Genomic DNA, 576716 nt, shown 5'->3' with positions numbered 1-576716 from the left:
GATCAATAAATTGAGCAGGGGTGGGCAAAATGTGGCTTGCAGGCCAGATCTGGCCCATGGGACCCCTAAAAAATTTAGAAAAATAATATTTATCTGCCCCTGGCTGCCTGTCATGGGGCCCTCGATGGCTTGCCAAAACTCAGTAAGTGGCCCTCCACCCAAAATAATTGCCCACCCCTGAAGTAAAGAGTAACAAGTAGAAACTGTGCTATCTACTTTCCCTGCTAGGCACAAAACTATGTGTACAAGTACACCAAAAACCCATGAACAGTAAATTCAGTAGGCTGAGAGCACACAACCAACTGTGGTGGCAGAAATTATGCATGTGAAATGAGTCACAGGCACCACGAAAAGATGGTGCTTCAGGATCCTTCTATGCATCATTTCCTGCAGGTAGCAGGTTTGCAAAGTAAATTAAAACTGGCAAAGTAAATTAAAAATCCTACCATCTTTTTTAAAGAATGTTTTTGATATTCAAAAGAGAGAGCAGCCATGTAGTCTGCCTATTTACTTGGTTTTACCTAGCTGCCATGTTAAATTCTTGGCACCTGAAGGGTTTAATATGCACAGTATATTTCCCCTGCTCTTCCCAAATGAATCAGAAAGCCAGACACAGAATTATTCCATAAACAAACTCCAAGGAAAGAGCAGGCTTATTCAACTAGCCCCCAAGATTTCATTCATACCGTCCTACCACTTAGGAGCACATAACTGTACCAATGAAATAAGAGGAACAATGCACTGTTGCAAAGACAAGATCAGAACAGGGAGGGAGTGAGATGAAATTCACCCTTTTTCCAGTGACACAGAGGCACTCTGCACCTTGCAGGGGCGTACTATGTAGTCTGGCCTGTCATCAGAAAACAGTCACAGATCCATTACTTCTGCATCAGGCAAAATTATTGAACAGGGTGAGCAACACTGTTATGCTGGTACATCATCAGATAAGCTGGGGCTGCATGGAGCCAACCTAGGGAAGGCACAGAGGGAAAGGTGGGTAGAACAGAAATATGGACTTCATGGCTGCCTGAATGGTGCTGGGGAGTGAAGGATATCCCCACTCTGTCCCTTTTCATGGTGCTAATTTAGGACATGAAGGGCTCTTGAGACATGAATATTTCAAATATAAAAAGAAAGGCAAGTGACAGACAAGCTGGTTTGCTTTACAGTACAGATGTGCTGACAACCTCAGGTGCAAAAAAAAATTGTACCTGGAAAATACTCTGACTTAAGTCCACGCACTTAAACACCATTTGTAATTCCTATTAACAGTGGAGTTATGCTTCATAACTAGTGACAGCCACTTGAGGCACTAGCATTTGTATAAATTAGATACTTAATTGTGACGTATGGAACACAAACCTCAGTATGTAATTTCCATGTTCCTGTAAGGCAGGCACTCCTTGTTTTCATCACAGCTGCTTGGTTTACAGTCTGCCACAAATTACAGGATGTCCTTTTCATATTTTTTGTAGTTAGATCAGATAGGGAGTTCCCACTCTAGTTCTTAGTGTCATCAGAAATTGTTTATGCATGGTAGTCCCTCTCCTGGCTGTCTCCCTGCTCTTTGCCCAGGCAGGGCAAGGGGAAGAAAAGAGTAAGGTGTGGCCTTAAACTCACACTATCTAGCTTGTCTGAACTCAGAGAAGTTAGCAATAGAAAAGGCTTCTAAGTGTATCCAGTTAATCTCTGCTAAATATGGTGGAAATGCTGGGTATGGCAGAGAGCAGACATCAAATTAGCATTACAATTTGTCTACATAAGACATGAGAGGGGGAGAGAGAGAGGGAATACCCAGACATATACATAATCCTGCTATCCGAGTACTTATGCTTTAGGTTTACTGAAGCATGTTCAGGTCAGATATGATGGCTTTCTTACTATTACACCATTCAAGGGAAATTCTGCTTTTTGTTTCAACCAATGTCAGAATTTATAGGTCAATTCATTTTAGCCAATTTCAAGTAGTGCTTAGCACAATTGACCATTAATGTTTATAGACGAACACGATAACATACACCTTTGTAGTGCATTCATGTGACTATTTCGTAGACAAACTATGTAGAGCACCTTTTAAGAATGGCATCGTAATTTATTTGATCTGTACAAATTTACAGGCCTCACACCTGACCTCGACATCATTTTATATTCAGCTAGTCAAGTACACAGCCGTCTCTTTTTCTGCACCAGATTGTAATTATAATTACACAGTTTTCAATCTGGCGGCCACAAGAGTAAGAGAAGTCAATGGTCAGTTAAGCTCACTGACTTTTCTGACAATTGTTCTTCTTGTATTTAAAACAGTCAGGGAGGTTGAAATTCTAGGATGTTTGACCTTTCTTTTCCTGCACCTGCCAAAAAAATAAGGTGAGGTCATTCAGGCAAAAGACACACACAGATGTTGTGTTCTATCAAAAAATAGTGTTCATCTCAGGCGGTTTTTTTATTCCACAATTCTCTGCAAGCATGATGGGACATCATCTGGGTAGCCTCCACTCCTCCATACTTCTGCCTAGGCATATGCGTCAAAAAGCTAGGTGACCTCTCATGCATCCCCCATGATGCGGAAGGATTGATGGTTGCCAAACCATTATAGTACATCATTATTGCTTTGTGCTACTGATCACCATAAAAGCTATCCATTGCTCCTCCTTCCATCATCTGATAATTTGTTTGAGACAGAGTGGTAATCCCAGTTCAAACCCAGTGACAAAGAGGTTGGTTATGTTCTTAAAGATTATGACCCTGACAGCTGTGTGACCATGTTGTTTACATGCTTACTAGCATCACACGTGTGCGCACTGTGAAGTAATGGGTATGTTCAACAGTGTCACCATCAGTGTTCCCCACAGCCCTGTAGTTTCCCATTTTGTCATAGTTATACAGCATGGGCAGCCATTTTGCCATTAGTTTCTGAAACACCCTCGTAGCTACAGGGAGAGTTCAGACTAGGTAGAGGAAGAAGTTTTAACTTCTATATGCAGTGCCAGTGATACTGACATGAGAACAGCACGCTTGTGGCAACTGTTTGGAATAAGCAGGGAGGCCACGGTGGAGCTTTCCAAGAGCTGGAGATAAGAGATGGCTCTAAGTAGAGGGGCTGTGGTATCGCTTTGGAAAAAATCCTTGCACATATTATTGAACAGGATATTCCTGTGGGAAAGTCATAATATGTAAGAAAATTAGTCCATATACTAACTTGAGAACAATGCTTTAAGGCTTAATGTACCTCATGCACTATTAAAGGAGAAAATTTAACATCCTGTGGAATAGGGACAGTTACAGTATTTCTTGGCGGGGGTGGGGTTCAAACTCTGCCATGTGCTCCGTGGTAACCTCACTAGTAGATACTCTTTTTTGTGGCAAAAAGTCAAGCTGTCTAGTTAAATACACCATTGGATTATGGCCGAGTGAAATTTGCCATAGGATTGTGGCATGACATGGTGAAACTGTCGGGTTTAATACAAGGTCTGTGAGTGGATGAAGCTGAAAAACAGCCGTACATCCATAGCAGATAAACCCGAGACAGTATGCTCCAACATAACCATGATAGAGGATAACATTGCAAGGTCAATGTCATTGTGCATGCAAACAGGCATGTGAGCGTCCCTCAACTAGTGATGGAAGTAGGTATCCAGACTGTCAGGATCCCTTCCACTTTGCATAATCACCTGAGTTACTGGGAAGTGTGTGCCCATTGAGTACCAAAGCAACTAACAGATCTGCATAAATGCTAATGTGTAGAAGTGTGTACCCAGCTTCTGCAAGATGAGGCGGTTCTGCTTCACCACTGTGGATGAGACCTGGGTCTACCATTATGATTCTGAGAGCAAAAACAGTGTATGCAGGAGAAACGTGCATCATCACACCGTCCGCAATATTCTGCACTCAACCATCCTGTGGGAAGGTCGTGGTCACCCTGTTTTGGGATTGTATGGGAGCAGTGCTTGTTCTCTTCCTGGAGCATGAGGTCATAATCAACAGCAAGACCTACTTTCGTATTGGTTGAAGTCAGTTCACATTCATTTGGACCAGGGTGGGAAACTCAAGCAAGATATTCTTCTTCAGTATGACAGCGTGAGGCTGCACAATGCAAAGGCAACCGTTCAGACTTTGCATGGACTAGGCTTTGAAGTCTTACCACATCTGCCCTATGGTTCTGACCATGCACCAAGTGATTATCACCTGTTTGGACCACTGAAGGAGGCTCTTCATGAGTGTAGATTCATCAGAGATGCAGAAGTGCAAGTCATGGTGCAGGACAGTCTTTCACAGCAACAAAATACCTTTGTTGATGACAGTATGAAGAAAACCAGTGACTTGCTGAAATACCTATGTTGGAAACCAGGGCAAGTAGGTAGAAAACTGATGTGGGCCAGCGAATAATCACTGCATGCAAAACGGTCAACTTTGCCATTAGTTTCTGAAATATCCTTGTCCATTGAAAATTACATTAGATTTTTTTGCCACAGAATCATTTTGTGAGTTTGTGTGGGTTTATTTGTCAGCTGTGATTGCCCCCACACTTCACCCAAGACTGTTTGGGTTATTGTTGTACAAGTCTCCAAGTTGGCAGTTACAGCCTGCATCCCTTTTCCCTAGATGTGTAATTTAGTATTTTTGTAGTTAAGTTTGAAAAGGCTCATCTTACCAAGTTCACTAGATCACCTGTCTGGTTGCACTGTCTTCACCCTTATTCACTAGTCTTTGCATTATCCACAACTACCCAACCCCAATCAGCAGTAATTTTATGTTTACCTCCAGATCATTTATGAAAGAGTTGGACATTAGGCTGCTACCAATTCATACAGAATACTGCTATACAACCAATTCCTGATTAACAAATATTTTGTGGCCTGCCAGTTAGCCCGTTTTTCATCCTTTTTCAGAATTACTTTGTTACTAGTGTAGTGCTAATTTTAATTCTATATCATGCAGAATTTTTAAAATCAGATATCTTGTCATACAATATCATGTACCTTACAGCTGTAAAGCTATATGCACCTTTTGGAGGCTGCTCCTGCTTTAACAGTGGTAGCCAAAGCTGCACCAGCTCCTCTGAGTGAGGAGGTTTTGGCAGTAGAAACGTTTTCTGCCTTCAGAGCTGTATTCACACTGCTATCCAACGTGCTCTGCCAGAAGAACATTAATGTTGACAAGAGCTACATTAATCTTCAGAGGTTACCTTTACCACCCAAACCTGTAAGTACTTGCCTCAGAGAACATCATCAGCAATTGTTTGACAAGACCAATTTTTTACAAGCCCATGGTGTCAGGCATTCCAGTTTTTCAGGGTTTTCTTTTTCTTTTCTTTTTTAATTTATTAGTTAAATTCTGAATTGGTTTTTCTATTGTTTTTCCCAAGACAGATATCAGACAGGTGAGCCTTAGCCTGCATAAATCAGCTCACTTGCCCTTTTTAAATACTGGCACATTATTAAACACTAAAAGTCTGCAGGAATTTCCTTAGAATTCCAAGATTGATAAAAATGAACATAAAAGGGCCAGAGAATACCCTGGCTAACTCTTTATAAACTTGTGTATGAAAACTAACAAGATCTGCCAATTTAAGGATACTTAACAATGGAGATTTTGAATCAAAACCTCCTTTGTTATAGATGTCTTCAAAGTAACTTTTCCCCCAAGCAATACAGGCATACAATCTAATTTCTCTATAAATACAGAGCAGATAGATTTGTTGAACACTTCTTCTCCATCTGTATCATTATTTTTACCATCTCCATCTAGTAATGGGCCTATACTATTGCTAGACTTTCTTTTGGTTTTAATAGGCTTTATCAAAATCCTTATTGTCCCTAGTTAGCACAGCCCTGAAGGTAGCATGGGGCTTGGTGTCCTGGGCAGCAGGCATTTGCCTGTGGCACCTATGAGTTAGTCTAGTGGCCAGGTACTTTAGCAGATGTCTGACCCTCTTTGATCTGTGGAGAACTTTACCTCCAGCCACTGCTATGACATGCATGATGAACAATGAGCCTCTAAACATATTTCTCTTAAATGCATCCTTTAGGCTACTTTTAGCCCCTGCCTCCTTGCCTGGGATGTTGTTCTCCAGCATCCTTGCACTTTCGGCCATTTGAACCGTAAACTGCCTGTCTGCCTGATTTGGTGTCATTTCCACTTCAGTGTGATCTTTGAGAGCCACAGCCTCTATAAGTGACATGGCTCTGCCTCACTGGCTGCCTGAGTAATCAGCATTCAGAAATAACAGCAGTATCCCGAGCAGGTGAGAACGGGGTTGTTTTGCTAATGCTGGCTGCTGTGGCAGACTGTAGAACAGAACCTGATGAATATCAGAAAGCTCCTATGTCCTGTGAGGGTGCAGAGCAGTCCCCATAGGGGAACGACTCTATGCATCACCAGCTGGAGTGGGCAGGAGAAGGGGGCTCTACTGTACAAAAAATGGCATTTTTTTTTATTACTATATCTTGCATTCCAAAATCAGCCAAATCAGTTCCAAATCATACTGACTGAACCCACTCCCCTTAACCACTCTTGTAACCTGCAGCAAATGAAGGAGCTCTTCACTGTACTGTTCTATGGGACCATGTGGCTGCTCACACTGGGATAGCTTTCTCTGCCTTTCTGTAGAGAGGGTGCCTCCAAAACAACAGGCTCACACATCCTTGTCAGCACTAGGCAATTCCTGATCAGGTTAAATGCAGAAAAGACTCCAGTTCACAGGAGCTGGATAAATTCATTTACAAAGCTACCTTCCTCTTCCTTGCCTACGAAGTGCCATTCTGCAACGTATCTACATGACAGCATCATTCCTCCTGCTTTTGTTCCTCCACCATTTGTGCCAACCCCTGACATGAGGTAGTGGGGATGCCTGGCTAACACTCCTAGGATACTGCTCAAGACCTAGGTTTTCAGTGTATTCAAATATACCATGTTGGGGCATCCATAGGGCTTCTTTACCACGTTGTTTCCAGGCTTGACTTGTGGAGCTGCAAAACGGAGCTCTATGCTACCTTGTGTAGATGTACTTTTGGAGCACACAGGGTCACAGAGCCCTTCAAATTCCAGACAGCAGCTGCAGAGTGTGTATTAGTGGGGAATATTCCAGACTAGCAATAATTGATGCTTAATTTTAGGGATTCTAATTGCAAGGTCTGATGTGGGAGATTTCTGTAAAAATGGATGGAAGTATCTCTTGCCTAACAAGCTGATGGGAGGGGACCCTGGCCATGGATATCCTGTTCAGCAGTCATAGCCAGCTTAACTTCAAAAGGCAGTCCAAATCTTTAGGGGGTTCCTTCCTATCTATATCATATTACCTTTCTCAACCCTTATACTAGCCTCCTCTTCCCTTCCTATGCAATTCTGTGTTTCCCCCAGGCCTGTGAAGGTCTTGTTGCAAGGTCCATCAGGACCCATGGTGAATTCAACATGTATTTGCTCTGAGTTGCATGCCAAACAGAAGCCAAAACTTGAATTCACAAGCCTACCAGGGAACGTCTGCAAATGGACTTTCTGAAAACATGGTGGATAAGTCTTAGTCTATACAACAGAGATTTGCTAACATAGGTATATTAACTAGGAGTATGAACAGATCATGGCTTTTAAATGTTATACTATCAGCACTGTGCCCTACTACTTCCCCTGACTCGGAGGCAGCTATGCGGACATTTTCTGCTGTGGAGTGCCTGTCAGTTGGTATAACTACACTGGCAGAAAAACCTTACGTTGCTATATGCAACATCTCCACAAGGGAGATTTGCTACCATACCTATGCCATAGGGACAGCAGCCCAGTAATGTGGGCAAGCCTTAATCCTGAAAGGAAGACCTGAGATAAGGTCTGAGGAGGGGAAAAGAAGAGAATTAGAGCATATTAGGGAATTCCACAGAAAGAATCAAGTCAGCTGTGGCAGGAGGGTACAGAGAAAAAAGGGGGTGCTGGAGTCCTGACTTAAATGATCTGACCGTTCAAAAGTGTTTATAGGCAAACTGTAGCACAGATGAAGGCTCATGGCAGTACTTTTCATTAATGGGCTTTAACAATCCTTAAACTGAGTCTACTGTAGTCAAATAGCTTGCAGGGGTGGGGAGCAGGGGGGAGGGGAGAGGGGTGTTTTGTCTTCCCAAAGCCATATTATAAACAATAAGACATCACTTGTGCCCAATAGACATCAATACAAAAAAATCAAATCACTAATTTAGAAACCCCCTTCAAAGTACTTTGCAAAAAACGGAATCATTATAGTCATGATTTATTATAATTCACTGACAGAAAACAAATAAAAAATGGCAATATTATGCTTAGAAACAAACTTATTGTGGAATTCTAAGGCTATAATGTGTAGAAAAAGATGTATTTAGATAATATGTTGAACACATGGGAAAAATACTATAATACTGAAAAAGAATAAAAAAGAAGAGGAACAATAATCAAAAAGCATATTCAACTAAGGGGTGCAGAGACAATGTGGTCTGCATGCCTCCAGCATAGGAATACATTTCATTCTGTATCACTGAAGCAGAAAATAATTGGTTGGGTAAAATGCCTTTTACAGACAAATGTTTGAAATCTCAAGTCCTCTCCTAAGCTAGGAATGTAAAGAGGAGTTCAATTTCAATTCTTACTCACGCTGGCAATAAGGTGCATAAAACAACTACATCATGGTAGATTGTGAAATGAGACCCTTCAGTGGGAATGCCCTGTATCACCTGTGTTAAACCTCAACCCCACATGAGGCCCAACGACTAGGAGAACCGACGAACCAGTTGCCCGTGGGATCACGAGCACAACCACTCATGGGGCAAACACAAGCACACACTTCATTCAACAGCTTTACTGAAGTGGAGGCAACTTTGGGCGGGTCCCCACCAAACTGAGGAGAGGCCCAGAACATCAGTGCATTCATACATTTATACCTTCCAGTCCATACTCATTAGCATTAAACCATGCCCAGTTTCTCAGTTACGCCCATGGCTTTGCCCCTGTATTTACATGGAATTGGTTATGCATTAGCCCATTACCATGAAACTTTCCACTCTGCCTGCATGAGGTCATCACCCCTACTACCTTCGGTCATTTGTGGTTACTCATCTTAAAAGCCTACTTTTTGCATTTTCCCTCTAAAATATACCATTGGTTTCCTCCACTGTCTGGTTTAAGTTCCTCTATTCTACAACTAAACAAACGGTCAAATGATTAGAGAGATGATTAACTATTCAAAGCCCCTAAGTAAACAAACATGTAAAACAAACATTACACTTCTGCTAACTTTAGCATCTTAAGTCCTATGCCTGGTTAAATCTCCAACTTGGGCATAGGCAATATATGTATCAGCTGCAAGACCAAGACCTTTCAGTGTTCAGGCTCAGCACAAATCAGCAAGGGAAAAGAGCAGGAGAAGGAGCAGATTGCAGACAGCAGGGGAAAAGGAGAGGGAAAAAAGGGAGGGAAAATGCAAGCATAAGTAAACAATGCATCAGCTTCAAGACCAATACAAGGGCTTACCATAAATCAGCAAGAAAAAAGGGCAGGAAAATGCAAGAGACACAGGGCAGGAAAACGCAAGGGTTTACCATCCTAACAACTTGGTAGTCAGAGCTCTGCTGTACACCACCCTCATGACCCATGGAAGGTCATTCTTACAAAACCATTGCTCATATCACATTGCTTCTTGTGTACAGGCAGTCCTCGACCTACAATGTTTTGAGTTACAACATTTCGCATTTCCAACGTTTATAAATTGTCATCCTGTTTCAACTTTCTGATGTCAGTTTTGACTTTACAACACTTGATCTGATGCCAAGCCACGCCAGAGAACAAATTCGCTGTGTCACCCAACTCCCTGGAGAACATCTGTCCAAACTTCCTCGGACACCTTGTTTAAGCAAGCAGACAAGACTCCAGAAAAACCTGCAACCAAGACTCCCAAGAAGACTCCAGCCAAGAACCCTTCAAAAAGCCCAACCAAGAACCCTTCAAAAGGTCCAGCAAAGTATCCTCAAAGAAGTCCTTCCAAATCAGTATGATTGCTATTTACAATATAAGTACATTAATGTAGCTATATTACTCACTATAATTGACTGAATACAAAATTCTGGGTTATTTTTGGTGAAAATAGGGTATTGGGCCTTGGTTTGGGAACCAATCCCACATTTATAACATTGTTTCCTATGGGAAAATCAGTTCCCAGTTACAATGTTTCGACTTAAGACATGGTTTTCAGGAACCAATTGTGTCGTAAGTCTCAGGACTGCCTGTATTTCTTAATTATACATTACAGTACAGCATAAAGACCCCAGCTAAGCTTGGGATCCCACCACACTAACTACTGCATATATATGTAGTAAGAGAAAGTCCACATCCCTTCCACCCCCAAATATAGTCTATCATACATGAAAGACCCAAATGTCGGGATAAAGAAAATACTGTTATTTCCATTTTACAGGTAGTCAGCTGAGACATAGAAAGGTGAAATAACTTGTCTGTGGCCAGACAGGATATATACAATGGAATTTAACTCAGATCTGCTGTGTAATGGTTTAACAATTTGCCTAAGGTCACATTGGAAGTTTGTGTCACAGCCAAGAGTGGGACTCAAATATTGGCATAATAAGCAGCTCTTTTTCACCCTGAGCAGTGGCAGTGGCTTGGCTGCTAGTGGCAGCAGCTGCAGCTAGGCCATTAGTGGTGGTGACCACCAATCTTGCACCCTACTTTTCACAGGTAGCTGGCTCTGAAGCTAGCCACACTGCTCCCTTGTGTGCCATTGGCTACAGAAATCACATACCTTGCTCATGTTGAATTTGTGCAGTTTTTTGCTATTTGATTTTTTTCTCCTTTGCCAGAAGATCAAAAAGAGATTGGGTCAATGGTTCTTTCCACATTGAGCTTCTCTTGCTTCTCACCATCAAAGCAATCCAGGTTAAAAGGTCAGAAGTCAAGTACTATGAAGCAAAATACCAGATTAGCCAAGGTGAGCTGGTGCCACTTGCCCAACTCTAGTTATGCTACTGCATGCAGATTTGTTGTGTCCTGTTCCACACTGCCTAACTCACCAGAAGCCGAGGCTTTTTGTATGGCTTTTTTTTAATACTTTTAACTTTGAAAATTTGACACAATATAATTGAAAAACACATCCATTATTGGTGGCTATGGTGCAAGTTTCTCCTGACAGTAGACTCTTTTATTATGTACAATTACAATTCCAACAATCCATTTTGTATCCGTCTGTGGAGGTACTATTCATCAATCATATGTAAAATGAGCCATCTGTTATACTTCAAAACACTTAGGGCTATCAGACAATAGGATCCAAGCACTGAAGGCATTTATTCTAGGATCTATGTGCAGATTTAGAACAAAATTAGCCTTTTAAGATGAAGTTAAAAAAAATTGCCAAGCCAAATTTTGACCTAAAAAATCAAATAACATCACAATGATTTCAGTAAGCAAAATAAAATGTCAAAGTTGGCTTAAAACTCACTTAGAAAAAAATATATTGCAGTGTGTCAGCCCATGTTGTTAATGATGTATACTCAGTAGGTTTATATAAATCGAAGTGGTAAGTAATATAACCTTTTCAGTCAGAATGAATTATCCCTCAGCCTAATTAATGTATATCTGCTTTACATTGTAACATTAGCATGTACAACAGACTGAATTTAGTATAATAGCTAAGGAACTTGTCTGGTGTTCCACCCTCTGGTTCATCCATGTAGAAAGGCAGGCAGCACTGTTTCAGTGTTGTATATTTGCATCTACAAAAGTTATACCATGTTGTTGGTGAGGTAGCCTTGTTTGTTCTAGTTGTAAACTAATAATGTCGCTGTATTCAAAATGTTTCACATTTCTCAGCCTTGAAGTATCTGACAAATATTTGCTGATTAATCCTCACCACATCAATTCTCTCCCTTTGCCTGAAGAAGCGTTTTATGCCCAAAAGCTTCCAAAGAACTTTTTCCCAACTATTTAGTTGGTCTAATAAAAGATATCACATCCACCCAAAGCACCTTGCTTGCCTATATCCTTAGACCAACACAGCTACAACCAATAACCCTCCTCACAACATGAGTTTTATCACCTTGCTCACAGCTGGGGAACTGAGGCAGAGGTCAAGTGACTCATTGAAAGTCATATAGTGAATTGGTAGTAGAGGAATGGTTAGAATTCAGGATTAGCTGATGCCCAGGCCCATTGTTCAACTCCTGAACCTTGTTTTTCTCTCCTCTCTCTTTAGTCCATATTATAAAAGGTGTATCATAGATCCATCAGATGTCAACTCACATACCACTCATCACAGCCCACCCACTCAGCCACAAACAAAACCACACAAAAACCAATGAATGATTATTCCTTGTCAAGAAAGAAAACAGTGTGTGCTCATGAAAGGAGAGTTATATGATTCACTTATCCCTAGAAGGCTCATGAACTATTTTATTCTTCATTCAGGCAATTCTTTACACTAATCTGTAATATAAAAAAGTCTATGGATAAGATCCAGTTAATACCCTTATAAAGACATCACATTACAGTTTACTACCCAGATTATTTCTTAGTATATAGGGCTGAAATTCAGGGCAAAGCTGTAACCATCATAGGTAAGAGTCCCACTAAATTTAATAGATGTCGGATTAGACTATACGCAGCTAATCTTGTATTTTGCTTCACAGTATTTAACTGCTGACCTCTTTACCTGACTTTGCTGGTTACAACCACCAGGGTCTTGGTATAGAAAGAACCACTGGTCTAATCTCTCTCTGAGCTTAAAATATCAAAGGTACACCCAAATTTAGCATGGGTATAGTAAGGTATGTGGGGTCTGTGCGCCAATGGCATACAAGGGAACAACTTGGCTAGTTTCACAGCCACTCGCCAGTCTGAATGACCATAGATCCATTTAGAGCTAGGTCAGCTGGCCTTCAGCACAAATCCAGGGCAAGGCTTGACCTTATGACTCTGGGGCCATCTAGGCTATGGACAGAAGCCACACATAAACCAGTTTAAGTGATCAGAAACAGGTTTAAACCTGTAACAGAATGGAAGTTCAGTGCACATAAGCCAGTTTCAAAATGGCTGAAACTGGTTTAAAATAAACCTGGTTAAATGTAGTATCAGTCTTAACTGATTTAGGTCAAATTGGTTTATGAAACTTCTGTCTCAGACCCTAGTGAGAGGTGAATCCATTCTGCCACCACATTCCCTTCTGTCATTTCAGTACATACACTAAATGATATTAACAGATAATACAGTGATGCCTCACATTTATTTCTACCAGCCATTCTCTTAAGTTCACATGTTGGTGTTTACATGAGAATTGAAATAGAGAATTGTTTCATCTTTCTAATTCTAGTCATGACTGTGGGTCTGTACCCCCTTCTTGCAACAAAGAAACCTGATCCTTTCTCACACAAGGTGGGCAAATGCCTCAGCAAAACAGAAATCCTCAACTTTGGGAAGGCTGACTTCCACCATCTCAGGAGACTGGTCAGTCAGGTACTAAAGGACTGTGGCCCCCCAGGAAGGGGAGTCCATGAGGAATGATTGTTCCTAAAGAACTCAGTCCTCAAAGCACAAGGGAAGTCCATCCCATGCTGCAGGAAATTCAGTCAGAGGGCAGGGAAGCCCCCTTAGCTCAACAGGGAACTTCTGGATCTTCTGGAACAAAAAAGAGAAGCCTATGCCAGATGGAAAACTGGAATCATCACCAAGCAGGACTACTCAGCACTTGCCCGTACCTGTAGGGAGCGGTCCAGAAAAGCAAAGGCAGCAACTGAATTCAGGCTGGCCTCTGGAATCAAGGATAGCAAAAAATCATTCTTCAGATATGAGGGATGTCAGAAGAAGTATAAAAGCAACATTGGCCACCTGAAAGATCAAATGGAGCAGCTGACATCTGACACCCAAGAAAAGATCTCTTAAACAATTACTTTGCATGAGTTTTCCACCCGCTCAAGGGGACCACACTATCAGACAGGACACAAGGCATCTAGGGCTTGGGAGTTGGGCCCACAATTGACGTAGATCAAGTGAAAGAACAGCTCAAGAGGCTTGTCATCCAAAAGTCCGCGGGCCCAGGTGGATTGCATCTGAGAGTCTTAAAAGAGCTGGTGGACATCATAGCATGCCCTATGGCCAAGATATTTGAAAGCTTGTGGTGCTTGGGTTATGTACCCGAAGACTGGGAAAGAGCCGATGTGGTCCCGATCTTCAAAAAAGGGAGAAGGAATATCCAGGGAATTATAGACCTACAAGTCTGATGTCCATCCCTGGAAAGATCTTGGAGAAAGTTGTCAAGGGATCCATCTGCAACAGGCTAACAGAAAGCAACTTACTGAATGCCAGCCAACATGGTTTTATTACTGGAAGGTCTTGCCTGACAAACCTCATCTCCTTCTATGACCAGGTGATGCATTACCTGGACATGGGAGACGAGGTTGATGTTATTTATCTGGATTTCAAGAAGGCCTTGGACTTGGTCTCCTATGATGTCCTCATGACAAAGCTGGGGAACTGTGGCCTTGACCATCTCACAGTCCGATGGCTGGGTAACTGGCTCTGAGGTCGGACTCAAAGGGTACTAGCTGATGGAAACAAATCAGTGTGGTGCAAGGTTACCAGTGGAGTCCCCCAGGACTCAGTGCTTGGGGCAGTATTCTTCAATATTTTCATGAATGATCTGGATTCAGGCATCAGATGCAGATTGGCAAAGTTTGCGCACGACACTAAACTAAGGGGGAAGGCAGTCACAGGACAGACTTGGGATACCGGCCAACCTGGACACACTTGCAAAGCGGGTGGATTAAAACTTGATGGCATTCAATATAGAGATGTGCAGGGTACTACAACTTGAGAGAAAAAACAGCATCATATTTATAGGCTCAGTGGTGCTACACTTGCTAGCACCATGACCAAAAGAGACTTGGGGGTCTTGATTGACCACAAGATGAACATGAGTCACCAATGTGATGCTGTGGCCGGCAAAGCAAACCAAACTCTGACATGCATCCACTGATGCATCTCAAGCAAAACCAGGGATGTCATCCTCCCACCTTACTCAGCCTTAGTGAGGCTGCAGCTAGAGTACTGTGTCCAGTTTTGGGCCCCCCACTTCAGGAGGGATGTGGATAAGCTCAAGAGAGTCCAGATGAGAGCCACTCATATGATCCAAGGACAAGAGAGCAAGCCTTACAAGGAGAGGCTGAGGGACATGGGACTCTTCAGCCTGGAGAAGAGAAGGCTCAGGGGGGACATGGTGGCTGCCTATAAGTATATAAGAGGGGCACATCAGGATCTGGGAGAACAGTTATTCACCAGTGCTCCACAAAGGGATAACAAGGTCTAACGGCCATAAACCTCTAGAAGACTGATTCAGACTCGATCTAAGGAAAAACTTCTTTACAGAAATCTACGAAATCTATAAACCTTATATAATCTCTCCACTCTTAGACACCTGAACAAAGTAATAAATCCCTTTCTCACGGGCCATATATTTTCAGAGCCAAACACATATTTAATTCATGAAATCAAATCCATTCTCATGTAATTCTAATGAAATACATGGAGTTGCAGCATGGATACATTAGCCAATGGAGTTTTTCCTCATGAAAGCTTTTCAATGACCCAGACAAGTATTTTGCTTCCATCTATATTTACTGCAATACTTTCACTAGAAGCCTGTTATTTAGTCTACATTACTAATATCGAACATGACACTGTAAGGGTAATTTGCCTTGGGCCACAGATAAATGTACCATAATTTCCTTTGATTTATAATTTGTTCTCTTATTTATATAGCCTAACACCAAGTTAGGTTTTCTATCTACAGCTGTGCATTTTTATGGAATTGCACACTACAGTTCCCAGACTTAGTTTCCTCTGGCAAAACCTACTTAATGTACTTATTTATACGGGTTTGTCATTTCCTGCAACACCATCAGTATCTGTCTTGTTGGATTTCAGATCAAGTTCCAGACTTCCCACTTTCTCCAGGTAGTGCAAATCTTCTTGCAATTTCACTTATTTTACCTGCATAAAGTACTCCTTGCTAGCTTCATCTGCATACCTGGATGCTATCCAAGTTACTTGCCTTTTGAAAAGTCACTTCTGTGTCGGGTAGAATTGGTTTCAGCACTAAGCCCAGGAAGACTTCAGCTTTCACTCTTCTCATCAGGATATGCAATCAGTTATTATAACTCCTCATTTTTTTCTGCCAGGTCATTTTCAACCCATGCTTTATCACTGTCTACCTGCCCTTTTTACCTTGTTCAGTAGCTTATGTGATATTTTTCCAAAAGCCTTGCTGAAATCCAGGGGCAGGATGTCTGTTTGCAGTATGTACATTGCAAAGTACTGTCAGGCATGTGGCATGGCATTAAAACAATCTGTTGCCCTCTTTTCTCTATATAGTGACTCCTTAATTTCTCTGTATGCTGATACAAAGATTATCTGTGATTCATAAAACTGGAAGGATGGAGGCTACAAGCACAGTCTGAGAAACACAGTTGTGACTACTACTGACTCCAGCATAAAGATTTTTTGAAAAACTTATGCCATATCTATTCTAGAGGTGGAGGCATGCATATGCAGAATTATGAGAATGCACTGGTTTTAGCTGTTTTCTGAACAGTTTCAAGTATTGGGTTTAATGACACTGTCCAGCTAAAATAGGAATTGGTGTTACCTGATGCTTCATCCAAAATTTGAACTAAAACAAGCCTCCTCCCTATTTTTTTGAGGCTAACAAAAGTCAGGGGAAATCTCAAAGACATCATGAGGAGCCAGATAGGTACCCATTACCACTACTTTTTTCTATTTCATGTAGTTCTGAGAAGCTTTGAGTTTTTAGGATAAAGATGGGTCTGAACTGAAACTTGAACCTGAACACCTTGAAGCATTGTGGAGTGTTCAAAATATAGTTCCAAAATATCCATAATATCCCCTGCCTCCAATCCAAATCAGAATAACTCTGAAATTGCATCACTTCATAAGTTAGATACACACCTGAATACTTTAGTCTGAGTCCATCTGTAGTCAACATAATTATATGGTTCTCCTAACTGAGCACACAGCCCTAGATTCCTGAACATGGCATTGCTTGTCATGTTCACTGACAGATTCTCACACAACAATTAATTATTCTTCTGGCTGGAGTTTCCAAGTGATGTTGTACTGTGTCTCCTCTCCTGTTTCCTTTCACTGCAACTCGAAGATTTAAATCAAATATGACACCAGACACTACTTGGTATGGTTGTGTCCTATATGTTCTAGTTCATTAATAGCTTTTTTAGATCATTGTGACCAGAGGAGAAGGAGCGGGGAGGAGCCCTCTTCTTGCTGCCAGAGATTTGTACAAACATTACATTTTGGACTGAGATAAAAATCAACATTTTGTACAGAGTTCCTCAAGCACAGCAGTCACAAATACCTTAAATCATGTTGTATTTTATAGGTATTTCTGTACTGCTGTCAGAATACAGGTACCTGTGATATCATAAAACAGAACCAGCAATATGCCCAACAAAATATGGATATGCCAAAAGCAATGTAATCTTTTAAATAGGGAGTATATGTTTAGTTACTATACTTGTTGAATACCAGTCCACCTCAGGCTGGAAGAGTAGCAGATGCAAGTGCTAGGAAAGTGGGCCTTAATCCAAATATACAATATATCTGTCTGCTATAAGACAGGAAGCTTCTTATCTAAAGCCTGGTTCTAGGGTTGGGAAGCATTTGTTGAAAAATCATTTTTCACATTATAGGAAAATTTGCGGTGGGGTGGGGGACATTCAGAAGGAGGAGAGAGAAAAGACAAGCAAAGCATGAGAAAATGAGGGTAATCCAGTAGTTTCCAGACAAACAGCACTTTATTTTGACAAGAAGGGGAGGAGTTAATATGAAGTTCAAGGGTGAGGAATATGAAGGAAAATGTTAGATCAGCTTAGACCTAGTTAGCTAGGCATCATGGGCCAAATGTTTTTAAATGGCCTCTGACTGGGTGCATCTACATGAGATGTTACATCACCATAGCGACAATCTACAGAGACGTAGCTCAGCACTACAGTGACATAGCAGTGGTGGTTACAAACCATGATGCTTATGCTACTGCACAGTAGTTCATTGCTACTGAGCAGCAGGGTCAGAAATGACCCATGCACCACTGGGACAACTGCACAATCAGGGGCATGTGTAGATGTACTCACTGAGTTGGAAAACTAAAGATGTGCTGTCCACTGCAAGTATAAAATTGCAGGTTAAACAAACAGCAACACAAATGATAAGCATAAGGATGTCCAATTACCTGCTGGTGTCTGCAGAAAATGGACCACTACCTACCTAATAGCAAATACAGTATAATTATGCCCAAACAGAGGCAAATTGTGCAGGCATAGATAATAGCTATAGTCATTAGGGGTGTGCAAAGCTTCGGTTCATGATTCGATTCAGAGAAGATTAGTAGTAGTTATAGTTACAATCAGACTGCAGACAACACAGAAGAAGTTAGCTAGAAATTCAGATTAACACAACACAGAAGTCAGAGTCACAGTCAAAGAAGAAGAGATATTATTTTACGTATGCAGATAACAGTAAACACAACACAGAAGAAGAATTCAGACACAGTCATACATCAGAGAAGAAGATGACATACATTATTAGTTAGTTACACTCGCACACATTTTCCAGCACAGGAAAGATTAATATGAAGTGTACTGGAAAGGCAGATGCCCGGTTTTCTGGCAGGGGAGGAAGAGGGGCTAGAGGGGGCAGGGGGAGAACTAGAGCTGCAAATCCTCCCCCCACCAAACATAGACACATCCTCTTTCCTGGCAGCCATGAGTCTTCTGCTGCCTGTGGGAGCAAGGAGGTGGGAGCAGTACCTGTCCCTGAACCTGCACCATCTCCCCTAACTCCAGAAATAGGCACTAGCAGCAGAATGACAGTCTCCTCCACCTCAATTTAATCTCCCAGTATGAGCCTCCCACTGCCAGAGGAGGAGCTGGATCTGGAACCTGAGAACTTGAATGCCCTAGCTAAAGAAATTCTGGGGACCGAGGGGAAATCTGAGTTTGTGCTCCACACCCCTCAAAGTTCCCCTAGACCCATGTCTCCTTGTCAGAAAGGAACCTCAGAGGAGGTTGTGGAGGCAAGTGATTCAGCTGAGTCAGCTCTTCCTGTTGTTGTGCCTCTGCCTGCTGAGGAGGATAAGGCAGGATCCTCACCCTTAACCCAGAACCATGGGAGTAGTGCAGTGCGGGATCATTTTGAGGTGGTAGATGATCCAAAGTATGCTATCTGCTGGCACTGCCAAAGGCAGATCAGCCAGAGCAAGGAGGTGAAACACTTCACCACCGCAGCAGCCCCTTGCCCTTCTTTTTCCTTAGCCTGGCACCAATGGGAACATGCCAAAAGGGAAGTCCCCCACTTGTTCCAAAACCCCTGGTCCTCCAAAGCAGAGGCAGGCCACCCTGACATGGTTGGGGAAAGCCACAGACAAAGTGGGGCACGTTGGAAGGGCGAGTGAGATCACCCAGAGCATTGGGGAGATTCTTGCTCTGGATAGCTAGCCCTTCTTCTTAGTTGTGTGGTCAGGGTTCAGGCTCATGGCCCCATCCTACCAAGTGCCCACATGCACCACCTTTAGCAGGACAGTGGTGCCCTCTCTGCATAAGGCATGCAGGCAGTACTTGAGGGAGGAGCAGGGCCACAGGTAGCCTTGCACTTCACCTCCAAAATCCAGAGCAGCCAAGGTGGAGATCATGCCTGTCTCTCCCTCACAGGGCACTGGTGTGATCAGTCAGGCTGTCAGTGGGCTCTCCTTCAAACCGAGGTGATGGATGAGTCTCACATGGCAAGGGAGATCATGGTGGCCATGAACCTTGTACATGGCTGGCAGGGAGAGCTCACCCATGGATTCATGGTCACTGACAAGGGGCCAACATGGTCAAGGTCATCCATGATGCCAACTTTGCTGGCATCTGCTGTATGGTACACAAGCTGTATCTTATAGTCAGGGATGCCTTGGAGAGGGACAGGACTGCGAGGATGGCACTGTCACTACCAGACAGATGATTTCAAAATGCAGGAAGGTGGAGGACTACTTCCACTGTAGCATCAAGAGGGACAAGATGCTGTGGAAGAAGGGCAGAGGCGAAGGGATGTGGAAGAGGGAGATCCCCTGTCCTGTGTCAGCACTCCCAGCACTAGCACCACCCAGTCTCCACCATGCCAGCTGTTGCCAATGTGCCACGGGTATGGCTTCAGTGTTGGGGTTCAGACACACCAGACCCCAGCCTCAGGCAGGTAGCGTTGAGGCTTCAGTGGCTTCCTATCTCACTGAGGACATGGAGCCACTGGACTGCAACCCCTTGGCCTACTGGGCAAGCTGCAGCCACATGTGTCAGGATGTGGCCATGGTTACCTGGGAACACCTGTCCTGCCCACTAACCAGTGTTCCAAGATAGACGGTGTTCAGAATTGCTGGAGATGTTGTGACACCCCACCATACCTGCTTGGATCCTGGTTTGGTGGAGCAGCTGGTGTTCCTCAAGGTGAACCTCTCGTTGCTGGGGCTCCCCAATCTCCACCTGCAGACACAGTGAGTGCCACCCTCCTCACTCCATCTGCACCTATTTCCATTTTATTTTTTTTAAACCAGTTAATACCCTGCTCTCAGAGCTGGAGGGAAAATTCACTGCATCACCAGCCAGCTGGGGAAGAATATGCCCCTGCTGAGCTTCTGTGCCAGTATGATCTTGGAGGTATGGACTGGAGCTATGGGGAAGGAGGAGGCCCAAGGACTTGGGCATGACCACTAAAAGTGCACTCTGCCAAGGTCGGGAAGGCCTGGTGGGACTCATGGCAGCACAGAGCCCCAGGAAATGCCAGGACCAAGGATCCCCCGGTGAAAGGTGGGTAGGAGGCACCATAACCTCCAGCTATCACATGCACCCACAGAGTCCTGCCTGGGGAAAGTCCAGACCCATCACATCTTTGAAGTTGTGAGGCTCCAAATAAGCTCAGCTTAGCTGCCTGGGATGCCAGCTTTCAGGTTGAAAAGCTCCTTGTCAAGCTAAGGAAGCACCTGCAGTTGGTGTGTGTGCTGTTCCTGGATGGAAGGAATAGTAAAGAACCACTTTGTCTGCAGTCTGCAATCTATCAGGCCCAATTCTGAAAGGGAATTTACAAACCAGTTTTCACAGCCAGGCCTATGAACTTCACTTCATCAGCCTCCTAGGTACAGAAACTGATGGACTCAATATAGACACTGGAATTCTGACACACTACAACCTGCCAGACATCTGACTCCTCAAGTACCTCTCCACTTTTACCTGTGCTGCTACATCCCACTCTCCACCCCCCTCTTTAGCCTGTCCCTCACCCCCTGATGCCTCCATTTCCATTTTCACTGACTGACTTTCTTGCCTGCATTGCATGCCAGCCTCTGGCTTCTTTACTCTTCCTTCCATCCAGGAACAGCACACATACCAACAGCAGGTGCTTCCTCAGTCTGACAAAGGGTTTTTCAACCCAAAAGCTTGCTAAGATATATTTCTCTAACTATTCAGTTGGTCTACTAAAAGATATCAGATTGACCCAAAGGACCTTGTCTGCCATTGCCATGTCCTTAGACTAACACCCCTGGCACCTGTCCCTGGTCAGCTGACTGGAAGGAGGCAGGGCCCTGGGCACATCAAAGCCCCAGGGCTGGAGATGGCAGGAAGAGTTCTCTGGCAGCTGCTAGAAAAGAAGCTCCTGCAGGAAAAGAAAGAAAAGCTGTGTGACAGTTTGGCTGCCTGAGATGCTAGTGCTACTATGCTGCAGTGTACAGCTTACCTGTTGTTATTTAAATTGGTGTACTAGGATGAGGCTGTAGGGGAAAAGGAGGCTTTATTGGGGCACACTACCATGTCATGTAGAGGCCCCAGTACCAGTGGAGGCACGCCTTAGCACACAGTGTCACCCATGTCACAAGTTTTGTCTGTCAGCAGCCTGAGATGCAGTTTCCCAGAAACCCCTTGACCTACTTCTTTGAAAGCTAGCAGGCTCCATGGCCTCATCAGGGGATAGCATGCCTGCAGTTTTCATCCTGCTGTGCCTTAACATACACACGACACAAGTTTTGCTTGTCAGCAGTTTGAGGTGCAGTTTCCCAGAAACCCCTGTATCCATCTCCTTGAAACTTGGCTGGCTTCATGCCTTCAGAAGGGGTTACCATCCTCTCCATTTCTATCCAAACCAGCCAAAAAATGACAAAGTTATAGGTATTTCAGTGATTCCCCATTATAGTCTATGGCTGAATCTCCAAATTGGCACCAAATCTTCAGAAGCCAATTTAGCCGAATCGATTCAGGACAGTGATCTGAATCTCTGAATGGAATCACTGTCCTCCAAATCAGCCAAATCCAAATCAAATACTTCTCTATTCGCACAGGCATAATAGGCAGCAGCCTTTCCTAAAGTTCCTTCACCTAGGTCCCATAGAGCTAGGCTTCACTGACTATATAGTCTTACCTTTGAGTTTCAGGTGAATTCTCATCTGTAGTTATACAGATCAGAGGATGCATTCTTCTTTTCTATATAAAATACTCACCCCCTTTCTTATTAAAACAGATTGTATGTAATTTTTTTAAAACAAAGAATACTGCACTGTAGACTGAAGGTATATGGATCACTTGTATGTTTATTTCAGGTTTATTATTTCTGAATTTCTCTAGAAGGCAACAGCTTAGTGGTTAGCTTAGGGAGTACCATGTGATAGGCACAATACATTAGGCATACTCTTCAGATTTCCTAGGTAGTCTTTGTGAATTTGTCTTCTTGTTACTAACATTTAATTTTTGCAGGAAAAGTTGCAAGATTGTAAGTAAAAAAAATAAGACTAGCAACCCAAAAGCAGCCTTTTGCCTCTTTTTGTGTGAAGACAGAATAAATAGGAAAGATACACAAATGGACCCAAGAGAGGTCATGATAGTCTACACTAAGTCAATCCTCTTTAGGCCTGGATATGTCTTGTACAGGAGTAAAAAGCTGAAAATAGAAAGTCTCTGCAGCACAGAGGTATATAGGTGATGACTGTGCAACTGATTTTGCAAGTTCAGCTACTCCAATATTCTCCCTCTCACTAGCAAAGGGTCCAGCTTAAAGAACCTACAAGGAAAAAAAAGCACATCATTTCTCATTGCTACATATAGAAGCAGGGAATGACATATTATACATATGCTAAAGCATTATGCAAAAATATCTTCATAGATAATAATCCTCATACCATATACATTTCCTCTGTTCTAGCCAACACTCCCCATCACAAAGCCATTTTGGAATATTTTTTATCCTTTTTTTCTACAGTGCTTTTCTTCTTTCATTTTAATGATGGGCGTTCAGAGCAGACACCGTGCAATCAAAACAGGAATACCAAATCAAGCAGCATCTTACAAGCTATTTCTCTAGTATCACTAAACAGTGGAATCATTCAGACAAAGAATTTTTCACAGCCCAAAAGACCATCCTTCTTATTTCCAGTATTTCCTGGAAGGAAAAATGCGTATTATTTAAAACTTAGTGAACTGCCACCTGGAAATTTACATATATACAGCTAGGAGAAGTGTAAGCAGGCAAACTACTACAAAGTAAACTATCTTTATAGACTTTGCGCTAGTCAGCAAAATCTATTCCACAAGTCATACTAATGAAGTCTGACACAGGAAGTGGGGACCTGCTATCTTCATTACAAACTTCCATTTCAGAGAAAATGTGTGAACTATCAGACTTCCACTTCTGGCAACTACTATAGTGAAGTGCCTAAATAACAGAAGTTCTCTGATACAGCTTAAAAAACTGAGGTTTTCTGATACTACTTGGGAAAGAATTTGCAACTATTCAATTAACAGTGTGTAGCTCTAACACAGAAAAGTGTTTTCTTGTATTCCTTTCCCTCCCTTTGTAAAGCATTGCTTCTTTGTTGACCCTAGTGTCAAATGAAAAACACAGTATTTTTTGCTTTTTCAAATCCTTAAAGCCATTGCACAGGCAAGTGTGCTAGTCCCCTCTGTCCTTTCTTCTGTCATGATTCAGACTTTAGCTGGCCAATGACAAAAATGGAAAAGGCAGCTTCCCTAGCATTCTGGTTCTCACCACCTTCTTTTGACTCTTTTTTTTTTGGCAGGTGGGGGGGGGGGAGCATAGTGAGGATAGTGTTTAGGCTGGTTTTTTTAAAGCGTCATTCTGAAAATTAAACCCCTTTAAACTGTCTTAAATCAGCCATACAAAATCACTAGTCATTTTTTGAAAGCTTAGGTCTTATGTGTGCTTGTGTGTATATACACACATGTTAAAAATATAGATGGTTGGGGAAAAGACAAAGGAGAGACAAAAAAAAAAAATTCTACTTACACATATTTAGAGGTTTACCAAATATTTGGGGCAATGTCCAGGTAGGTAACCTTAGCATTTGCTAGCTGCTCCTACTGGCCAGGGACTCTCCTTCCAGAGAACCATTTGACTGCATCATAACAAAGGTCCATAACATTGAATTGTTCCCTCCTCACATCTGAGGCATTGTTTCCTTTTATTCTCCTCTACCTGGCCCTGACATTGGTTACAGGTATAGCAGGTAGGGGTCAGCCAGCAAAGAGGCCCTGTGTAACCCACCTTGCTCCATCACACTATCTATATAGCTTTACAGATGCACACAGACAGGTGTAGACATTTTAAAAGTACTCAGCATTTCGTAAGTCCCAATCACATTTGCTAAACTTTCTTTTCTCTTTTTTTATCAGCTGATTTCAGTGGAAGTGACTGAATCTAAAGACAGCACTGGAGACAGATGGTATGTTGGAATGAGATTGCAAATATACAATCATCCTCACTGTGGTCATTAAAACTCACATGGCACATTTGGTAAGAACAAAGTCATGTGGTCTTGTGGCCTGCTCAAATTCCAAGCTGTGGAGTTTCTCACCTCCTGTCCCAACTGCTATGCAGTGTTGCTCTGCACTGTTAAAAAAGATGATGGAGGAATTGATCCTACTATTCCATACCATGCAGACTTCATGGGGGGCTAAAGCTTAACTAAGGCACTTTGATGTGCTGTAAGATTCTGAATAAGAAACGACTAAATAGAAACTAAGGACCTCAGATATGGGTCCAAAGTAATTTACCCTAAGTGGTTGTAATTGATTCACTGTACCGTTATTCACTCTTATTATTACTGAGAGCCTCTCTTCCCTTGATCTTAGCTCAGAACACCTCCTGATGTGAACAGAATATTGTGCTATAATGAAGGGTAGTATAGGCCCCTAAATGCACTAAACATACTAATTCAATGAAGTTAAGGCAACAGATGGAAGTCATGTTTCTGAATAAATGAAAAAGCACACAGAAATAAGAGATCACCAAATCCCTTTTTCCCCCCCCAGATGAAACCATTAAACAAAATAGTCTCCAGTATTTTACAGCCTTAGTATGAGTTTTATTGTTGACCATTAAATAATCCGAAATGCCCCATCTATTTAGATTGATTACCACTGACAGAGATGTTGTGACCTGCTCTGGAGGAATCAGAATAAATAGCAAACTGTTGTATTTGACAATGCAAAAATAGCTCTGAAGCCCAATGTTTGTGCTTGGTAAGTTTATGATGGCAATAATGTCAAGTTAGCTATTTTCTGCCTATCTGCACTATTTGCTCTTTCCAACCCATTAAATAATGGTTTGCATGGTCAACAGTGGTTTCTGAAAATGTTCTGAGATGGAGCATCGACTTTAATGGCATGCAGGTAAACTGAATGTCACTTCCAATCATATTTGAATTGAAATAGACATAGAGGCATAGGGGATAGGGTCAGTAAGCCCGCCCTGTCTTCTCCAGCTCTTCCTCTGCACTAATACTGCTCAGATTTTTCTAATTTCTCTCTCTGAGCCTCTGCCAGTGACTCAGTGACCTTGCCAGGTAGCTTATTCCATGACTTAATCTCCTTTAGCAATGCCAAAGTTTTTCCTCTGCCTAACCTGAATCTTTCCTTCTTTACTTTAAGGACTATCAGTCCTGATTTCAGGTCTCACAAGTCTGAGAAAAACTGTTTCCCCCACTGCTCTCAACAGCTCAAAGATTTGTATAGAATTATCATGTGGCACAATGTCGTATCTTCTTGTCCCGGGCTCCACTATATGTGTGTGCACATGCAAGAGTGCAGGTGTGTGTGAATTCCCAGCATTCTCTTTTAACGTTATATTTTATAAGACCTTTGCTACTTTTTAGGTCCTGTTGCAATAATAAAGGTTTAAAGAGGAAAGAAATGAAAACATTCACAAATGTTGCTAAGGTTATAAACCTACAAGCTTCAGCACAACCTCCAGTTAATGGGACCTGGGGGCTGGCTATCCACAAGCTGTCTCTGGCCCCTCCTTTCTAAACAACCGGGGTTGGTGATGATCGTTACTAGGAACAGTTGGCAGAAGGTACTGTACATCTGAGCCAGTGTGGCAATCCCTTGGGCAATCCTTCTAATCAAGTGTATGAGTCCAGGGTGGTTTTTTATATTTTTTTTAAGGAGAGGTAACCAGGTCTGGATGCTGGACTCCTCAAAAAACTGCCATTTTGGATCACATCCCAGTGGGTTCCTGTGTGTTTTCAGAATCCGAAAAGAATCAAAGCACTGCCCCTAGTTTGGGATCCCTTGGAGTACTCTCTCTGGAGAGCGGAAAGTCACACACCAACTGCTTGTCTCCACAGACCTAAACATCTCTGACTCTCCATTGGCTTAAACATATCCTTCCCAGTAGTAAGCTTCTTGGTTTACAGTTTAATTATGCAGTGGCACATAACATACACAACCAGATAGGCATGCAGAAAGGGGCCATGCACAGCTTCTAAACATGCCATTGCTCTTTCTTTATAGCACAAAGAAATAAGCAGATGTACACAAATAAATATCACATTCACATAATTCTCTGCCTCAATTTCACCCACTCACTTGGAAGCATTTTTTAAATTTAAGTCATTTCCTATGAGAGAGTCCAGGATCCTTGTCCTGCAGCTCATCTTCCGAGCTCAAACCACCTTCTCTGACAACTAAACTGAACCACCGTTAGAGGAGAAGAGTTGACCCATGACTACTATTTTCAAGCTGGGGTTGTACTTTAGAGCATAGGGAATCTGCAAAGAGCAGATCAAAAGAGTTTCACTAGTTCAAAAGATTTGTTTCCCAGAGATATTCAATACAGAGCCTGATTCCTCACTGCTTTCCACCAGTTCTATGTGTTATGACACTATTGCATTGCTTCTAAACCTTAAGGCAAAATGGTCAGGAAGAAAGATGAAAAACAATTGTGATTTCTGACAGGAAATTGATATAGCTGCCCAATCAGCATAATTGTTTGGCATAATTGTAGGATGTCATAATGAAGCCAGTGATAGATGATGTCTTACAATCAGCTTCCACAAGACTAGGAAAATATACTCTGTGTTTTAAAATCTGGCAAGGGTTCTGATTTGACTTATGCCTAGTATACATTTCAGTTTAAAAACTTTTCTCTCTCCCACTTCTAGCTCAGGTAATTTATTATCTACAGTTTCCCACAGCAATTTATCTGTATTACTGTTTTTTTAAGCAGCAATTTCCCATCTTGTATCTACAGTGATTATTATTTTCCCCTAGGCCTTACATCTGTCTACATTCAACCTCATTTTTATATTACCTGCCCATGTTGCCTAAATTGCTAGATTTTTTCTGTAATTTTAATTTATCTTCTTATCTACCTTGCTTGGTATTATCTGAAAATTTGCATCTTCCTCCAGATCAAATATTGTCAAGATCAAAGGAAAGTTATGGCCCTTTAGGATATGCTTCCAGCTTCGCTTCAAGAGAAACAAACAAGTTTATACTGGATGTGGTCCCATACTAACAGAGGTTGGGCAAAGCTGAAGACAGCTATGAAGGGAAAATTGGTTCAGTCCCAGACTCATTATCTCACTGGACAAGTACTCTTTTATACAAGTAGCAATAAGGATTTACCAAACAACTAGGATGGAGTCATTGCTTTTAGCCCTATGCCTGAAACACTTTTGATTTGTCTAACTGTGGTAAGCAGCCAAAAGCGTCCTACAAATATGCTTCTAAAAATCAGCTAATTCTGAATAAAGGATAATCCTTCTGTGGACAATTTGCAAATTGAATAAAAAGATGCATTCCTGGATCAAATACTTAGTCTGCATTGAGTAGTCAGTGCCTGGCTTTACTGGCATTTGTATCCAAAAATGCCAAAAGAAAGGTTAAATTTCCAAGCTGTTTGGAAAATATTTTATTTTATATTGTGTAAAAGATACGGCAGAAGCAAATAAGATGATGCTGTTGTACAGCATAACCGTTGTACTGGTGTTTGTCTGGGATGATCTACACACAGCTGATCACAGATGATAAGGTATACAGAGCAACTTGTCTTTGTTTAATCCAGTGTTTTGCCATTGATGAGCTGCTATTTCAACTCAAGATGCATTATCAATCTCTTTGAAGCCTTCCACTGGCTCCCCCTTCCCTAGTGCATCAGATGGAGTTTGCTTGTTTGCAATGTCCGTCACAACCTATGTCCACCCTACCCAACGTTCTTCTTTCACAAATAAAATATTGTCTTCCACTTTGGATTAGCTCATAGTGCCAGCCTCCAGTGGCCATTTTTTAAATAAGCCCCTTTGCACTTTGGCAAATGCTGCCTTCATGCTTAGAAGGATGTCTCCATAAATCTCTGCAAAGCTACTGATCAAATCAATTTGGAGGGGCTGGAAATGTTCAAATCAGCAGGTCCAGAGGCGCTCTACCCCAGGGTGTTGAGGGAGCTAGCAGGGGTTATTGCAGGGCCTTTGGCATGGCTTTACAAGTGCTCATGGTGCTCGGGCCAGGTGCCAGATGATTGGAAGATAGCCAAAGTGGTCCCCATCTTTAAAAAACGGAGGAGGGAGGACCCGGGCAACTATAGGCCCATCAGTCTTATCTCAATCCTAGGGAAACTCTTGGAGAAGATCATCAAGGAGCATATCTGCGATGGACTGGCCTCAGGGATGATGCTCAAAGGCAACCAGCATGGTTTCATTAGGGGCAGGTCATGTCAGACCTGCCCCTAATGTAGTCTTTCTGGACTTCAGCAAGGCCTTTGACACTGTCTCCCACCCCATCCTCATTAAAAAACTAGGCAACTGTGGCATTGATGCCTACACAGTCAGATGGATTGCAGATTGGCTGAAGGGTCATACTCAGAGGGTGGTGGTGGATGGGTCATATTCGACCTGGGGGGAAGCGGGCAGTGGTGTCCCCCAGGTCGAATATCAGCTTTATCAGTGATTTGGATGACGGGGTGAAAAGCAACCTGTTTAAATTTGCTGATGATACCAAAATTTGGGATGAGCACGCTAGTAGGGAGGGAAAGACTGCAGCAAGACCTGGATAGGTTACAGGAGTAGGCTAACAAAAACAGGATGCGTTTCAATACTGACAAGTGCAGGGTGCTGCACTTGGGCAGTAGTAACCAGCAGCACACTTATAAGATGGGAAACGCCCTTCTTGAGAGCACGAAGGCAGAAAGGGATCTTGGAGTCATTATTGACTCCAAGATGAACATGGGCCGACAGTGTAAGGTCACGGTTGGCAGGGCTAACCGCACCTTGTCGTGCATCCACAGGTGCATCTCAAGCAGGGCCAAGGAAGCAATCCTCCACCTCTACGTGACACAGGTCAGGCCAGAGCTGGAGTACTGTGTCCAGTTCTGTGCGCCCCACTTCAGGAGGGATGTGGACAACATCGAGAGGGTCCAGAGGAGGACCACCCACATGATCTGGGGACAACAGGGCAGACCCTACAATGAGAGACTGCAGGACCTGAACCTGTTCAGCTTTCACAAGAGAAGGCTGAGGGGGGACCTGGTAACCATCTATAAACTCACTAGAGGGGACCAGCAGGGTTTGGGAGAGACCTCCTTTCCCCTAGTGCCCCCTGGCATAACAAGGAATAATGGCCATAAGTTGTTGGAGAATCAGTTTAGATTAGACATCCATAAGAACTACTTCATGGTCAGGGCAGCTAGAAGCTGGAACCAACTTCCAAGGGAAGTGGTGCTGGCTCCTACCCTGGGGGTCTTTAAGAAGAGGCTTGATGCCTACCTGGCTGGAGTCATTTAAGCCCAGTTTTTCTACTGCCCAGGCAGGGGGTCGGACTTGAAGACCTACAAGGTCCCTTCTGACCCTACTTCTATGATTCTATGAATTACCACTTTCAAATCAATCCTCAAAACTTTCCTTTGCTCCAGTGCGTACAAATAACTTGAGAATGGTTTGGCCATTGCTGCAGTGATACTAGTACCTATCATACTAGCTTGGCTGTTGCCTTGTCTTCCCTTGCCTGCCTGCTAGATGTGGTTCAACAGTTTGTCAAGTAGTAAGTAAATTCAGCAAAATAAAAAGTGATTTTCATTGTTTTGTACCGCTTCATGAATTCAGGTTAAATTTTCATAGTTGATTTTGCAGAAAACAATTTTTCTGAGAGACTTTTGCATGATGATGTCAGAATTACCTCCCTTGCATACAACAGCTCTGAGGTTAAAGCATTCAGCCAGTGTAGGAGACCTGCATTCATTTCCTTCCTTTGCCTTAGGGCAGTGGTTTTCAAACTTCTTAAAGTCACAGAGCCCTTTCATATCACTTCTTCTGCCACAAAACCCCTATGCTGGGTTCACGGCCTGCTCTGCCCAATCTCTCTGTGAAATTCCTAATCAACTAACATGAAACCCTAGGGTTCCTCAGAACACAGTTTGAAAACCAAAGGCTGAAGAAATTTAAGCCTGTCAAGTATCTGCCTGTAGAGTATGCTAACCACTAGGCAACTGGCCATTATGAATTGGGCTTCCTATAAATGGGTGTGGACTTCCCCTACAAACTCCATTGCTGTAGCTTTCCTGCCTTACACAAAATATTCCAGTAGCCAGAAACACCAAGCACAGATTTAAAAAATATATATTTTATAGAGAAAACAAATTAGAAATTCAGCTTGGATTGTACTGATCTTTTTTAATGCAAGTTTTGTTTTGCTGCCTGAACTAAAACATCAATTGCCTTATTGTATCCACCTGTTCTGTCTGATCTTGTACCTCTTTGGGGTGGGGCACTGTTGTACAGAGCCCTGAACATAATTCCTGAATGCTACAATAAATCCATAGCATACATGATTCATTTATTCAGGTTCAGAAGAACAGCCCTGCTTAGAACATCACTTAAATCTATTTGACTTAATAGACTTACATACACACCTACAGTGAGGCTTGTGCTTAAGTGCTGTCCTAAAATAGGGCTTTGGGGAGAAATGAAAGCATTTACATTGAGAAATAATATACAAATTAAAGTGTAGTGTACTTCAATAAATGGGCGTAGACTTCCCTACAAACTGTCCCTGGTACTGAGTCTAACAGGTTGTTCAGGCTGAACTACTGGATTATGTGGAACAGAACAGGTCACATAATAAATTAACCTGGAACACAGGTCCAAAATGTGATCCCTGCAACCATCTCTAATCTGACCCAATGTAACATATCACTTCAACAAAAAATGCATGATATTTCATGAGAAAGCCTGATTCCAGGCATATTTGCAGATGAGCACACTCAGATGAGCTTTACAAACAAAATTCCCAATTTGTTTAAAGTTTTCCTGTTAATAATGTTGACCTGTTTCTCTTTGTGTTTAGCCTAAGAGATCTACATCATACATATGGAAGGAGTCAGAATGCTACTCATGAAAGGCACCAGTAGAGCTGGGTGAGAGACAACTACTCATCATCAAGATGGAAGTGTGGAAAGCCAAAAGAACAAACAGGCTTCTTATTATTTAAATTACTTCTGGAATGGAGGTCAGGAACACAATCAAGCAGAAGTCATCAAGATCACTGGTTCTGAACACGCTAGTTGCTTCTGTATAATGCTGCTACAAATGAATATCAATGTGTCACTATAACCCCCCAAAATTCTTTAACATGATAGGATGTTGCCAGTTTATCACGCTCTGTTCTATTCCACAGCACCTGCAGTATAATGATGCCTTTGTCACTTTTAGACTTGATTTTTGCAACGTATACTAAATGGGGCTACCTCAGAATACCAGAGAAGTTCAGATTAGTGAAGAGCATGGTTACTGCTTAATTAGAAGTCCTGGCCACAGGTAGCAGATTAATTAAGGTCTGTAACAAACTAAGGTTTCAGTTGTTTTCCAACCATAATTCAGACTTGCTTGTGGCTTGTAACAAGCTCATGCCTCACCAACCTACTCAAGTTCTTTGATGGTGTCAATAAGCAGGTGGATCAGGTCATTCCAGTTGATATGGTATATTTGGACTTCCAAAAAGCCTTTAACAAGGTCCCCCATCAGGCTTCAAACTAAAGTAGGTATTCATGGCATTACAGGCCATGTTCACTTGTGGATTAGAAACTGGCTTAATGATAGAAAGCAAAGAGTGAGTATAAGTGGTCAGTTTTCAGGATGGAAAGAAGTGTACCATACCTTGGAAACTGCACAGGAGCCAAAAGGAGGGGTCTCAAATTTATATGGGGGATTCTGGGAAGATAGGGTCACAGGCCAACAACAGTCTAAGGAGACTGGGAAAAACATGGGTAAGCAAACATTACGCTACATGCACTTAAGTATAGGTAACAGACAATAATACAATAATAAAACACTTCAAGAACAAATAGCAACATAACAAAGGGAACAAATATATAAGGAACATTAACAATGTGATGCAATACACTAAAGAAACCTTAAGCCCTCCCTTAACTCCAGGGAGGGCTTAAGGGCTCAAACCAGTCTTTAGTCTCACAGAATGCTCAATTCCTGTGCGCCTGGGCTCCCCATCTGAGCCCCACTGCTGGGACTTGCAAAGTCAGCTCCACTGCAGCTCTTGAGTCTCAGCACATGCCTCTCTGGCTGCTGCTTTTCTCTCTCTCTTCCCACCAAGCTGTTTCTTCATGTGCAACCCCAGTTCCCCCTCCACCTCCTTCCTCTTTCCCCAGCAGTCTGCTGGGAACAGTGGTTCTTGCCATGATATTACAGTCCCTTACAGAAGTAAACAGCAAGGTCCCCCAGGGACCAGTGTTGAGACCAGTGCTGCTTAACTTATTCAAATGATCTGGAAAAGGGGGATGAGAAACAAGGTGGCCACATTTGAGGATGACAAAATTATTCAGAGTAGTAAAGACCAAGGTGGACTGTGAGAAACTACAGAAGAATCTGGCATGACTGGGTGGGTGGGCAACTAAATGGGAGATGAAATTCAATGTAGGTAAATGTAAAGTGATGCAGATGAACAAACCAGCCCATACTATACTTACACTGTAATGGGATCTACCTTAGCTGTTACCAGACAGGAAAGATCTGGGAATCATTGGGGACAGTTTGCTAAAAAGATCAGCTTAGTGCTCAGCAGTCATCAAAAAGACAAACAAACTGTTAGGGATTATTAAGAAGGGAATTGCAAGCAAAACAAAAAGTATCATCATGGCCCTTTGTCTACACCTTGAATACTGTGCCCAGTTCTGGTTCCCACACCTTAAAAAGGACATAGAAGAACTGGAGAAAGTACAGAGAAGGGCAGCAAGGATAATCAGTGGTATGGATGGGCTTCCATATGAGAAGAAACTTCAGAAGCTAGTCCTATTCAGTTTAGAAAAAGAGATGCTTCAGCAGGGACATGATAATGGTTTACAAAATACTAAGTGACAGATCTTTTTTGTTGCTATCTCTTACAAGAACTATGGGTCACAAAATGAAACTAGTAGGCAGTGAGTTGGAAACTAACAAAAGGAGGTTCTTTTTCACACAGTCTGCATGAGTTGCAAGACATTTGCTGCACAGCTTAGTCTACTGCACAGTAAGCATCTACACATGCGTCCTTATTAGACTAGAGTAAACTAATAATGTACTCCATAGCAGGGTAGTACTTGTATTTACAAGTATTATCCTGCTGTGGAGTAAAAAACTCTGCAACAGCGCACATATAAATGCTGCCCTGGGTGGCTGGGGCTTGAGAGCTCTTTGGTTCAGAGGTTGCCTGCTGGCTAGCCTCACACGGAAGCACCCTCATGCCTCAGCTGCTCTGCAGCACATTGAGCTGGGAGGAGCAGCCTTAGTCTGGCAGGCTGACACCCTGGACTCCCTGACAGCTGGGGCTGCTCCAACCCAGCTCAATGTGCTGCAGTCCTGGGCGCACATGAAGACATGGCATCCAGCAGCAATGAACTCTGGAGCCATAAGGTCCAGAGATTATTCGCGCATACCAATTGTACATGTAAATGCACCCAGTATGTAATGAAAGTGTGGAACTCATAGCTACTGCATGTTGTGGAAGCTAACAGTTTAACCTGTGTCAATTAATTAATTCTTGGAGACAAGGGGCATCAGTAGCTATTGGGCATGGGAGTTAGGGATACAGCCTCTGAATGAGAACCTCTTAGACCCATAAGCTGGAGACTGAAAGTATGTGAGCAACAGTGGAAAAAACCCTGGTCATATCCAGTTCACTCTCTCTTTCAGCATCTACTCTCTGCCACTGCATGACACAGGATACTGGGCAAGGTGGACCTATGGTTTGACACAGTAAATTGAAATTCTTGTGTTATTATGCTCTTGACACCATACAGGATATAGTTTGATAAATAGTTATGTAAGTGACCTCCTCTCTTCCTGGGTCCAAGAACTCAAATTTTTCTGTGCTGTTTATGAATACAGTTGTGCCGGCTTATTGGATATTTTCTGTTAATAAGTAAGTTTACTGCACCAAAATATTTCTAAATTGTGGCATGTCCCACATTTAAGCTTCAGAAAATCAGTAGCTTCACCTTTATGGTCACACTGTATGTCTACATCTGCCCCTACGACACCGTTGTTACTGCACCATCATTTAGGTGCACAGCTGATGGTACATGGTTATTTTAACTGCTACATCACCATAGCAACGCACAATAGTGAGGGAGCACATTGGTTTGGTGAAGTAGCTGTAGAGTCATAGCTTGTGCCCGCTGACACCGCATCGCTGTAGTGTATCATGTAGATGTGCCCATTGATAACGAGAGAGACACCCTGGACTAAAGATCTTACAAAACAAGTGAACAGTAGGAGAAAAGGGACTTTGTTTACTTCTATTTAGAAATGGTGAATTAAGGTACAGATACATGAAGAGATTTACCAAAAATCCCAGAGGAACTTGACCTGAACCCTCATGCCCATACCTTAATTGCCAAGGCCACATTTCTTCTCAAAGACGCACAGAGTCATTTGTTCATAAATGAAGAACATGTACCACTTCATATTTTCAAAGCAAATGACTAAAATTAACTCCATTAATCTTCACAAAACCCTGTGATGTAGTTAAATGTTAGTGCTTTTAGTTGTATCTAATACTGGAGGAAAATGAGACAAGTATTTTTAAAGAGGCCTGAGGTCCAGCTGCAATTATCCTCGACATACAGACATCCAGATAGTGTGTTCAGTGACCCAGTCAGCCTTCACAATCACACACGCATCTATATCTATAGCTAGCTAGCTGTCCAGCGGATTTGGGGTAATCCACTTAACTATTCTTGGCCAAAGTGTGGCTAATTTAGTTATCTTAGGCACAAAGCATATCAGACGTGACAGTGGAATTAAAGTAAAAGAGCTAATATGTCCCAGAGGAAATAAGATCCTGTGGGAAAATCCTGGCTCACTGAAGTCTATGATAGCTTTGATACCGATTTCAGCAGAAGCAGAACTGAACCTTATGCTTTCCTAGAATCATAACTATATATACCATATGTATATAAAACCTAATGGATACAAAATAACCCTGAAATATAGCAAAAATGCAATACAGCAGAATTTAAGAGTTTCCATTCCCTGAATTTTTATGAAAATCTTTCCTACTTTTATTATTTCAAGTAAATGTCAAGTGATCAGAAAACCAGCTTCACAGTTTAAAACATCCCAAATTAAAGGCAGACAGCATATGCTATTTCAGTAAACATGTTATTTAAAGTAGGCTTTCTCCATCTGTTTCAGGCCTAATTATTACATCATCTTTATGCAGCTAAATTTACAATAAGTGAATTAAATGTGTATGTGAGTGTTTTGTACAATTCAGAATGCAGCTGTGGCATTTTTAGAAATGCAACAGGGCAAAATAGTCTCTTCTAGACATGCTAAATAGTTTTTTTTTTTTTCCAACTGGGCTTTCAGGGAATATTCCTTTGTAGCTGAATATTTTCCCTACATTCCTTAGTCATGTGCAATTGTGTATTGAAGAACCGCAAGGCACCCGGGCTTGGATTTTAACAAGATGTTAATGTTTATCAAAGAAAAGATCACAAGTTTAGCAATCAAAACAGAAGTCTCAATTAAATGCATTCAGATGGTTCTCCTAACCAAGCTGTCACCAAACAAAGACAGATTAAGATTAATTGCTGTAATTAAACAAAGGGACAGTCTACAGTATTAGTAGCAGCAATTGATCAGTTTTACTGTTCTCAGGTACTTTATCCAACAAGAAAACAGCAAATCCTGTGAGCTTCAGTTTAACCCATGTGCATTTGTTCAAGAGTAGTTAACCCTTTAGCTATTCAGTACAAAGCACATGTATGGGTATGAAGTATCAGACAGTTTTCTTTAGAATGCTCGTCAGATGGAAAATAGCTAGTTTCTTAGCATTTCTACTGTATATTGCATGTATCTGAAAGCGTTCTCTAGAAATAACTTTTGAACAACTCATTATGTATAGGCAAATGTATATATGCCATATTTTCTCACATGTAATCTGCACCTTTTCCTCCCAACCTAGCTAGGGAAAATTGGGGTGCATACTATACAGGAGGAAAAGGCTCCCCCATAGGTCTGAATATCTGGCTGTGAGGGCGAAGAGGCAGGGGAGTGGTGGAAGCATTAAATACCAAAGTTCTGATCCCATGGCAATGGATGTTGCTGCCACTTCTCTCCTCCACAGCCAAATGTCCAGACTTATGCGGAACACCATAGCATCAACCTGCTAGACCAGGCTAGTGAATGGGGGTGCCCTATGGCCAGACCCAACACACTGGCTCTGGAGCCACTTGCTGGGGACACACTTGGTGCATCTATACATGAGCATTTACTGTGTAGTAACCAAAATTACTGCACAGTATGGGCACATGTCTACATGTGCACACCCTTACCTGCAGTAAATATGGCAACTTATGCCAAGTTAAGCATAGATTTGATACCTGCATGATGCAGGTATCAAATTTATGCCTGATTAGTTATTGTGTAGTAACGCATGTGTAAACGTGTTACTGTGAAGTAACCCAGGGGGTCTGCCTGCTGGATCTTCCCAGCCACTAGGGTGCCTACCTGAGCCCAACACCAGGGCTCATGGATGGCCACCTCTCCTGGTTTCAACTTGGGAATAAAGTTAGTTCCACTTGCTGGCAGCTGGCTCTGGCTTCAATTTGGGACTAAAGTTATTTCCCAGGGCTGGCAGCCATGTGGCCAGAGGCTGGAGCTCCCTCCCCACCCCTCTCTTGGTGGCCACAGGGGCATATGGCAGGCTGCTCTGACTGAGGACTAAATTTAGTCCCAGATCATCAGCTCATGTAGACACTGGCTTATTCCCATTTACTGTGCATTAATTTACTGCGCAGTAAATTGAAGACAACTTAAATACACATGTAGATATGCCCAAGGTACAGCTTCTGCACTGCTGCAGCTAGATCAGCCCTTGCCACACAGACTTCAGCCCTGTCACATGGCCTCCAGTTCTGCTGTGGCAGTATTAGGCCTAGCTCTATTGTGCAGTCCCCAGTGCCACTGTCTCTGGATTTGGCCATCCCACAGGGTTGGGACCAGTATGCAGCCCACAGCCCCAAGCTTCCCAGTCCCCAGTCCTAGCTCCTAGCCCAGCATTTAGTCCCTGGTTCCCAAGGCCTCAGCCCCAGTGTGTGGAGACCCCAGACCTCAGGTATTTACCTACACTTCAAGTTCAGGGTTTTTTTTCCCTTCTTTAAGCCCTCAAAAAATAGGCTGTGTGTATAATATCTGAGGTCATGTTATATATAGGAAAATAAAATATATCTATATCTAGAGACAAAGATATGGATATAGATGTTCCAATTTCAAGTAAGAGGAAAAGTAGAACAAAAAATAAGGTTTTGGCCAGGATTTCTGTTATAAAATTTGTTATGGGTCAATCCCCCCTCCAATTCTTATACTTCTTTATATATTTAGCTAATTACTTTAAAAAAGAAAAAAAAGAGTGTTTCCGCCCTCCCACCTCAAGCCAAGTCCTGCTTTCTGTGGCTCCCTGAAGCTATCTTTGGTCACTATATAGCAGGGGTGGGCAATTATTTTGGGCAGATGGCCACTTACAGAGTTTTGGCAAGCCATCGAAAGCCACATGACAGGCAGCCAGGGACAGATACATACTCATTTTCTAAATTTTTTAAGGGCCCTGTGGGCTGGATAGAACGGCCTGGTGGACCGCACTTGCCCACAGGCTGCATTTTGCCCACCCTTGCTATATAGCCAGTCTACAAGGCCAAACGGACAGGTAACAGACCACTGCAACTCCACGGTGTTGCATTTAATGAACTCTACTGAGTTGTAAAAACTACTAAGTTCTTTAAATGGGCCTCTTGAAAGCCAAAATCTGTACCTCAGAGTATACAGTAAACGTTCATTTTGCCTGCCTCAAATAAAGACTCAAAAGCTCGGCTTATTGCCCCATATACATGCAATGTCACACTAAAGCAAATATGTAGTTTCTGGTTTGGGAGAATAGTAGGCACAGAGCAAGCATGGTGTGTCTCAGTATGGTGGTGCCTTGCACCATATAAATATACCAAGCATCAGGATAGACAGCCTGAATGAGAGCCCCAGTTAACAGAACATAACTCCCCCAGTTCCAGGACATCTGAATTGTCTCCTCAGATACAAAACTGTGCTAACCAAATCCTGCTTTCTTCTCCTCGTATGTCACCTCTTTAATTATTCTCCCCAGATTCCTGTTCTGCTTGGAGATGCCTCCTTTTTAGTTTGACTACAAACACAACCTCTAAACACCCAGGCAGAGCATTTTCCTATTACACCAGCGAAACAGTCCTATGCCTTTGATGCCCAGCCCATCCATCAGATAGGCACCCTGTCTCCAGCACTGCTTCAAGCTGGCAGGCATCAGATATAAAACAAACAGGGTTAAAAAGTCAACAGCAGCTTTGCGGGCAGAAAGGCAGCAGAAAATAATGAGAGTTGGGTAAAGGAGACAAATATTTAAGCTTTGAACCAGAGATCAAACCCAGGTCTGGAAGAAAAAAAATATAGCATGGCTGGGGAAAAAGGAGTTGTCCTTTGCAAATAACGTGCATTAATGGTTGGCTGCCATAACTTCCCTGTCTGGCAAAATAATTGTTGAGCTATTTCCAGTGCTAACCCCATGCTTGTAATTACAGATGCTAATCTTGTTTGAGAAATTTAGACATTTCATCTTGGCAAGGCATTAATACATACTTTAACGGTAACTAACTGGAATAAAGCCATACAAGAGACTGTCCCGAGGGTCAACAATGGAGCAGGAGGGAGAATAGAAAAAGAAATTCACAAACTCCTCTGTGAATTTTGACCCACACTGGCATGCCCCTCCTTACATGTTGACTTTTCACAAACATTCAAATAAGCCAAATTTGGTTTGTATGAAAGTTCGCATGAAACAATTCTAGAGTCCAAGGCTGAAATTTGCTTGAGGATATAAAGAAAATTTGGTTTACATGAAAACAGAAGTAGATTGTAATGATTAAGTCATTCAACTGGGCAATGCAATAAAGCCATCACACATGTTCACATAGTTTGAATTGTGAATTCTACATACTGAATAAACAACTGAATCACTGCAAACTGTTTACTAAACAACCCGCAGTGTGAAAATGAATTACGTGCGTTAAAAATGACTAGTGGTCTTGGAAGTCCCACGTAAGCATCTTCAAAGGAACCTGGTGTGCAGAAAAAGGGATCACCTATGTTATCTTTCGCAAAGCACCCAAAAAGCTTCATCTCTTAGAAAGCCTGGGCCACAATTTATCTGTTGCAGCATTTTAAAATAACAAACACATTAATGGGAATTAATATTCATTAAGGAACTATTTGTTGTCGTTATTGATTTCTGTTGCGAATCTACTTGGCATCCTTATGGAATAGGACTCAGTTGTGCTAAGGTGTGTACACCAACAGGTGCTGCACAAAAAAGGCAGAATGTGCCTCAAATCATTCATAATATGTCATTTATTAATAACATAGAGGTATATATTTCCCACAACCACTGTGCAGTCATCAGTGAACTTTAAGCATTTACTCAAAGCTAAGTTTTTCTTCTCTTCCATGTTAGGTAAAGAATATTAATAGCAACAAGTGTCAACTGAGGAAAACATGATGTGGTACAGTACAGGCTGGCTGTTGACAGAAGACCAGTTCTCTATCTTGTAGAAGAGGGAGGCTGCAGCTGCCAAACAAATTGCTTTTGTTTGATCTTGTGACTAGAAGCATGTAAGGAGAGGGGCTAAATATGCATCCAAAGTGACCTTTAATTAGCAGATAACTTCAGTGAAAAAGACTTAAGTATCATAACAGGGGGTTATGGCACTTTTATTCTCACAGCAACACATTGCCACATAGTTCAGAAGACATTTGCGACGCCATTGGCATTTGAACTGAAAAAGGTAGTTAATAGCGTGCCTCAAAAGTCATGAAGACTGCAGCATACAAGCATGTCAGGAAACGTTAATGAGATGAGGAAACGTTAAACTTCACTGACAACCTGGGCAGGACAACTTTCATCCTATTTTTCTATAGCTGCATTAGCTCCTCCTTAAGATCTTATAACCAGCACTATATGTTCTATTTCTAGAGGTAAATGCAAAGTAAATCTTTAAACCATTTTTATAATAAAAAGATATTACAAGACTGCTACTCAAAAGTGACATAAGATTAAGACAGGTATTTGTTACCAAAAAGCACCATCTGGCACATGAGAATATGTAGCATTATTGCTAAATTAGCAGGTTAAATAAAGCTGTTGCTATGTACTGTCAATTATTTCCTGAGTCCAGCTCTAGCTGAGTAAGTACATCTAACATGAACTCCTCAGCAATTATAAAATTGAGGGAAGTAACGTATTCAGTGCATTTAGCCTCATTTTTCTGAGGTTGAATTTGTCATAAGAAGTTTTCTGTTAGTATTAGATGTATCCATTATTCAAATCCAGTGACCAAATGATTTCTTCAAATGAGTCTGACTGAAGATTGTCAGCAGGTGAATTCATTTCAAGTATTGTACACTCAAAATTCAAGCTGTGTCCACCAATTTGGATACAGAAATGGCATGGAATTGTTCTGTTCTGATTGGGAGACTGTAACTCATAATCAGTGTTAGGCAAGATACTTACCTTTAGAAGTTCAAAATCCATTTTTCCATGAAATCCAGCTGTTCATAGTATTTCATGTTGTTCAGGCTATAGTAAAGGGTGCTTTATATTATAGCTAGACAGGCAGGAAAGGCCTTATAAAAAATGTAATTATTGCTCCTGACATTGTAGACATTACCATGCCATAGAGTTAGCAATTACAGGTATGCATATAGTATTACAATAACCCATCCATTCTGTATGTAATGTTCTGTATTGTGTGTAGAAATGACAGAAAACAATGCGTATTTACAGAATTTAATTAATAATAAACTTACAGAGCAAGAGAGTTACTTTATGATATTTATAGGAGCTACCCTTCCTTGTGCATCTCCTTATGGCAAATGTTAAAAAAATCCAAGTTTACCATTTAGTTTACCAAACTCCTGTTCTTTCTCAAAAGTGTTTGGTAAAAATAAGAGGCCAGAGTTGAACCCCCTATATTGTTCTTTTCTGTTAACATTGTGATCCAGAATGGTGTAGGGGAGGGAAATAGCTCTAGTGTTGAACAATCCAGATGTTGCTTTAACTTTTATTGGGAGGTGCAGGGGGAGAAGAAGGGAGGGTCTAACTGGGCTCTACATCACTTGACAATTGATACAAAGGAAAGTAAATAAGAAGTTCTTTTGTGTTAGTGCACACTAACATTGCTGCAACTGCTATATAGTACAGAAACAGCCAAGTTAGCTGGCAAGTTGAAGGATCACTAGTAGAGAAGCACAGAACACAGCATGGGCTGCAAAACATGAGAAGGCGGGTTAAAACTAGGGTAGCTAGCCTGTACTGAACTCTGCAGTTAGGCTGCTAGTACTACCCAAGCTAGCCAGATCAAAGCTACACTGTACTGTGGTCACCTTGGTATAAACATGCCCATATTTTAGACCAGACCAAACAAATCGAATCATTTAGCCCATGTGTATTCAGAAGGACGCATCATGTCAAACAGTTAAACTTGTAGAGAGCCATAGTTGTTTGTGAAACATCTTTGGGCCTCTGCCTCCTTTCCATACACATCCTCATTTGTAGCTGGTGCCCTGTAGTGGAATGCCAAAAGACCATAGATGTAACATGCATTTCTGCTTGCCTGGCTGTGCTGCACAATCCTGTGGGCATATGATGCAAGCCCTACTGTTAGATAACCTCTGGAATAAGTGGAGTCTCCCCCAGTGCAACTGTCTATTCAGAGGAAAAGCGATTTGGTCTAACAATGAGAAGCTCTTTCTCTGTACATTGTGTTCTGTGCTTACACAGATGAGGATGAAATTTTTCACTCTTCTTGGTTGTGATAAAACCTGAGGACAAGTGCAGCACTGTATTCTATTCACCTGACATATAAAAACCCTCTGAACTTATTTATCCCTAAATAAAAGCTGTTTTCAAGTCAGCAGTTCCATTTTTTTTCTTCACATGTGTCCTAGCCTGGTTAATATTAATATATTCATTTAGGGTTAAATCCTCTAGAATGTATTTCATTTTTATCCAGTCCTTATTCCAGCAAAATCCTAAAGCTATAATATGAGTTTTGCTTGAATAAGGGCTAAGTAAAAAACTTCCAGCATGTGGCTTTTATTATATTAGAAACATATGCTGGGTCAGTGACAGTGCAGATAGACAATGACACAAGTTCACTATGACATTCCACACCATTTCCATTCTAGTGCTTCCCAAGCTCAAAGGGGATGCAGGACTCAATGGTAAAAATTAATACGCCACTTGGAATGCCTCATCAGAAATCTGGAGGAGACTATTAATTGTATGTGGGGACCGTGGGCCAGATCTATATTGACCTTGTAGGTATCTAAACAAGATTTAGGTGGAATTTAGACACCCAACTGATCCAGCAGCTGCAAAACTGATAAGATGCCTACATCAATTAGATGCTTCCTTTTTTACTTTAAAAGGTCTGCAGATACTTAGACTTTGGCTACTGTACATGCTCAGGAGCTATCCAGATTGGTCACATAGCCTAGTCCATAGTCTGGAAATTAGGGCACTCTCTTGAGAGGGCTGAGATAGGCACTGGAAATGGTGGTAATGTCTCATTTCCTGTGCAAGTGCTCTAATCACCAGGCTATTTGGCAAAAAGGGGGTAGCACCCAGTGAACAACGGTTCAGGTTGGTGCATGTAGGCATGTTCCCTCTGAATGACTTGAGTGCACCTCCCTTGCAACTCAGGTAAGTCAGACACCTCTGCTCTGGGAAGGTTTGGGTGCTCAGATACACCCCTAAGCCTATATTTCCTATGGTCTAGCTGAAGATGCCCCCCTCCTGGGGGCATAGGCACTAAGCTGCCTACGTGTTAAACTTGCCAGGCCCAGAAGGAGTGCCCTTAAGCATGCTACATGTTCTTGGTGGGTTGCCTTCTGACCTAGAAGCCCATGTTGAACAAAGTAGCATGATCATGACCTATATCCACCTTGCCACCATTCTTATTCCTATTCATTGTATAGGGATCCTCTGTACCTCAGTACCTGTCAATTTGGAGCACCCTCCCAAGGCAAGGTGCCTAAATTTTAGGCATTTTGTGAGACAGGTGCCTACATGGTTGATTTGGATCTGTGACTAATTGAACCTCAACATTGGGTCAAAATGGGGGATCCAGGTGGCGGCCAGATTCCATTTTCCCAGCAGCAACTGCCTGCATGGCTAGGGCCAGTTTCCATGGAGACCCCTGCCAGCATTGCAGGACATGCAGCAGGGTGGGGAGCTGCTCTGGGTCTGGACTGGGATCTTGTGGTGGTGCCAATGTGGTCCAGAGCCAGGGCAGAGCCCCGATTTGCAGCCTGCATGATCATGCCTCTCTCTCAGCTCTGTACCATGCTGTCACCGCTGCCAGAAGCCAGGGTAGAGCTGTGATCTGCCTGCAGTACGCCCCTCCCTGGAGCATGCAGGCTGCAGATCATGGCTCTCCCCCAGCTCCAGACCATGGTGTCCCTGCTGCAAAATCCTTGTCTGGCCCTGGTGCAGCTCCCCGCCCTGCAGTGTGCCCTGCCAGCCATGGGGCTGGTCTCCATGGAAACCCTGGCCTCCACTATCACACCTGCTACTGGGGTCTCCATGGAAACTGGCCCCAGCCATGTGGGCAGGGCCTGCTGGGAAATGAAGTCCACTGCCAGCTGAATCCAGCCCATGGACCGGACTTTGCCCACCCTTGGTCTAAGTGAAGATAGCTCATTTCCAGGAGGGTAGGGTACAAGCACAGCTAAGCAGCTGTGCTGTCATGGCAAAGTAACAGAAGAATAGCTTGTGAGGTGGACAGGAACAGAAGGGAGCAAGAGAGAAAGAAGGGTCATAAGGGAGAAATGAAAGAGTCAGGAAAAGGTGCAAGATGCAAGTTCAAAAAGGAACAGAATGGGAAAGGGCTATGGACATGGGGAAGAGAAGAAAAGAGGTGGGCAGGAAGCAGTGACAGCCTGTGAGGGAGGGGTTCATACTCAAATGCACAACTCAGACTTGCACTTGACAACTTTGAGCATTTGTTTCCAGCACTTGCACTAAAAGAGCCTATCATCTGTCACAGAGGCTAATGAGCAAATGCTGGGCCAGGACAGCTTCTAACACTTCACCACAAGGTTACTAGCAGCGAGAACTTGACCCTTCACACTGGTCTAGCTCCAATCTGCATATGCAAGTCATTTGTTATTGAAGTCTTTAACATCACAGCATTGCAGAGAAAGCTACACTTCACACATGAGTGCAGTGGCAGACAAGTGGTATTATTTCAGTGCCAGAGCCCAACTTCATTAAAGCCAAGAGTACAGACAAAGCAGTGAAATCAGCTAAAGAGATTTCAAAAGCTTTGGCGATGGATTTCTAAAAAAACCTTATTTGTGGGCAAAACTTTTGCACGTGTGCCCCTGGTCCTCAATTCCCCACTCCTTGTCCTTGAGACAGCAACAAAGGTTAAAGAGTACCTTAGAGCAGTGGTCTCCAAAGTAGGGTGCATGCACCCCAGGGGGTGCGCAAGACGATCCATTGGGGTGCGGGAAGAAAATATTAGGACTTCTGTTTATATAACTATACATATGTTGGGGGTGCATGCTCAAAAATTTTTTACTGATAGGGATGCGCGATAAAAGAGTTTGGAAACCACTGTCTTAGAGGATACTTGTGGCCCTCCTCCCACCCTGTTGGACTATAAGGAAACAGAAACTAGGCATAGCATAGTGCACTCAAGCTCATGACCCTTCCTGCATTTGATGTTTCAGAGAAGTCTGTTGTGGTTTAAGGGCAGGGCACTGGGTTACTTTTATAGCCCAGCTAATGGCTTATTATTAAATATTAAATTCAGCCCTTTCTGTCTTGTTACACATTATACTGTGAGCCATACAAAAGTTGATTGGTGTTAGTACCAGCTTGAGTTTAGAGCAGTCATATTGAGACCAGCAGAGACCTGGAGGACTGAAAGGTAAGAACCACCTCCTTTTCCATTCTGGGCTTCCTTCTGCCCCCTGGGACTCCCCTGGTCCCCCCCCTGCCCTTGGGGCTACCCACCCACCTGTCCCTGGAGGTTCCTGCTTCTGGGCTGCTGTTCTTCTCAGGGTTGAGCCTGTACAGAAAGCAGTGGGGGCAGCAGCTGGGAGGCAGGTTAACCCTTGCCTGCCTACTCCCCCAGGACAGACGGCATGGGCAGCTACATTGGTGGGGAGGAGTAGGGGGCAGTGTGTGGGATGCTAGGGAGGGCAGGGGGTCCAATCCAGGCCAAAAGAGGGTGGGCAGGTTAGGTAGAGTGTGTACACTAAGGTGTAGTTAAGGTAACACAGATCAGAAACAATCCTGCCCTGGAGTGACATAACTTTGAACCACCTAACGAGTGCTTACAAATAGTTTCAGGTGTTAATGTACAGGCAATCCAGGTGTTAGGAGCTCCAAGAGCCACCCCAAATTACTGTGTAACAAAGCCCCGAGTCTCCTGGTCTAATTCATCCTTCTCATGTTAGAGCAGTGCTTCCCAAACTTTTCTTCAGCACATCCCCATTTCTAACCCCATTTCTTCAGCATGGTCCCTCACTCTCAACTCGCAGCCGGCACCCCTCCCAGGTGCCCCTCATTCCCAACCCACAGCCCCCTGGCCCTGCTGGCACCCCTCACTCACAATCAGCAGCTCCCCACCCTACCTAGGTGCCCCAGGGCCAGGGCCTACAGCCCCCCTGCCCCCGCACCCCACTACCACTTAAGCCTTAACTGCCACCTGAAGGAAGCAGCAGCCGCTAAAGCCCGCACCCCACCACCTCTGCCTCTTCCCCCCATAGGTGGCACAGCCAGAGTGGAGCCTGTAATGCGGGGAGGATGCAGGGTGCCTACTGCAGGCTTGGGATTCTCCGCTGCCCTGGAATGGGAAAGAGTGCCATGCTGTAACACCAGCCACTAATGTTGCGACCCCATTTGGGGTTGTAACCCGCAGTTTGTGAACTGCTGTTTTAGAGAGACTTGCTATCTTACAAGTGACCAAAGAAGCCTTTTGTCCATGCCAACATTATTAAAAAAAAAAAAAAAAAAATCACTGCTTCTCTTTGCTGATGTTGTCTCAAGAGAAATAATAGCACTTAAAAGTAGAAGGGCCTTTGGCACAGCAGGGAGGAAATAAAGTCAGAAAATATTTTAGAGGAAAAAGACAAAGTCTCTGAGAAAGGATAACAACACTGATTTAGGAGGCAAACAAAAGCAATACAATTATTATAACGGAGTAAAAATCACAGCCATGCATCACCCCTGCATAGCACTGGAAAGTGCCTTGCTATGGGACGTACTACACTTCTTCAGTGCACACTATTCCCCCCGCCCCCCCAAGCAGAGCAGGTGAAGCCAGCTTAATGTAGTTGCACACAAATAAACTGAGCCTCTTGAGAGTGATTAGCATGAAGCCAGAGTTGCACTAAGCTGACTACACTGCTTCTGGCTAGGGAGGTAGTGCATGCAGGGTGACTGTAGCGTGGGTATGGTGCATCTAATTGCAGTCCTGCCTTGCGTGGTACTGGTGCAGACAGGCCCTGTGGGTCATATTTTCAGTGGGAGTAAATGAGCACAGCTTCATTAAAGTCAATGGAGTTACAGTTGTTTATACCAGCTGAGATTTTGGCCCTGTGGGCCACAGAGAAATGTAGAACAGCCCTAAGATGCACACATTTTGCTGTCTCTGGAGAATATTATTGCAGTCCCTCCCACGGGTTGTCAGCAACTGCTCCCTGGTGAGAACACGAAAAGGTTGTCAGGTCTATTAACCTTAACAAATGTAAATATGAACCCAAAATGTGGAAAATGCTGTGATCTGAAATGAATTTCATTTTAACAGACTGCTGAGTTAAACAACCACTTACAAAGCAAACACAGGAATGGCAGCCATTGAGAAAATAAAAATGAGCTCTCCACAACTTGGAGAATTTGCCCTTCGGCAGGTTTCTCAGTTTTGACAGCAAACAAACATCTGCATTAAACTAGAATTCTGGTTAAAATTATTCATTACAAAGAATGTGTGTGATGAATTTGGTCCTTTTCCCCCTATTCGCTGATTTTCCACAAACCAGAAAAGATCACAATTGGCAATAAATATCCAATGAAGAGTTTGAGCAAACAAATTTTAGCCAGTGAATTATTCAAAGGAGCTATAAGTATTTGCTATTTATTATTCGATATATATACCATATGAATGATTATGTAAGTCACATGACATTGCTTCTTTTCATCAATTGAACGAGACATTCCAGCAAGAAGGAATCCTTTCTTCTGTTTGCAAATTATTCTGGAAAACTGAGAAGTTGTTCACTTTGCCTGAGAGGAATGGATATGAAAGTAGTGCTTGTATAAGTGTGTTACCAGACTTCATTAATGTGCTACACCCATGCTACCTCCCATGTGGGGAGCCGGAGGAAAAGCAAGGGCAACGTTGGACCCCTGCTAAACCAGATGGGGCAACTGACAACTGACGCCCAGGAAAAAGCCAACCTATTAAATAGGTACTTTGCATCAGTCTTTCATCAGTCCCATGCGACGCCCATGCCTGCTGTGGGACAGGGAGATCCGGGTGATGGGGATCCCCTACCCTCCATAAATGCTGACCTCGTGAAGGAACATCTTGACAAGCTGGATACCTTCAAGTCAGCCGGCCCTGACAATCTGCACCCCAGGGTACTCAAGGAGCTGGCAAGCGTCATAGCCCAGCCCCTGGCACGGATCTTTGAAAACTCCTGGCGCTCTGGTGTAGTGCCCAAAGGCTGGAAGAAGGCCAATGTGGTGCCGATGTTCAAGAAATGGAGGAGAGTGGATCCGGCTAACTACAGGCCCATTAGCCTGACTTCTATCCTGGGGAAGATCTTAGAAAAGTTTATTAAGGAGGCCTTCCTTGATAGACTGGCCCAGGCTAACATCCTAAGGGATAGCCAGCACGGGTTTGTTGTGGGTAGGTCTTGTTTGACCAATCTCATTTCCTTCTATGACCGGGTGACCTATCACCTGGACGAGGGAGAAGAGATTGATGTCATATATCTTGACTTTAAAAAAGCTTTTCATCTGGTATCCCATGATCACCTCTTGGCCAAACTAGCCAGTTGTGGCCTTGGCTCCACCATGATCCGCTGGCTGGGAAATTGGCTCCGTGGTCAGACCCAGAGGGTTGTAATTGATGGCAGTCACTCATCGTGGTGCCCTGTGACCAGTGGGGTCCCTCAAGGCTCTGTCAACACTGTGAACACTGTTCAACATCTTCATTAATGATGTGGACTCTGGCATCAGGAGTGGACTGGCCAAGTTCACCAATGACACCAAACTTTGGGGCAAAGCATCCACGCCAGAAGATAGGCGGGTGATCCAGGCTGACCTGGACAAGCTCAGCAAATGGGCAAATGAGAACCTGATGGTGTTTAACACCGAAAAATGCAAGGTTCTCCACCTTAGGAGGAAAAACCTGCAGCATTCTTATAGGCTCGGCAGTGCTACGTTGGATAGCACTACAGAAGAAAGAGACTTGGGGGTCATCATTGACCACAAGATGAACATGAGCCTGCAATGCGATGCTGCGGCTAAGAAAGCGACCAAAACACTGGCTTGCATCCATAGATGCTTCTCGAGCAAATCCCAGGACGTCATTCTCCCCTTGTACTCAGCCTTGGTGAGGCCGCAGCTGGAGTACTGCGTCCAGTTTTGGGCTCCACAATTCAAAAAGGATGTGGAGAAGCTTGAGAGAGTCCAGAGGAGAGCCACGCGCATGATCAGAGGTCAGGAAAACAGATCTTACGATGATAGGCTGAGAGACATGGGACTCTTTAGCCTGGAAAAGCGCAGGCTCAGGGGTGATCTGATGGCCACCTATAAGTTTATCAGGGGTGACCACCAGGATCTGGGGGAACGTTTGTTCACCAGAGCACCCCAAGGGATGACGAGGTCAAACGGTCACAAACTCCTGCAAGACCGTTTCAGGCTGGACATAAGGAAGAATTTCTTTACTGTCCGAGCCCCCAAGGTCTGGAACAGTCTGCCAGCGGAGGTGGTTCAAGCACCTATATTGAACACCTTTAAGAGTAAATTGGATGCTTATCTTGCTGGGATCCTATGACCCCAGCTGACTTCCTGCCCTTTGGGCAGGGGGCTGGACTCGATGATCTCCCGAGGTCCCTTCCAGCCCTGATGTCTATGAAGTCTACCTGCACCCTGCATGCACTACCTCTGCAAGCAGAAGTACTGCAATCAGGTTAGGGCAGCACTGGAATTTCATGCACTTCTGTTTGTCATGCTTCTGCTTTCCATGAATTTTCTTGAAAATAAAAGTGGGTAATGAAACTGGAACATACCTGGCCCCTTTGGTATAGCCATGGAAAGCACCACACAGCAGAATCTGTCTAGTTTTACTGTTCCTCAGCTGGGAGCCATGTGCTTCCTCTAGGAGGTTGGATTTACCTTCCCATGAGCTCCATACATAGTACTTTTCATGGGGAGAAGGGGATGAGGTAAAGGAAGGACAGGGTTAGAGGATCCTTCACAGTGCAGAGTCCCCCGACCCCACAGTCATTCACCCATGCATGTTAAGTCCTGTTAAGAACCCTTGGGACTGGGTTAGTGTGTGTGGAGCTGCTCTTCAACCATTTTGCAGCCTGAGAAAGGTATTACTTCCTCCTTGCCTTTGGCCCCTCATCTAGCCAGTGCTCAGCCATGACACTCAGACGTAGTTCCTCATAGACTATGTTCCCAGTCCTTTGGGGATATGATGTTCTGAAACACACCCTGCCCATCTCCTTCTGCTCATACACGCTACACTCAGAAACAAAGTCAATGAAGCCACTTCAGAGGCAGCCAGCCACTGCACTGAAGATCTTCGCCTCTAGTGGGTTTGCAAGTAGTGGTGGGGAGGTCCCCAGGGAGATTTAACCACCTCATTACTTTTTTGGATATGTGTGAACATGAATGGGAAGGTGGGATCTGCTTGAATGTGATGCTTCTCCAAGCACCAGAGATGCAATGTAGACATTATGTTAGGTACCTAACCTGCCCTGATGTCACTGAAATCAATGTGAGTTAAGCACTTAAAATACTTGCAAGTCACAGGCCCCAATGCAGACAAGGGTCTGAGGTGGTGTGGGTGCAAATAAAATGGGTAGTTAGTAACAGAAGGACAGTTAATGTTATATGTAAGAATATTCACAAATCACTTCCTTATTGTACCACCTTGCAAGCACACCCATTATATCTCTCTGGCTCTATTTGCATTTGAATGAAAAGGGCTATTTATTTTTACTATTCCTTTCCCCACTTTAAGAAGTAATTTCAACTTTTATAGAAGGTTGGTTTCATAGTTGGACTTTTTTTTTCCCTTTCTTTTTTTATGATTTCCAAGTCAGGATTGAAATGGGTAACTTTGTATGCTATTTATTATTAAGCTATTACAAAACAAACTGCTTGAAATAAGAAGGGTTGTGGACTGTATGTGCATGCAAGTGAGAAATGTATTGCACAGCAGAGTACCCATTCAATTTTGCTACTGATTCATAATATAAAAAAAAATACAGTCTGAGAGTAACTGACCCATATGCTGTGATGTGGGCAGTTGTATTAATGCACAAAGAATGCAGAATGAACGTGTGAAGGGACACCACTGCTTTTGACTGTTACAGGAAAATGTGCAAAACTTAGATACGCATTAAAATAATGAATGGAAACTATAGTGATATGTTCAATAAACGCAAATACAAACATAAAGGCTGACTTTCTCTGGGAAATGAATAAAGCTGCACTGACACTTCTATACCTCAAAAAGAAACAAAACAGAGAAACGTATTGAAGAAATCTCATTTACATTCTAACCTGCTGTTACTGGTCCTTTGATGAAACAGTGTTTTATGGTCTCAGAATGAATGAATACTAGTACCAGGATGATCATTCACACAAAGAATTGTGTGTCAATATTTGGTAGGAGGAAAAAATAGTGCCTGAGTCATTATGAAAATGCTGACATTCTGTTTATAATACCCACATCTGTCACACTGCACTCACTTGTAAGCACACCCCCTTGTGCATAATCTTTTCTTTCCCAGTCAACATCCCCAGGGAAAAATGTGTTCATATGAATCTGCTGCTTTAAAACACATTCAAAGAACAATCAATTCACTAAGAACCTGCCTAATTCAAAAAGCAACAGAGCATACAGTACCAGTGAGGGAGGCCCATTATAATATACATACAGACAAAATAAAGAAATACACTGAATATATTAATCTGTGAAATTATCCATGATGTATAGTAGAATGCAGACACCTGGAACTTCTGTTACATTTTGTTTCAGTACAAGGTAGTTGTACAAATATGAAGGTGTTAAAGGTATTGCAGATGTAACAAAACTAGTGTACTAAAACTTGGAATTGTAGAGGAGGCAGAAAGGGAATTCTGGGGGTTTCAGAACAGTAGTCTAAGTACTTGGGGCTCAGTTCAGCAAAGCACCAAAGTATGTGCTTAAGTCTACCTCTGTTAAAAAAAGCATTGAAATCAATCAACTTAAGCCAATGGAACATAAATATGTGCTTATATGCTTTTCTGATTGGGATTGAATGAAGCATGGACTTACATGTTTTGCTTCTAGCATAGGTGAATTTTGCAGGTTGCATACCAAAGAGCATGCCATTTCTCAGATGTGTGAAGAGCAGAAGAGCATTGGCTTTCAGGAATTGGTTCAACCTTTGGTTTTGGTTCAAAGGTTGAACAATCATAAACGCAAAAAGTCAGTGGAAACTGGAATGCTTGGCTTCAGGTTGAGAGCATGAGAAATACATATTGGACTTCACTGGCTTATCCTTGAAACCAAACTGGCCCAGGTTTGCTCATATCTTAGCTACATTGCACTTAAGACTGAACCAGAACTCACATAAATGCAGCCCACAGCGTTCTGAAATTTAGCCAGAGCTTCACAGATCTTCTAGGACCTGGTCAGAGATTTGAGTTAGTCATGGAAATCCAGATCATCAGACGAGAGTTATAATTCTACTTTCTGTGGATACAACAGCTTGAGCTGCCACTCCACATTCCTAACATGACCCTAATTGACAGTTTCATTGCCACAACCTGGATCACCTTTAAGGTAGCAGCAATCACTTTCTGGAGACAGTGAGGAAAGCCTGTCATCCATCACTTTTACTCATATGTGAAATGAAGGTTATCATGTCACAAAATGAATTCTGACTGTGCCAATTGGCTTTTTTTAAGAACAGTGAGAGAGAGAAATCTGTGCTTCAGATATTCAAGAGGGTCAAACATAGTGAATCTAAAAGCACTGAAAGGCCTGTGATTACTATTTCCCAATATCCACTCAACAAAAATATAAACCTTACTGACTGAGCTCTGGTACTTCCAGGTTAGACCCAGGGATAAACAATTATATTCCATCCTTTAGCAAGTAGATCAACCTCAAAAGAACCCTCCCCCTTGCCCCTGAATCAATAGGATTTTATGCTAATGACTGATCAATAGCAGCTCAGAATAGCCTGTGTCCTGACAGTGATAACATCAGTATAATGCTAGTGCCAAGGAAATGACAAAGACTTGAACTTTTGCAAGATAATGATCATGCAGACTCATATTTAGTAAAAAAATAAAATAAAATTAAAAAAAAAAAAGAGAGAGAGAGATGAAAGCCATATGTTTGCAGCAGTATATGTAGATTACTGTACAAAGTAATATAGATTACTGTACAAAGGCTGAATGCCAAAAAAACAAAAAACAAAAAGAAAGGAATGCTATTGTTCAAATACTAAAACATTCACTTGAGGAATTATAAGCTTGTAAATCATCTCTGTTCTGCCCCCTTCCTCCCTCATCAACATAAAATAGTGCTTCTTTGGTAAAAAAAAAAATGTTTAACTACAGCCACTATGTGTTTAGATTCTTTTTCAAACAGCTAGCCATCTACTACTGCCATCTGTCATTTCAACCTCTCCACCTGCCTTGGAAAGCAGAGCAAACATTCTGTGCCATAACCACTGCCATGAATTGGGTAGTAGAGAAGGTGCTGAAGCCAAAGCAGAGTGGGCATGAATATTCTTCCCATCCTACAAGACCAAATTGCCAGTTCTGCAAGGCACCTACCTTCTCTTCATTGCCCTCCTTAGCTGATTCCTCAAACTCTCCCCCACCTCTTGTTTGTCTGGGCTATAATGGTATGCTGCCTCTTGTGCAAAAAAAGAGCTTGCATCCTGCCTGCCAGGAGAGGAATAGCTCTGAAAATTTGGGAATGTGGAGACAATCAGCCTCCACATATGCTTTATTTAGCAGAGAATGGATGCAGTCTTACAAATGCCACAATATGGAATTTTAGAATCCCAGAGATAGCATCTTTCAGTTTTCCCTTTTCAGTATGCATGTCCACTTTGGTATATAGAGGGCACATTTACACATGCTATTACTGGACATGAATAAAACTTTGGAGCTTATTGCTTCAGAGTTTATTGCTTCTGGACATGCCACTTGAAGGTGCACTGAGGAGCAATAAGCTCCAGAGTTAATTCATGCACAGCATGTGGAGCCAGGTTGCAGCAGCCCTGGCTGGTAAGGGACCTCAGGGGTCAGCCTGTCAGCTCAGGGCTGCTCCCCCCCAGCTCAGTGAACTGTGGAGGGGCTGGCTTGGACATGCAGGAGCTTCACTGTGGGGCTAGCCTGCAAGCAACCCCCTCACTGTGTCCCAGCCAGCCCCTCCAGTGTCTACATGTACTGTGAAGTTATTTACAAGTACTATCCTGCTGTGGAGTAAATTAGTTTACTCCAGCCTAATCGGGGCACACATGTAGATGCTGAGACATTTACTGCTCAGCTAATTAGTCAGCTATGCAGTAAATGTCTCATGTAGACATGCCCAAATAGTATTTTCTATCTTTTTAACCTACATGCCTTGTGTATTTGGATTTTTACATACAAATATAACATCTGTATCTATATCTGTATGTGTTTATATACACACACTCACAAACATATATAACTAGCTCATATATGATATAATATATAAACACATGTACAAAGCATATGCTGTCACATATGTTACATCTATTTTTTCTTGTGTGGGATACCTGTATAAATACCATCCTCTAGTACTGCAAAGTCAGAGTCCGTTACTATTTATTCGTGGTATACTGGTTGTATGTGAAAGGGTTGGACAAGTCTGCCTTCCGTGATCATATTATGCAGCTACTGTATCAACCTGAACAGCATGAAATAAGTTGAGTAGAGAGGTCTGCAATTTTTTCCAAACCATTCTTTTGCTGAAAAAAGCAATGTTCATCACAATCAAAATGTTTAGAAAACCATGAGAAGTAAGGGGTAAGGGTTTTTGTGGGTGACAGCTTTTATTGGATCAACTTCATGGTTGGGAGAGCTTTAGACAAGATTTTAGGTATTTAGTCCTATTTTTAAGACAAAAAAAACCAATACAAAGTATTCTTACGATATAAAAATACCCACTTGTATAACTTTGGATTTGAGTACATGGATTTTTTTTTCATTTTTAAAAAGACTTTTGGAAATGATTCATTTTTTTTATATAAAATATTTTAAAGGTTTAAATAAATCACAATCAGAACAAGCTATTTCAGGTTTATTGAAACATAATTGTTTCAGCTTGACGAAAATATTTTTTCTGGAAAAAAATATTGTGCATGCGTTTCACAGTTTCCTACAAAACAGAAAATGCAGTTCCTGCCTCTCTCTTTGAGGCTTGTATGGGATCTACATGCCACAGCAGAAGTAAAAAAAAAGGCATAGAAGGAAGTATTTATCATTGTGGGTGGTAAATACGATTTGCCATGAGCCCTTGTCTTTAACCAACAGTTGATTGCTCTGAACTCAGAACAAAGAAGCCATCTGGAGCAAACATAACATAATGAACTCTCCCCGCTAAATGGAGATAAATGCCTGAAATCATGGTCTGAATTGGAACAACGAGACCTCTTGTTATGGTACTCATGCGCCTTTCACAATTTCATGTCTGTCTCCCTGCAGTCTTTTGTCCCATCCAATGGGATGAATACTTTGGAAGATTTGCAGTGAAACTGTGGAAGGCTAGGAGACAGGATTCAAGGATTCCTGCTTTCTACTCTTCTCTCAGAGGCTGTATGTATTTATCGGTCCATGTAAAGTAAAATAACTTTCTACAGTATTTTGGGTGTTATGGGTGTTGGATTCCATAACAGTGTGGTCAAAGGTAAAATAGTGCCAGTCATATTAGGTCACTTCAGTTTGCCTGGTCTGTGTGTGCTGTCAGGATACTGTCAGTGATACTACAACCTTGTTAGTTGTAATAAAAAGAGACCACAGGCTTTGGTTCTTTGTAACTTTTGAGGGTTTGTTGTTTAAAAACAAGACTAGACACTAATATCATGCCTCATTTAGGCATAATCAGTTACTTGTTTAACATGGCATCAGTATAAAACATAGCCCCTAGCTCAGTACTCAGGATTCCCAGGTTCCTTTTATACATTGATCAAATACCAAAACATCTTTAAGTGACATCATTTATATCCAGTCTCCCCAAATGTTGTCTCTGCTACTGTAACTTTTTTTTTTTTTTTTTTTAAACCAGATACAGGTACTTGTTTACCAGGACACTCTGAACACATTTCTTGGTGGTTTTTTGCTTATGTCATATACAACTTGCCTTCAGTCACCAAGGACTATAGCTCATGCTGATACTGCAGCCTACTTTGGTTCATTTTGCAATGATTTCTATATGCTTTGGTCAATGGCTGAATCAATCCATGCTCCAGTGAGGTCTACAATGGACAACAATGATTTTAGTAGAAATTTGGCACCTAAAACCCTCTAAATTCCAGAAAGGCATTTCCTTTTGATTTGAAGACATGAGGAAATGGACACTTTTGCATGGCAGCTTGCTCAAATGGTCAGTCTCCATAGGCGCCTAGAAATCAGCAGTGAGGCTGTTCCAAGACGCTGTTATTAAAGCACATGGGAGCAGACTCAATTAATCAAGTCTGCTGGAGTGTGGTAATTACCATGCTCGTTTGACAAACTTTAGTTAAAGTACCCCCGTGCTCCCATTTTTCAGCATGGGGATGCTGATACATGAGACAGTCTGGGTGCTTTAATTAGAGCAGCTCTCAGAACTGCTCTAATTAAAGTGCCCCCCGTCCCCCTCCCAGAGCATGTGTATAAATGCCCCATACTGTTAAAAATTCATGCTTCCTGCCTAATTTGAGTTTGTCAGGTTTCAGCTTCCAGCTCCTGGTTCTTGTTACACCTTTCTCCACTTAATTAAGGAGTCCAATATTTCCTAGAGTGTGATCTGTCAACCCTGGACTACCTTTGTTAGTGCCCAATGCCTATTCCACGTTCAAGTGTTATTTATCATTGCATGGAACAGTATTTCCCTGTTTAAACAGACTGCTTAGCACTTTAACTTTTTTGCATATTCAAATAAATGTCTTTCACAAATAAAAGTTCATGCATTATTATGTAGATCATTCCCCGGATGAAAATCCTGTGGAACGCAAAGTAGGCTTTCACTGACCTGTGCGTTATCCGAGTATTAGAGTGAATCTCTCTGAAACTTAACTTTAAAGGATCCAAAGTCTAATAACACCAATTTAACCACCACCCCGCTTGTTATAAAAGATAATCACAGAATAGCTCTTACCCAATGTATGGTATCTCCCCCTCTTCAAGAAAAAGTAACTAGAACATCTTACCTTCCATAATGTTTTCATCCTCTTTATACTACTGTGTAATGGGCATTTCCAGCACAGTTATTGTCTTCTCTCACAGTGATGGCTTGGTATAAAAAAAAATGTAGATTTGTCTCAGACATTGTTTTTCAATGGGAATCCAGGCCAATTTATTAATACTGTGTGGAAAAAATGGATTTAATTGATTCAGAACATATGAATGGCTTAAAATTCTGCAAAGGTCTCTGTCAAAACGGAGGACCATGAAGCACCTTGCAGTTTTACAAGGAATCATTCTTTTCCATCTGCCAAATGTGGAAAATAATAGGTGTGTATCAAGACCCAAAATGCAGTACCAAACAAATTATCCATGCCAGAAATTAAAACAGTATTGAATCCCTTCTTTTACTATATATGGCTCTTTCTGTACTCTGGTTGATTGTTCTGATGTCACTGTTGGTACAATTAAGCATTACTTACTTGTAAGTTATTTATATTGGATATTATTTTACTCTTAACTGCAGGCCTGAAAAATACAGTAAATGCATTTGGATCTGTTCAATATAATTATCTAAGTAGATGTCACCAGCCTGTAATTACTCCAGATAAAACCAGTTGCCATCTACATTGATAAATAATTACAGTACAAGTGGCTTATGCAGAGTAAAATAAAAGCATTACCTCTAATCATATGTACAGTGTAACCTGTGCAATTCGCTACCGAAGACAAATACTAATTTGACATAGTGCTGAGATGATACAATGTAAAACTGATCACACAGTTTGGTACAGTACTGGACTGGCATAAAGCAGCTAGGTTTTCAATCTAATTATGTCTGCATAAATGATAGAGAGGGTTGTACGTTACGTCACTGTCTTGACAAATACTTCGTAATAAACCATTTAAATTGAATGTATCCTAGTAAAACAGGAGTATGTTACATTTGTTACAGCTCTGGAACTTTTTTTTCCAGTGTGTTCTGTTTTTCCCAAGCTAGTTTATATTGGCAAATAAACCCCTGAGCTGGAGTTCTATATTGACCACCTGAGAAGATAAGGAAAGAAAAACAGAGAGTCAATATTCTGATTGTTTTAAAGTTCAGCTTTGGAGCCATATTTTACTTCTCTCCTCACTCTGTACCCATGTGATAGAGGTATATAGGCATGAATGGATTAATCAGCTGAGATAATGTTCTGCAGGAAGCCTGCTCCTAAGCCTAATTCATAGACACCCAGCCAGATGAAAAATGGTTATAACTTGCAAAACTGAATAGAAGGCAAAGGTATTTGATAGACTTTGTTTGATTAACAGAGGCTATTGCCTAGAGTTGAGAACTGCCAGAACAGTACAAAGAACAATGTTTCTAACTGGTTTCCTATGACCCGCCACTACACAAAACCCCCAATCTTATTTCCCTCTTGGAGTTCTTTTGATTCTTTCTTTTGTTCACAGGTGCCTATGATAGATCTACACTGCACCTCTAGCACTCTCAGAAAGAAAAGGCTTGTACATGCCTTACCTACCTGTTCCTGATCACATGAACCAAAACTAGTGGGAAAGCTGCTCTGAGGGCACCTGCTTTGGCCATTCTTGAGCCCCTTTCTCCATGTTCTTGAGAGCTGCTGTGGGAACAGAGCTGAGAGAGGCTTCTCTGCTGCTAGTCCAGGTTTGGTGTGTGATGGTAGGGTGAGGTATACTTGAACCTGTGCCTCCGAGAACTCCAGGGATGTAGAGTAGTCAATACCCCTGATGAGTGGGAACATGACATAGGGGCAGGTGAATCAACTGGATTAAGCCACCACAGACACACTATCCCGTTTTATTCTGTTCACAGAAATGGGAAGTTAATGAAAACCTCAAAAGGGAGGATTCAGAAGTTAAATAATGCTTCTGCTACAACTATTACATGTATTGTTCCTCTTTTTTTTTTTTTTCCTAATACCGCTGATATCTTATAGGGTGATGGAAATCTTGTATCCACACCTGGCCTTCATAGACACTCAGGCAGCCCCATGACAAAGGGGGATTGTGCAGCAAAACAGAGTTCTGAAGGCGGAAAGACAATGAATCACTCTGATGTAACGTTTCAGGTGTTTTTAAGTGGTAGTGTGAGAAGTTCAGGGCCACGGGGAATTGATATGACTGATGGCCCCCTTGGGTGCTGTAAGTCAAGAGAATATCTTGCAATTAACCAGCACAGGTGCCAGCTTGTTAGTTTACACAGCTTTACATTGTAGTTGGAAATGTCCTAAGGCCATTGGGTCAGATTCATCTTTGATGTAAACAGACTGGCAAAGGTTAAAGAGTGTACTGTACATGAATTTACAGTGCTGAGGACCTGACACAATGTCCCTACAGGGTCCACTAGATAGCCTTTATGACCAATTTTGTTGAATTAAGACATATTTAAGCTTAAAGAGTTGCATAGAAGTGAAATTCTATCAGAGGGGAAAGGAGGGACACAGTGGACAAGGTGTCCTCACAATAGTTGTAAAGGCATGAGTTCATGCTTTAAACTTGTTCCACAGATGACCCCATTTGACTCAGCTGTAAATGGATACTTAGTCATTTGAGCTAGAGTGTCAAAGGCAGCCGGATGTGATGCTAGTCACAGAATTCCCCTGAATGCTGTTGGCTACAGAAACTGGCCTGCATTAATCGTGCTAGCTGTCTCAGCTGTTGGGCTCAGGTGCACCCTTGACTTTGACAGGGGAAAGGCAGGCAAAAAGCCTAACAATGAGTTAGCCTCCTCTCTACTACTGATTAGCATCACAAGTTACCCCTCCCTCCAAGTTCCAAAGACCACTGTATTTCACAGCACTCCCGGACTCTATTATAACTGTGGCTCTGACCTTACCTCACACTGTTTACTGTCAAAGTGAAATCTTTAACTTTTCTTTCAAACTCCCTTATTAAGGCTTGATCAAAAGCCTGTTGACGTCAGGGCAAAGACCGTCATTGACTTGACTTGGTTTTGGATCCTAATTTTAATGCAAATGTATATGTAGCAGGATGGAGTCCTGGGGTCACTGTGCTCTCCCCTAGGGACCGCCTTTAATACCATGCCAAGCATTCTCCAAGCACCCTCAGAGTCTTGCCCACCATGTCTTTGATGTTATGTATTTACTGTAGGGAGGTACCCTTCCTTCCCTTGGCTACAGTTTCCTGCTATGTGCCAGACCTGCCTCGGACTCCCTGGCACTTGGGTGCTCTACAGCCCTCCCTTGCTCCATGCCCTGTTGATGTTCTGTCCCTTCACAGTCTCATCTCACTTGGGCTCTCTGCCTCACGCTGCACCTCACGGTGCCCAACGGTCGCTGCCCTTCTCTCTCTGGGGCTTCTTGCTCACCCCGAGCCTCACTGGTGCTCAGGTTCTCCATGACCTTGTTCTGCCTGCTGGGGTACTTGGGGTCAGCCCTCTCCCAATCCTGCGCCTTTGTCTTGGCACTCGGGGATGCCACCTCCCCCTCTGCTGCACCCTTACAGACACTCTGGGTCAATGCCCTCCCTGACCTGTCCTTTCTGGCAGTCTGAGAGGCACACTCCCTCTGCTGCTCACTTTTTTGGCTTCACTGTTGTGGCCCACTCTCTCGGGCCTCACACTGCACCTCACAGTGCTCCAACAGTCGCTGCCCCTCTCTCTCTTTGGGGCTCCCACACTGTTGTGGTTCCCCTATGAGGCCTCCTCCATCCCCTTATAGCCTCACCTGAACCTCCGGTGTAACAACTACTAAAACACAAGCCAATCATCTATAACAAGTCTATGCCTTATGGCTAAAATGTCCTCCAAACCACACTGCAGGCATTCCATCTCTCACCCATGTCACTAGCTGCTTGCACATCCAGGCCTTTTCCCTTTCACACATTCAGGGCCAAGCTCCTTCCTCCTTGGCCACAGGCTGCCCCCTCTCTGGGCTTTGGCCTGCAATTTATGTCTGAGCCAGGCCCCGCCCCTTCCAGTCAGCTGACCAAACAGGTGCATCCTTAACAGCACCTGAGCCACTACTCCAGCTTTCCAAGTAGCAGGCACCTTAGTGACCTGCTACAGTACATCCTGGGAAACTAAGTAATTGTCTGGGTTGAATTCAGAGTGGACAGAAATGAATGCAAGTCAAGTGACATCACTGGAGTGCCACAATTTGAAGCCTGAAACTGGATGGTACTCCATATCCGATTGTTCAAAAGACTGGGTCGTCCCATTGCATATGTAGTAATGTACATCCAAACACCATGCTGCCATGATTTCAGTATCAAGGTAATTACAATATTTTTTTAAAAAAAGGGGAAGTCTGGCTTTGCTCTATTTCTACTAGATGCAAATCTTTAAAAAAAAAAAAAAATCAAATGTCAGTCACTATATCAAAACAGCATGAGGTCAGATCACTTCTAAAAATAGAGTCTTTATTGGGATTTTAAAGAAGAGGACTTCTCACTTATCTCTGGGTGAGTTAAACTAAGAACAAGATAAAAATACTTTGCCCCTAGAATTTCATTGGAATAATCTGTCATTTACAATGTGGGATATGGAGTCACAATGATATTGAAACAGTCTTTTTAGCTGAAAATACTGGGATTGTTTGAAATGCAGCATTGCTATATGTGTGGGGGCATGGTAGAAAAGTGAATACTGCTGGTCTCTTGAATTACTTCTTGCTGTATGAAAAGAGGGAAAATACTAAAGCCTCCAGGCAGATAGGGAAGACACAACTGGGCTGAAGTGTCCTACTTGCCAGGAAGAAAGTAGAAGAAAGAAAGGAAATAAACTTGTAAAAAAAAAATGAAGCTTCTGAAATTTGAATCATTATTAGCAAAAACTAGAGTTTGCAAACTACTAGTGAATTTCTGTTCTCTCCTATTTCTTTTTTGTTGCTGTAAAAATGAGCTCCACATCTCACAGTTTATTACTGCATAGTACTAAGCAGTTCTTCCTTCCTGTTGACTAAATGCTCTCCTCAGCCAGAATCCATGCTCCAAGAGATGAAGCATCTCCACATATACAAGCCGAGACAGAGAACCCCTTTCTTAAAAGGGCAAGGCACCTCTCAGAGCAAATGGGTTTGGCTGTACGGTGGGGAAGAAGGCCAGAATTGAAAGGTAACTGTTGAGAAGCAAGGCAAATAGAGGCAGTCAGACCAAGGAGGGAAGGCTTGGGTGCTTATAATAGGGAGGTGTCATAGAAAGCTGATGGCTGGGGTGCGTACTCTTGTACTAACTTTCTGACAGTTAAGTTAACTTAAATGAAGCGAAAGATAATACATCTCTGAGGTGTTTTATCTTGAGTTGCATTAGTTAAGTCAACTTTAAGACTTAAAAAGTGTGTGGTGATGGCTGCCATCATGTCAAGGAGCTGTACATGTGTACACTCCAATGTGGCTTTAATTTATGTTGACAGAGTTAAGTCATCTTACTTAAGTTGCCTTATTTTAAGTTAACTTTGATGTGTGTACATACTCCTTGAAATCAGGAAGCAAAGGGAATAAAAGTAAGTGACATAATAAGGGCGAATGTAGTTCAGAAAGGGGAAGCATAAGGCTCTCTGAAGTTTGCAGGTGGGTACTAGAAGATAGAGTCTGATAGGTGATGTTGCTGGAGAGGCGAAACAAGATTTGTCATACCTTTGTATGAGGAGAAATCTGTCACAAACTCCACTGTTTGTTTTTATGTACTCCAAGGAGATTAGTAGAAAGAAGAATATCATCACCAATCACCGCACCTCACAGCTAGAGTTGCTCAGACAATAAATTTTTGCGCTCATGGAATAGCTTAAGAATAGAAGGAAAATACTTTTTTTGATTTATAAAACACAACAACTTTCTATATTTTTTATGGAGAAGCCAAAAAGATTTAAACAAAAATGAAAAAAAGCTCTCTGTTCAGTTTCTTAATGTAAATTACTAAATTTCTACAGGAAATGTCCATTTCAATTAAAGTCATTTTTTGTCACATGAAAAACATCATAATGGAAACTTTTTGACCAGGTCCTAGTCAGGTGAGGTGGATTTTGATTAGTAGTTTAGGAACAAGATTTAACAAGGGAGTTGCTTGAAACAGCTGGTGACTAGAGTTAGTGACCCCAGAGATTCTACGCAGTCATAGAATTACAGAAAGTTATGGTTGGAAGGGACTTCAGGAGGTCATCTAGTCCAACCCCCTGCTCAAAGCAGGACCATCCCCAACTAAACCATTCCAGCCAGGGTTTTGTTGAGCTGAGCCTTAAAAACCTCCAAGGATGGAGATTCTACCACCTGTCCAGGTAACCCATTCCAGTGCATCACCACTATCCTAATGAGAAAGTTTTTCCTAATATCCAATGTAAAACTTCCCTTTCTGCTATTTAAGACCATTGCTGCTTGTTATATCATCTGCCACCACTGAGAACAGTCTTGCTTCATCCTCTTTGGTAATTCATCCATCCTTCAGGTAATTCATATCAAATCCTTCTTCAGTCTTCTCTTTTGCAGACTAAATAAGCACAGATCCCTCAGCCTCTCCTCAGAAGTCATGTGCCCCAGTCTCCTAACCATTTTTGTTGCCCTCCATTGGACTCTCTCCAACTTGTCCACATCCTTTCTGTAGTGGGTGGCCCAAAACAGGACACAGTACTGTTGATGTGGCCTCACCAGTGCAGAATAGAGGGGGGAAAATATTCCTTTCAATTTGCTGGTGTAATAGGGGGTCTACCAGGGCCAACCTCTGCAAGACCTGCCCACCTGTTCTTGGGTGAACCAGCCACCTTCTCACCTGCCATGCCTTGGTCTTAATTGATTAATTAATAGATATAATTAGGCAGGAGGCTGCCCATTTTCTGCCCCACTGCTAGGGGATGCTATCTGTGGCTCTATTCCTCCCCTACACTGCAGCCCAAGCCTTGCTGATGTCATCATGATGTTCTCATATGCTTTGGCCCCACAATCCTACTGTAGGACCCCACCTGGGTTCCTCCCTTCAGGTGGACACTGCCACCATCATACCAGGCCATATATTGCCCTGCCATTGGGTGCTGGTCCCCTTACTAGGACCTTCGGCTCACACTAGCCCCGGCCCACCTCCAGGCCAGTCAGGACCCCAGGCCCCTGGCTCTTGGGCATCCCTCTCAGTGGGCCTCCTTGCCCTTCTGACCCTCCGGGTCCTGGCCCCCACCTGGGCCAGTCCTGGGGTCCCCCTCTCTGGGTCCTCCTTTACAGGTGTGGGGAGCTGGGCTACCTCATACCATGACTGGTGCCTCAAGGTCTCACAGGGGACTCTCCTCCCCAGGCAGCAGGTTGTGGTGCTACAACTGGTGTTATCTTTGACCCACACTCTGCCTCCCAACAGTGGAGGACTTATTGGGGTCAGGGCTCAGCTCTCGCTCTCTCTAGCTGAGCCCCCTCTCCCTTCACAGGGCTCCACATTGCCCTGTCTCTGGGGCTTCTGATCACTGCCTCCTCTCACTGTGGTTCCACAGAGCTAGCTCCCCTCTCAACTGGGGCTCAGATGTTATATTTGATCCAAACTCTGCCTCCCAGCATTGGAGGACTTACTAGGGTCAGGACTCAGCTCTTCTGCCCCTCCTCACACTGGGGGCTCCACACACTACCCCCTCTCACACTAGGGGCTCAGGGCTTCCCTCCACAGGTGGACTCAGGTGGCCATAACTGTGCCTGGCCCCAACTCTCCTCCTCAGGGTCTCAAGCCCCCACAACTACCTCCAGTGTACCACAACCCACCCTAAGGTGAGGGCTAGTGGTTAAGGCACCCCAACCCACCTTTCACCAGGGTGATCAGTGGCCTGGCATTTCCTGGGGGCTCCCATGCCACTGGGAGCCCCACCAGGCCACCCACTCCCAGCAGGTGGTAGTTTCCAGTTGTACCCAGGAGCCTCCAACCATCCCCCTACAGCTCCTCCCTTACCTCCAGATGAAAATCAGCAGCCCTCAAACCAGGCAATGCTATTACCTCTCCTCCAGCAGCCAAACTGCCATTTATAAAGGCAGCCCTGAGCCTAAAATGGCTGCCCTCATTAGGCACCTGGAGACTGCCAGCTCCAGGGCCTTAAAGTGGCAGGCACACACAGTGCCCTGCCACAGCTGGCAATGCTTCTACTAATGCAGGCCGGTATGCTGTTGGCCTTCTTGGCAACAAGGGCACACTATTGGCTCATATCTAGTTTATTGACCACTGTAACCCCCCAGGTACTTTGCTGCAGAGCTGCTGCTTAACCAGTTGATCTCATGAGATTCTTTTGTCCTAAGTGCAAGATTTTGCACTTGTCCTTGTTGAATCTCATGACATTGCTTTTGGCCCAATCCTCCATTTTTTCTAGGTCACTCTGAATCCTAACCTTACCCTCCAGATTTCTGTGTACCTGTGAAGAACAGGTATAAGAAGATGAATATGACAGTCAGAGATAGTCCTACCTAAGCTTTCCTTCCCTGTTTTTGGCACTTTTCTACACAGTGGAGGAGCTCACAGCATTTCATTCTTCATTTTAACCAGACTTATTATTTACTAAGGGTAAATAATACTGACTGTACCAAAGTGTAATTGGGATTTTTCTCAGTACACTTTCTACACTTTTTTCATATAAAACTGTAAGTTTTATAAAATATTATTCCATGGATATGTTGATGGTCTCCAGAGAACACACTGCAGCAAATAACAACTCTGTTGCTGATAATGGGAAGTTCCAGATCTCATCTGTCATGAAAAGACTAGGTCAGAATTCATGCTAAGCTATATTATTCCATCCAATATGGGTGCTACTTCATAAGGTTTTGTGTTTACAAGTTAAAGCTGTCTTTTACTGCAGAAACCTGCACTTTTAGCACTATGTGTTGTCCCAAGGGAGCAATCTGAGTATAACTGGTTCAGCCATCACAACTTAAAGAAACAACTATGAGGAGGTCAGCTCAAAGCTATGGTAGACTTGCAACTTCATTCTGTGATTCTAAACCAATAATTGAATAATGCTAACAGTGCAGCATGACTGCCTTCTAATTTACGTCAAATCAAACTGGTATCAACTTCTACAAAGAGAATGTCACATTGCTAATTCATATACAGTTTACTTGGAAAGAGTCATATTCCTGCCATCACACCTAGGTAAGCCATCTGTGTCCATAACCCAACATTTACGGTCTCTTGTCTGTTACCCTGTTACCCCACTAGCCACGTTGCTAAACAGCTGGGACTCTGAAAGCCCAAGCTGTTGAAGAGCCTTCCAGGCAGACTGCCAAGAAGCTGTGAAGAATGAGCTGGCAGAAAACCAGCCAGACGTTGAAACCTCCCTGGTTCCCATCAGAATTTCACTGAGTTTGCTTCATTCCCATGGAACATACTGAGTTCAGTGAATTAGCATTTTCCAATGGAAAAAACATTTTTGTCAGGAAACTTCTGACCAGGTAGTTCTCATTGGCAGCCTAAGCCAGCTGCTTGAACCAGCACCAAGGGAACAGCCCTGCCAACTACCTAGGCCTCATGTTCCCACAGAAACTTCACAAGACTGGTGAAGAAATAATTGATGTTCCCTCCCCAAATTTCACATCTTCTTTCTCCAGGCCCACCCACTCTCCAACACATTTCACACAGATTCCATAACCCAGGTGGCCCTTTGCTACGCCCATCACAAGGGGAGCACATTGCTGTATAAGTGTCTGACTGTCCTTTTGTGCAGGGAGACTGAGTTCTGTGGGTAGTGCCCAGAGACATAATTGGGTCCAACATGATTTAATAGAGGAACCTGTCATAGCGCTTGGATGGATTCCACATGACTGATATTTTGGATAAGAGAACAAACATCACCATGTTTTTCTGCGAGTCACAGAAAAAGAAGGATCAGACCAGATCTCCAACCTCCAGAACTCAGGATTACATAGCTCCATCTGTTAAAGGAGCTCAGTCTGTTAAAGTCAAACAGCTTTGTCTTGGAATTTCTCTGTAAATGAGCCAGCAGCCAGCTAAAAACTGTCAGATAGGGCAAAACAAACAAGACATTAACAGACCTCAATATTTTCAAATGGAGAGGCAATCACAGAATCATAGAAGTAGGGCCGGAAAGGACCTTATAGATCTTCAAGTCCGACCCCCTGCCAGGGCGGGAGAAAAAACTGGGCTCAAATGATCCCAGCCAGGTAGGCATCAAGCCTCCACTTAAAGACCCCCAGGATAGGAGCCAGCACCACTTCCCTTGGAAGTTGGTTCCAGATCCTAGCCGCCCTGACTGTGAAGTAGTTCTTACGGATGTCTAATCTAAACCTACTCTCCAACAACTTATGGCCATTATTCCTTGTTATGCTAGTGGGCGCTGGGGGAAATGAGGTCTCTTCCAAACCCTTCTGGTCCCCCCCTAGTGAGTTTATAGACGGTCACCAGGTCCCCCCTCAGCCTTCTCTTGTGAAGGCTGAATAGGTTCAGGTCCTGCAGTCTCTCATTGTAGGGTCTGCCCTGTAGTCCCCGAATCATGCGGGTGGCCCTCCTCTGGACCCTCTCAATACTTACACACTTATCGATATACTAATTCCTAAATAAGAAGTCCAATCTACTGAGGTGCTGAACTCTCCAACTCCCATGTAGTGTTAGTTGCCCAACTTTCAGGCATCTACATCTAAAAATTACCAAAAGCATCAGCAATAAGACGTGGTTAATCAGAGAAAGACTTGAGAGCCCAGAAAAAAACAGGATGCAAGCAAGTATGTGATATAATTTCTCTGTTCACATTTAAAAATTAAATGTATGATTTCAAAATTGCTCCATTATGTTACCAAAACAATTAACTCACGATAATAATCTCTACTTGAAAGACAAGCTCTTCGGATTTCAAGTGCTTTGTATTTTATTTGGCAATAGTAGCGTATTTTCTTGCATAGTAAAAACTAGTTCAATTAGAAAACCAGGAAAAGGAAATACTTTATGTATCACCAAAGGATCAGCACTGGAAGTCATAAAAATAACTAAAGAACAGCTACAAAAAACTCTGTAGGTAAATTACATGCCATGAAAGCAAAGACATCAAAACACAGTAAGTATAAGCAAAGCTGCCATAAAACACCAAGTCAGGCCCATAGGAGAAATTTTTCAGGAAACGACAGCACCATAGATGCTGCTTAAAACCAAAGTCATGAGGTAAGCAAAGCTAAATTCTAATTCTCTTCAATTTATATCACCATAGTATCTGAGCATATTCTAGTAGTGGCTATGTGGTATTTGTTCTGTCTGCCTTTCCCTTTAGGGTGAGAGGCAGTACAGTAAAGGAACTTAGTTTAATAGGGTTTAATCTTTTGTTTGGGTTTTTAAATATATGTGTGGTTCTGAAGGTGTTAAAGATGAGCCTTTCACTTGGTGCTGAGAATGATGCTCTCTAGTTCCTAGGAGGAGTTAATTCCTCCATGTTGGACCAAGCCCTGAAAAGGTTTTGTTTTTGTAGAAACTGCCATTGCTCTAGATAATGAACTCAGTCTCCTGTCTTAAAGATAGTCTGAGCTGTTAAGATATGGAACTGAGACCTTGAATGCTTTCCTTTGGCCATAGACATCATCTGTTCTTCATTTATGAGATGACCCTGTATACACACTGAGACATTCTGGGAACAGTGGCATGGTCAGGGTAAGTAGAGCTGTGGGGCACGTGCATATTCCTGGCAACTGAATCAATGGTTCCTGACCACTGCATATAGAATACCATATTTACTCAGAGACAAGATGACCCTGAACGTAACACAGCTCCCCGATTATTAGATACTACACACAGAAAATGTCTAAGTTTATTGTAAAATTCCATGAATGGAATCTAACTATTGGATGATCATCTTCAGTTCATCCCCCTCCCCACAACTGCAGGTGATGGGGGCAGAGGTGATCATGGGGGTAGTAAAGGGACAAGTGGTGGGGGACAAACAGTGAGGGTGCATGTGGTGGGAAGTAACAGGGCAGCCAGTGGAGGGACAGTGGGGACAGGCATAAGGGAGACAGGTGGCAGGGGCAGGCAGTAAGACAGGCAGGCAGCTTGCCCCTCTGCTACCTGTCTCCACCATTTAGCCTACCCTTGTGCCTGACCCCAGGTGTGGAGAGGCAGAGAAAGGGCAGGTAGCAGCTGCAGCTGCAGTTCCAACCCTGGGCTTGTGCTGGAATTGTGTCAGCCGCCTGCCTGCCTCGTGCTCGATTGTAAGGTGAGGGGCTTTTACCCCCATATTAAATGGGGCAGGGGAAATCTTCATCTTCTAATTGAGTGAATATGGTAATAGAAAAATAGGGCTGGGAGTGATTTCAAGAGGCCATCTAGTCCAACAGCTTGCACCAAGCAGGAGAAGCCCTGGCTAATAAATTCCAAAAAATGTTTGTTTAACTTATTCTTAATTTTTTTCAAGGAGGGATATTCCACAAGCTTTCTAGGTCAGAGGCTGGCAGCCTATAGTCCATTGGCCAGCTGCAGCCCATGGAGCCATGCCTTTGGCAGCATTTGGCAATGGAGGGCTCTCCCTGTGCTGTTCTGTAGTTAGGTGCCTAGGCCTCCAGTGGAGGGGAGTTCTCCCAGCACTGTGCTGCAGTTATCCACCTGGGGCTTTCACAGAGGGGAGCTCTGGCCAAGTCACAGAGTCAGGCGACATAGGCTGCAGCAGAAAGGAACTTCACCATGCTATGCTGCACACTGTGCCAGGCTGCAGTTGAACAGCAGGCAGAAGCAGCAATGGCGATACCAGCCATGTCCTGATGCCCACCCAGCACTGTCCTAAGCTAAATCTTCCCCCCAGTAGAAAAAGTTGCTGACTCCTGTTTTAAGTAAACTGGTCCAATACCTAACTAAGTTCATAGTTAGAAAGTTCTTAATATCACCACTTGACAACTGGCAGAGCAGTACAGAAATAGCGAAGAGTTTCTCACTGGCAACAGGGATGAATTGTGCAGAAATCCAGAAGAACATGAATGGATGCCTGTCTTCTATCCTTTAACAGCAGGAGATAATGCATCGGTGTCACTAAGAGTTTCAGTTCCATGTCCTGGCCTGAATTCACATTCTGCGGAGTCTATAATATTAGCTTCAAACAGCTAGGCTTGTGGTTGGCATCTCTATCTGTTTGCTAAGGAATGGGAAGTTTAACACTGGGCAGTAATTGACTGAAAAATATATCCAGGGTAGTTTTCTCTGGTGTTGAATATCTCATTGTGCCTTCGAAGAAGGAAGAATAGATTTCTTTTCTTTAAAATACATTGGCTATTTTCATTAGGAGTGGCACTAATACATCATGACCCTCTTTTACAAACCAGGACAGGCATAATTGGGCTTCCCGGTGTACTTGGCTTGGGTCAAGACTCTTTCAGGATGTCTGGAATTTCTGGGAAGTCATAAACCAACACTTCATTCCTATAATGACTCTCACCACTCCCTGAAGGGACGCAATACATGGGACCCACCCAAACCCAGTCTTGCAGACTGCATTCCCAGTCTCTCTGCCAGAAGATAGTGAGACTCAAGACTGCTCTTAGGGTGCCTGTAGACATGTGAGACGCCTGCTCTGAAGTGCTGTACTTACAGCCTCTGTAACGAAAGCACTCTCCCATCTGTCCCCCCAAACCCTGGAGCACCTGTAAAGAGAACCTTAGTTCCCTTAGTTCTGTTGCAGACTGTGATTAGGGGCAACTCAGTTCATCTTGTTGTGACTCACTGCTCTGTCTGCACAATGGGGATATTTCCTTACTTGACAGTAGTGTTGGTTAAGTGCTGAGATAGATGATGAAAGAGAACATAGAAATAGACAGGTCTGTCAGTCTCTTGCTTTATGCTGATACATTAAACTTTCCTCAGCAGGCTAGAGGTCGAGGGGGCATTCATTTCTTCTCAGACAAATTCCTTTTCTCTCTTCAAAATATTCTAGATGTCAATTTAAACAAGTGGGGGCAGGGAGGCTAAGAAGTGCTGGACAGCTGATAGCTGTGTGAGCTAAAAAACAAACTGGACTTTGCAAGATCACAGGAATACTTAGTAACCTGTCTGCTCTGCCAACTCAGCAAGACCCAGACTTCGGATAACCTTGGAACAGGGTGATTACAAGTATAGCAAAGTGTTAGAAATCTCATTCTACACTAAGCAAAAGAGAAGAAAACGATATTATATCATATCAGGTGGAAACAGTGGCTCCCAGTACAAATGATGACTGGCTGCTTTTCTAAAATCAGAGTGTGAGCTGAAAAACAAATCACCAGAACAATGTCTTAGACCTGACCAGACAAAAAAAAAAAAGGGACATCCCAGCAATAAGATATTTATAGGAGTTAACTATCTGTGAATAAGCCAAATTATGCTTTTTCACAGATCTATGTGAAATCTAATTGTTGATGCTCATCATTAAATTCTTTTTCCACCAGAATGTGTTTTTGGCTGAATGTTTCTACTGACTTGCATAAGCTCCTAAACTCTTTTTATCTTTAGCATAAGAAGCTCAAACTGTGGTGCGTGAAAAAGGGAGAGAGACTCTAGTGATGATTTTCCAGTCTCCTGGTCCTTATGTGAACCTTATTTTGTTACAAACATGTATCATCTTCTTCCCACACACCTTTTATGCAACAGATCCATTGTGCACTCAGCTTGGCACTCTACAGCATACAATCAGCATCAGACAAATGACAGAAAATTGACAAAATTGTATGTTTTTGCTTTGTGAAATTGAATGGAAAACATTGCACAGTAAGACCACTCACCCCTCATCCTACATAGAAGCAATGACCTTAGACTTACAGTTTATCTTTAAATCTGGAGTGTACCAGAATACTTTTTTGATTCAAGACCCAGCTTACTACTCTACTGTCAAAATGCAGCCATTCCTGAAATGGACTCTGGTAGCTACGTTGTCCTCCCAAGAATGTGCAACAATTTTAAAGAGGAGAAATGAAAAGTAAAATATTTAATTCAAATGATAGGGAGGTGGAATTTTAGGTGGGCAGGCTATAATTGCTCAACCAGTATTTTTATCTTTATTTATATCTATTTCTTTGCTTTATAATAGCAATGAAAAGGTAACATTTTACAAGTATACACTAAGGGTGAAGACCGATGTAGCACTTAGAATGTTTCAACTACACTTTACGGCCCAAGAGTCTAGACGTGCAGAACAGTTTAGACAGTTCAAACTTCCTGGAATGTTTCAAAACCACACCAGGAAAATTAAGCCTTTTCTGAGCCGATCTGTCTTGAACCAGTTCAACGTTATACGCAGACACAGAGCATTCTGTGCTTAGTGTCTAGTCAGTCCTCCTGGCATCCTAAGTTGCACTGTTTCTCACAGCCTACAAACCCATGCGGGGCCATAGAGCTGCTCTGGAATGCAACCAGGAATAGTTTATAATTCATAGTTTCTAGGGTCAGAAAGGACCTGAACAGATCATCAAGTCCAACCCCCTGCCCTGGGCAGGAACAAGTGGTGGTATCATAATATTTATTCCAGCCAGATATCTATCCAACCTCCTCTTGAAGACCCCCAAGGTAGGGGAGAGCACTACCTCCCTTGGGAGCCCATTCCAGAGCCTGGCAACCCTAACCATAAAGTACTGCCCAAGATCTGTTGCATACAGAGACCACAGTCTGCATGGGTGGGGAAGGAGAAAGCCTCTGTATCAGTTTCACTTCCCTGTTAGAGTCCTTTATTTGGGGTGGACAGGGGTAGCCAGGTTGGAGAGGAGGGGGCTGGTCTTTTGCTTGGGGTGGGTGGGTGTGTGGTTGTGTCTGTAATAGTAAGCACCTGTCAGTTGCCGAGTGGTGGTAATGGTGGTGGTGGTGGGGAAATGGAGCCATTGTACAATGAGCATTTAATAGAAGAGAATGGCTGCCAATTCCATTGTAATGGGCTGTAATGTTATAGCACGAAGTACAGTTCCCAGAAGGCTGCTAGGGAAAAGAAGAAGCAGAAGAGAGCTGGGACTGCATGTGAAATGGCTTAGCAGTTGGAAAGCAGCAGTGAGAGGCAGCAGCTGGAGAGGTGCCTGGCAGGGACTAAAAGCAGCAGTAGAGCTGAATCTGCAAGCCACCACAGTGGGGCTCAGGAATGGAGACCAGGTAGACAGTAACTAAATGTTTTGTGGGACCAAAGACTAATATGGAGCTCCCTCTGGAGTTGACGGAGGGTCTAAAGTTTCTTCATTGTATATAGTGTGTTGTTAATGTTCCCTATCTGTTACCTCGCTATGTGCTCCTGAATGGTTTCTCCACTGAGTCACTGTTTATTATGAGTTATGTAGATCCTGAATGTATATACCCTAATGTTTATTCACCTGTGCTCCTCCCCATCTCCTTAGTCCATTGGCTGGTGATCCTAACCCATGAGCATCCCTTATATAAAAATTGGGAACCCTCCTTTTTGGCTTCCTGTGCCAGTTTCCAGGGCTCCCCTGTTCAATACATCATGTTCGGTGTAAAGTGATTAACCAATTCACTGTTCATTGCTCCTCACAACTCTGTGCTGCAGCCTTGCAGCCTGCCCTGCCCTGCTACAGGGCACACTGTTCCACCCTACACATACACGTCTAAACAGCTGCTGGCAGTGCAAAGTACTTGAGTGGCTGGGAAAGCCAGGGAGTTCTTCAGAAAGGCCTCGGAGCACCTGGCCCCCTGGGAACTACAAGTAGGGGTCCAACACACCCTCCCAGTACCAGACAACCCCTCCACTCCTATCTCTTGCCCAGTTGGGGTCTTTCTCTCCTTCTAGGGGAATTCTCGTTAACTCAAGGCACTGACCCCTGGAAGGCACAATGGTCTAGGTACTCTACCACCACCTGTTGTCAGCAATGGCAATCCCTAAAAGGTGAGCGCTCTACTTAGAACACTTAGCAGTGTACACGTGGACACTTCTGTTCAGGGACAATTGTGAAACAGTTCCCAATCAGTGACATTCTTGGAATGGTTCCAGTTTTATGTTTGCTTGCACCCTAAGGGTACATGCACGTGAGACCCCTTGAGACACTGCAAGATGTACATGTGGGAACAAAAAGAATATTCCCCGCACTGCAGATTTGCAGCACAGGGGCAAAATTAGACCCTTGGATATCCAGGAGTCAAAAAAAAAACATGCTGCAAAACAGTGGACCATGCTCTGAGGCAACCAGATGGTCAGGTCCTCCACAGAGATGCTCTGGTAACCAGCCAGAGTGTCTCTATGGCTGGCCCTTGCCCTGGGCTGAAGCACGCTGCCCACCTGTGCCAGCTGCAGGGACCTAGACCCGGCCCCAGCCCCCACTCACTCCCCCAGCCCCCATATCACTGCCCTGCCTAGCCCCATCCCTCACTCACTCCCTCCAGCTCCCCCATCGCTGTCCTGCCTAGCCACAGCAGTGTCCCAGCACTCAAAAAACCCCAACCCCACACCCCTGCACTCATTGGCTGTAGTAGCAGCTGTCAGGGCTGCTGGGGACTCATGCTGGGGACTCATGGCAGAGCTCCCTTGCATGGAGGGCTGCAGGGAGTGGCCCCAGCTGCCTGGCATCCAAACTGCCACTGTCAAATTGTGTGGGTGCATGGCATGGCAGGGTGCTGAGCGGCACTGTACACTGTCTGGAAGCTCGGGGTGGCTCCAGCTGTCACCTAGAGCCCAGACCTAACACTGCTCAGCCCCAGCAGCCCCAAGCTCCCAGATAGTGTGTGGCACTGTGGTGCCCTGCCGAGCCACACAACACCCGCACAATGCAACAACTGCAGCATGGGCGCCAGGTGGCTGGGGCAGATCTCCGTTGCCCCCCCAGTGCTCTGCACCATGCAGAGGGGCTCTGCCATAAGGCTCCAGCGACCCTGACGATCACTGCTACAGCCAGTGAGTGAGAGGGAGGTTGTTGTTTTTTTGTGTGTGGGGAGGGGGTTGAGTGCCAGGACACTGCTGCAGCCAGGAAGAGCAGAGACTGGGACTGGGACTGGGCAGGGCACCCACTGGAGGGCTGGGGAGTGATCAGGGGATGGGGCCATGTGGGGGACATGTGGGCCCTGTAGCCCCTGCTGGGGGGCTGTAGCTCCTGTTGGGGGGGCAGTCTGTGGGCTGTGACCTTCAGGGGACAGGGGATCCAACCCTCCTGAGCAGCTCCCCTTATACACCCAGCCCCACACCAACAGTCCCCCTGTAATCCACCCATAAAACCCACACCCCCAAGCCACCCCCACAAACTCCTCATCCACATACCTGGCCCTGTGGGTCAGGAGTGAGGGGACTAGGGTGGGTGGTAGACTGTAGGTTGAGAGTGAGGGGCAAGGGCAGGGGCAAGGAACTGGCATATCAGTGCTGTTTAGCGCTGCACATCCTGGTGAGTGAAGGGGGTCGGGGTAGCTCTGATTTTTCTATGACAAAAAGCCAAAAGTCAATGCTAAACTATATAGATATTTAGCATTTATTTTATTATGATGATGGAGGCACTGGTAGGCTTCCAAACTGCTTTGAAATTGTAAATGTATCAGTAAAAGGTTGCCCAACTGATTTAATCTCTCTCTCTCTCCCTATATATTTATGGCTGGGGAAAGAGAGAGAGAGAGCAAAAGACAAAACAATATATATGTAACCTGGGTGGCAGCCCAATAGTTGCCACCTCTGCCCAAATATAAGGGATGGTGCAGCGAGAGTGGCTTCTGGCCAGCACCAATTTACTTTCCAGCTGGACTCTGCTCCCCACAGAGCAGCCCGTGGTCCGAAGAAGGTCTAACACTTAACCAATTTAACTATTTACACTTTATTTACAAAACAAGAATAATAGGAAAGGTTATTTACAAGTGAACTTAAATGGCAAAACAAACCAGAATGCATTCGTCAACCCTTGACTCAAGAACCACAGGTAGGGTAACTGGCAGCTTTCAGCCACTGCAGAGATGCTACAGCAAGGAAGCAGGGTGCTCACTTCTAGCAGCTCCAATAGGCTTCCCAATAAGCGACAGACCACAATAGTGTAACCTCTTCTGGTCTGCAGCAATCAAATTGTATCAAACCTCAAACCCCAAAAGAGGCTGAAGGGTCACCCTCTGTGGCAACCAAAAAGGCAAGCAACAGAGTAGTCTCCTGCAGCAATCGGCATGACACAAGCACAGAGCTCAGGGACTCCATTCCAATGACAATCAGCTGCAGAATAAGGGACAGGACTGAGTCCCCTCTGGGGCAGTCAGTGGCAGAGGGTCAGCAGCACAGGCAGCTTCCAGGGGTCACTGCTCTAAACCCCTGCTCCAGATGACTGGCCAGGCGCCCCACATGCCTTGCAGCTCCCCAATCCCATTCCAAGCGCCGGCCTGCATCCCGAGCTCCCGAGAATCTCGTCCTGGTGCTCTGCTGCTCCTCAGGATCCCAAAGCCTTGCCTGCCGCTAAGGTAAGGGGTTTCCTCAACTCATCAGCTCTGCTCCCTGCTCCGGATAAGGGTGCCCTCTACGCTCCTGACTGCTGCTTCTTCTCCACAGTGGAGTGCAGGCTGACTGCCACTCCTAGGCTCCAGGATGCCTCACACGTCCAGCACACTGTGATGGGGCCTTGGGGCACCAGCTCTCTGCCCCAAGGCCTGGCCATGGCTCCCTTTCTGCTGTAGAGCTAGAGGCATGGCCGACCGCCTCTGCCTTCTTCTCCCAGGGCCTTTGAGATTCTTCAGAGGGGTCTCTCTGCTCCCTCTGCTGTGTCAGCCCACCCCAGCTCTTCTTAGGCCTCCTGTGTCATTCCCCAGAGTCACTGTCAGGAGCCCCCCACAAGCCAGTTCAGCTGCTGCTTTTATCCCCTCAGGCAGTCCCTCCCTGGCTTGCAAACCGGCCAGCCAGGGCTCAAGGTGGCTGGCCCACAACCCTGGCCATCCCCCTTCCATGTGAATGCAGGGACTGAAAACCCCTTCTTTTGATTGGCTTTTCCTTTTCCCTGGGGCAGGGCTGCCCTGCTCCACCCTTGGGGTCGCTCAGAGTTCACCAGCACTGTTTCTAGCCCGGAGTAAGGATCTCAAGCCAATCTGGTAAGCCTACATTGGCAGTCTGTTACATATATACATACATACATACATAGTGGTCTTTTGTTTCACTTGTGGAAGAACATGGGTTTGGGGGTATTTTAAAGAGTGACCTTGGTATTTTTTTTATCAGGGATTTTGCAATTTTTAAATAGGGAACAGAATGCCTGCTAGGGAGGCAAGTGGCAGGACCCAGGCAGAAGAGCCTGCTCAGAATTGGCACCCAGGACCAGCTGGAGATGGCTGACCTCCTGGCCAATTTGGGCCACTTTGGTCCAGGAGGACATGCTTTGACAGTTCAAATCAGGCTACCACATAGGAACATCTTCCAGGCAATAGCTGCCTAGATGGTCGGGCGATGGCACACATGGCAGTAGTGCTGCACAAAGTCCAACTGTGCAGCCACAGCCCACTGGCAGCTAGCCCAGAGGTGCAGATGCCTCTACTGGCCATGCTGTCCCCATCTGGGTCTGGCAGGCATGCAGCCTTGCAGCCACATGCTGTTGCAGATGGCAGCAGGTCACAGCCAGGCAGCAGCCCCAACTGCCAGACTGCTGCAGTGGGTAGAGGGAGGTCTCAGGGCTGCTTCAGCAGTCCAGCTGGCACAAGGACCAGTGTCCCCAGATACCAATTAGCTGGGCCCCAGAAGCTCCTGAGCTACTTGCCAGGGCAGTTTTTTATATTACTGGGGCCAGCACAGGTGCTGGCCCCAGGCTCTAGCTCCCCCTGGCTGCCTCCCCTCTCTTCCACCCCCTCTCCCCTGCCCCTACTTACCAGCTCTGAGTCTAGATGCAGCTCCCTGCTGCAGCCATCAGGGACTGCCCAAATCATCAAAGCTCTCCGAATCTTTTCTGAAGTTTTGAAGAGCTTTGAATTGATTCGGACATGTACATAGAGAGCAATTTCACCCTTTGTGAAATTGTATTAGACCCATTACTATACAGAAAATGTACAATAAAAGTGGTGTCTGATTCAGTGTTTTCTTGTCTATGGACATAAAAGAGGTGATATCAAATAAGTGTCAGGAGAATAAATGTGCATGACTTGCTTCTATTCACTTTTTAATTTAACAAAGCTTGGAAATACTTTTTTATTTAAAAAAATTGTATCCATAATTCATTATTTTTCTCTCTCTTTCCCCTTCTACCTCCTCCCCTTGATACTTAAGTATCTACAAGAGCCAACATGATGCATTTAATTTTCATACACTTCCCTTTTGGCAATAATACTCCCAATTAACTACTATTGTTATTAACCAATTTATTCATTGATAATCAAGGGCAATTGCTTTAACTGTGAAAGAACATTTCTAATAATATGTCTGGCTAATAATGTTTTAATGGGGATTAGCCTTAGATTGCTTTCAAAAGACTCTCTCCTAAAATAAGAAAAGGACTGTTAAATCATATACACAAAAAACCTGTAAGTTCCCCACCAAGACTTGGTGTTTTGTAGAAGTAAAAAAGAATTATGGAAAAGCACTACAGGCTGTTAACGTCAGTAGGTTAACATTCAGAAATGCATTGACTTACAGTAGGTGGAGTATATGATGTGCTCATGAACTTAGCTGTTCCATAAATCAGTTCTGGCTTCAGTTCCTTCTCAGTTGCTATAATTAGCAATTGAGAAGCTCCTTCTTTACATCCTCAACTGCACTGGAGTGCAAGATTACTTATAGGCTTTTCTGTATATAACAAATGGATTGCCATTAATGGATTTAGGAAAAGAAATAAAATAAGAAAGATCTATCAAATCTTAGTAAAATAGCCAATCTAAGAGAACTTTTCCCCATTAAGTTATCCAGGGAATTACATAAAATTTGCAATCACTGAACATATGCTCTGCTTGCTGTAACACTGAAAATTTAACAGATAGATTAGGCAGCTGATCAGACAGGTTTACTAATGATCAACACAGAGTTTCTGGCGTTGTCACATTAGAGAGTTGCCACACATATCCAGGCAAAATAAAGGCTGCAGAATAAAATTCTTATTTTAAAATTAAGTGGAAAGAGAGCTGCAAAAATATTGAACACGTAGTTCTAATGAGCAACATTCAGGGGTTCAAAAGATGGAAGAAGTGACTTTTTTTGAAGATAACTCTACTGAATCTGAATTCAATAGAACTCTACAATGCGATTGGTACTAAACTGAATGTACCCATCACTTTGTAACCTTGCCAAGGCTGAGACTGTCCACACACTGGTCCAAATGTCTTCACAGAATAGAAGATTAATAACCACTTCTGCTGTAATGTAGACATAGACATATGTATGTGTGGTATGCCACCATATACATATAAAAACAATACCGATTTTTGCCAGTTATAGAGAAAGAATGTGGTTTGGTATATGGGGTATTCTTGTTTTGTCTTCCTTATGTGTGTCTGCATATATACAGAAAATGTAAAAAAAATGCCACCTTCCCCTAGCTTTCTATTTCAGAAAACAACCCAGGGGGCATATCCATACATATATTTATGTCTAGACTTAATGCACCTTTGCTTAAGGCACATGAAGGCGATTTAGGCACACATCTACACGTGGATGCATTAATGTGCATTAAGGTGCATTAAATTTAGGCTCAAATAGCTAGTCAAATTAGTGCATGTGCAGTTATGTGCATTAGCATGGTGTCTACTCATTGATACACACTACGTTAATGCAGGTATCAAATATAGGCTCACATAGCCTTAAATCGCCATTTTAAGGTACATTAAGGGCACGCACATGTAGGCGTGTACCCTTAATGCACCTTAAAAATGGCAATTTTAGGCTTAGCCAACTTAAAAGAGGCACATGTAGATGTGCTCAGGGAGTTTCAGTAAGATGCAGCATTATATATTTATTAATTATCATACCTTAGATGCAACAAGTATTGTACTCTTTTATTTATTGTAGGGGTGATGTTAAACCAAGGTCCATTTTGTTCATGTTAAAATTCCCCCACATATTTACCTTCAGCATAATGTAAGTTTCTGTTTGACCAGCTGAGCGAGAAGTAGACTTACCTCTACCCAGTGTGAGAGAGAGACATGTGACTTCATCCTAACACCCAGGGAAAGACAAGCTGTGATATTCCATCACTCCCTAAAGCATTTGTCTGAACAGAAAGATAAAATGGGTGAAATGCGAGCCCCTCTGAAGTCACTGGAAGTTTTGCTATTTTCAGTGGAGTCCGGGTTTCACTTATTATCATACTGAGTCTGAGTTCCCTTCTCTCTAGTATTAATGTTATGAACAATTTTCACCCAGAATTCCTCAATATGGGGCAGATAGATATGCTTGAAAAGATATCTCTGAGACAGTACACACAAATGTCATGGTAGCTGTTGATAAGAATTCGCTTAGAAAATGTTGATGAGATTTGATAAATACCATACAAGAAAAAAGAGAGCTAAATAAATCATTAAATTAGTGTTCCCTACTATCTGTGACCCTGGGCTCTGTTCATTGGGCACTGAAAATCAGATTTGGTGCCCAGCTTAACAATAAGAGCTATAACCTTGACTGGGTACATGCTAATTCTAAATCACTGGAATGCCAGGTCAGTGCCATCATATATTTATTTTTTGGCTGGAAAAATTTTAAAGCAAACTTAATTAAGATGACTGACATTGGGAGAGGGCATGCAGGATATTTCTTTAAAATATGGGCCTTTTGTGACTTGGCTCTTGGTCTCTATCCTGTTTTGAACTCATAGGCTATCATTGTTTAAAAACCTGTTTAGGAGTCCTTGCTGTTTCCTGTGCCTAATAATTTTTAAAGTTTGTCTGGTTCTGTGCTTTCCTTTGGATTGACAGAAACACATTTTTTCACAGAATCTGAGTTATACACAGTTAACTGAGTTCATAGCTCTCTTCTTCCCAGTTGAAAGCACATAGTATTTATATCTCTGAGACCTGTACAATATTTCATGCTGTAGTTTTCTCTCAACTTTGAGGACCCAACAACTTGGTAATAATTTCTGTTTCAGTGCTTACATAAATGTTGATGGACCCTGATATGATCAATTTGCTTGCTGTCTGTGTAATTTGCTTCACCGTTTCACAAGTAGAGATAGAATGCCATAGAAGTAGCAGATACAATTATGCCAGATGGATAGACCCTCTTTAATTTGCTAATATTACTATACATTAGTAAAAGAATACATAGAGTCTGAGATTGCCAAAATGGGACACACTGTCAGCTGAAACTTTTCAGTTGCTACCAAGCTTGGTCAGTTTTGTAAAAATGAACTACTGTGGTTCTTCATTTCTGTATAAATCTAGAATGAAGAGTTGTCCCCAAATGATTTGTATGTGTGCTGACCTTGAAGGGGTTAGGATTTTAGTTTTAATGAGCTATTCCATTCCCAGTCGTTCAACTTTCCCCAAAATATAGAATCCAGGAAAAATTGGGGTTTTTTTAACCAATGATAACATTGTGTTTATTCACTGTGACAGTGAATTTGCTGAACAAAATTACCCTTTGATTTTTTCCTGACCACTAAGAATTCACTGAATTAATTAATCAGAATGAGCGGAACTGGCACAGGAGACCAAAAAAGTCAAAACTGTTTACTCTATAATAAGGCTGTTAAACCCATAGTTGGGATCCTAAATAAAAGTAGCATGATTTTGTCCAGAGGGATATAGGTAACATTCCTTTCAAAGGAAAACATCCATTTATATATCCCAGCCTTTCTTTCCCTTAAGAAATAAACAAGCAGTTGGTCAATCTGTGAGGTGAATTACATTCTTTCCTTACCCAACGTATTTAAAGAATAGACGGAGGCTCTTCCTTTCCATGTAAAATAATTCTTTCAAACATTTTGTTCAGTCCAAGATACAATTGTTTTTTCTGATTTACATGATTGGAGATGTAGCAGAGTGGATTCACCTACTCCCTACTCAGCAGTTTAGAAGATACGAGTTACCAGCACTATTATTCTGTTGCACACAATCATGTATTATATTTACAGCAAATTCTGTATTCTATTCTACCCATAATTCTTGCAGATTAAGTCTCAGCAGGAACCCCCCGCTCAGCATTTTTCCATATATTACCCATTTAACCAGATGTGTGTGGAAAGGAACCTGCCACACAACTTCCCTTCCAGACAAAATCAGAGTTAAACAGGGTACCTGCATGGATTCCCTAATGAATACGTTACCTCTATGAGATCATTAGTGAACCCCTCCACGTGAGACATAGCTCTATAATGACATATATTACTGTAGTTACATGAATCTAAGATGACCCTGAATTTAGATAACCCCCCAGTAATTGGATTCTATACATGGAAAATGTATACATTTGTTATAATTTTCCATGTATAGAATCTAATTATTGGAGGGTCACCTTTAATTAATCCTGCACATTGCTGTAGGGGAACAAGCCCCCACTTTCCCTCTCCTTTCCCCTTCCCCAGCCTCTCTGCTCCCTCCCTGCTTGCACCCCTACAGTAATGGGGTTGGGGGGAATGAATTAAAGGTGACCCTCCCATAACACATCTGGTTAAATGTATAATATATGGAAAAATGCTGAGTGGGTTTCCTGCTGAGGCTTGATCTGCAAGAATAATGGGTAGCATCTTGCCCCCTGCTTGTACCTGCCCCCTGCCACCTCTGCCCCCGGCCTGGCCCCCTGCTTCATGTCTCCTCTTCCCTCTCTACTTCTGTTCCCCTCTTCCCTCTTCTCTGCTAGACTTTCTGCTCCCCCTTTCCCCTCTGCCAAACTCTCTGTTCCCCTCTCCCCCTCCCCCAGCCTCTCTGCTCTCCCCCTCCATCCTCCCCACCAGACTCTAGTCCCCTGTTTCTCCCTAGTCCCCAGCCTCTTCTTTTTTCCCCCATTCTAAATTAGGGGGTTGGGGGTAGGGGCTCATCTTAGAATTGAATGAATAAGGTAATTGCTCTCATGGAAATAGGCATCTATCGTCCATGGTCAGCTGTGATCAATCATTCATTAGTAAGCTAAGGAAACACAGGTTAGAAGAAAATGCTGTTAGGTAGACACATAACTGGTTGGAACATAGTGCTCAAAGAGCAGTCATCAATAGTTCAGTGTCTCCAGGGTTCTGTCCTGGGTCCGCTACTGTTTAACACCATAAGCAATGATTGGGACTGGATGCACCACTAACAAATTTGCAGATGACACCAGTTTGGAGGAGCTGCAGACAGTTTTGGGGATAGGATTATAATTCAGAATGACCTTCATAAACTTGAAAAAAATGGTCTGAAATTATCTGAATGGAATTCAGTAAGGACAAATGCAAAGTCCTGCACCGAGGATGGAATAGCTACAAAATGGGGAATAACTGGCAAGGTTGCAGTATTGCAGAAAAGGACCTGGGCTGTTATACTAGGCTATATGAATAGAAGCCTGGCTTGCAAGTCAAAGGAAATAATCCCTCTACTCTCTTCAATGCTCCTGAGGCCTGCCCTGGAACCAGCAGCATATGGACACAGATAGACACCTAGGGCACAAGGAGCAGTAGCGACTTCTGATTGCCACTATGGTTGCAATTGGTTTTTATTGGTCCCCTCCCCAGTCAGCGCCTAAGGTAGTGTGAGGGTGCTCAGTAGTACTCACCTTGCCACATACTGCCTGGAGCACTTCAAGAAAGATGTGGACAAATTAGAAAAAGTCCAGGGGAGAGAAACACAAATGATTATAGGTCCAGGAAACATGATTTACATGAAAAGGTTGGAGAACTGGGATTCTTTCATTTGGAGAGGAGAAGAGCAAGGAGGAATTGGACAGGTTACAAAAGTGGGCAGTACACAATAGGAGGCAGTACAACAAGGACAAGTGCAGAGTGCTGCACCTAGGATGCAAAACTATCCAGCACACCCACAGGCTGGGAAGTGACCCTCTCAGTAGCACAGAAGTGGAAAGGGATCTCAGAGTCATAGTGGACTCCAAGATGAACACGGGTCATCAGTGTGATGAAATCATCAGCAAAGCTAACCGCGCTTTATCTTGCATCAGCAGATGCATGACAAATAGATCCAAGGAGGTGATACTTCCCCTCTGTGCGGCATTGGTCAGACCGCAGTTGGAGTACTGCGTCCAGTTTTGGGTGCTGTACTTCAAGAAGGATGTTGATAGACTCGAGGGGGTCCAGAGAAGGGACACTCATATGGTTAGGGGCTTACAGGACAAGCCCTATGAGGAGAGATTGAGGGACCTGGACCTCTTCAGCCTCCACAAGAGAAGGCTGAGAGGTGATCTTGTGGCCACCTACAAATTCATTAGGGGGGTACAGCAAGGGATCAGGGATGCTCTGTTCACCAGGTCACCTCTTGGGGTAACAAGGAACAATGGTCACAAACTGACAGAGCAGATTTAGGCCAGATACCAGGAAAAAAATTTTCTCAGTAAGAGTGGCCAAAACTTGGAATGGGCTTCCAAGGGAGGTGATGCTCTCCCCTACCTTGGGGGTCTTTAAGAGAAGGCTGGACAAGCACCTGGCTGGGGTCATCTGACCCCAGCACTCTTTTCTGCCTACCCAGGGGGTCGGACTTGATGATATGTTGAGGTCCCTTCCGACCCTAGCATCTATGAATCTTTGAATTTAGTAAGTCTTCAAATACCTGAGGGATGGTTATAAAGAGGACAGTGAAAGACTTAATTCTGTGGGTGCAAGGGACAGGACAAGGAGTAATGGTCTTAAACTACAGGGGAAATTTAGGTTGGAGATTAGGAAGAATTTTCTCAACGAAACAGATTATCTAGAGAGGTTAACGAATCGCCATCTCTGGAAGTTTTTAAAAGCAGGTTAGTTCTGGGGTGGTTTAGACAAGGATGATCCTGCCTTTAGCATTGGTCTAAATAACTTTTTGAGGTCCCTTTTAGCCCTAATTTTCCCTGATTCTGTCTCTCATGCTCAATTACTTAAAATAAAATAGTAATAGCAGCAATAACAATACAATAATACTAATACCAGGCTTGTACATAGCATCAGTAGAGCTCACTTTACAAAGGAAATCAATATTATTCTGCCCATTTTTCAAATGGGGGAACAGGGAAGTGACATGACTCGTCCTAGATCAACCAAGCCTAAGCCTAAAACAGTGCTTGAAATAAAACCTAGGTAGGTCTCCAGACCAGTTCACATCAGGGTTCCTGCTTCCTTTGTTTGTTGTTCTAGGAACAGGTCCAAAAATGACTTTGGGCATGTCTATCCTATGGTAGAGAGACATCCTGGCTGTGACAACTCCATAACATGACACTCAACCACTCCAAACCCTGAACTATGTCAGTGAGGCTGCTTCAGGGTCATCTCCAATGGCCACACTCGAATTCTTAAGAGTAGATAGAGAGAGACTTTGTGGAGCATCTACAGCAACATATTTCCAAGTTTGAACATTCTCTGTGGGATGCGGGGGGCATGGAGGAGGTGACAGGGCATGCTGGGAAAAGGATGGCTACAGAGCGCCACCTCCATGGTGTAGGCATTCCATTAGGAATGTAGATACTTCAACAGGAACTGGATGGCCTTTAGGCTCCTAAATCCAAAACTACAATCCAAAGATAAGCTTCTTCTAAGGCACCTTAACTTGTTTACTTTAGGTGCCTGAAGTTCTCCCTTCTAGGCATGTCCAGAAATACCCTGGTCAGAACAAACTAGATGCCTAGTTCTTGTTTAAGCCTCTTTGGGATCCAGAAACTTGGTGACACAACACTGAAGTCCCTAGCATACATCCATACTCATGTGTTCTGCATAAAGCACTACAGCTATAGTCACTTTGATTCAAAATCATGACTGGATATGTGGTGGAGCTGCCCACATTTCCTATAATAACATTAAAAGACTGACACATATGAAATGGGAGACCTACGCTATCCTCCCAAGAGAGTCCCTTACCTTCAATCTGTGGGTTAGGCTATTATATGAAAGGTGGACACCACCACCTTCAACTGTGTTTTTAAAAAGCATAACCCCTTCTCTTTTTTTTTCTCAAAATCTATATGTAGGCATATCTCCTTAAGACTGGGTTCTGGGCTTGGAATCCCTAGTGGATGCATATACTTCTTTTGGAGCCTTGATTCAAATGCCTGAGTTATGGAAAGGAGTGGTATGTCAGGCATGCTACTGGGTTTGCCATTTCTGATTGGCCAGGTCAAGAGGGCTCTCTATTCAGCGTGCATCCTTCTGAAGCATCCAACTTTCCCCACATGCAACATTGGGAAGCTATGTGCCCAACTCTGAGTTCTGTATTTCACTCTAGAGGCCATCTAAATCTTAGCTGTGGTAGTACCTAACTGACAGGCACATAAGTACTTAAGAGAAAAAGCTAATGACTGTGATAATGCCTGAAATGCCAAACTGGAAATCTATCTTCATGTCTTAAATACAGAATCTTGCATCTCGTTGGACGCATCTACACAAGATATTTACTGTGGAGCCAACTAATTAGCTCTGCAGTAAACGTCTCAGTGTCTATAAGTGTGCCCCAGTTAGGACACAGGAAACTAATACACTTTCCATTTTTTTGTGCACATTAGCACACGTGTAGATGTTGACCCAGCTGGCTGGGGCACAAGGGTGCTTCAGTGAGGGGACTGCCTGCCAGCCACAAGCTCTGCAACACACTGAGCCTGATTAGAGCAGCCCTGGGCTGGCAGGCTGATCCCTGGGGTCCCCTGTCAGCCAGGACTGCTCCAACTGGACTTCATGTGTTGCACATGAATAAACTCTGGATCTGATTGCTCCAGAGTTAATTCTTCCCAGACGCACATTCAAATGGTGCACCAGGCACCAAGCAAAATATTCCAGAGCACTAAGACCTGGAGTTTATTCATGTGCACTAATTGCACATGTAGACACACTCCTTATGTTTAATTTTAATTCTTCCTGTTTGTAACAAAAAAGGCATCTATCCAAAACCATAAAGAGGCTGACAATGTCTACAGAGAAGTCAGCAACCATAGTACAGAACCTTTTTGAACTGAGTGATGAAACTGGGGGAAACATCTAGGAAATACTATTGCAAATAAACAAAAATCAAAGCACAGATCTAGAACAGTGGTGCTCAGCTCAACTAAGTGGTTCAGGGTCAGCCCTTGGGTCCAGTCCAGCATGCAGATCTTCACCATATTACCCACAGGTCTAGAAATTTGGGAGCTGGATGAGTCACAGCAATTTCTGTGTTTCTGGACCTGAGGGGGAACAGCCCTCCCTTGTCCAAGAAGGTAATCGATTGTGGTCCTTTAAAAAAGACCACACCCTTTCTATGATCTTGAAACATATTAAAAATAGACAGAATCTTATCTGGTCACTTCATCTGGCTCTCTGCTCAAGGCAGGATCATTTCTGCTTACATCATCCCAGATGAGTGATTATGTAACCTGCCATTTCCGACAACCTCTCTTGTTAATCTAACCAGTGATTGACCATCTCCATAATTAGAAAGTCCTTCATAATATTCAACCTAAATCTCCCTGGAGAGGTGAACTGTTGGCACAGGTAACATCTAATGAATTGTGGACACTTAGCAGAGCTCAGTAATTTTTGGGGTTGGCTGTGTATTTTTCTCTTATGAATACATTTGGTGCAGAAGGTATACACCTAAAATCATCTCCACTCAAGTTAGCAATAACGTGATAGTAACTGAATAGGGCTGATGTGTCCCTTTACTTCCCTAGTGCATAAAACTGATGTTACTAAAATCTCCTCCACTTTACTTGCTAGCAGGAGATGCTTTATTTGATCACTCAGGAAAAGTTGAAGCAGGCTGTTAGCTTATTTAGTTTCTCTCTGATATAGAATAACATGGTAGGCTGATTCTGCTTCTATCTGAAGACAAGTGTAAGACCTTTCTTGGTTTTTTTCTTACTTACCTATTTTGATTTTTCCCAAGTATGTTATAGGCCAGTAAAATTCTGAGACTCCATTTCACACTTACTTAGCACTTGGATTTATGATTTACATGGGTGAATGGATCATCATGGATTTGCATGAAGTGCATCCTGAGATCAAAAGAAATCACCCCCTCCTGTTAGGAAAGTCTAGCAAAACTTTGAGTAGGAGCATAGTATTTGTCCCCTTTTCTCTGTAGCATTTGGTATAGCTGCTGGGTCAGGATACTAAAATATATGGACCATCAACTTGTTCTGGTATTAGTTGGGGTGGCGTTGTATGGAAGAATGCTTCCCTACTTATTTTCAAATTCAAACACCAGGAATATATCTGGACTCTCCTCCATGCTCATATATTCTTTAACTACACCTTTTTCCCTTACTTATCTTTCCAATTTTCATCTTTATTTGACTACTGAAAGATCTGGGCATTGAACATCCAGCTGTAATCTCTGAAAGAATGGCAGGATGTTTAGCTCCCAGGGATAATGCCATGACTATCACCACAATGATCTTGTTCAATTGTAGTCCATTCAGAAATATCACCTGAATGTTGGAAATCTGAATCCAGTGTTGAGGAGCTATGGATGTGTCACCTGATTGATGGTATGGAATGGAGATGGGCTGTATAAAATAGTTAAAACAAAACCCAAACTGTTAAAAGCCAGATTTATACTCCACCTGACATTTTCCTTATAGTTCAGACAGTGTCATAACCACAGAATGACATGGGTTTTTTTTCTGTTCATCATGAAATATGTCAGAATCTAGCCCAGTGTAGAATATTTGCAATAAAAGAGTGTGTATGGTTAAGAGCAGGTGGGCATAATGGTGTGATGAAAACTACAATTGCTCTTGTCCTTATGACCCTTGCCACTATTACTTATTGCCCCTTTTACCCACTTCATTCCCTGTCTAGCCTCTGTTGACAGAACACTTGTTTTCAATGGTGCAACCTCTCAGTTTTAAAAATATCAAATTCAAACTATCAATGCAGAGGCCTATTTAGTAGGAAGCTCTATATTCCATTACCAGAGTATCATTCACTCTCTGTTGGATGAGGTCCTTAGCATAGCCTTTGTCAGGTGTGCTTAAGTTCCTTTTTGGCAGACAAGCTACAAAATTGCTTAGAAATGAGAGATCTAAGCTGCAATGCCAGAACTTCCATTCTCTCTCACAGCTGTGCTTGTATGTTCTCCCTTAGGCTGCATGCTGACTTTTGGCTGTTGCAGGCTGATGCTTTAGTTTATGTTATGCCTCATTTTTCTTGTAGCTTGGCCTCATACTATGCAGAGGACCGTTTCTATTGCAGTATCTATACTGGCAGGTGGAACGGCATGAGGACCTGGAGACAAACATGACCAGATCATGTATTCTGTTACAGATCCTTTATCTTCACTGCTGGTACCAATTGTTACCTCAACTATTTACTAGTCCCCATAGTGATGAATTGTCTCTGTCTTCTTGACATAAGGCTTTCCCATCAGAACATCAGCTTGTTCATAGTCTTGAAAATGAGCTGGAAAACTAGATAGAATTTAAGAAAGAGAGAGGTTATGATAGTTAACAGTATAATTTGAACTTCATAGCTCCGACTGTTTCATTCAAGCCTTAGAGCTAGTAGACAACCATTTGAATGAAACCATTATCTATTTAGGTATGAAGCCCTGAAGAAGTATGCTGTATACACATGGTAGAGTTATTAGAGGTGTGTGAAGTGGGCCCTATTCAATTCAGTTTTGGCCCAAATCAGGGACAGCGATTCAATCTGTTGATTCGGCCGAATCCGAATCTGACGATTCCATGCTGATTCAGCGAATCAGTGATTCAGACACAGACAGCTTTAAAAGTTTTTTCTACGTACCTTGAGGTAGCAACATGGCTTGAGATCGCTGTGATGGATGAAGCATCCCGCAGTAGTGCGGGGGGCTCCCCAGCATGCTTGGCAGCAAACCCAGAAGTTAGGATCAGAAGTACCTCTGGTCCATTTCCAGGCCGTCTGGGAATAACTCTGGGAGCCCCCACTCCAGACCCATGAGGCACCAGTCACCGAGCTGGAGGGTGCGGAGGGGCCTCCCACATGCTCCTCGGCGGACCCAGAAGTGGACCAGAAGTGCTTTTGGTCCATTTCCAGGTCTGCTGCCAAGCACGCTGGGGTGACCTCCATGCTTCTGTGGGATGCTCCATGTGCCCCAGCACCACACTGATCATGAGCCCCTGCTACCTAGAGGTATGTAAAAAACACATTTAAAGCTGTCTCTATGTCTGAATCGCCGAATATGTCTGAATTGATTTGGAAGGTTCTGAATCAATTCAGAGAGATTAATGGGTTCTCTGATTTGATTCAGATGCGGAGATTCAGCCATCGAATCAGGCCAAATCTCTGCCAAATCGAATCAAGGACTGAAGCTTTGCACAGCCCTACAAATTCTGTCAATTTTGAGGTAAGACATTGTAAATGGCTGGGATACTACAAGTATGCAAACAGCTGGGCCACATCCTATTCTACTTACAACTCATGTGTGTGAGATTCTATTCCTTGCTCCAGTCTCTGAAAAATGTTAATTCAAAACATGGGTCACTCCTCCTTCTCACCACTTTTTGTCTAATTTTCAGGATTACATAGATGCATTAACCATTTTGTAGGAACTTAAGCACGGTCAAATAGGATCTATCTCCTTTACCTGTGTATGTAGCTTAAGGCAGTGGTCAGCAAGCTTTTGCAGTGGTTGGTCGCATTAAGCTCGTACTTCCGAGCCACTGTTGCTGCCACAGGCACTGCCACTTCTCTCTGCCATCTGGCTGTGGTATGGGCGAAGCCCCCATGCTGCCAGGCTGTGGCATAGATAAAACTAGAAGCAAGATCCAATGACTCCTTTGGCCACATGTGACATACAGGCCATATGTTGCCAACCCCCAGGTTAGGGCATTTATATCTAGATCTAAATTATAATATGCACATCACAACATGCTCTTCTTTGTTCAAAGAATGAAAAAAGGCAACCTAAAAATGATACCTTATCACACTCATTCAGTTGCTATAGTCCTCTATTTATCAAGTATTTGGCCCTGCCTCTGTTTTGTAACTATAGTTGATCTTCCATCTTAGCAAGAGAGGAGCCCCAGTCCGTTTATCTCTTTCATGACTGTATAAATTCAAGTGCATTTAGTTTGGCATAGCCAAGCATTGTGGATTCAACATGCTAAAATTTGGCACCAAGGAAATGTTTTCCCTTTTTGTTTGCTTGCTCTAGTCCTTCTCTCCTCTTTCTTCCACAACTGGTTTGCTGGATCTTCCTCTTTTTTTAACTGTTCTTCTTCCTTACCTTGCATCTCTCCTTTCTTTCTTCCCCTATTCTCTTTTCTCTCTATTTTCCTTAGAGCATCTATCAATGTAAAATTGCAACTGCACAGTAAACATTTGTCACACTTTTAATGACTGCTCATACTTGCTGACAGAAGTAGGAAGTACACTCCATAAAAATTTACATGTCTAAAACTGTCATAATGTCATACACAATGCTGAGATCATTAGTGAGGAGAAAGGACCTCCTTTAGGTTGTCTAGGCAGCGAATGTATAATAGGGAGAATAAGAATAAGTGTGCAGAATGGAAAGCTGAATACGATAATGGCCATGTTAAACCAAATGGATTATAATAAGGGAACTTGCTATTTCTGTGGCAGAAACAGGTTTGAGCTAAATCCTGTGCTTTGTGCGGTGATAGAATCTGAAGGAGAAAGATTTCCCCCGGGGTGTCACAGATAAGATAGCACATTGTTGTAACAGAGCACAGAGGAGTAGATGACACCTCTAAATTGGTGCCATTCCATTGTTAGCCAGTAGAAGAAGCGGTAACACCCCACTGAGAGAACAGCATTGCAGATTTAGCTCTAATCCCAGCCTTCCAGCTTCACACCTAAAATTAAAACAACATATGCTGAACTGCTTCTCTGAAAGCAGTTTCCTGCACAAGGAGAGTTCTAGGAGCTGACTTTGAATGCCTTTCATCAGCCATGCTTATTAGCTAATCAGTACATTGCTGATTTTGGGGGGACTTTTACTGCTCATTCTACACTATTAACTGATGTAGCACAACAAGCATTGAATCTGTTTCAGTTAACCTGCTGAAGAAAAAGTGTCTACTTTGGCATAGGTCATTGTGGAACTCCAATGACTGGATTTTGCAAGGGCAGGGAATGGAGATGTTGCCCAGTTTCTGGAACAATATTAAGAGCTTCTGCCTCAGTCTGTATCTGTCATTAATTTGCAAATAATAAAAACCACAAATACACACACACATGTCCAATCAGTTCTTCTACTGTTGAAATCAATGTCGATCAATTTGACACCTATGTATATATGTATACACACAAACATGCACAGAAATATAATACCTATAAGTATGGTATTTTCTAGTGTACTTAATTAAGTGTACTTAATTATCTGTGTGCAAGTATGTGCCATTATTCTCATTTCATCTTCTCTTTTCAAATGTTCCTCATAAAGGGTATAAAGGAACTTGCAATTTTAGTGAGATAACAGTTCTAGTTGTGGGAAGAAGCAGATGCATTCTCTGTCCCATTTTCTGTTATTCTTGTGGCAGGGAAAGATCACTGGCCTAATAAAGACTTTAAGATTTAAACTTGTTTGTACGTGCCAAACTTTCTAATGGGTAAGAAAGTTGGACTATATTATCCAATTGTTAATTATCCAAACTCACCTGTGACTGAAACCTGGTTGTGTCCCCTGGGTTTTTCAGATAAGTAGTTCCAATTATTGCAGCTGCATTTGGCCAACAGCTTTTCAAACTTGATTCCTTTGATTACAGGGACGTGGGGTTTCCCCCAAAGCAACCAGGCTTATTAGAACTTCAGTGGAAGTTTCTGAAGACCCCTAAGACTTCTAGCAAGTCTCAAATTACATAACTGAAAATCCACTTTAAAGTAGTGCCAAAGTTTCCCCTACAGGATGGTTTAGACAGAAATGAGCCTGCCTAGAGCAGGGAGCTAGATTAGATAACCCCCTAACAGTCCTTCCCAGGTCTATTTTTCTATGATTCAATGAGCAGCAATTATTATTTTTATATATTGTGCATGAGCCCAGAAACTCTGTGATAGGCACTGATGCATCAATCAATAAAACATATGAGTGGAATAAACTCATATAATAGGAGTTTTATAGACACATTGTCATGTTTCAGATCTTTGTTCTATAAAAAAGGACCAAGATCTCATGACTAAACCAAAAAGCAAAGTCAAATAGCTTGTACTAAGCGCTCTGTGTTACAGCTAGCACTTGAGGTAGCTCATTTGGGTAACTCTACCTGACACAGCAGTCTAGGCATACCTTCACCAGTCCTTCACTCTAGCCTGACAGCCACCCATCTTACTCAGATTTTGGTTCATATATGTATATTCTTGGGGATGGCTATCTATATCAGCTTCATACCAGGCAACACCTTAGTTGTCTCCTGTACCTTTTAAACATTAATTTAATAGATTTCTTATTTAAATGAGGCATTAAAAAAACCCCTCACAAGAATTCTGCAGTGTAGAATTATGGGTGCAGACAGAAGTGAAAATTTTCACCACTCTGGCCACAGAAAACAGTTTATAGCTGTGACCAAACACAAGTATGTGGCTGCAAACAGGTTAAAAAATGGCTGATGGGGTGAAAATCTGACCCCTCATTGCATGAGGTATCAGATAAAGATGTTTCAAAATGAAGTGTTTTTTCAATTTGCGTCTGCCAGAACTCCCAGCCTATCACTGTTTTCAGAACAGGAGGAGGGGAAAGGGAGCAGAGGGAGTTCAGTCTGGGGGTTTTGTCAGTCCCTCCCCCTGCCCCCCCGAGCATGGGGCAGGTGTATTGAAGCCCCCCCCCAAGGTAGGGGGGGGCTCCAATTCACCCACCCCATCTTCAGGACCAGCTGGGGACCCCCAAGACAGAGCTCCCTCTGCTGTCTTTCCTCCCCTCCCATTCTGAAAACAGCAAGCACTGGCAGAGAACCCAGCTGTTGCTAGGGGAACCTGGCTACAGGCTCTCAGCTGGCAGCTAGATCCCACCCCCGGCCCCACAACCAGCAATGAACTTCTGTTTGGTCTGGGATAGCTCTGGTCTGCTTGGTCAGGGGTAACTCTGTAACTCAGAATGCTTTGCAAAAATTGTTCTTACAGCTGGGAGCTGCACTTCTGTCTGCACTCTACATGATTACATAGCTATATATATGTATATATGTGTATATATGTGTGTGTGTGCATGTGCGAGTGTGTGTGTGTGTGTGTATATATATATATTAGTTGAAAAAAGACAGTTAGCTATTTGATGCTGAAGAGATCCTGATCTCAGAAAAACTCAGCATTATTGGAACTCAGATCAAAATATGGCTTCCTAACCAGCATGCAACCTTTGTGTAGTTAACATTCGGTTACATCCCCCTTTGAGAAACTTTGACAGCATCTTTGTTAAATGGGCTAGGACATTGATGCTACATATTCTGTGAATGGCAACCAATAATAAATATTCAAGGCCATGAAATGATTGGTTTTCATGACACTTTTTGCAATGCTGTGTATCAATTTTTCCTTTTATACTAAAATCTGCCTGGGTTCTTAATTACTTGATACAACAAACTCTTTCTCTCAAAAGTTTTTTTTTTTGTTTCAGGGTTTCCTACATTCAGGCCTCCTCCATTCCCAGCCATGTCCCATTTAGATTCTTTTTTTCCAGTAAGTGCCCTGAGTTACTTGACATTCAGCAGTAAGCAGCTTTGGGAAAGTATATTGCCTAAGAGGTCCGTTAATTTTAGCAGTGCCAGGGCTTGACTGTGATTTTCCCCAGCCAAAAAATATGGGTGTGATGCTCATAAACTCAAATGTTAGGTACTTGAAAAGCCTGACAGTTTTCTCTTTTGTTTTATGAAAAGGAAAAATGAGGGAGGTAATTTCAATAACAAAGAAGTCATCTGCATGCATTTACAACTCCAGCTAGCTGGCATGTGTCCCTGATAGCACTGCCAGCTTTATTAGTATCTTGGTCAAATACTGAAATCTGGCATATTTTATTGCTTGCTGTCTTACTGTTGCTATGTCTGGATTTCACTACCAAGAGAACATCACAGTCCATTATTTTGCACATTTCAGACTGCTGCCTCTGACATGCCATGGGTAAGTTGGGAGTGGTCAGCTGAGGAAAATGCTGCCTTCTTTTCAGGTGGAAGAGACCCCAATGTTCCCCATGACATAATATTGTATTTATCTATGTTTCACTAATAATTACTTGAGCCCTAACCTTGCCATGAGCACCTTACAGGCCCAGCCCTCAGCATCCTGCCATAAGCACCTTACAAGTTTACCCCTTGAATGGAGACTGAGTGATTTCAGTGGAGCTCTACCCATGGATATAGGTCTTCACTTAGACATCACTCACTGAGCTCTCTTCAGCCTTGGGGCAGAGCTTACTAAGTGAACTAATGGCCAGAAGAGAATGAGTCTGCCAGGAATACTTCTTGACTGGGTGTCTATCTAGGGGGACTGAGTGGAGGTCAATAACTGAGACCTAGCTCTTAGGTTTTTGACTTTCAATAGGAGTGTCTCCTGACTCTAAGCAACTTGCATCCCCTCCCCTCCATCTGATCTGTCTCTCTCTTCTCTCCTTTTTCCCTCTTACCTGATTGCTTCTTTTTCAGCCAATCTCTCTCTCTCTCACTCAGTCTTGAGTGACCCAGTGTCCTCCTCTTTTCTCAATCCCTCTGAATTGATGCAGCCTCTTGTTTCCCCATCACGCTTACCTAAATCTTGGCTTCTTCATCCTAGTCAATGTTGTCCCCGTTTTGATTCCCAGGACAACTTTCTTGCACAGCAATCCCTCTTTTTTCTCTATGTAGGGTTCCTTTCACTTCTCCTTGGCACCCCATATTTTCAGATCTGTTTCTGCCTCCCTCCTTCTTTCTGCAATCAGTTTTCACCTGCTCTTTTCAAAAAACAGCATTTTTCACTCATGGTAGTTCAGTTGAGCTAGGGTACCCTTAAGCTACAACACAGCTGTGACTTTAAATGTGTTGGCTTGCATCTTAATAGAGCTTTTCAATCACACAAAGCTAACTCAGTTGAGCTAACGGATTGAAAACGAACCACACCCCATTTACTCTTCAGAACAGAGCCCAGCTAGTTGGGCTAGCGGGAATCAGGTTGTATAGATCAGACAATGGAAGCAATCAGCTACTGACAGAATTTGCTTCCCAGGAGCCACCAGATCTACAACCAAACAGCCAAGAATTTGTTGCCCTTTCTTGCCTAAGGGACCCAGCTTAGTCAGCAGGTGCCAAGCTGCTAAGAGGGAATTGTAGCAATCTAATCTCCCTGTAATACAGAAGCAGCTTGAATATAGAGAGGGTGTATCACACGACAGATCACGCAGACCTAGGATGTAGTTACTACAGTAGATGGCTTGGAGCAGTGGTTCTCAATCTTTCTGGACTTAAGGCACCCCTCCATAACTTTTGTGAATTGAGTAGCACCCAATTTCAAAAAATAATTTATATATTACAGTGCTTAGTTTCCTGCAAAGGGACTGGGCAGGAGGAGTAAGGGATCAGCCAGGCATGGACAAGCATGAATCTACACTTACCTACTTATCTCCTCATACCTAATGGCATCCCTCATGTTTCCCCAGGGTGCCAGAGCATCCTGGTTGAGAATCTCTGCCTTGGAGTAGGATGACCTTATGTCCTGGATTTCAGTAGCCAGTCCCAGATGACTATTGAGAAATACAGTGGGTGTCCCAGGAACATGAGGCATAGGGCACAGTCCAGCCAGGAGATGCAGTGGTGCAGAGTGCTTTGCAGGTAGGCAGGCAGCCACATCTGTCTCCTTGGCACGCAATCCCACCCCCACCAGCTTGTGAGAGTGTGGGGAGGTGGGGGTGAAGGAAGTGTCGCTGATGATGTTCTGGATTTCCGTATGGCCAGCCTGCTTTAGAGGTTTCTCTAGTACAATCTTTAATATACTTTAGCAGGGCAGCCCTGAGGGTATGTTGCAGTTATGGGTGTCAATCCAAACTCCAGTACAGTAAACGAATAGATGGGCATAAACAGAAGGACAGATCCTGTAGGTATACTAAACCATATGTTTCTTGGTTTTGTTTTTATTTGGAGACTTCTGTGAATCTTTCTCTGTAGTAGGAGTAATCACGCTGGTCCTTCTCATCTCCTCCACCTGGGGATTTAGAACAGTGGACTCATGCTGTCTGCAGAAACATATCCCAGCATCTCTCCTGCCCACCGACTGTGTATCACAACATCACAAGTTCAAAGTTATATGCTCAAGACACCAGGGCTTAAGAGTATTTCATAGCAGAAAGGCAGCATCTGCCCCCCAAAAAGGAAGAAAAGCAGAAAAGGTGGCTGTAGCTGTAACCATTTCATTTGCATCCCTGTTCTAAAAGTCTCTGATAGATAACAATATAAAAGTTACAGTGGGATACCAAATGTGGCAACCCATGATAAAATAACAACAAAAGACGAATACCGCCCTAAACAAAAAAAGTGAAAGGAAGCTATTGGGGATATGTGCATAACCAGGCCTGATACTCCAGGTTCCTTTGTCTCTCACAACTTTATGCTTATCTTAGTAAATTCCCTTTTCAATCCCATCATCTGTAAATACCCAAGCTAGCACTGTATTCCTGACTCAGTAGCCACTGAAGGTCAAGGTCAGTTTCCTTCTCAGAGAAGAGTCCAGCAGTGTCACTGCATTTAATCCTAGGTAGATGGAATAAAAGTAAATTTCATTGTCACAGGATGGAGTGCACCCGGTTGGATGTTGGGCCAAATCATAGCTAGATTGACACAAAGTGGAGTTACAACTGAAGGACATATTCAGGTCAAGTCAAGTCAGTCCTGAGGCTGCTACAACCGCCAGGGCACCTCAGATGCTGTAATAACCCTAGCTGAGTTGCTCTGTACAACTGATGATTCTTCGGGAAGAGTGACTACCTCTGGGGTGGCGCCCAACTCCTCTCCAGGTAAAGGAAATATTAGCAATAGAATAACCCGGGGAAAAAAAAACTTTTGCCCAAAATGCCTGCTATCAGCACTAGTGAGAGCGTGTGCATATGTTGTCCAAGATTCCCCTTTCTCTCACTCACTCCCTACAGATGGTTATGGGCTCCCCTTTGTTGGATGCTAAATGAAGCTCTTGTTTCTTTTCTTGTTGCAATGTTTACAAGAATGGGAATCTTCATTTAATAAATGGTTTGCTTATCCAATGCCGCTGATTTACTTACACCCTCAGCTGCATGCATTAAAATTCATTAGCATATTGCTTTACTTTCCCAAGATTTATATAGCAAGTAGAACTCATATTAGATCGGCAAGAAAACATCCATCACAATGAGCTTCAAATTGTTGCTGTTTTGTGCTGAATTTAGGTTTCTTCTCATTATGCTCTATTGGGAAGACAAGGGAAGGTCAACAGGAATTGATGGGCCAATTTTTCAATAGAATTCCAAAAATGCACCCACCGTACTTGATAGTTCGTACATTTATGCTGAAACAGATGTGTATTTGCATTTGCAACTACATAGTCAACCCATGTAGTAAATCAAGTTAGTATGTGAAAATAACAAGTTACATGCACAAATGTGAGCACTCATGACTACTCTGGGCACATTTTTGGAAGAATAATGAAACATGGAAACTGGTTCTCTCTCTGATATTGCTAACTAATGATATTTCTTCAGACATGTCTGATTGTTGGGGCCAAACCCCCAGCAGGCATGAAGTTTTAATTGTTAGCCATTTGTGAGTAATTGTCTAGAATTTTACAAGTAGCTATATCAACGCCACCAGGCAGGAATGTCTAAAACTTCAAAAACAAATTACTGGTGGGATGAGAGCAAGTATAAATCATTTCAGCCCAAAGGATCATTTTCCTGGAAACTTTTATATAGTTGAATGGAAGACTTTTTACTGAGAACGTGTTCTCAACTACAACTACAATTCAGTGCTATAACGAATGCCAAAAGTCAATCTTTATTGCTTAACAAGCAATAGAAGCAAAACAGAAATTCACTAGGTGATTTGGATTTATCACACAGTGACAATACATTTCCATCAGTCCAATTGTTTCTGTCCTATGTTCAGGTGATTTTCTGATAGGAAAGTTGGATGGTATTCTTCTTGACACTCGATGGGAATATGTGGAAGTGCATCAGCAGACAATCCAGTGATTTCCAGCTGTTGCAATGAGTAATATTGATCACTGATCCTTATATAAAAGTATCAGATGATGGCATACTTATAGCAGTTTGTCTAAGAGATGGAGAGAGGAAAATGACTTATGTTCTTTGGAGTATGTACAGAACCTCAAAGATCTTTTCATAATTCATGACTATATAACTGAAGGCAGCAATTGAAGAAAAACAAAATATTGAAATCAACAACTGGAAAGAGAGTTACTTTCCAGAAGGCCAATTCAATTATTTTTATTACCAGAAATATGTAAATGCTTTCCTGGACTTCATCTCTTGCAGAGTAATCTGAAGCTTAGTGCATTTTAGCCCATTGGCAAACCAGTTTGGTTATAATGAAAATATAGCCAAATATTTTCTGCAGCTCACATGTATGGCCAGATCCAATGAGAGGATGAGCTCTTTCAACTGCTGTTGACTTCAGTGGGCATTCATAGAGCTCTGCATCCCAGAAGAGGAAGGCTGTTCTTTGCAGGACTGTGAGGCAAAGATCTATTACTTGATGTAATGAACAGTGTAAAGTATACGCTCACATCTACACACACTCACATACATATATACCCTGAATAGCACTGTTAATTTCTACTCATCTATGCATTTCCTGATTTAAGCCTAGAAGACAAAATCAGCAAAGAAGAATAAGCTAGTCTTACAGTACAGTATTTGAGATCTGGCTAAAAATAGAAAGTACTAGAAAAAATCTGTTCTTTCAAAACTTCTAGCCTGATTTTCAGAGATATCCACATCTAAATTACAGTATGCCTACCTCAAATAAATATCAATCCATTATTACTGTATGTTATTACCATCATATTATTTCCACTTATGTTCAGCATGTGGAAAATAGACTTAAAAAGCATAATCTATATATGACTGGACAAGCAACACCACATTTTAAAAAAAACATGCATATCTTCCTGTAGACAGTAAATGTAATCAGTATACAAATAAAAGTGACTAGCTATGTGTTTCCAAACATAATTGCCACACTGAGTCTACAATTTTAGGGGTACAATTGTATGAACACATTTGCATGTGTGCCTTTGGCTCTGATTTTCCCAGACTATGTTTCTGATCTGATAATTAAGCCTTTTCAGTAAAAATAAATAATAAAATTCCTTTCCACTCCACCTTTCATTTTGAATCACTCCATACATTTAGACTGATGTACTGTAAAAATCATGCACTGGGATAACTCTGGAGTGAAGCATTGGAACTCATTTAACTGTGTATAAAAGCACTTCATAATCCATGATATGCCATCTCCACGTGGACCTGCAGGGGAAGATTCATGTGGGAAGAATATCAGGGGAGAGTCTCTTCTACTTACTAGGCACCTAAGTGCAATTCTATTCCACCCTGTTCAAATCCTGAAATTCTTTTAATGCATCTATTGTTGTAAAGCACTTTCTTCTTACCCTTAAGTCTGACCCACAAAAAATCATCAAGGAAAAAAAGGATCCACGCATTTTTGTATAAGCTGTTTTTCAGGGGCTCAAGGGTGGAATAGAATTGCCTATGTAGGTGCCAACTCCACTTACCTACTTGGCGGACTAGAACTTGGCCCATAGTGACTACAGCTGAAGTATGGTTAGGACATCAATGTAAACACCCCCACTTAATTACGCCACTTGTCAGAACATACAGAATCCATACAGAATGATTCCGCATTTTTGGTGATTTTTTAAAAATAGACTACTGTATTTTTAAGTAATTTTTTTGCCCCGGCTCATCTCAGTACCAACTCTTGTTTTGATCCCTTTTAATTTTTTTGTTCTTTTACAAACAGTTTCCTCAGGAGATGTTTGAAGATCCTGATTCAGTTTTTCCCAAAGAAAGTGTAAGGGAGCCGAGAACTGTTAGCGCTGGCCATAGGGGGAAAGGAGCCTGCTTGCAGTTTCTCCTCCACTTCCACAATAGCCCACTACAACTCCTCCATCTGCATTTCTTGAGCAGCGAATTCAATTTCAAGTAAGTGTGTGTGTTAAAAAGGTGGCTGAAGCAGGAGCACAGCAGGCTCCTGGTTTCTGTTTTTCATGTTAATAGGAGGGAAAAGGCATAAAAGTAGGCCATGTAATCATACCAGTAGCAAGTGGCAAATGCACATGCAAATCAGTTCCACAGTTGCATGTATATCATCATCCATGCAAGGGCATAATGGACTTTTAAAAATAGGGGCCGACTTTTAAAAATAGGGGCTGAGACACCTTGCTAAAGACCATACAGAGTCACAAAGTGAACCTAGTCTTGTTCCTCACTCAAAGTCATTGGCCCAGTTTCCCTTCTCAGCCTTGTGCTCCAGAATAAAACAGTTTACTACTTTTTGCTGCTATCTCCCCTCCCTCCCCATTCCCTGTTCTTCTAACATGAGCTATTCCCACAGTGAAAGGATATGTCTGTAAAAGATTTTTCAAAAGTCCATAACAGTTTTATATTTTAACTTGGATCAAGGCACACAATTAGTTTTGGAAGGCTGAGACAACCAGGCTAAAAAAAAAGATCTATTTGCTCTAACATCTTATCAAGAAAAACCCACGTGTAATATAGTCTTCTTTGATTTTCTTAACCAGGGCTCTAGACACATTAGCAAAGGGCACAAAACTCCAGTCTGGGATTAACCAGTGACAACCACAAGGGTAAAAAGTTGGTACACATATTAGTCTGCGCTCAGGTCAGAGAGATAAGATACACTCTCTGGACTCATCTCCATAAATCATAGAACCAGTCTCATATAAATGCTTGAGAAATGTCTACACATCTATTTCAGAGATTAGTCTCGTTGTTCCCACTGTCTTCACCCCATGCCACTTATGCAGCCAGAAATAAGGGAGAATTGATAGCTGACAGGAACAGATCTACAGTGGGAGCAGAGACAGAAGTAAAATAAAGTTTGAAGGAACAGCTCGAACTGTTCCAGTGTTCTCATTTATTAGAAAGAGAAAAGGAACAAGATACTCTGCAAGGCTTAGAAGTCAGGGATATTGGCTCTGACAATTGCAGGAGACTCGGTTGGCATGTGGAACTTTAGACGTTGCCAAATCACAAGTTGGAAGAGAGATGGATAGCGTGTATCTATGTGCCCTTGTCCCCCACTGCAGTACACTCCAGCTTCTTCCATTGGGCTCCTTTTAACTGAGCCAAGGAAGACTGTTTCTGGGTAAACCCAGTGGAATACATTGGGTCAAATTTAGACAGAGAGCAAATGGATATAAATTCACTGACCTGCTTGGGCCAAATTCAAATCTGGAAAACAGTGTTTAAATATGATAGGTCGGGCAAAAGACAAGTGGAAGTGAACACTGTGCTAGTAAAGCTGCCCACCTCACACCAAGTATGAATGTGTCAAAGGATGTTTTATCACATCTTTTTCCCTAGCAAGGAGGAGGGGACAGGATGCAGGCCTTAGTACAGAACTGCAAAAAGGGTGAAATGAAGAACCTTTCCTTCAACCACAGGGCTTTATCTATATAGTTTTATTTTAATAAGAAATAATGAAGTGCCATTACCCTCTCCTAACTGACAAAGGGTGTCACTTTTCTTTATACCTGTGCACTAGGAGTGCCTATTCACAAGTGCGGAGGCTGCTCCGATGCCCTGGAATTCTAGCGCATTGGAGCAGACTCAATTAATTGAATCTGCTGGAGCGTGGCAATTACTGTGCTCCAGTAGCCTTCTGCATCTCATGCATCAGCATCCCTGCACTTAAAAATGGCAGCAGCAGTGCTTGAACTAAAGCCTGTTGAATGAGCTTTAGTTCAAGTACCCCCACTGCCATTTTTAAGTATGGGGATACTGATATATGAGTCACGGCAGCGCTTTAATAAGAGTGGATCTCAGAGCCATGCTACTTAAAAGTGCCCCACAGTTTTAGCCTTGTGATCTCCTTTATTCCAGAAATGCCTGGATCAAAGAAAGGTTTTACCTGAACTACACGTCTTTGCCTCTCTACAATGAACTTTCTGTTTGGGGTGTTTTCAGCTTGTCAAAAAGCAGATGAAAATAGAAGACTGATCATCACAATTCATTCTTATTATCAGACACCAAAAGAAATGCTTGTGTTTTCAGCAAAGAACTTTTGGTTTGTGGCAATAAATTAACTACCAGTATGATACCACATACTACAGTACTTCAAAAAGGCCTGATGGCCCATCATTTAAACCAGAGGTTCTCAACCCCCAGGCCATGGCCTGGTACCAGGCTGGGAAGGGTTGGCTCCCAATCCACAGGAGGGTTGGCTGCCAGACCAGAAGTGACCACAGACCAGCAAACCATGGACCGGCAAACTGTAGACTTGAAGTGACAGGCATACTGCAGACTGGCAGCCAACACTTTTATACTCAATCTGCAGTATGCTGGTCACTTCCAGACCGCAGCTTGCTGGTCCACAGTTTGCCAGTCCATGATCTAAAAAGGTTGGGAACCCCCGATTTAAGCATCTGGAAACAGACCATGCCCCTATCAACCAAATAGATTTTCAAAGCAAAGCCAGATGGGGCACAGGTAGAAGTGCAAGCTCCTCCCTGTAACTGAGAACATTTTGCAGGAAGCATTCTGAGTTGCAACGACCGCCCCCCGCCCCCCCGCCCCCGACCAAACAGAAGTTCATTGCTGGTTCCAGGAAGAAGGGGACTCTAGCTGCTGGTTGTGAGCCTGCGGCCAGTTTCCCCTAGCAATGGCCCCTTCTCCCTCCCAGCTTGTCCCTGTTTTCAGAAAGGGAGGGGGGAAAGGCAGCAGAGAAAGCTTATTTTAGGGGTTCCCCAGCCAGTGCTGGAAGGTGGGATGGGTGAATTGGAACACCTCTCCACCTCAGGGGGGGCTCCAACACACATGCCTCACCCTGCAGGGGGGCTGAAAACCCCCCAGACTGAACTTCCTCCACTCCCATTCCCCCTCCCATTCTGAAAAGAGCTCCAGGCTGGCAGTCAGTGCAAACACAAATTACAGAAGATGCTCTGTTTTGAAACGTCTTCATCTGACCTTTCATGCAGTGAGGGTTTAGATTTTTCACCTGATCAGCCTTTTTAAATGGTCTGCAGGCATGCACTTGTGTTTCGTCATGACTATAGACTGCTTTCTGTGGCCAGATCCGGGGGAAATTGTCACTTCTGTCTCCTTCCATGGTCTACCCATGTCCTGAGCAATGAGCTGAAATTCCTATATGACAACTGTTCAATCTTTTTCCTGAAGGTAGCTCTACTTACCCAGTAGTATCTAACAGGTAACCAAAGCCCAGAACATTTATACCAATATCTGCTCTTGTTTAAAGGGCTTTCTTTACCACAACTTGACCACAAGCCATTTTCCCTTTATTCCTGTCTGTCTCATGTCTGAACAGAGCTCTTTGGGCTTGTTCAACCCACAGGAAAGATTGTCCACATCATCTTCGAGCTAGCAGTTTGGAGACATAATCTCATCTGTTAGCTTGTGCTTCTGGCATGGGTCCACAGAGGTGTTTGCTTGTTTTAGGAAATGATAGTTATGCAACATATCTGTATATTACTTGGATACTCAAAAAGTCCACTATGGGGATTCCTGACATGGTGCAAATAGCAAAAGAAGACAATTGAAGAAGAAAGTTAACACCTTTTTCCAACAATCATTTTACAGTATTCTAGGGATATGCACAGACTATGGTCCCCCAGATATAAAAGGGAAAAATCAGGCTGTGAGATGCATATCCCTCTGATGCCTGTGATAAAAATCAGGTAGGGACTGGGGTTTTTAGTCTTCACTGGCCCTTTGAAAATCAGAGCCCCAAACTGCTTACAAAGCTTGTGCTTCAGTCTGACTATCATAGGAAGAAGCAGGTAGTTTCACACTAGTTCCCATCTATTCTAAGTTCAACATGAGGCCAGCATTGATGTTGGTAGGAGGACATTATAGTATCAGGTCCCCTTTGTAACAGAATGAGGCTTTCCTGTGAGAATCAGAAGTGTTACTCTGATCACTGCATTCATGCACCAGGTACCGTATGTACTTCTGTTTCAGTAAAACTCAATGGTCACAGTAGGGACCAGAGCACATTGTATATAGGACAACTGTAAGCTCCCCAGCCAGTGAGGGGTTTTCTGGAGAGATTCCAGAATAATTCATCTCTCCTTGAATGTGGGAAGACTAGATAAACATAATCTCTTCAATCTTTCAAAAGCGGGGTAGGGAGGGCTGGGGAAGAGCAAAGCAGAATGACAAATCTTCTAGAGTTGGGAGCTGGGGAAATGCAAACAAAACAATAAAGACATGCAGTAGAATGGCTTAAAAGAAATGATCAGGCACAGGAAAAGCACAATAAAAGTCTGAAGCACTGTTAAGGGCTGATGACTGAGTTTTTTGATTTATACTTTGATATAGGGCCAGATTCCAGTACACTTCAATGGTTCCTTTCTCTGCTGAGTCCCATAGAGTTAAGCATAAGTATTCAGGGTAAAGTGCTATCAGCTTGAAATAATGGCATGAGAACATGATTTAACACAGCCAGCAATAGATTCTGAATGAGGACTGGTCAAAATGTACCTGTTAAACCATTTTTTTTCCAAATATCTTTGGATTTTTAATTAAACACATTAGAATCATGAGAAACACACATGATTTTCCTTTCCTACAATCTCTGTATTTTTCATCATCAATTTAAAAAAAAGGTCTTGTCAGTTTATGGCACTAAACTTGCAGTTGCTAAAACCTGTTTTGGGGTGGGTTTCAGTGTTTTGATGAGAAGTCTAGATTTTCAAAGCAAACTTCTTCCTTTTCTTTCCAGTCATCTCTACTGCAGGTGCTGTTATTCCCTGTTTAAGGTGTCCTGAGCACGGTTCTGCTTTCCTGTTTAACACATCTGACCTGTGATGTTATGGCAGGGCACTGTGTGTGCCTGCCACTTTAAGGCCCTGGAGCTGGCAGTCTCCAGGTGCCTAATGAGGGCAGCCATTTTAGGCTCAGGGCTGCCTATATAAACAAGGCCGTTTGGCTGTTAGAGAGCAGGCAATAACATTATCTGGTTAGAGGGCTGCTTAGTTCTAGCTGGAGATAAGGGAGGAGCTGTAGGGGATGGTCAGGAGGCTCCTGGTCCTGGGCATGACCTAAAACTGCACCCTGCTGGGAGTGGGTGGCCTGGTGGGGCTTCCAGTGGGAGCCCCCAGGAAATGCCAGGCCAGTGATCACCCTGGTGAAAGGCAGGTTGGGGTGCCTTAACCCCTAGCCCCCACTACCCAGTGGTTTACCCCTTTATGTGTAGGGCCCAGGGGGTGGACCCCTAGAGAGAGTGAGGGGCTAGACTCTATACTGATCAAGAGAGTGCCCATGCTGGGGTCAGGACCAGACCAGTCAAAAGGGCTGGGGGCCCACCATGAGGGACACCTGAAGGCCAGGGGGTCTGACTAGCCTAGAGGTGGGCCAGGGCTGGTAGCCAAAGGTCCTAGGGGGATCACACCTGAAAGGGAAAAATAGCTTCAGGGAGCTATGTAGCCTATATGAAGGCAGATGAGGCTGCCTGATGAGAGGACTCTAAGTTGGGGTCAGCTAGAAGGATTCTGGGGCCCAGTGTAGGGCTGGTGATGACAGAAACACCTACATGCCATCTGCAAGGCTTGGGCTGCAGTGTAAGAGAAGAATAGAGCTGCAGATAGCACCCCCTGGCATTGGGGCAGAAAATGGGCAGCTTCCTGCTTAATTACATCTATCAACTAATTATTAAGATCAAGGCATAGCAGATGAGAAAGCGGGTGGTTAGCCCAAGAACAAGGGGGTGGGCCACAGTGATCGGCCTTGAGCACACCCCCGTGTTACAGGCAGCTATAGATGATTCACACTTTCCCCCCTTCCCCCCCCCCCCCAAAGCTTTTTCCAGTACCATGCCAAACTGAGAAGTGGAATACCAGGATCCCTCCCTCTCTTTTTGTATGGCCACTTGAATCTCTGAGACTTGCTTAAGTATTGAATCATAGCATAGTAGGGTTGAAAGGGACCTCAAGTGTCGTCTGGCCTGTTACCTCTCAGCTCCATGTTCTTGGGGAACCCTGACACAAGACACAATGGGAGGCCTATTTAAACTTAATTGGCTACAACTCTGTTGCTGAGTTGGGAAATGCTGAGGCAAGACACTGAGTTGGGGGATATGGGTGACATCTGAACAATGGTAAAGGGTTCATCACAGCGTCCAGCCTGTTGGAGCCCTGACCACAATTGTTGTCATACTTTTCCCGGGACAACTGGTGGAAGTCCTCCTCTCCCAAAGGTTATGAACACTCCAATAGAATCCTAGCAATAGGGTCAGAAGGGACCTTGTAGATCTCCAAGTCTGACCCCCACCCCCACCACCTGGGCAGGAGAAAAACTGGGCTCAAATGACTCCAGCCAGGTAGGCATCAAGCCTTTTAAAGACCCCCAGGGTAGGAGCCAGCACCACTTCCCTTAACTGCCTTAAATCTGTTAAAAGACTATATATAGTAGGATCTGGAAAAGTCATGCTAAACTGAGGCTTGTTCACAACAAGTAAAAATCCAAAACTGTGGTGCTGCAAGCTATCTATTTCTGAAGAAACCAGGAGATATCCCATCAGTATGTCTGCTATCCATAAGAATTTCAAGCTGGCTCTTAAGTATCTGGTTACTCCCTAACTTTGTGTTTCCTGAGTATCATTCAGTTTCAAACCAGATAACCCCTTGTAAATCAAATAGTCTTTTCTATTGACACCATTGAGAATGCATGAAAGAAGCTGAACTGAGGGTATAAAAATCTGTAAGAAGTGTGTGCATGCGCCACCTGCTTTCTTCTCGAGGCTGAAGGAAGCAGATCATCTCCCTTCAAGGATCGTGCTGGGAACTTTGACTTGTCAGCTTTGCAACCCAAGTGCCTTGGACTGGTGAGATCCCAGCTCTCTCTCTCAGCATAGATTTCTGAACCTGAACTGTATTAGTTAAGCTTGAGCTAAGTTTCCCTATATACTTAGTGAAACCAGGGTACTACTGTAATTGTTTGTGTTTGTTTTTTCCTGTGCATGTCTATTACTATTTGTGTCATTATATATTTCATATATGTAGCAATAACTTTTATAGTCAAACTGGTGGTAAATGGGTATATTTTTCCTTCTCCTTCCTCACTTGCTCTATAGCAATGCCACTTTTACCTAAGCTATAGATCTCTGTGAAGCCCAAAAATACTGTGGGGTCTGCTCATCAAGAGACTAAAAGATTGGGACGTGCTGAGTTTGAAACACACATAAGGGGATCAGCTTGTGCAGGCTGATTGACCCAGTTTGGCTCAGATGTGCCCTAATGAACTGAATGCTGACCCATGAGGGTGTCATCTGGACACCCAGCTGGATTCAGGGGTATTCTGTTTACCTGTGTGCTTGTATCTGACTGCAGTTTATTGTTGCTCTGATGAAGTGAATCTTGGCATATGAGGGTGTCAGCCTGTCCAGGCTGATCAACCCGGCCAGGTCAGGTGTGTCGCATGAATCTGTGTGTGTGTGTGTTTGTGTGTATGACTGATTTGGTGACTGGAAGAACCCAGCCCCACTGAGACTGAGTCCTGCAAGATGGCTCCACTGGGGGTGAGGGCTTGCAGAAGGGAGAGATACAGCTCCATATAGAAATACAAGCAGCACATTAATAGAATTATTAAGACCCTAGAAATGTATCCCAAATAAATGAGCATACCCCAAAGTAATGGGCAAATCTGGTAACAGGTCTGACCCTGCACAAGTGCAGGAATGCTCCTCTTAAATCAACGCTGAACAGTACAGCTCCAGTCTCCTCCTGAAAGCCTCTACTGAAGGATATGCCAGAACTTCCCTGGGAAACCCATTCCATCACCTCATTGTAGTTAGCTCAGAAATTGGGGGAATTAGTTCTGTCCAACTATCCAAGAGGTTTTGTTCACAGCACAAACCTTGTTAATTTAAAAAAAAAAAGCAATAATGACTCTGGATTCCCAACATATTTGAACCATATGGAAGCCAGTAATCTGAAGGACTATTTCCAGAAAAAGCAGGAGTAGATACCTGGTGTGAATGTATGTTCTGTGGGATAGGAGCATTTGCAACCAGCAGATCATGGCTCTCTGAGTCTGCCATGCCCAGTCCCAGCATAAATTAGAGCTGCTGAAGAATAGCGATAAATTATACTGCTGGTGTTATGTCCCACTGTAATGACTGCAATTCTGTGGAGAACCAAGGGGGCAAAAAAAGTCCTATTGTGCTCCACCTCTTCTCTGAATATAGCATATTTGCCATATGGGGACAATTCTCTGTTGACCATTTCTGACCAGTTCAGGTGTGATATGCGCTGCTTGACTGGTGGGATTGGTATTTTAGCAGCAAGGCTGCATTATTTTGAAAATCTGCCACCATAAAAAGGAAAGGCAACATTCACTAGCTTTGTTTGACTGCTGGACGTACCTTTGTGGAGGCGAGGTCTCAGCCATACGTGTGCATTCATGCCAAAGTAAATCATATATTTTATAGATGTACAGGGTTAGTTTCACTTCATTGTAAAGGAGTTTTTTCAGCACCACTGGGGCTTACCTTGGTTTTTGCCTGTTCTCAGACTTCAGAAGAGGTCACAAGGCCAAAGGTAGCAAGAGTAAAAATTGAAGAACAGGAGATGTGCAACAGCCATTATGTGCTCTGGCAGTCATGGACGTCAATCGGGTTATACTGTCTTAAGGTGAAAATGTGTCTGACAACATCAAAGATGCAGGTCCAGATGCCTACGTGTCTAGCTTTAATGATTTCAGTTACCTACAAGGCAATTTTCCTTGTAGAAAACCTATATGACCATCATGGGCATTTTTACATGTGCTCCAGGATGGGGGTGGGGCATTTTAATCAGATCAGCTTCTGGGAGCCATGCTAATTAAAACTCCCACAGCATTTCATGTATTCATCGTCCACAGTTCAAAATGGCAGTAGGGGGAACTTTAACTAAAGCTCATTGAATAAGCTTTAGTTAAAGCGTCCCTGTGGCCATTTTGAAATGTGGGGACACTGAATACACAAGATGCTGCAGCACACTGGAGCATTTCCATTAATTGATTGAGTCTGCTCTGGTGCATTCTAATCCAAACTTGTCAGAGCTTATGTATAGGTGCCCCATATGACCACCAATATGACCTATATAACCATTTATATGACCTCAGCTGGATTCACACATAGTTAAGATAGGTTAAAAAATTTCTCCTCACTATTGTCCCAAGACATGAAAAGCATGCCTTTACCATGTAGAAGGGTGCTAGGGGACACTGCAGTGAAAAGACATGCTAGCCACATGCTTGTGCTTTGCATGTGTTACATGCCAAAAAAAAGGAGTGTTAGCACTGCCATGAGCCCACCCAAATCTGAGAGCCTGAGACTGGCACTGGGCATGGCAAAACCATGCTTTTTACAGTGGCATTCTCCAGCACCATCTGCCATGATGTAGACATACCCTCAAACTTTCTGAAGAATAAAATGGGCATACAAATGAAGTCATAAATTAAACTTCTCATGCAAACCTTAACTGAGTCTGATTCAACTTGTCATACTTTGCACCAGTCCTAAGATTCAGCATGTAGCATGCAATCTGCAGCATCATGCCTAGCACTTTATTCAGGCAAATCAAGCATCAGTTTTTCTGCTTTCACCGGCAGTCCCTGTGTCAGAGGACATAACAAACTCAACAGGCTGTTTTTGCAGCTGCACTCAAAATACATTTCCTCTTCATTAACACTGCATACATAATTGAGGAAGGGGTGAGCATCTAAGTGTTCAGAGATGGTTGGGGTTTAAGCTGGCTGGCAAAAATCAATGCTAGTTTTTAACAATGCAAAGAGCAGTCATGAACAAATCCTGCCCATATGCTTTTTAATATGGATGCATCTCACATAGCAAACTCAGTCCCAGGTGTACTGGAGCTGTTAAAACAATCAGTACATGGTTCTGATTAATAGTCAATTTTATTCTTTAATTAAAAGGATGTACTTTGAAAACTCCTGATGCTTCAGGGACCAAAAGAAGAGGAAAGATGCAGAAAGTGGAGATAGCCCATATGCCCATACCCTTAGGGACACTGCCAAGTTTATGAGCACTTGCAAAAATAATACCAGACTATCATAGCAAATGCTGACTTGTCACAGCTGTAATGTCATTTATATGGGTGCTGCCTTCATAGGTAGATCTAGAAGTTTGAAAAACAGGGGATCAGATGGTGAGGTGCATCCATATATATATATATAACAACACACATTTTTCTCTAGTTAAAAATAGACTAATATGCTAGGGGTTTAGGACTGTAATATTCAGTTTAAGATTGAAACAAAAACAAATATAACTTTCATTACAATGAGGTTGAAAACAATCTGCCGAGCTGTGAAGTAGGAGCTTCATTACCAGCAGCAGCTAACAGACAGCAGAATTGTAGAAAAAAGGCTAGCTTGATTACTGGAACATCAAGACCACTAAAAAGACAAAATGGTTGTTAACACCCTCTCATGATGAGTTTAGAAGGGATCAAGTAGATTACAATGAGCCATGAAATCAAATGACCCCCTTGGCACTGCCTGACTAGAAATGTTGCTGCCACTGCCAAGAAGTTGGTTTAAACTTTGAGTGGAGCAGAAATCAAAGGGAGGTGCAAGTACCCCAGTGCACCCCCCAGCTGTCTTCTGTGGGCATTTCCAAACATAACCACACAGTGCACCCAATCCTGGTGGGAACAAAAAGCAGGATACATGCAATAGGTTATTGTGTTTTTTCCCTCATTCAAATACTTAGGAGTTGCTCGAAGGAATGAGAGACATATAAACATATGGCAGGAAGGCAAGAAAGGAGAGAGAGATGGACAGATACAGGTTTCCCTCACTTTATGCAGGTTCTGTATGTGTCAATTCACTCTTACACGATGGCCCTTTTATACCAGAACTCTGTTATATGCAAGGTAAATTCACTCGTATGCGATCGGTGTGGTGGAAGCCCGCAGTCAGCTGCTTTGTGCAGTGCATTGTGGGAGTGATGACCACCAAAATATAGTCTCCTGTGTGGATCTGTGCTTATCATTTGTTGTCTGCCACACGTTTCTGTAGTTGCCATTCTCAGTACATGCAAGCACCCTATTTTATTTGGAGCCCTCAAATATCTCATCTGAGGGACATGTATGTATGTGTGTGTGTGTGTGTGTGTGTGTACATATGTACAACAGCTTCTCTATAATCATATGTGTGGACTCATATTCACACACACACAGCTGCATGTTGCCTCCACATACGGTATTTGCTACCAGGGAACTACACCAGTTATGCTATAGTACTTAGAGTCTCTCAGGCAAATCCCTTTTCCCTCTAGAGACTTTGGAAGAATCCTCTTTTGCCATAAAGCAGGTTTTCCCCACTGGTATCAACAGGGCCCTGGCTGTAAAAATCTGGAGCTAGAGTTTGCCATGTACTCATTTCCAAACTATTCCTCTCATCCAGAACTGATGAACCTAGAATATTCATTGAGACTATAACTACCAAAATTAAATAAGGAATAGAGCTAGAGAAATAAACCCCACATTTTACACTCCTATTTATTCTTTGTTTTCCTTGTTTCTAGTTAAAAAATAATTGTACCTTCTCCCACCTTAATCATTTATGTGGGTAAAAGTTGCAGTGCAGAAAACAACAGCATGCAACATTTCCTTAACTGCCTAATAGGCAATGCAAGTAAAGCACTTGCTGGTAAATAATTGTTTCTTGATATTTCCTCTTGAACTATACAGTCTTTCCATGATGCAGAATTAGCTAGGGTGTTCGGCAGTCCCGGCAAGTAAAGAGACTGGTAAAGAGATAAGGTGGCTATGCCAGTCCATCTCCTCATCTGTAAGCTGGTGACTGGGATGCTTTCTCCACCATCCACTGGTGAGCTGTATGAAGAGATCTCAGTAACAGAACTTATTTGCTTATACAACACTTGCCATGCTAAGGTGATCAGTTGGAGGGAAGAGAGGGAGGGAGATTAAATTCAGGTTGTTGTAGATGTGTACATAATGAAATGCAGCTATTCTCAGTGTGAGTAAAGGGCAGCAGGACTGAGCTCAATATCCTCTGAGTGGGGTGGGGGGGTCATTATATCATAATACTGCAAATTATTCTCATGTATAAAGTTAGGCACAAGCAGTTTGCTGAATTGGATGACACAGTGATACCAAGAGGCCTTGGCTGTCATTTTTGGGGACTGAAGCCTTCTTTTACAAGGGAAAGCCAGATGAGCTAGAGCTGAAGTTGCTTATCACCTTCTGTTTGAAGGCAGAGTATTTAAGGTCTCTAAAACTGGTATGCTTACCTGGGTTGCCTGGAAATTTGCTGGTTTTTTGGCCTTGTAGTATAGGATTGGATATCCAAATATGGGATCACTTGAGGAAGTGATCCCCCTCCTAAAAAGAACACCCTGAAAAGGGAAGTTTACAAAACTTACCTGTTTGTTATGTTATTTTTGCATACCCCAGGGCTCAAACTCGGGCTTTACCTGACCTTCAGTGGCTTCATGTGAATTGCCTCCTGTGGTAAATCTTCTCTATGCAGCCTGGTGCCTCCACTGAGACTGCATAAAGGGCATTGCTTGCAGCGATGGGGTTTTGTGATGTGGATACCTCCCCCTACACCTCCTGCTCAACTTCTTTGAGCAAAAGAGGAATTTGGAGGCAGAATTTCAGTTTAATCCCATCTCTATTTGTTAGTTCTAAATTGCTGGCTGGAAACCTGAGAAGACTTTGGCAGCCTGCCACACTATCAACAGCTTTTTGGAGCAACTAGAGTGAAAGCATTATCACAGTGGTGTGCTGCCACGGCTGGGGATCGCTACCAAGTCTGTGCGAGCCATACCAAATGATTTTGCGGGGAGGCATGACCACAGAGGCAGCCAATGCACCTTCCTTACACCCCCTCGAAGCAATCTGTTTCCCAGCGATACTGTTTGCAGAGCACATACAAGCACTAGAATACAAGATTAAAAGTCAGGGCCAGCACAGCACTGGTATTTGCATCTCAGCTCTCAGTTTATTAGTATTTTGGGTACAATTTAATTTTTTTCAGATGTTTTTCATGGGCTTCTTTAATGTCTGTTGGGGATAAAGCCAACATACTGTGTATGGAAAAGAAATATAATAAAACCCAGATAGCACCGTCACCTTATGCTTGAATCTATTATTTCTCCCTTGCAGGAGAGCACACATTTTCAAATAAAGTGTAAAATGACAGTTTTTATGGTAATTACGTTTTGCTACATGCTTTCAGGAAACTCCATTGCCACTTTGAAAAGCCTCTGCCAACAAAGCCAAACCCCAACCCGCATCCAGCTGCCTGCTGCTGGAATTGCCAATGTCACAGCTTCTGTGCCAAGCTGCCAGGCAGAAAGAGTTCATTGCACAGGGGATGGCAAGAGCAGGCCTTTCCACTGGTAAGAGTCCAACCTGGTTTTCATTCAAAATAGTTGTGAGAAAGTCTGAAAGTGTCAGCATTTTCATTTGAAAATGTGAGAAATCTAGTTTTTATTCTATCCTATTGCTCCTCAAAAATGGGAGCATATTTCAGAGTGTAATTGAGTTCAAGAGCTCATCATTCAGATAAAAAAGCAAAACAAAACAAAAATCCTTTCAATAAATGCATCCCTCTGGAAAGCATGTTCTACTTCCACATCGAATGAAAGGAAGGAGGAAGTGGTATAAATCAAGCTGAAAGGATAAATCCTTCGGTATATTCACTTGGTTTTGCTTCCCTACCTCTAATGTTACCACAGCAACATTCTTATTCAGCTTGAGAACTAGCTTCTAACTTCCATGCCAGTGCTGAGAGCTGCTTGCCATACAGATCACAATCTCCTCATTGTTCCTTTCTGCTCAACACAACCTGTTTATTGCAACTACCTATACTCTGTGGTCTGACAGTTAGATTGCAAGCCCTTTTGGTTGGGGGTTCCTTTTGTTCTGTGTTTGTGCACTGCCTAAAAATTGCAGCTGAGATGACTAAATATTACCTTAGTTCAAGTAATAATAAAAACATTGATTTGGTCTACTAAAATTTACACTGGGTTTAGACCTGAGTCAGATTCTACAACCCAAAATTCTCTGCCACCCTTGTATTTTCTTGGTTCTGGGCAGTTCCCCAATTTAGACAGAGCTGAGGGCCTGGCTAAACTAGAGCAATGCTAAGAGGCAACCACATGAGTTGCCAGAACCTCTGGGCCAAGGACAGTCATTCTTAAAGCCCAAGACTGAATTGATTCAAACTTTGCAGGTTAGTCTAATCTGCATAGATTGAACTGATTTTCAAGAGAACAGACATTCACTTTTGATTCTGGAAATTCAGCCACATGCCTGCAGTGGCTCAGGCTAGAAGCCAGGGAGTGCTAAAGCAGCAGCTACAAGGCTGGAGGGAAGGTGACCTGGGGTTTGTGGCCAAGACCCCCGGCAGGCTGCTAATTATGATTGGGGAGGGGTTCAGGGACCCCAACTGGGGTGTTCCTGGAGGGGGAGAGGGGAAGCAGCCCTTGCTAGGCCTGTCCCCAAGTGGGGAAGGTGGGGCTAGGCCAGACACCCACCCAGGCAATGACTCACGCAAAGAGGGGCAGGGAGGGGAATTAAACTCTCCTGTCTCTCATCTCGCCCATGGGTATGAAAACCCCAGCTGGAGTCTGCCTGGCTTTCCCCCCTGCTCGCTGCTCGTGGAGTAGGGGGCCTGACCAGAGCTGGCCAGCATGGCCCTGCCTTGTGCCCAGGACTGAGGCTTGGGCTGAGGCTGGCAGTGGGGATGCTTCTGCAAGGCTGAGCCGGGCTGGCCTGCGGGTGCTGCTGAGGGTAGATGCGGAGAGGCCAGCCCAGACTGGGCTGCAAGGGCTTGGCCCATTCCAGCTGGCTGGAGCTTCAGGAGCTGTGTGCTCAGGTTGCTCCTGGCTCTCCCCACCCAGGCCAGGATGGGCTGTCATAGAGCTGCAGCTGGCTGGGAAGGGCCCAATGGAGCCGACCCAGACTGAGCCACGGGGGCAGGGCCCTTCCTAGCTGACTGTAGGTCCATGACAGCCTGGCCCAGTGGCATGGGCAGTGGCTGGCCAGGCACCGGTGTGGAGGTGATGCTTCTGCAGCATCTCGGCTGCTGGACTGGCTGCATGAGATATGTTAATTGTGCCCATGGCTTCTGATGAGGGCCATCCCTGATGTCTGGAGCAGACAGCACAGCCCAGCCCAGGGCTGAAAAGCATGCTGGGATGCTGGGAGATTCTGGTGTAACTGAAACCAGGAAGGGGTGTAGGAGAGAAGTTTTATAAACTGGTTTGACCCAAATCAGTTAAGTCTAATACTACATTCAACCAGGTTTATCTTAAACTAGTTTTGGCCATTTTTAAACCGGCTTATGTGCACTGAATTTATGCTCTGTTACAGGTTTAAATTAATTTCTGGTCACTTAAACCGATTTATGTGTAACTTCTATCCCTAGCCCTTGTGTGCTGCAGCCCATGCCTGGAAAAGCCTCCTTTCCCAGCTCTATTTCAGGCATGTCACGTTAATCAAGTCTTGCAAAGAGGTCCTTAGAAGGCAGACTTACAGTTGCCTTGCCCAGTGCCTGTACTGGATGAAACCTCTCACTTGAAGAAACAGTACTTTTCAGGCCCACAACATTGCTCCTATTGTGCACAACTAATTTTGTGGATGTACACTCAAATTCACATAATTTCCCAGGATTTATCCACTCATTTCTTGCCAAAATTTTTTTTTATAGACTTTAGCTTCCCCAATACAAAGATCTTAAAGTCCTCTACTATGTTTAAAATCCACCATAACAACAATTAAGAGGCTACTATTTAGTTTATATCAGTAGTATAACTGCGTGAAAGGACCAACAACCCCAGGTGCTGACAGAAAGAAGGACAGGAAGCTTTCCCTGCCTACCCACTACCACTGCCCAAGTCAAAGAAACTACTTCTTACACATCTGGCTCATGTTCTTGAATAGAACAACCTGAATGGTTCATATTGGAAGACCAAATTATTAAGGAATGCCAAGACAAAGGTTGCATAAATAAATAATTTCACTGTAGTCAACTGAATAAATTAAAATTGTACAATTGTATAAATTGCAAGGTATTAAATGCTTCATCAAAGATGGTGAGTACCCTCAGTTCAAATGACAGTACACATAGTCTTCATAAAACATGAGATCTTCAGCTGTTCTTAAATATTCTAATCATAAACATACTCATCACAAAAAATTCACAGGAATGATTATGGAAAAAGCCTGAACCACAAACAAAATACACGTATGGGACCATAAACTGCAGGACTGTCAAGTGGGTACAAAACTCGCTGCAGGGTAGGACACAGAGTCCAAATGAATGGATTGGTGTCATCCTGGCGAGATGTGGGCAGTGGCATACCCCAGGGGTCAGTACTTGGCCCAGGGCTGTTCAATATCTTCATCAACAATCTGGATGAGAGGGTGAAAAGCCCATTGGCCAAGTTTGCAGACGACACCAAGGTATGGGGTTGTGCAGACACACCCACAGATAAGCTGCAGATACAAGCAGACCTAGACAGGCTGGCATGTTGGGCAGGACGGAACCAGATGAGGTTCAACATAGAGAAATGCTAAGTGCTGCATCTGGGAAGGAAGAACCCCCAGCACACCTACAGGCTGGGCATCGCTAACCTGACCAGCACTACAAACGAAAGGGATCTGGGGGTAACAGCATGGATGTGAGCCAGTAATGCAATGCTGTAGCTGCTAGGGCCAATAAAATTCTGGTATACATCAATCGATGCATCTCCAGTAAATCCAAAGGAGTGATTCTCCCACTTTACTCAACATTGGGGAGGTCGCAGCTGAAGTATTGTGTCCAGTTCTGGGCGCCGCACTTCAACAAGGACATGCTAAAGCTCGAGAGGGTCCAGAGAAGGGTCACCCACATGATCAGGGACTTGCATGGCAGACCATATGAGGAGAGGCTGAGGGATCTCAGCCTCTTTAGCCTAAATAAAAAAAGGCTGAGAGGGGACCTGATTGTGGCTTACCACTAGATCAGAGGCGTACATCAGGGTCTTGGTGAACAACTGTTCACCAGGGAACCCTGGGGGCAAATTAGAAACAACAGCCACAAACTCCTGGAATATAGTTTCAGGCTGAATATTAGGGAAAACTCCTTGACAACTAGGGTGTCCAGACTATGGAACAAGCTCCCCCCAGAGGTGGTGCAACCTAGAGAATGGGGTTGTCTGACCCCAGATGTCTTTCCTGCTCATGTAGGGGGCTGGACCCAATGATCCTTCAGGGTCTCTTCCAGCCCTGTGATTCTATGTCCAATATGTGAAACTTCAACCAAAATCAACTTGTCCTGGCAGAGATGTAAACCCTACAAAAAGTATATTCATAGCAGCTGACTCAGTCTTAGATACTGTTGCAATGGAATAAATAAGGCACCACTCTAATTTTTACTGTACATGGTAAATAATTTCAAGACAAATAAATATTGTTAATTAAAGTGCATGCTAATGGTTATAAGATGATTCTTTTAACCAGGTAGCACAATTTAGAGACTTGCATAGATATGTATGAAATTAAAATCAAGAACCAAAAAAACTGTCACTCAGATGCAATTTGCACCAACAACTTATAAATAAACCAGGCACTTTAGCTATTTGCTTAGGTTCCTGTACCATGGTCACTTAGTTGTAGTATTTTCAGAGCTGGGCTTCTGAATTTCTGCTTTCTGCTTTTCACTTATTTTCCTGAAAAATTCCTGCTTTCTTTCATGTTCCTTTTTAAACCCTATCCCACCTACGATACATTTTGGTATTTCTGAGCTGTCATTCTTACCTATGATTCATTTCTGCATGTTTTGTCATTCCTAATTTTGCAGTTTCTAGAAACAGCTGAGGAATATGGCAGGTGATAGAAAGATCTACAGGAAAGAAGAAAAAAAAATCTTGAATTTCTCAGTGAAATAAATTGAAGGCTGTGACATTTTCAACAGTCCATATGGAGGTGATCAAACTGCCTCGAAAGGACATCAAATGCTTCCCTACTGGGAATGTAATACGAACGCCTATGACACTTCAGTCACATGCTCTTCTCTATTCCACAACATCTATGCCTGAATTGAGCAGTATTTTCTGTAATTTTGTGCTTTTTTCTAGATCTTTGTAGCACTGAATACACTTGAATCACTGGGACACTGGAGATAGCATTGCACAGAATACAACCCCCTCCTCCCCTGGTATCCCCTCAGCTACGTTTGATCCCATTATATTATAACTCTTTCATCACTGAAGATGAATTTTAGCACTAAGGGCTACAAATCAGTTCATAACCACCGAAGAGTCACCTGATTAATGTATACTTAACCAGAAATATTGACAGCATAATCTCCAAAAACTCATCTATGTGCCCCAGGGAGTTTAAGAGTTATAACAACCTAAGTCAATACTATTGGCAAAATGAAACGTCTAAAGGTCTTGAAAAGGCTGCACTGTGCCAAGTCTATAGGGCAGATGTTATATATGTAAGGAATTGGCTTTTTTTTTTTTAAGGTAAGGGGCTTCTAATCAATGTCTCCAGTTCATTTTCTTATATTGAAATGCAAATTTTCTAATTTCTTTCATCTATGCGTTGATGTGGCAATGACAGGATGCAATCAAGCCGGATATTAGCTCAAATCAAGAGTTGTAACTCACTAATTAGTCTCATTGTTGTCACAGTGCTTATAAAAGGCAAATTCTAATAATGGCTATTTAAATTTCCCTTTGCCTTATTTGCTTTTAATTATTATGTATCTCTTCTTTTTGACACTTCTTGGAACTGTTTCAGCATTAAATTTAGGCAGGGAGTACTTAGCAATCTGAAATTTGTACACATGCTAGTTTCATTGCATCCAGCCCCACAGCACTTTCATTAAAATTTCTTACAATAGACATGACACCACGCAGTGTCTAATCATCATATTGGGATTGGAGAGTGAGCCGTAGCAATGCTGGTCTGATTTTCAAGCTTCTCCATAATTCCCATTAAAGTCAATGGGGACTGTAAGGTCTTAGAACCTCTGGAAAAGGGTTCATAGGCTTCTTACTCAATAGAGAAGTGTGAAGCTTCAAAGGCAAACAGCCAACAGATGCTACCACCCGGTAAACACCTTGCTGGGCATGCTGGGGACCTGACTATATTGAGACCAAAGGCAAAATTCCCATTAACATGATTGCACCCAGGATTAGGTGCCTTTGAAACTTGTAAACCTGAAAAGATGCAAAAAGACAAAAACTTTCATTGTTTCACCTGATTAGTTGTCATTCATGCTTCTGCGGAAGAACCATAGTACTCAAGTGGGTTAAACAGTGTCTCATCTGCCTACATGATTTCCTGATAGACTATGCCATAGTGGCAGATGGCATGCATTCAAAAATTGTACATTTCAGAGCCTAGTTACCCTTGGTATCCTTTTCCAAGTTAATGATGAAAACCATGATTTAGTAGGAAAACCAAGTGCATGAATTATTTCTCTCTTTCTTGGAGGGCTATTACACAACAGATTTTACACAGAGGAATTTCACTCCGATTTAGGTATATGCCTACAACCCAGACTGGCAGATAGTTTACATTAGTCCCTTTTCACTTATAACCCAAATGTCTAAGTTTCTCAGATGCAGAGAATATCTGGTCAAGGACTGCACAGGCATTTTTTTTTCCTCCAAAAAAGCTAGATGCATCATTTTTAAGCATAAGTAAAATATCAAAAGATCACAATTTTCACTCTCAAACACTAGAAACTTTTAGAAAAATGGGTCAACAGCCTTTATCAGCCTTGATACTAGTATATAAGAGCTGTCTATCTGAATTAGTCACAGGAAACTTATTTTAGTCAATTGGCTAAAGGCAGCTGACCTCTTCATGCTTCTACATAGTATATTGCTAAATACAGTGCTCTGAAGGTTGCTTCACTCTTCAAACCACAGAAGGTTAGGCTAGATCATAAACTTCCTTTACTTGTAAATGCCATTCACTGAAGTAAAACTGCTTAAAAAAACTGACATGTGTTGTCTATTTATCCAGGCTTTTAATACCATCACCTGAGATTCTGATCTCATCAGACATACCCTGAATAATTCTTACTTCTCAGAATGGAGGCCCCAGTGTCGCAGGGAGTGATGCTAGTGATTTAGCACACAGCAGCCTCCCTTCGGTCAAGGCCAATAATGAGTCAAGCCCAGAAGAAATGCACTGTGAAAATCCTTAGTCTCCTTCTGCTGAAGCAACCTCAAAAATAGTGCTTCTATACAAAATGGCTTCCTCTTGCCTCCTTAGAAATGGATGAGTGACAATGGATTTGGCAGCAAAATTAAAACAAAAATCCAGAGATGACCAAAATATTATTAACAAAAAATGTAACTTGAAAAATGGGGTTTTCATAACTGAATTTTTCATGATTAAACTGTTATGGTTGTTTATGAAAGTTGTAACAAAAACCCTAAACATTTCCAAAGGTTGAGAAGTTTGAAAAACTGTCATTGAAAATACTAATACAATAAAAGCCTTACCACTTCTGGTTGTGTGTCTGTCTGTTCATGATGCTCCAGGCCATCTGTGCACGCACAGTCTGGAGCCTTACTGATGGAGAGACAGAGAGGCAGAGGTGGGGTGCACCCCATTGCAGTGCATGCCCCCATGCAGCCATATGAAGTCAGGCCCAGGGTGTCCTCCCCACTGGAGGGCACAGAGGGGGGAGCGACCCCAGGCTGTGGCGAGATGCTGCATGGGGGGGCTTGGCTTGCAGACATGTGGGGGGGGTGGCATGTGGTGCGCTGGGGGAGGCATGGTGCATGGCCACACAGTGCCATGTGGAGAGAGGGCATGGGGGGGGCAGCACCTGCCGGCTACAGCACATGCCCATGGAGCAGGGCATGCGCCTCATGCCTGCTGCCTGCACTGGACTGTGCAACCACATGCCATGTTCTCCCTCCATGGCCTGCCCCCTCCATGGCATGTGCCATGCCATGCTCCCAGGCACAGAGCCCCAAGAAGAGCACATGGCCATGAAGTGGGGTATACTACTCATGCCTGCTTCCCATGTGGCACCCTGCAGCTGTGCGCCACACCCCCTGTGGGGAGTACCCACCAGCTGCAGCCATGGGGCCACGAGGAAAGCGGGCACAGACTGCACCCACCGGCTGTAGCACATGGGGTGGGGAACACCCAAATCCCTGCTCCCCATGTGGTACCCTGCAGCTGCAAGCCAAGCCACCTGACTTGCCTTGTCCCCCCCATGCAGGGAGCACCCACTGACTGTAGCCACGAGGCGCACGGTGGGGGAGGGTGGAATGGGGTGCACAAGGGGGTGTGACATGTGGCTGCAGAGTGCCACTCAGGGAGTGGCACAGCGGGCACAGGTAGCACTGAAGCACAACTCCATGGGGTGGGGTGTACTCATCACGCCCACTCCCCATGCAGCACCCTGAGGCCACGCACCCCCCCACCTCGCCTGCATGCCATAACCCCAGCATGCCTTGCACCACACCACAGGGCCACACACTACACCACATGGCAGCAGCCATCTGGCACTCCCCACATTGTGGCCACTTCCCATACCATGACCTCCAGCCATGTGCCACCCCCACTCCCACGTGCACCCTTGCACCAAGCTCCCTGCTGCCCTGCACCACATCTTGGGGCTGCTGCCTAAGCCACACCCCATTGCAGTGCACGCCCCCATGCAGCCATATGACACTCCCCTCTGTGTACCCTGCACCACACCCCAGGGTCACTCCCCATGTCACATGGGTGCAGCCAGAAGGTGCTAAATTCATTGTGGCTACTCCCCATGCCATACCCCAGCACCATCCCACCGTGCTGCACACCATGCCCCCCTGCGTGCCTTGTGCCACATTCCTGGGCTGTGTCACACAGCCAGTGAGCACTCCCTTTGTGGTGGCCACTCCCCGCGCCATGCCCCATGGCCACGTGCCACACCCCCCTTGCACAGAGTGGTGGGGAGGGGGAGTGGAGTGGGGCTGGATGCAGAGTGGTAGGGGGAGTGGGGCTTGACCCAGAACAGTGGTGGGAGAGAGGTGGAGCAGGGCAGGATCCATAGTGGTAGCAGGGGGGGAGTGGGGCAGGATCCAGAATGGCAGTGGGAGGCAGGGGAGCGAGGCTGGACCCAGAGCGGCAGGGGGAGAGTGCGGGGCCAGATGCGGTTTTCTGTCCCCCCTGCCCTGTCATTTATGTTGGGCATTTTGCTACTTATTATATAAAGTCCCATTTGCTCTGATACACATTTTAGCTCAGATACAAGCAGGGAAGTATACTATACCTTACAAGAAATCACCTAAACATATTAAATGCAGTCATGTACCTGTTCACAAATCTTCATTAATATCACTATGGTTTCTTGTTTGCATGGGACAGTTTCAGGCTCGTAGAGAGTATGCAGGGTACCTTGATGTAGAAATCAGAGCACGAAAAGACGAGTCAGGTTCTCCAAATTCCAATGAAATCAACAACATTACATAAAAGTAGGATAATGGAGTAAAGAATGATTCAGGGCATGTGAAGGTGTCATTTTCCACAATCTGTAACAGGCTGTCAGTTTAAATATAATAGTCACATACCTGATTATTCACATAACAGAGATTATTATTCTATTAAATATAATTCTGAAGCTACTTGCCATGAAACTTAAGTCAATGTTATTCAGAAAACCAGAAAGAAAAATCTGCCCTATCTTGTCTTATAGGCACTGCAGAAATGAAAACGCGACACTGCATGTTGACACAAAAACACTTTTTGAAAGGAAACAAACCAAAACAAGCTCCCGTCCAAGGCTTTGATACTGTGGATCAATGGAGTAGTGCTACAACCTTAAATGTCTTGCCTTCTTTCCCCTGTCAGTCACTGACTTAAGGTATGAAACACCTGCCAAAACCCCCCAGAGGGCTACCTCTGTACAGCTGATATTTGAAACACAGCTTCTCCAGCAGTTAGTCTATCTGTATCAGCACAGCAGCAGTTTCCCTTTATTCCACTCTATAATGCACATGCTGCTCTCACAGGTGCTTCTGTATTTCTTTTCCTTTCTTTCTAGCTGCCCTGCTTAGACAGCCTTTTAAATAACCACTGCACCTATTGGGTGACTTTTAACAGAAAAAGCTGAGCATAATTGCTAATATATTTCCCAGGAAATTCATTAGTCAAAAGGATGACATTTCTTCTATTACTTCAGCTCTTACACACAGGACCATCATTTCATTTTCCATTTCAAATTTAAATCTGCCTCATAACCTTCCATATCACATTATACTACACCCTGTCTTTTTGTGGGGCTTAATATGGCAGGAAGAAATTATGTTTAGCAGGCTAATGCCCTAATTATTCTTTATATTACAATAGTAGTGCTGTTGGCAGTCAGCAGGGGAATTTCAAATTCCCTGCCATCCTGATCATTCAGAAGCAGTTGTTGCTGCTAGATCAGATCCTGATGCAACTTTCTGGAGTCCCAGCTGCACAGAGATTCTTACACCCCTGGGACACATCCAGAGAAGCACGCACATGCCTCTTGCAGTGTCTCAAAACCCTTTGAGATGCTGCAAGAGTCATGTGAGGGAACAAGAACAACAACAAAATTGCAGCATGGGGGCAAAATTATATGCCTGGATATCCAGGGGTCAAAAAATGCCCCAGAGGGAAAAAGTGGGGCAGGGCATCGAGGTGAGGGCCAACCATAGAGACACTCTGGCTGGCTACCAGAGTCTCTGTGGAGGACCTGAGTCTCTGGTTGCTTCTCTCTATATATAGTGGTCTTTTGTTTTAGTTGTGGAGGAACATGGATTTTGGGACATTTTACAGAGTGACTTTGGGATTTTTTTTCAGGGATTCTTCAGTTTTCTAATAGGGAACACCAGGATTCCAGCTGGGGAGGCAAGTGGCAGGACCCAGGCAGAGGAGCCTGCTCAGATCTGGCACCTTGGACCCAGATGGAGGTGGCCCAACTGGGGCCAGGAGGACAATGCTTTGACAGTTCATAGCAGGCCACCACACCTGGAACATCTTCTGGGTGATAGCTGCCCAGATGGCCAGGCAGGGGGCACACATAGCAGTAGTGCAGCATGAAGGCCAACTGATATGGGTGCCACCAGCCAGGATCAACCTCTGTTGCAACCAGGGTGCCTCTGTTTTCAGCACCTCCAGCTGGGGGTTCCAGAGAAAGGGGTCGACAAGCAGGTTGGTGCCCTGGGCCAGTGTTGCAGGGGACCTGGAGGCGGAGACCAGCCCCCAGCCCTGGAGGAGGTCCTGGTAGAACTCTGGCAGCCCTTGCAGGTTCTGAAGGGAGAAGCCCTGCAAGCCAAGGAGCTGCCAGTCATATCAGAGCCCCTGAAAGTGGTAGAGGAAGGCACACCCCAGGTGGCCCCATGCTGCATGGTTACTGATACACAGTCACTGCAGGGTCTGAAGGCAGAATATCAGAACTTGGCTGCAGAAGCAAACCAGACCCTGGCTGTCCTCCTGCAAGGGGAGGCTCAGGACCCCTGCAGTGACTCAATGCTGTCCTAGCCAGAAAAACTCCAGCACCTATCTCTGGTGCCCTGCCAGGACCTTGGGGGGCACAAGCAGTGTGTGTAAGTGGTGCCAGAGCATGGACAGGGCCAGCTGATTCAGTATTAGCACTCTTCCATGCAGGGAGAGACACCTCAGGAGCCCTGCCCATGCCTGGAGCCATTCCACCACCCTTGACTCCAGCTAGTCATTTTCGACCTGGAGGGATGGTGGGCAGTGGGGTACCCAGGGCTTGGTCCTTGGGCCCGCACTGTTCAACATCTTCATCAGTGACTTGGACGAGGGGGTGAAAAGCACCTTGTTCAAATTCGCAGATGACACTAAGATGTGGGGAGAAGTGGGCATGCTAGGAGGGAGGGACAGGCTGCACAGGTTACAGGGGTGGGCCGATAAGAATAAGATGGGATTCAATACTGACAAGTGCAGGGTACTGCACCTAGGGAGAAAGAACCAGCAGCATACTGGGGAACTCCATTTTAGTCAGCAGAAAGGCAGAAAAGGATCTTGGAGTCATTATAGACTCCAAGATGAACACAGGCTGCCAATGTGGGGATGCAGTCAGGAAGACTAATCACACCTTGTCATGCATCCACAGATGCATCACGAGCAGGTCCAAGAAGGTGATCCTCCCCATCTATGCAACACTGGTCAGGCCGCAGTTGGAATACTGTGTCCAGTTCTGGGTACCATGCTTCAGGAGGGATGTGGCACTTCAGCATGGAGAGGGTCCAGAGGAGGGCCACTCGCATGATCAAGGGTCAGCAGGGCAGGCCCTAGAAAGAGAGGCTATGAGACCTGAACCTGGTCAGGCTCCACAAGAGAAGGCTGAGGGGGGACTGGTGGCCATCTATAAACTGGCCAAGGCCAACCAGCAGGCAATGGGAGAGTCCCTGTTCCCCTGAGTACTACTGGGAGTAACAAGGAATAACAGCCATAAGTTGACTGAGAGTAGATTCAAGCTAGATATCAGGAGGTGCTACTTCGCTGCCAGGGCAGCTAGGATCTGGAACCAACTTCCAAGGGAAGTAGGAAGTGCTCACTCCTACCCTGAGGGTCTTTAAAAGAAGGCTAGATAGACACCTTGCTGGGGTCATTTGACCCCAGCATTCTTTCCTGCCCTTGGCAGGGGGTCAGACTTGATGATCTTCTCAGGTCCCTTCCAACCCCACCAACTATGAAACTATGAACCACGGTGCCAGTTCTCCAGCAGGGAGGGGCCTTTGGGGGACAGGTAGACCCTCAAATAGAGCAGTGAGCCTGCGCTCCAGCAGATCCCGTGGAGTGCAGGTGGGAGTGAGCCCACCTGCCACCCATCACCTACTGCTAGGCCAAAGCTCTTGACCCAGTTGACCCGGGCAGAGGAGACTGCTGAGTAAAATGCCTGGGAGGCCTCCACCTGCACCACATCACCTGAGTCCTGGACTGCAAGGAGTATGTTGACAGGACCAGCCACACCACCAGCTCCTGGAGCATCACCCCCACCACCTGCCTCCACAAGAGAATGAGGAAGAGCTTCAGGGCCAATGTGTACAACTGGTCTGACAGTGGGCAGCCTTGACACACCCCTCTTCTGAATGGGTTGGGCTCTGTCAGGGTCCAGTTGAGCTAAACCAAATGCTCTGCAGAGGTGTACAGCACCTGGAGAGCCTGCATGAAGTGGGGTCCGAAGCCAAAGGCCCGCAGTGTGCCTGTGAGGTACCTGTGATCCACCCTGTCAAGTACCTTCTCCTCATCCAGGGATAGGAGAGTAAAACAAAGGCCCTACCAGCTCCAGGAGGTCCTGAACCAAGTACAAGTTGTTGAAGATGGAATGTCTGGGCACCATGTATGTCTGGTTGGGATGGATCACGTCCATCAGCGTGGATCACACGCACAGCAAGATGGCCTTCACTGCCATCCATGCAGAAGAGGGACATGGGACACCAGTTCCTCAGGTTGTGGAGATCCCCCTTCTTTGGCAGGAGGGTCAGCACGGCCCTCCAGCACAACGGGGAGTTCCCCACTTCAGCTCAGACAATGGCAAAGTCTGGACCGAGGATGTCCCAGAAGGCCCGGTAGAACTCCATGGTCAACCCGTTGATGCCTGGTACCTTGTTGCCAGAAATCAGGTGGAGGGTGGCTGAAAACTCAGCCAGAGTGAGAGGAGCCTCCAGCCAGTCAGTGTCACCCATGCTGACCAGCAGAAGTATCTCCTACAGGGTCTGACAGGCTTCAATGTTGGTTGGATCCAGGGAGAAGAGTTCTTCATAGAAGGTCTGCGTGTACTGGCACATCTCACCTGGATCCGTGAGGGGGGTGCTGTCACCCACCAGAAGGCAGGTGATGTACTGCTTGGTCCCCCACCTCATCTCCATGGCATAGAGGAAGCGGGAGCCATGGTCCATCTCCTGAAGGAGCTGGACACACAAGCGGACAAATACACTGCAGGTGCAGTGGTCGTCCAGAGCACGAAGCTTTTCCTGCCACTCCCAATACTCTTCACAGAGGGAGGGGTTGGTTGGGTCAGTGGCCAGGTGCCTCTCCAACTCTAGCACTTCCCACTCAAGCTGCTTCCGGATTGCCTCCCTCTACTGGGTATGCCCCCAAGTATATCTGCAGCAAAAAAGCTGGATGCGCACCTTCCCCACATCCCACCATCTCCAAGGGGCAAGTTGCCCGTTGCTCCTGCCAGGCCAGCCAGAACTCCTGGAAGGCCTCCCTGAAGCCTACATCCTCCAGCAGACTAAAATTGAAATGCCAGTAGCCCGACCCTGGACACCCAGGCCCTAACATGGCCTGGGCCCAGATAAGATCACTGAAAGGGGTCAGCCGGATGCCAGAGGAGTGGGCCAAGCAAAGTGCAGCAGAGATATAGACCCGGTCCAACTGGGAGTGACATGTCCGCTTCTCCCCCACCCTCACATAGGTGAAGACAGGGGAAGCAGTAGAATAACAGGTACGCCAGGCATCCAGCAGGGAGTAGTCCATCAGGATCTCCCCAAGGACGCCCATGGCAGCCTAGTTCCGCTCCCTGCCTGACCAGTCTTATGCATCTAGGGTGACATTGAAGTCCTTGCCAAGGACCAGGCACTTGTGAGGGTTGAGGGTGCAGATGTAAGTAGCCACCTGGTAGAAAAGATCAGCCAACTCTGAGTCCTTCACAGTGGTGAGGATGCTGTCAAAATCTTCCCAGCAGTGCAAGGCAAGCTGTACCTTGCTGGCAGATTGGTGGGTGTAGTTGCGGTTAAGAAATGCAAATAGCTCACCCCTGGGGATCGCCAGGACCAAGAGGTCCACAGGCTCCATGAAGCCTGCCAGTTCTCAGGGGTCCTCCTCTTGGTCCTGGGGCTCAGTGGGCTCCTTAGGTCTGAACCCCCCAGTCCACTAAGACCCTGGACTCTGGTTCGGATTGGGAGAGCTCTGCAGCCCTTTGGGGCAAGGGTTGGGGTAACAGTGGGTCTCCTTCACAAGATGGTAGGGTAGAGCTAGAGCCCTGGGGGGTCTGCATGGGGTCCCCAACAAGATCAGCCTGTTGATCAGGCGACTCCAATCCGACCCCCTCTGGTGTGGGACCATGGGGTAGGCTTTTTCTGGGAGGGAGAGGGAAGATACCCATCAGGCATCAGGATGACTCTGGTCATCAGGGTCCTGAGAAAGGGGACCTCCCTCCTCAGGACTCACTGGGGTAAGCCCCAGAGCCCCTGTCTCCCCTAGATCATCGGGGGGAGGGCTCCACTGCCAAACCTTCTTTTGGGTTGGCCTCAGCCTTAGCCTTGGCACCCATGCTCTCAGGGGGTAGGCCCTGGCCAGCAGAGTGAGGGTCTTCCTCCATGGGCTCCTGTTCAGGACTTTCCAGCAGCCCCAAAACCTCCTCTACTGGAATAACCTGTTTAATCTTTCCTGGGGGTGGGGTGTCCAGCGTAGCTGGGGAAGCCTCCAGAATCTGGACCACTCCTTCTCCCCATGTGATGGTCTTGGGAGGGTGGGGTGTGGTCCTCCATGTCAGAGGGCTCCAGCTGTGCCTAGGCCTCTTACCCTTTTGCCCAGAGTGGACCTGCACCTACTCAGTCAGGGGGTGGGTGATCCTCAGGTGGATAGGCTCCAGTATGAGAAGGTGAGGGTTGGGAGGGGTAGGGCAGTTACAGTGGGGGCACGGCTAAGGGAAGGGAGGGCCACTTCCTCTCCTCCCCCAGCCTGAGGGGTGAGGGGCGCTGGTGGTAGGGGCACCCCTCTTGCCAGTGGGACTCACAGATGCCTTCCCCACCTGGCCCATGAGGCACTCATGATGCAAGTGCCCTGGGGCACAGCACCAGAAACATCGTAGGTCCCCCAGCATATAGAAGATCCTCACTAGGGCGCCCTGAAAAGGAATCATGAAGCAGCCCTCAGCCTCCAGCTGTGCTTCCACCACCAGCTGGATCATAGATTTCATAGATTTCATAGACATTAGGGCTGGAAGGGACCTTGGGAGATCATTGAGTCCAGCCCCTGCCCAAAGGGCAGGAAGTCAGCTGGGGTCATAGGATCCCAGCAAGATAAGCATCCAATTTGCTCTTGAAGGTGTTCAATGTAGGTGCTTGAACCACCTCTGCTGGCAGACTGTTCCAGACCTTGGGGGCTCGGACAGTAAAGAAATTCTTCCTTATGTCCAGCCTGAAACGGTTTTGCAGGAGTTTGTGACCGTTCGACCTCGTCATCCCTTGGGGTGCTCTGGTGAACAGATGTTCCCCCAGATCCTGGTGGTCACCCCTGATAAACTTATAGGTGGCCATCAGATCACCCCTGAGCCTGCGCTTTTCCAGGCTAAAGAGTCCCATGGCTCTCAGCCTGTCATCGTAAGATCTGTTTTCCTGACCTCTGATCATGCGCGTGGCTCTCCTCTGGACTCTCTCAAGCTTCTCCACATCCTTTTTGAATTGTGGAGCCCAAAACTGGACGCAATACTCCAGCTGCGGCCTCACCAAGGCCGAGTACAAGGGGAGAATGACGTCCCGGGATTTGCTCGAGAAGCATCTATGGATGCAAGGCAGCGTTTTGGTCGCTTTATTAGCTGCAGCCTCGCATTGCAGGCTCATGTTCATCTTGTGGTCAATGATGACCCCCAAGTCTTTTTCTTCTGTAGTGCTAACCAACGTAGCACTGCCGAGCCTATAAGGATGCTGCAGGTTTTTCCTCCCAAGGTGGAGAACCTTGCATTTTTCGGTGTTAAACACCATGAGGTTCACATCTGCCCATTTGCTGAGCTTGTCCAGGTCAGCCTGGATCACCCGCCTATCTTCTGGCGTGGATGCTTTGCCCCAAAGTTTGGTGTCATCGGCGAACTTGGCCAGTCCACTCCTGACTCCAATGTCCACATCATTAATGAAGATGTTGAACAGGATGGGTCCCAGGACAGAGCCTTGAGGGACCCCACCGGTCACAGGGCACCATGATGAGTGACTGCCATCAATCACAACCCTCTGGGTCCGACCACGAAGCCAATTTCCCAGCCAGCGGATCGTGGTGGAGCCAAGGCCACAACTGGGCAGTTTGGCAAAGAGGTGATCATGGGATACCAGATTAAAAGCTTTTTTGAAGTCAGGATATATGACATCAATCTCTTCTCCCTTGTCCAGGTGATAGGTCACCTGGTCATAGAAGGAAATGAGATTGGTCAAACAAGACCTACCCGCAATGATGGAATGAACGTGCGTGGCAGAGGCTGGGGTCTCAGCACTCCAGTGACAGGGCCACCACTAGGGATATAATTCTTCTCCCCAGGGTTTGGAGATGGGGGAGTAGGGCTCAATTGGGGATATAAGGTGGGATGGAGCTGAGGACCACTCTGGTCCCCAGTTCTTCTAGAGGTTTGAGTGGGACATACTCTCCCTTCACCACAAGCTCCCTCTCCATTGCCTTTTGTGCAGTGGCCTCCAAGGTAAGGAAAAAGACCCCTTTGCCATAAAAGTGGGAGGCTGCCAATATCTTGCCCCCACTACCCAAGCCAGGGCCTGCACCCTGGTCTCAAAATGCAGGTTCTCCCACTTGGACAGCTGGCATTTCACCCTGTGCCTGTGGGTAAGTGTTGGAAAGGGGGCCCTGCCACCTGAGCTGGAAGGGCCGGTGGTGGAGGGTCCAGGACCCATGGCTGTGCGTCACCCCACAGCCACCTGTGCATAGCTGTGGTTCCCTTGCTGGGGGGCTTCATTGGTGGGGCTGGGGCTAGGGCTAGGGCCAGGGACAGACAGAGTGGGAGTGCTGGTTGGTGTGACAGACCTGGTCCTCTCAGGCATTGGTAATTGAGGCTTGGGGGTGGGGCCCTTGCCCTTCCCACCCCCAGCTGTGAAGGAGGCTGAAGAGGAGCCCTTCCCACTGCCCTTGCCCTTGGTCTCTGATGGTGGGGAAGGGGGATTGGGAACCCCTCCAGGAGGGTCCTGGCCAGGGGAGAACCCCAGCCCTTCTGGCTCCCTGTTGGAGTCTTGCCTTCCCCTGTACCTTAGGTCTCAGGCTTCTTCAGCCCAGGAGGAGGTCATTTGAGGAGGAGGTTGTTTGAACTCTGCCTCCGGGATGTGGCCTGCAGGGGCATGCATCCCCTTGGGGGCTTGAGTCTGCCCCCACAGTGGTACTCAGGGTGTGCTTTAGATGAAAGTGGAGGTGAAGGTGGGGAATGGCCTGCCAAGATAGCTGGGGAAGCAAGACACCTTTAGGCTTCAGCAGTGATGGTGGGGGAGGCTCCCACAGGCAGTGCAGGCTCCCTCCCCAGGCAGTCCCCCAACTGCAGCTTGGTGGTGGGCTGGGCAGCAGGCAAGAACAGGAGTGCAGAAGCTGGGGTGCAGTGCCCCCCCCCCAAGGAGGGAGGCAACAGTGTGCAGCATGCAGCAGGGGATCGAACCCTTCCCAGCAACAGCAGCAGCAGACCAAGGCAGGAAGGGTGCAGCCAACTTATTCCCAAAAGCTCTGAGAATAAGCCATTGGCTTGCAGGAGCCAGAGGCAGGAAGGGGTCTGGCCACCTTCTCCCTAGAAGCTCCTGAGACCAAGCTTGCAGCAGCAGCAACAGCAGCAGCCCGGAACAGGAAGGGCTATGGCCAACTTCCTCCTAGAGGCTCCTCCCCCAGAAGCTCCTATTTGTGTTACCTAAATGCCATTGGTTGTGACGGTAGTTATGGGGGATGGGGGTGCAAGTTTGGGGGGTGAGGCTGTGTGGGGCAGCCATTGGGGGGGCTGCTGCAACTGGTGGAGGATGGGGCCAGGTGGGTCAGCAATTGGCTGGGGTGGGGCATGTGGGCCTTGCAAGAGGGGTGGTAGCCCCTGTGCAGGCCATTTGGCTCCTGTTGGGGGGCCATACCATTTGCGTGGGGGCTGAACCCCCTGTTGGGCCCCTTGTTTGGGAGTTGAACCCCTTGTTGGGGGGCCAAATCCCCTGTTGGGGGGCCAAACCCCTTGTTTGAGGGTTGAATCCCCTGTTGGGGGGCCATACCTCTTGTGAGAGGACTGAAACCCCTGTTGGGGGCCCATACCCCTTGTATGGGGGTTGAACCCCCTGTTGGGGGGCCAAATCCCCTGTCGGGGGGTATACCTCTTGTGTGGGGGCCATGCATATGGATGCATCCACACAAAGAGGCACATACACTTGCAGCAGCTCAGATAGAAGTGGTGCAAATTTGAGCCAGGTCTTTTTGCCTCAATGCACATGCCCGGACATGCACTTTGGTGTGATGCAGGTTGTGTCACTTGCAACAAAATAACCGTGCCTGGCTCCCCCCAGGTCTGCAGCTAGGGGGAGCCAGAGCCTGGGGCCAGCACCTGTTCTGGCCCCAGCAGTATAAAAACTTGCCCTGTCCTGGCCCCATCAGTACAAAAAGCTTCCCTGGTAAGTAGCTTAGGGCTACTTATCCTTAGGAGTTTTTGGGGGCATCATCACTTAAAAAAACCCAGGAAAAAAAGGAAAAAAAAGCCTCTGCTTACCTTAGAAGCGGGGGGGGGGGGCCTCCAGGGCCCCCTAGCAGAGCCCCCTGGGGCAGCACAGGGCACGGGGGGGGCAGCAGGGCCTGGGCTGGGGCAATCGCCCTGCCCCACCCTGGTCGGGAGGGGCCGCAGTCAGCCAGACGCAGCCAGACTGCAGGTGAGTGGAGGGGGGATTGGTTTTTTTTAAACTGTGGGGTGGGGGGGCAGGGATTGGGGGGGCTTGAGGGGATGGGACCAGTCAGGGCAGTGGTCAGGGGCCTCGGGGGGCTGGTGGGGAAAGGGGCCATCCCCGGCAGGGGTCGGGGGCCTTGGGGGGGCTGGCAGGGGTCAGGGTGCTGGGGGAGTGGATGGGGCCTCATGGTCCCCTATCCCCTCCTCCAGCCACCCTGACCCCTTACTCACTGGCACCAGAGCCCTGGCTGGCCACACGTTTGAGCACCAAGGCGAGGGCAAACCATAGAGATGCTCTGGCAGCCAGAGCGTCTCCATGGAGGACCCAGCCTCCAGTTGCCTCAGGGTATGGTCAGGGACCATACCCTGCCCCGCTTTTTTAAATATAGATTTTTTTAGACCCCTGGATATCCAGGGTTTTAATTTTCTCCCTGCTCCACAAGTTTGCAGCATAGGGGACATGTTTTTGTTCCTGCAAGTGCCTGTTTGAGGCGGGGCAAGAGGCACATGCGCGCTCATGTGGATGCACCCACAGTGGACAACGCATGGCATGCATATCACAAATGGCATGGGTAGCTGCGGTGTTTGGCATGCCAGCCAAATTGGGCACTGAGTTAGGGGGTGCTAACAACAGGAGTCAGAGTGATAGTGGTTGGGATGGGGAATACAGTGATGTCCCCATCAGCAAGCTTTGGAGAGTCTTTTTAGATCTTGATTTCTGTATCACCACATAGGCTAACTTGATGACAAGTGCTTCTGCTTTCCAGAACTGAGCACGGCTGTGGTTTAGACCCAAGGCAAAGCTCAGAGAGCGGAAGCTGTTACTGTGACATGGGCACAAGCCAGCGCTAGAAGTGAAACATTTAGCAAATTATTGGAAATGAAATATTCAACAACGGCAAGAACTATTCAGTCCAGTCTTATGATCGCAAAAAGCAAATCTACCACCTTGATTAATTTTACTTACAACAGAATAGGTTTTGGTGGTAGGCTCTTATTCAGTACATCTTGCCAAGGACTGGCAAATGATAAACACCAAACTATTTTGAGATTTACCTCAGCTTTCATAACTTCCCAGTCTTATCTAGAGGGGCTCCCTGTCACCCTTTCCCCCAAGACTGCCATAGACTTCCAGAGCTCTTCCCTGAATCTATTATAACCCTCCTGTTCTCTTCTTATTTCCAGCCCTTCCAATTTCCTTTGCAATACTACCCAGCCTGTTAACAATATCTTCCTTTGGAGCCTCTTACATCTTTCTATTTTGGCCTCTGACCTCCACCTACCTTGGGAAATGAAGTCCAGTAACACACACAGTTTTTCTTCTGGCTTCCATCTGCTGCTGAATTTATGTGCTGCAAGTTAAGGAGCCATGAATTACAGAGTGTATGAAAGTTTAATTAAATGTTGGCTTATTAGATGCTACTGGTCAGGAAAGAGAGTGCCAGAAGCTATGGGGGAGCCACTGAGAGGAAGCCAGAGGTTTCATGAACAGTCACAGATTGGGAGAGATCCATGGTGATATGAGGGAGGGAATTGGGGTCAGAAGCCTACTGAAGGCCAATGAAGACAACGTCTCAGTGTTTTTGAGAGGCAGAAAAGAATTAAATCCACACTTGAAGATCTGTACAAGAAAATTTGGGGCATCATTTTAAGTGAGATGCTTAGAGTTTGAGAACGGTCCTCTCTCTCTTGATAATCAGGTTCATCCTATCCTGGTACAGCACCATTGTATTGAAGTAGCCTATGTTTCTGATTAGAGAGCCACTGCTAATTTGGATACCAAATATTCTATCTGAATTCATTATGCTGCATATTCGGGGGGGGGAGGGGAGGCACTAAAATGCCTCCACTGATCTTGACCCAACAGATACTTTTGCTCACTGACTAAACAAATTACTTTCAGGCAGTTTGGCATTCCTCCAATTATGATCTTTCTTCTTGATTTATTCATGGCTCCCAAGTAAGAAACATTAATCTGGAAACTATATAATCGAATGGATTCTGAGAGATTCAGGAAACTAACCAAGAAGCTTTGATTTCAAATTCACTAATTATTTATGATGCAAAGAAATATACTAGAGATTTCTCTTTTTACATTATTTCCTGCCAGCACCAGAGATCAGCATGTAACCATTCAATAGCAGTATCACTAGCAGCTAATATGAGAGACCCAGGTAGGAGACACTCCCAGACAAACAACACTTCAGGGAAACCTAGACCAAGGACACACATTAATACTCAGCCCAATCACCCTTGCTGGAATTTCAGTTTCAGGAGTCAGCATTTCCAATCAAAACACTTTTCAAACAGAAAAAGTTAGACACCAGGGAGACATGAGATGGAGCTGAAATGAAGCAGCTGAGAGAAGCAGCATATGTCTTCTATACTGATATCACTGATGGAGACAAGATAGTTCAGCAGCAGGATTTTAAAAATACGTTGCCAAGATAGAGCCCAAGGGACATAGCAGCAGCAGCAGCAGCAGGAACAGACGCTGATCCCTTTTGCTGCTGTTGCTCCCTGTTCCCCTTGCTGCTAATGCTGTCTTTAGCTCCCGGGTCCTGGAAATGGATTTCTACAACCTACAATTCTAACTGTGTTCAAAGGTTTAAAAATATCCCTTTAGGTTCTGTATTAAACTCAGTAGAAATTTTTCTCATGTTACCAAATAATGTAGTTATGAACACGACATAGTTCTATTTCAGGAGGTGCAGTTTACAACAGGCCACGTCTATGTCCTGCTAATGTCTTCATAAGCTAAGATCATGGGAATTTGGAGGTGCTTACCAGACCTAAACATAGCCTTATGACCATTAGGCTATACATTCTGTCACAGCAGTTAAGGCTGTTCAGCAGTCAGCCAGAGGTGCTCAATGTCTTATGGGATCTGGTTCTTATCTTATTTCCTTAAAAGAAAGTCATTTCCACCCAATGCTTTGGGCCTAATTCAGCAAAGTATGTAAGTATGTATTTAACTGTAAGCATCCAATATTGCCAGCTTCAAAGATTAAGATACTATAAATCAGGTTTCCTAAAATCATGAGATGGGCCCCAAACTGTGAGATTTGGGGTCTGTCTCTGGATTATAGAGCTCACTCTGACCATTTTTTCTGCCCATATATGATATCTAGTGCTGTCAGCTGCTCCATATTCATTGAGTAAGAATTTTTCCTCTGTTGCAAGAACTCCTATACCCCTATCTCCACCTTTCACTTCCCCAGCAATTCGCTGTTGTCTATAGCCCCAGCCTTCCCTCTGCTACATCTGCTATTTCTGAGGTTTCCCAACTCCTCTTCTACCCTCTACCCCCTACCCCCCCCCCCCCCACACACACACTCCTAGGGGGCTGCACTTGGGTTCCCTCCCCACAATCCTTGGAGAGGGAAGAAGATAAGGGGAAAAGGAGCATAGCGGTTGTGCTCTCCCTGCATCCTCTTGTCTCTCCCCTCCTTTGAGCATAATGTCAGATCCTGGAGTCAGAAAAGCTCTGCCTCTTAGTGGAGGAGGACTGGCTGTTCTTCTGTTGGAACTAGGCAAGAAGAGGCAAGCAGTTAATCAGAGGAGGCATCCCTCAGGCATGACTGAAATCTCGAGAAAGAGTGTCCATCACCTCACTGGACGCTAGCTCCCCCTCCTACTGAAATCCCATCTCTTGCAAAAATGAAAAGGTGAGACATGGCAAGAATAATCAGATTTCTAAATCTGTCTTTATCTGGCTTATCATCTTATTCATGAAAGTGATTTAATGAATCAAGGCCTACTTTACTAGCATGTGGGGGAGGAATGATTTTGCAGATATGTTATTACAGCAATGATAATAGCAAGCCTCTGGGCCTGCTCAGGGAGAACAAGAACTCTGAGCAGAGTCAGTCTGAGCTGAGTTTACAAGCAGCCAAAAAGGATTATTTTGCCTTCTCTCTTCCTAAATACATAGCCTCAGCGCTTCCTAACTATTGCTAACCAGTCTATGGCACCAGAAACATGGCACCAAAAACAAGTCTCTGAGATTTGCAAGGACATGGTACAGGGAAGAATGCTATTCATTTAAGCAAACACAGTGGAAATTTCTTACCCCACGCAGGGGCTGCAGAGAAAGCACCTGAAGTGCAGGGTGTTATGTTTTTATGTTAGAGGACAATGATGACAGAGGACTCAGGACAACTTTAGGGTTATATTTCATAAGTGCTATAAAAACGCTTCTTACAAGAGAAAGTTGTTTTCTATTTGTAATCAATAACAATATATATGAACCCGCTGAGCTCATATGACTGGCTGAGAATTCAGTGTTATGAACTTCAGGAACTCCTTCATGAAAGATACCCTCATGTGTGAAATAAAGAACAACCAAATGAGGTTGCAAACAATTACAGAAGCTTTTTGAACCTTAACCCTAGGCACAGACATTTGTAGAGGCATTGAAATCAGTCAAATGCAGATTCAGGCACTGAATGACCCAGCAAAGATAGTTCATCCAATACAGGCTATACCATTTCACGAAGACAATCAAAATAGGAGTGATAGTTCTTCTGATATAGAAAAATCCTCATGGACTAGTGCCAACAGTTTCTAAAACAGATTATAAAAGTTATATACTTCATGCAATACGGCCAGTTCCAAGCATTCAAGAATTATAAATCATATCCCCCTGGAATCATGTTTTGGGGTTGGTTTGTTTTTTGCTTTAAAAGAATCACAATTTTTAATAAACAAATAAATATTGGGATATTTTTATTTGGCATCTAGTCTCTGAGTCTTTTGGCTTCACCTATTTCATATTTTCACATTTCCCCACAGCAGGGGTAGTTAGATTTTTTGTAAGTAAGTTGAGAATCTCACTTAATTAGGGGCTAGAAGAAAGTTACCAAATACGATATTCACAATAAAAGCATGAGAGTGGATTTACAAAAAAAGTATGAGAGCAGATAATATCTATTATGTGTGTAAGAGGGTAGTTACTAGAGATGACAGGCACCTGGAAGTCCAGGTGATTCCATGCAAGATGATGGTGTGTGGTACCTCTAAAAAGCCTCTGAATTTGTATTAGGTGCCTAACTATCCTATTTTAGATGCCCACTAATGAAAATTATGAATCATTTATACAGAACATGAATTAGGAAACTGCCCATGCAACTATGCTATATAGGTGACAATTAACTCCCAGATGTAGAAGGACCTGAAGGCACAATGGAAACTGTAAAAGGGGATATGTCAGGGGTGAGTCATAAAGTATTTACCGCTACTTACCATATGTGGAGCTGGCATGGAAAGTCACACTGGTGGCAGGCCAATAGTGGTTTGGCTGAGGCTGCAGTTACATATTTATTTGAACAGATCCCGTTGATTTTGTGATTAGATATACAGGCATGTAGGTCTTGAGGGTACTACTCCAGCCCATGGATTTCTCTCACTCTTACCTGGAATGAAAAATAATTAGATGAGGTCCATCAGCTTCTCAGCTAGGATGATGGGCCTATAACCTGATGCTTAGAGGACAAATGTTATGAAAGTAGTTAAACAGAAAGCCAAAAAGAACAAGTTGAGGTCTTAAATTGTTTTTCTCATGTAGCAAGCAGTGGATCCAGGGCCTGGAGTGCACTTGTACCCCCACTTGACTCCTGCTCACCGGAAGTTTAGAACCAACTACCCAGCAGGGGCAGCGGCATTTCTAGTTAGGCAGTGCTGAGGGAGTCATTTGAGGAAGTATGGGTTGGATGAATGGACTGTAAGGTGGATAGAAAGCTGGCTGACTTGTCTGGCTTAGCGGTTAGTAATAAATGGCTCAATGTCTAGTTGGCAGCTGATATCAAATGGAGTGCCCCAGGGGTTGGTCCAGGGGCCAGTTTTGTTCAATGTCTTCATTAATGATCTGCAGGATGGGATGTATTGCACCCTCAGCAAGTTTGCAAATGGCAGCAAGCTGGGGGATGCAGTAGATATGCTCAAGGGTTGGGCTAAGATTCAGAGAGACCTAGACAAATTGGAGGATTGGGCCACAAGAAATCTCATGAGTTTCAAAAAGGCCAGTGCAATGGCTTGCGCTTAGGATGGAAGAATCCCATGCACTGCTACAACCTGGGGACTGACTGGTTAAGCAGCAGCTCTGCAAAAAAGGACCTGGGGGTTACAGTGGACAATAAGATGGATATGAGTCAACAGTGTTCCCTTGTTGCCAAGGAGGCCAACAGCATACTGAACTGCAGTAGTAGAAGCGTTGCCAAGCAGATTGAGGGAAGTGATTATTCCATTCTATTCTGCACCCGTGAGACCACATCTGGAGTACTAGGAGTACTGGAGTGCACTCCACCTCCCCCCCCCCCCCCCCGCCACTATAGAAAGGATGTGGAGAAGTTTTTGGCCAGCAGAGGGCAATGAAAATGTTTCAGGGGCTGGGGCACATGACTTATGAAGAAAGGCTGTGGGAACTGGGCTTATTTTGTCTGCAGAAGAGAAGACTGAGAAGGGATTTGATAGTAACCTTCAGCTACCTGTAGGGTGGTTCCAAAGAGGATGGATCTGGACTGTTCTTAGTGGTGACAGATGACAAAACAAGAAGCAATGGTCTCAAGTTGCAGCAACGGAAGTTTAGGTTGTTGGATATTAGGAAAAACGTTCTCACTAGGAGGGTGGTGAAGCACTGGAACAGGTTACCTAGAGAGGTGGTGGAATCTCCATCCTTCAAGGTTTTTAAGACCCACCTTGACAACATCTCTATCCTTGGAGGTTTTCAAAAACTGGCTCCACAAAGCTTTGGCTGGAATGATCTAGTTGGGGATGGTCCTGCTTTGAGCAGGGGGTTGAACTAGATGACCTCCTGAGGTTCCTTCCTACCCTAATTTTCTGATTCTATGACTTCATGATTCATTATAATCTACCTGAAATCTTCTGAACTCATCATTCTACATGTGTTAAGGAACTCTAATCTATTTGATGGTCTTGATATTCCAGCAATCAAGCTACCCTTTGTTCTACAGTTCTGCTAGTTGTTAGCTGCTGCTGGTAAAGAAGCACCTATTTTGCAGCTCTACAAACTGTTTTTCATAGATTCATAGATTTCATAGACATTAGGGCTGGAAGGGACCTTGGAAGATCATTGAGTCTAGCCCATTGCCCAAGGGGCAGGAAGTCAGCTTGGGTCATAGGATCCCAGTAAGATAAGCATCCAGATTTCTCTTGAAGGCATTCAATGTGGGTGCTTGAACCACCTCTGATGGCAGGCTATTCGAGACCTTGGGGGCTCAGACAGTAAAGAAATTCTTCCTTATGTCCAGCCTGAAACAGTCTTGCTGGAGTTTACCCCTTATAAACTTATATGTGGCCATCAGACAACCCTGAGCCTGCACTTTTCCAGGCTAAAGAGCCCAATAGCTCTCCACCTGTCGTCATAAGGTCTCTTTTCCTGACCTCTGATCATGCATGTGGTTCTTCTCTGGGCTCTCTCAAGCTTCTCCACATCCTTTTTGAATTGTGGAGCCCCAAACTGGATGCAATACTCCAGCTGCAGCCTCACCAAGGCCAAGTACAAGGGGAGAATGACATCCCAGGATTTACTTGAGAAGCATCTATGGATGCAAGCCAACATTTTGCTCACTATCTGCAAGATCACATTGAAGGTTCATGTTCATCTTGTGGTCAATCATGACCCCCAAGTCCTTTTCATCCGTAGTGCTAGTCAGCGTAGCCGAGCCTATAAGGATGCTGCAGGTTTTTCCTCCCAAGGTGGAGAACCATCAGGTTCTCATCCACCCATTTCCTGAGCCTGTTAAGGTCAGCCTGGATCACCCTCCTGTCCTCAGGTGTCCTCTTTACCCTAGAGTTTGGTATCGTTGGTGAACTTGGCTAGTCTGCTTCTGACTCCAATGTCCACATCATTAATGAAGATGTTGAACAATACAGGGCCAAGGACAGAGCCTTGGAGAACCCCACTGGTCACAGGGCACCATAACGATTGACTTCTGTCAACCACCACCCTCTGGGTCTGACCATGGAGCCAATTTCTCACCCAGCGGATTGTGGCCACAGTTGGCCAGTTTTGCCAAGAGATGATCATGGAATACCCGATTTAAGGCTTTTTTGAAGTCAAGATATATGACATTAATCTCCTCTCCCTTGTCCAGGTGATAGGGCACCTTTATCTTACTGCAATGAAGTTATGTTTGCTTTTGCTTCAATCTTAAACAGAATAATACAGCCCTAGGCCCCTAGTGTATTAGCAAAGCTTCTAATATAGTTTTAACTGGAGAAAAATATGTGTTGTTTTATGTGTGACAATTCACCTCGCCATGTGCACGCCCCTTTTCAAAACTCTAGATCCTCCCATGCATGTAACCATATCAGAAGGGAAGGAACTGTGAACCACAAAATTATGAGGCTTATGAAGAAACTGAAGTTCTACACAAGCCTAATGGCTTCTGCAAGGGATGTTTTTGCATGTGTGTGTGTATGTGTATGTGCATATGCATGTGCATGTGCAGGTGTGGGTGTGTGCTTCTGCCATCAGAAGGCATTAAGAAAAAGCAGATCATCTATATCTTCAATAAAATCTTGATTTTCTCTAGAAAGTTGAAGGAAAAAAATGAATTTGCCCCTTAGATGTAGAGTCTCATATATGTTGGACAGCCTTCCCTACTGAAGTCAGCACCAGAGAGAACAGAGGTAGATGATTATGGATTTCATTTACACCCTCATAGACTTGATTCTGTTATATAGAAATGAAGCCAAGAGGAACTCAAAGGTTGTAACATTTCCTGGGGGAATGGAAAGGTTTCAATGAATACTGAAATGGAATCATGGGGTAAACATGATTCCCTACACAGCTGGCCATTTATCAGGCAATTCACTTTCTTTAAAAAGCTTTTTATGTCTATGTTTCTGCTTTTGTGAGCCTGTAGAGAAAGAAAGAGAGAGAGAGAAAACCCTGGAATGAGCAACAGTGGAATGAGTCACTGTTTTGTTTTTCATTCATACCCTAAACAGACATCCACAAAGGCGAACTTTGTTTCTGTTTACACAAAATCATTCCACTTCCTTGGGAAGAAAAATCTAAATTAACCTTAATGAAAACATTCATTTGATGAGAACAATCCACTGTAGGAAATGCCACATGGCCCAGTTTCTCTCTCTCTTTGTTTTTCTTCCTTGGAAGCTGTGTTGCTAAAGGAGTAACAGTCATGACTAAGTTGCCATACCCTAGAATAAAAAGATCAGTAAATGCTCATTCACCATGCAAGTGGGTGTTAAAAGGATTATCATACCACAGGTCTCATTCTTTTTAATTAGCAGGTCTTGATTCTGTCACGTCTCAGTTTCAGAGTATTTTTCTATTTCCTTTCAGGGAGAAATGCCGGCCAAATGCTTAACCTGAGCATTTAGTCTGGATGTTGAGTAGGAACTTGAGGGGAAACTGTATCTTTTTTTCTCCCGAGCCCATGGCTACACTGTGACTATGAATTCACCCCACAACCAGCACTGCACCTTTGAGCTTCCACTGTCAAATGCCTGCCTCCACTGATTGTAAAATGCATTGTAGTGCATACAATACAATATATTTCCCATCAACGTTTGATCACTACCTCAACCCTCACCGTCTTGTACTCCCATGGCATGGTGCGCTTCTTTAGCATATAACTTCTCAACCATTCAGCCCTTGCTCCCTCTTCTGTCATCACCCACAAGACAGCTAATTAGTGCTAATGGCAGGGGATATATAATGTAGAAACATCTGTTGACTGTACACTGTAATGAGATAAATAAATACATATCATGTCAGCCAACCATTAGATACCTACTAACTAGGGCTGAAATTAACTTGTGGTGGAAAGAGTCTGTATTTTGTTAACAGTGAGCTATTCATATCCACTGAATAAGATTATTCTGTGGTTAGTTGCACTGGTATTTCCTTGCGTTTCTTAAATAAAAAAAGGTATTGACTATAAACATTATCTTTGGGTCTAGACATAAAGATATCTTGTTCATACACCAAAAGTTGACCATATTTATTTTAATTAGCATTATTTTATGCATTGACTTCCCAGTGATAACCAGTAACAATGTGGTAGAGCCAGGAATAAAACCCATGTCTCTCGAGCCCCTACCCCTGCAAAAAGTACTACTTTTAGGCATGTTTCACTTATGCTTCCAAGTGAAAAAAGTCTTCCATGGGTTGCAGAGTTTATCAGTCCTGCTAGGCAGTATATGGAGCTCAAATATTAGCAGGAACTAGAGTAGATGGTTGTCACCGCTCATTTAAGTGCTCTGAGGATTCAGAGCCTGCCAGGCCGAATACATCCTCAGTTTTTAGGAAAACACAAGTACTCCAATACCTTGGCAAGAGCAGAAGTTCAGTAAGCAGTTCACAGCTAAACAATCAGAACCCATGCATCACAGACACTGACAAATGGCAGCAACATTCTTAAAGCAGTTGACAAGGTCGCGCTTACATGTTGAGCTTTGTTTTGAACGAACAGCATTAACCCACTATAGCAAGGGACACTCAGAGGCTGTAAGGTGAACAGAATTAACATAAAAAAAGTCCATTGTGTTTGGAGTTAAAAGTGTACAGAACAGAAGGCGACTCAATACATGATCCAGAGGCAGAATCAGATATGGAATACTCCACCCTTGGCTCTGAAGTTTAGGTGCATACAGGAGTTTGGGCTTGGGTTCATCTCTAATATGCAGCCCCAGAAAGGCAGCAAAAAATGCATCTGTAAGGCACGCTGGAAACCCATACAGTCATAGTGTTTGTCAGAGAAATTCTAACTGGCTGTGCATTGATTGTTTTCTGTCCCACAAAACCTGCTTGTTCAGAGGTTAGATTTTTAAGGAAGCAACTACAAGCTGATTACAAACCTTTCTACTGTTCTGGAGCCTTCTGTAGCAATGGCGGGGGGGGAGAGTCAAAATGAAGAACAAAGCACAAATGCCCCAAATTGTTTTGCTAGTTTCACAAGAGAAGAGAGACATCTGACTCTTGTTCATATACACAAACATATCTATAAAGTGAGACAGAGAGAGGCTTAGAATAGGGGATTTAGCTCAAGTACTGATCCTGTTGATGGGTAAATCTATTTATGCTAAAATTGCTGACCTCAGTGCAGATGTCATTCAGGCTGTTACTCGAGATTTACTCAAACGACCCTTTAGTTGAGACATCAGACCTAGAGATGCAAAATGTCTCTGTGCCCTGCACAGTGCCAGTCTTGTATCTTGATGGTAACAAGACATTTGTATAAGTGGAAGCATATACATTGACAGGCTCAAAACAAAATGGTAACTGTCAATCATTAGGTTTTGCTTGAAATCTCTCTTCTCTAATGTAATGACCCAAACCACCAACAGTTTAAATTTAAGGAGCAGTGGGTGCATCTACATGAGACAATGCGCAGAAGACTAATTCTACTGCGTATTAGCATGGCAGGCAAAACTCGTCCTGATGCGCTAATGTGCAGTAGATTTATTGTAATGCACAGTACCATCACTAAAAAAATTAATCTGCACTAATGTGCAATAGTGCCAATTACAGCACATTAAGCTAGTACCTGTTATTATAGGCAATAAATGTAATGCACCATAATTATGGAGCATTAATGAACATGTAAATGTGCCCACAGACTTCAAGATGTTCACAATCTGGGTTACACTCTACCTGTATTCTACATGAATATGCCACCTTTGTACTGTAGTCATAATTAACATTGTGCTCTCTAATACAGCAAAAATTGACCCTGTGGCAGTGATGGATATTCAATTTTGGTACAAGTGAGGGGGATCCTATTTCCCAATGATTATTCTCAGCCTGAAAAATAATTTTACGGTCCCATTCCCCCTGAATGATCTATAGCCTATTACACACATAATCCACCAGAATGCTGCCACCTACGCAACGAGAGGCATTTGCTGTTTAACAGCACACAGCACTCCACAGCAACTGAAGACTGGAAGCAGTGAAGAGAACACTTATGTCTTAGCTCTTTAAACATCAAAACTATGAGGAAATCACAGTAGGTCCCAAATAATCAGACAACCTAATTGCATGTAAGTGTACAATGCCTACCCTCTGTGTGTGTGTGTGTGTGTATGCATGTGTGTATACACTGCTGCTGTAATGACTGATGCCCAACAGACAGCTTGCAAATTATTTAAAGGAATTCTTGCCAGTAATTCCTGTATGATTCAAGTATCCAATTTGATTTAAATTGCATTTAGGAGCACTGGTAACAGCATTTGGACAACACCATCTTCTTCATAAAGATGCCTTAGGAGCTACAGTAGCCACCTGTTATCAAGACTTTGGTTTCACATTTCTTCTAATAAAGAAAACTCCAGCACTAGTGTCCCCAAACACCAGGCTGGAGCATTCATTCAGAACTGATTCACTGGGAAGGGAGCTGTTTACTTGACTATCAATGCTATATCCTGCAGCTGTTCTATTTAAGTACACATCAGCTTTAGAGATGTGGCAGGAGTCGTACCCCTGGGTACTATGGCTGCACAGACTCCCAGGGGTTTATCGATGACATGGCTTCCTGCTTTTCACAGTTTTCTCTGGAGAGTTGTGCTTTTTTATCCTCGGTGCACACACAGCTAATGGTAACAGTAGGACTGGTTGCTCCTCTAGTTCATAAGCAGACAACTGCAGCTTTACCACCTTGCATCCCTTCACAGGGAGAACCAGGAAGCTGGGTAGGCCCACCATATCCCATCACCTTCTTACTTGGAGGAGACTATGAAGCCAGGAAGCCAGGGGGAAAAGAGGGAACCCAAAAGGAGCACAGCTCATTTCTTCCACTTCCCTGAGTAAGAGCAGTTTCCCTTGAAGTTAGGGCTGCTGGAGTCTTTCCAGAGTGCTGGTGGATGTGTGTACAGTGCTGCTGCTAGAGTCTGCTGTAGGGGTCAGGGGAAGGAAAAAATATTGGGATCAGCCGTGGTGGAGAGGGAAGCGGGGAAAGGGGAAAGAGGGCTGCTGATGAATGTTGTCAGGCTGACAGGGAGAGCAGGAATCTATGCCAGGGACTGGAAGGTGCCATAGGATACAGGCAGAGGAGCACGACAAGACTGCAACCTGGAGTACATACATGCCAGGAGAAAGGGAAGCAGGAAAGCTCGCAAGGCTACTATAGGAAGAAGCTCGGCACCCCTTGAATGAGAGCATTTTCTGTTAGTTTCTGTCTGCATTGTCATCTAGACACACACACAGACACCCACACCTACATCAAGGGGCGTCTCAGGTGGCACGCACCAATCAGAAACCAGATCTCCAACCCACAGGATTCACATTTTCTAAACCCATGTTTGAGGAGCTGTCACATGTCTTTTGCTCTTGGCCAAAGAAGCAACTAGCAATTCGGCACCCTGGACAGAGATACCATAGAGTCGGGGGAGGGTGTCTCTTACTTTCCTTAGAGCCTGGAAACTCAAAGACACTGGCTGCTCAGGCTACTGTATGGATTCCTTATTACACTACTGCTCTTGGCTTTAGAGCTTGCGTCAAACAGAAGCAAAGCCACTTGACCTCTGACTGTCGGTGATGGTTCTGTGCTCCGGCCAGCAGCTGCATCTTCTGCTTCTAGATGGGTGTCCACACAGGCAGAGTTCTCATGCCTACTTCCTATGCCAGCTGATTGCATTGCCCCCATGCCCTCATCTCTTTTCAGTCATCCAATGGAAGACCCAGAGGGAGAAGGAGGAGCCTAGAGCAACAAATGCTGAGCAGCTATTGCCCTAGATGCTGCAAGAAGTAATACTACATTGGTTGGACAAAGAGCCCTGCCCCACCTGAGTGTGAGGTACAGGGATGGGAAAGTGCTATAATGACTCAAGACGGAGAAGTAGGAGGAAGATGACAAATGGGGTACAAGGGAACTTCTGTAACCTAAGAAGGTCAAACAACTGTTAGGTAAGAAGAACTGGGGACATGACCAAAGGACTTAGGAGGGTTAGAACTAATGGGGAAAGGACTTAATATATTAAAGGACAATCTCAATATGTAAATGTATGCAAAATATTTCATTGACTTTCATTATTGTGGATCGCTCTGAACAGAAGGCTAAATTTAGAAAAACATAAGAAAAGAAACTTAGGACAAATTATTACAATACCATATTTTCAATTACTGAGAATATTGTCTTAAGAACCAGACTGGGATTTTTTTAATGTTCTATGGTAAGATGATATATTTAGTGTCTGTGTTGCTCTATTACCATGTAATACTAGCTTACTTCCTGCTCAGTATCTTTCTTTACAGGGACTGTGTCAACTAATTTAGTTTATGGTTTTCAATTTCTTTCTTTTGTTCTTCATTTTTGGTCATAATACCTTGAATTCTTGGATGTAGAATGTCTGCCCAGACCAATTTTGGCCTTTTCCATTTAGCAAAAATTGATTTCTTATTGAAAAGAGCACAAATAATGGAGAGGGAAAATATTAAAAACTATAAAAATAGCACTTGACACAGTCCCTTTGGAAGTGACTTGAAAGTTTTCCGAGGAGTTGCTCTTATACTCTAAAATTTGTGGAAAATTCAGGCAGGAAAAGATAGAAAATAAAGAGGTCTGAGGGTTACCTATATTATGCTGCACTAAACCCAAAAGCAGTAGCATCAGTGGTGATAAGATTCAGGCTGTTAAACATGGTGCTTTGACACAGCAGAATATAACATCTACTTTTAAAGAGAGTTTAAAGTGTGTGTGTGTGTGTGTGTTTTATTATACTTACCCTTCAACTGAACAGTGACAGTTCCAAGATTCAGGAGGGAAACAAATAAATGTAAAATGGGAATACACAAGGCAAACACTGTTCCTTTCTCTAAGTCTGGATTGAGAGTTTAGTCAGTCTTAGCTCTATTTAGGAATGCCAGAACAAAAGACTGAAATAGCTTCTCCTGGGCCATCAAACCCAGTATTATACAATCACAGGAAGCCATTTACCCCCAAATTTTCCAAAATCACTGCTTCAAAACCTCACACAAAACTGCAAGGCAAAAAAGCAGAGATACCAGGAACACTTGGCAACAGGCCCTATGTAGAAGGAGGGTAGATCAGGGTGCCCTGCCACAGCAGAGCAGAGAAGTAATTGGTTAATAAATGGTCAGGGGGTCCTAGGAGAAGAACCATTCACTAGACTACAGAGGAAAGCAACTCTGCCCCCTCCCATTAACCCTGTCCTTGCCAATCTGACCTCAGGGAAAACCTCCATCCTGATCCCAGATCTGGCAATAAATATGACTCCAAGCAAAAGAGTAAGACCCTCCAGCTAGGAAACACTTGAGTGTTTTAAGTAGATAGGAGTACCAGTACAACCCAGTCAAAAATAATAATAAAAAGCAGTCTTATCTATAGCCAATCTCCAATGCTTCAGAGAAAGGAAAAAACAAAACAAAGGAAAACAAAATGTACCTAGTAGCATTAATGAGAAGGGAAATAAGATTTCTTTCTGGTCCCTGGTAGTGATCCAGAAAAAGCCCTGAAACAGAACTGATAGGCACTTTCCACTTTGTAAGAGAATTAGCTCTATACCCCAACACAGGGATGGAAAATACTTCATTCTAGGCACATCTACATGAGACACTTAATGCCCATGGGACTAAATCTAGTGCATGTTAGCATGGCTGGCAAAAAGTTAATCTGTGCTAATGCACAGTAGAATTAGATCAATAGGCATTAAGCGTCACCTAAAGAGAGTTCATCTGCGCTACTGCGCAGTTGCACCAATTACAGCACATTAAGTTTAGTACCTGTAATAACAAGCACGACACTTGATGTGCCATAATTACGGCACATTAATGAAATTGTAGATACACTCTCTAAACATAAAATGGATTGGTTGCTTAACCAAGAACCCCCTTTCCTATTGTTGACATATCCCTATTCCTTCCATAAACATACTAAGTTTGATATTCTACAGATTCTTGTTCTTTGCCTCCACAGCTATGCTCAGAAGACTATTCCAAAACTTCACTCCACTGAGAGTTAGAAATCTCTTTTCTAATTTCCAATCTAAATTACTAAACCTAAATTACTAAACTGTCAGGAGTAGAAGATCATGACTGTAGGTCATCAACCGCATAATTTTCCCCTTCGTTTTCAATTTCAGACATGTGTGCTTTAGCGTCACAAAGTATTCGTGATCATTATACAGGTAATATAAAGAAAAGAAGTGTATGAGTTGTTATTCAACTGTATAATGTTAAAATCAATTAACGTAGCTTATTAATTATCAAAATTTATCTACCAGGTAATGACACTCCAACCCTATTCCCAAAGCTAATAGCAAAATTATCATTGACATCAGTGGAAGGAGAATGAGATGTTAAATGTACAATGCCCCTCAAATGAGGCTAATAACAGATAGAGCCATACAATTTTTATATATATATATATATATACACACACACACACATACACACACACACACATATATATATATACACACACACTTCTCTAATTTGTACTTAAACACTTTCAACAATGAAGACTCCACAGTCTTTCTGAGTAATCTGTCCCAGTGCTAAACCATCCTCATCTTTAGAAACTTCTTTTTAACATCAAAATTAAATCTCCCTTATTGAAGGCAATTACTTCTTGCCATGTCCCACTGTAGACACAAAGCAATTGACTGCCATCCTCTTACATAACAACTCATTTTATATTTGAAGCCCAGTAGGAAAGAACCCCTCTCAGCCTGCTATTTTTCAGATAAAATTATCCCAATTTTTCCAACATATTCTTATATGTAATTTTTTCCCTAAAATTCTAATCACATCCTTGCTCTCTTTTGTAATCTTAATTTCTCAACACCTTTCTTAGAATATTGTACCCCAGACTGGATGCAGTAGCCAAGACATAGCTGCACCAGTGCTGAACAGAGTAGAAGAATCATTTTCCATAACTTGCATATGGTTCTCCTTTTAATACAACCCAGGCTGCTATTAAAATTTGGCAAAAATATTACATTATTAACTTATAATCTGTTAGCAGTGCATTGTGAACCTAAATCCATTGTATTCAGTCAAGCCAATTGTTCTCTATGTTGAATTCACATTTTTTTTTATTGCTCTCTCTTAAGTGAAGTACTTTGTACTTATTCTTATTGAATTTCATCTGACCTATTTTAGATCATTTTTTGTAATTTATCCAGGTCATCCAACACTGACCTCTAAAATGTTTGGTTCCCCACTCAGCTTGATATGATTTGCAAATTTACAAAAGTACATTCAATTTACAAAAGTACATTCAAAATGTATACTCTTCTTATAGTCATTAATATGCCAAATAGCAATGAACCTAGGACAGACCACAGGGAACCCCATGTGAATTCCTCTCCCAGGTTGACATTTAATCATTTATTACTATTTGTTGAGCATCATTAATCAAACCAGTTATGTGCCCATTGCATAGATGTTTCATCATCTACAGTACACTTCCTAGCTTATTTATGAGAATGACATGGAAAACATGAAATGACAGCATCAGAAAACTTCCTGAAATTGAGGTATATTATATTCACTGCTTTCCCTCCATCTACAAAGCCTATCCCTTGCTAGAGAAAGAATTCTGGTTGGTTAGGCATTTTTTTCTTGTGGCACATCCATACTGGCTGCTTCTTATTAACTTGCTATCCTTGAGATACTTTGAAGTTTGTTCTAGTATAATTTTTTGGTGTCAAAATTCTGCTGATTGGGCTGTAACTCCCTGGTCTTCCCTGTTTCCTTTTTTTTAAAGACAGACTCTATCTTTATTTTTTCTCAGGAGAAAAAAGAAATTTCTTTCTTGGACTTCCACTTGACCTCCATGAGTTCTCAAGGATAATAATGAGCTGCTTTGCAATTATTTTTGCTAATTCCTGTAGTACTCTTAACCCTTCATCTCCGTGGGTATCATTTCATGATCATAGTTGGCCAAGCTGCCTTCCACCTTCATATTCTTCACCAGTTCCTCTCTATTAGTACACAGCAAATAGAGAAAAGCTTACCCCCTAGTTAGATTCTGTACCATCTGTACCAAAAAGTTGTCCCCAATACAATTCAATAATTAGTTGGACTCTCTGTGCACTGCTGTTACCCTCCCAGCAGATATCATGGCAAGCACCAGATCCCAAGGATCTGGGTTTGTATAGTTGATATAGCTATAGTTGCGACTGTATCTGCTCTGATCCCACAAACCAGGATACAGGTCTTAAGAATCTAGAGCAGGGATTCCTACAGTCACAACACAACCCTAAACCTGTAGCCATTCAAACCAGCAAAGCCAGACTCAGACCTAGCTCTGACCTGCTACAGTACCAACCCCAAGACAAAAACAACAGCGTTCCTCCCAGCTTGAATACTTCAGATATATCATTAATGATCATCAAACATGCCTGCAAATGCATAACCATCTCAAAGTAGTCATGGGAGACAAAGTGGTTCTGGCTTACAGACAGCCTTCCAACCTCAAATCGCATCTCTCAGGGAATAGGCTACCTAACTGCCAGTCTCACAGAGGCACCAGGCCTTATAATGGACCCAAATGCCTTCTGTGCCCCAAAATCACTTCAGACCACATCGCTAAGCAAAATAACACAGATTATAACATCTAAGTTTCATTCACTTGCAATTACACCAATGTCATATACATCATCACCTGCTCACAGTGCCCCTCTGCTGTCTACATTGGACAGACTGAATTATCCCTGCATTGCAGAATGAATGAACACTGCTCTGCTATCAGCTGCAGAAAGACATGCAAGCCTGTGGCAGAATGCTTTAAACTGTTTGGCATATTAATGACTATAAGAACAGTATACATTTTGAATGTACTTTTGTAAACGTAATGTACTTTGGTAAATTTGCAAGCCATCACTGACCTGAGGGTGGCTGGTCATAGGCAGTACGGCTGTATGAAACAGCACCATTTCATTTCGACTTCTGTTTTGCCTTTCTGAAAGGACAGTGTTTCGTTTTGCTGTTTCAAAGCACTGTTCTGTTTTGTTGAAACTGTTTCGCTGTTTTGCCACATTTCAACATTTTGTCCATAAGCTATAATGGGGAATCACAAAAATGCCTATAACTTTGTGATTTATTTCCTGACTTGAATGAAAACAGCATGGATGGTAGCCCCTGCTGGGGCCACAAAGTCTGTCAAGTTTCAAGGAGATAGGCACACGGGTTTCTGGGAAACTGCACCTCAAACTGTTCAGAGCAAAACTCGTGTCACTTGTAAATGTGAAGGCACAGAGAAATCTCAGTTCAAACAATGCCTTTGGTGCTGTTTTTCCATCCCTCCCCCAGAGCACTGGAATTGGAAGGGACCTCAGGGAAGGATCACAGTCACTGGCCAACTACACAGTCAATATCAGAGCAGTCCTTCCCCTTCCCTCCTTAGTTTCTGTCTAGCTGCTAGCAAGCCCAGCTTCAAAACTTTAAATGTTTAAAAATTTTAAAAATGTTTTGAGTGCCCTTGTTTTATTTTGAGGCTGTTTTGGAACCTTTCATTTCATTTAGATTTCACTGTTTCAAGCTCAAAATGTGTTGAAATAGCTTTGAAATGAAACACCAGTCGATATTTTGCACAGCCCTAATAGACAGCAATCTTTTAAAAACAGATTTGAGAATGTAAAACAAGAAATCATGGGATTGTGTTAAGTATGATTTAAATAGAGACTACAGATTCTGATCCCATCACCTGAGTTAGCTTTGGTGACTCCTTTGTTCCCATAGCTTTAATGATTGTTTGCTTGTCTCTTCCAGCACTGCCCCTGCCCACCCCCAACCCAACTCTGTCTCTCTCTTCCTCCCTTGTCTTTTGTAGTCCAATTTTTCTTTCCTCCTTATGCTCTGCTTTCTGCATATCTCTTCAGTCTGAGGAAGTGAGCTACAGCTCATGAAAGCTTGTACTATATATCTACTTTGATTAGTTGACAAAGTGCAAATCTACCCTGCCTTCTAAAAAACCTCCTCTCATCTCCTTATCCTCTTCCTGGTTCAATGGTTTATAGTAATGCTGACCATGACCTGAGGAGTAAGATAGCTTGCCAAAGTCCTCCCAGGTTTTCAGAGAGAAAAGAGGAGGGGAAAAAACCCACCCTACTTGGACTACACTATTCATTAAAAGATGCTCATTTCTCTGCATGTGAAATTATTTAGGAACATTCATTCCTTTCGGGGTGTGTTGACATATTAAGTAACACAATGCTTTTATTCAGGAAGACGTGTCCACATATGGAATTATTAAAAAATAGGCAGCCCAGAGTAACTCCATGTGTAGCCAGCCCCTGAGACAAAAGAAGTAAATTGAAGGCCCACTGAGCCATTGTAAAAGAAACAAGAAAAAAAAGATGGAATTAGTATTACACATTAAGAAAGAGGCAAGGATTTCTTAGCATGATATAGTTTAATGGACCAAATATGTAGTTGGGATAAAGTTATACCAGCTTTTGAATGCAAGACGCTCTCTATCAGGTCTCTGATCACAAGAACAGATCTCCAACTGTCTTGATCTCCTTGCCATTGGATCAAGCATTGGATCATCAATCAAGCACTCATCCAAGAAGTGGCTATGTGCATTCCATATGAAAATTAAAATAGAATGGCTTCTGCCCCACCATTGTTAACAGGATTCATAGTTCCTATTTTTTCTCCCTTCTATGTCATGAGCCTCCTGGAAGCTGATGTGCACCAACATTAATGTCCTCTTACAAGCAAACACCATGAGCACTGAGGTGATGATCATCCTGCATCAACTTTGCCAGCCATGCCATCCAGACTGCTGAAGCAAGTTTTATTCTCTGAACTCAGTCAAGGTGTACGCTTAAGAGGGCAGAGAAAGAGCTTCAAGGATGTTCTCAAGGCCAACTTGAAGAAATGTAACATGAACATCAACTTGTGGAAAACTATTGTCCAGGACTGCCCCAAATGGAGGAAGAATTTACTGTAAGAGTATCAGTACTTCAAAAACTTACGACAGCAACAGGAGATGGAAAATCAAAAGCAGCAGAAACAGTGTGTTGCAGACGGAATCAAGAATCCAGAGCCACCCACCACACACGGAAACATGTGCCCAACTTTCAACAGAACCTGTTGATCTTGGATCAGCCTTATCAGCCATCTTCAAACCCCTGCTAAAGCAGTCATGAAAGACAATCATCCTTGACTGCCTGGGACTGCCAATGATTGGCACAGGAAGCCAGGCACAGAATAGTGAAACTCAGCGGGGAGGGGCTGAGAGAAATTCTCGGAGTAGCAGACACACAATTAACAGAAGAAAAGAAGCTCATTACTGGGAGGTCAAGGCCTATCTAAAGGGAGGAGGGTCATTCTCAACTTCTTTGAATGGAAAGAATTCAGGAGTTTGATACATTATAAAGTTCCATAAACCCCATATCAATGTTTAGTCCTTGGTTCTTAGTGTCCAGCCAGTTTATGAATTTTAGTTCGCAGGTTCACCTTTTTAAAAGGTGCTAGGTAGATTTCCCTTGAGCATAAGGATAGTGAGGTCAGAGAGGGAGTGGCTGTTCTGTGAGAAATGTGCTCCTAATGATGGGCATACATACATCTCCATCCTTTATATTTTGTCTGTGAGAGTTCACTCCGGTGTGTAGTAGCAGATTAGTTCCATCCACATGGTTGCCATGAGGGCACTTGGTGCACTGGATCAGGTATATTACATTTTGGGAAAGGCATATGTAGGATTATTTTTTTTGTTTGTTTTTTTATGGGGGGCATTGATACTTATGGCAGTAAAGATGTGGTTATGTATTTCTTGCCAAGGCCTCGCTGCTGCTGTGTTTCACTATGCTGTGCCTGACTTCCTGTGATCAAGACCTGATAAAAAGTGTCTTGGATTTCAAAGCTTGTCTACTTTATCCCAACTTCATAGCTGGTCCAATACAAGATACCACCCTAATGCATTCTTGCCTCTCACATCATTTCTGGGTGATACAGCTGCAATATCACTCTTCTACTACCAGTTATACATTAACTCATCCAAAAAGTGGCTGTATGCATTACATAAGAAAATTAAAATAGAGTGGCTTCTGTCTCACCATTCTTAACAGGATTCATATTCTTGATTTTTTTCTCCCTGCTCTTTTATGAGGCAAAGAATCAATACGAAAAAGTTAATGCAAGAGCTCAAATATCCACTAACCAAAGAAAAATCATTGGTAGTCAGGGGTTGGAGAGAAAAATCATTCACCTCACACCAGCTTCTTCAAATCCTTTTATACAGACAGAAACCTCCGAAAGCTTCTGGAAACTATAAAAGAGAGGGCAAATCCAGAGGTTCAGTACAGACCCACAGTGAGGGAAGGTAGGGAAAACCTGCTGGGGAGTTTGTGGGAAAGGAGTAATTTCAGCAGGTTTGGATAAGCTTTTTCTTGCATCTCAATGGGGTTGGAGAATACACATTGCCAACATAGTCTTTTTAGGGACCTTGCTATTACCATGCGCAAACATGAATAGTTTCAGAAGCCTTTGAAAATATTCAGTCAAAGATGGAACCTAAACAGCTTTAACTGTCATTTCCTTTAGTTCATCTTATCTAATAATCTCACTTTTCATGCAGTGGAATTTTGAAAGCAAAATAAATAGGATGAGCTGGCAGTATTATTAAATAATTCCTTTTGTATTTTCAATTTAAACTCCATTTTTTCTTTGGTCAAGCAGATTATTATGTTCCAATATTAAGCCAGGTAGCAGATGTATCTATTCATGATCTCTCTCAGGAAATATTACCACTGCTCAGTGCCCTTTTCTGCTGTGTAAAAAAACCTGATGGGGAGGGAGGGAGGAGGCAGAAAAAATGTTCAGTTCTGCTGCATATCTACCATTGGGAATGGCTTTATAAAATGAGATAGATATTACTATTAACTTTGCAAGTGTTGTACGATACAGCTGTTTAAGCAAAAAGCAGGGAAACTCAACATCTAATATGCTACGTCTCTGTTACAAAAACCCCACCTTGGTTTGACCTCAGCTACCTATATCAAGATCAGTACCAAAGTGCTTTGTTTTCATTCAGATTTTACACTGAGTTTTTTCTCTCAATGAAGAAAAGCAAACATTATTTACTGGGAAGATATAGCTAAAGAGGATATGGTACATAAATTCTGTTATGGAGTTACTCTAGTGGCTCCATAGTTAAGGCTGGATTTAATTCAACACTTAAAGCAGGCTTTGCAGCTCTTAAACCATCAACATTAGCAAATAACTAACAAAAGTGACGGGGACTAGCTGGAATTCCAAGTTAAATTTCATGCTTCATTCAGCCTCAGTTTGAAAATTCGAAGCAATTTAAAATGTTCCTTCCTGAAATTTTCCCTTGGTGCCTAATTTCTTCCAGATCACTATAATTTAATCAATGCAGTCTTCTACAATTCCTCTGTGAGTTAATCGCCAGGCTTGATACAGAATAGTTCTTTAAAAAGCTATAAAGTCTTCAAAGTGATTAAAAATATTCCTCAGAACTCTTTCCTCCTTTTTCCCAGGGACACTGACAGAGAAAGTGCTGCCTCTTTGGACTCCCTGGGGCAAGAGGAAGGACAAGAAGGTGATATTAGAGGGAACCAAACTGAGGAAGGTTCTTTGTGAACAGATGAAACACAAGTGCTAAATGGGAATGAACAGCGCTGCTCAATGCGGTAGAAAGAGACTCATGCAGCTGTTGCATTCTACTAATGGGTCTCTGGCTCTCTACTTGGGCTTCTCTTATTGAACATGATAGGCGGTGAAGTGCTGTGGGATCTTCCGCTTCATAATATTTTTAAGGTAAGCATGATTTCTTCACATTTTTGTAGGTCAACAAAGGAAACTCCCTTTTGAAACACTTGCATATGAAATCTTTAGCTTCAGCACACCACTGGAATTTCTTCCTAGGATGTAGTGTACATGCAGCATAGTGATGCTCTCTTTGTGATTCACAGACAGTAACATGTAGCTAGACTGACAGGTTTGCAGTCTGATAAGCTGCCATGATTTCTTTATGTGCTGTAAATATAGGGTTGATGTCAGATGCCAGGATGAATTCCTGGAAATTAGGAAAGGAAGCCTGAAGCAAAGATCAAAGGTAATACACAGAAAAATATCTACTGAGAATAGAAAGAATACTCTGATACCAGAACAATGACAATTTTTCCCCTTCTGTCTAGAACTCAAGATTTCCATGTCATATTGTCAATGAAGTGAAAGATGCTTTGGCAGTGTATTGTAGTCTAATTACCATTGCCGTTGTATCTGGGGCTGAATGCTTTGTGCCTTTGGAGGCACACAAATGTTTGATTAAAAAACTAAGGCTAGCTGGTTGGTTTAATATAACAGTCTGAAAGAGGCTTAACTAGGAGCATTGTAAAATAGGAAAGAGGGATAAATTGGTTTAGGAGCACCAGTAGAACATGTAGGCTCAACTTCTTTTTTGTTTTCAGGCAGGGGGTGGCTTGGCTTCACACAGAAGCCAGGGCCTCAGCCCCCAGCAGGTCTCAACTACTAGCTGCCTTTCATAACTGACCTGCTTATAGAGATCTCTGCAACTGAATGGGAAGGTCCTGAAACAAGCAGCTTTGAAGAGCACTAGTGAAAAAATAGATTGGAGGAGAAAAAAACAGAGATCTCAGAAGAGTCATCACAGAAATGTAGTAAATAATATTACATGACCAACAGTAACATTCAAAGGCACAAACATTCAGTTATTAGTGCCTGGTTTGTACCTAGTAGGTGAATTGAAGCATTCTAGCCATCTATGGGCTCAGAAGCATGGTTTTTCCACTGCTAACCAAGAAAAGATCAAGCATGCATTATTTCAGGAGAGTAAAGGCAAACAGTTCAACACATCTTACCTAGCCTTTCACTTCTCCATGACTCGTTTAAAATCAGGTTGTCAGCAGTAACTGAAATCTATCCTTTGAAATCAGTTAAGTGGCCTATGGTACACAATGTTGGCATTGGATTTATGAGCTAGATTCCTTATTTTGGGGTTACCCTAGCCCTTTTACCATTTGATAGTAGGCAAATCTTATTGATACACAGTAACAGCAGATTGCATTTTGTAATGCAGGCAAAACAAACAAAATAACCCCCCTTAAATACCAGCCCTAGGGTTCACAGAGGAAAGATATGCTTGGCCAATACACGAGCTTCACCCTTTGGTTCTTTCTTTAATGGCAGCAGTCTTGGAGGTCAAGGGCCGAGGCCCACCCTCTCCCCCAGTGGGGTGGGTGAGATGGGCTGGTGGTGTGCCTTCTGCCCGTGGTGGCTTCGGGATCCCACCTTGGGAACCTTTTTCTGCTCTGAAATGCCTCCTCTATTATTTTTTCTCTTCCTGTTGACTCTTCATTTCTGGGTACCATTGATTTGTTTCCCTGTGGTCATCATACTGTCCACATTCTGTCCTGTCAGCATATTCCTTTTTTGCAACAAACCCAACACATGCATACTTCTTAATTTGGTAATTTACTGGTGTCTTAGTTTGGGTGTGCCTAGACCCCTAATTTGACCATTTCACCAAAACTGGAACTCCATGAATGATTCATGCCCCCAGAGGCTGGGGGGGCCATGGTGACCACACATAGGTGGAGCTCCTCCAGGCAGCTGCAGTGGTGTCAGCAGTGAAGGGGAGGGGGGTTAGCGCCAATCAATGGTTGGCAACCGCCCGCAGATACCGCTGGCAATGTCAGTTGTGAGGTGGGGGGTGTGGCGAGCAGTGACTGCCTGCAAGCACCACCAACAGCACCAGCAGGGGGTGCACCGCCAATCTCAGGAGGTGAATGTGCATCTGTGTGAACCCCCTACACATCACCAATGTGAAAATCCCAGGGCTTTTGCAGCTGAGTATTGTGATCTGGTGCCAATGCCATATTTCTGTTATGGCTTTTCAGGGAACGATGTGTTACATATTTCTAATTTCCTGGGATGTGTATGCCCGCTCATCCATTGGCCTCAGACTGCATTGAAGGCTGTGAAACTGTCACAAACAGGCTTTTAGAAACAAATTAACCCATGTCATTCCCTTGGTTGTTCTAATGCGATATCTACTTTACCTACAAACCAATTCCTAAAAGAAAATCTATAAATATCATTTTCCTGCTATCACACAAGGCCTATGCTTTTCTAGTTTCAATCCTTTTCCTAACTGACAGATGCCCATTTTGCAAAAGCTGAACATATATAGAATAACATAATATCATTTACTTAGACTTCAGGAAGGCCTTTGATATGGTATCCCACCCCATACTGGTGAACATGTTAAGAGGCTGTGATTTGGATAATTACACGGTCCAGTAGGTGACAAAATGGCTAAAGGGTTGTACCCAGAGAGTGGTAACGGATGGGTTGGTATCGACCTGGAAGGGAGTGGGCAGTGGGGTCCCTCAGGGCTCAGTCCTTGGACTGATACTCTTCAATGTCTTCATCAGTGACTTGGACGAGGGAGTGAAGTGTACTCCATCCAAGTTTGCAGATGATACAAACCTGTGGGGAGAAGTAGACACACCGTAGGGCAGGGAACAACTACAGGCAGACCTGGACAGGTTGCACAAATGGGCAGAAAACAATAGAATGCGATTTAACAAGGAGAAATGCAAAGTGCTGCATCTAGGGAGGAAAAATGTCCAGCACACCTACTGCCTAGGAAATGACCTGCTTGGTACCACAGAAGTGGAAAGGGATCTTGGAGTCCTAGTGGACTCCAAGATGAACATGAGTCATCAGTGTGACAAAAGTCATCAGGAAAGCTAACTGCACTTTATCATGCATCAGCAGATGTATGAGAAACAGAACCAAGGAGGTGATACTTCCCCTCTACTGGGTGCTGGTCAGACAGCAGCTGGAATACTGAGTGCAGCTTTGAGCACCACACTTCAAGAGGGATGTGGATAACCTGGAGAGGGTCCAGAGAAGGGCCACTTCTATGGTTAAGGGCTTGCAGGCCAAGCCCTACGAGGAGAGACTAAGGCACCGGGACCTCGTCAGCCTCTGCAAAAGAAGGTTGAGAGGCGACCTTGTGGCTGCCTATAAATTTATCATGGGGGTGCAGAAGGGAATTGGTGAGGCTCTACTCACCAAGGTGTCCCTGGGGGTCACAAGATAAAATGGCCATAAGCTAGCAGAGAGCAGATTTAGGCTGGACATTAGGAGGAACTTCTTCACAGTTAGAGTGGCCAAGGTCTTGGAATGGGCTCCCAAGGGAGGTGGTGCTCTCCCCTGACCTGGGGGTTTTCAAGGGGAGGTTGGATGGGCATCTGGCTGGGGTCATCTGAACCCAGCACTCTTTCCTGTCTATGCAGGGGGCCGGACGCGATGATCTATTGAGGTCCCTTCAAACCCTAACATCTATGAATCTATGAACATTACTTGTATGAAGGATTAAATGACGATATCTTTTACTACTACAGGTAGTTTCTCTTAGCCTGGCTTTAGTCCCATTGTTAGGCAAGGTAGGAAACGGTACACTGAGAATTTCAGTCTCAGTCTCCAGAGCTGTTGATTCACCATCCTTCACCAGCATGGAATTAGCTTTTTTTTTTTTTTTTTTAACATAAAAAAGGCATTGTACATGCTGTAACTATTGCTGTATACATGGCTCCCAACTGTATCCAGAGTATGCGGAAAAAGGTCAGCTGATCAGAAATATTTTGCCTGGCACCAAACGTAGGGCACAATTCTAGACAATCTAGAAGCTGAGGTAGCGATACAGATGAAAAAATCAGCACCAAATGATTATCTCATTTTATAAGTTGCAACAAAGTGCAGATTGGCCCTCAGAGTTCCTCTGAGTTAAATGATGTTCAAAACCAGGTACTGTGTTCAGGCTAGTGTAGTTTTAAGTTAAATACTGGAAATAAAAGAGTTATCTCCTGAAACTGAGAAGACAACTGAGGAGGCTGAGCTTTCTTCTTGCCTGACACGTGTTGGCAAGGTTGAGAACATTAGTTCTTCCTGAATTTACCTTTACTGCAACCTCTTCTGTGGAAAGAGACATATGTACCCAAGACCATCCATATGCCACACTTACAAACACGACCATGTTTGTTTCTTTCTGGTATCCCTATAGCAATTATCCTTCTGGCTATACTGAAATATCCTAAATTCAATTAGACAGATGAAGACATTGGTAGCTGCAAACATGCATGCTGAAAGAGAATTCTGTACAAGAAATCTCCACATCTTTGGCTCAGGTTTTGGCAGATGCCTTACTTTCAGAACACAATTTCTTTAATGTTCAAATGGTGCTCTCTTAATTCTGTTTGCCTTCAGTACATTGAATGTAATTTACAAGCTGTCAGGCTGCAAAGCCTGGGTTTTTTTTTTTGCTTATTACAGGTCTATTAATGCCTGTTAGTCCTTGAGATCTAATAAAACTGATTTTCAGTACGTTCTTTGGAATGTTTTGGGGTAATGGCTATTTAAAACAAATGGCCTTACCCTAGTAAAGATGCAATTGAAAAACACTCTCTCTGAAGTCAAAAGGAAAACACAAAATATCTAAATGGGTTAGAAGAAATTACTTGATTTGTGCTGGGCAGTAGCTGATAGAATTTTTTTATAAAGCTTAGAATTTTAAGGTGATTCACTGCCCTCTGATTTAAAAGACATTGGTTCAGTTCTGCTTAGAGGGAAACAATCAAAACAAAAATCATGATGGACCTTAGTGTTCATATACAGCATATCTAGCTTTATACAGGAGGCAGGGTAATATGTACTGTATAGACTAACTAAGATATTTATACATAGGGCAGGAAAGAAAATTATCCAGAACAAGCTGCGGAGATTAAACTGAGAAGCAAGTGAACTGACATTCACTTTTGATTGAGGAAATGCAGTCACATGCCTGTAGTGGCTCAGGCCAGAAGCCAGGGGACATTAGAGCATGCCTCCCAGCCTGCCAGCCACTACCAAAGGGAAGGGACTGAAGGTCCAAGGCTTTTCCCCACTCCCTGCTTGAGTGGAGGGGTGTGTGGCCAGGCCCCAGTCCAGGGCTAGTATGCTGAGGCCAGGGGGAGGGGCACTTAAACCAAATCCCCACCATGGCCCACATGAGACCCAAGCCCAGGTCCCAAAGCCTCAGCTATCAAGCCACTAGCTGCACTCCTTGCCCCACCCCCCACACAATTCATCACTTCTATTCTGCCCACTTCTCCGCCAGGTGAATGACTGCTGCTAGCCACTGCAGTGCTAAATCTTGCACCCAAATTCTCCAGTGACCTTTTGGCTGAAGGGGTAAGTGTGAGGAAAGTCATTTTCAGTCTGCTCCTGGGTGCCCTGAATCAGCTGGGCTTGGCCTCTGTTCTGTCTGTCCCATCCCACTTTACCAGCCTTGCCTAGGCCTAGGGAAGCTTGATACTGACAAAGGTAAGAGGTGAGGGGCATGCAGAGCTCCTGCAGAGGCAGATAGCAAACCTCCCTAGGAAGGGGGCAGGCAGCTGCTCAGACCCACTTCACTTTCTGCTTTGAAGTGAAGCATCGGGTGGAGAGGAGCATATAGGAGGCAGAGAGAGATGTGGGGAATGCTCAGCCCATATGTGATTTATTAGGCAGGGGGATGTGGAGGGTAAGTGTGCGGGGGGGAGTATATGTGTGTATGTGGGGGAGCATGGGGTGTGTGGGAAGAAGGTGTGGGTGTATGTGTTTCTCTGTGTGTATGTGCATGTGGGGGGAGTATGTATGTGCATCTGCATGTGAGTCTGAAAGTGTGTGTGTGTCCATGTACATGGCTGTGGAAGCATGTGTGTGCATACATGTCTGTGTGTGTCTGCACATGGGTTGGGGGGGTGTATGTGTCTGTGCGTGAGTTGGGGGGGTGGATGTGTGCATATGTGTGTGTGTGCACGCACACTCATGTGTTCATGGGTGGGTAGGAGCCATACCTGCTTTCTGAGTTCCTTGAAGGTGGCGCTGATGGTGTGCACAAGGATGCAGTTCTGGACACTGGCCAGCAGCCACAGGATCTGCTGCAGGGCTCGAGTAGGTAGCAGGGTGCAGGGGGAGGCCAATAGCCTGGGAGGGCTATTGTCCCTTAGACAAGCCCTAGCTGATGGTCTGACAGCTCTGGGATCTGTCTGCTCATCCAGCCGGGTAGGGATGTATGTGTGTGCCTGGCTGGGGACAGGAGTGGCAGCAGCAACCTGAGAGTGGGAGATAGCAGAAGCGACCCCTGCATCTGGCTGGCAGAATGAGGAACTTGCAGCTGGCAGAGGAGGAGGCATGGGGCAGCCTGTGCATGAAGCAGCGCCATAGCATCATGAAGTTGAAGAGGAAAAACAAGGCACATGGCCTGAGGGTCATGGGGGCCCTGGCTTGCATGGGCAGCAGCTGGCCAGGCAGTGGTGTGGAGGTGATGCTCCTGCAGCTGCAGGCAGGTGCCCTGGAGGTCAGACTAGCCGTGCAGGATAAGCCCTTCATACTTGTTGCTGCCCATGCTGGCTTCATGCCTGCAGACTCCAAGCCAGCCATGCAGCCAGTCCAGCCACCAAGGCACCCACACGCAGCTGCAGCAGCATCGCCTCCACACTGCTCCCCCAGCCAGCCTCTGCCCATGCACAATGGGGCCCCCACAACCCTTAGGGCATGAGCCTTCCTCTTCAACTTCCTGATGCCATGGAGCTGCTTTATGCACAGGCTGCCCCATACCACCTCCCCTGCCACCTGCAGGTTCCTCATGCTGCTGGCTGGGTGCAGGGCTTGCTTCTGCTCTCAGGTCACCACTGCCATCTCCACCCGCAGCCAAGCACACACATACACCCTACCCCACCCAGCTGGAGGAGCAGGGAGGTCTGGGTCTTCCCCTAGAGTTGTCAGGCTGTCAGCTGGGGTTTGCCTAAGAAAACAGTCCCACCCAGGTTGTTGCCCACCTGCCCGTGCTTCATTTCCTGCTTGAGCACAGACTGGGAGCATGACCATGCCATGGCCCAGGGCCAGCACACTGAGCCAGGTTTAAACCCTCTTCCCTCGCCCTGGACTCCTGCTGAGGTTTGCCATGGGGGAGCAGTCCCTCCCAAACTTCCCCATGCCCCAGCCCCCTCCAGCAAGAAAAAGTCTGGCAGGGGCTATTCCCTCCCCACCCCCGGCAGACCTGGCTGCGGTCCACAGCCAGGTTTCCCACTCCCACCCCCTTGTCAGTCAGCCCTTACTGCAGAGGGGTGGGGCCAACCCTGCTCCCTAGAGCAGGCAGCGCAGCCCAGCCCAGGGGTGCATAGCATCCTGGAATGCTGCAGGGCTGTGGTTTAACTTGAACGAGAAAGAGATCCGAGACAGAAGTTTCATAAACTGGTTTGACCTAAATCAATTAAGTCTGATACTGCAGTTAACCCAGTTTATCTTAAACCAGTATCATCCATTTTGAAAATGGTTTATGTGCACTGAACTTCTGTTTAAACCAGGTTTAAAGCAGTTTCTGATCACTTAAAGCAGTTTATGTGTAACTTCAGTCCCTAGTCTAGAGGTTAATACTCAAGTCGTAGCAAGAAGAGAAATATTATACCTTTTAAGCTAGCTGATCAATGATGTTTTAAAAAAACCCATACTGTAACATTTTGATGATTTCCTGAATTATCTTCCATCAGTAAAATAAAGACACTGTCCCATCCACCAATAACATAATTGCTGAAGGTAAAACACAAAACAAACAGAAAATCCCCAGACCTTTAGAAAAACAAAGAAAAGAAAGTTGTACTGCTCAGTTGAAAAACAACGGATTGAAAAAGAATGGTGGCACTGACAAATTGCAAGCGGTGGGGAATATCCAAAGTCATACATTTCTATCAGTAATTGTAATCTCTCAAAAGTGAGATTTAGTCCCAGTAGAAATTAATAGATTTTTTTTGTGCCCAACCTTAGGGGCAAGTAAAATAAACGTCTTTTGGGTGCACTAAACTGGAAATGGAATGGGCCAGTAGGAGTTCTCCAGTGTCTGATGCCAAATATAGAGATATAGATGTATCGAATAATAGGAAGTACACAAATAAAAGAATCAGTGAACCTGGAACACTCATGCCATGATTTTTAATCTTGCTCATGCCATATACCTAGAAGACAAAGGACAGGTCTGTACTGCCTGCCTGCGGAGCCTAGGACCAGCCCCTCCCACTTGCCCCCCAGTCTCTGCATGGCAAATTAGGCAGAGGAGATGGCTTTGAGCTTGTGAGGAGTGCTGGGACACACTTTTAAGATCCCTCCAAGCAATCCACTCTACCTAATTCCTCAGGTAAAGTGGTGTTCAGTCGCTGTCAGAGGTGGGGTGGTACCCAATTTTTAAGCCATAACACTATAAGAAGGCACCCCTGAAGAGACTACAGCCCTACTGAAGGAGGGAATCGTCAAGTGGCTAAGCATGCCTGGTGATTTTTCAGCTTACAAAAGCCCAGGCTGTAGCTAAGGGACCCTGTGACGCTACAAGTAGGGCCCAGGGGACTGTCTTGCAAACTCCGTTGACAGTTTAATAAATGCAGAGAACAAGACATGGAGACTGGTAATCATCCTTAATCGAACATCTATTATTTCTATTTTATGTCGATAGTTCCTGAAATTATGAACCTGTATGGTTGATGTCTACAGCAATAATTAAATGCTTTTACAGACCAGCTATAAAATTGCACAGGTTATATCTCCCTTGTTTTTGAACTCTTTTTTTCTTAAAAGTTAGTGCCAGCATGGGGACACGTACAATCAACTGTACCAATAATGCCCAGGAAAGATGACAAACCTTAACATTACTTCATTACATTTCTGCTGTCTGAATTTGATTTTTGAACAAAGTGATTAACTACACTGTGTGTGATGGGAATTGGAAGGAACCAAGTGAGGCAAGCTCTTGAAAACTAATTTCTATAACATCTCTTGGAACACATGGAAAACTCTATTCCAAAAATAACAGAAAAATACTTAACTTTTACAAACAGAGAAAGCAATTGTCTTCTCTGAGAAATCTCCATTTGCAGGGAAGAAGGATGGGTTTGCGACTGAAACATAAGCTTAGGAATAGGAAGACTTGGATTCTATATCTTGATCTGCAACAAAAATGAGCAAATCACTTCCTGATCCTGATACTTTTACTTATAGTAGGGATTGCCTCACTCTATAAGACTTGCCAAGAAATCATGAACTATAAGCATCAGAGCCAGGATATCCTGAGTAAGGATATCAAAACACTCATAGATTTCATAGACATTAGGGCTGGAAGGGACCTTGGGAGATCATGGAGTCCAGCCCCCTGCCCAAAGGGCAGGAAGTCAGCTGGGGTTATAGGATCCCAGCAAGATAAGCATCCAATTTACTCTTGAAGGTGTTCAATGTAGGCGCTTGAACCACCTCCGCTGGCAGACTGTTCCAGACCTTGGGGGCTCGGACAGTAAAGAAATTCTTCCTTTTCTAACCTGAAACAGTCTTGCAGTAGTTTACAATTGTTTGACCTCATCATCCCTTGGTGCGCTCTGGTGAACAAACGTTCCCCCAGATCCTGGTGGTCACCCCTGATAAACTTATAGGTGGCCACCAGATCATTTATAGGTGGCCACCAGATCACCTCTGAGCCTGCGCTTCTCCAGGCTAAAGAGTCCCATGGCTCTCAGCCTGTCATAGTAAGGTCTGTTTTCCTGACCTCTAATCATGCTTGTGGCTCTTCTCTGGACTCTCTCAAGCTTCTTCACATCCTTTTTGAAATGTGGAGCCCAAAACTGGACACAGTACTCCAGCTGCGGCCTCACCGAGGCTGAGTACAAGGGAAGAATGGCTTCCCAGGATTTGCTTGAGAAGCAAAACATAGGTCTTTGTCTTTCTGTACAGCTTCTGCATCTCTAACATCAGGATCATAATATCTCGCTGCAGGGCTGCTGTAGTTTATTAATAGTTTATTTATATAGCACTCAAGCTATTCAGATGGAAGGCCTTATGGAAGTATAAATTATGTTCTCCAGTATGTTACGTGAGAACAAGATGGCTTGCTTAGCTGAACTAGAGAAGCAGATACCATGAAATGTATCAGATGTCATAATGTAACATGATTTCCAAACCATTACAATGATCTCTAGCCCTTTTCCACTCTCTTCTTTTATTTGTGTCACCCCAGTAATACACACAGTAATAATTTTGTCATAAATTGAACCCCACAAAAATCTGAAAAATTTGTCCCGACTTGTGAGAAGAATACTAACCTGAACAAACCCAAAGATATTTTAAAAATGTAAGAAGAACTCAATGCTAGAGGGTATTAGCCCCTGCCACCAGGAATATTTGAGCTTTAATATTTTACTCAGTGATGAAGAAAACATGTACAGAATAATTATTCCTAAACCATTCATGCATTTGAGTGAGGATGAAAAGATACAGCAATGATTACAGAAATGTATCCTGTGTTTTCTCTTACAGGTAATCCTGTAAAGTCCAAGAAACACAACATTGACAAGTAAGAACTAGTGCAAGCAAGGTTAACATGGTTAAGCAATCTAGAAAGATGAGCAAACCTTTTTCAGTCAGTGAGAGAATGAGGCTTCTGGAATGGGGAATATCCCTATAATGGATGAAAGAGGAAATATACTTGCTTCAGATGCGGAAAACAATGTTACAGCTATTCAAAGGCATACACCGCCTCCTGAGGACAGGCATCTCTTTCATACTTGCAAGTGTACAACATTTTCATGATTTAAGCTAGCAGAAATAAAGCATGAATAAATGAATCGGCAAGGGAAATAAAAGCTTGATACTATGGTTAGCACTTGGATGTCACCAGGATAAGTTGGTAAAGGTTAGTTTCTCAATAACCAACACTTGGGTGACAGCAGCTGTAACTACAAGAACCAGCCAGGTAAATCTATGGACCTTCCAAAGTCCCTTCATACCCCTGCCAGGAAGAAGCAGTTCCAACAAAATGAAAGGAAAACATCCAGAGCCTGTCAGCACTCTTCCTAGAGGGAGGCTCCTGGTGTTCTGGGTCCAGCACCTTCCTCTGCTGCTCTCTCTCTTACATTTTCTTCAAGGGTTGAGTAATGCTGACAATACCACAGGAATTCACTCACAGTATGACTTCCTTATTCCATATGTTTCAGAAGAGTGTAACCCTCTTTTTGTTGCAGGGCCATGAAAGTCAGCATGCTTAGAAACAACATTAAGGAGGCTAAAGACGTACCATCAAGGAGTATCACAGCATAGTGTACCTCTGCACCCTGAAATGGATGCAATGGAATTGTCTTATAGTATGGATTGATGCAATGTTAATAGCACTTTAAATGTTATAAACACTTTGGGCGTGTCTACATGAGACACATTAATGCAAATTAGCTTAAGTTAATGCACATTACAGGAGCACATCTACATGGGTGCAGATCAATGCTCATTAACTTAGGCTAATTGTGCCAAATTTAGGCACAATTAGTTAATGCATATTAATGCACATGTAGATGCAACCTGACACTTAATTTTAGTGCCAGATCTGCCCTACCACTAGGGAGATGGCCTGAGCCCAGCCCCAGGGAACATCCAGATTTTGGGTGCTAGGCACCTGCCCTGGGTGTGTATTCATGTGGGCAAGATGGTCCCTGTTGTTCTAGCCATGTACTCAGCATGTGGCAATCTGGGCCCTGTATCTGGGCAAAATGTGTAAAACCCTCTGCCTCATTGGCCAGAGGAAGCAGAAGATCCTTCAGGCTGATTGAGGAGAGAGAGGCTGGAGCATGGCACTCTCTATTTGGGCAAGGCTTTGGTGCTGCCACACCAAGTATATGAGAACAACTAAACTAAGGTTTTTCTCTGTTTCTCTTGCGGCTGCTGAGAGCTGCGCAGCTGAATTGGGAGTCAAAAAACCTGCTCCCTATAGCGGGGTAAGTCCCCCCCTCCCCCCCATCTTCACTGGAGAGGCAAGCAAAAACTATATGACAGGAAAGCCTCAGGTACAGGGAAAGAAAGTCTGTCTCAGAGTTTGACCTCCTATTTCCTTCCTCTGTCCCTCTTTTTTTCCTGAGCAAGGGGGTTGATTTGTGGAACAAACTCATCAGAAATCGAGTCCTGGCAGTTTTGCTGGCAATTCTGGCCACACAGACCTTGAGTGGGATAATACCATGGGGGTATTAATCCCTGGAACAGACTGACCAACAATGGGTCCTGGCACTTACTGTTCACATGGGCCTGGGCCCCTCTGTTTTGTAATTGTAGCGTCTCAGCGTAGCAGTTTAGCTGAGACTCAATGACCAGGCTGCAGCCATAGGTCTGGGCACTTTTTCCTGTTTCACAGATATTGCATTTCAGCCTAGCTGTGTGGCTGAACCTCAGCCATATGTTTGGCTGGCAGATTTGGGCCAGGGTAAAGGGTGGCACGATTTGAGCCAGGGTGAGGCCTGGCACTAGTTGTTGTTTATCCAGGCCCTAGTGTAGTATAGGCCTGGCCAGCTTTTGCTGCCCAGTTCAGGCCCACTGAGATAGGCCTGGGCCTCCTTTAGTATGGTTGGGTGCTACTTGTAGTTCAGGCCCAAGCCAAGATAGGCCTGATCTTTTCTTCCAGGTCTTTTGCAGTTTTCTGCCCAGCAGAGCTGGGATTTGGACTAGGAATTTTTGGGTGTGGTATGTTGGCAAAAGCCGCATTTAACCTTGCAAAGCCACCATGAGGAGTGGCCAGTGCTCTACCACTTCTCCAGGAGCAATGGAGCCCCTTGCAACACAGAAGGGCCCATGCTCTTGAGCAGCTCCCCACAGCACAGTGAACCCAAGGAGCAACAGGGCTCTCTGGTGTGGGCCCCCCTCTCCAGCCCTTTGCTGAAGGCAGGGACAGGGGTGAAGGCCCCCAGAGCTACTCTTTGGGGAGCTCCAAGTCCCAGACTGCCTGGGTATGGATGAAGTCCCCCCAGAAGGGTGCAACCTATAGATTTTACTTTGTAGTTAATAGTGTTTTAAAATTATATTTAGTGGGGGGTTTTAATTCTTTGTAATAAATCTTGGTTTTGTGTTTACACTGCTTGCAAGGAGGGGGGTGTTGTTTATATCAGACACCCCAGCAAATTTAGTGTTCCCAGATTTCTGGGTGGGGCTCAAGCCACTGGTATAGTTTATGAGGTATGCTGAAATGTGAACTTTCTTGCTGGTCCCCAGAAGGGATAACTTGGTAGTGCTGCACAGTGAAGTGCTTCAGGTTGTGTTTGTCCCTCCCACAAGACTGGTGATGCATAGACACCAATTAGCATGCCTCAAACTGAGACACTTAGCCTCATGTGAGAGATGTTCTGAGGTGGCTACATTAACAGAAATTTTGGGATATAATTAATGTGGAGTGGACTGTGCCATGCTTCACTGTGAGGTCCAGAGGGAGTTTAGATGTGCCATTAACAATTCTCCCATGTGCAAAGAGTAACAATGCACTCCTTAAGACAAAAAGTAACTAATTGGGCAGAGGGGTATCAAATGCCTTGCTCGATAACAGAGAGCAAAAATCCTCACATAATTCAATTTTAATTTCTGGATAGTCAATAGCCAGAATAAAGTAAACTATTTTATTATTATTTTTTAAGGACTGCTGTTGCCTATTTGGAAAAAATTGAACGATAGAAACTTCAACGCAGATTTTTTTTTAATATCAGCCAGTTATAAGGAGAAAAAAATATTCTACAGAGGTTTCCTTTTTTCCTCTACCTAAATGCACAATCATTTCAAATTGTCAGTTTTTCCTAGAATGAGGCTATGAAATACGTAGGTGACAACATCGCAAGTGAACGAAGAGGTTCTTTGTTTTGTATTGATGCTTGCTTGGTTATTTCTTTATTTTTGAGGCAGTGCTCTAAAAATTGCTCTTGGAATACCAGAACATTCCTAAATGGGAGCATGTTAGTCCTGTTTTTTCTACTTCATCAACATCTTTGCATATAATCTTGAACTGTCAAATCTCTTGGTATGGAATGCAACTGATAGGGTGAGTCAGTACCTTGTTTCACCTTACTCTTTTTGAAAATTATTGAGTCATAACTTGACTATAAGTGATAGAACCTTTAAATGCATTATTCTGTGAACACAGAGATTCTCATATTAAAATAAAATCAAGGGATGTATGTATTTCTGTGTCCAGCCTGCAACAGTCCTTAGTACTGAACATCTTAACGAGTGTTTTCCTTATTTTACCTGTGAAGTATTAACTGGTGAATAGGTAGCTCAGGAGACCCAGGCCAGGTATGGGGAAGCCCCAGCCCCCTATTCCCGGCTGTGGGGACAGGCACCTGTCACGGGTCTCCGTAGCCCTGCTCTGCCCAGTCACATGGAGAAGGGGAGGAGGAAATTCCCCTCCTCTTCCACATGGCAGAAAAGCAAAGCAGGGCTCAGGAGACCCTGTGCTGAGCCAGGAGAAGCCCCTGCCCCACACTCGGCTGTGGAGGCAGGCACCTAGCAGGGGGAAATCCCCCCTCCCCTCCCTCTCAGCCTCGCTCCATTCACCCTACATCCAGCCAGCTAAGTAAAGCTTTGGCTGGGGTGATCTAGTTGAACAAGGAGTTTGACTAGACCTCCTGAGGTCCCTTCCAACCCTAAATTTCTATGATTCTACGATTTCAGCATTTTGCATGGTACAAGCTGAAAATATGAGTGAGAGCAGTGCAAAGACACCCCATCTAGCAAAGAAAATTTCTGCCATGCATTCAGTGAAGCAGTTTCCTACAGGCACTCTTCAGTGCCACTCAGACAGTGGCAAGGTCATGTGCTCCTTGTTTAATGCAACTCTGTATCTGGTGAGAAAAAGTAGTATTGATCACCATATAGAGAGTCAGGAGGATACCAGAAAAGAAAGGCTGCTTCAGAGGCTGAAGGATAGAGCAAGCAACAGACCACCATGTCCTCGATGTTCAAAAAGACCCACTGAAAGCAGTCTGGCAAGGAGAGAGACTACATTTGCTGGGGTCAAGGCATTCACAGCTTCAAATATCCCTCTGCAGAAGCTTGACCACCTGATCTGGAAACAGTACTTGCAGGACAACATGCCAAATGGGGGAAGTATTCCAAGAGCTAACAGGCTTCAGGAAGAATAGCTTCCACAGGTGATACCTTCACATGTGCAGTCCAAAAAAGTTGCACTTGCAGAGTTCAACTCCATTTCCATTCTGGCTGATGAAGCCATGGACAGTCAGGGCAACTGCTTCCTGCATATTTTATTTGTAGCTTGAAGCTGGAATATACAGTGACCTGCCTGTTTTTCAGACAGAGCCAGTCCACCTTAAGGCTGTCCGGTTTTCAACAGTTGCATAGGTAGTCATGAAAGCCGGTTTCACTTACAGCCTAGACTTCAACAAGATCTTGGCCATCTTTCCGACAACCAGGTACATGAGCAAGGCTTTTACCGATGTACACCAGGGACCAATGCCCAACTTTGCACGTCACTTGCAATGTACACATCCTATCATTGGTGAGTGACATCTGGCACATGCAGTTCCATGATGTTGATAACCTGGTGTCCTTTCTGAAGAAAGTCTTCAAACACTGTCCTGGCTGTAAGCTCCAGCACAGGGAGCCCATTACCAATTAATGTGAGGACCCATGTGCTACTGTTCCACTACCACCAGAGCCTATGTCGCCTGCTGGATTCATGGTTCAACGCCATCCAGTACCATGGTGTACTACTACCACCACCCAGTACTACTGGCAGTTTATGGCCAAAAAGCTGGATATCACACTGGGCATACAGTGCATGCTTCACCTTGGATCTCCTGGAGAAGAGAGACATTAAAGAGCAGGTAACCTTTTTGGCAGAAAAAGCCACAAAATTCATGGAGTTCCTCACCTTTACTCGGCCTTGGTGAGGCCACAGCTGGTGTACTGCATCCAGTTTTGGGCTCCGCAATTCAAAAAGGATGTGGAGAAGCTTGAGAGAGTCCAGAGAAGAGCCACACACATGATCAGAGGTCAGGAAAACAGACCTTATGACGACAGGCCGAGAGCCATGGGGCTCTTTAGCCTGGAAAAACGCAGGCTCAAGGGTGATCTGGTGGCCACCTATAAGTTTATCAGGGGTGACCACCAGTGTCTGGGGGAATGTTTGTTCACCAGAGCGCCCCAAGGGATGATGAGGTCGAATGGTCATAAACTACTACAAGACTGTTTCAGGCTGGACATAAGGAAGAATTTCTTTACTGTCCGAGCCCCCAAGGTCTGGAACAGCCTGCCATCAGAGGTGGTTCAAGCACCTACATTGAACACCTTCAAGAGCAAATTGGATGCTTATCTTGCTGGGATCCTATGACCCCAGCTGACTTCCTGCCCTTTGGGCAGGGGGCTGGACTCGATGATCTTCCGAGGTCCCGTCCAGCCCTAATGTCTATGAAATCAATGAAATCTATGAACCTGGCTGGAGGGCCATCCATCCACCAGGCTCATAACAAAGTGATGGACTTACTAAGCTGGGTTGAAGCCAGGGCATCATTGCACAAACTTTCCAGGTATCAATGAGAAAACCAGCAGATAAGGGAGGTGTTTCAGGCAGTAGCTGCCAAGCTGCACCAATATTACAAGTACAATCCCTCCAGTCTGCCAATTTGTTTCTTAGGGCAGTGCAATTTTTTTTACCCAAACCAGGTGGCTGTGCTGAACTTTGATGATCAACTGCTTAAAGTCCATTCTTGGGTGCAAGAAACAGCATGAGCAGGAATATCCTGCTTATGTAAGTAGTCAAAGAATGCCAGCTGCCTGTGAACATGACTATATGCTGGGACTCTGTCAGGGTTCCCAGAGCTATACACTCTGGCAAAAGAGTGCTTCACAGTTCCCGTGAATTCGGTGGATGTGGAGTGTGCCATCTCTGTCTATGGCCAAGTGTTCACTCCACAAAGACAAGCTATGTCACCAGGAAATGTCAGTGGCTGCTCCATGCTCACTTTCAATTGTTAACATAGACTCAGTACTCAACTATGCTTGAGGCTTAACGTTCCATAAGAGTTAGTACTCAATAAAGTTGTTTTTTATAAAGTTTATTTATTATGGTTTTATTAAGAGTTCCAAGTGGTGAGTTGTTTAACAGGTAGCAGAGTTTCCTTCTTAAAACAGCAGAATAACAGCTGCTGGTCAATGGTAATCAGCCTCATGGTGGGCTCCCTCAGCCAGAGGCATGGAAAATGCCCAAAATGACTCTGGCGAGCTGGGAGGGAGCCCGCTTGTCCCCCAGTGGAGCCTGAATTAGTGATTCCTAGTGGTAATTTCACTGATTTTGGAAGAGCTCCACTCAAAATGCAAGGTATAACTAATAACAAATTCTAGGCCTTTGTAGAAACTGAAAAATTTCATCTTTCAAAATAAAATTGGATTCACGTTTTATCAGAAATGTAACAAGTTAAAAAGCAAACAAAAGGACCCCTAGAACTGCATGCAAGTCAGTTCATAACAGGCCTCCAGTTTTGGAGACTGGGCCTGGTTACTAGCTTTCAGTCACAGATTGGTCGAAGGACTGAGGTTGGGACTTGGATTCATGACAGCTGGTTCCCATTCTCAACTTCATAGCTGATCTACTGTAACTTTGGGCAACCCACTTCAACAGTTGTTTTCACTTCCCACCCTTTGTCTAGCCCATTTAGCATGTAAATTTGGCAGGGTAGGAATTATTTCTCATTGTTTTCATACAAAACCACACAAAATGGGGCACCAATCCCTATATACTAATATAATGCCAATTAATAAACATAATTTAGGTAATAAGATTCAAAGTGTGAATAAAAATATGAATTGTGGTTGTTAACTGTCCCTTCTCCTCTTGTCCTCCCCCCTTTTCTCTTTACATAGCCAAAGATCGCAGCTATATCATGTTGAATTCAAATGCAACTCAGTCTTTATAAGTCACCAGCATGTATGCATGGTATACTATGTGTAACAACCATAAACTATTTCATTTGTGAAACCATATCCTTTTACCAATGTCTACTCTCTGCAAGCAATATTAGAACAAAATACAAATCAACTACAACTATCATATTTACAACATATAATTTAATTCTAATGATACACTCAAGCATTTTGCTACCAGAAAATGGTGCCTATGAGAAATTTGCCAATTTTTATTCATATACAAAACAGCATAAAATAATAGATATATTCTATAACAATCGATTTGAGACACAAAATATACCAGTAATCAGTATTAGGCTATTTCCCTGCAAAGAATAATTTGTATCTCTTTATAAAAGTTTCCAATTTTATAATCTGGAGGTAAACAAATTAGATGTTGCAAACAGCTTTGTATGAGCAGCTAAGTTCAATGTAGGGTAGCTCTAAAAAAGTGGCTGTTTTTTGTTGTTGTTGTTGTTCTGGAAGACTTTGTAGTTTTTAGTTCCTGAATTTCCACAAACAATCAACAAGAATAGTGGGTCTAACTTCTCAGAGGAGACACAGTATTCAAAGAATTTCCACAGGAAATGACGCTTCACAATGCATGGATCACCTCAGTGAACCACTGGCAACCACTTTTCAAAGAAACAAACCATAAATATAGCCATACTGTATTTCAAAAATTAAAATGTGTAGGTTAACAAAAAGTATATTATTTGATTCATGTTTAACACTGTTCCAGCTAATAACTTCTCTGTATACATGTGCTCAATGCTAATCAGTCTTGGTGACATTAGTGACACTTCAGAATCTCACGGGGCTGGCATTCGGGAGCATAGGGCCTCAAGCTGATTGTTAGAAAGTAGTGACTTCCCTTACCATAGTCCTGCACTGAACAGTTTACTCTTAGAATGAGAAATAACGCAGCAGTAAATGTCATTTTAACATTCACTGCAAGTGATCTATATTCTTAAAAATGTGAGGGGATGAGAGAGAATCTCTTCATGCCTAACCTGCGACAACCAACAAACTAGTAAATTCTGGGCGCCATTGCCGCTTTGCAGGGAGACTAACTGATGAAGCACATAGCATGGACTTTTGGCCTGTCCATGTACTGCCAGTGTCTCTACTGGACTTACTTCCTAACTTGGCATGTCATTGGGACAGCTGCTGCGGAGCTGTCCCCTAATCTTGCTCTTCATTTCTGGCCACCACTACATGCAGCTGACGCACCCATTTTGGGGGGCTTTCCATTAGACCCACAAAAGGGCCACACAAGGTTCACCCCATAAATAGCAATACTACAAATATATTTGGGGTAAACTTAATAAGAGTTCCTAAACTGTACTCTGTTTTCCAATGCAAATAATGCCATCAAGTAACAATAGACCCTTTCCAGTGTCACAAAAATCCAAACTATCAGTTTCTTCACATTCCTGAAAAGTGCCAATCTATTGCTAATGCATTCACTACAGTCTGACAATTTATAATCCAAAAAGTTGTCTGAAGAAGAAATTTGCAAACAAATATTTTTACTTATCTCCAATATGTCAGTGAAGATAGTTTTATACTATTGAATAGAAATGACTGTAGGTACATCTATTAGGTGGGAGTAGAACCAATATATCAGGGAATAATTTAAATGAGGTCTTTTGGGACGGGGAGGGGAATGGCTGACAAAACATACAATTCATTTTGATGCCATACAGATCTCTTTTTCCAGTTATGTCCTGTTTAGGCTGATAACACAAAGAATTCAACATTCTCTTTTGCCTGTGTTAAGACTGATATTCACCGGCACTCTCAAAACCAAACATGAATGCTGCATTTAATCAAAAGCTGAGTTAACTTTTAGTGGCTGTATTGTGAGCAATATCTCACTTATTTTCAGTTTCTATTTATATCATATTACTTTCTAAATGGTAATAACCCAGTGGGACAATCTGGAGGAAGTGGCACCTTCTTTGGAGAACTAGTTTGATAAGCTTCTGTTTGCAAGACATGAGAGTCTTTGGTTTTGGTTTCCAATGATACATGAGGTGGGAGTGGTTAAACACTCAACATTTTCCGTTCTTTAGTAATTATGGCATCTGTTACTCTACATCAGAGGAAGCACTATGTTTACTTCAATATTCCCAAGATGAAGTATGCTGAGTTTTAAAGTGCTCAGTGCAATGATGTATTCATTCAGAGTAATGTATATTGATATTTTCAAAAACATGCAATTATATGTTGAAGAGGTTTAGTTTTTATGTAGCATCACAGGTTAAAGCTTTTATTCCAGTAGCAACATAGAGGGGTCTTCATTCTGTGGTTTTAATGCAGATGTTGCTTGGGGGTCACTGGATGAAGTCATACCAAGAAACTGAATAAGTCTCTAGAATTGGATTCTGTATTCAAATAAATGTAACCAGCAGTGTTGGTAATAAGATGATAAGAGACTGCAAAGCATGACACTCACTTATTGGCAGGTGAGAGAAAAAGCTATAGGACATTGTCTCCTCAAATCATACACATATCCATAATAAGTAGATTGGCATTAACTAGAACTGCATTTACTAGGAAAGCAGGGAAAATTGATGAAAGGAATCAAACTTTGGGGTTATGGTTAAGAGACTATTCAGTGATATCTTAATTGTGAGAATATCAAGTTAAAATGTTTTTTTTTATCATACCTTTTAAATGTTGATTTATGCAGCTCTGGGATTCCTGTTGTTAACATTTTCATCAGGATAATATGTACTGTCCTTCTTTAGGACATCAACATCTATGCTTAGATAAACTGTATGCTCAGGCCACCTTTACTTGTAGTTCCATCATCTGCATTCTGTAGCTCCTCAGTGGACCTTTACTATCATTACTCTGTCATTCCACCATTGTCAAACAGTGCCCAGTGGCATTGTGCATTAAGCTCAGACTTGTTGATGGAAATGCGTTATGTTAAATTGGGCTGTAACACGCCTTTTCCAAAGATGGGTTGCCACAGCACAGAAATAAGCCCATGTCTCATTTCAACTCACCCTTTTTTGTTTCTGTATCCCTTCATTTTTTTCTCCCTTTATAAACCTGTATGCAGGATCAAGGACAACAAAATCACAGATTACAAATTAAATAGTGTCCTCTGCCTTGTTAAGAAACGATGTTCACTCATTCGTGCGTGTTGCAAACAGAGTATGGTGGAAACACTTTGTAGTGCATGTACAGTTTGTATGACATACTTCTGTATCCGTATCCATCACACATACATAAGCATGATAAGCATGATGTAAATAAGCATCAGCAGTTCCTAGCAGTTTCTAATAGGGATATATCATCAAATGTACTGAAATGATTTTTAGCAGTTATGCTAGACAGAGTGGATATAGTACTTGGACTATGGAAAACCACTCTCACATTTTGCCAGTATTGAATACTAAACTCTAGAGACAAAGAATAGTTTAGGAAGTACTGAATTAAGAGACACTGCATCTCTATTAAATTTATAGAGTACATAAAAATGGAAATTCTCAAAGTGCATTAAGTACTACATCTCACTAGCAGCAAAGTATTAGCTTCATTTTCTTCTTCTGTTAAACAGTAAACTCGTGTGTGTATATAGCATTGAATATACACGTACATATGATACATCTTTTATATATACACGTATATACACGTCTAAATGTGATATACAGAAAGACACACAACATATATCACAAACTTTTTACTACTGTATTTGAAGTTTCAATTTGAAAATTGACAATTATTCTCAGAAGCTATGCAAGTTATAAATACTGACTATTAATATACTTTACCAGCATTAGAAATTATTACTATGCAAGTGGTTAAAATATAAGTAGTGGGATTTCTTTTAAATTTTCAGATTATTTTGATGAAATGTAATCAGCTTCTAATTCTGGTATAGTGAACATACAAATATTTTGTTTTCTGTCTTGTGCTTTTTTATTTATTTCTCTTAGTATAAAATATATAAACTGATCTAAGCAAGGCTATGGGCCCTAAAATATAGTTTCTGCAAAGTTTTCTCTTTCCTGAGTATTCAACAATTCTTTAAAAAAATAAAATAAAAAAATAGAGGGTTTGCAATATCAGGAGTTGGGTTTCTTTTCTAATGCATAAACCTTAAAGCATTTTCTCAGACAGTATATACTGAGCCTCTCCCTTAAAGTGCAAAAATATTATGATGTAAACAGAGCTACTACAAAAGTGTCATACTGATATTCATCAGCATGAGGTTTCTTGAAATTGTCCCATATTTGTTTCAGCACTGGAATCCCTTCTTATCAACATCTTTTGAGCAAAGCTTATCCCTTTGGTGATCAAACTGTATCAGCTGAAGTACAACAGGCAGTTTGACTTCACAAGAGGGGGGAAGAAAAAATCTGTTCAGAATTGCAAGCTCTCATCTTTTGGATGGATAGTTCTTTGTTCCCCATGGATAGTAGTGATACCTAAAAAGATAAGAGGTAGACAGTACGTAAGTGTTTGTAGACCCTAGGAAATCTTTACTACTCACTTCTACTATGACCAGAGTAGGTCTCTGTGCTTTTGACAGCAAGTTTCCATGATATAAATGTAACTTATGAGCCAGGAAAATTTGAATGCCTTTCTACAAGGCATGTTTTAATTCAAATATAAGTTAATGAACCTGAGACAGGACTTACTGGGACAAATGTCATAGCCCACTATTCAGGGGATCAGGCAAGATGTATTTAACACAGGGGTATCAAACTCACCCTAGGCCCCAGGCCAGACCCACACTGCAGGGCTCCTCCTGGACTGGATCCATGGAGTGAGCAGCAGCTGCAATGGATCCAGTTCTGGGTGTGGGGTCAGCAATGTGGGTTCAGGAGGAGGCAATAGTGTAGGTCAACGGCAGCATGGGTTAAAGAGCAGGCAGTGGCACAGATCCAAGGGCAGGCAGTCATGGAGCAAGTGAGGGCTGTATCTACACAGCCTTCATTCACCCCGCCACCAATGGCCATGTCCATTGGGGTCCAGGGACCCCACATTCTGCAGCAGGACATGCTCCCCCACAACTTCCGGTAGCCTACCAGACTACTAGTACGCCAGACGGAATGGTTCCTCAGGCTGGATCTAGTCCATGAGCTATGCATTTGACACCCCTGATTTAACACTTCCTTTGGACTTACAATCTATAGGCAGGGTAACTTCACGTGACAAATGTTTGAGCACAGTGTCATAGTGGGATCTGTAGACAGCCAATCTGAGCTCCCATATTCCTAGTGACCTGCCTCTGACATAACCTAAAGTAGCAGGGAGGTAAGCTTTATCTTATGCTACTGGTGAAAAGTCTCTCAGATAGTTCAGCACTGTGGTGTCTACATCTCTACCCATCTTCTCTTAACATGCTTCTGAAATGCCAGGCAAGAGAGCTAGTGCAGGAAGTGGTGGAAATGCTTCTGCCAATTTTGCACTGATGAAGATGGCATCAAATAAACAAACCTGTATTATATTACATTCTCTTGCCAGGGAAACATGATATACAGCTTTTCTCTCAAGCACAGTATTGCTGGAAAGTAACAAGCATTTCTTTTTTCTTTCCCTCAGAAGCTGATCCAACTTCCATTTCAAGAGTGAGGTAGCCTTCTTCAGCCTACTTTCTCTAACATCTGCCAAAATGTAGAGTGAAAAACACTAGACCCTAAGCATGAATCAAAACACTCCACTGTGCACACAGTTCTCTCCTGGGAAGATGATGAGACACAAAAGGAAGCACATGTTACACTGGTCACATTTATTATGCTTTTGGAATGGTGTCTGATTGTATAGTGGAAGGACAGGATTAGAACCTGTAAGAACCCAACCCCCCCCCCCCCCCCACACACAAATTATGTTGAAAGAACTTTACTAAAATGCATAAAAATTAAGAAATGCAAAAATGAAGGTTGCCCATGTACCCTTACTGTGGGTCTTCAGTGCATCTACATTACAATACAGCTTTGAATTTACACATCCACACGTAAGTTTCCCCCCAAAACTATGACTCTAAGTGCACCAGACATTTTACTGATGGTTCTATCAGATGACCTGATGAACAATTCCTTGCATTTGAAAGCTTGTCTAACTTTATCCCAATCAAGCAGCTGGTCCAATAAAAAATATCACCCACAAAAATGTTGCATCTTGCATAATTCCTAGACTATCACAGCTACAATATCACTCCAACACTACCAAAAACAGTAATTAATTTACCTTCATAACACCCCCAGGAGATTAGGAAGTGGTATTATTTCCATTTCACAGATTGCAAGCTGAAGTACGGTCCAGGGGAGATTAAGATCAAAAGCATCCATTAATTGGGGTGTTTAAAATACCTAAAACTTGATTTTTCAAAGGACTTTGCATTGTATGTTCCAAGCTCTGCTCTTACTGACTTCAGCTGCAGCTATGAGCACTTAGCTTAACTGCAAATCAAATCAGGCACCCAGGTAATGAGGAACACGGTCAGGAACCACCTGTGAAAGGTTTGGTTTAAATAACTTCCTAGCATTGCACAGGAGCTTTATCCAGATTCAAGAAAGAAGATGTCCATTAACAATGAGACCCTCCCTTTTTGCAGTCTACAGACTTTTGTAATAGATGAAGCAGGGGTTCTTTGGACAACAGTGTCCTTCAGTCCACGCCCTGGTCTATCCCCAGAGCACATCTATATTGAACATTTAATAAGGTGGGGCTCGTATGGAAAAAATACTACGTGATCATGCTCCTAAAGAATGTATCATAACACCAAAGTAGAAGGGGCTGAATTAAAGCTTATACGAGCAATCTTGATTCTGGTATTTCTTAATATTTGAATTTGACTCTAAGAATTTTCTTTTAAGGTAGAATGTGTGTGTGTGGGTGTATAATTTCCCAAGTTTTTATAGAATATCTTAGGAAAAAAACTTAAATCCCATCATGCAGCATTGACCACATGGTTCATCGGCAGAGCTAGAACCTTTAGATTTACCACATAAGCCATTGCAATTTAAAGTAATGTAGTGAACTGTATCAGTAATAAGTTGTCATTCCACTGTGTGGACCAGCACTAGAGGAAGACGTGACACACTTCACCAGCATGTTTTATGGGTGCACACTGATACCAGAAGAATGGTGAAAGTTGGTCATGTTATATTTCACTTCAGACTTTGGAGGAGATTTTGCTGTAATAATTGCAGACACTTCTGCCCATTCCTACTCTAAGTTTAGCCAGTTCTGCTCTGTTGACAGTCTATTGTGTTTTGAATCTATCTCCTGGATCTTGAGTCTGCTGCAGCTTTTATAAATTGTATGCTTTAAGTATCAGTGAAAGTGAATCGTCTTTGTCTGACTGAAGCCCAGGGTACTAAAAAAGACATTAGATAACAGGGACTGAGCTAGTCTTGATCTCCAATGAACTTCAGGAGGTGGACAGAAGGACAGTGTTGTCCAAAGAACCCCCACTTCAGCTATTGCAAATGTTTGTAGATTGCAGTGATTACAGAGGCCAGGGTCACCAGCCTGAACTTGAAATGGTAGATTATCTTGTTAGGATGACCAAGAGCTAGGACAAGGCACTAAGTCCAGATAATATATTTTATTTGGGATTAGAAATAAATGGTGCAAATGAGAAGGAAGCCTAAATAATAGTGCTATCAGTGTGTAGAGATGGCCAGTGATTCTCAGCCAGGATGCCACAGCACCATGGGGTGCCTTGAGATCCTTTTAAGGATGCCATGGGGTACTGCTCAATATTAGCACTATTAGATTTGCAAACACCTACATATGATTCACAGGATAAAGCCAGGGAATTCAAACAGGAATCCATAGCATCAAGAACAATATGGAGTCTGTTGCTGTTTTTTTCTGAGTTCTTTGCAACAGAAGAATCACTTTTCTGCAGTAAAAAACAAGTGAAAGATAAGAACTGGCATTTTTCAAGGGGCACCTTGAATTTAACTAGCTTGAGAACCACTCGAACATGCCTTAGAATATTCTAAACATGCCAAGCCTCACAATTTCAAATCATTCCCAAAAACTTACGGAGAAATGGAAGTGAGATAGGTTTGACTCTTTTGAATTTATATACTGTCCTCCAGCCACTAGACTGGTATAATTTAGAACACTGAAAAAAAAGTGGGTTCACCAGGGCGCCTCTTAGGGTAACAAGAAACAATGGTCACAAACTTGCAGAGAGCAGATTTAGGCTAAATATCAGGAAAAACTTCTTCATAGTAAGGGTGGCCAAAACTTGGAATGGGCTTCCAAGGGAGGTGATGCTCTCCCCTACCTTGGGGGTCTTTAAGAGAAAGCTGGATAGGCATCTGGCTGGGGTCATCTGACCCTAGCACTTTCCTGCCTAGGCAGGGGGTTGGATTCAATGCTTTGTTGAGGTCCCTTCTGACCCTAGCATCTATGAATCAAAATACAAATCTGACTCTTTAACAAGACAGGATGAGTCAATAGGCAAATGAATCCTGGAGCAAAGGTTGAAATGGGATGTCACTCAATATAGGAAAAGCTCCTGCAACACTTTTAGATTTTCAAGTGATAAGGCCATATGATCATTAACCCCATCATACATCAACCCTACCTTAACCAGTCAAAATTCAGAATTCACTCTCATTCCTGAGTCTGATCACTTTCCTATGAGTAACAACCTATGCAATTCTTAGAATGGTTAATAATACATAGCTATCATTAGAGCCAAAGCTGACAGTTGTCCTTTTGGTGAAATCATTTTCTGTAACTATTTGAACAAATGTTCTCTACCTCTAAAAGAACAGAATTGAAAAAAAATGTAGTGAACAAAGCTGTAAAAAAAAAATGTATAAAATACAGTAATATGTTTTTGATTCACTCTCACTTTATTAGTGGTGCTAGAAATGTACTCTTTGTCACATAGTACTACTCTTGAAATAACACTTCTCTACCATAAGAGGATCTCTGATTGTATGTATAATATAATAACTCATTTGGAATCTCAGCAAGCTGCAGCACTCAGCTGAAGATCACTAGAGTCTCTGACCTTGTGAGTTTTGCAGGATTTATTTACTTGAAACAAATCCATTTTCATACAACTGAGCTTTTGCTTAGATTATGCCTCCTAATACACTTTAGTCACCTATATATGATACAATGTAATGGAACATGCAGCAAGGGCATTTCAAATCAGATATTTGGATCCACTTGGGTATTGTATGTCCACCTTGATATTTTGAAGTGTGACAAAAAATTGCAACAGGTTTTCACTGTCTTATAAATAGGTTTTCAAAAAACAAACAAACAAAAAGCAAACAGCACAGACCTACGTTGATAAACCACTCTCGTACTTGGTGTAACACAAAATGAAGTTGGGCAGAAGGTAGGGCAGGATGGCATGTTAGGGCACCTATACACATGACAGAGCTCTGCTAAATCGCATGAGTCAGAGCAGTCTTGATTAATAGAATCTGCTGGAGTGTGCTAATTAGTGCGCTCCAGCAGCCTCCGTGTCACGTGTATTCAGTGACTCCACATTTCAAAACGGTTGTGGGAGGCACTTTAACTAAAACTTGTTGAACGAGGTTTAGTTAAAGTGATTCCACTGCCATTTTGAAGTGTGGGATGCTGAATATACATGATGGATACATATGATGCTGCAGGCACTTTAATTAGAACAGCTTTCAGAGCCACCCTAATTAAAGCATCCCCCCCAGCCCCAAAGCATGTGTATAGATGCCTTTACAGACTAACAAGTTCAGAGAAGAATGAACTTGCACAGGCAACAACCTACTTCATCCAACACTAAGAAGTGAGGTGAAAATGAGAGAAAGGGTGGAGTCTGAAACTCAGCTAATTTTTAACTTGTATTTTTCAAGTTTCTGTACAAACAAGCTACACTAATGGAAGCACTGAGTACTTTCTGGGGATTATGATAGATGGACCCAAGTTGATTATTCAAGATACAGCTGAGGGTCATTATCCCCAGCTGGTCATTAATCCCCATGAAATAGCTGGCACTGAGCTAGTAATTACTATTATAATGAAAATGAAAAAAAAAGTGCATGACATTTTTCTTCTGAGGCTTAGTCTCTCATTTTCTAAAGAATTAATATTCCATCCATCACCCAATCAGGTTGCCTGGATTATTTCTCAGCATTCCACACAATTTATACTTTTGATTCTCTTTCTTCTGTCATTTCCTGAGGTTGTCCACACTGACAGTTAGGGTTTATCTTAAAGTCAACCTTAATCCCTACCTGCCAACCACGTAAACAATAAACCTTGCAGCTCAACCCCTGATGGTAGTCTATCCTTGTTCTGGAAGTTCTGTTAATCTTACAGGCATTAGGTACACTCAGTCACTACACATCTGCAGATCAGTTTTGTCTGCAGTACGTTTGGAAGTTATGAGCCACAGGCATTCAAGTTTGAAGCAACGATTCCATAATTCCCAGTTCCTGAATCTTGACCTATATGCATTCCACTTCCTGTCTCTACTATCTGTAAGTAGAGATAATCCAGAAGGAAAGATAAGACTGATTCCTATGTTGTATGTGTATACAGCATGATATAGATGACTTTGGTGCAGGCTATCAAGTATATAGACACAGAAAAGTGCTCACACATGGCTTGGGCTGGTTAAGTTCAGCATCAAAACTTAAGCCTAAATACCAGTATAGACATAGACATACCCTCAATATCACTACCATTTCTTACTAGAGGCTTTGTTTTGTTTTTTTGGGGAGAGGGGTTGGCAGGAGGGCAGAGATCATGGAGAGAAAACAGCCAGCCAGACATAAAAGCAACTATTTAAATTATTTCAGTGGTAGAAGCCCCACAAACACTGCAGAATTCTAGTGTGATGCCGTAGCTAACAGGGCAAATAACACCCTGGCATGCATCAATCTATGCATCTCCAGTAGAAGATTCTTCCACTCTACTTGGCATTGGTGAGACCACAGCTGAAGTACTGCACCCAGTACTGGGCACTGCACTTCAACAAGGACATGGTAAAGTTCGAGAGAGTCCAGAGAAGGGACATCCATATGATTAGAGACTTGCACGACAAGCCATGTGAAGAAAGGCTAAGGGACCTGGAACTCTTCAACCTGAAAAAGAGAAGGCTGAGAGGGGGACTTGACAGAAGCTTACCGCTACATCAGGGGCTCAGTGAACAACTGTTCACCAGGGCTCCCCTTGGGGAAAACCAGGGGTAATGGCCATAAACTCCTGGAAGACTGTTTCAGGCTCAGCATTACGAAAAAACTTCTTCACAGTCAGGGTGCCCAGACTGTGGAATAAGCTCCCTGCAGAGGTGGTGCAATCACCTACCCTGGAAAACTTCAAGAGAAGACTGGACGATCACCTAGCTGGGGTCACCTGACCCCAGTTGTTTTTCCTGTTTGGTGCAGGGGGCTGGACCCGATGATCTTCCAAGATCCCTTCCAGCCTCACAACCTAAGAATCTATTAATTCTATCTGTACACTTTCCACAGCTAAATCGAGAAGAAAGCATTTTAAACAAGTAGATAGGTCTAGCTAGAAAAATAGTAGAGCTGATTGCTAAAAAGAAAAAAATCTAATTACTACTAGGATTTTATTATTATTTTTCCCAGTTCCCAAAGAAAAGAAGATAATATTTGGCCCTAAGCAGATCATTTTATGTGTAGTGGGAAAAGGCCAATTAACGGTGGACATTGATAAATAACCCAGACTGCAGTTTAAGGAGGTTGATTTGCCCTTCAAGCCACATGCACCTGTTTGGAGATTTTGAGGTAAAACCTACTGCTGCATGGTTGTCAGCTACATGAATGGTCTTATTTAGGGCAGCTGCTGAAACTTGGTCTGTTTGACTACCAAGACAGCATGGATGAAGCAAAATGTGCAGGACTTCTGAGGATTCTAAATAGTACTGAGCAGAGCATATTTTATAAACTCTTATTACAGAAAGGCAGGTACGTGTTTTTGAGAGCCAGGGGCCGCTTCTATACAAGTGTGGACATATGGTTCCCAAGGGACAATTAGCAGTGGCACACCTTGTGCCAGCACTAGTTGTCCCTGGGGAATGGCTGTGCCACGTGCCCTCTGGCATGCAGCAAGTTACCCCAGGTGGGGTTTGAGAAGCTGGGGCCAGCACTGGTCTAGCCCCAGCAGCTTTACCTGTGATCCTGGGAGCCTCCTGGGGCTGCAGCCATGGCAGTCCTGCTGCTTAAAGCCTGGGCAGCAGCCGGAGTGTGGCTCCAGCTGACCCAGGTCCACTTCTGAGCAGTGTGTGCTGCCCCCACGTGTGCCACTCTGCTTCTCTTTTTTGCACATGGATTTTTTTTTTATTCCTGGATATCCTGCACTGTTCCCCTGCAGTGTGGAGAACAATGTGTGGTATGTGGCACACTAAAGATGCAGTCATGTCTGTGGTGTCATGTACAGCATGACCGTGCTCACCTGGGTGTGGCCAGGGTATCAAAGCGATTTCTGAAAGAGAGGAGAATACATAGGCTACTTGGAAATGGGATTTGAACTGGGGAAAGAAGGAAGTACAAGTATGCATCCACTGTAGACAACAGCACGTATGCTGAACAGTAACTCCTGGTGTAACAGCAAAAGAATATAATGCAGTCAGTAACAGGTAAAAGAAAACTGCAGTATCACTGTTATATATCCATCATTGTGTGGGAGCTCGATGTTGAATTATATAGGACTGAATTAAGCACAGGCTTAGACTTGTTCAATTTAAAACTTTTATTGTTTCACAAAGTCATAAACTAAAGGAGGTTTGTTGGTTTACGAGGTTCCCAAATCAAGCTCTTGCTCTCTAACTTGGAGGCTAGGTGTGGCTGCCTGATTTAGTAGTTTCAGAACTGTTCAACAGCTTATTTAAAAGGAGCCTTTTATTTTTTTTTTTAGGCAAAAGATACAAAACTGTCCCCATGGTGGAAGTGAGGCATCTAACATAACTTTATTATTAGTTATATATGATAACACTTATACATATGTATTTCTAATTTTTACTTTTATTGGTTATTTAGTTAACTTATCTATATTATAATATCAGGTGATACGGTTTGTATTATAATTATTACACTTCTTATATTAATCCTTAATGACCTTTATATTTTTATGCTAATTTTCTATAACCTAAATACATTATTCATCTATATGTTTTGCTGGTTTTTGCAGGGTTAAAATGTCAAAACTGACATAATATGCGGTTGTTTTCTCGTCATTGCGGTTTAGCCATGCAGTTTCCTATTCTTAACAATGTAAGCGGCATGTCTGCTATTTTTATCATTGTTTAAAGGTCAGAAGTTCAGTATTTTCATTTAAGGGTCAGAAAGTGATTACCAGAATGTCAATTGCTGACTCCTCAACCTCCTTGAAGCATTCTGGGAGTTTTAGTGCATTTTTTTTAATGCTAGGTCTTGCTTAGCATAAGCACTCTCTCACATCACCTCTTCCTCCTTGATAAAAATAGCTACTTTTGATTGAGAAAGCTTAACATATTTTTGGAAATACGGATAACAGTATTTTAACAAAACTGTAACTGTAAGGTAAACTATGAGAAGATCTAGAAAGATAACAAAAATTTATATGTTATTTTTCATTTGTCATATAAGATGAGACATTCTTTTTGTAATTTTATTTGAGGTTTGCATTGTTTTTTTAGCTTGTTGGGCAATATTACTTAACTAATTTAAAGGTTTACTAAGTTTTTTCAAGACAGCTCTTAAGTAGTCAGGAACTTGACTATTGGTGGAAATATTCTGATAAACTATAGAAATAAACTTAGTCAAGTTCTTTTTAATGTATTTTTTGGAAAAGAGTCATATTTTTATTTTATTGTTCACTTTTTGCAGTCTCAAAACATTGATACTTTGTTTATGTGCCAAAAATTTGTTTGAATGGAATTAGGTTTTTGTATTAGGATATGTTTTTTTATGATGAATATAAATATTTTGGTTTTGATATGTAAGCAAGGAACTTTCCTGAATAATAGAACAATTAAAATCTAGACATAGTACTGTGCTTGAAATAAATTTTTATGTATGGACCCCTCTTTGTTTTAAAATTAGAGGTGTTTCTGGTATTTTTAAACTATTTGAATAGTTTTAACTTTGTTTATATTTAGAAGTTTCTGTAATAAGAGAAAAGTTACATATTTAACACCTTTTTTCTTAATGGTAAATTAACAACTTTAACAGTAATATTGGCTTTTTGACACTATTTATGAGATAATACTCGTTATTGAATTACTGGGACTGAACATTGATAAAATGTCTAAGGTGGAATTTTTTAATTTTGAAGAAGTATATCAGTTGTATGACATTGGTTTATAGTCTAAAAAACTGTAAGTTTTTCAATGGGTGTATTTAAAGTCAGTTCATTTATTTTAGTGAGGTTATAGATTAGAGTTTTATTCTCGTCTAACTTGTAGTAGAAATGTTCAAAACATTTAGCAGGAACGCTTGAATTATTAACTTATTGAGTATAGAGGTTAGTAGTAAAGTTACTTTTATTGAGGTCACTCAACATATCGAATTTTGTGTATCATCTGTATACTCATTTTCAGCATTCATTAGGACAAGCAGTTTTAGGATACATAGAAATATTTTGATGTTTTTTATAGTGACAATATCTGTTTTTTTTTTGCAAATTAAATACAAGGGAAGCGTTTGCTTCTCGATTAGTTTTGGATGAATTTACATTTTGTAATTTGTACTAAATGTTTTTTTTTCCTGCATAATTTTTTAGTTTTACTTTAGTCAGTGACAGTTATTTTAAGAACTTTTTCTAATTGTCTTGCTTTGACTGAGGAATATGAAACTAAGTCTCAGTACTAGGTGGAAATTTTACTTAATTTTGACGGCTTTGTATTATTACTGGAGGAGAAGGTATATGTTGTAAACTATAAATAATCACACACTGTAAATAAATTTTGGTTCACTCTTTAAAATTTTTAGAATTTAATTCTTTTTGTAGTAAGGTTTTAAAGACTTTATTACTTAGTATTATTTAATAGTTTTTAGGTAAGGGTGGAATAAGACAAATTTATCTATTTAAAATTATTATTTGATGGTTTTTGAGTTTATACTATGACTTTCAAGGAAAATGATTAGGCTACTCTTACTGCCCCTCTCACACTCCCGTGATTAGGCTACTCTTATTGCCCCTCTCACACTCCCGTGACTAGGCTACTCTTACTGCCCCTCCTGCTATTTCTGTGCCCTTTAGGCTATTCTTACCTGGTTGATTCCGAAGTCCAAAGTCTGAAAATCCGAAGATCCCTTGCTGTCCTCTAGTGGGAATCAGGATGCTCCTTCTTTCTTCGCTTTGTGAAACAGACTTTTTGGGTACCACTACAACCTCTTTGGGGTTGAGGGCACCCTGCTTGCTGCGCCAAATTGTGGGAGCTCGATGCTGAATTATATAGGACTGAATTAAGCACAGGCTCAGACCTGTTCAATTTAAAACTTTTATTGTTTCACAAAGTCATAAACTAAAGGAGGTCTGTTGGTTCATGAGGTTCCCAAATCAAGCCCTTGTTCTCTAACCCGGAGGCTAGGTGTGGCTGCCTGATTCAGTAGTCTCAGAACTGGTCAACAGCTCATTTAAAAGGAGTCCCTTATTTTTTTTTTAGGCAAAAGATACAAAACTGTCCCCATGGTGGAAGTGAGGCATCTAACATAACTTTACTATTAGTTATATATGATAACACTTATACATATGCATTTCTAATTCTTACTTTTATTGGTTATTTAGTTAACTTACCTATATTATAATATCAGGTGATACGGTTTGTATTATAATCATTACACTTCTTATGTTAATCCTTAATGACCTTTATATTTCTTATGCTAATTTTCTATAACCTAAATACATTATTCATCTATATGTTTTGCTAGTTTTTGCAGGGTTAAAATGTCTAAACTGACATAATATGCGGTTGTTTTTTCGTCATTGTGGTTTAGCCACGCAGTTTCCTATTCTTAACAATGTAAGCGGCATGTCTGCTATTTTTATCATTGTTTAAAGGTCAGAAGTTCAGTATTTTCATTTAAGGGTCAGAAGGTGATTACCAGAATGTCAATCGCTGACTCCTCAACCTCCTTGAAGCATTCTGGGAGTTTTAGTGCATTTTTTTTAATGCTAGGCCTTGCTTAGCATAAGCACTCTCTCACACATTGTAATATGTGAAATACTATGAGAGAATGGATATTCAATGGAATAAATGCACCAGTGAAATTTAAAAAACACAGATGAGCTGTGTAAACTAAGCTCTGCTCTTTGCTGTTTAGAGTTCTCAGAGGTCTTCCTCACATTAACCACTGAGAGCAAGAAAAAGTGAAACTTGAAGATCAAATAATACTCTTTGACCAGGTGAGGGATATCCAACTCTCTCCAAAAATTTAACCAATTTTGGTTTTGCCCCCAATTCCAAATGTAGGGAAGCATATAGCTGCATTGTCCCAGGACCACACCAGGAAGCCAACTCTAACTCTGAGAATCAGTTTCCCAGTGCTCCACATGGATTTACCCTGAACAGATTCCCCAAAACAACTATATCCTAGAGAATCCACAACAGACATGATGCCACATCTAGGAAATAGATACTGCAATTAGAAGACGTGGAAAACAATCTCTAGAGCTAATGGTGTAAGGTGTGTTAACTGCCCATTCCTCCACTATACATAGTTTCATAGTTTGTAGGGTCAGAAGGGACCTGAGCAGATCATCAAGTCCGAACCCCCTGCCATGACAGGAAAAAGTACTGGGGTCAAACGACTCCAGCAAGGTGTTTGTCTAGCCTTGTCTTAAAGACCCCCAAGGTAGGAGCCAGCACCTCTTCACTTGGAAGTTGGTTCCAGATCTTAGTCACCCTGGTCGTGAAGTAGTGCCTCCTGAGGTCTAGTCTGAATCTAGCCTCTGCCAGCTTGTGACCGTTATTTCTGGTCACTCCTGGTAGCACTCGGGGGAACAGGGACTCTCCCATTGCCTGCTGGCCCCCTCTGACTAGTTTGTAACAGGCCACTAGATTCCCCTTCAGCCTTCTCTTGTGAAGGCTGAATAGGTTCAGGTCCCATAGCCTCTCCTCGTAGGCCTGCCCTGCTGACCCCTGCTTATGTGGGTGGCCTGCCTCTGGACCCTCTCCCTGTTGTACACATCCCTCTTGAAGTGTGGCGCCCAGAACTGGACACAGTACTCCAGCTGCAGCCTGACCAGTGCTGCATAGAGGGGGAGGATCACCTCCTTGGACCTGCTTGAGATGCATCTGTGGATGCATGACAAGGTGCGGCTGGCCTTCCTGACTGCATCCCCACACTGCCAGCCCATGTTCATCTTGGCATCAATGACAACTCCAAGATCCTTTTCTGCCTCTGCACTGATGAGAAGGGAGTTCCCCAGCCTGTAGGTATGCTGCTGGTTTTTCCTCCCCAGGTGCATCACCTTGCACTTGTTGGTGTTGAATCCCATCCTGTTCTCATCCGCCCACCACTGTAACCTTTCTAGGTCTGATTGTAGCCTATTCCTTCCTTCTAGCATGCCCACATCCCCCCACATCTTAGTGTCATCAGCAAATTTGAACAGGGTGCTTTTTACCCCTTCGTCCAAGTCGCTGATGAAGATGTTGAACAGTGCGGGCCCAAGGACCGAGCCCTGGAGAACCCCACTGCCCACATCCCTCCACGTTGAGAAAGACCTGTCCACCACCGCTCTCTGGGTGCAGCCCTCCAGGCAGTTAGTGACCCACTTGTCTATGTAGGTTTCGACAACTCAGTCCCCCAGTTTTTTAATGAGAACAGGGTGAGAGACGGTGCCAAAGGCCTTCCTGAAGTCCAGAAAGACTATGTCCACTGCTACCCCTGTGTCTAAGGATTTGGTGGCCTGGTCGTAGAAGGCCACCAGGTTGGTCTGACAGGACCTGCTTCTTAATGAACCTGTGTTGGTTGCTCCTAAGCATAACCTCCTGCACTGGCCCGTCATGGACATGTGCCAGGATAATTCTCTCAAAAAGCTTACCCCAGGATTGAGGTAAGTTTAACTGGCCTATAGTTTCCCGGGTCCTCGGGTAAATGAAAGCATATTTCATGATCCTATCCATGTATATTTTCCTAATAAACTGTTTTTTATATTATTACGTGTATAAGATGCCTGCCTACACTTAACCAACACCTGCCTATTTAATTTTAGCAGGATGTTTTCTAGCCAGCATGCAAAAGGTAAATGCATATCAAAATACGGGCCATTTATATAATAGCTTTATTAGACCTTGAGAAGATTACTGATACAAAGAGAGGTGTCCTGGAAGACAACTATGAAAACAATGCTGAACATCTAGAGGAAATAGCACTAAAGTATCACAAGGGTATATGCCCTGGACCTCAGAGAGCTTTCAGAGCTGACAGCTTGCAATTTACAGTATCTTACAAATATCTGATGCTTCATTTAAAACGCCAGATCCTGGAGGCACATGAGCAGGAATGAGTCTCCATGCTCATATAAAAACAAAGTTTCTAGCCTTCACAGCTGGAAAAAAACCCTTGAAAACATGACATGCATATAGCCTAGAGGCTTAAAAGAAAAGCTAAGACCAATCTTTAATTTTTAAAACGTCATAATTTGGGAGTGAGAGGTGAGGAGGGGTGCTGATTAATGGTTTGTTTAATATTTTGCTGGCAATATCATAATTTTTGTCTTTGGAAATCCACATTTTTTAAAAGCAAATAATGAGACACTTTTGAAAAAACACTGTATCATGTACAATAAACTAAATAATAAGACTAACATTTAAAACCTGAGAGTCTGGAGTAAATCATCAGCTAAGTCCTTTAAGCAAAAACGACCTGATTTTTAGATATTCTTAACAGCTGAAAATATTATTTAAATAGTAGCAGGTGCTGCCGGTGTACAGAAAATAAGCTGCTGCTATGGAAATCAAGTTATTTTGATATAAGGCATCTAAGTATGGATTTGGAAATCTAGCGTTTGGCTCCCAGGATTGAAAATATTGCTTATTTGTAATAGGTGAAACAGACTTTTAGGCAAGATCTGGAGAAGCAAAATTGAACTATTTTTTTATGAAAGGAAACTTATGTTATTAAATATCTGGTGAAGGTGATTGAAGACGGGACTTGTAAACAGAACTAGAAATACCGAGTTTATGTTTTGGGATACTACGCTTTGTGTAATGTTTCCGTGAATAATCCTCTTTATGTGCATTAACTGTTGTTTGAGAAAGAGATGCTGACCACAATGATAAGGTACTTACCTGTTTTCACACATCTTTACTTCAGTTGCCTCTCTCCTTGTGTGTTAGCACCTACATTTCCTTTTTTTTGTTTTGCATCTAATCATTATACTGATTATGCTTGTTTTAGTCTTGGAGGTCTGAGCAGTGGGATATTATGAAAAGAACAAAGTCCCATTAAAATGGTTTTGATATATGTGCCTTTTCTTTTAACTTAGTTTTTATATGGAAAAAGTAGTAAGAGAAAATTGCTACCAGGCATGCAGCATTCTTTTGTCTGAGTAAAGAATACAGCACCTGTGGCCAAAACAAAGACTGGCTAAAATGTCCTAAATAAGTTTTCCCCAACCTATACCTATATGCCGTAAAATCATGTGCTTCATTAAAAACTGAAAGAGAAAACTACAGTTAGGAAACAGAACCAAATGCCTCATTTATCTAGCACTTTATAATTCACCTTTTCCTGTCAAAATTGAATGCTATAGCTCACCTGTTAGAAATGAAACTATAATAGCCACTTTCTTCCAGAACCTCTTCAATCACTGTCTACAGGTGAAAAACATTCATTTTAGTAAAAATGAATACTTTAGTAAAAAATAACAGAATACAACTGTTCATAAATAATGTTTAAAAATATTGACCTGCATTTGTTCATACGTCATTCCTTCCGTCATGTCAAAAGTGCCAGGAAAGCCTACAAACAAATATCAAGTAATGTGAAACCACTGAATCTGAGGCTTACATGGTTTTCCTCAGAGTTTCTTAGCAATCACAGCAGAACCAGAACAATAATAGAGCAGCTTGGTAACAACAAAAATTGGTAATCTTTTTTCTATATTGACCACAATGATCAAGTATAGCCTTAGCAAAGGACCTTCTTATGGCTTGATAGAACACCAGGAAATATGGTACGTGGACGTGATGAGATCACATGGTAAAAATGGTCTTCTCCAATTCAGAAAACAAATATTGATTTTTATTTCTTTTTAATTTGGAACAATAAAGAAAGGCATCATGCTGTTTTTCTGCCTTACTCAAAATGCCAAATAAATAATGCCCATAGACAGCAGGAAATGTTGAGGACAAAAGTACTTCTTGCAAGATAAGAGTACCAGAAAATGACAGATATTGAACATCTGATCAATTTGCATGGCTGTCCAAAGAAACAAAACAAAAGCACACATTTAAAGGGATTGCTTGGAACTGGCTTTTTATTTGGATGTCACCCCTGACACTTCGTGTTACTTTTTATTTTTGTATTATGTTGTAAATTGATGTGCTTGTTTTTAACCCAGCAGCTGCATTAAGGAAGGGCTGCAGCTTCCTTCTGACCCTTATATGCTAAGCTTACCATTTTAAATTTTCTTTTGGCCTCTCCCCTTTTAATTGCAGCCATAACATTACCTTCCCCCGAGAGAATGGAAGCAAAATTAGCGATGTTCCAAAAATTAGATGAAAAGTATGCTTTGATCATTTTCAGTAAAATCTAAAAGCAGCACCTCTGTTCTGTATTGCAGCTGAGGATGGAGAGCAGGAACTGTGTCTTGTACTGAGAAACCACAGGTGGCACTTTCACTTGGTTCCCAGTTTAGCTGCGCTCAGTGCTTGGTGGCTGTAACTGAGGATGGAGTCCATAATTTGTAGCACCAGTAAATGTCAGTACAAATCAGATTTGCTTATAACCATGTTTGAAAAGCACATATGTTTGTAAGCCTTTGTATGTACAGTACTGGATCACGTCTACTTTCCTTCCATTCATTATCCTTTCTAACTCTTTAAGGCCTTACCCAGTCAGGCAATTAAATCTAGTCTAACCACTTTAAAGCATGATATAATAATGGCTCCTGTTAGCGCTGTGTTTCAATACAGTTTTACTTGTTTACAAGCCATAAACTAGGCTAGATAAGCCCGAGTGGAAGATTTTTTAACATCAACAATAGGCACAAAGCTCCCATTGTCTCTCAGTTTGATTAAGCAAAAAAATGCCATTTGTGCTTTTAAAAATATCTCCCACAAGTCAAGACTTATGTTCTGTTAAATAGGCCTGATACATAGTGACAAAACATACCTAAAATGACCATGTTATTTTAACCAAGTTCAGCTAATAATTGCCAGCAGTCAGGTCCTTAAGTCAGCTACCACTATCATCACCACATCTCTTAATAAAAAAGTATAGAGTAGACTGTAGAATTTGTTTTTCTTACCTTTTCTATCATCAGGGGCCAATATATTTCCACCTGGGGAGTGAAGTAACAAATGGCAATCTGCTGTAAAGAAGCTAGGCTCAATCAATTCAGGAGAACCCTGGAGTAGCTGGGGGGAAAAATGCAGAAACTACTGAACTCATTTTCACCAAAAACCTGTGCACATCCCTGTATTCCCAAGCACAGAGTGAGAAGTCAAATGGCATTTCGACACATTTTAAATGAATGAAGAACTGGCCAAATCAGTCATAAATACTGCACCTTTTCCCCTTATGAGGCATTTATCAAGCACTGCAGGTAGTCAAACCGTATCCAGTCTAAACCATACAGTTCTCTGCTACATGTGAAAGAAATATAAACTGCAAATTTGTATGAAGAGAAAAAGGAGAAAAGCAAGCTCTCAGAACCAGGAGAAGAATTGTCAGTGGCTGAGTTTTCAAAACTGGATGCCTAAAGTAAGACTCCCCAATCCATATTTATGTGGTTTGATTCTCAATCAGTGAGAACTCAGCACTTTTGATTACATCTGAGTGCTTGCAGCATTTGAAAATTAAAAATGTATCTAGTTACTTGAGTGCTGCCTGCCTGGGTATGGATGTAAGAGCCTAACTGTTAAACACCTTGTCTTAGAAGCATCAGTCACTATAAAATGGCATTGCAGCATGGGCAACTGGTGCCTCCCGAGTCTAGGGGGGCACCAGATTGCTGATGGGGTGGGGGTGGGGGGGACATCCCTCAGAGGCTGGTCACTGACCAGGGGAAGGGAGGGAGGGGGGTCCTTCGGCAGCCGATCACTGAGCCTGGAACCACCAGCGGCAAAACCGGCAAACCCAGAAGTGAACTTCCACTGGCACTTCCAGTCTCACAGCTGGCACTTCCAGGAGGTGCACAGCTAATCTCAGGGGCTGCACATGCACCCGCTATGCGTTGCCATGGATTACAGTATTAGTTCTGTACTGATGGAGGGAAGGAATTTATGGTAGTGTACTCTGCAGTATCTCCAGAATGAGAAATATTTTTCATTCAATATTAAAATGATGTATAAATAATAAATAGAATAAAATAGAGTTTTTAAGTTGCAAAAACTGGAAAAGACCTACGTGGCATTTATGGGTCCTTTACTTCACCCACTAATGCAGGAATCTATCTGATGCACTGTTTTTCTAACCTGATGATCTGCTCACTCTAATTTAAATATTTCAAGAAACAGCATCCACACTGTTTCCTTTTCAAAATGATGGCACAATCCAATCTCATTGTCTGAAAACTTCTTCTAACGCTCAGCCTATATTTTCTTTTATGGTAAAAGCCATGTTATCCAGCACTTTACCATCCGGAAAGCTCTATTAACCGGCATGCTGATCAATGCAGCAAAAGCAAAACTGGAAGTCCCACCATGGCACTTCTAGTTTCATCAAGTCCCACTTTGCCAACTTTGGACCATGGCCCAGGGCAAAGCAGCCTGCATGGGGCCCCTCTCCCTGTCCCCTGGCACACTGATGCCAGGGAGTGAAAGCCCTGATGCACCAGATGCAGTGGGAGGGAACAGACAAAGATGCCTCTCAGATAACCAGCATATTTAATTAACCGACACTCCCCATTCCCCATGGATGCCAGATAACACAGCTTTTACTGTACTTAGTTTCTGTCTTTATTCTAAATTATAGGAAGTGATCAGAAACTGCTTTAAACCTGTAACAGAACAGATATTCAGTGCACATAAACCAGTTTGAAAATGGCTGAAACCAGTTTAAGATAAACCTGGTTGAATGTAGTATCAGACTTAACTGATTTGGGTCAAACCAGTTTATGCATTATCTGTCCTAGACCCCTTGCTGGTTTAAATTAAATCAGAGTCCCCCAGCATCCCGGCATGCTGTCTGGGCTGGGCAAGGCTTTCTGCTCCACAGCAGGGCTGGCTCCTCCCCTCTGCTCCCTGGCTGCAGCTCCAGCAGAGACTTGTAAGCACAGCAGGGTGTGCCTAGCTTCCCATGCGCCCCCGCTACCACTTGCTGCTTAAGCAGAGATCCCTTCCTCTTCTCTCCCATAGCATAGATTGTAGCCAGTATGTGGTATGCTAGCTAATGCTGTGTAAGGCAGATAGGACAGTGTCCGCTTAGGGCTTTTTGGAGTTAATCAACTGGTCATGCAGGTCAACTGGTAATGTCCCTGCATTCCTTCCTTTGAAAAAAGCTGTTTAAGAAGAGCTTGAACTAAGAGGCTTTGTTTTCTGATGGGGTGTTAAATGCTGATAGTGGAGCTGATAAATGCTCTGTTATCAAGCAAGGGTCAGAACCCCTCCTTAATCAGAGCATCCTGCTGAGGCATGGCCATGCCCCTCTTGGCATAGCCCTGTGGAAGGGATGGGAGGGCTGCTCTAGCGCCTCCCTGGCTTCTAGCCTGAGCCACTGCAGGCATGTGCCAGAATTTTTTCAGTCCAGAAAGGATGTCTGAGCAATTACAAAGTGATTTAACATAGCCAGGTTAGACTAACCTGCAAAGATTGAATCAATTCAGGCTCAGGCTTTTTGAATATCTGTCCCTAGTCTAGGAGGTTATTGGTGTGGAAGAATCCTCACAAGGGCATCTAGTCTAGTCCCTACTCAAAGAAGAATTGTCCCCAACTAAAGCATCCCAGCCAAGTGTCTGTCTAACCTGCTCTTTAAAATTTCCAGGGATGGAGGTTCCATAATTTCCATAGCTAGTCTGTTCCAATGCTTGACAGTCTCATAGTCAGAATATTCTTCCTAATCTGCAAACTAATTTTTTTCTGCTTCAGTTTAAACCCACCACCATCCTCTAAAATCACCTTTCAGGTATCTGAAGACTGTTGTCAAATCTCCTCACTCTTCTCTTCTCCACACTAAATAACCCTATCTCTTTCAGCCTTTCCTCATAGGTCTTGCTTCCCAAGCCTCTAATTATTTTTGTTGCTCTCTGCTTGACTCTTTCCAATCTGTGCACATGCTTCTTGAGGTGTGAAGGCCAAAAATGGACACAGTGCTCAGGGGAGGGGTTACCAGTGCTGAGTAGAGTAGAAGAGTCACTTTCCTTGATTTGCTAGTGACACTCATTAATATAATCCAGCACACTGTTGGCTTTCTTTTACAATTAAAGCACACTGTTGGCTCATATTCAGCTTATGGTCTACTATCATCTCCAGGTACTTCTCTGCAATACTGCAACCTAGCCAGTCATTACCCAGTCTGTATTTGTGCATTGTTTGAAGACATTTTGCTGAATGCAGCAATAACTTCAATCTGAACACTATAGCTTTTTTACATTTACCTTTTTTGTGTTCTACATTACTCGTAAATTCAAAAAGAGGTTGGATAAACACCTATCTGGGGTCAGGTGATCCCAGCATGTGCTCCGGCCAGTGGTAGGGGGTCAGACTAGATGATCTATTTAGGTCCCTTATGACCCCTAACTACTATGAAACTATAAGTAGAGCTAATGACTACAGTGTTATTAGCTGAAAAGTTCCATTGCCTGTAGGACAAACTGTTGTATCTTTGTAGCATCCCACAGAACCTGTGCAAATGCTATTTTTGAGTTGCTCTGAAGAGGCCAGTCCTCTTATGAGACTTTGAAGAAAAATGTTCTGAAGACTCCAGGGTATGGAACTACAAGCTCACCAGGTAAAGCATATTCCTTAATGGAACATGTCCCAGATAACACTTGAAAAATTGTGTGCTGGACTGTATGGATCTTAAGGTGCTTGCAAACCTACAGTAGTTTTAAAGTGATGACACTGACGTATTACTGACAGATTAGTCAACAATGAGTCAGGGCAATCTAGTTTTGAAGAGCATTGGGCAGCTTCAGTGCTTTTTATAGATTCATGCTTTGGATAGGAAGAAGTTATTCCAAAACACCAAAAATGTTGGCAGGCTAAAAATAATTTAACTGGAGCTCACATATCACTACTTCCTTTTAAAAAGAAAGAAAAGCTAACTTTTTGCATTAAACAACTAGAGTAACAATTTGATCTTAGGACCAAATAAGAAAAGGTTAAATGATAAAAACAAACAAACAAACAATCCCATACTGTGTTTTGAAACAGTTCTTGGTAAGTATGTGAATAAAATCATATGCATATTTACATTAATAGAAGCACATTTCTGAGAATAGTGACCTAGGCAAGTATTTGTATTAGAAAAATGAATAAGCATAATTTTTCCTTTAAGAATTATGCTTAGAACTGAAAGAAAAAAGAGAGTCCATGTCATATTTGTATAAATTATATCAGTATTATCATGCTATATTATAAAATATTATTAAAGAAATTTCTGAAAACTTCTGTGTTGCTGTTTTGATCTCATGCTGTTTTGTTTTTAAATCCCTGCCTATTTCTATTCTGATCTGGTCCATGAAAAGAAACAGAAGTTCTCTGATCTCTGATGAGGTAAATTTTATGTTTTGTTGATTAACAGCTGGCTGGCTTTTCCCATTTACAATGTATGTACCAATGATCAAAGGCAAAACTTAAAACCAAACTGCATCAACTGTATATCTAATAAACCTTTGAATTTTATAAATAAAGCGAGGCTGCAGAATGTTTCTAAATATTCTCCAAAGAACTAGAAACTCGTGTTCAAAGTTCCTAGTGCTAAATAAAAACAGCTTAAGTAGACAAATTAAAGAACAATGATAAAACATAAATCATTTTAAAAATTATGAATATGCTCATGATTTTTAATATAGGTTTACAAAATCTGATGCTTATTTTCTTCAACGAAACATAAGATGAACAGGAAAAATACACACAATTGAAAACTTATTAACCTTTGGATAGCTTCTCCTCCCCATCAGTGGCATAATGCAAATACAGAAAAAGATGAAGCCCATGATGAGCAGTCAATCTTAGAATACTTTACCTTTTTAATTTCTGATTTCAAGTTGCAAGGATTGCTCTGTTGGCTGAAGAGGGATTTCTTGAATCTTTCAATGACTCTTCTTTTCAAATTGCAGTGCAAAGCCGGAGGAAGCTGAAAGAGATAGTGAAACAGCTGTTACCACAGCTCAGCTTTAATTCTTATACAGATCTCATTTTCCACTGTGGCATTATTCAAAATGGTGATTATATTGATGTTGAAGGGCTATTATGTTTAATAGAAAGAAAAAAGTACAGAATGTAAAGTGATGGCATATTGATATCTACTCTTCTGTTGACCAGTCCTATTAGTGTGGGAATATGGATTTCAGCTCACTGTGATGGGGTAGCTGCTTCCCCTGGAAAAAGCATAGATAGAGATGGCCTCATTGAGATTAAACAGTTGCAAAAACCATAGGAAAAACAGATGAGGAAGAGGACTTGCTCTGTTTGTTATCCTGAATTTGCTTCATTGAAATCAATGAAATTATATGAGGATGGAAGGCCTGATCCAATGCAAAATGAAAACAAGCCTTCAATTGGTACCTTTCTGAGGCCCAAATGTACTTCATATGAACAAGTATGCCATAACCTAGCCTTTCTGTTGTAAGCTGTATGACCCAATTTACTTGTTTGTAAAGCACCTAGGAAACTTTACTTTGCATACATACAAAAAAATATTTGATGTTCCTGTGCTTCAAATGCATTTCTTCTGTTTTTATTTGGTGTAAAAGGGGAAAAAGAGCAGAAATATATTCCATTAAGTATAAAAGAAGGAACTTCTGAACTTTCTTCCTTATGAAGGATGAAATCTTTTTCTGTTTGAGTTTTTAAATCACTTTTATGCCTCAATTGCTAGCAAGCCCTCCTGTCAGGACAGTTCTTCTTATTCATATCTGTCATAATTTCAGTGTTATAGCCTCCTATAACATATATTACACTTTGGGTTTGATTTTCTACTGCCTTTACTTATATAATCTTATGCATCAGTAGACAGTGTTTGGAAAACTCTGATTTGGTAGCATTTTACATACACTTTGTAATCACTATGCATTGATATAAAAGAATAGGAATCAGGTTCCTTGTTTCAAAACTGAATCAGACTGAAATGTCATAGATGGATGTCCTACAATACTTCATAGATTAATATGAAGAAACAACATTTTGTCTATACAAGAAAGGCTGGGCTATTGTGGACCAGTATTTCCATCACTGCCACGTAAGCTAGTAAAAAGTCTCTTTCCTCTCTCGCATTGTTGTTATACTGCAGTAAACCAGAAAGCCTCAGCTGGTTTTACTGGCATTATTCCTGATTTATCTTAGTGAACCTGGGTGCATCTACAGGTGCGATTAACATGCAGCAATAAATTCCAGCTGCAGTTTATTGCTCCTGAGCACCATGTTTGAATGTGTACCCAGGACCACAGCATGCTGAGCTTGGTTGGAGTTGCACTGGCTGGCAGGGGCCCCAGGGGGTTAGCCTGCTTCAGGCAGGCCACACACTGAAGCACCCTCGTGCCCCAGCCAGCCCTGTCAGTGTCTATATGTGCGTTGCTGTGCATTAAATAACTCCACCATAGGATAGTACTTGTAAACTCCTATGGTGGAGTTTATTAGTTTACTGTGACCTGATAGGGCCACACATGTAGACACTGAGATGTTTACTGTGGAGCCAATTAGTGAGCTGCGCAGTAAACATCTCATGTAGACGCTCCCACTGAGATCAGAACTGGATCCCAAATATGAAGAGCTTCAGTAGAACCAGTTGCATGCAAGCTTTCTGTTGAGACACATGTAGCTCTTTTTTCACTTAGAAAATATCTTGCACCTGTTGTGTTGTAATTACAATCAGACACTGAATGCTCCTAACCCTATAAGTAAGTACAAGCAAATGATGTGATATGAGCTAATCACAGCTACCTGGATGTATTGGGGGCATTCTGAAATACAGGGGGTAAAGGATGAGTCAGCTGCATTTAAAAATAACAAGTTGTCTCAGCTGCTGGGATTTGATTCTAGTTTCTATTTTCATGAAATCAGATGTCAGATCAGTGAAAATAAGGCTGGGGTTTTACATAATGCTTTTTAAAAAGCTTCCTCTTACATTATTTTTTTCACAGATCAGACTGAGACCTGTTTCCATGGAAACAAGATTGGAAAGGCTGCTGGCAGGCCAGAACCAACAGTAAGATATTTTCCCTTGTAAACTTCAGTTTCTGTTTGTCAGCTGAGGTCTTCAATTGAGAATTTTAAAAACCAGCAACATGTTTTAGGTTTGCTCTACCTCTTATTTGCAAGAAAACAATATTGGGAGTCTCAGAGACTAGTTATAAGTATGGAGCCTTTCTTCTTTAGGGCCCTATTTTGAATTCAGCCCACATGGAAAGGCATCAAAGTTCACCTGTGGACTATCTGAAGTGAGTGTGATGGGTACAGCTCACTCTCAGTTATCATGTATAACAAGGACCTACAGTAACCACAATGGACGCAAATTAATGTGGCCATCTGAGAACAAGAGGCCTGGATCTTCATAGGCACAGAGACTGAAACACACTCTTCACCTCCGGAGGTGCACCCTGGCTATAGGGCAGAGCACTCTGGCAAGGTCTCTGTTATTAAAGTAAATCAATTCATTTTATGAAAAAATAATGAGATACTTCTTTGGCCACAAGAATTTTCCTCCAGCATTTTCCTCCATTGACAGATCTAATGACTTCAAGGATGTGAAATAAGTTAACAAGTCCCTTTACATCAGATATACATAAATTCAGTTTGGCTGTTCAGCTTTAAAAGGAAATTGCATCAAATTGGCTCAGCAATCTGCTAGCTCCCGTGGTGATAAACACCTCTTGCCAAATATAAACTGTTAATTTTGGAGGGTAATATGGCATTTATTTAAAATTAGAAATTTTAAGCATATCTAATGTATGGTAGCCATCTTCCTGGAGAGCAAAACCATTTGTTACAATTGCAGTAATGAGAGCACACTCTTAAGTTTCAGACTAGTTCTAGTTTTACTTTAGTATCACTTTAAAATTACAACTTTTACTATTTAACTTACTCTTTACTTCTCTAATAAGCATTAAGTCTGAACAGAAATTACATTTAAGTTTCAATATATTTAAGCTAACTAATGCAGTAGGAACTGCACTACTCTGTCAGAAACCTTAGGAAAGTAATATGAACACTGCACTTTATGAATTCTTTGAGTCAGTATTTTATATTAAGTTATTTAAAATACAATATTCATATTGCTGATATGACAAAATATTATAAAAAGGAATAACTATAATCCATTTTCTCAGGTAAGCCTGTGTATTTTTTAATATAGCTCCATTATTACCATCTTCTATATACCAATATTCAAGGTTATTTTTTATTTAAATTAAACACTTTTAAACACCACACCATCTGTAAAAATATCAAGTTCTGTTCACTCCACATTACCACCATACTGACAACAGCAAACAACTAAAAAAGATGGAGTGTTGTGAAGAAGCAGCAGTGCATACCTGAGTGATGAAGATAATTTTGTGCAGCTGAATGAGAATCTGCTGAATGGGGTCACTGATCTGACGCACCTTCCTCTGTGACACAGCAATTCCTGCAGATGCTGTAGAAGATAATGCTACAATCAGGAGGGAGAGCCCATTTTGTTTCTTTTTCAGCACATATTAGTTTTGTGCACTGATTATTAAAAATACAGCTTCTATGTGATATCTAGACAACAAATTCCTGTTCTTTTTAATCTCTGCTTTGCTTTCCCAATACTATTCCAGTTTGATTTACTTCTGATGACACAAAATGATGAACGGTTAATATGAAAATCTTACAATGTTGGTAATCTTATTATTAATATATTCTGGAAGCAAAATCCCTTGGTTTTGCTACATCTTCTTTGATACTTTCAAATGAAATTCTTATTTGGGTAAATGGGAGGAAAAAATGTATTTTACTACTCAGAAAAGTCTTACCAATTTTACATAAGGGATAACTTTAAAACATTATAAACACTCATTTTAAATGTGACTTTCTGTTATTTTGTATACAGATTAACATATGCCCCTTTGCTTTCAAAAAATTTGTTGCAGTTAGCTAAATCAATCTCTTTTTCCTTAAAGCATACTATAACATCTTATGTAAATAGTTTGGAAATAGCCTTTTCACAGAATAGCTATGCTCCCACCTATAGTAACCATGGCTAGGGACAGACATTCAAAAAGCCTAAGCCTGAATTGATTTAATCTTTGCAGATTAGTTTAACCTGGCTAGGCTGAACTGGTTTGTAACTGAACAGACATTCTCTCTGAATTGAGGAAATTCAGGCACATGCCTGCAGTGGCTCAGGCTAGAAACCGGTGGGTGCTAGAGCCGCCCTCCCTTCCCTTCCATAGTGCTGAACTGATGGGGGCCAGGCCCCAACAGGACTATCTGATCAGGGCGGTCTGCCTGCACCATCCCAGGCTTTTCCCCAGCTTGCTGCTCAAAGGGCAGGAGTGTTGCCAGACGCCAGCTCCAAGTTAGCACTCTGAGGCAAGGGGGTGTGTGCAATGCATGCATTTGTTGATGATACGGAGCTTTTCAATCTCCCTCCCTTCTTCTTTATACTGTCTGCAACAAATTGACAGACAAGTAAGCCAGCAGGGAGATGATGACAGTATTTATTAAGGCTGTGCAAAACTTTGATAGCCAACTTGATTCAGAGGAGACTTAGCCTGATTCAGTGGTCAAATCTCTGAATCTGGATTGAACTGAGAGACCACTTAAAAGGTCTGAATTGAATTGGAAGCCTCCAAATCAATTCAGAAAAGATTTGGTGCCGCTTTGGAGATTTTGCCATAGACCAAACAGGCAGCAGTCCTTACCAGACCAGACACAGCTGCCTTCAGCTGGTAAATCTGTTATAGGAGGGAAGACGGGAAAGGGTGTGAGGGAGGGAGGGATTGAGGCTGGGGCCGGGGGTGAGACATGCTGCCCAACCAGGGCGCGGGGACATGGGATGTGGGCGTGGCAATGCTGAAAGTAGGGGCTATGCCTTGATGCTGCTTACCCAGCCAGGGGTGGAGGGGTGTGATGCAGGTATGGCTTGCTCTGGGCAGAAGGGGGGCAAGTGGCAGCAGGGCATAACCCCTACTCTCAGCACCACTGTGCCCGCATCCAGTACCCCCCATGCCCTGACTGGGAAAGTGGCGGCAGCGCTCATATCCCATGCTCTCTGCCCCGGCTAGGCAAATGGAAGCATTGCCTGTCCCCCTGCCCTGGCTGGGCAAGTGGTGGCAGTACCTGCCCCCACTGTAAAGTCTGCTGCTTGTCCAACTGGGGGTGGGGGGTGCAGGATGAAGGTGCTACCACTGCTTGTTCAGGCAGGGCAGGGGGCATGAGATGTGGGCATGGCAGCACTGGGAGCAGAAGCTATGCCCTGCTGCCTCTTGCCCCCTTCTGCCTAGAGTGACCCAAGCCTGCAAGGCTAGGCAAAAAGCAGCAGAGCATAGGCCCTGCTACCAGCACTGCCACACCTGCATCCTGCACCCCACCCACCCCCCTTCCTCCTCCCTGGCTGGGCAGCTTGTCTCAGCCCCAATTTCTCCCTCCCCCATACCCCTTCCCTTTCTCCTCTGCCCACCACAAGAGACTTACCAGCAGGATGCAGTGGTGTCCAGCATGGTGAGGACTGTTGCCTGTTTAGCCTATAGCTAAATCTCCAAAACAGTGTCAAATCTTCAGATCTGATTTGGCCAAATCAAATCAGGACAGTGATTCGAATCTCCAAATCAGATCACTGTCCCTCCAAATTGGCCAAATTCAAATCTGAAGCAAATACTTGCCACTTTGCACAGGCCTAATATTTATCACCTCATCAACCAAACAATAACCTCTCTCCATTAGTTCAAATTCTTCTTAAACAGCTGACCTGTCCTAACAGCCCTAAGCGGTCACTGTTCTGTCTGCTTGTCCCAGTGAAATTGGAGAAACTCACATACAGAAACACCTCTCAGCATTAGCTAGCATACCACAAGCCTAGGGTCTATGGGGCTGGGATCTGTGCTGTGGGAGATAGGAGAGAGGGAAGGGGAGATCCCTACTTGTCCAGCAAGGAGTGGGGGGTGGTAAGGCAGGGGGAAGCCAGGCAGAACCTGCTGTGCTTGCAAGTCTCTGATGGAGCTCCAGCCAGGGAGCAGAGGGGCGGGGGGCCAGTTCTGCTGTGGCGCTCAGAGCCCTGCCCAGCCCAGGAAGCATGTCGGGATGCTGGGGTGTCTGGTTTATCTTAAACCAGCAAGGGGTCTGGAACAGACATTGCATAAACTGGTTTGAACTAATTCAGTTAAGTCTGATACTACATTCAGCCAGGTTTATCTCAAACTGATTTCAGCCATTTTCAAGCTGGTTTATGTGCACCAAGTGTCTGTTTCATTACAGGTTTAAACAAGTTTCTGATTGTGTAAGCCGATTTATGTGTAATGTCTATACCTAGCCCATATGTTAATTTGTAACATTTGGTTCCAAGTGTAGCAGAACCTACTTTTGAGAACACTTCCATGAAAATGGAAGAGAGACCCAAGAATCTCCCCATACTGTCCCCTTCCCTTTCTAACTCAAAGAAAAAGAGTAACTACCCCTTGTCAGAATTTCCTTTTCCTACCAGATATCATTCTAGCTTATGCAAAAAATTGATTAAGGAAAAGATATTCTTCATGATCTAAAGAATAACATCCTAGTAAGCTTATTAATAAACTGCTAGCATATATCACACGTACCATATTTACTCAAATACAAGACAAGGTCTTTTCCCTCAATCAGGATGGGGGGAAAAAGCCGCTCTCATCTTATATTTGCATCCAAAGAAATCTCATTAATGACATTGTCTATCATTAAATTGCTACCAAAAGCAGTATGTGCTCAGTAAAGGAAACCAATTATGAATTTGATTAAATGCTGCCAGCACTGAGTATGACTATAAAAATCAGCCCATATTGGGCAAACGTATTGATGGGAACTTAGCAGAAGAATAGGTTAGCGTAGTCCATCTGAATAAGATATATGGTAGTGCTCAATAGGTGCTGCCCCCCCTCAGTGCCGACTCTTTTTCAAGTCATGGTTAGCCACTACATTGAATACCTTACAACTTCCTCTTAACTCTCACAGCTGAGCCATGCCTTTCTTTCACATTTCCAGTAAGTGGAAATAATTCCTCACAAGCCTTAAATGTCCAACAAACATCATCAAACAGGGCCCCAAACAGTTCACCCAGAACCCCTTTGTCACCCTCTCTCTCAACCTGCGATATATAATTAATGTGGTCTCCACGTCTGTAAGGTAGAGTTGGACCAGACTACCCTGTAACTCATCTGCATATCAATTTTTTGAGGATCCCGGGACTCATGATAAGAACACCTGGTTCCAGTCATGAGTGGGAGGCTAAGTGGCACATAAATCCTTTGTGGAGGGTATCTGGAGTATTCATACATACTAAGCAGTGCTGAGCTACAGGGCCTTGAAGTGCTGTTGACTCTGCCCAGCCCAATGAGTTATATGGTAATTCATAAACCTTTTGGCTCTGGATTAATATCATGCAGTTTGTACTATGTATACTTAGTTTGTACATAGTTTGTAGGTAGAAAAGTGCAGCTTAAAAGTGTGCTTATGGAATACCTGTGCTAAAACTTGCAATAGTTTTTAAAAAAGGTAAAATGCATCAATTCTAGATGACCTAATTTATTTACATACAAATTACTACAGGTAAGTTTATTTCAAAGTCAGTGGCCTCTTACTTCCATGTGCTTGGGGACAGCAGGGTCTGGCAGTAACAAGAGTGGGAAGGGGCTGCAGGGGGAAGAGGGCAAGGAGGCTTGCCCACATTTGTTTTCTCTGCTGTCGCAGTGGGAGAAGGACAAACTCAAGGCAAACCTCCAATAATTAGATTCTGTACCTAGAAATTAATAACAAATGCATAATTTTTCCATATATAGAATCTAATGATTGGTGGGCCATCTTATATTTGAGTAAATAAGGTATTATGAAGAAAAATAGATCCTCAGCAAAATTTAATGTTATAAAGCAGGGAACAGGCTCCATTCCATAACTGTGAGGCAGGGGCTGGGAACTATCCTGGTCAGAGGCAGGTTCCAGCCCTATGCTCTGATTGGGAGATAGAGGCACAGGGCTTGGAAAGAACTGCTGGGGTGAGGTAGGTCCCAGCCCCTGCTCCAATCTGCCAGTGGGACAACCATCCATAAACTAGCTGCTAGATGCCCCACCAGTGGATCGGGGCAAGGGGCTAGGACCTGCCCCTCCCCTGCAGCTCTTTCCAAGTCCCCTGCCCCTGACCAGGGAGCCAGAGCCAGGAGCTCCCTGCTGCTGGGGCAAAGGAACATTGTCTGCACCTGGCAACAGACAGGCCCTGGGAGGAGGATGTAATGTCCCACCTCAACCAGGAGACAAATATTTCCTGGCCTGGTACTCCTGCCAGCCCCTGGGCTAGCACTGAAGGGGAGCCTGGTGCTGGCAGTGGCCCAATGCAAGATCCCAGGAAGCAGGAGCAATTTGCTGCCAATCTGCTCTTGCTTCCCTACATGTATAGATGCTTGCCCAGGAGTGTTTACTCTCAAGTATTTTGGTCATGAATAAACTGATCCCAGACCAAATTCATGTGTAGATGTGCCCTGTATGTATGTGTATGCATATATAGGACATATATTTATACATATTCAATTTACACATCTAGACATAAATGCAAGTCTATATAACACATGCACTGCAGCAGCCACTTGTTAGAAGCATGGACACACTTGTGGAGAAGGAGGTCCCATGACAAGCTAGATAAGCTGGTAAGAATTAAAAGCTGGACAGCACAGGTAAAAATTAATAAGTAAGTGCATTAATGTCAAAATGGTTATGTTAAAGGCTAAGTAAGTGTTGAATTTTAGAATGATAAGTATATTTCAGCAATGTTTTTGGCACATTTGCATGGCGATGGGGTATTTCATGGCAATATGCTAACTTAATGCCATATGGAATTTAGAGGTTGTTGCCATAGATTTTGATTCCATTAAGCCAGTTCTCAATCTTTTTAGACTCAGAAAGTGACAGCTCTTAGCTTTTGTTCATATTCTGATTACAGAAAAATAACAGAGCAAGTCTTCTCCTGCAAATAACTCAAAAAGGTTAGAATGTTTGTGACTCTGTGGATTCCTATTTGAAATTTCTGGGTTTCTCTTCTGAATCATGAGTGAGTGCTTGCATACCTAATAGTGTGTGGTACCCTGCAGCACCATTAAAAGGATCTCATGGCAACCTGTTTGAGAATCTGCATTAAGCTCCACTGCATGAAGCACCAACAAAGTCTCTGTCTTGAGTTAGTTTATATTTATAGCCAAGTCCTTTATGTTATTGCTGGAGGGAAAGGAACATGTTTCCCCACTTAACTCAGCTACCATTAAGAAAAGCCCAATGAAGATAACAACCAGTGTTGCCTGATGGAAACTCAGCCAGCTCCTATGTATATCTTCCACTTAGTGCTGCCATTCTGTAGGTTATTCAGGGGGAGGATGTGGGGAGAGGAGTAGCAGCCTATTTTCTTTTGTTTTTGTGTTGTCAATTTTTGCTTGTTGCTTATGTATTTTAAGTTATGCTGTAGTCTGAGCAGCTTGTCATTGAGCACTTTATTAATAATATTGTAATTTTCTATGGATTTAGTTTCACAAGTTTACTCTGTTTCATTGGGCGTGTGTAGACAAAAGGGGGCCCCTAAATTGAAGCAGTGGGTTTTTAAAAACACCACTTCAGTTTAGGGCTGATTAAACCCCCATGTCATGCACACACCCCACTGACTTACCTTCCTCTCTTGCGGGGAGGGGAAGGAGAGCTGCCAGCAGGTGGAGCAGTCTCTGGGCTGCAGGGGGAGGCTGGTGCTTCTCTCCATGGCAACGGTGACCCCGCCCACAGACACCCGGCTCAGGCAGTCCCAGGGGGCACTGCAGCTACAGAGGGAAGCACCAGGCCCCCACACAGCTCAGGCAGGCAGTCTTGGCGGGGTGGGGGAAGAGGGAAATTTAAAAAAAAAATCAAGCTCACTGCTTTTCTTGGGCGGAGCCTGCTTTCCTGGGCTACTGCCAGGCTGCCTGCAGAGCCTCTGAGCTACACAGAGCCTGGTGCTTCACTCCACAGCTGTAGGGGCAGCAAACTAAAACTCCTCAAGTCATTTAAGGTGCATTACATTGCCAAATTTCCTACAGCAGCTGGAATTAATGCGCAATACACCAACCGCGGTGTGCAAACACCGACACCATTAAAGTGGTGCAAAAGCATTTAGCCCACTTTGAAGTGTTGTGCGCACATGCCTCTCATTTTGTCAACACATGGCCATGGTGTTTAACTATAGCAGATTCATACAAATAGAGTTATATTCACTTATTGGTGCACAAAGATAACTGGCTATAAAAATCTTTTCAAACTTTCAAATACTGCACTAGTGGAATATTGATTTAAAAAAGGTGAATACACATGATACAGATGATACATATGTATGTGTGTGTGTGTGTGTGTGTGTGTGTGTGTGTGTGTGTGTATATATCTCATTGGCCAAGTACAGGAGTTAGGTGTCTACCAGAAGAACTGCTGTTCTCCCAGTAGAAACTATGAGTGTACAAGCTTTCAATTTTTCCTAGGGGAAACATGCCCTTTCCAGGAGAAAGATCTTCAGAGCAGTGTGGGGCAAAGTGGGAGCATTTTGCTACATTGGCAAGCATAGGCGAAGGGTAGGGGATGAATGGGGGGGCATATGCCCCCCTTGAGATGGGCCCTCACTGGCTAGAGAGTGGGAGTGCTTAGTGAAGCACCAGCTGGTGCCCCTCCTGAGACTGGCATTGGCTGGCACTGAGAAGCATCGGCAGCACTGAGAGAAGTGCCTGTGAAATATGAATTTTCATTTCCACCTGGGAGAAATTTTACAATCTCTGCATTCTTCTATGCTTGAAGAAGGGCTCATGTACATGAAAGCTGGCAAACAAAGATTTTTTTTGCAAATATCTAGTTGGTTTAATAAAAGATATCACCTCCAGCAAGAGTTCTGATTCCTTTTGCCTGTAGACCACCATGGCTACAACCTGTATCCAGAAAATATACTAGGCAGACATACAAAGCCAAATGGAAGAGAGAGTTATGCTTTCTGCTTCAACACTTCCAACGTTATTCTTGTGCCCTCGTGTAGTGTGTTAAAATGATGTTTCATCAGGAGTCTGCTGTAGGTTCCCTAGTTGTCTGATATTTTTTTCCATTGATTCCTATGAGGTAAATGCCTAAATCTCCTTAATATTTGTCCTGTAAGAAGAACATTTCATATTGTTCCTTTGGCCTGAAACAGAAAATCTTCATTTACTAGCTAAAAAATAACTTCAAGATCCTTTATAATTTGCTCCTTCACATCTGCAATGAAATATCTAATTAGCCATAGACAGCTTGATAACAAATAGCCAATTCAATACATTCTAAAATTAACTAGTATTACTTAGGAAGACACTAAGGGGATTATATTAAATCCAGGTTTATGGACTGTACAGTAAGAAGTTAACTATGCTTCATTAATTAAAGAGTCATATGCACCTACCAGTTGAACCAAAAAGGCATAATAATTGGCTTGTGCTCCAGGGAAAAATATTAATTTAAACTTTAGGGATCAGAAGAAAAAATACTGCTGACCAAGCTTTATATTATTTTAAAGCAATAAAGCCTGCAAGTATATATCAGGTATTCTGCAAACTAAAATTATTGAGTCACAGAGAACATTATTGATTTAATATATAGCAATTAAAAATATTACAGGGCCTGATTCTCATTTATTTAAGGCCCTTTTTATGTCGCCAGAGTAGAAGGCAGGAGCTGTAATGTAAATCAGATCCAGGATCTTTAATTCTTATATTGTAAAGCAATTATAGTGTATTTATTAGGGGTGTGAGAGGTGGGCAGTATTCAATTTGGATTCAGATTCGGCCTGATTCAGGAGACAGTGATTTGATTCGCTGATTTGGATCACTGTCTTGATTCTGTCTGGCCAAATCTGAATCTGAAGATGCAATTCTGATTCAGAGAATCATTGATTCAGCCATAGACACAGCTTTAAATCATTTTTCTACATACCTCGAGGTACCAGGCGCGGCTCGTGAATGCTGAGAGGGTGGGGCAGATGGTGTGTCCCATAGGAGTGTGTGTGGGGGGGTCCCCTGCGTACTTGACAGTGGACCCGGAAGCCCCCAGAGACCCAGGAGGCACCAGTCACTGAGCTGGGGGCAGGGTGGTCCCCTGTGTGCTTCACAGCAGACCCGGAAGTGGACTGGAAGTACTTCTGGTCCACTTCCAAGTCTGCCACTGAGTGCATGGGAGAACCCACCACGCTCCCACGGGACGCTCCATCTGCCCCCCTCCCTCAGTATTCACAAGCCAGACCTGGTACCTTGAGATATGTAAAAAAAAGCATATAATGCTGTGTCAATGGCCGAATTGTTGAATCTCTCCGAATCTATTCAGAGGCTTCTGATTTGATTCGGAGAGGTTAATGGGTCTCCTGATTTGGTTTGAATTCAGAGATTCAGCCTCTAAATTGAGCCAAATCTCCCCCAAGTCAGTGATTGAAGCTTTGCACAGCCCTAGTATTTACTCAATTAGAAGACAAGGTTTCCCCCAATTTAGCATGGGGGGGAAAGCCCCTCATCTTACAATTCAGCCTAATAAGCAGTGGGAGGGCCAGGCAGCTGCTACAATTCTGGCTTCAATTCTTGGTTGGCCTAGGCTGGGGCCTGCACCACTTCTCTCCTTCCCCCACTGCTGCATTCCTCTTTACCTTTGCTCCGTGCTGGCCCCATGGCAGCAGTGCTGGCCCTGTGCTACTGCTTTGGGGCTAGACTGGAGCCATACTCTATGCCCATGCTGCAGCAGGGACCTCACCTGCCAGTGCACAGCATAGATTTCATATATTTCATAGACATTAGGGCTGGAAGGGACCTCAGGAGATCATAGAGTCCAGCTCCTGCCCAATGGGCAAGAAGTCAGCTGGGGTCATAGGATCCCAGCAAGATAAGCATCCAATTTACTCTTGAAGGTGTTCAATGTAGGTGCTTGAACTACCTCCGCTGGCAGGCTGTTCCAGACCTTGGGGGCTCGGACAGTAAAGGAATTCTTCCTTATGTCCAGTCTGAAACGGTCTTGCAGGAGTAGGGGAGAAGGGTTAAGGGGCAGGCTGGTGAGAAAGACTTCAGGGGTGGTGAGATGAAAGGAAGGTAGGGGGGTGGGAACCCGAGGCACTGGGGGCAGAAGCAGAGTGGAGGGGAGAAAAGGAGAAGGGGGAATCTGGGTAGCCTGAGGCTGCATGGGGTAAGGCGGCAGGTGCAATGGAAGGTAGGCGCAATGAAAGATAGGTGGGGGGAGGGACAGGCATCAGGGGGCAAGCTGCCTGCCTCTTGCATTGCCTGTTCCCCATCACCCACCATGGCCTGCCTCATTACTGTCCCCCGCTGCCTGCCCTACCACATGCATGCCAACTGCCTCCCCCACTGTTTGTCTACTACTGCCTGCCACATTACTGCCCCCCTCATCACCTCTCTCCCCACCACCTGCAGTAATGGGGAGGGACAAATTTAAGATGATCCTCTAATAATTAGATGCCACATATGGAAAATCATAATAAACATAATTTTTCCATATGTAGAATCTAATTATTGGAGGGGGGGTGTCCTCTTACATTTAGAGTTGCCTTGTATTTGGGCAAATACAGTAATTTATTATTTTTAAGATTTTCTAATGCTGCATGTTTAAAAGTCATACACATTATCATGTTTAGAGCTTAAGTGAAAGCCTAAGTTATCAGCAAAATGTCTGTATGGATCCACACTCTCAGAAGATCAGCCAATAAGCACTGGGGGAAAGCTAGTTAAGATTACATAACTGCTTTCTCAAATTGGACATCTGGTCTGGAAGCCAATTCAAGAGCATAAATATATGTATAGAATTCTGGGTAGTTGTCTTTCTAGTGTGTTTTAGAGGCTAACTTAGGTATGTATTCTAAATTCTGGTGCAGAGTTGACAATATTTTTTTCATCCCCTCAGATTTTACTATAGAAAAATAAGACTAGAAGGCAGTGTGGCAGAGTGGGGTCCCTGATTAGCCACAGGGCTAGTCTCCCCACCTGCCTCTGGGCACACCACCCACTTGTGTCTCCTGCCATGCCTTGATGGAACATAATTGAGTGTTAATTAAGCAGCAGGCTGCCCATTGTACACCCCAATATCGAGGGCGGGGGGACTATCCATCCCTACACTGTGGCCCAAGCCTCATAGATGGCATCTCAGGCAATTGGCTCAACCATCCCCTTTGCCCATTAGCTGTGGCCCCAGTCATGGGACCTTCAGCTTCCATATAAGCTCTGGCCCCATCTCAGGCCAGCCAGGACCCTGAGCTTCTTTGCTCATCATGGGCATTCCTCGCAGTGGGCCCCTGGCCCTTTTGACTCTTCCGGTCCTGGTCCCAGCATTGACCAGTCGAGTCCCTTGGTTGGGTTTACGCCTCCTGCCTGCACTTAAGGATCGGGGTTCGCCATTTCTGGCTTAGGTGCTCCTGGAACAGTGCCTGGCCCTGCGAGATCACTCTCCCAGCAGGCTCAGGAACCTCCAGAAGCTTACCTGGCCTACCCTGCTCCGACAGAATATGGCCCACCTGAAGGTGAGGGCTGGGGTTAAGGCATCCCTACTTGCCTTGCACAGGGGTGATAACTGGCTTGGCATTTCCTGGGGGCTCCCGCACCACTGAGAGACCCACTAGACCACTGACTCCGTGCAGGGTGCAGTTTTAGGTCAGGCCCAGGCCCAGGAGCCTCCAAACCATCCCCTACAGCTCCTGCCCTTACCTCCAAGATGTTGCATACAGCCAGGCAGTGTTACTGCTTGGCCTGCCAGCAGTGAACTGCCCTGTTTATATAGGCAGCCAGGGATCTAAAATGGCTGCTGCAATCAATCATCTGCTGGCTGCTTGGCTCAGCCCTTAAAGTGGCAGGCACTAACAGTGTCCTGGCACAGGCAGTCATCTAGTCAAAACCGCTACTAAAGGCAGGATAATCCCTATCTAAACCATTTCATCCTTTCTAAGTAATCTGTTCCAATACTTAACCACTGTCATAGTGAAAAAGTTCTTATCAAAATCCAACCAAATTTATCTTGTTAGAATGTAAAACTATTTCTCAACTTGTCCCTCCTGGACATAGAAAACACTATTATTATCCTCCGTATCACCACCACGATTCATACTTTATAATCACCAAATCTTTTTTCCCCACCTGGACTCTTAGTCGCCTCTTCTCCAAATTAAATGATCCCAATTTTTTTAACCTTTTCTCAAAAGTCATGATTCCTAGACCTCTGATTATTGCTAACCAATCTGGTAACAAGGATAAAAAATCCATTCTTGAGAAAACAGGCAAAATCCAAACTGCCAAACGGTTAAGGTCACAGGTGACACGTGGGGGGGCATATCCCCCCCCGATTGGTCACCACTGAAGCTGCTACCGGCTTCTGCAGGTGGTCACTGCCCCCCCCCTTGCTGCTGATGTGGCCACCAGCAGCTGCAGGTGGTACCCACTTTCCACTCACCACCCCCACCACCATCAGGACCACTGCAGCCACCTGCAGATGGTCCCTGCTCAGCCTGCCCTCACCTCCGAAATCACCACAGCAGCCTGTAGGTGGTCCCCACTTGCCACCACTATGCCCCCACCGCCAACACCACCGTTGCCATCTGTGGATGGTCGCCATTCCTCCCCCCCAGCCTCCAGGGCCACGCATCATTCATGGATAAGCTCACAACAGAGGTATTATCATGATCTGAATCTTGACCTGTTGAATATTCCTGTTGCCTCCCTTATTTCATTGGGGGGGGGGGTTGGTTGATAATGACATTGTAGTGATGTCTTGAGACCAACCATATCTAAGTAAATGTATAGAAAACTGGCAGTTCATACAGTATATACACAGATTTATTTCTGAAGACTAAGAAGCTTTTCCCTTGTCCTACACGAAGGCCATCCTTTTTTTAAAAACCACAACCATCATAAAAAGAATAAAGATGGGTTTCAATGCCTGCAGAGGACAAAAAACCCCACAGTTTCAGGATGCTCTTTTCTCACTGAAACAGACTGTACAGCTTGATCTTGGGGACAAGGAACCTGGCACAACCTCAGAGCTTCCACCATCACCTCAGACAGCAGTGGGGCCAGCACTTAGGGAAGAGCCTCAGTCCAGCAGTTTTTGTAGTTTTGTGAGAGCCCGGCAGGACAAATTATGCTGAGGGGAAACCAGCACGGGTTCGTGGCAGGTAGATCGTGCCTGACCAATCTAGTCTCTTTTTATGACCAGGTCACAAAACGCCTCGACGCAGGAGGAGGGGTGGATGTCGTATACTTGGACTTCAGGAAGGCCTTTGATATGGTATCCCACCCCATACTGGTGAACAAGTTAAGGGGCTGTGACTTGGATTACTGCACAGTCCGGTGGGTGGAGAATTGGCTGGAGGGTCGCACCCAGAGAGTTGTGGTGGATGGGTCGGTTTCGACCTGGAAGAGTGTGGGCAGTGGGGTCCCGCAGGGCTCAGTGCTTGGACCGATACTCTTTAATGTCTTCATCAGCGACTTGGACGAGGGGGTGAAATGTACTCTGTCCAAGTTTGCAGATGACACTAAGCTATGGGGCGAAGTGGACACGCCGGAGGGCAGGGAACAGCTGCAAGCAGACCTGGACAGGTTAGACAAGTGGGCAGAAAACAACAGAATGCAGTTCAACAAGGAGAAATGCAAAGTGCTGCATCTAGGGAGGAAAAATGTCCAGCACACCTACAGCCTAGGAAATGACCTGCTGGGTGGCACGGAAGTGGAAAGGGATCTTGGAGTCCTAGTGGACTCCAAGATGAACATGAGTCGGCAGTGTGACGAAACCATCAGAAAAGCCAATGGCACTTTATCGTGCATCAGCAGATGCATGACAAATAGGTCCAAGGAGGTGATACTTCCCCTCTATCGGGCGCTGGTCAGACCGCAGCTGGAGTACTGCGTGCAATTCTGGGCGCCGCACTTCAAGAAGGATGCGGATAACCTGGAGAGGGTCCAGAGAAGGGCCACTCGTATGGTTAAGGGCCTGCAGGCCAAGCCCTACGAGGAGAGATTAGAGAAACTGGACCTTTTCAGCCTCCGCAAGAGAAGGTTGAGAGGCGACCTGGTGGCTGCCTATAAGTTCGTCAGGGGGGCACAGAAGGGAATTGGTGAGTATTTATTCACCAAGGCGCCCCCGGGGGTTACAAGAAATAATGGCCACAAGCTAGAGGAGAGCAGATTTAGATTGGATATTAGGAGGAACTTCTTCACAGTTCGAGTGGCCAAGGTCTGGAACGGGCTCCCAAGGGAGGTGGTGCTCTCCCCTACCCTGGGGGTATTCAAGAGAAGGTTGGATGTGTATCTAGCTGGGGTAATGTAGGCCCAGCACTCTTTCCTGCTTATGCAGGGAGTCGGACTCGATGATCTATTGAGGTCCCTTCCGACCCTAGCATCTATGAATCTATGAATCTATGAATCTTCCATACAGCTTCTTTCTCTGGGAGAGACAAATGGGAATAGCACACAGAAGTAGGAGAAAGGACAAGATTTAAGTCAACAGCCTTCTGGAGCATGAGATTGGGTTATGGGCACTCTTTTTTTTTTTACTTGAAAAGATAGCAATTAACTAATTACAGAGAAACACAGATATTGCTGAAGCTGATTCTCAACACTGATGCTTGCCTCTGTGCTGAGTTGAAAAAAATGATGGTTTCCAGATGTTTAGCTGGAAGAAAAGGATGTTAAAGAATTTCTGTAAGTAACTGATGCTGATTATCTAGCCCACTTTCAAATGGCAATTTCCCTGCCCCCCCCCAAGAAAAAATCACTATTCTGACCATTCTTTTCTAGCAGGATGAATCTAATTATATGATGCTCAACACCTCAGGAAGAGAGAATAAGAGCCACACAATCAGAAGTATCACCTCTACACAGACATGGCAACACGAGGAATTTAAGCCCATGATGAGAATCATGCTCTATCGAGTTGTGCAATATTTGAACACAGATTTCTTGCTTAGACTAATCACATCAACTGAGCTGAACAGCAGCCAGTATCCAGGCTGATAAACCTGCACTGTGTTGGGTGCAGACTTGTCAACTACACTGACAACACAATTAACTACCTAGACTAACACTAAGTCAGAAAATAAAATTAGAACTGATGCATAAAGGCGATTTTATTTCCTAAGGAAAAAGAGCACCGACAAAAGGGAGACGTCAGAATTCTCTTTGATATACCCCTAAGACTGAACACACTGGCACAGAACAGTTGAGTTGCCCCACAAGTCATTTCAGTTCTGATGTGATCTGGCTGGATATCCCAGGGTGCATTCAAAGAGTGTGTATCCATAACAACAATGATCCATGGAAAATAACAGTTATAACTGGACTATATTTTTTGTTTTGTATTGCGTAATTAAAATTCCCAATACAGACTTAATAACCATGAAGTTGTGAGTTAGAAAATACTGTATAAACATGGTAGCTCCTCTAGGAAGATCAATAATCCAATTGCTCAAAATCATTTCCTTTCAAACACAATTGAATTCAAACAACAGCACGCATTATAAAGCAAGTCCAACAGCCAAAACATTTAAATCAGACCACTTAAAATAAAAACATCAGAAATAAAAAAAATTTCATCACTGATGATTTATGTACAAATATACCAGAACTTACAAGGGCTCTATGAAACACTCTGTACTAAGGAGCAACTCCCACTGCATTAAATTAAAATTCATCCTGGGTAAGGAATGCTTAAACAAGGACCTAGCGAATTTTCCTGGAATCACATAAAAGAGTTTCTTTGCAGATTATTCATAAACTATATTTTAGTTTCAGACATAATTATCTGCTCTCCTATCACTTGACTACAAAATGTACTAAGAAGTACTACCATGATCTTTCAGATTGCGAAGAATCACAGCTGGAAGGCTATGAGACTGCCACCCTGTCACTAACGAGTCCTCTGTTTTCTTAATGTGGGCCCTGATTATGAGCGAAGGTACTTTCAGAAGCAGGTCAAGAGGAAGAAAAGCTGAAGAAATAAAAGAGGTAGATATTGTATATACAACCATAACATAAGCTTTTAGGTTAGGCTCAGACATTCAAAAAGCCCGAGGAGGAAGTGATCTAAGTTACACATTTTTTTGCTAAGCTGTGTAGTTTAGATTGGTCATGAACAGAACACACATTTGCCCCTGGGGGCAGAGCAAGGGAGGGGCAAATTTTAGGCCAGCTTCTGCCATTTTTAAACCAGTCTGTGCGTGCCGAACCTCTGTTTTGTTATAGGTACAGACTGGTTTTGTGTGCTAAACTCCTGTTCTGCTATGGAAATAGACCACTTATGCTGGTAAAAGTGTAATGTCTGTACCTGGCCTTAAAGAACCTGGAAGGTTAATGTAGGGTAAATGTGGTTGTAGTAAACATAAAATTACCTGGTCTTGGTCTTGATCCTGGGCCTCCAATATAATCTCTATAAAACAAAGATTTTTGATCGCATTCAGCTTCAAAGTCAATGATTATAGAGGAAACAAAATTTCCTCATAAACCTTCACACGCCTTTCCTTGTCTTCTGCCTCCCATCTATACCACAAGCCCTTGGCTTAATCCAGCTGCTGCAGCTGCTTAGCTTGTAACCAATAGTTTAAAGTAATTTTAAGCACTTCACTGTATATAGATATGAAAATACACATCTATACATATACTCTGGGTGATAGCAACAGAAAGAAAAAAAAAGCCAAGGCTGTGTGGGTAAGATAAGAACAACAAGGTGAAAAGAAATGGCATATAGCACCTTGCCTCTTTCCTGGTGCAACTACTTCTATGCAAAGAATTTCCTTGTCTGATCCTAGGTCCAAAACAAAAAAGAACAAGACCATGAATCTTCATACAGTTGTCAACTGGCTATATCGGAATGAAAAACAAGAATCCTTAATTTAAAAGTCTTTGTCAAGCTATATACATTATTATTAACCCCAACTGTCCAAAAATCATGAGTCAGTCTCCAGATGTACTGCAATATTGCCTTACAAATAAATTTAGGGGTTTGTCATTTTGACTTCTGATTTTTAATGCTTACTGTGCAACAAATAAGAATCAGCTCCAGATCTTCAGCATTTAAAGCTCTCATTAATCTACTAGACTACATAATGTTGTCTTCATCTGTAGATCTCTAGCCACTTTATATAAACAGATATACATTATCATTCACAGATGATAAATACAAAAAAACCCAGCAATGAAGCAATTTGCACTAGTAGCACTCTTGTATAGAGGATGAAAGATATTTGCGTTAAATATTACTACTGTTAGCACCAATGCCACTGCCATAGGGCTTAGGAAGCCTAGTCATCGACTGTTAGGTCTGAGAACATAAACAGAACAAAAAGATGGTCACTGCCCCAAAAAGCTTCCAATTAAAGGCAAGAGACAACAAAGACAGATATATAGACAGATGAGATGAGAAAATGATGAGACAATACTGGGCAACATAATGGGGAACAGACTCAGTAGATGAGCAGTATAATCGCTGTGAACCATTTTCTAGGCAGGGAAAGATCCAGAAGACTATGGTGGTATGGTTGCATCCCTTTTTGGCTGTGCGCTACATGCATAGGTAGCTCTCTAAGCTCATCAGGTGGTCAGTGTAGGCTCTTGCTGGAGCTCCATGAAGCTCTGAAACCCAGGGGGTGAGTGATAACAACCTTCGACCCCTCCTCTTCCCTATGAAAAATTCAGGACTAGAGGAAAAGGGAGGAAACTCAGAGGGATGTGAAGCACAGCTAAAGGAGCTGTACCTACCCACTCCTCATGCCTTTGCTGGATTCACCAAAGTATCAGGCAAAAAGAAAATTTGAAGAGTCTGGACCATGAAAGTTAAGACAAATGTTTATTGCTGTGATAGAGAAGGGGCAGCCAGCAAAAGGATGTACAGAGATGGGTGATATGTTGAAAACGATGAGGGATGGGATGGTGTTCAGGGAAATGATGTTTGCAGCACCATTTTAAATGGATATGGGCAGGACAAGATTGCATTTTTCACAGCCAGAGAAAAAGATGTTCCAGTATTCACAGAATTCTGGGAAAGAGCTTCAGCTGCATAGATGGAAAGGAAAGACAGTACTTTAGAGATATTATGCGAAACAATTTTCAAGATATAGCCTGAATGAGAAGAGCTGGAGAGAGTTTTGGGGGATGAAGGTGACCAGTGTCAGGTAGGATGATGGTATTGTCTACAGTGATCAAAAAAGGATTTCTTTAGTGGGAAGTACTTGGAGGTGCAGAGAGAAAGAATTTGTTTAATATATATTAAATTCTATCTAGCCAAAATTTCTCCAGCTTACTTATGAGACTAGCACATGGCATTGTATCAAAAGCCTTATTACAAGTCCAAATGTGTTATATCATTTTCCCTTATCCACCAAACCAGGAAGTCAAATTGTTTTGACAGTACTTGTTCTTAAGCTGGAAAAGAAGAGCTGTTTAGCTAGGAAAATGGCAAAAATGAATGAGAGGATGAACAGTGGAAGTCAGGATGGTCATGGGATTTCTACCAGAGATGCTTTATCACATAAGAGGAGGCAGAAGCAGATGCTGATGATCTAAGTTTGAGTTTTGGCAAGCCAAACCTTGCAAAGGGGCAGACAGATAAAAGAGTTAAGAGTGAAGGCGACTGAAATCTGGAGAGAGTCAACAATATCAGCGGGGAAAAGGAAAAAGAAAAGAATTCACTAACATTGATAATTTAGAATTCATGGTAAGGCTGACTGGCAGAGCAAGGGGTGGAGCAGAGAGGTAAAGAACTTGAAAAGAGACAAGATGACACTTTGAGAAGGGGAACTCAGCACAGAAAATTAGAGAGAGAAGTGTCTGGTAAAGACCAAGACACGTGAATGGCTTCTGATCAGTGGAAAAGTTGAACCAGGAAGACTGAAGAGGCATTTAAAGGGTTGAAAGGGGTTTTTGAATGATGTCTGTAAGATGTTCTCAGTGGAAAGGTCAAATTAAGTGTATTTACATATAAATACTTTACATAAGCTTTTCCCTTTTCAATCACTTTAACATGAACAATACCAACCACATGTTAACAAAGCTAGTGTTTAAATCATTAAAGGAATATAAATCACTAAGGCTGCCTATACATGTGCAGGGAGGCTGCTCCAACAAACTGTAATTACAGAGCATTAATCAAGTGGGCTGAAGTGTGGTAATTACTGCGCTCCAGCAGGCTCCAGCATCATGTGTATCATCATCCCCACGTTGAAAAATGGCAGTGGGAGCTTTAACTAAAGTTCATTTGATGAGCTTAAAAGTGCCCCTGCTGCCATTTTCCAGTGTGGGGCCACTTATACACATGATGCTCTGGGCACTTTAATTAGAACAGCTTAACAATTCTTGGCCTCAGTAAAGACTTCCTAGGTGGCGTAGGGTGAATTGCATAACTTCTTGGTGTCTCAGTTATTCCACTGAAAAAGGTAAGCACCTAGGTTGAGCTCTCTCATATGGAGAATACTATGACTCTAAAAAGCACTATGAAGATCCATGTAGTGAGGCAATCAGCAAAGAGGTGGGAACAGCAGTCAAAACATTGTGGTATGCATCATGGTTCTCACCATCTTAGAATAAGCAGTGGGAAAATTGGTTTTACCAGATCATGGATTTTCCAAAACACTTATTTAACTCTGTACAGAAGAGTGACTAGCTGGTCAAGAGTAACTTTTGCATTAGAATTTACAGCTCATGTGAATAGACTGCCAGTTCCGTTGGGGTAACTAAAATATGAATACTGATTAACGTAGACACTCTCCAAATGTTTTTTGTAGGATGTGTAGGAGCAACTCTTTTTTAAATGGTTGTGTTGGAATTCAAAATAATGATCAACTAGGTTTATTTCAAAATCTAATAGGATACATACCGAATCTGAAGTTGCCTTTCAGATGCGCTGAAGCTTCTTTTAATTATACCTGAAACAAATTCACAAAGGTTAAATTCTCTATACTTAAAATATTTTATATATGTGAGGCATACATAAGATTTCTCAGGTATGCCGTCTCAAAATAACTTTCCAAAAAAGTTCAAAATGCAAATTAAAAAAAAATGCAAGAACTGTACACGGACTCATTAACCACTAATAACTCATTTAAGTTCTCAGGCTTCTTTTGATGCACCAAATATATCCCTGCTTTATAACTTAGGCCCCTTGCAGAAACCTGCAATAAGAATTCTGACCTATACTTGAACTATGTTCCCGATGTTATACTGTTTTGGAGGAATATATTAGAACAACAGGAACCCAGAGGAGTAACAGACTGGGTTTAAACAGAGTACAGGACTGGGTTTGAATACACAGGTTTTTTTACAGCAATTCTAAAATAATGTACTCTTTCTGAAATACCTATATAAATAAATTAGATTAGAAATACAGTATCCAATGCCTATGTCAAACGGCCGTCCCTCAAAGCAGCAACCTACTCCCAAAAATTCTTGCTCATTCAGAAGCTGACTCACTATATTTGACCTAAAAATCTGTTGACTTTTGAATATCTTGACAAGAGCATCATACTTCATCACAAAGAGTCTGTCTCTGTAGTCGTAGTACATGGCAAAGATTCAATAGGGTCATTTTCTGAACTGATTAAGAAAATACCTTTCAGGAGCAAAGAAACAGAAATGCTGGTGTAAAATGTCATTAAACAAGTAGCCATTGACCTTGAAATGGTGTTATTACCATATTTTCTCATACAACACACACCTTTTCCCCCAAAACCAGCTGCTGGAAACTGGAGTGTGCATTATGTGAGAAATACACTTACTCACTGAAATTAATAGCAAAATCTGGAGCAATCCACAGGAAGCAGAACAATGAACAGGCTCAGTTCCCTAGCTGCTATTACTAAGTTACTTACTACAAGGGAAGATATTTTTCTTCGTTCTATCTTTCAAAAACAGGGTGCATTATATTCTGGAACATGTTGTATGAGAGAAAATACAGTAATACTTATCAGTGTGAAGGTGATCCAAGGAGTCGTCTTTTTTACTAGACCAATTATTGTCAACAAAGGAACCATGGCACTGTGCTGTGCTTTGATATTCTTTGAGAGGTACAGTGCCATGCAATGGTAGCACTGTTAGGTAAGCAAACATGATTCATAAGAAAAACCCAAAGATTTTAAACAGGAATCCATAGTGTTAAAAGCATTCTGACCTGTCGTGGTCTTTGAGTTCTTTGTAACAGAAAAATAGCTCTATTATTTTTTTGTGGTAAATAATCAAGTGAAAACTAAGAGCTCATATTTTGAAGAGGGGTCTTGAGTCTAGCAAAGGATGCCTTTGAGTCTAAAAAGGTTGAGAATCACTGTACTGGACACTATGCAAACACAAAACAAGAACTTGTTCAGTTCCTAGCAAAAGTTGGCTTAGACAGCAAGGGACTACTATAAACATAAATAAATGAATGAATATATAAATAAAATGTGTTGTAATAATTACTTCCTTCCCCAAAGTATTTATTAGATAAGGATGAAGCGGTAAACTTCTCTAACCAAAATCATATATTAAGAAGGAAAACTAAGTCTCCCAAATTCCCAGTCCAGTGCCTTGCCTGGACTATATTTCTTCTTTTCAATAGATGCTTCCCTGGATTTGGATGGGAAGAGTGCTATAATGTGAAAAACTATGATTTTGAAAAGGTGAGTATTAAAAGAGATTTCTTAGTTCATATAAATATCAAAGTAAAAAAACCCCAAACTTTAAATCATCCAGGTTTTTTTCTGTACAAGGTCTCCACACGGTGCTGGTACCTCATTATTTGGAGGTGAAGAGCTTATGCCAGATGCTTACCAATCCCCCCTCTACTAGAAAATCATAAATATTATTTGTGGTTTAAAATAAATAAACAAATATGTGGGACACCAGAAAAGTCATGGTAACTGCCACAGAGGTCTCTAACAACTGATACAGTTAAAGTAACTTCCATGCATTTAACTTGGCAATTCACTTTGATCTGATACAAATCATATAAATATATTCCATCGCACAGTTTTAAACATTTTTTTCTTTTGCAGTGGTTTCACTATACATTTTTCTATGATTACCATATACAACAACAAGCAAGAAGCCTGTGACAGGGTGAGATAAATCAAAAACTAGGAGGATAGAATGTTTTTCTTTGCCTTCCTTTCTGGTAGTCTCTTAAAAAAATAAATTCCTTCCAAATCTACCAGAGCTGATAGGAAAATGACACCAAACAATCATGTTAACAGAATTACTGGTGTTTAGGGACAAACATTACACATAAACTGGTTTAAGTGATCAGAAACTGGTTTAAACCTGTAACAGAACAAATATTCAATGCACATAAACTGGTTTGAAAATGGCTGAAACTGGTTTGAGATAAATCTGGTTGAATGTAGTATCAGACTTAATTAATTTGGGTCAAACTGGTTTATGCAATGTCTGTCCCAGACCCCTTGCATGTTTAAGTTAAACCAGACACCCGAAGCATCCCAGTATGCTCTCTGAGCTGGGCAGGGCTCGGCTCTCTGCTCCCTGGCTAGAGCTCTGACAGAGACTACAGGCTGCTACTGCCCCTCCCCCTCCCCCTGATCACTCCCTGCTAAGCAGAAATTGCCCCCTCCTCTCTGCCTTGCTGAGAAGTGTCTGTCTATTAGTTAGCAGACCACATGCTGGCTACGGTCCGTGCTGCAGCTGATGGGACAAGAGCAAAATTAACAGGTAGCTGGTATGTCCCTGTGTTGTTTTCTTAATGGGGTGATAAACACTGAGTTAGGAGTGATAAACACTGTTATCAATTCCTGGCCATGCCCCCCTCATCTCAGCTCTGGAGAAGGGAAGGGAGGGCTGCTCTAGTGCCCCCCCAGATTCTAGCCTGAGCTACTGCAGGCATGTGCCTGCATGTCTGGGATGTCTATGCAGTTACAAACTGATTTAGCCTAGCCCAGTTAGACTAACCTGCAAAGAATGAATCAATTCAGGCTCAGGTTTTTTGAACTTCTGTCCCTAGCCAAAGAGAGACAAGACATAACAGCATTTGTTTTTTGAATGATGTCTGTAAGATGTCCTCAGTGGAAAGGTCAAATTAGGTTTATTTACATATAAATACTTTATATAAGCTTTTCCCTTTTAAATCACTGTAGCATGAACAATACCAACCACATGTTAACAAAGCTAGTGTTGTCACTGAACTGAATGAAGCATTGATCCACAGCAGTGGTTACACATTTAACAACTGCATCCTGCAAGGCAAACCCTGTAAATTTAACTGAGGTAGGAAGGCTCTGACTTGTCATATCTCTATGTTTAGCTAGAGCTAGATCATCAAAACTGATTGTCAGAAATTAAATACCCAGGATACTACTGGGATCCATAGTCTTTCTCTTCTGCCTTCTTTGATCATAGGTACAATGAGAGGCTCATATCTTGGATAAAGATATCTCGGGGGGGAGCCTGAAAACTATGTTGAGGTTGAGCCTCTGTACAGCAAAATCTACCCTTCTATTTTAAGAGTTTTCTGTAGACAGCTTCTTATATAAAGGATAAGGTTGACAGAATCAAGCTAAGCTTGATCGAGAACCCCACCTATACATAACCTAAAGATTCAAGTATCTTACACTTAGAGTGAGGGTTGACAATTTTTTTTGAGAAGAGTGCCATAAACACCCACAACCTCAACTTCTAAGATGTTGGTGTGCTGGGGTGGACAGCAGGGGAGCTACAAGGTGCCCAATCCTTGTTGTGGCAGCTCAACTCTGGCCCCTTTCTTGCCTTCTACCCCAAGGCACACATGCCAAGCAAAATGCCTTTGTATGCCACATTCTGGCACACATGCTGGGGGTTGCATGCCCCTGACTTAGAGGAGCAACCAAATGATCCAGTTATCTTTGATTCCAAAAAATCTTATCATCTTCCAGCCTTATTAAATCAGAAGCACTCAACTGCCCCTGTTCAAACAAGGCCCTTTTACCTTCAGGCTTTCTGGATATCTATCAGCTTCCTGTACTGGAACATAATCAAACCCAAACTGTGAATGAAACTACTAGGTCCAGACAACTGGAACATATTACTGGATGTCTGTCAGCTGCTGTCTTTCTTGTTCCAGTTAGAATTAGAAAGGTATTTACAGCTTCAAAATGATACAGTGTTTTAGTAATCTCTGACTAACTGGTCCGAACTGAACTACTTTACCATAGTGAGGGTCTGTGGAAGTTTTACCATGGAGAAGCACTAATTTGAAAAATTAATTGTGCACTCTTAAATAATCTCTTTTTTGAGTGGGAACCAGGTTATAACTTCCAGATTTCAGGGATGAGGACAAAGTAATAAGGAAGAATGTGACAGGTCAAAACCACCTGTTCAGATCTTCACCATTTCTGTGTCTATATCTTGAATTTTGATATTCTACTTGTAACATCAGAATTGTTAATCTGTCTTGCACTTAAAACAGCAAACACATGCACTCTACAGAAAGGTGAATCTATTTAAATATTAATTGAAGTAGCTAAGCTCTAGGGGAATGATTGTTAATTAAGATTCTGATTCAGGAGACAAACAAAACAATCATAAGGTGCTAATTCTTCTCAGGAAATATACTAACACCCTGCATAGTTGGTGTGAAGAATTTTGAGGTGTCAGGGTGATAGGAGGTTATTAAGAAAGGATGATTTTAATGCATTTTAAAATATGGATATTGGATGCAACTATACCCTCACTCTTTCTAATGATGAAAATGATTCTTCTCTACATGAACTGCAATCAAAAAAATAATTTTGTCACTGCCTGAGAAACACCAAAGGGTATGGAAAGTCACAAGCAAACAGCTATGGTCTTGCCTACTTTACAAATATGTTACAAGGAACAGATTTTTAAAACAATATTAAAGCCAATGTTATATAAGAAAATTTTGTCTGCAGTATAAACAAGCATGATTTAGTAAGGCTGCCTTCCAGGCAGTGATCCGGCATCCAAATTCTTCCCCATCCATACCAGAAGACAGGAAGCAAAAGTGTGCTACCGAAATGTTTTACCAGAAATGTGTTACCAGAAGAACTGTCTTAATCATATTAACTGTTTTGACCCAAGTGGCTATCAAAATCCAAGGTCTTGTCAGTTATTTAAGGTAGGAGGAGATATTCATAGTAGAGTCAAGTATCTTTGCTGCAGCTGTGTTCATTTGCAAAAGCTTACTAAGTGCTGCTTTCTTGAACACAGAAAGACTTAAACTATAAGAAACAATTTTAACTGCTCAGCTCCAAATCTCTTACAACCAAGAACCAGATGCAAAGGCTTAGGGTTTTTACCTGTTCAGACACTAGTACCATTTGAGCTTTGTAGAAACTTTGGGCCTTGCAAAAGAAATAAAAACAAAGAGCAAAAGGTTTTTCAGTCATATAAATAAAAACATTACTAAGGCAGAAGAAATTGTGCTACTATATACTGAAGGTGAGGTGGAAATCAAGGATTATCCAAATCAAGGATTGACTCAAATACTGAATTAATACTTTGCCTTGGTCTTCAATAATAATTAAGATCTAAACAAGGATAACAGTGGGATACCAAATGGGAATGAAGACATAGTAATGGAACTGATCAGGGAATGAAGACATAGTAATGGAACTGATCATATCTGAGGTAAATGGACAACTCATATTGCTTACTGTAACAAGATGGGGGGCAAGGAGCTGGATAATCCCTATCCCGGAATATAGAAAGAATCAGAACATAAAATAGTAACCCCCCATAGCATGGATCTTCAGCAATGAATTTGGGAATAGTAATTTATGATGGGAGAATAGCAAACTTAACACTTATATTCAAAAAAGGGGAATAGAACAGTCTAAGCAATTAGGAAAAGGAATCTAGTTAGTTTGATTATGGTAATACAGTATTTTGGGCAGATATAAGATACCTGTCCCCCAAGATATGTGATCTTTGGTCTCTTTAAAAAAAGAAAGGTTAATAACCCTTTCCCTTGTAATCTACATATGAAGGAAGTCCTTTGACTAGAATTTTTGAGTGGTGTTAGTCATAATCCAGTTGCTAGAGTATGTTAATACTATGATACATCTCTATGACGACAAAATATGAAATCATAAAAAGGAAAAAATATTTTTAAACTTAACTTTTTATTTCCCCCCTCACACCCTTCTCCCTCCCCAAACCCTCTGTATAATAGTATACACAGTAGGCACTAGGTACTATCAATACTTTAGCACTAAAGAGAAACAACAGATAATATAAAATGCATGATACAGATAATTTTTTTCTCAGAAGTAGCCCTCTACTGCTTTCCCACCAGTTGTACCTTCACTAGTGGGGGAACATATGAAGAAATGCTGACTAAATTAATTAGTTTAACAAGATGTTATGGGATCTTCCTCATTAGACACTTCAGTAGATTGGCAAAGAGCTCTTTAGTCATTAGCAAATGAAGATGTTTACCCGGTGTGAAAACCACAGCTCAATTTTAAGAAAAATGAATACCACAATCAACTTGTTTATTATATAGCATAACATTCTTCGGGTCTGACATGACTTATAAAGAAGTTGGGAGATGGTTCTTGAAAGCTGATCCAGGAAGAATTCAGGGTTATGCCAAGGCTGTTTCAGAGCACAGTTTTATCCTTCAAGATAAAATGTAAACAAAACAGCAAGAAAAACAGATCTTCTGCACATCCTGGGCCCCTGCTCCCCACAAAACAACTTTCTTCCTCCAACAGCCTGCCTACATGCTGAGGCTTACTCTGCTGGTCTTTTTATAAGGAACACCTAACCACCCTTGAACCAAGGCCTGTACAGAGGTAGCTTGTACAGAGGTAGGAGGCCCTAGGCCTCCTAACCCTTGCAGGGACAGCTACAGTCACAAGCATAATGGATTTTAACAGATAATGATCAGGTTATTTTGTTTGTTTACATGGTACTGATTAGATAGTTAAATGAATGTGATGACCAGTCACTAGCTGGCACAACAGAAAAAAGAAGACCAGGTAGCAATTAACATTGCGTTACCTTACCAAAACCACAACATTGATTAGTTTTTAAAATCTAGGATAAAACCCAACAAAATATTTTAAAACTCTACAGTCAACTACCATTCTTCTGTTTAAAATGTTACTACAGGTGGTCAGGAATCTGTTTTGTCAGAATGATAATTTAATTGAAAAAACAGTTTCCACAAAAGGGATTTTTTCTCTTTCCGGATAAATTAATTTTGCTGAAGTATTTTAATTTTTTTTACTAGGAAAAATTAAATAAAATATTTCCCCCCTCACACCCTGTTCCCTCCCCAAACCCTCTGTACAATAGTATACAGTGTTTGCTAAATTGACCTTAAATGTTTCATTTTGAGTCAGTTAAACATGTAAATGGATTTTCTTTTCATAGCAGACAGCCGCATAAGAGATTATTCATGCCCTCTTTCTTTCCTATGGGTCAGGTTTCCTGGACAGATACGTGGTACACTAGAAGTCCCTCTTACCAAATAGCACAGAGCATTTGCCTGCAGGTGCATCGTGAAAGATAAAGTTCAGCCACTGAGCCTGGTTCTGTGGAGTGCATAAAGGGGAGAATGAGGAACCAAACTACAACTCCCGTGAGAAAATATGCTACCGCAGGGAAGTGTAGTTCAGTGTTGAAACAAAGTGGTTTGGTTCAGTTGACAAACCTAACCAGTGCATTTCTTTTTGTGAGTATTGAATTATTTCTTATAGATAAAAAAAGATGCAATTTTTGCTATTTATGAATCAAAATGGTTTGGAAAGCTTCACCTAAGGAAAAATGTTGTTTCAACTTTTTGTTCTGATTTTGGACAAAGACAAAAGCTGAACTATCAGAACTGATGGCCAGGTATCCTGGTTTTCTCTGATAAAAAAATTGCAAATTCTCTGATGAAAAAAAATCACAAGTGTTCTGATTAAAAACCTAACATCCATGATTAAAATGAAAGGCCACTATACATAGGTATCAGCTGAACACAATGTTTTCTTGATATATTTACAATGGCAAAGAGATTTGGAAGCCTACCAGTGCCTCAATCACTATAATAAGCTAAATTCTAAATACCTACAAATTTGGATATTTGATTTGGGGGCGGGGGGGCGGTGTTTATCATGGAAAATCCGAGCTCCCTCTGGCCCTTAGCTCACAGAACACAGGTCAGGCCCTCCTACTTCAGCCCTGCTGGTGCCCCTTGGGACCATGCACAGCAGTGGGGAGCCAGCCCCACCCTCTCCCCTCGGATGAGCCACCCATGGCCCTGTCCCACTTCCTGCCAGGGCCCAATGGCCATGCATTCCAACCCTGGGCCTAAGCCCCATGTACCACCCAGCTGGGCAGCAGCCCCAGGTCCAACCCCAGCCCCAGCCCTGACCAGCTCCCTCTCTATGGGGGCCTCAATCCCACCCCTCACAAGACTTACCTACGGGAGCTGCTTTCCAGTCTCCCTGGCATACACATGCATATACATGCACATGGTGTGCCCTGCCTGAGTGCCCTCCTCCCCCTCCCCCTCTCACCTCCTCCCTGCCAGCCCTTGCAGGCTGGAACTCTGTCAGCCTGCAGAGAGCTCTTTGCAAAATCCACAGGTTTATCCATTAAAATGAAAAATCCGTGTTTTCCTTGGGTAAAGGTGGAAAGCTGCGTTCTTCTCCATTTTTCTGTGGGAAATGGAAAACCCGGATCCCTGCCAATGACACTACAGTTTTGCTTGCTCTACTGTTAGTTGCAACCCTTTTCCACACCAAGATGCCTGCAGAAGCTCTTCCCATCTAGCTAGAACCGCCACCCATTTAGTAACATGGGCAGCACGGAAAGGTTACATGGTATCATTTGAGACACCAAAAGTAAGAATCTACATATTAAAGCAACTCCTAAAAACCAAGAAAAATGTAGCCAACATTTATATTCACAGGACATAGAGCTCACATGCTTACCACATGAGCAGCACAATAACCATATACAGACTGCTATGTTTCACAATAAACTGCCATTCAATTTCAACATTGAACCACACACCATACATCCAACTCTATACAGGCACACTTAGAGGTGCTGCTAGATGTTGCCTTGGTCTACTCTCCTTTCTGATCCACTATTTATTTTTATATATATGGTCCTTCACAGTCTCACCACTATTGAGACAAAAGTCTCCTCTTTAATTGTTTCATAAAGATGATCCTTCTTCTGTTTCTCATCTTCCTCAGCTCTCTTTTTCTCATGCATGAAAACCAAAGCCTTATTTAATTTACCAAGACATAGCATCTTTATTTATTTATCTCTCCAGCTATTTTTAAAACAAAATGTAGATTTAATCCATAAAGAAGATGTTATACAAAATGTTACACCATCTTACTGTATTAAAAGAACAGCGCCATAGAGGTACAATTCTTAATTTTTTTTTATGGAGGACCTTTGCACCCTAACAGATGGCGAACTTGTGATTAATTCTGAAAACATCATACATTTCTGAGTAAACAAATGTTTTGCTGTTAGAAATCACTGTACTGGTTCATGTGTAAAGAAACTTACCAAATTCAGAGTCTTTCAAAGGACTTGAACTGGAGCTGCTGAAATTATCTAATATATCCAGCTCATCATCTAATTCAGAGAAGACATCTAGGCATAAAAATATAAGCAGAAAACAAGCTTTTCACCAAGCTCTGAGCAGCATGTTAGCATTCCTGGAGTTGTTTCTGCTAATGACTACCTTTCTCAGAGTTTTCTAAAGTGCAGTTATCATCCAACAGGATTTCATCACATGTTCTGTCCTGCTCTTTTCCGCTGGCTGGATGAAAGCTTTCACTTGGAAGGTCGGCACTTTCTGAAAATTCACTTTTGAAGCTGGCTGTTCCACTGCTGCTGCTGCTGAAGCTTGACTTCTCATAACGCTCCTGACAATAAGAAAATACAGAGGAACATGATGGGTGGAAACATTATTAGTTTTCCTTTCCTCAGCAACATCTAAAGATTGTTAGAAAATCTGAAAATGAAAGACAGTCATAATATATAAAAATAGACTTTTAGTTCTCACTTTGCTGTGAGTCCTGTACTTTGTTCTTTTAAATCCTGTCAGCAGTCCTGCATTTATGGAAATGACCTTTGAGATTTCACTTAGCTGAAATCATTTTTATTCTTTATATAAAATACATTAAAAACTAATTTAACATCAAGAATATGCAGCAAATATCTACCAAGCAGGCCATCAATACAGTAGCTGTCAAGGTCAGTGGGAATGTCCCCCAGAGAGTTCTGAAATCCAACTGTCTGAAGTCTCCAAGACTGGATCAGTCCCTCCAGTCCACCACCCCAGAGGGGCGATGGAACCTCTAAGTACTGGTTCAGTAACAACAAAGGTTTCTTGACAACCCCCCCCCCAATTATTGGAACCCCTGTATCTAAGCAGATACAAAACATAGATCCAAACTTTGCATTGCCCCATGGTTTGGCCCCGTTACTATCTGGGATACCCCTAATAAGTCTGGATGTCTTTATCAACCCCTCCAAGACCAGCTCAGCTAGCTTGGTTAGGGAACCTGCTCTGCAGTGGGATGGTTGAGACAGTCTATCTCCATCCTCGAGCACAAGGTAGACACTACTTTTTATGGTCCAGCTTTTCCTTGAAGATCACTGCCATTTTCCTCTTATCCCCTAGTGACAGACTGATGCTAGTAGAATCATTTGAGAAAACACTGGCTCAGAAGCATAGTCCAGCTAGGTCCCAGTGATATCTGTAAGGTCAGGGACTGCATCCTGAATAAAATCAAACACAACTGACATGTTACTAACCACTGTCCTAGCATTTATGAGCAGCAGTGATAGGCCAGGTTAGTGGTCAAGGCCCCCAGAGACACAGAGGAGGATAAAGACAGAGGAACGGGCACCAGCTGCTATCATGAGAGGGAATTTCCTCCCTTGACTGCTACGTGTCCCTCTGCCCAGCAAAAGCCTGATAGGCACAGCTGCTGTCCCACTGGTTCCCTCCCAGATCTTGCTGCCTTCCCCCAACTTATAGTGGATTCTACCAGGCCCTGGGGGATGACAGTCCACAATAATTCATGGACTCCCTCAGGAAACGAGTAGTTGGGGAGGATGGCCCGAACCTGATACTCCAGGAACTGACTGGGCAGAGAAACAAGCCAAGATAAGTTCAATGCCCTCTCTGTCCCTCCCCCTCCCTTGTCTCTCACCCAAGGGACTCCCTTCCCCACTCCAAACTAGTTTAGGCACCAAAAATAGTCTAGCTTTAGCAGCAAAGATCTCAGCTCAGCTTAATTTACCCAAGCTAATTTTACCTTGGTTTTTAAGCAATTACATAGCCTGAAGCCAGACTGCTATTGCTAGCCAAATTATGTAGGGTGAAGCTAGCTTGAGTGAGCCAGGATTCAGGACATGGGGTTCTTTTCCTGCAGTTCTACATCTTAAGCCTTTACAATTTTCTCTTCCTTGGCTATTCTGTGATAACATTTCCTTGCCCCCTAGGAGTGATTTGAAGATAAATTCATTAATGCGTATGAGGAAACAGTGAAAAACACATTAGTAATATCTAGCACTAATCAGACATTATTTCTGAAATGTCCTATGGCTGTAAATTTCAGCATTAGCAGACTACAATAACATAACAATGGAAAACTAAATTTCCACGGGTCTGAAGATAAATTGTCACATTTTTAAAAATCATCTTAAAAACAATGGCAGCTTTAATAGCAACACTAAATATCTCTCAGGAAAAAATGGAGTATAAGAAGATACTCTAGTGGTTCATGAACATAAAAAATGGTATCTTGGGTTATATAACTCTTTCCTTGATGTAGAATTTTTAGAAACATTAAAGAATAACATTTATGATGTCTGTTGATCAACATGTGACCCCAGGGAAGAACTATGAATTCATCTTCCATAAGGTTAGATGTAAAGTCTTAGGGCATTTATACATGTGCTCCAGGAGTGGGGACGCTTTGATTACAGCAGCTCTGAAAGTGGTTTTCTGAGTGCCTGGAGAATCTCATGTATTGGTGTCCCTGTGCTTAAAAATGGTGGTGGGGCACTTTACTAAAGTTTATTCAAAGAGCTTTAAAGTGCCCCTGCCACCATTACGTGCAGGGACACTGATACACAAGACACTGGAGTCAGCTGGAGCACAGTAATTATCATGCTCCGGCACACTCGATTAATTGAACCTGCTCCAACGTGCTATAATTACAGTGCATTGGAGCAGCCTCGCTGCTCGTGTATAGGCTATTTACCTATTGACCTGGCAGAAACTGAATGAATTTAAATTAGAACCTTTATGGAATTTGAGGCAAAAAAAATTCTCTCACTGTTACCACCTCTTTAAGAATTTCTTCTCTTCCTTATATTCTTTATCACTCTTGTTTTGCTTTAGTAGATCCCTGCCAAGGTCTGCAGTGGAATTATAAGAGAAGAAAAGAGACGGGGGATTTGGAAACAGTCTTCAAATACCTGGAGGGCAATTACAGAGAAGATGGAGATAGACCATATGATGATAGGGGACAGGATTAGGACCCTCAAAATACAGCAAAGAAAATTTAGGTTAGATATTAGGAATAATTTTCTGACTATGAAGGTAGTCAAGCGTTGCAGCAGGGTATCTAGAGAAGTTGTGGAATCTCCATCCCTAGAAATTTTCAAGAGCAGGTTAGATTTGCCTAGGATGGTTTAGTCAAGCAGGGAACTGGACTAGATGACCTCTTGGGGTCCCTTCCAGTCCTCCTTTCCTATGATGTGATGACTCTATAAACTGTTATATAAAAATACTTTTAAATCCACAGGGAGTTGTACAATGAATAGAAACAATAATATGCAGCTATGTGGATGACATGTTCCTCCAGTATAAACGTATGTTTTCTCTTCCTCTCTCTGCTTTGTTGCTTCATATTTAGCTCTTACCTAAGTCCTTGTGCATTGACTGAATAAATAACTGTAATGTTAACTACAACCACAAAAAGTTTATACATTTAAATAGATAGAAAACTAGATCAAGAGAAACTGAGGTGTTGGAAGGGAGTGCCCATATATTTTTCTGGACTTTCTACTGAATGCATTTGCATTCTATTAAATTTATCTTTTAAATTCCAAAAAATATTTATTTTTCTAGTGTGTAGCAACAGCCTTTTTAGACATTTTCCAATCTATTGCACAATTACACTATTCTGGATTTTTAAAAATTACTGTTTATCCCATGCACTGAAATTATTCCAACTGAACAAATCAAATTTATTAGATGATTAGTGTACTTTATTTAATCATTTTTAAAATGCATTAGCAAATCTATTCTAAAAATCCCCCAAACAATTTGTTGTGACAGATGAAGCTGTACATAAGCTATGCAGAAATAATTAAACTGAATAGCTTGCCTATTTTGAGTTATTTTTATGTATTATCCCAAAAAAACCCAACAAATCATGTTGTGGGGATGTCTGCCAAATTTCATTTTTAAACTCAATTTTTGTTAGTTATACTGGCCTCAGAGATGAAGAGGACAGAACCCGAAAAGGTTATGACTTTTTCCGATAAGATAGGAAAGTTTACTTGACAAATTAAAAGATTAAGGCTGATGGGGTAGACACATGCCCCCTGAAACAATGATAGAAGGCTAATCTATAATGCTGTCATAGATTCAGACTTGCTTACTGGGTAGGTCTAATCACATCAAGTAATAATGCTTCTTCAAGGAATAGAGCATTTAGGGGAAGATTACCAGGGCCAGATCCCTACTTCTTTCCGATTCATCAAAATCTTGCAAAAAATTGAAAAATGGGAGTAAAGAGGGCAGTATAGAATTGTGCTGATAATTCATTCGAAGAACTTCAGTTTCTTTGAACAATCCCTGAACAACCCAGTAGACAAACTCATTGGAGCTCAGTAAAATAAGGTTACAAAACTGCTATCCTAAACTGGCATCAGATCTAGCTGCCAAATCAAGTAACTAGTGTTGCCTAAGACATGTGAATTTAGTCTTACAGGGTTTTTTTCTAACGCAGACATCAAATACACAGTTGAGGCTACTCTCAAACTCCTTAAATGTACCCTCAAGTCTTTAAGCAGTTTAATGCCTGCAGGGTTATAAAGGGTTTATATGATCCACTTGCCTCTCAACAAAGAAGACTTCCACATCCATCACCATTCTGAAAAAAATGAATTCAGTCCCAAACACTTATCTAGTCCCAACTAAATAATAACTAATCATTTTTATTATCTAGATTATATTTCTCGGATTCTCCTTGTCAGAGGGACCTTGGGATAAGGGCACAGAACTACTTTCTGTAACTAACAAGAATCTGCTCATGAGAGGCAAGAATTTCTTAGGGTGATAATTTTTATTGGACCACCTGGGATATAGTTAAACAACTTCTGAATGCAATACATTTTTCTTTAGGTCACTCCAACACTACCATTTAAAGACCATGGCATGGAAAGTCAGCCTTCAGAATCTTGATTTATCTTGTTCTACCTTACATTGGCTAGGGACAGAAACTACACATAAACCAGTATAAGTGATCAGAAATCAGTTCAAATCTGTAATACAGCAGGGCTAAGTACAGACACCTGGAAGTATTAGGGGGAGGCTAAATCAGTTCAAAATGGCTCCCTGATGTCAGGTAAGTCAGGATAGGGGGCTAGTGGGAGGCTTGAGGGGATTGGGGATCTGCTGGAGGATGGAGAAAAGGCATAACCCATGAGGCACAACCTGTGGGTGGGAGAGAAGGCACAACCCCCAAAGGGTGGGGATGTGGGTGTCACCTGTGGGTGGGGGGGAGGGCAGGCATGACCTAGATGAGGTGAGGGGGCAGGCATGATCCGTGGGTGGAATGGGGGGCAAGCATGACCCACAAGGTATGGGGGGACTGGTATGACCTGATGGTGGAGTCGGGGGGCAGGCATGACCTGTGTGTGAGGAGGGGGGGGACAGGTGTGACCCACAAAGAATGGGGGGGCAGGTGTTACTCATGAGTAGCATGGGGGGACAGACCCATGAGTGGGGTGGGGGGGCAGGTGGGGAGGGGACAGGCACAAGCCACAGGGTTTTGCTGAGGTCCAGGAGTGTCTAGAGGGATCAGGGGAGCTTCTGGGGTCCATGCAGGAGCTTGGGGGGGGAAATCAGGGGCTATTTTTATCCCCCTGACCCCACCAGTGAACCTACATCCCCATCCCTCCCACTCCTCCTTCTACTGGGACTTACTTGCTCAGCTCTGGCAGCAGCAAACACTGATAAAAGTGACTGCATCCAGAGCAGCTTGTGGGATGGCTGCTAAAAGGGCTGGCTGGGAGGGGGAGCAAGGGGCCAAGGCAAAAAATAGCCCATAGAGAGAGGGTGGAAAGCTCTGGGGCTGGGGCCAGTGGCTGGGTTTTCCCAGCCCCAGGAATGAGCAGAGAAAATGGACAGAACTTCCATGTACCGATTTGACCAAAATTGAATGAGTCTGATACTACATCGATCCAGATTCTGCAATTTTTAGATGGGTTTGTATACATTGAACTTCTGTACCGGTAGAGGTTTAGACTGATTGCTGGTCATTGAGACTTGGTCTGTAAGTGTAAGGTCAGCACTGGGACAAGTTAAGTTTAAATTGGGCAGCCATTTCTTACCTGATTTAACCTCCCCAAATGTCTGTACTTAGGCCAGAAGTTCAGCGCACATAAACCACTTTCAAAATGGCCAAAACCAGTTTAAAATAACCCTGGATAGATATAGTATCAGACTTAACTGATTTAGGTTAAATCAGTTTATTGAACTTTTGTGCCAGATCCCCTCCACATTCAAGTTAACTCACAGTCCCCCAGCATCCCACAGGTGACACCCACATCCCCATCCTTTGGGGGTCGTGCCTACTCTCCCACCCAGGTTGTGTCTCATGGGACATGCCTTTTCTCCATCCCCCAGAAGATTCACAATCCTCTCAAGCCTCCCACTAGCCCCCTATCCTGACTTACCTGACATCAGGGAGCCATTTTGAACTGATTTAGCCCCCCTTAATACTTCCAGATGTCTGTACTTAGCCCTGTTGTATTACAGATTTGAACTGATTTCTGATCACTTATACTGGTTTATGTGTAGTTTGCATCTCCCCTGCAGGGCTGTCTGCTCCAGCCAAACTGAGAGATGTGCTCTAGCAACCCCCAGCTTCTAGCCTGAGCCACTGCAGACATGCAGCTGTATTTCTGGAATCAAAAGTGAATGTCTGTTCATTTGCTTATTGGTTCAATATACATAGCTTAGACTAATCTGTAAAGATTGAACCTCAGGCTTTTGGCTGTCTGTACTTAGTTATTATGTTGAAAAATTACCATTTTAAGAACCATCTCAAAAAGCTTAAAGGGCTGCTCCATTAAATTTTGGAAAACCTGGGGTCCATGTCAATGAAGGTGACAGGGGAGAAGAAACATGTGTCCTTTAAGATTTATGTTAGCAAAGAAATATCCACATACTGATAAGTCTATAATCAGGATGGAGGATCCAAGAAATATATTCTGGCTGGAAACCCAGTGGGTGCATCTTACTTCCTACACAACACATGGCAGACAAGTCTAAGCCCTTGGGCAAAAACCTCTCTTATCAAGCAGCTTTTCCCAAATGGTTCTTCGCTCTACAGTTCTCAAAGCAACTTAACAGGTTTCCAATGCAGACTTTTTCTTTAAACTCTTTCCTCTGGGAAAGGTCAGAGGTCTTCCTGCTTCCTGGCTTTCTTACCAGAGATTAAAACTAGTTTTGGTACCTCCCCGACTTTTCGGATACTGAAGAAAGCAAGCTTTTATACACCAAGCATACTCCATTTGTGGCCCACAGTTTCTGTGGTTGCTAGGCTACAGGATCCAGAATCCCTCATTTTTGTGTCAATCATGTGGATTGAACACAAAATCGTCTCAAAGACCCTCACCTTGTTGAGTGTTTTTCATTGTAAAGCTTAAATCTTTTGATGCATTTCTTGAGAGCACCTTAAGTCTGTATTTAACCCCTACTTACTGTAATCCCATCCACCAGGGACAACAATTTTAGACCTGGGTATGATACTTTACTCTACCTCTGAGAGATCTGGGAGAATCAAAATTGATAGGAAGGCTCCTTACTGTGTTCTGTAGCCCCAAGAATCAGATGCAATATCCTGCCTGGCCTCATCTTTCTGATGGACCTTACTAAAAGGTGGGAAAGTATGTTGGAAATTATTGTCTCAACTTGACTTAGAAGAAAAGCACCTGCAAATAAAATTAGATCCCCACCCTATTTTGAATATAAGAATTTTTAGATTTTTAAATTGATAAGCTATATAAAGTCTATCCTGTCTTTTTCTGTTTAAAAACTCTGTAATAAATAACCCACACTCCTGCTTTCTGTGGAATTAACCCATGGAGTCTAATTTCACTCCTTTTCCTCCATATAGCCACCACCTTTCCCACACTGGAATAGCTGACGTGTGCAATATCTCTGAGTGCTTATATGGCCTGCATCAGCACAGGATCTGAGCACTTCCAGAAGATAATGCTTTCAGGGAATGGATCTGTACATTATTATCTCTCTTTCATTTCCAAATTCTAGAAATACGTCACAAAACATGTTATATTGTTTTTCCTGAGGCTTATATAAACAGAAACCCCAATGGTTGAAAAATAAAAGAAAGATTTAATAATAAAAAAAAGGTATTGCCCTTGGACTTGGATTTTTTTTTCTTTTAACCATATTTCAGCACAGAGTAAATCACTTTTTTTCCCCTTACCCTAGGAAGAAGGGGAAAAATGGAAGAAGAGTATAATTAATACATCACTAATTCATTTGCAGTGCTATAGTGCCTCAGCAAAAATAAGAGCAGTAGAGGGGCACTCCACGGCATCCTGGCTCGAGTGCTACAATGTTACTATGAGGGGATTAAGCAGTATCCTCTCTAACCAGGTGACAATTGGGGGCTATTCCTTTGCTTTCCTGACCCCACATGATACTGTCAATATGCCTTGATCGCTGACAGCCTGCTATCTCCTGTACCAGGGAAAGGGACAGGTTGTCAGTGATAAGCTGTCATAAATAACCTACTTGCTGCCCACAGGAGTTGGGGGAGAGGGGATGAAGGGTGTTGTGGGTAACAAGGGGCTGTGTTTAACACTTGCTGCTCCATACAGAAGAAAGCAGGTTATTTTTCACAACCACTGCTACAGGACCAGGTCCTGGTCCTTAAGCAGCAGCTGTCAAAGACAGATCCCTCCTTCCACCTCCAAGGACAGTGGAAGCGAAGAGGCATTATTTCCTTGCTCCTGAGGATAGAAGGGAAGGGCCTGTCTTTGACAGCTGCTGTTGCTCCTGGCAGCAGCAACTGCCCTCTCTGCTAATGCCATTACTATGACAGTGACAGCTGTCCAAGCTATCCCAATGGCAAAGGCACACCTTGGCACAGGCAGCAGTACTAGTCTCTGCTGCCACAGTGGTAGCAACAAAGTCCCCCAAAGGAGCAGCAGCTCTGTGACAGCCACTACAGTAAGCAGCCACTCTCCCTCCCTTCCCTGTTGGGGACTAGGGGATGCTGGGGGACCAAGAAACCCCAGAAGTGCTAGATATAACTGTCTACATGCTACATGTAGTGCTACAAAATGCTACATGCTATATGTGGTGCTACAGAGAACTTATTTGAAAAAGATCCACCATTTTTGTAACATCACAGAAATACTGAACACATGCATACTAGGTATTTGTAGTGCTATAACGGTACATATAGCGCTACAAAAGTAATTTGTGTCTAAGACCTTATTTACAGAGTGGTAATGATACTACTATAAAAACTATAGGAAAACACTTGAACAGGTTAATAAATTGTTCCTGAATGAAATATATTAATTTATTTGCCCTTAATAGCTTGTTCATATATTTTTGCAGCTAACAATTAAAAAAACAAACAAACAGGAAACTGTTGCTATATCACATTCAAGAATTCTTAAAAATAATGCCAGCAAAAACAGTTTTCACAATTGATTTTTTTCCTCACAAATACTGTAAATGTATATTGAGAGATAAAACCACACTACACGATATATAGATAAGCAATCTTTCCTGGTTCCTTGTAGCGTATCAGAAATAGCTACCAATTGTTAAAATGCAGTTCAGATATGAAACACTTAAATGCCAAAATGGAGAAGTGTCAGGATGAGATCAATAGAGCAGAAGGTAGAGGAAGATAACAATGTATGGAGGGCAAGATTTTCAAGACATTATATGGCCCTTGTTCATTTTAAAAGGCATTGGAATTGTATGCATCAGTGTTTAAGCAAGCTGTCTCACATGAAAATGTGCTCCAAGAAATGCAGGTTTTGCACATTCCAAACTAAGGGTTGGATTATACTTATTATGACATTAATAACTTGCTGTATTCTGAATGATTTGAAAACAAACACATTATTTGCTTCAAACAAGAATGGCATTACTACACCACATCTCTGGCACTGTCAGGAGTACCTGCTTCCAAACACACCCAACTAACCTATTCCCACTTGCACATGCCAAACCCTGAAGCTGATATATTCAGACTAAAAAGAGATGTTGCCAAATGAAGATGATCAGCTGTGACCTGTGTAGAAGGTCGCTTGTTGTCCCACCCATTGATCTTGTAGGACAAGGGGTAACATGTTCCCTGTTTCCAGAGATGTGCCCTAGAGATACTGAGGGCACGTCTCTGGAAGCAGGGAAAACCAGGACTTTCCAGTGTGGTATGGGGCCCCAGGGCTGGGGCTACTAATCAAGTAATTAGCAGTCTCAGCTCTGGACCACACCAGAATGGATTCAACACTCAAGTCTGGCCCTGGGGCTAGGGCTGTCAAGCACTTGCACATCAGCTGACTGCCAACCCTATACTTAAGCATCAGAGACAAAGGCTTTGAGAGTGGCTGCAGGAGACCCCTCCAGAGCAACTTCACTACTGCATATCTGGATTTGGTACAGATGAGTCAGGCATGTCTCCCAGAAAGCACTGGAAACATACTTTAACAAATGACCTTGTAGACATGGAATCTTTAAAGCTGGTATCTGACTGTTTGAAACTACTGTATTTAATTTAATTTCCCTCAGTGAGTAATGCTTATGCATACTAATCTGAATGACCTGATCAAATGAAAATACATCTAGGCACAAGCAAACAGGAAATAAAAAATGAATATTAAAGTAATCCAATTCTTAATTTGTGTTTCTTAGCTAACAAGATTTAAAAAACAAACAAACAACTGCTTTGCTAATCACAGTTTTACCTTACAAAGTAACTGATGAAACTTTGAAGGAAGAAAATGTTTTCTACCTAGGGTCAGCTCTTCAGCTGCGGCTGTGCAGTGCAGAGCTCAATTTGAGGATGAAGAAGAATTCCATAGCAACAGTGGAATTAAAGTTATTTGTGCTCCCTTGAGCTTGCACTAGAGCTTTGTGCCTGTCCCACTTTCCTATATAAAGAGGATATCCTAAGGGCTGCTTTTAATGATACCAATTGCCAACGGCTTCAGCAGAAGATAGAGAAACCAGGGATTGTTGGGGTCCAGTTGAGCCCAGGCTCAAGTTCCCTTCGCTGTCCAAAGGCAAAGCAAAATACGTGTGATCATAGAACCCTGTCACTGCTGATTCTCTATGCTAAGGTAAAATTTTCACAGCTGGTCGCATTAACTTAAGGACTATTTTGTGTTGGTGAGGAAGTACAAAAAGGTCCCAATGCATTTCAAGATTGGTGTTGTGGTTTCCGGGTTATTTGGAGATTTCTAAATCAATCCCAAAAGATTCTGATACTTGAGCACGTGAAGCTAAATATAAAAAAGTGCTTATTAAAATTACAATATTAATACAGAAATAAATCAAGTTCAGCTCCCAATGCAATGAAATGTAGAATATAATGGAATAGTGAGTACTGAAGTCACGTCAATACCACTCACTATCAGGCATCCCCATGCTGGAACGTGCCACACCGCTCTGCATATTCTATTTCCTGAACCAGAAGCTGTGCAGCTGTTTTCTGTTCTCAGCAGAACTAATTAACCCAGGTGCAACACCAAGAATATCCAGCTAAAATGCTCTTGGTGTAAGAAGTAACACGTACAAGAAAAGCCCAGTGTATTTCAGCTACCTAGCCCAGTAACTAAGAGATATATCCACGCTCCAAAATGCACAAATCCAATTGTAGACATAGGAAAACAGTGACCATGAACAAAGAATACACTGAAAAGTGGGAAATAAGTGACACCTTGCTAATCAGAATACCAGAAGATAAAAAAGGATTAGCGAGCTGTATTATTTTTCACCTGGCTCTGTATGAAATGAGGGTCAAGATTAATACAAGGTAGGCATACATCCAAAGTGTACAGAACTCACTAACAGTGTTTATCATACTACAAGGCTGTAGATACCACCTAAGCATTTCAGAGGCAACATTTTAGTAAGAATTGCAGTTTTGTCCTCAATTGGTGGTGGACTGTTGATATATTTTAAATTATATCTTATTAGAAAAATTACATCATATTTATATGTTGCAGGATGTGTGACTATATTTGTTTCCTAAGGATTTCTAAGCATTAAATCTAAATGGACAAGTCTCTAGATCATATACAGTATTAAAGAGCAATGGACAGAGACCATGTAATTAAATATGTATTGCTTGAGTAACAAAATGAAAGTATACCTGACTCACTTTAGACTTATTGAGTCAAGTATAGTAAACATCAGTTAACTACCAGACTAAGGTCAGACCTGGGTGTCTAGAAGTCAAGCTCCTGTAGTTCCTGTGGAAGTCAAGCTTCCTCTGGAAGTCAAGCTCCTGTAGCTACCCAAATTCTTTTAGTGATCTAAGCTTATAAAAGGAAAGGTGAAAATAGTATTAAATGTTTCAATTGTCAGTATTTCAATACTTGGAAGTTAAGATCGTTTTGGACTGGGGCTCAGGAGATGTGGGTTGTATTCTTTACTCTGTCACAGCTGTTACTGGGCTGTCCCAGTGGCACTCCGGGTTATTTTTGACAGCTATGTCACCATAGCGACACACTATAGCGAGGTAGCTCATCACTATGGCATCATAGCATCAGCATCAATTTGTGCGTGCTGACACTGCTTCACCGTAGTGACAAACTATATCACCATAGCGCATCACTACAGTGACATAGCATCATGTGTAGACGCATCCTATATTCCAAAATTGGATTTATTTCATTACCACTAAATACACTTTGTATCTATCTTGTCCTACCACCATATAAAAGTACATTCCAATTGTTGAGGATATGAATTAATGGAGAAGTTGCTGATTTCTTTACAAAGTTTATTGAACTCTAGGCAGTATGACTACAGCTTGCATGCCTCAGCCCCAGAACTGGCCTCCAGGCTGTCTAATTTATTGGCCTCCACTTCTGTCTTGCTTTTGCTCTGTTCCTGGCTACACAATGGACTCCAGCTCTGATTCTAATGAATCCTTCCTGCCTAGCCCTATGGACAAGAGCAGAGAGTATGCCCCACCATCCAGATATAAGTGTACAATCTGAAATAACTGGGAGTATAAGGAAACTACACACAGGCCTTCCATTAGAGCAGGGAAACAGAAAATAAAAATATGGGAGAACTCAGTGAATCATCTGACCCAGTCCATTTCAATGGAAGCAATGGCTTGGAAAACTGAGGAAAAAATAAGTTATGGGATTCCATGAAACTATGTACTGAGAAATAAGAAGGAAGGATTTTTTAAAAATGTACTGTTGGGGGCTAGAAACTCTTGTCACTATTTTTCTAGGACACAAAGACTCCTCAGTGGAAAATATAAGGACAAGCCCAAATAATAGAACATTTGAAAACTGCCTTCCTTAGAGAGATGGGATTACTGAGCCGACCAGGACAGCTGTATACATTACCATAAACTGACTTTATTCTTGAGTTAATACATTTTTTTTACTCTGCGCTTTTGCGGTAGAAAACTTTTTGTTATAACTTTTTTCAGTAATTTCTTCAAGTATATATTTGAGCTTACTTCATTAAGTAAAACACTGCAATCCTTGACTAAGAGCTACAAGAGCTTACAAAACAGAGCCTCAAGCAAATGAAAGAACTGAAAGATGTTTCTACAGAACTATATCAGATAGCAAGACAAGCTTAGCAAATACATTATCAGCATCACTGCTCTTTATCTAGCAACCTGTAATTAAAAATTAAATTTGTGTAGGTGCCATTTTCTAGGTGCCATTGTTCGTGAATCATGCACAGGATTATCCATTTGTTCCACTCTGACCAAGTGTGGATTGTGCTATTTGCCAACCATTTACAATACTGCATACATAATTAAATGTTAGGGGATTCTATAAAATATGCAAGAGCCTTTATATTCTAGTCTGTTTCATTCTATTTTCACTGAGGAATGATGCTAGTTTTTAAGATATTATAATTGTTACTGTATTTGTATGTTCCCAGAAAATGAATAAATAAAGTATAAAATAAATTCAAGAGCCTATATGAATTTTTAATCTATCTGATATAAAACAATGAACCCTTTAAGTTTAAATTAGAAACGATTATGCTTTATTAGTCCAAGAGATGTACAGGTAAAGGATACTATGATAGAGAAAAAACCCCCTAACATTTACTCACATGCAATAAGATGGCAAGCTGATGGTGACAAGCCACTGCATTTCTATTAGCTTCCATGAAGTATCTCTGAGTACGTCTCCTCTCACGCTCTAGCTTCTTCTCCAAGGTAAGATGGGAGGTGGATAAGCCATCTAAATACCTCATCATCACATCAGATATCACTGAACTGACCTCTACTATATCTGGACGAGTCTCTGCATCAGGGGTCAAGCACCTATGAAAAAATTCATAATCCAATGAACCATCCATGCACAATAATGAATTTGTATCACTTATTCCCAGATATCTGTTTCATGTCACTAAGAAATTGGTTTGTATTTATGAATGCTTATGCTGGGCAGCAGAAAGGATAAAACTGAAACCAGTTGGACTGGTTCTTGTCTTTGCACATGCATGGGGCCTTAAAACAAAATTCCACGTTGTCTATTATGCACTTAAGTAGCACTTAACCATAGACTTTTAGGGCTTGGCCAAATTCTATTCTGCCTTCCAGACATGTAAGTAGTATTAGGTGCCACTTCAACAGATTAACCCTGTGCAACTAAACTTAACCATCTGCATGTGCTTAAAAGTGATCCAATAGAGCTTGGAGGTCATGTTTCAAATCTATCTGTAAAAATGTATAAATTCTATGCAAGTCTCTGAAATGTTCATTTGAAAAAGATCACAATTAGCAATGACGTGGGGAAAGAGGAAAAGATCACTCATCTTTGGTCTGAGAGCCTCAGATTAGGGCACTTGCCCAGAAAGCAAATTACAGTGAATTTTTTGATAGCAGCCTAAGCACTATCTATGTCCCTATTCTTATGCTACAGTTGAATTAAAATTAAATACAGTAACTTCAGATCTAAAAAGGCATTTAGGCACCACCATCCTATTCATGAGTTTCACTTACAGCTAAACTGTGGGTTTCACTTACCCTTATATGGGTTCAGAGCAGAGACACACTTACCATACTTCACTTGCTCCATAGCATGTCCCCACCTCTTTTTTAAATTGCTGTGATTCATTTGTTTGATCATCACCTCAATGTAGAATAAGTGTTTCCAGAAGTCTAGGATAAATACGGTGACCACAATGCCACAGACTTCCAAGTCTCACCTACTGCATGTATATTATTAGCTATGAGAGCAGATCTCTATCTTTTTTAAATCTGAAGCCCTTTAAACATTCAGAGATGAAAACTGAAGGTTGCTAATGTCAGGAAGTTGTCACATTGCCATCCTTATTAATGAAATTGAATCCAACAAAGAACCTCTCTGGCAAGATACAGAAATAAAACTACATGAGTAATTACCTTTTAATGGTAACTGACACTTTTTCAGAGTAGACTCCTTCAGGCACTGGTTCATACATAGCCCCTACTATCTGCAAAACAAATAGTCTAGAGTGAATAGAGGAAAATTATTCCATTATATGTAAGAAAATGTGTGTGATTAATGTTTTTCCTTGTAAAAACATGACAGGTATTACATCACTAGCACAATTTCATAATGGAAGTTTGGGGCATATCTTCTAATGCACAATGTCTGTTATCAGATGTATAAAATAACTGTAGGAGAAGGAACTGCAGCATCATGGTGACATTTACACTTGCAAAAAAATGTTATTATCTCTGACGATGTGCTAGGGCAGAGGTATCAAATTGTCCCAGCCCCATGGGCCAGATGAAGGGCTAGTCCATAGGCCAGACTGGGCCCAGAGACCACACCCATGCTGGTAGATGCCCTGGACCAGCCCCACACACTGCAACAGCTCCAGCTCTACTTGCTGCACGGGAGCGTGCACAGATGGCTGGGGCATTCGCTGCATGAGACTCCTGCACCAGGCCAACTCTGCATGCTAGATCTGGTGTGTGGGGCTGGTCTATGGGCTCAGTTTGGACCCTCCCTGGATCCAGCACACAGGTCCCAGCTATAATGGGTGCTGCATGTAATGCATGCCCCGGACTCCCTTGTGCGCCACATGCAGCATGTGCCCTGGACTGGCCCTTTATGCTGCATGCAGCATGCATGCTGGGTCCAGTACCATGCAGGGCAGACCAAACTGGCTCTGCATGCAATAAGGAGTGCACAGGACCAGAGCCAGGGCCAGGGCTGGTCTATGCTGCATGCATTGGTAAGATCTGTCCAAGACCCACAGACAATACTATAAAAGACGGTGGGATGACAGGGCTCTGTGGGCTGAATCTGACCCAAAGACTTTCTTGTTGACATCCCTCTTCTGAAGTAGATTGTGAGTGGCGCACAACCATACAGCAAATCCAGACCTACTGAAATGTAACAATGTTCAGAATCTTAAAGTCCTAGCACTGGATGAGATTAATAATGCACTGCTAATTTAAATGGAACAACATAATATTGTTTTAAAAGTGCAACTGCTAGCAGCCGAACAACCTACCTATTAAGTCTAAATGTTAACAAAGCAATCCTTCTAGAAAGATTCATTTCTACTCATTCACATTTCTATACAGCGAGGTAGCCTGTCTCTTACAATCTTTTACGTGAACTTTGGGGGGAGTGAGAGACTCATAAGATGCATGCCAGGATAAATGTGCAGACTGATCTAGCAAACCAGCATACTTTAGTTGCCAAAGAGAGCATGTTGGTGCTGTAAAAAGGAGGGTTCAGTGTTGCCATCTGATAAAGGATGCACCCTGCAGCCCAGACGTCAGCCTTCTCTCCATATGGTTCACTCTTTACAACTTCAGGGCTATATGACAATAAATACAAGTTAATACTCCCTGAAGGGTGAAAAGAAGATCAAGTAGAAAAAATACTAAAAGATCAGCCTATAAACAAAGGACAGAAGCAGCACTCATTTACCATTTCTTACAAAACAAAGGATAGTGCCATTTTAAGTTCAAGTGCAGTATTATTTTTTGCATCAAATTGCATACGACAGTATCAAGTTATATCATAACTTCAGCTATTGATAATTGGCTACATTTCCACAAAACATTAAGAAATACACAGCATTACAGCTTGCTGATCAGTGCAAAACAAACCAAAATAAATAAATAAACAAACATGTTCATACACACACACATATATCTTTTTTTTTTTTAAAGAAATATAGTTGGACTAGCAAAATGGTCGCAGAAAGCAAATTCCAGGCCATGTCTCAGAGTATACTGTATATGGGAACAGAATTTTAAATTACGAAGGACAACCATTTATTCATTTCAGTAGTGCTGGCCTGCTTATCCAGTCAGAGAAGCCTCAAAATCATGAAATTTAATTTGACCAATTATATTTGAGCAACATAGGTCAAATTTTGAATATTCATATTAAAAAGCTCAAAAAGATATCTGTCGATAAGTAGCACAGTGAATATGTTTGGGAGGGAAATAATCTGCAAGTTTGTAGTTACTGTCCAAATAGGAATAGACAAGAAAGAAATTATTTGTTGCTAATTATTCACTCTGCTCTACAATGCATTTTGATAGCACATTTAATTTCTTATAAATGGAAGGATTTATATCCCTCGCTGCCTGACTACTGTATGAAATGCCATTTGCTATTTCAGTAGTATAGTTTTTCTAGTCCTAATATTGCTTGCTTAAATATTTGTTCACTTGTCCCTTCATAGCAAGTTTTGATTTAATGGATTAAAATTAATATTTTCCTTGTAAGACACAGTTGCATTTCAGTTTAAATAGAGTAAGAAGTGAAAGAAATATGTTTAATCACTTTAACATACACATTTTGCTTTATTCCAGTATTTGCATTACAAATAATAGTGACAAAAATTATTATTTCAATATTAAGAATATTACAGGATGTGACTTTGCTATTCTATGATAAAACAATATCCCTTGCTTTTACTTTTGCTTTATCTTATTTAGACTATAGTAATCTAGTTTTTCTGCTATTGTTGCATCCTCAATCAACAGGCTACAGCTGAAAACAGTCTCTGTTAAAATCCTTATTTAGAGTAGATCGGGGTAGGCAACATTTTTGGACCAAAAACACCTGCAAGCTTGGTTTGTAAGATGTTGGTGTGCCAGGAGCAAGATGGCAGGGGAGCTGCGAGGGGCCCAATCCTTGTTGTGGCAGCACAGCCCTGGCCTCTTCCTTGCTATCTGCCACAAGGCGCTCGTGCCAAGCAAAATGCCTTCACATGCCACACTCTGGCACCCATACTGCAGGGGTTGCCTACCTCTGGAGTAGATGGTAAAAGAACCTAATTTAACTGAGCTAAAACTGACTACTAATCAGATTCCGTTGTCCCTCTTCTCCATTTAAAACAACCATCTTGCTTTAATAGGGAAACTGTTTATGCCACCTAAGGTATTCTGACACTTAGCTTTGTGTAGATACATGTCAAGTAACATCCATGGTACTTTCTTTTATTTAGCATCTTGTTGAAACTACCTGTACAGAGATGTCACGGATACTTCTACAGTTCCACTTCAGAAATCAGCCTGAAAAGTCACTTGTTTTTCCCTTTGCTTTCAACTTGCAGTTTAGAACCTGGAACTAGCAACAGTGTGATGAAGCCACTGACATTTGAGGCAAAGTGCCTTGAGATGTTTTGGCACTAAATATGCAGTGCATGAGTTAAAGTTGTTGTTAGAGATCAAGATGAAGTAAATTGCTAGAAAAATGGTACGAATGAGAAAAAACCCCCAACAAGACATGTTTTGAGAAGAAATGGGTAGGGGTGCCTTAAATATATCACTTCCAAGATAATAACAGTTATCCAAAAAGAAATAGCAAATTGTACTTGAGGGCATGCAGCAGGGACGTAAGAGTGCTTATTATGTTTCTGATGAAATTGATCAGAAAAAGTACAAAATTGTGGGTAAGGATTAGATGGCCAGTTTCTTTCAGTTTTGGTGATGGCATGTATAAGCACAGGGAGAACACACTGTATTAGCAAATTTACTGATTTCTCTTATAGGTGTTTTTTAGTTATGTGTCATTCAGTGGATATAGACAAGCTAATACATAGAATCATCATTCTGAGCAGAGGAAAATTATGATTTTTATTTAATAACAATTATGATTCTGTTCATTAACTTGGCTATATCCATGCATATGAATATGGCAACACAATAACTGAAGGCAAAGGTCCTGGCATACCCTGAGGAATGATAGATCTTTTGACAGTATTTAAAAAAAAAAAAAAAAATCAAACCTTTGGGGTTGTGGATGAAGGCTGAAAATATGAATATATGACTTCGAAAGACTCCAAATATTCAAAAGGACAAGTAAATAAAAGCATTGTTTTTAAATTACTTTTGACCATATTGAGCCAAATTAAAGTGGGAACGCATCTTTAAATTAATAGGCCTTCATAACAAGTAACATAAAGTGGGATTTCTATGCATACATGCAACAGGCGTACACATCATATTATCTTTTTTTGATGCTGACTAACCAGTTTTATACTACAATGGTTTTTGAGGCTCTGATAAGGAGAGGCAGAGTATTCATGTTAAACAAGGATCTTTCTGTTAATCTGTTGAGCTATAATAGCCCGCTTAACAATGGAACACAAAACCTTTCTTATTTAAGCTTATGTTTCAAATCTGGCCCAGTACAGTCCTGCAGTGATTGAAATTGTTGCATCTGTGAAAATGTAGTAGTCTGAGCCCATTCTCAGTGAGTAAATCCAAATTACAACATTTCTACAAATGGTTCTTACAACCTTACTAGTAGTCTTGGCAAGAAGCAAACTACTAAAAGTGTCCTCCGCTTGGGATTCTGTGTCACATTACTTCTCAAATTTGAATGCTGACAGTTATGAGCACTTCTCTATCATGCATTACAACTGTGTCTATTCATAGTGACACTTAGTGCTTGAAGACAAAAATCAGCTCTCACCACCACCTTTTAATCCCATTAGGAATGCAGGAACAAATACAGATAAGTCAGTGAAATAGATTCTACTCTTTCTTGCAAATGTAATCAAACTTAGTAAATAAGTTCAAAGCAGTCATCCATACCTAACTCCATCAGCCCCAATGCATTGTAAGATGAAGGGAGTTACAAGGATTTAAATGGTGTATGATTCGGCCTGAATAACATCTGTTACTGATGATACAGATAAAAAGGAAGAACCTTGCTTCACACACAGAGAACATGGTGAGTCAGGGGGGTTGCCATTTAGAAGAGAAGAGTTTTACACCAGGAATCTGAAGATCACTGAGAGGACACTGAACCACACAACACTTAGAGAATTTCTAATGATTTTATTTTAAAAATAAGGTGGGCCTCATTCAATTAGGTGGCAACTTGAAGTTAATGAATTCATTTTGCCTTTTAGTCCATGTATAGAGGTTTCTTGTTCAAAATGATAACTAATCTGGCCCTTCCCCGCCCCTCCCTCCCCCCCTTTTAACCATAAGACCAACTGGCAGTAGAGTACAACTTTGAATTCTTACAAAATAATTTTGCTTACCAATATCTAGAAGTGGTTGAAAAAAAAATCACTGATATTCACACCATCAGAATACAATGTATTTTAAATAAACATTTCCTTATACCTGGAGAACACTGGAATGATTAAAGTAACATTATTCATTTGCATAAGGTAATTATAAAGCTGTTTGTAAAGATTGTGGCATGTACCTCAAATGTTACATTTACTTAATATTTGCTTTCATGGCTTTTTCACTGAGCTATGAACCTGAGAAAATGAAGCGGTAAAATTCAACAAACTCAAGTCATACTTGACCATCTGTTAGCTTGCAATGTGGGTGGTGTTCAGCATTTGCTGACTGGTAAAACAATTTTGTAGTTGAATTGTATCATCTGGGTAGACAATGTTAAGGGTTGCCAAGCAGAGAAGGTATCTAGTTTTGTTCCTGTATAGTACTGCCCACAAACAGATTCTCACCCAGGTGGTGGGAGTAAATACAGTCTGTCTACAATTGTGAACAAACCTTCACTGTCTAGTCAACTTCAGAAAAATTGGGTAATAATAGCAGGCCTTGGGGCATATTCAGTAAGAATTCTACAATGTAAGTCCTAGCAACCAGTGAAGAAAAATGATCTGAGGAGGTGATAATGGTGGGATTTAATTTTGTTTTAATTTTAAAGGTAGGAGTTTTGTATCTTTTTTAGTTCTTGGATTTAGATTAAGTGATCAGGGCTGGCTGAAATGAGTTAGTTGTACTGATTAAATTTCTAGCAGACAGATGTCTACATCATAAAAAACATTCAGAGTAAAAATGAAATATAAAGGGACAGACACTCTGAAAACTGGTAAGTAATTTCATTTTCATTGCTCCAAGGACTGAACATTCAAGTAGGAAGCAGCAGTGCAGTTGTTGTGGATAGTTCTTTGGTTATTAAATCAGACACATGGTATTTCTACATTTATTTTTTGTAAAAAGCCACTGTAAATAATCACTGCATTTTCCTGTAAGATGACAAATCACAGTTTAATACCAAACCATGTATTACGGCTGAAAAACCTACTTCTTCAGCACTGCGTTAACTATAAGTAGTATCTTTCACTAAGAACATTTCAGCAGCAAAACCTAGACAAAATTCTTGTTAAAGAAAAAGTTTTGGGAACATTTTTCCACTGAGACTGTTCCAATTCACAATATCTTTGAACAGGCTGTACTCTACAGTTTTTCAGAAAGCTTTGACTGTTATCCATCATATATAAGTATCACATTTTTATTTAATAACAAATATTCTTTTATGCCAACATGCTTAAAATGATGTTGACTTTAATCAATGAATCTTTTCTTTTGAACTAGTTTTGTAAAATTAAAGAGCTATTTCTTTAATGTAGAAGATGATACATTCCATCTTACTCATCATATTTTTATTAGGGTGTTCAGATTTATGACAACTAGAATAGCTCAACTGAATTTATAGTTAATCAGTGGCAAAGCAAAGTTGATCTCATTTGAAAGCCTACTCATGACAATATTTATGACATTTATAAAACTGCACTGATTTACTGATTCATCTCCACATGGCCTTTGAGACCTTTTGCACCTGAGTTTCATTTGTGATTTTGTTCAGTTAATGATGTTTTATTACAGCATTTATTTAAAATTAATTTCAACTGGGATTTGGAGACAGACTGTCCAAAATAAAATTCTGATTAGCTGGATGATAGTATAATACCTGTGCCAAATCCCTCTTATGAAATATGGGTATCATCCCAAGATTAGCTCACGTACATATTAGGTATCAGCAAATGGATTCTGCAAGAGGAGGAAAAGGTCATGAATTCTACTATTTCTTGAATGCTACAGGGGAATGTCCAGTGTTAAAACTTAAAGCCTAGAAGTGACATCAGCCCAATCAGACACCCTCATATAGGTTTGCATTGCAAAAGAGTAGTAGTCAGTCAGTGTTGTAGGCAATCCTGGTAGTCAGTCAGTGTTGTAGGCAACCTTCAACCAATGCTATGTACTCCTTCCTCTAGGTGTTTCATTGGCCAGTCTAAGTGTTTCTGTCTCTACTGGAAGGACTTGCTGATGCATGGTGCTGCAGCGTTAACAGGAATACCTTTAAATGGGGACAGTACTCCACTGACTCTCAGTTACTGACCAATGAATTTCTTAAATTTGCAAAGCTAGGCTCCTTTCTCTTCAGATATGTTTTGTTTGTGAACTAGACAGGCATTTTTTTAAAACTACAGAATAAAAGAGAAAAGTGGTTGCTTCCTGGTGTACGTGTTCAGAGTTAACAATTCTGAGATCTTTCATGTTTATTCCACAAGAGTGGCCAATTTTAAGTGAATGCAGTTTGACACTGTGAGCTTGCTGTAGAAAATAAATTATGCAAAGAATACTTGAAATGGATGGTGAAGACTGCTTGAGGGAGTCTGGAAATCAATGACAGATTCAAGCTTCACAGGCTGTGTGTGCCAGAGTGCTGTACTTCACACTTAAGAGTGTTCTATTCTTTCTAATAAATAGTTAAGAATAATCTTGTGTCCTATAAAGACTGGGTATAATTGTAGGTTGACTCAGAATTAAATCTCAACATAGCAAAATATGAACTCTTTGGGAAGAACGTTGAGTTTGTAGCTGGCACAAGACCTGATGGGGGAAGGACACAAAGATAACTTTACACCATCTTTGAACTTCTTGCCTAGGGATGCCCAATTGTCCAACAGCTCATATTATAGACCGTACAGCTGTGCAAAGCTTCGGTCTCTGATCTGATTTAGTGAAGATGCAGCCCGATTTGGTGGCTGAATCTCTGAATCTATATACAGTCAAGAGACTCTTTAATTTCTCTGAATCAAATCAGAAGAGAATTGTGGCCTTGGGTCCGGCACGATCCGCTAGCTGGGAAATTGGCTCCGTGGTTGGACCCAGAGGATGGTAATTGATGGAAGTCAGTTATCATGGTGTCCTGTGACCAGTGGGGTCCCCAAGGGTCTGTCCTTGGACCCATATTGTACAACATCTTCATTAATGATGTGGACATCGGAGTCAGAAGCGGACTGGCCAAGTTTGCTGATGACACCAAACTCAGGGGCAAAGCATCCACACCAGAAGACAAACTGACTTGGACAGGCTCGGGAAATGGGCGGATGAGACCCTGATGGTGTTTAATACTGAAAAATGCAAGGTTCTTCACCTTGGGAGGAAAAACCTGCAGCATCCTTATAGGCTTGGGTGTGCTACACTGGCTAGCACTATGGAAGAAAGAGACTTGGGGGCATCACTGACCACAAGATGAACATGAGCCTTCAAAGCAATACTGTGGCTAGTACAGCAACTAGAATGCTGGCTTGCATCCATAGATGCTTCTCAAGCAAATCCCAGGACGTCATTCTCCCCTTGTACTCGGCCTTGGTGAGGCCGCAGCTGGAGCATCATAGCCCACCCTCTGGCATGGAACTTGGAAAACTCCTGGCACTCTGGTGTAGTACCCAAAGACTTGAAGAAGGTCAATGTGGTGCCTATCTTCAAGAAAGGGAGGAAAGTAGATCGGGTAAACTACAAGCCCATCAACCTGACTTCTATCCTGGGGAAGATCTTAGAAAAGTTTATTAAAGAGGCCATCCTTAATGGACTGGCTGACGCCAACATCCTGAGGGATAGCCAGCACAGGTTTGTTGTGGGTAGGTCTTGCTCGACCAATCTCATTTCCTTCTACAACCAGGTGACCTATCACTTGGACAAGGGAGAAGAGATTGATGTCATATATCTTGACTTCAAAAAAGCCTTTCATCTGGTATCCCATGATCACCTTTTGGCGAAACTGGCCAGTTATGGCCTTGGGTCCACCATGATCTGCTGGCTGAGAAACTGGCTCCGTGATCGGACCCAGAGGGTAGTAATAGATGGAAGTCACTCATCATGGTGTCCTGTGACCAATGCGGTCCCCAAGGCTCTGTCCTTGGACCCATATTGTTCAACATCTTCATTAATGATGTGGACACTGGAGTTCAGAAGCGGACTGGCCAAGTTCACCGATGACACCAAACTTTGGGGCAAACCATCCACGCCACAAGACAGGAGGGCAATCCAGGCTGATTTGGACAGGCTCGGCAAATGGGTGGACAAGAACCTGATGATATTTAACACCAAAAAATGCAAGGTTCTCCACCATGGGAGGAAAAACCTTCAGCATCCTTATAGGCTCGGCAGTGCTACACTGGCTAGCGCTACGGAAGAAAGAGACTTGGGGTCATCATTGACCACAAGATAAACATGAGCCTGCAATGCGATGCTGCCGCTAGTAAAATGACCAAAACACTGGCTTGCATCCATAGATGCTTCTCAAGCAAATCCCAGGACATCGTTCTCCCCTTGTACTCAGCTTTGGTGAGGCTGCAGCTGGAGTACTGCATCCAGTTTTGGGCTCCACAATTCAGAAAGGATGTGGAGAAGCTTGAGAGAGTTCAGAGGTCAGGAAAACAGACCTTACGATGACAGGCTGAGAGCCATGGGGCTCTTTAGCCTGGAAAAGCGCAGGCTCAGGGGTGATCTGATGGCAACCTATAAGTTTATCAGGGGTAAGCACCAGTATCTGGGGGAACATTTGTTCACCAGAGTGCCCCAAGGGATGACGAGGTTGAATGGTTATAAACTACTGCAAGACGGTTATAAACCACCCCAAGGGCTGGAATAGCCTGCCATCAGAGGTGGTTCAAGCACCTACATTGAACACCTTCAAGAGAAAATTGGATGCTTACCTTGCTGGGATCCTATGACCCCAGCTGACTTCCTACCCTTTGGGTGGGGGGCTGAACTGGCTGAACTCAATGATCTTCCAAGGTCTCTTCCAGCCGTAATGTCTATTAAATCTATGGAACCCTCCCAATTAATTCAGAGAGATTCGACAGTTTGAACATAGACAGCTTTGTATGTTTTTTCTACATACCATAAGGTGCCAGCCAGATCATGAACACTGAGATGGTGGGGTGGATGGAGTGCAGGGGAGTCCCCACCAAACTCACTGGTGGACCCAGAAGTGGACCAGAAGCACTTCTGGTCCAGTGAGGAGCATGCAGGGGACCACCCCCCCTCCAGCTCAGCAACTGACTTTAGGAGGGCCAACTTCAACAAGTTGAGGAGACTAGTGAGTGAGGTCCTGGGGTCCGTGAGGGCAGGGGAACTCAGTGTCCAGGACGAGTGGTAGTTCCTTAAGGAAACGATACTCAGGGCCGAAGGGGAGTCCATCCCAACAAGATGCAAGGGGGGCAAGAGTGCCTGAAAGTCCCTCTGGCTCACCAAGGGCATCCAGGAATGCCTGCTTACCAAAAAGGCAGTATACACCCAGTGGTGTGGGTGGGGTGCTATCTCCAAAGAGGAGTATACCTCCTCTGCTCAGACCTGTAGAGGGGCTGTCAGGAAAGCTAAGGTGGACATAGAGCTAGGACTAGTGTCCAAGATCAAGGATAATAAAAAGTCCTTTTTCAAATATATAGGGAGGATGAAGAAGGCACTGGGTAATGTGGGGCCCCTGCAAAGTACACTGGGCAATCTGGTGGTTGCTCCAGACAAGAAAGCGGAACGCTTTAACCAATTCTTCACCTCCATTTTCTTGTGCAGGGACCAGGACTTCCCCACTGTGCTGCCAGACAGACTCGAGGGGAATGCCTCCAGACCTCAGGTTGGGAAGGACCAGGTTAGAGAGCTTCTGGAGGGGCTGGACGTGTTCAAGTCAGCAGATCCAGATGCTCTCTACCCCAGGGTGTTGAGGGAGTTAGCTGGGGTTATTGCAGGGCCCTTGGCACGGCTTTATGAGTGCTCGTGGTGCTCGATAACTGGAAGATAGCTAACATGGTCCCCATCTTCAAAAAAGGGAAGAGAGAGGACCCGGGCAACTATAGGCCCATCAGTCTTTCTTCTATCCTTGGGAAACTCTTTGAGAAGATCCTCAAGGAGCACATCTGTGATGGGCCGGCTTCAGGGATGATGCTCAAGGGCAACCAGCACAGTTTCATTAGGGGCAGGTCCTGTCAGACCAACCTGATTGCCTTTTATGATCAGGTCACAGAGGCAATGGATGCAGGTGTCGCCGTAGATGTAGTCTTTCTGGACTTCAGCAAGGCCTTTGACACCATCTCCACCCCATCCTCATTAATAAACTAGGTGACTGTGGCCTTGATGCCTACACAGTCAGATGGATTGCAGATTGGCTCATGGGTTGTACTCAGAGGGTGGTGGTGGATGGGTCATATTCAACCTGGGGGGAAGTGGGCAGCGGAGTCCCCCAGGGCTCGGTCCTTGGGCCTGCGCAGTTCAATTTCTTCATCAGCAATATGGACAACAGGGTGAAATGCAACCTGTTTAAATTCGCTGATGGTACCAAAATTTGGGGTGAGGTGAACATGCTAGTAGGGAGGGAAAGACTGTAGCAAGATCTGGATAGGTTACAGGAGTGGGCTAACAGAAACAGGATGCGTTTCAATACTGACAAGTGCAGGGTGCTGCACTTAGGCAGTAGAAACCAGCAGCACACTTATAGAATGGGAAACTCCCTTCTTGAGAGCACGAAGGTAGAAAGGGATCTTGGAGTCATTATTGACTCCAAGATGAACATAGGCCGACAATGCGAGGTCACGGCTGGCAGGGCTAACCGGACCTTGTTGTGCATCTCAAGTAGAGCCAGGGAGGTGATCCTCCCCCTCTACATGACACTGGTCAGGCCACAGCTGGAGTACTGCATTCAGTTCTGTGTGCCCCATTTCAGGAGGGATGTGGACAACATTGAAAGGGTCCAGAGGAGGGCCACCCACATGATCCAGGGACAACAGGGCAGACCCTACATTGAAAGACTGCGGGACCTAAACCTGTTCAGCCTTCACAAAAGAAGTCTGAGGGGGGACCTAGTGACTGTCTATAAACTCACTAGTGGGGACCAGAAGGGTTTGGGGGAGACACTGTATCCCCTAGCGCCCCCTGGCATGACAAGGAACAATGGACACAAATTATTGGAGAGTAGGTTTAGATTAGACATCTGCAAGAACTACTTCACAGTTAGGGCGGCTAGGAGCTGGAACCAACTTCCTAGGGAAGTGGTGCTGGCTCCTACCCTGGGGATCTTTAAGAAGAGTCTTGATGCCTACCTGGCTAGACTCATTTGAGTCCAGTTTTTTCTCCTGTCCAGGCGCAGGGTCGGACTTGAAGTTCTACAAGGTCCCTTCCGACCCTACTTCTATGATTCTATGATATGATTCTATGAACTGGTGTCCCCTAGGCCTGGGGGGGAACTCAGGGTCCCCCCCCTGTGGCTGATCACAGAGCTGGGGGGTGCAGAGGGGGTCCACCATCAGGTCCACTGAATTATTTACAGTCCACTTTCAGGTCCACCGTTAAGCATACGGGGGGGCGGGGCATGCTCCTGTGGGACACTCTATCCACCCCACCATCTCAGCATTCACAAGCCACACTTGGTACCTCAAGGTATGTAGGAAAAACATTCAAGGCTGTGTCTATGGCTGAATTGCTGATTCTCCAAATCAGAATCGAATCTTCAGATTCAGATTCGGCTGAATTGAATCGGGACAGTGATCCAAATCAATGAATTGAATTGTTGTTCCCTGAATGAGGTTGAATCTGAATCCAATACAGCCCACTTTGCACACCCCTAATAGACAGCACTTTGCCCCAAGATCTGATCTCTCACAAATTCTGGTATATACCAAGTTAAACTCAAGGCATTGGTTTTTACATCAAAACCTTCTACATAGGCCTGGTCCAAAGTACAGAACATCCTCCCTCATTCTGCAAGATCATGATCTCCCAAAATAGCTGACAGAGATGCAACTGGGTACATGTGGCAGCATCAGTAACTGCATTGCCAGTGGTGACAGCTGGGCCAGTAGCACAGCTGCTGCTATTTTTCTGCCCCACCCTCTTTGTTACCCTACTGAGCTGTGACCCCCTTTGATAAGAACAATACAGCTTTTGCCCTCAAGCCTCAGCTTTGTGTGTTGATGATGATGCTTTCTGAACTACTGGCCTACATACTAGAACTTGTTCAGTAAAAAAATCAAGGTGACCATCAACATCAGTTTTTCCCCAAAACAAATGTGCAAATACTGTATTCACTATTTAGATTTAATCCTTTAACAACAAATGACAAAGTAATCAACTAAATAATAATAAAACACTACACCCAAGCTATGGTGCCTGGAGAGAAAAAAGTCCACAATTTGTAACTGGCTAATCATTCAAGATGAATTTACCTCAAACAAATGGCTCACAAAGTACTATATGCCACAATGATTCCATGAAAACGCTCCAAAAAAGGGCATTAGTAAAATTTAAATATCGCATGACTGCTGGCTTCCTACACAAAGTTAAGTTTCTGACTCCCCCTTCATTTCTGCTATAAAAGATTTTAAAGTTTCTAGTTCTGGAAACTGTTTAGATTTGTTCCAGTACTTTGGAAACCTATAGACTGGACAGGTCAAATGAAAAATAAAGAACAATATCCAGCAATCAAAATAAATGAGAAAACATGGATTTTTTAAAAATGTTACAGGTTTTATTTTATTTTGCCTGGTGCATGTGTCCAGCTGTGAACCACTGTTTGCTATATTGATGTCCGCTGTACCCAGTTCATTACATGCCATATATTTTCACAGCACATCCCAGAATATAATACACACCTTGTTTTTAAAAGATGGAATGAAGAAAAAAGATTTTTTCAGAGTTATGCTACATGGAGCATGACAGAGCATAATCGTCAGCTGACTTGTCCTCCCTTTCCTGCTTATCTAAAGCTAAAATCCTAGCTGGCTCCTGAAGACTGGTCTCTATGGCTAGATCTGTGATTTTGGAAAAGCTAATGAGTTTCCAAGGCTGCAAAATAGGAGGATAGAGACCAGGAGTAGCTGGAAAAATTGCCCCAAAGCTTTGCATGATTAGCAGAACATCAAGATCATTAAAAACGAGATTATCATTAACACCGCAGGAGTAAAGAACAATGAACCATTAAGTTAATTGGCTCACTTAGCTACCTGAATAGTAATGCCAAAGCTGCTACACTGTGGAATAAGAATCAAAGCAGGGTGCTTCAATCCCAGACAGAAAATCAGCTTCTCTACTTAAGACACGCAGCCCAGGTTTGATGGGCTGACTTGGGGGGAATAATACATATTGTGTGCAAGAAAATATGGTATGCATTTGAATTTTTGTTTTTGACTTAGCAACACTAGGCACTCTAAAGACATAGTGGGGGACAATTTTGCTTCCTCATTGAAGAAAGCAGGCTGACCAATGTTTTCTATCTTCAATCAACAGAAAGAGTTCATTCATCCATTAGGCACTACTCTTTTTATGCAGATACAAGCCTAAACTACAAAGCTTAGTTTTGGGCACAAACATTCCCAGAGTTTGAGGGAATCCTAAATCTTGTTCCAAATTGGGCCCCATCTCTAATTTTATATAAACCAGGTTGTCCATTTCTACTCTACTCTGATGATAAAACCTACACTTTACTAAATCACTGCAAGATACTTCTTGAGAGGATGGAAAGCAGGATTACGAGAATCATAGCTAATTTACATTCAGTTCTTCATTAGAACCCCAGAAGGAAAAAAATGCAAGAAGTTGAGGGGAAAAAAATGCATCTTCTTCCTGCCAGCACCACCCCCAGGAGAAAAAAGAAAATAGGAAAACAGTTGCCACTTGTCAAAATTTTTCTTGATATAGTTGGCTGCAAGCTACAAATACCTATGCAGTATTACAGCTTCATAATTACCACTAAAAGCAATGAAAGAGAAGGAATAGGAGTCACACAATTGACAGTTTGAATAAAGAGATTCCGTGAACATTGCTGACAGGCTTTTGCATTTCTCACCTTCAAAAAGAATACATCACAAGCCTTATGGGGATACTCTGTCTACCCCTAAATGATGACTACAATAGGATTTTCAATCACTAGTAAGAAATTTTGCCCTTCACAGCTTTTTGTTTTGAAATGTAGTGCCAAGAAATTCAATACTTAAATTTATTTCAAACTCTTCTCATTTGATTGAATTCATTTTCTTCCTCAAATAATTCCATTTTATTTTTCTTATTTTCCTAGTATTATATTGTTTCAAATATATAATTTCATTTATCTTTAGTAACATGGATAGATGTATACATACACACCCTTACCTAGTTTTAAAACAGATCACTTAAAGATACTCTACCACTTGAGAACCTATAAAAATTAATAACCTCACTTCTACAAGATTTTATATATGTGGGGGAGAGTACTTTTATTACCCCTAGTTTGTAATTTTACAGTGTAATAAATCCTTCTGCCAGCAGGTGGGGAATGAAATTCTAAAACGGTAAAGTCAGCTGAGAAATGTTGCTCCTGTGTTTATCACAGTTTCTATCAAATCTCTAGAGGACATAATCTCTGCATTTTCATTTTCTTCTCCAAACATTCTCTTCCCAGAAAGCTTCTTTCCACGTTTTAACTCTCTCTGGACAGCAACAATTAAAATATGAAGTCAAATTTTAGTAGGCCTCAAACCCCTGTGGCTGCACGTTTAAGACCATTTGGCAACCCTTCCCCTCACATGTTTGAGGAAAACTTATTTCTTACACAAAATATACACGTTTACATTAAGTAAATATGGGGGGAAAAACTCAACATTTTGTTCAAAGTTAAAAGGTTAAAGGATTTCTTGACTTTTCATGATAGTCTCACTGTATAGATCTACCTACCACTGCTAGTCTATTTCGTTACACTTCACAGCTACACAGCCACCACTAAGCAACAAATTAGAGAAAGCAGGATCCCTGTCTTATACTATTTTACATATATGCTATTTCCCTCACAATCATAGGTTTTATGTTATAATTTCCTTTTATTGTTTTTGTTTTATTGTTATTGTTGTTTGTATTTTGTTGTTAACTTTTGCATAATATAATTGTGGGAATAAATAAGCAGAACTCAAGTTAAACCTTTACATCTCATTTTTATTTCATTTGATTTAGCAAATAATAAAAAGGTAATATTAAATTGTTCCTGCACAAGCTTATAAATAACTAACTGATATAATATGCTAGCATTTAGAGATGCCAAAATGCATCAACTTTTGAAAATAAAGCGTGGTTTCAAGGAAGTAATTAGAAAGTGTCCCAACGACTGTGAAAGCACCTTAATAATTCATTTTAATTATTTCATAATATATATGTCAACATCACTGTTTGTAAAACAAATCACTGTTATTACCATTTATTTTTGTCACTCTGTTTCTGTTGCTCCCCACAATTTTTTTTCAAAGTATAGTTGTAAGTGGCATTTTCTATTTAGGCCCCTTGTACAGACAAAGAAACAAGTTGAAGCATGTAGTAATCTTTCTTATCATAGGTGCTGAGTACATGAGGACCAAGGACTCTGGCCCCCCTTGGGAAGTGGGTTGTAACCTGAAATTCATAAAAATTTCCACATGTCCATCATCTTAGGGCCCCTCACCCCAGCAAAAATAAAAATCAATGCATATGCTTCTAATCCTCAATTGAAGGAGACATCCTTGTGGGGTTATTTCTGCTGGCAAAATTTACAGAAGACATGGGGCTGGCTCCTTGTTATACTGAAAGGCCAAATGCCTTCCAGTGGCCCCAGGCTAAGGGGAAGCAAAAAGTTGGATCATCTTTACTCCACCTCCTCAGGATGCATTAATTATAAAATCATTAATACTGGAGAACCTACGCCAATATATTTATCAGGGGAAAAAAACGTTATCAATGGTTTAGGCGTAATCTATTAAGAAGAAAAGTACTGCTCATCAGCTGAGACAAATAGGAGAGGTGTCAACTATTGCTCCAATGCTAAATGTCCTCCTTTTTTACAATAATGTCAAGCAAGAGAATCTGCATTACTATGTGGGAACTACAGACACCTGTTAAACATTTCTGTACACATCGTAAGAGAAACCATAAAATAAGCAAGTGCTGAGAGACCAACCAGCCAACCACCCAAAGTTTTAGAACTGGGCCCAACAAACAAAAGATTACAATCTTAATTTAAAAACTCTTTAGTATTTGTAGTATTGCCTTTAAAAAAAGGGAAAGAAAGAACATTTTTTCAGTTGCTTTGGAAAATACAATATTATAAAACATAAAGGACAAATGTCAATGAAGGTAGATAACAGAAAAACAACTCCTTTTTTTTATACAAAAGAAGACATTAGATTATAAAAAGCTACTAAAACCACAAGGTTATAGTTAAGGAAAGGAAAAATGTATTTATTTAGAAAATAACAAAGAAAATACTGAAATTACATTGGGATACACATTACATTAGTTTCCCTTACCAAGTCATTTAAGAAACCATAAAATACTTTATATGAAGACATGAATGGTAATTCCAGTTAGGATGTCAGCCATTTGTACACAGATGCCAGTTCCATTAAAAGAAATAACTTAAAATGTTACTCTTATTTTTCACAATATTCACTGAATGGAGTTTCCCCAAGACAAAATTAGGGGGATCACCATGTGGCATTCATGCGTATTCTCCCAAATTAGGTTTGCCATTTTGGTCTTTGGTCGCTAACTGTAGCTAGTGTGCAGCTGTGTTCAGTTTTATTGTTCTCCTGTCTGCATATGTTATAGTAGTGAAATAAATGTAATTTTGATGCATCTTTCCATGTCCGCTAAGGTCATGTTAGTAAGGTGGTGATTAACGTGAACCACCCATGACTGTTCACAGAAGAGTCAATGGCTGAGAAATAGCATTATGCATGCAAATCTGCTAAGAGGTAGCCTGGGTCTGTCCAGGCTATGATACATTTACATTTTAAAAGAAGCCTAACCGCTAGCTGGTCAAACTATCATTCAGGAAGGACAGCATACCAGGTTAGTAAATTTGCATGTCTGAAAGGGATGCAAGAATGTACTGGTAGATATGCACCTAGGGAGGGAGATAAGGAAATTACTGGCATAATGTGAGCCCTCTAGTAATGAAAGGGTAACATATTTTAATACCCAGACTGGCAAATGTACTTAAGCCTGCCTAAGCAAGGCCAGATCTTCATTAGACTTAGCTATAAGACAGGAGCTGAGTCCCTCAGCCAAGCAGGCTGGGTAAGACAGGTAAACTGACAAGGGAATGCAAGAGGCCCTGACAGGCAGGTTCAGAGCCAGACCCTTGCATTTAGACCAGGGGTGGGCAAAATGCGGCTTGTGGGCTAGATGAGGCCCGCCAGGACATTCTATCTGGCCCGTGGGGCCTCTAAAAAATTTCAAAAATTAATATTTATCTGCCCCTGGCTGTCTGTCATGTGGCCCTCAATGACTTGCCAAAACTCAGTAAGTGGCCCTCCGCCAGAAATAATTGCCTGCCCCTGATTTAGACCCTTGAAGCAGGCTAAGGACTGTATCTTTGGATTCAAGTATGGTGACCATAATTACTTTAGGGAAATCGAGGATGTAGGGGGAAGGGTGCCAGGACACACGCACTCATCCACTGAGGCAGTGTGTGGCATCCCAGCCCCAGCGACAAAGGAACTGTGCTCCCCAGTGCATCCTGACAGCTGCTCTGGCCCAGCCTGCTGCCCTACACCCCCCGCCCCAGAAGCAGGGCCAGATAGGATGGTACAGCACGCACACAGCCCCAGCCACTATGGCTCCCAGGTTCCCACCAATCAGGGACTTTTGCTTAAATATTTTCCACAGAATGGGAAGCTGAGAGAGCCTTTAAAATCTGGGATTGTCCTAGCCCATCCAGGGCATATGATCATCCTACATAAAAGGCATAGGATAAAAAGAGGTCAATGTTTTGGTATTTTCTTCTGTTTGTTTACTCTTAGATATCTGCCTGTATCTCAGCATAACCCTGCAAGGCAACTTTGGGGGCCCCTGATATGAAGAAGACATCGGCGGCTGGGGGGTGGCAAGTGCAGAGGCAGATTAATATGTACTGGGGCCTTGGGCAAGCACAAAAATTGGAGGCCACCTCCCCCCATGGGAGCTGGGCTTTGGAGGGGCAGGGGATGCTGGGTGGACCCCGCCAGGCTGGGAGGCACATCTCCGCCTCTTCTCCCTGCTTCCTGCCCCTGCTACGGCCAAATGTACACACACTGCAGACAAGGTTATTTGGGTAAATCTGATGTCTTCTATTAGACCAACTGAATAGTTGGAAACATATTTTAGCAAGCTTTCGGGTTTAAAAATCCTTGGTCAGGCTAAGGAAGCATCTGCAGTTGCTGTGTGCTCTTCCTGGATGGAACGAATAGTAAAGAAGCCAGAGGCTGGTCTGCATGCAAGCCAGTCAGTGAAAACGTAAATTGAGGAGCCAGTGGGTGAGAGAATCAGTGGGTGAGAGTCAGTGGGTTTCATGGAATCAATCCTTAAACCACTTGTTACCCAAAGGGCGAGTTTTGTCCAAGACACTATAGACTTTCTACAAAAACTTAAAAACACACCACCTTCCCAACAACACTCTCCTAGCCACCATGGATGTTACCAGCTTATTTACCAACATCCCACACCAGGATGCCATCCAAGCCTGCCTGCCTTACCTACAAGATCAAGATGACAACTCCGAGTACAGACCCAAAGTTATTACTGACTTCATACACTTCATCCCCACACACAACAATTTCACTTTTAATAACCAACACTTCCTCCAGACCATGGACACAGTTATGGGCACCAAAATGACCCCACAGTATGCTACACTTTTTATGAGCCACTTTGAGGAATTCCTCAAAGACGGCACCATCAAACCCTTGCTATACTTCAGATATCTTGATGACATCATCATTTGGACTGAAAACCTGATATCTCTTATTGAGTTCCATCAGAAATTCAGCAATCATCACGCCTCCATCTAACTATCTTTTGAGTATTCCAGTACCAACATCTCCTTTTCAGACACGATGATCAGTATGCAGAATGATAAAATACAGACCACGTTATACAGGAAACCTGCAGACCAGCACACATATATCTGCATAGAACCAGACATCACCCTAAACATACCAAGAAACCTGTGATATACAGCCAAGCCCTCAGATCCCACTGAATATGCACTGAGGAGAACACCTGGGATTGCTACCTCATAAATCTTAAAAACGTTTTCACACAAGGACACTCCTCCAGAGAAATGAATGCACATTTTAAAGAGCTACTTGGATACCACGTGAAGAACTGCGGCAGTGCAGAAGGAAAATCCCCACAAATCTCACACCACTGGTTATGATATATCACCCCCCCTCCCTCAAACCTATATGTAAAATCCTCAAACAACTGCAACCCATACTAGAAGGAGACTCAATTCTTAAAGAGATCTTCCTAGATCCACCCATCCTAGCCTCACTAACCTCATCACCAGAAGCAAACTTCCTATGGCCTAAAACACACCAAATGGATCCAGACCATGCCATGAAAACAAATGCAAAACCTGCCAACATATCTTTACCACCTCCGCAATAACTACACCCCACGACAGAACCATCAGCACACGTAGATCTTACACCTGCACCTCCAGAAATATAATATATCTCATCCGATGCACCAAATGCCCTGATGGAAAACACTTAGGAGAGACCAAACAACAACTGCTCACCAGAATGAACACACACTGGAAATCTATCAAAGACAAGAATACCCAACTACCTGTGTGGGCACATTTCTCACAAGAAAACCACTCTCTCTCCAATCTCTCAGTATTAATCCTCAAAGGGAATTCACAAAACATGTTTCACAGATGAACCTATGAATTTTACTTCATCAACCTCCTGGATACAAAAAATCATGGACTAAACATAAAAGAAATACAAATATCTAGAACTCTTGGTTCCAAAATGATACATCTTATTAGACAAACTGGGAAATCATAAGAAAAAAACAGTCCTTTTCTGCAACCTTTTGGGCTCAAAGGCCCTTCATCAGGCTCTGGGAAAAGTATCAATGGTAAAAAGTCCCCATAGGTAGGAAATAAACTTCATTTTTGCAGAAGGAGCTAGAGTTAGAAAGCTGTCCCTCTGCGTCCAGCTTTTTCTTGTGATTTTCCAGTTGGTCTAAATAAAAGGTATCATTTTGGAACCAAGAGTCCTAGATTTTTGTATTTCTTCTCGTCTCAGACCAACACAGCTACCAAGTACATCCTGAAACATGGAAAATGCCAAATTTAGCCGATTTTGGATTTTAAACTTAATTTCAGAACAAGAAAGATTTTTTTACCTTCCTGCCTGCCATGTGACACCTCCAGGGAAGGAATTTTACCTAATCTAGATACCAAGACCAACTTAGTACGACTCTCAAAGACACTCCCATAGACCCAGAAGGACAGCTGTCCATCTCCAGCTCATTCTGTGCAAAAATGAAGTTTATTTCCTACCTATGGGGACTTTTTACCATCTATACTTTTCCCAGAGCCTGATGAAGGGCCTTTGAACCCAAAAGTTTGCAAAAAAGGACAATTTTCTTGTGATTTTCCAGTTGGTTTAATAAAAAGTGTCATTTTGGAACCAAGAGTTCTAGATTTTTGTATTTCTTCTGGTCTCAGACCAACATGGCTACCAAGTCATCCCTGGACTAAAAATAGACATTGGATTTATAACACACCATAACCTGCTTAACATCTAACTCCCCAGGTACCTCTCCACTTTTACCCCCAGCCTTCCTCTCACCCCCTGACACCAAAATTTACATTTTCACTGACTGCCTTTCTTGCCTACAGACCAGCCTCTGGCTTCTTTACTATTCATTTCATCCAAGAAGAGCACACACCAACTGCAGATGCTTCCCCAACCTGACCAAGGGTTTTTAAACCCAAAAGCTTGCTAAGAAAAGTGTTTCTAACTATTTAGTTGGTCTAATAAAGAACACACACACACCCTCCCCACACACAGACAGCCCTCCACCCTCTCCCCACAGCCCCCCACAGCTCAGTCTCACTCCCCCTGCCCCTCCCCCCATTACACTTGTGCAGGGAGCTGCTGCTTGGCTGTCTCAGCAGCTCTGCAGATGCAGAAGGCTGGGGTGGGCTGGGCCTGGCAGGGAAAACTGTGCTGTGTCTCTGAAGGTAGGTGGCAGCCCTGGGAGGGGTAGCTCAGCTGCAAGGTGGCTAAAATGAATTTGAGGGGGCTTTCACACTGCAGCCCAGAAAGGCACAGTGTGGTGTGGTGCTCCTGACCCAGCCACAACTACCTTTCAGGTAAGGCAGGCTCGACCCCCTCCCCACCCGGCCCGCAGGCATGGCGTGGCATGGCTCTTCAGGCAAGACCCCAGCCCTGCCTTCCCTCCCTCAGCCCCATTGGTAGAGGAGCCCTGTTTCCAGCTACCAGGGAAGCAAATGTGAGAGCTGCAGTTTTAAACTTGGTGCTGAAAATGGGCACAGAGTTTAAAATTGTAGCTTTCACTCCCTGATGGTAAGGATCCCAGAGCCCCAAATTGGAAGTGGCCCCTAGGCACATGCCCAGTTTGCCTGTGCATTAATGCAGGACAGGACCAATGAAGCCAGCGGTGGCAGTGGGGGGTGATGAGCAGCTGGCTGCACGGGGCCTCTTGGATGTGGGGCCCCCTGCAGTCACAGGTTTCACAGGCATGGATGGGCTTGGCCCTGTCAGCATATGATTACTTGTGTCTTATTTTTATCACAAATCCTTTTGTTGTTTATCTCCTTACTGGTTTCATGTGGAAGGAGTGACTTTTCAGCAGGTGATATTCTAGGCTAACCCTCTTCATGGAGAGGAGAGCCTATGATTTCTTCTTTCATAAGCCAAAAATGCAGGCCACTCAGGGCTGGCAGAGATGTGACACTGCAGCTGCAGAGTCCAATGCAAGGGCAGAGAAACTGGGGTGCTGGGATAGGATACTATCCCAGGGGAACCTCAGCCTGTTCCTTGGGATGAGTGGCAGTGCAGTGAGGAAAAATTCAGAGCTCTGCCCCCATAGAAAGGTTTGTGACACTCACTTGTATCTTTTCTTCTCCTTTAGCTGAATTAAGCAAGGGTGAATTTGGTCAACCACAATTTTACTAAATTAAAGCAAGCAACAAAAAAATTCAGATTAACTTTCCTCAGAAGTTTTTCAGGGCTACAAAGGATATGTATATAATGTTTAGCATCCACAGTACCATTACTATTTATAGTCCCTTAGTGACTGTGGATGACAATTTTACTATAAGAAAATTTTTGCATTTACAAGTATTGTACAGTGTAAACCAAAGAAAGCAACTCTTTTATCCATTCATCCATCCTTGCTCACTATTTGAGAATATTTATTTACCTTCCAAACCCTCTTCTTTATGACAGAAATAGCATTGCTAGCTGGATACATCAAACTATGCTTGCCTCAGTCACGGTAGAACACAATATTCATTATTTTAAGGAAAACTTCAAATGTTATGGTGTTAGGGAAAATATGGTTATGGTACTTTTGCATATGGCCATAGTCAAAGGCCGCAATTTAGATGGATCTAGATGGGTTAATTTAAAAAAAATTAAAAGAATGTAAAATGTTAAGTATAAAATATCTGCAAATTACTGGGGGGGAAACATGTACAGTATAATAATGCAAACACTATATAAAATTATGCACTGAAAAAAAATATTTATTAAACCAATCGTTATCATACTATTTGATTTTTATTTATTTATTATTTAGCAATTCAGCAAAATCCCTGAATCAGAGGCCCCATATACATGTTACACTTAAGGTGTGATTAACTAGTTAATCATGTCTTAAGTTGTAACCCAGCCACATAGTCAATTAATGGAGTGATAAAACAAGGAATAAGCCACAAACCTATTTCACAAAAAATGTGTAATGACTTTGTGGCTTGTTCTCATCACACCATTAATTGAACATGTGGTCAGGTGCTTTCTGCTGTGGCTGGGGAATGCTGCCCCTGCCCATGAGCTTCATCAGCTGAGAAGGCTCACAAGGTGGGAGCAGCATGTGGAACTCTGCCCCTGCTGCAAGCCTCATCAGCTGTGAGACACACTGTCATGGGAGTTTGCTACTTGCTGGTGCATGGGGAACCTGGGATTGCCATCCTGGGCTCCCCCTGCACTGGCAATAAGGCGTGATTGGATACAGTACCGTAGCAGGGGCGGGGGGGGGCAAGCAGGGCAACCAACCTGGGTGCCAAAGCACAGGGATGCCACCAAGTGCTGTCCAGCCGGGATGGGGTACAGAACAGAGCCACGGGCCACTTGTTTGGGGGAGGCACCAGGACGGGGGGGAGGGTGGCTGCCACCGCTGTGCGCATTCCTGGGCAAGCATGGGGGGAGCGGCATGTGACCCTCGGATCTGTGTGCAGGGTGAGGGCAGGGTGCTGCTGTGGGCTTGGCCCTGGGCACCAAACTTCCTTGCTACAGCACTGTTTGGATCTGATGTAGATCCCACAAGCACATCTCCTGCCATGCACATGTTGCTTGGAAAGAAGTGTGATGTGTGGATCACCCATCAGATCCTATCACACTTTTATCTGAACATCTAGAGGAGCCCAAAGAAACATTGTCTTCTACAGAGTTTTATTCTGAGCATTGTCTGCTTTTTTAATAACTGTCTAAAATGGAATATTCTCCAAGAACACATACACATACATATATATATGAATGTGTGTATGTATATATATATATATATTTCAGAGATATATTTGGGCCTCTAGATTTCTATAGCTGGAAGAAGATTTTCTGAATATGGCATTCTTGCAATATAGCAGTCTTTTAGCACTTACACAATATAAAATTTACAGCAGAATTCACTCATTTTTTGCCATAGATACTGGCACTAACAATCTGAAGAATGCCGAGGGCTCTGGTTATAACTTATAAGTACTCAACTGTTCTTTATAAGTGGACTGCAATTATTAAGAGCTTCACAGGCTATTAAATGCAGCAACTTATAATTGATGGGATATATAGTAACAATAAAAATTAAATTATAATCACAATTTTTCCCCACTCAGCAGGATACAATCACAATATTACACTGTGTATTCATATTGAGAGTATTTCATGTAAAGTTATCATTCAATTAGGATTTGTTCTTCTTATCTATGCATTGTTGCTGTTAATCTGGAAGAAATTTTGTTGCGAGTCAGAGTAAAAAACTTACTACACATTTTGGGGATTATGAAATGCTATAAAACAGTTCTGAATTATATATATTACATATATATTATAATAATGTGTATTATATATGTATAGGATAAGTCAGATATGTTTTTATTTATTTATTTACTTTTTCCAGGAACAATCTAATGAGCCTTGTAGATAGTATAAGAGTTGGTATTTGTAGCAACCTTCCCTCTGCTTCACAGGTCTCATTTTTCCTCAAGAATGTCATCAAATATGACATTTCACATTATAAGGAAAATGTAACAATTATCTAATTCAAACTCTAAGATGCAAACTTATCAGAACTGGTCCCATGCTTCTAAAATTATCATCTTCAATCCAGAGTAATAAGCACAAATCGAAGTATCATCAACATACAATTTAGTGTTCCGGTATACAGAGCCTTTGGGAAACATGAAACAGAAAAACACATTCAAGTCCTAATTTACACCTATTAATCCTTCAGACACATCATGGAACAAGGTCTAAAACAACCACAAGAGAAAACACAGACCAGATTTTCTGAACCGTAAGATAATACTTTGTTTAAATCTGTTTTCTGACTAAATACTATTTAAAACAAGGGTCACTACTTAGTCCAAAGCTCAGGTGTTTCTGTTAAAGTAACATACAGCATATCTTGCAAACTGTCAGTTTTGAAAGAAATACTGAAGATGAGCTATATTCGTAAGTTGTGGCAAAGTGTTGTTCATGTATATGAAAGCGAGTGCATTCATATTCTATGTTCCTTACTCAGTAGTTCTCAACCTTTTCTGTTCCAGGACCCATTTGTAAACACCAATGGGCAGTCCTGACCCAGTGCCCCTCACTCCTGACCCACTGCCCCCAGGCCCCAGTCCCGCAGCGTGTGGAGTGGGGGGTATGGAGCAAGGAAGGGTGTGTGGGGCATGGGGGGAGACCCCCAAACAGCCCCTTAAGGGCTGGAATTTTGCCAGATTGCAAGAGAAAAGCTACCATTTCCCACATTTTTCTCCCCTAAAGGAGAATCCATTTTAAAAGTTTGTTGATCCGTTTTTAAAGTTTGTTCACAACTCTTTCATATATTCTTCCAGACCACTTTTGGTTCATGACCCATGGGTTGAGAAGCACTGCTTTCGCTTTAAAAAGGCATTTTCTACAATTGATTACTTTTAGTTATGACTTGCAAGTACAACTTCTCATAAAATCCTTGGAGAAATAGTCCTAAATACTCAATTGTATGAACAGCCCATGAAAAAAGAAAGACTTTTCTTTCATTTATGGACCAGGAATGCCATTGCTTCAAAAATACTAAGAACTTTTACATGTCAAGTTGTATGTCTTTCTAAATGAAAGGGATAAGACTAAGAAATAAGATGCCAAAATAAAAGGCAAACAGAGACTGGAAAACAGCAATATGGAAGAAAGGGCACATAAGCAACAACAAATCAGATTATCATTGTTAATAATAGGATCATAGGATCACAGGAAACCCCCCTACTCCAAGCAGCATCATCCCTGACTAAAACATCCTAGGCAAGTCTGTCTAACTTGTTCTTGAAAACTTCCAAAGAAGATGATTCCACAATTTCTCTAGGTAGTTTGTTCCTATACTTGACTACTCTCACAGTCAGAAAGTTCTTCCTAATCTCTAACCTAAATTTCCTTAGCTGAAGTTTGAGGCCACTGCTACTAGTGCTGTCCCCAGTGGCCACAGAGAAAAGCTCATCACCATTCTCTCTGTAATCACCCTTCAGGTATGTGAACAGTGTTATCAAAATAATAATAATAATGATACTAATTCTTATTATAATAATTTTATTATTTATAATAATTGTATTATAATTCAGGTCACATTGAGAGACTAGACTCTGACTCGTCCCAGTAAGAGACAGATATAATGACTAGCCAATAATGGGATTTAGCAAGACAAGGAAATTATGAATTTTATTTTAGTGCACATCAGTATAAATCTATGTAAACACAAAAAAGATGAGAATCTACAGTCATTTATCCCTATGCAAAATAGTATTTCCTTAACTGTAAGCAAAAAAACTGCCTTGCTGTCTTGAATGCATACATATATTCAAATTATTAAAATGAGACTATCTCACTTTCAATAGAATCTTGGTACCTGGAGATACCTATACCCAACTACAGATGGACATGAATGATGATTCCAGTAATTTTTGAGCTATCTAAAAAAAAGAAAAAAGGAATGAAATTATATTTTCTCTTTTCAAATACAGTCTAAACCTTCCATACCTGCAAAAAGCTCAATGAGGCTGGACTCCTGCACAGAGCCTGACCAAAGACAAAGGATGCAACCTGAGCCTGGGGACCTCTTGATAATGATAAAATTACAGAAAATATAAAAATGCCCAAATATTTGAATAAGTATTTTAATGCAATGCTGTATGTTCCATGAAGCTCAATTAAGAATATGGGTAGAACAGATGAAATATATGACAAATGGGTTATAGTCAAGACTGGGGGCAGATGTTGAAGCTTAGGAGCAGAATATCAACCATTTACTCCATAGCTTAAATTCTGAAGACAATTGTTGACAACCTTGAGTCCAGGAAGACACTGAGCAACCTAACAGCAAAGAGCAAAGTTGCACAAAGTCATTTATTTGCACCATCATTCTCTCTTGGTAGGACTTCTCCATCCAGGGTAATAAATCACCAACATTTCTCAGGTATGAAAGAAGAATCACAGAATCATAGAAGTAGGGTCGGAAGGGACCTTGTAGATCTTCAAGTCTGACCCCCTGCCTGGGCAGGAGAAAAAACTGGGCTCAAATGATCCCAGCTAGGTAGGCATCAAGCCTCCTCTTAAAGACCCCCAGGGTAGGAGCCAGCACCACTTCCCTTGGAAGTTGGTTCCAGATCCTAGCCACCCTAACTGTGAAGTAGTTCTTACGGGTGTCTAATCTAAATCTACCCTCCAACAACTTATGGCTGTTATTCCTTGTTATGCCAGGGGGCGCTAGGGGAAACATTGTAGGGTCTGCCCTGCTGTCCCCAGATCATTCGGGTGGCCCTCCTCTGGACCCTCTCAATGTTGTCCACATCCCTCCTGAAGTGGGGTGCACAGAACTGGACACAGTACTCCAGCTATGCCTAAACAGTGTTGCATAGAGGGGGAGGATCACCTCCTTGGCCCTGCTAGAGATGCACCTGTGGATGCATGACAAATTGTGGTTAGCCCTGCCACCTGTGACCTCGCATTGTCGGCTCATGTTCACCTTGGAGTCAATAATGACTCCAAGATCCCTTTCTGCTTCTGTGCTTTCAAGAAGTGCATTTCCCATCTTATAAGTGTGCTGCTGGTTACTACTGTCCAAGTGTAGCACCTTGCACTTGTCAGTATTGAAGCGCATTCTGTTTTTCCTAGCCCACCCCTGCAACCTATCAAAGTCTTGCTGCAGTCTTTCCCTCCCTAGTAGCGTGCTCACCTCACCCTACCCCAAATTTTGGTATCATCAGCGAATTTAAACAGGGTGCTTTTCACCCCATCATCCAAATCACTGTGTCCCAGGGGCTGCGGAGACTGCGGATGCCCAAGCCCATTTAGAAGCATAGATCCTAAGGACTGAGGGTCTGGAGCCAGATCCATAACTATAGAGGCTCAACCCTCTGAGTATAGGGAAAAGGGGCAAAGGAAGGCAGTAGCGGGGCAAAAGGAGCCCCGTGCCACTTCCTCAGGGCCAGCTCCAGAAGGTGGTGTAAGGTCGGGGTGCAGGGGTGGTTGGAGCCCCGTGTATGACCGTCAGGTGGACCTGGGCAAAGAGAACCCGTCAGATGACTCCCCCCCACTGGCGATCCATCAAGACGTGGCAGGTGAGAGCGGGGCAGTGACGAGGTGAAAGAACATCCGTTTTGCCCTCAGGAGTGAGCAAAGCCTGGCGGGTACACACTGATAAAGAGATTGAACAACGTGGGCCCAAGAACCAGGCCTGGGGGGACTTGTTCTTCTCAGGTTGAATATGACCCATCCACCACCACCCTGAGTGCGACCCTTCAGCCAATCTGCAACCCATCTGACTGTGTAGGCATCAAGGCCACAGTCACCTAGTTTTTTAATGAGGATGGGGTGGTAGACGGTGTCAAAGGCCTTGCTGAAGTCCAGGAAGATTACATCCACAGCAACACCTGCATCTAATTCTTTTGTGACCTGATCATAAAAGGCAATCAGATTGGTCTGACATGACCTGCCCCTAATGAAACCATTCTGGTTGCCCTTGAGCATCATCTCTGAGGCCAGCCCATTGCAGATGTGCTCCATGATGATCTCCTCAAAGAGTTTCCCTAGGATTGAGGTAAGACTGATGGGCCTATAGTTGCCCAGGTCCTCCCTCCTCTCTTTTTTAAAGATGGGGATCACGTTGGCTATCTTCCAATCATCTGGCACCTGGCCTGAGCACCATGAGTGCTTGTAAAGCCGTGCCAAGGGCCCTGGAATAACCCCTGCTAGCTCCGTCAACACCCTGGGGTGGAGAGCATCTGGACCCACTGATTTGAACAAGTCCAGCTCCTCCAGAAGCTCTCTAACCCGGTCCTTCCCAACCTGAGGTCTGAAGGCATTCCCCTCAAGTCCATCTTGCATCAAGGTGGGGAAGTCCCGGTCCCTGGACAAGAAAACGGAGGTGAAGAATTGGTTAAAGAGCTCTGCTTTCTCCTCTGGCGCAACCACCAGATAGCCCAGATGATCTTGCAGGGGTCCCACATTTCCCGGTGCTTTCTTCATCCTCCCTATATATTTGAAAAAGGACTTTTTGTTATCTTTGATTTTGGACGCTAGTCCTAGCTCTATGTCTGCCTTAGAAAAAGAATCTATTGCATCTGGACAGTCATGTACTGTGACTGGCCAAAATAAACACAAAGGTTTTTAAATATCACTCTTGCAGCACAATCCTACATTACTAATTCAGGGCTGTCCAACTGATGACCTGTGGACTGCAACTGGCCCAACTTCTTCCCATCACTCCTGCTTGTCCCAGTGGTGGCTGGGATTTTCAGGCTCTTCCTCCCTTCTTTGGCTTCTGCTTCCTGCCCTCACTCCTGGAGATGGAGTAGGGCCAGGCAGCAGAAAGGTTCTGCATGTGCAGCAAGAGGATATCCAGGCTGTCCATGCAGCAAGGGGGGCCAGTTTGCCCATGCTACTTATATGTTCAAGAATGAGGCTGTGTCCCCTCACAGTGGTGGGGAACAAAGTTGCTCACACTGCCTGCTTGGTAGAGTAGAGCTGGGTGACTTACACTGTCCAAACAGTTCAAAAGTGAAGCTGCCCATGCAGCTGTGGGGGAGACGCATACTGAAGGGTACCCAATGGCTATGTGGCCTAGGAGGTTGATATTTGAGGGGTGTGCGGCCCCCACAGTCCAGAAGTTGGACAGCCCTGCACTAGTTAAATGACAGGGCACCAATATTTGCTCTGTAAACAGCTAGTTATCCATCATCTGAATACTGGCAAGATACAGCCTAATGATGCATACAATACTAATAAACTTAAATGAAACCTGAAGGCCTTGGAAATCCGTAAGTTGGTTCTACTTTTAATATAAAACATTATTTTCCTAGTGCATATCCAGATTTGGTGCAATATGAAAAAAAAATCCTTTTCTGTTGTAACTGGATCTTCAATAGTGTTGTCCATGCATATTCACACTTCAGATGTGTGCCCCCTTTCCCTCCCTTAAGCACAACAGACACTTCAATTTTTTTTCAGTGCCAGATTCATATTTGTCTGTTTTTAGAGACTACAGATTTCTCAGAGTGAGATCTTTTATTGGGCAAAACTATGTATCTGGAATAAAATCAGACCAGCTTTCAAATGCAAGACATTCTTTGTGAGACTCTTTTCTGGGTCCAGAACAAAAATTAACAGTCCAAGAGTGCAACAGTACCTGACTGGTGCTACCTGAGAAACAGCTTAGCTCCATAAATTAATATACGTTTGAATTAAAACTCCAGAATTGCTTTTGGTATGAACAGATGGTCCTCAAACTGACAGCATGCTCTTTGAACCATACAGCTCTTTTATAACCCTGGCTGAGGGGCACTCATGTGACTTCAATGGGTACTGTTTTCCCAGTAGATGAAATTCCCCCGAATTCAGTGCTCCCAGTAGGCAGAGAGATGGGAATATGCTGGGCCACCAGGGGAAGATGCATCCTTTTGGTTTTTTTCCAATTAAATTTTATGACACATTTATATACCAAATTCTGTGCTGGTCCTGTAATCAGTGGAAGGAAAACAAGAACCCTTTGAAAAACACACAGGGCTAATGTAAAGAAAATTGAGCTGCTTTCTCAATGGGAGGAAAAATGCAGGCATATTGTATATAGGGAGGAAAAATGCAGGCTTATTGTACCTACTTGACAAGAGTGGCAAGATTCGCAGAATCCTCTTGGGTGAACAGGCGTAACCCCAGATTGGCTCAAATAGCTGATGTGCAGTTTGCATTTAGCCCTGAAGACCAGCAGAGCAACAAGTCAAAGCAAAAAGTCCCAGTAAAGGCAAAACAAGAAACCAACCTTGGAAATAAGGAGCAAAACAGGTTTGTAGTGTCTAAAGTTGTCATCAAGTGTAAAATAAACTGTAAATATTGCTTAGAAAGATAAAACTGCCTAGAAAGATAAAGTAGGGTAGCAACAGCCTAGCAACGGTGACGTCACACCAGAAAATATAGGAAGACAGCAACAAAACAGCAGTGATTTGTTTTTCCCTCTCTGCTGGGCCGTGTCCCAAGAAACATCACATCAGCGCAGAGACATAGGGACCTGGAATCCTCACCCCCCAGCATGGCTGGCTGACTGAGGGCTCTTGTTAAACTCCCCCATGATTGTTGCAATGGTGAGATTCATTTTAACATGTATAGCATCGTTGCTTTCTAGGTACATGTGTGTAGCTAATAAAGCCTTGCTTGATCTTTTATCGGTCATGTGTGCCATGATGCAATCCATATAACTGCCTTGGCCCCCTCCCACCTCTGAGGGGTAATAAGTTAGGTTCTGTCCCAGCAGTATGCACGTTAGAGTTGGGGCAGAAGGAGCAAGGGCTGTGGCCTGACAAACAATATCCAAGATTCCTTGGGAACTCAATGCCCTTATCTCATAAAACTTGTCTCATCCTTACTTAATAACTATTCCCCTGCCTGTCTTCAGTCCTTCCCCCACTAAGTAGCCTGATATGGAATGCTGCATTAACTTGAGCAAAAAGCCAGGAGCAAGTTCAGGCAAATTGTTATGCCAAAAAAAATAAGTTTGCTCCCTTCTTGACAATCTAGACTCTTGACAAAATGCTGGTATTTTAAAACAAGCCCTGTAGGCACCCAGAAGACAATGGGAGAAGTACCTAAAGTAACACTCCTAGAAGGGGAGAAGACACAACTGCTAAGCAGCTCAACAAGCAGATGAAGGATGAACAGAGAATTTAGTATTAGGTACAGCTTTAAAAGTAAGTAGGTGACAGTGCCCCGAGCACTCTCTCTAAACATCACCTCTCCCTTCTACCTCCCCATTAGCATCCTTGGATCCATATAGAACTAGGGCACAGGTGCACTTTTTAGTCCCCTCCACACTCTCTACCCTATCTCTGTAGCAGTTCCTCTTTTACCCTCTCCTGTCAGTATAACTGCTCTTTGAATTAGATACTTGGCTCCTTGACTCCGATGATTTGGCTGTTATGGCTGGCCAGGCTCCCGAATGGTGATCTGCCATACTAGCAAGATGGTATTTCCTTGGCAAATAAAGAAAGGAGGTGAAGAAAGGAAGGGTCACTAAAAATGCAAAATTAATATTTATTTTAAAGACAAGACCAGCCACTTACTCTGATTCCAGCTTTTATAATAATGACTCCACAAAGCAGAATATTTTATTGAGTCACAGGCTACCAAGTATTCAGAAGACAGTAATTTGAATGGTAAACAATTACAGACTTTTGAAATGCTATTAACAGTTGGTCCACGAGACCACGTGAAAAATAAAGGCAGAAAAAAGTACAGAAGAGAAGGAAATTCCTATGTCACAAGCCAACAAGACTATGGGTATGTCCAAACCATCAAACAACCACACTAGGCAGGGCTGCAGTGAAATGTGCCATACTCTGCATCTATTATACCTCCAAAAAGATGCAATGTAGCAGCCTTAGTATAGTGCTAGACGTGCCTCAATAAACTTACTGTTGCTGTGCATCACTGCACAATGCTTTCATAGTGCAGAAGGTGGCAGGTGAGGACAGCTTGTGCTGTTCTGTTTCAGAGATCAGAAATCTGGCTACAGTGAAAAAAAAAGGAGCAACTCAGTGGAAGTTACAATCCAAACTCCAGTCAGTACTTGTATGAGTGTGAAAAGGCTTGAACTGATCACTAATGAGACAGAAAAAAACAACAAACACAACATTAGAGAAACATCAAGATAGAAAGCAACATGACACTTATATAAGCACTGGAGACTGGGATTGCACAGCAGGTACTGTGCAACAGAGCAGAGAGGAAAAAGAAAAGAAGAGAAAAACTGCCAAAATATCAGAGAGATGACAGGAAAGGAGAGCAGAAGAAAAGTCTCTAAAATTCATTTCTATAGTTCAGATGGCTGCCGTTAACAAGAGAGGAAAAGGAAAAATAATTGCAGTAAACAAATATCAGTAATATTGCCTCTAGGAGAAAGGAGACATTTACAAGCTCAGAAAATATTTGGACAAAATGACTAATTTTGTCCAGAAAAAGAATTGCTCATTTGTGTCATATTTATTGTCTGTCACAAATGAATTATAAAGTTAAAGCCTCAAATCACTGAGGCAAAGGATTAACAGACAACTTTGTCACCGCTAAAATTACCATTATGCAACGTCTAGGGAAAAACAAAAGCATTAATATACTTGTCAGAGATACATGACCCTCAGGGCGCAGACAGAAGTGCAGCTCCCTTCTGTAACTCAGAACACTTTGCAGGAAGCGTTCTGAGCTACAACAATCCCCTGAACCAAACAGAAGTGCACTGTTGGTTGTGGGGGGGAAGGAGAACCTAGCTGAGCCTGTAGCCAATTTCCCCTAGCAATGACCCTTCCTCTCTCCCAGCTTGTCCCCATTTCAGAATGTGAGGGAGCTCATTCTAGGGTTCTAGGGGTGTCCCAGGCAGCACTGGAGTGTGGAGTGAGTGAAATGGAGCCCCCTCCCTTCCCCCCAACTTGAAGGGGCTCCAATACACCCGGCCCAATCCTCCAGCAGGGAATGAAAAACTCCCTCCACTCCCTTTCCCCCTTCCCATTCTAAAGGGTGGGGGAACAAGCTGGGAGGCAGTGCAGATACAAGTTACAGAAGAGACTATGTTTTTGAAACACCTTCCTCTGGTCCACAAGTCCACGAGGGGCCAACAGGGGAAATTATGCTTAGGGGCAACCAACACGGGTTCATTAGAGGCAGGACCTGTCAGACCAACTTGGTGGCCTTCTGTGACCAGGTCACCAAATCCTTAGATGCAGGGGTACCAGCGGACGTAGTCTTTCTGGACTTTTGGAAGGCCTTTGACACTGTCTCTTACCCTGTTCTCATTAAAAAACTGGGGGACTGTGGTGTCGACACCCACACAGTCAAATGCTGAAGGGCCGCACCGAGAGAATGGTGGTGGATGGGTCATTTTCGACCTGGAGGGATGTGGGCAGTGGGGTTCCACAGGGCTTGGTCCTTGGGCCCGCACTGTTCAACATCTTCATCAGTGACTTGGACGAGGGGGTAAAAAGCACCCTGTTTAAATTTGCTGATGACACTAAGATGTGGGGGGATGTGGGCACACTAGAAGGAAGGAATAGGCTACAATCGGACCTAGACAGGTTGCAGGGGTGGACGGATGAGAATAGGATGGGTTTCAACACTGACGAGTGCAAGGTATGGCACCTGGGGAGGAAGAACCAGCAGCATACCTACAGGCTGGGGAACTCCCTTCTTGGCCATGCTTGATCATTGGTGGTCCATGTTCATCTTGGAGTCTATTATGATTCCAAGATCACGGGAACAAGGACTCTCCCAATGCCTGCTGGTCCCCTCTGACTAGTTTGTAACAGGCCATAGATCCCCCCTCAGTCTTCTCTTGTGGAGGCTGAACAGGTTCAGGTCCCTTAGCCTCTCCTCGTAGGGCCTGCCCTGCTGCCCCCTGATCATGTAAGTGGCCCTCCTCTGGACCCTCTCCATGTTGTCCACATCCATCCCTCCTGTGGCGCCCAGAACTGGACACAGTACTCCAACTGCGGCCTGACCAATGTCGCATAGAGGGGGAGGATCACCTCCTTGGACCTGCTTGAGATGCATCTGTGGATGCATGACAAGGCACGATTAGCCTTCTTGACTGCATCCCCACATTGGTGGCCCATGTTCATCTTGGAGTCTATTATGATTCCAAGATCCTTTTCTGCCTCTGTGCTGATGAGAAGGGAGTTCCCCAGCCTGTACATATGCTGCTGGTTCTTTGTCCCTAGGTGCAGTACCCTGCACTTGTCAGTATTGAATCCCATCTTATTCTCATCCGCCCACCCCTGTAACCTGTCCAGATCCAATTGCAGCGTGTCCCTCTCTTCTAGCGTGCCCACTTCTCCCGACATCTTAGTGTTATCTGCGAATTTGAACAAGGTGCTTTTCACCCCCTCATCCAAGTCGCTGATGAAGATGTTGAACAGTGCAGGCCCAAGGACTGAGCCCTGGGGCACCCCACTGCCCACATTCCTCCAGGTCAAAAATGACCCATCCACCACCACTCTCTGGGTGTGGCCCTCCAGCCAATTGGTGACCCATCTGACTGTGTAGGCATTGACACCACAATCTCCTAATTTTTTAATGAGAACGGGGTGAGAGACAGTGTCAAAGGCATTCCTAAAGTCCAGAAAGACTACGTCCACCACAACACCTACATCCAAGGATTTTGTGACCTGGTCATAGAAGGCCACCAGGTTGGTCTGACAGGACCTGCCTCTAATGAACACATGTTGGTTGCCCCTAAGCATACACTCCCCTGCTTGCCCCTTGCAGATGTGCACCTGGATAATTTTCTCAAAGAGCTTCCCCAGGACCAAGGTAAGACTAACAGGCCTATAATTTCCTGGGTCCTCCTTCCTCCCTTTTTTGAAAATGAGGACCACATTGGCCCTTTTCCAGTCCTCTGGCACCTTGCCAGAGCACCACGAGTACTCGTAAAGCTGTGGCAGGGGTCCTGCAATGACCTCTGCTAATTCCCTCAGCACTCTGGGGTGGAGATCATCAGGACCTGCTGATTTGAACATGTCCAGTCTCACCAGAAGTTCCCTGACTAGGTCCTCTCTGACCCTGGGCCTGGCTGCACCTCCCCTGGGGATCCTGGTCGGGGGGATGACCTGGTCTGTGCTCAGAAAAATGGAGGCAAAGAAATTGTTAAATAAATTAGCTTTGTCATCTGGTGAGACCACCAGATTTCCAAGCATGTGCTGCAGAGCCCCACGTTACCCGGAACCTTCTTTTTACCCCCTATGTATTTAAAAAAGGATTTCTTGTTGTCCTTGATCTGGGTTGCTAGTCCCAGTTCCATCTCCATCTTCACCTTCCTAACAGTCCCCCTACAATCCCAAGCAAAGGAGGTATAGTCCTCCCCGGTGATGGCCCCTCCCTTCCATTGGGCGTATGCCTCCTTCTTAGCTTTCAGACGTTCCTGGGTGTTTTTGGTGAGCCATAGGGGCTTTTGAGCACTCTTGCCCCCTTTGATCTATGTTGGGATTGCCACTCTGTGGGCTTGGAGGATCGTCTCCTTCAGGAACAACCACTCTTCTTGGACACCCAACTCCCCACCCCTCCAGGACCTCAGTGCCTCCCCGACTAGTCTCCTTAGCTCAATGAAATCCGCCCTCCTGAAGTCCAGGGCTGCTGTCTTGCTGCAGGTCTTTGCCACCCTGCACTGGATGGTGAATTCCAATAGGCAATGATCGCTATCACCCAGGTGATCGAGCACCCGCAGTCCCCTCACAAGGTTGACACTTGTAGCCAGGACTCGATCTAACAAGGCATTTCCCCTGGTGGGAATATGCACCTCCTGGGTTAGATGGAGTCCTGTAACATGGCTAGGAACCTACGTGTGCAGTCATACCTGGCTGGCTGCTTTTCCCAGCAAATGTCCAGATAGTTTAGGTCACCCATGATGATGACTATGTCCTTTGACTTAACTGCCTCTGTGAGCTGACCTGAGAATTTCCAGTCCAGCTCTTCCCCCTGGTCAGGTGGTCTGTAGTAGACCCCCACCATTAAGTACCTTTTCCCCCGGCCCCCTTGTATTCTGACCCAGAGCACTTCAGTCTGCCCCTCCTATGTCTAAGGGTGACTGTGATCAATGAAGAATGCCTATGATGAATCAAAAGTATGTTAATACCCACATTTACAAATTCAAAGGGGTCTACACCACCCTGTGAAATTTCCAAAGGAGTCAACACCTCCACTCAAAATTTTTTTAAGGGTCCATAAATGAAAAAGGTTGAAAACCACTGACGTAGATAGCAAACTCCCTATTGCCATTGTAATCCAGATCAGTACCAAAAGGTACCTAATATCCATCAAATCCCCAAATGAGGTAGCAACAGAGTCTTCTTGACAAATGCTTGGTGTTGACCACATGCATGTAGTTCACTACAAAACAAAGGGCGGAGGGGGGAATACTTCCTTTTCCCTAAAATCGTAATGATTAAGTCACTCACCCAGGAAATGAGACATTGGAAATCTAGAATTTCCTCATCCTGAGAGGACTCAAAACAATATCTCCCAGTTCCTTGCAAAGTGACCTAAGTTGCCCACCCCTGCAGTTGAAGCTGGCCTACTAGGCAGCTAAAAGTGAAGGAATCACAAAACTAGAAAAAGCACAAACAAGGAGGAGCCTAACGATAGGGCAGAGAGAAGGACATTCCCTGGGAAGGGAGAGAATCCTGGGTTGTTAATCCTTGTTGCCAGAGTTATTTCTGTTTTTTAACCAATAACTATCTAATTTAAAATGTACAAAGAGCTCTAAGAGCAAGCTGTGACTGTAGCTTGGTGAGCACAACCTTGGTTGGGGTAAGTGTTGGGTTTCAGTCCTTGCTTCTAGGATAATTGATGCATTTTATATTTGAATAGGTACTTCCTTAGTATTTACCTACCTTATAAGCATGCTGTGATGATTAATGCATTAAAGGCTGTGAGGCCCTCAGATACTAGAATAGTCTAAGCCAGATAGTTCCTCAGAGAGTTAGCTAATTCTAGAACTAATCATATTATTTTGTTCCTCTAGTTGAGTTCCTTTAGTTGAGATGCTCCTCCTAGTTGAGCTTTAGCTGAATGTTTTAATAAGTCATTAACTTTCCCTCCTGATCTTTTATAGTTTTAATAAACAGACAGCACACTCCTTCAAAAACTTTGCATTTTGTCATTTAATGTATCACAGTCTGGAGCTTGAAAGTGATCTTTAATACACATGCTAGTAGCATGCCAAGGAGATCTGAATTAATGTTGATTATACTACTTTATTAAATACTGTATCTAAGCCTTCATTAAAGCACAATATGCTTCATTTACTGAATTTCTTTCCCCCACCTATTTTTTCAATTATACCCAAACCAAGAAGAAAATCCAGTTGGCATATTAAGATCCACTAATTATGCCAAGTGTTCACAGCACCCTTATTTTCAAGATATTTTACTAGGATAGGAGGTTACATTTAAGAGAAAGAAATTGCCATGATCAATTTTCTTCCCTGTTCATGAGATTTTACAAGATTACTAAACTATCTGTTTTGTTCTGGGCTTTTGTTGCCCATCTCCCCAGTGATGTAACTTGGGGTGGGCAAGACGGGGTGTGGGCGTGCCACAATGGTGGCCTCCCCAGACAGTCTGCACCCTATTTGCAGCAGCAACCCTGCATTGCTGCTGCTGTTGCAGCAGCAGCCACATAGATACTATGTTGCTGTAGCAGCAAAACAGAGGAGGGTAGACCATGCCATGGTGGCAACAGCTAGGGACTTCTTTGAGTTTCTGGAGCAAGTAAGACTCCTGCCTCCTCCTACCCCCTGCTCTCAGTATGCAAACCCTGCTAACCACACCTCTATCTTTGTTATAGTCTTGTACTTTTTTTTCGCTTTTTATTTAGGCATCTATAAAAACAAATCTCCAACACAGGAGTAATACAAGGGAATTATACGAGGTTGAAGTCTTTGCAAAATAAATAATATACAACAACTTTTATGAATTATCACTTCTACTATCAATCTAGTATACAGCTACTAGATTGTAGTTCAATGTCTTCATCAGTGACTTAGACGAGGGGGTAAAAAGCACCCTGTTCAAATTTGCTGATGACACTAAGATGTGGCGAGAAGTGGGCACACTAGATGGGAGGAATAGGCTACAATCAGATGTAGACAGGTTACAGGGGTAGGCGGATGAGAACAGGATGAGATTCAACACTGACAAGTGCAAGGTGATGCACCTGGGGAGGACGAACCAGCAGCATACCTATAGGCTGGGGAACTCTCTTCTTGGCAGTGCAGAGGCAGAAAAGGATCTTGGAATCACTATTGATGCCAAGATGAACATGGGTCAACAGTGTGGGAATGCAGTCAGGAAGGCCAACCATACCTTGTCATGCATTCACAGATGCATCTCAAGCAAGTCCAAGGAGGTGATCCTCCCACTCTATGTGACACTGGTCAGGCCACAGTTGAATACTGCATCCAGTTCTGGGCACCACACTTCAAGAGGGATGTGGACAACTTGGAGAGGGTCCAGAGGAGGGCCACTCACATCATCAGGGGGCAGCAGGGCAGGCCCTGCAAAGAGAAGCTACAGGACCTGAACCTGTTCAGCCTCCTGTAGAAGGCTGAGGGTTGATCTAGTGGCCTGTTACAAACTAGTCAGAGGGGACCAGCAGGCATTGGGGGAGTCCCTGTTCCCCCGAGCACTACCAGGAGTGACCAGAAATAACGGTCACAAGCTGGCAGAGGGTAGGTTCAGACTAGTCATCAGGAAGCACTACTTCACTGTCAGGGCGGCTAGGATCTGGAACCAACTTCCAAGAGAAGTGGTGCTGGCTCCTGGGGGTCTTTAAGAGGAGGTTAGACGAACACCTTGCTGGGGTCGTTTGACCCCAGTACTCTTTCCTGCCATAGCAGGGGGTCGGACTTGATGATCTGCTCAGGTCCCTTCCGACCCTACCAACTATGAAACTATACAAGCACTAATGCTACAGTCTAATATAAAAAATAATATTCAATAATATTCATTAATATTCAAAGAATCTGGCTAGAGGCTAACTTACTGGCTTTTACATCCTCTTTGTAGCTCAGGAGTAGTATCCCTATTTCTACAAAACGTATCTTTCTTTTGTCTTTAATAACCTACTCTGATGGGACACTTTCTCCATCACCAGGATGTTCCATGTTTTAGTATATCATATTTCCTCTGTCCACATTTGAACAATACAGTGTCTAGCAACTAACAAGAGGTTTACTTTGTCATTCTGGGTAGAGTAGACTTCTTTTGCTGGGGCATTCAGGAGGCAAACCAATAGCCCTAAAGGACTTTCATTACATTCTGTCTTTTTAATTGACATATGTGTTTTCAAAAAGACAGACTATGGAGCAGTTGCTCATCAGACACAAATGGTTGCATACACAGCAAAAAAATAATAATTTGCCTTTGTATGTAGCTTTTTTATCTATGCATTTTCAAGTGCTTTATCAAAGTAAATATTATTATACCTACTTACAGAGGGAGTAATAGAGAGATTAAGTAATTTGACCAGTAACTAAAAAATGAGGTAATAAACAGAATCCAGGATGCTTATACATGTGATGGGGGGGGAGGGGGGTAGTCCTCAGGATTTTATTCTGTGCCCCCTAAATTGAAACTGTGGGTTTTGAATTGAAATCCACCATTTCAATGTTTCCGTCACATTACAGTAAGGGGCCTGATCCCTTTTTTGGGATGTAGTTTAGTTTGCAACAATGCAAACTCATCTAAATCCCCCCAAATTGGCACACATGCAATGTGTAATGCCATTAAGCCACACAAATGACATTTTTGTCACATGTACATTGGGACAACCATCACATGTACAAATGCCCCAGACGTCTTTATTTCCAGTTCCATACTCAATCCAGTACACTGAGCTGTCCATGTCTAAGTCCTTTGAGGCCCTGTATCCCAGGGGCTGCACCAGTGGGAACTGCACATCCTCTGGGCTGCTCAAGTTAAACCACAGTTCACTGGGCTACAGACACCCCTTCTTCCACTGATGCACAGAGTACCCCACACTCCGCTGCACCTCACAGGCTCAATACCCCCACTGCAAGTTGAGGACACATGAGTGCAGTTCTTCCTCCTCACTCCTAGCTGTAACATGTGTAGGTGCAAGTGTAATCCCCCCTTCCCAACTTCAATGTGTGCCCTTGCAGGCATCCACACCCACAGATGCACACAATACAGGTCCCCTCCACTGTTGCACCATGCAATCCCCTACACGCTGCCTTGTACTCACCTCAGCTCCCTACACTGCTCGCCACACTGCCTTGTCCCCTGACAAGGAGGCAGGAAGTGGGAGCTGGAGGAGGGAGGAGGAGCCCAGAGACTCAGGTGGCTGTTTCAGCCAGAGCAACTTGGGAATCGGTGGCCAGGCAGGAGCACAGGGTCCATTATTCCTCACAGGCCAGATTTGGCCAGTGGGCCACCAATTGGATAGGCCTACACTAGACCAAGCCACTTCCACAGTTAATAATACCTAACATTTTTTAAACCAACTCAAGGAATTTTCAGTTTCTTGGTTTTATTTTGTCAGCGTTTCTGGGACAGCACTGTTAACAGTCTGCATTGATAAGATTCAGTTCTGTTCTTCTAAAGGTCCTGTTGTAAAATGCCTTTTCTTAATAAAGGGTTAATCAGTTTTTGGTACTTTCCAACCAAACCAGCAAATTCTCTTTCCAATACATTCTTCTGAAAGTATAACCTACAACCTCCTCCTCTGACCAACTTCTTATTTGCAGAGTGTACTATTCCTTTCCAAAATGGAGGGGGGAAAAACCCTCAAAATGCTAAACATACACTAAAAAGCCTAGTCTATATGTCACTAGGAAGAACAATTAGAAAAAGACAACAAGCCAGATTGGTAGAGATGCTACAAAAAAAACTTGTTATGATAGCAAATGGTGCAATGCTTAGGCTGACTATCATGAAGTACAGAAGCAGGGGCCAAAAACAAATTGGGAGGCACAAAGTAATTTACACCCAGATGTGACACACTGTACAGCCAATGTGCCAGGAGAGATGAATTAAGATTGAGGGGTGCCTTCTATTCCAGGGCCCAGAATGTAAGGGAGCATGAAAAAATGATGTCTGCACATCATTCAGAATCCAAAGAGACATCTCAACAAAAAGCAATGAGGAAGAACTGCTTGACACTGGCAAAAAGGAGACATATAACACAGCTGATGTTTTGTCTTGTATGTCTTTGCCACTTGGTCAGGAATATACTGTTATGAAAAAAGTTTCAAGTTATAGCCTCAAACACAGCTTGCAGCTTTATCATGGACCAACCTCCTTTCATGTATAAACTGAAAGGGCCCATTCTCATTTTGCAGTTTGGTATTACCTGTACATCCTGGTCATGGTACTTGAGTCTGAATGGGTTTGAGTAGACCTCTACATTCAATCATAACAGCATTTCAGTTTCTGCCCAAAGGTTTGCTCTTATTTTTATAAATAGATATGGCTGTCAAAAGCAGCAATCAGATAAGAGACATAGGGCAGAGCTGTCCGACTTCTAAGCAGCTGGGGAGTTGCACACCCCACAGTCTCCACTAGCAGGAACCACACACCACTTGCCTCCTCATGCTGCCTGGTGTACCTGGATACCACCCCCCATTGTAGTGCTGTACCCACTGTACTGCTGTACCTGCCCCACATCGTACTGGAGCCCCTGTGCTGAGGCCAGCTGGGGTGCAACATGTGAAGACGGCCTGCCTGCTCCCCTGTCTCCACATGCCTTGGCATGGGGGCTCTGCAGCAGAGGCCAGGGCTGCCTGCTCCCCTGTCTCAAGACACACTGCACCCCAGCCAGCCACTCCAGTGCATCTCAGCACAGGGGCAACACAGCATGTGGAGACAGGGGAGCAGGCAGCCCTGTGTTTGTCCAGGCGCACACTACTTTTGCGTGTTTTGTCCCACATTTTTTTTATTGGGGCTTTTTTTTAGCTACTGGGAAATCCTGGTAGCAAATTTTTGCTGCTGCACTGCAAATTTGCAGCACAGCGTATGGTTTAATGTCCAAGGTGTGTAGTTTGTGGCGCCACAAACCACTTTTGCATGCACTTGCTCTTGTATTTGTCATTTTGGTGAAAGCTAAATTGGGACAAGAGCCCATTTAATGTAAAGCTTTTGGGTTAGCTCTCAAATACCATTGTTTAACAGCAGCTGTATGAAAAATTATGTAGATATTCCGTGCTAAGCCCCTGCCTCATTTACCTACTTTAATCTGATAGTCTGTCTATGGTGCCCATCACACATGATAAGTATCAAACTTATGTTCAGGCCCATTGGTTTATACTTAATTTGTCCTTTTCATGAACTGGACCATTTTTTGAGACAATGAGATGGCAGGCACATGTGAAAGGAAAGATCACTCTATATCTATGGACCTACTAAATTCACAGCGGAAGTGGACTGCGTGGCAGCTCCTTTAATCTTTCCCCTGCACACTTCCCATCTCCACCCCCCTGCCAATTGGCAGAGGGACCCCACTGGTCGCTCCTGATCAACAGGGAGGTGAAAACTGTAGTTTCAAATATGGCACCATTTTTGCCTCCCAGCTGGTCAGAAGGGCCACCGGTGCCCCTCAGCCAATCAGCAACAGGGTAGAGGAGCACAGGGGAAATGAGGGAGGAACACAGGAGAACCTGTAAGATTAAAGGAGATGCCGCACAGCCCACTTCAGCCATGAATTTGGTAGGTCCTTTGCATACCTATAAAATATTTTCTGTTTCTTCCAGGAATGCCTTCCAGGAGACCTGGATAATAAAGACTCTGTTGTCAGCTTCGACCAGATTGTTCCTGGTGACTTATAGTCTAGTGAAATTCTTCATAGCTCATTATCAATCCTCTATGGCATTTAGTTCCTTAATTTTTTTAATGTATTAAATCAAAACACATTGGTTTAATATATTTTGTATTCAGAATGTACTCAATTGCTGGATTTTTTAATTCAAGGACATAACCAATTAAAAGGAATTTAATTAGCATGATTCTTCAAAGAAGCAGAATAGAAAAACATTGAAATTACAAAACATAATTATATAAGCTTGTCTCTAAACATAGGGTCAAACATAAAACAATGTCTGCTGTTTTTTCATGATGACGCATTGCTAAAAAAAAGTACATTAGCAACTCCCCAAGCAAACTGATTCAGTACTTATAAGACAGTACTAAATACAAACATGTTTAGCACACAGAGAGGTATGTTTTTCATGTCACTTGAGCTGTCACATAATTCTGTATTTCCAAATCTAAGCAGTGTGCATCACATACCACTTATTTTGACATGTATTGTTTTGTTACTGTACTGTATTTGTCATGCTCCAAGAAGGGTGCCTCCTATTTCAAACTACCCAGAGCTATTATGCTTTTTGTTCAAAAGAAAGCAATTCTTGCCACTTTAAAATTACAATTCTCTGTCTATCTCTATTCTCATAGGGACTATATTACTATTACTGTTACTATATGCATCTTCATTATATAGAATACAGCCCACCCTCAAAAAACCTGACCTAGTCCTAACAATGTTCAGGATCTGCTTACCATTTAGGGCTTATATGAAACAACTTTCATAGACTGTAAGGCCAGAAGGGAGCTCAGAAGATCATCAGGTCCAGCCCCCTGCACCAAGCAGGAAAGACAACTAGGGGTCAAGTGACTGTCTAGTCTCCTCTTGAAGATTTACTGTGCACCCTGAATGTGAACAAGTTTTTTCTAGTGTTGAGCCTGAATTGGCTCTTCCAGGCATTTGTGGCCATTACTCCTAGTTTTCCCCTTGGGTGCCCTGGTGAACAGTTGCTTACCGAGCCCTTGATGTACTCCCCTCATGTAGTAGTAAGCTGTTACCAGGTCCCCTTTCAGCCTTCTTTTCCTCAGGCTGAAGAGTCGCAGATCCCTCAGCCTTTCCTTGTATGGCTTGCCTTTTAAGACTCTGATCATATGGGAGGCTCTTCTTTGGAGTCTCTCAACCTTGTCCATATCCTTGTTAAAGTGTGGTGCCCAGAACTGGATGCAGTACTCCAGCTGCAGTCTCACCAGTGCTGAGTAGAGCAGAAGAATCACCTCCTTGGTTTTGCTGGGTTGATGCATGCCAGAGTATTACTTGCCCTACTGGCTACAGCATTGCACTGCCGGCTCACATTCATATTGTGGTCTATTATTACCCCCAGGTCCCTTTAATTCATGATGCTAGTCAGTTTGGTGCCGCCAAGCGTATAGGTGTGTTAGGCGTTGCTTGTCCTGAGGTGTAGCACTTTACATTTCTTGATGTTGAACTTCATCAGATCTGATCCACCAACTTGCTAGCCTGTCTAGGTCTGCCTGTAACTGTAGCCTATCTTCAAGCATGACCACGCTCCCCCATAACTTAGTGTCATCTGCAAACTTGTCCAGTGAGCTGTTCACCCCCACATCTAAATTGTTAATAAAAATGTTGAAAAGTACTGGACCGAGCACCGACCCATGCGGGATACTGCTGCCCACTTCTCACCACAATGACACAGATCCGTTCACTACAACTCTTTGGATCCTATCCTGCAGCCAATTTCTCACCCAGCTGACTGTCTTGGCGTTAAGTCCACAATCCTCCAATTTTCTCACGAGGACACTGTGGGATACTAGATCAAAGGCCTTTTGGAAGTCAAGGTATACAATGTCAACCAACTTGATAAGTCCTTCAAGTTCTTTGTAGACAAGTTTCCATATTAAAAAACCCACTAATCACAAGTGGCATTAACTGGCTCTGCTAAAAGTAGAATCCAGTTCTTTCATCTCTTTACAAGCCTTATTAACATTCATACATGATCACAGTGTTTTAAGGAGTTTAATGGTTTACACTGTCCTTTTACATAATACTTGAGTTTGAGTGTACATTTTCAATACAAGGAAATCAGTCCCTGCTTTCTCGTCTGACTGAAAACAAGGTTGGATCACTATTGCAATAATTTCTGGTGTACAATAGAAAAGCTGACAAGTTATATCTGTGTGAAACTCCAAGTAAATGGAATTCCATTCTGCTGCCTCCTTCTAAAGAGTCATGTAGGAGAGGTAGAAAGAGAACCTTAGTACTAGTACAAATTGCTTCTAAACTAGTAACAGTGGCTGCTTGCAGAGGTGAAAAAAAGGCACTTTAAGCTCAGCATGCCCCCCACCAAGTGCAGTGTATGCCAAAAAGAGGCATTGCTTTAGTTTGACCCAGCTTACCCAACATCTCTACAGATCAGGTGCTTCAGCAGGGCTTTTGGCACTTTTATCTAATAGCTGATTGAATCAGCTATTAGGCCATGCATATATGAAATGAGAGGTATGTGTGCACGACACTTTAAAGCAGGCTAAATGCTTTTGCACCACTTTAATGGTGTTGGTATTTGAACACCTCGGCAGCATATTGTGCATTAATTCCAGCCACTGTAGGAAATTCAGCAGCGTAATGTGCCTTAAATGACTTGGGGTGCAGCACACTAAAATTCCTCTGAGGAGTTTTAGTTTACTGCCCCTACAGCTGCGGAGCAAAGCACCGGGCTCCGTGCAGCTCCATGGCTCTGCAGGAAGCCTGACAGCAGCCAAAAAGCAGGCTCTACCCAAGAAAAGTGGCGAGTCTGATCTTTTTTCCATCCCCTGCTGGAGCCTGCCTGCCTACCTGAGCTGTGCAGGGGCCTGGTGCTTCCCTCCGTGGCTGCAGTGACCCCCAGGACCGCCTGAGCCAGGTGCCTGCAGGCAGGTGCCACCTGGTGGGGCACCGCTGCTGCAGAGGGAAGCATTACCACCACCACCCTCCCTGCAACTCAGGGACCACTGTACCCACCAGCAGCTCACCCTGCCTTCCCCACCAGAGAGGCAGGTAAGTCAGCAGGGTTTAATCAGCCCTTAACTGAAGCAGTGTTTTTTAAAACCCACCGCTTATTTAGGGCTCCTGTTTTGTCTACACATGCCCTTAGATAAAAGTGCCAAACACCCCGCTGAAGCACCCAATCTATACAGACACTGTGGAGCTGGGTTGGACTAACGTGCTTTCCTCTTCTGATCAAGAGACTTTTTTGTTTTCGGTTTTGGTTTTTTTTCCACATTTGCAAGGATTTTTAACTCCCCCAAACGGAGACCACAGGAATCACACAGACAATTCTCCAATGTAAAAGTTCCAGTCATAACATCCACCCAAGTTCCATTTGACAGAAAAGTAAAAAGGAGAGAAAGAAAAGAGGTATGGTAGCTAAGATGTCATTGCACCTCAGATTGTCCTAGGGATTGCTGGGCGCTGGTTTGTTCCCAAACAAACTAGAACAGCCTCAGAGCTGGTCTAACATCTGACCAACTGCAATAGCCACTAACAGACTGTTTGAGTAGCTGGGGATTTTGAAAGCATTAGTTCTTCAGCAACATCCCTTGACCCTACCACAGCCTGACATTCCTTCCATACCAGAGGAGCTGCAGACAGATCGGATGGAACCAGTTACACCAAACAATATACTACTAAGACTCTTTTATGTTTAGTGTATTCTTACAGAGTCAGCTAAGCCAGTTTTGTATGTGCTCAGCCCATACAAACTAGCAAAGAGTGGATACACTAGAGACCAGGATATGGACCTGAATATTTACCATTTAAAAATCCTCTTGCAGGGACTCACTCCTAGATGCCATGCTTGATTTGGTGCTCTCGGAAAATAAATCCAAACTCCCATTACTGCTGCAATGGGAAATCACAAAGTGGCAATAGGAATTGGGTTCAACAGCAGCTATTTGGCTCTGATCAAGCAGGCCTGACTGGGGCAAGCACATGAGTTACTACATCTACATTCAATCCCTGACTAATGTGACCAACTTAGTTCTCCGCAACCATATTGGCTGCTCACCCCTTTTAAAGCCACCTGCAGCCTCAGGCTGCAGGCACACTGTGACACAACCTCAATCTGTCTGGCAAACCTTGTGTTTACAGTTCGTCTTGGTTCTCCTTTGGCTTTGACCCCAATCTTGGTTCTTCCCTGAAACTCGCTGCTGGCTCTGTTCTCTCTGGTTTATCTGGCATCCTGACTTGGCTTGGCTTCCTTGACCTTGATCTCAGATTCTCCCTGGAACTTGGCACCAGTTCTGTGACCCCTGGCTCCTGACCTCAGCTTGTGTGTCACAGACTACATCTCTTGGATCACTCATCTCAGAACCCCTGGAACTGGGTCCCATGCTCTTTGCTCCAACTCAGACCCTGACCTGACACTGGTAACCTGTACCCCTACCCTGCTGAGCACCTAGTTACCTCCCAGGGACTATCCACAGGCCCAGCCACCTATATCGCTAAACCCATGCAAGCTGTAAGTTGGTTCCCTATCATATTCATTGATACAACTAGAAGTTCCCACAATGAATCAATGCTAGCAGTTAATTTATTTGATGTATGCATACCGACAGTCCCACAGCAGATACTGGAACACCAGATTCTCGGGATAGGGGTTCAAAATTCAGAACCCCTTCTTGAACAAGAACTTCTCAAAGGCATGCAGACCAAGACATGATAAAAAAAATTAGGCTGACATGAATGAAAGACCAGAGACCTAAAAAAGATGCTATAATTGACACAGACATTTATGCTGGTTATAAAAGAAACTCAGGCAGTAACCATGTCAAACACTCATATAACCAGAAATTTTGTAAGTGAGAAGAGCTAACATAGGCAGCATCAAATTAGATGGCAGAACTTACAACATGCAGTATTTAAAGCCTGCTTATTTTGATATTTATTCAAAGTTTGTTTCAAATTTCTTGTGACAAGTAAACTGGTTTATTTACAGTAGTTGAAGGAGGCAATTTACATTAGTGGGAATAAGAGCCCGTGAAAGTTCCCAAGAGAAGTAAACCAACTCCTGATCTTAGGAAAGTTGGGCTCTGAGAAGAGGCAACACTGGGTCACAAGTGAGGGAACAGCTGGGTCTACCTCAAAAAGCACAGCAGCTCAACTAAGGCAGTGTGGGAATGTCAGGGGCACTTGGAAAATTCAGGGTTCCACTTAGTGTTACTGTAAACACCTTTCATTAATAATAGGGAAGTAAGTTAAACAAATCTTGTTACTCCTCTGTGAAATATGAAACACTATAACCAGAAGGAAATATGACTACAGCCTGCTTACCACCAAACAACTTTGAGGTAAATAGATTATTCCAACTTCTCTCTCAGCCTTACCTGCATATAAAATGAACTGTTCCAAACAGGAAATTTTACCTTCAATTCTCCTATGAAATATGAACTTACGTTTCTACCCAGGAGAACTTTTATAATATTTTCTTCTATGCCTGAATAAGGGTGTTTGTGCCCAAAATCTTGCAATTAAATTGTTTTTGTCTTGCAAAAATCTAGTTGGTCTAATAAAAGATATCACCTACCATAAGTCTGATTCCACAAATCTTAGTAAGCATTCTACTTTAGGGAATGATGGCGACAAACAGTTCACGGACACTCAAACACAGAAATATGATACTAATACTAGCAAGATTAATAGTTCTTTGACTACCGCATTTTCGCGCATATAGTCCATGGGCTATACACGTTTTTAGAAACTTGACGGATGGGTGTGGGCTATACAAGGGTGCAGGCTATGCACAATGTTTAGAACAGCATAGCCCATCCCCGCCCGTCCCCAGCTGTGGGCTCCAGCTCTGGCTCCAGTGGCCATGCCCAGTAGAGCCCGCGCTTGCTGCCATGTCTCGGGGAAGAGGCTGCAGGTGGGTGGTGAGAGCGCGGCTGGCAGCGGCAGGGAGCAGGGCTCGCAGCTCCTCATCCCTCCCCCCCCGCAGAGCAGCTCCAGCGGCTGTGCCCCGCAAAGTGCGGCCGGCGGCAGCGGTGGGGAGCAGGGCTCGCAGCTCGCAGCTCCTCATCCCTCCCCTCCCCTGCAGAGCCCATAAGCCCAGCGGAGCCTGCACTTGCAGCCGTGTCTCGGGATACAGGGAATACATGGGTGTGGGGAATACATGGACTATTTTACGAAAATACAATTTAGCACGGGTTATACATGGGTGCATGTTATATCAGTGTGCAGGCTATATGCATGAAAATACGTTAATTCTCGATTCTAGCTTTTCTAGTAATATTATCAACAATCCTTAATTTAACTGAAAATCAATCTACTGCATATTGATTCTTACAAGCTGAAAACTGTCTTCTTTTTATATTTTATTCTTTAACTTTGATTTACATTGAAACCTGTTCACTTCTGTTCAAAATATAACAGCTTTGGATAATGGGTATATTTGTTATTTGTGATGTATAGCATGTCATGAAATTAAAAAAAAATCTCTTAGTACTTTAGATTGCAAGTATTTGCTTCTGTTAGAAAGTAGTTGATATTCATGTAGTATTCTCAATTATACGGACTGTTTATATTTTGAATTGAACCTTTTTGGACAGAATACACTCTTTATTGCATTTGCTAGAGAGACTAAAATACTAATCAGCAAGGCAGCAATAATAATCCTGAAATACAGATCTCATGATCAGTATTGTAATAATACAAGATGGTTTTGCACTGTGGCTTGTCCATAGATTGTCAAAATAACCAGCAGTTTATTGGCAGACTGAATAATGTATTAACTAAGGCAAACTTTAGAGTTATCAGTCACACATTTACTGCATTTACTGAAAATCATAAAGCTGAGGCAACTCAGAAGAGCACTATTTCTAATCCATCAAATAATGAATTCCTAGATAGACCCATGCAATGGACTGGCATAACAAGTTCTACTAAACATCTTAACACCAATCAGAGTAATTGGTTGTTAAAGCACACTCACAGAATCATAAAATTGGAAGGGACCCTAAGCACTAATCTAATCCAATATCCAACATAGATGCAAGATTTGCTTTTCCTGTGCCATCCTGGGTAGATGCCTACTCTTCAAACCTCCAGTAAAGGATATTCCAGAATTACCCTAGACAAAAATTGTTCCATTGTTATATTAATCTTACAGTTTTGAAGTTTTGATACTATTTGTAAATATGTCACAAGGCAAATAAATACGATTAATATAAATCAGAGTGGCTAACCTCAGGTAACTAATTCAAATCAAAATAGCAGTGAAGATGAGGTAACTTGGGAATTAACTTGAGTTAGTGCCTTGAGTTCAAGGTTATAGGAAAGCATGGAGTTGAATTCAAGTACTTGACCTAAATTAAAATCCAAGTTACTGTGTCTTCGCTGTATTTTAACCTGAGTTGTCCCCCTCTTTTGTGGTGCATGCTTATTTTAAATGAAAAACCAAAAGATGTGTCTTTTTCTTCCTAACGTTGGCGATATCAAAGAGCATAAAAAACACATTCCAATATGATCATTACACACAAATGCCCACTGATGAGCATAAATAAAACTTGTGAAATACCTTTTGGAAAGTGAGTTGTGTGTGTATAATGCAACTGAAATATTAGTCCAAGCAGCAGTTAAGCAAAACTAAGCTTCATTGATCACATTTTGCACCATTTGAAAGCTTATATATTTCTGTCAAAGAAAAACAACACGACAGAAATCATTGCACTTCAAGGTTCTCAAATTGTTTTGCTCTTACCAGGAATACAGAATAGTTCCCACAACCGATGTGAGTTTGCTGTTTTCTTGTTTCTGTTTTGCAAGACCAAAGTCAGCTACAATAAAGACAAAAATAAGATTTATAAGTCATCAATATCTCCTTGGGAGATGCACACTCCTTAAATCTTGCCTTTTTAGGTGACAATTAATATAGGTTCACAACAGCTGGAAAGTTTTTTTTTTCTCTTTTACACTTTGCAGCAATGTACCATACCATCTGCTTATCTTCCACACTTATCTCCCCACTAATTAATGACACACATTTTAATCAGACCTATCAGATTTAAAAAGTAATATAAAAAGGTTTCTGGTGGCTGCCGATATAAGACATAATGCCAATTTCCATTTTTCAGATTTCAATCAATATTTTATTATTATAACTTGAAATATATCTCTGATATTTTTTAAAGAATCACCTAAAACAACAGTGGGTAAATGCCTAACTAACAGAGAAAAATAAGGTAATGATGAAAGAAATTAAATAGCAACTCTTACTTTATTCTAAATGCTGGTAAATATAGAACTTACCAGCAACTGAAGGAGAGAATTTCTAAGAAATCTGGGACCATACATTATGATTGATTTCTTAATAAGTCACTTCAAAAGATTTTATTTGTTGATAAATAATGAAGAATTTTTAGACATATCACCTAACAAAAAGTTTAGATTAAATTTTGGCATAATTATACAAATATAACTACCCACTGTGATCACATTCATATTTTCATAGAACAATAAAAATATAGGTCTGGAGGGGACCTCCAAAGGTCATCTAGTCCAATTCCCTACCCTAAGTAGGGTCATCTCTGTCCAAACCATCCTAGACAAATATTTGTCTAACTTGTACCTATGAACTTCCAAGGACAAAATTCTACAACCTTTTTAAAAGTAATCTGTTCCAGTGCCTAACCACCTTAAAATTTAGAGCGTTCTTTCTAATATCTAACATAAATCTCTCTCATTACTATTTAAGGCCATTACTTCTTGTCTTGCCTCTGTAGACACAGAGAGTAATTGATTGCCATCATCTTCATAAAACACCATTTTTTTGTATTTAAAGACTTACAAGCCCCCTCCCCTGTTTTCCCTTCTTCAGCCTGACTGGTAATTGGAAATCCAGCTTTTTCAGCAGTTCTAGAATTTGCAGTCTCAAATAATTTGCAGTCTCATTGGTCAAAGTCTTAGCAATAACTTGATCGAATAGCTCGTGTAAGACTGACATTACGCTTACGACATGAATAACCAGTTAATCACATCTTACATTGTAACTTGGTCACAGGCTAAAGCAATTAAGGGTGTTATAAAAAAAAGAATAAGCCACAGAGTTATTCCAGACAAAATGTGTAATAACTTTGTGGCTGGTTCTTATCATGTCACTAACTGAATATGTGGCCAGGTGCTCCCCTGTGGCTGGAGGCCTCATTAGTTGATCCTTCCCAGATGTGGGGATGCACCGTATACTTCTGTGGAGGATCAGATGATTGGGCTCCCAGCTGCTGGGAGCTTGCTACTTGATGGTGAAGGGGGAGCCCGGGATCACAATCCCATCCCCCCCGCACCAACAATAAGGCACAATGGGATCTGATGCATGATTCCACAATCATACCTCTTGCCATGCATGTGTGGCATGGCAGGCAGCATGACTGTGTGCATAGGTGACACCACCTGGTTCAGCTCCAGCCTGCAAGAGCTGTTTGCAAGCAGGGTGGGAAACCCCAGCCCTGCCCAGAGGGGAAGGGAAAGGGGGAGGGGGAAGGGTGGGGGCTGAGCTCGGCTCAGCTCAGCCTCACTCTTCACTCCTGGAGCCTGTGAGGTAAGTGGAGCTTGCTGGGGGCCCTCTGGATCATGGCTGGGGGCACTGGAAGGGCTGGGGGGGAGCCAGGAGTTGGCCCCACCTCCATCCAAGCAGGCATCAGCAGTGGGGGAGCTGGCTCCATGCTGCTTCTGCTGCAGCTGCCTGCTGTTGGGGACAGGGAGCTGCAGACTTGGGTCCCTGGCCCCATAGCCCTGGCAGCTGGGAGCCCCTCTGGCAGGGCTGAGGGCCAGGAGCTGTGGGTGGGGAGCAAGAGGCATGAGTAGGGTTGGGAGGCTGTTGTGGAGGTGAGTGAGGGGCACCAGCAGGGCTGGGGGAAGCACGGGGGGGACAGTGAGGGCACCAGTGGGACTGTGGGAGGCTTTTAATTTTAATAATGGATTTGTGGGGTTTTAATCAGAGAATTTACGATTTTTGTATCAGAGAACTTGTAATATTTTTTAACAGAGAAAACGAGGATTCCTGATGATTAGATTAGATTTTTAGTCATATTATTATTATTTTAGAAAAGCTGAACCAAAGATTGCAAACAAACTTGATTTCTTCATTCAGTTATATTGCTAGCAAGCATGAGTAAAATGGTTCTACCCTGTGGAAAGCTGTTAAATATTACTCTCTCTCAGACCTGGGAGGAGTGGGCCACATCTGGGAACAAAAAGGTGTTCCTTCCAGTGCCCTGCTGCCAGATGTCTAGCTCCAAGATCACATCTCTTAGCAGAAAAAGCTTCAAAGTAGACCATGTGTTTATTGTGACTCATGTTTCATCACCTCAGTAATCTGCTCTCTGTACTACCCCTGTCTAGATGGAAAACCCACTTTCCTAATAGTCGTACCTCTATTTGCCTGCAAAATGCTCTTTCTACATAACCTTGACCTCCTACAGCTACATCCAACCAGAACAATAATAATCAATAAGGTGAAGAACATAAGGCAGGACCTAGATTCTACAGCTCACTCCCTGAAAAAGCAGAGTAAACATAGTTTCAGTTTCATGTCCCTTAGCAATTTTTTTTTATATAAGTTTGAAGGAGAAATGAAGTGTCGGTGTGTAAATTATTCCCATGAGAAAATGATCTTGAAGCTTCAATGAAGCCAGTGGAAGAAACTATCTACCTGTTTGAAAAGGAAGAAAAGGACCGGTCTATTTATTCAAGACTCTGGAAAGACTATTTATTCAACAGGAAATATATTTTTGGAATTAAAATAATTTTCAAGTTAATCTACAGAGCTTTGTTTTTATAAATATTCACTATACATTACACTCAGATATAACAACTTGCTATGCTCTCACAATACATGACACCATGTAAGATGAGCAGAACAGTATGTATACTTGTGTCTAGTAGATATTTTTTGTAAAACAAGCTTTCTATGGTAATAGTTTGTTAGTGCTTTGTGTATCTGAAACCTAAATAAGTGGTAGTTAATTTTTTTAATGGCAGGAAACTTGGCATGCTTCTACAAAAACAAAGTTATTTTTAACATTATTTAGAGACTAAAAAAAAGTGCTAATAAGCTTTGAACCATTGGAAGGACTTTTACATGTTATGAATAGACTTGCAACTTCTGTAGTAATATCTTACCCAATATAGGCATCTTCCTCTAAGGTACTACGATATGTGAATAAATGTCATACCATGAACAGTTACTCTTAGTTTCTCCCTTTATTAGTGTATATATTTTTTGAATCAAGGAAACTCAGTAATATTTTAATGTTATAAAATAATCAAAACAATGAATGAAGTTGGAAACCAAATAACCATGTAACCAATAGCACTCAAATAGAGAGGAAGAATTACAATGATATTAGCTAAAGCAGAATCTTTTGTAGTCTAGGACTGCTTCCTGCATCTGTGAAATGGTGGTTTTCTGTATGTTTACATTATTTTCAGTGGAGCATAGAAAGTGTTAAAAACGTCCACAAAATAAAACAGCTTCAGAAAGTAGCATATCCATTAGATATTACAAAGAAGCAGTTAGCAAGAAAAGGTTATGAGGAAAACAACCCAGGAACACTAGAATAAACATATTAATTCTTATAAAGTGACTTCTTAAATATTGATACTTACATGAAAAAATATTTAATTCTAAGCAATTATATTATGGGCATGTTTAGGTTAGCCACTGTCTTTTAATTGTACAGATGACCTTTTTTTTGTCTTTTTGTTACCTAGAGACTTTATCTAGTGAACTAATTCTGTATATTAAAAAGATGTAAAAATTGAGATTCTGGTTGCAATATTTTTATCATACAGCCATCTCTATATAGCTAAACATTTCTCAAGATAAGTTTATTTCATAATGAAATGACTACTGTGTGAGATAACCTAAAATCTATGAAAAGCATTGCTACTTTCACAAGGAAGTTGAGAGGGAACAAACTGAATTATCAAATCCATCATGAGCATTTCCATTCAGTGAAACTCATTAGAATGCATTTCAGTTCTATTCAGGTTAAAATAATTATTTAATCCATTCCTGAACCCTTACTGCTCTTCATTCACGTGGGACTAGGATGCCTTTTTCATGGTCCCAGTTGTGAGAAAAGAAGGCTATTTTCCACCTGGTCCTCCTTATCTAGTTTTCAAATAGGATATAGCAAGATATGGAGCATATATAAGGCTGGATAATAGCAATGAGAACAAAAGCAATGTACCGAGTGCTTCTCTGCAAGGTCAATGATCAAGATCATCAGACCACTTATCACTAAGAACTTAATTCATGAAAAATTAGGGAGAAAAGATATATAAGCTGGTCCCTTTCCCTTAGAAAAGCTGAAATGGACGATATCCTCTAATGAGACTAAGAAAACACTGAGGGTAAGGTCAAGAGAAGTAGAAAACATGAGCCAGCCACCTTCTGAAGACTTCTAAGGTCTGTAACCCCTCTCTTTTTCACACACGAACAGGAGGCAGCTCATGTGAAGGATGGTATGGAGAGAAAACAGGAAAGTACAAGTGGAAAGAGTACAGGAAAACAGCAGCCTGGTGTAGATACTCTTTGGAGGTTGAATCTAATCCAAATAACAGACCTCCTAAAATCTATCCTGTCTGTGTTATTTACCCATCACAAAAAAAACACACTTATGAAGTGTTTTCAGTTTGTTTTAGAGACATTTCTGACAATGGACTCACTGGTAAATGACTGGCTAGGCTTCAATACTGCAGAAAAGAACCTGGGTTATAGCAGACCATAACCTAAGAATAAGTCAAAAGTGTGTTCTTCTTGCAATAAAAAACCCCAATAACATATGTGCTTGTATTAGCAGCAATATTACCTACAAGTTAAGGAAAGTGATTCTTCCACTTCATATGGCACTGCTGAGGTATTATGCCATCTGAAGTGGCATATTATCCCAACTAAAAATAATACCTGGAGTATTATGTTTAGTTTTGTACACCATAGGTCAAGAAAGATGCATGAAAATTGGAAAGAATCCAGAAAAAAGAAGCAAAGGTGGCTAGCGGTCTAGATGGTTATAAACATGATGGCGACTGTTACCTTTGGCTACAAGGGACAAGACAAAGGCTACAGTTAATCCCCGCTTAGTGCTCTTATTTGGTTCTCCCAAGGGTGCTGAGGGAGTAGACCAATGTGATTGTAGAGCCACTGGCCATTATCTTTGAAAATTTGTGGCACATGGGAGAGGTCCCAGATTATTCATAAAAGGTAAATGTAGTGCCCATCTTTAAGAAAATTAAGGAGGATCCAGGGAACAACAGACCAGTCAACCTTACCTCAGTCCCTGGAAAAATCATGGTGCAGGTCCTCAATTAATCCATTTCCATGCACTTGGAGGAGAAGAAGGTGATTGGGAACAGACAGCATGGATTTGCTAAGGGCAAGTTATGCCTGACCAACCTGATTGCCTTCTATGATGAGATGACTGGCTCTGTGGATGTGGGAAGAACAGTGGACATGACACACCTTGACTTTTGCAAGGCTTTTGCTATGGTATCCCACAACATTCTTGCAAGCAAGCTAAGGAAGTATGGGTAGGTTGAATGAAGTGTAAGGTGGACAGCAAACTGGCTCGATCATCAGGCTCAGAGCGTAGTAATAAATGGTTCAATGTCTAGCTGGCAGCTGGAATCTAGTGGAGTACCCCAAGGGTTGGTCATGGGGCCGACTGTGTGTAAATCTTCATCAATAACCTGGAAAATAGGATGGAGTGCAACCTCAGAAAGTTTGCAGGTGACACCAAGTTGGGGTGGGGGGGAGGGTAGTAGATACACTGAAGAGTAGGGCTAGGATTCAGAGAAATCTAGAAAAATTGGAAGATTGAACCAAAAGAAATCTAATGAGTTTCAATAAGGAAAGTGCAAAGTCTTGCACTTAGGATGGAAAAATTCCATGCACAGGTATGGGCTAGGGACCTATCGGCTAAGCTCTGCCACAAAGAAAGTGATGGTTACAGTAGGCAATAAGCTGAATATGAGCTAACAGTGTGCCCGTGTTGCCAAGAAGGTTAATAGCACACTGAGCTGCCGTAGTAGGAGAATTGCCAGGAGATTGAGGGAAGTGATTCTCCCCTCTATTTGGCACTAGTGGGGCCACATCTGGAGTAGTGTGTCCAGTTTTGGGTTCCCCACTACAGAAAGGATGTGGACAAATAGGATAGAGTCCAGCAGAAGGCAATGAAATTATTAGGGGGCTGAAGCACATGACTTATGAGGAGATGTGGAAGAAACTGAGTTTATTTAGTCTGGAGAAGAGAAGACTGAGAGGGGATTTGATAGCAGCCTTCTACTATGAAGGGAGCTAGACTGTTCTTAGTAGTGGTGGATGACAGAACAAGGAGCAATGGCTTCAAGTCATGGCATAGGAAGCTTAGGTTAGATATTAGGAAAAACTTTTTCACTAAGAGGGTAGTAAAGTAGTGGAACAGGTTACCCAAAAAAACCTGTGGAATCTCCATCCTTGGAGTTTTTTAAGACTCAGCTAGACAGCCATGACTGGGATTATATAGTTGGCAATCATCTTATTTTGAGTAGAGGGTTGGACTACATGACCTCCTGAGGTCTCTTCCAACCCAAATTTTCTATGATTCTATTATTCTACAATTATATGTCTATATTTCTACTGCAACAGATTCACTAAATTGTATTGGTGATTACAGAACTGGTCTACACAAATATCTTAGAATTATATTCTAAGAATATACCATTATAAAAAACATATCCATAAAAACCATGCATCATAAGTATCATTGGCATACATCTTAAATATCTAGGTCCTGTTTCTACCAAGCTACCTGAATAGAGCAAACTTTCAGTTTTTAATTCTTTCGCTCTTTTCCACAGAATTGATCTTATGCATTACACTAAGCATAAGTGAGTGTTTTCAGTATTAGAGTTGTGTATCTCTATAGCGCCTGGCTCAATAAGACCTGACTCAGTCTGAAATCTTTGAGTGCTGCAGTAGTACAAATAATAAATAATAAAAATAGCTCTTTTGCTATAATTTGATATGAAATATCTAATTTTTTAACAAAGAACATGTACTGATTGGCATTTCATTAATGAATGAAACTGGGACATAAGGATATTGACCCATTATTATACAGTTATATTATTTCATTGTTATTCCTCCCTAATTTTTTTAGAATATAAAAATCACTCTTTTTCTGTTCTCCATAGTCTGACCAGCCCCCAAATCCTGACATTAATACTGTAAATTATTTAGTAAAATATTTTTCAATGACAATTCATAAACCTGATTCATTATCTCCTACAAAACACTTTATTTCCAAGCATAATGCTTATTATCATGAGTAGTACTATCAACTTCAGTAGGTATAATTCATATCAGCAAGTTTTATGATAAAGGCAGATGCTAGCAAGATTAGGCCCTATAAAAAAACAGAAACCTATACTCTCAGGACCAAACTATTAAGGGTTAAGTGAGAAGGACCATAAAGGGAGACCATTTTAATTGTACTAACCATAAAAGCACATCGTGAAATTAAGCTTTACCTGAACATTTTAACACCATTACTACCACACCTTAGAGAATATATCATTCTTTTCATTTAGAGCAGTGGTGCCCAACCTTTTCACTCTGTGGGCTGGATGGGCAGTACCAGGTCTGTCCACAGGCTGGATCCAGCTGGCAGGCTCAACCTGGCACGTGGGGCCAGTGTGATCTAGCCACAGCTGGTGCACAGCCTGATACTGATCCAACCACCCAGGGGAATAGGGAGAGGCCCAATCACAATCTTGATGTGTGGGGGGTGGGGGTGGAAACAGGACATCCCTGAAGCTGGAGGGAGCAGGGAACAACCAGCCCCAATCCCGACGTGTAGGGAACTAGGGTATCCCCAATACAGACTCACGAGTGGGGTGGCAGGGAGTAACTTGCCCTGATCCTAATGCAAGGGGGGGATGGGAGGAGGCTGAGTGGCTGTAGTTGATATTGGCCCCAATAAATGCCTGTGCTGCTTGCAGCCACAGCGCAGCACATAGGCAGCAAGGACCACAGGTAGCAGTGTGGAGAGCTGCCTCCAGCTGCTAAATCCAATGTGGTGGAAGGGGAGGGGAAAGGGAAAGGGACTGGGGGGCAGATTAATGCCCCCTGTGGTGAGGGGGGGGCAGGTGTAGGCACTGCCAAGGTGGGGGAGGAGGCGGAGCCATGGCTCATGGCGGGGATGGCTCTCACTGTTGCTTGCACCCCGGGAGGGTGGGGCATGAGCCCCGAGATCTGTGCTGGGTGGGGCAGGGGGCTGCAGCCAGGGCTGCATGGAGCTCTTCCTGGCAGGGGCTGGGCTCAGAACAGGCACTGGCAGTGCTGGGAGGATGCTGCATCCACCCCAAATTTTGCCTCTGCTTCCCTCCCAGCACTGCCACCACCAGCTCCCTGGCACAGCCCTGACTCAACACCCCACCTCAACCCACATGCCAGGAAGAGCTGGGGCTGCACTGAGCAGCTGGTGGTGCTGGGAGCAGAGTGGCAGTGAAATTTGGGGTGGATGTAGCATCATCCCAGCACTGCCAGCACCCACTCCAAGCCCAGCCCCCACTGAGAAAACCCCCGCACAGCCCCAGTTGCAGCCCACCCCACCCCATGCAGAACTGTGCCTTCCTGGGATGCAAGCAGTAGCAGGAGCCACCTCCCCCCACCATAAGCTGCAGCTATGGGCCCTCCCACCCACCCCACCTTGGCAGCACCTACCCCTGCCCCACCATGCCCCTTCTCTCCCCCCCTCCCCTTCCACATGGACTGACCAGCTGGAGGCAACTGTATCAGAAATTGGATCAGTATTGGCCAGTATGCCTCTTTAAATATTGGCTATTGATATTGGCCCCAAAAATCTCTATCAGTGCACCCCTATTTTTTTTTCAAATGACGACTACTATATATAAAAATTGTATCTCCCAGTGAGACATATGAGAAGGAGATTTAAAGAATGGTCCTCTAACAAAGTTGTCCCCATATCCAGCTAGGAAATATGGAGAAGTTCTCTGTAGCCGTATCAGTTCTGAGATATTTTCTTCTTTAAAAGAGAAAAACCCAGGAAATGGTGGGTTTCCCCTCGTAGGCTAGCAGAGTTCTAGCCTGCAAGGGGCTGCATGGGGCTGGGGGAAGCAGGATGCAGGTGTCAGGGGGTGCCATATGCATATGCACATGCACACATACATGTGTACCCAGGCAGGGTGGTGGAGATCAGCCCGCGCAGCTCCCTCCAGGTAAGTCTATGGGGGCAGGTGGGGAGGGCACAGGTGATTTGGGCGGGCATAGGTGACATGGCTGTGGGGGTGTGGGAGTACATGTAATGCAGTGAGAGGGTTGGGGGCACAGGCAGTGGATGGGAGAGGTGGGGGGGGCAGTGGAGGACATGCTTCCCCAGATTTCTGGACCCACAGCAGGGTGCAGGGCTACAGCCAGACTGAACCAGTTCTGGGCAGGAACCACCTCCATGGCCAGCAAGGAGGACCTGGCATGGGAGGGAATGCTGTGCTGCCATGGCTGCCAAGATAAGGCATAGCAGTGGCGACAACACAAAGTTGTATTCCTTGCTGCTACCAGGTGGGCAGGGGGAACCTCACCTTGGCAGCCATGATGGCACGACACTTCTTCCTGTGCTGGGTCTCACCTACCGGCCTCCAAAGGCAGCTCCTGCCCAGAGTTGGTTCAGCCTGGTTACAGGCCTGCACCCAGTTATGGGTGCAGAAATCTTGGGGGAGGGGCATGTGCCCCCCTATGCACCCAACTCATAACCTGTGCTCCCTTCACCCCCTGCTGCATCACCTGTGCCTACACCCCGCTTCCTCACACACGGCCTATTTCCCTCACACACAGGGGGACGGTGTCCTGGGAGCCAGAGGTAGTAGGTTGGGAGTGAGGAGCACTGGCAGGGCCAGGGGGCTGTGGGTCAGTAGTGAGGCGCACCAGTGAGGCCAGAGGCCTGTGGGTCAGGAGTGAGGGGCACCAGTGAGGCCAGAGGCCTGTGGGTCAGGAGTGAGGGGCACCAGTGAGGCCAGAGGCCTGTGGGTCAGGAGTGAGGGGCACCAGCAGAGCCAGGAGGCTGTGGGTCAAGACTGAGGGACACTAGCAGGGCCAGGGAGCTGTGGTTCAGGAGTGAGGAGCGCCGGCAGGGCTGGGGGCACTGTTTGGGAGTGAGGGGCAACAGCAGGGGCAGGGCACTGGCTGCTCAGAGTCACAAAGCAACAAGGGGAGGGGGACAGCCACAGTTGCCCCCTTCACTCACCAGGATGTGGGTCCAGGGGGAGCTCTGATTTTCCATGATAAAAAAACAAATTCAAAAGCCAAAATATATAGGTATTTAGAATTTATTTTATTATAATGATTGAGGCACTGGTAGGCTTCCAAACTGATTCAAAATTGTAAATATAGAAAAAAAATTGTGTCCAACTGACAGCTATATATACAGTGTGTTTCATTTTAATAATGGAAAAATGTGGGTTTTGGGTTTTTTAAATCAGAGAATTTCATAGTTTCATAGTTTCTAGGGTCGGAAGGGACCTGAGCAGATCATCTAGTCCGACCCCCTGCCACGGCAGGAAAGAATACTGGGGTCAAATGACCCCAGCAAGATTTGGGGGGTTTTATCAAAGATTTGGGATTTTTAAACAGAAAACTAGGATCCCTAGTGATTAGGCATGTGAAACAGAATTATTTTATTTTATTTTATTTAGGTTTGGATGAATAAAATCTGTCCCGGTCTTAAACATGTTGCAGAATGAGGTTTTAAGAACTTCCAGAGCTTGTACATGAATATTCACCTATCTTAAACCTTACATATCTCACTGTACAGGGATCCTTTTCAATTTGTCAAGTAAATAATCAACCTCTTCCACACATATCTAATATCCTGCCTCTATGAAAACTATTAAGTAATCCAGACCTTGGTATGTATGGGCTGTAAGGATTATGTGGGATTCCATGTCAATTTACTATGCAATATAAATTATTATTATATACAATTTACTAATTTATTATGTTAGTTTTCACTATTATTAAGAGGACTATTAGGGTCATGAAATAAGTTATGGTGACATTGAGAAATAATGAGGAAAAGCCCTTCAGCTTCCCCTCCTCCACCACATGTGTATTATTACATATTATTATTTTCTGGACTAAGTAGACTAAAACAGTGTTCAAATGCTGCAAGTCTCTTGCAAGAGCACAAAAGAGAGCCTTAAGTAGATTTTCATATCCCTGGGTTTTCATTTATCTTTATATTTATGACACACATTTAAATGCTTTTCTAGTACCATTTGGGAAACGTGCTTGAAAATTATTCTGCACTTCTGTAAGTAAACAGGTAGCAAGGCAAAGCAGCAAGATCAAGGCAAGAGTGCCCCTCAGTGGTAGTTTGTTGTTATGCCCTCTGGCTATACTCAGGATTTTTGTTAGAAATTTTTTTATGAATGTATATTTTCCATAATTCAGTGGCCAATCCCAATCAAAACATTTGATTTGATATAATTATTAAAGGTCAATCATTTTAGCATATTAGATGTAATCATTAAATCAAAAGGTACACAAATTAGTTAGTTTATATAACTGACATTAACAATATGAAAATACAAACAATTTACCATGGGGCACAAAAAAGGGTTGGGCTTTTCCATGCAGCAGATGTTCTGAGGTAACTGCCAGTATACACTCTTCACTTGTAGTCACTAGAAGCTAAAACATGGTCATTTATTGCTCTTTTATTGAGGACTAAGTTATTGGCATTTAAATTCCACTTGGCAGGAGATAAAAATGTGTGTCCACAGGCAGTTACTGTGGGGTGACTGCTCCGCAATAAAAAACAGCTCTATTTTGCCCCACTATAAATTGTTCATATACCCATAACTTAAATGTTACTACTTTTTAATCTCAGAGTAGAATGCTGTATTTATATGTGCAGGTGGCTTTTTTTAAAGCAAGTAGCTATTCTCCGTTGCTCAAATTCTGTCGTTTCAGCAACTTAATCAGTGAACGAGAGCAATTTTGACTATCATGGGCTTATAGTTATAGTTACAGTCTCTGAGCTGCTTGGTAGGCTACCAAAATATTCATTAATTCAGTCATTGGAATTAAAACCTTTTGTGTGCTCAGATTTTGCTTTCCAGTCCTATTCTGAAACTGTGCTTGTTTCTCCTGCCTCCATTTTTGGGTGATGGGAAACATGGGTGTCCAGTATATATACCATTAAAAGGCATTATTTAGGTATCAACATCACTCCCAAGATCATGAGTGAGCACTAATACGAAAAATGGGAGTTCTGGGTGCAAGTAGAACCTGAAACCTTTGGTTAAAAGAATTGGGATGAGATGAGGAGTCCCCGTCACAAGAGAGGTATTGCAGGATAATTGTACTGTTAACTAGAGAAGGGATGTAGTCCTTTCCTTTCCTGGTGTTCATCAGCACCCATCTTTTCTGGCAACCAGTCCTAGTTCCTTATGTGCTCCAATTTGTGACTCTTTCCTCTTCGCTTAATGGGATGCACTTAAAATCTAGTGCTTTACACAGGCTGTAACCACATTCAGAAGAAGTACTGCAGTACCTGGTGCCAAGGATTGCATCTGAGCACTAAAAGTAAAGTCTCTAACTGTGATTGCATGTCATGCAATCTGACAGACTGACCAGAAAAGACTCCTGAATGTTCCTACAGCAAGTGAAATAAAAGAATGTGGTTTGAAGAAAGCTAATTGATGAGTAATTTACAATTGCATGAGACCCATGGAATACAACATTAGTTTTGTATGTTCTCTGGCACCTTGGTACATGTACCTGAAGTGATTGTCTATCCTCATATTCTTGTTGACTTCAGTGGAAGCAGGCCATGAAGTATCATCATCCTAAGTAGTTTTTTAATAAAGACTGCACTGTCTGGTCAGCAATAGTAAGTATATACATGTGTAATATAGTCACAGCTGATGAAATCTGCTAGTAATAACCAGTAATTGGTAACCTTACTAACTGGTTTACACTACTGGATGCTTCTGAATTCATTCACTAGAGTCCACTAGTTTTGAAGCGTGGTGACCAAAGTACATGGGGCTAAAACTCAGCGTTTGTAAAAAATCCACTTACTAATTGTTACTTTGTCTTTGTCCCCCAGCATGATGTTGTTTGGAGTGAGATCTCTATGGACAATCCTCTTTTCTTTGTGCAAATAACGAAGAGCTAAACACAGCTTTAAAACAAACATCAAACAAGGAAAGCACATTAGGAACTTTAGCAACTACTCAAAGTCACTCACAATAGCATTCACATCACAGTACTGTTTCAGCGCAGTGAGGATTATTTTATCAGTTTAATAGCCTAACATATATAAACTCTTCTACAAATTACATAAAGGAATGTCATAAAACAAATGTAGATCCTTACTTGTATAAATATATTCCATATTCTCTCTTCTGTGAACTGCTGTTGCTTCTCCTTCAAAGAATGAAAGTGTTCTCCTAGTGGTACCCCCTCTATAAGCTCCATTACTATGTACAACCTGTCATCTATGCACAACAAAGTAAAAGGGTAATAGCAAAAGAATATTATATAGAAGATATCTGAATACAGAACATTATTTTATTCTAAATATACAAATTCAATTGCTATTTGAGTACTCTACTAACATGTACTTGTGTAAGCAAATAGGTTTACATTATAATTCTTGCTTATTCAAATCCTTCTAAAAAGCCATGCTTTCTACAACTACAGAAAATTAATCTAGCTAATTGTTACATTAAAGAAGTTATACATATGGGGGAAAACCCATGAAATTAACAAATTAGGGCCCAGTTACCATTCATATTAATTTTCAGACATGTTTGGATAGTGTTTCTGTGTTTAGACAATGCCAGGCAGATTGTGGTACTATTGCTATAGCAATAAATGTAAATAATAGCCATCTCAGTATTTTACTTCTTAAAGCAGTCTAAGGCTATCAGAACTATAGCACTATCCCTAAGAGAAAGTGTCTACTGTTTGTGTTAGATATACTCTACTGTTCTGAGACAAGTATATGTTACAATTCTTTCATTATATACTTCATGGTAGCCTACTAAGATATACTTACTTTCTAGGAAAGTTCTATAATATCGTACAACATTGGGATGATAAAGCTACAATAACAAAAATAATTTAGAATTAGTGTCAGACAGAGGCCACATTTTTATACACTGATCTATAAATTGGGGCAGATATCAATGGTATGAAGAGCAAATATTTTTTAATGTTTCAAAAATGACTTTGCATTAAAAAATTACTGTGTTCATACTGATTACAACTACTTCAATTTAATAAATATTTAGGAGTAGATTGTTCTCTAGCCTTAAGCACTTTGCAGAGTCAAAGCAAAAAGATTTCTCTTCTCTGTCTGCACAGAGAGTAAAAGGACTTCCTAAAAACACAGGCTGTGAACCCTAGGAGTGTACAGAGAAAAGGCTGAACTATTTTTATGCTTTCTTCTGAAGCTACATTGTGGGAGAAGGTGTTTTGCAAATATGACTGTCACCAGTATATTTTCTCTCCCTAGAGCTACCAGGAACAGAGTGAATGAACAACATGGTTCCAACCTGGAAAAGAAGGTTTAAGACCAAGCCTGAAAATTATTCCATTGGTTCAAAGAGAAAAGCCAACAGTTAATCAGACTTTTAATTTCAAAATTACAACTAAGATGGGGACGTGTACGTAATTTTAATCACAAGGAAGCGCTTTTTCTGACTAAGATCTAGTTCTAAATCCCTATTTATGCTGCTGGTAATATAGGCTGAGTTGCATGATAGAAGCTGTCAGAATAGCTAGACTGCTGGTGTTTTTTACTGTGCTTACAAAACAAAAATACTACCAGTAACAACTAGTAGTGCTCCCAATACAGAAAACAATTCAGCTGAGCTATTTTTAGTGCTGGTGAGAAATTTTTAGAGGACATCCCCACATGAAGGTAGGATTTATGAGACTCACCTGTTCTCTAATGATGGTTAATTCAGAGACAATGTTCTTTACACTGCTCTCTCTGTCTTTTTTATCCTTTCCAAATGCTGGGTTATGTAAATTGACTTCTTTCATTGCTAGAAGATTTTGGCCACTATGTTTTCTAACCTAAGGAGAAGAGTAAACTTCAAAAATCAAACAACAAAGGATGAAGGCAAAAAACCCCAACCCTGTGAATATTAAGTTATTATATAATGAGACAGGTTTTGATTCCATTACAAAAATTAGATCCGTGTCTCTTTTTACTATGTGATCAAAAAGTGGCGGACCCTGTGGTGGAGATAGCAGTATCCTTCAGGGATAGATGTTTTAAGACACTCTCTGTGAGGCTTTGCAAAAATAGGGCTACAAATCCCTGAGCTTTACACAGATTTCTCACATTTTGTAGCAGGCAGAACTGCTGGCTGTGAAAAATAATGCAAAGGAAAAATGCAGCAATGAAGACCTGAGAAGTGTATTGGTCCTTTTTAGACATACAAATAGTGTCCAGCAAGAATACTAATACTTATAATGGAAGCAAAAAACACCACCAACCTGTAAATAGAAAATCTTTTTTTTTTTTTTTAATCAAAAGGCTAAGTTTACCTTATAAACACTTCCAAAAGCTCCACTGCCAAGATGATCTAAAATTGCATAATTGCCTATGTATTTTGTAGGTGCTTTGTTCTGATTAATGCTTTCAATACTTTCAGCAATTTGCTTCAAGTCCTCCTCCTGGTTATAAATTAAAAAAACACAAATGCAATATTTTAACTATCTACATGTGTGTACATTGCAAAAAGTAGGTATTTCTTAACTTTATGAAAAAATTGTGATTGTACTTACCAGTAATGAATTGAGTTTTGATACTAGTTCTTCATAAGCACTGATATCACGAACGTAATGTCCAATATCAATGAAGATCTCAAACAAATCAGTAGGGAAGAATCTACAAAGATTGAATATTTGTATATTTTTTAAACTGAGATTTATAACACAATATTGTGTCCACAAGACAGAGAGTTAAATAATTTTAAAATTAAATTATTCATAGTTTATAATAATTTGCTGCTATTGCTTACTTCTAAATAATGTAATAAATTATTTTTAACCAATACCCAATCCCGAAAATCATACATCTTGCCATGCTTGACATGCATGCCAGGCTATGTAAGCTACCCAGCCCCAGCTATGCATGTCAGGCTCCCAGTATGTCAGCAACTTGACAGGCAGCCCAGTGCCCCTTTCAACAGACAAGGCAGCAGCATCCCAGATATCAGGGCTTTCCCTTGATCAATCCGCATGATTGGCTGACTGTAAGAATCAGGCAAGGGGTGACTGTAGAACATCTTTATTGTTTGCTTGCCATTTTATTACATCATAGAATGGTCATATCATGTGATAAATGTAATGTCTGCCAGGCCCCTGAGGATGGGAGGCAGGAATACAACATACAAATCAATGAACACAGTGAAAATTAGGTGAGGCATTGTTGATTTTTTTTTGGTTGATGTTTGTCTCTGTCTTTTTAAACAGATAAGGACAGGATAAGGAATGGCAAGAATAGAAATTAAGAAAAAGTGTGTTGGAAAAAGGATGGAGAAGAGTCAGTCACAACTTATCACCTGTCTAGCCAACACCCTTTATAAATCTTTTAAACTGTAGCAGACCAACAAAAGCTAGCTAGGTCTGATTTATTAAAACAAAAGTAAAATGAAAGGGTATATAGCTGTAAAATTCTGTTTATATGATGCAAAGGCATAGGTAAACACTACTAAAAGTCACTCTGGCATCTCCCCTCCTCCCTGCCATTAAGCAGCACCTAGGCCTTATGCCCTGCTCACCCACCTGTCCTTATGCTAATGTGTATAAGCTCTATAAAATGAATTCCATGAAATATTTCATTTCCATACCTTTTAAAAAGATGTCTGTTTCTTTCCATACTGAAGAGAAACCTCAAGGCTCTAAAAGCATAACACTAAAGCAAGAAAAATGTTTATATTAATCATAAATTTCAGGCAAATTAAAAAACAGCATATAAAACAACATGGGATCCAAACAGTCTTGACCTTTCTACAAAGTGACTAAGTAGGCCATCCTATTAGCATGGTAATTATCTTCAAGAAAGTAAAAATAAACAGTTCTACACTTTGGTCACAAGCCATCTGTTTCAATGCATACTGTACTTCAAATGTGGGCAGGCCTTCTTGAAAGAAACTATGGATGAATTATATATACATGAATAATATTGTACTTTGAGGTTCATGGAGTTTAAATCATTTTCTTTTATTTGTGTATAGTTGGTGACTGAGTCATATTCTGCTCTATGATCCTGGAATTGCTGCACTGAAGCCAGTGGGGTGGCACAAAGATAAAAGAGCAGAATTGGACTCTTTTTTATGAAAACTGGAGTGTATTGTTATTATTTATTTATGCCATGTATATGCCACCCTTTCCAACAAAGGCTCAGGGCGGTTTACAATAAGTAGAGCACTAAAAATGTCAAAAGGAGATAAAAAAGAAACACATCCCACTAATGACTTTTAAAAATCCACAAGTTTGTCTGGAAATTCTCTCTCACCTTCCTACATGGGAAGCTTGGTGAAACGAGGCAGGTTAGCAGGGAAAATGGAACCTTTCAGGACTAAGCAGCAGCAAACAAGTCAATTTACAGGAAAGTTTGCTAGGGAAGGCCTGCTTGAAAAGAGGGACAGGGAGGAGAGGCGGCAGATTAAGAAACCCAGATAAATGGTTGGAGGACACTGCAATGCCAGAGCCACAGCTACTTTGAGGTCTTCCTCTGCTTTGAGGTCTGCCCAGGTAGAACCACTCATTATCAAGGCTTCCACCCAGGTCCTGGTTTGGTGCTGTGGAGACTGCAGCCTGCAGGTTCCTTCCAGTGATAGCTAGATGGGGGAGTGCCTGTGATGTGAACAGTGCCTCCTGGTTGCACCACACTCTTAAGCAGCAAGAGAGTTACAGGAGGAGGTGGTAAGGCTCTGAAGCATCCTCTGCCATAAGGACTTCATTGATTTAAGGTTGGAGGAGACCTCTAGGACTGCAGAGGAGGGACTGCCAGAGCAAGTGCTAGAGAAGAAAGAGGACACCAACTCCAAAGAAGGTGGAAGTTGGAAGCTTGTGAGTTCAGGAAGTAAGCAGAAGTCTTCATTACCACCTTCAGTGGTTTGCCTAGAGAACAGATATGGAGCTCTAGTAACAGAAAAGGAGAAGCAATGTTTTGTTGGTAGAAGAGGCCAGGCCAGGCTTCCCCAAAGTTGAAAGGATTGAGACCATTGCAATCAAGAGGAAGTGATGGGTGGTGGTGGTTGCAAACTCCTTTCTGCAGGGGGCAGAAGGATCCATCTGCAGGCCTGGCCTGGCCTGCTGCTTGCCCAGAGCTTGGATCCAAGATGTCATGGAAGGATTACCAAGATTCATCCAACCATCTGAGTACTACCCCATGCTGCTCATGCATGAAGGCACCAATCAAATTGCCAGGAGGGACCCTGAGAAGATCAAAAGCGACTACAGGGCTCTGGGTGCAAGGGTGAAAGGGACAGGGGCTCGGGTGGTGTTCTCCTCAATCCTCCCAGTCAAGGGGAAGGACCCAGGCAGGAGTGGACTCATCCTGCAAAGCAATGAATGGCTGCACAGATGGTGTCACCAGAGGGCTTTGGCTTCTTCAACCATAGGATATTGTTCCAAGAAAGACTGCTACCTGTCCTTATACTACTGTTTGTAAGTTCTATAAAACAAGTTTCATGAAATATTTAATTTGCATAACTTCCAACTACCTGAATGGTGGTTCCAAAAAGGATGGAGATACATTGTTCTGAGCTTTGGCAGATGACAGAACAAGGAGCAATGGCCTCAAGTTGCAGCAAGGGCAGTTTAGCTTAGATTTTAGGGAAAACTTTCTTGTGAGGAGGGTAGTGAAGCACTGAAACAGGATACCCAGAGAGATTGCGGAATCTTCATCCATGGAGGTTTTTAAGACCTGGTTAGACAAAGCCCTGGCTGGGGTGATATAGCTGGGGATGGGCCTGCTTTGAATAGGGGGGTTGGACTAGATGATCTCCTGAGGTCCCTTCTGACCCTAATTGTCTATGATTCTAATTATCAGAAGATCAACCAAACAAGTAAACGTCATCTAGTTTACAGGGATTTCTATAAATAATTCAAGTACTATATAACCATTACTACAGAAAAAAAATCCATGAAAATGTAATAAACAAAAGGAAGTTGGACTGAGATTGGAGCCTCATAGATAATAAATATTTTCTTTAGGTAACTCATTTGAATGCTGTCTAACTATACCTACTTGTAGCAGGGCACTGTTGGTGCCTACCACTTTAAGGGCTGGGTCAGGCATCTAGCAGGTGCCTGATAGTGGCAGCCATTTTGAGGCCCTAGTATCTAAAGGCTGCAGTCCCCTGCTGTCAGGGCAGGCAGAAACATTGCCTAGCTGAGCTGCAGCAGGAACAGCCTGGAGGTAAGGGCAGAAGCTTATGGTGATCGATAAGAGGCTCTTGGTCCTGGGCACAACCTAAAACTGCACCCTGCCAGGGATGGGTGGTCTGGTGGGGCTCCTGGTGGTGCGGGAGCCCCCAGGAAATGCCAGGCCACTTACCACCCTGGTGCAAGGTGGGTTGGGGTGCCTTAACTCCAGCTCCCCACAACTGGGTGGGTAACCCCACAGTAGGACTGAGAAGGCAGACTCATGAGAGAAAGTGATGCTCAAGAAGCCTGACTTGAGGCACCCTCAACTGGTCAATGCTGGGGCCAGGAATAGAAGGATCAAAAAGGCCAGGGGCCCACTGTGAGGGACACCCAGAGCTGAGGGCCTGGGGTTCAGACTGGCCTTGGAGGTGAGGCCAGGGCCTTTGTGGCCAAAGGTTGGGGGAGTGGGGTATGCCCGAGGCGGGGAAGAGTACAGGGAGCTAGGTAGCCCAGAATGAGAGCGGAGTAGGCCGCCTGATTGGAGAGATCTATTTGGACTGAAGGATTATGGGGCCCAGTGTGATGTTAAGAACTGTGACGCCATCTGCAAGGCATGGGCTGCAGTGTAGGGAAGGCTGGAGCTGCAGATAGTGCCTCCTGGCATCAGAGCAGTAATGGGCAGTCTCCCGCATCATACCAACAGTCTATAGAACAGGAAAGTCATTGCAGGTGAGACTGGGTGGACTGCCCTATAGAGACAGGTGGGCAGGCCAGCTTGAGAAGGGCCCTGAGAACTGCCACCTGTTACTGTACCCATTCAACATATTGCAAAAAACTAATGGCTGGGGAGGATGATCAAAGCTCAATGTTATTTTTATGGGGAACAAGATATCTAACATGTTGCAGGCAAGGGATGAAATCACCAACATTGCCAAGAAACTGTCTTATTTTAAAAGCAGTATGTTTTTCTTACTCCCAAATAACTGTCTTGTTAGCAGTTCCAATATTCTATTAAAAAATCAGCAACATAGGGCCTTCTCTGTACAGTGTAACCTCCTAGATTAGATCAACAGCTGTCACCCTGAATATTTTCTTTTTTAGAGATTTCTCGAAGCCTTAATAAAAGATGATGATCTGAGAGCTGAAGCACAGAATAGAAAAAAAATTGAAACAGTTCCTTACCTCTCTGTTTATTTCCAGTCTATAAAATAAGAATACAGCAGGCCTTCCTCACAGTAGTACTGTGATACTAACAGACTGATGTCTCTGAAATGGTTCAGATTTAAGGCCTTATATACTTTATATATGGACTGAGTGTGGAAAGAATGAGTAATATTATCATAACTAGCCCCAAATAAAGGACTTTGATTGAAAAAGTACTAGTAGCAATGAAGTCTGGTCAAAGCCATAAAGATGCAGGCCACATTGTAAGAAATATGTTGGCAACATTCATAAAATGTGACCCACTATTTATACATATAGAAATCAGTTATGAGAAAAAGACAATAGGCAGCCGCAGATGATTTTGATGAAAGTAACATTTTATATGGGTTACCTGAATGTAGCAATACAGTTGTAATTCTTTTTCATGTTAGCATAGCACTAGAAGGCACTACTATAATAGAATTTATTCTTGTCAATTTACCCTTTATATTTAACTCATACTATATATTTTTGTAACCTTTGATGGAGTACTGCATTAAAATTAACACCAATTAAACTTATTCAAAACTTTATTGTTACCATAGTAAACAGGTGCCTACTGCATTACACATACATTTAATTTTATTAACTCTAAAAGAAGATATACAAGTTTCCTTCATCTCCAATTTCTACAAAATATAATGCTACAAAAAGTTTTAAATTGATTTAATTAAAGGGTTATACAAAATTTTAGTGCACTTGCAAGCTACTTGATTGCCATCAAGAGCATTTACGACAGGCAAATCAGCTGTGCAAGTTTTCCCAAACCATTTCACACTTGACTTAGAAGGACTTCTCTGGGAAAGATGGAAGTACAGTATTTATACCAATGTAATTCTTTCAATGTCTACCAAGAGGGCTAGCCAGGGTGGCAGATGGGGAGGTAGCCTTAGTATCACAGGGCATCTCTACATGTACTCCGGGGTGGAGGGCAGGGTGCTTTAATTACAGTGGCTCTGAGAGCCGCTTTAATTAAAGCGCCTGCAGCATCATGTGTGTTCAGTATTCCCCACTTCAGAATGGTGGCAGGAGCACTTTAACTAAAACTCGTTCAATGACCTTCAGTTAAAGCGCCCTGACTGCCATTTTGAAATGTGGGGATGCTGAATACATGCGATATGGAAACTGCTAGAGCACATGAATTAGCATGTGTCAGAGCAGAGCTTCATGATGTATCTAGGTGCCCATAGACAGCTGCCCACTAGAAATTAAAAGCACACTAAAGAGATTTCACAAAGGCTACAAAATGTCAAGTGATTTGTCACTTTCAGCCTAGGTGGATTCAAACATTACCTGATTATAGAAGCTCAGGGACCATCCTTCAGAGGACATTCCTTTGCTAATCTTTTGCAAAGGAAACATATGACCCTACATTTTAAGTTTGCCTTACTCTGCATTATATTTTGCCATGCTGTTTGAGGACCAAACTAAGATGCTCAAACTCTAAAGAAATGGAGGCAATATTGTTGTGTCAAATCTTCATGACTTTCAGTGAAAACCATAGGTACAATAAAGGAGAATCAATATGAGACAGTTTAGGCAGAGGGATATCACAACAAAATGTCCATTTTTGTTTATTCTACATGAGATGCACACAACCTTAAGTTTATATTATAACAAAATGTATTCATAAGCATGTGATTTATTTTTTATTTTCCTGTGTTTTCCTATTTAGAAGCATCAGACTGGAAAAGGGATCCTGGATCATCAAGTCTAGTCACCTACATTCCCAGGCCCAGGGAACCCCCAAATATGCCACTTCAAATCCTTGAAAATTTGTCATAGGTAAAAAAAAAAAAAAAAAGTGTTGGGGGAGATGACTGTACTGCCAAAGCCTTACACTACTGTAATGCCAGGGAAGTACTTGTTTAATATATGCTCAGAAAGTCCTAGGAAAAGGAATATGGCCGTGCTACAAATGGAGGCATCCCATACCTCATTCTGCCCCCAAATTTGGTGTTTGATATGATCCTGAGTGGAAATGCAAGAACCTCTAGCCAGGGACATCTTGCTTTCTAAATGATGTAATCAGAAACCCCAAGCCTCAGCAATAGCAAATGTCCCAAACGTCTCAGACAAAGACAAAGGTATCTGCCCCCCCTTCTTTGAAGCCAGTGGCATTCATGAGGGGAAAAGAAATCCTTCCTGGCCCCAGCTGACAACTTTTAGAAACTTTGAGGTATGGGACTACCTTTGACACCACTTCCATCAATTTGAGGACTATGAACAAATGTTCCCTTTTCACATCCACCGATTGTTGAGCCAGAACTCCCTGTTTTCTCATGCTATCCCTTCCGTAAACTTTGGCCAATTCAATCTTAAAGTAATTTAGGTTCTTTCCTCCCACTATTTTGCTTAGCAGACCTTCCAAAACTTAATTCCCCTAATGGTTAGAAATCATCTTCTAATTTTCCATTTAAATTTACCCACAACCTGTTTGTAGCCATTAATCTTGTGATGGTGCTGTTTTTCAACTTAAAAAGCTCTTCATCATCCCTATTATTAACTCAACAAATGTACTTACAAGAGTGATGATATCCACTCTCAATCTCCATTTTTCTAAATGGAACAAGTCAAACTCCTTTAATTTTGTTTCATAACAAGGTCTCCATTCCTTTAACTATCTTAATGGTCCTCCTTTGAACTAGCTCCAATTTAAGTTAATCTTTTTTGAATTACGTGCAATATTCTAAATGGAGTTTTACTAGTGTCTTATACAAAGACACCAATACTTCCTTGTCTCTACTGAAAAAATTCCACGTAATATACCCAAGACATTAGCCTCTCATAGCTGCATCATACTGGTAGGTTATGGTCATTCTGTGATCAACCAGTGCACCCAAGTCTCTCTTCCTCAGATATCTTCAATCTATGTGACCCCATTGTGTAGCTGAAATCCCTATCACTGGTCTCCCAATGCATGACTTTGAAGATCATACTGATAAACTTCAAATTTCTACAATTTGTTTAATGTGTTTTTAATAAAGTAATTAATAAAGTTGCTACTGAACAATAAAATATCAAGAACTCAGAAAAATATTCCAAAGACTGTGTTAAGCTTTAAATATGCCTGATTATGAAATGATTTACCTGTAATAAATTAGCTTTTACTGTTTTCTTTTGTTTGTTCGGTAAAATTAGTTTTGCTATTGTATAGACTCCATTTTCCTAGAAAAGAAACATAAAAGGAAAATAAGCAGTGCTAACATTTCTTTTACACAGAAGATGCAAGTAAAATTATGCGTTTCTTCCTTTAATCAATTAAGAAATGAATGAGATTTAATGCGATATGTAAGCCTGATTACATATCTACAAGAGCAAGATTATAACTCAGAGTACAGACTCAAAGATATTACTGAACTTATACATTTCATCGACACACACAACAGCTTCACCTTCAATAACCAACACTTCCTCCAGATCGTGGGCACAGCTATGGGCACCAAGATGACCCCACAGTATGCCAACTTTTTCATGAGCCACCTGGACGAAAAATTCCTCAAGGACTGCACCATTGAATCCTTGCTATACTTAAGATCTACTGCTATCATCTTCATCACTTGGACTGAAAACCTGCAATCTCTTATTGATTTCCATCGGAAATTCAACAAGTACCACCCCTCCATCAGACTATCTCTGGAAAAATCTGAAGCCAATATTTCCTTTTTTAGACATGATGGTCACTATTCAGAATGGTAAAATACAGACCACCATATACAAGAAACCCACAAACCAATATACATATCTGCACAGAACCAGCAATCAGCCTAAACACACCAAGAAAGCTATAACATACAGCCAAAGCCATCTGATACCACTGAATTTGCACTGAGGAGAATACCTGTCGTCGTCACCTCACAAATCTCAAAAGGGCCTTAACTCAGCAAGGACACTCCTCCAGAGAGACAGATCACAGTTTTGAAAGAGCAACCCAGATACCAAGTGAAGAATTGCTGCTGTACAAAAGAAAAACCCTCATGAATCACACACCACTGGTTATGACATATCATCCCTCCCTGGAACCTATATGGAAAATTCTCAATTACAACCCATACTAGAAGGAGACCCAACTGTTAAAGAGATCTTCCAAGAACCACCCATCCTAGCCTTTAAATAAGCACTGAACCTTGTCATCCTCATCACCAGAAGCAAACTTTCTACAGTCCAAAACTTACCAAATGGATCCAGACCATGCCATGACAAGAAATGTAAAACCTGCCAACACATCTCCATCTGCACAATTATTACACCCCACAATAGAACCTTCACCATTCCTGGATATTATTTATACCTGCACTTCCAGAAATGTAATACATCTCATCCAGTGCACTAAATGCCCTGATGGAGAATATGTAGGAGAAACCAAATAACTATGAACCAGAATGAACCAAAAATCTTTCAAAGACAAGAATGCCCAATTACCTGGGGGGGGGGCACATTTCTCACAAGAAAACCACTCTCTCTCCAATCTATCAGTTCTAATCCTCAAAGTGAATTTATAAAGCACCTTTCACAGATAAGCCTATGAACTTCACTTCATCAATCTACTGGATATTCTCCGATGCCTGAAGAAAGGTGTTTGTGCTTGAAAGCTTGCAATTAAATATTTTTTTTTTTGCAAAAAACTTTTTGGTCTAATAAAAGATATCACCTCTACCATGAGCCCTGGATTAAATATAGACATTGGATTTATGACACATTATAACCTACATAACATCTGATTCCCCAAGTAATCTCTCCACTTTTTACTAGCTATATTCGTTCCTTCTTCCCCCACCCACCGCCAGCTCTCATCCATTGACTAGAGCTACATTCATTTCCTTCCGCCTCCCTGCCATCTGTCTCTCACCTATTGACTACCTCAATTTACATTTTAACTGACTGGCTTTCTTGCATATGTACTGTCCTCTGGCTGCTTTACTACTCCATCCAGGAAGAGCACAGCCCAACTGCAGACGCTTCCTCTGCCTGATGAAGGGTATTTGTACCCGAAAGCTTGCAAAGAAGAATTTTGCCAACTATTTGAGTTGGTCTAATAAAAGGTATCAGATTCACCCAAAGTTCCTTATCTGCCTATGTCCTTAGACCAACACGGCTACAACCTACACTCCTGCAAATTTAAATATTTTCACCATCCATTATATACTAAGTTCTAAATTAAAATCCATTAAAGGTAGAAGGAGAGTGAAGCCATCAGTACATTCACTGTAAATCAATTCTGCAAGTACATTCATATAGACAGATCCTGCAACCCTGTTGAATCCCACTGATGTCAAGGGATTTGCAGAGCTGGAGGTTCCTGTCACCCACTGTACAAAGTGAAATGTTGTGGATTAGTTTCATGCACCAGAAAGATCTGGACTGAACTAAAGCCCTACCTGACAGGTCGGAGAATATGTCATTTGATTCTATACAAACCATGTTGTATTTCGGTATCTGTTTTGATAATAACTTTGTTTGTATCATCCAATGCCTATTGTGACTCCCAACTTGAGCTTACTAAAACTGTGGGCATTTATAGACATGCTCCAGGAGGTTGGGGGTGGGTGGGGAAGAGGGGTGCTTTAATTAGTCCAGCTCTGAGAGCCGCACTAGTTAAAAACACCTGGGGAGTTACGTATATTAGCGTCCCCATGCTGAAAAAGGGCAGTGGGGCGCTTTTAACTAAAGCTCATCAAATGAGCTTTAGTTTAAAGAGCCCTGCCACCATTTTTCATCATGGGGATGCTGATACATGTGTTGCTGGAGCCTGCTGGAGTACAGCAGTTATAGTGCATTGGAGCAGCCTCCTTGCATGTGTATAGGAGCCTATTGAGAGTATATGTGTTTAAGAAGTTCCTGGGAAAACTGAGGTTCTTATTTCATCTGTCACAAGCCTCTGAAGTGCTAAATGATAAACTGGAATGCCCAAGATGGTGGAGCTCCAGACAACAGCATGTAAAAGCTACTGGAGAGGATTGTTCAGGGATCAGCATTGGACTTGAGCCTATGGCAGTTGGGCCATGGGGTACCATATGTTGAAGGATCCTAGAGAGAGAGTCTGTGTGCCTAAGAGAAGAATGATAGAGATGAAGTCTGGACACTGCTTAGGCCCAGTAGGCTTGGAAGCATGTTGGATCCAAAAGTTAGATCTAAGGCATCAGACTAGTGACCAACTGCAAGGAGATAATCAGCTACCTGTGTAATATCCTGATCCCAAGTCCATGCTTAACTGCAAGCAGTTTAATTGGTTTTGCCAGATCCAGGAATAAAATGAGCACACAAGATCATAGTCATAATGTATTGGGAGTGCTGTGTAGCAAAGCGCTACTCTATTGTACTGACAGTTTCTTGTTCCTCAAAAAAAGGTATTTTTATAAATTAAATATGATTTAAATAAATGATATTTTACTGAAATAAAAACTGGACTCCACTTAAAATATACACATGTGTAACAAGGTGCATGGGTCAGGGCCGGAAGCCCAGCTGCAGAGGGTTAGAGGGAATAACAGCTGGCCTGCCTATGAGCACTGGGACAGCTGACAAGGATGACTGCTGTCTCTAGAGGAAGTTAAAAGCTTCCAGGTAGGGTAGCTGAGGGAGAGGGAGAGTAGGCTGGTATGCTGAGGGAAAAGCTGAGCAAAGACTAGAGGTTTACTTTTGTTTGTTATGGGTACATTTGTTTATCATATTGCTTGCTTTGTTTTGCTGTGGGGACAAGCTTTTCATATGTAAAACAAATGTACTGGAAACTGGAACTAAGAGCTGTCTGGCCTTTATGAGGAAGCTGGTTCTTGGGTCAGGCTAAAGGAGAGACAATCTGCTACACATGGTGGAGAATGAGGTAGCTAAATCCAGCTCCAGCTATGGAGACATGAACCCTGCTAAAATGTCTGGAGGGGCTGAGGCTGCAACAACAGCAACTGTTTTGGCAGCTCCAACTCCAGCAGTAGCAGTTCCAGAGGAAGCACCAGCAGCAGCAACCACAAGAGTTCCTGAAGCTGCATTTGGACTCAAGACGGACCCCCACCCAAGTTGGTGAATCACCTGGTTCTCCAAGGATAGAAAATGGGGTCCTCACCAAGCTGGGACCGGCAGGTGACCAAGAGGGTTTCCTTGGAACTTTTGAGCAGGGAGTAGAAACCTATCAGTGGCCACTGGACATGTGGGATATGAGGGTGGCCCCTTTCTTAACTGAGGAGACACAGGCTGCTTACTGGACCCTGGGAACAGATTCAGCTTGGGATCTCAAGACCCTCAAAGCAGCCATACAGGACCATTTTGGGTCTTATAGAGGAGGCCTATGATCGCAAGATTTGATTAGAGACTTGGGACCTAAATGCATAGCCCTGAGTCATGGCGCACCGAAGATTCTTGCCCATTTGTCTCAGAGGAGCCTTGAACTTGGGAACAAAAAGCAGGTGAAATCATTTCTGGGCTTAGCAAGTTATTACCAGTAATTCATTCCACAGTTTGTTGCCATCACAGCACCACTAACTGACCTGTTGCAGAAGTAAGCACTATAAGAGATCCACTCAAAGCAAGACAGTGTTTGGAACAGGAAAATGGCTACTATGCAGTAGAACAGCATGTACTTAACAAAAGAGTTTATACTGCAGACAGATGCCTCAGAGCAAGGCCTGGGGGGTGGTTCTTCCCTAAGAGTTTGAGGATGGAGAACACCTCATTCTGTACCTCAGCAGGAAGCTCCTTCCCTGGAAACAGAAGTGTGCCATGATAAAAAAGGAGAATCTAACTATTAAGTGGGCTCTCCATTACTACCTCCTCGGGGCCTGTTTTATTTTGTGACTGACCGTGCCCCTTTAACATGGCTTAAAACTATATGGGAGGATAACCCCCAGTTGACAAAGCGGCACCTGCCCCTGCCACTTTTGGGTTTTTTTAATATGCCATTGCCCTGGGTCTGCACATGCAAATTCAGACTTTTTCTCCTGAGAAGCAAAGAGAGGGAATTAAAAAAAATTGGAAGAGTGTAACCTAGGTTCCACTCTTGGAAGAGGGAATGTGTAACAAGATGCATGGCTTAGGGGCTGGAGTCCAGCTGCAGGGGGTTAGAGGGAATAGTCTACCTGTCTAGAGCCTTGGGGCAGCTGACAGGGATGACTGGCTGACCCTTGGGGAAGTTAAAAGCTCCCAGGTAGGGTAAAAGGGAGAGAAAGGGAGGAGGCTGGTACACTGAGGGAAAAATACAGAGCCCGGGTTGCCTCACTCTCTCTAGATCTGAGAAAAGACCAGAGGTTTACTTTTGTTTGTTACTGGCATGTTTGCTTATGTTGTTGCTTGTTTTGTTTGCTGTGAGGACAAGATTTCCATATGTAAAATAAACGTACTAGAAACTGGAACTAAAAGTCGATGGGCCTTTATGAGGAAGCTGGCTCATGGGTCAGGTGAAAGGAGGGACAATCTAATACAATGTGGTTCAGATGAAAAAAGGCATTCCCTAATTCGTATGATTTCAACAAAATTAGTGTTTCATCTACCCAAGGAGTTTTTTGGTCCCTGCCCCGCCCTGCCCCGCCCCCCAAGATTCTCTGTCATTCCCAGTGCCAGCCACCTTATTCACCTTTTCTCTGTCCTCTTTAGGATACTCTCTTGGATTCAAAATGGATACATTGGGTCTAACGTGGATTTCCCTCGCATATTTTAATTGATTTTGATTTAAAATGTAGTATATTTTGGCTCTGAATTTTTCAATTGGTGTTAACTTCTGAATTTGCTTACATAAGTAAGAGATATAGACTATTTATGGAATCCTTAGAAATAATCCAATTATTCAAACCATTTTAGAAGCATAAATTATGAACTATTAAAAGAATTACTTGTTTAAATATTTAAGTCAAAACTACATCTTCAGAGATGAAACACCAGAGTATATATCAGCTTCTGAATTAATATTTGTCAAACAATTTTCTCATTAGTTTTATTTTCAGTTCTGAAAATGGCAAAAAGGTGGTGCTAGTTAACAGTTGTTAAGCCCCAAAAAGCCACAGCTCAATAACACTATTTATGTCCTATGACTAATACATGCATTATTGGCTATATTACCCAACCACTTTTTATGATATCTAATTAAAACATAATTTTGTGGTAATAAGTTAGAAGTCTACAGATAAGCTGTTTGCATCTTTGTATAACAGTGCTGACCAAACATGAGAAACATGGATAAGTCATCTGTAACAATGCACAATAAACCATTAGTAAACAAACACAACGTTATATATTATAATGCCTCACTTAACTGAATAAAATTTTCCTACCTGTACTACTTGGTGAGCATTAGTATCATTGAGTACTAGTTCAGTAATTGCAGCACAACAAGCTAGAACAAAAAAAAATCAGATAGAAATATTCAGGGCTAGATTAACATAAATACTTATGTGGTTAAAAATGCAGACAGGTAAGTTGATAACCTAGTAGAAACCACAAAAGTGCCTAATCAGGTTAGGCGCCTAATTCCAACTGACTTGCCTGAGGGCTGTTATAGGAAGCTGCTGTAATTAATTTACCAGTGATATGGCTCCACTTAGCCTTTCATGACAAGACCTTTTAGAGCAATAATACATTTAGAAGATTTCTCATAGAATATTTCCAGCACAACCACTTTATGAGTGACCTAACATACTAAAACTTTGATTTAGAGTAAACAAGTAATAACTAAATAAAAATAACCTTGGGCTAAAAAAACAAACTTTAGAACAGTAACAGCAGATTGTTAGAACTAAAGGGAGATGTACCTATTCTACATATAGATATATATACACAGATATCATCACACACACAAAAACTGAAAACCTACCCCTGTAAAGTTATATTGATCAATATATATAGCTCTCCATATATTTTAGAGGGGTAAGCCTTCAGGTTTTTGTTTTTTGGTATTTTGGGGGTTTTTGGGGGTTGGGGGAGGGTTTACATACAACTCCTGAGGATCAATCAATATAAAGCTCTTACCTACTAGGGCTGTGCAAAGGTTCAGTCCCCAATTCAATTCAGCGAAGATTTGGCCTGATTCAGTGGCTGAATCTCCAAATCCGAATTGAATCAAGAGACTCTTTAATCTCTCCAAATGGAATTGGAACCCTCTGAATCGATTCAGAAAGATTCAGGGATTCAGACATACACAAAGCGTTAAATGCTTTTTTTCTACATACCTCTAGGTACCAGGTGGCTCATGAATGCTGAGATGCTCGGGTGCATGGAGTGTCCCACAGGAGCACGAGGGGTTCCACAGCGCGCTTGGCAGCAGACCCAGAAGTGGATCAAAAGCACTTCCGGTTCACTTCTGGGTCTGCCAGGGAGCACGTGGGGGGTCCCCAGTGTCCCTCCAGCTTAGCAACTGGGTCTGAGAGGCACCTGGGATCCACTTCCAGGTTCACTGCTGAGTACACGGGGGGCCCCTCTGCACTCCTTTGGGACGCTCCATTCGTCCCATCCACAAGCTGCATTTGGTACCTCGAGGCGTATAGAAAAAATATTTAAATCTGTGTCTATTGCTGAATTGCTGATTCTCTGAATCATTCTCAAATCTTCAGATTCGCAAGAGAATCAAGTCTAATAAAAATTGCACTGAAAATATTTCTGAATTGGTATTTTTAATGTATACAAAAATGCTGTAAATACAAAAGCTAAGACAGAAAGGGGTGCAAATGTAAGTCAACCTTGGGTGCAAGTTAAGTGCAATTCTTATGGTTCTTTTGGAGATGTAACAGATTTATAATTAGAACAGCAGAATGTATACCTGCTTGAAGGGAGAAAGTATTTTCTTGTATTTCTTGAGGACTCAGATCTTCTGACAAATGAAGCTGTTGGATTCTCCCTGCTGCATTTGCACTAGATAAACTTCCAATGGAAGAACGGTCAGAAACTAGATTTCTATCTCTAGAAAAAAAATGAAAATATAATGGGCAAAAAGATTTAATAATTACTTTTATTGACTGTCTCTGAAACTTGCCTATACTTGTATTTCTGTTTCTATTCTGAATGGATAGATAGATAGACCACAAAAACTATACCAAAGCAGTTACAAATTTTATTAAAAGAATATATATGACTCATAAACCATAAAGTGCATTCCCGTCATTTCAGGTAAGTATTTCAGTAGTGGTGCAGGTTTAAATAAGGGTGAAATTACATGTTACACTTAAACCATACTAAATGCATGGAATGTTAAGTAGTGTTAACATTAGAATGTTCTTTCTGTAGGCAGCCTCACATTAAGGCTTAACACCATTTGTTACTTGCATAATTCTGACTTGCCACTACAGAGCTTGTGATCAGGGGTGTGACTAGGAGCTTTATCCTGGATCTTGGGGGGAGGGAGACTGGGAACATTTCATCCTGGGATGCTGAAGGACTCATTTCATCTCTGTGGAGCAGACCTACCAAGAGCTAGATAGGATGGCCCAGAGTTAACCCTCACCTGAAGTAGCATACATTTAAGATGCTCAGAGGGCACTCAGCACAAATTAACAAACTTTAATATGCAGACACCTGTGTTTGAAGTGCCCTTAATATGGTCTAAGTTTAACGTGCAATTTCACCCCAAGACATTGTGAGGTACAGCATACACTGTAATCTAAAGCAAGAAGAGATTTGGGGTGCCGAAATACAGATATTTTAAAAGGTGTCTGAATCCTAGTGAGTAGACTACTCAAATTTTTTAGGAAAATAAGGCCTCTCTTAAATTGGCTTAAATTGAGCACCTAAAAATTCTGTACCCCTCATCACTAGACTGAAAGTTTAAGACACTGTAAAAAACACAAATAATGTCCCTTCCTACCTGTCTAATCAACATAGGAACTCTCTGGACATTTAACTACAGATATTGTTATATAAATGTAAAATGTACGAAGCATATTAGTTAAAAAGTATGGCATATAGCTAAACAAAAAAAATCACTTCTTAATCACCAAGACTTGAACTAATTTCTCTAAATTTCTTTTGCTTTCTACAGAATGCTAGGTATACCAATACCTGCAGGAACAGAAGAGGACTGCTATTTTATTAAATGATAAATGGTTGTCACGGAGCGACAAGTTCGAAGGGGTGGAAACCCCTCTTCAGGGGCAAGGACCACAGTGAGAAAACCCTGCGGCCTCAAGAAAACAAGCCCCAAAACCCCGGAATAAAAAAAAAGCTTACCGGCCACAGGAATGATGGGAGAACCAGTAGCCAGGAGAGAAACTGCCCACGCGCCACTTATCTATGCGGCTGGAGCCAGTGCGGGGCAGTGACATCAGCTGGCAGAACCATGCAGGAGATTTAAAAGCCGGCTGCCAGGGAGAGGGAGAAGAGCACCAGCTGTGAAGCAGCTGGGAGCTCCCAGTTGGTACAGCTAGCAATGGCTCCAAGCAGGGACCCAGGAGGGAGTTCCAAAGGGGGAGCCTACATGTCAAAGGATCAGTGCCCAGTGTTGGATGTGGAGGGGATGCTGAGGGAATAGCCAGTGATGCACACACAGGACATGCGAGTCAGAAGGGGAGAACTCTACCTCCCCATCCCTTTTCAGTTTGTTTAGATTCAGCTATAAATTGTTGTTGCCCTCAGGCCAGAACATAGGCACATGGGGTAGATCCAGGGCTGAGAGAGTAGAGGCCCTTGGGAAGTAACACATGCAGCGCACCAGTTGGCTAGGCTGGAAGGGACATAACTACAAAGAGGGAGAGTGACCCTCTTGGTCCAGTAAGCATCTGACAGGCCAAGTCCAACTGAAGCAACTCAAGTCTAGTAAGCCAGTCCACAACTAGAACCAGCGGGCAGGATGAGATTACATTGTGAGACCAGAGTGGGGTGACATCATAAAGGGAGATTCAGGAACATCTACCCCACGGTCAAGTCCATCTGGTTGGAGTATGGCAGTGGTGTAGGGGAGGTGGAGCCCCAAGACCTTCCGCTGATGGCACCTCCAAGCAAAGCCCAACTAGAAGGAAACCTCCCACACTAGAATAGAAGACCAAGACATGGTGGGCAAGTATCAGGAGCTTCCTTGGCACGTGACATACAGCTGGCAAAGGTGCCCAAGGCAGGTCCCAACTGAGGCAGGACTACCTGAGCCCGAGAAGCTTGGAAGCTCCTACTCGAGTCTGGATGGGCACATTGGCCAAATGGCTATGTAATTATATTAGATTATGATATAAAGTCATTGGTAATTGTTACTGGTCCTAAAAACTGAAGACCTACCCCTCCAAAATATGAAGGAGTTGCTTGATTCCTCCCCAAATCCTGATTTCCACACAAATCTCAGGGTCTTCACAAACCTGTACCAAAATCCAAACTACACTCCACAGAAGCTTGAGATGATCTGAATGTAGCAAACTGAGCAGGATGGGAACTCCTTCATACATTTTCACTTGCTCTTTGAGTTGTGACTCTGCACAGAGGAGACGTAGTAATTCAGCAGTCAACCTGAAAACATATCAGCAAGAAATTATACACCGCCATCATTCATTTGTGCTCACCACATAATTGTTATTGCAGTCACTATTACGCTGTAGTAACTTGGAGCTACTGTATATACAAAGGTGTCCAAAGCAACCTATAATAAACCCCACTGAAGCTGGTAGGCCTAGCAGCTGAAGTCCCTTTCAGGCTAAATGAGGGAACAGTTAAATGATTATAACAGATGAAATGGAGGTGACTGCCCAAACACAGACCAGCATGGTAAGGTTAAGCAGAAGTTATGCCATATGGGCAGAGGGGTTTCCTGTGGACTCAGTAGGAAATTGATTGCATAAGACAGCATTTGAGAGAAGCAGGAAAAACACCAGAAAGGCAGAGGCAAAACAACTAAGGACACAGCAGAGGAAATACAGGAATAAAGCCCTGAGGGAAAGCTGAAAAAGAGAGAGAACAAAAACAAACAAAATCTTACAGGCATAGTGATGCCTGAAAAAGATCCTTGTAATAGGGCTGTGCGAAGCTTCGGATACTGATTCAATTTGGAGGAGATTCGGCCTGATTCAGTGGCTGAGTCTCTGAATCCAAATCGAGTCAGGAGACCAGTTAAAAGGTCCAAATTGATTTGAAGCCCTCTGAATCAATTTGGGAAAGATTCAGAGACCTTTGGCGATTGGGCAGTCCCTGCTTGCTGCAGCAGGGAGCTGGACCCGGACTCCATGCTGGTAAGTACAGAGTGGAGGATGGGGTTAGAGAAGAGTGGACCTGCCAGGTCTCATCCCCTGTGTGCTCCCCCAGGTCCCCTGATCGCTCCCTGCCTGCTGTCCCAGCACCACACATGGCTGCCTTGCCTAGCCCCAGCTCCCGGCCCTTTAAAAAAATAAAAAAAATAAATAAAGGCTGGACTCACTGGCTGCTGCAGCAGCCGCAGTGCTTCTGGGGACTCGTGGCAGAGCCCCCACACAACACAGGGCAGTGGGGTGCATTGGGATTGCCCTTCACCTGGCAGCATACGGTGAGTGTGGGGCTTTTTTTTTTTTTTTTTTTTTTTTTTTTTTTTTACAGCTCGGGGAGTTGGGAGAGTGGGCAGGGCAGCCATTGAGAGCAGGTGGGGAATGGGGCAGATTCGACTGCAGTCAAATCTCCAAATCAGATTCAGCTGAATAGATTTGGGACAGTGATCTGAATCACCGAATCAAATCACTGTCCCCGAATCAGATGAATCTGAAGAAAATACTAGCCGCTTCACACAGACCTATGTTGTAACTGTGAGCAACTATACATAGTCATATCAAACACTGTATTCCATCCACATTTTCTCCTCTTCATTAGAGAGGACAGTTTAGATCATAGTTAGGCCTACTGCTTGGTTCAGAAAGAGTTAAATGCTGTTCCCGTAAGTTATGTACTATTCGGTAATTGATGATATAATTAAAGGAATTACATTAACTGAATTATAGATTTAAATTACATTAATTTATACAGATAAAAAGTCTGTGCCACTCTCCTGTATGTGTACTATCAGGTGCAGTACAAACACAATAATAGGCCCTTTGAGTTCAATACAACTGGAGTCCCAGCCCTACAATAAGAAACATTGTGAGACCAGAGTGGGGTGACATCATAAAGGGAGATTCAGGAATATCTACCCCACGGTCAAGTCCATCTGGTTGGAGTATGGAAGTGGTGTAGGGGAGGTGGAGCCCCAAGACCACTTATAAGTGGAACCACTTATGTTACTATGGAGCACTTAGCCTGGAGCAGTTCATGCTCCAGAGCATTTGTCACTAGACAAGATGCAGCAAAAATGGGCATTAAATTGGGCACTCCCTTTAGCTCAACTTTTAGCAGCAGCAGCCCTTTGAATTATTATCACTCTGGCTCCATAAACAGTAATTTTTCAGATCAGCTCTTACAGAGTACCATCATTTTTCTTAACCTCTTATTTGCTATTAATGGATTACAAGTAATACTGGATGTACTTCATAAGATTTATAGGTGGTGGCAGAATAAGCAGTCAGACGTTTGGATCCTTTCCCATCATTTTTTAATTCTGCGTTTACCATATTGGTCAGAAATACCATGAGACAAGATTCTCATAAGAATCCATAATTTCCCGCTAACATATTTGGCCTGTAGTCACCAAACAAAATGCTTTTGTATTAAACCTTTTGACCAGAACTTTTTTAATCTGCTAAAAGATTTGATTTTATCTTTCTGATGCTTCATTTTCTTGTCCTTAGCTGCAAGTGAAATAAGCAATAAAACCTGTTTTAAAATATATAATACTGGATGTTAATTGGAATGCAGTCCTGTTTTAAGGTATTTTTTCTCTTGAGTGGTTTTCTACAATGTACGTGGTGGCCACTTTCCCTTCAGTTTATTTCAGGCCTACTCAGCATGTTCAATTGAGCAGACATGAATTTAAAAAGGGTTAGGTTGCCTTTGGGCTCCCCTGTCCCAAGACCTATAGAATCTGAACTAATCTCTAGTATAAACTGAAACAGCGTTACTGTATAATAGCCCTCAGTACAAAGATCAGAGTTCAGCACGTACTTTCCAGCAGCATACTCATAACCCCACTTTGAATGGTGAGATAGTAACAAGGAAACCACAGCTGTCCCTTTAGGTCAGCATTTTGCAGTCATGGTAGGCTGTAGATGGGAAGGAAGACAACAAGTAGTAGATAACTACTAGAGAACATTTTGTAACATCGGTACTCGATCTATGTGAAGGAAAGCTACATGTCCCTGAAAGCTGATGTTGGCAACCAGCATGAACAGCTAGAGACCCTCTGGGTAAATATTCGTGGGGAATATGGCACAGGGGACACAACGGTGGGAGTCTACTACAGACCTCCCACTCAAAGTCCTGAGCTTGACCAGGAGTTCGCCCCGGAACTGACTGAGGCCGCTTGCTCCAGGACCTTGGTTGTCATGGGTGACTTCAATTACCTGGATATCTCGTGGGAAGATCATTCAGCAAAATCCGAGCGGTCACAAAGCTTTCTCTCGTGCGTGGATGACCTCTACCTGACTCAAGAAGTCTATGGGCCAATGAGAGGCAAAGCGCTGCTCGACCTGGTACTGGCTACGGGAGATGACCTAATCGGCGACCTAGTGATCGATGGGAAGCTGGGTGACAGCGACCACGAGCTGATCGCCTTCACCATCCACCGTAAAGCTGGCAAGTCAGTCAGCAACACAGAAGTCCTTGACTTCAGAAAAGCCGACTTTGACAAGCTCAAGAGGCTTGTCGGTCAGGCCCTCAGGGACTATGACCCCAAGGAGATGGGAGTTCGAGAAGAGTGGTTGCTTCTCAAGGAAGCGATCCTCAATGCACAAGCTAAATCTATTCCAACACGGAGGAAAGGCAGCAAGAAGGCACAGCAGCCCTCCTGGCTCTCCAGGGACCTAGCGGACCTCCTGCGGCTAAAATGGAAAGCCTACAAAGGATGGAGGACGGGATTCACCTCCAAGGAGAATTATTCTGCGCTGGTCCGGTCCTGCAGGGAGCAAACCAGGAAAGCCAAGGCTGCAACTGAACTCCAACTAGCTTCAAGCATCAAGGACAACAAAAAGTCCTTTTTCAGATATGTGAGGAGCCGGAGGAAAAGCAAGGGCAACGTTGGACCCCTGCTAAACCAAATGGGGCGACTGACAACTGACGCCCAGGAAAAAGCCAACCTATAAAATAGGTACTTTGCATCAGTCTTTCATCAGTCCCATGTGACGCCCATGCCTGCTATGGGACAGGGAGATCCGGGTGATGGGGATCCCCTACCCTCCATAAATGCTGACCTCGTGAAGGAACATCTTGAGAAGCTGGATCCCTTCAAGTCAGCCGGCCCTGACAATCTGCACCCCAGGGTACTCAAGGAGCTGGCAAGCGTCATAGCCCAGCCCCTGGCACAGATCTTTGAAAACTCCTGGCGCTCTGGTGTAGTGCCTGAAGACTGGAAGAAGGCCAATGTGGTGCCGATCTTCAAGAAAGGGAGGAGAGTGGATCTGGCTAACTACAGGCCCATTAGCCTGACTTCTATCCTGGGGAAGATCCTAGAAAAGTTTATTAAGGAGGCCATCCTTGATGGACTGGCCCAGGCTAACATTCTAAGGGATAGCCGGCATGGGTTTGTTGCGGGTAGGTCTTGTTTGACCGATCTCATTTCCTTCTATGACCGGGTGACCTATCACCTGGACGAGGGAGAAGAGATTGATGTCATATATCTTGACTTTAAAAAAGCTTTTCGTCTGGTATCCCATGATCACCTCTTGGCCAAACTGGCCAGTTGCGGCCCTGGCTCCACCACGATCCGCTGGCTGGGAAATTGGCTCCGTGGTCGGACCCTGAGGGTTGTAATTGATGGCAGTCACTCATCGTGGTGCCCTGTGACCAGTGGGGTCCCTCAAGGTTCTGTCCTTGGACCCATACTGTTCAACATCTTCATTAATGATGTGGACATTGGAGTCAGAAGTGGACTGGCCAAGTTCGCCGATGACACCAAACTTTGGGGCAAAGCATCCACGCCAGAAGATAGGCGGGTGATCCAGGCTGACCTGGACAGGCTCAGCAAATGGGCAGATGAGAACCTCATGGTCTTTAACACCGAAAAATGCAAGGTTCTCCACCTTGGGTGGAAAAACCTGCAGCATCCTTATAGGCTCGGCAGTGCTACGCTGGATAACACTACAGAAGAAAGAGACTTGGGGGTCATCATTGACCACAAGATAAACATGAGCCTGCAATGCGATGCTGTGGCTAATAAAGCGACCAAAACGCTGGCTTGCATCCATAGATGCTTCTCGAGCAAATCCCGGGACGTCATTCTCCCCTTGTACTCGGCCTTGGTGAGGCCGCAGCTGGAGTACTGCGTCCAGTTTTGGGCTCCACAATTCAAAAAGGATGTGGAAAAGCTTGAGAGAATCCAGAGGAGAGCCACACGCATGCTCAGAGGTCAGGAAAACAGATCTTACGATGATAGGCTGAGAGACAAGGGACTCTTTAGCCTGGAAAAGCGTAGGCTCAGGGGTGATCTGATGGCCACCTATAAGTTTATCAAGGGTGACCACCAGGATCTGGGGGAACGTTTGTTCACCAGAGCGCCCCAAGGGATGGCTAGGTTGAACGGTCACGAACTCCTGCAAGACCGTTTCAGGCTGGACATAAGGAAGAATTTCTTTACTGTCCGAGCCCCCAAGGTCTGGAACAGTCTGCCAGCAGAGGTGGTTCAAGCACCTACATTGAACACCTTCAAGAGTAAATTGGATGCTTATCTTGCTGGGATCCTATGACCCCAGCTGACTTCCTGCCCTTTGGGCAGGGGGCTGGACTCGATCTCCCGAGATCCCTTCCAGCCCTGATGTCTATGAATTCTATGAAAATATTTTACTTCTCAAAACTCATCTGAACTCTTTTAAAATGGTATGTGAATCAATCAAACTAAATATGTGTGTAGCAGGGCACTGGGGTGCCTGCTACTCGCATTGGTAATAGGGCTTGGCTGCCAATCAGCAGGGCAGCACACCTGAAGGTTGCTTAAGTAACAGATTGGGTCAGCTGACTGAAAGGGGGCAGAGCCTGGCCTTTATAACCAGATAGGCCGAGGCCAGAAGGAGTTTCCCTCGGACAGGCTGAGAAGCAGGAGCTCTGCTGCAGAGCCGAGCCAGGCAGGGCTGCCTGAGTGCTTGAGTGTCTGCGTGTTGAGATGGGATAGAGAGGCCTCTGACGGGGAGGCTCAACGGAGAGCCAGGGTGGCACAGAATGTTATAGCTGGTAGGCTGATTTTGGCTTACCGCTGGTTGGCATGGCTTTGAGTTTGGTTCTGATGGTGATTGTGTAATACCAGAGGACCAGATGAGGCTGTAGGGGAAGGAGGCGGCCTCAGGGGAGCACCCCAGCAGAACAGGGGGGTTCCTGGAGGCGCAGAGGGCGCTGTGTTTCGGGGTGTGCCCAGGGAAGGGCACAGTGATTGGTGCCAGAGCTGGCACTGTGGAGGAGGCACGGCGTTTTGGGGTGTCCCGACCCCGGCTCCAGTGGGGCGACCTCGGGAGGAATTAGGGGGTGTCCCGACCCCAGCCCAGTGGGGGCACTATCGGGAGTAAAGCCCAGTGGGGTATACGACCCAGAAGAAGAGTCAGGGGGCCAGGCACGGCTACGGGCCACCTGAGCCCCAAGTGCAGGAAGCATGCGAGCGAGGTCCAGAGTGGGCAAGGAGCGCGAGCGCAGGCCCCAGTGCGGCGAGAGCGCAAAAAGGTGCGGGAAGTGCGAGAAGCGTGAGGCATAGGCCCGGAGGGGACGAGAGCGCGAAAAGGCCGTGAGAAGCGCGAGGCATAGGCCCCAGAGGGGGCGAGAGTGCAGAAGGCGTGGAGAGCATGAAAGGCACGAGCAAGGCCCCAGTGAGTGCAGGGGAGCGCAAGAAGCGCAAGGCAGGGCATAGAGCGGCCGTGAATATGGGAATAGGGAGCCCAGGTAGGGCAGACTAGGTTCAAAGGCCCCAGAAGGGCGGGCGCACTATTAGAAGCCCGGAAGGGGCACATATACTGGGGAGGCCCCGGAGAGGGTGCGTATACCAGAGAGGCCCTGGAAAGGGCAAGCAGAAGATTAGAGCGTCCGGTGAGAACGAGGATACGGGGGAAGCCCCAGACAAGGGCGAGTCGATTGGGAAGCCCCTGAAAGGGGCGAGGGCAAGTCTAAAGAGCCCGGAAGGACAGAGCACACGAGCAAGAGCACGGAGAGGGCAGGGTGCGCGGGTAAAGGCCCAGAGAGGGCGCGCATATCAGAAATCAGAGCAGCCCCAGAGGGGGCGTGCATAACAGAGAGGCCCCGGAGAGGGCACGTACACAGAGACACGAGAACGTCTGGAACACCAGTGAGGCTTGGGCATGGTATTGGGGCGGAAGGAGCCACACGATGCCCTAGGGTGGGTGTACCAACAGATATCCGTACAGGGCAAGAGCACCGGGTCCGAGAAGCCCAGGAAAGGCAGCCTCCCATTAATATTACATAAACAGCAAAGACATGGCAGGCGAGACGAGGGTGCTGGAAGGGCAGCTTGGCACCGTAGGGGCGCAGGAGAGATCACAGCCACTCCTGGGCCCCGCCCCATGACAATGTCCAATATTTCTGTAAATTAAAATACATTTTAAAGCAAAAAGGTACTCTAACAAAATGAATCTATAAACCAATGCTTACCTTTTAGAAAGCAAGTCATATTCCTGTAATATCACCAACAAGTTTTCAACAATGGTGAGCTCACTTATCTTCTCCCTACATTCTGGACTACAAATGGAAAATTCTTAGATATTTATATAAATGAAAATGATATGAGATAAATGTATTTATTTTTAACCTCCTCCCATTATACCCCCCTCTTATCCCCCACATTACTTTGGCCAGCTACACTTTCAATAATATGCCACATTGTATATGAAAGTTAAAAAATACAGGTATACACATGTTTGTCAGTATTGACCTTTCAACAATTCTTAATTTCTATAGCATGAATTTCATAAAACTAATATGGTGAATGGGGAAAGGTTAAAGATTTAAATGTGCTCACAAAAATACTTCTAAAAAACCAAACTAAAAATGAGGGTCTTTAGCTGAAAACTGAGTAGTTTATATTTTGCAAATGTTTGTTTATATATTTTTATTTTCTGAGATTATATTTGGACAGAGAAATAAAATTAGTATTAGGAGCTTAGCTAAGCAACGAAACTCACAGTTCGCAAGTGAATAATTCAATTTACAGCACAGTACAACCAGCAAAGTTTTTACCATTCAGGCCCACATTTTTAAAATAAATTAAATAAAAAGGAATTTAAGCATCAAAATCCCTTAAAGAATTGGTCCTATAGGTTTGTTATCACCTATGCCACAGTGCAAGAAAGCACCACCACCAAGAGCAACGCTTAAATATATTCAATGATTAAAATTCAGTACCTACTCAAACACTTTCCTGAAACAAAGTGCCTTCTTTAGAATAAGTACAATATTTATTCATCATATATAACATTTAAATTTTCATTATAAAGATATAATTATATCTCTTCAAATATAATTAAGGTTTTTGATGCTGATACACTGAAAAGAGCATTGAAAGGATAGAGAGCTTAAATAACTCCAAAGAAAGAAAAGAAAATAGTGTTAAAGAAATGGAGTTAACTAAAAGTCACCTAAATATGCTGCCAAAAATAAAAGCCTTTTTGAAAAGCTATTAAAGAAAATCACAGATTTAAGAAAAAGCAGAGATTATACATTTGGCTCTGTTTACTCATAGGGATTTAGCATAAGTATTTTCCTGTCTACATTCAGGTAGATAGAGAAGCTGGGCACATCTACACATGCACTGAGGCACTTTTTCTAATGCACATTACATTTAAGACCTCCAATGTGCACTCAAGAAATGCATATTAGGCTGCCTTAATGTGCAGTAATGAATGCACACAGTTTTTACGTGACCCTTTAAAGTACAGTAAAATAGCCTACTGTGTATTAAAGTGCAAGTGTAGACACACCCACTGTGTGTTACTTTGAGGCAGGGAAAAATGGTATTTGCAGAAGTGATTTATACAAAGGCAACCAAAAACAAATAATCATTCACTATCAGATTAAACATATATAAGTAAAATAATATTATCTGATGTGTAAAATTAAATGGAAGACCAAACTACATATGTATTATGATTCTGGTTAATAATGATTTTAAGAAATATAGCTAAAATGAAATCCAAAAAAAATTTCAAACATTCTCCATTTTGATAGAAAGGGGATTATGAAGTCTCTCTAAGGAAATCCCTATTTTATTTCAATTTATTGGATCAATTTTATCATCTCTTTTACTTTATTTGAAGTGTAAACTTTTTCTCCAAGGTTAGAAGTCCATAACAAAATAACATAGAACAAGTTATTTTTGTTCAATACAATTATTAGAATTGGACATTGAAAATGCTGTATTTTCTCTTTTTTTCTATTTATCCATATTAGAAATGCAACAATATAACGTTAGTGAAGAACAACCACTATACTGAAGTATTATTTTAACATACAGAAAACTTTTGAAAAATATACTATGCTCCTTCTGTACCCTCTTAATGAATATGTCAAATCGTCTTTTATAACAATTTTGGCAGACAAAGAAAACAGATAGAAACAGAACTGAATTGTTATGCTACAGGCAGATTTTTATTTTATGATATGCACATAATTAGTAAAATAGTGAAAAGTAAGAACATATTATCAGAGAAGAACAAAAGCAGAAAGGGACTTCAAAGTTGTTTTGGAAAAGAGTGAAAGAAAGAATTGTTAGTATTAGCAGGGGAAATATTTAGGCCATCATTTCATAAGAAGGAGCAAGGGTGTGGGAACCAAAACTATTGGCACATTTTACTACATTTATCTGCAAATTTTCAACAAGGGTCTTTCCTCTATAGTTTGAATGCAGATAAAATAGCCTTTAACTTCAGTGCCTGCATAATGACTTGCAGGTTGGTACTATGTGGCCTCAACTTTTTAATCTTTTCTATATGGGTACAGAGACTGCCTTATAGGACCAGGGCCTAAGTACTAGGGCTGTGTGAAATGGCTGTGTTTCAATTTGGTTTTGGATTTGGCCATTTCAGAGGACAATGATTCAAATCACTGTCCTGTTTCGTTCCAGTCAAATCCATTTTGAACAAGCTGCAAGGGAAGCTTTGCACAGCCTTACCCAGCTGAGTAGGGCTTGGGGCCCCAGGATGGGGCTGTAGGTGGCTCAACCTGGGGAGAAAGAGGGCTGCTGCCCTGTGTGCAGGTGAGGAGACTCCCACAAAGATCTCTGATCCCTGTCATGCCAGGTCTCAGGGCAGGGAAGTAGCACAGAGTGGTGAACGAGTCTGCTGGTCCCTGCTGTGTGACTTGGCTTCACAGGGAGCAGAGATCTGCACCGGGGTCTTCTTGTTGCTGCTGCCTGCAGCATCACCCAGCCCAGTGTGGGCAGCTTCGGGAAGAGCTCGGTGCGTAGGCAGAAGCCCCAGTGGGGCATAGGCCCGAAGAGGCGGGTCTGGGGACCTTCTTGTTGCTGCTGCTCCGGTGATGTGGGACTGCATGGGGAGGGCAGCTGTGGCAACAAGACTCCCGCTGGTCCCTCCCCCAAAATGCCCGAAACACCGCTGAAAGAAAACAACTGCTGAAACTGCATTTTTTACACTATGACAAGACCCATTGGCTTCAATGTTAAAATGAAGTGTGTCTGTCTGTCTAGGAAGAGAAATCACAAAGTGGTATAAGTGATTGGAAACTGGTTCAAATCTGTAGCACAACAGGGCTAAATACAAATATTCAGAGACATTATGGGGAGGTTAAATCAATTCAAAATGTCTGTCCAATATCAGGTAAGTCAGAATGTGGGGGGCTAGCCAGGGAGTTGGGAGCCCATCAGACTGGAGGGGACAGCAGATCCACAGTGGGATGGGGGTCAGGCGTGACCCACAGGTGGCGTGGAAGGGCACGGATGACAGCACACACAATCTGCGGATGGAGTAGGGGAGCAGACACAACACATGGGTAGGTGGCTGGGGGAAGACTTGAACCTCAGATGGGATGATGGGGCAGGCACAAACAATGAGGAGTGGGGTGGTGGGGAGGCGTGACCCATTGGTGGGGTTGGCATGGTGTCCCGCCCAGCAAACCTACACCCCATTCCTCCCTCCACCAGGACTTACTTGCTTGGCTCTGGCAGCAGCAAACACCGATAAAAGTGGCTGCATCCAGAGTAGCTTGTGGGATGAGGCTTGAGAGCATAGACTTGGCGGGGAGCAAAGGGTTGTGGAGGTGAGGGGGAACAGACCACTGCACTAGACAGGGGAAGTGAAAAGAGCAGTTCTGGGGCTGGGGCCAGTGGTTGGGTTTTCCCAGCCCCAGGGCTGCATAGGGAAAGTGGACAGAATTCCATGCACCAGTTTGACCTAAATCGAATGAGTCTGATACTACATAGATCCAAGTTTATCTTAAACTGGGTTCTGCAATTTTTAGACCAGTTTGTGTGCATGGAACTTTTGTTCTGTTTCAGGTTTAGACTGATTGCCAGTCACTGAGACCGGGTCTGTAAGGATAAGGTTGGCATCCAGATGAGAGAAGTTTAAACCAGGAGGCCGTTTTGAACCTAATTTAACCACCCAGATGTCTGTACTTAGCACAGAAGCTCAGTGCACATAAGTTGTTTTCAAAATGTCTGAAACTAGTTTAAGATAAACCTGGATGGATCATAGGTGTGACAGGATGCTCTCTAGGGGCGCCGTGACCTCCCCTAGTGCCCCCTGGCTACCATGCCAAATTGGGTCTAGAATGTACCCTATATCTCGCCCGCCACGTCTTGCTGGTATATTATCAATGGGAGGCTGCCTTCCTGCCCTCCTTGGCACGGTGCCTGCCTTCCTGTACCAGGACTCTGTCCTACTCCCTGCCACGCTCTCCCAGGGCCTGCTCCAATATACGCGCCCCTCACCGGGGCCCTTGCTCGTGCTGCTCGCGCTCTCCGCCCCCACCGGGGCCCGCCTGCACTGGGGCTTTGCTCGCGCCTCCCGTGCTCTCCGCCCGCACTGGGGCCCTCTATGCCCGACTCAGTCTTCCCTGGATTGGGGCTCAGGCGGCCTTAGCCTTACCTGGCCCCCAGACCCGCCTCTTCGGGCCTATGCCCCACTGGGGCTTCTGCCTACGCACTGAGCTCTTCCTGAAGCTGCCCACACTGGGCTGGGGTCAGGACACCCCCAAAACGCGGCACCCCCTGTGGTGCCAGGAACACCCCCATTTTCCTGGGGAGCTCCTAATGAGGCCTCCTCCACCCCTACAGCCTCGCCCAGTCCTCCGGTTGTAACAATAACACAAATCCAAAATCTCCCCTTCCTGGGTTACAACATAACTCCCAAGCACAACAGAAATCTCCCCCTCTGGGATTCCAACATAAACTCCAAGCAAACCTGGCTCCCTCTCACATCTCCTCATCAGGGTTTCCTCTACCCAGTACTGTCAAGCCAGCGCTCTCCAGCCATCAGGCTTCTATATTATGTTCTGCTCTGCTCTGCTCTGCTCTGCTCTGCTCTAACAGATCTTCTTCTTCCTCTTAGGCTGCCAGCAGGGGAACTGCTCTGGCCTTAGCCTTCGCTGTTTATAAAGGCCAGGCCACGACCCCTGGCGGTCAGCTGACCCACTCTGTTGCCATAGCAACTCCCACCTGCTGTCCTGGTGAGTGGCAGCTGAGCCCATTTACTACTATTCAGTAGCAGGCACCCTAGTGCCCTGCTACAATAGGTTAAATCGGTTTATTAAACTTCCATCTCAGATCCCCTCCAGATTCAAGTTAACTCACAGTCTCCCAGCATCCCAGGATGCTTTGTATCTCTCCTGAAAACCCCACTCACTGGTTGGGCAGGCTAGCCTTGGCCCAAGCTGTCTGCCCCAGTGGAGCAGAGAGGTGTGCTCAAGCACCCTCCCAGCTTCTGGCCTGGGCCACTGTAGGCATGCAGCTGGATTTCAACAATCAAAAGTGAATGTCTGTTCACTTCCTTATCAGTTTAATCTATGCAGCTTAGACTAATCTCTGAAACTTGAATCTATTCAGCCTTGGGCTTTTTGACTTGCACACATACCCATACACTATCATTAAACACACACACACACACCCCTCTCTGCCAGACTGAGTCTCTGTCTTGTGTATCAACACTTTCTCCTAAAATATATCAATTTTACCATATTTACTCAAGTATAAAATGATTCCAATTATAAGACATCCCCACAAAAATCAGATTCTATATATGGAAAATGTATACATTTGTTATTATTTTCCAGGTATAGAATCTAATTATTGGACATTTGACTTGAATTTGTCCCCCTCCCACTGCTACAGCAGGTAAAAACATCTTGGGGGTCAAGTGGTCTCTTGTCCTCTATCTCCACAACTTCTCCCTGCAGCTTCTCCCCCCACATCCTTATTGTCAGACCCTGCTCTCCCCAAGCATATGGAAGTGAGGGGCAAATCTGAAAACACTGACCTTGAAATAAATGTAGCTATATTAATTTGCATACAATACCCAGAGACTTAGTTCACCCAGAACTGATGCATTTTCCCTTTTTCCAAACTGCTGCAAGTTTTAGCACAAGTACTCCATAAATACATTTCTAAGCCGCATTTTTGTATCTACTTATATATAGTACAAACTATACATGAAAAGTCAAAAGGCTCATGATTTGCCATATTGTTCATTGAGCTGCACCCCAGCAGAGTCAACAGCATTTAAAGCCATGACGACTCCACAGCTCAGCACTACTCAGTATGTGTGTATTCCAGATACCCCCAACAAAGGATTCATGTGCTAATGAGCCCCCCACTCACGACTGGAACCGGGTGTTCTTGTCACGAGTTCTGAGATCCTCTAAATAGTTATATTTGATGAGGTGCTGGGCAACTTGATCTGGCTCCACCTAAGGCAGAGTGGAGCCACACTACCCATATGTGACAGGCTAAGAAAGGAGGTGAGAGAGGGATTCTGGGTGAACTGTTTGGGGCCATTTGTTGATGTTTGCCAGACTTCTAAGGCTGGTGAAGAAACAGGAATCAGTGGAAAAGAAATGGGAAAGAAAGGCATGGCTCAGCTATGGGAGTGAAGAGGAAATTGAAATGTATGCTATGTCGCTCACCAAGACTTGAAAAAGAATTGGCACGGAGGGGGACTGAGTGCAATGGATACTACCACATATCTTATTCAGATAGTCTGCACTGAGGCATCGTGATCACGTAGGCAGGTTCCCCAGGGCAGGGGAGATACCATGATCTGGAAGGTGGTTGTCCCTGTTTAATCATTGGAGTGATGGAAGTTGTGGCACAGAATGAAGAGGCTAGGTTGCTGGAGGAGGCAGTGAGGAAGCAAGCTTTGATTCTTGAAGAATATGGACCGGCAAGCGCTTCATCTAAGATCCTGTTGGCTTCTGCTTTGAAGAGTGTTTCTGGTGAGCTTTCTGATGGCATTGCTGAGGAGGAGGAGGTGGTTGGGGATTGGTCCATGGTGGGTCGAGGAAGCAAGGTGGTGTCTTCAGAGAGGAAGAAGAGTCGTGATGTTGCTGGGCGAGAAGGTTCTAGAGAGGGGGGGTCCTGCTGCAGGAAGAGAGGCGGAGCTCTGCAGAGAGCAGTAAATCTGCCCAGAAGGCCCCAGAACCTTCCTATTATTTGTGGGAAGAAGGAGACCCATGAAGAAGGGTAAAGCTGTGTGTGAAAGCCACTCTGACCCCAGAAGGAGTAAAGGGGAAAACAACCATGCTGAGAGCAGACTTTATGACCAGGGTGCTTTTCGAGGACTTACATGTGAACCCTAAAGACTTAAGTTGCGTGGTGGCTTTTGATAATTTCTGCCACTGGAATATCACCTTCTGGAGGCGAGAGGCATATGTGGCCTTCTGGGCCCGGTATGCGGAAGTGGCAAACAAGGAGGACTTGTGGGGTCTGCATTTTGAAGCCAGCCAGAAGGCCCGGGAGAGAGTTTTATACTTTAAAATGTATTCAGATGACCTAGAGTATGCAGATGTGAGATGGTGGCTGGAGGGGCAAGTCGAAAAGATCCTCAATATTCAGTGGGTCCTGGACCAGTGGCAAATCTGGACCGGGGCATGGAGAGCCAGAGTCATCCTAGACAAAGACCCGAGACACCCCGGCAGGGTGAGACACCTGCCCTCTGTAGTGTCCATAGGGCCCCACCGCAGGTACGTGACCTATCATGGCCAGCTGAAACTGTGTAGCAGGTGTGGCTTGGCGGGGGAACTTGCTGCCTTGTGTAGCCTGACAGTTTGCTACAGGTGTAGCAGCATGGGGCACCGGGCCAAAGCCTGCAAACAGGAAATGAAATGCACCGTTTGTGGAGGTGAGGGGCACCTGCAGCACCGGTGCCCCTTGTCTTACGCAAACAAAGCACGAGAGTCGCACGCAGCAGAGGAGAGGGATAAAGAAAATCTAGAGAATGTGGAGTCCAGCAACTTGGATATGGACACCTTCATAGTGGAGGAAACACCAGAAGCGGAGCAGAAAGATGACATGATCAAGGCAGCCAACCAGCTCTTCGAGTCGGGAGGAGAGGAACAGATGGAGGAGGAGCAAAGCGAGGCAGCAGGAGAAGGGGCACATGAATCTGAGTCAGCAAGCATGGACTTGGATTTGTCTGGGGATAAGGGAAAAGAGCCTTCCCCCACAAAAAGAAAGAAGAAACGGAGGGTTAAACCAAAGATAAAGAGAATAGAGGAGGAAGGGGGAACGGTCCATGAGACAGGAGGGACTGCACTGGAAAAAGACAGGGGGAAGAGCGGGGAGCTGCCTGTGGAGGGACGAGAGGCTGAGGAATCTGGAAGGGCAGAAAGTTATGGCCTTCTGAGCCCAACCGCGATTAAACATTTGGCTAGGGCTACGGGGATGTGGAAAGTGGGGGAAGACAGCTCAGAACCCAGTAGCGGCACGGATGATTTATGAGGCATATTTCTCTCTGGAAAATAGCCTTGATGGCATTGACCATAGCATCCTTAAATGTAAGAAGTTTATATGGGAGGCAGAGGTGGGATTCATTGTATACCACCTTACAAGGCCTGGAGACACAGCTGTTGGGATTGCAGGACTGCGGGATTCCCTGGAGGAGAAATTATAGATATCTAGAGAAGCGCTTGGAGGTGGGACCATCATGGTGGGGGGTTCAAATGAGAATAAAGTGGCAGGAGTAGGGTTCCTGGCAAGGGATGGGGGTTTGAAAATTAAAGACCAGCAGGTCCTGGAAGAAGGGTGACTGCAAAAGGCAGTGTTTGAGGTGGAGGTCATGGGGTGTGAGGGTTCTTATCATATGCACCAAAGTAGCGCTATGGAAAGTGCATTCCCTATTGGCACTAAAGGGCTCGTGCTTTTCAACGTCAGAGTGTTTGCAGTTAGCAATGCACGAGCTGCACTTCTATAGAGGCAGAGAAAAGCATGGGACGGAAGGAGGGGATACAGTGCTCTGGCAAGGGCTGGACTTCAGGGGGTTGTTTCAGCCCTGTATAGGTATAGGATAGACTAAGGGACAGCTTTTGTTGTCAGAAAGAGTGGGTGAGGGCTTTGTTAGTACCTTTCTGTTAAGTATCGATGCGTGAACCTGTCGTTATATAAGTAGCAAGGGTAAGATGTTCACTGAAGAACACTGGAGTTTTAAACAAAGTGAATGAGACTTTGTTTATCCTATGAGTATTATGTAATTTCTTGACACTGTATTTGTATTCCCTTTGTGAGGCCTCAGGTGGGGTCCTTTTTAAATCTGTTTGATATTGCCTGTTTTCTAATAAAATGTAGTTTCCCATCTAATAAAATGTTACCAAAAAAAAAAAAAGTTTCCCATCAGCAAGTTTGCCCAATATGATCCATGTATTTTATAGTCTTGCTCAGTGTTGGCTACATTTAATCAACTTCATAGTTGAAGTTCTGTTACTGAGCACATGCTAGTTCTGGCAGCAGTTTAATGACAGACAATGTATTGAATGAAGTTTCCTTGCATCTGAATGTAAGATGAGAGGCTTTTTCCATATGCTGAGTGGGGGAAAAACATGTCTTGTATTTGAGTAAATATGGTAATGTTCTGTCATTAGCCACAATCAAATATTAATTGCAAACAAAAGCACATTAAAATGAACTTACCTTTCTGCTAAGCTAGTCAAAGCAAGGAGGGCACCCAACAACACGTTACTGTCTCTGGCTCCTAGCAAATTTACTAAAGTCTGGAAATCAGTGATTTAAAAAGGTAAATGTTTATAAATCTTGTGTTTCCAATAATGACACTAAAACATATGCAGCTGTTCAGTAAAAATCTGTAGGTTTTTATTAGAAAAAGTAAAGATGCTAAATCATCATACTGCATAATTAGCCTTACAGATTTCAAACATATCAGAAATCAGTTTTGCTCCTTTACTCACTGACCAAATATTGAGGTGAAGCAAGTGCCTCTCCTCAAATACATCTGAAGATACTCTTAAAATATTAAAGTGGCATCTGCTCTAGTGGAAAATGCTTGGTGTATGTCTATACCACATCACTGATGAGCCTGGTACCATAGGCCTCAGCTTGGCAGCCGTGGCAATGTGGCGCTCCCACACAAAGTCCTGCGCACTGGGCTGCGAGCCCCCAGAGGTAGGGCAGCAGGGAGGGGAGCGCCGTGCCTGCAGCAGGCAGCCCACAACAGGCTCCACTCTGGCTATGCCACCTGCAGGGGAGGGGACGGGGCGGGGGGAGCCAGGCTCCGTGCTCTACTCCGGCTGCAGCAGCCGCTGCCTTCTCAGATAGCAGCTGGGGCTCAGGCACCGCTGCCAGGGTAGGCAGCTGCAGGACCTTGTCCTGGGGCACCTTGGGGTGTGGGGGGCTGTGGGTTGAGAGTGAGGGGCACCAGCAGGACCAGGGGCTGTGAGTGAGAGGCATCTGGGAAGGGTAGGGGGCTGCAGGTTGGGAGTGAGGTGCTATGCTGTGGAATGGGGTTATAAATGGGTCATACTGAGGAAAAGTTTGGGAAGCACTGGGCTAGAGGGTCTGCAAGAGAGATTGGCGGGATCAGAGCTGATGGATACATGGAGGGTGGGTGTCCATCCTGGGTTGGGAGAGTCAGGGGGCTAAAATAGCCCAGTCAGGGTCAGAGCATAGGAAGAGTATAGCCCCAGGGCTGTGGCAAGCAACTGAGTTTTCCCAACTCCAGGACTGCACTCCAGCCATGTGCAGACACTTGATAGATGGGGTTAACCTGTACCCAATCTAAGTTAGTTCACCTACTCAAGTGAACACACTTAATTCCAGACCACCATTTCTGGCCCAATGTAAACCCCCACGAGCATCCATGGAAACTGGCATTTAGATCAACCTAACCCTAATATAACATCTGCATGTACCTTGTGGCGTGACCAAACCAAAAAAATTAAGCCATGTCTTTGGCCCTTCCCTGCAGAACAGAGGACTGCTGCTGGGAAACAGAGTTAGGCCCACACATGCCTTTTAGCCAAGCCCACAAATTATGTAGAGTAAAATGTCTTAGAAAAGCTTGGAACACCTAAATCACTGCCACTCCCAGTCCTCCATGTCAGTTCTAGCACCATCCAGACTGCACAATCAGCAGACTCGGTTGAGTACAAAGTAGGACAGCAATGGTTCTCAGCGGCAGTCCCAGTTCGGTAGCTAGATAGTGCAGACATACTCTTCTAACCCTGAATTTAAGCCATACTAAGTAAAAAGTACTGTATTTAATACATGCCTGGCATTTTAAAGATTCACGTGTGTTCTACTAATGATTCAGATCATAAAATAGCTTTTATAAATAGGGTTTAGTTGTATAAGTTTTCCATTTTTCACCCTACTTCACTTCACTACATGATCCAATTAAAATTGCCCACATTTTGCAGTACACTTGTTTCAAGAAAACCTGGTTATACCAATCCTAATCCCAGCTGTTTCTCATTCAGGCTACAAAGTGCAGATCCCTACAAACATGCTGCTTTTCAGTAGGGTCATTCTCAGAAAACCATGCGAACTGCAGAACGAGGCCCATTGTTTGCAGCAGATATTTCAAAACTGTTACAATACAAAAACCACAGGCTTACCACAATATAAATCTGACACATCTTTATAGGGGCAAGCTTCACCAAAATATCTGAGAAGTTAAATTAACTGATCTGCAATTTGTACCCAAAGCCAGCAGCTCAGTCGGTCACATATAAAAAAGACCACTCAGATGATCTTAATGGTGATGGAACTCACCATTCTAAGTTACAAAACTGACTTTTTTTTAATCTACTACCATTTTGAAGATGAAGAAAGTTTAATTATATTTTGAAAGAGTTAACCATTTGAATAAGTAGTTGTTTTATAAATTACTTACTTTATGTGCTCCACTGGCTATAACCCATTCTCTTTGATCCTTAACAGCAGACAGCTTTTGAAAAATATCTGTGAAATGAAGAAAATCATATAAATTGAAAATCTCTCATTTAATAGTTTTCATTTTATTAACAGAAAAACATAACAACACGAATATAAAGCACTAACTTATCCTTTGAATTGGATAAGTTCTTTGATGTGATTAACAATACACAGTATTCATTATTTTAAATTACAAAGAAGTATCAATGTCTATGAAAGAAATTTTCAGCTGTACAAGAATGAAATCTGCTATTTTACAGCACTTTCAGTGACTTGTTTATGTTTTCCTTTTGCAATCAATCTAGCAATACCACGATATCTGAACACTTTAAAGTATTTTCAGTACCCTTTAGTCTGTTCCTCATCCATTGAAAGGCATGTGTCAGTTATCCATCCAGGAACAGCACAGATCATCCGCTTCCTCAGCCCGAGGAAGGGTGTTTGTGCCCAAAGGCTTATTAAGAATAATTTTTCCAACTATTTAAGTTGGTCTAATAAAAGCTATCAGATTTACCCAAACAACTTTACCTGCCTATGTCTCAATTATAAAACTTACATGTCATATTGACCAACTTGTCTACATTATGCTGCTCTTCTCCATATCCAAGATACCCATTTGCTACTGTTTCCATATACTGCAGACGAGACAAAATAAAGACTTAATATGTTAAGAAGTTAAATCTGTCAAAGTTGAAAAGTTGTTATACATGGGTTAGCCTGTAGGTGGTGCCCTAGTTTCACAGTACACTGTAAATTCCTATTTCAGAGAGGCTGGATTCAATACAGGACTTTGGCACCTAAAGCAACACTTACATTGAACTGAGCTGCCTAAACCCATAATTGCAAACCATCGCTTCCTTACCCTCCCTTACTTACCTGCCAACTAATTCTGAAGTCGCCTGAACTCATCTAAACACATTTGTTTGCCTTGGAAAGTTCCCCAAATGCCAAGGGCTCTCCTGTCAAGCTTGTGTAGAACTGCCATAATGTGCACAGTTCAGTTCCTATCTCCTGGCCATACATGGGATCCAGATACCAGAAGCCTCTCTTTCTCCGATTCTTGACCTGATCCAGAAGGCATTTTCAGAGCATTCTTAGCAAATATCAACAGAACCAGGCTCTGCACAAACTGAATTCTGGCTAAATTTCGTGTTAAAACAGAGTAGGAGGTAGTGATGGTGATGCTCACCAATATAATACCCTAATGGCTACAGAATTCACCCAGGGAGCAGGAGACTAAAGTTAAAAGCCCTCCCCAGCCTGATTTACTTCAGCCCCACACCTCCTAACTCTAGCAAAGTACGCTAACCATGAGTGGTTAAGGACACTCTCCACTCATCCTGCTGAAGCTGAGATACAGTGCAACAAAGATTTCAGGATTCAAGGGCTAAAAAGAAAAAAAAGCATGAGACAACCTGACCCCATAGTGGGTGCTAAGGAAAACTGACCCTGTAGTGATGCAGTAAGGGAGATAGTGGTTAGGGAGACATACAGGGGAAGGGTGCAGGGGTGGGATAGAAAGCAGTTGCTGGGAATCAGGGTTCTGGTCTCTGCTCCACGGACTTTTCCTGTATTTCATATGCAACAGATATTTATTAAAATAAACAAACCTTCTCTGAAGAAGTTACCAACCCCAAGCCCTGAATCAGACACCTAAGCCAAATCAAATACAGGATTTAGGCATGTGAAACTGGACTTAGCCTTGGAGGCTTCTAACCTCAAATGACTCTGACCTGAAAGTCATTAAAGGGCCTACAGTTCTGTTTCTGCGCATGCCCAGAACTGTCCTGACACAAGCATATAGACAGCAATCTCCTGCCTAGGCCTACTTGGGATCCAGAAACAAAGTGGAGTGGTGCCCTATATCAGCTTGTAAATATGGCTGCTTTATTTTAAAACTGCCAAAAGAGGTGGTGGTGATACTGCTCCCCTTTTATATAAGAACCTAGAAGTTATAGTCCTCTCTCAGGAAGTGTCAGACCTGGTTTTTAGGACCTTCTCTGTCTGAGGGGCTTCAAATTTACGAATCTCACCTGAAGGCAGGCAAAACTGATGGGATCAGAAGAGCACAAAAAAGGGAGCATGTGACTCCCCCTATTCTAGTCGTTACAGCATGACCACCTCCTTCTGTAGGTGTGTTTTAGCAGAAAACAATGATCCCTGTTTAGTTTTTCAAAGAGATTATTTAAGTTTCTACCATGAGGCTTGGGATCATGGATAAAACTCCTCAGATCCCAGTTACATGTCTGTCTGAGATTGGAGGGCCCCCAGTTCTCCAGCTGGCTGTGCTGCAGCATCAACTTCAGTGCAGGGCTTTACATGTCCCCAAGCATGAGATGCTGACAGGCTCCCATCATGTGAGAACATGTAAACCCTGTACTTCAGGGCAAGAGGCAGCCCTGGGTCCCAGACCACACTAAATGCATAACATCAGTGTGGCTGGTTTACCATTTTATTCCACTATAAAGTCTTTTTAACATGTGGCATGTTACTATTTATTATGTGATTAGTGTGTTCATTGCATAAGTCACATATCTTCCAGAGGCCTGAATCCTTTACTGAATCCAGTTCTAGAGCAGGGCTGTCCAACTGACTCCCATGAGGGGAGATCGCAAGGCTCTTGCCTGTGGGCTCTTGCCCAGGCACTACTATCCCCATTTCTCCTGCTGTGGTAGCAGCCAGGATCTCTGAGCTCTCCCTCTCCTATTCCTAGGGGTGGGGAGTGGGGGCACAATAGGAGGGGCCAGGCTACCTGTGCAGCAAGGTGCTCCTTGCCAGAAAGGAGGTGGGGCAGAGCACACAGCAGAGGAGAGCTAAGCTGCTTGTACTGCACATATAGTGGGGTAGAGGGTCAAATTGCCTGCTAGTGAGCAGCCTGCATGGCATGAGGCCCTGGGCTGCTGAAAAGTTGGCCAGCCCTGCCCAAACATTATAGAGACGGGTCCATTGTCCTAGAACAGTACAGGCGGAGTAAGAAAATAATTCCCCTGAAAAATCTTGACATTTAAGACCTAAGAAGTGGAATTGGAATCCTACTAAACTTGACTCACGTGCGAGCCATCACACATCCATGAGATAGGAATAAATTTTAATCCCTGAGGATCTGGGCAGGAGTTAAGACAATGCCAATGCCAGTGATTTAGGGTTCAGACAGAAGTGACAATTTTCATTTGATTTGGCCACAAAAGCGGTCTAAAGCTGTGACCAAACACAAGTGCATGGCTGCAGACCACTTAAAAAACAGCCAATGTAATCTAATTAAGTATCAGACAAAGTCTCTCTAAGAGTGACTCAGAGAATGTGTACACTTGTCAGAAGTTCAGTTGTCATGCCCCTAGTCAGCCACAGGAAGGAGGTAGAAACACAGAGTCTCTTGTCAATTTTAGATCAGGCTGAAATTGACAAGACCATCACTGCTGGGAGCTGTGGGGTTGCAAACCCTTGCCCAGCTCCTGCACCCCCAGGGATCCCAGCCCAGAGAGCTAACTCAGGCCCATGCCACCTGGTGCCAACAGTGCATTCGCCCACTACGCTGTTTGTTGCTGACAACAGCCAAACTGGCTGCTGACAGAAAGTGGCAGAGGAGCTCAGGGGGACAGGCTCTGAGCCCCCACCCTTGTCCAGCACCCTTGGGACCACAGCCTGGGCTGCCAGCTGTGGCCTATGCTGCACAGTGACCAGCTCTGCAAGCCCCACTGGCATTGACAACACATAGGGAGTGCACATAGGTGTACATGCACCCCGAGCTTGGTGGTGCACCCCCTGTGAAAAGGTGCCACCAACACTGCTGGCAACACCTGTGGGCAGTTGCCGCTCGCCACCCCCATGCCCCAGCTGCCAACACTGCTGAGTGTCTGTGGGCAGTCCGCAATCATTGCTGGCCACTGCCAATGCTGCTGGCGGCATTTGTGGGTGGTCGCCGATCACTGGTTGGCGCTCCTCCTTGCCCACCCCCACCCCCCTCCCCCGCCGCTGACAGTGCTGCAGCTGCCTGCAGGAGCTCCCCACTTGCCACTGCCACCACCACCACCACCTGCAGGAGCTCGCTGTGCCCCTTCAGCCTCTGGGGGCATGCAGTATTCATGCCCACTGGGCACCATAGCACTGCTGGTCAATTTCAGCAGCTGAGTGCCAGCATCTAGAGCCCTGGCTGACTTACAACGCAAGCAGCATTGCCCCCTGCTGCCTGGCCTCTGTCACTGCATGTAAGCACAAGCTCACGCGAAGAAGCCACTCATCTGTCTGGTTTATACAGTCCTGTAAATTCCAGCACTTTTTGTGAAATTTGTTGTGAAATTTACAGCGTTATTGCTAACTTCTGTCTGGACCCTTAGTGATAAAAGGCTTTACAGCCCATTAACAGTGCCCTGAGGGTCCAGTTCCTGAGAAATGCTAATATTTTGGAGCAGGATTTGCATCCTAGAACAGCTAGATGTATTATTATTAAATCAAGTTGTGACTCTTTGGAGAAAAGCATTGCTTTCAGGCTCAAATACATTCAAGGTGGCATGCCTTGCTGTTAAAAGGCAGCTTCCACTAACTAAAGAACAAACGTTTAAAAACAAAAAATAAAACAACTAAGAAAAAAAACAATGATTCCCCACAAAACTATCATTTCACTCCATTTCTGTCACTTTCATTTGTCCGTGGAAAAGTCATTCTGTAAAGTTCAAGGAGACATTACATGCCTCTCCCTCAGCAGCCTAAAACTACTCATGACTGAGTCAAACATGTGTTGACCTTTAATACCCTTTTTTCACTCCAGCTAGCTAGCTTCTGTTAATCCAATTAGGTAGAACTCACTGGTGCCACCCTGCCAAATGACAAGTAGACCTGCTTTGTGCATAATTGGAAACCACACCTACTTATCCCTGTTCTAATAGAATAACAGTCGTTCCTCATTCCTCTCCATGACTCAATACAATAACGTTCCTTTTTATGATACATTTTATTCTTGTCTTGAGAAGCTAATGTGCAACGTAAGTTATAGAAGTAACCAGAAGAATTTTACCTGAGCTAGATTTTCAATCCCACCAAGATTATGGAGCATTTCCTAAAAAAAAAAAAGTAAACAAAAGTTTTAAAAAGTAAACAAACACTGAAAAAATGGATAGTTAAATATAAATGACTTGTTTTTCCAGCAGCTCCAAAATCCACTGAAGTCAAATAGGTTGTAGAGGTGCTTAGCAGGGGGTTATATTTATATGGTGAAAGTTTATGTGGCTACCAGTTTAATTTGAAAGGTCTGAAAATTGAGGCAACAATGTATAATTAAGATATGGAATTCTACCCCTGATTTGGAACGAAATATGCTGAGGCAAACAGCTTAACTGGTTGCTGAAGAGCATTATAAACAATATACTAGCTACACTCATAAAGTACCAATCAAAGTTTCACAACACATTTATTCATTTATGGAAGGTAACCAATAAGAACAGAAAGGTGTCCTCCCTGTTCCTTATAATTAATACGAAATAAGGATTTTCATCTCTGTCTATAGGTTGGTAAAAGGAACATCTACAGAGTAAACTGTTGATCTGTTGCATTATAGCAACTAGTCACTAGAGTCAGTGATGATAGATACTATTCAAGGAACATCAGAATTTGAGTATATGTATCCTGCAAATGGTGCATGTATATAGCAAAGTCTTGTATAAACTACAACAGTTCTGCAACTTCATTATTCTGTTACTTGATTAAGCTTTCACCCCTTGAAACTGTTTATAGATTAACACACTGTTATATATTCACATATGCAATATTCCTATATTTGAAAATATAGATAAACTGTGTATGTGTGTTATGTATTTCAGCAGGAAGCAATATTTTGATGAACTAACCTGATAGCATGGATCTCTTATTAGTAACCTCAGGCAAATTAACAGTCTCAGAAAATGGATGGATGGGGCTCGATTAACCCATTCCCTGCAACAGAGAGATCCCAAATATTGAGTTATAAACCCCAGGCAATACCAAATCCATAAAAATAAGCCTGCACACCAGTTTTTCAACTTGAGGGGAACTCACTATACAATTAAGCACTTAAACCAACTAAATTAAGCATGTAAACCAACTAAGCATGTCCCCTACAGATACAGTTGTTTCCCTAAACAGCACATCACCAGCAATTGCTTGTTGCAGCGAATACAAGATCTACCAAACCCCTGATCCAGACACAGTCTTTAAGCACACACACTCCTACTGATTTCAATACAGTTAAATCTGTATTTAGAGGCTCTGATGGATGACAGACCAAATACACAGCACAGAAGACAAGTTTATGGCAGGCTTCAATGCACAAACCATAACCTCTTTAAAATAATATGAATATGATAAAACTATCAGACACTGTATGAATCTAAATGCCTACCTTTGAAATAAATATTTTCAAACCACTGTTACCCATACAGGAAGTTTTAAACTGTTATTAAATATTTGATAGCTTTGAACAATTCTTTCCATTTTTATTTTAAACTATTTTGATACAGATGAAAGGGTTCAAGTCACACTTTTATTCCCATGCTGGTGCCTACAAATCTAGTGCCATACTTTGCAGAGAACACAAGCCAAAATGTGCAAAATGCACCCAGACAGTATTATAAACACTCGAGGAATGGGTATGTCCAGGTTCTATAAATTTTCAAGATCAAACACCACTTCAATGGATTTCCATTGCCTGTGAAAGTTATATATCTTTTGTTCCCAATTTAAAAAAATCATTAGGCACTTTCTCTTTTTTATGATGGGGAGAGTATCTGTATATATCTGGCTATGTTCCCCAGGAATGGAGAAAGCCTGAGTGATGTGGCAGTTCTTTTCCCTTGTTATCATTTGCTTTTGGGAATGAAGCCAAAGGCTAAAATTATTTTGATAAAAATAAATGCTCTGCAAATAGATGCAAACAAGGAGGTTAGGCTTGTTGTATCCAAGTCCTGTCACCAGCGTTCGCTCTCTTCTAGGTTTCCATACTTGCCTTCCCAGAAAAGAGGTTTTTTTCCATGGAGAACTGATAGCTTGCATATGTTGTAAAGCAGTCTAAGGTAAGACACGTGGGACAGGAAGAGAGACCTCTTCAATTTATTTAAGTAGTTCTTTTAAAACTGTCATTCCAAAGACACAGAATCTGTAGGCTTTCACAAGACAAGACAAACCATCTTTTATAACTCTCAAAAGGAGCGGGAATTCTCTGAGACACGCTCTTAGACTACGACTATACTGCTTTTTCAGTGCACCCAGGATCACTGCACACTCTACCCAGCTGTTCCCAGTCCACCTGCACCAATTCCAGAAAGAGGCAGAAGCTCCCCCACTGACACTTGAGAACTGTTGGCAATGTATTTGGGTGGTGGTGAGGGCATCCCTCAAGACACTTTCACTGTTTCATTTTTGGGACTGGCATATGTGAAATGGGTGGGTGCAGAGTGCCTAAGGGTGGCATTCCTAGGACTGTAGGGGCAGAATAGATGCACCCTTACAGGCTTTGGCTCCCTGTAGTGACACCAGTTCTAAATGACAGGTATCAACATAGCTATAGGCATCTATTTAGAAAACATCACTTTATCCCCTAGTGACAGCACTTAAAATTGAATTCATAGGCTTATTAATATAACCTTGTTCAGACATTTTTTTCATTTGCTAGTGAGACTATCTTTCAATATATCATCAAAGGGCAGAGAAAGAACAAAAAGTCAAAAATAGTTAGGTATGTTACAGTGTATAAATAGGATTTGGCCAACAAAGCTGGATCATTACAGTTCCTCTACAGAAGGGCAATGAAATACTATACTGTAGTTAGAAGAGGACGTGGTATAATTTTCAAAAGACCTGGGTGACTTAGGGCATACCTTCATCATGTCAGCTGGAATCAGGGAGCACTGACCACTGTGAAATCACTCCGCCCACTCATGCCAAAAAAAAGTAATGTAATGCATTGTTGGCACATTGCAAGGGTGTGCTTAATGATGTTTTTAGTTCCAAGCGTGCCCAACACCATTCTAATAATGCTACCTAATATTTCTCGGCATGCAGTATACCCATTCCTTGGCACTATCTCTAGGAGTTTAGGTCAATTCTTGCAAGTTTAGGAGCCAGAAGACCTTGAGAGGTGCAGAGTTAGATTTTCAAAACTGCCTAAGTTAGGATATGAATTCCAATTGATCTTCAACTGTTCTGTAGATGGGCAACCAGCAGCAAAACAGGAATCAAAGATTTGATTTAAAAATATACACAGTGTTTAGGGCAGCAGGCTTGTAGTATGTCAATGAAGCAAAGAAGCATGGAGAGGAGACAATATTGTTGTTATCCACCTAAACTTAAAACGTCGGTCTGCTGCTCATGCAGTAGCTCAATCTCCAAGGTCATTCTTTGATTTTTTTTACACCGAGGTCCATATTGCCCCATGCTGTGAAACATGCTTTCCAAAGCTACAATGACTACTGCCGAAGCATATAAAGCATGTTCTGCATTGCGTTTCTTGGCTCCCAATTTAACACAAGAAGAGACTCATTTTAGCCAGATGCAGATGTATTGTACATTCTTACCTGCAGATAAGTCTGTTCTTAACTAAAGCTGTGAAGATTTCTTGAAACAGCCTGTGCTGAGGATGCTTGCTAAAATTTCTCTCATTCTTGTAGTTTACACTAAGGGGAAAATTTAGAAAAATGCAGTATTATGAAATGTAAAAAGACAATTTTAGATTACCTAAAAGACAGATATTTCTCATACTGAATTTGAGATTGCTATTACACTGATATATGGTGACATGTTTAACCAAACAGACCATGATTTTTATTTCAGTTAGAATGTAGTAGATCATGCCTCTCTCTTCAGAGAGTAAGAGCTATCATTTGATAACTGTCTTGAAATATTCTCACCGTTGCTGATTCTGGATCTTGTTCTGTCCCTTTTTTTTCTCATGGAATGGTATTGTTCTCAGTCAAATTAGTGGTATAGAAACACAAATATTCATAAACCAAAATATTATCTTTAAAGAAACAGCAGCAAGAGATGCATACATGTGTTTGCAAATGGCACCTTTACTAATCCTATTCTGGTGCCTACCCTTATTGGTCTCTATCACCTCTTCCTGTGTAGTAACATAAGTTTGTGGGGGCAGCAATAGTAGCTTGTCTTGAAAGCACCAAAAATACTTGGTTGTTGCTATTTATACATTAACTCAGAGTAAATTGGCATAGAGCCATTTGGAGCCTGTAATGGCAGCTAGGCATTCAAGAAGATTAAGCCTTGAAGGATAGTGATTTATAGAAACCAAATACATGTGCTAGTCATCTAAAACCATATATAGATGCTCAGTTTCTACTGTGAGAATGGTTTTTCACGTTCATATGTTCATGCTTTTCCTCCCAGCCATTCCAGGAGAAAAATAAACCAACCCCAGTCCAGAAGAAGTAGGTCCCAGGAGACTTTCTCTTGAGAGAATGAATGTTTGTACACTTTCCCTTGGCTTAACTCCTCCTGGGTTGTTGGCCAAAAGGCTCCTGTGTCTTCCTGAGATTGGGATCACCCTGGTCTGGAGAAGGTGTGGGTGGCAGCTGCTCACACCCTCCCCACAGACCAGAAGGGGAAAGCATGAGCAGCTACCAGCCACTCCCTGCTGGCTCCTCACACACTGGGGTCCCCGGTGTGAGAAGTGGACAGGTGATTTTGCCCCACTGCACCCCAAGCTCAGTTCCCAGGCACTGGGAGCCAAGGAGAGGCAACAACTCTGCAAGCCCCCTTGCTATCTTCTTGTGCTGGAGTCCCTGGAGTAAGAAGCCAGCTGGGGGCTTACAGGTGCTGCTCCCCTCCTCTCCTCTTCCCTCCCTCAAGACTGGGAGGGGAGGGGAGCAGCAGCCATCACTAAACACTCCCTCCCTCTTCCCAAAGCCAGCAAGTTCCTGGTTTTAGGACAAGGGAGGAGGCCTTGCTGGCTACTGTGGACTTCTCATTGCTGCCTGCAGGATCAAGCTGGGTGATGGGGCAGCAATTCAAACATCAGCAGGACTGGGAAGAGAGCTCAGGGAAAGCCTTGCCAATCCCCATTCCCATCCCGGCCAGCTTCTCCTCGCTTCCCACGCTGCCCAACTGGGCGGTGGAGAAGTAATTTTTTAAAAGCTGGAAAGGCTAGGAAGCAGCCTTGGGGAAAGCTTCTCCAAGCCCATTCCCCATCACTGGCAACTTCCCCTTGTTGCCCCACTACTCAGATCATGAAGTATGGTGAAGATTTGCATTTGAAAGCTTGACTAACTCTGTTGCAACCATTAAGGTGGTCCAACAAAAGATATAACTCACAAAAATCCTTGCCTCTGAAATTAGAGGCATTTCATATTTTATCCTTCTGAAATAGCCTGGTGACTGTAGGGTCACAAGTATTTTAATATGTTATAATATATTTTATGATGTTTCAAATTTTAATCTAAAATAAAAGCTCATCTTTGGAGCTGCACAAGAATAAATTGGATTTGTCCTGAGTAATGACTAGCTTACAATTTCAGAAGCCAAATGAACATGGACTATGCTCCAGATGGCTGGTGGATTATCATACCTTCTGATTATTCAAATGCATGTGCTCTCTTTTTCCCAAAAACTACTTTAGCTAATTACTGTGATATATTCAAGCTTACAAATAGCAAGGCCAGAAGAACAGTCTTGATATACATTCTTTATTTTGTAGTCTAAAAACACATAACATCAGTAAATTCTACCCAAGACATTTTATGATGTCTTTGTGTACTTATGACACAAATGAGAAAATGCTTAATAGAACAACAGTACAAATCACCTAATCATTTCTGTAGTAATTTGCATACCACACATTCTCCCCTTCGTTAAAAATGATTATGTGTAATTTAATATGTCATACACAGAAAATTAGGGTTGGAAGAGGCCTCAGGAGGTCATCTAGTCCAACCATCTGCTCAAAGCAGAACCATACTCAAATAGACCATTCTAACCAAGGTTTTTTCGAGCTGGGCCTTAGAAACCTCCAAGGATGGAGATTCTACCACCTCTCCATGTGAAGCAGGCAAGCTAGTGCTGTGACAGCCTGCGGGTGTAGCCAGTGTTGATTATGAAATAAACTGACCCTGGAGGAAGGCTGGGTTTATGTAGGATATAAGCCCAGGCCTGAGATGAGCTAGCAGTAACTTGGAGCCTGCTGAGAGAACACTACCTCAGCAGGATGGCTGCAGCTTCAGAAAGTCAACATGGAGGGTAACACCTAAAGCAGTCTGGAGGTTTGGGGAAGAGGAAGGAGGAGGTCAACTAGACCTCAAGACATTGATCACTACTTGTTGAGCCAGACAATCCAGACAGCTTTCTATCCAGGTTACATTGCATTCATCCAATTCACACTTCCTTAGCTTTGCAAGAATGCTGTGGGACACCGTATCAAAAGTCTTGCTAAAGTCAAGGTATATGACTGTCAAACTGTTATTTTATTCACACCTTGATGACAGTTTAACAGGAAAGTACAAGTAGTATGAGTGTCTTCAATGAATGTACAACAGGTCTAAGATATATACAGATATGTAGATATACTGTGGCTGCAGTAGTTTTTATACTCCTTACCTAAAGTTTTCAAGTTCAACAGCTTCAGTTGACTCATGCCAATGACCCTGGCTTCTTTGTCCATTAATCTTGCTGTTATATGGCTCAGACTTTGTCATGCTGGTTTGAGCAGTTTCAAAGTTAATTGCTGGGAGCTACAAAGAGAAGGATGGGTAGATATCAGAGAACAACTACAGACAGTAAACAAAGAAGTTACCATCTTGTATTTCAGTTCCTTTCAAATTTAAGCTCTAATCATTACTTCTAAATGATAATGAAGCAGTGTTAACACTTTTCATTCAAAGCAGCGCAAGAAAACTGGTATATGATGACAAACGACAAATTTGGAAATCAGTGACTTAAACCAGTATGCTGTGCATTACTAAAACATTGATAGTATACACTGCTTCAAAATGTTTACAGCCAATCCCACTCATATAACTGCAAAATAATGTTAATAGAACTATAAAGTTGTAGAAATGACCTGTATACTAAAGAACTTGTCATTTTTATTTAATAATGAAGTGTTTCTACCACCCTTTGTTTCTACACGGATTCAGTATTTCTATACCTAATAACCTGAATTGACCACAAAAGTGCAGTGCAAAACACATCATTGCTTCTCACTGAGGTAGTATTCCTGTAACATCATAGTTTACATTTCAGAAATCTAAGAGAGGCAGAGAGTTTTTGGTTTCCAGAATTCATCCTCAATAAAACATGTACATTATCTGTGTGTATTGTACAGGATCCCTTGGGTCAATTTCCCATTTATTTGTACAGCTTCAGCAATAGACTCTCAAGCAAGGAGGGTGTTCCTTGCCCTGATGCATATTGATCTAAATCTGGGCATTCAAGAGACTCCACTAGCCCTCAGAACTGCCTCCAAACTGGCAGGACTTACAGCCATGCTACAGCAGTGAATTCAGACCAGGAAGTAAAATTGCATGGAACAAAATAGACAAGCCAGCCATCACTATAAATACAAATATTCACATGAAGTAAAGGATTAAATGCTTTAAAATCTATTATATAATGACAAAGATGACAATCAGATGAGTAATGGTGAAGAGTCTGTTACTTCCTCATGGAAGGACTGCTTATACACTGCTGCTTCATAACATTGCTAAGGGGTGTAGAAGAAGACAAAGCTTTTAGGCTGCTTGACTATAAACAGCTGTGACAGTTACAGGATAAACTTCACTAGATACTGATAGAGTGAAATAGATGAAGTTATTTTTCTGTTCAAATACCCACTAAACTAGACCAGCATAAAAAGCCAGTTAACATCATCCCCTTGCATTATCTAATGGCAATTTTTCCCCATAGAAGAAAGTTTTGCCATTCCCAAGAAATAAAAGATTCTAGTTAATTCCGTTGTCCATGATCTTCCTGGCACTTCATTACAACAATGTACAAAATTCCTACTGAACAATCATCATTTCACCTGATTATACAACTGTGCAGCATATTGAATAATGACCACAGAAAAATACCTGCTGTTTGCTTGACTGGACATTTAAGAGACACCGAAGTCTTTTAAGGTCAGAGTAATCCCTAAAATAAAACATAATTATGTACCCATTAATAACTCAATGCATAACATTTTAACAATGTCAATAAGTAGTTTGCTCAACATAAACAAGGTCAAATTATGTAAGCAACGTTGTTGACAGAAAGGGAAAGGTCTCTGGTATTACCTCAGCAGTTTTTTTTTTTTCTTTTTTGTGTACTGAAGCTTGCATAGCTACTGATTTGTTTCTCCAGAATGACTAAAATTATGAAAGGTCTAAATAAAGTTTGTGACCAGAGTAACAGTTGTCATGTTTATACAGCATTTCGTATTAAAGCATTCAACTTGGGCAGCTGCTACAAATTCCAGACAGTCACTGCTGAAATTCAAACAGAATAAAATGTCAGATACTATACCTAGCAATGCCCCCCTGGGGTTTTTTATCTGTGGCTTTTTCTGTGCTCTTCACCTTTTTGTCTTGATTGGGCATTGTAAACCATCAGTGCCACAGAATTAGCATCTCATCCCTTTAAAAATAAAACAGAAAAGAGAACAAAAAGATTGGGTCATAATAGCAGCACATAATATACATGCAGACCTACTACAGAAAATGTTGGAAGGTAGATACAGTGAAGAACAGATGGGTTTTTATACTAGGCACTAATACAGGGGACATCCCTTAAAATAAAGAACATAAACATGTTATATGCAGCCCAAATTCCCCAACATGCTTTTGGTGGGGGAAAATGTACAAAACTGGGGGAAGTCACGATGCCTGCTACTACCCTATACTTTTACTGACTTACTTTTTTCTCAGGTAAATTTCTTGTTAGGGATTAGCTATCTGGATTAAGCTGCATGCAGCACTGGGGAGGTGCTGCATGCAGCATGGGTTGTGGACCGCAGGAGTGGGTGCTATTTGCAGCACACAGAGGATGGGGCTCCATAGGCCAGATCCAGCCCACGGGCTGTATTTCAGACTCCCCAGCTTAAACAGACAAAGAAAGGGGAAAAGAGGTATTATGTTACAAATATGGGACTGACAAACAGAGATTAAGGTCACAAAGGAATGTTCTGGCTGAGTTACAACCCAGATCATCTTTGTCTCAGTCCAATGTCTTAAATCACAAGGACATCATCCCTCTCACGCTATTTTCTTTTAGCCTTCGTCCTTTTCTGAACGCCCTCAGTCTAAATTCTCTCTTTCATGTTTCCCTGCTGTCATTCTCCATCTGAAGCTCTGGTATCTCCTCTGACCTCTTTACCTAGCCTGGTGTTATTCTACTCAATTGTTTGTGTTCACTAAGAGCAGAAAGAAACAAGAAAAGCTGGTAGGGAACACGGATGTTTTTAACCTTTAAAGGCTGCTTTACCTAGTGTTGATAATCAAAGTAATCTTTACCAGCGTTACAACAAAGCTTTACTATAAAATCCTGTTTTGGGTACATAACTGTAGCATTATTTTTTCCTCTCAGAAATCTAGCTGGAACGAAAAAAAAAAGTTTTATATTTACCCTTTTTATCTAGTAATTCATGTACTTCCCCACTTATTAATTCCTTCAAGTAAGATCACACAGGATATCAGTTGGTATCAACATGTTAACTGATTTAAACCTGCAAAACCTAAACATCCTAGTTCCCCAACCCAGCAACTGATTTAATTATGTGCTAATATTTGGGCACAGGAGTTATCCAATCAACTGAAAGATTGTCCACATGCTTAAGTACAGTAAGAAACACACAGTAACAGCTGTGCATCAATTCTCATTCACTGTTCAAAAGAAAGTGATCAGGAAGCACTAACACATCAAGGAAGTGCCAGGAAAAAGCAAGGAGATCAGACAAAACTAAAAACCAGGACAAGTGTTGAGGCAAGGACTTCTCAGCACTGTCAGAGTATTCCCGACTCAATTCCATCTAAAAGAATAACGTGGGGTATGATATGCTATAACTCCAGATTAGGTTTTGTATAAATTAAATTAAAATGCTAATTTAATGACAGAGGAATAGGTGGCTTTTGGTAGTGATGACATGCAGGGCATATCCAGAACAAAAAGCATGTCTGAATCACAGAAAAATTCAAACAATAAATACAGGAGACACAGGAATTAATTACTGTACTGGATTAAATTGATGGTCTCTCTCGTCTGGTATTTTTTCTCCAGCAGGAAGGCACTAAAGGCTAGAGCAAAAAGCAGAAAAATCCACACATGGAATGCGTGATGGTGAATTATCTATTCCTGCCTCCCATGAAGATATCAACATAACAGTTAGAAATGGACCTACTGTAAGCCATGAAATGTGAGGTTTCTCCCTCCCAGAGTTTTCTCCCTTCTAAGCTTTGTTAACATTATCTCTGGATTTTCCTGTTAGCTGTATCAATGCCCAATCCCTCTTGGACTCATCCTAAATTTTTGTCTCAGCAGTATCTCAGTCTAAATATGCATTGCAAGTTTACTGGCTTTGTAAATACGAAGGAAGCAGTAGATGTAATATCTTGACTTCAGTAAAGCTTCCTGAGAATGTCCTTTATGATATGCTCATAATCAACCTAAGAAAATATGTTTTATATGTAGTCTGCATAAGATGGGTGCACAATTGGTTGAAAAATCACTTTCAGAAAGCAGCTGATAATGGTTCACAGTCAAACTGCAAGGGCTTCTCAAACAGGACCCTGAAGAGGTCAGTCCTTTGTTCAGTTCTGTTCCACAATTTCATTACTGACTTGGAGAACTGAATTGTATGCTTGTAAAATCTGCATGCGATATATGCTGGAAGGAACTCAAGCATTTTGGAGGACAGGATCAGAATTCAAAACAATCTTGACAAATTGGAGAAATTATTCAAAATCAATACAGTGAAATTCAATAAAGGCAAGTGCAAAGCTTGAAGGAATGTGTTTGTTGTTTAGTAAGAAAAGAGAAGACAGAGAAGGACATGACAGCACACTTTGAATATGTTGTTATAAAGAGGACAGTAAACAGTTGCTCTTCATATGTACTTGGGGAAGACCAAGAGAAAAATAGCTTAGTATACAACAAAGATTTAAACTGGGCATTAGGAAAACAATTCTAAATTAGGATGGTGAAACATTGGAAATACCTATGGATGTTGTAGAATCTTCTTCACTGGTGGTTTATTCTTAAATATACATGCCGGGGGCCATGTCTGTACACCTGATCCTACCTCGGTGGTGAGGGTTGGACCAGATAATATATTGATGTCCCTTCCAGCACTACATTTCCATGGTTCAGTGAAAGACTATTTCATTTAATGGTTTTGAATACCCCACCCTTCAATTTCATTTAGTGTGTCTTTGTTCTTATCTTGTGAGAAAGGGAGAACAGACACCTGCTCTTCCTTCTATATTGTTAATTATTTTCTATATACATTTATCACGCCCCATCCTATTTATCTCCTTTCTCTAGTAAGTAGTTAACTTTTTTCAACCTCACTTCAAAAGAGTTATTCCATTCATTCCTCAAATGACAAAACCTGACCATCATTATGATGAAATACAGACTTTAAATACCTAATTTCATTTGAATATATTGTTCTTAATGTAATTCTTGTAATAAACTGACTACCATGGTAGAAATATTAATGGTCCAAAGTTACTGGTCTGTTTCTGTTGGAATAAGAAAGAGTAACATCTATTTCTCTGCTAGTGATGTTACTAGAGGATCCCCCAAAAATCTCACTCTAACAAAAACAAAAACAGTGCGTTTTTGCATCCTTTTTTAAAAGGTTTGTACTGATTATCTAAGGCCTTCATGATGGTTGTTATGAAGCCCACCATATTTTGTGAGTTATCATGCAGGTTTTTTGTGTTGGTTTTTACTGAGATGGTATGTTAGATCTCATTGAAAAGCCAGTATTATGCTATATTCATTTATGTGACTTTTTCATTGACAGTGGCAATCTCTTGATTTGAGGATGATCTCTACCATGGATCATTGATGGGTCTAGAAGTGACTTAAGAGTCCAATCTTTGAGCCACACACCCATCCACTGAAGCTGCAGGTCTTTCCACAGGGCAGAGTATGCCAAAAGCCAAGATTTCTCTCTTTTTCCTTCCTCCTCTCTCTCTTCTCTGCTTTGAGGGCAAAATGCTCTCATGAACCAAGTGCTGCTTGGTTGAGGTTACAGCACCATTGGAGTTGGTCGGCAGCCAACTCCTCCCAGCTGTCAGCATCCAATTTCTTGAGGTATGCCTTCAATGTGTCCTTGTAGCTTTTCCTGTGGCCCCCAAGAGATTGCTTGTTACTAAGCTTGGAGTGGAGAACTTGCTTTGGGAGTCAAGAGTCAGGCATACTCACACAATGTCCAATCCAGCAAAGTTAGCACTTAAGGATTGCTTACTCAATGTTGGCAACACTGGCTCCAGCAAGAATGATGACATTTGTACAGCAATCTTCCCATTTGATGTGGAGAATTTTCCAGAGGCATCATTGGTGATCCCTCTCCAGGTTCTTGAAATGACAACAGTAAGTGACCCACATTTCACATCCTTAGGGGAAGACGGAGATGATTACTGCATTGTACAACTAGATCTTAGTGTATTTTTGGAGATTGTAATAAAGCCACCCCAAAGCAATTTTACAAAGGAGGTGCTTGTGCACCCAGATCCTGTGTCGGATCTCCTCATCAATGGTCGCTCTCAGAGAGGTGGCTATTGAGGTAGGGGGCATGCTCATCCCAGATTGAATACCAAATGGATGGAAGGCTCTTCAATCTCAATTCTGAAAGGAAGGCAATCCTTTATAATAACCAGAATGATTCTGGACATGGTTTAATTCTGTGATTTTCAGACTTCCTAAAGAGAAATGGATCATTAGCTAGAGAAATTCCAGATACCCCAGGGAGGAAATGAATTTCTAGACCGCCCTCTAGAATTTCTGGAACTCATGAGCAATTAGAACAATATTGATTGCGGGGGGGAGAGAGGTGGCTGGCTTGGGAGTATTTTCGGGGTTCAGGGCCTTTGACTTTGAGACAATCCAGGTCCCCAGCAGTCACGGCTGGCAAGATCAGCAGGAAGGTTGGTCTCTGGAAATCTAGCAGGACTCTCAGAGGGGCTCGGTCATAGCCAAATGAGAAGGGAAGAAACTTTCATTGTCTTTTTGTTCTGTCTTCAAGTGATATGGTCAGTTTTTCCTGTATAACTTTTCTCCTATATAGTAAATTGTATAGTCTCCCTACTAATTGCCTATGGTAAAGATTGACCTCAAGATGCATGATAGTCCAAGCTACTCTGTTCTATGGAAAGGGGGACCTAAAATTATTTTATAACCCAAGGGAAAGATACATGGAGCTGGCAGAGATTCCTCTGCTGCAACTATGGAGTCTGGAATAAGGGCAGGTGAGCAGAGGCTTCAGAGGATTAAGAGCTATCCCAGGGCAAACCTTGGTATATACCTTGAGACAAGTAGTAGGATAGTAGGGCTCTGGGGCTACATGATAATAGGTACTACTAGCAATGCATTTCTTCTTTTCAATGCGACTCTATGGTTTTTTTAAAAATGTTTTTTGTGTTTTAAGATTAAGATAAAGAGTAAGAAAGGATTTAATTTGCATCAGACCAGTTGCTTGGGGGTTTTTTTATTTACACTCTATTCAGCTTGGCAAAACAAATATAGACTAGTTAGTCCCAAGTTTTGTTTTCCATTCACTAGTAATGTGTTACTATTTGCCAAAATGGTACAAGGGCACCTTAAATCCCCTTCTCACTCGAAACCCTCATTTTAAAAGAAGTAAGTGCTTCTGTTTAATATTAGGGTTTGAAAAAAAAAATCCACAAAATCACACTTGACTTTCAAACTCAGCTCACCCTGTATTCCCCTTTTATAACTGAATTAGATGCTTGTAATAATGTTCAACTCCCAGGAAGCTGTACCGTTTATAACAGCATTTCCCAAAACTTGTGGGTTTATGCCCCACATTAGCATAGTCAGCTACCCTAATGCCCCACTACTTCATCACCACTGTTACTTCCCCAGCAGCAACCAAGCAGCAGGGTTATCGGGACAACCAGTGGCTGTCATTCACACACATCCCACCTAGGAACATTTCTTGCTCCCTCCCGGCAACATCCACGCTTTGGGGATGCTGATTTACAAAGAAGGTTGCAATTCAAAAGTTTAATAAAATGGACAGAGAGGAAACAGTAAAACGATTCTACGGGGGCCCAAAGCTGATTACTTGAAATATTAGCGTACACTGCCCAATGCAGTGGTTGCCAACCTGCACTGGCTAATGAGCAATTATAGTGAGTCATTATACTGAACAAATGCACTATGGGCAACATCATACTCTGCTCTCCCTGGATGTGTCTATACGAGATGCTAGTGAGCAGTGGTGCGCATTTATTTCGTACTTGCATAGGCTAGTACTAAATAAATATGCAGTAACTGGAGTCACTGTGCAGTAGCACTGGCAAATGTCTTTTAAGTGATGCTACTGTGCGGTAGCCTAACATTAACAGTGATAATATGCTACTGTGCAGTAGCGCTATGACATGCTACTGTGGAGTAATATTCGGCTACTGCACAGTCAGCATCTCGTCTAGATGCACCCCTTGTCAAGCTCTGTTTTAACTTTTTAAATTCCTATGGTTGCAAGCAGAATGTCTTGTGGGCAACATGCGGTCTGTGAATCACAGGCTATGAACCAGCAGCCTAAAGGAACACCAACAATTTAAAGACCTGATTATGAAACCCTTACCATAAATTCCTAACCCTATAGGTGATCCGATGGAAGTCGGAAGGACAATTTACAAAATAAGGTACTACTCAGAGTCATTAGGGTTATCACAAACTGGTTATATAATGCAACACAGGACTGTATAAAAAGTGTAAAAATAGAATTTAAAAAGTAGAGCTATTTCTAATGTAAACTGCCCCTTCCCCCCATCAACATATTTTCTGAAATGTTTGAAACCTAAACAGTGCAGTCCTAAGAATCTGAAAGAGACTGAATTATAAAACTGAGTGAAATTGATGCAACTGATTTTCACTGGCCAAATTTTACAGGGAAAAAGGAAGACACTATGATGTTTTAAAGTAGGAGTGGGTAAAATACAGCCCGTGGGCCAGATCCAGCCTGCCAAATGATTGGATCCAGCCTGTGGCTACCCTCACAGTGCTCCCCGGAGGGCCAAGCCCCACCTGCTCCCACCGGTCCAAGCTCCAACTAGCACACTGCTTCTGGTGGGGCTGTTTCCAGTATAGCCGCAGCCAACAGGATGCTCCTCTGCTCCCCTCAACTCCAGTGGCAGCCACCAAGCTGAAGCTTCCCCGCCAAAGGGGCAGGAGTGAGAGGAGGAGCTGCCACTAGAGGTGAAAGGAGCACAGCAGCACCTGGCTGGCTGCAGCTACACTTGGAATAGCCTCACCAGAATGTGGATGCTGGCTGGGGCCTGGACCATGGGGCTGTTCTGCTCCCTTTGCCTCCAGCTGTAGCTCCTCCTCTTGCCGTGCAGCTCTGGGAGGGTGGGCAGGTAACTATAGCCAGGTGGCTCCCCTGCCCAGCACATGGAGCTCTGGCTCTAGCTCCCAGCTGCCTTCTACCTGCTCTGCCTTTCCGGCACAAGAAGTAGACACATGTGGGCAGGCGGAGCAGGTGTAGAGGCCTGGAGCCAGGGCTGCAGGCATTGGGCAGGAGCTGCACAGCAGAAACTTCCCACCACCCAGAGCAGCAGTGCAGCAGGGGCAGGAGCAGCCGCAGCTGCAGTTGGAGGCAATGGGAACAGAACAGCCCTACTGGCCTGGGCCCCGGCCAGCGTGCAGCTTTCAGCGGGGCTATTCCTGGCGGGGCTGCAGCTGGCTGGGTATTGCTGTGCTCCCCTCACCTCCCAGTGACAATGTGAGCCTGACAAGCTATAGCTGCACTTTGAACAGCCCCACCAGAAGCTGTGTACTGGCTGTGGCCTGGGCCAGGGCCAGAGGGTTTGGGCAGGAGAATGGCACAATCTACCCTGGGCAGGGCTCGGCTCCATGTGGAGCAGTGTGGGGGCAGCCGCCAACCTGGCAAGCTCTGCAGCATGTGCCGCCCTCCGCCCCCTCACTCCCCAGCTCAGTTCCCAGGCAGCCCATGCCCCCATGAGCACCCCACCTCCACACACCTCCATATGACCCCCTGCCTCCCTCCGGCTAGCTCCCAGGCAGTCCCCCTGCCCCCACATGTGCACATGCCCCCTCCATACACCCCTCCCCACCCCCGCACAAGGCAGGGCATGCAGGGAGCAAATCACACCAGTTCAGCTCCTAAACAGTGCTCCCCACCCACCAAGCCCCATAGGGAGTTTTGGTGAGTTGTTGCAGGGGGGAAGGGAGGAAGGCTGAGGTGTTGACCGGCCCACAATGGCTCATCAAAAAAACTCCCTATATGGCCCTCAGACCCAAATAATTGCCCACCCCTGTTTTAAAGGAACTAAGTGATGTGACAAGAATCAATTTCAAAATTGTGTGCTTCACTTGACAACAGCAAGTTGGGGTCTTCATAAATGATAAATCTATTAAAATAAATGCAAACTCAGCTCTAAGTACAATTCTAGCTTTTTATCCAGTTTATGGATAGGTGAACTCTGGCAATACATTGAGGGGAGTCAGCACATACCAGGAGGCTCTGTGTGATCCATATGCTTCTTATAGTAGCATTTGACTTTGTTTAAGACAGTGGTGTCAAAAGATCTGGTCCATGAGCCAGGTCTGGTCTGTGGAGCCCTATCATCTGGCCCCTGGTACTGCCACTGGACCCACAATTGATGCAGCTGCACGTAGCGCATGCTGGACCAGCCCTAAGTCCCTGCCCTGTGCAGCACCTGCCCCGGGCCCACACCAGGACCTATGCCACACCCAGCATCTGATCCAGCTGGTCTGGGACTGCACTGTATGCAGCACCCTATAGTTTCATAGTTTCATAGTAGCTAGAGTCGGAAGGGACCTAGGTAGATCATCTAGTCCGACCCCCTGCCTTAGCAGGAAAGAGCACCGGGGTCAGATGACCCCGGCAAGGTGCTCATCTAACTTCCTTTTAAAAATCCCCAGGCTAGGAGCCTGCACCACTTCCCCTGGAAGCTGGTTCCAGGCCCTAGCCACCCTGACTGTGAAGTAGCGCCTCCTAATATCTAATCTAAACTTACCCTCCGCCAGTTTGTGACCGTTATTCCTGGTCACTCCTGGCAGTGCACGGGGGAACAGGGACTCCCCCAATACCTGCTGATCCCCCCTGACCAGTTTGTAGCAGGCCACAAGGTCCCCCCTTAGCCTTCTCTTGTGGAGGCTAAACAGGTTCAGGTCCCGTAGCCTATCCTCATAAGGCCTGCCCTGCTGACCCCTGATCATACGAGTGGCCCTCCTCTGAACTCTTTCCATATTGTCCACGTCCCTCTTGAAGTGTGGCGCCCAGAACTGGACGCAGTACTCCAGCTGCGGCCTGACCAGTGCCGCATAGAGGGGGAGGATCACCTCCCTGGACCTGCTCGAGATGCATCTGTGGATGCATGATAGGGTACGATTGGCCTTCTTGACTGCCTCCCCACACTGCCGGCCCATGTTCATCGTGGAGTCAATGACGACTCCAAGATCCTTTTCCGCCTCCGTGCTGGCAAGAGGAGAGTTCCCCAACCTGTAAGTGTGGTGCCGGTTCTTCCTCCCCATGTGCAACACCTTGCACTTATCAGTGTTAAACCCCATCCTATTCTCATCCGCCCACCGTTGCAACCTGTCAAGGTTGAGCTGGTCCAGGGTGTGTGCCACATGCGGTGCAAGTCTCAGACTGGCCATGTACAAATTCAGCTCCAGAACAGTGAAAGGAAGTGACAAGCACACTAGATTCAGTATGTGGGGGTTGAGGTGGGAGCTCCATGGGCCTGACTTGACCCACAAGGCCAGCCATTCACTATTCATTTGGCATAATGAATGACATAAAGGTCTGCTAGGAAAGCAGGGCCCCAATACCTGTACCGTTTTGGACACATGCTACAGATTTCTAGTTATCCAGCAGCTAAAGTCCAGTCAACTGTTAACCAAAGGGCCAAACTGCTGTTAGCTGTAGAAGGCACAGACTGAATGCTAAAAAAAAGCAGTTTGAAAATGATGGCAGCATCTCCATTCTTTTCCCATCTCAAGGGAGCCCTGGTGACTATAATACGTAATGCGTGTCATCTGATGAAGACTGAAAAAAAAAATCTCTAAAGATCAGAGGGCATGGGATTAGGTATGTGCATCCAAAAGCACAGAAGTATAAATTAAGTTGAAACCTTACATTTACATGTACATAACACAAGGGGAAATCTATAAGGAACACCACACCTACTAGTGTCATAGGTGCCACGGAAGTTACTTGTAGGATTCCTAATGCTGTTTACAATATTTTTGTAAATATTGTAACTGTTAAATGTTGGTTTTCCTATGATTTCTTTTTTTTCTTTTTTTTGCTGGCTTCTACAGACAAGCAAAAAACCGGATAGGAAGGAGTTGCTAGGCACCTACCACAGTGCGGGAGTTCTCTGCTGCAATATAGGAATCAGCACAAAACAAACAAAAAAAACCCCAAACCCCAGCATTTTAAAATAGTTTTCATTAGTAAAATAAAAATGCTTTCCATGCTGGATATAGCAGACCATCCAAGTACATAGCTTGTATTTAAAAATAATGCAAGAAACAAAAGAAGCAGGGGTGGCTGGGGGAGGAAATAGGGGAGTGCAGGGAATTGGTGGTGTGCTTTCCTGCTCCGCCCAAAGTTGAAAACGCGGTTCCTGGCAGGGGCGGCAGCAGCATTTCTAGCCAGGCAGTGCTGAGGGAGTGACTTGTCTTCATAGCCGACTCATTGTCATCTCCCCCCCCCATCCCTTCTGGACGCATCATCCCAGAGGGGTTAACAAGCCTCTCTTCTTCTTCGGGGTCTTGATACTCCGCCACTCGAGCTCACCTTTGCTCTACAGCAGCAGATCTCAACGGTTTTTATACCAGGGCCCACCTGTAACCACCGATGGCCAGTCCCGACCCAGTGCCCCTCACTCCAGATCTGCTGCCCCGCCCCCCGCCGCTGTGTCCGAGCGTGGGGGGCCCCAAGAAGCCCCTCGTAGGCTGGCAGCCATCCAGCCTGCAAGGGAAAAACCACTGTTTTCTCTATTTTGAAAGTTTATTCGCGACCCTTTCATAGGTTCTTGCCACCCACTTGTGGGTTGCGACGCGCGGTACGGCGCGGGGCGACAAACGCTGCTCTTCAGCCCCGCACCCTCCAGCCCCTCAGATCGGTTTGTTTCCGAACTCGTTGCAAATGACGATACGCTTGTTCCCGGCTTCCACAGAAACGCAGCCACCCAGCCCGGGCCCTGCCGAGTGGGAAAACGTCTCACCCGGTCCAGCACCGCCGCGGCCGCGGCCCCGCCCCCCGCTGTATCCCCAACCCGCGCCAGGCGGCAGCCCCTGCTCACTGTCCGCGCCAGTCGGGCTCCGGAGCCTCCGCGCCAGCTTCGGATCCAGCCGCGGATCCTCCGCGCCGCCACCCCCAGACCTTTTTTTCCCCCTCTTTACAACAGTCAGTGCGAACAGCCCAATCGGGACGCGCCGTTTTGGCGAACCCCGGGCTCCTCGTCCAATCGCCAAGCCCCGTGCTGGAGGGTGCCGGGAGCCCTGGACACCACTAACGCCACTGCGGTTGCCATGGCGGCGGGGAACGCTCCTCGACCGCTGCGGGGACGAGGCTGGAGCCGGCTGCTCTGATTGGCCGGAAAGCTCAAGCCCGGGAGTAGGCAGGGCCAAGGGCAGCACAGGACGGAGGGGGCGGGGCCGCAGACCCGCGAGGCTCCTCCCCCTCCCATCGGGCTGCCCCAGTCGCAGGCCGCGAGGCTGAACCCGGTGCCTCCAGACCGGCAGCAACCAGCCCTCGTGCTGGAGCAACGGAGACAAGGTGCTTGGGACAGGCAGGTTTCCCCGATGCCAGCTCCTGCCTCTCTGAACCAGTCAGTGCGTAAGGCAGCCCCGCTCTGCCTCCTGGTTGATCCACCTCAGGGCTCCTAAAGGGGTAACACTAAAAGTGGGGCCGCAGAAACGTTCTCTACGTTTCCATAACGTTACAGGTGCGCCCCTGTCTAGTCACACACACTCATGTACAAACGTGAAAAGGACCTTTCTTCATTAACCCAGATGGACATTCTGGCACTCCCCCCCCAAACACATAACCCAGTTGTGATTAGCAAATACATCTATTTTTGCAAAAAGTTACCTATTGCTACATGTAGTGGCAGGTGCAAGAGATGAGCTCTCAAGTCTGTAGCCCATGTGCGACAAGTCTACCTGTGCCACAACTAAATTCTGCCTGTAAGAAAAGCTATATGGTGACATGGAAGCAAAAATTAAAAGAATACAATATAGTTCAGTAGATTTTTATTGCTTTTGTCAACTTTTTGAAACATTACAAAAAGAAAATTTATTCTACTGGTAATTAAAACAAATTACAAAGGCTGGAGGATCTTTCGCATGAGACATGTCAGAGAAAAATAAAATGTTCCTTTAGATGAATTCAATATTGGTTTCCACATTGGAATAATATAGAACTAGTTTTGGATTATATTATAAAACAACAAAACATCACCTGTAATTAGAAAAGCAGTCATAAAAAAACTGGACTGTGAGTGTCATATCTCCAGTGATATTTGATAATGAATATTAAAACTAATTTTTTTTTGTTCAGTTTAAATATACTTAACAAAATCGGAAGACATGCTTGCACAAAGACAATGCATCAGGAAGGTAAAGGAAAGTTACAAAATGACATGTCTTCTCTTATCAATGTGTCATCATTTAAAAAAAACCCTGATATTCAAAACACATTATTCCAAATCAATGCCAATATGTACTAAATTCAATATGGAAGAAAAAGTTAGGTTACTATAAATACTAACTAAAAACTCTTCCTGTAGTTGACAATTTTGCTAAAAAGTTACAAAATAAAATTGATTTATCTTTTTAAAAAAAAAATCACTAGGAAACGTTTTTGTATTTAGAGCACTACTTTTACATAGAGTCAAAGCTGTGGGCCTTTAGTCCTAAGTATATTCTCTATAAAATAAATTATTGTTGGTATAAACAGAAAACACTTTCACACACAATTTGTACTGTCCTATAAAAATTGATGCGACCTACATGACTAAAACATTGCAAATCATGGAATAAGAGGAAATTAGAATCAATACATGGTGTTATGGCCTACAAAACCTAAAATTTGTGAATTTAAAACACTATGAGCCAATTAAATTATTTTGCACATTTACAGAACTTATATACAATACACCCTCTAAAATTGTGCAGGCTCTGTTACATTACACATTTGTTACAGTTATATTTTACAGCATTTTGAACCTGCCTTTGCAAAGGGCACAAGTTATAAAACTATTGTATACAGACAGATGTATGTGAAGTAAATTAAAATAATGGGAAAGTTTAAATAAGAAAAAAACCCCCAAAAAACGAACAACTGGCGGGGGGGGAGGGGGAACAAAACTCACTAGCGTATCAAATTCTTCCCTACAGATTTTGTTGTGATAAACTTGGCAATCTGTTTCTGGATTTTTCATTAAATAATTATATGTAACAGCTGCAAATTAAAATAAGGAGGGCAGTGTCATAAACATGGGCACGTAAAACAGAAATAAAAATATGTATAGGAAAAATACTAAAAAGGATGAGTTTTTGTAAAGGAATATATTTAAAAGTAGTGACAGTGCTTTGTAAATTAAACCTTTCAGGTGATATTTAAATTGAGTGGTCAAAATTAAGAACCTTATTTTATGTAAACATACATCTTTATAAATAAATTAAAAAAGGACCAAAAGAGGGACTTCCTGAGGTGGCTCTGCAAGCCAGATACACAGTAGCACTAACTCCATCCCTGACAACGAGGCCTCTAAAAAAGTGCAGGGCTGTTTATTGTATTCTACTGTTGGAATGAGAAATATATTGACTTAATTTTCTTAGGTTTCACCCCAAAGGTAAATCAGCGCACCATAATTATCAATGCTTGTTAACACCTATTAAGGCAACATTTATACCTATACACAGTAAACTGTATCCTTCACTGTTTTGCTTTAATACTATGCATGATTTTTTTTTTAAGCAGAGAAGGAAACATTTATATAAAACAAAATAAAGCAGAAAACTACTTAAATGCAAGTTGCCACTGGGGTTTTATGCACTTAATATCAGGGTCCTAGTCTAATGAAGAAGTTAAAAGAAGTGTTATTAACCAGAACATTGAAACATAAGGTCAATGTAAACTGCTTCACAAGTCATGGCATTTCTGGCACCGATTAACATTTACATAATTAAACAGTTAAAGGAATACTGCGATTAAGAGGTTAAACACACCCTTAAATAGAAAAATATTCACTTTCTGCAAGAGTGGCCAAAACATTAACCCTTTGGCACTAGAAGCCAGTTTTAGAATGCTTAATGTCATGGAACCCTAAACTCCGGCATCAAAGGGTTAAATGTGTCAAAATCTATCATCAGTTTGGGTGTCTGGAAATATACAGCTGTCAGTATGGAAGAGTCAGATGGTAAAGGAAGACCAGTAAGTAAAAAAGCACTGTGGAAACTGCTACGTAAACTACCAGAAGTATTCTTTTTTTTCCTTCATAAGCAAAAGAGGCTACCTAATGATAAATGCCAATCTTACAGACTTGTACTTCACTATTTACAGAAGTGGAGGAAAATTTTGAAGAAAAAACCCACAGCAATTCAGATATTTAGTTTCAGCCAGATGTTGTTGTTTAGTCTGGAGTTTTGTTTTGTTTTTGTTTTTTTTGGAAGGAGCACCTGCTCAAGTAAGGCACAAACTATTCAAACGCCCATGGAAAACATCCACAACTTTCCCAATTCTGTATTAGTCAGATCTCATTTCTCATCGACTTCAGTCATTGTTACTCTGTCAGTTTACATAGCATTCCTCATACTGTTCTGTACTACTATTTACTTCCAAAAACTTAATTTTCCTGAAATACAGCCTAACCTACAGCAGCACCAATTTTACCATAGTATGATTACAGTTCAAGTTTAACTTTAATGCCACTTTCAGTATTTCCACTCACACCTAACAATTGTTTTATTTCTGTTGTAATGTTATCTTCTTTCCAAAACACCTGGTGGGTCAGCACCCAGTTCCATTTTCAGTGTTGTCTTCAAAAGTGCTTAGCCTTGGCCTAACTTTGTTCTCTTTGAAGTTAGTGATTTTTACCATTAAGTGAAAGGTAAAACTCATTACACTTCCTCAGAAATAGAATTAGCTCACATAATACCATCTTATTTTAAATGTCATTTATATTTTAAACTATTGTTATTGACCCAAAATATGCTGTTAGCAGCTCAGACTTCAGAGAGCTCATTTTGGGAAATGAAAAGTAAGGCAACGGATATCAACAAAGAAAAGAAATAGCAGGCAAATAGTCAAGATCTTGAACTTTAGTAAAATCATACTATTCACTCAGATACCAGCATGCATCAGAGCTTGAAAGTACCAATACAATAACTAATGCCTTCTCATTATTAAATGAATATTTACTTATTTAAATTTGTTTTACAGCATTTAAGATTCATACCAATTAAAATAAATAAAACCTTTTTTTTTTAAAATTAAAGTTAGTATGCTATCAAATATGCCCTTTACAATGGAAAGGATCTTACTGTAAACACAAAACCCAAAGTCATTTGAAATCCATACAATAATACTGATTATAAACCCATTTCAGAATTATAACCGATTGTTCCTAATTTTGTCAAGTACTCTAATTAAAAAGTCAAGCAAGAAAAAGACATTCTGATGGGAACATGAAATGCTTTAAAGATTCTCTAAAGTATTCTCTCTCTGAGCATGTGGGTCCTTCCCCTAGGGTCAATGGAAAGTATATGCATGCAAAGGGAGAAGAAAACAAATCTCAAAAGAGTTTGAGACTATGCTATAAACAATAGATATACATTATCATCAACCAAACCAAATGCGTTTAGAAGTCCACTTTACATGGTTTAAACATGGATTTTCCAGAAATGGCAAATACTGGTGTGGGATTAAACCTACAGCACCTGGATTGCTATTGATTAGTAAGGGAATATTAAGAATAGATTTTAAAAAGTGGAGGTGAAGGGGAATGAGAAACAGAATGAAGAGATGTAATTTTTTTTAAAGGACAATCACCTACTGATTTATAGTTAAAAGGCCACTGCCATGAATATGAATGACAGAATTCAGGAAAAACAAACAAACATCAACATGTACCAGAGAAAATTCAACACACGGTAGTTGATGTAACGGCACATTAACATTTGTTCTACGGAACCGGAGAAACTTGGTGTTTTACCCCTGCAAAAACCCAAGTCACTGCCTACACTAAAAACAAAGTTAGTACAATTTATAAATACAGAGGTATTACAAAATTCTAAAGAAATGTGGACCAGAAATTATCAGCATAAACTGACCTGACTTTATGCATTGATTACCGAAAAGAATATGTATTCATTTCAATCAATATTCCTATTTAAAAATAATAAATATTTTAAGTGTAATCACCACTCATCTTTCTTGTATGAAAAATCTCATTATACAAAGATAATTTCTACAATGCTAACAGCTGTAGAATCAAATGTATGATATTTCCTAAAGAAACATGGAAATCACATTTCAATTATATGATATCCTACACTGATATATACATATACAAATACACAGGTACATAATTCCCCTTGATTTGATTCTACAGTGATGTTTCAGCATCCACATACTTCATTCCTGATGAACCTTCCATGTTTATTTGCACACTTTCTGGTTTCTCAGGGCTGTTGAAAACAAAGATGAAGGTTAATGGCCTGAAAAGTCAACAAATAATAAGCCAAACTTTTTCAAGGTTTACATGCCAAAATTTGATGCATTTATAATATGAATACATTTATAATAAAAATCTCACATACCCAGGACGAGCCTGAAATAAAAAGAAGTTACAGCTTGCTGGTTTCCAAGTAAAATCTTATGTGCCTCTGATGCATTCCAATTCTGTAATTATAACATTTTTATTAACCTTCCAGTGACATGCCTTTTAAGAAAAGACTGGATGTGGCCAGTAAAAAAAAAAAAGATATCCATATTATAAAAACAGACACAAAATACTGTAATCCAAGTCAGTGGAGGTCAACCTTTTTGTCAGGTGTGCCACAAATTAGCCCATACCCTCCTTAAGGGATCTGATACTCTACTTTCTGCTCCCTGCCCTATCCACCACACTTGCCTGTTCCCTCCCCAGTCTGCCAAAGTACCACACACAGAGGCTGCCTATGCCACTTACAGCATATGAGACACAGCTTGGTCCCCCCAATCTAATTTTAGTTAACTTGGGGGACATTTCTATTTATTATTTGTTCCAGGGTTTTTAAAGTTGGAAGTTATTCTTCGTACTAATTATGCTTTATGTCATCTGTATATAAGCATTACTTCCCCAAGAGCAACAGCCAACATGATGGAAAAAAAACAACTTTAGTTTTGCTGTTCTGCACTTCAATGAAGCACAGGAGCTATTTCCTTACTGAAATTAGAATGGGTAAAAGCAAGGATTTGAAAGCTCCAGTGAAGTTTCAGGAAAGCCAAACAAAACCCACAAACACATACAACAAGCCTAAAACAGGGGGAAGGAAATCTGATTCGAGTCCTCCATGTAGCCATACTAATTTAAGATAAAGCTACTTAAAATTATACTGTGGTCCATTTGGGGTTTTTTGGAAGGAGGGGAAAAGGGGGAGAAGGACAGCACATAAAACAACCAAACAGCTGTAGCCACCTAGTCATCATGGGCACATCAGAAAGAGCCCAGCTGTGCAGTATGTGGCACTGCAAACATGTCTGCAGTGCTACATACCACAGTCTGGTGTTCTCTGCACTAAAAGGGCACGCACTGCCTGTGTGCGCACTGCTCCAGCTTCCCCCCCCGCCCCATGGATTTTTTTTGACCCCTGCAGATGTGTTCCACAGGATATCCAGGGATCAAAGATCTGTGGGGGGGGAAACAAAAAACAAAAAAAAACTAAGCAGTACACACTCATGCAGCATGCACTGCTGAGAAGCAGAGCCAGGCCACCTGCACTGCAGCTGCCAATCAGACTCCGCACAGCAGGATCGCTACAGCTGCAGCCCTAGGAGGTCTCCAGGTAAAGCTGCTGGGGTCAGCACTGTGCTGGCCCCAGACTCCACTACCACCCCTGGGGTAACTTGCTATGTGCCAAAGCACACATGGCATGGGTGTTCCCCGGGGATAAGTAGCTGCGGAGCAATGTGCGCCATTGCTACTTGTGCACAGGAACCAGATTGTCCATGCTCGTCTGGATGTACCCATAAATTCAACAAGTTCTAGCATCATTCAGAGAGAAGGCAGGTGTTAATATAGCCACCCTTAGGACAGAGGTGAACAGGAGAGTGTATTTAATCTGTTTATGTGAGCTCAATGTCAGGCAGAACTGCTGATGCCAAGTGGAGACAAAGGGACTCTTACAGGAGGCCAACCTTTTCCTTGTTTAGGAGGTGTTTTTCTGGTGGTAAGGCTTTGCTTTTGTTACCACACCCACCCGAAGAGTCGAGTTACTCAGTTCAGGGATGGGAGAGGCAGTAGAGCCAAACTAAACTAGGTGGTTCACTAGACCACTGAACCCACAGGATTACAGAAGTAGTTATGGAACCCATGAATATGAAACCAGTGGCATATAAATGGAGAAGCGTTTCTGCTATGGCACCAAGAGTTCATCTGTCCAGTATAGGGGGAAACCTAACCTGAAGCAATAAGAAAAAAAAAAAATCATCTTACAAAGAATCATTGAGGCTCAACACTTATGAGACTGCTCCAAATTCTCTGAGTTTTCCATATGTGGAATGTGTTGACCCAGGTGTCTTTGGCCAGACTGCTCTGCTGGGTGCCTCCGTGCAGATTACCAAATCACACCACTCTAGATTCCAGAAGGCCTTCTTCTGAGACTTTCTAGGATCTATAGAAGCCAACTGTAATGTCTAGATCCAGTTGGACTTGATAGAATCCTGGTTCAGGTAGTGTAATTTCATATTGTATATGTCTTGAAATCAAATGTTGTAAGAGGTGCTGCATTCAAAGGATTCTGATCCTTAGCCCATTTCCATAATTTCTTATAAAAAACGGTAATTCTAGGACACATGGGATTTTGCATCATTACTCAGCAATGGGGAAATCCTGGGATATTTTTCTCCCTAAGAGACAGCCTGCCACATACACACCAGCAGAGGAGCTAACAGGAGCTGGGTTCTGGGCAATGTCTTCACTTACAGCTTCAGAAAAGGCATTGAAGCTTTTACCCAAGTGGTCTTTGAAAGCCATTATATAGTAAACAGATTTTAAGTTTTTTCAAATTAGGACTATATTTCAATATTGTAACCAAAAGGACCCCTTATAGGCACTCAGACTGGTTGTTGTGTAGCTTCTTGTTGAAAGTCACCAAAGAGGTGGATGTCAGATGTCAAGTGTCCCCTGAACCCAAGATGTCAAAACAAATACTGTCATGCATATTTCAGGTAATAAAATACATTCTAGAAAACAAATCATTATAGCCATCAGCTGCTAAACATGAAGCTGCAGTTAGAAAATGTGCAAGTGAGTAATTATAGCTACCTCAGGTTAGCTCTGGTTACTTTGGCATTCTCAGTATTCATGGCAAGGGCCTTCCACTGTGCAGTTTTGGCCATTTCATCTGATATGTTTACAACTGAGGGATCAGTGCTAAAGAACAAACACACTTTTTGGTTAGTACTCAATACTTTGCAAGAGCATTAAAATTTATAAACACAAGATTTACATCAGGAGTGCTTTCTTACACAGCCACAAATGACACTGGGTCAAATTTACTCCACACAACACAATTAAACAGTAATTTAAAACACCTAAAATCACTGGTGGTTTCCCCACCATCCAAACAGCCTAAAGCCATCTTGCAACTAAAATGCCACTGTACAATAGAAATTAAATACCTCATTTCTCAATTATCTTATCCTGTAATCATCTCTCTTAAAGTCATTTTTTTCCTTTTAAATATTATAAAAAAGCAGAAGGCTTACTTCATTTTTTAAGTGGCTGATTTCTTTAGAAATTCATAATTATGCTAATCTGTTCCCAGGAAATAATCTGATAAGAAGAATATGTAGGGAAACAACCGCATCTATTAAATGATTTGAGACTGAAGTTGTAAAATCCCACAACCTAGAAATAGATTGTAAATTTAAGTTATTCTGCTGATCTAGGATATGAAGTGAGGAGACCTTTATTGAAAGCTGAATTGCAGAAACCTGTTTTTTTCCATTTGGACACTCATAAGGATGAATGTGGACACGGGTGCCTTGTTGACCCCCTAAGTGGATATTCATTCAGTTTTGGCCAAGGTTATATGCTTAAAGGCATAAAGCCTTAAGCATCTTGGTCCAGCCACTGCTGCCTTTCCCGCTCTCTCCCCTAAATCCAGTCCATTTCTCCACCAAAAATGTAGTCCTTTTCGAAGAATGATTCGAGTCCACCAGGCCTAAATCTCCACTAGCTTGCACTTTGTGGTCCATTCTATGTATATTTCAGCAATCTCTCAAACCTACTACCCTGATCTGTAAGGTGTTCCACAAGGTGCAAACCAATGAAAATCAAGCCGTCTTTCTAAGAGAAAATTTGAAAATGTATTTTTACCCTTTTTGTATGGAAAACAGTGAATAGAACATCTTATGCCTAACATGGGTACTCAGCTTGGTAAGACAATCCTTCCATTGCATAAATATTTTCAGTGGGCACATCTACACATGCAATTAAATGAGCCTGAATTTTCTGCGCAGAAAATTCAGGTGCATTAAACGGTGCCCATACATGCATCTGAATGCATGTATTCAGATGCATGATCCCCAGCTTTGCACCCACTGGGAGCTAGCAGGGGCACAGGGGTCAGGCCTGGGCTCTGGGGAGCAGGGACCTATCCTAGAGCAGGGCCAGCTCCCAGAGGTGCAAAGCTGGGGATCACAATCCAGCTCAGCAGCACTAGTGTGGGGCCTCTGCACCTCAGAGTCGCTCTGACTCCCAAGGCACTTGGCTAGAGGGAGAACAGCAACAAGTTGGGAACCCCCAGCCCATGCCCCAGCCCCCATTCAGTTCCAGGGGGAGGCGGGAGCCAAGTAGCACTGGGATCACGGGGATTCATCTCTCCTTGCTGGTAGAGGAGAACAGGGTATCCGGGGGTGCTGTGCTGTCCGTGCAGGGACCTGCTAGCCTCCCAACATCTTTCTCGAGGTTCTGATTGCACCAGCACCATTGTGGATGGCGCTCAGGAGTTGCTGGAGAACAGCTTCACTTCAGTCCTCAAGGCCAGGATTCTGGAGCCAAGCCAAGCTCTGGTTGGCCAGAGCCAGGCTCTGCATGCCCAGATCACTGCTGCTGCAGCCTTGGGAGGCCCCCCGGACCTCAGGTAAGGCTACTAGGCCCAGGTGCTGGCCCCAGCCTCCCCTACCCCACTGAGAACATTTTTTCTTGCACTATACCCATGCGCTGGGACAAAAAGCAGTGGCACAAATTTATGTTGCTGCTTTTTCCCCCCCCCATGGCAATTGCTCTGGTCATGGGGACACAGCCTTGATGATCATCTTTCATCTGATAAAGCATCTGATAACGATTATGATGGTGGACGGCAGTGAGAAAATCCCAGTTAGCAAATGACTACTTCAGGGCACCATCTCATAATTCAAATCAGAGTTGACCTAAAGATGGTCTTCATTGCACTGGGAGATGAATTTGTAACCCAGCAATGCTGAAATGAAAAAGTGGAGATGTACCTGTGCCCCAACAATTCCCAGGTGTGCTTACTGCTTGCAAACACTGGAAAACCTGATCCTTCTCTATTAATTTGGGTGCATATAGAAAAAGAATCTTCCTCCTGTATTGCAAGGTATTTCTGACAGTGACAAATTCCAGCACTTCATTAGTTGCTGCTGACATTAGCCAAGAAAAGCAGAAAACTTGGCCCAAGAGATTTCCTTGCAAGGGAAGAGGAAAGGTATCAAAGTGTCTGGTTTCAGTAAACAGCTGTTATGTCAAGAAAGTCTTTCAGTGGAATTGTTTTAGATAGTATAGCAATGGAGGACATGGGTGTCTTGTTCTCCTTTTATTCATGTAGTTTTGGCTAAGACTATAAACAAGTAAGTTACAGCCTTGCTCCACTCTCATTTAGGGCTAAGCTACCACAGTTAAACTTTCAATTATCACTGGGTAAGAGCAGATGCACAGAACTAGCATGAAGCAACTGGTGTATATTATATCCCTATCCATTTTTACCTTGGTGCAATCTGTTAGCTGTCTATACCTTAAGTTAGCTATTAGATTAAACTTGCTTTTTCAATATAAAATGCAATGCAACTTTTCCTGGGAACAGGAAGAAAATCTGCATTATAGCTCTAGAAAATTGCTCATCCTTATGAAGGAAACTAGATACAACAAGAGAATTGCAAACAAGGGATAAATGGTATTTCTTTTAGTCAAGATTTAAATAAATTGTGCTTCAAACAAACTATTAAGAATACTTTTTTATTGTAATGGCTCTGGTTTAATGGTCTTACAACTATTTCTCTTGTGTACATATTTTTCCACATAAAAATATGCAAAAGACAGTGTTAGACTTCAATTTTATTACTCAAAGTGGCTGGTAAACATATGGCTCAACTGATGCTAGTACCCAATGTTTCCTACCATTAGCCATGCACAGCAACACACAAGCACTCTGAAAACTAACCAAAACAGCTTCTTCACCCTGTGAACAGCTGGTCGAAACTGAGTCATCTGATCTGTTCAAGATGGTCATGTGAATGAATGATTAAGATGTAATTAACGCACACGCACAAGACACACACCCACCTACCCCCATCTATCCACCCTTCTATAGCATGAAAGCACACACCAGTTCTTATTTGGCCCCCCCACAGCTAGCTGCATCACAAAATTTATGTTAAACTTGTTCTTTCATCAAATAACAGAATTATTTCTATTTGTATTAAAAGCAAGAAGTAGAAATGCTGAATGGAGTTGCATAATACCTGTATTTCATAGTCTTTACAGGAATCGTTAAGATATTTCCTCCTCCATATGGAAGGTGCATACTTTCACTGTCCCCTGCATGAAGCATTTGCTCTGCTTCCTGAGAATCACATGCACAAAATTCATAAAATTACTCAAACAGAAAAAAAGAGCAAACTGATTGAAGCCAGAGATGGAGAGAAGCCGCAGGAATTTTTGATTTTTATTATTTAAAAAAGAATTTAATTATGTATTTGAAATACAGACTCCCTCTATGTTACACTTAATCAGTTAATCATGCCTTAAGCTCTGACCCAGTTACACGTTCAACCATTTAATAGCATGATAAAGCAAGCAATAAGCTACAAAGTTCTTTAAAAAAAACTAAAACAAAACAAAACTGTGTACTAACTTCGCTGCTTGTTCTAATCACGTCATTAACTGAACATATGGCTAAGTGCCCCTCTATGGCTGGGAGCCCAAACAACTAGCAATTGCCTCCCTTATTGGATGCTGCAGGAAAAGCTCCTGAACCAAGAACTGATAGGACTAATGAAATTACTGAATCCATCCCATCAACTGAGAAGCTCCCAGCTGACAAGACTCAGTGGCAGCACTGTTCCTGGTACTGACCCCTTCCTGTATGCCTCATAAGCTGCACAGCTCACAGGGAGAATACTGTGATTGCTGTGAGCTTTATCCACTACAGGGCAGCGTTCTTGCTGCAAACCCCACAGCTGATGAGGCTTGTTGCGGAGGCAGCATTCCCAGCACTGCCCCTGCTGCAAACCCTGCAGCCCACACTGGCTGCTGGGCTCTCAGCTGTGGGAGCTGGCACAGGAGGAGCCTGGGATTGTAATCACTCTCCCAGGCTCCCCCTGCACTGGTGATTGGATAAAATGGGAACTAATGTGTGATCCCACAATCGCACCTCCTGCCATGCATGTGTAAAGGAGGCGCAACTGTGTGGATCACGCATTAGATCCCACTGCACCTTTACCCACATGTGGAAAGGGGCCCAGAGATGTAGTTAGCCATATTCATCTGAAGTTAGGCAAAAGACAGGACAGTGTAGCACCTGACAGAAATATGTTAGGGAACTGAACATGAGAGGGTAAGTTTAGCTGAAACTTTGAGAAAGAAAAAAGTTACACAGGCAAATTCAGCAAAATGAACTACTTTAACATCAGCAAAAACATGCTGGGTAAAATCTCAGCCCCAAAGTCAAATATACTTTTCTGTTAATTGCAAGGACAGGATTTTGTTCTTCGTTTACAGCATAAGCTGCCAACTTTTTTTGGCAGATGTGCCACAAGTCAGCCCTGCACTCTCTCCAACTGGCACTCTAATCCCACTCCCTTACCTCACCCTCCTGTTCAGTTTTATGCTGCCTGTCCTCCCTGCTTGATCTGATGCTCTGTTCTTCGCTCCCTGCACCAACTTACCACTGTGCTTGCTGCCTGTCCTCTCCCCAGTCTACTACGTGCAACACACAGGTTGCCTGTGCCACTTGTGGCATGCGTGTCATAAATTGCTACCCCTGATCTAGGGAACAGCAGGAGTCCCAAAGCTATTAATATTCAATGGGGAAGTTACTTCTGGCACTAAGTTTGACTTGTTTCCTGAATCATAACCCATTACTAACAGAGTTTAAATAATTATCCTTTTCTCCCCTTGAATCCTAGAAATATCAGTTCTTATACTAAACACCTCAGTTAGAGAATTTCAGATGTTAATTACCTTTGATTTTTTTAAAAAAAAAATTAAATGCTAACTTAAAAATCCATGCTAGTGCTCCTGCCAACTTATAAGCTAATGAGAATTTGACATCTATCTGTTGCAATTAACTCAGGAAATATTCATTTAATTTAGTTTTGACATTTTTTTTTTTTAAACTTACTTCTTTTTCCTTTTTCTTTTTATCATCTTCTTTCTTCTTCTTACTTTCTGGCATAAGATCATCAAGCCAGCTAAGCTCTCGTTTGGTAAAACACAAGTCCATGAGTTTGCGAATGAACACTAATGCTAAAACCTTAACAGAAACAGAAATTGAACCCTTCAATAAATATTTTTATACAAAAATATAAGGTCATTTCCAGATATTAAGTTTCTCTAACCAAGGGCAATTTTTTTCTCCCCTTTCACAACAGGAAGAACAGCTAAACCACACAAACTAAGGACACATACAGACTTTCAGTTTGTCCTGGGAAAGATGCTACTCTCCCAGGAGAGGCCTCAAGTGTATAGATGTTCAGGCTTTTTATCCCAGAAAACAACCAGGGCTGAATCACTGTCCTGTAAGTCTCTCCTGGAAGACCAAGTATCTTCTAACAGAAACCACAGCACAATTCTTCAGCATCCCAGGGTACTCCCTGTCTGGAGCAGCAGAGTCCAGCAAACAACATGGTCCCACCAAGGAGGGAGCAGAATACACCCCCTTCACAATCATACATTGTGCTGCAGGCAGTCAGGCTGACACCAAGCAGTCTGGGTCAGCAAATCCAGGGCTGCCTCTTGCTGACCACTGACAATGATCTTTAGGGAGACTGAGTGAGCCTGCAGAACATGCTGAGATGTGTGCAGGAGTGGGTCCCCTGGTTGTGCAGCCTCAACACTACAAGTTCTCTGCTCTTTATTGGTGTAGTTTTTGAGTGTCTGTTCAGGCACTGCCAGGTAAGTTTTTCAACCAAGAAAACAAACCTAGGAGATCTCTCCCAGTTCATTTGAACATGTATATGCAGCCAAAGTGTCTCAAAAACTCAAGACTTCTATCACATTTACAATGATTCAACTTAGCCCATTGCTTATTTTCAGGAAAAATAAAATGTTTTCCAAAGCGAAACATTTTTACTAAAACTTTCTTACCATCTATAAACAAACTCTTAAAATCAGTGGTGTTCAACCTTTTTGCCCTATGGGCAGGATGAGCAGTGTGTGGAGAAGGAGGCATGGCGTGGCCCCCAGTCCAGCTGCACAGGGAGAATGGGCATGACCCGGCTCCCAATCCAGCTGCAGGGGGTGGGGAGGAGATGGGGATGTGGTTCAGTCTCAATGTGGCTGCACAAGAGAAAGCGGTTGTGAACTGGCCCTGACCTGGCTGCACAGAACTTGGGAATCTGGCAGCATGAGATGGGTGGCTGTAGAAATTGCCACTACTTCTCCGTCACCAAATTTCCTGATATGTGGGGACTCCCTGGGGCTGGATGCCACAGCTTCATGAGCCAGGGGTTGAGCACCCATGCCTTAAATATTCTATATGATGTAATGGTTTTAGAAAATTAAGGTATTAAGCCAAACAACTTACCATCATGGGGAAAACAACAGCAGCTGCAGAAGCTTTGATTACCCATAAAAGAATCAGACAGGTGAGCTGAACAACTGTGAAGATATGGACCTTCCAAAGTGGCACGTAACGCAGATAAATCAAATCCGGTTGATGTTTGGCAGGCATTCCAAACAATTTTATACGGTCAAAAAACTGTATGGAAGAAGATTAACCTTCAACTAATGGAATTTTCCAAAAAGAAACTAAGTAGATACCATGCCCACTGAAAAACACCTAATTTTACAGGCTATAAGTGTAAATAAATAGGAGAAAGTTCTTCCTAATATCCAACATACACTTCCCTTGCTGCAAGCTGAAAATGAGCATTTGTTCATTCATTTTGAGTCACTACTTTTTGATTTTAAAAACATACCTGTCCACATTTATTGACATTATTTTAGGATTTTCATATTCATATGCCTACAGGAAGAACGTGCGCCAAACTGGGCATGTTTCTAACTTCTATTCTGATGATACACTATAATGTGACTCATATTTGAATCAGAGAGGTATGTTACTTCCCCCCCACCCCATCTGATGCAAAGCAACTGAGTTCAGATAATTATATCTTTTGATTTTATCTTAAGCACCTGAACTACTATGATCCTAGAAAGATTATTCCAGAAAGAAATGCATTTTTCTAGTAGCCTTAGCAAATAGAAAAACACCCTCCAAAAATATAAGCTTATTTAACAAAACTAGACCTTACCTGGATGCCCTTTAGTGAAGATACTCCCATGTAAAGAAAGACGCCATACAAAACCGGCATTGGAATAAACTGGGAAAAAATAGGACTGTCAATTCAATAGTTGAGGCTTGCATTTATTAAAAAACAAAAAAACCCCAAAAACACACGCATGATAAAATATAGTTGTCCAAGTTAACATAAATGATTGCGGGGAAGAATCAGAATTATTTTCTTGGCATCAGAATAACATTGACATTGAGGTTCCTTATTTTTTTTTAGAAGATAACTGCAGCACCAAGAAGCTGGAGAGCATAAGCCAAACCTATCACTATGTTTCACCTATGTTTTAGTGAGGCCACAGCTAGGATTAAGAAAGTAACTGTTTGTCTATTGCATTCCTTGGCCGCAGACTCCTACAAGGACGTTAGTTAGTGCCAATTGTGTTCACGTAGGTGGTTCTTTTCCAATTCTCAGTAAACAGTTACATAAGTGCCATACTGAGTCCAATCAAAGGTCTAGCCTACTAGCCCATCTCTGGACAGTGGCAGGAATGGATACTTTACAGCAGGGTTGGAAACATGTTGCCACCACAGGACACTATTTGTGATCCAATCCCCACCGTAGAAGGCACCCCAGCGCCTCCTTAGCTATCAGAAGATACTGTGAAGGAAATTCCTAGAAAAAAAGGCAGGCAACTAGGACCCTGGGGATGCCTGCTCTGCTCAAGCAGAGTACATAAACTGAATGTGACAGGCAAAAGGATCCTAGGGGCTGCACCTCTGCTACTGTGGCTGGAGTGTTTTATCAATTCCCTGAGCTGCTGCAGGCAGATCCAGACTCTTCCCAGGCCAGATCCAGCCTGCAAGCTATAGGTATCCAACCCCCATTTCTGCAGAAGAGCACTGAACATACATCTAGAGTGACTTACCCTCTGGTCATTACCCTCCCTGGGACCCACCACCATCACTGGTTTAGAGATGCCACAGGATCTCGCTCCGATTCTTCCAAGACCACCAATGGATCAAGACTACCAAAAGCATTTTCCGTAATACTACATTTTCTCACATACCACGCCACTACACCAAATAAGACATGTACTATGTTTTTGGAAGGCAGAATATAGGGAAAAAAAGTTTCCAGAGTCATGGCCTAGAGCTAGCTTTTTCAAGATGGTGCTATCAGCTTCTCAGCATCTTCCAGGAACAGGAAGGCAGATCAGTACAATAACAGAGTTAACCCTTTCACGGCCACTCAAACTGTCCCCAGTCACTCGTCTTTGTCCTTCTGTGCATAGGCACCTGGTAGGGGGTGCACATGCCCATCCTGATGGGGCCTGATGCTGTCAGTAGGGCTGGTGCCTCCCCCCCCCCCCCCCAACAGGGCCATGGCCATCAGTGGCTTCTGTGGGTGCGCCCCAGATTCAGGAGGCACCAGTCACTCATGCTTCTTTGCCTACATGCAGTGAAGTTCTAGCAAAGAAAATCAGCTTCCTTGCTTAAAGACAGGCACCCCAGTTTTGGAGGGCTGATTTGGGGGGGGAAGTTGTATACAGTATACTACATTTCATGAGCTTAAATTTTGGTCATTATCGACTACATTGAAGTCAATAAAAATGAATGACTATTACTATTACTGAGCCATCCAGTTCTGCAAACTGTTCAGGTTTACCTTGACAAAGGGATTAGTTTTTTTTAAAATCTACTCAAGTTGATTGGGGTCTTTCCCCTGACTTCAAGGAGGCCTTGGACCAGGCCTTTCCCATACCATTCAACACTAAAAAAAAAAGTACTTAAGGTTATGTAAAGGCAAGATTGACTATGCACTCTACTGATTATACTGGAAAAGTTGTAACACACCGCAACAAGCCTGAACAGATGGACAAGATTCTCACTATTGCTACCCCCTTTTCATTAAGTTTAAACCAAAGTCCTTAAATGAAACTTGCCAAGTTGCACAGAATTTCAGCAATGCTGGTGTTGAAAAGAGTGGAAGAGAAAGTTCAATCATGCATGAATAAACTGACAAGTAGTATGTGCAGAGATACAGAACAAGAGCACGACAGCCTAAAGGCATAGGTGTCTCACTGAGGAGGGGAAAGCAGAAGTGAAAAGAACTGCTAATGTTCTTTTTCAATTTTTCAGTAAGAAACAGCCATCTATTATGTGATTTCCATCTGTAATAGGCCTCAAGGAAGCTAAACAATTGAATCAGATGTTAGATGTGAAAGGAACTTTATAGGTCAGACTTCAATTGTCTGCATCTTTATACTACTGCACTCCACCCATTAGAACAATTAATAACTAGTTAGTACATTTCCAGAGGTACTGTTTTAAAGCACTCTCATTGACTTTTGAATGACCTTTCTATTTTCAGTGGGCTGAGTCTGGATATTTCTTCAAACTATCCTAAGTTTCCCATTTATTAGTTTAGGAACATTATTTTTTTATAACATATACGGTCAAACTTTCATGGATTAAACTATTTAAAAGGTTACTGTTTTAAAATGGCATTTTAACAGCTGTTTCCTCTGTTTTCAAAGTGATGATACTTGAAAGCGTTTGAGATCAAGAACTGAAAAGCATTATACAAAAGCTAGGTATTACAATTCATCATATACCCAAACACGTGTTTCCATTTTTGGGTGCAGACTGAAGTGCGGCTCCCAGATGTAACTCTGGACAAGTTTTTCCAAAGCGCTCCAAGTTACGGTGTTGCACCAAACCAAACAGAAGTTCACTATTGGTTCTAGGTGGGAGGGGAATATTAGCTGCCAGCTGGGAGCAAGATTCCCATAGCAAAGGCCAGGGCTCTCTGCCAGCGCTCCTGTTTTCAGAATGGGAGGGGGGAGAAGCCAGCAAAAGGAGCTCATTCTTGGGCTCCCTGCTGGTGCTGAAGGGTGGGGTGGGGTGAACTGGACCTTGCAGGGGCTCCAATATACCCTCCGCATCCTCCAGGAAGCACTGAAAGCCCACCAGACTGAACTCTCTCTTCTCCCTCCTCCCCTCTCATCCTGAAAACAGATACAGGCTGGGACCTCGAAGACAAGTTACAAAAGACGCTACATTTTGAAGCGTCTATCTGATACCTCATGCAATGGGGGGCAGGTCACATTTTCACCCTATCAGCCATTTTTCAAACTGTCTACAGCAATGCACTTGTTTTTGGTCACAGCTATAAACTGGTGTCTGTGGACAGATCAGGGTAAAACTGTCACTTCTGTCTGCACCCTTTAGTGACAAGTTTTAACCTCTTTCAGTGCTGAAGAGCAAACACAGTTAAGAGAAAAGATAAGGTTGATTGTACTCAATTTTGTGCATTACCATTTTCAACCAGTTTTCATCTATGAAAACCCACTCAAGTCACCCATGGGAAAAATCTGGAACAAACAGACCCTAACCTGACCTGCAGAATTTTTATTAATTATAAACAAATCAGACTCTTGAAGGTGCTGTTTCTTCCCACTCTTCCTCCTTTCCAAATCTTTGCAGATTCTTTTAAAAAGATTCCTCTAAATTAAGTGTGGCTGTCTTATTACCATTAAACTTGCTGAAATGATCAAACACTAAATTGTGATATGAAAATAAAGGTGTATGTTTTGGAACAATATAATCTTACCTTTAATACAGAGGTCATGAACACAGATAGCCCCATTAGAACAAAAATCATGAGCCCTGTTACTCGTTGCTCCCGGATTCCCAAGAACTTTGGCTGCTCTCCTGGGGCAGAGCACTCAGATTCAACTTTTAGGCTGTTGACATGACTTATAGACAGGACAGTTGCAGCCACAAACCAAGGCAAGCCCATGAGGGAACATATCCCCAGCATAACACCAACCACAAGCAGATCAAGGTGATAGCCACAGCCTTTCTGTAAAGTCAAGCAAAGAAAGACATTTTCTACAAAACTGAACATCTTTTAGGATCTTTTACTTTGTGCTGCAATATTCACTAGCCCATAATTTAGCAACAAACAACAAGAGAGAAATAAGCTATTATCTAGAGGTTTAAGAGTGCTAACAGTTTCAGCTTAATTTTGTTTTGTAGATCTTATCCTAATTTTGAAAAGAACACATTTTATTTGTACTAATTTTAACTTGTGTCCACAAATTAATTTATATTACATTAGAAAATGAATAAAAATAAAACTTACTTTCAACTTATGCTCCTTTCTGTTTATGATTACTGCTGTGATCTGTTGATCCATGAAAATAAGAATTGTACAGAGTAAAGCAGGAACAGCAGCTACCAGTAATGTCCACCAAGGATTATTTCCCAGGGGATCTATGAACCATCCCCTGTCTTTTGAAGTGGGCTGGAAAAAAAAACACAAAGCCGTGAGTAGTGGGACTGAAGGTGGTCAACAAAAAAAAGACCGTTTTATTGCCATAAATGTTTTCCATAGTAATAAAAAAAATTAGATTGATAAGGCTTTTGCTTTCATATAATGTAAAACAAAACAATGTTCAGGTTCCAAAATGGCTAGGACTAAAGAAGTGATGTATCTGACTACTATATATACACAACATTATAAGCTTTAAGACACACAAAAGCATGGTTTGTGTGAAAACTTAACAGACAAAAATCAAAAAAAGTCATTCCATTTTCTTTAGCTTCCAGATACCACTCCTAAAAAAGATCTGTGCTTTCCAACAAAAACAACAAGGATTTCCATTAAAAACATCTCCTTTAGGTAAACAGACCAAAAGCAGAAGTGTAGATTATTAAAAAGTAGAAGGAAGCTAAGAAAAAGCATGGAAAAATGTTGATTTAAGCTGCATTCCTATTAAAAGGAAAAAACCACTTGCTTCTTCCTTATTCAACTATATACTTGTTCGTCGTTCCGTTATCTTTAAGACTGATGATCATTTATATGCTTTAAAAAGGAAGAGACGCTTTTTATTTCTTACTTCAAACTTCTCAGGGACAAGCAGCTTAGGAGACGGAACTCCAACAAGGTAGTCGATCAGAACCATGATCATGATGGTTAGAAACACAGCAAAGTCACTGATTGTAGAGCGCACCTATAAGGAAGAAAGTACGTTATATCAGCTATTCCCATTGCTATATTCAATAACTTATGCAAATTCAAATGGAGTTTAAAAAATTGTTAATGCAAAATGTGATCTGGTTCATCAGAAATCCTAAGGCCCATTACTGACACTCCACATTTCTTCTCCCTTAAAAAGTGACTTGTAAGCTTGAAACCAATGACATGGGTTTCAACATAGAACAATGTTTCTTACACTTCTGATATCTGGGGAACACTTCTTTTCTGGATTAAAACCACACTTTGCTCACTGGTCTGTGGACCCAATCCTGCCCTTTTTGCACAGCACACTAGTGTGCCTTGGCACACCCATTGGGAATCACTTCTATAGGAGATGTGTTTATATGACAAAGCCACATCATGTTGAAACATGTGATAGACCCTGAACAGCAGAGGTCCATAACACCACACTACTTCCAATTCAAAAACAAGCAGGTCCAGGATATCTCAGTCCAGTATCTCCTTATGCTATATAGCACACAATGTATGCTGACTGTCCACACTAATGTGACTGAAACATTTTCAATAAATCCCATTCAAAATAATCTGTTGAGTGAAACAAATTCCTTCCAGGCCATTGGAAGTATTCTGGTTCCATTTGTAATTAGGGCCAGTTCCTCAAAAACTGCTTCCCAATTGGATTTGTGCCCCACTTCAAACACACAAGAGAATGGTCACACAGAGGAAGCATCTAATTTGCAACCGTCCAACTTCCAGTCCTCTCAAATATTGCATACCAATAGTTGATTTTTATACATGATATTGAGCAATTTCACCAGAAAACAAAGGCCATGATATTCTGCAAGATGTTTACACAAGTAGCAATAGGTTTCCCAGCTTGCAATATACTGCAGAGGCTACCCCAAAGGAGGACTCCCTAATACAGAAGAACTACAGCACTAATCAACTATCAATTAGCAAATCCTTCTGGTCTCTTCTCTACGAGGCACTGTTCATCCTCCCCCCCTTAATTATTTCTAAATACTATACTGTTATTGTAATTTAAATGAAGTTCCTGGATATAAAGTTGCAGAATTGCTCAGTAAAATCTCCATTCACACACTTTGTATTCAGCTGATCGATAGATACCAGTGTAACAGTTTCAGGTCGTGGAAAATGAATTAGATAATAATGTTAAATAAGTGCTCACAGACCTCTGACATAAAAGAGATATCACTAACTTTTAATCTGTATTAAGTGAGGAAAATTAACAACATTATCACTTGGTAACATCAGTACAGATCCATAGGCCTAATTACACCGTTGAATACTTAGCCTATTCATTACTGTGACTACAAAAATCAGAGGTAGTTCACTGACTGTTAAAAACCCTTGAAATTATACCTGTTTAACCATCATCAGAACCCTCCATTTCAATGTTTGTTTTTTTAATCTAAAAAAAATTCTGAAAATTTTCAATACTAATTTCTCCCTTCTCCTGACCAAAATCAAGCAGTCAAAGTGGGCTAACGTTTGATATGGAAATTCTAATTCTGATGTTTGACATGGAAAAAAAGCAAAAGTCTTCTTAAATTTCATCACAAAGCAAAAGAGGCACATGAGTAAGTTACCACATTTACTCACACACCACAAACATTTTTCCTGCCTCAAAAAAAAAATCAGCCTTCTAAAATTAGGGTATGTCCAGTGAAGAAGCATGTAAGCACTATGCTGTAATGGATAATCACTTCTCTCCAGCAGCAGTGGTAGTGTGCAATGTTAACCTTCTCTGTGCCACTGCTGAACTGGCAGCAGCTTTTGGTTGTCCAGCTAAAAACTACTGCTAATTCAACAGTGACAGTGAAAGGATTAACACTAACTTTTACTTGGAGCAACCAGTGAACTGACTGGGGGGGCGTGAGCTGGTCTGTGGCTATGCTTTGCCTTGCAAAGATAAGGTGCATGTCTTATTTGGGAACCTGTGGCATGCAAGAAAATCCAGTTCATCACTGAGAGCAAGAAAACTTTTTACAAAACAAGCTGTGGCTACACCCCAATTTACCTTGGTAGGAAAATAGCGTTTGGTCTTGAACTGCTTGAGAAAAGAGGAAAGGAAAAATGTTGTAAAGAATAATATGACAGACCAAAACAGAACATCTGGAATATATGGGCCATGATGACCACAAGCTGATCCAAGAAATGCACCCTTAAACGTCTTACATTCCTGCAAAACAAGACAATAAAATTAAATTGTTTAAAATACATTCATTCAAATAATCAATTTATCTTCTGCCCTCTCACAAACTCATCCAGGAAAAAGAACTGCTTTGAAAAGACACTCCCATAATAAAAGCTTTAAGTAATTGTGATTTGATTATATGCCCTCTTAGATTCAGCATCAAAACCTGAATTTTAAATATTTCTAGAACCTGTGTGTACAAAAAGGTGTTTTCATAAACAGAAAGCATTCCATTAACACAGTCAACTTATTTCTGCCTTGTTTTTCCAAATGATGTCATCATGGAATATTCTGCAGGCTCAACCCCAGTATGGCAAGTAATTTCATGCAAAATCATCTTTCAAGATGACCTTGAAATGGGCTCCCTCACTTAAATTCTCTCTCCACTTTCCCCATTTCTTTATAATAAGGCTTATATTTACCCTCTTAGAGATTCTTCTCTACTTTAAATTCTTCCTACAAAACTTCTAAAATTTTTTAAAACTGGAAAGCTGTTTTGTTTGTTTTTTAAACTGTATTGTTTTAGAAGGAATACTATTGAATTAAATAGCAAGTTAAAGCTGATTTTGAGAGGTGAGGATCTCTCCAAGTAAACCAGGGGGAAAAAAATCTGCCTATGAATAACAAACGAGTGAAAAAATGAAATCCCAATTATTATTAGTAGTATTACTGTTATAGTCTTAGAGAGAGCCCCACTAGTGTCAAAACTGACCCTTTACAAAGAGATAAAAAGCCTGTAAAAAACCGCTTACACTCAGCATATGACAATACAACAGGTGGATACAGAGAAACTGTAAAGACCTTGTTACAAGTTCAATTTAAAGCTGGATAGAAACCAGCCATACAGTTGTTACACAATTTCAAGCACTAGTTTTGTAGCTGGTAGGCTCTTCTTAGAGCTACACATTGGTAATTACTTTGGATATATGGTAGTCTAAATTTATTATACAATTAACCAGTTAATTGCCTAATATATGTAACATGCAACAGAAGCCTAAGAGAACAAGACGTGAGCAACACAAACTGGCTGTCAGCCTATACACAATCCAAGCATTTCAATTGAAAGAATAATTCACACTTTCCAAATAAACAAGTGAGAAACAGGAAATTTAAACTGATTTGTTTATGAGCAATGTCAAATTTTGGGCTTGGTCTGCTGACCTGGAAAGTTTCCCATATTTTGGTTTTTATAAATTTGTGGATTTCACTTGTCCATTGGTCAGAATTGTTACCATGGTTAAGTACAGGCAGCCAAAAAGCCAGAGGCTGAATCAATTCAATCTTTGCAGTTTTGACTAACATGCATAGATTAAACTAATAATCATGTGAACAGTCATTCACTTCTGACTCTGCAAATGCAGCCACATGCCTGCAGTGGCACAGGCCAGAAGCTGAAGGGTGCTAGAGCACACCTCTCAGCCACTGCCAAAAGGGAAGGAAGGAGAAAAGCACTTCAAGGCTTTCCTAGCTTCCCTGCTCAAGCAGAGGGGAACATGGCCAAGCCTCAGCATGCTGAGGCCAGGAGCAAGGGGGCTTTAAACTGCCCTCCCTGGCCTACATGTGACCCCAGTCAAGATCTGCCCAGTGCAGGGATGCAAGTCTCTGCCAAGCCTTTGTCCCCCTGCTCTGTGCTGAGATGGGGGCAGTCCATGCTAGGCTTTTGCCCCAGCACCTCCTTGAGTGAAGGGGGGGGAAGGGGCACACTCTGACCCAGGTCTTACACACTGAGGTAGGGAGAGAGGGAGTTTAAACTGCCTCCCAGACTCACACAGGACCATAGCTTGGGTCTGATAAAGGGCAGCCCCTGCCAGGCTTTTGCCCCCCAGCTCAAGCAAAGAGCAGGGCACCTGGCCAGACCCCAACCCAGGGCCAGCACTTGAAGGCGGCGGGGGGGGGTTAAACCCCCTCCTAGGCCCCCATAGGATCCCAGCCCTGGTCTGCATGGGGGGTAGCCCCTGCCAGGCTTCTGTCCTCTATTCCCTACTGGGGGGGATGGCCAGGGGCTTGCAGGCTGAGGTAGGGAGGAAGGAGGTTTAAACCCCTTCCCTGGCTGCATAGGACCACAGCCTGGGTCTGCCTTGGGTGAAACTCCAAGTTAAAAAAAAATCTACACACACGCACACACCCCCTACAGATTTTAACTGGGAGATGTGCTGTTGGGTGGCATTACAGTAGAAGAGTTTGGCCAGAATTAAGAAGAAATTGATTTCTTCTTGATTTCAGATGAGAAAGTATAGAATTATTGGGGAGGTTATAGGCAATTGCTTAAAATGTTAAGCTGGTGTGACAGTACAAATACACATACACACAATCATAGAAAGTTAGGTTTGGAAGGGACCTCAGGAGGTCATCTAGTCCAACCTCCTGCTCAAAGCAGAACCATCCCCAACTAATTCATCCCAGCCAAAGCTTTGTCTAGCTGGGTTTTGAAACCCCCACCACCTCCCTGGGTAAGCTGTTCCAGTGTTCTACTACCCTCCTAATGAGAAAATTCTTCCTAAGACCCAGCCTAAACTTTCCTTGCTGCAAGTTAAGGCTGTTGTTCCTTGTTCTGTCATCTGCCACCGCAGAGAACAGATTAGTTCCATCCTCTTTCAAACCCCACTTCAGGTAGTTGAAAACTGCTATTAAGTCTCCTCTCAGTCTTCTCTTCTCTAGACTAAATAATAAGGGGTGCGAAGCTTCGGTCACTGATTCGATTCGGAGATTTGGCCCAATTTGGCAGTTAAATCTCCAAATCCGAATCAAAATCAGGAAACCCATTAATCTCTCTGAATCAAATCAGAAGCCTCCAATTTGATTTGGAGAGATTTGAAGATTTAGCCATAGATACATGTGTATCTCGTTCTTCTACGTACCTCAAGGTACCAGGCACGGCTTGTAAACGATGACATGGTGGGGTGGATGGAGCATCACACAGGAGTGCAGGAGGGGTCCCCCCACACGCTTGGCAGCAGATCAGAAGTACTTCTGGTCCACTTCCAGGTCCACAGCAGAGCGTGCAGGGGACCCCTATGCCCCCCACCCCCGGCTCAGCAACTGGTGCCTCCTGGGTCGGGGGGCGGGGAGGGGTCCCCTGCATGCTCAACAGCACACCTGGACGTGAACCAGAAGTACTTCCAGGTCCACCGCCGAGCATGCAGGGGACTGCCCTACACTCTCATAGGATTCTTCATCCGCCTCAGCATCTCAGTGTTCACAAGCTATGCCTCGTACCTTGGGGTACGTAGAAGAAAATAAAACTGTGTTTATGGCTGAATTGCTGATTCTCCAAATCAGAATTGAAATCTTCAGATGGACATTCGGCAAAATCAAATTGGGACAGTGATCTGAATCAGCAAATCAAATCACTGTCCACCAAATCAGGCTGAATCTGAATCTACTACCGCCCACTTCGCACACCCCCACTGAATAAGCCCAGTTCCTCCAGTCTTTCCTCGTAAGTCTCACCCCCCTCACCATTTTTTGTTGCCCTCCACTGGACTCTCCAATTTGTCCACATCCTTTTTGTAGTGAGGGGCCAGAACTGAACACAGTACTCCAGATGTGGCCTCACTAATGCTGAGTAGAGGGGAATAAATTACTTCTCTTGACCTACTGGCAACACACCTACCAATGTAGCCTAGGATACTGTTAGCTTTCTTGGCAACTAAGGGACACTGCTGACTCATTTCAGCTTACTGCCCACTGTAATCCCCAGGTCCTTTTCTGCAGAGCTGCTGCCCAGCCAGTCAGCCAGTCAGCCCCAGCCTCTACTGGTGACTGAGATTGCACTTGTCCTTGTTGAACCTCATTATATTCCTTTTGGCCCACTCCTCCAATTTGTCTAGGTCACAGTGAATCCTAGCCCTACCCTCCACATCTGTAAAAGAATCATTGATGGGACTTTGAGGCTCAAAACAAAGCCCACGGGCCATATCTCACAGATAATTTAAACATATGGTAACAATCCTAACCAAAGAACGAGTAAAATCCACAAATGAACAAAGAAGATCGTGCCAAGATGTGGATCAGAATTCAAAGCATCCTTGAAACTGTTCAGTACATGCAGCAACCTTGGGAAATGAATTATTATAGTGGAAACTTGGAAGGACAGCACTTGCCATTAACTATTAGATAACAGTATATTAGATATAATATTTGGGCAGGAAATATTTATTATAATGGTAACTGTCAGCAAATGTTGACTTCTAACACCTGAATATGTACTTTTAATCCTAAAATAAAGTATATAGATGAAGACTTTCATTTGGATATGAGGAAGAAGTAAAGATCAAAGGATAATCAAATATAAAGTGTACAATTTTTTGAGAAGCACTTTAAGTTCGTGCTTAAAGTTTAAGTACATCAAGTTCACTGACATCCATATTGAAATGAGGACTCAACCTACTAAAAATAAATGCTACCATGATACAATAGTAATAGAGCAAAATCATCACACACATGTTTTACCTACATTTTGGACAGAGCTTGTCCTTAGCCTATGAATATGAAGTAAGCCAATAATAATAGTAAACATTTAGATAAACGTCTTTTTGTGAAATGGAGACTTATTGGCACGTATCATAAAATGTTATTCAGGAACTGATGAAGGGAAGGGAAGCATTACTCTCCAAACTTCCAGTCTTTTCCCCACTGTCTTAAATATCCCCTATATAGAACTGCAAAGTAACCATTTCAGATTCTATTTGGCAAAGATTAAAATAAGTCTGCATTTCATCTTCACAGGTACTCACCAAAACTGTCAGGTTACTCCATGTTATGGTATCCACAGACTTATTGCTTCTTGCCCAGATCTCTAAAGTATCATTGCTGGGGTTTTGAGGCTCAGAACATACACATCTGAAAGATAAATTAAAAGTACTTTTAATGATTTTTTTCCTCATTCTTGTTTATTTGGTTTTAAACTTGTAAATGGGTAACAATGTGGTGATTTTTAGTAATTTATATTTTCAAAAATGTTTTTAGAACAGCACTTCCTATACACTTATGAAAAGACAGAGCTCAAGGCTCCTTAGTCTGTGCAATAAAATGATTCAAAATTAAATAATAAAAAGGATGGGTTTATGAAATAAAGCCATTAGATATAGTGCCATACATAGTTTAACGTGCAATGCACAAAGGTTTGTGACGCCACAAGCCACATGTGCTTGCACGCCTAAATCCAGTCATGGATGCCTTGAGCTCCTTTTAAAGGCTAAAGGGTACCACGCTATGTTAACTTTGCTAGGTGTGTAAACATGATTCACAAGATAAACTCAGATATTTTAAACAGCAATCCACAGCATTAAAAACATTCTGACCTGCTGTGGCATTTTTTAATTCTTAATTGGCTCCATTACTTTTCTGTAGGGTCAAAATAACGAGTAGCAACTAAGAGCTGGCCTTTTTCAAGGCTGCTTTAAACCTAAGACGACCGAGAACCACTGGTATAAACTGATTACGTTGCAGTACATGGTTATCAAACCAGAAATTCATGTATTAAAAACCACAAGATCGAAAAGTTTCCAAAACACACGGAAGCTAGTTTGTTTTTATATTGGGGTGAGAAAGATATGGCTTGCGGGCAAGGAAGTGCATCTAACTTGTGGTAGGTCCCTCAGCTCCACCCAGCCCAGCTCAGGCACAGAGGGTAGCCCAAGCCATGGCACATTCACCTGATCCCGTTGCCCTTGGGTGCACAGCAGGGCTAGGGTAGCAGTGGCTAGACTTGCCTCCCCAGCCACCCCGACAGCAGTGGCTCCTTCCAGCTGCCACTGCCAGTCTCTGCCACCAGGGGACCTGGCTCCACTACCCAGCACTATGGCCCAGCTGCCCTGCACCCACTGCCAGGGGTGCCAGACACAGCAGGTGGGCGAGGTCTCCATACACCCTTGCATCTGCCCACACCTCTGATGATGGATACCAATTTTGCAGGCAGGGGCACGTGAGGAATAGATTGTCTCTGCCCCAGGCCCCACAACATTATGGCCCCATGATCCTGATCCCAGTCCCACCCATCCATCCCACTCCCAGATGCCACTTCCCACCTGCCTGTGGCCTCACCCCATCTGCCCAGTCAAGTGCAGGACAAAGCCATTTAAGACATTTTGGTGAGCTGTTGCAGCCCAGGGGTTGCCAACCAAACTCCCTAAGTGGCCCTCCAGCCCAAATAATTGCTCACCCTTGTTTTATACCTACCATGCCTTCTGCTTGGATCATGTGCAACTGAGATTGGATAATATTTAGTCAAAGCTGCGTTTTTTAGAAAAAATAAAATGCACTAAACAGAACATGCAAAAATTAAAGAATTCAAGTTTTCAAATGTTATGAACAAGTGGTATTACGTATGTACACCTTTATATACATTTATTGAATCAAAACATTTCAGTGTACTGTAAAATATGACAAATACAGTAAAAAAGATGACACTTACGAATATGAAGTCAGTTTATCCAAGTCATTGTGCATATTGAACGCATACAGTTCTCCCAAATGAAAAAGCTTTTCTAATGCCTCATAGATAAATATTATGCAAATGAGTGCTGCAAAGGCCTCCTCAGTAAATCGAGTGATGTAACATACAAGGCTGCTTGCATCAGTTGCCACTAATAATATGCAAAAAAATGCAGTCCACAGACCAATGCTGGTTCGTAGGGAGAGATAGGAAAGACCATAGTCTCTGTTTTGGGGAAAGGGGAGAAAAAAAAAGAGAAGCATTTGGAGAAACATCAAGATTACCTATACCCAAACCCTACTCCACCTTGGAACAGAGAAGTAGGCCAAGTTTTTTTCCTGCACCTATTCAACACTCCCCCCCCCCAGCTTTATTCTGCAGGGTAGCCTTGTTTTAGGTAGAGCCAAGACCATTTTTTTCATCTCTTTCTGATCCTGTGGGCTGGCATTACTACCCTCCACAGGGGATGATGAGGTTAATGGTATAGAATGCCCTCCAGCCAAGAAGAGAGGTTAGGTTCTTTTCAAAGCTACCTACCTAGTCAGAGTTCCTTGCAGCCAAACTAGTCCTTGGTCACTCCTTCCTATTCAAAGCCACCATTGTATTTTAGGCAAAAAGGTCAGGTAAATATTCTATTAAATTAGAATTTAGTCTTTGCCTGGAACTCCGATTTCCTTGGCGGGGTCAATCTCTGCTTCACAACTGCTGCTAAAGTAAGTGGTTCACCAGTGTTTCTTTTGTCTCCACAATCTGTGTTATTACTTCAGCAATTGCTGCTAGGGACAGCATTTGCCACTTAATTAGAGATCACCAACTGAAAGCTAAGAAATATCTGAGCATTTAATTTAAACAATTCTTTAATATTTTTTGTATTTGCAAGTTGGGCAGAATATGACCCTGAACTGTTGTAGATAAAAAAAACACTGAAGTTTTCATATATGCTAGTTTTAAGGTTTAAGATGAACACCATATCTCCTAAAACAGATGCTAAAATTAAGGATATTATGAAGATAGAAGATTTAATATTAGTGATTTCTACAAAGGAAGTGGTTCCACTTTTTTCTTTCATCTGTGTAATACAATTATAATTCTTTTCAAAATAGCTTTTAAAATTCTCTTTTCAAGGGTGATATTGAATAGGTAGTAAAATTAGGGTTGTAAATACTGCTTTATTAAGTACCCATTTAAACTCCCCTCATGTTATCAGATAAACAGTTAACTGATAACTTGCACCTGCCAGGGACCAGCTCCCACATATACTTATCTTCCAGACAGCAACACTAGGCTAGGAAAGCCCCTTATCCCTTGCTGCCATAGGTGAATGCCTGCCTAGGAGTCAGGACTGCAAATGGCTGCACTAGGGTCTGCAGAGCCCTGGCCTGGCTTGTTGCCAGAAGCAGGTGCACACATACCCCAAGGCAGACAGTGGGGAAGCTGTGAGGGGCCCAATCCTTCTTCTGGCAGCACACACCAGCCTCTTCCCCACCATGCACCCTAGGTGCATGTCTGGCCACCACTGGCGATAAGTCAGGACTGGGCTCCACAGACCCCAATGCAGCTACCTGCAGCATCCCCAACCACCTGTCATGAGCAGCCCAAGCGAGGCTACAAGTGGCTGCACCAGGGTCTGTGCAGCCCTAGCCTGGCTCACTACTGGTAGCAGATGCATATGCACCTCAGGGTGGACAGCAGGGAAGAGGCTGGGACTGCGCTGCCACAAAAAGAACCGGGCCACTCACAGCTCCCATTCCATACTCAGTATTAGTTCCTCCTGTGCCTGCAGGGGTCCTATGCCACTTTTCTTCCCCCTCTTAACTGCCAGACTGTTTCCCATCTTGGGCTAAATGCTTACCAGTAAGAAGGATATTACCAGTTATCAATATGTAGACAGTTAAAAAAATGCTTAATCGTTCACATTCCTAATCAAAATTATATTTGTTTTTTAAATTTGCCATTCTATTTAAATATATTTAATAGAGATGGGGATATAAAAACAGTATTCGGAGCAAGACAGGTTGAAGGCAAGAGTTTTTTTTCATTTTTTGTATTCAGATCATGGCTAGAGCTCCAGTTCACAAATCCCACAGTTGAAGTCTTGTAGGCTCTTCTTGCAAACTGACATACATTCAAACCAGAGCTGAAAAGCAGCTCTCTTTTAGTTTTGGATCAAATCAAAGAGCTAAGTCATAACACCACTATACAGAACTGAGATCTAAAATTCTATGGTTTTAAAATGCAAAGTAGTGGCGAGATCAGAAAATGTTACTTACTTGCAGAATTTAAATAATATTTTCTCAAATACTAGAACTGGTCCAGTACTCCCCAATATTGTAAGAGGCTGCCCAGCAAACAGAGAATAGGCAATCCCAGTTAACGAGGCTCCAAAGAGAGACTCTATTGCACTCTGTTTGGGGAAAAAAAATCTTCATGACTACACTGATTTTAAAATTAACATTTCCCATATTATTTACATAGTTAATATATTTTAATACTCTAAATTAGAAACAAGACATGATGTAAAAGCATTGAAGTCATTATTGTTTCACACAGAAGTGTAACTTAACACAACTTTGCTGGAACAGCATCAGGGTCAAAAGCTTTGGAATGCTTTACTCTTGAGAAACATAAAGCAGCCCAAAACCATGAAAGAAAAAAAAGTTATTCATTCTGGAGGCTGTGAAGGAAAGCACCTACCAAATGTTATAATAAAAACATAGTACCTAATCAACACATGTTCTAATAAAGTTGGCTGTCTCTAAGAAAGAAGATACTGCACCAGACCTGTATCAAAATAGCATGTGTGCTATATCAAACCTGCACCCATGAGCCATGCATTGCAAAATGCACCCAACCAGGCTTACTGAAAAATACTGGCTTACGAATACATGACAATAAGTTTAAGAACCAACATCCCATCAGGGGCAGGGGGGGAGGAAGGAGAGAAATAATCTATCCTGGGAGAGAAGCAAACCTTGTACAATACAAGTCAGTACAGTATTAAAGATTTTCACAAATTATCTAATCCAGTTAGAATTAGAACGATGAAAAAGTTATTCAACAGACAATAAGATTTTTGAGCAGCAATTTTTAAAAACCTATTTGATATTCTGTAATTATTCAAATCTGAGAAAGATACAGAAATTAGGCAAACAAAATTATTCAACAAAACACAACCAGGAGTAAAACCAATTTGCTGAATGGGGGCCACAAACAATGTAACTTCATAAATCATAAGCAATTTAAGAGGCTTATAAAACCCAGCTCATTTCAACAATTAACCTTGAACAAGTGTTTTCAAGTCAGTGCATTAACTTTGGGCTTTCAATCAGGCTGTCAGGAAAAGGAAGTACTGAGGAAGGACAGCTTTTGGGAATGAGGGAGGGGGTGAACACAAACTGTGTACCTTACAATGTCATCTACTGGGCTTGAAAGAATATTTGCAGAAACTAAATTTATTACACTCAGTGATTCACACCCAAATATTTAAAAGGCAGGAACAAACCCACAAACCATCCCAGACAGCTAAAAGAAAGAAGCTATTTATACATGAAGCTCAAAAGAAACACAGGTCCCAAAGTGACACAAGATGTACATTCAACAAACATCTTAACATTTTTATGCTAATTATCTGAACAAACTTAGGTGCAGGTTAAGTACTGCATAGTAAAGAATATTACTTATTTCTGTAAGTAGATTTTGTAATAGCCAATAAGTTGCTCAAATTTTCATATCAATAGGCAAATATCTAAAGTTACTAGCATTTAATCACACTTTATCTTTTGTAAACAACAACTAATAGTACTGACACGAGTTTAAATATTTGCTCTGAAAAGTAATATGGTGAATTCTGTGTTTTGAAGGAGAAATATTTAATCAAAACCTTAAAAAAAACTGAGATATTTAAATGCACCCTTTTCACTCAAAATAGTCTAATTTTCACATTTCACAAAGCAGAAAATACACTTCATTAAATTATTTTAATTTTATTATTAGCCAATTAATGCAGAAACACCAACTCGAGACAGATGATGTGACCATTCCCTCCCCTTTCTGAAAAATGCAATTAAAACAGATCTGGTGCTGTTAAATACTGTTCATATTGTACTACCAAAACTGAAATTGTGCTTTATAGCTAACTACATTAATATATAAAAATGAAGGGTATTTTCTGCTTGTAAGCCTTGATTATTTCCTCTTACTGAGAATAAGAACAATATACAAATAGTGAAAAAGTATATTTTACCCATTGTTTAAATACACAATTCACTTCCTCTAGTGTATTGTAGATATCATCCATCCAGACTCATTACTCAAGGTCATTAGGTTTTCTTTACTATCCACCTTGAGCCTGTGACTTATCCTAAGCAGACCACTGGGATGGTGCACCTTTATGGATTTAAGTTTTACTTTTTAAAATTAAGACCCAGTTCTATCCCCCCTTTCCAAAGAGAGGCAATGCAAGACCTCTCTCAATTCATGAAGCCATTCATCCAGTAAGGCAGGATAAAGATTTTTACCTCGACTGTGCATCTTCTCCTGTTCACATGGGTTTCCCACATTTTCCACAGCAATTACCTTTTGGGGGAAGGTCTGTTTTGGGGCAGGCTAAATCAAGTGCTGTGGGTAAATTCTTCAAATAAAAGTGTGAATAAATGAGACAAATGCACACAGTGACTTGCCTCTGAAGATCTAAAAGCCTGGCTACTACCATTCTTTGTACTCACTATTCTGCCTTGTGTAGCTTCTCCCAGGAGCCCTCCAAAAGTGATTACAGGAGACATACAGGCACAGTATAGGAAAAGAATCGAGGCCAGGCACTGCAGGCTTAGTGCATCCTTGAAGTCACTCAAGAAAAAAGTTGTTTTCCTTTTGATGTCAAGCATCAAACCACCAAAAAGCCTAAATAGGTGAGATGAAACTTGTCAAACTGTACACTAGAGGATTCTAGCTAGTTAAAACTATGGGCTACACAAGACTGCCAGTGCCAATTGCTAGCACAAGTTAACCACTTCATAATCCAATTTAAAATATAATACTAAAATGTAAAATAATTTAGATGATCCCAATTAAGCAATTTTAGAAAAAGCAATTATATTTCACATTTTTAAAAGGTGGCTACATATTTTGCATATAATGGGCTAGATATTGAAAGAGATCCTGGAAATTATTTTAACCAAACAGTGTTTAGAACCTCATACCCAAATGCAATGATGTTCAGAACAAACTGAACATGAAGAGAGCGGTTCAAATCTAAAATTCCAGAACCATTGTCATTTCCTGCACTCCAATGTTTACCAGAAATCTATGAGTTCTAGAAGCAGCTTTAGTTTTATTTTTTAGCGAAATTCTCCATATATAGAGTTTTCTAAATATATAAATAATATCTGTCTCCCATCTGTTGCAGCAATGGGCTTTAGATATAGAAAAATTTTAAGAAAAATAAAAAAGACATAGTATAATGAAATCAACTGAGCAAAATAGAAGCAGAAACTGCTATTATGATGATAGTTGTTCTCTAAAATGTCGACAAGGTCAAACCCATATTAAACCAAATATTTACAAAAATATTTGGTTATGAATTCAGAGTATGGTCACAAAACAGTGGAAAAAAACCATAACATTCTGTTCTTAAAAGAAGGATCATTTGTACATAGTACAAGCTCCATTGGCCTGTATATGGAAGCAAGGAAGGCTTTACTTGAACTGAAAAATCAAGTCAGCTCATATGGTGACAAGTTCTCTTTAAATCTCTAAAAATGTACTACTGACTAGTTTTAGCCTACGGAATATTACTTCGACTTTCTAGTTTTTCCCCTATTTTTGATCTAAGGCTGTTTCTGGGGAAAGAATTAGAATATAGCCTGTGAAATATTTTACTAAATTTATAGAAAATTAAATGTTGTAGTCAAGGGTATCTGTTTAGTAAACACGCCAGAAAAGGAATGTGATTTATGTACAAGAGCTGTTATTGAAAATGAGTGCAGGACAAGTATCAATACTTTGCCTACATTCTGTTCCTTGCGGGAAGCTGTCAATGTTTGAATGTGGAGACTGCCCAGTAATTTCTGTTTTGTTGGGTATCTTTTAGTTTCTTCTGTAGAATTCTTCTTTGACACTAATTTTTTGTTTTTATGTAACATTTTGAATATCTAGCCCAGTATAGAAAAAAAAAATCAATTTTCTGCTATATGTATGATAAATGCATGCTTTATAACAGCTTAAAATTAAAAATGATTTCTGAAAATTCAGTCAATTAAAGGAGGCATTATCATATAATGAAATCCTTCACAAGTGTGTTGAGAAATATTGACATACTGTCGATAATGATTTAAAGTAGGCCAATCATAGGTAAGAACTTAACACTTGAAAAGGAAAAGGAAGAGATGTGCTCAATTAAATCCTTTCAATTCATAATAAAAGGTATTGATAATGTCATCACAGAAAACTGTAATTAGTAATGATTTATTTCTCCAATTTTTTTTGTGATTACTCAAACTTAATTACGCAAACACACCTTCCAGTCCTTTGTAGCTCAGGTCCAGCATGATGGCCCTCTTCTTTAAGCGTCTCTCCAGTAGGGGTAGATCCATTTGGAAATTTAGGTAGCTTCCTTTTCTCCTATATCAGGAAAAAAAACATATGATTTAAGATCTTTTCTTACTAATAACCATTAATTCAGATGAAGTACAGATACCCAATACTTAAAAAGTAATCGAGTTTTAAAATACTACTAAGACAACAGTTCATAAATATTTCTGCTAATAATGTAACACATTCCAGAAGTTCTCAAAAGGCAGTATTATTCCCTTCTGGGTCACATGTTCTTTGATAATTAAATTGAATTAAAATATTTTTAGCAAATTTTTACCACTATGTCTGAATCTTTTATACCTAAAATTCCATAACATACCAATTACATAAATTGTGCTATGATGCATCAAGGTACGCAATATATATACAAATGCATACTCCAATAAACACAAGACTCAAGGCATCCACTTAAGACCTCTTTCTCCATCAACATTGCCCTTTAGCCTAAAGTACTCCCCTCTCTCCCTCCCAATCTTAGGTCCATCTCCTTCATGTATTTAGGAGAAAAAAAAAAAAAAAAAATCTCATCTTCCATCAGCTTTCAGTTTACTAGAACATAGAAGGCAAGCTCTTCTAGACTCCTTTTCTAAGACAGGTACTCTGTTTACCTTTCCTGTCATGTTCTAGTCTCAGCTGATCTTTCTTGAACAACTGGAACCAGATTTGTTTTTTACATTCATAAATACTTGTAACAAAAATAGATGTATTTCATCTATTCAAGTTTAGTATAACAGCAAAACAAGCTTGTTTGCTTAAAATGGCAAAGATACTTATAAGGCATATTTAAAATATGGTTTTTACTTCAGTTTGGCTTCTGTCTGTTCCATTTTCTTCAAAGTTTAATGGAACCCTATAAAGGGAACTGACATCCTTCATTTTACTTGTCAATGATGCCAAACATGCACTCATTGGAGTAGGTGCACCCACTGGTGTCACACATGGGGTTGATTTTCTTTGGGCTGGCCATACAGGTGCCTGTGAATGAGATGGCAGCCCTGCCAAAAACCCAGCAATGGCAGAAGCATGCGCAGAATAGTGTGGCCGAGTAGCTCTCTCTCAAATTGTACACAGCATTCCAGAAGGTCTAAAGTACCAACCTGCACACAGTGGCATTAATTCTTCCCCATTTCCAATAGAAAATACTTCACCAGATGCATCCTAGGATCCCATTTGCCTGCTTCACAGCTGTACCAGTTGGTTCAGTTATCATGCAACTTATGTCTTTTTCTTCCTCAGTCATTTCCATCCCTAAATCCTGCCCAAGGCTGTTAGAACCTGAAGTAACACCATCAGCCCTTTATGAGCCAAATACCTGTCCCTCAATAGATCAGATCACTTCTCTAGCAATTTCCCTCTACACAAAAAGTAAGGTTCCCTTTGGGGCATAATTTCCCAGCCTAACTGGTAGTGGAGTATCCCACAGAAGCAATACAACACATTTAATACAACACACTTAATTAATTGCAAACTGAAGACAAAGCTTGTAAGGCAAATATCATTCCAAAACATAACCCAATGTATTAGCGTTACTTTTTTATTTAAAGTTTACAACACTTTTATAGTTTAATTTATCCTATTTTCTGTCTAAATCTGTGAACTGTGTTTTCATTATCCTTTTATTGCCCTGTTGCAATGTTCTTGTTTACACTAATTAAATTCATGCAACATTCTAATGTTGTTTCATCTAAAAGACAGAGATTATTAAAAGAACAGAGAAACCCACATGAAATAAATCTTAATTTCTCACTTCGAACATGCACAAACAGATGCACACAGTTCACATATTTAGTGTTATTTTAAAGTGGGTCAAATCTTTCTCCTAAGTGGAAGTCTGGTGTTTTTTCTGCTGCTTTAGTAAAGGTTAATTCAATATTCTATTTAAAATGTTACAGTGTAATTGAAAATATGCTTTAGCAATAAGTCAAAAATTGTCATTCTGTAAGTCTCTTACCTGAGAAGGCACACTTTTTGGTGGCTCAATGCGTATAGATGGATCCCATTCTCCTGGTGGAAGGACAGTCACTTGGTCTAAAAATTCATCAATTCCTGATAACAGATCATTTCGATCTTTCGCTTTATAAGCAACGTCATGGAATACCTTTATGAAAGAAAAAAAGACACAAACATTTACTTCTGTGGAAGAATACTTCATTAAAAGAAAGAAAAGCTTCAGTTTAAAAAAAAAAAACCCATCATTTTCAAAGGGTCCTCAACAAGGCTCTTATTGGTACATTTGAAATGTAACATGCAGTATTACTTGAATATACAATTTTTCACATACTAGAAGTCTGTGTAGCTAGTGGGTTTTGGACATGCAAAACCTTTCACGTTTGTACATAAGCACTTGCATGCATAAAAAACTTTGCATGGCCATATAGATGTCACTGCTCACCCCAAATGCTTGTAAAAACACCCCCAGCTATGTTATTAAAACCATAGTTCATCAAAAAGCTTTTAAAATGTATTTTCTTCTACTGATCAGAAATGCCAGTTACTTTTTGCATTTCACCATACAGCCAAAGGAGACTGTTCAGATTTTAATAAACATTACAGAAAAAGCACATCCTTAGAAATCAGGACCCTCTTTTAGGTTTAATCCCTCCTCTTCAAAACTCATGATATGGTATTGAGTCGCTTTTCAGAGACAGTTTTCCTATATATAAAAAAAATCTAGAGATTATTTTTTTTTTTATTTTTAAACATCAGAGGGATGTTGCAAGGATTCATTATCTGGACATTTTAAAACGCTTATTACCCTATCTGTAAACCACCATTATTTACAAATCACCAAATTTATTTGGTAGAAGTTCACTGAACTTATAGAACTGATTGTACAGTGCATGCCATGGTAGTGCTCTGAGTTAACACAAAGCATTTAAAACAAACTCCACACCAAAACATGCATTACGCTTAAAATCAGGAGCTTCATTTTCATTACATTACATGTCCTTTACTTTTGTGCATTCTGGATGACGTCTTTTAAATTCTGGATGACTTCTTTTAAATGTAGAAAGCATGGAGTCAAATTGCATTTCCATTAGTCAAAGGCATATCTGTCATTGCAAAGTATAATCTCCGAATACATTCAGTTTAACAAACCGGTGTATGACTATCACTACTTTGGATTTACAGTTTCAAGTTAAACAGATTAAGTTTAACTTAGGAACGTTAAATCACTTTTCTTTAGTGGAGTTTGACCCAGTAACATTTTTATTCATTTATTTATTTATTTTACATAGGAATGGCAAATCCCAAGCCCTACCCCATGTGGCAGAAATTAAAATCTCAGAAATAAAGGCATTCAAGGGAGAATATTCTGGAATTATTTAAATAGTATTTTATATAATGCGTATGATAAATACTACCGAATTAAATATTAACCATCAAGAAGTTAAAGTATTTTAAAAAATGCATGCTAAGCCCAAAAGCTAATTAAAAATCTGGACTTTAAGAAATAGATTAAAACATATCCAAACACAGAACACACCATTCTAAACTTCTAGTTTAAAATTCATAAAAGTTAAATATTGCTTTCGTCTCAAGAAATGTCAGAATTTCAGAAGCCGACTTACTCCAATGATACCTGCAATTCAGTAGGTGGCACTCCACCTCCAATTTGAAACAAATACCCTTCACTATGCTCTTCTTGGTGAGGACAAACAAATCAGGTCCTGACCTCCTTGCCTATCTAAAGAGTGTACAACACTTTGCCGAACACTGGAAGCGTCACTTCAAGAATATAGTAAAATTCTAAGTTTGGACATTACATTCCTTTAACTCCTCCTGCTGATGTTTGAACTGTTCACAGTATTCTTAGTTCTCTCTTGACAGTTGTACAACATTTGCGCGCTGCTTAACAACTATGAAGTTTCATGCCAGAGATGGATGCATTTAAGCAGAGGAAAAAGGAATCTGCACTAAATAGCTTGTATGGTTTTATGAAGTAGTTTTAGGATTATTTTACAAGACAGTCATGGAATAAGTTACATTATATATTCTGCAAAAAAGGCATGAATTTATTTTTACTAAAATTAGTTTGCCTGTGCCATGCCTAAGTTACAGCTTTTGAAGACATTTCATTAAGCAGTCAATAAGCACATTAATTTCAGATTTTTCCAATACACACCATTTGGGTCTCTATCAATGGATTTTATATCTGTACTACTTACATCATCTGTCATAAGTGTTGCAATTGATCTTCCAATTTCATGATACTGTGGTCCCTTGCCTGCTGGGCCAAGCAAGAGAAACAAGAACCTGTAGGGAAAATGAGACAGACTAGTAGAACTATGATTTTTTTTTTTTTTTTAAAACAAGCGTATTATTTCAAGAAACATTGGCCCTGAAGCAAAGTCATTCATCAAGCTATTGATCTTGTGGACGGCCATAATAAATTAGAGAACTGCAATTCAAAAATCAGCTATGAAATGAAGTTATTTTTCAAAAGATAGCAAAAAAGGTGGGGGGCAGAAATCTAAAAGTATTCTTTTAATTCATCACATCTTTCATTACACATAATTCTGAAACCTTTGAAGATGCATACATGCACTTAAAATTGAAACTTTAAGCTATCGAAGTAGAGCAGGGGTGGCCAAAATATGGCCTGTGGGCTGCATCTAGTCCCTTGGTGGCCGGTGGCTCCTTCCAGCTGCCGCTGCCAGCCCCATGGTACTGGTGGGGACCAACAATGCACAGCCCTGACCCCATACTCCCACTGCCTGTTCTGGGCTTGCCTGCCCAAGCTCAGCAGCAGAAGCACAAGACAGAATCTGTTGCTTAGGACAAGGGAAAAGCACCCCTCCCCCTCCTGCTGCCGACAGTTCCCTGCTGCAGCTGCCCGGAGCCCACGCTGGGCCACCCTTCATCTGCACCGCCATCACCGCCGCCTCTGAGCTGCCCTGCGGGGCAGCAGTGGCCGTGCAGAGCAGACTCAGGGCAGCCCGGCGCGGGCTCCAAGTAGCTACAGCAAGGAACTGCCGGCAGCAGGAGGGGGAAGGGTCGTTTTCCCCCTGAGCTGAGCAACAGTTTGTCTCGCACTGCCACTGCTGAGCCCAGGAGGACGAGCCTACAGCAGGAGCCACTGCCACCTAGGGTGCCTAGGAATCATTTTGGAACCAAGAGTTCTAGTTTTTTGTATGTAGGAAGACAGTTGCACTGCAGACCTGCCCCAGCCTTGCTGTGTGCCCAGGGGGCAGCAAGACATGCGACAGGCGGGTGGTGCAATGCAGGCAGGAGGCCAATTCAGGGCCGTGCATGGGTTCCAGCTGATCCACTCTGCCCCGGCGGGAGTGAGTCTGGAGTGCACGCAACGTACTGGGATGGTGCACGGCTGGCAATGGCAGGGAGGCACCACAGGGCACATGGGCTCCAGGCTGTCACAGGGTGGGGGGAGGTGCTGACTAGCTCAGGGGGAGAAGGGGGCACACTCAGGAGTCCCATGCACACCCCATCATACCCACAAACCCTCCCCTGCAAACCCCCAGAACTACACCCTCCCCCCACACAAATCACACACACCGCACAAACACTGCACCCACCCACACACCACAAAAATCCCACACCCTCCCCTCACACACCCTCATGTGCCTCTATGAGAAGCCCCATTCACTGCTACGTGCACACCCCCCAACCCACCCTACCACAAACACGCCCTCCCCCTCCACATGCCCCACAAGCCCCATACCCACCCACCTACACATCCCCACAAACACTGCCCTCCACAAACCCCTCACCCATATCCCCCACCCCACACCCAGCCCTCCACACCCTCCTACAACATACAAGAGTAAGACTTCATTTGGAGCTATTATGCAATCATCTCTATTATACAATCACACAAAAATCTGGACAAAAATATTTTTTTAAATAAAATACGTTATTGTCAATGTTTGATTTTTAGCATAGAATTTGGGTGTTTTTCCAGTTACGAGACAGCAAACCCCCTTCCCCAAAGGAGTACTTTTGGGGGCAAGAGAAGGAACTTTTGGTGGCAAAGGTCAGCAATTCAGGGGCACGATTTCCCATCCCAAGATGGTGACCAGGGGGCAGGGCAGCCGTCAAGGGGCAGGGCTACCCTTGTGACCCTCCACAGCTCACCAAAACTTGTTAAGTGGCCCTCCATCTGAAATAATTACCCATCCTGAGATGGAGTGAAGTAAAGATGTCATAGGAAAGCAACACAAATTGGCAGCTAAACAGAGAAACAGGCCTCAAACTTAAGCCATCTGACAATTTTTTCTATGATTTCTGTTTTTCTCCAAATCTCAAAAGCACCAGTAACTGAGTTAGGACACTATCAAGACTACCCAATCTTATCATTTTCCTTTATCTGTAAATATGGTACTTTCACTGGAAAAATCACTGACTGAAGAACTTCTAAACACTGCTACATAAAGAAAAGCTATCATTCAAGTTCTTTGAAGACTGAATTGCCTCTCATTTTAGATAGGAGGAACAGATGAACCAAACACATGCAGATCTATACCTACCCACCACATACACACAATCAACATACATATTTTCTGTTTAATGACAAATGTTCATACACTTGATCAAAGCATGGGTGAAATTTAACCCTTTTGGGGCATAGTCTGTAGAAATTAGTTTATAAAATTGTCGTGAACATGTCCTTACAACCCTCTATCAAATCCAGTCAATGTTTCTTTATCAACCGAACTTAAAATTTTCAATTTATTCAAACAGCTTTCAACAGCATTCAACAGCAAACATCCCAGCGGGTCCACAAGCACCTACAGCTGGATGAGAGCAATACACATCCTCTGTCAGCAAAATGGGGTTGGAGGGGCAAGTGGAAGTGCTCTGGGTCAAGATACAAGGGGGCCGTGGGGAGAGGGATCTAATGGTGGGGGTCTACTACAGACCCCTCAACCAAGGGGAGGAGCTGGACCGGAAATTTTTGGGCCAGCTTGCAGAGGCACTTAAGGCGAAGGATGTAGTTGTCATGGGCGATTTAAATTATCCAGACATCTGCTGGGAGGAATAGTCAGCCAGGTCGGACCGTTCCAGGAGGTTCCTGGCGGAGATACAGGACCTCCACTTAATTCAGGAGGTGCACAGTCCCACCAGAGGAAATGCCCTGTTGGACCTGGTCTTGGCCACAGGCGACAACCTGGTAAGGGGCCTCCAAATCCTTGACCACCTGGGTGTTAGCAATCATCGCTTGCTGGAATTCACCATCCAGCGCAGGGTCTCAAGGGCCTGCAGCAAGGCGTTAGCCCTAGACTTCAAGAGGGCCAACTTCAACAAGTTGAGGAGATTAGTGGGAGAGGCGCTGGGGTTCTCAAAAGCAAGGAAGCTCAGTGCCCGAGATGAGTGGTCATTCCTTAAAGATGATACTCAGGGCCCAAGGGGTGACCATCCCAACAAAAAACAAGGAGGGCAGGAGTGCCCGAAAGCCCCCCTGGCTCACCAAGGGTGTACGGGAATGCCCGATTGCCAAAAAGGCGGTGTACAACCAGTGGAAGGCGGGTGCTGATCTCCAAAGAGGAGTATACCTCCTCTGCTCGGGCCTGTAGGGGGGCTGTCAGGAAAGCTAAGGTGGACGTAGAGCTAGGACTTGCGTCCAAAAATCAAAGATAAAAAAAAAGTCCTTTTTCAAATATATAGGGAGGATGAAGAAAGCACCAGGAAATGTGGGGCCCCTGCAAGATCCTCTGGGCAATCTGGTAGTTGCACCAGAGGAGAAAGCAGACCTCTTTAACTAATTCTTCACCTCTACTTCCTTGTGCAGGGACTGGGACTTCCCCACCGTGATGCAAGACAGACTCGAGGGGAATGCCTCCAGACCTCAAGTTGGGGAAGACCGGGTTAGAGAGCTTCTGGAGGGGCTGGACATGTTCAAAATCAGTGGGTCCAGATGCTTTCCACCCCGGGTGTTGAGGGAGCTAGCAGGGCATGGCTTTACTAGCGCTCATGGTGCCCGGACCAGGTGCCGGATGATTGAAAGATAGCCAACGTGGTCTCCATCTTTAAAAGAGGGAGGAGGGAGGACCCGGGCAACTATAGGCCCATCAGTCTTACCTCAATCCCAGGGAAACTCTGAGAAGATCATCAAGAAGCACATCTGGGATGGGCCAGCCTCAAAGATGATGCTCAAGGGCAACCAGCATGGTTTCATTAGGGGCATGTCAGACCTGACTGCCCTTTATGATAAGGTCACAGAAGCACTGGATGCAGGTGTCGCCGTGGATGTAGTCTTCCTGGACTTCAGCAAGGCCTTTGACACCGTCTCCCACTCCATCCTTGTTAAAAAACTAGGCAACTGTGGCATTGATGCCTACACAGTCAGATGAACTGCAGATTGGCTCAAGGGCCGTACTCAGAAGGTAGTGGTGGAGGGGTCATATTCGACCTGGGGAGAAGTGGGCAGCGGAGTTCCCCAGGGCTTGATCCTTGGGCCCGCACTGTTCGATCTCTTTATCAGCGATTTGGATGACAGGGTAAAAAGCAACCTGTTTAAATTCACTGATGATACCAAAATTTGGGGTGAGGTGAGCACACTAGTAGGGAGAGAAAGACTATAGCAAGACCTGGATAGGTTACAGGGGTGGGCTAGCAAAAACAGGATGCCTTTCAATACTGACAAGTGCAGGGTGCTGCACTTGGGCAGTAGTAACCAGCAGCACACTTATAAGATGGGAAACTCCCTTCTTGAGAGCACGAAGGCAGAAAGGGATCTTGGAGTCATTATTGAGTCCAAGATGAACATGGGCCGACAAGGTGAGGTCACGGTTGGCAGGGCTAACAGCACCTTGTTGTGCATCCACAGGTGCATCTCTAGCAGGGCCACGGAGGTGATCCTCCCCCTCTATGCAGCACTGGTCAGGCCACAGCTGGAGTACTGCGTCCAGTTCTGTGCGCCTCATTTCAGGAGGGATGTGGATAACATTGAGAGGGTCCAAAGGAGGACCACCCGCATGATCCCAGAACAACAGGGCAGACCCTACAATGAGAAACTGCGGGACCTGAACCTGTTCAGCCTTCACAAGAGAAGGCTGAGGAGGGACCTGGCGACCATCTATAAACTCACTAGGGGGAAGAGACTGTGTTTCCCCTAGCGCCCCCTGGCATAACAAGGAATAACGACCATAAGTTGTTGGAGAGTGGGTTTAGATTAGACATCTGTAAGAACTACTTCACAGTTAGGGTGGCTAGGATCTGGAACCTACTTCCAAGGGAAGTGGTGCTGGCTCCTACCCTGGGGGTCTTTAAGAGGAGGCTTGATGCCTACCTAGCTGGGATCATTTGAGCCCAGTTTTTATTCCTGCCCAGACAGGGGGTCAGACTTGAAGATCTACGAGGTCCCTTCCGACCCTATTTCTATGATTCTATGATACAAATACAATCTTGGCATTCAAGGATTTCTTTACCGTGTAGCAACAGGAACTTCTGTGAGACCTGAGAGAAGTACAGCAGGGGCCAGCCTCACAAAAGCAATAATTGGTCTTTCTAAGAAATCTACTTCTCCCACCAACACATTTGATGCTTCTGCTCCTGTAGGAATTTTCCTCATGAAGTTCATGTCGACCTATTATATAATAAGATAAAACAACTGTTTATTGCCTTGCAGTTGAAAGCAAAAAAAATCTACAAACTATTTTTAGAACTAAACGTATGTTATTCAACATTTGTACTACAATGACAAAAAAAATGCAAAACATTCACATAAAGAAACAAAAATAAACACAATGTACATAAAATATGTCTGTCAGCAATATTTTAGTAATAGTCTGTTTTCTACCATTATCAGTTAGAATTACTACCACCTATTATATTCTAAGAAGGTGGAACTACATAAGCATTTTTGTAAAATAAAGACTTGTCAGGACAGAAATATTTTTTCTAAAGTAGGATATGACTTGACAAGTAAATCTACACAAACAGCTAAGGAGAGTTCATGTAATTATACACAAGTTTCCAGAATTTAGCCTTGTTGCATATCATGAGTTGCACTTTTACTATTAATTTTGGAAAGGAATGCATAATTTTATGACTGTCATTTGCAAAAACAGACAGGTGAAACTTATTTCTGCATAAAAAAATCATAGAGGACCATTAAAAAGTTGTACAGCACATGAACTCTTTGTCCAAACACAAATACACAAAAAGCACAAAAAACTAACACCAGTTAAACTGCTATCTAAGAAAACTTACAGCTGGCCTCTTGAGTCCCACACCAAGTGTGCCACAACTACAGTGCCAGGAGGCTGACTCCTGCCCAACAGGAGACAAGGCAGGTGTACAGAAGGACAGGCCAAGCAAAAATATTAAAACTGTGACAGAGGAGCAGGAATAAATGGCAGCTGCCATGATCAGCGGAGAACTGCAATCTAAATTAGCTTCACTTGAGAATAATTACTTAATTTGGCAAACAGCTTTGTTACAAAACATTTACAGTATGGAATAGACTACAGAATTAAATTTTGTACCAAGAGCCATAGGGGATCTTGCAGCCCAACAAATATCAGTTACAAAAGACTGAAGGAGTTACGAGCAGTCCACAAGATTTGCCTAAGGAAGGAACATAGTTTATGCTTTTTATTTTCAAATCTCCGTGTTTTCTTTATAATAAATTTGTAAAGGTCAAAGTCAATCCCATTTAAAGCTCTTTTTGTGAAGGATAATCTTATTTCAGAAATTCAGGGCAACAAGTTTACAAAAGCTAAACCAGTTGATGCATAACCCCCAAAATTCATTTTGTAAATATTCTTGCAATATATCAGATTTCAATATATTATACATTATTCCATTTGTAAAGGCAGCAATTGCTTTACATGAAATACCATGAGTGAAGTGAAAGTTTACTCAGCGAGAGTCCAGATATACCGCAGAAGTAAAATTGAAAGATATAAAGCCTAATCTGATTTAATATATGCTGCATTCTGATATTATTGTAGTTTAAACTTTCACCCCAAAAATAGAACTATAGTAAAAGTAACCAGTTTTTATTTAAGTAAACAGACAAATAAAATTATATGGCCCTGCTTAGTTATCATTGTGAATATACTTAGTGTAATTTACCTTACTGAAATCAACGGTACTGTTCTCTCTGCTTCCTCCTGTTCCATTACCTTTAATGTCTACACTTTTTCCAATGTCTAAGTTGCCAGGTGCAGACTGTGGAGATGCTAGGAGTCCTGTATCAAAATAAAACATACACTTTCAAAATGGAGCATATTAAATAAATTAATAAAAAGAAAAGCAGACAGAGTGACACACATTGTTTGCGAACTCTGAATGTGGCAGCTTGCTTAAAAGCAAAATGTGCAAGTTAATAAACAAGGCAGTCCTGCATTAGTACTGTAAACATACAAGTTACTTTATTTTGGAAAATAATGAATGTTTGTTAAAAAAATTAGATGTTGCCTAAATGGTGGCCATTTGCAAAACCATCACCAAGTAAAAGAAAAACAAGAGCGACTTTTTCCAGGAAGAAATGAAGCAGCCAAATCTTAATCTTAACCATCACCACTTCACAACAGAATCTATACCAATACATTCCACACATACTGTACATTTTTAATGCCTGGCATAAAGATGCACCTACTTGAGTGCATTTTACAGTATTTGTTTCTAAAGTGCATATCTGATTAAAAACAGCAAGACTCAGACCTTGACCTCAATGGGATTAGGCTCATGGTATACAACCAAAATAGCGATGCTGACGGCAATTGAACAACTATACAAGTCATCAACAGTTCAATCTATTCTTGTTTGAAGCAGTGTACTTTGTCTGTACTGCTGCTTGGCTAGATTACATTTCAAAGGTATCTACAGTCCAGTTACATGTCCTAACTTGATAGCTAAGGCACCATAAGCTATTTGAGATGCTTCCCTCTGAGGCACTGGTTTCCTAGTTCAACATGTTGCTTGTAGGACCCTCTGATGCTGCCCAAAGAACCTTAATCACTCAGCATTTCTGCCCACAGGCCTAAAAAGGCTGCAACTTTCTGCTTTAAGTGTGCAAGTCAAAAGGGAGGGATTATACGTGTTGATGTACCCATGCTATTTTTAACAACCAGTTAGCTGGGATGCTAATATTAACACTGCTGAAGCAGCAGAGGGGTTAGTGCTGGCTGCAAAGTCACCTGGGTAAATCTGTTAGTCCTTAGCCTGCACATTCATGCTGCCATGGCAAAATTACCATCACCACACAACGTAAATTCAGGTATGCTTATTCAAGCTGCAACCCTACCTCATAGCTGTAATGTAGACTCATCTTAAGACTTTGCACAGTAGGTGTTAAAGAATACATTGCTTTATCCATACAAGTTATTTCTAATGGTGTTAGAACATGCTAGTTAATATGTTTATTAGCATGCTTTTAAATTCTAATTTATACAAAAGCTTATGGTTTTGCATAAATGCAGAAAAATATTGAAATTAAATAAATAGTTGACAAATTAAACCTGACCTAAATGCACTCTCTCACTTAAGGAAGTCAAAGTCTGCATGTGGTAGTCGCTTGTTTGAATCAAAAGAAAGCTGGGCTTTTTCTGCAATTATCGTCCAAGAGGAACGACCCCTTCTATCATTTGGCTGCTTTAATTCATTTTTAGAGAAACCTGTAGTCTTTGTCCATTTCCACATAAAATCATTCCTCTGAACTCCAGAGAGGGGTTACTGCAATTGAACATGACTTTAAGTTCTCATTTTTGAGTCTGAGATTTCAGTTTTTATTCTTCCATTTTAAAATAAAAGGGAGAGAGACTAGACAATCTAATCAAACAAAAACCAATGTAATTAATGGGCCTCAATTTGGTTTGAGAAACCTATACTATACAATGTATGGTACCAATATCAATATAAAAATCTCAGAATATGCTATGAAATGTATATATTATTCACCAAACTGGACATAACTAGCAAAACCCAAAATACACAGGCTACAAATCAGTGCAACGCTTACTTTATAGAATAAGACTCCATCTGTAAAACTGCAAGAGGGATGCAAGGCAATTTCTGTGCTGAGAAAACAAAAAAGCCTGATTCTTACTACATGCAGGCAGGAAAGGAAGTATTTACACGTAAATCTGAGAAAGGCAAGTTAAGACGCACTTTACTTTTCACTCGTATAACAATAAAGGAAGATAACTTAAGATATGGAATTAGCAAAAGATGATCAGCAAAGGTATCATTTTCCACCTGTACTCCAGTCACTCCATAAGTATCTTGTTGAGTTTATACATGACATGAACCCAATTACTCTGTAAAGCAGAGGGTACATACAGAATTTGATGGATGGGGAATTAACTCGCACAGTCCTGATCCCCGACTACCTATAACATTCAAGTCTTATGGGTGTTATGAGATTGCAACGTCCTCTGTGAATATAGAAATGGTGGCCTGAATTTGATCCATTTGAGTTCTAAAGGTTCACAGTAACTATAAATTCCCTTTTGGCCCATTTTGCAGTCCTAGGATAATATAGATTCTTTCATAACTGAACACAAAAATACCCCCAGCATTCTTGCTTTTTAGCCAAGATTCAATAGTTCTAGTACTAATATAGAAATTCCCATCCCTTTCAAAACTGGGGCTTAACAGCTTTTTCTTTCCACTAACTCATTCAACTTAAAAAAAAATACCACCCACAAAGTGACTAAACTTTTCATCATCTCAAGGATTTATCAAAAGGTATCTGACAAGGAATAAATTGACTTCTTATAGATTTGGCAATACACTGAAACCATTCCGCATCATCTTAAGCGGTGAGCTTGTAAGACAGCTTCCAAGTCCATTAGACCTTTGTAATCTGTCTAGTTTCAGAGGATCTCTGGTGCATCAGAGTTAAGTACTTATTTTTTGAGTTCTGGATTCCATTTCCCAGACTTCTGCTGTGGTTACATTGCTTTAGGTGACACTCCCTAACGGATCATGTTTCCTCCCTGCTATTTATCTTTATTCTCCCTTTACTTAAAGGGGTCTAATAACTTAGGGATGAAACTTAATTCCTGATAATGATAAATTCTGAATTCCTTTTCGTTTCACCTGCCTTTTTTTTTTTTTCCTCTTTAAGAAATATTCTGCATCTCTTACCCAGGTAAAAATCCATTTTGATTACAGAAAAAAGCCTACCAGACATAGTATTCTGAAGCAGAGTGGAAGGTATTGAAGATTCAACCACTGATAAGATGAACTTTTTGCATAAGATGCATGAGTGACAACACTCTGGTTCTTCAATCGTCAATCAGACCCTCTCCACCAGAATATAGGTTTCCTCCCATGCATTGTCTATTTGGGGAGATTGAGAAACTCCTCTTCAGACTAGTAGGAGAAATTCATTTTCTTCTCTTCCCTAAACTGATAACCCTGGCTCGATAAAGGATCTCTTTGGAGAAAAGAAACTTGATCCCTTATTTTCAGAATGTCAGCCACAGAAAAATTCATAAAACCCTTGATGAGATGTTGAGGAAATGCTAACATACCCGCAGCTTTTCTTGGTGTTATGATGCAAAGCAAACAAACACACCAACTCTACTACTCCAAAAGGGGATTGCTAGTCCATCTGATTAAGGTATTAAACTGCCAAAGAAGAAGAAACCCTGAAAAAAGCATCTTCAGAAGAAGTTCCACAGACTCGTTAAAACCTAGGCAGATTAAGGCTAGATGAGGCCATAGTGTAATACTTGACATCTTTTAAAATTGCTCTAAAAGATGCATCAAATTAAAGGTATTTTCTAACATCATTCTTACTCACATCAAATATGTTTTCCAGCTATTTGGACTTCAATTAATACTAGAGACTCACAGACTGCTGCTCCCATAGGCAAAGGGAAAAAAGCAAGGAACTCTGCTCCAGAAAGGGGAAGAAAATTACTTCAAATTAAGGAAAAATACAGGTGAGTAAGTAAACGTTACAATTGTTGTGCATATGTTTTTAATCAATTAAGTTTAAAATAAAGAACACAATGTAGCTTTAGAAACAAGGGTCCACATGGCCTCCAAGAGTGCTGCCAAAAGATGAGCCCGCTGGTGCCAATTCCACATGGTGCCAAAATCTCCAAATTAGGCATTCTTCAAGTCTCAATGGCCTAAGCACAGTTGTGCAGGGAAAGCTCAGGGCCATCAGGCATACACCAGAGCCATTTACTATGCCTAACTTGCAGGCTCAGGGACATACGGAGTGGTAGGGACTTCTCTCTCAGCAGTACTCTTGGGCTCGCTGGAGGCCATAAGCATAGCCAAGGACATCAAACACACAAATGTTTACCTGTCAACTAGATTTCTGTTTACAGAAACATTCTTAAATTCTGAATACTTCTCTCATTCAATGACATAGCTTGCAGCAGACTCAACACTGAAGATCCTGGCATTTTTTTCTGGCTGACCATGCCCCTTCTGCTGGAGGGATTCAGTTTTCAAAAATAAAAACATTCTGGAAATACTGGTCTTAAACTATTTTTTTTTGAAGCAATTAAAATAAACATCTCAAAGAGCCAAACATTAGAAGTCTACTTTTATCAAAATAAACTTTACCAGTTTGAATTTGTAAAAGCAAAGCCTTTGGCTGGGTTGTTAGATACTGATGTCAAATTATAGCTCAACCAAGGATCTGTCTACCTTTTATACCAATTCACAATTTTTTAGATAGTTCCTAATATGTCTAGAGCAGGGAACAGAGCAAAAATTAAGCACTGGAAGCTACTACAAAAAAAAAAGAGGCGCGAAACTAGTCAGTCTTTAATGTCACCCACAGAAAATCTGCACAGCCAAGCACCTAGTTGCATTCCAGTATAGAGACTAGGTCTTCTGTAGTTTGTTCTGCAGACCTGAAAAGAGAGGATATCTGCCCAGTAGTGGCCCAGGGTGACAGTCTGGAAACTGTTTAAGGGTATGTCAAGAACTACCACTACTGATGTAAACACTGGATTTCTTGGGGGGGGTGGGGGATTGGAGGATAGCATCCTAGTATTTACAGACGGACGAGAATTGGAAGAGCATCGACCACAGATTTCCTCAAACCAGTAAGAATGATCTCTACATAAAATTCACCCCATTAAAAATGTTTTCCTGTAAATGAGGCAGAGGAAAACTACTCCCTCCTGTCTACCTTGGAGAGACATAAGGGCCTTACTCAAAAAATTCTTGTTCAGAGGATACCTTACAGAATAGATTTCGGTCTCAATTTTCTGTGGACCTTAATACACCCACTACTCATGACAGGCTGAAAAGGTGGAAAGGCAGAGATGGCCATGATATTAAATATGCTGATTACCTTCAACATTAAAGTGCCTGCTAGAAACTTCACTCTTCTTTACTTGGATTCTTGGCCTGAATTACAGGTGGGTTGGTGCAGTTGGCTGGATCAAGCCTGCTCAACCTCAGGCCAGCCTAAGCAATGAGACTCATGACTGCTCTTTAAAAATGCCTGAACAGATTTTTGTTGCTACTCTACATAAACTGGTAGTGTGTTGCCCAACCCCCGCCACACACACACACAAATTTTAGTAGTTTGCCCTTCTTTGCTAGGCAAATGGAGAAAGAAATCCAAGAAAATCTTAAATGGTCAATGATTCAACATGGATATGCTGACCAGGTAAGTCCCAGCACAACAGGTCAATTGTACATCAAGACTTTTTGTACTTTCAAGAAAGGCTTTTAGACATTTTCAAATAGAAAATGAAAGTAGAGATATTCACAACCAGGGCATGATCCAAAATTACCAGAGTAGTCAGGCTGATTGATTTATAATATTGGAATTACTCTTATATCCCAGCAGCAAAATCAATGTCTGAATTATAAAAACAAACGTTTCATAAAGTGTACTGAAGTACTTTCACAGGAGATTCCTCTGTATTCTCCCTTTAGTATTATGTGCACTTGAGTAGTCAGTTTTGCAACATGTGCCTGTGCCAGTTCAATCAAATCAATAGGTACCACTACAAGCTTTCCATTAGCTAAGCTGCAACACCAAAGTTAAAAACAACTGTCATCAAGCCTTTAACAGTGCAATAACACATTAATCAAAAATTTACTAGAACTTATTATAGGAAGCAGCACAAGTCAGTTACTGAGTAAAACTTGCATTTAAAAATCCAGGCACACCAAACAATCGCTTAAATTACTACAGCACCATCATATTTGTAATCCTTGTCCATCTTCCTTACCACTTGCTTTCCCCTCACCCCACCCCAAAGCTACTCGTTGTACCACATGGTATTTAGACCAGTGGGTTTCAAACATTTTTCATCTGCAGACCCCTGAAAAATTCTGAATGGAAGTGTGGATCCCTTTGAATTGTGTGGGTATTAACACACTTTTGGTTAATCAATCATCTTCTGCAGACCTCTTAGACATAGTCAGACCCCACTGATTTAAACTGTAAATTCCTCAGGGAACTGGCCACCTCTTTAAAGTCTGCACCACATTTAAGGACTTAAATATTCATTGTAGGTGAATGAAAGGAAAAAGGCCACCATTTCTGACATTTTATCTATGTAAGAACTACTTAAGGATTACTTAAAACACGTGTCAAACAAGTACCTGTTTAATCACGCAAATAAAGGTTATGTACACAAAAATCGTTCTGTTTCATTGCCTAAAGGAGTTAATATCAGTAAGTGAATTTCAACATTTGTGAATTTATGTTTGGCATGATTTGCGTAGGTCTATAAAGCAAAACAAGAAACATGATCACACTTAGGAAGTAAAACAAAACATGCAGACAGCGGTAGAAGTTAAAAATGTATCATTTATGCTCAAGCCATGTGCTAAATAATACTGCAATGCAAGTGACTCAGATGCAGAGAGCATCACACATGGACAGATTAAGTTTGGATAGTTGCCTGGTGTCATGTCAATATTATCCTCTGTCTTCGTTTCCTGAACTTCTAAGTCTTCCTCAGGTGGATGGATTATTACTGTAGGGATATCATCAATAGCAGGCGACACAAGCAGTTCCTCGCCTTGGAGCTCACTTGGCTGGGAATTTGTGGTTGCCAGGTGGCTGCAGCTAGGACTGGAGGGTGGTGTGTTTTGAGGGGTAGGTATTGGGGTTGTACACCTTGAAGCTGCCGGGGTTCCAGCTCTTGAAGAAGGAAGAAGGTAATTGAGAAGGAGGGACAAACGATTTTCTCCTTTCAGGGAAATGTTTGAGGCAGAGAGACCTGTTCGCAAAGAGTGCCGGGAGGCTGAAAGGCCTTCCCCTGAGATAAAAACAAAACAAAACGATGAAGTATACAATAGGGAGATGCTAAAAGAGAAATAATGCATTAACAATTTACATTGTAAATTGCAAGCTTTGAAGGCCCGAAGTGTCACATTCATGCAGGTGAGATAAGATGCATGAGTAAGTCAAAATTTTAAGCATCAGAAAAGTCAGCACATAATTTACTGACAGCTGCCATTTAGCACACAAGAAAGATCTGAGAGAACAATATTCCTCAGTGAATGTTTGAAGTCATTGAGATTTTAGCAAATTAAAAAAAAAAAAAATCACAAGACAATAGTTTCCCTCAATCTAAAGGAAGGAAAAAAAAATCAAAGTCCCTTCTTAGTTTAAGATATATGCTATGCCAAGAACATTAGTTAAGAGATTTAGCATAATTCAGATCAAACTAAATATGACAGAGTGATAGGATGAAACAATTTTACTAATTGTCCTCCACACCAAGTTCTGCTATTTCAATAAAACCTGTTTCTGCCTGTAGTACGAGTATCAGACTTCCAACTAAAAAAAACCCCTATTAAACCTAACCAGAAGGAAGCTGTCATATCCCATGCACTTGCTAACACTAGCTGTCTATAAAGCACCACTAAGTGCAACTTCAGTAACATCAAGCCTGCTAGTACTTTATCAGCAGTACAGGATGTTACCACAATTAAAACTTGTCAGTTCTCCATTTGTTTTGTGAGAGATTCAACCATGTTAAAATTGGGTTTCATTTCAAAATATATTTGCTCCCAGTAAAAACATCCAAATTTCCTGTGAAACCAAAATTTAAAACCATTTTTGACAAGTTTTCTTCCAGCATAACCGCTCTGAAACTGTTCCAAAACATGTCCAATAGTGACAAATCCTGACAGTAAGTCAAAACATTTTAGCTGTATTTTCATTTTTATAAGTAAAATTGGCAGCTACTACTATGCACGGATTGAAACAATTAATCCAGAAAAGATTAAGAGATTATGACAACAAAACCAGTAAAATGTTTCAAAGCTGTAACAGACAGCAGCCGTCCTTAACATTTTTAAAAATAAAACAAACTCAAGTCAAAATATGACACATCATGATGACACTATGCACTACTGCCAGCTTATCTTGAAAAAACATTTTTTTTAAAATCCTGATACTGTCCTAAATGATTTCTCTTAACTTTGAGGGGAAAAAATGTTTCCATGGTAACCTGCATGAAAATCAGATGCAGTTTTGTGTGAAAACTTGTTGTTGCACCAAAACAGCATGAGCTCCAGTTTATAAAATTTTCATATGACACTGCCACTGAAGAAAGCCAAAAGACAATGGCAGAGGCCACATAAGGGAGTACATATCTACTGCGAGAAACATCATTCTCCTGGTAGAAATAACAAGTGTATCAAGCATTCATTCAATTTCTCTTAGGGGAAGTGCACCTCTTCCAGAAAAAAGTTTCTCTTGCAAAAGTGAATGCTCGTATATACTCTTCCCAATCTGATCCAGTAGGGGAGTGAGGAAACAGGAAGCTCCCCACACTTCCCTGGACTGGGGGCTACTCAGCTATGGTAGAAGGCAAGGAGCACTCCAGTCCCCTCTGGACCAGTACAGGAGGACACTGGAGCAGCAGGGAAAAAGCCTGCTATTCGTTCCACCAACGAAGAGGAGGTTGGGAGGAGTGGGTTGAGGATGCTGCACTACTTACTCTGCTCAGCTTCCGGGCACTGAAGTACAGGGGAAGCAGCCTTACCCCTAGGGAGCAGGCAAGAGGTTTGCTCACTGCTCCCAGTGATGGGAACAGAGTAGAGGTGTAGCTGCTTCCCCACTTCCCAGCCCCTACCTGTCTGCCAACCCACCCCCCAGACAAGGGTCTCAGTCTGGTGGAAGTGTGAAGAGCAGGAGAGAAGCAGCAGCTGCATGTTAAACATCTGTATGCTCTCTCATGGAAAGATTTCTTCTGGTAGAAACGAACACTTGTCCCCGGCCAGAGTCTTCTCCTCAGATGCTTCCTGCTGTCATTTACTATATCCCAATTCAGTCACAGATTAAGCGGGTTTCTTTAATATCAGATTGTTGCTTTTATCCCACCAGTCTCTCCCCACCCCCCACCTTACTTCTTAACTACTGTATTCTAATCTGAAGAGTGAAAATTCTTGTCACCCTTCTCTCACACATGTCCTATTGTGTACTTGCTCTTCTCTACAAAAAGAAAATATCATTTGCTTTCCATTTTCACCCTATATCACTTCCATGGGGGGCAGGGGAGCAGTTAGGAATAAAGGCTTTTAAAAAAAACCTCAACATTTTCAAAAAAAATTATCCTGAAACTGGCATTCTATATCACAGCAAAGTACTGACCACTTTCTGTAGGGATCTGATAGCAAATATACACTGGTCTCACATTACAACTATAAGCAGGGAAACAAAAGTAAAGAAAAAAAAGACACTTGGTATTAAGTATAGAACTTGGAAAGAGAAAGGAATACAAGTGTAAAGAAAAAGACAAGACACACATTTAAAATAAATTTCAAGGCTAACATTAAAAAAAAAAAAAATAGCCTCTATTGAACTACGTCTTTAGCAGTAAGGAGCAAAAAAGCACCATTTTCTGTTCTAACACTACAGACTGGGTGCATCTACGCACTTTACTGCAGAGCTAAATTAGTCTACTCTGCAGTAAAGTGTCACAGTCTACACATGTGGTGATATCAGGGTGCAATCAAACAATTAACTCTGCTGTCCCAGGGACAGTACCATCTTACAGCAGAGTACTTTACTGTGCCAAAAAATGCATGTAGCTTCTGACTGTGAGCATATATTCCACCTGGTCAGCCCAGCCAACCGGAGGCCTGTTCTGCCCCAGCTTAAATTGCTGCTGTCCCAGGCACACATGTAGATGCTGCACCCAGGAGCAGTTGACTCTGGCTTGAACTGCTCCAGAGTTTGTTGCATCACATTAATTGCACATGTAGATGCACCCACTATTATCATAATGCGTCTGTCAGGAATGTGACAAGACTTGACCCCTGTTCCACACCACTGAAATCAACAGAAGCTCTTAAGTAGAGATGCAGTGTACTCCAAAACTACACTTATTTTACTACCAGGAGAGGAGAGTGGTACAAAGCAAAGATCTGTGGAATTGGCTGCATCTAGGCTGAGAACACTCTCCTATACAGTCTTCTGGTATTCCCATTGCTAAAAATTAAAAGACCAAAAAAACCCAAAACAAACAGTATTTTATCCTATGAAAAGGAGACATGGAAAAGACCTGTATATCAGATTTTCAAAATCATTACTTTCAAGGGATCTAAACATTGGATTTGGTCATCTTGGTGCTTTTACATAGAAATCTGAAGTTTGCTATCGAGATTCTATGCATACTGTACAAAGAATCAGTCATCAGTTTTAATGAAAATACAGACAAGTTTAATTGCATTTACCTCCTAAAACAACCAAACTGACAAAGATGATGTCATCAGACACTTCCCAATTTTTCTAGCTGGAAAAGTGGCTGGAAGTTCTCTAACACCCAAACCAAACTCAAACATTAGCACTTAAACTAACCACACAGTTGCATGTTCCGAGGCAGAAGATGCATCTTGCATGCAGAGTGGTCTAAAACCAAAACACCTCATTTAAAGGAATCAGAATGTGCCAATACTTCAGTGTGTGGCCTTACTAAGCCAAAATTAATTCAAGTCCAAGACATCCAAGATGTCTTGCATAATGTAGCTTGAAAGGTATATGAAATACTCCAAAGGCCTGGGAGAGCATTTGTTTACCAAGGCACCCCAGGGGAAGACAAACAATGGACACAAACTGCTTGAAGATCGCTTCAGATTGGACAAGTTTTTTGGGTTTTTTTTTTTTTTTTTTTTTTTTTACAATTTGAGTGCCAAGGCTCTCGAACAGACTCCCCCCAGAGGTGGTAGTCACCTACCATGGAGATCTTTAAAAAGCAACTTGACACACACCTTGCTGAGGTCATCTGACCCCAGCAGTCTTTCCTGCCCTAGCACAGTGGGGCTGGACCCGATCTTGTGAGGTCCCTTCCAGCCCCTAACATCTATGAATCTATGCAAAATGAGACCTAAAAAAAGGAGGCTGCCCTGCAATACTAGTATCTACATGAACTTAGGAACTAAACACCAGGAAGCAAATGAACAGGTATGTCAATATTTAATTATCATAGAACATGATACATCCCGTAAAATTGTTACAGATTTCTGGGTTTTGTTTGGCGTTTTGTTTTTTTTTACCTAGCAGTTACCATAGTAAATTTTTTTAAAAGCTCAGTTAAAAGCAGTTTAATCATTTTCCATTAAAATAAAAACAAAATGCGTACAACAGTGAACTTAAATTTTTCCTTTGCATATAATTGTCCAAAAAGCAGGTAAGGTAAGGCTATTAAGAAGAAAGCCTAAATATAATGCTGACAGGATGATGAAACAACTCTCTCAAAGAAATAAAGGGAGACTAAATCAGAAACTATAACCTTGGTGATGACTGTAAAGTTATGGTTAAAAGGTAAGAAGAGTACTTTAAATCTGTCCATGAGACAGACAGAAGTCAAACATATCCTTTAAAGTGTTAGAACCTACTGAATGTATTGCCATGGGTAGAGCAAATACTGTGTGTATATACACTTCTTAAATCATGCTGTGAATAGAAGCAAAGGAGTGCAGTTGTTACAAGCAGAAAAAGAAAAACTTCTTCACACAAATTACAGATAAATGCCCAAGCTACACAAAAAACACACAGCTGTTACATACCAAGAAGGAACCAACTACATCTGCTGACTTTTCCTTCATGTCTCAGGGAGAACATATTATTTCTAACAGGTTAGGATACATTGGATGCCACAACTTATCTCACCATTTCGGTCAAGCAAGTGAGGGTCAGAATGTTTCTTGCCTATATCCGCAAAGGACCGAACCAGAGGTATCCTACTGCTGAATTTTTTCTCATTCTGGTGATGGTGCCTCTTGAGAAGAGCTTCTCTGACATTCTCTCTTCTGGATTCATCCAACTGACCAGAGGCAATCATGTTGTCCAACACCATATCTACATCAACAGAGAAACACTAAGTCAACATTTTAAAGTTACATGTGCATACTGAGTACCTGTGTATCATCTAACTCCCACATGTGGAAAGTTAGTAAAATGTCAGAATTCATCAAGTATCTTCATTTATCCATTTTGTTTGGCAAATAGTGCTTCAAAAACTGTATTGGAAATAAACAGCCAAGAACATTATGGACTAAGAATTCAAATCCACATACATTAACTCAAGAAGAAATATGCTTTGAAGAAAACTCAAACAAAAAAAACAGCATTTAATAAAATAAACAGCAAGAGTTTCAAGAATTACACATTTATAAAACTCAACAGAATATTCTGTCATTCATTTCAGCTTTCAACTATCTTCAGTTAAGATGTACATGGTCAATGTAACCTCACAAAAAATATTCCTTTTCAGTGAAAAGGAATAAAGTAGCAAAAAATACCACCAGCAAGTCTTGATGCCCAACCTGCACAGCAGCCATTATAAAGTAATTCTAATGTTTTCCTACACAAGAACCTGGTTTTACAGCTTTAATACTTTTATTAAAAACTACACACCTGATATTCATCAAGGCTAGGGACAGAAGTTACACATAAACCAGTTTAAGTGATCAGAAATCAATTTAAACCTGTAACATAAGAGAAGTTCAGTGCACATAAAATAGCTTTCAAAATGACTGAAACCAGTTTAAGATAAGTCTGATGCTATATTCAACCACATTTAACTGATTTAGGTCAAACTGGTTTAATGAACTTCTGTCTCAGAACCCCTAGTGGTCCAAGTTAAATCAAAGTCCCTCAGCATCCCAGGATGCTCTGCAGCCCTGGGTTGGGCTGGGCTGTCTGCTCCAAGGAACAGGGTTGGCCCCACCCCTCTGCACTATCATTGGTCCAAATGGCAAAGGGGTAGGGGTGGGGGGCAGAAAACCTGGCTCCAGACTGCAGCCAAGTCTGCCTGGTAGGGGTGGAGCAGCCCCTGCCAGGCTTTTCCCCACATTGGCCACTGGAACGGAGCAAGGGGGGTTGCCAGACAGACCCTGGGGCCAAGCTGGCAGAATGAAGCAGGTGGGGAAAAAGGGGCTTTTAAGCCCCAGGAGGGGTCTGCCTGACAGGGACACCGTAGCCCCTGCCAGGCTTTTCCCTGCTTGCCACGAGTGGAGGGGGTGAGGGCATGACCAGACCATGGCCTCAGGCCAGCAAACTGAGGCAGGAGGGGAGAGAGGGTTTAAACCTCCTCTGTCCCTCTACTAGCCAGGGTCTGCCTGGCAGGGGCACAGCAGCCCTTGCCAGACTTTTCCCTACTCACCACTCAAGCATGGCCAGACAGGCCCTGGGCTAGCACATGGAGGTGGAGGGAAGAAAGGCGGTTTAAGCCTCTCTCCTTCCCATCTGCCTCAGCAGGCAAGCAGGGGGAGGGGGCTTCCCTATGCCTCAGTGTGCTGGCCACTGGAGTGGCAAGTAGAGCAAAGCCAGGCTGGGGCTGCTAGGCCCCTGCCAAGCAGACCCTGGCTGAAGTCCTGGGGGGGGGGGGGGGGGGAAGGGGTTTAAACACCCCCCCAGCATGCTGGCCTGGGCTGGGGTCTGGCCACACCTCCCTTCCCCTCCCCCATCCAGCGGGGAACAGGAGAAACGCTTGGCAGGGGCTGCCTCTCCCCCTCCCCCACAAGGGATACCCTAGCTGGGGTCCATGCAGGCCGTGGGGGGGGGGGGTTAATTCATACTCAACAGACCTGCTGGGACCTGGCCACACACCCCCTCCCCAGCACAAGTGGGGAAAGGGGGGAAAAGCTTTGCGGGGGGGGGGGGGGGGAAAGGTGGCTTCTCTCCCAGCTTCCCTCCATCCTTCCAGACTGTACACACATTGCTGGGGCTATTTGATCACAGCGGTCTTTTCTGCCTTTCCTGCCCAGAGCAGGGGTGCTGGACCCAATGATCTCAGGAGGTCCCTTCCAGCCCTAGACTTCTGTGAATCTGTGGAAGGCATGCTCTAGCACCCCCCCAGCTTCTAGCTGTAGCCACTGCAGGCATGTGGCTACATTCCCAAATAAAAAAGTGAATGTCTGTTCACTTGCTTCTTGGTTCAACCTACACCATTTAGACTAACCTGGAGCAACTGTATTAATTCTAAACAGGGCTTTTAGACTGCCTGTACTTAGTTTTAACCCTGAACCATTTAAGCCCCATTTTTGTAAAGTTTCCTGGAGCCTCTTCATTTCCTTTCTAAACCCTAGTTTATGATTTATTATACATATTAAGTGTAGCAAAACGGATTGCTCTGCTCAATTTGTGACCATTTTAAGCATATAGTTTCACACGATTAAAAATTCCAGGTGTACAAAATACATTTTGGTAATAACAAAGGATTTAAAATCTGAATATCTGTAAGACAGCAACCAGTTTGGGTTGTTTTGTTTGTTTGATTGGTTGTTTTTAACTGAGTTTTGAAAACCTTTTGCTGCACAACTCAGTAACAACAGCATCACCTGGAAGTCATTTGTATGAAGCTTTACAAGAGGACTTTTAGTGTGTTTTACCACTAAGAATGATTATACAGACATCCTAGCAAACAGCTTACATAAAACCATTTTAATATGACAGCTGACAATGGTTTCCAAACTAAATGACCAACTCTACAACTGCAAAAGTTCATTTATTTTCAGAGAAGGCTACATATCAGCTTATACAGCATGGAGCCAAAAAAAAAACAAAAAACAAAAAAACAAAAACCCACCATAGCAGCCTCTTGCTATTGTTTCTGTTGCACAAACCTTTCTGAACCTCCCAATAGCTCTTCTGCTTGGGAGAAATTTTTTAATATTGCCCAAGCTATATATCAACAAGACCCATTTGTATTTAATTCACTAAGCAAGCCAGACAATCTCTCTGTATCTATACGCACTGTAGATTCACCCAAAAAACAAGTTGCCTTTTGGGTTTACCATGTGACATATATGGATATTCGCCCAAATTAGATTCACTCCTATGATATTTAGTCTTTGTAGCTAGCGTGAAGCTGGCTTCCATTTTGTCATTTTCATATCTGTGTATATTAGTGTTTGATATAAATATACTATTTATAATGTCATGATGCAACTGAAAGATAATCAAGTGACGCATTCAGCACGTAAGGCATTGTCTGCATGTAATGGGGGAAGTCAGCTTCCCAACAGAGGCAACTGAGATGACCCTCCAGACAGAGGAGCTCCAGGTATCAGAAAAACAAGAACTTCCTGGAGAAAGTGACACATCAGCGATGACATTCAACAAAACTACAAATCAAGGAACACTGAACAAATATCAATAGTTAAGATTAGCTGAGTAGAGGTTACAGGATCACAACATAAAAATTATCCATAAAATGTTCTTCTGATGAAGCGTAAATTCCTGCAGAAAGCTGAAATGCAGCATACAACCATACGTTAAAATAAAGCCAACCAACAGGTCTGATCCCACCACCTCTAATCAAGAGAGACTCCCACTCAAATCGGTGACACCCATTTGAATAAATTTTGAAGGATCAGATCCTGGAAAATAAAGAAAAATTGTAGCAACTTGTAAATATACCACTTCATGTTTTGTTGTCTTCCAGAATATAAGTGTGTTAGTTTTAGATTACATCTTACATCAAACTTTTACAACCTGAGAATTTTTTTTCAAAGAAGTGCCAACCTGCTATTTCGTCTAGCGTGTTTGCCCTCATGTCCAACATAACCGTCCCATTTAGAATACAGCTTCTCAGTTCAAAGAGACTGTGCAGAGACAGAGTTGCCACGTATGGTTTGCTCCATCGATCACCACCATCTTCAACATCCTCTTCAAATTTTAGCCACCTAAAATGGAAATAGCTAGGTACTCATGTTTCTGCTGGGAGGACTACCTAATGAGCCCCTCTATCCATGTACCACAGAACAAACACACATCCACTTGCATATATCCTCCTTCATTCTGTCGTATGCTCCCTTTACATCCCTATGCTCTGAGCTCATTTTTCCCTATCATCTTTTCCCATGCTGAACTACCTTTTTCATGCTGTTCCTTATACATGAGACAACGTGCCTGTATCCAGGCACCAAGCATGATTAACCAGATTGCCTTCAAACAACTACTGGATTTATAGCCATCAAAATGTAGGCTGCAGATTTGGAGTCCAAATCTAAACTAAAACATGATTTTAAAAAGCAGCATGCCTATCTACAATGCTTTGTTTTTAGGTAGCATTTATTAAAATTATGACAGCTACAGAGTTGAGCATTCAGGCTGGAAAAATGCTAGATTCAGAGGTCTACATAAACAAACAGACACTATGCAATCGTGGTAGTGTTGGAATGATGCTGTAGCTGTGATGATCCAGGAACGGTACAAGGGAAAAGGATATTTGTGGGTGGTATCTTTTATTGGACAAACTATATGGTTGGAACAGACTTAGACCAGGTTTCAAATGCAAGGTATTCTTCATCATTACGAAGAATGCATTCAAAAGCCGGTCTAAGTCTATCCCAAGCATGCAGCTGAATTGGCCCACTAAAAAGATCTCACCCACAAATATCCTTGCTGCTCATGGTATGCAATTTTGTAATTAAACACTATAATACATATTCACAAGGAGGCCATTAAACTCTACTCTGGCACTGATTTCCCAGGACAATGCAAAACGTAACATGGTTGTGGGGCAGGGAGAAAAAAAAAAAAAAAAATCAATGTTTTGGGATTACCTGGCTGTTTCTTTCCATTCACATTCTCCCCCATCTCTGAAGCAAAGTTCATCCATTTCAGTGAAGAGATCATGAGGAATGTGTTCTTCATCATCATCCTCAGTACCCAGAATAAACTGCACTCGTTGGGATGGGGTATCTTTACGGAAATAAAACAACAACAGTTCAATAAACAGTACAAGGTATTAACTGCTTAACCAAGTTGCTGCTCTGGGCATGCACAAGAGGAATTGCAGGAGTGAATATATCTGTCCTATTGTACTGTTGGAGCATTCTAACGTAAGCTAATAAAACTACTGATATCCTGTAACAGCTAAAAGGTTAAAAGAAATATGGTATCAGAGGAAGCATTACATTTTTCATGTAGATATTAGATTTTCTACAGTTTATAGTACAATGGTCCTCTGACTTTGATTGGAACAAAAATAATATGTGCTATATTAAATAATAGGCAAATCAGAATAGTCTGTTTTAAGCACTTTTATTGGTTGTAGTTGCCTACATTGCCACACAGAAACACCCAGTCTGCTTCTCATGAAGACTTGTCCTATAACTACTAATCTGCAAGAAATTCATAAGTTAGGTTGCACTGAAGGCTAAAAACTGAATCTGTGTATTCTACATATTCTCCTGATCACTCATAAATACAGCACAAGTGATCAAGAGAATATGTAGAATACACATTCATTTTTTTTTACTCTTTGAGAATCCTCAAAGACAATTCTTGAGAGAAAAGGTTCTCCAAATTAGAAGTTTCTATTAATAGTCTTTTTTAAAAAGATGTTTTTCTTACAATAACCAACATTAATTTGCATTTAATACACAAAGTTTAGATAATTCAATACAAAAACCTATATACAAAAATATTAAGGCTGAAACCTACATAAGAAAGTCTGTCTGCACAAGCTTAATGCAATTCCACTGAGTACGTGTATTATGCTACAGCCTTTAATTGCATCAGTCTAATTTACTGAACCCTATTCAAGCCCCACACTATTAATTTTCTCATGGGTTTTTCTAGTGGCTCACCACTACTAAATGACTATTTCACAAACATCATGATGATTCTGGTGTCAATGGATGATTAAATCGAGGCACAGACTAGTGTTAAACAAATTAATTCTAGCATCCAACTGGGAACTGACTGATCATTTAGAAATCATCAAGTGTAACCCTTCATATGTTTAAAATACAATTCCCAGTGACCTCAGTTACAGCCAGGTGTGCTCAGCATGGCTGCAAACCCAGTCCAAGAATCATAAGCTGGGTGTCTACAACTTAAAAGTTTGGTTTAAGTAATTTAATTAACAATACTTAGGAGCTCTGGATCTGGCAAGGGTAGTGTACAGACATCTAGAGAGCATTCAGCTTCCCTAAACCATGAGACAGTGAGGAAAAGATTGTGTGACCACGCAATCAAAGACTATCATAATGCATATGTACAAGGGAGAGGAATTAAATGTTGCATTTTTGGGTGTTCAATTTTGGAAGGAAGCAAATTTCATCATACAACTGTAGCAAAATCCCCAGTTTTTGTTTGGTGGGGGGGGCGGTTCTTTTAAAGTGTATTTCCTCCCCTTCCCCAACCATTTCTGACTTGGTCTCCTTCTCTATTCCCTATGGATTAAGTACAAGCCAGCCAAGATGTAGGATAAGCTTTAACATTTTATTTTAAGTACTAAGTTTTACTTTTTTCCCCTCTGCAAATAAGTGCCCTGCTATTTTGATATGGATATCCACTGTTTTAAGTGATAATTATTATGTTTGTATTGATTTTTTTACTGCTTTTATATTATGTGACTACTGTTTTAGGCCTATACATGTAAGTTAGCACAAGTCATGTCAAATTTCCATCTTGTAATGTCAAGCCTCCATCCTATCCTCATGCTCAGTTGTGTAATCTATGACTCACACCTACCCCTCCTATGCAACTTGGTTCCTGAATGAATGGGTACGAATGAGGGTGCTTGAGAGACAATGGCAGTAGGTCTAAAAATAGCTCTGAATGACCAAACTATCAATACCAATACTTGGACCAACAACCTAGCCCTTGGAACCACCCTCAGCATTCAAGAAACAAAAACCATGAGACAACCCACCCTTGTGCCAAGGCTGCACATGCTCAATAAGAACACCTGGAGCTCTATGGAACAGGACTGACCTTGCCTGGACAGGCCCTCCCACAGGAGATCAGAGATAGTCTACCCCATAAAAAGGAGTAGTGAAGACTGACTCCTTGGGATGCCTTCTCCATCTGGACCAGCACCATGCCACACCATCTATCCACCCAGAGGCCCTGCCAGCAACCCCCCTCTGGACAAGACCTGCTGGACAAGGACCCCTTTCCAGCCTGGATAGGCAGCTATCACCCCCTACCCCTTCTTCAGCCAAGGACTTGGACTCTGCTTCTGTTCCCTACCTGGACTCCAACCCTTCCACTGAGTCTTTCTCCTGCTGCCACTGTGAGTGTGTGTGCATACCAGTAACTTCATGGGGCTGTGTAGTGTGTTGTCTGTTTAATAAGCCTGTTATTTTGAAACCCCAAGTTGGGTTTTTGTCCGTTTCCTGACTGTTTCCTCCTTGCCACCACTTATCTGCCCCCCCCCAAAATCTCTAAGCTGTCAGCCTGTTTCCAGCCCCAAGCTCTCAGGTTTCTGCCTCTCTCTCTTTCCTAGCCATCTCCTTGCCACCACTTATCAAGAGAATAACCAATATCATCTATCTTTTATGTAGACCTACTCAAGAAGGGAATATTACAATGGGAGTTCACCAGCGGGTTTAAGAGATATTACTGATATAAACTGAGTAGCGAGATTCTTTTTAGACGCATTCTCCACCAGAGCCAGGAATGAAACTGAACAGGCACACACTTCTGTCCATTCCTCCACCCCAAGCTTGGACCCTTCTGGCTCATCCTCTGTAACTTATCCCAACCCAGTCTATACTTCAACAGTGATCTCTTACTCATTTTCCTGGAATAAATGTGGAAGATCCATTCAGGGAAGCAAAGGAAGGCATGATTTTCTGTATTCCCTAGATGTGGGAGCAAACAAAAGTAGGTTCCCCCCCACCCTAGTCAATGAAGGGGGAAGTGAAATGAAGAAGTGAAACCTAGAAATACTAAGTGTCCCAGGACATGACCTTCAGACACTGAAGCACACTTATGAATGCGATAATAGTTCTCAGATTCTATATCTGAGAACCAGATTTTTCTTTATGTGACACTACACAATTCTGGCCTGCTTCATCTTCTGTCTTCTTTAGGTGAGATCCTGCACCTGACAAAATTCATTCAATTCAAAAACAGATTGACTTCCCTGATACCATCTGTTTGTGACTGTCCCAAATCCAAGACACTCCAGGAATCTTATCACTCTGCATTTGATCAGTGAAATTGTCCAGCAAGAGACAAATGCACTTCCTTCTTCCCTATTCTCAGTATTATTGCCACCATTCCTAGGAGGGCAAGTAAAATCAAATAGAATTGACCTATGAGATTGCTGATTTCTATGAGAATGGAAGGGGGAGGGGGACACAACCAACAGGCTGTTGTCCGTTTGCAAAACAAAGAATTGCCTGTGAAAGGTAGAATCAGGATACTTTGAAGAAGGCACCTCTAAGAACATCCTAGTTTTATGCAAAGCCATATTCTGCTTGTGTCCAATTCCCTGACACTAGAAATAGGTGAGGAAGTCCACTGCATTACTGCAGTCTGAAAAAGGATGATTTCACAGCTTTTTCACTGTTTGCTGAGACCTAGACAAAGCTACTCCTGCAATTTTTTAACAGCTCTTTAAAAAGGTACCTTTAGCATCTAAGGTTCTTGCCGCTGCTGCAGCAGAAAATGCTGCCTGAACTACCAGTTCCTGCTTGGTGGTGGGGGGGAGTGGATAAAGAAGAGCACCTCCAGGAAACTTGGCACCCACGCAACAGCTGTCGCATTGCATGGGTACAACATGGTTCAGCAGGGCATTGCGTGCCATCTGGGAGCTGTGGTGGCTCCACCTGTCAGCCAGAGCCCAATCACCACTCAGCCCCAGCTCCCAGACAGCACGCAGCACCCTGCCGAGCTGCACTGCACCTGTGCTATGAGGCAGCTGCTGTGTGGGTGCCAGATGGCGGGGGGAATCCCCGCTGTCCCCCACTATGTGGGGGGGGGGGGCTCTGCCACAAGCCCTCAGAGGCCCTGATTGTTGCTGCTACAATTTTTGAGTGAGGGGCTTTCCCTGCCCCCCCCTTCAAGTGCCAGGAGGCTGGGGCCAGGCAGGGCAGCCATGGTGGATTCTCCCATGGCTCCCCACACCCAAGGGAGAGGAAGGCACAGCCAGAAGAGCCACGAGAGAATCTGCAGCCACCTGGTGGTGCCTGCCTTTCTCCAGCCAATCCAAATCTCCCCAAATCTTTTCCAGATAGATTCAGACCTTTTAATGGGTCTCCTGATTCAATTCAGATTTGGAGATTCAGCCACCAAAACGGGCCGAATCTTCTCCAGAACAAATCAGACACTGAAGCTTTGCACGACCCTAGTCTTTATGCCAAGAGGAACAATTAAGATGGCTTATTCTGACCTCCTATCTAAAATGAGCCCCAATCCTTCATACATATACACATATCCCAATAGGTAGTGATGTAAATCCTAGTACCAAAATATTAATAGCAACTGCCCCTAAATGGATCCCAAGTATTACTACGTTTTTAAAACAGCAAAAGGTTTAATATCATAGACTGGCTATGTTTATCATATCTTAAATCATCAAACATTCAAACAAGGAAAAAAAAATTTCTTACCATATGATGGAGACTCACGACCATCATCTTGGTCTGTTTCCTTATCTTTTTTTCTTCTGTGATGCCTATGTCCACGATGCCTATGACGTCTACGGCCTGATTTTCCAAATGGGACATGTAGCCCAATGTACACAGCTCTATGGCCTGTCAGAAAGAAAAACAAAAGGATAAAAGGAAATAATTGAAATGTCAGAATTTCCTGCCCAAATTCGTGATATTATCTCAAAAAGACGAGCCAACAAGTACATCTTCATTTTCTGTTTGTTGCAGGAGCTGCAGAATCACCAACTTTGGATTTCCTTAGAGATATCACATCCTTATTGCCCCAGTCATGGAACGCTATTTCCTTGCATGCAGGGCTCAGGTAGTCTTGATGCTTAAAACTGGGACTGAGTGCTTAACAAACAACAGGAAGGATGCCAAGATCATTCCATAATATGCTCTTTTTTTTTTAAGCAATAGTATGGCATAGAAAAGTCATGTATAACATGGCTCCCTCATTTTGCCAGCTGTAAGGCATAAAAAAATCCTGGCCACAACAATAAGGTGGGGATCAAATAAGGATTGCTGGCAATGTTACTTACCTGGTATACCAAGAACACTTTGACTGGGAAAACCAATACCTGGTAAAGCAAATCTATATAAAGGCAGTCCTACCCATCAATCAGATATTGGAATCAAATTCTCTCCAACTGAATCACCCCCTTGCAACTTCTCAACCCTTGTTTACAACATAGTGGCCTGACTTTTAGGGGTGTTATTTATTTAACTGACTTATTTATTTAACATGGGTTTTGTAGCCTAACTTTGGACAGACCTTAGATGAAGCTTTAGACAGACATGCATTTAAAAAAGCTGTCAGCAGCTCAGTGTGCTTCAAATTGGCCAAGAAGGCATGAAGCACTTCAAAAAGGTGTTCCTCTTTTTCAAGGGCCATTTATGAACCACTTCAACCATTTCTTGATTTGCTGCTTTGGCCACAAGTGTTTGCACCCTTGCTTCAATGGCACTTGAAGTACTTCAAAATAGAGCATCTGTCAAAGGCCTCCATTTGAAAATTTTGACCTATAACATCATACAATCAATACAAAACTTCACCCCCTTTACATAAGCCATTTATTAAAGTTTAAAATAATGTATCCTCAAATCAGTACATTTTAGTCATAAAATAAGGTTATAAAAGGAAAATAAAAATGCATCCACTTTTACTTCCAATAGCAAGTTATCCTTTAAACAACTGGTGATTTTTTCCCGGCTCAAATGGGGCAAATGAAGGAAATTCGCAACATTATGAATAGTATTCTTGATATGAGACTTAATGGAAAATTCTGTACATGTAATAAGCTTTTCAATGCCTTCTAAAACAAATCTATGGGAAAAAATTAACTATAAGCATGGGTATTCTCAGGGAAGGTTTTAGATTATACTATTTAGAAAGGTACTACAGAAGGCTGCCTTTACAATGGGAACAGGAAGTGGTTTTTCTGGCATCATACAAACTCAGCAGAATATAAGGGGTCAACAGAGGTCTGTATATGCATCCCAAATCCATTGTGAAATGCATCAAAGTAGTATTTTTTAACTTTTTACATGGGTCAACGTTCTACTATAAGACAGACCACCACCACTGAAATACAACAACAAAGGAATGAGACCGCTTTTGCTAAGTACTGCTTCTAAAGAATGTATCAAAATTTAAGACCACAGCAGTTTAGGACCCAATCAGTGGTACTGCTTCAGCGATACTAGGCATCTGAATTAATCTAAATTTAACCAATCAGGATTCCTTTCTGAGCTACAGGGTCCAGCTCTTGGCATGCTTCCAAGATTTTAATTAGGGCTAACTGAATCCAAACCTGATCAATAATGCAAAGGAATTATGTAATCCACTCAAAAAATTACAATTCATACACACAATTTTCTTTCAAAATTTCCTTCCACAAAAAACTAGCCAGGACCTGTGGAAAAGCTAAAACTTTCCCATCTGAACTAAGTATAGTAACCACTATGCAACTGCTTGCCTTTGAAATGCTGAAGTAATATAAACTAATTAGCAGACTGTGTATACACTAATATCCTGTTTTCAACATCCAGAATGTCTTCTAACATGTTCTAGGCCCACAACTTCCTTGACTGCAGCCACAATCACTCTGAGCACACATGTCAATCTATTTATACGAACGTGCACAGTTTTGAACATGCAAACAGGCGCCTACAACAAGTTTACAAACTGGAATTCTAAACACAAACAGGGTATTGAAAATTACTGAAAGAACTACCAAACAGGTCTTAATGCAGAGACAACAATTTATTTCCTCGTGCTGTGATAGTTATCATGTAGATGAATTAGTGTAGCTTGATATGATATAGTTTATACATACTGGCATTATGAAAACTATTTTTAGTTTGCTTTTAAATAGAACAACAGGGCCCCTACCCCATTACTAGAATGGGAAGGGGATCTAGAGGCACTTGGCCCTTTTCTCCTGCCCCGCCTCCTTTCCCCGCTCTTACCTTGCTGTGTTTGCCAGTGCATCCCTTCCCTGGTTCCAGGTCCCTTCCCCCGATTTCCTTGTCCCTTGGTTCTAAATCCCTTCCTTCTCCCTCCTCCCCCCACCCCACTCCCACCTTCTTTACACTTTGTCTCCCTGCGCCTTCTACCCATGTCCCTTTGGTGATGCCCGAGGCAAACTTGCAGGCAGAGGAGCCTGAAGCAAGGACAGCCACCAGGTCCAGGGAGAGGCAGATGACCCAACAGGACAGAAATAAAGGGATATGGGGACCCAGAGCACCCCACATAAGCTCAATTCTCAGGCCAGAAAGAGGCAGAGGCAGTTTGGCTGTGGAAGCCGTTGGGGACAGAACCTTCCCAGACAGGTACAAGAGCAGAAGTCCACACTGTGACAAGATGACTCAGTAGGGATCCCCGAGTGAAAGGAAGGTAGGTGGGCAAACCAAAGGGGTGTGGCAAACCTTGTGCAGGACATTTCTTTGAGCTGGGTATTTTATGTTTGTCATATTTCAGCCAGAGAACTGGTTTGTGGTTGAAGGGGAGGCAGAGGTCTATGAACAGGGGTGATCAGGGACACCCTAAACTTGAAATTCAGCTGAGTGGACAGAGGATGAGGATCAGAGTACATTATGTGGCTGAATGAGGTCAAACCTGCCTGGACTATAAGACAGGAAGGTGGCAGGGGAAAACAAGACTCGAGGTCCATAGCTGCCTACACAGGGGACATTGCAAAACCTGGAATCCGAGGTCACAGGGAGTGACTGAAGCTGAGCTCTGCACCATGGGTCCCAAGTTAGAGGGCTCAGCTGAAGTAAAAAGCAAAAAAGTTAGGCTGGGAGGGAAGCCACGGATCAGACAAACAGCCTACTTCTTCAAAGCATGCCTTATCCTCTGTGTAGCCTGTCCTACTAATTTTTACATCAAGACATGGCAGGTAAGAATACTGAAGTAGGGAGAGAGACTGCAGGCACTAGGAGGCCTTTAAAAGGCAGGTACCCTGTAGTGGCACCCATAAGGAGCCTATAAATGGCTTATACAACCTCTGCGAAAGTTGCATAATTGGGCACAGACTATCTTTTCTTAGAAACAAGTTAAAAGCATAACTGTATACAAGTAATATATCCCAACACTGATATTAGTAATTCTATTAAAATTTAAAATGTTTTACTCATAGGTGAAAAAGAATGTGTGCAAATTTACAGTTTTTTCATAAAAAGTTTTAAATTGCATTTAATTTCACAAGAGTATTTTAGAAGTATGCTCCCCAGTCACTGCTAGCCACAGAAGTTTAATTATGTTGCATGCAATAACCACTTTATTTTAAATATCCCTGTTCCCTACCCAAATCTGAAACTTGTAGTAGTATGACCACTTTCATGACACAGTGTTGCATTACAGGCAGAACTGGTGACTTTTTTTTTTTTTTTTTATTTCTCTTTTTTTTCATTGCATTTAAAAAAAAAAAAAAGCTTACTGCTGTAACTTCCATTTAAACAATGACTCAGTATTTCACTGAAAATCTATTGCTGAAGCTAGTTATAACCAGCCCTAATTATAGGCTAGGTGTTACAGTTAAGACTAGTGGTTATCAACCTCATGGGACTCAAGGTATCTCTTGGGGAAAGTGCCAGGTCTTAGTTTTCACTCTTTTTAATGCAAAAAAAATACAGAAATGTTTCTGTTGCAAAGAACTCAGAAAATGACAACAGGTCAAAATAGATTCCTAGGTGAAATACCTGGGTTTACTTTCTGAATTGCATAGGTATTTGCACACAAAAACAGTGTAAATATTGTGTGGCACCCCTCAGCACCCCTGAAAGGATCTCATGGTAAGCCCAGGTAGTACAGCACTCTCACTGAGCACAAACCTTCAGGAAAGACCAAACATTGGGTGACACTATGAACTCCCTAGCCCCTAAAGAAAACATGCTCAGAGTATATTAGATATGTAAGATACTACCTCCATCTCCAACTGTATACAACTCATTTTGTAGGTTGATGTAAAAGTGAAACTGATTCAAGGCCACCCTTCATGTGGATGGTACAGTGAGTAACTAGCCCCCATGTTCCACGGAGACCAGAACTTGCAGCTAATCCTCCTCCTTTTGCAACAGGAAGAAGACAGAGTAGATTTGTACGCTAAAGATTAAATCAAAGATTCATAAGCTTAGTCAGTCTATAAAAAGGTGCAGATCTACCCTGCCTTCTGCCTGACTTCACACTAATACAGGGAACTACCTCTCTTGAAATGCACATAGAACAGAGAAACTTGAATGCACACAGCTAGCGATAAGCAAAATGTACCATCGCCCAGTTGGATTCAACCCCGTAGTGGTTTTTAGAAGAAAACTCCAAGGCAAAAAAGGTACTTTGTGCAACATTTTGCATTAACTGCAATTATAAATCAGGTTGGCCATTGCAGGCAGCAACCTACTGTTTTCTGGAGCTTGTTCTGGGAAACGAGTTTTTGGTTTTATCAGGCCTGGGAAAGAAGCAGCCACAGTTCAAGCAAAATACAAAATTAGAACCATTTCAGTTTAACATAATTATGTTAAATGAATTTGGCCACTTGAAAGGGAAGCAGATAGTCATCACCTGTGAAGTAAAGAAGTTAACAGAAGGCATTTCCCAATAAGCCATAAAGCCAATAAAGACAAACAAATACAACAATACAACCAAAAACCTGTGGGCTTTGGTATCTGTGAATGGTCCTAAAAACAAATTTACAACTTTATTCATCTGTACTTAGATTAGATTGTGACTACCAACCCTCACCCTCCCCATAAAAGGGTGCTTGAATCCTGACATCTTGTCTCCATCTCTCCTAAATACACAAACTGGTGCAATAAAAGACATTAATTTACCTCGCAAGTCTTGCTTTTTGGCAATTTTAGATAAACAGTTCAAACAGAGAGAACAGAATTATTATATGACCTTCAAACCTTTACTCATTCAAAAAGAAAAACAAAACCATCCCTACATAGACAGTACTGCCAAATCTCAAACAAAGCTTATTAAAGAACTAGCTTAAACCAATAAATCAATAGGATTAGCAGACTGCATTCTACTAAATTTAGTATACAGAACTTCAGAGATGAACATTACTTTATCCAAGCTCAGATACTGAAAATTCTTCCAAAGGTAATTTAGTGCTTACAGCCATTATTATTATGAATAGATTTAAACATCTTTCAGCAGTTTTAAGTGTCAAAAGCACAAGCTCCTTGGTCACACTGAAAGTCAAGTTTGCATAAAATAGGATTAGTAACTGAAATGTAAAATTAACTACATCATTTTTTGTCATATCCTTTGTATTAGAGTTAATGTACCTGATTTCCTGGTTCTCTCCCAAACTAGTGAGAGGGAGGAGGGACACTTCAAAGAGTCTCAGTAAGACTGTTTTTAAAAAAAGAAAAAAGTTGCTTTTGTCTAGCAATTACCATAAATATCATTACTTATGAAGATGTTTCCCTACAAATTATTTATATTTACTGGAAGCTTTAAACACTGAGTATTTGCATATGCATTCTGATAAAAATTAAGTTGATAGATGTGCAAAAAAATAAGTATTACAGCTTAAAAAAATCCTTTAAGATTTGAAAACAACCAAGCTGGATTTAAATTGCAGGCTACTTCTACATCATGAAGTTGTAAGACTAGATAAATACCCTATAGTTTACAAACATGCTGCCTGCCATTAGAGAGAGTGGTACAAGCTTAGTCCAAAAGAGAAGAAAGATGGAGTCAAGATAAGAAAAGCTGCAGGCCTGTGGCTGCCCTCCGAACTATCACTAAAAATAAAACTACCATGGAAAGCATCTGAAACCTACTTTAAACTTCATGCTGTTTTGCAGACTCCACTACAACATCTAACAGGACCAACACATAACAGAAAGACAGGTTAGCAAACCATTCAGCAGTCCAAACTTTGAGTGTCTTTTCTCACAATATTACCATGACAAGACAGAGAAAGTGGACTGGGAAATCAGCTGAAGAACACTACTGAAGAAGTATAGAGAAAATAAGAACAAAGGAAGAAAAACCAAGGTGATTACAGAAATCAGAACAGAGACAAAGAGGATACGGATGTGTTTGGAGGGAGGAGCAACTGGAGTTGAGGGTGAGAGAGTAGACACAGAGTCCAAATCCCTCCTTTTCCACATACACCATGAAGAGCTTTGACATGCCAGCTTTCCCAGATCCCCACTTTGCACTGCCAAGTGGAGCTCAGGAATGTGCAGGGCACAAGCCAGGTTGTGGCTGTTGCCCTGGTGGGTTCTATCCCCTGATGTTAAGTTAGCGAGAGGGAGAGGTAGACTCGTAATGGTTGCAAAGAAGCTTTATTTGGTTTCTTACTTACGCACCACTGATGTAGATGTGGCTGCGCAGGCAGTTACACTTGGTTCAGTCCCGAACAACGACAAATAAAGTCTCTCACTTATGCACCGCTGGTGTGAATGTGGCTGCACGGGCAGATTCCGTCCCGGTTCAGTAGGAGGCGAAGGAAAGAAAACAATAAAACGCTGGATCTTGGTTCGGGTGAGGGGGTAAATTGATAATCAAGCATCCATCCCGTTCCGATGGAACAGATGTAAGGTAAACAGACGGCTCTCAGGTCACGCGAGGGCGAAAACAATAAACCGCTGGACTTCCCAAGAACAAAAACAAGCCGACTGGCAAACAAACAATTCTTGGGACACGGAAGAGGCCGTGGGAAGCTGGCCAGGCCTACCCACTTAGTGGTGGAACTGCTAGCTGACCAAGAGCAATGGATGCTCTGGCCTCCGTGCGGTATCTTTCTGGAGTCTGCCCCTGGGTGGAAGCTCCACCCCAGTCTTTATAGGCCAGATGACAAGCCCAACCTCAAACCCCGATTGGTGGAATTTTCCCGCCAAAATGTTCACAGGCTTTTCCTCAGAGGGACAGGGTTTCCCCAGCACATGGCCAGGGGCCATGTAGCAGGCTGAATAGGGACTTTCCTGGATCATGAGGAAAGTGCTGACGGCACCTGTTGCTGGGCAAAGCTGGCAGAGCCCAGCCGGAGCGTGACAAGGAACAAATCGTAAGAGTGCCTATTTGTTTTCTTTGCACCCAATACATTATAAAAAAAGCACCCAATCAAAGTCATTTTAACGAATGCACTCACTGACACTCCAATTTGATGACTCTAGCATATCTTTAAATCAGTTAGTTATCCAAGATTTGATGGCTATTCAATTATGTTAAAGGTACAAAATTTTACTGTAAAAAAAACTTAAATATGAGGGACACAGGCTGAGAAATACTTTTTAAAAAATGTCTTGTTAAAACTATGTTCACCAATGCATTTATCCAGCATTTAAAACAAACCAAACCATGGGAGTCAAGTTTTCCTCTATAAATTGTATTAAAATACAGATGTTTTAATGAAACCATGGTGGTAACTAAGAATGAACTTGCCACTAAAGAACAGGATGCTGTTCAACAGCTTCTAAAATAAAATACATCTCCTTTGGAGATTACAGATCATTCCTGGTCTTTGACAGTAAATGCCAATATTTAGACAGAACTCTTTTCTGTACTAGTTTGTGGGAAGGTAAAAGGGGAGATAGAAATCAGTTTATAACAAATACTGTAGTTGCAAATCATAACTAAAGGAGAGCCAAACCTGCCTTGAAACTACAATTTGTTTTAGATTCGCTTAGATCAGGGTGGGCAATTATTTGGGCTGGAGGAGAGTTGAGGGGAAAGGGGAGAAATGAGGATAATTGATTGCATCTGGCCTGCCAGCCACTGCCACAAGCCTAAGGAGGGAAGATGGGGCTGGCAGGTGGGACAGCTACTCAGTGTGCTACATCGCATCGCACCCTGTGCAGGCCTGGCTGCTGGAAACTACAATGCCAGGACTGTGCAGCACTAACAAGAAGCTGGGCAGCAAGAGGAGGGGTGGGTGGAAGAGTCTGGGCACCCCAGCCCAGACCCAGCTGTAGTGAAACGGAGCAGCGCAGGGCACAGCCCTCCCTCATCAGGCTTCCGGCAGAAGACAGCAAGCCAGACAGGATCAACTGGTGGGCTGGATATGGCTCACAGGCTGTATTTTGCTCACCCCACATCTTGGATCTTCCCAATCTTCTATATACCATTCTGAAATTACTTGCTGTATCTAATTATTCCCAGTATGTTGGAGATGTTTACTTTGCTCTAAATAATTTGGTATTCTATACTTGTGTTTAAATATATAATCAAACATAACAGAAATACAAAAACACATTTAACTGCATAATGAAATAGACTTTATTTTACATGTTAAATACCTGACACTAGTTTCACTGGAAAGCTTGTTCCTCTTGCTGTACAAACCCTTAAAAGAAGCATTAAATCATAGAGACAATACAGAAGCTTCAGAAATCAGAATAGTTACTACAGTAAGACAGAAACAAGTTAATTTCCACAAAATTAAGTAGAATGACAATGAGTCATTTTTGTAGACATTAAGCCTCAACAACATGGTAGGAGGCGATAACATCAGTAATTACATCCAACAGACATTATTTATGGTTAGTAGAATGAATCTGATGCCAGTGATACAAGTCATGGGGGTTCTGGCCTGGTAGCTCCCACCTAATGTTTGGGGCTCAGGGCCAGAACCAACATTTCATCTGTGAGAAGAGCCAACACTTGGCATCTTTTGGAAAAGGAATTTGTCTGTTCTCCCATATCTTACATCAGATAAGGGAGGGCTGGGCCCAATTATCCTGCTGAAGGAACGGATTCTACTCCAGCCTGCTGCCTTTCTGTTAGTCTCGAGACAGAAAGCATGTCTACCAGAGCTTAGTTCTGTTGGAGGAAAGAGCCACACACCAGTCAAAATATGGGACAAAAAGGACTAAGATTTTAAAAATTCTTGTTTGCAAATTAAAGAATTGTGAAAAAATTTTGAAAGGGCAAGATGTAGGATTTGGAATACTGGGGCCCCCCTCTACCTCCATTGTGCAGGTAAAAGGTGTCTGGTTTGCTGCAGGGCTGGCAGCGAATGCGTCTCTGCCCCTTCCCTCCTGCACCTCCTACCCACAGCTCCCCCACACGCCCTCTATGTCCCTGGCTGCAAGTGGTGCAGGGCTGGCAGCAAGTGGTGCATCCCTCAGTTGATGGGGCTCCTGGCCACACATTCAATTAATGGCATGACTAGAACAAGCTACAAAGTTATCACACAAAAAATGTGTAATACCGTCAGAACTTATTGCTTATTTTATCAAGCCATGAATAGGTTGAACATGCAGCTGGGTCACAACTTAAGGCATGATTAACCAGTTAATCACACCTTAAGTGCAACATGCAGGAAGGGGGCCCAATCAAGAATATATACAGTGTTTAAAAAATAAGCGGGTTTTATAGATTTGATAGACATTAGGGCTGGAAGGGACCTCGGAAGATCGAGTCCAGCCCCCCGTCCAAAGGGCAGGAAGTCAGCTGGGGTCATAGTATTCTAGCAAGATAAGCATCCAATTTGCTCTTGAAGGTGTTCACTGTAGGTGCTCGAACCACCTCCAATGACAGGCTGTTCCAGACCTTGGGGGCTCAGATAGTAAAGAAATTCTTCCTTACGTCCAGCCTGAAATGGTCTTGTAGTAGTTTATGACCATTCGACCTCATCATCCCTTGGGGTGCTCTGGTGAACAAACGTTCAGGTGAACAAATGGGTGCAGACGCAACCCATTAGCAACACTATTGGCAAACTTTTTTTCACAAGCAATAAAGGTTCCCCCCTTTTCCCCTTCCAAAAAGGAAAAAAACTACTAGACAAGATGGTCAAACTGACAGGAAAGCAAGAGCGCATGTGAGCACACACTAGCGAGAACTACAATCTTAACACAAAAAAAGAAAAGGGACTCTGACCCTTCAGCATACCTTCTGCCGATTCCTTACAGAAAGGGTTCTTAAGAGAGTATCATACTTCAACTCTGCTTTTGTTTGTTACAAGGGGTTGCTTCTTTTGGGCCCTTTTTTGAGACTAAAGACTTCAAAGACTTACTGCTTGACAATCCAGTGAAACACCCTATGCTGCCCGTCTAAAACTCGGCACTATAATACTAACATTTTATGTCCCTCTCATGTTATGTCCCTATACCACCCTTTTACTTAAAAGGTCATAAATAACTACAACACACTGTTTCATTACTTCAGTTTACACTGTTCTGTACAACTTGTTCTCTATGGAAAATTTAGGGCAATTTATGACATACCATTTAAAGGGTTGTGCTTTTCTTAAATAACTGCTGCAAATTAAATGCATCTAAAGATTGAATATTAAAAATGGTAAACTTTTACAGGCTAAAAGATTCCTAAAAATCAGCAAAGGATTCTATTACCGCTTACAGTATAAGTTCTACCTATATCCAGAAGTTTGCATTTCAGTATCATAAACGCGATTTCCATTTGCTACCAAGAAGACACATTACTAAAGTTGCCAAAATTGTTACAATTACTTCACAAGTCTTTAATCCTACCGATATAAACACAACTTCCAGGGGGGAAAGTGAAAATGGAGAAGACAGCTGGCAAGAAGAGGGATTCAGATAAAGAAAACTCTGTTACAATTAGTTAAATAAAAACTTAAGAGTTTAAAAAGATCACATACCCAGGATTATGCGTCACTTAAAATATTAACCCAACTTATAATAACATTGCAAAAGGAAGTCTGAGAATAAAATAGCTACTGAACCCTCTTTAAAATGTGCAATCTGCTTCTTGGATTTATGCCACTGAAAATTACGTTAGAAACAAAAGACTCTTTACTGAGGTTGTATCTGGAACCAGACTACTATTAAACAAATGTAAATCTCAAATCTTTGCCTTTTTAGTTGAACTGGGTAATTTTAAAGATTGTAGAATAAAAATATTCTATCTAAAAATGCCTGCAACTCAAGGTAAAAACCAAGCCAAGCATTTGCTGTTTAAATTGCAACAATATACTATACTTACTCAAAATTCAGGATGAGGTCTGCCCACACCTCAATCACCTGGGGGGGGGGGCAAAGAGGAGGGCAGGGGAAGCCTTATCCTGGATCCAAGTACCAGCTTGGGGCAGGCAGTGGTTCAGCTCTGCCTTTGGCTCCAAATTCAGTGCAGATGCTGGAGCTGAGCTACCAGCTGTGTGGGCCAGGGTAAAACGTGTGGCAGGGAAGGGTTGTTGGGGTGGGGAAGGGGGAAAGCACATAGGGAAAACCCATGGTGTGCAACCTGGGTGGAGCACAAGCAAAACCACACAGCCTGCCCTCCCCCACCCACCCTCACCCAGACACTTACCCCTCCCTCAGCTGCATAGCTGTAGGTTTGGTTCTACCTCCAGCCCTAATCCAGGTCATGGCTGGAGTTGCCACGCAGACAGTAAGCAGCAGGGATGAGGGGAAAAGGAAAAGAGGAGGCAGGCACTAAGGCAGGGTTGGGAAGAGGAAAAGGAGAGAAGTGGCAAGGGCTGCAGGCAGACAGAAACAGGTGGGGGGGGGGAAGCAAACAGCAAATGGCAGGTAAGGATGAGGGAGCAAGAAGGGGGGGAGGGTTTAGCCCCACTGCTTTGGGGAGATAAATTCAAGACGCCCCTCCAAATAGATAGAGATATAGATACCTCGACAGAGATAGAGATATATCTATATAAAGGGCTTAGTCCATCTGTCCGTAATTCTTGTGGGGCATGGATCCAGCCAGTGCTGCATCAAGAATGATGGGTAGGGCATGGCTCTAGCAGAGTTGGGGGGGCGGGGAAGAGGGGGAGAGGTCGGGGAGCACGCATGGCCAGATGCAGAGCAGCAGCAGCAGCAGCAGCAGCAGCGTGGGGTAGTGGGTGTTGGGGCAGCTGTGTGCAAGCTCCCCGCCCCCCCCCACCCCTTCTTGACAGACAGTTTGCTAGTATCAATATATTAGTGGCATTTCATTTTAAATCATGGGAAAAATGCAGATTTGGGGTTACTTCCCCCCCCCAACCAAAAATTCAATGGGGGGGAGGGTTTAAAAATCAGAGAAAAACAGGATGCCTGGTTACTGCTGGCTATCAAAGCCATACCAATAGTCTAAGATCTGCTTAAACATTGTTCTCAACAGAAAGTTGCCGAGAACTTTCACGTCACTTACGGTTATTATCCCTATTTATGGTTTCACATAGTTAGGAAGCTAAAAACAAGGTGCTTCCGAAAATTTCACTCCTCATCTTACTGCTTCCACAGAAAAATAGGTATTACTTTATGGCAGTGCCCAATAACTCCAAAATCGAGAGCAGTGCACTGTAGTACGCACACCGTCTTCTCAATGGTCATACACACAATTTGACTCTTCCTTTTGCCACTGTGTTGTCTGAAGCTAGTTTGCGCTTAGCTAGACAGATGTAAAATATATCTCTGTCCCGTTTACATTCACATTTCCACTTCTACAACCGCAGTTGAGTTACTAATATGAACAGTACCCCTACTGGATATGAAACAGTTTTTTCAAACTCAGATTGAGATTCCCCATTTTCCATTCCTGGCTCCACATAACCCAAAATTTATCTTTCTATTTTCTCTCCGTTAGCATCTTCAGTATCAAACAGCATAGAAGCCTGACCTACCAAAAGCACTCAGAAACAGACACAGAAGACAGTTTTGATACCATAGTATCGCTCTACTGACATTACTATACATAGGCTCTACAAGTGCTTAAGTATCAAGGTAAGAGTTTCTGAAGTGCTAGCAACGATGTGCATACATCTGGATAAAAAATGGATGAAGCTGAATGCTATACTACAGTAGGTATATTATGTATTATTAAGCTAATAAGAATTAAACTTATTTCTGGTCATGTTTCAACTTCCTACAGCATCATACTTGGCTTCTCAAAAATTAACAGTAAACATAAGCACAGGGGAAACAGAGAAATAGCTAGAGGCTTTAAAACATTTACCTGGAGAATATGCTGTACTTGGATTAAGGATTTATCAGATCTGTAGGAAAAAGTTTCCCCAGCATCACAAATCAATATATTCTAATAACTGATACTTTCTAGGAGCACTACCACCACACTGTTTTCTACAAAAGGGGTTGGCAATGTTTTTGGCCACAGTGCCAAATACATCCCAACCTCAACCCATGCCTCAACTTGGTGTGTCAGGGGCAGACAGCAGAGGAACTGCAAGGGACCCACTCCTCGTTGCTGGCAGCAGGTGTACGCACACCTATGCGCAGATGGCAAGTGAGAAGCCAGGGTTACACTGCAGCTAGGAAGCTGCACACAGCTGCACCATCCAGAGCCCTAACCCAGTTTTGTGGCTAGAGGCGATTACATACATCCGGGGGCACATGGCAGGGAAGGGGTCAGGGCAGCACAACTCCAGCCCATTCCCTGCCATCTGCCAAGAGGCACATGTGCACCGGCCACCAGCAACAAGCTAGATGGGAGCTCTGCCGACCTTGGTGCAGCAGCTTGCAGCCTCCTGGCCACCTGCCACAGCCAGTCAGGGCTTTAGATAGGCCCCTGCCACACACAGTGGAGCCTAGGCTGCTCACAGCAAGCAGCAGGAAGGCCACAAACAGCTACACCGAAGTCTACAGAGCTCCAGCTTGGCTTGTTGCTTGCGGTGGACACTGCCCTGGCTCCTTCCCTGCTGTGCACCAAGGCATGCATACAGCCATCCCCAGCCACGGAGCTGGGCTGGGGCTCCAGGCCCTAGCTGCAGCCTCCCAGCTGCCCGCTACAGCCAGCCTGGGCTCTGGGCAGCTCCTGCCTGCCACAGACCTCAGGCTGTTTGCAGCAGGGCTTGCAGCCTCCCTGCCATTTGTTGAAAGCAGCCCTGACTCTGTGGCTGGAGGCAGCCGCCCAAAGCCCAGGCTGGCTGTGCTGTGCGGCATCAAATGGCCTCACATGCCATGCTCTGGCATGAATGCTGGGGATTGCCAACCCATCCTACACCTTTCCATACCCCCTACAAAATGTAAATATATTCATTTAACCTCCTCTAATTATATTGGTTAAATGATTAATCAATAATGCAGCAGCTGGGGGACAGCTGCTGCTGGGAGTCATTCCAGAGCCCTTTCACTGTGGGGAGAGGGGGAAGGATCCAGGCCCAGCCAGATAGCACAACCCATGTGAAGCCCTGTGCTGGGAGGCAGGGATCACCTGTGAACCAACAGCTACCCACTTAATTGGCAAGTCATTAGCAGGGATCCTGGTTTTCTCCAACTTAAAAAAAGCTCTAAAGGAACCCCAAATCCAAGTTTTCCCATGATTTAAATGAAACACCACTATATATTTTTAAAACTGAAAATTGGGCATTTTTTTAAAAAACAGAAAACTGGATGGGCATTAGGTTGCTTGCTATTTTCCTTTTAGGCTATGGGTGCTAGTTTCATCTCTCCCTGTTCCCTCCTCCTTGTCCCTCCCTCCCTCCTGCCTTCTCTGCAGATTCCTGCGGGGCATCACACATCTTTCCTTCCCCCCCTTCCCTGCCAGACTACACCCACACAGAATTAAAAGATAAATCAGTAAGCTAACTATCACCACACTTATCAGTTAAATGTTAGTCATTTAACCTTTCACATTCCCTATCCCACACCACATTTAGCTCAACAAAATTACTGTAATAAAATTAGGGCTATGAATGCTGATAGCACACTGCAAGTTCACTTATGTTTCAAGTAAAACCAACTGGTATCTATTGAAAAAGTCCACAAAATTATGTTTTCAGAAGGCAGGCCTATATGTAATGAACTGAATAAGTAATAATAACTAATTTGTGGGCCTATCCCATCGCATTAATGCAAGTGCTTGTTCAAAGACAATTCATTTAAAAAGAAGAGTGTTGTAACAAAACTAAGCAAAGAGATGCATTTTAGAAACACGGAACAGAGACAGAAACTAAAACAAAAAAACACAAACCAACTTATTTTCTACCAAATGGTAACCCAGTATTATTAAGGTCTTAAAGTGCCACACAAACTAAGTCTCAGGATGCTCTGAGGTGGAGCATTATTCCCATTTGGCAGATTAACCAAGCTGAGTATTAACCAAGTTTCTGTAGATAAACACAGAAGGGGTCTATAATAGACCTGAAAATGGAACCTGAATGGGAAAAAAAGTAAGTGGTCTTGTGTATCCAGTTTCAGGCTGAGCTGCCCTTATGAATATTTTGTAATCTGATATGATCACTAAACAAAACCAACTATTTTATATGCATTTCATTCTTATTTCCAACTCCCCCACAGTATAGTGTCTTCTACCTTTAAATCTGTTTCAACTTTTTTTTCTTTCAGCTTGATTCACAAAATTGTTTGTAGTTTATCTATGTGCAATTTGCATTATTTTCTTGCATCACTTCTACTGTTGTTTCTTTAGTAACATTAATCTGTTAATCTGAGGTGGACACTGGCACAGGAGGAGGCACGATTGTGTGGATTACAAAGATGCCATCGCACCTTTACCTGAACTTGTCAAGGGGCCCTAAAACTGACCTAAATCTTGGCCAGTTTCGCTGAGGGGCAGAGCTCCATACAGAGCAGCAATGAAGAATGGCATACTCTCTCACTAGACTGTAGATTAAGAAGTTTATAAACAGTGTGCAGTCTTGCAATGAGAGCCTTCCTCCATTTTTCACAATCCATATTTTAAGGATATACATATATTTACAGTCCCAAGAGTTCATCCCTCACTTTTCCCACAAAAAAAAGTGAGCTTAGATTCTGTAGCACTCACCCAGGTAAATCTCTCTTACCAAGAAGAATTACAACTGGATTATTTTTCCGGCTCTAGGCCCTAACCAGAAAAAAAAAGTGTAAAAAACTCATTACATTTTCTAGATTAAGACTTTTCTCAAAGAGCAATTTAAGTGATTTTTTTAGAATGGCAATTGCACAGGAAGATTTCCAACCACAGAGAGGAGCACTAATCAGTGTACTAAACAAAGAATAAAGGCTATAAAGAAATCATTAGGCATGGTAGCTTTGTTCATAAAAATTTTACATTGCAATCAATCATGTAAAACTTTAATTACTGTTAATGAGCACTATGTGCTGCACAGAAGAGAGAAATAGGCCCCTTTTAACTCTAAGATAGGGGCATAAAAAGACTTACTCTCTAGTTCTTCTTTCTCAAAGTTTGTGTTGACAGTAGAGCTGGTTTTGCCCATATCCACAACAGCTTCTTCATCATGACCCTAAGAAACATAAAATATGAGAATTGTTTAAAATGCAAAAAATAATTAAAACCCATCAGAACGTAACTGTTTCCAATAATATACGTTATAGCACAGATTATATTGTACACACATTATTTCAGGACAGCCAATTTTTTCCTTTTTTAGCTCCAGAAGCTGCTTTACAACCATTTTCTGATACAGAAATGAAACAGGATCCTCTCCATATGAGCTGGACTGTGAACAAGTTGAGGGGTTTGCAAAAACAGCCTTCCATTTTCAGACGAGAAAAATAAAGATTTTTCCTACCCAGAAAACATTCTACTAGCAACAGGAAGCATCAGTAATTCAAACTAGGTGAATTATACATCAGTGAAAACCCCAAATTCATCTAAATACCAAAAAGGTTTTTTTGCTTCAAGTCTACTAAAACAATTTTACCCAGGCATTTCATACATGGGCATTTTACAACACATGCATTACTCCAGTGAAATCAAAACTAGACACCAGCTATCCTAAAAGGAGAACAAAGCGAATGCAGCTAACTTCAGATCCCCATTTTGGTTAACAACTTAACTTAAATAAGGAAGGTTAGAAGAAGGTCACAGATAACTTGTAAGCCATGGGCTCTTTAAACAGATTTGCTGCATCTTGTTTATAAATTGACCGGTAGCTTTATTGAAAGAAAGCCAAGTAAAAACTCTCTTTATAAAACTAAACTTCAGATTTCCCAAATTGTTTTACGAGGCTCTAAATCATGAACCCTATGGAAGCTGTATTAAAATCAGGTTATGGATCTGTAAAGACTGGGAACCACTGCTCTAGACCAGTGATTCTCAACCACGGTGCTAGCGTGAAGAGGTAACACTGTGTGAGGAGAGAAGCATGGGCTGGAGCCCATCCTCATCTGCTGCTCCTACACCTCCAATGCGAAGCAGGAGGTAAGCACAGTAATACAGATTAATTGGGTTTTGAAGTGGGTGCTGTTCAATTCACACAAAAAACTGTTAGAGAGGTGTCTCCAATCAAACAAAGGGCACCTAGAACCAAAACAGGTTGAGACCCACTGCTCCAAATTGTACCTTATCAAGAAATGAAGTGTTAACATACAGGGATGCAAGACCTTTAGACAAGTAGCACTTTGTATTCAGTGATAGAAGCCTATTAAAAAGATCATGGGTACTGATTAATGGAAAATTCTAGGAATTAGCATTTAACTTGAAGACTGAACTAAATAACTAAAGCTCCGCAGATATAGAGAGATTTCCTTTAAGGGCTTCTCCAGCACAAATTGAAGAGTAGTTAAGAACTAAAAGTCTCTGCAATTCACATTTGTAACACATGATGCCAGATCAAGGCTTTTTATACACTAATAATTTAGTCTGAATTTCCCAAAACTGTATGATTATCTTGTGAACAGTGGCCTAGAAGCACAACTGTAGATAGTTTTTCTTGACCTCACCATCTTATCCTTGGCTTTGGAACGGCCTCTCTCAAGGCCCGGAGTCCACACCTGGACATCTTTCTGACCTTTCTATTTGGGCCAGTGTTTAAGCATACAAAATGAGACTGAGGTATTGTTTAAAGGACCTCTGTTTTATATAGATATTTTAATCTGGGTTGGGCATTTGACCAAAGTTCAATCAGTTGACTGACTGGTCAAATATAAAAAAAAAAAAAAAAAAAATCCCAATAGGTACAAATAATACACAGAACAAAGCACTAATTTTCCATTCAGAAATGTGTCAAAAAAATTTAAAAAGTAGTTCTATCAAGAAAACTACCAAAAAGAGTATAGTTCTTTTTTGTAAAATTGCTATAATCTTTGACTGGTGGAAAAATATATGCAGTCCATTGATGGGTCAATTGACTGGCTTGCCAACCTCAATTCTAGTTCCCTTAGGCTATGGACAGACATTACACATAAACTGTTTTAAGTGATCAGAAACTGGTTTAACTCTGTGACGGAACAGACATCCAGTGCACAAACTGGTTTGAAAATGGCTGAAACTGGTTTGAGAGGAACCTGGTTGAATGTAGCATCAGGCTCAACTGATTTGTGCCAAACCGGTTTATGCAATGTCCGTCCCAGACCTCTTGCTGGTTTGAGTTAAATCAGACTCCCCACAACATCCTCTTTGGCTGGGCAGGGCTCTTTGCTCCACAGCAGAACTGGCTCCTCCCTTCCGCTCCCTGGCTGTAGCTTGGCAGAGACTTGCAGGCACAGCAGCATCTGCCTGGCTTCCTATTCCTTCCTTCACCATGCCCTGCTGCTAAGCAGGGATCCCCCATCCCCTCCACCTCACATGGACACCTCAGCATTAGCTAGTACACCACTTGCTGGCTACAGTCTCCAAGCGTGCTGTGGCAGACAGCAGTGTCGGCTTATCAACAGCTCAGCTGGCAATGTCCCTCCGTTTCTTTTTTGTTTAAAGAGTTTGAACTAATGAGAGAGGCTGTTTGTTTTCTGATGAGGTGATAAATGCTGATAACAGAGCTGATAAGTGCTCTCTTATCAAGGGGCTTGCCCACGCCCCCCTCAGATCAGCAGTGTGGAAGGGAAGGGAAGGCTGCTCTAGCACTCCCCAGGCTTCTAGCCTGAGCCACTGCAGGCATGTGCCTGCATGTCTGTGTACTTGCAAAGTGATTTAGCCTAGCCAGGTTAGACTAACCTGCATAAAACTGAATCAATTCAGGGTCAGGCTTTTTGAATGTCTGTCCTTAGCCTTAAAGTTGTTGTTTTTTCACTGTGCTCCTGTTTTTGTTTTGTTCTTTTCCTATGCTCCCATTTCCATAATAATAAAAATTATTCTGTCATCTTAAGCCACCCTGAGCCTTTATTGGAAGGGTAGCACATGAATGAAATAAAACAAACCAATCTTGTCCTCCAGGCCTGTTACAAGCAGAGTTAAACAGCAGCAAACAAGTGATTTATGCTCAGATCTCCATTACTAAGAAATATGCAATGGTAATGCAACAGCATGAAGCTTGAAGAAAAATAGTAGCTGCCAGAGAAATATGTATCTGCAGAACATGCATCTTCTTTATACCCTCATTTAAAGACAGAACATCTGGCTTGAACAGAGTAAAAGCTCCAGCTTCTCATTCAATCCTCCCAGCAGAGATTGAATTCTCCTCAAGTTTACCTAACAGGTTATCTGATAAATCCAAGATCAAATTTGTGGTGAACTTCAAAACCACAATGTGACGGTTGCACATCCTCAGATGGTCTATGCTTCTTGTAACAAAACTTGGATTCCGCACCCTGTGTGTCTGTCTTATTGGATCAGCTGGTCTTCCACTGCCACATTTAATACCCCACAACAGCGGGTTTCTCTTAAAACTGCATTTTTTTTACATTCAACATATGAAAACATTCTTGAACCTGGTGCTTAAGCCTCCATATCTCCCTTCCCCCCCTTCCCCACTCCTTTTTCTCTATACTTTGGGGATTTGGCCTGTCCTACAGCCTCAGAACCCATCCTGTAACCTCTGCCCTTCCGTTGCTTACCCTTGTTTCAGCAGGCTGTGCCCCAACCTAGGGCACAAAGCTCCAACTCCAGCCACACTTAGTAGCAGTGACAACAACTCAGAGCAGACCCCAGAGCCAAGACTATAGCTGCTCCTGCTGCCACTGCTATAAGGCCAGGCAAGGCCACAGCCAGCACAAGGCTAAGTAGCATGGAGAGGAAGGGACAGGCAGTAACTGCAGCTTAGGTCCAGATCCCAGGTCAGACCCAGACCCTCAGTAGAGCCCTGCCCCCTCACCCCAGCCAGCTCATACTCTATTCCTAAACTAGGCCCCCCCATATAATGAAAAGCCCCTCATGTTGGAATAGAGTAAATACAGCTATTTCGTATGCTAAAAGCTTTCTACCATGTTAAATACCATAAGCACATACAAGCCATATACGGGGGGGGGGGGGAAATGTTCTCAGCTGAAATATAAAATAAGAAGGAAGAAGGGCAAATGAAATTATACAGAAAAGCTATACATGAAGGAAATGTTCTTGTATTAAAAGTGGTTATACTACAAAAAGGAAAGCAGAATAGTGTTGAAAGTTCAAAAAGAACTTCTCTGTGATATGACAGAGCAAATCAATTACAAATTAAAAAAATAAAATAGGACCATTCTAAATTGAGTACTCGAGTCTTTAGGATCCAAAAAACATTTCCAGATGAGAGAGCATGGCCACATCCGATTACTATTAAGATAGCAGCATTCTGTACACAAGCCTAAAAAGTTAAGAGATTGCAATCAAGACAAAGGCAAGATAAAAGTTTAAAAGGTTGAGTCAAAACATTATATAATAAGAAAAATCTCTCTCAAAACGAGGACTGATTTACTAACACAGATGAGGCAAAAAAGTTTAAAATCTAAAAAAAGTGTCATCATTAAAGAGATTTAACTTGGGGGGGGGAGGGGAATATTAAGTGTTCTGTTCCATTCATTTTTCACAGTATACCTGCTATCAGGGATCTAAATGCCACAAATGCATTGACCAACATGATATGGTGCTGTCATCATTTTTCTCATACTGTTCCAGGCAGCTACTCCCAGAAGTGCTGTGTGGAAAGGATTTGTTTATAAAATGTAGTTATTATTTACTATGCACTTGTATTAGTAATGAGAAAATGAATTACATTTCTGTAAATTGCTTTATTATTCAGGATACTATAACTAGCACATTCCACACTGCCTAGAAGCTTGACTGTGGAAGAAAAATGCAAGTTTGCAATTTGATATGGCTGCAAATAAGCTCACAAAGCAGGGGTTAAATACCTCCTTATCTATGGACTTGATCATGCTCCCATTTACTTTAATGATGCAGGATCAGGGCTTACATGACTAATGAAATCACACCAGCAGAATTAAAAATCAAGCTAGCACAGTCACGTGAAGCAGAAAGAAAGTTATTAGTAGCAGAAATACCTGAAGTATCACAAACTAACACAAGTTAAATTCTGCTTCTCAGCTTAGTCTGCAGAGGATATGGTAGCAATACAATATTTGAAAGTGTCATCTCATGTATAACTGAAAAGAATCCTTCTTTATTAATTTTGTACACAGTCCTGAGCTGTTCTTTGTAACTTCATGAGAAGTGTGATTTTTTTAAAGCTAGACTATTTCCTTAAATATGACATTTGTGAATCATATCAACTAAAATCAACTAAAAACAACAGAAAATTAAGAAAATACCACTTAGACCATTTTAAAATCTACAGTGCAACCGCAAAAGCAGCAAGCCAACATCCTCAATCTGTACTCTGCAGTATCATTTACACAGACATTGATATTTATCATCTTTGCTTTGAGAGAGAGAGAGACGAGAGACACACACACACACAAGTTCTTTGCCGATTTTGCACATATAGAAGTGGCCTTCAAAACTGTATCATGTGAAAGCAACGTGTCTACTGAGATTAGATTACAAGAAGGCATGCATGCCCTTGTAAACCCTCCTGCTACACTGCTATCTTAATGCACCCAATATATACAGAGACTCTTCCAAGAATAAACTACTAACAACCACAAACATCCGACATGCAGAAATCATATCATTCATAACCCTCGTTGTTTGGAAAGTCACTACTACACATTACGCACTGTTTCTTCACACATTCACTTGCATATCCAGAGTTAACTCTAAAGCCACAAGGTATTTTCAATTTAGGTCAGACATACAGCAAGAGCATTTTCAGTATGCCGTAACAGCAACTTCAAGGTAGGTCTTCTTTGCTAAAAATGGATTTATAGGTTAGGTTTTCAATACAATTGGCAACTAGTTTTATACATAAAACCCTAAAGAAACAGCTACTTAGGGCAAAAGAGATTCTCTTGTAAAAGCCAACATTCTAGTCAGTTTCTCTTTTCATTTACCATGCAGAAATGTACATATCAATTGACCCGTTTAAAACAGGGGTAGGCAAAGTGTGGCTCACGGGCCAGATCCACTCGCCCAGTAATTCTATGTGGCTTGTGGGCACCCACCAGTTAATCGTACCCCAACCAAGCCTGCACACCTTGCTCCCATCCTGGCGTGCAGAAGGACCTGGCCTAGCCAGCATGCATCTTCCAGACACGGCTGGTGCTGCCACCACTACAGCCACCAGGGGACCTGCTCAACTTCCCTGGCCTTCAGTGGCTCTCTCTCATCCCCTGCTGCAATGCTTACTCTGGCCAGCAGATAGGGAAACAGTGGGGGCAGCAGGTTGCAGCTGGGCAAGGACAGGGAGCACGGGGCTGGGGCCAGCAGGAGAACAGAGCCTGCGCCTTGGGGTGGGGGCAGGCAGTGGGAGCACAGGGCTCGAGTGGGCAGGGTGTGGGAATCCCCCCCCACACACACAGTCCCCATGGTACACAGTCCTCACCAGTGGCAGCAGCAGCAGTAGGCAGGGGCACTGGGGGCGGTGCTGCCCAGCAGCACATGGCAACAAGGAGTGCATCCAGGCCAGCCCACTTTTATCATGCAGGGCTCCCCACAGCACATGTGCATATCCTGGCACTCATACACCAGGGGAAGCCCCACATGATTGAGTCAGCTGCCTTCCCACCATACAGCTGCTGGGACTCCACGGAATTGGCAGGGAGGCACGTCTCCTGCTTCTGGGGCGGCAGCTGGCTCCATTTCACAGGACTTCCCCTGGTGGTGTGCAAGTGCACAGTTGGGAGCTCCACACAAGGGGGGGGACAGACTTGGCTGCAGTCCTTGTTGCCATTTACACCTCAGGCCAGAGCCATACACCACTGAGCAGCAGCATCCATGCAGGCCATGAGTACCCTGAGCACCTGCTGCTGCCTTTCAGTGGCTGTGCATCAAGAGGGGTCCCCACAGCCCCCATCCCCTCACACCCTACATGCACACACACTCCCATAACCACTTCCACTCCCACCCCCCCAACACAAGATAAATAAAAATCTTATTGTATTTATTTATTTTTTTTACCTATAATGTCTCTATAATACCTTCCTTTACCTATAATGCCTCTACAATTACCTCTATATACACTATACAGATCATGACAAAATTATTTTTTGTTATCAAATTAAAAGGTTATAGCAAATGTTTGACTTACCATATGATTAGTTTTTTTTTCTGGTTCAGATAGCAACCCCCCCCCCCCCCCCCACAAAGGAGTACTTCTGGGGGCAAGGGGAAGGACTTCTGGTGGCTAAGGTTGGGGGGGGGGGGGCTTCCAGTCCCAAGGTGGTGACCAGCAGGCAGGGCACCTGTCAAGCAGCAGAGCTATCCTTGAGGCCTTTGACAGCTTACCAAAACTCATTAAAAGCAACCCTTCAGCCAAAATAATTGCTATCCCTGGTTTAAATAGTTTCCCTTTCCAGAAAAATCTAGATAAGAGACCTGATGTAGAAAAACTGATTAGTCCTAGCCAGTGTTCCTTTACAGCCTACTATTGTTTCCATGTGTAAAGCATTACTTACTATATTTATTAAATCCAAGAAGAGCACCCCACCCTGTACTAAATTTGCGGGGGAGCCCCTTGTCTTGGAATCCAGTATAAAAAGAGGCAGGCAGCGGCTCCCACCCTGACTAGAGGGTGTGACTGTAGCTACAGCTGCCTGCTTGCCTGCACTCAATTCCAAGGGCCACTTGCTCTTCCCAGAGCCTGCCACCACCTCTGCATCCCCCACTTCCTCCTCCACAGGATCCCAACACCCCCAGTCCTCTCCTCCACTAGACTCCCTCTTTCTTTTGCTCCAAGTGGCAAGGGTCAAGCTGCCTGCCTCCCCACCAAATGCCTCCACATTGCCTGCCCCATATCCCTTGCCCCTTTATTGCCTCTGAGACCACCACCCCACTGTCTGCCCCATTACTGCCTCCCCTACCACCTGCCCTACAACTGTCTGTTACCCCACCAGCTGCCCCATTACTGCATCCCGTATTGCCTGTTCCCCCCACAGCCTGCAGTAGTGGGGGAGGATGAATTTAAGACAACCCTCCAAAAATTAGATTCTATATATGGAAAATTACAATGCATTTTCCATATACAGAATCTACTTATTGAAGGATCATCTTAAATTCAGGGTTGTTTTTGATTTGGGTAAATATGGTACATTTACCTGATCCTAGAGATTCACAAAGAGAAAACAGTAGTGAAGAGAATGCAAAAGCAAGATGTTAAGATTAGCTCCTATCAAATGCAGTCACTTCCTGTTTAGAAGGTGGGAAAATAAAATTGTTTCTAAGATTTTTTTCTTGCTTTTTTCCCCCTAACCTTGTTAATGCTATTTTTAAGCAACTATTCTGCCAAAAGGGGCTAAAGGAAGGTAGTCTTTTATTGTTTTGGTAGTTTCCACTGCCCGTTCTAATATACGACTTATTAGGACAACTATTCCTGGATAAATCCCTGTACCTATTGAACAGTCTTGCTAGGATAACCATGGAAGCCTGAAAATATTTCTTCCCATTTCCCAGACTGGCAAGCCATTATGTACCTGCATCAACAAAAATTTCCTTAAAAAAAAAACAAAAAAAAACACAACGATGAGGCACTTAAGTCACAAACTCTTCCTCCACACCCTGCCCACACAACTCCTCCACCCACCCACCCAGCCACCTCCTTTAAAAAAAGTTCAGAACTCTTTCTTCCTGCAGTCTCTGGGATGAAACAATTCTTTTGCTGCCAACAGAAACAGGAATTCACAAACTGTGCATACCTTAACTGTGGAGTCCTTATTAGCCTGCTAAGCAACAACCAATTAGGGTAAGAATGCAAAGCTATATAGCACACTTGCATGGACCTACTAGCAAAATACAACTTCTTTCCCCAAAATGGGAAGGTTGCAGGGGTTTAACTGTTCCTCACTCACTGGTTATACAATGCTGCCAGGAAAATAATCTCCCCAAGGAAAAAGACAAATGACACATGTTATTTCTACCAATACAAACACCTGAGAAAGAGAAAGCCAAACCAATGGCTTTCCAAAACAGCTCGACCAGGCCTCAGGAGCATTGCAGCGAGACAACACAGTAGAAATATACTCCAGCAGAACACATGGCTTGCAGCATAAATGAAAACATTTGATTTTAAACTAAAATCACAGGATTGAGCATCTCTCTCAACCTTAGGGTACAAGAATTTGAAATTTTTTAATATTTGAAGTTCACAGCTTAGCCAAAAAGCATTCTGATTCCTTAGCATACTACTCTCAGAACAATTTAAAGAACTAGTCACTAAACCAAGATTAGTATTTACTACTTTTCTCTCCAAAATGAGATAGCATTTGTATGTATTTTAGGGCATTTAAAAATAATCTAGAATTGCACGCATCCTGGCAGACTTTAGCCATTTGCTAAACAAGTTCAAGTTGTCTACAGCCAACATGTATTAAATTTATGGTCTGGCCCAATGGATTATAATGACGCACAGAAAATAGTTCTAAAGGAAACTTTCCACTGTCATCTGTACAATCTCTTCTCACCGCATATCTGGTCCAATGTTATGTACTCACATAAGCATGACAGATTTCAAATGGGCTCTCTGCCCAAACTGCATTATCGAGTAACCACTTAAAAGAAATAAATCTCAATAGCCACACACTTAAAACAGCATTATTCCAAACTAATGAAATTTAATTAAAACAATTACCTCATTTCAGTGATGGACAAGAATTACAGGTTACATTTAAAACAGTTAAGCTTGAGTTAGTGTTGACATGGTGGACCTTGGGAGGAATGAACTGAGTTGCACAACTCGCATTTTCAAATTTGAATTGAATCAATGCTTATTTGTACCATTTATGAGTGTCAAAACTGAGGGCCTTCTGTGGGTTGCACTAGTTTCAATGTGTAGATGATAGGCTTGGGTTACATGCTTAACTTTCCTTGCTCGCAGCAGGAATCATGGCCTTTGTGAACAGATAGGCACTGATGCTCAACACACTTTACTGTGCATTAGACTAATGTGCAGTAAAGTGTCATAGTCTACACATGTGCAGCAATTACCGTGCAGTATATTAGCCTAATGCAGCGTTTCCAAACCAGTGTGCCACAGCACACTGATATGCCATCAGGCATGTCCAGGTGTGCCGCAGCATTTTAGGCTGGAGCCACATGCCCCACCAACTGCTGCTGGGGGCAGCCAGACAGACCGGAGTGGGGAGTGGGCACTATGGCTCCAGCCAGCGATTCAAACACTGCACCACCCGCTTCCCCCACCCACAACCCCTCCCCCCCACCCCAGACACACACACACACACCCAGCCTGTGGCATTGGGCCACTTGCCACCCCACACCCCCGGTCTACAGCATTTGGCCACTCACTACCTACCCCCTCCTGCCCTGCTTGGCCAGAGTGCCATGGTGTGGAAGAGGCCGTATAAGTGTGCCACTTGGTGAAAAAGGTTGAGAAACGCTGGTCTAGTGTGCTGTTTTTTAGTACCTGTCGATACAGGTACCAGAAACTGGCGCATTAAACTAATGCGCTGAAATGCATGTATAGGCGTTAACTGGGAGCAAGTTGCTGCCAGTCAGCGTAGGTAGCAAGGGGCGTGGAGAGACTTGGCAGGATGCCGCCTCCCAGTCACCTGGAGATTGGGACCCATCCCATCCCAGTGAGGCTGGTAGGCAGCTGCCTAGCAGCTGAGACAGCTCTCCCCTGCCCTACAGAGATTAGAACCAGCCCCCAGCCTCTGCCTGCCAACCACATGATGTCCCACCAAGCCTGGACAGCTCTCACTACCCCATCAGGCCCTCTGCTGCCTAGGTTGATGAGCAGCAATTTACTCCTGGTCAATGCCTACATATGCGCTTTGGCTGGAGCTCCCCCTGGCTGCTGCAGGGGGACGCAGCAGGCCTAGACTGAACTGCTCACATTGGAAGCAAGCTTGCTCCAGACAGGTACATGTTCCAGATGCATGCAGGGATGCAGTTTAACTGTACAGGCACATTAACTATATGCATAGATGCACCTAAAATTGTGCAACAGAAGTTATGGAGGCTAACTGCTATGGGGGCAAGGAACTGAAAAAATGGCAGATGCTCTTTCTACCTTCTGGAACAGGAGTATGTTTGTCTTTTGGTCAACTCAGGTTCATAGCTGTCTGTGCTGCTCAGCTGCTTAATGCCTGCAGCAATATTAACTAAGCATTCTGCTTTTTTAATGTATAATTATATGCATTTGGCAAGGAGTTTGTCCTTTTCAATGCCAACTTCACTAGTTTCCTATAGCTTTGTCAGTTCCAGATTGGTCTATGTGGGGGTGCTCAACGCAGGCCCATGGACAAGAAACAACCACCTGAAACAGGTCATCTAGCCCTCAGGGTTCCCCACAAGTCCAGAAATTTGGCAGCAGGGGAGCAGTGGCAATTAACATTGCCACCATTCCCTGGCAACCAAATTTTCAAGCCCTGTGCAGCTGGAATAGGTCCCAGCTGGGTAGATGCTGAATGCTGGAGGAAAAAAAAAAAAAAAAAAAAAGTCGCCCCACAGACCAAATCCAGCCCATGAACCATCCACTCAGTCCACTGGACAAAGAGGTTGGGCACCACTGGTCTAATACAATGCTCTGTACTTGGGATCACACCTCAAGACTCAAGCTTTGGTGTTGACCCATATGGTTTGTTTTAAAAAAAAAAAAAAAAGCAAAGTTAAACTGGTCAACAATTTTCTAGTAAAGTTGTTGTCACGGAGTAGGTACAGGGGCGGCCGTGATCCCGCTAGCACCCCCTGCCATGTCAATTAAGGTGGTCCAGCACCCTCTACTCGCCCGCCACGTCTTTGTTCTTAAGTTCAGTTATGGGAGGCTGCCTACTTCCACCTTGACACCTCGCTGGTATTACCTCCGTTCCACATGGGGTGCCCCAACACCCCCAGCCTTATGGGCAATGCGTGCCTCCCCTTTAGCACGCCCCACAGTTATTCCCGGGCGTTATCAAGCCCTTACATTTCAGCGCCTTACCTGGCGCCCCAAGCTGGTTTCACCACCAGCGCCCCCTGTCTGGGGCCTATGCCGCGCTTCCCGCGCCCGTTGCCCCCTCTGGGGCCTATGCCACGCTTCCTGCATTCGGGGCTCAGGTGGCTGTAGCCATGCTTTGGGGGTCTTACGTCCTACTCAGGCTTTACTCCCGATACTGCCCCGCTGGGCTGGGGTTGGGATACCCCACTAGCTCCAGGGCTCTTCGCTGCCCCCTTTTAGCTCTGGGCCAACGCACCCCCAAACAAAGCTGCCCTCAGCCTCACCCTCTCTGGGGCCTATACCGCGCCTCTCGTGCTCGTTGTCCCCCCTCTGGGGTCTTGCTCACGCATTTCCCACACTTGGGGCTCAGGTGGCTGCAGCCGTGCCTGGCCCCTTGACCCTTTCCTGGGTCGCTTGCCCCACTGGGCAAAATACCACCCTCACGGGCTGGGGTCCAAAACCCCGCACACCGCGTCTCTCCGGCGCAAACAGCTGTGCCCCACTGGCACCGCTCACTGTGCCACTACTGGGCACCTGGGGCCCCCAGATTATTGGGGAGCTCCCGTGAGGCCTCCTCATAGCCTTACAGCCTCACCCGGTCCTCCGGTGTAACGCTAACGAAACCATGAGCCAAGCGGCTACAACATAAACAAGAAGCCTACCGGCTCATAACGCAATCATGAGCCCCCCAAGCTCATAAAGCCAGCTCCGCTCTATGCTGGCCCTGTCTTACCTCCGTCAGAGTTCCCTTTACCCCTGCATCGTTGAAGCTGGTCAGAGTGGTCAGGCCGCAACAAAAAAATCGACCCGGGCTGCTCAGCTCTCCCACACAGCTCCTGCTCCTGCAGCTGGCCAGAGGGGAACTCGGCTCCGGCCTGGACCGTTTATAAAGGCCCGGCCCAGCCCACTTCTAGCCAGCTGACCAACATTAGTTGCCCTGGCAACCCTCACCTGTGCTGCTCTATTAATTGGCAGCTGTCCTTATTACTGTTGCTAGTAGCGAGCACTCCAGTGTTCTGCTACAGTTGTCTTCCAATAAAATGATATTTTTCTCTGAAAAATGCCACATCTTTCCCACTTACCACATACCCCAAAATACAACATGAACCTTGATTTATAAAGGCAGAATAAAGAAGATGGTTGAATCCTGACTATAGAAGACCTGACTAGCACTGTTCAGCCAAAAGCTCCTGCCTATTTTGCAGCAGCTGTGAAAGGGTTAAAATTAACTGAGACACTGCCAAGCATTATACATCCCTCTTGCTCTGTGGCCACAGGAGAAAAGCAGAGTCCAAGAAGCCACTACAGCATCCCTGTATTTCTGTTCCGGTAAAGAAATCAACGTTCCCATGTAAGACGCACACCCCAATTTTGGAGAGCTGAATGTGGGGGAAGAAAGATTCATGGAGTATGTAAGCAAAATATGTTAAAGTTAAGCCTGTTGAAAACATGGCAAGACTTTTTTTTCCCAACAAAATAGAGAAGAACAAACAAACAAACCCATAAAAATGTAATACTTTTTTCAATTAAAAGAAAATGCAATTCTTCTGTTTCCTCTATCAGAGACAAAGGACAGGGCTAGGCAACCTCTTCTGGCTGAGGGCCAGAATGACTCATCCTGATCAGAGGCAAGAGGGCAAGCGGGCAGGTGCTAGGCCCCTGCTGCAACTGATGTTCATCCCCCACGGATGCACAAGGAGAGAGCATGCAGAATGCGTCCCCCGCCACTGATTGCGGCCAAAGCCCCGCATCTGCAGGCTGGATCCCAAGATTCCACAGGACAGATTCAGCATCTGGGCCATAGCTTGTCAATCCCTTTCATAGCGGGCTGGGGTCTCCAATATAGTACTGTACAAGTGGGAAGGGGTCTCTACCACACCATTTGCAGCATGTGTCCTCTAACTAACCAAGGCATTCATGCTCTCTATTCGACTTCTGCCACTCCCCTCCGTCCACTGGTGCTTGAAGGAGGGAGGAGATAGCTGGCATGGCTTCTTCAATAAGAAATCCTTTACTCTGAAATTGGTTTCCTCTCCCTTACTTAAACCTAACAAAATTTAGAGCATGCTGCAAGGCATTACTTTTTTCAGTCTTTTTAATGAACATTAAGCAACAAGTTTAGTTTTTTGTGCTACCTTTCTGAAGGCCACACACATCTATATACATCATGCACTCGTAGAGATATTTGCAAGTGAAAACTAATCCCAGTTCACACTTACCTACGCTTAACCACTTCCTTGTCCAGGGTCTTTGCTTTCAAACACTTCATAAAGTAAGTCACCCACAGCTATCAGGTAAGTGCATGTACATACAAGCACAGATGCTATTATAGGCCTAACTACTTCTAAACTTTTCCCATAGAATGTTCCCACTTGCAACTACTCCAGCTCTACCAGTGATAGCAACAGCTAGAGCTCTAATGCAAATCAGACTTCAAAAGTCACCAGCATTTACTGTAATGTCATCCAGAATTACTCTAAATTGGGTCCAATGACCTGGTAGTTGCATCTTTGACAGTCGTTGTCTACATCAGAACTCTACCACTTCAATTTCCAGTGGGCATCCTATGGGAAATTAATTGAAAAAAATAACGGTTTTACTGTAAATGCGACTGTAGAAATGACATAATATAGGGTTCTGAGTTCACTGTTTGAATAGTGTCAGATTTAGTCAGCTAAAGAAATTTTCTTGACAACAAGCCCAGAAGTTAAACCCGAGATACATTGATAAATCTTCTTTCATGGGTAGTGAATTGTCAGCGGTGTTCTACAAGCCAAATGCTGTTTGTCCTCCTTTGCAGCTGGTGGTCCAGAGTTAATCCTGCAAGCAGAGTTTATTTTGTTGATACAGAGGCCAGGGAACAAATCCCATTCAATCTTGTAGCCACATCTTCTGCAAGTCTGGCAAAAGTAAACAAATGCAGTTCTCCTAAAAGAAGTGAATACACTTAAATACACAAAATGGCAATATGCTGAGTACCATTATACACTGTCACTTTCCTGCAAGCACTTGTACTTTAAATGTTCAGAAATCAAATAAGCATATCCAGGACTAAAAAGGCACAGTAATTCTGCAGACTAGACTACATATTTTGAACAGTGAAATATTTTACATGGCCCTCTTCTAAAATAAAAGCAAGGTTGTTTTACCTTGCTTGCCACTTTCACATACAGAAACAAATAAAATACAGTTAATGATTTCATCTACTAACATTGAAATAGATATTATTCAAGAATTATACAAAAAGTTGCAGTAAAAATATTTTTCCCCTTTTTAAAGAATTCTATTAGGAAGGATACAGAAACCTGCAGTCATATTCAGAAATGTGCTTCTAACAACCATCTTCAGGGCCTCACTAAAGAGACTTTTAAGTAGAAGATAGTATTTTAAAGCCTACTCCTGTTAGCTAAGCTATATGCACCTCACATACACAAACAAAGACTTTAAGAAATTTTTATGATCATCCAGTGTTACAGTGATCATCGCAGCCATGCAGTGTACCTGACAAGTAGCAGTTTGAACTACTGTCATTTCCAAAGCTCAGAACTGAGTAAAAGGCTGCATCTTCCACTTCTGCAAAAAAAATTCACGGAACAGACAGTTTTAGAAGTAAAATTATATCATCTTTCCAGAAACATGATTTTTTAAGTAACATACCTCTAAGCGCCACATGCCCTAATCTCATAGGGCACATACCACTCATAAATAATTTATTACTACTACTGTGGTAGCAACCATAGGGCCCAATCAGGACCCTATCATACCAGGCACTGTGCAAACAAGACAACAGCCCATGCCCAGAGAGATCAGTGTAGACTTTAGACAATATCTAACAGGTGGATAAGCCATAAAAGTGAAGCCTAGATGGAGGGGAAAGGGAGAAAATGGAAGACAATATAAAACAGTAGGATAAATTAGTACTCAGATATTGGCCATTGCAAGTTCTTGGCCCTAATCAGCACCAGGTGGTAGTGATTTGCAAACTACTATATTAAAAAGATTGATTAAAAGGAGACATTTAAGACAAAGTAATGACTCAGCTAATTTTTCAGTAAAAGAATTAATACATTACTTGAATTAAAGGATCAGTTTGAACAGATCCTAGGTCAGCTCTGAGCAATACAAGTTGCATTAGAATGCCATGCTACATACTGTCACCAAAGCAAACCAGAATATTAGCTTGTATAGTTTATATTATATAGTATATTCATATTCTTCAAAAAAATCTAAAGACTTTCACAGACTGTTGGTTTTAAAATTAGACCTATAACCTCAAATCCAAAAAAGAAAAAATCATAACCAAAAGTCAAGCACTTACTAAAATTAATTTCAAAGAGAGACTCTAAAAGAAAATGTTAACAGAAATACTCTAATTGTTTAGGAAGACAGAACACTCAACCTTATTTCACATAACACAAGTAAAAGCATATGCTACACCACATAACACTTCTGTTTCATTTACTATTAACTACTATATACCATGTCCATCAGGTTTATAGCTTACTTTTAGAAATCCACCCCAGATCAGTCACTTAATTCTAATGAAAAGGGATAAAGATTTCTGAAGGGAGAAAATAGGAGGATTTTTTTTTTTTTTAAATTCTGCGAATTGAGACTTGGAAGGGAATCTTAAACCCTCATTTATTAAGTCACAAATATTTTTAAATCCTACAGTTCCTTAATCTGTTTTCATGCTTTCATAATTAAGCTTATGGTAGTTGGGAGGGAGTCTATTTAAATCAGAACTATCAAAATGCCTTCAGAACATATGATCTGTGGGTTAAAAATGGTGCTTCTATCAATTACACTAACTAATGAAATCCTGTACAATGTTTCAGGAAGCCTTTCAGTTAGAAAAGAAAACATCTATATTACATCTGAACATGCACAGAACACTTCTAATGAGAAGAAGAAAGCAGGTTCTTTCAAACTTCAAACTGGCTTTAACTAGTGTGTAATTAAGCAACAGCCCAAACTGATGTATGCACGATTGAAATAACTGACTCTAGTAGGAGTTCTCCATCCAGAGCTGAAGGGAGCTGCATAACAGAAGTCAAGAAAGCAATTACTGTGCTTTAGAGTCTGTAGCAGATAAGACAATAATTTGACCCATCTTAAGGGGGGTGTGTACACACAATAATTTGACCCATCTTTAAGGTGCACTGCCTTATTTCCTAGGGACTCTAAAGGACAGCAATTGCTTTCTTGACTTAAGACACAACCCCCACCCCACCAAAAACCAATGCGTGTGTTGTCATGTTCATAACAGTAAATTAAGGCGTTTACAAACACTACTCAACAAGTTAAAAGTCCTTTGTAGCATTTAACATGAGACTTAAACCTTCATCCCATATAATTTAGTTTCCACCAAGTTTTAATTAAAACAGTAATCTGTGTTTCAAACTGCAATGAGAAATACTGGTGATAAAGGTTACACATCCACAGGAAAATAACTCGGTGTCATAATCACTCCCTCAGTACAAAAACCACAAAAGAATTTTAAACACTCTATTAAAATCTAAGATACACACATATTCAAAAATCAAAAGGAACAACATTTAAGGTGGCACTGAACTTTATGAGGTTGAAGACAAAATGTAACAGGCTGGGAAGTGGGAGCAGGTAGGTAGCACCGCATTTTTAAGTTTTTGGGTGTTAATTGGGGAGCTTGTCATCATTTGTTCCTGTAAGATGCTCTGAGGCTTTCTGGATAGACTGCAGTAGAAAACTATGACAATAATTAGTAATAACCACCACCACTAGAAACAACTTGGTATTGTCCTTCTAATCAAAGACCTAAGATTGCCCTCCCCAGAAACTGTCCTGCTACATCTGCTTTCTATGAGGGGGGAAAAAAAAAGGAAAGTTAAACTACTATTTAAAGAACTCATTCAGAAAACTCATTCCTATCCTGCATCTTAAAGAACATGCTCTTATCACATCAATTAACCAACTGGACAGAAAGTTGCATCTGTTATAATTAGGTACTGGCATTTCAAAACTTAAGTTTTCACCGATGGTTCTTTCAAAAGATTACTTGGACAACCAAGGACGCTGTTCTAGACATGATTTATAAATAAGCCTTGTATCAAAATGCATGCAAAAAACCTAGTTATTTTTAAGAGTTACATCGTAGCTATTTACATACTGGTAGCAGCTTCTTCCCTGAATACGTTCGTTCCATGGTGCAGGAGACTGTCCTTGTACAAGACACGATAGTGTAACGGGTCCCTTGAGATACTGGAGACACCGTGTACATGACTGCTGAACACTGCTTTACACAGATGTACTCCAGTAAATTGCCATCTACCTCCTACAGCCAATCACTATCTTGCGAGACTATTTAACCTCTCAAGCCAATAAATACAAGTACCACAGGGTCACAGAATAGCATAATTAAGGAACATGGCATGCCTTCAATTCCATCCGAGAGAATACCAAAAAAGGAACTGAAACTATGCAGTTTTCAAACTCAATTTCTGCAACAGCAGCAGCTAAAAAACAGCTGTCAAACTTCAAGTTTATTATTTTTACTCATTTCCGAGGCTTCGTTAGCACGGTGAGTGAAAGTATATTTGTCCCTTAGTTCCCTGACCTGAGAAACTCAAACATCTGCTAAGTATGTTTATAGTTCTATTCCTGATTTTCCAGTGCCAAGTCTTTCCGAACACAGGTTCCCAAAAATACTCTGAACACTGGCTTATTTTTCCTAGCAAAGGAGACTACTAAATATTTTATATATTTTGTTCTTTGGAAGGATTGGATTAAAAGCAACTGATCATGTTATATTTGAGTAAAAAATACACTTGTATTAGCAGTAACTAAATTCTGTCTTGCTTATAGGCTACAAATCAATATGAAGACAACACACACACAAAGCAGGAAAGCTACCTGATCCTTCTAAGAGCCATCTGCAACTGAAATTAGTAAAAAAACAAAAACAAAAACCACAACACAAATCTTTATAAGCATATCACCTGCCCATTCCTCTAATCAGTGCTTCTCAACCAGGGTGCCACAGCACCTGGGTTGCCTTGAAATCCTTTCAAAGGGTGCCACAGGCACCACACAACGTTAGCATGGCCAGGTTTACAAACATGGTTCAAGAGATAGAAATCCATAGTCGTGGTCTATTTGAAAACTCTGGGTTTTTCCTCAGTTCTTTGCAACAGCAAGACTGCTCTATTATTTTTCTGTAGTCAACAAAGGAGGAGTGAAAGCTAAGACCTGGCATTTTCCAGAGAGGTGCCTATAATCTATCCAGGGGTGCCTTGAGAATAAAAAGATTGAGAACCATTGCTATAATGATTCTTTATTCCTTGGCAACTAGAACTGAGCTAATCTGTTTTATAAGCACATATTAAAGTTAGACCAGAACTGCAGTCCCTGTTGTCCCCAAACTACCACCATTCCATTCATAACATCTGACAAAGTAGGCTATTGCCCACTACAGCTCATCTCTCTCCAAATCAGTCTCTAAAAGGTACCACCCTACCCTATCTTCTGCCAGAATTACATCACTAATCCAGGATAGAAGCAGCTTATAATTGATTCCCTTCTCAGCATTAAAAAAACTCCATCTCACATTTTTCTTTCCCTACCAAGAGAGTATTCTACCTACTAAACTACCATGGTAGGATAAGCTAGATCTCATATTCTGACACTGCCCTACTCTGTCCAAACCAGCAGTGTGCAGTCTCTGGTCCTTGGGGCAGCAGGAAATTTGGCAGCAAGAATGTGACGGCAAAATTAATTGCTGCTCCCCACTGCCAAATTTCCAGCCCCACAGGGACATGGATAATATAGCCCTGTGTACCTGACTGCACTGAAATACTGCTGGGGTGGGGCCCAGTGTTCTTCCGCAGGTAGATCTGACCATGTGGGATCAGGGCATCATGCAGGAATGCACCCACAGACTGATCCCATGTCCAGAGGGCCAGAAGGTTGGGTGTCACTAGTTCCACTAGTGGTGACCAACCTTTTTGGCAGGCCTGCAACAAATCAAGTCCTCTCCTTCAACAAGTACCACTCTGATCCCCATCCCCAAGAAGCATACCCGATAGAGTCTGTGCCAGAATGGAGACGAGAAGAATCAAGCCTCCAGCTGTTAGCCTTTTCCTCACCCTGCAACTGCCAGTTTCATATGACAAATGGGGATCCAAAGCCTTGAATTTGCTGACAACAGCATGGCCAGGAAAGAGTTACCCTGACTCTTGCTGGTGACACCAGACACCAGCTTCAAGCCCCCTGCCTCTATACCAGCACCTCCCGTTACTGAGCTCCTAGGTCTCATACACCACACAGCAGCTGCTCGTGTCACATTGTAGCATACAGTCCCACAATAATACAGCTTGTCCAAATTAAACGATTAGCCGCAAAAACTTTTCTAATAAATCCACTCTTACCAAACAGTAGGCATAAAAATTTAAGGGAAAGCTTTCAGGCCAAAAAGTACAACTGGTCTCTTAACTGTGAAGTCACTATCATTACAAAGAAAAGGGGGAAAAAAACATTATAAGCATATACCTCAAAATTCCTTGAAAGATTTGGGTGGGATGGGGGGGAAGGAATATTAGGAGAAGAACCACCAAGTGGTCTTGTACAACAGCAAGCTTTAACTATATGGAGTATTTGCCTCCAGCTGCATTTCTCAAAAAAAGTCTCAAGTTTTAAAGTGATTGAGACTTTAAGTGAATACACTACCCTTAACAAAGAAGATTGGATAACTCTGAGCAAAACAGCTTTTACAGCAGTAACTAAATAGAGCACTGCCTCTACAACTTCTTTACAAAAAAACTGAATGCATTTATTTTTTTAGAAGTGAATACAGGGGGTAGCTTCCTTGTGGCCCATGCTTATTTTTAATTCATTTTCTACTCACAGAAGTGGCATTTTCTTAGCAAGTATGCTCCATAGAGTAACACTCCAAATACTAAAGTTTCAGTTGCTGAAGAATTCAGCAAAACAGTAGGCAGACCTTTTGGGTTTCAGCACTTTACATGTGACAAAAAACACTTTGATAAACAATACATCACCCATGACAATCATGCAAGCAGTGCATTTCCAGAGACAGAAACCTCTAAAAGTCATTTAAGACACCAAAAATGCTACCTCACTTGAACTGAAATATATGCACAGGCATATTTCAGGATGGAAGGAAATCTATTTTGATGTCGTATATTAGAAGAGTTGCTTCCATGATAGTTTTTATTACCAAAGTGAAATAAAAGCAAACCCAACAGCTTCATATAGCACTGCCACTGCCAACACAACAGCTGAGTATATAAAACAAAAGGCATCATTTATGTCCCTGCCTAGATATGCAATGCATGCAACATTACTATAAAGTGGATATAGTTCTCTAAAAAATAAAAGTGGCTTCATTTTTCCTTTGCAGAATGAAGTCAGACTGGCTAGCATCTTCTTCATGTATATGTAGATCAACATACACTAAGTTTCTGGAGGTTACTGTTGCCACTGCAAAAGCATGCATCTCTAGATAATATCACTGTAAATGGCAACTATACTACCCAAAAGAAAAAAAAAGTCTTCATAGCAGATCCAATCTTTTCCAAAGAGTCAAAATTGGACAGAGCAGATGTTATGATACACAGTCTCAGGAGACATCGAGGACTAGTTAAGGAGAAATCTACCCTACATGCCTATTGAACTGAAAAGTGAAGGATAAACAAGAGACTAATTTCCAGTGTATTTTTAACTTGCCCATTAACTTTACCTCACCAAGCAACATAGAGAATTTGGTAGGTAGCATCCTACCAGTCATGCAAAATGAAGCTATCCACTAAAATAAGAAATTTGTCTACATAGAGGTTTGCCAAGCTATGTTAAGTTGAAGTTTTTCCAGAACTACTGATGCAAAAATTAGTGCATCATGTCCACAAGGCACCAAGATTTCTTAAAATATTATACACAGACATCCCATAGGACAATTTTCTGCCAGGTTCTGCATTAGGGGTAGTTTTCCTCAGAACACTGAGAACTACTGACCAGATACCTATAAACCCTGTGACTTGGGGTCAAGTTATCCCAGTGATTCTTCTGCTGGCATCCTTGGTTGATTTTTTTTTTTGTTTTTGGTAAGCTAGTGCCATAGTTTAAAAACACACTTATTAGCCAGCATAAAGGGAACATTACTGCGAGCCATGATCCCAGAAATGATTATTATGCCGAGGCTAATGCACTTGCATCTGTAGTCACATAACCCAGTCAGCTGCTCCACTAATCAAAGCTGATCTGGGAAATGTCTTATAGAAGGTAAAAAAATTCAAGCGGTTATTTATAGATAAGCTCTTCCTACAGCAGCTTTGCTTGATGAGGCACCAATCAATAAGGAATACAATGCTGACCTGCACTGGACTAGTGGTGGCAGAAATGCAAAATGACAAACACCATTTTCCTAGAAATGTGTGACACTCTCCAGGATGGTATCAACAGAATATGCTGTATGAGAATTTCATCACAACCCGAACTGTTTGGCCATCAGCATCTGGAGGCTAACCACCCCAATTGCTAGTTATCTGTAAACTAACAGATTGATGGTGTCAAGTGTTCTGTTGCCATGAACTGCATATTTGCGATCAAAACCATGCTCCAGATCATAACAAATAACCATGCTCAGGATGTTCTGAATGGCTTCCTGTGGTTAGTGTTCCCTCCTTGTACCACAGCATAGAAAGGACATACACGCCTGCTCTGTGTCCTCAGTTGTACATTTCTATCCAAGTATCTTTTCATAGTACTCCAAAGCCTGATTTATCACCGTGAAAGGGTCACTACTATTTAACTGGGAAAAAATCCACAAGGCTACAGATTTTTTCTAAAGACATCATCATCATAGTTGTAGAAGTGACAGCAAGGCCTCAGTATCCACTATTTTCATTGTGATCTGGATGCTGTGGTCAAAAGAGAAAAGACTAACACTGTAGCTATTATGCATCATTTGCCATGACTGATAAAACACCAAATAGGCACTACAGAACCAGAGACAGTATTTTGAGCATCCCAGAAGAGTGAAGGAAATGAAGAGCACGGTGGGTGCTAGCTCAGACCACCCAAGATGGCAGCAGACATCCATAAGCCAGAACAAAAGAAATGGTTTAAACTAGTGATTCTCAACCTTGTTCAACTCAACACATCCTTCAGAAAAGGCCAGCTCTTAGCTTCACATGGTTTTTGCTTACAGAAATAAAAAATAAAGCAATTCTGTTGCTAAAGACTCAGAAAAGATGATAACAGGTCAGAATATTTTGGACACTACAGGTTCCGATTTGGAACCTCTGGGTCTATCCTGTGAATCAGGTTTGTCAATACCTACACACAGCAGTACTAATATTGGGCACCACCCTTAAAAGTCTCTCTCAGCATGCTGGCTGAAAAATACACAGCAATTTAAAGTCTTCGAGATGACAAAGGGCATTTCCCTAAAAAAGCTGTGGAGAACTTGCTTCAGAGCTGCATCAGAATACTTGACAGGAGAATTTCCCTACAGAATTTCACCATACTAATATTTACAAAAATACTTGCTTGAAAATAACCCTTTCCTACCCTTTTTTCCACCCCCTTCAACAATCCCTTGCAGTCAAGGATGACTGCCTTCCACAATTGTCTTAGTTGCATGTCCAAAGATGGTTGATGAGACCTATCCAGGATCGACAGACTCCACTTAAGCTTAGACATGTGTTTCCACGTGAGGTGGTTAGTGCTGGATTTATTTGGTCCACAACTTGCTGTTGCTGCTGCTCCTGCTTTTCCATCTCCTGGTGTTGTCACAGGCTTTCAGAGTCATGAGGTTTCATACACTGACATCCTTGCAGTAGACTCTTCCTCCATTTGGGGCAATCCTGGGCAATAAGCCTCCCATGAGTTGACATCAAATGTTGCATTTAAATTGGCCTTGAGGGCAGAGAAAACACTTCGGGGATGTCCTCTTCTTGGGAGTATGCCTTGGCTGAGCTGAGAGAATAAAACTTGCTTCAGGAATCAGGGAATCGGGCATCTAGATGATGTGGCCGACCCAAAGAAGTTGACGCAGAACCATGACTGGCAATACTCATGGTCCTTGCTTACAGGAGGACACTAACGCTACCATGTCTCTCTTCCCACTGAATTCAAAGGATCTTCAACAGGCAGCGCTGATGGTACTTCAACAGCTTTAGATGTCTCCTGTACGTTGTCTACAACTCAGCTTTATACAGCAAAGTGGGGATCATGACTGCTGGATAAACCACGAGCTTGGTTTTGGATCTGATGCCACGATCTTCAAACACCTGTTTCTTCAGGAGTGCAAGTACAGCCTTTGGACATTTGAGGCAATGTTGGATTTCTTCAGTGTCACCCATCTGCAAGAGATGGCTTCTGAAGTACAGAAAATATTCAGCATTCTCCAGAGTCTTACCGTGGATCTGGATTACTGGAGCTGGGGACTGTTGATTAGGAGCTTGTTGGTAAATGACCTTCATCTTCTGAGTGCTAAGCATTGGTCCCATTTTCTTGTATGCCTTGGTAAAGACATTGACGAGTGCCTGAAAGTCTGCTTTCAAATATGCATGCACTACAGCCTCATCAGCGTACTGGAGTTCAATGATTGTGGTGGGGGTGGTCTCGGTTTTGGCTTGGACTCAGCTGAGGTCAAACAGTTTACCATCCATTCGTTAATTTACCTCCACTCTGGTAGCTTGTTGGTAGTATGTAACATGGTGCCAAGGAATACTGAAAAGAGCATTGGAACGATGGTACAGCCTGGATTAAACTCCAATTTTAACCTCAATGGGATATGTGATAGATCCATTACAGAGAACCACTGCTCACATACCATCCTGGAGCAAGCAGAGAATGGTGACAAATACCAGTGGGCATCCATACTTAAGAAGGATCTTCTGAAGAGTCTAAAACTTTTGTGATGTTATAGAAGGCCATGTTTAATCTCTTTAGCATCATCTTCCCACCATTTGTTCTTTATATTATGCATCGGCCTTTGGACTTCTGCTGTAAAGAGATTGTTCAGCATTACAAAGGCTTATGTTGCCCTTAACATTTCTCCTGTAGCTGGCAAGCTGTGAAGATCATATCAGTTGCGCCTCTTGATGCCCTAAACCCACAGTGAGATTCCAGGAGGAGCTCTTCAGCAAGTGGAAGGAGATGGTTCAGAAGGGTTCTAGCAATTATCTTCCTTGGGGTGAATAGCAAGGCAATCCCTCTAGTTTCCACAGTTGGACTTGTATCATGGCATCCCCGAGGTCATTTAGGAGTTCTTCAATCATCCCAGATCTTTAAGACGAGGACATGAAGCAGTGATGTGAGCTCCTCTCCCCCTTGCTTGAAGATTTCAGTGGGGATTCCCCATCTACTCCAGATGCCTTATTGTTATTCAACTGCTTGATGGCTTTCCTCACCTCATCAAGGGTTGGAGGGATTCTGAGATCACCTCCGATTAGTAGTTGCAGGATGGAGTTGAGAGCACTCTGGTCAAGAGCAGGAGGCTCAATTGAGAAGATCTTCCAAATGCTCCTTCCGAAAGGCATTGATGGCTCCCCTTCCCTTGATCTGGTCTCTTCCATCTTTAGGTCTCAAGAAGATTGGTGCCCAAGTACTTGGATCATACATGGCTTTGGTGGCACTAAAGAAGCTGTGCATATCATGAACATCAGCCAGATGTTTAATCTCTTTAGCATCATCTTCCCACCATTTGTTCTTTATATTATGCATCGGCCTTTGGACTTCTGCTGTAAAGAGATTGTTCAGCATTACAAAGGAACCCTGTGACCCAGGGGGCGAGAGAGCCAGTTCTCCAGGGCAGCATTCAGCTGACATAACCCTGAGACCCTCTTTTGTCTTCCTGCACTGCCCTGCCTCATCTACTGTAGATCTTTCGCCTCTGACAACAAATAAAGCAGAGATCCTACAGCAACAGCTTCCTGTATTCATCTCATTAATTCCAACAGGGAACTCACTGAGTTGGTTTATGAGTTCATTCTTAATGGCAAAACCAACTCCGTGAAGTTGACATTCTCCTTCCTGTTTACCCTTCCAGAAGGTACAGCCGCCTCCATGTTCTTTGAGCTGCCCATCTCCCGTTTACAAGATCTCACTCAGTGCGGTTACAATCAATGCTGTATTGCCCGAGTTCTTGGGCCATGTCCATGAGGGTCCTGATATTCCAGGTCCCAAAAATGATGGTTTATCTTTGTTGTTATTTTCAACTGCAGCAAAAGTGATAGTGTCCAGCGGGATCGAGACAGGAAGAAATACAGAATACTACATGAGACGGGCTATAGTTATGGCACCTTTTCTACCCACCTTCCCACCCCATGTGGTGAACAGAGCAGAACCTGAAGAGGAGTACATAGTCACAATTGCCGAATCACACTCCTGTCTCTTCCAAGTGCTAGACAATCTTCTTGCAACTGCTGCCTTCATGCCAGTTCATGACTAGGAACCTCCAGATCTCACAATCCTGCTCCTACCACCAAAGAGCTTGAGGAATGTGCTGGCATGGAAGATCTCTGTGCCTGACTTCTTTTATTGCAGAGAAGCTGCTGTACAGCTTTCAAATGGCTCTTGACAGAATGGGACCTTGATCCAATGGCAAGAAGACAACTGGGGATCTCATTCTGCTGCAGCCTTCATCTGTCTTCACAGCTGTTGAGATTCTAACATCTCCTTCCACTTGTGCCGCTGCTGAGGACTTATAGACCCATAGCTGGGGACTGGGCAAGCTTATTACAGTAGCAACGTGTATTTGCCATGTCACAGCACCGTCAAAGGATATGAAGCTTCAGGTGGGAAAGCACTGCCACTCGCTGTCCTCACCACATCCTGGTGGTGGTGCTGCTGCTGCTTGATCCACAACTGCTTAGTCAGTGACCCCTGCTTTTTTCACAGCTAAACCTTCCCTGAAGGTCATTCCACTATCTGCCACCTAGACACGCTGGGTAGCAGTACAGCTCTGCCCCACAGACCTCTCCTTACCACTGTCCAGCTGACTGCCCACTAGGGCTTCTAATTCCCTCTAACTTAAACTACTGCTTGGGGAAAGAGTCTGGCTTTCCTAGAAAGCATCTTTTTCAGAGGTCCAGGTTGGTTTTATAGTTCTGAAATCCAAACCAAAAATGACATGGCCCACTGATGTGGCTTATATAAATTAGCTGCTCCATGAGAACTGCCTGTGCACATAACTCCCTCACCCCCATGGTAAGTGACAGCTAAACAGTGATTGCTTTGTCCCCAATAAAAATAAGTAAGTAAAACTACCAAGATTTAGCTGTCACTCACCACAAGATCAGAACAATGCCCAGGATGTCACAGTGGAGCAGGTGACATTCTGACTCTGGGAGTATGCATTTGCAAATAAACTATCTCTGGTTATGCATCAGTATTCAAACATGGAAGCAGCATTTACAGGGCAAAGGTCAATAGATCAATCTAGGTGTGAAGTAACACTATACAGGGCAGGCAGTGTATTACTATGGAGCAGGAGGAGAAAAATCACAAACGAAAGGTGCATCTGTGTGAACTTTCTCCCCTAGAATAACTCACTTTCAAAAGGATAAGCTAATGATTTGATGACTTTGGGGGCCAGATGGGGAACAGTCACTTTAGTTTTTAGACAAGTGATCAAATGCTGTTGTGTGGAACCTATTTTCATGCAACTTCAAGACCCATCTCCTACTGTGTGTGAGAACACACATCTACATGAAGCCAACTTTTTCTTCTAAAGCGTACAGGTTACTATGCTGATAGACACACAGCATCATCTCTTATCAGCTATACAGGTCATTGCATGACAAACATCTCACTTTTAAAAACTATGAAACTGAAGTAGATGAAAAACCCAACATATTCAAAGTTGGACCAAAGCTAGTAACACAAGTCAAGTGCCTTGAAACTTAAATCCACTAACCGTTCCCCTGAATAAGTGGCCATGTAAATAATGAGGATAAAATCCTAACCCACCTGACTTCAAAGACCATTTCACCCAGGCTACTTAGTATATGGGTTTCTGATGTTTTCCATATAAAATATACCACAAGTAAAAGCATATCATACTACTCATTCAAATGATACCAACACATTAAAATGCATCAAGAACACCAATCAGAACTCATAGCAGAGGTGGTATCTTTTATTAGACCAACTAGATATCTGCCAAAAATATTCTTATTTGCAAGCTTTCAGGCACACACACCCTTCCTTAGGCACAGGACAATGCAAAGATTATAAAATTTCACCTAGATGGAAATAAAATGATTGTGCCTGAAAGCTTGCAAATTAAGAATTTTTTGGCAAATATCTAGCTGATGTAATTAAAGATATCACCTCTGCCACAAACTCTTATTCCTTTTGCCAGCAGACCCATATGGCCACAACCTATATTAAAGAAAACCACACACCCCAACTCAATTTCTGATTAACACCATTCAACAGAGCTAGAAATTCTTCAATAAAATAAAAAAATTAAATTAAAAATGAAAAAAAATAAAAAAGAGAGGGAAGGTAAGTATAGAGAGATGATCCTGCCTTGAGAGCTGAACCAGATGACCCTTAGGAGCTATCTGATCCTAAATAAGAATTCTACAAGGTCATAGTTTCAAAGAGCCAACGCACAAAACCTTCACTGAAAAAGATGACAAAAATAAAATTAAAAACAAAAATCTACTACAAATGCAAGAGCCTCTCTTTTAGAAGCATGCAGCTTGAAAAACACTTTTTTTTAAATATAAAAAAAAGATTGATAGAGTTCCCTATGTCTTGTAAGATCCACCCGCCAGGATCAGGCACTGTGCTGCCCTTCAAGCCCCATCCATAGTGTTCTGCATTTTCAATTTTTACTGATTTTCACCAATAAATTCCCTGATATTTTTATTGAAGTTATTTGTTTTTTTTGTTTGTTTGTTTGTTTTTTGTTTTTGTTTTTTTTTTTTTTTTTACTGATTTACCCGTTTTTCAGTTCTCTCAATTTTACTGAGTACAGTAAAATCCCTGTTAACCGGCACAAGTGGGAATGGCTGGAGGATGCTGGTAAGCTAAGTGCCAGTTACCAGAGGCACAGGTTTCCAGGTGGACACAGGCTGGGGGGGGGGGGGGGGGGGGAAAAGAGGGGAGGAGCGGGGTTGTGGCAGCAGCCGTGGAAGGGTGGCTGAAGCCACTGCCTGGGGGCACAGGGCTCCTGGCTCTGACCCCAGGCAGGGCGGGAGGGGCTATGGAAAAAAATTGCTTCTGGGGGCGGGTCAGCCCCCTGGGTGGGCGGGTCAGCACCCTGGCAGCTCCAGCTCCAGCCCTGCCCCAGGAGCCAGGAGCTGCAAGCCCCACCAAGGGGGCAGGTGGAAGAGCCCAGCCCTGCTCCCAGCCACTCTGCATGGCCCTGCAAGCCTGGAGGCCCGGCATGGGGCACCCAGCTCTGCCCCAGCTAGGGTGGGAGGTACCAGGGTTGGGATCAGGTCATCCCCCCAGCATCTGGCCACGTACCACTCCCCCAAGCCCCCGGGGTGCACCATGCAGTGGTGCAGGCAGGTGATGTCAGCAACTCCCAGGGCCGCTGCAGCAGGGGCTGGAGTGAGCAGGGACAAGCTGCACCACCCCCCATGTCCTTCAGGGCTCCACTTGTTTCCACTCACCCCAGCCGCTGCTGCAGCGGTCCTGGGAACAGCCACTGCCAGCTGCAAACGGAACTAAGTCAGTGGATGCAGGCTCTTGTCACTACATGCACCTCAGGAGGGCTGCAGGCTGGGGAGCTTTGCTGGATTCTTCCTGGGGGACACATGCCCCCAGCTCTGCATGCTAGATGAGAGCAGGCTGCTGCCTCCCCCAAGCACTGGGAAAATCCCGGTCCTGCTGCCAGCCCCAGCCTGCAACAGCAGCCTTCTCTCGTCGGGTGCGCAGATCTGGGAGCACACACCCCCCTGGGAAGAGCACGGCACAGCCCCACAACTGACAGCCCTCCCAGGATGCACATAGCACCAGAAGCCAAGCCCCCTCCCCACACCCACTGACAGTTCCCTCTACTTTGCTCCCTGCTGCAGCCCTGGGAACAGTCAATGGGCTGCGCCATGCCCCTCCCCTACCCCTTGCCTAGTCCCAGCTTTACTCCTTGCCTCCCTCTCCGCCATGGGAACATATTATTTTCCTCGATTTAAACCAATTTTTTTTCTTCTCTTCTTTTTATTCTGATTTCAACCCAATTTTCAGGTTTGGAAAATAAACCCTGAAAGATTCCCGGATTTTTATTTATTTATTTTTTAAATAAAAAAAAGGAAACGCGGAACACTACCCATCCAGTGCACAGGGCCATGCTCCACAGGGCTCCCCACATGGTGGCGGGGAGGTCTACAAGCTGGATGATGCAGCACCACAGGCCAAACGTGGCCCGCAGGCTGAAGAGGGTTGAACACGCCTGAACTAGACAACTGCAACAACAATATCAATTCTTCTTTCATAATAGCCTATACAAGACAGAAATAATAGAATACACATTTTTAGTTCAACAAGCGGGAAAAAATTAGTGGTTTTTGTGGTGCTAATGGGATGTAAGGCCCCACACAAAGCAAGAATTTCTCAATTTTTGCTGTTACATTTTAAGGGAGGATTTCCCTGGAAAAGCCAAGATGCAACATGTTTATTCACAATTAAGTTGCAGAGCCCAACTATGGGCAGTATTCCTGAAATAAACCTCAATAATTTTAACATTATTTTGTTTTTGTAATATACAACCCAGCTCTTTCTAGGAACCAGAAGCCATATGGCAGACAGGGAGGAATACTACTCTATCCAAATTAGGAAAGAATATAAAATTCCTGTGATATAAGTCTACAAAAAGTACTTCCATTTAGTTTTATAAAGAACCACAATATGGAAGTACGGGTGCTCATACACACTACGAGGGTTTAGTTTTCCCCTAAAATGAAACAATGGGTTTTTAAAAACCCACTATTTCCACTGTTTCAATTTAGGGATAATTATACCACGCTAAACCCCTGTGGCATTGTACACAAGGGTGGGGGCCCAATCCCTACCTGCCTCTCCAGTAGCTGGGGGAAGGGGGAAGAGAACTGATGGTGACCGAGTGATCCCTGAGCTGCCTAGGGACCTGGTGCTTTCCTCTGCAGTTGCGGCAGTGCCGCCCAAGCAGCACCTGCCTGCTGGCACCCTGCCCAGGTGGTCCCAGGGGGCACCACTGCAATGGAGAGAAGCACTGGGCCCCTGTACAGCTCAGGCAGGCAGGCTCTAGGACAAAAATCAGGCTCCTAGCTGCTTTTTTTTTTCCCTTCTTCAAATCAAGCCCATCTGCCTGCATGGGCTGCTGCTGAGTCACACAGCCTCTGAGCTGCATGGGGCCCAGTGCTTCCCTCGGCAGCTGCAGCACGCCCCCAGGCATGGTGCCAGCAACTGGGTGCCACCTGGGAGGCCCCCCTGCTGGAGGAAAGCACTTGGGCCCCCTGCAGCTCAGGGGCTGTGACTCGGTGGCAGCTCACCCCTCCCCCCCACCACTGTAGAAGGAGGCAGGTAACCTCCAGCATCATCCCCTGCCGCCTTCCTGCCACCTGGGAATGGCTGGCTTGCCCCTGGGGCACAGTACCAAGACTGCAGGAGAGCAGCTAGGTGTGCTGGTGGCAGGGATGGTGCACCAAACAAGGACACCAAACCCCAAACAATGAGGCCGTCAGCTTCCAGTACCCCATGCACTGTTGAACTTTGTTAGGTAGTAAACTAAAACATTGAGTAGGTGTTTTTTCTTGCTACATTACAAAAACATCTAAAGCAGAATATGCCACCAAGTGTGTAAACAGCAATGCCATTAAAAGCAGAATAAGCTGCCAAATGTGCTAACTGCAACACCATTAAAGCGGTGCAAAAGGGCATTTAAACCGCATTAAAAGGCCTATTTTGTGATGTGTACAAAGGCCCTTTAAAAAGCATCAGAAAAGTACACACACCCACACAGCAACACAACAACCAACCATCTTCTTCTGTACGCCTATGTGGATTTGGTCTGGAAACACAAGAGCTTATAAAATACTCAAAAGGAAAAAAACTGAATCTGCTTATTTACATTCCAGCAACACTCAGCATTGTGCATGGGGATTTCCAAATGAAAAATACTTTTAGGATTTAAGCACTTAGGGACAGGAAAAGTGAAACACTGTGCAAGAGATACAAACCTCAATGTTTTCAACCTTAAGCTAGGTAGTGGGTCTTTGAAAGAAATCCTTCACAGAAGTTACCCGTCTACAAATGGAGTTTTACAAAATATTTACAAGTTTCCATTCAGCAACTTGTCTGTTAATGCACAGAAAAGTAACATGGTTCTGCACAATAAAAAACACTTTTTTATTCAAATAGCTGGTACAAGTCAGCACCTCCACAGGATCTCATGTGTAAGAGGATGCTCACTCTTACTCACTCTGAGACGTACTTATTCAGATGATCAGATTTAAAATAATACCTTATTTCAAAAATAAAAATGCCCACACTTTGGCTGACCAAAGGATTTTAATGCCTTTTGGCTGGGCAATTTTAATGCCTTTTACTGAGATTTAACTAGTATAATTACAAGTACCCAATTTTGTAATCTGATTTTGAAAAACTCCTCCATTTTTGAAAAGGCAGTCATTGCTCGTGGTGGGAAGGGGTTAACTCCTCGCTTGCTGGGAGGAGACCGCTGCCTGGTGTCGGGCCGGGTCAAACCCCCACCCAGGACCCTACTTGGCCCAGCCCCCCAGGGAGCCACGCGACCGGAGCCGCGTGAACAGGCTGCGTAAACAGGCGCTCGAGTTAGCGCAGAGTTCACGCAGGGGAGGGCGTGCGAAGGCACGAGACCCTGCCTGCGACCCCCCCACCAGCCATAGCCAGCCCCAGCCATAGCCAGCCCAGAGGCATGACACAGATGGGCACGCGCCACACCCCGAGGGTCCCCTCGGGCTCTACGGCCCCTCCACTGGGCACCTCGGAGATGGCCACCCAGACGGAGCCCATGGTTCCGGGCTCCACGCAGACGGAGCCCCTGGCTCTTGGCTGCGGGGGCTGCCTGTCCCTTTTTCAGGCTCTGGGACCCGGGAGCATGGCCACCCCCCCTTGCAGGGTCTGCTCCCTACTGGGGTCTCTGGCGCACCAGCTGGAGGAGCTCCAGGCCACAGTCCAGAGACTGCGTGCCATCAGGGACTGCGAGCAGGAGATAGACTCCTACTGCCAGGCCCTTCTCCCCTGGGAGCCGCAGGGGAGAGCTCCGTCTCCCTCCGTGACTAAGGAGGACTCTGGGACCTCCCGCTCTGCCCAGTCAGGGGCATGGACCAAGGTGGTCAAGGGCCCCAAGGCCCGCCGCACCAAGGCCCCTGCCCGCCGGAGCTTAGCAACAGGTTCACACCTCTTGCAGCCCCAGCAGAGCCCACGCAGTTGCCAGCTCCTGCAGGCAACACAGGCTCAACCATAGCTACTGGCCCCGCTCTCCCCAAGACAAAGCATAAGGTGTTTGTTGTGGGAGACTCCATCCTGCGGGGCACTGAGGGGGCAATCTGCCGCCACAACCCCTGACCCCGGGAAGTCTGCTGCTTCCCGGGGGCCCGCATTCAAGACATTGCAGAGAGGATCCCAGAGCTCCTCCGGCCCACAGACCACTACCCCATGCTCCTTATTCATGTGGACGCCAATGACACGGCTCGGAGCACCCCCAGCCAGGTCATGAGGCGCTACAGGGAGTTTGGAGTGGGGCTTGGGGTTCTGGGAGCTCAGGTGGTGTTTTCATCGATCCTCCCAGTCTTGGGCTATGGGCTGAGGAGGGAGAGGAGGATCCACGCGGTGAACCAAAGACTGCGGCGCTGGTGTTATCGGGAAGGCTTTGGCTTCCATGACCACAGCCCGCTCTTTGGAGAGAGAGGCAGCAAGCTGCTGGGAAGAGATGGCCTCCACCTCTCTCCCCTCGGGAGGAGGCTCTTCTCAGCCAGGCTGGCTGACCTGCTCCACCGGGCTTTAAACTAAGCCCGCTGGGGGATTGGGGGACTACTGCCCCTGCTGGCCCGCTGAACGGCCCTTGCAAAGCTAGCAGACCAAGGCACTTAAGGGGGCACTTAAGGGAGCCCACCCCTGCCCCAATCTGTAGGCAAGGCAAGAGCCCCCAAGGGCACACTTGCCTGCCTGTACACTAATGCCAGGAGCCTGGGAAACAAGCAGGACGAGCTCGTCCTCCTGCTCAGTGCAAAGAAATATGATGTCATTGGGATAACGGAGACCTGGTGGGACTCCACCCATGACTGGACCATGGGTATAGAGGGCTATACCCTATACAGGAGGGATCGCGTTGACAAAAGGGGCAGGGGTGTAGCTCTCTATGTGAAGGAAAGCTACATGTCCCTGCAAGCTGATGTTGGCGACCGGCACGGACAGCTAGAGACCCTCTTGGTAAAAATTCATGGGGAATTCGGCACAGGGGACACAACGGTGGGAGTCTACTACAGACCTCCCACCCAAAGTCCCGAGCTTGACCAGGAGTTCGCCCGGGAACGGACTGAGGCTGCTTGCTCCAGGACCTTGGTTGTCATGGGTGACTTCAATTACCCGGACATCTCGTGGGAAGATAACTCAGCAAAATCTGATCGGGCGCAAAGCTTCCTCTCATGCGTGGATGACCTCTACCTGACTCAAGAAGTCTATGGGCCAACGAGAGGCAAAGCGCTGCTTGACCTGGTACTGGCTACGGGGGATGACCTAAAATCGGCGACCTAGTGATTGATGGGAATTTGGGTGACAGCGACCACGAGATGATCATTTTCACCATCCGCCATAAAGCTGGCAAGTCAGTCAGCAACACAGAAGTCCTTGACTTCAGAAAAGCCAACTTTGACAAGCTCAAGAGGCTAGTCGGTCAGGCCCTTAGGGATCATGACCCCAGGGAGATGGGAGTTCAAGAAGAGTGGTTGCTTCTCAAGGAAGCGATCCTCAGTGCATAAGCTAAATCTATTCCAACACGGAGGAAAGGCAGCAAGAAGGCACAGCAGCCCTCCTGGCTCTCCAGAGACCTAGCGGACCTATTGTGGCTAAAAAGGAAAGCCTACAAAGGATGGAGGACAGGATTCACCTCCAAGGAGGATTACTCTGCGCTGGTCCGGTCCTGCAGGGACCAAACCAGGAAAGCCAAGGCTGCAACTGAACTCCAACTAGCTTCAGGCATCAAGGACAACAAAAAGTCCTTTTTCAAATATGTGGGGAGCCAGAGGAAAAGCAAGGGCAATGTTGGACCCCTGCTAAACCAGATGGGGCAACTGACAACTGATGCCCAGGAAAAAGCCAATCTATTAAATAGGTACTTTGCGTCAGTCTTTCAGTCACACGGGATGCCCATGCCTGCTATGGGACAGGGAAATCTGGGTGAGGGGGATCCCCTACCCTCCATCAATGCTGACCTCATGAAGGAACACCTTGAGAAGCTGGTACCTTCAAGTCAGCCGGCCCTGACAATCTGCACCCCAGGGTACTCAAGCAGCTGGCGAACGTCATAGCCCAGCCCCTGGCACGGATCCTTGAAAACTCCTGGCGCTCTGGTGTAGTGCCCGAAGACTGGAAGAAGGCCAATGTGGTACCGATATTCAAGAAAGGGAGGAGAGTGGATCTGGCTAACTACAGGCCCATTAGCCTGACTTCTAGCCTGGGGAAGATCTTAGAAAAGTTTATTAAGGAGGCCATCCTTGAGGGACTGGCCCAGGCTAACATTCTAAGGGATAGCCAGCACGGGTTTGTTGCAGGTAGGTCTTGTTTGACCAATCTCATTTCCTTCTATGACCAGGTGACCTATCACCTGGAGGAGGGAGAAGAGATTGATGTCATATATCTTGACTTCAAAAAAAGCTTTTGATCTGGTATCCCATGATAACCTCTTGGCCAAACTGCCCAGTTGTGGCCTTGGCTCCACCACGATCCGCTGGCTAGGAAATTGGCTTCGTGGTCAGACCCAGAGGGTTGTAACTGATGGCAGTCACTCATCATGGTGCCCTGTGACCAGTGGGGTCCCTCAAGGCTCTGTCCTGGGACCCATACTGTTCAACATCTTCATTAACAATGTGGACATTGGAGTCAGGAGTGGACTGGCCAAGTTTGCCGATGACACCAAACTTTGGGGCAAAGCATCCACGCCAGAAGATACGCGGGTGATCCAGGCTGACCTGGACAAGCTCAGCAAATGGGCAGACGAGAACCTCGTGGTGTTTAACACCGATAAATGCAAGGTTCTCCACCTTGGGAGGAAAAACCTGCAGCACCTTTATAGGCTCGGCAGTGCTACGTTGGTTAGCACTACAGAAGAAAGGGACTTGGGGGTCATCACTGACCACAAGATGAACACGAGCCTGCAATGCGATGCTACGGCTAATAAAGCGACCAAAACGCTGGCTTGCATCCATAGATGCTTCTCGAGCAAATCCCGGGACGTCATTCTCCCCTTGTACTCGGCCTTGGTGAGGCCGCAGCTGGAGTACTGCATCCAGTTTTGGGCTCCACAATTCAAAAAGGATGTGGAGAAGCTTGAGAGAGTCCAGAGGAGAGCCACACGCATGATCAGAGGTCAGGAAAACAGATCTTATGATGACAGGCTGAGAGACATGGGACTCTTTAGCCTGGAAAAGTGTAGGCTCAGGGGTGATCTGATGGCCACCTATAAGTTTATCAGGGGTGACCACCAGGATCTGGGGGAACGTCTGTTCACCAGAGCGCCCCAAGGAATGACGAGGTCGAACGGTCACAAACTCCTGCAAGACCATTTCAGGCTGGACATAAGGAAGAATTTCTTTACTGTCCGAGCCCCCAAGGTCTGGAACAGTCTGCCAGCGGAGGTGGTTCGAGCACCTACATTGAACACCTTCAAGAGTAAATTGGATGCCTATCTTGCTGGGATCCTATGACCCCAGCTGACTTCCTGCCCTTTGGGCAGGGGGCTGGACTCGATCTCCTGAGGTCCCTTCCAGCCCTAATGTCTATGAAATCTATGAAATTTCAAAAACAATAATTTAAGAGTCTGACCTGTTTTTCTTGTTGTTTAAAGAGAGGACTAATTAAAGTAAACATTGGCATCTGCGCAACTAAAAGAAAAGATTCCAAAGCATACACAAACACACATTTTTAAACTAGATTAGCTTATGAACAGAAGTCTTTTTTGTGGCATTTGAATGGACTGAATGAAAGGGCAGATTCCTTTTTATCATTATGACAAAAAATGCATTGAACTAAAGTAGGTCTTGGGTTTTTGGTTTTGTTGGGGTTTTTCCTCCAACTGTTAAATATATGTTAAATATTAGTTTAGCTCACTGGAAAACCAACTGGATAGCCTTTAATGATATAACTTAGCATCTCCCATTAAAAAAAGTCAGTCACGTGAAATGATTCTAATCTGCTATGGTAGCAAGACCTGCAAGTGAAATCTGAGACACAATACTTGGCCTGTAAGCATGTCAGCGAAGACATGTCAAAGACATAAGAACTCAATCCATAGTTCTGCTTGTTGGCTCTTCTCATAATCAGCTTAATTACATCCTCTCCAATACACTGGGAATAAGAATGGGATGAAAAGGATAAACAACTACAAGCTTGCATACTGTGCAAGCTACAGAGTGCTACACTTGACAGCAAAAGTGAACTATATACATTTCCAGGTACAGCTATTTTAAATTGAAGTTTTCAAACTGCCATTCTTACTGTTAACTAATAGTCTCCACATCCAGAATCAATTTCTTCTTTGACAAAACAAACTGATTCTATAAGTAGGAAAAAAAAGAGTGATATAAAATATATGGGGGAAGAGGGGATTAATAAAAATGGAAATATCATTCAGCTTCCCAGGCACACAAATACCAAGACATTTTGGTGTTATATTAAAAGTTTAGTATCAATGGCAACACAACTCCACTTTCACTCAGAGTAGTGGCTCTTCATAATTACATGAAAAATATTCAGACCAAATCGAGGGAAGGACATAAGCCACAAGTACTGTTACTAAACGTATTAAAAATATCCCAAGCTTTCTAGATGGGAGATTAGGAGTATCCATCAAAAGGATTCCAGGCTTACCAAAAGAGCACAGCAGTTATTCATTTCTATGGTATAACAGTTGATAACATTTTCTAGCAGTGGGTTGGAATTACCCAGGCTCAGGTACCAGGGCCTGGACTAGGATGTGGCCTCTGCCACTGCTTCCCCCCATGACTTAACACTGCAAAGTCCCCAGACTCCATGGATCAGGTCCAATGGCTCCACAAGCTGTAGACTGATGATACTTGGCCCAGTAGGTTCTCTGCATTGCCGTTTAAGAACCTCATATTTAAATACCTTTCCCCTGGATGGCAGCCCACCAAAGGTCAAATCACCCTCCTCATTAATCCAAGTAAGAACCTCTTCATGGCCTCTATAAGGAAGTAACTCTTTTTCCCTTCTTAGAACACTAAGTAGTAGCACAGTGAAAATAGCCAAATTCCTAGAAATGCCTTGAGGTAAAAAGAAGGCAGCTTCCTTCCCAAAAATCTGGAAAGGCTTCAATGTCTAATAAGCCTTTTAAAAATTACATGCATGATTTTTTCCTCCAGAAGTAATACACATGCCTCACACACGCTTGTAGAATCTTGTTTTGTGTGTGCGGGTCTGCTAATTAAGTGCAATATTTATAAAAGCTAATTTATAGCTTTTAAAAAAACCCCAAACAAACAAAATCTAAAAACTCAGATCAAGAGCCCATGTGATCCAACCACAGAGCTGTAGCATACTGGAAGCTTCAGTTCTTATTTTCTTTCAATGACCCTGTTTATCTCTGTGAAAAGAAACTAACCAGAAGTAGCGTGGGATTCCAAGAACCACACGAGACATTATGCAAGTCTAGAGCGAAGGCAACATGCTTGGTATTCCTAGATCCCTTTGAACTCAAATAATATACATGAAAATAAAATCAAGCTATTAAATCTAAATGAGGTTATAATTCAAAGTGATTTTTAAAAGAACAAAATGTAATGTTATTTTAAGAATAACATTTCATTTCAAGCATACTTATACTTAAAATGGCATATAGGATTAGTGTTGTGACAGTCATCACTACTTTTCATTTCTGCTCATTCAAATTAAAGTGAGCCAAAACAATATACAAATGAAACAAAAAAAGTAAGCAAACGGAAGAGAATTTGAACACTCCTACCCTCTATTTAATAGAATCTAAACAATTTATGGCAAAATGCTGACGTTATTAGAAATTTGAGGGGGAAGATGCTCTTTACATAAAATAACTCATGTTGTCATACAGAAAAGTTATGAATTGTTATAATATATTTTTTGCAGTTATTATTGAATGAGCTGGCTGATGTCACCTCTATGTTGTCTTACTTTGAACCCTACAAGATAAAATCTCCACAGCTAAAGGTTCTAAAAATAATTAAGCAGCTTTAGAAGACAAAGCTAGATAGGTATGTAGATTTAGAAAGAGGCCATACATATGCACCAAGAGGTTTTTTTAAGTATGGAAAATGGGGGGAGGGGATGAGAGAGAGAGGGAGAAAGAAAGAATGACAGCATGTCAGGTTTCTTGCATCTTCCCTTCTTTTTTTGGGACCAAGCTTTCAATACCTTAATTTTTCAAGTGGGAAACAGGTGGTGTTAATTTTATAGTTGACCTTTGTATTGAAAGAACTTAAATCCTCCATAAAATTTAAAATCTTAACTGTAGTCTATAATCAAGAGAGTGTGACTTCCAACAAATCGCAGAGAGGTATCTGCACTGCTGCATACAAAACCCTGACCCAGAATCAAGCAGCTTATGGAAGATTTAGTATCAGGTTCCCCATGAACGCATGATGCACTAGGAATGAGAAGTAGAGCCCTTCTGTCCATGCTCCAGTACCATGACTAATGGCTCTCCACAATTGGGCCTAAGCTACCAAGCTGAAAACAGAAGTCTGGCCAGGACGCCAAAGGAATTGTCTCCACCTACATAGAGAAGTTACTCGTCTAAAAAAGTAGGTGAACTTAGCTAAACTGCTGATGCCATAAGCTAGGGGTTTTCAACCTTGGTTGGTCAGCGTAGCCCCGATAGCTGGTCAACATGCAGGGCGGCTGGTCAGGTAGCCCAGCAGCTGGTCAATGAGCAAAACTGGAAGAGCCAGCAGCAAAACCAGAAGTGTCAGCAGCTTCTCTGCGCTGCTGCTGCATACCCCCTGGGGCCTTCCAAAGTACCCCCAGGGGTATGCATACCCCCAACTGACAGCCTCTGCCATAGGCAGCTGCAGGGTACTGACCTCTCTAAGCCTGAAACGTGTTTACTTTGTTTGATTTGGTCTGTTTTTGAGTGTTGATAATGTATACAACCTTTGGTTTCAGCACTATTTATTTTATTGTGCAAAAACATTTTTGACAACATCTGTTAGTCTGGTGTTAAAGATTAGTGTGCCTTAAGGAAGGAATTCCTAGATCTGGATAACAGATTTATTAGAGAGCTCTTTCTTTCCATTATAAATATGATAGTTAGCACACCCATAAAGAAAGTACCCTTTCCCTCTACATCTTTGCTGACAGCTCTATCCATCTACACAACTGAAAGTTACAGAATTTATTTAAAAAGCCTAAAAAGAAACTTTTTTGTTGTTGTCTGAATTGTGATTAGATTATTAGTGGGGTATTACTGAGTGAAAAAGAAAGACACTGGAAGAAACTATCAATGATGAGGAAAACTTTTTTTTTTTTTTTTTTAAAACCACACAGTGATAGGCACTGGGGTAAAAGCAAATTTGAATAAAGATTTATCAAATTAAATATAGATTCATCTTCTACTCTTGATTCCAATTTGAGCGTGTTTTAATTCACTACCTGGCTTCATCCTCCCAGGAAATAAGATGTGGATACATTAAACAGCCCTACAAATGGGAAAACAAAGGCAATAAGGATACCCCAGGCTTTCAACCTTTGGAGTATCTCTCTTGTTTTTATCACTTGTTATGATTAAAGGAAATCAAGACAGACATTTTGCTTTTAAATTAAACAGCAATTAAGAAATTAAATTGGTGATTTTAAGGACCACACCTAAGCACTTATGTTTTTTAAATGCAATGTATGGAAAATGGATCTTAAAAAAGGTTAAAGAAAGAAACCTAATAACTACAAAGCCCTGAAAAAGTTAATCACTACCTGCAACATTGTTAAGCAAGTCAAAACACGACCCTTAACTTCAGGCAACAGAATCATGTAAGCTAAATGCAACTGATATCTTTCTAAATATTTATTAATGTAGTTGTCAAATGTAAAGCACTAAAGATAAAAAACACAAAAGATACATAAGAAATCTCTCTATTGTTTCATCATTATATTGGAAGAATAAAACATATTTTGGCATTATTTTAAGGAATATAAAGTTTTAGTGCAATTTCTTTGTTGTGATCTTTGTTAACTAAAGGCCCAAAAAATAAAGAATAATGGAGAAACAGTATAAGGAGGTTTGCCTGTTCTTTTTATGTTACTTTTTTTTTTTTTTAATATTAAATAATGATAGCCTGTTAACAAAGGAACTGTGATAACCATAGCTGATTCTCAGGAGAATCCCTCCAGAAAAGGATTCTACTTGATATCAGAAGTAAATACCTGCCCCTTTTACTGTATAATTACATGGAAACAGAAGTTCAAAAGGGCTAAAATAGTCACAACTACCAGAATAAAAGTAAGAAGCCTGGCTTACATGGAAAAATAATGCGAGTGTTGAAAGGCAAGAAAAGAAAAAGGGTCAAAAAGGGTTACAGCATGGACTCCTTTATTACTTTTACATCATTACAAAAAACATCTGTTCCTTAGGCAATTAATGCAAATGGTGACCAACACCTGAATTAGTGCATGAAGCAGAAAACAATTAAGCTTGAAAGAGAGCAAACACATAGCTAGAAGCCCAACCCACCACCCTTCAAACTAAACTTTCACTGGCTTCAGTGAGTTTTTTCCCCTTGATAAAGGCTGCAGGTTCATGCCCTTAAGGTATTTAGGTTAAAGTGTTTATCTGCTACAATGACAGGTGGATTTAAGAGTGCCTACCTACAAAAGGCTATACCCAGATGACCCAAAACCCTTATTTGTTCCACTTTTCTATGTGATAGTTAGTCTGCAGTGCCCAATTCTGTGCTCTTCTGAATTTCACTGCAGCAATCTGCCAGGTGGCATTTCTCATGATGAGAAGGGGGAAAAAAATATTTGCATGCTGGTCTGCCTTGTAAATAGGCCACTAAAATACTGTAATGGGACCACATCCAATGTTCAGTTTATAAGCAAATATTCTGGCTGTGTTGTTTTCCATCTAGTCTCTGAACAACTCTGACATAAACCATTTTTCCCCTTTAATAAGACTTCTGTCAAACTATTTTGCTTCTAATGAGTTTAAGTTACATAATCAGCTGATGAAGCTAACAAAGAACAGCTTTCCCTCCTTCTATGAAGAATTTCACGATCAACTCAAGTAAACACAAGACTGACAGTAATTTTGGCTTACTATAAATGTTTTGTTGCTTTTCACCATTGTAGTTCTCTAGCCTGGCCCTGGGTATGACCGTAAACTGCATCCAACTGGAGGGCCTGGTAGCAGCCTGGTGGGGCTATTCATGGCAGGACAGCTCCTATAAAATACCACAAAGTTGCAACCTCCAGAGCAAGGCAAGTATTGGGAGCCTCAAGGCACCAGGTCCCACTGCCTTGAGGGTACTCACTGGTTACAGACAGGCTAAGGGACATCACCCAGACAGAACTGCACACTCACTGAGGTGTTAGGCAGTCAGCAGCAGTTCTTATTTGCTGCTCTCTGGCAACCATCAAGGTACTGAGTGTCCAGACTTGGTCTGCCTTCAAATTCAGGTCTCAGTGGTCAGGGGGGGCATGGGTGGCAAACTTTGGGCAGCCTACACTCCTCCATGCTTTTGCCTAGGCATGTATGTTGAAGGTCTTGGGGTGATGGTCGCAGGACTCCATACATGTGGATTCATCAGGCACCTGACTAAACCTCTTGCATGTACACAGTGATCCAGAAGACTGATGGTTGCCTACTAGTTCTCTAGCCTCCCCTATTTCTTTTGGCTTCAGCTGATGTTTTCAAGGGTTAGGGCAGGGGTGGGCAAAATGCAGCCCAGGGGCCAGACGCGGCCCACCAGGCCATTCTATCTATCCAGGCTGCAGGGCCCCTAAAAAAAATTTAGGAAGTGAATATTTATCCCCGTCTCTGGCTGCTTGTCATATGGCCCTTGATGACTTGCCAAAACTCATTAAGTGGCCCTCTGCCCAAAATAATTGCTCACCCCTGGGTTAGGGGCAGAAGTTACACATAAACCGGTATAAGTGATTTGAAACTGGTTCAAAATCTGTAACACAACAGAAGCTGCTTTCAAAATGGCCAAAACCAGATTAAAATAAACCTGGATGAATGCAGTATCAGACTTCACTGATTTAGGTTAAAATCAAATTATTGAACTTCTGTCCCAGATCCCCTCCAGATTCAAGTTAACCCAGTCCCCCAGCATCCCAGGATGCCTTGCACCACTCCTGCAAACCCCATCCCCCACATGGTGGGCAGACTAGCCTTTGCCCAAATGTCTGCTCCAGCCGAGGGAACTTGCCTCCAGTGCTCCCCAGCTTCTGGCCTGGGTCACAGCAGGCATATAGTAGCATTTCTGGAATAAAAAATGAATGTCTGTTTACTTGCTTACCCATTCAATCTCTGCAGTTTAGACTAACTTGCAAAGATTAAATAGATTCAGCTTCGTGTTTTTTGACTGCATGTACTTAGCCAAGAGGCACTAGAAGAAAAGCCTTCGTTAATTGGCAGGGGGGGTTGACTATTTGTATTTTTATAGAAGTATTTAACTTTATAATGATGTATTGGAATAATCAAAGTATTTTGAGTCTGCCAAACTAAAGCATTGGCCCTATATAGTTTCAGATTACAGATATGAACAAGTTAATTTTTGGACCACTTAAGAATTTTTATAAAATATTAAATACATTGCTATGGTCAATAATAAAAATTAGTCTGCGAAAACCATGCAGAGGACAATACTTCTCAGTTCCTAGTTTTTTCTTCAACTAGGATTCTTCTCTGAAGCCTGGGGCTTTAAAGGGAAGTAAATTTTTTCCCCTCAATAAGCAGGATTAAAGGGGGGGGGGGGAAGTATAAGGAACACTTCACCATGAGAACATTTCAAGTTGGGTTTTGATTAGCAGAGATTCCAAAACATTATTATTTTAATACCATTTGGTTATCATGAACCAATTCCTTACTGAAGCCACACCTCAATACATACACAAGCAAAGAAGCCCACTGAACTTTGTGCTCCTATACAGTCGATCTTTCCAGGATTAAGATACATTAGTGTGGTAGGTAGTATGAGGGAATTTTATATTTATAATATAAGACTCTTGGTATGCAGAATTGTATGTTTATAACCTCTCAAAATCACTGTGCATCACTTACACGTAATCAGGGCATGTACAGCACACTTTAAATGCCCAGTCTGTATTGAAAGAATTCTTGAAGGGAAGGGTAAAGAGAGATGAACATAAGCAAGCTGAGTCAAAAATGACAACCATAGGTTTTCTACAGATAGTGTTTCCAACCCTCAAAGTCGCATATACACGTATTCAAAAATATCCTAAGCAGGCTCTCACCATGACTAAATAATCAGGCCATAAACCCACCTGAATATTATGCTCTAAGTTCAAGGCCATCAGCTTTGAAACAAAACTAAACATTGTTATGCTGCCAACTACTCATTTTCCTATATCTGTCAGGTGACCAAAACAACTTAAATCATTCTTAGTGCACATTTAAAATATTAAGCAAATGTCTGTTTTAAAATATTTTTTCCAATATATCCATGCTCTTTGGTTACTTGAAGTTCTAGTCAATCTAGACATTTCTTCATTGGCCCCAAACATGCAAGTTATATAATCTGTTTTTTGGTATTAATACCAAATATTTGTGCTTTGTGGCCATACAGATATGAGGACTGCTTCTCTGAAGCACCCTGTTATTTTTAACTTATAATTAAAAAGGAACCTTCACTTTAATAATGATGTTTTACCATGGAGACAGAAGGTGTTAACACCTAATCTAAACACTTAATAAGCACATACCCCCAAGTCAAGAACCCACAATTGGGTTTTCTTTTCAATGTGCGTGGGTTTATGATTATGGAAACGTTTATGGAAATCACTAAAAACACATTAGAACACAGATGTTGCTAGTCATACTAACCACCAGCTGTATATAGGCATGGTTAAAGTTAGTACAAGTACACTGTACTTTGCAACTTTCCCCCCTTTAATAGACTGCTTTTCATTTTCAAAGTGTTTTAAAATATTTTTAAAAATCAGGATTCTTTTCTTAATGAGCAAATGCATTTTTCTGCATGTGCTGATGATAAAACTAAAGTAAAAAACTTGTGACTTGCCTGACACCAGAGAAAGCAGCATTGGGCTAGCCAGAATTAGAAGCCTGAAACCCTGAGTTTAATGAAGCTGTCAGAATTGTAGACTCCACCTGTCTACTATCCAGAGCACAGAGACTCAGAAAAAAGAGACATTAGTCCTCAATCTTAACACTGACTGTATACCTCTGACTCCCCTCCCTCGTTCCCCATCTGTAAAATGGAATGGGGGGGAAGGGTAGGGGAGAGAACCTTCAACTTGAATTCTTTGGGAAACAAAGCTACTTATGTGCATGTACAAGCCATAAAACTCTGCAACTAAGAAAACAGTCATAAACCACATCAATACTCTTGCTATACAAATAAACGCATTTAATTTGTTACAATGTGATATCAGCATCATCCAGTAGTTTCTACCACCAGCCATCTGCATCAAGTTACATTTAATCCTGTCAAAGAAAAGGTTAAGAAATACTCAACAAACACATGCAAGTAGATTTAAAATGACCTCAGGAGGAGGGCACAAATATCATTAAGACAACCTCAGTTATGTCTGAACATATTATGAGTACCAGTGCCCATTTCTATAAAGTCAAAGATGAAAACAAAATTCAGCACGCAGTTTCCAGCTATTAATTGTGGAAAAAAATAAAGCTTATAGAATAGCCTTCAAAACAAGAAGGTACATCAATACTTTAAGAGGTGCAATAAAAATCAAATCTATTTAACGTAATGCATTTCTTTTCTTCCTTGACGTACCTTCCTTTCTGCAGCCTTGATAGTCCCAAAATTAATTCTATTATAAAAGTAAAAAAAAAAAAAAAACAAAAAACAAACCCACTAGTGTTTAGTCCTTATGTATCTTTCCTGTCACATGATTCTATGCATCCCAATTTTTCTTCACTGAACGGATAAACTAAAATGACTTTAATCAGTTTTAAAAAGAGTACATTAACCAATAATATATTATGATGGGGGGGGGGGGAATTCACTGCATTAAAACACATTTGTTTTAAAGTACCTGAAACTCAGTTTTATACAGTCACCGTTATTAGAGCAGGTAGTGGATCTAATCCCCGCAGAAGAGAGAATACATCTTCTCAGCACCCATAACCTAATATTTGTTTGTTTGCTGTTATGAAGGCATTTTCCAGCTTCTATTTGCCATAAAAACTACAAGAAAAGTTCCTAAAGATCTGAAACAGCTTAATTCTAGTAATTGTTTTACAGCACTCTCTCTTTAAACTGAACACAACTCCCCATGCTATGATCTTATTCAGCATCTGTAATTCAGTTACTCAACAGCAACATTTGCCTCCTTAAATTTTCATTTTGATATTTCTTCCCTTATCATCCTAGGCCTGGAACTTCAGGAAAACTATGCTGAATAAAAAGGAGGGATTTATATTATTCTTCAGTTTTGTCAACTGAAGCACAGGATGCTGAATATATGATGCTGAAGGTGCTTTAGACCTGGGCTTTAGCCACTGTCATTAAAGCATCTCCCCTCCCCACCCACCCAGAGCATGTGTAAAGACACTCTTTGCTTTTAAACATACAGGTATACGTTTTAAAAAAATAACTACAAAAGAAAAAAAAAGGGGTGGGCAGTACATCACAATAACACTGCATAAAATCAAGGGAAATACAACTTAAGAGCAACAAGCAATGGTCTTTAAACAAATTGCAATAAAGGGGATCCTACTGCACTATTAATTTTCAGAATTTAATTAGGTGCCAACGGGAACAAAGGAACAATAAATCTTAGAACTGCTAAACAATGAAGGTGGAGTTAATATTTATATAAACACTCTAATTTTATAGGACTATGCAATCAATCTTTCAACTATCTTCTTCCTGCTTTAAGGGTCAAAGTAAAATTGCTCCAATAACTAAAGCTGCTTTTTCTTAGCCTCATTTTAAGAACTGTTGTGGTAACATATGTCATCTTCCTTGGCTAAAATAATGCTTTGAATAATATTAACATAGCTAGTAACAAATGTAATAACTACATAGATTTCTCCCTTCTGTGGCTGCTATTCAGAACTGGCCAGTAATAAACCTGACCAAAAGCCTCCAAAAAACTAAAGGGGAAAAAACAAAAAAAAAAGGTCTTGCATTTTCTCAACTTTTGAAGCTCTTCATAGAGAGCTTGGAGTGAAGGACAGAACATACTATACCAGAGGATGGAAATGCTTTTCAGCAGAAGAGACCTGAAAATGGGTGGACATTAAGACCTAGCTGCTGCTTCTCCCCATGCCCAGCTACAGCACCCCCTCTTTGCTGGACAGCTACCCCTCTACTGGATCCCCAGGAAGCTCACTGCAGCACAGTGCAGTGAGAATTCTCCTCCACCAAAATCCCAGGTAGTTGACTGCAGCAAGGTAGTGAGAGCCTCCCCCACTGAATGCCACCAAAGCCACAAATCTACAGGCCAGATCCAGCCTGCACACTGTAGGTAGCCAACACCCGAGTTATTCCAGCAAACAGAACTGAAGGCTTTTTCCTCTTTAAGATGCTCTTCCTAGAGGAGCTCTGCTACCAAGATGCATGACAGGTCTCTCTACTACCCAAATGGAAGTCCTATGCCAGGGTGGGCAATTATTCCAGGTGGAGGGTCACTTAATGGTGAGCCATCAAGAGCCACAAATGCAGTGCCATCCCTTGACAGATGCCCTGCCCACTGATCACCATTTTGGGACCAGAAGCCCTGGCCCCAACCCCTGACTTTTGCCACCAGACATCCCTCCCCTTGCCCCCAAAAAAATTCCTTTTGAGAGTGTGGGGGGGGTTCTCTTTCTGAACCAGGAAAAAAAAAAAAAAAAAAAAATCAAATTATATACTAAAAGTCAAACAACTACTAAAAACATATTTTAATTTCTTTACAAAATTTACCTTTGTCATGATTTGTGTTTGTGTAGTGTATATAGAGGTGACTGTATATTAACTCAAAAAATGAGTCTTACTCTTTCTTGTATATTGTGTTGGGGGGAGTATGTGGGGTGGGGGGGGTATAAGGTATGTTGCAGGAGGTGGGGGGGGGATGAGGGAGCACAGGGAGCCCCCCCCCACACACACACACACCCTCCACCATGGTACACAGTCTCTGTCCCCCCAGCAGCTGCATCAGGAAACAGCAGGTCCTCTGGGTGCTCACAGTTTGCACAGACACTGCCACCCAGCCAGAGCTGCACATGGTGGCAAGGAGCACAGCCAAGCCGGTCTGCCTTTATCATGCTGGGCTCCCCATGGCACATGTGCAGCTCCCAGCACTTGCACACCACTGGAGAGAAACCCCACATGATGACCTGGCTGCCTTGCCCACTCCCTGCTGCCATGTCAGGACTCAGCTGAAAGTGGTGGGGGAGCCTCATCCCCTGCTTGTGACAACATGGGGCCAGGAAGGCAGCTGGCTCAATTACAGGGGGGTGGGCAGGGTACAATTAGCTGGTGGACACCCAGGCACCCACAGGCCAGATGAAGTTGCCTGGTAGGCCAGATCTGGCCCACAAGCCAATTCTACACATCCCTGTTCTATGCAGTAGTGCCTTCCCCACTGATACTACAGTGGCTGACTAGTACACACCTGACTGGTTCATACTTCACAGCTTGAAATGTGAAGCACTATGCATCATCATGGATGTCTCCCTCATCCCAAAATACAGACCTTGAATTTGTTCAAGAGTCACATCAACTCAAAGTCAAAAAGCTAGCAAGCTATATAAATGCATTAGCCAGCTATGATGCAACACTCAAACAAACAATAAAATGTCCATATTGGAAGTAAATGGTTATTGTGATGCCTCTATAAAAACTTGGAAATTTCATTTTTTGCTTGGCATAAGGTTAACTTTTTTTCTTGTAGCAATGAATACTTAAACAACCTTCAGGTTTTAAAATCTGCATTATGACAAAAACTACCACATTTACTCATATCCAAGGTAACTCTGAATTTAAGATGATCCCCAAGTAATTAGATTTAAACATGAAAAAATGTACACATTTGTTATCATTTTCCATATCTAGAGTTTAATTATTGGCAATCATCTTAAGTTTGTGCCCCACCACTGCAGCAAGGCAAAAAAATGGCAGGGGAACAGGGGAAGCCAAATGACCTGACCTCTGCCCCTTGCCACCTGGTTCCTCTCACCATTTGCTCTTTCCCACGATGCCTGTACCACCTGCTCCCCCACTGGCTCCCTTCCATGATGCCTGTACCCTCCCATATCTTGTCCTCTGCCAGTCACCCCCCTCCCTGCCACCTGCCCTCTTCTCCTTGGACCCCTGCCACCTGTCCCTCTCACTACTGCCTGCACCCCTGGCACCTGTCCCCAACTCCTGCCTGTTTTTCCCTTCAGCCTCGGCCCCAGTCCCAAAGCCAGAGCTGCCCCCACCACAGCCGTTGCTGTGTGGCTGGGCTGAGATTAGAGACAGCACACTCCCTACACCTGGCCAGAGATGCACTCCAGCCAGAGCCAGAGGTGCAACAGTATGGTAAGCAGTGGGGCTGCAGAAAGCAGAAGCTCATTCTTGAATGTAAAATGAGGGGCTCCCCCTGCTTGTTGAATGTGGGAGGAATCATCTTAAAAACCTGAGTAAATGGGGTAGAAGATAAAAGAATATTAATGCACACTGATATAGCCTTAGATGAAATTCAGCTCTTCTCAAATGTCACAATTATTAGAATGAGACCAGTTTCTTTCTGTGCAGCATATAAAATACTCTTATAATCTGAAGCCATTTTGTGAACTGGTGGTTGCAATACAAAAATAAGTCTGAGCTTTGGACAGTAGATGCCCTGCACATCAGTAATAAATGCATCTGTACTACTGAAGAAATAAGTTTGCACTGTGGTTAGTTACTGCAACAACTGATGTATTCCATAATTTATTACTATGGACAAAATTGAATTTGCATATTACTAACCTAATCCTATCTAAGTCCATGGAGAGATCTCTATTGACCTAATAAGATTTGGATCAAAAATAAAATTTCCATGGAAAGACAAACAGTTCCTACATATGCCTTTACTCTAATGAACAGGGCTATAAAGTCTACTTACCTTTTGTTCAGTGATATTACTTCTCCTTCCGAACAGGAGGATAATTAATAAATCTTAGCCTGTCAATTCTGAGCTTATGGAAAACAAAACTGAAACACAATTAGCTCAAGACAAATAAACAAAGTCAGTCGACAAAAATCAGTTAAGCTTTAGCAAAGGATTCAGGAACTAGCAAATAGCTTTACTTAAATATCTGTAAAAGGCAGCTCTAAGAGAAGGACAATTCTCAACCAGTACCAAAGATACACCCCTACCAGGAAAGTACTGTTTGTTTCTCCACCATCAAAGATTGAACCAAATGCCCAACACCCAAATCCAGGAACTCCCCAAGGAGTTATAATATATCATCATTGAAGCCATGGTACTGAGAACCTAGGCTACATCTGGCCATCTCAGACCAAAACTTAAGTAAATAAAAAAAATTTTTTTTTTCCAATTGGGGGGGGAGGAAGACAGGACACTGGACACATGACAACCAGGAAGCTCACCTGAAGCTGCGTTACAACCAGAAACAATACATACAATGGGTTCCAGCATTGCATCTTGCCTTGCCCAGGTGCATCTTAAGCAGTGGACAGGGCAGAAGGGGCAAGTCCTGGATGTGCCTCTGCCTTTCACAAGCTTGTAAGACTATGGACTATTTTGGACCTGCTTAGTCAAAGGTTGCAGGGGGTATGGGGGGAGAGATGCACCAAACAGGACTCATATTATAATACAAGTCAGCTATGCAAAGTGATTTGCAGTACACTGCCTTGGGAAGATAAACTAAGCTAAGAGTGACTTCCTGATATTTACTTTTATCAAAAAAAAAGTCATATTTAAAATTACCCGAGTTTGCATGTTAAAATTGAAGAGGAAAGCTTTCTGTATTTGTAAGCATTAACATCTTATCTTTAATATCTATAAGAATAGCATAGAAGATCCCATGAAGCAGAAAAAGGAGTTCTTAACAAATGTGATTTAGAAATAGCATTCTATTTTATTAACTACTGTTATCAGTATTTTTTCAAAAAACTTCCCTGAACAGATGAAGCATACCTTAATTTTGTTTTCTGTTCTTGTTTTGACATGTATTATTAGGTTAAATTTAGCCTACGAGAAACCATAACACTACAGCAATGGATATGAAATTAGGACTTGTTACTGTTGCATACAAATTATTTAAACTTATTTATAAGTTATATAAATTAATGAAATACAGAAAATGATTACAAGAAACAGTGCTTATAAGAACTTCTGGCTAGAAATTTTTCAAAGCTCCTGGTGAGATTAAAAATTTGGGATCTGTAACCATCTTAAATTGCAACAGTCTCGTATTAAGACATTTAGGGCACTTCCGTTAAAGAATCATAGAAAGTTAGGGTTGGAAGGGACCTCAGAAGGTCATGCAGTCCAATCCCCGCTCAGTCTCCTCTTCTCTAGACTAAGTAAGCCCAGTTCCTCAGTCTCTCTTGGTAAGTGATGTGCCCCAGCCCTTTACCATTTTCACTGCCCTCCACTGGACTCTCCATTCTGTCCACAAAAGAAGCTCGCATTCTGTTTTGAGCACCTCCCCTTCATTCCTCTCACACTGGCCAGCATCAGTGTTAATGATTAATACTAGGGCAGATCAAAATGAACCAGGAAGGGGAGTGGAAACCAGCTACTGCTAGTATATTGTTGGAGATGCACTGTCTACACTTCCCCTCCTGGAGTTCATAGATGCAAAAATTTATTCTTGTGTTTGCAACTACTGTCTATAGAGAGGCATCCACTTGCTATTTGCTCCCATAATACTCTCCAGTTATCTCTTTGTTCCTTTACTAATACAGAATCTCAGTATGGCACACAACAGAAGAGAAAGGAAGGCAAACAGGAATGTGCCTGGGTACCCCAGCCTTGGTCTACTTCGTCTGGGCATGGCAGCCCATCAGGCATTTCCCACCCCCCACCCCCACTTGAGCAGCAGGGAATGTGGCCAACCCTGGCAGCAGCCTAGAGCAAACATAGGGGGTTTGAATACCCACACACCCCCCATCCCACTGACAGAGACCCCAGCCAGGATCTGCCCGGCAGAAGCACAGCAGCCCCTGCTGCCGCCACCACACATGCAAGGTACAGAACACAGGCTTGTGCCCTTCACTGCTGCCATGTGGCCCTTGGACACAAATCGCCAGAGCAGTGCAGCTGCCAGGCAGGCAGGGGACACAGTGCAACCAGCATATGGCTCCCAGGGCAATGGCAACAGGGTGGACAGCGCTGAGCCCATAGAGGGCAGGCCACCTCTGCCAACACCCCACTAAAAAGCATTCCCGCACTTAAAAAGTGGTGGCAGCAACTTGAACTAAAGTTAATTTGACAAGTTTTAGGTAGTAGGGCCGCTTGAACATTTTTAAGTGCCTGGACATTGATCCCCTGGACAAGCCACCCATAGCTCCATCTCGCCCCTACCCTGTAATCCCATTCACCCTGGCTGGGCAGCGCCCCCAGCCCCAACTCCAGCCCTACTCCCTCCCTGACTGTATGGGGGCTCAAATCTGCCCCCCCAGTCCTCCCCACCACATAGACCTACCTTCACAGCCCTGCTGTGCTCCTATAAATCAGTTATTGGATTGGTATTGGCTGATATGCCTGGTGAATAATCAGATCTCAGTATAGGCCAAGAAAATATCATTGCACCCCCAATTAAAAATAATCCACCTGTTCCTTACATCGGTTGCTAAGGGTCCCAAATCAGGTACGGGTCCTATAAACTAATATTATTGTAAAAAGTGCCAAGGAGGAGAAAGATCCCAAAGTAGGAAAAAATATTAAAATTATACCTTTTAGTTGCTGGAGGAAGATCAGAAAATCCTAAATGAATAGTTCACGTCAGTATTCCAATCTAAGGCTGTTAGCAGGCCTGACGGGATGCAAGATAGACAAAGGGGGTGGGGAGGAAATTGCCCACCTATAAATCAGTGAAGATATTGTGAGAGAATATCTAGAGACTGGATATCTACAAGTCAGCAGGACCAAATGAATTACACCCAAGAGCGCTGAACAAACTGGCTGATGTCATCACACGACCAATGGCAAAACTATTTGAGAACTCATGGTGCTTGAAAGAGGTCCCAGAAGACTGGAAGAGGGCCAGTGTGGTACCTATCTTCAAGAAAGGACAGAAAAGAGGACCCCGGGGAATTACACGCCAATCAGTCTAACCACGATCCCTGGAAAAAAAAAAATACCAAGAATCCATCAGCAATCAGCTAACAGAAGGCAGTATTCTAAGAGAGACAACATGGCTTTCTTGTGGGCAAGTCATGCCTGACCAACCTCATCTTCTACAACCAGGTAACTCACCACCTGGATAAAAGGAGGTGGGGTTGATGTCATATACTTGGATTTTAAAAAGGCCTTTGACTTGGTCTCCCACAACATCCTCATGTTCAAACTGGAAAACTGCAGCCTCAACAACTTAATGATCTGGTGGCTAGGAAACTGGTTCCAAAGTCAGACCCAGAGAAAGTTAATGGACAGAACTGAGTGACATGGCAAAAGGGGACAAGTAGTGTCCCTCAGGGTTCAGTACTCAGACCAATGTTTTTCAACATATTCATCAATGATTTGAATACGTGTGTAAAAAGCATACTGGCAAAGTTCATGGATGACACCAAGTTACTGGGGAGTGCAGTCACACTGACAGACAGGCTGACCTAGACAGGTCTGCAAGGTGGGCAAATCAAAACCTGATGATGTTTAAAGAATTGTAAAGTGCTCCATCTAGGGAGAAATAATCTGCAACATATTTACAGGCTTGGTGGTGCTACGCTAGCCAGCGCCACAACTGGAAGAGACCTAGGGGTCATGATCGACCCCAGAATGAACGTGAGCTACCAGTGCGATGCTATAGCCAGCAGAGCAAACCATGCACTGGCATGCATCAACTGATGCATCTCAAGCAAGACTAAGGATGTCATCCTCTGGCTCTACTCAGCACTTGTGAAGCCACTGCAGAAGCCTGAAAGAGTCCAAAGCAAGGCCACATGAATGATTACAGGTCTGGAAAACAAGCCACAAAAAGGACAGACTGAAGGACATGAGACTGTTCAGCCTGGAGAAAAGAAGACTTGGGGGAGGGGGACTTGGTGTCACCTTAAGTATATAAAAGGGACAAACATCAGAGACTGGGAGCACATCTGTTCACCAAGGCACCCCGAGGGAAGACAAGGAATAATGGACATAAACTCCTAGAAGACTGCTTCAGATTGGATACAAGGAAAAACTTCTTTACAGCTCGAGTGTCCAGAGATGGTACAGTCACCTACCCTGGAGATCTTCAAAAGACTGGACTGGACTCATACCTTGCTAGGGCCATCTGATCCCAGCAGTATTTCCTGCCTAAGAGCAAGGGGGCTGGAACCGGATGATCTCCAGAGATCCCTTCCAGCCCCTAACTTCTGCGAATCTATGGAAATATCAGACAGTGGGCACTTCTACATGTGCATTAATGTACAGCACTACTGCACTGTCAACATCCACACAGTCAATTGGGTCGCCAATTGGTTGGAGGGCCGCACCCAGAGGGTGGTAGTGGATGGGTCCTTCTCAACCTGGAAGGACGTGGGCAGTGGGGTTCCACAGGGCTCGGTCCTCGGGCCCGCACTGTTCAACACCTTGAACAGTGACTTGGACAAGGGGGTGAAAAGCACCCTGTTCAAATTTGCTGATGACACTAAGATGCGGGGGTATGTGGGCACGCTAGAAGGAAGCAACAGGCTACAATCAGACCTAGACAGGTTACAAGGGTGGGCGGATGAGAACAGGATGGGATTCAACACTGACGAGTGCAAAGCGATGCACCTGGGGAGGAACAACCGGCACCATACCTACAGGTTGGGAAACTCCCCTCTTGTCAGCACACAGGCGGAAAAGGAACATGGGCCGGCAGTGTGGGGAGGCAGTCAGGAAGGCCAACCGTACCTTGTCATGCATCCATTGGTGCATGTCGAGCAGGTCCAAGGAGCCAATTCTCCCCCCCCCCATGCGAAACTGGTCAGGCCGCTGTTGGAGTACTCGTCCAGTTCTGGGCGCCGCAGTTCAAGAGGGATATGGACAGCATGGAGAGGGTCCAGAGGAGGGCCACTCGCATGATCGGGGACAGCAGGGCAGGCCCTATGAGGAGAGGCTGAGGGACTTGAACCTGTTCAGTCTCCAAAAGGGAAGGCTGAGGGAGGATCTAGTGGCCCGTTATAAACTAGTCAGGGGGGACCAGCAGGCACTGGGGGAGTCCCTGTTCCCCCAAGCACTACCAGGAGTGACCAGGAATAATGGTCACAAGCTGGCAGAGGGTAGATTCAGACTAGACATCAGGAGGCGTTACTTCACGGTCAGGGCAGCTAGGATCTGGAACCAACTTCCAAGAGAAGTGGTGCAGGCTCCTACCCTGGCGGTTTTTAAGAGGAGGTTAGATGAACACCTTGCTGAGGTTGTTTGACCCCAGTACTCTCTCCTGCCATGGCAGGGGGTCGGACTAGATGATCTACTCAGGTCCCTTCTGACCCTAGAAACTATGAAACTATTAATAGTACTGAACTAAATGCACAGCAACCAGCATTACTGCGCAGTAGCGTCAACGCATGCATTTTAGGTGACACTAGTGTGCAGTGAACTAATTCTACTGAGCAGTAGCAGGGTTTTTCCCACCATGCTACTGCACAGTAGAAATGGTCTACTGCGCTTGAAGCATCTCATGTAGACTTGTCCAGCATGTCCCTGAATTGAAAATACTGCTGCTAAAACTAACCTTTGCCAAATTATTAAAAAGTCTACATTGTTTCAGGGCTAGTAAATAATCTAATACTGCTGAAAAGAGCAAGGGAAACAGCTCGTGCCAAGACAAACAAGCAAAATCCCTTTCCGTATAACTGAAGCAGACAAGGTCCTTCGGGTAGATGTGATATCTTTTATTAAACCAACTGAACAGTTCCATGTAACTGAGTCACTCCAGATAGAGCTTTCCTGCTTTGGACCACAATAGTCTCAGCTAAACACCTTCCATGGGTGAAGTTGGCCAAGTTTTGGCTGTCAGGTGTAATAAAGCTGGTCCAGGTAGGGCTTGTGACCACACTGTATTTGGTAGCAGGAGCAGCCTGGAGATTTATGTCACTAACACCAAGAAGAACAGTCCCACACACACCTGTTTTCAGGAGGCATGTTGGAGCCAAACCAAGAAGAGCTGCAGCAGAATTGATGTGCCGGTCTCCATAATACAAGCAGGTGTGCCTTTCTGCTGCTGCAATTCTCAGTTTAGCTCTGACAGGCCCCCTGAAAACAAAGGCACACAGGACAGTTCCATCGGCCCCACATGCCTGTTTCCGCGAGACACTGGAGGATCAGATCAGGAAGAGCTGCAGCAAGCTGTCACACATGCTCCTACCACAGCTGTTGGTGAATAATTATAATTAGGTAGTTACTAACATATTGTTTTAAATGTTTATATTAGAATATACATAATATATTTACATTAGTGAGTTTGGGGTTTTTTGCTTTTACTGGGATGCTGCCAAATTTTGAAAAGTTTTGGAAAGGGACTTTGTCTAAAAAGGTTGAGAACCAAGGCAAAAGAGGTGATTGGGGCCCTGCACTGAGAGAGACTGACGCATACCACAGCTGCATCACTCTAGCACCTCAATGTCTCGTGTCACACAAAAAGTATATAAAGGGCTGCCCCAGCCCAGCCCGGCTCCCTGGATAGGCAGGTGTAAAGGGCTGTTGCAGCTCATAGTTTCATAGTTTGTAGGGTCAGAAGGGACCTGTGCAGATCATCAAGTACGACCCCCTGCCATAGCAGGAAAGAGTACTGGGGTCAAATGACCCCAGCAAGGCCTCCTCTTAAAGACCCCCAGGGTAGAAGCCTGCACCACTTCTCTTGGAAGTTGGTTCCAGACCCTAGCCACCCTGACAGGAAAGTAGCACCTCCTGATGTCTAGCCTGAATCTACCCTCTGCCAGCTTGTGACCATTATTTCTAGTCAGTCCTGGTAGTGCTCGGGGGAACAGGGACTCCCCCAATGCCTGCTGGTCCCCTCTGACTAGTTTGTAAAACAGCCACTAGATCCCCCCTCAGCCTTCTCTTGTGGAGGCAGAACAGGTTCAGGTCCTGTAGCCTCTTCTCATGGGGCCTGCCCTGCTGACCCCTGGTCATGCGAGTGGCCCTCCTCTGGACTCTCTCCATGTTGCCTACATCCCTCCTGAAGTGCCGTGCCCAGAACTGGATGCAGTACTCCAACTGTGGCCTGACCAGTGTTGCATAGAGCAGGAGGATCACTTCCTTGGACCTGATGGAGTTGCACCTGTGGATGCATGACAAGGTGCAGTTGGGCTGACACTGGGGATGCGGTCAGGAAGGCCATGTTCATTTTAGCATCAGTGACAACTCCAAGACCCTTTTCTGCCTCTGCACTGATAAGAAGGGAGTTCCCCAGCCTGTACGTATGCTGCTGCTTCTTCCTCCCCAGGTGCATCACCTTGCACTTGTGGGTGTTGAATCCCATCCTCTTTTCATCTGTCCACCCCTGTCCAGGTCCGATTGCAGCCTATTCCTCCCTTCTAGCTTGCCCACTTCTCCCCACATCTTGGGCGTCGTCTGCAAATGTGAACAGGGTGCTTTTTACCTCCTCGTCCAAGTCGCTGATGAAGATGTTGAACAGCGCAGGCCCGAGGACCGAGCCCTGGGGAACCCCACTGCCCACATCCCTTCAAGTCGAATAAGACCTGTCCTCCACCACCACCCTCTGGGTGCAGCCCTCCAGCCAACTAGTGACCCATCTGACTGTGCAGGTATTGATGCCACAGTCTCCTAGTTTTTTTTAATGAGAATGGGGTGAGAGAGAGTGTCGAAGGCCTTTCTAGAGTCCAGAAAGACTATATCCGCTGCTATACCTGCGTCTAAGGATTTTGTGACCTGGTCATAGAAGACCACCAGGTTGGTCTGACAGGACCTGCCTCTAATGAACCCGTGTTGGTTGCCCCCCAAGCATAATCCCCCCTGCTGGCCCCTTGTGGACATGCACCAGGATAATTCTCTCAAAAAGCTTACCAGTACTGAGGTAAGACAAACTGGTCTATAGTTTCCTGGGTCCTCCCTTTTTGGAAAATGGAAACCATATTGGCCCTTTTCTAGTCTTCTGGCACAATGCCAGAGCATCATGAGCGCTCATAAAGCCGTGCCAGGGGTCCTGCAATGACCTCTGCTAATTCCCTCAGCACTCTGGGGTGGAGATCGTTAGGACCAGCTGATCTAAATACATCCAGTCCCTCTACAAGTTCCCTGACTAGGTCCTCACTGACCCTAGGCCTGGGCGTGCCTCCCCTAGGGCCTACAGGGGTCCTGGTGGGGGGGGGGGGTGACCTAGCTCATTTTAACCCTTTCAGCTGGGTAGCTGGAACTACCGAATCCAGTCTGGCTCCCCAGATGGGCAGCTGCAGTGTATGGGCAATAGGAAACACAGACCAGAATCCCTTCCTTATCAAGACATGCTGGGACTGCAGAACTGTTTGGACTGGAGCAGATTTCCAGGTTCCATCTTTGACGAATATCATTTACTAATCTTATCTGCCCTGGGTGTCCCAGCACCCAGCTCCTCCACTCAGGCGGTGCAAAAGGCAGCTGTAGCCCAGCCTGACCCTTCTGACTGGGCAAATCAAACAACTGCTCCACATTCCAGCCTGGTGGCTCCCTGAACAGGCAGTGCAAAGGGCTGTGCCGAGAGGGTATGTTCTTGCCACAGCCCTTTTCATGCTCATCCCAGAACCAGAGGAGAGATATACCCTCTGCCTGATACATGTCTGCTTCCTGGTCCAACCCGGCCACATACTCTTTCTGGAAGGGCTGCAGGAAAATGTGGGCTCCAACCACAACTTCTGCTGAGTCTTCCTTCACAATAGTTGTGCAAAGCAGTTCAGCCTGGCTGCAGCAGCACCCACAGAAGAGGTGTGTAATCAAGTCTTGATTTTTGAAGTCTTCAAAAAACAAAAGCACACATCTCATGTTTTGACACATTTAAAGGAAAGAGTCATACATGGGGAAAAAAAAAAGAGTCTATTACTGGGGTCTCAGTCCTCATACTCAGAATGGAATTAACTTCCTCCAGAATACGAGATAAAAAAAGAACTAGAAGGAGGCTTGAGATTTAGCTACATCATCCTTACCCATGTGTAGGGGTAAGTAGGTAAAAAACTTGGTCAACTGACCAGTCAAATAGTGTTATATAATGGTCAAATATTTTAACCATGACTTCATTAGACTAATGGAGAGAAAGGCAAAACACTAATCTTCAGAAAGTTAGATATTTATGCAAGATGCAAAAACAAACAAGTTAGTTAGCTCATGGTATAACAACATTCAATTCTATAATTAAAAATAACGATTTTTTACAACAACGAATGTTTGATGAGCATAAATGTGAATGATACTCTAGACTGAACAATTCTTCTTTTCCTTTCCTTTTATCCCCAAACTCCAGGGTGAGACAGAGGCAGACAGGCAGGCTTGAGTTCACACTATTTATGTGAGAAATAAAACAGATATTGCAACTCTGAAAGACAAGAGTCAGTTTTTAAAATGCAGTTATGCTAAGCAGACAGTCAACTCTTCAAGCAAATTCATTATTTTTTCTTCTACAACAGATGGCATATAAATGCACAAATGTAAATATCCATTGTTTATAGAAAATAACTCGAACCAAGAAGAGGGTTAGTCTGCAAACCCATCATTTCCAGAGGTCCCATAAACTTCAAAGCTGCAAGTTAAGCATTTGTTATGAGATTCAAATGTATACTGCTAATCCATGTGGATTGGCGACTTCTGCCTGCTTATACACGTTATTGTTAATCCCCTGGTTTGTGGAAAAAAAACAAACATACACACACACACCTTTGTACAGAATCAGACTGCTTTTAATAGTTAATCTCATATCACTCCCTCAAAACCTATGCTGGAGTTTTATCTTAATTTTTAAGTTGAATTTGTAGCATATTCTAAATTCTAAGGATTGGAAGATTTATACTGCAATTACACTAATATTATATTGAAGGTTCATTAAAGACATACCTGGACTAATGTACAAATCTACTATATCACTTTGACTTGGAATAACAACGCTATACTAGGCACCATCATAAATAAACAAGCATCTTACTGCTGAGATAAAACTTAGGTAACAAAGAAATCTACAAGGACCATTAACACCCAAGAACACACACAACTGCAACACAAACTCACCTAGTGACAGGGAGCATTCATTCCCAAACAACAAATTAACTACTCAGTGAACTTGATATTTAATAACCCTTACATTTAATTTTACACAGCAAATGAAACTACATGCTGATGAAACCTTAAATGACAGTTAATAAACAATATGCCAGGCTAGCTCATAGAGAAACAATTCTGCAAGAGCAAAAAGCAGTTACATGGAATGCTCAAGTTTCAAAAATGGGTTCAGAAGAGACTGAGACAGCCTCACTCAACCATAAATTTAAGCATGAAAATTTGAGGATAGTGATCTCTCTCGAGTTGATGCAGAAGGCAACTCTCCTAGTTGTTTTGCCATTGCCAGACTCCAATTTAAAAAGCCAAATGATACAGGTAGCTGCAGCAGAAATCTCGTCTTAGCATTTAAAGGAAGAATTAGTCATTCATTACATATTAAAAGAAGTTTCATGGCTAGTTCTGTGATATTGCACTTTCCGGCATTGATTCTATTGAAATTCCTATGCAAATTACAAGTCAAATCAAAAGATAGACTTTTTTTTTTAAATAAGTTTTTCAGTAACCAAGTACTGCATGTCAAGATATATATATTTATACACACACCAGAAACACTGAAGTGATATAGAGTTGCCAAAGCATTTTGAAACTGCACATCCAAACCAAAGGCTCAATTTTAACTCTCAGATATTCTAATGTAGCTGGCCTCAAGTAGATAGTTCTCTCCTGAATATCACCATCAAGATATATTTTATTCTATCCCATTCAGTTTACATGCCACCTTCCCCAGAAAGGCTTATGATAGATTACAACAAGAAAAGAATAACTTATAAAACATGAGACTCTCCACCCATTTCAAATCTCTACACAAATCTTACCCAATGGCCTCATATACCCATCAGAAAAGAGGGGTGACAAGAACTCCTGAGAAACCTCAGAAAAAAGGTCCCATGAGAATGAGGAGGTGGCCCATCACCACCTTCTAGGACCCTCCCTGCAGGAAAAGAACAGAATCAATTTATGATGGTCCTATGAATAACCACCAGATCGTGAACACTTTCAGCACCTCATGGTCAACTGTAATGAAGGCCACCAAAAGATCAGCAGGGCATGATCTTCCTTGTTGATCTCCAGGAGATGTGTAGGTATATCAATTAAAGAGTCAAAATTATTATTGGGCAATTAGGAAAAACAATAAGCACCTAAGAAAGAGCATTTGATTACTTAAGAGCTAAAATTAAAAAGTTACCATTTCTAACATAATTCAGACATTTGAAAGCATTTTTGCCACATATGAGCACTAATAGTGGTTCAAGAAGTTTTAGTTGCTAGTATTGCCATGTGATCCTCCCAAGCCTTTAAAAAAAGTAGTCTTTGTTCACAAGTGCTGAGAGTTGTCATTTCAGCAGATCTCTGTCATATCAAAACAGGAAGTACTAAAAAAAAGTAACGTCTTGTTAAAGTGCTAACTGGCTGTAAAACAATCGTCAGACCTGTATAAGATATCAGCATGGCCCTTTTACCAGACCCAGTGTAAAACTGAAGCCATGCTAGGCTCAAATGATGCAGAAAAGAAACCAACTCCACCTTGTCACTTCAAACCACAGAGCTGAACCCAATCACAAACCCATTTCAGAATATCTGTATACATGTTCCAGGGTGCCCTCCGATGTCATCAGGTGAAGCGTGTAACACTTACATAAGAAAAACCAGTTGGCTAACCATGAACATGTACCCTGCTTTCTCACTATGAGGGTGGTTGAGTATTAGAACAGGCTTGCCAGAGAGTGTATAGGATCCCCATCCTTGTAAGTTTTCAACAGCATGGCAGACATGCACTTGACTGAGATGTTAATCTGCAAATGATCCTGCCTTGCACAGGAGGTTGGACTACATGACCTCCCAAGACAGAGGGCTCCTTCAGCCCAGGCCTAGTCCATATCCTGCTCTTTAGGACTTTTCCCAGAAAGAGGAAATTGAACTTGGCTCAATTTCCTTGATGAACAGACAGCCACTACTAGACTATTATGAAGGGGGAGAAAAAAGCCCTAATCCTCACAGGATGACTTAAGAATTGCATCTTTCAGGCTGCGAATCCCAGTTCCACGTAAGTGCTTAACTGGGTTGCAAGGAAGTGTTTTCTTCCAGATATAAGGTGGGATTTTATACAAATGCAGCTCTTCAGCATTTTGTATTACCTGGCAAAAATATCCCCCTTGTCAGCAGGCCAAGTGTAGCACATTACAATCCTAGGCAGCTAACTCTCTTCACCTTAACTTTTTGGATCCCACAGCTCGCCTCTCCTACTCCTACAAACCACCTTCCCCTAAGCCTCCCCCCCACCTCAGAGCCTACCTCGTTCACAATCCACTTGCCAAGTATCCTGAATGCCAAACTAATCCTGCATGAGCTCCTGACAGAAGCAGCATAGCCATATTTGTGCACATTCAAACTAAACAAGTTAGCTCTGCCACTTACTTGGACTAAATTAGCTTGTCCATAGCACCATACTAAGGCAGCTATGCCTCTTTCTATGCTAGAGCTAATGCACAAAGCACAGCCTGGCATTGCCAGTGCCTGAGGGAAGAGGGTCAGCCAACCATCCCTCTTGCATCTGCCTTAGTAGTCCAGCTCTAAAGCCCACCAATTGAGAACTACTGGTACACGGACTGCAAGGTTTGTGAATTCCACTCCCACAGCCAGATACCTAAAAAGTTAGGCCCGACAACAAGAAGCGCTCATGCACCCAAACTCCATTTTTGGAATTGGGTTAGAGCCCGAACACACAGTCATGGTATTTTGTGTTAACTCTGTGCATTGTAAGAAGTTAATTCAAAAATGGGGGGAAAGGGGGCAGCAGGGCTTATTTTAAAAAGATGCACATGGCCTCGGCCATCAAGCAATGGAAAAAACCTGTGCAAAGACTCAAGTTAAATATTTGACTACACAGAGTTTCTTCCATTGTCTTTAATAAAAAGGGATTTGCTCATCTGGCGCCCAGAAAAATCAGACAGCAGCATACAACAGAAAAAGAATACTGAACTGGATGCATGATCAGTCAGTGTTCCTTTTAAGTAACTTATGGGTAAAGAAACAAGAAGAGAGAGAAAGAGCTCCTTTAGAAGGCAATTACACTAAAGCAGAAGGGTACTAGGCTGGCATTGTCCTTGATTTCACATATTCTTATAGTACATACTTCCTGCCACTCTAGCCACACCCAGTAGAATCCACTTCTATCTCTAAAGGATTCTGAAAACAGGCAATGTTTTAAATAGCACAGAAAGAAGATCCTGAACAGTTTTCTAGAATTCCAGTCCAGGGTAGGCACTCCTGGGTCTCCATTTGATTTTCCAAGCAAGATCCTGATCATCACAGAAGATCAGATACACAGTATGCTGAATCCAGAATACAAAATACTCCTCCTCTGAGTGCTGGAGTAATAATACAAAAAGATACCCCTGCCAAAACAAAAAAAAGAGGAGACGCAAGGATTTAAGGCAGCGTTCCTCAGCAATGCCTTTATTAGCCAAGCCAAGGAAAAGGATGACCACACTGCAAACTGCTGTGACCTGAAATGCCATATAGCCAATCAAGAAGAAAGAAATCCAAGAATTAATTTTTCATGCAGGACAATAACTAACTAACAGGCAAACACGCTTGGAATACATCATTTCCAGTCCCATTAAGTTTGGGAAGCCAATTTACAAAAGACCTCCTCCCCATCGCTACACACTTTCTTCCATATCCAACTCTGCCAACACCGACTGAAAGATTTTTCATCCAAAATGAAAATATAAAAATCTTCTTATGAACACATTAGTATTACCTATAATACAGGTTAGAAATAGAGCTGTGATTTAACTTAGTGCCCCCCTAAATACTGGTTAAGGCTACTGCAAATCTTAAACAGATGGATCTAAAACTGGGATAACACCCCCCACAAGGTATGCAGCACTTTGCCAAGGGGCATGTGTCTAAAATCTAACAAGAGTGGTAGAGCTTCTGATCCATTAATGCAATGAGAGTAACAAGTTGGTGGCAACACTCTTCCTAAGGAATAAACATGCAGAGACACATCAGGTGTGGGGGTTATGAGCAGAAGTGTTTTTCAGGTGTAAGTTCTATGCAGCTAGAAAGTTTTAAGAACACTGATCTAAAATGAAAAATTTTGTAAATTCAAACACAGATAACTATAAACTGTTTTATCTTCACTTCCATCTCAGCTGCAAAACTCTTATAAACCATAGACCATAAGAAATCAGCAAACCCTAATGTCAAGCAAGACAATCTATCAAGATGAATGCATTATGGAAAAAAAATTATCAGAGGGAGGCACCACCCTATTTCAGCTTGCCGCATATGAAGTTACTAGAGTTCTTCCCAACTGCTGCCTCTGCTTGTAATGCCCATAAAGAGTCTTTGGGGGAAGACAACTTTTATTGCCAATGCTGGCACCAACAATCATATCCCCAGGATACTCCAAGGTTCTAGAGACACTTGCCAATTCTCATTTCTCAAGAGCCACAAATGCAAACTAATTGAACAGATAGGCTACATCTTGTACCTTGCTGGATTTAACATCTCTAGTGGAAAACTAAGTGGTTATTTCAAAAGAAACTAAGCATATATAAACAAGGAACACTACCTAAAATAAAACAGTTTGTTTCATCATCACTTGGGCCACAAAATGATTTGCTTTTCTTTTTCTTTCTACACTTCAAGTTTATGTGACCCTTCATTTATTTCAGGGGTGGCCAACCTGCTGCAAGGATGCTACAGATGACCTAGACAGCCTGTGTGTGTGGGGCACATGGCAGATTGGGAAGGGGGCAGGCAGCACAGTGGCAGATAGGGCAGAAAAACAGAGCACCAGATCTGGAGGGAGCACAGGGCAGGGAGCAGAAAGCAGAGCAGAAGCTTGGGGAAGGGATCAGAGTGGTACTCAAGGAGGGCACAGGGCTCAATCTGTGCTATTAAAAAGGTTGCACCCCACTGATTTTTTTTCAGTCCTCACACCTCCCACCCAGGCTTCCTCCCAATTTATTTAATCCAACTTCAGTTTCATATACACCAAAAGTTGTGGCAGGACAGCTGTGCCAGCAGATTCTCCTAGCAGAGATATGACCTACTGTATTTTTTCACATGCTACATGCCCCCTGAATAGGACACGCAACCTGTTTCTGAAAGGCAGAAAGATGGGGGAAAAAAATAATCTGTCCTTTAAAATACCAGCAAGTATGGTCTCTTCACAGGGAAGACACAAGCAAATGCATTAGGGGGGTGAGGAAGCAAAATCCCTGCCTGAAGGATGCTAGGGAAAGATCAAGAAAGAGGAATCAAACAGTTCCGCTCAGCCAGCGGCACTTGTCATGTCAGCTAAGGGCCAATCCCTGGAGCCAAACTGGACTCATAGGCGGCTCACCAAGCACCACTGACTGCTGACTGCCCAACTCAAGAAGCGCCAGGCAGTTTCACTGCAGCAGGACTGGGCCCTCCTCTGCTCCCTGCATTTCCCCCTTTAAGATGTGCATCATTTCCAGCAGATAAATTTGAGTATTTGCATGTCCCATTTAAGTAAGTGTGATACGCTGAGATGTGGTTTTGCTGGCAGAGTTTAACTTTGCACCAATTCAACAAGCAAAATCAGCTATACCAAAAGAAGAACTTTGATCCTGCCATAACCAGGTCTACATGACAGCTCTTACCAGTCTAGGAAAGTCACAAAAAGTTGCACCCTAACACACATCTCCACACTTACATGTTTAAGTGTGGACCTGATCCAAGAACTTTGTAGCTTTCCTACGGATCAGCACATGCTTTAACATCTCTTCAAGTGTACTTACTTTGCTAGGCAAACAAAGTTATTCGGGTAAATGTGATATCTTTTATTAGACCTTACACTTCACTAGCTTCCTTTTGCTGTCAAGTTTGGACTTCATGAACTTGCCTCCACACAACAGGATCTCCAACTCCTGCCTGCCTTTGTTTCTCTCACTTGCTAGGGCAGAGTGGAGGGGATGGGAGCGAGCAGCACAGCCTCTCAGCCCTTTCTTTATCCTGTGTCACAACACCAGGAAGAAACCCTGCCCAGAAATCCCCATATCAAAAACCCTGCCATGCCCCAGAAGCCCCATCCCTCTATTCATTACAGAGTCAAATCCACAACTGCCTCTTGGCTTTCTGCCTACAACAGCCTCACGCCTGCATTGGCAGCATGGGAAATCCCTCAGCCTACCTGCCTCAGCACCAAAACTGCCAGGCAGCCAAGACTCAAGCCCCCTTGACTAATTTTATGGCAAAGGCTTGATTTCACCTTCTGTTGAGTCTGACAGACACACGTCTGCCCTCTGGGTCTTACTGAACTGATCTTCGCTCCCCAGAGAGTCCTCATCCCAAACCTTAGCAACCTCCACTTGCACAGCCACACATCTATTCGCGACCCAAAGGCTTTTCACCCGCTGGTCACCAGCCCAACACGTGCGTGCTAGGCCAAACAGCATGCTCCCGGCTCCCCGCAGCCAGCCCAGACAGGCACCCAGCGAAGGCAAAGCAAGGCTCGGGGCTGAGGAGCCAACAGGTGGAGGCAGGGACCCAAGCGGCGCTCCGAGGACAAGCTCCCCTGGGTGCACACCTCGGAAGCCGGTAAGAGGAGGAAGAGCGGGGCAGCATCTATGATCGGGGGACTGAAAGGGGGCAGCATGAGCCCGGCCCACTAGCCCCCGAGCCGGGTGGGCCCCAGCGCGACAGCGGAGCGCGGGCGGGAAGGGGAGGGCGGGCCGCACAACGGGAAGCGGCCCGGGACCAGGCTGGCCCCCGGCATCGGGCGGCGCGGAGCCGCCGCGGCCGGCGGGCGAACAAAGGGAGCGGGGGCGGCTCCGCCCCAGCCGCACGCACTGAGCCGCCGGGACAGCCTGGGCGCGGGGCAGCGGCGGCGCCTTTGTCCCCGCCTTACCGTGGTGAGCAGCGGTCGCATCTGCTCGCCCGCGCGTTCCTCTTCCATGGCGCCGCCGGGCCGGGCCCGGCCAGGCCAATGCGGTGCGGTGCGGTGCGAGGTGGCCGCCGGCGGGCGGGCGGGCACGGCTCGGAGCTGCGTGCGAGGAAGAAGAAAAAGAAGAAGAAGGAGCCGCCGCCGGAGACGAGGCTGCCGCGACTGCCTCGCACCCCCGCCCGCGCGAGCCAAGCCAACCGGCCCCGCCCCGCCCCGCGATTGGCAGCGCTACCGGCCAATCGGAACGTAGCCTCGTGCCTGAGCCGGCGCGATGGGGGCGGGGTTCGCGCCGGCAGCCGACACACGCCGAGCTCGGGGAGGGGGCGGGGCCTTTGTGCCCCGTACCCGCCCACCCCGACACGTCACGGACCCTGGGTCTGGGACTTTCCGCCTCGAGCAGCGGGGGAGGGGGCGTGCCTCCGGGGGGCGGGGAGCTCTCGCCTCAGCCACGCGGCCGCCGGGCAGGAGCGGGGGTCCTGAGTCGGGACCGCAGCACGGACGGGGGCTGGCGGGGACCTCCAGAGCCCACCTGGAGCCCCTCAGAAAGGCAGAAGGCCAGAGAGATCCCGCCCCCCCCCCCCGGAGCCGCACGGACCCTCCTTCCCGCTCCCGTGTAGGTCCACGGGGGCAGGGGGCCCTGGCACTGTCACGCCGGCGCTCTTGACCCTTTTGGGTCGGGCAGGGGAAAGCGATGGACCTACGGGTGATATCTTCTATTAGACCAGCGGAGTAGTTGGAAAGAAGTGCTTGGCAAGCCTTCGGGCAGTCCCCCTAAGTCAGGCACAGGGAGTCTCTGCTGTCCTTGGAGTCTCAGACCGGCAGACTCCCAGTGCCTGAAGAAGGGGGACTGCGCCAAAAGCTTGCTAGGAGCTTTTTTCCAACTCCTCGGTTGGTCTAATAAAAGATACCACATCTACCCGCGGAACTTGCCTTAGAGCAACACAGCTACATCCAAAAACCCAGCGGCTGGGTGATTTGGCACTAGGTCCCAGGCCCTGAGGAGTGCACTGTCCTCACCCGCAAACTTGATTGCACAAGGTGGATGGGATCAGCACCAGGAAGAGTGACCAAGGTAGGGCAGGAAGTTGACAGGAAGCAGCCCTAGCGCGCCCCTAACCAGAGGAGAGTTGTGATCAATGGCTTGAGAAGATGATGTCATGCCACACCAAGAGCACGAACGCTGTGTGCCCCCAAAGGCTGGCGGGGAGTGGGGGGCCACGACAAGCTCCAGCAGGCGACAGCAGCACTGTCAGCAGTGGGAGCATAGCAGCAGAAAGCAGGGAGCTCTTGCAGGCATCTGCAGTGCTATAGGCGGCGGAGTGGGGGGGTGGTGAGCACTGACCTGTGGCCAGCGATCCCCTGCAGACACCACCAGCAGCGGCCAGCAGCAATCGCAGACCACCCACAGACACTGCCAGCAGTGTCAGTGGCAAGCGGGGTGGGGGTGACAAACAGCAACCACCCACAGGCACCACCAATAATGGGGGCAGCGCCTTTTCTCAAGGGCTGCATTGGTACGTTCAGGGTGCACGTGCATCCACGTGTACCCTGTACACATTGTCAATGACCAAGGGAAACCAAAAAACACTGACCGCAACCAAATACCCACAGAATACCTATGAGATACTTATGATCCACCCCATCAAGCTCCTTCTTTCAGTCAGAGGACAGGAGAGGGAATGGCAAACTATTCCTAGTCATCAACTGGAGATGGCCGAGCTTGTGGCAACTGAGGTCTGCTGAGAATAGATCACAGCAGTCACAGATGTAAGCTTCTGGTTAGGCCTTCACTATGAACTTACTGTGTCAGTCAGTCAGCATGTGCATACTTGCCAAGTCATAGGATAGCACCCTAAGTGGCCACGTGCAGTTGCTGTAGTCCAACGCTAAACTTGGTCAGTGGGCAGTCATCGACAATAGGAGACAGTATGTGTTTTGCCATAGCTACAGTCTGGGTTGTATTAAGCAGTGATATCTAGTAGGGCTGTGTGAAGCTTCAGTCCCTGATTCGATTCAATGGAGATTCGGCCAGAATCAGGAGACGCTTTAATCTCTCCGAACCAACTGGGAAAGATTTGGAGATGTGGACGTACACACTCTAAATGTTTTTTCTACATACCTCAAGGTAGCAAGTGGCTCATGAATGCTGAGATGCTGGGGTGCATGGGGCATCCCACAGAAGCACGGGGGGGCTCCCCAGCAGCTCCACAGCAGACCCGGAAGTGGACCAGAAGCACTTTGGGTCTGCCAGGGAGTGCGCAGGGGGGCCCACCCATTCCCTGTTGCCATATCCATCCACTAACTGCCTTCCCAGAGTAGTCAAAGCTTCTCTTACATGACACCACCTCTGAACCAAGGGACAAGCACAAGCCTGCCTGCTAGGCCAAACAGGATTCCCAGAGGAATATGAACAGCCTCCAACCTGCTGTTGTTAACATGTCTGTATGGCAGCCCTCCCACCACCAGCTCAACAACTGGTGCCTCCCAGGTCTGGGGGGTACCCGGGGTCCCCCCATGGCTGATCACCAAGCTGGGGTGGGGTCCTCTCACACACTCAGTGGCAAACCCAGAAGGGGACCGGAAATACTCACTCGCTCCCAGCCCAGCAAAATACAGTTGCAATGCTCATAAGACTGAGAAGCAGCCTCTACACAGGAAATGACCAGACTTTACTGCCAGTTAGTCCAGACTCTCAGCTAAAATGGCTTAAGCAGGATGATCCAGCCTTGAGCAGGGGGTTTAACTAGATGACCTCATGCAGTTCCTTCCAGCCCTGTGACCCTAGGAGTCCGGGCATCCCGTACCGGATGGCCAGGAAGAACAGGATCATCACCCACCCCAACGACTGCAGTGTAAGTTAAGTGCATCTGGTCTGCCCACTTCAGCTGCCTGCTGGATTCATAAACAATAGTTTAAAATATTTTCTGACAACTTACAAAGTCCACTATATTGCCTTCTCTCCCTGTTTTGTTTCCAAGAAACACGCTATACAATTTTGTTTCCTGTAAAAGAATTAGTATGCCTTCACTTCTCTTAAAGGGACAATTAGGGCAAAAGGAGAGATCAGAACTTAGCTTAATGCCAGTGCAGAAAGAATAGATATGAACAGTGCACAGAGAATAGGTCTGAATTTTGTTTCTGAATTACCACAGGAAGAACAGAGTAAAACTTGTTTATCGATGAAGAACATGACACATGTTCTCCTGGAAGATCACCAAAAGCGTATATCTGGCACTATGAGGCTCATCCTACAAGCGCTGATGTTAAGGCATGCAATGGTGGTATTGGGGACTGAAGAAAGAATTAAATCCCCCCTCAACAATCAATCCAGAGGTGTAAATTTAAATTTAGGTCCCCTGAACAGCAGGGGAGGGAGCAGGTACTAATGCCCATGGGGAAAGGAAGGGAGAAAAGGGACAAAGGAGGGAAGAAGAATAGGAGCACAGAAAGGGAGGGAAGGCAGCAAATGGATTATTCTGTGCTCCCAGGAGGTGAAAGCAGAGGATGGAATGCAGTGGGGCATGGGGAAGGGCAGCTTCATGCTCTCCTTCTCTCTCTTGCCCAACATTATAGCAGGAAAAGGCACCAGCCAACAGGAAGACCCAGGCCAGGAAGCAGAAAATCTGCTCTACCCAGTGCTCTTGTGTGAACCTGCTCTGGAGATGAATACAGGAAGCTGTTGCTGTAGGAACTCTGCTTCATTTGTTGCTGGAGGCGAAAGATCTACAGTAAATGAGGCTGGGCAGTGCAGGAAGAGAAACGAGGGTCTTAGGGTTATGTCAGCTGAATGCTGCCCTGGAGAACTGGCTCTCTCACCCCCTGGGCCACAGGGTTCCTTCGTAATGCTGAACAATCTCTTTAAAAGAATTCACTTGATATTCTCTGGGCACGTGACTTGATTAAAAGGAGTGATGAGTTCTCACAGCTGGAAATGGAGTCAGTGAATATTGTGCTTTGAAAAGAACAAAGTATCATGTATGACTAAAATGTCTATATAAATTGAGTAAGAGTTAAAACATGGTATTCAAAATTAATGGAAGATTTGGAACTTTCTGCCCCCACTCACCATCTGTAAAATAAGGAAATACCACCCTTTCACTTGAGAAGGGGTGTTTTGAAGAAAAATGAATGCAAATTTATAAAGCATTCTGATACTGCGGTGATAAGCAACATTTACAAGCTTATAAGAAAATGAGTAATTTGGTCTTCAGAGCAAGGTTTGAGTTGCAAACTGACATTTAGAGCAGACAAATGAAAGACAATATCAGCCGTTCATCATTAAGCCAGCACTGTTCATTTTGTGTACTGAATGAGGCAGGGCACTGTACAAAAAATAATACAGGGTCACATAATTAAAGATGGAATAATGCATATGAGCAAGGGACCAAGGTTGCAACCTTAATTCTGGTATTTTTTAAATATTGAGTGCACCCAACATTATTGGGTGTAACCTTAATAATATTTTTAACATAGTTTTGTGTGTAAAAGGATTTGTGGTAGAATGACTAAATATTTATTCTGTACTATTTTCAAAGATAATTAATTTATTCTTAATGTTCTAACGAAAGCAGAATCCTTGACCCAAGGAATTCACAATCTAAAGGACAACAAGCAAACTGATAGAAATTAGAAGGCAGGAAGCTGCGTCTACACTTATACCAACTAATCTAGATAGCAAAGATGTGCAAACTATACCCCACATATTCCTCAAGCTGGATGTCAATCAGTGACTTCTCACATCCAGCCTCAGGTGTGATGCCTCCAGGAGAGCCTTGAATACAGAAAAAGGAATATTAATTAATACAGATAAAGAAATATAGAAAAAGGAATTATGAATGTAATTGCAGAGTTTTAAAATAAAGAACAAGACTTGAATGAGTGAAAGTTTGGAAAGATTCAGAGCAAGTGAAGGCAGGCTCTTAAGGAAGTTCTACTTCCCCTTCATTCTCTCTGTCATTTCTTCTGGCTTTGAAAATTAATCTGCTTTATATTACTTCTTTTTTCTAATAAATAAATAACCCTGTAAAAACAACTCTAAGTGTTTCCTTAGTATATTTCTAATATCGTATCATTTCACAGAAGTCTTTAAGCAACAGACTTCCTAAAGATACTTGTCCTAAGCAGTCAATCACTCTCAGACATACTGTAATACCAATGTGGTACAGTATACTGACTGTATTTTGTAGATGCTGGCTACTTTGCCAGGGAGTGACATGCACTTGGAGTAAACAAAACTCCAGACCCTTTATTGGCATAGCATTATGAGTGGGATTTTCAAAACACTCAGCATGGGTTTAGTCTATAAGGTGCAAATCTACCCTGCTGTCTGCTTAATTCTCCTTTTATCAAAGAGCAGCATTAGGCCAGCATGGAGGTCTTTTAAAAAATCCTCTCTCAGCCAACTGGCTGGCTTTTTTCCTCTCAAGTTACAATAAAACATATCTGAATTTATGCCATTGGATGGGGATGCTAGAAGGCAAGTTAGACAGAAGTAGCCAAAGCGCAGTAGAACATCTGACTCGTTGAGAGGAGGGAGAGGAGAATCTGGAGATGAAGTCCAAAGGTCAGTGACCAGTCATGTACCTAACATTTTGCTCGTTTATTGATGCTAGTCTGCCTCATTAATATAGATTGTATTTGAGGGTAGGGACTGTCTCTTCCTACCTGTATAAATAGAAACTCAGCACACTTATAGCATTCCTGCAGTATAAATAATTCACTTTGTACTTCAGGGAATGAAGATAGCAGGGGACTTCAAAATCAATTTTCAGGTACATTTTGATATATATGAAACTCTTTCAACTGTAACAGTGTAACAATATAAACTGCTATTTCTTTCTTCTCCACATTCTGAGATCTCTGAATATCAGCTTCAATCCAGCAAAGCGTTTAATTCAATGCTTAACTTCAGTATGGGCATATGACAGAGAGAGAGAGAGAGAGAATAACTCTTACCTGAAGTGGTGAAGTCTGCTGCTATCATGATATGGTCTGTTCACCTCCAGTTGCTGTTACTACATCAGCACATGCTGTCCCCACAGCATGGGTTCCCTAAGGGGCCCCTATTTTGGTACCACCTCTTAAGTCAGGGGTGAGCAAAATGTGGCCCGCGGGCCAGATGTGGCCCACCAAGCCATTCTATCCAGCCTGCGAGGCCCCTAAACAATTTAGAAAATTAATATTAATCTGCCCTGGGCTCCCAGTCATGCAGCCCTTGATGGCTTGCCAAAACTCAGTAAGTGGCCCTCTGCCCAAAATAATTTCCCGCCCCTATCTTAAGTTGTTATCCAGGACAGATGCCTACCCCTGACCACCCCTAATTATACTACTGACCAAGAATGCACTTTTCAGTCCAATGGCCCTTTGCATTTCACCCTCTGTACTCCCTATGTATTATATGCATCTGCCATGAAACGAACATTTTAACTAAACACTTGAAAATCAGTGTACTCAAACCACTAATATTGTGGATGACAGGTTCTGGACTCTAGATACCAGGCAAGACATTTAAGCAGCTTTGCACCTTATATCTTCATCTGTAGAGAAGAAAAATAAAACTAAGCTACATTTCAGATCTATAGATGAAAGGCACTAAATAAGTGCAATTATAGAGAGAGAGATGTAGACATATAGAGATTAGGCTATCAGAGAAGAATTGTGCAACTTAGGTCTCCAGTCCTGCTTTCCCAAAAGACTGCTTTGCATAATCATATCCTTTCCAGTCTTCATCTGCCACCCCAGGGAGTTTGATCACACCCTGTTCGTGAAAAGCCAGCCTCCAGATGAGTTTGGACACCCTCTGGGCTCAGTTCCAAACTCCCAATTAAGGATGTGCCAATTATCTGAATGCAAAATGACTTCAGAATTAGTGTTTCCATCTTCCAGGTGATGCCATAAAGTCATTGCTCAAGGCTTCAACACACAATTAGAATTCATATTCTTTGACAGTCATCATGCCATCTGCATTCATATCAGTCCCAGTTGGGCAATGTCAAGGTGCAACAGAGAGTCTAGGTCTCCTTGTTACTTTAAGGAAAGAAACTGCAGCTGATAGAGCCCAGACAGCTGAACTCAGACCAGCTACTGGAAGCTACCAGCCAGGCAGCTTGGGGCAAGAGGCCATGGCTGCCTATTTCAGAATTAGCTGCCAAATAATAGGGCAGAGACCAGTTTGGGCAGCAAGGCGCTGCCAGAGCAGCAGTCACAAAATGCCATGACAACCAGCCTTCAGGACCTAATAAGGACTCACTGTGACTCACATTGGAGTGCCATCTGACCAGAAGGGGCAGGTGTTAGCCCACCAACAGCAAAAAAGCCCCAGTGAGGCTCCGGAGCGATGAGAGATACACAGGTGAAAGCCCACTGCACCCCCGCTCCCCTGAAGCCCCCCAAAGACCCCCCAGCAGCCACGGAGCCCCCCATCGACCCTCAGCACACCCGGAGGCAAACGGGGCCCGTGGTGGGAGGGGGTTAACCCGAGTAAGTGGGAGGAGGCAGCCGAGTGGAGCCAGGCCAAGTCAAACCCCAACCAGACCCCTACTTCGCCCAGCCCCCCGGGGAGCCACACGCCACAGCCGTGTGAACAGGCTGTGCAAACAGGTGCGCTTGTCTGCTGGCACGTGAGTTGGCCTGGAGTTTGCACAGGAGGGTGCGCGGGAGACCCTGCCTGTGAACCCCACAGGGTAAACAGTCCCAGCCATAGCCAGCCTACCAGGGGAATGACACGGATGGGCATGCGCTGCACCCCTTGGGTCCCCTCAGGCTCTGCGCCTCCCCCCCTCCTCGGGCACTTCAGAGACAGTCACCCAGATGGAGCACATGATCCTGGGCTCCACGCAGATGGAGCCCCTGGCTTTTGGCTGCAGGGGCTGCCTGTCGCTTTTTCAGGCTCTGGAGCCTGGGAGCATGGCCACCTCCCCTTGTGGGGTCTGCTCCCTTTTGGGGTCTCTGGCACGCCAGCTGGAGGCCACAGTCCAGAGACTGTGTCCCATCAGGGACTGTGAGAAGGAGATTGACTTCTAGTGTCAGGACCTTATCCCTCAGGAGCCGGAGGGTAGACCACAGCCTCCCTCCAGGACAAAGGAGGACTCCAGGACCTCCCACTCTGTCCAGCCAGGGGCATGGACCAAGGTGGTCAAGGGCCCTAAGGCCTGCCACACCAAGGCCCCTGTCTTGTCAGAGCTTAGCAACAGGTACACACCTCTTGCTGCTCCAGTAGAGCCTACTCAGTTGCCAGCAACACAGGCTCAACTGCAGCTACCGCCCCTGCTCTCCCCAAGACAAAATGTAAGGTGTTTGTTGTGGGAGACTCCATCCTGAGGGGGACTGAGGGAGCAATCTGCAATCCCAACCCCTTAGCCCGGGAAGTCTGCTGCTTCCTGGGGTCCCGCATCCAGGACATTGCGGAAAGGATCCCTAAGCTCCTCCAGCCCACAGACCACTATCCTATGCTCCTTATTCATGTGGGCACCAATGACACAGCTTGCAGCGCTCCCAGCTGGGTCATGAGGTGCTATGGGGATTTGGGAGCAGGGCTAAAGGGTCTGGGGGCACAGGTGGTGTTCTCTTCGATCCTCCCAGTCTCGGGGTATGGGCTGAGGAGGGAGAGGAGGATCTACATAGTCAACCAAAGACTGCGGCGCTGGTGTCATCGGGAAGGCTTTGCTTCCATCATCACAGCCTGCTATTTGGTGAGAGAGGTAGCAAGCTGCTGGGAAGAGATGGCCTCCACCTCTCTCCCCTAGGGAGGAGACTCTTCTCAGCCAGACTGCCTGACCTGCTCCACCAGGCTTTAAACTAAGCCCGCTGGGGGACGGGGGGACTACCGCCACTGCTGGTAACAGAGACCTTGTGGGACTTCACTCATGACTGGACCACGGGTGTTGATGGCTATACCCTGTGACCATGGTTGTCATGGGTGACTTCAATTACCCGGACATCTCGTGGGAGGATCACTCAGCAAAATCTGAGCGGTCGCAAAGTTTCCTCTCATGCGTGGATGACCTCTACCTGACTCAAGAAGTCTGTTGGCCAACGAGAGGCATTGTGTTGCTCGACCTGGTACTGGCTACTGGGGAATGACCTAATCGGTGACCTAGTGATCGATGGGAAGCTGGGTGACAGCGACCATGAGCTGATCACCTTCACCATCCGCCGTAAAGCTGGCAAGTCAGTCAGCAACACAGAAGTCCTTGACTTCAGGAAAGCCAACTTTAACAAGCTCAGGAGGCTGGTCAGTGAGGCTCTAAGGGACCATGACCCCAGGGAGAGGGGAGTTCAAGAAGAGTGGTTGCTCCTCAAGGGAGCGATCCTCAATGCACAAGCTAAGTCTATTCCATCTTGGAGGAAAGGCAGCAAGAGGGCACAGAAGCCCACCTGGCTCTCCAGGGACCTAGCAGACCTCCTGAGGCTAAAAAGAAAGGCCTACAAAGGATGGAGGATGGGATTCACTTCCAAGGAGGATTATTCTGCACTGGTCCAGTCCTGCAGGGAGCAAGCCAGGAAAGCCAAGGCTGCAACTGAACTCCAACTAGCTTTGAGCATCAAGGACAATAAAAACTCCTTTTTCAAGTATGTGGGGAGCTGGAGGAAAAGCAAGGGCAACATTGGACCCCTGCCTGCTGAACCAGATGGGGCAACTGACAATTGACACCCAGGAAACAGCCAACCTATTAAATGGGTACTTTGTGTCAGGCTTTCATCAGTCCCATGGGACACCCATGCCCGCTATAGGACAGGGAGGTCTGGGCGAGGGAGATCCCCTGCCCTCCATAAATGCTGACTTTGTGAAGGAACAACTTGAAAGGCTGGATACCTTAAAGTCAGCCAGCCCTGACAATCTACACCCCAGGGTACTCAAGGAGCTGGCAAGCATCGTAGGCCAGCCTCTGGCATGGAACTTTGAGAACTCCTGGTGCTCTGGTTTAGTGTCTGAAGACTGGAAGAAGACCAATATGGTGCTGATCTTCTAGAAAGGGAGGAAAGTGGATCTGGCTAACTATAGGCCTATCAGCCTGACTTCTATCCTGGGGAAGATCTTAGAAAAGTTTATTAAAGAGGCCATCCTTAATGGACTGGTCGACATCAACATCCTAAGGGATAGCCAGCATGGGTTTTTTGCGGGTAGGTCTTGCTTGACCAATCTCATTTCCTTCTATGTCTAGGTGACCTATCACCTTGACAGGGGAGAAGAGATTGATGTCATATATCTTGACTTCAAAAAAGCCTTTGATCTGGTATCCCATGATCACCTCTTGGTGAAACTGGCCAATTGTGGCCTTAGGTCCACCACGATCTGCTGGCTGGAAAATTGGCTCTGCAGTCGGACCCAGAGGGTAGTAAAAAATGGAAGTCACTCATCATGGTGTCCTGTGACCAGTGGGTCCCCCAAGGCTCTGTCCTTGGACTCATATTGTTCAAAATCTTCATTAATGATGTGGACATTGGAGTCAGAAGCAGACTGGCCAATTTCTCCCCTTGTACTCGGCCTTGGTGAGACTGCAGCTGGAGTACTGCATCCAGTTTTGGGCTCCACAATTCAAAAAGGATGTGGAGAAGCTTGACAGAGTCCAGAGAAGAGCCACACGCATGATCAGAGGTCAGGAAAACAGACCTTAAGATGACAGGCTGAGAGCCATGGGGTTCTTTAGCATGGAAAAGCGCAGGCTCAGGGGTGATCTGATGGCCACCTATAAGTTTATCAGGGGTGACCACCAGGATCTGGGGGAACGTTTGTTCACCAGAGCGCCCCAAGGGATGACGAGGTTGAATGGTCATAAACTACTATAAGACCATTTCAGGCTGGACATAAGGAAGAATTTCTTTACTGTCCAAGACCCCAAGGTCTGGAACAGCCTGCCATCGGAGGTGGTTCAAGCACCTACATTGAACACCTTCAAGAGTAAATTGGATGCTTATCTTGCTGGGATCCTATGACCCCAGCTGACTTCCTGCCCTTCGGGCTGGACTGTATGATCTTCCAAGGTCCCTTCCAGCCCTAATGTCTATGAAATCTATAAGTCTAGGGCCTGTGCCAAGTTAAGGCTGGCCCAGTAAGCTATGGAGGGGTAGTGATCGTGGAACGGAAGGCTGCAGGATGATGCTATCTGGCTCACTTCTGAGCTGCCCTAAGGACTACCACTAAGATGCTAATATCTTACAGAGGAACACAACCTTGGGTAAAGTGAAGCCTTGGTGCAAGGCAGTGAACTACTGTCAATGTTTGCACCTAGAGTGGATTGCAATTGCTATAGCCAGTACACTTATTCCTTTATTACAGTTTTAGTGGTGGTTTAGGTTTCGGTTTTGGATGATCAGAGGAAAGCAGAGGTCCCAGTAGTGCCTGAAGGCATAAGAGTGTCATGAGCCCCTCTAGGGGCTCAAGACACAGAACTGGCTTAATCAGAGGAGTGAAGCTTTGAGAGAGCAGCTGAAGCCTAGCAAGGGTCAAAGCCAGACTGGGCTAGGGGACCCAGCCTGAGAAGGGCAGGACCAGGGCCAGAGGCCCACAGCCTAATGAGATGAGAACCAGGGCCAGGGGCCCAGTACCCAGAGAAGGTAGAGATCAGGAGATCAGGAGACAAAGCCCGAGAGATGCTAATGAGCGACAGGGCTAAGACCAAAAGAGCTGGACTCGAGTCCGTAGGCAAGGGCTAGAGACTTGCACCTACAGGAAAGGGGCAGAACCTGAGAAGGCTGAGGCCCCAACAAAGGAGTGATCAGATGGTGACACCTGTGGGGCATGGGCAGAGCTGTAGGGAAGGTCAGAGGCTGTGAATAGTGTCAAGTAGCTCCTTCACTTGCAGACCTGTAGGACACCGCCTGCCGGCCAACTATTGTGAGACCATTTCTAATTGGAGATCTTCACACCCACGTTTCTCCTGCCACGACTTGTTAAAGGAGTTGGTTCAGTACCTTGATGTGTAGTCCCATTAGTAGTCCCACAGTTGTCCCGCAAAGGTCCTAAGTTCCTGAGGGCTCCACCATCCCTACACCCTCACCTGTTCCACCAGGTTCTGATCAGCTGCTTGGTCCTGTAGCATGACTTCCATTCCAAGCAGAAGAAAAACAACAACAAAATGCAAAACCATGCATTCCCGTCCCGGGGTTAGGGTTCCAGCTCCTTTTAGCCAAGAGAAAAACAAAATTGACTTTCGTGAGGTCAGTCCTTCTTTTTGTCCCCTACCCACACTTGGGTGGCTCTTCCCAAGCCTCTTATTGAGGTTGTCACGATTCCCCTCATCCCATTAGGTGCATTTGTGACCCCATTTTGGCTTGCACCATTTTTAGGTGCTTTACAGTACTGCAATTCTATAGTGCCCCTCTATTAGGGACTTTAGAGGACAAAAAACTCTGCCAGGCTCCGGGGCTCCCAGCATGGTAACAAACAGTTCAAAGCACTGCGGGGTCAGCAGTCCTCACTCAAAGGTCCCTCTGGAGAGCTCGCTCTCTGCAGGAGTCTCCTACCAGCTCTCCACATTGCTCTGAATGTTCCCTGCAGCGTGCATCGGCTTGGTCCTCCTCCTTCCGGTTCTACGCTCTCTCCCATTGTCTGTTCCGGGCTCTTCTCTATACCAGTGTTGGCGCTCACAGCCCCTCCCCTCCAGAAACACCCGGGTAAGGAGGGTTTCTGCCGGGCTCTTTGGGGCTGTGGGTCTGGGACTACTGACCCTTCGTTTAGCCCTTGTACTTCTGAGCCCTGTAAGTCTTTCTCTCTCTCACAAATAGCACTTAAGGCTACAAATACCTTGAGGGGCCCCACTGAGCACAAAATAGGCCTAAGACCAGCAGAATACAGGTGGGACAAGCTGGCTGTTGCAAGAAATGGGGGCTTGCTCTAGGACTTTTAGGCAGCCTCCCTTTCAAGCATTCAACAGTTATATCAAGGCTTGGCAGGCAAGAAGGGGAGGGCACCCTAGAGCCAGAGCTGGGCAAGGGTTGCGTTGCCACCATGGGGCATCACGGCCACTCCTAGGGCCGGCCTTTGGTCCCACAAGGTAAATGCATGAGAGACTTTCCATAAACATTATGGTAGATTAATAGCGTCTTCAAATATAATGTCAATAATTTATTTTTTATTCTTAATGCATTTTATGCTAAGAGAGGTAAAATTATTACGAAGTAGACACTATACTTGTGCAACCATCACTTTTCAAAACTATCCATCTGTTGTTTAAAATAAAGGCACCACTTTATAAGTACTAATTTTTTATTGCCCTTTGCAGGGAGTGTGACTCTTAGGGTGAATGGAAAACCCCAAACTAAGAACTTTTTAATTTCATAGAAAAGTTATTCTTAAAGGTTTAAGAAATGTCAGGTTTTAGAGCACGTACATAATAAGTTTCATATTCAGAAAAAATTATAGTATTTTTAACCATGTGGCATTTACATTGTTCATTAATTTTTAACTCATAAATAATAATTTAAAATATTTTCTTACAACTTACAAAATCCATTATATTGCCTTCTCTCCCTGTTTTTGTTTCCAAGAAACAAGCTATACACATTTGTGTCCCCTAAAAGAATTAGTAAGTCTTTACCTCTCTTAAAGGAATGATTAGGACAAAAAGAGAGATCAGAAAGCTGCTACTTAGCTTAATGCCAGTGCAGAGAGAATAGATCTGAATTTTGTTTCTTAATGACCATGGGAACAATAGAGTTAAACTTATTTATCAATGAAGAACGTGACAGCTGCACATGGCTCTGCTTTCTGTGACATTTTAGAAGAGCTCTTAAATATATTTATAGTAGAAGTACTTATTGTGTATGCTACCTCCTACATTATCTTAGGTTTTGCTAAGATGCCTCTTATTGTGGGATAGAAGTTCTGCAAATACCCACTTCCGTGGTTGCCTCCAAATTGCTTACTCCAGCATTCCCTCTCCCTCTCCCAAACACTCATATATCACAATCATTGTCTTGTAACAAAACAGAACTCTGGAGTAAGGGACATGCATAGTCAATAGGAGATGGGCATGTCATAAGCCCAGCTCTCCTCTGGGACTTAAGTATCTTACCTTGGACTAGTGGGAGCCAACTTCTTTGGCAGGCATACCACAAATTAGCCCCACACCTTCCCCATGGGCCACTCTAATCCTTTTACTCTGCTCGATATGCCACTCTACTCTCTGCTCCCTATCCTGTGCTCCCTGCCCCATCTGCCACTGTGCCGCCCGCTCCTTCCCCAGCTGCCCATGCCAGTTGTGGTACATGTGTCACAGGCTGGCCATTCCTTCTCTGAACTGCAGGAAGCATGATGCCTCCTCTGCTTGAAATTCAAATGCTGAACCCTTTCTGGGAGTTAGGATTCTATACTAGTCCTTAGCCACAAAATACAGCCAGTGTCTTCACTCCTCTGCTATCCACAAATAATTCAGGGATTCAATTCAATACCTTGGATGTGGAAAATCAGACTCCATTCTTATTTTTTTTTCCCTCAGTGATTTTTACCCGGAATCTCCTCATCACTCAGGTGAATGCTCTAAGGAGAGAGCTACAAGCACTCTGGAATTGATATCACTCAATCTCTCTAGTTGAAGCTGCTGCGTTTTTACATTGAATGATGCTGCGACAGAGAAACTAAGCATGAGCATAACCCTATAGTCTAGAGATGAGGACATTTGCATGGTTGAAGGAGTGTCTGCAGTCCAATTCCTTCTCCAGTGACTAGTGACATTGTCATGGGAGCTGGAATTGAACCTGGGCCTTCCCCAGGTGAGTACCATAACTACTAGACTTGTCATATTCCCTCTCTGTTGTCAATGGTTATTTAATTATTCCAAGCAAATTGTAACAACTTCAACAGGAGGGACTGAAAGAGCTTCACTCCTGACTACTATAGCGGTTACACAGAGGGAGGTGCAATTTCAAATACTCCCAGATAGAGGAGAAAGTTGCTATACTAACAAGTGCAAGGTACTGCACCTGAGAAGGAAGAACCAGCAGCATACCTACAGGCTGGGGAACTCCCTTCTTATCAGCACAGAGGCAGAAAAGGATCTTGGAGTCTTTGTTGACTCCAAGATGAACATGGGCTGCCAATGTGGGGATGTGGTCAGGAAGGCCAACCATACTTTGTCATGCTTCCACAGATGCATCACAAGCAGGTCCAAGGAGGTGATCCTCCCCCTCTGTGTGACATTGGTCAGGCTGCAGTTCAAGTACTGTGTCCAGTTCTTGGTGCCGCACTTCAGGAGGGATGTGAACAGCATGGAGAGGGTCCAGAGGAGGGCCACTTACATGATCAGGGGGCAGCAAGGCAGGCCCTACAACAGGAGGCTATGGGACCTGAACCTGTTCAGCCTCCACAAGAGAAGGCTGAGAGGGGATCTGGTGGCTGCCTATAAACTGGCCGAGACTGAACAGCAGGCAATGGGAGAGTCCCTGTTCCCCCCAAGCACTACTGGGAATAGCAAGGAATAATGGCCATAAGTTGATGGAGAGTAGATTCAGGCTAGATATCAGGATATACTACTTCACAGTCAGGGCGGCTAGGAGCTGGAACCAACTTCCAAGGGAAGTAGTGCTTGCTCTTACCCTGAGGAGGTTTCAAAAGGAGGCTAAATAGACACCTTGCCGGGGTCATTTGACCCCAGCATTCTTTCCTGCCCATGGCAGGGGGTCGGACTTGATCATCTGCTCAGGTCCCTTCCAACCCTACCAACTATGAACTATGAACCCTGCTGTCCCAGAGGAGAGTTATAACAACTGATCTGTTGGATAAAAAGAGAAGCATTTATTCCTCCATCCATGTTCTATACAGGCCCCAGTGAGGCAGGTATGAGAATATCTGCCAGCTTAGGCCATGCAGACAGGATGTGCAGGGAAAAGCCTGGTTTGAAGGTTCCAAAAATGCTTAGGAACCCAAAGTAAACTGCTCCTGGGCACAGCCTCTGCATGTGCGCCTAGGACAGCAGCAATTTGAACCAGGGTAGAGCAGACCCTGGCTGGCAAGGGGCACAGGGTCTGGGTGGAGGTGTTGGGCAGTGGAGGGGCTGGCTGGGGCATGGGAGTACACAACTGGCCAAGCCATGTGATTTAGGCAGCAACCAGGAGTCTGGCCCCTTCCTGGTCACTGTCTATACATGCATTTCAGCACAATTAATTACGCTGCCATAAAATAGTACTGTACCTGACAGTACTATCCTATGGTGAATTAATTAGCATATTGTGCCTTAATACCAGTGTATGTAGAGACAGTGACACTTTACAGTGGAGCGAGTTTAGTCTACTTCACAGTACAGTGCATGGGTAGCAGCATGCATAAGCAACGCATAGGGGGGGCATGGAGGGGCACATGCCCCCCCCCGCCAAGATTGGCCACCACTGAAGCCACTGCCGGCTTCTGCGAGCTGTCTCTCCCCCCACTTGCCACCAACATGGCTGTGGGCAGTCCCTGCTTGCCACCCTCCTCCCCTGCTGCTGACACTGCCAGTGGTAGCTGCGGGCAGTCCCTGCTCACCAGTCGCTGCCGCCAACACCGCGGGCAGCGGCTGCAGGCAGTCCCTGCTCGCCAACGCCATCACTGCGGGAGGCAGCTGCAGGTGGTTGCCACTTGCTGCTTGCTGCCATGGTGCCCCCCCAGTCACAAGATACACTGGTTGTTCATGGCAGCACATGTAGCTGCACCCAGTGGGAGGTAGTTTACTCCATTCCAAAAGTGTAATGAACCACTCTATTCAAAAGCACTCTCACTGTGTCTGAAAGGCATCACCCAGGGAGTTAGTGCAGAGTACTAATTTGTTTCTTATCTATAAAAAAAGGTTCAAGAGAACAAACTGACCAAGCTGAATCTGTGTCGATAATGGCAAACATAATCAGTCAGTGATGTAAAATATACATTGTGAATTCTTCTGTCTGTTGCAATGCCTGGACATTTCAATGGAGCAAGCATGACATTTATTTAATGCCCCAATATTTATAGCCCACTTGCTTACCCCCTTACCCCTGACATTCATTGTCATGTTGTAAAAGAGTTTTTGCCAGCTTCTTATTTGAACAATGCATTCCAGAAGCTCAGCAAGCCTAAAGAGACCGACATCTTGTCCTAACTGGTACAGAGTATGTGCTGGATGGGCAACAACAGGGTTATCCTTTTAGCCCCATTTTCAGATGATCCTTTTACTTCTATGCCATTCCCAAAGAGTTGTGTCAACTAAGGAAGATCTTTTATACATAATTTTTTATGCATACAGAAAAATCCTGATGGATATGTTAACATTAATATTAATATCTGAATTCATATTACTGACTAAACCAAAGACAACTAAATCTAAAAAATGCATAACATGAGTATTGCATAACATGAATGAATCAACAACCCCATAGCTTATTTCATTGCATCTTCCCCATGTCAATTTGTTTTTAGTCTTTCCTTCAGGAAATCGTGGCACTTGGCAAGAATTAAAATATGACTTTTTCCAGAGATGTGGGTTTTCTGGAAAATTTTGAATTGGAAAAATTTCCAGAAATTTTTCCACTGCCCTAAATAGAGCATGATCAGATTTAGCATGTTTATTTTACTTATATCCAGTAAACAAAACTAAAAAAGTACCCCCATGTTAATTTTATGTCCCAATAGCCACAAGTATTTGGACTGAAATAGTTGATTAGGAAAAAAATTAAATACATCACACTTCATGTGGTTTAAATGTTATATTCAAACAAACTCAAAGCTTTATGTGGAAAGAAATTATTTTTATTGGAATACTTCTAAAAATGTAAAGACAATACACAATAGTATGTACTTCCCTTACATTGGTTGTTTATATTTAAGGAAAAAAAACGAAGGCACTGAAAATTGTCGACACACTCATTTTAGCACACCCAGAGAACTGTACATGATATGCCGTGGTTGTCCACTCACCTACTTCGACAGAGTTTAACTCTTCCACTGAGGTCCTTGCGGCATCTCCAGTTTCACTGTCACTATCTGTAAAATCACTTGCACTACTTATTAGTTCCATTTCAGAATCAGATTTAGGCAAATCTGTTTCAAAACTGCTTGAACCACATTCTCTTTTTCTAAAGGATGGTTTTACTAATGCGTCTACAGACAAGGGCAACTTACCATCACACTGTATCTTCTTCACTAATTGTGCTTCTGACTGAATCTCCAGAAGAAAGAGATTTTAAGGAAAAGAAACAAGCTTAGTGGTGCATTCATTTGTTAGTCTTTTCCTCTTTTTTGTCCTGATTGAGCTGAAAGCTTTCTATTTCTATTCACAAGAAGCTGCTGTTGCTTAGGATACTTAGACACACCTGTGGGCACCAAAATGGCCCCATAGTATGCCAACCTTTTTATAAGCCACCTGGAAGAAAAATTCCTCAAGAACTGTGCCGTCAAACCCTTGCTATACTTAATATATATCGATGACATCTTCATCATTTGGACTGAAAACCTTCAATCTCTGATTGAATTCTATCAGAAATTTAACAACCATCATCCCTCCATCTGACTATCTCTTGAATACTCCAGCACCAACATCTCCTTTTTAGACATGATGATCAGTATGCAGAATGGTAAAATACAGACCACGTTATACAAAAAACCCACAGACCAACATATATATCTGCACAGAACCAGCAATCACTCTAAGCACACCAAGAAACCTGTGATATACAGCCAAGCCCTCAGATACGACCAAATTTGCACTGAGAAGAACACCCAGGATTGTCACCTCACCAATCTGAAAAAGACTTTCATGCAACAAGGACACTCCTCCAGAGAGATAGAACGCGTGTTTGAAAGTGCCACCCAGATACCATGTGAAGAATTGCTGCAGTACAGGAGAAAACCCCCCACGAATCTCACACTGTTGGTTATGACATATCACCCCTCCCTCAAACCCATATGGAAAATCCTCAAACAACTGCAACCCATACTAGAAAAAGACCCTGTTCTTAAAGTGATCTTCCCAGAACCACCCATCCTAGCCTTCAAACAAGCACTGAATCTCACTAACCTCATCACCAGAAGCAAACTTTCCTCAGGCCCAGAACACACCAAATGGATCCAGATCGTGCCATGACGAGACATGCAAAACCTGCCAACACATCTCTACCACCCCCACAATTATGACATCCCACAACAAAACCATCACCATTCCTGGATCTTACACCTGCACCTCCAGAAATGTAATATATCTCATCCAGTGCACCAAATGCCCCAATGGAAAATATATAGGAGAGCCCAAACAACAACTGCCCACCAGAATGAATGCACACTGGAAACCTATCAAAGACAAGAATACCCAATTACCTGTGGGGGCACATTCCTCACAAGAAAACCACTCTCTCTCCAATCTCTCAGTCATGGAGCTTACAAAACACTTTTCACAGATGAGCCTATGAACTTCACTTCATCAGTTTCCTGGATACAAAAAATAATGGAGTCAATATAGATATTGGATTTATGACACATTATAACCAGCCTGACATCTGATTCCCCAGGTACCTCTCCACTATTTAACTGCCACATTTATCCTTCTTCCCCACCCCACCCCCAACCTATCTCTCACCCACTGACTCCTCAATTTACATCTTCACTGACTGCCTATCTTGTAGGCATACCAGCCCAGCCTCTGCTGGGCATACCAGACCAGCCCAAGCTTTCAGCTTCTTTACTTTTCATTCCATCCAGGAAGACCACACACGAACTGCTAAAACTTCCTCAGCCTGACGAAGTGTTTTTAAACCCGAAAGCTTGCTATAAATTTTTTTCCAACTATTTAAGTTTGGAAAACCAGACAGTTTGCTGCCAGATTAATCGGATGACAGCAAAACTCAGATCTCTTAGTAAACATTTGTTTTTACTACTACTGCTTTTTGGGGGGATAGAGATGAAGATGGCAAAGCCTCAGTTAGATTTTCATTCAGTTGTCTGAATATCTCTGGAATATTTGAAAGGCTTGGTGTATCTCCTTCAAGTTTCTTGATAGCCACTGAAACCAGTAGTAGCAAATTGAACTCAAACCCAGAACACATCATTCTCAAGAACCTGTTTCTGAATGTTCACCAGAATAATCTGGGATACTGTCATCTATTGAGGCACACTGCAAACAGTTCTTTGTGTGCAACAAACTATGTAAATACTTTGTAGCCACGCCCCATCTAGTTTCTCCTGGGTGCAATAAAAATGCACTTTCCTTCCCTTGCTTCTCTTTCCGTAATTTCTTCAAAGTCTGATTAGCAACATGATGATTGCTGAATACCTTCACAGTCACTTTGCAATTTGCCAATATTATCTTCATTGTATTCACACTTACTATGTCCTTTGCCAGAAGATTCAACCCATGAGCAAGACAGCCATATACTACTAAATGAGGATACTTTGCCTTTAATATTTGCCATGCAGCTTTCATGTTACTCACATTATCAGTTACAAGGGCTTGTACCCTGGTGGGACCTGCACTTTCACTACCTTCACTCAGTAATTTGGCTATGTATTCACCTGTATGATGAGAAGATTTGGTAGCAATTGCTTTCAGGAATATTGGTTCAGGTGTTGCTAACAATGTTCAATAAAGGATTTCCTTGTCCATCCATCTGACATCAGTGATTCTGCTTGACCAATCCTTTGAATCAACATTATTTGAACTCTGTTACAATCTCTATCTAAGAGAGAATGTGATAAGTGCTAACATAATGATAACTTATATGATAGGCAAACTAGACAAAAGGGGAGGGGGTGTAGCTCTCTATGTGAAGGAAAGCTACATGTCCCTGCAAGCTGATGTTGGTGACCGGCATGGACAACTAGAGACCCTCTGGGTAAAAATTCGTGGGGAATACGGCACAGGGGACACAACGGTGGGAGTCTACTACAGACCTCCCACTCAAAGTCCTGAGCTTGACCAGGAGTTCGCCCAGGAACTGACTGAGGCTGCTTGCTCCAGGACATTGGTTGTCATGGGTGACTTCAATTACCTGGACATCTCGTGGGAAGATCATTCAGCAAAATCCGAGCAGTCGCAAAGCTTTCTCTCGTGCGTGGATGACCTCTACCTGACTCAAGAAGTCTATGGGCCAACAAGAGGCAAAGCGCTGCTCGACCTGGTACTGGCTACGGGGGATGACCTAATCGGTGACCTAGTGATCGATGGGAAGCTGGGTGACAGCGACCACGAGATGATCATTTTCACCATCCACCGTAAAGCTGGCAAGTCAGTCAGCAACACAGAAGTCCTTGACTTCAGAAAAGCCGACTTTGACAAGCTCAAGAGGCTTGTCGGTCAGGCCCTTAGGGACCCCAGGGAGATGGGAGTTCAAGAAGAGTGGTTGCTTCTCAAGGAAGCGATCCTCAATGCACAAGCTAAATCTATTCCAACACAGAGGAAAGGCAGCAAGAAGGCACAGCAGCCCTCCTGGCTCTCCAGGGACCTAGCGGACCTCCTGCGGCTAAAAAGGAAAGCCTACAAAGGATGGAGGATGGGATTCACCTCCAAGGAGAATTATTCTGCACTGGTCCAGTCCTGCAGGGAGCAAGCCAGGAAAGCCAAGGCTGCAACTGAACTCCAACTAGCTTCAAGCATCAAGGACAACAAAAAGTCCTTTTTCAGATATGTAGGGAGCCGGAGGAAAGCAAGGGCAATGTTTGACACCTGCTAAACCAGATGGGGCAACTGACAACTGACGCCCAGGAAAAAGCCAATCTATTAAATACATACTTTGCATCAGTCTTCCATCAGTCCCATGGGACGCCCATGCCTGCTATGGGACAGGGAGATCCGGGTGATGGGGATCCCCTACCCTCCATAAATGCTGACCTCGTGAAGGAATATCTTGAGAAGCTGGATACCTTCAAGTCAGCCGGCCCTGACAATCTGCACCCCAGGGTACTCAAGGAGCTGGCGAGCGTCATAGCCCAGCCCCTGGCACAGATCTTTGAAAACTCCTGGCACTCTGGTGTAGTACCTGAAGACTGGAAGAAGGCCAATGTGGTGCCGATCTTCAAGAAAGGGAGGAGAGTGGATCTGGCTAACTACAGGCCCATTAGCCTGACTTCTATCCTGGGGAAGATCTTAGAAAAGTTTATTAAGGAGGCCATCCTTGAGGGACTGGCCCAAGCTAACATTCTAAAGGATAGCCAGCATGGGTTTGTTGCGGGTAGGTCTTGTTTGACCAATCTCATTTCCTTCTATGACCAGGTGACCTATCACCTGGAGGAGGGAGAAGAGATTGATGTCATATATCTTGACTTCAAAAAAGCTTTTATCTGGTATCCCACGATCACCTCTTGGCCAAACTGGCCAGTTGCAGCCTTGGCTCCATCACAATCCGCTGGCTGGGAAATTGGCTCCGTGGTCGGACCCAGAGGGTTGTAATTGATGGCAGTCACTCATCGTGGTGCCCTGTGACCAGTGGGGTCCCTCAAGGCTCTGTCCTTGGACCCATCCTGTTCAACATCTTCATTAATGATGTGGACATTGGAGTCAGGAGTGGACTGGCCAAGTTCGCCGATGACACCAAACTTTGGGGCAAAGCATCCACGCCAGAAGATACGCGGGTGATCCAGACTGACCTGGACAAGCTCAGCAAATGGGCAGACGAGAACCTCATGGTGTTTAACACCGAAAAATGCAAGGTTCTCCACCTTGGGAGGAAAAACCTGCAGCATCCTTATAGGCTCGGCAGTGCTACGTTGGATAGCACTACAGAAGAAAGAGACATGGGGGTCATCATTGACCACAAGATGAACATGAGCCTGCAATGCGATGCTGCAGCTAATAAAGCGACCAAAACGCTGGCTTGCATCCATAGATGCTTCTCGAGCAAATCCCGGGACGTCATTCTCCCCTTGTACTCGGCCTTGGTGAGGCCGCAGCTGCAGTATTGCGTCCAGTTTTGGGCTCCACAATTCAAGAAGGATGTGGAGAAGTTTGAGAGAGTCCAGAGGAGAGCCACGCGCATGATCAGAGGTCAGGAAAACAGGTCTTACAATGATAGGCTGAGAGACATGGGACTCTTTAGCCTGGAAAAGCGTAGGCTCAGGGGTGATCTGATGGCCACCTATAAGTTTATCAAGGGTGACCACCAGGATCTGGGGGAACGTTTGTTCACCAGAGCGCCCCAAGGGATGACTAGGTCGAACAGTCACAAACTCCTGCAAGACCGTTTCAGGCTGGACATAAGGAAGAATTTCTTTACTGTCCGAGCCCCCAAGGTCTGGAACAGCCTGCCATCAGAGGTGGTTTAAGCACCTACATTGAACACTTTCAAGAGTAAATTGGATGCTTATCTTGCTGGGATCCTATGACCCCAGCTGACTTCCTCTCCCTTGGGCAGGGGGCTGGACTCGATGATCTTCCGAGGTCCCTTCCAGGCCTGATGTCTATGAAATCTATGAAATTTGTAATGTTCCTTTCAGTCTTGATTTTCACTTATGGAAAGAGGTAGACCATTTGCAAATACAGCTCAAGCTAATGTCTCCCCTGCTTTTTCTTGATCTGCTTTTGACATTTTGTTCACATAGCTTGATAACAAACTTGACTGTCTTAAACAGCTACTCATGGTGGATCACATATCTGATGACAGTGATCTTGAAATCAAGGATCCTGCTGCTTCTTCCCCCAGACCTGGCAGCTCAACATTTTCCTTTTCCACTTTTTGCAAATCTGCTATCTCACTTGAGCTACCAAGTTCCTGCAACAAAAGGGAGAAAACATTTTTATTTTAGCCTATACTAGTCTGGCCTCATCCATCAGAAGGAGAAGCGGCAGTGAGCTTGCTTCCCTCCTCCCTGCCAGAGAGAACAACCTGCTGCTCAACTTGCTGCTTAACTTGCTGCTCAGTTGCTGTGGGACAGCAGAGCCAAATGGAACTATAGTCTGGCCTCTGCCATGGGCCAGAGGACTAAGTTGGCTCTGCTGAGCTGAAATAGTTAACTGTTTATTTATTATGCAATTAAAAATATATATTGTTAAGCCTAAGCCACTTTAGATGCTTAGTGCAAGCAGAAAAGCAGGACACAAATATTTTAAATAAATAAACAATCATCCAGAGTTGCATTAACAACTTCTAAATTATAATGTTTTAAAACAATACAGATGCTAGTCTATACTGTATGTTGTTTAACATTAATTTATTTACTTACATAGGATTCCTGAAGTCAACTTTTCTAAAATGATGTTGTTTCACCACTTGGTTGTATTAGCTTTCTGTATATGGCTTGTACTCTTTCAGGACAGTTTCTCCATGTTATTAAATGTTTATTCATTCTTGTTGCATTGTTAGCATACTTCTGCCCACAATAATTACATCTACCAACTTCCTTCCTCCCTTCAGTGCCTTGAACTTGACTATAATGATGCCACACACTAGGGCTGTGCTAAGCTTGGGTCCCTGATTCAATTCGGTGGAGATTCAGTCCGATTCACTGGCCGAATCTCCAAATCCAAATTGAATCAGAGGACCCCTCTTTAATCTCTCTGAATTGATTCAGAACCCTCCAAATCAATTGAGAGAGATTTGGACAGATTCAGTGATTTGGATGTAGATACAACTTTAAACGTTTCTACATACCTCTAGGTAGTAGGGGCTCTGAATGCTGCAGTGCTGGGGCAGATGCAGCATCCGACAGAAGCACCGGGGCCTCCCCAGCACATTTAGCAGCAGACCTGGAAGTGGACCAGAAGCACTTCCAGTCCACTTCCTGGCTGCACTCCTTGGTCCACTTGTGTGGAGTGAAGTATCTCCAGTCCACTTCCGGGTTTGCTGCCGAGCATGCTGGAGAGCTCCCCATGCTCCTGTGGGATGTTCCATGCACTCCAACACCGCAGCAATCACAAGGCTTTTAAAGCTATGCCTGTGTCTGAATCGCTGATTCGCTGAATCAGCGTAGAATCTTCAGATTCGGATTCGGCTGAATCGAATCAGGGACAGTGATCTGAATCAATAGATCAAATCACTGTCCACAATTCAGGTCAAATCCAAATTGAATAGGACCTGTTTTGCACAGCCCTACCATGCACTTGTTTTTTTTCTGATTAGGCATTTTTATGACTACTTCAAACCAAAAGCACTAAAAAACTAACAGAACTCATACAAACACTTCCAACTTCCCCAACTCAAGAACATAAATGGGATACTGCTCTGTGTGTTTGCTGATTAATTTCCAATTAATCACCATTTTTGTTTTGCTTTTGCTTTCACTTCCAGTCTGAAATGAAATAAGAATTTTAGCTTTGGTTTTGACTTGACCTGCACAGTCAATTAGGTGAATTCATAACATGAGTTTTGGTTTAGATTATTATGCGAGTGTGAGTGTATTTACCCTCCTGTTTACAAATCAATGAAAAATATATGTACTCTCTCTCTCACACTTTCTAAGGATAATCACCTGAAAAACATTAACTACAACTTTGAAACTGCCAAGCTTGCCTAATATTGTATTGGCATCCATTCATTGTTACTAATGAATTTTATGAAACAAAACGTTTTTAGAAATGGAAAATTTCCCACGGAAGAGGAAAGCACAGGAAATTTCCCTGCATCTCTGCTTTGTTCTAAAGATAATTCCAAAGATTTACATTAAGTATCAGAGAAGGGACCAGCCAGGAGTGTAAGTAGTGAAAAAGTATAGCGCTGGTTGGGGAGCATGGCTCTGAGGGTTACTTTTCTTTTTTTTATTTTTTTAACTCACAAATGTATATCCCAAGTTTTGTTATATTATAATTAACCTTAATACAGCAGCACCTCTAATGAGCTGTCTGTATTCTCTAAAGGAAATCAGACTAGGAATTACTGATGCTATAACCTCCACACAAGGGGATGTTTGTTGTCAAAATCCCTTATGTGAATCTAACTTCATAAAAGTTCAAGGTTCCTGTCTCAGGCATGTAATGAGCAGAACAAATACCACCATAGGATTATCACCTTATACCGCCTATTGTAATATGATAATCAGGTGGAAAGGAGAAAGGTATGCAACAGAATCAGTTTAGTGGCTAAAATAGTATTTTTTGGATTTTTCTAAATGTACAGCAATTATAAGGGAAATAAGTAGATCAGGTATTTTGGGAGTGTTTCTCCTACCATCTCAGTTTAGGAGGCATTATCATAAAAAGACAAAAAAGACCAACTCAACTTTACTTTTCCCTTTCTAATCACTGTTAGCATACGGAATGGCAATAGACTCTTCTTACTGATCTGCTCTTAGCAGTTTCTATTAATTAAGAATTTATTAACATGGTCCACCTGAGAAAACAATGTTCATCAAAAAGAAAAATCCCCAATCAAAGGGCACATATGCTTTTGCATTTATAGCAGTAAGAATGCACCCACCCAAACTCTTTCCATTTCAGCGATGATTATCCACTATCAAAACATGGCACTAAGCCCAACTAACAAGGATAAATGAAAATGGACAAAGCTGGTGGACAAAACAGCCAGGCTTAGGAATGGCCACCTAACAGGAGGGTAAGTTAGGTGCAATATACACTCTACCTGATATCCTAAACTCCCTGTGCGTCTGGTCAGTTAGCAGTGTGCTTACGTGATGGATTCAGCCCATCATCATGAAAATTAAAACTGTTACCTATACTTTATGCATAAACATCATATTTTAATATTTATGAAGTGTACTTTACCAAATGGTAATTAAATGCTACAGAGAACAATTGTTCTGTCAACAAATTGAACATGCACTGTGTTGTTTCTGCAGCACATTAGTATCTGGCTCAGAGTCAGATTACATCTGAGGAGTTAAGTTTTCCCTTGTGACTGCATTACCAACAAAGTCTTTTTAGAGAAGATACAAATAGCTGTGTCCCTGACAGACATCTACGGACTCAGTGTCAGCTATAGAGAGCCATTACTTTTAAGAATTTAACATTTGATTTATGAGCTATACCCTAATAAAACAGTTTGTTTGGGTTTTTTTACAAAGCACTGTACATATTAAATAAAAGATGAATGGGGATTTAAAATTGCTGGGAAACTGCATTAAAATTAGTTGGTGTACGTTAATGTTACAAATATTGTTGTGCATGTTGAAAATTGATGTACGTGTTCAAGCTGGAGTACATAGATTTTAATTTTAAAGATGGGAAAGCTTTTTATTTAAGAAGCACAAAATCAGAATGCTTGTATTATTTCTATAATGATTTCTCCAGTTTGGTTATACAGACAAAAATTCAGCTGGGGACTTTTACATATCAGATTTTACCCAGTCAAAAAAAGCAACACTGCACCTAAGCTACTAGGATGTACTGGCATAAATAACATTTTGCAGCTACTCTGCCTAAGCTGTTTTTTACCTTCCTCTCTGCCTAAGTGATCTATCACCACTGACCAAATTTATTTCCTCATTGTAGACTATTTTAGTGTTGTACATAAATGGAAAATACTACATTTTGTCTTGATACTGAAGATGACACAATTCCTACATGTGTTCTGTTTAAGGATTATCACAAAACGTTTCTACTCGTGATTGTTATCTATAGTTAATTGAAGAGAATCTCACTTGAGACATTTGTTCAGTAACTTTATTGAGAGTGCTTTCACTGCAATCTATTTAATAGAAATATTACTTTACAGAATACTTACAGAAATTACCATTTCCTGAATATACTCCATACAAAACATCTGTGAATAACTGAATATACTAGTGACTTGTACAACTTAAAGTAGGATCAATTAAAAAAAAAGGAACAAGAACAGGTAGGATACTGTAACCCTGGAACACCCAAGGGTGTGCCCGTCCTCAGTTGGAAGGGATAGATGAGGCAGGCGACAGTGCTGTGAGAGGGCCACCGGTGACTTGAGCGCAGATCCCTCTTTCCTTTACAGTCAACTCCACGCCAATGCTCTTAACTATTTACAGTTTATTGAATTATAATATACATATTCTTTCTTATTTTATATATATATATTGTAGCAGGAGGAATAGGGCTGCTGAAGTGCCCCAGAGCAACACAGATGGGGGTTGCTAGGGCAACCAGGCAGGTCATGTGGCCAGGAGGGGGCAGGGCTAGGCCCTTATAAACAGCTAGGCCAAAGCCTAGCTAGCAGTTCCCTTTGGGCTGCCGCAGGAGTAGGAGTTCTGCAGCTCAGCTGAGTGGCCTGAGTTAGTGGTTGCAGCCTTACCACGCTAACCGGCTGCGATGAGGCAGGGAACAAGAACGCCCTAAAGGGAGGTAGGCTTGAGAGCCTTGGTGGGGCTTGTGTTTAGGTTCGGAGCGGGTAGGCTCTCTGTGCGGTTTAAGTTATAGCCAGTTGGCTCAGCTTGTGTTATAGTTAACCGGAGGACTGGGTGAGGCTGTAGGGGAGTGAGGAGGCCTCAATGGGGGCTCCCCAACAGTTGGGGGGCTCCGGGTGCCCAGTGGAGGCACAGTGCCTGCGGGGCACAACTGTTTGTGCCGAAGTGGCACGGAGCACGGGGTTGGACCCCGGCCCGTAAGGACGGCACTTTGCCCAGTGGGGCAAAAGACCCAAGAATGGGTCAAGGGGGCCAGGCATGGCTACGGCCACCTGAGCCCCAAGCGCGGGAGGCGCGCAGCGCTGAGGAGCGCAGTACAGGCCCCCGAGAGGGCGCAGCGCTGAGGAGCGCGGTACAGGGCCCCGAGAGGGCGCGGCGCACGGTACAGGCCCCAGAGTGGGTGAGGCGCGCGGAGACCCCAAGAGGGGCCGCAAGCGTGGAGAGCGCAGCGGAGACCACAGGAGGGGCGAGAGGACCTAGGGCGGCGGCTACGCGCCAGGCCCAGGGGCGCCAGGCGGGCGAGGAGCCCAGGGCACCCGAGAGAGAGAGAGAGAGAGAGAGAGAGAGAGAGGGCCCCAGAGGGGCGAGGGACCGTATGACGTCCCCAGGACAGCTGCGAGGCTTGGGGCGTGCTAAAGGGGAGGTTTGGAGGCACGCATTTGCCCATAAGGCTGGGGTGAGAGTACCCCCACTTTGGAACGGAGGTGATACCAGCAAGGTGCCGTTAGGTGGAAGTAGGCAGCCTCCCATTCTGAACCTCAACAGCAAAGACGTGGCGGGCGAGTAGAGGGTGCCAGACCACCCTAACTGGCACAGCAAAGAGGCACTCACGAGTTCACGGCCGCTCGCGGGGCCCCCCCCGTGACATATATAATAGGGTCTGGAACCAGCTTCCAAGAGAAGTGGTGCAGGCTCCTACCCTGGGGGTGTTTAAGAGGAGGTTAGATGAACATCTTGCTGGGGTCGTTTGACCCCAGTACTCTTTCCTGGCATGGCAGGGGGTCGGACTAGATGATCTGCTCAGGTCCCTTCCAACCCTAGAAACTATGAAACAATATATATATATATATTGCATCCTGCATGTAACATCTGGCGTGCAAATTGCATCTACCTTGCAACCCTCATTGTTTTATATTCTGAATTTGAAAAGGAATTGTAATATTGGTTTTGTCACTTCTTTCAGTATTATTTCTCTGGTTCTGGTCTTCACAAACACTTGAAATTAAAAGTTCAAACCTGAGATCTAGTTTTCTGGAAGGCAGAAAACTAAATTTGGCCTAGACACTTAAAGCGGAGAGGAAGGTAGAAAAGGCCATTCCTCCCTCCTCTTCCCCTTGCAGGACCACAGTTCCTGAGCTCACGTATTCTTCAATGTAGCTTCACAGTGGGTATAAATCAGCGGAGCTCCTCTGCGTTCACACAAGCTATGCTAACTGGTGGTCTGGCCTATGCAAGTCTAGGGCAACGGTGCTGTGTTAGCTAAAGGGTGCAGGGACTCAAAAGGAATCTTAGGCACAGAGCTGCAGCAGCTCACTGCCTCCAGTATGACCTGCAGGGTAGTACCACAACTTGGCTTTTTATTTTATTTTCCCCCCTTTCTGAATCTGTTTGGAAAGTAATTCCAGAACTATATTTTAAGAGGATCTTTCCAATTAAATTCTATCAAATACTCAATATAATCCCCCTTTCAGCATTAAAAAAGAAATTAAACCTTTATTTGTACAAATCAGAACAAAATTATAAAGAGGGAGTTTACTGAATGACTTACAGAGGGAGGGGGGTTTACAGAAGGACTCAGCATTGACCCAGCTTTGCTCCCAGCAAAGCCACTGGTAAAACTCCTTTTGAAATCAATAATGGCAAGATTAGGTCAAAAACGAGCAGCACCCCAGCTTGCTAATGTTCATGCATTCTTTGATTCCCTGGTTATAAGGTACTATCAAATGGTAATTACGGGTGTTCCTGTAATTCACTCTACCTACTTACTCTTGAGGGGCTGGAGTGGTGCCAGGCGCTAAGGCACATGGTTGAGGCCACAGCAGAAGTGCTCATAGTGCAGCCCTGTGCAGCAGAAGTGCTTATAATGCAGATTCCAACTAATCTGTGAATTCTACTAAATACCTTGTCACAAGAACACCAAAAAGGAAACAATTCCCTTGTCTGAACAGAATAAAACTGATGGTGCAAGAAGTGATAACAAGAAAAGCCCATTTCAAAATAAACCTTACTTGAGATTTTTATTTTCAAAGAAAAAAGCTCCTAATGACAAAAGCAGTGATGCCCAGATCCTCAAAAAAAGACTTTGGTGCCTAATTCACATTGCAACCAATAGGGAAATAGAAGCACTAGTGGCTAGGTGCTTATTTTAATCGGCTCATCTTCCACCATTCTTCACTATAGTTTCATTAAAAACAAACAAACTTGAACGCCATACAAATATTTATTTGTCACTGAAACGTCACTGACACCTACACAGTCAAATGGGTTGCCAACTGGCTGGAGGGCCGCACCCAGAGGGTGGTAGTGGATGGGTCCTTCTCAACCTGGAAGGACGTGGGCAGTGGGGTTCTGCAGGGCTTGGTCCTCGGACCTGCATTGTTCAACATTTTTATCAGTGACTTGGACGAGGAGCTAAAAAGCACCCTGTTCAAATTTGCAGATGACACTAAGATGTGGGGGGATGTGGGCATGCTAGAAGGGAGGAATAGGCTGCAATCAGATGTAGACAGGTTACAGGGGTGGGTGGATGAGAACAGGATGGGATTCAACACTGATAAGTGCAAGGTGATGCATCTGGCGAGGAAGAACCAGCAGCATACCTACAGGCTGGGGAACTCCCTTCTCGGCAGTGCAGAGGCAGAAAAGGATCTTGGAGCCATCATTGACTCCAAGATGAACATGGGTCGACAGTGTGGGGACGCAGTCAGGAAGGCCAACCGTACCTTGTCGTGCATCCACAGATGCATCTCAAGCAGATCCAAGGAGGTGATCCTCCCACTCTATGCAACACTGGTCAGGCCACAGCTGGAGTACTGCATCCAGTTCTGGGCACCGCACTTCAAGAGGGATGTGGACAACATGGAGAGGGTCCAGAGAAGGGCCACCCACATGATCAAGAGGCAGCAGGGCAGGCCCTACGAGGAGAGGCTAAGGGACCTGAACCTGTTCAGCCTCCACAAGAGAAGGCTGAGGGGGGATCTATGGCCTGTTACAAACTAGTCAGAAGGGACCAGCAGGCACTGGGGGAGTCCCTGTTCCCCCGAGCGCTACCAGGTGTGACTAGAAATAAGTCACAAACTGGCAGAGGGTAGATTTAGGCTAGACATCAGGAGGCGCTACTTCACGGTCAGGGTGGCTAGGATTTGGAACCAACTTCCAAGCGAAGTGGTGCTGACTCCTACCCTGGGGGTCTTTAAGACAAGGCTAGACGAACACCTTGCTGAGGTGGTTTGACCCCAGTACTCTTTCCTGCCATGGCAGGAGGTCGGACTTCATGATTTGCTCAGGTCCCTTCCAACCCTACAAACTATGAACTAAATTAGACCAGGATAGTCTCTCTCTCTTTCACCCACACCCACAGCCACAAAAATAACTTTAATAAACAATAGATTTTATTTATTTAAACATATGTTAGGTTGTGTAGAAACCTATTAAAATGTATACCTCCCCAGACACTTAAAGTTTAAGTTCCATACAGCTCAACACAAAACAAATATGTTGCACACTAGAGGCAGTACCAGCCTCTTCCTGATGGAGGGGCTGAAGTGGGCTAGACAGAAAATTGGGGGAGGCTGTGCTGTGGGTGGGAGCAGGGCAGGCTCAGCTGTGTGGGGTGGGTGGTGGCGGCCTAGGGGGGAGGGTTGGCACTAGGACGGGTGGCTACAGGGAGTGCTAAAGCAAATTTTGGGGTGGGCAAAATACGGTCCACTGGCCAGATCTGGTCCATCAAGCTATTCTATTTGACCCACAGGGACCCTAAAAAATTTAGAAAATTAATTATCTGCCCCTGGCTGCCTGGCAAGGCACCAGCAGCAGCAGGACTATGGGGTCCTGGCAACAGGACCTAAGGGTGGCAGGACCCAGCAGCCACAGGAGCAAGACCTGCCCAGCCCTGCCCCTCCCTACCCCAGCCACCAACTGGAAGCCTCTGCCTAGGAGAGGCTTCTGGCCCCTTGGCACTGTTCCCCCACCCTCGTGCAACTCAGCTAAGAATGCAGAGGGGAGGGAGGAGAGGACCACCAGAAATCACCCCAGTCCTCGGGGTCAAGTCAGGCTGGGCCAGCTCCTGCTGCATCCCGCAGTCCCAGCAATGCAGCTGGGAACTGTGTGGTACTGGAGCAGCTGGTGGGTGGGCAGCGGGGTGGGGAGAAGTGGCAGGCGTGAAAGCAGGGAAATGGCAGTTGCAGTGGCCGCGGGGGGGGGGGGAGTGGCAGCAGGCAGGAGTGCAATGACAGTTGGGTGGGAGCATGGGGCCCTCACTGGTGCCTCGGGGCCAGAGCCAGGGCCAGCAGGGGCCCAGGGCAGGGTGGCAGGAGCACAGGACCTGGGCCAGCTCTGCCCCTCTCCCTGCTGGTGCAGTCCAGCCCAGCTCCATAGAGCCCCTGATAGCCCATGCCCCATGCTCCTGCCACCCCACCCTGAGCCCCCACCAGCCCTAGCCCCGGGGGCACTAGCTCAGGCCCTACATTCCCACCCAGCTGTTCCTGCACTTCTGCCCACTGCCGCTTCCCCCCCCGCTGCTGTAACTGCCACTTCCCTGCTTTCCTGCCCACTGCCACCACTTCTCTCCACTACACCTCCCGCCACGTGCCGACCACTCCAGCACTACGTGGTTCCCAGCTGCATCACCGGCCCAGCCCAGCCCAGCCCCCAAATTCGCAGCTGGTGCCTGCCGGGCTGAGCTGGCTCCTGTTGCATTCTGCACACCCAGCAGTGCAGCTAGGAACCGCGTGGTGCCAGAGCAGCCAGTGAGGCAAGGAAGCAGTGGCGGTGGTGAGCAGGAAGGTAGGGAAGCAGAAGGAGAAGGTCAGTGGTGGCAGACTGGGGGGGAGGTGAGGGGGAAGAGAGTGGTGCAGGACCCGTACTGATGCCCCGAGGCCAGTGGTGGCAGGAGCACTGGGGACAGGCTCACAGGAGCACTGGTATAGGCTCTGCCTGCTGCAGGCCCTGAGTGCCCTGCGGCCTCATGGCCTGCTGCTGCCAGTGGTGGCAGGGGCTGTGGGCACCCACATACCCCATGCACACTCCACACCCCCTCACACATCCCAGCCACACTCCCCCTCCACACTTGCCAAAGCCTTCCCCAGCTACCCACCCCATACACACTCACAGTGCCCCACAAAATCCATACCTACTCACACTCCACATATCCACACATACCCACATGCTTCCCCACCCCACACACACCTCACCAAGTCCCATATACACCCACACCTATCCACCTCCCCACAAACCTCACACACACACACCCCTTCCTCACATCCCACATACAGACATACCCACCTGTCTATAACCCCTGCCATATTCCTCCCACAATATACAAGAATAACACTTACTTTGTTTTAAGCTATTATACAATCACCTTTGTGTACACTATACAACGTAAGGACAAAATTATTTTTTGAAATCAAACTAATGAATGCTGTAGTAGATGTTTGATTTTTTTAAAATATAATTTGGTATTTTCCTGGTTCTAAGATGGAACCCCTTGCTGAAAAAAGTACTTCCAGGGACAAAGGGAGGAACTTCTGGTGATGAGAGTCAGGGGTTAGGGGGTAGGACTTCTGGTCCCAAGATGGCAACCAGGGGGTAGGGCACCTGTCAAGGGACAGGGATACCTATGTTGCCCTTGACACCTTGCCAAGACTCAGTAAGCAGCCCTCCAGCCAAAATAATTGCTTGCCCCTGATGTATAGAGAAACTTCTTGGCTCAACACATCCAGCAAAAAGGTACAAAACATCTTCTGTAAGCTCTCTTCTTGTCTGAGATATTGTGGAGAAAATTAAAGATGGTGTAAGAGCCATTTTCCACTGAAGTCCATGGTTGCCTTCCTGATGATTTTTGTGAGTCCAGATCTTGCCCTCCGAATTTATCATGCAATTTCTGGGCCTCTGTCACTCACTGCAAGAGGAGGATACACTTCAGATTCCAGCTTAAGTGATCGTCCTTTCCCTCTGGCCCATCCCATCGTCTTGACTACTCCTGTTTAGCTGAATTGTCTATATATTCATATAGCGCCTAACACAATGGGAACCTGACCTGACTGATACCTCTTAGAGCTATCGCAATATAAATAATAGATAAATACTAATGGTTGATAAGATAAAACACATTGTACACAACATAAAAACATTGAATCATTGAAATTTAGGGCTGGAAGGGACCTCAAAAGATCATTGAGTCTAACCCCCCTGCTCTGAGCAGGAATACTGCTGAGATCAAGTGATCCCAGCAAGGTGTCTGTCCAGTCTCCTCTTGAAGACTTCCAAGGCTGGGGACTGTACCACCTCCTTGGGAAGTCTACTCCAGATTCTAGTAACTCTTATTGTAAAGTTCTTCCTTACATCCAACCTGAAACCATCCTTTAACAGTTTATGGCCTTTTCTGCTTGTCCTCCCCTGGGGTGCCCCAGTTTTTCTCCCAATTCCTGATATTCACTCCTTATATGCTTATAGACAGCCACCAAGTCTCCCCTCAGTCTTCTCTTCCCCAGGCTGGACAGTCCCAGATGGCTCGTCCTCCAGGCCCTTCTCTGGACCCTTTCAAGACTGTCCACATCTTTTCTGAAGTGCAGTGCCCAGAACTGGACACAGTACTCCAGCTGGGTCTCACCAACACCAACAGTATGTACATTCATATTGCAAAACTGACTACATTGCTTTAGCTGGAATGTTATCAGGTTTCCCCCTTAATTGAACTAATCACATTTTTAGACACACACATATATTATGTATTATAATAATATAATTTCATATATTAATAAATACCAAATTTCATTGAACAATGTCAAGTGCAACTAAAATAACTATAAATCCAGCTATCAACAAACATGTACCCATCATTAATTGCTCAGAAAAAGCCTCTGTGGGCAGCTGGGTTGGGGGTTTTTAAGTAACCATTGAAAATTGACGCCTTCAAGGCTTTTCAATCAAGAAAGGAAGTAAGCTCTAGAGTAGAGGGCTCTCCACTGATATTCCTTGACCTTCTGCACCGCAGTGGACAATCTAGCATCAGGGATCACATCAACAGTTTGCAACTTTCTATTGCAATACTTTCATGTAGCTAGGAACTTACCCATCACTGCTCATTACATAAGTACATAAGAAGTGACACTGAGTTAGACCAATAATCTGTCTCTGACAGTGCAGAAGTAGATGCTAGAGGGACAGCATTAAACTGGATATCTCTATTCCCTATGCATTATCCTCCCTGGCATCTACCATTATTGTTTTAGAGATGCCAGTGGAAATGGATCCAATCTTTCTGTTCACCATCTATTAATAGATTTCTTACCCATGAACTCATCTAGTCCCCTTTTGAACCTGGCAGTACTATCTGACCACCACATCCTGTAGTGGAGTTGTATACAAAAATATCCTTTTCCCTTATTAGATTTAACCTACCAGGGCCTCTAACTAAGCATTCCCAGCTGGGTGAAGCACTTGCCCTAATGCAACTGCCCCTGATCCCTGGGATTGGCTGCACCACTTGCTCCGTTTAAGCACACCTGCCTTGATACAGCCTGTCTCACATCCATTGCTTTCTCTGACTCTGGCTTCTGTCCTCAGATGACCCTGGAATTTGGCACCAGCTCTGTGACCCCTGGTTCCTGACCTTGGCTTGCTTCTCAGACTACACCTTTTGGATTTACCCTCTCTCTTTTCTCAGAACATGGTCCCTGGATTCTCAGCCCCTCCAACCCAGACCCTGACCTGACACTCTAGTAATATGTGCTCTCACCTTGCTGACTCTAGTAGTTCCTAGTGACCTGGCTACCTATGTCCTGGCTGAAACTTTACAAAACCTGGATCCTACAACTATCAGTTTTGGAAGACTGATGCTAGTCTCCAGTTGGCTCAACATATTTTTCTCCTTTACCGAGTTGTTAGATTTTCAGATAGGCACCATATGCTTTCTCCTTGCTGGCCTTTGCTCCTTATAAACATCTTAGTGCTCTTTTGCAAATACCACCCTAACATTTTCCTTTGCTACAATACCTGCACACATCTTGATAATGATAAGATACTGCTGATGTGCTACTATGCCTATTCTTCACTGCAGACTATAGTTTCTTGTTGTTTACTACCCCCCCCTCCCCATCCATCAATTGTCTCTCGTCACATAGTATAAGCTCTTCGGGGCAGGAACTACTTACCTTAGGCAAAGCTAAACTTCCTAACCTATCTAGCTACAAACCAAAATCTTATCATGGCAGAAAGCTACAGAACACAGAAAATCTTTGAGATGAGCCTACCCTAGCATCAACAATCTGTGCACAGACCCAGTTCAGATCATAATGTATTGTTAAATGATTATTGAGAATTTAAATGAAGTAAGAACTGAAGAAAAATTAAAACACTAGACAACAACCACCTAACAGAGACAAGAAGAACAATTTCATCTGACTATTTCTCTTTCCTTGGGGGGGGTGCATGTATGCTGCCTGAGGGCTGCATGTAGCTCACAAACTGTAGTTGGCCCGCCCTTGTACAAGGTGGGTGTATACATCACATAGAACAGTGGGCTCCTGGTCTATGATGCAGGTTGATAGGCATTACTGTAATACTACTATTAACAACAACCAAAATAGCAAAAACTTGGGGGTTTTCATGACTTTCATCAAGAACTCCTCAGAAACACATATGCCCAACACTGATGATTAGCATAATCAAATAAACTAATCATTACTTTTTGCTACAGCTTTGACTTCTGAGTAGTTTGGGGTTTTTTTGTTTTTTTTAAGTACAGTCCCATCCTGCATCAGTCATCCTCCAGCAAGAATCTAGACTTGGCAGAGGCACTGTGGTCCCAATCAAACATGTTTTGTTTTGCTGAGTTCCAAATCCAGCCTCTTGCCCCTTTCCCCCACCCCTTTCAAAACATCAGCTGTGTGTGGTCAGAGAACAAAGGATCCAACATTTAAAATGCTGAGTTTATTTAAAAATATGCAGTTGAGGTAAAATAATATTCAATTTATTCATATTAAAAGGCACCACCTTTTGGCAGAAAGATCGTATTTCTACTAACAGCAACATATTAACAAATCAGTTCATCACAGACAAACAGACCTGTACTGACCTAAAAAGAGCATAAAAAGAAAGGTCTATAGGAAATGTATATATCTGGCAAACGACCCAGTGACTGGCTGTTCAATGTACCCGAGTTTTAGGAGCAAACTTAACGTAAACATTGCAAAGTCATTCCTTTGGTCCACCCAAGTCCAAAACAAATCACCCCCATGCTGCTTGGAGACCAGTAGAAGAATGAGGGAGGGGAAGCTTAGTTAGCTCATAAGGTTTCACTTTGCTTTGGCTTATGGAGCTGGGAAGTGGGTACAAACATTTTCTTGAGAGTTCTTTCTGTTGATTTGCACAAGAATGTCCTTTTCCTCCTACATGTGTAGGTAAATGTGCAATGGGATCTAATACACGATCCACACGATTGCACATTTGATCCCATTCTGTCTTATCACTGACGCAGGGGGGGTCTGAAATCACAATCCCATACTCCCCCTGCACTGGCTCCCATAGCTGCAAGTCCGGCAGCTGATGGAGCCCAGCAGGGCTCACAGTGGGGGCAGTGTTCCCCTTATTGCCCTCGCTGTGATCCCCACAGTTGACATGAACTATGGAGCTCCCAGCAGGGGAGGCACTGGAAACCCTGTCCCTGCCGTGAGCCTTATGGGCTGTGGGGCTTGCAGTGGGGAAAGTGCTGCCACTGTTGCAAGCCTCATGAGTTGCAAGGCTTACAGCAGCAGCTTCCCCATTCTTCCCTGCCCTGATAGCCCTGCAGCTGACAAGGCTCACAGTGGAGGTTTGACAGGACCTGGACCCCAGGAGAGGCCTGATGATTTTTGGTGGCCATGCATGTCCTGCCCCACTCCAGCTGCTCTCATACCCTCCCTTCTTCTCTTGCTTGCCATGCCTGGATGTTGTAGAGTCCCTGAATGATCACTAGTCTGCTTTGGCCAGGAGGTCCCTCCTATACCCAGCTGACACCCAGTCCTGTTCTTAAAACCTTAAGTGAGGCCCCGCTTGCCCCATCAATGCCTCAGGGCACTGGTCACCTTAAGCGCTATTTGTGGCTTCCTTCCACCCCTCCAGTCATACCCACACCTTGCAGATGTTGCTCTGCCACCAGTTACTCCCTTACATAGGCTTCAGCCTTCTTAGCCATAGCCTACAAAGTTACTCTGGCTGTAGACTGGCAACCTAGGCACACTGGCTCTGGCCTGGCTTTTCAGTCTCAGCCTCTCACTGGCCCCTGACCACCCCTGTCGCCACATCAAGGCTCAGGCTCTGACCCCCTCAGCCTGCCCCTGGCAGGGCTCAAAAGCTGGCATGTCCCTCAAGCACTCCATGTTCTTCTTTTTATCTCCATAGCCACATCTGGTCCTCTGGTATAAACTAAAACAAAAAGGCAAGCAACAGCTTTAAACTCAGTTTCTCCCTCCAGATCTTTATACTGTTGCCAAGCCACTTTCCCACTCTTTGGCTTTCTCAGCCTTTGGAGTACCTTGTCCACCAGCCTGAGCTGCACTGCCTCTCTGCCTCAGGGGGCCAGACTTGTATCTCATTGGCTCCTCCTCTTCCAGTCAGGTGCTCCCTTTCCTAGCCACAGGCGTGCTACCTAACCAGGGCTCTGACCTACTCTCCCAATGCTAGGAGGCTAGGTCCACAATAGACCTCTAGGTTCCCAGCTGCCTACTTCCCTGCAGCTAGGCCATAATGCAGGGTCTTCCCTCACCCGAGGACATTCCTGCTGCAGCTTCTCCCTTTAAGTAACATAAGCCCCTGGCTCCCTGGTACAGGTAGCAAGTGCTCTCCTGTGGCTGGTAGCCCCACCAATTGAGGGGTTCCCAGCCACAGGGATGCACCACTTGGTGCCTAGGGTTCCCATATTTCCGGTTTCAAAAAAGAGGACACCTGTCAGGGGTGGGAGGGCAGTGATATGCCCATGCCCTACCCCTGTAAGCCCCACACCACATGATGCTAGCAGTGGCAGCAGCATTCTCCCTGATACTGGCACCACGAGCCCTACACCAGCAGCAACGTTCTCCCTGCTGTGAGCCCCAGTTGATGAGGCTTGCAGCACCAGGAACACTCCCACCACTACGAGCCTTGTTAGCTGCAGGACTGGCAGCTGGTGATGCACCTCTGTGGCTGGGAGCCCCTCAGCTGATGGGGCTCCCAGCCACAGGGGAGCACTTGGCCACACATTCAATTAATGACATGATTAGAACAAGCTACAAAGTTATTACACATTTTTTTGTGAAATAACTTTGGAGCTTATTGCTTGTTTTATTACACCATGAATTGGTTGACTGTGTAGCCGAGTCACAGTTTAAGGCAGGACAACCTGGTTAATCACACCTTAAGTCTAATGTGTAGAATAGTCCAGTGGTGCCCAACTTATCTAGCCTCATCATGGGCCTGGTCCACAGATCCAATCCAGACTACAGAGCCATGTCATCTGGCCCACAGGGATCCCCACAGATCCAAAAATCTGGCAGCAACGTGAGCAGAGGTAGTGTTAGTGCTGTCATTGCTCCCCCACCATCATATTTCTGGGCCCATAGGAAGCCCTGCCAGCTGGATGACATGGCTTTGTGGGCTGGATGCAGCCTACAGGTCCTGCCTTGGTCTAGTACAATCTGGACAACATTTTCTAGAATCTTGCTTCTACCTCCACAAAAGGAATCCTTAACATGCCACTCCGAAATGACCTGTGCTGGCATCATTGCTGTGGACAATGTAAGAACCAGCGCCACCTGAGCTGCCTCAAGCCTATGCCAGGCCTTTGTCATTCTCAGGAGTGATATATCTATCACTGTCACCGTTGCATGGAATAGCTTGCAAGATTTATTGCATTACCGCTGCAGTCAGACTCTGGGCGTTTAGTCCACTCCTGTGCTACCAGCCATTCTGAGAGATACAGAGAAGTCCGATTTGAAGAAAGTCTGGTCCTCTGCCCATTTTTAGAAAAATCTCTAGAGAGAAAAATTCAGGAATTTTTTTAGACCAATCTTTTTCTTTCCACTAACACCACATGTCTAAAATTATCTATGTTTTTTTGCCTTTATCAGTGGCCTCAGTTGAGGCACCCTTGAGATGTGCCCCCTCCGTAACTGCTGAAGGACTAATCTCAGTCAGCTGAAGAAAGCAGTAGACAAGAGGACTTGTTTTCAGAATTTCTCCAGCCTTCAGAGACCGCTGATAGTAAGTGTACGGATTGGCTGTACTGCATGCTTGAGGTGAGGAGAAGGACTAAACTGCAAATTAAGAAGTGCACTTACACACGATGCAGCTCCTGAAGTAATACAGGTAATATAATAAAAAGCAAAATGGCCAAAGACCCTTTCCTACAGCAGCCATTCACCCAATGGACAACTCTGTGTTTATTAGACCATGTGTCCATCCCAAAGGCCAACAATGCACCAATATACCCTGCTTGCTTATCTTTACACCCCCACTGGTTGAAAACAAGGAAAACTGATACAATTATACATCGTCTCACCTGTGAGTAAGGAGCAGTCAGCACTTTTCCCTCTGTACGTTTGATAAGCATAATTGTGCTTTAATAAGGTGATTAAGTTTTAAGTGATGATAACTTTGAAGTTTATTGTTATTAATAAGTTTGCCACCACCAAATAAAATTATGGGCTTGTTTGTTTGTTTTAAATCAAGATATACTTACCAAGTCTAACATGACAACCATGTCACAGGTCAAATTAGCACCCCTCCCACCACAGAGATTGACAAAGCATCTAAAATCTATTTACAAGCCTAGTATTCACCATTGTACACAAGGGCTAGGGACAGACATTACACATAAACTGGTGTAAGTGATCAGAAACTGGATTAAACCTGTAACAGAACAGATATTCAGTACACATAAACCAGTTTGAAAATGGCTGAAATTGGTTTGAGATAAACCTGGTTGAATGTAGTCAGACTTAACTGATTTTGCTCAACCTGTTTTATGCCATGTCTGTCCCAGACCCCTTGCTGGTTTAAGATAAACCAGACATCTCCAGTATCCCAGCATGCTTTCTGGGCTGGGTGGGGCTCTCTGCTCCACAGCAGGGCTGTTCCCCAACTGGTGCGCCTCACAAACTTGCAGGCGCAGAGGTCTGCCTGGCTTCTGCTAAGCAGGGGCTATTCCCCCCTCCCCTCTGCCCTATGCAGACACCTCAGCATTAGCTAGCAGACCACACACTGGCAGTCCCTGCTGGAGAGGACAGAGGCAGGCAGGCTTTTTGGAGCTAATCAACAGGTAGCTTAGTGTCCTTCCTTAGAAGAGCTGTTTAAGAAGAGCTCCATTAGTTAATGGAAAGAGGCTTTGTTTTCTTAATGAGTTGATAAACACTGAGTTAAGGGTGATAAACATTCCTTGGCAACTGAGTGGGAGGGGGAATAAACAGAACATCCTGCCGCCCCGCTCAGCTCTGTCCTGTGGAAGCAAAGGGAGGACTCCTCTAGCACCCCCGGGGTTCTAGCCTGAGCCACTGTAGGCATGTGCCTGCATTTCTGGGAAGTCTGTCTGGGTTACAAACTAATTTAGCCTGACCAGGTTACACTAACCTGCAAGAACTCAATCAGTTCAGGCTCAGGCTTTTTGAATGTCTGTCCCTAGCCAAGAGCAGCATATTCCACTGTAATGGTACACTCCCCTATCTTTACAGCACCTTAATGTGTTCTTGTAGTAGCCCAGGCTGTTAAAAAAATAGCAGAGATCTTCACTCCTTTATCTCTTGCATTTCTCCCTTTCTTTCACAAATATAATGTGAAACACAGCATGCTACAACAGTATTTCGTTTACTTGGATCTACCCTAGTCATAAGGCAACTTCAACAGAGGCATAACTTTAGCATGCTGGGCAGAGATCCCCAAGAGCCACAAGTGGGTACTGAGCACTGCTACTGCACGGTGTGGACTCTCTTAAGGCTTCTATTCTGGCACCCCTTCTAGATCAGGGCCCGGTGCCCCACCCACCTATCCCTAGGTATACTACTGATCTTCGGTGCCATCTGCCAAACTAAAAACTGGTGTCCTGTGCCTGCACAGATGACAGTGAAATCATTCTTCATTCTCATTTGGAGGTTAAGAGTATAGGAAGCCTGATTCCTTCCCCTGTCCTCGAATCATTATCTACACCAGGGGTAGGCAATGTTTTTTGCCCAGAGTGCCGAAAAAACCCACAATGCCTACTTGGAAGGCCAGAAAAACAAAACGAGGACAGGGGGTACATGTCAGGATGCCCTGCTTGTGCCCCTTACCCCCCACTGAAAGCCCCTGCCCCCCAGGCCTGCTGCCCCTTGCCTCCACCCAAAACCCCTGCCCTCCCAGCCCTGCTTGTGCCCCTGCCCCCCAGCCAAAGCCTCTGCCCGCCAAGCCTGCTGCCCCTTGCCCCCAGCCAAAGACCCTGCCCCCCAGCCCTGCTCATGCCCCAGCCAAAGCCTCTGCCCCTCAGGCCTGCTGCCCCTTGCCCCCACCCAAAACCTCTGCCCCCCAGCCAAAGCCCCTGCCCCACAGGCCTCCTGCCCCTTGCCCCCAGCCAGAGCCCCTGGCCTCCATCCCTGCTCATGCCCCTGCCCCCCAGCCCTGCTTCCCCTTGTCCCCACCCAAAGTTCCTGCCCCTCATCCCAGGCTCCATGGCTATCAGCAGCTACCCAGAAGCTGGGCTGGCTACAGCCAGAAGGCTGTAAACAGCTGCTGCCTTCCTACCCCAGACCTGGCCCCAGGCTCCAGGGAGGCAGCAGATACCAGCGATGCTGCCCGCTGTGCTGCCTTCACTGCTGCTTCTGCAAAGCAGTGTGTGGGACCCAGCACAGCAGGGCACAACAAGGGGTGAAGAAAGCTGCTTGCCACTCCCAGCTCCCCACTGCCCTGGCCACACTTCCCATTCAGACAGGGGCAGCAGTGAGGGGCACAACCCTGCGTGCTGCCTATGCTGCTTCTGTGCACACTGGGAGAGTGTGAAACGGGCAGCACAGAGCTTGCAGCAGCAAGCAGCATCCCTGTGCAGCCCCTCTGTGAGCTGCCACTTTGGGTCACACATGCTGTGCTCCCGGCCCTGCTGCCTTCCCCTGGGCCCCCTGGAGCACAATGTGTGTGACCCGGAGCAGCAGCGCACAAAGGGGCCACACAGGGAAGCTGTCTGCTGCTGCAGGCTCCATGCTGCCGGGTCATACTTCCACTGTGTGCAGGGGAGCAGTGTGGGCAGCAGGGAGCTCAGAGTGGCAGGCAGCTTTCTGTGCCCTGCCGTGCCAGGTCCCATATGCTGCTTTGCAGAAGCGGTGCAAGGGCAGAACAGCAGGGAGCATTGCTGGTATCTGCTGCCTCCCTGAAGCCCAGGGCAGAGTCTGGGGATGGGAGGCAGCTGGGGCCAGGGCTGGGGCCAGGGGCAGAGGTGAGGGTGGGGAGGCAGCAGCAGCTG

The 576716-nt window shown here is 43.1% G+C and overlaps 2 protein-coding genes across 5 annotated transcripts; both read right to left on the bottom strand.

Moving 5' to 3' along the window:
- Window positions 1–179485: 179485 nt before the first annotated feature.
- On the bottom strand, window positions 179486–380212 carry NEK10 (NIMA related kinase 10). The gene is made up of 36 exons (XM_090046496.1): window positions 379959–380212; window positions 368935–369045; window positions 368502–368562; window positions 367027–367160; window positions 363999–364097; window positions 361299–361383; window positions 360470–360511; window positions 356015–356093; window positions 355418–355485; window positions 353200–353279; window positions 343722–343808; window positions 336315–336539; window positions 333874–334013; window positions 332393–332454; window positions 326226–326303; window positions 319406–319470; window positions 318339–318441; window positions 318099–318227; window positions 317484–317621; window positions 316597–316642; window positions 315912–316033; window positions 315615–315717; window positions 302235–302310; window positions 251548–251677; window positions 250263–250333; window positions 248966–249179; window positions 235082–235265; window positions 234904–234990; window positions 225278–225326; window positions 221799–221836; window positions 205750–205850; window positions 202242–202352; window positions 197362–197470; window positions 195799–195851; window positions 195648–195703; window positions 179486–180398 (listed from the first exon to the last, which is right to left on the bottom strand). Exons 2-36 carry the CDS (start codon window positions 369006–369008, stop codon window positions 180350–180352), a joined length of 3348 nt encoding a protein of 1115 aa, XP_089902622.1. The 5' UTR covers window positions 369009–369045; window positions 379959–380212; the 3' UTR covers window positions 179486–180349.
- Window positions 380213–380893: 681 nt separating this feature from the next.
- SLC4A7 (solute carrier family 4 member 7) lies at window positions 380894–533065 on the bottom strand. Of its 4 annotated transcripts, none has more exons than XM_090046492.1 (26): window positions 532828–533065; window positions 465185–465266; window positions 448597–448740; window positions 443809–443947; window positions 442766–442926; window positions 438908–439096; window positions 433683–434042; window positions 426916–427031; window positions 425265–425422; window positions 420045–420132; window positions 417827–417973; window positions 415799–415902; window positions 414009–414183; window positions 411555–411688; window positions 409264–409509; window positions 407585–407690; window positions 402672–402833; window positions 400530–400643; window positions 399773–399934; window positions 399239–399490; window positions 395645–395713; window positions 394915–395088; window positions 393511–393642; window positions 391631–391731; window positions 388191–388298; window positions 380894–385350 (listed from the first exon to the last, which is right to left on the bottom strand). In XM_090046492.1, the coding sequence occupies exons 1-26, from the start codon at window positions 532873–532875 to the stop codon at window positions 385269–385271; spliced, it is 3753 nt and encodes a 1250-aa protein (XP_089902618.1). In that variant the 5' UTR covers window positions 532876–533065; the 3' UTR covers window positions 380894–385268. The 4 variants fall into 4 exon arrangements, with proteins under 4 accessions (XP_089902618.1, XP_089902619.1, XP_089902621.1 ...); XM_090046493.1 differs by having other exon boundaries at window positions 438947–439096; XM_090046495.1 differs by lacking the exon at window positions 433683–434042.
- Window positions 533066–576716: the final 43651 nt, after the last annotated feature.

Source organism: Crocodylus siamensis, chromosome 5 (genome assembly GCF_052110815.1).
Source record: "Crocodylus siamensis isolate JL-2025a chromosome 5, ASM5211081v1, whole genome shotgun sequence".
Taxonomy (NCBI): Eukaryota; Metazoa; Chordata; order Crocodylia; family Crocodylidae; genus Crocodylus; species Crocodylus siamensis.
Note: the sequence above shows the minus strand (reverse complement) of the source record. Positions and strands in the feature narration are given on the sequence as shown.

Bases quoted from the DNA above. Each gene is read 5' to 3' on its own strand.
- NEK10 (XM_090046496.1), bottom strand. From the start codon at position 369,008: ATGCCCAATCAAGACAAAAAGGTGAAGAGCACAGAAAAAGCCACAGAT. The intron at 368,563-368,934 runs GTATAGTATCTG...GTTTTATTTTAG, and splicing joins CCCCAGGGGGGCATTGCTAG to GGATTACTCTGACCTTAAAA. The intron at 361,384-363,998 runs GTAAGAATGTAC...TCTCTGTTGCAG, and splicing joins AAGAACAGACTTATCTGCAG to GGAATGGGTTAATCGAGCCC.
- SLC4A7 (XM_090046492.1), bottom strand. From the start codon at position 532,875: ATGGAAGAGGAACGCGCGGGCGAGCAGATGCGACCGCTGCTCACCACG. The intron at 399,935-400,529 runs GTAAGAAATAAA...TTTTTTTTCCAG, and splicing joins TTGTCCCTGAGAAGTTTGAA to CCCACTTCAAAAGACAGGGG. The intron at 385,351-388,190 runs GTAGCTATAATT...TGTTTTCAACAG, and splicing joins GTAACCAGAGCTAACCTGAG to CCCTGAGAAACCAGAAAGTG.